The sequence below is a fragment of the Natrix helvetica genome, assembly GCF_964273705.1.
Source record: "Natrix helvetica genome assembly, chromosome: 15".
NCBI lineage: Eukaryota > Metazoa > Chordata > Lepidosauria > Squamata > Natricidae > Natrix > Natrix helvetica.
Window position 1 is genome coordinate 8,582,105 of NC_138565.1, and position 572,526 is coordinate 9,154,630.

The following is a 572,526-nucleotide window of genomic DNA, read 5'->3' on the forward strand; positions in this document are numbered from 1 at the left end:
CCATACACTGCTGTTATTCTGTTATCATTATTCTGTGACTTTGCATGTACACAGAGAGCTTCTGCACCGGAAGCAAATTCCTTGTATGTCTAATCACACTTGACTAAACAAATTATTCAGCTCAATTACTCAGACATATATCTGACTGAAGCTCTTTACACACTCAGGCATATTTAGCATTTTCCCACATGTGAAGTCTTCGATGTGGATGAAGGACTCACCATCAGTAAAGCTCTTTCCACATTCTTTTTTTTTAAATTGGATTTATATGCTGCCCTTCTCCCAAAGGACTCAGAGCGGCGTACAACATTGAAAAACACACATCCCAAAAGTTAAAAAGAAATTAAATACATATCCAAAAAAAAAGCCGAATTTATAAGACAATACATTTAAAAATGAGTTAAAATTAACAGGCCAGGCCAGCTTGCTGGAAAAGCCAACTTTTTAGGGCGCGTCGGAAGGACCCGCTCTCCTCCTCCTCCTCTCACGCGGCGCTTCCTTCCTTCCTTCCCCCGCCGGGCTCCTCCGTCCTCCTGCAGGGGAAAAGGAGAGGAGGGTCACTGTTGCGTCCCCTTCCCCGCAGGGAGGCCGAGCCCGAAGCCTCCGCCTCTCACGGTCCTTCTGGCCATGCTGGAGGCGGACACGGCCTCCCTCCTAGCGTCCCGTCTCCCTCCCTGGCCGCCCCCCCTTTCTCCAAGAAAGACCCTCCCAGCAGCTCCCTGGTTGCCAGTTCTTTTCCGGAAGTGGAGGCTTCATGCCCTTTTCCTCCAGACGTCGTGCCTCTTCCTTTGGAGGCTCCGCCTTAAAAGGTCCTCCTGCCAATCGCCAACGTCCCAGAGCGAGCAATCGGCGTCCGCCTTCCTCCAATGAGACACATAGGCCTGCGCGATGTGGATGGTTGCTATGGTTCCCCACGGAGGTGGGGGCGTTGGGCTCCCTTTGGGCTTTGGAGTCCTTTCCCCCTTCTTTCCCCCCTATTGAGGCTGAGGGAGGTCAGGGGCTCTTCTGGGGTGGAGACCTTATAGCCGCTATAAAGGAGAGCCAGTGGGGTCCAGTGATGTACGAACCGGTGGAGAAAGCAAGGGTCCTTTTGGTCCAGCCCACCTCACAGGGTTGTTGTTGGGGGAAGAGAGGAGGGGGGGGGTCACCGTGGCTGGAAGGGGGAGGGGCTCAGAGAGCTCCAAAGACCCCTCAGTCCAACCCTGAGCTCCAAATAGTCTCTTTTCTTCCACATCTTCTTCTCTGCCTTATTTGCAGAAATAATAAAGTCAGGATCCAAATGAATAAATGAACTCTCAACATGTGACTCACTCAAGTGTGTTTTTAAATAGCAACTACTTTGCCTCTATTTGATGCAGGACAATTCTTCTTCCTTGATATAAGAATTCTGAATTGATGCACAAAAGGAGAGAGTCTCCAGTTAAATAGGACCTAAGGAGGAGAATCTCCCGCCAATGGTTCCTGCTAGTGAATTTCCTCATAGAAATCAATACCTCATTGTTGGAAAAAGGAAATCATGTCATTTGATATGATCCAAGTTGGATTCTTTCTGGTCTCCTTAACTACTGAATCCCTCAACCTTTGGAACTTGGGTAAAAGAGGGTCTTTAAGCTGTGCAGTATTTTCTTTGGCAGAAGTTGTTTAAGGGGACAGGATTTTTTTTCTATCTACTGAATTGCTTTATTATTGCTTTATTATTTTGGGAGTCACAAAAAGGTGTCTCACCTAAGCAGAAATCATGGAGGGAGATGACCTGGGATGATGGGACACACAAAAGAGCATGGCAAAAGAAAGGGAATGCGAAGGGAAGCTCATCCAGAGCTACATTTAATGAGTGGAGCTTCCCTTGACAGAGGCAGTCTACATACAATAATCTGCCTTTTGTGAGAAATGGGGAAATTCAGTGATTGATTTGGTCACCTCCTGCACACAATTTCTTGACATTGGTGTACTTGTAAAAGGAGGAGCAGGTGACCTTTGGTAGGATGCCAATGGAGGCCTATCATCTCTTAGAGAATTATGAGGCTTCATGACCTCATCCATGCAGGCTAAACTGCCAGGTATCAGAGTGAAGATGCCCTCCAAGAGGTTAGTCAGACTTCAGAAGGGCTCTGGGAAATCTCCAAGAGGTAGGTTGGTGTCCGAAGGGCTCCTGGACTCTGGGGAACCTTCCCTCTATTTGCAGCCAATTCATCAGTTGTATTCCAAGGCCAAAAATGTCCATTTGGGCCCTTCTTAGGAAAGGGAAGCAGGGAGAAAATCAGAACACTCAGCCCTGTTTCCTGTTTTTTTAAATTATTGGTTCATCGTTTTAAATCAAGTCTTAATCTCCAAACTCAGGCATCAATTTTGGTGTGGAGATGAAAAGAACGTGATTACCTGAATTTGAGAGACTTTGAGAGAAGCAAAGGAGCTTCTTTGTCCACCTGAAAACACAGATAATAAGTAATAATTTGAACTTATGTTTACTTTTGTTTCAGGTCCACCTTTCTTGGGGGCGGGGGTCAGCATGTCAAGACTGACTAGCACTGTCACCTATATTCTATTTCACTCCCACCTGGAAAACGAAAAGGGAGTGGGATGGAATGCAATGGTTGGGGGAATGCAATGCTTTCCCGTGAGAAATTACTCCCACCACAAGGACATCCCAACCAGATTTCCCAGCATGGCTGGTTTCTTCCCATAACAAAATGAGCAGAAGTGATAGAGGGACATAATGGACCGTGGGTGGCCCATGGGGAAAGGGGGAATGAACTATGCCAAAAGTAGGGCTAACCTTTTACCAAATAATCTCAATTTACTGTGAAATCGGTTGAAACTGATCTGGGGCGTAAATTTTGATTTACGAGTAAACTTTCTTCTAATCGAAAGAAATTAAAATGGCAGGGAGTGAATGACTGCATGCAGCCTGTGCTGATTTTAAATCGACATTTGATTCCATTTTGAGAGAAATCATTATGAGGAACTTGGAAAATACAGTATAAAGGGTGTTTCTCATTCAGCAATTGTGCAAACCATCCTTTTCAGAAAAGTCTCCCAGGGCTGTACTTAGACCTCCACCATCCACAGAACCATCCTGTGGATGGTTCCACAGGACCATCTCCTACATATACCTGCCTCAATCCATACAATCCCCAATTGGCCTTTGAAGTGCCAGCTGAGAAAGCAATAACTTGTTTTCAGGCGTCGCTTGCTGAAACGTAAAAGATGACCCTCAATCGATTCCCTCCCCCCTTTCTTTCCCAAGAAGGAAATTCAAAGTACAAGATAGGCAGGAAAACGGTTATAAAGTGAGGAACGTGCCCAGGCCTCCCACTAAACCAGAAAGGCAGTGTCCGATAGGGATCTATGGGACCTGGCAGAGAGTCCCTTGTAGCGGTTTCTACTGGAAGACAAGGGGACCATTCAGAGAATCCAACTGACAAGAGTTTCAGATGTCTGGGGAGGGTCTTACATGGTACCCACCTTTGGAAAACCAACATGGAAGGTCAAGGATCTTCCTTTCCTAAGGGGCCAGGTTGGGGCAGGCCTGACACTTGATTTCTGCCATGGCACACTTGGTCAAATTAGGCACAGAGTTGTAAGATCATTTAAAGGCATCCTTAGAGTAATCTAATAAAGAGGTTTCCCTTCATGAAAAAATGGATGACACTCGGGATTCATTTTACACATTTACACAGTAGAAAAAGTACAAAACAGATGATTCGATGGAAGAAATTCTGCTCAGTTACATCACAGAAATGGACAATCAGTCAAACATCCCATAATATTAAGCACAACCTTTGTAAAGGCTTAAAAGGAGAATGTTTGCCTGGGGAAAGGAGTCACGTAAACCTATTGCGAAAAGGTACAATTTGAGCCAGTTAAAATGCCTAGCATGTACACTTTAAAACATTCTTCATTTTGAAGTTAGAGTGGGCAGGGGGTCCAATCCTCAAGACCTCTAGAGCCCAATTCCAAGGAAAAGCCACCAAATAACCAATCATACAAGGCAGAGGGGTGTAAAGAGAAAGAAGAAGAAAACAAGGGAAAACACAGAGAAGTAGAGTGATAGAAAGGATGGAAAACACAGACACAGAGTAGGAGATACAAGAAACATATCCAAGATCCAAGGAGGACTCTAATCTCTATATACTGTATGAACGCTCAATAGACAGGGGGAAGCTGAAATACTAATACACAAAGGTATGTATGATATAGTTGCTATTAGTGAAACATGGTGGGATGAAATTCATGACTGAGTTGGATGGATTGATTTGTAACTGGCTGACAAATTACTCAACGGTTGGTCCTTAATGGTACTATATGTACAGGAAAAGAAGGAAGCACTGGGGTACCACTATGTTCCAACTTAGGCCGAGGACTTTTCAATATCTTCATAAATGTCTTAAATGAGGGACTTGATGGGGGACACATCAAATTTGCAGATAATACTAAGAGAGTAGGAATAGCCAACAGCTTAAATTACAGACTCAAGATCCATATTCCCCTATAATAACACCTGGCTTTATTAACTTTTGGGGCCCCAAATAATCACTATGCCTTATTTTGGTGGAAACACAATTTTAGGGTGATTATAGGTTTTCTCTCCAGGGTGGATTCTTTGATGTGTGTCAAGGTTTCCTCTCCAACCAAAGTTCTTTCCACACTCTTTCCACCGATATGTTTTTTCTCCTGAGTGGATTTTTTGATGTATGCAAAGGTTTCATCTCTGAATGAAGCTCGTTGCACACTCGACATTTATGTGGTTTGTCTCCTGAGTGGATTCTTCGATGTTCATACAGATGTCCTTTCCAACTGAAACACTTTCCACATTCGAGGCATTTATGTGGTTTTTCTCCTGTGTGGATTATTTGATGTTGACGGAGGTGTGGAGCACTAGTGAAACTGTTTCCACACTCCAGGTATCTGTAGGGTTTTTTTCCCGAGTGGATCGTTTGATGTTTATAAAGGTTGTCATATGACTGAAGCTCTTTCCACACTCCAGGCTATTATGAGGTTTTTCTCCTGAATGGATCTTAAGATGCTTCTGAAGATGTCCGTTATTTTTGAAGGATTTTTCACATTAGTGGCATTTCTTCCTTCCTCCTAGATCCTTTGGGGATTGTCAGGTCTTCGAAAGGACGTTCTGCCCTACAGGCATATATTCGGTTATTTTCCCCAATGGATCCTTTGATGTGTATAAAGGTGGCTCCTCTGACTGAAGCTCTTTCCACACTCCAGGCATTTGTGAGGTTTTTCCCCGGAGTGGATCCTTTGATGTGTATAAAGGTTGCTCCTCTGACTGAAGCTCTTTCCACACTCCAGGCATTTATGAAGTTTTTCTCCTGTGTGGATCCTTTGATGTGTATAAAGGTGGCTCCTCTGACTGAAGCACTTTCCACACTCCAGGCATTTATGAGATTTTTCTCCCGTGTGGATCCTTTGATGTTTATAAAGGTTGCCGCTATGACTGAAGCTCTTTCCACACTCCAGGCATTTGTGAGGCTTTCCTCCTGAGTGGATCTTTTGATGTATATAAAAGTTGCCCCTGTGACTGAAGCCCTTTCCACATTCCAGGCATTTATGAGGTTTTCCTCGTGAGTGGATCCTTTGATGTATATAAAGGTGGCTCCTCTGACTGAAGCTCTTTCCACACTCCAGGCATTTATGAGGTTTTTCTCCTGAGTGGATCCTTTGATGTATATAAAGGCTGCTCCTCTGACTGAAACTCTTTCCACATTCCAAGCATTGATGAGGTTTTTCTCCTGTGTGGATCCTTTGATGTATATAAAGGTTGCCCTTCTGATAGAAGCTCTTTCCACACTCCATGCATTCATGCGATTTTTCTCCTGTGTGGATCCTTTGATGCACATAAAGGTTGCGCCTATGACTGAAGCTCTTTCCACACTCCAGGCATTTATGAGGTTTCTCTCCTGTGTGGATCCTTTGATGTGTATAAAGGTTGCCCCTCTGACTGAAGCTCTTTCCACACTCCATGCATTTATGAGATTTTTCTCCTGTGTGGATCATCTGATGTGTATAAAGGTGGCTCCTCTGACTGAAGCTCTTTCCACACTCCAGGCATTTATGAGGTTTCTCTCCTATGTGGATCTTTTGATGTCTCTGAAGATGTCCATTATTTTTGAAGGATTTTTCACATTTGTTGCATTGATATTTCCTTCCTTCCTCCTGGATCATTTGGGGATCCCTGGGTCTTCCGAAGGACCCTCCGCCCTCCAGGACAGTCTCGGGGCCTTCACCCATTTCCTCCACCCCGCATCGCCCTCCACGCAGCCGCCTTTCCAGGGGTCCCACTAGGCTCATCCCTTCTTCAGCCTCGGAGTCTCCGGCCTTTCCCCTCCGTCTCCCGGGGAATCCGCGCCAGGACCAGGCAGGGCTGTTCTGTGTGGCCCGGTCTCCTCCTCCTCTCGGGCGGCGTTTCCTTCCTTCCTTCCCCCGCCGGGCTCCTCCGTCCTCCTGCTGGGGAGAGAGAGAGGCGGGTGATGGCTGCATCCCGTTCCCCGCAGGGGAGGCCGGGGCCGAAGCCTACGCCTCCCACTGCCTGCGACTCCCAGCAGCCCCCGCGCCCTACCTGCATCCGGTGACTTCCGTCGCCTAACCGTCTCTCCTTTGATTGCTCAAATGTGGGCGGGGCCTCCTCCTCTCCTCCCTTGTCGCTGCCGTATGTTTCTCCGATTGCGTCACCTGGGAAGAAAACTTTCTCTTCAGGGCCGGTGCATATTTGCATGCGGCGCCTTCTACGCCATCCCATTGGGGGTGCCCGTTTTGTGACTCCTCCCCTCGCTCCTTATTGGGCGTGCCGCTCTGGCTGTTCGGCGTCTGGGCTCCTTCCGCCTTTGGCTCCGCTCTTCGCTTGTTGCTCTTCCCATCCGCTCCCTTCGCCCTCCGCCGCTCTTCCCGTGCAGCCTGTCCGCCCTTCCTGTCTCAGTTCGCTCCTCCCTCCAACCTGGTCCCTTTTCGAGGCAGGGCTTCTCTAAGGGAGTGGGGGGGAAAGCAGCCTTCCCTCCGCAGGCCCACCTCGCAGGCTTGTTCGGAGGGGATACCTAAATGGCGGGGGGAGCCCAGACTGACTCCCGCAAAGCGCCTAAGGAGGGGAGGGGTTGGAACGGTTAAGGGGGACATGGGAGTCGTCTGTCCTGCCCCTCCTCTGGTGCCCCCCACCCACTCTTTCTGCACCCCTCTCCCTTCCCCCACACCCTTCCCCCCTTTCCCCCCACCTCTCCTTCTCCTCATCCCGTGCCCCATCCTTTCCTTCTCTCCCTGGCTCTATTTCACCCCACCCCCTCCCTTTCCCTCTCCCCACCCCCTGCCCCTCCTCTACTTCCCACCCCCACTCCCTTTCTTCTACGCCCCCCCTCCATTAAGCTGTGTAGTCTGCCTTTTGTGAGAAATGGGCAGCTTGAGTGATTTCTCTCCTTGCCTCCTACAGACATTTTGCCTGATGGCTTCATGACCTCATCCATGCAGCCTAAACTGCCAGTTACTCTCAGTTGGGAGGGAGGGGTCACCGTGGCTGGAAGTGGGAGGGGCTCAGAGAGCACCAAAGACCCCTCAGTCCAACCCTGAGCTCCAAATAGTCTCTTTTCTTCCACATCTTCTTCTCTGCCTCATTTGCAGAAATAATAAAGACAGGATCCAAACGAATAAATAAACTCTACATATGTGACTGACTCAAGTCTTCTTTTAAATTGCAACTACATGGATACATTTTCTTCCTGGATATAAGAATGTGGAATTCTTGCACAAAAGGAGACCGTCTCCAGTTAAAGAGGACCTAAGGAGGAGAATCTCCTCTCAATGGTTCCTGCTAGTGAATTTCCTCTTAGAAATCAATACCTCATTGTTGGAAAAAGGAAACAGGAAATCATGCAATGTTGATAGGATCCAAATTGGGTTTTTTTTCTGGGTCTCTAACTGCTGGATTGTTAAGCTATGTAGTATTTTCTTTTGACAGTTGTTCAAGGGGACCGGATTTTTCTCTCCTGGATTGCTGTATTACTTTGGGATTCACAAAAAGGTTTCTCACCTAAGGAGAAATCATGGAAGGAGCTCACCTGGGATGATGGAACAAAACACAAAAGAGCATGGCAAAAGAAAGGGAATGCTATGGGAAGTTCATCCAGAGCTACATTAATGAGTGGATCTTCCCTTGACAGAGACAGTCTACATACAAAAATCTGCCTTTTGTGAGAAATGGGGAAATTCAGTGATTGATTTGGTCACCTCCTGCAGACATTTTCTTGACATTGGTGTACTTGTAAAAGGTGGAGCAGGTGACCTTTGGTAGGATGCCAATGGAGGCCTGTCATCTCTTAGGAAATTCTGAGGCTTCATGACCTCATCCATGCAGGCTAAACTGCCAGGTATCAGAGTGAAGATGCCCTCCAAGAGGTTAGTCAGACTTCAGAAGGCCTCTGGGAAATCTCCAAGAGGTAGGTTGGTGTCCGAAGGGCTCCTGGACTCTGGGGAACCTTCCGTCTATTTGTAGCCAATTTATCATAAAGTGGAATAAAATATGGATTATAAATATAAGAATGAAGACGTGGCATAAAAGGGACAGTTGGAAATTTGCTTAAAGGGACAGGGAAATGTCATCAGCCCTCAACCACAACATGTTCCAGCAAATGTCCCTATGTCAAAAGTCCAAAACCACAAGGTTCAAATAAAGTTCGTTAATGGCACGTAGTCCATACCTGTAACAAAAGGAGAAGTAAGACCCTCATCTCCTTATAAGGCTTTTTCCTCAAGGTAACCAATAAGAAATGAGTTAAGTGTTTCCGTGTTACACTGTCTTTGAGAATGTATAAGAATGCATGCTTCGATAATATAGATTGTTCAGAATTTCAAATGCTAGCTATGTGCGTACTTTCTGAACCTGGCTGCCAAATAAACTTTTCCTGTATCCTGAGAAGTCTAAGCCTATCATTTTCTGCAACAATTCTGGCAACCGTGGCGGCAGGACTTAGAGCGATATTTCGCTGAGGACGGAATGGACCGACCGGTGCCCCATCGAGGCCATCTCGCCCTTCTTCAGGCACCACGGAGATCTTTCTCTGGAAGGGGGCCGATGACCCCTCTTGGGCATCTGGAGGACATCACCGATCCAAGAATCTGACCAGGATCAGGACAAGTTAATAAAATTTACGCCGGCTGAGAAAGAAGACGCCTGCAGGCAAGTATCAAAAGAATTGTAGATCCACTCGGTTAGGAGTGGAAGAGGGGGCCTGATCACCTCCCTGAGCCTGGGATAGCATCCTTTCCAAATGGAACTGGTGTATCCTAATGAGGCTCTAGGTTTGTGTGGGTGGTTAAGTTCCTGAAGGCGACCGTGGTATTCCGGCACCCCAGGTCGGTGACAGTGTCTTAGAAATAGAACATGGGAAGGTGGGGAGCGTTCCTCGAACGCCTCTCCAATGCATGTTGAGGGGAAAAAAAAGCCTTGAGAGAGTTTTACTAAAAAAAATCTCTGGCAGAGAAATTACCCTCACCCCTATTATAAAAGCCTCAAGGAGGAAAGAAAAAGCTTTGAGAGAGTCTCAACGAAACATTTAGTTCCTGTCTGTTTTAACTTGCATGCTTGTCCTTGATGATGTGTTTAAGTGTTTTTTTGTTTTGTTAAAAAGAAAAAAAAACGGTCCCATTAGGTGGGGCCAGGAGAAAGAAAACCAAAAAAGGTTATCGAAGGGATAGATCAAGTGGACCACAAACCTGGTCCAAGGGAGCAGTTGAGATAAAAACTCAAATTGCCCTAAGGGAATTTTATTGCCAGAAGCTGAGGGGGAGCTATGTAAGGTCTTGATATATGCTCCATTCTCAATGGCTGATTTATGTAATTGGAAGAATAAAATTCCTGCTTATAGAGAAAATCCAGATGAGATGCATGTCCTTTTTGCATCCATTTTTCTGAACTCACCAGTCTGCTTACGCTGACATAAAAAGTCTGATGGAAATTTTATTAACCACAGAGAAAAGAATAAGTCTTTTGAATAAGCCTTTGCAGAAGGATAATGAAAAAAAAACCAGACTGAACATGGTTACTGAAGGAACCAGATTAGGAACCTAGTACGTTCAGCTACAAAACTATTGGACCTTAGTTTTGTTAGGATTCAAACAAAAGTTAAGAATTTAGGGAAGGTCTATTAAATTCAACAGAAACAGGATGAAAATCCAGGGGAATTACTAGAATGCATTTATCAAACCTTCAGGCTATATACCACATTAGATCCTGAGGTTGAAGAAAATAAGAGAATGGTCAATATGTCTCCAGAAGATAGGCTAAAGATACAGAAGGATCTTGACAAACTTGAACATTGGGCACTATCTAATAAAATGAAATTCAATGGTGAAAAGAGTAAGATTCTACATTTAGGCAACAAAAATGAAATGCACAAGTACCTTGCTCAACATTAGTAACTATGAAAGGAATCTTGGAGTCCTAGTGGACAACCATTTAAATATGAGCCAGCAGTGTGCAGCAGCTGCCAAACAAAGCCAACACAGTTCTAGGCTGCATAAACAGAGGGATAGAATAAATATTACTTGGAATACTGCATTCAGTTTTGGTCACCACGATGTAGAAAAGATGTGGAGAGAAGAGCAACAAAGAAGAGGGAGTCAAAAACTATTCTCCAAGGCACCTGAGGGTAGAACAAGAAGCAATGGGTGGAAACTAATCAAAGAGAGAAGCAACTTAGAACTGAGGAGAAACTTCCTGACAGTTAGAACAATCAATCAGTGGAACAGAAATTGCCTCCAGAAATTGTGAATGCCCCAACACTGGAAGTCTTTAAGAAAATGTTGGATAGTCATTTGTTTGAAACGGTATAGGGTTTCCTGCCTGGGGTTGGACTAAAAGACCACCAAGGTCCCTTCCAACTCTGCTATTGTATTGTATTGTATCTTCATTGGTCACTCTGCAGATGACATTAGGGAAAAAAGGGGGGCCAGGAAAGGCATCTCTGAATTTGTGGAGTGAGCATACAAGGACTCAAAACCTCAGATAAGAAGGAACTTCAAAAGGCAAGAGGAAACACATTTTTTCTCGCCAAGGCTCTTAGATAGAGTGGGAGGTAAGGGGACCTGCCGGAAGAATTGTCGAGGAGGTTGTTACGGGGATCGGTAGTTAGAGGCACACATGCTGTTAATCAGATTGCTGCAGCCTGTCTCTGTTGTGACAAAACAACCCAAAGACAGGATGGAAACTTCCTTTGGAAGTCCTTCTACAGGGCTCCCGGGTGCTGTGTGGCAAATAGATGTCCCCACAATTTTCCCAGAAACTGAGATTTAGAGATCTCTTGGTTTTGGGTGTACTAAAAGACATTGTGCCAAGGTTTGGGATGCCTTTGAATAGAGCCTCAGATTCTGGCCACCATCAGATGAATCAAGAGCCCCAACCAGATGCAAACAATGTGTTAATGAAAGTCTCCATATATCTGGATCTTTAAAAATATGCCAGCGTGGCTGAGAGATCCAACCTAGAACCCTGGCCGAATGCAAACAATGTGTGGACAAACATCTCTATACATTGGCTCTATACATCTTGATCTTTAAAAAAATGCCAGCGCAGCTGGGAGATCAAGAAAGGTTTGGATCTTTATAAATTAGAGATCCAAATTCGAAACGCAACACCAGGGCAGAGACTGGTATTAACAATCTAGTGCTTAAGGAGATAGAACAATGGGCATAACTTCGAGCAAAAGTAAGAAATTTAGCAGGTCATAAAAAGGTAAAGCCTATTGAATAGGAAGATCTAGGTAATTGGACTTGATTAATTTGATGTAATTCTTAGGTGTGTATCTATACTAATAACATGTAGAATTGAATGGTGTTCAATTGATTTTGATATGTTTGACCAGCGGGCAAAATAAGTAAGCTTCTCAGCTTGGACTTGAAGTTGGAACAAAATACTAAGATATAGAGATTTAATTGATAGACAGGGAAACTTAAAAACAATTGAAGAATTGGCAGAACAGAACATGAAAGTGGACTGGATAACCTACCTGCAAATCAAAACTAAATACAATAATGATACCAAATTATATGACGTTGAAATAGAATCACACGAATTGGATAAAATCATTCAAAGCCCAGATTAAAAAATGATAGGGAGAATATATAAATTTCTCCTGAAATACAAAATGGAAGAGGAAATTGTGAAAGAACAAATGATAAAATGGGCACAGAACTTTGGACACAATATTGAATTAGACAAATGGGAAAAATTTTGGGGAACAAACTTAAAAATGACACTCTCAGTCGCATATAAGGAAAACCAGTATAAAATGTTTTATAGATGGCACCTAGCACCAACAAGGCTAGCTAAAATATCATCAAATACATCCCAAAAATGTTGGAAATGCGAATCGATAAACGGAACGTACTACCACTTATGGCGGACCTGTGAGGAGGCTAAAAAGTTTTGGAAAAAGATGAAAAACTGGCTGGAGGCAATAACGGGAGTTAAAATAGAATAAAAACCTGCGGGTTTTGCCTTCCCACAAAGAGTGGACCACTCATAATGAAGACAACACACAAGGTTTCTTGATACATGAGTGGCCCAGAACGTTATCTGAAGCCTGCTTTTATTAAGAGCCGATAAGGAAATAAAAGCATCCTAATTTATTATTGGTTACAATAAGCATTTCTGCCTAAATATGGTTATATTTAGCTCTACCTGCTTAAGCGCTTTTACCACGTGTTTCCTATGCTGCTAGTAACTTCCTCAGTTTGAAAGTCCCTGTTAAGATGGTTTCGATATTACTTTAGCTTTGCAAGCACAGCTTTCTAATTTGGGTCCTCCCAGTGGGCATCCATCTCAACCCGCATATTCCAGTCCCAAATTCCATATATGTGTCCCAATCAGGAAAACTGATCTGCACATATACCATGGTGACCTTGTTCCCACATCTCCTCTGTTTTTGTTTTATTAGAAGCGGTCCTCTTGTTCAGAGTCACTGCCTGAAATACAAGGATGTTTGAAAGAGGAGATGCTGACAGAGGCTTGGTCAGTGGTGTCTTTGTTCTCATCCTCACTGTCTAAGGTGAGGGGAACTTTTGCAGACACCTCATCTTCCTGAGGCAGGAGTTGATAGGAGCCACGAGTGTGTAGCAACGCATAAACTCGTGCTGTTGCCTTTTTTTCAGCTAACAATGACAAACTATTGGAGATAGTACGAACAAAGATTGGCAAAACACAGGGTAATATTATGCAGCCTAAAGCAATCATTCCAATAAGCGCAACTACAGTTTGCAAACCAGGCAATTTTGACCACCATCCACTAAAGGCATCAGAGAGGTCCATCCCCTTCCATGTTTGCACAGGATTGTTGGAGACCATGGTTTCTCAGGGCAGGTGCCAGGCAGTGGAAGGATTTTTGTGCAGGGTATGTAATGCCCGAGAGCTTCCTTGTGGCAGAATTATTCCGTTTGATGCACAATTCCGCAGGAAATGAGATAAAAAGTGTCACTGAGTAAGTTCTGTTCATAGTGTGATGGTTTGTAAAGTCATCTTCTCACAAAGGGCTAGAAAAGGAGCTATTATCAGGAGAGGGATATCCCTGCAGTTGTGTATACAAGGCATAAACCTGACCCTGGGGCAACGTGAGAGGTGGTTTTGGGATTAAACATGTAGAAAGCAAATTTTCCATATATACACTTCAGACAAACAAAAGGCATCAGTTTGCATGATGTATGCAAGCTGTACCCATAAGTCTTGCTTCATGTGTTGTTCAAGCAAATGTCTGGGTGATATGACAGCTGCTGATGCCAAAGTACACTTATTATCAATCAAACACAAAAATTGCAGCACACAAATTCTCGGGTGCGCTTTGGTGGTTAAATTCTTCACATCTCCCCATGTCACTGGATGACTGGCATGACAGGATCGGGTTGGTGTAGAGTCGCCGTTGCCATCTCTGGGATAGGAGTCAGGGGTTGGTGGCACGACATCTTTGGCTGGACCCTGTAGATGTAAACACAGCAGCCTAGCCCCTCCCCCAAGTAATTAAGTAATCGGTCCTAACCATGTTTTGTCTGGTAATTGGTGTAAATATACCAGAGAGGCAAACTTGTTTTTTGTTGAAAATGCCTCTGATAAGTGGTCGAATTAAAAATTGAAAAATTCAATTGATTCAAAGTAAATAAACAAGGATTGAGTTTTGTTTTGCATGGCTGGGAGGCCGAGGCATTTTTCCTCTTTTGATTTATTCAGGGCATGTTTGTGAGTCTAATTAGCTCGCTCCGCAATTCCCTAGCCATTAGAACCGCAGGGCAAGCCAATTGTGTGTGTGTTGGACAATTAGGCGTCCCAACATTGCAAAGGTACGAATGCTTCACATGTTTGTGGCCTCACCCCTTTGCGGAGTGGCCATTATGAAACCAGAATAAGTGTCAATGGAAACATGTAGATATTTCCACGGAGCAAATGAAGCATATTGGGTGACATCCATTTGCCAGATCTGTCAGGATTCAGTGCCCCTGGGATTTACTCCCATAGGCACTGAATGTGCTTGACGACTGCATGTTGGGCATTGTTGAATCATTGCACCGCTTCTGTTGAAGAGAGATCAAATTGTTTCATAAATGCCTTTGAAAGGCTGATGGCTTCTGATGTGAGAAATATGAAAGGAGTGTTGTCTTTTTGAAATAAGAGTTTGTAGGGATGGAAAAAGGGACAGCAAGGTAGGTTCAATAGAAGGTGAGAGATAAGCTTCATAGATGGAAGAAATAATTTGAGAGACATACAGACTATCCAAAATGAGATTAAAAGGCTAATCAGAAAATTGTTGAAATGCTAGCAAAGAGGCATACAGCTCTGCACGCTGGGCAGAGGACTGTGGAGGAATATAGCATCTGTGATAGGCAAAGGGTTAAAAGGAGAGTTCCAGAGGAAAGGTACAGTTTTTGGGTTTGGAGCTTCTTTGTAGATTGTTCTTGTTTGCACCGCCCCCAAGGGCGCAGCACTGAGCCTTGAAATGACCAGGTTTCCCACAATTAAAACAATTTCCGGTAGGGCGGGGAGAAGCAGATGAAGAAGAAGCAGAGGAAGAAGAAGCAGGAAATGCGCCATTTTGTTGCAACGCAGCAGCAAGAGCCCCCAACTTGTGGTCAGTTGTACCCACGATGCGACAAGCCTGAAGGAAATCAGCTAAAGTAACCCCGAGACAATTTGCTATAGGTTAAAGAACCTTTTGACAATCCTTTTAGCATTTTCATAAGCCAATTTCAGAGAAAGTTCCTCATTATCAATTTGTCTTTCTAGTGTCATCTGTTAAGTATGCAAAGTGCACGCAAACATAAAAACATAAAAGAGTAAAAAAAAACAGCTTCAAAAATAAAACAATCTAAATAAGGTAATTTGAGTCAATACTCTGAAATTTAATTGGTTATGCGAATATCAAAATTTCCAGGAGGCAAAGTTGCAGTAAAACTACAAATGCAGGCATCAAATATCACCCTTTACCCCGCCTTTCTCAGGCTGAGACGTCAGGGAGAGAAAAGAAAAAAAAATGGTGAAAAGAACACAGCCCCCCTCCTCCTGCCTTCTCACCAGAGAAAAAGAGGGGGGTGAGAGGAAAGGAAAAAATTTGTTGTTAAAACGACAGGCTCCCTTTTCGGGGAAGACAGGGAGAAAAAATAGAGAGACATAAATCATTTTGTATTTTTGTTTTGATCCCTGATGAAAGAGAGGGCGAAATGTTACAGACATGCCCCTCCTTGGATTTTTACACTCTCTTTTAAAATAATGCTTTTCTTGAGGTTTCCTGTCTAGTAATAAAGCAGTTACTAGGAGCGCAAGCCATTGCAGAATCGTACAGGGGAGGTATTGCTTCTGCAGGCACCTGATTATCAAATTTATAATGAATCATTCCATGACTATGCGCCACGTAGTCAAAATTTGAACTGGGGCTCTAAGAGCCGCATGGAAATATTCCCCCAATTTTGTCCAAGTCGAAATTTTATGGACACTGTTTCCAAATTTAAGACAGAAGGCCAATTAACTCCTTTTTTGTCAAACGAGGGAGAGATTTCCCTCCATTTGAGGCAATTTTAGTGGAGGATTCGGTTGATTCTCTCAACTCTTGCAAATGTACAAACTTGCCCATGAGAGAATCTTCCGTCTATACTTACGAGAAACCGGTCGTGTTTCAGACAGGTCGAAAGGCCAGCCTCTTCCAGGCGAGTAGGTACAGACGGTCCGAGACTGATTCTGAAGAATCACGTCGGGGTCACCAGTTGCGGGTTTTGCCTTCCCACAAAGAGTGGACCACTCATAATGAAGACAACACACAAGGTTTCTTGATACACGAGTGGCCCAGAACGTTATCTGAAGCCTGCTTTTATTAAGAGCCGATAAGGAAATAAAAGCATCCTAATTTATTATTGGTTACAATAAGCATTTCTGCCTAAATATTTATTTATTTATTTATTTAAACTTATTAGTCGCCCCCTCTCCCCACAGGGACTCGGGGCGACGTACACAAGCAACAGTTAGCACAGTGTCATACAGAGGAGGTAAAAAATAAATAAATAATTACAATAAATAACATTAATAGTTTAAAAACTAAAATTGACAATTAAAAATGACCTAGGGGTGGAAAAGTTGTCGAATTATGCCAGGCCGGCTAGCCGAAACAGGTGGGTCTTCAGTTTACTGCGGAAGGAGCGGAGATCGGTTGTTGTTCTAATGTCTGGGGGGAGGTCGTTCCAAAGGGTAGGGCCCGCCACAGAGAAGGACCTACTCCTGGGCACCGCCCTCTGACAATCTCTAGAGGACGGCACCCGGAGGAGACCCTCTCTGTGTGAGCGAATGGGTCGCAGGAATGTATGGGGCAGGACACGATCCCGCAGGTAACTAGGCCCTATGCCATGGAGCGCTTTGAAGATGGTAACTAACACCTTGAAGCGCACCCGGTAGGCCACAGGAAGCCAGTGCAGCTCGCACTAAATATGGTTATATTTAGCTCTACCTGCTTAAGCGCTTTTACCACGTGTTTCCTATGCTGCTAGTAACTTCCTCAGTTTGAAAGTCCCTGTTAAGATGGTTTCGATATTACTTTAGCTTTGCAAGCACAGCTTTCTAATTTGGGTCCTCCCAGTGGGCATCCATCTCAACCCGCATATTCCAGTCCCAAATTCCATATATGTGTTCCAATCAGGCAAACTGATCTGCACATATACCATGGTGACCTTGTTCCCACAGAAACCGGAAATCTTCTTATTAGGATTACTGCCTACAAAATACAAAAAAGAAACCCAATACTTAATATTGCATATAATAATGGCGGCAAGGATTGCCTATGCCCAGAAATGGAAAAACAAGCTAACTCCAAGCGAAGATGAAATAATAAGAAAGGTGATGGATTGTGCTGAAATGGACAAGCTAACTAAAGAAATCCAGGGAAAAGAAGAATCAGAATTTTATCAGATATGGGATAAATGGTATAGGTGGATGGAGGAAAGAAATAAGAATCCTAGGAGATAAATAAGTAAAATGTGGTAGCTCGTACAGATTGTTGTCGGTGTTAAAATGTTTATTTATTGGATAATATAAATACGAATCATTCTGGATAAAAGTACTTTCAAACAAATGCAGTTAAAGGAGAATGTTGGTACACTCTTTGATTTAAAATGCACAACTCAATTTGAATAAAGTATAAAGAATGATTGTAGTAATGCACGGAATTTAATTGTAACAAATTGACATGCTAGCTGGAAGACGTATTGAAGAGCTTTTTGTCTGTATGTTTTCTGTCTAATTTAAACAATAATAAAAAAAAATATTTTTCTTGAAAACTGGCTTGTTGATTTGGTTTAATTGGTAACTCTAAATTCTGTTAAATTCTAAATTAAACAGCTGTGTCCCTAAGGGACAGTCTTTTCTGCCTTGGGCGGTTTTTTTGGGGGGGGGCAATCTTCCTCCCCTCCGTGGGCTTGGAGCTCTAGCCCGATTCCAAGGCTGCGGGAGTGCCAAGCTCCATAGGGCGGCTGTGTCGGGGGAGAGCCAGGCTTCACAGAAGCAGAGACCTTGGCGGGGGGGCTGCGCTTGGCTGCGCGGGGCCCCAGGAGGCTTTACGAAGCTGCCTTGGTTCTGGACCCTCCGAGGGGGTGAAAGGCCTCAAGTCTTGCTCTACATGCCCTGATCTACCGACACCTCTTTCAGGCCCCGATCTACCGGCAGATCTTTCGGGTCCCGGTCTACCGCGTGCTCTTTCAGGCCCCGATCTACCAGCAGCTCTTACAGGCCCCGATCTACCGCATGCTCTTGTACGTCCCGGTCTACCGCATTCTCGTTCAGTCCCTGATCTACCGGTAGCCCTTTCAGGCCCCGATCTACCAGTAGATCGTGCAGGCTCCGATCTACCAGCAGACCTGCCACGTTCTTGCAAGTCCCGGTCCACCGTATGCTCATCCAGGCCCGGTCTACCGCATGCTCTTTCAGGCCCCGATCTACCAGCAGGTCATACAGGCCCCGATATACCGCAGCGTGGTTTCAGGCCCCGATCTCCCAGCAGCTCGTCAGGGCTCCTGCAGGTCCCGGTCTACCCCACGCTCTTGCAGGTCCCGGTCTACCGCATGCTCAGTCTGCGATCTACCGGCAGCCCTTCCAGGCCCCGATCTACCAGCAGCTCTTGCAGGCCCCGAATAAAATCGTAAAATTTTACTACTTGTCATTTTTTGTAGGAGTTGGATCCCTACTTTAATTTTTCCCCAGAACTCCCACTTACTTCTCTCCCTCATGACTTTCTCCAGTCCCCCTTCTTTCTTTCTTTCTTTCTTTCTTTCTTTCTTTCTTTCTTTCTTTCTTTCTTTCTTCTTTTCTTTCTTCTTTCTTTCTTTCTTTCTCTTTTGTCGCTGCAAGGTTTGCGACACACTCGAGTCCGGATTCGCCTGTCTGGGTCTTCAGGGTTCTCCCTTGGGTGGGAGAACGAGCCCCGATCCTCACCGGGAATTTGGAGGGTCCACGCGTGGACGAAATGCCGCAATTCAAGACATCACACAAAGAGTTTGCTCAAGGGAGGCAAGCACAGAATGCTCGGAGGGTGTAATGCTACATTCCTCCTGACGTGTCCTGCACAAACCCCTTTATTGCATAGTTTTACAAAGGCTGGGAGATAGGCACATACAAGAAAAGTACACTCAGTAATTTCCCACAAATAACAAGAAAACAGTTATCAAATAATGTAACAAGAATGCAGTTATAGTTAAATGTTGCAGTTAGCCAACATCCTATGCAAGCATTTTTAAAGGTCATTTTCTCACGGCCTACTTGCGTTTCAGCTTCAGCAAAGCTTGAACCAATCTACTATTACTGTTATACACTCACATCTCCTCTGTTTTTGTTTTTTAAGAGAGGTCAGTATCCCTCTGAGGCTAGGCATTCCTCTAACGACCCACCCTCCGGTAGGCAGCGAGAAGGACCACTCACCTTATCCGGGAACTGAAGATCACTTTCTGTGTCAGAGTCTAAATCTGAAAATGTCAACAATGGTTGTTTGCAAGTATCATATGAGGAGGGTAGCAAGTTTTGCAGTAAGTTTAGATCTTTACGAGTAGCACTAACTTCTCTATCTATATCACCAAGGCGAGTGCGTAAAAAGTGAAGCAATTTTCCCATTATGCAAGGGCTGTAAAAAAGGTGAACTAAGTTGCATGTTTGGGCCTATAGGTGGGGATGTTTCTACAGTCCTGGTAAGGCGAATTGTGAAAACATTACCTGGGTGACCCCGATACCAATAGTCAGAGTTATCATTTGACCTTCCCCCCCATTGCTTCCCTGCAAGCCATTCAGCGATTGGAAGATTTCTGCCATATGAGGTAAAGGTGACAGTCATGGGGTTAAGGCGAACACCACAACAGGCCCAATTCTCACATGAGTTCCAAGGCAAATTACTATCAGGGCCTAATACTGCTTTGATATAGTCCGAGGTATAGGGAGCCGTCCACCAAATCTTTCCAGTCGACACACATTGCCATGACTTACAATAATAGTCTAAGTAGGTTCCACATTTATCCTGGTGGGAAAGGTCCGTGGGATGTCCAGGGCAAATATACAGGCCTGGGCCAATCTTCCAAACATCTCGGGGGGAAGGATCACATTTAGTCTTATGTTTAAAGCCATGAGCGCCAACCAGCATTTCAGCAAAGTCAAAGGAAAGCACAGGGAACCAAGGCCATAAGGTTCGATTAGAAATGGAATGGAGGGTATTTCCTTGAAAGTCTAAAATAGTCCAGGTGTAGTTTACAGGACGATGCCGATTGATAGGGCGTTCCTGCAGGGCACGCCGGTGGCGGACATGGGAGATCTCAGAGGGGTGCAAGAGAGAAACGTCCATTCCAAAGTCTCGTTTCAGTTTTGGGAAGTCTAAGACACACCTATAGGTACCATAATCCTGAAAAGAAATATTAAGAAGGAGGAGAGAAGTAAAACAAGGCGAAGACACAATATAGATAGTATCAGAAGAGTGGATAGTTCTTCCTTCTTTAAACCAGTACCAGTTAGCCGGATGTATCACTGGATATCGCTGTTTACAGGTCAGTTCAGCTTTGCCTCCTAGTGGTGCAGCAACTCTGCAGTGAGGCACACGAATGTATGCGCTGAGCCGTTCAAGGAAGGTACAGTTAGGAGGAGAAAAGGAAGAGTCAGAAAATTTTGAAAGTGATGGGTCAGAAGAAAGATCAAAAGGATCAGAAAGAAGAGGAAGAAAGAAACAGCTGAGTGAGAGAAAAAGCCGAATCGTCTTCATCCTCATTGTCTGGAGATTCCTCCTTTTTTGATTTTTGGGGGGTCAGGTGACACGGACGGGCACACCGAGCCGGAACCCAGAGGACTCGATCCTGCAATTGTACTGCAGCATATCCTTTTCCCCAGGTGATGAGTGGAACAGGACCCTTCCAGGCAGGATCAGGTAGATGCCTATAATAGACAAGTGGACGAGAAGAGGGGAGGGGAGGGGAAGAAAAGTGTCGAGAGGCCGCAGTAGAAGCAGGAGATCCAGTCAAGTTTAGAAAATTCAAAGAATATAAGCAAACATTCAACAAATTCTGTAACGCCGGGAGAGATGATAATCAAGAAACCTTGTCTGTTGTCTTCATTATGAGTTAGCCCACTCTTTGCGGGGGGGGCAAACCCGCAAAGAAAGAAAGAAGGAAGGAAGGAAGGAAGGAAGGAAAGAAAGAAAGAAAGAAAGAAAGAAAGAAAGAAAGAAAGAAAGAAAGAAAGAAAGAAAGAAAGAAAGAAAGAAAGAAAGAAGGGGGACTGGAGAAAGTCACGAGGGAGAAAAGTAAGTGGGAGTTCTGGGGAAAAACTAAAGTAGGGATCCAACTCCTACAAAAAATGACACGTAGTAAAATTTTACGATTTTATTTGGAGCCTGAAAGAGCTGCCGGTGGATCTGGGGCTGAAAGAGCCTGCGGAAGATCGGGGACTGCAAGAGCTCTAGGTAGATCGGGGCCTGCAAGAGCTGCAGGTAGATCAGGACCTGGAAGGGTTGCCGTTAGATCGCGGACTGAGCATGCGGTAGACCGGGACCGGCAAGAGCCTGGCCGAGCTGCTGGTGGATCGGGGCCTGCAAGACTTACTGGTAGATCGGGACCTGAAAGAGCATGCGGTAGATCGGGGCCTGAACGAGCATACGGTGGACCGGGACTTGCAAGAGCGTGGAAGGTCTGCTGGTAGATCGGGGCCTGGAAGGAAGCTGCCGGTAGATCGGGGACTGAACGAGAATGCTGTGGACTGGGACATACGTGAGCATGCCGTAGACCGGGGCCTGCAAGAGCCGCTGGCAGATCGGGGCCTGAAAGAGTATGCGGTAGACCGGGGCCTGAAACAGCTGCCGGTAGATCGGGGCCTGAAAGAGGTGTCGGTAGATCAGAGCATGTACAGCAAGGCTTGAGGCCTTTCACCCCCTCGGAGGGTCTCCTGTGTGGATCCTTTGATGTTTCTAAAGGCTGCTCCGCTCACTGAAGCTCTTTCCACACTCCAGGCATTTATGAGGTTTTTCTCCTCTGTGGATCCTTTGGTGTTGATAAAGGTGGTTCCTCTGACTGAAGCTCTTTCCACACTCCAGACATTTATGAGGTTTCTCTCCTGTGTGGATCCTTTGATGTTTATAGAGGCTGCTCCTCTGACTGAAGCTCTTTCCACACTCCAGGCATTTATGAGGTTTTTCTCCTGTGTGGATCCTTTGATGTTTATAAAGGTTGCTCCGCTCACTGAAGCTCTTTCCACACTCCAGGCATTTATGAGGTTTCTCTCCTGTGTGGATCCTTTGATGGTTATAAAGGTGGCTCCTCTGACTGAAGCTCTTTTCACACTCCATGCATTTATGAGGTTTTTCTCCTGTGTGGATTCTTTGATGTATATAAAGGTTGCCCCTTTGGCTGAAGCTCTTTCCACACTCTAGACATTTATGAGGTTTCTCTCCCGTGTGGACCTTTAGGTGTCTTTGAAGATATTTCTCTTCTTCCTCCTGGATCCTGTGGGGATTCCGGGGTCTTCCGAAGGACCCTCCGCCCTCCAGGACCGTCTCGGTGTCTCTGCACATGTCCTGCTTCCCCCATCGCCCTCCAGGCAGCCGCCCTTTCCGGGGTCCCCCTGGGCTCATCCCTCCTGCACCGCCGGAGCCACCCGACCTTTCTCTGCCTTCTCCCGGGGAAGCCACGCAGGGATCTCCTGCTGTCAGGAAGCGCTTCTTTCCTTTCCCAGCCGGGCTTTTCCATCCTCCTGCAGGGGAGAGAGAGAGGCGGTCATGACTGCATCCCCTTCCTCGCAGGAAAAGCCCAGGCCGAAGCCTCCGCCTCCCACGGGCCTCCCTGTCAGGGTCCCCCTCACCCAGGAGACCAACGCTCAGGAGCCTGACCTCTCCCTGCTCACAGGTCTCCCTTCTCAGGAGGAACCTCTCGGCAACTCCCTTGCGCCCTACCTGCCTCAGGCCACATGCTTACCCTTAATAGAATTTCTTTCTCGGTCGCTTCTCTGTATCCGAAATTGAAGGCCAGACCGGCCTCCATCCCATTTATGGCCAAGCTCCGCCTTTTCCTCTCCTGGCACCGCCCCCTGCAGCTCTCCTGGTCTGATTGCTGAAGTAGGGAAGAAAGCGCTTTTCCTGCCAGATCGTGTCATTTGCATCGGGGAAACTTCGACGCTCATCCCTCCTGCAACCCCGGAGCCTCCCGGCCTTTCCCTGCCGCCTCCTGGGGAAGCTGCGTCAGGACCGGGCAGGGCTGTTCTCCGGAGCCCGCTCTCCTCCAACTCCTGAGCGGCTCTTCCTTCCTTCCCCCGCCGGGCTCCTCCGTCCTCCTGCAGCGGAGAGAAAGAGGTGGGTCACGGCTGCGCCCCCTTACCCGCAGGGGAGTCCAAGGCCCCCGCCTGTCACGGGCCTCCCTCCCAGGGCTCTCCTGTCCGCAGAGCCTCTCAGCCGGCGACTTCCCGCAGTCCGGCGCCCTACCTGCATCTGGGAACTTCTGTCGCTCCTCTGAATGCTTAATTGTTATCAAAATAGATTATTAGATTAATAAAAAGTTAGGAGTATTATAAATGTGACATACACACACACACACACACACATATATATATATACAGTGATAAACCGATAAGTCTCTCACATTATCCCATTATCCCTATGACAGCTGTTCCTATATAACACACGAACTAATCAATATATAGAGTTTACTACACCCTATCACTATTTAAAATTGATATTTGAGTAGAGGTAGAGGGAAGAGGAGAGGGAGAAGAAGGAAGGTAGGAAGGTAGGTAGGCAGGAAGGAAGGAAGGAAGTAGGAAGGGAGGTAGGGAGGAAGGGAGGGAGGAAGGAAGAAAGAAAGAAGGAAAGAAAGAAAGAAGGAAGAAAAGAAAGAAAGAGTGTGAGTGTATAACAGTAATAGTAGATTGGTTCAGGCTTTGCTGAAGCTGAAACGCAAGTAGGCCGTGAGAAAATGACCTTTAAAAATGCATGCATAGGATGTTGGCTAACTGCAACATTTAACTATAACTGCATTCTTGTTACATTATTTGATAACTGTTTTCTTGTTATTTGTGGGAAATTACTGAGTGTACTTTTCTTGTATGTGCCTATCTCCCAGCCTTTGTAAAACTATGCAATAAAGGGGTTTGTGCAGGACACGTCAGGAGGAATGTAGCATTACACCCTCCGAGCATTCTGTGCTTGCCTCCCTCGAGCAAACTCTTTGTGTGATGTCTTGAATTGCGGCATTTCGTCCACGCGTGGACCCTCCAAATTCCCGGTGAGGATCGGGGCTCGTTCTCCCACCCAAGGGAGAACCCTGAAGACCCAGACAGGCGAATCCGGACTCGAGTGTGTCGCAAACCTTGCAGCGACATCTGGGGGCTCGTCTGTCGCTGCAAGGTGTGCGACACACTCGAGTCCGGATTCGCCTGTCTGGGCCTTCAGGGTTCTCCCTTGGGTGGGAGAACGAACCCCGGTCCTCACCGGGAATTTGGAGGGTCCACACGTGGACGAAGGCTGCAAATTAAGACACTACACAAAGAGTTAGCTCGAGGTGGGCAGGCACAGAATGCCTGGAGGGTGTAAGTTACATTCCTCCTGACATGTTCTGCACAGACCCTTTTATTGCATAGATTTGCAAGGGCGGGGGAGTGGACATATACAAGAAAATATATTTCAGTAATTTTCCACAAGAAGCAAATAACAACTGCGTCACAGCAAAAGGTGGGCTAACATCTGCCATATAACAGTCAAACAGTCAAATATCTGCGGTTAACCAACATCCTATGCAAGCGATATTTTAAGCTATATAAACGGTTATTCAGATACTGTGGTCGGCCAATATCCTGTGCAAGCACTCTGTTAAAAGGTCACATTCTCATTCAATGCAAGCACTATATATGTTAAAGGTCACATTCTTACGGCCTACTTGCGTTACAGCCTCAGCAAAAGCCTGAACCAAACTACTGTCATGCATTCACATCTCCTCTGTTTTTATTATTAAAAGGAGGTCAATATCCCTCCAAGGCTATGTGTTCCTCTAACAGCCCACCCTCCGGCAGGCAGCGAGAAGAACCATTCACCTTATCCGGGAATTGAAGCTCTCTTTCTGTGTCGGAATCGGAATCCGAAAATGTCAGCAATGGTTGTTTGCAAGAGTCATACGAGGAGGGCAATAAGTTTTGCAGTAGGTTTAGATCTTTTCTAGTTGCATTAACCTCTTTATCTATATCACCTAAACGGCTGCGCAAAAATCGAAGCAATTTTCCCATAACACAAGGACCAATAATGCAAGCAAGCAAAACCAAAATCAAAGGGCCTATAAGTGCTGAAAGCAAGGTTGTTAACCATGGTGACAAATTGAACATTCCTTGATACCATACATGAGACTTGGAGCGCTCTGACTCTCTATCTTTTAATCGGGTGTTTAGTTCTGCCATGGAGTCAAGCACAATGCCTGAGCTGTCTGTATAAAAACAGCATTCTTCTTTCAAAGCTACACACAACCCGCCCTGTTTTAAAAACAGCAAATCCAAACCCCTTCTATTCTGTAAAACAACCTCAGATAGTGAAGTGAGAGAATTTTGGAGAGCAACCATAGATTGTTCAATGCGTTTGAGATCGGCATCAATTTCAACACTGAGCTTTTGGATTCGTTGGTCAGCCACAACCATTCCTGCGATGCCTGTGGCTGCTCCAGTGGCTCCTAGGCCCAGGAGAAGGGCCAAAGTCATAGTGGTAACTATTTCACGTTTTGAGCGTGGGAAATATTGAGGTGTTTCCATTCGAGAGAGAAAATCATTATCAGAAAAAACAGTTATTTTTGGGAGGAGATAAACCTGAATACAAAAGGCTCTTTGTGAGGCTAAAATGTCTCCACTGACACATGCAGTAGCACCAGTGGAGCAGGCCCAAATAGAACCATTGGAGGGGATGAAAAAATGTCCTTTAAAATAAAATGAAAGATCCGCCTTGGAGTGGAAAGAAAACAAAGTTACCCAACCCCCGTGAATATCAACTGACTGGATAGAAGAGGACATCCGAGATTTTGGCAAATAAATCATACATTGATGATACAAATCTGTAGAGGCATTAATGCAAAAATGAGAAAAATTAGAGGGTACATATCCAAGGCAGCAGCCTTGACCTTCTATGGAGGATATAGTTATAGAAGAGTTAGACCAGCGACAGGTGGTATCTGAGGTACTATTGGTAAAGGGTCGGGCAGAACCCACGGCTTCATAAAAGGGAGGTTGGGAAGACATACACAACCAACACCTAGTATCATTGTGAGGAAAGGTACCAGCCACCGCAAGGGCGTCTCGGGCGGAGGAGACCAGGCTCACCAATGGGTTGTCCTTTTTTGTCAAGGGCTGTGAAAAAGGCGAACTGAGTTGTGTGTTTGGGCCTACTGGCGGAGACGTTTCTACAGTCCTGGTAAGGCGAATGGTGAAGATGTTACCAGGGTGACGATATCCAGAGTTATCATTTGACCTTCCCCCCCATTGCTTCCCTGTAAGCCATTCAGCGATTGGAAGATTTCTGCCATATGAGGTAAAGGTGACAGTCATGGGGTTAAGGCGAACACCACAACAGGCCCAATTATCACATGAGTTCCAAGGCAAATTACTATCAGGGCCTAATACAGCTTTGATATAGTCTGTGGTATAGGGAGCCGTCCACCAAATCTTTCCAGTTGACACACATTGCCATGACTTACAATAATAGTCTGAGTAGGTTCCACATTTATCCTGATGGGAAAGGTCCGTGAGATATCCAGGGCAGATATACAGGCCAAAGCCAATATTCCAAACCTCTCGGGGGGAAGGATTACATTTAGTTTTATGTTTAAAGCCATGAGCGCCAACCAGCATTTCAGCAAAGTCAAAAGAAAGCACAGGAAACCAAGGCCACAAAGTTCGGTTAGAAATGGAATAAAGGGTGTTTCCTTGAAAATCTAAAATAGTCCAGGTATAGTTTACAGGACGATGCTGGTTGATAGGGCGTTCCTGCAGGGCACGCCGGTGGCGGACATGGGAAACCTCAGAGGGGTGCAAGAGAGAAACATCCATTCCAAAGTCTCGTTTTAGTTTTGGGAAGTCTAAGGCACACCTATAGGTACCATAATCCTGAAAAGAAATATTAAGAAGGAGGAGAGAAGTAAAACAAGGCGAAGACACAATATAGGTAATATCAGAAGAGTGGATAGTTCTTCCTTCTTTAAACCAGTACCAGTTAGCCGGATGTATCACTGGATATCGCTGTTTACAGGTCAGTTCAACTTTGCCTCCTAGTGGTGCAGCAACTCTGCAATGAGGCACACGTATGTATGCGCTGAGCCGTTCAAGGAAGGTACATTTGGGAGGAGGAAAGGAAGAGTCAGAAAATTTTGAAGGTGATGGGTCAGAAGAAAAATCAGGAGGATCAGAAAGAAGAGGAAGAAAGAAACAGCTGAGTGAGAAAAAGAACAGAATTGTCTTCATCCTTGTTGTCTGGAGATTCCTCCTTTTTTGATTTTTTGGGGGTCAGGTGACACGGACGGACACAGCGAGCCGGAACCCAGAGGACTTGATCCTGCAATTGTACTGCAGCGTATCCTTTTCCCCAGGTGATGAGTGGGACAGGACCTTTCCAGGCAGGATCAGGCAAATGTCTGTAATAAACAAGTGGACGAGAAGAAGGGAGGGGCGGAGAAGAAAAATGTCGAGAGGCCGCAGTAGAGGCAGGAGATCCAGTCAAGTTCAGAAAATTCAAAGAATATAAGCAAACATTCAATACATTCTGTAACGCCGGGAGAGATGGGGGGCTAAGGCCCTTTTTCCCCAAATGCCTGTCCAGAGCTTGCTTCAAGGTACCGTTAGCCCGTTCAACAATTCCTTGAGCTCTGCTATTAAATGGTATGCCAAATTTATGAACGATTGACCAACGGTGGCAAAATTGAGCAAAGGCAGAACTAGTATAGGCCGGGCCGTTGTCAGTTTTCAATGTTTTTGGAGCTCCCAACGTTAAAAAGGTCCGAATGCAATGATTGACAACATTTTTGGAGGCTTCCCCCCTTTGCAAGGTAGCCATAATAAAGCCTGAATAGGTATCCACTGAAACATGGATATATTTCCAAGGGGCAAAGGAGGAATATTGAGTCACATCCATTTGCCATGTCTCACAGGCCGAGGTACCCCTAGGGTTTACGCCCTGTGGGATAGCAGCAGCCTGGAGACTACAGGTCGGGCATTGTTGAATAATTGCAGTGGCTTCTTGATGTGTGATGCCAAATTGCTTGACAAATGCTTTTTTGTTCTGATGAAAATAGTCATGGCTTTCCCCAGCCGTCAAGGTTAACAGACAGACTGGTGAAGCATGCTTACAGGCTTCATCTGCAATGTGGTTCCCTTCAGAAAGGAAGCCAGGTAAGTTTTGATGACTTCTGATATGTGCCACAAACAGATGATGGGCGCGGAGGTGTAATAAATCCTGGAGCTGTAAAAAAAAGCTTCATTAATGGGGCAGGGATGGAAGGAGAAATATATGCATCATAGATGCAAGACACCAAATGAAAAACATATAAACTGTCAGTAATGATGTTAAGAGGTTGGTTCGGGAATACTGACAGAGCCAGATTAAAAGCGGACAGCTCCGCCTGCTGGGCAGAGGGCTGTAAGGAAGTTTGGCGAGTCTGCCATTGGTTAGCAGAATCTTGCCATGCACAAGCGCCCACTGATTTTGAGCCATCAGTGAACACAGTAAGAGCCTCCTTGATAGGAGAAGAAGCGACAGGGGTAGTAAAGAGAATAGGAACAGTCTTAAGGACTTGAATTCTTGGATCTGGAGGGAGATGGCAGGAGACATTGCCATTCCAGTCCTCCAGAGCACTTTGCAAAGCATCTGAAGATTGAAACAAAGATTCCCACTGGCTTAATTTAAAAGGTACATAAAGGGAACAAAACTCTATTCCCATCAGTGCCTTAGTGCGGCGCCTCCCCTTTTCAATAAGAAGAGCCATTTGTAGGGCTTTGGTAGTAATAGAAGCCCTAGGGGTGTGAGCCAAATGTAACCATTCTAAAATGTAAAGTTTAGGTTTTGAGATTAAACATGTAAAAAGCAAATTTTCCATATATGTCCCCAAGTAATTAAAGGAATCGGTGTTTTGTCTGGTAAAAATATACCAGAGGGAGAGGCAAACTTGTTTTTTGTTGAAAATGCCTCTGATAAGTGGTCAAATTAGAAAGTGAAAAAATTCAATTGATTGAAAGTAAATAAACAAGGATTGGGTTTGTTTTTGCATGGCTGGGAGGCCGAGGCATTTTTCCTCTTTTGATTTATTCAGGGCATGTTAGTGAGTCTAATTAGCTCGCTCCGCAATTCCCTGGCCATGAGAACCGCAGGGCAAGCCAATTGTGTGTGTGTTGGACCACTTGTCACAAAGGTCTGCAAAGGCAGTACAGATGTAAACAGGGCCATTGTCTGTTTTCAGTTCAATTGGGTGTCCCAACATTGCAAAGGTACAAATACAGTGGTTGATCACACCCCTTTGCGGGGTGCCATAATAAATCCTGAATAAATATCCATGGAAATATTTCCATGGGGCAAAGAAAAGGTATTGAATCATTCATATGCCAGAGTTCACAAGTCCTCACATACACAAGTCCTCACATATTCATAGCTATGACTTTCTGAAAAAACATATCTCTAACTTTCTGAAAAAACATATCTCTGACTTTCTGAAAAAACATATCTCTAACTTTCTTTCACTTACTGAAATCAACTGAAATGACCAGTTGCTGTACAAAATGCACATTGATTCGGTTCCAAAATGACCTCATCAACTGCCAAGCTTCAACTGTCCTTATCAACTTGCTTTTTTCCTCTCTTTTGTTTCTGCAACATCTCCAATACCTTCCAATCAACAAAGCACATATTGTTCTTTTTCCCACGTCCATCCTGACTTCCAATTTAGGTCAGATGCCTTTTACAACATTCTCTTCCCATCTATATACAAAGTAACTTTTTTCTGGCTCCAATATCTGATCTAAATGTCCGTGTGAAACTGATCTGGATTCTAGCAAAAATGTTACTCATTCTTTCTGACTGCATTTTGTATTGTTTAGGTCATCTCTGTTAAAATTCTAAAAGGGACAGCAACCAGTGCTACTAACAAACAATTAAACAAACAGACGTGACATACAAAGTGCGCGCAAACATAAAAACATAAAAGAGAAAAAACACAGCTTCAAAAATCAAACAAATAATTAAGATAGTTTGAGTATACTCTGAAATATGCAGGCATCAGATATCACCCTCAACCCCGCCTTTCTGAGGCTCGCAGGGAGAGGAGAAAAAAAAATGGTGAAAAGAACACAGCCCCCCCCCTCCTGCCTTCTCACCAAAGGCAAAGAGGGGGGTGAGAGGAAAGGAAAAAATGTTTTGTTAAAACGACAGGCTCTTTTAACACAACACGCTCTGCTTTTTCAGCCAACGTACCTTACATTTCAAGCATCCAATACTAACTACATACACACCCATTCACACCTATAATTACATTTCTTTTACCACATTAATTTTACACACTATCATTATAGATGCAAAAAACGGTAAGTCAAAGGAAATAAAATGCACAGCGGAGGAGGATTGCAAAAGCAAAAGTCAGGAAAGGGGGAGCGAGAGTTGTATCTTTTTTCCAAGGCAATGTACAATCCATAGACACATAAATCATTTTATACTAGGGTTTTGATCCCTGATGAAAGAGAGGGCGAGATGTTACAGACATGCCCCTCCTTGGATTTTTACACTCCCTTGTAAAATAACACTTTCCTTGAGGTTTGCTGCCTTGTAATAAAGCAGCCACTAACAAATTAGTTTTATGAGAAGATTTATTTATTTATTTATTTTATTGAACTTATTAGTCGCCCCCTCTCCCCACAGGGACTCGGGGCGACGTACAGAGCAATAATCAAGATAGCACCATATATCGTACAGAGGAGGTAAAAATAAGTCCATAAATAAACATACTTACAAAATTTAAAACCCCAAAAATATTAAACTCTAAAAACTTTAAAAAGCAAAATTTCCCGTTATAAAATGACCTGGGGTGGCAAGATTGTAACGTTATGCCAGGCCGGCTTGACAAAACAGGTAGGTCTTCAACTTCATACGGAAGGAGCGAAGGTCGGTTGTTGTCCAGATGTCTGGGGGGAGGTCATTCCAAAGGGTAGGGCCCACCACAGAGAAGGCCCTACTCCTGGGCATCGCCCTCTGGCACTCTCTAGAGGACGGCACCCGGAGTAGCCCCTCTCTGTGTGAGCGAATGGGTCGCAGGGATGTATGGGGCAGGACGCGATCTTATGTTCTTATGTCCTGACACACTTTAATCATATCTACCAAATATATTTTAAAAGGTAAATCAAATTCTTTTGTGATATCACTGGCAGGACTTTCCCATTATTTTTAAAATCAGCCAATTGTTTTAGTTTATTAGTGAGTTTGCCATGATTAAGACAGAAGGCCAATTAATTCCTTGTTTTTCAAATGGGGAAGTGTTTTTCCCCCATTAGAAGAGATTTTAAGGCAGGAGGCAGTTAACTCTCTCATTGCCTTTAGGTGCGAGACCAGATACTGAGAGAGTTTTCCACCTATACGTGTTTCAGGCAGGGTGAAGTGCACATGCTTGTAGATTCTTTTAAAACATGCAGTTCAATGTTGGTATGGACAGGGGGGCCGGGGACGCCCGGCACAAAGGTAAAAGGATAGGCGACAGGGAGATTGGAGGAGTCAAGGGAAAAGGAATGAGAATGGAGAAGGGAGGAACGTGACCGCCCTGGGAGGGAGAGGGGAGGCAAGAGGCAGAAGAAGGAGAAGGGGGAGGAGGGGGGTAATCGGGAGCCGTAGGTGAAGGATAGGGAAGGGGAGAATCAACATTTACAGGAACATACAAAGAGTGTTTTTCAGAGGAGGAAACAGAAGGGGTGTGTGTGTGGGAGAAGGCAGATTTAGAAAGAGGATAGACATTGATGTCATTAATCTTTTGGATACATTTAGTACTCTTCACAGGAGCGAAAAGTTTCTCTCGGTGATGAGCAGAAACTTTAGAGCCCGAGGAGCCCATGACTTACGTGTGCACAGTGGCGCGTCCGGCCGGGTAAGTTCACAGGTGTGAAGGAGAGCACACCGCTAGACAACGATCGTGCCCACGAAGACGCCAAGACAGGACTGGACGAGTGTGAATGCATGACAGTAGTTTGGTTCAGGCTTTTGCTGAGGCTGTAACGCAAGTAGGCCGTAAGAATGTGACCTTTAACATATATAGTGCTTGCATAGAATGAGAATGTGACCTTTTAACAGAGTGCTTGCACAGGATATTGGCCGACCACAGTATCTGAATAACCGTTTATATAGCTTAAAATATCGCTTGCATAGGATGTTGGTTAACCGCAGATATTTGACTGTTTGACTGTTATATGGCAGATGTTAGCCCACCTTTTGCTGTGACGCAGTTGTTATTTGCTTCTTGTGGAAAATTACTGAAATATATTTTCTTGTATATGTCCACTCCCCCGCCCTTGCAAATCTATGCAATAAAAGGGTCTGTGCAGAACATGTCAGGAGGAATGTAACTTACACCCTCCAGGCATTCTGTGCCTGCCCACCTCGAGCTAACTCTTTGTGTAGTGTCTTAATTTGCAGCCTTCGTCCACGTGTGGACCCTCCAAATTCCCGGTGAGGACCGGGGTTCGTTCTCCCACCCAAGGGAGAACCCTGAAGGCCCAGACAGGCGAATCCGGACTCGAGTGTGTCGCACACCTTGCAGCGACAGACGAGCCCCCAGATGTCGCTGCAAGGTTTGCGACACACTCGAGTCCGGATTCGCCTGTCTGGGTCTTCAGGGTTCTCCCTTGGGTGGGAGAACGAGCCCCGATCCTCACCGGGAATTTGGAGGGTCCACGCGTGGACGAAATGCCGCAATTCAAGACATCACACAAAGAGTTTGCTCGAGGGAGGCAAGCACAGAATGCTCGGAGGGTGTAATGCTACATTCCTCCTGACGTGTCCTGCACAAACCCCTTTATTGCATAGTTTTACAAAGGCTGGGAGATAGGCACATACAAGAAAAGTACACTCAGTAATTTCCCACAAATAACAAGAAAACAGTTATCAAATAATGTAACAAGAATGCAGTTATAGTTAAATGTTGCAGTTAGCCAACATCCTATGCATGCATTTTTAAAGGTCATTTTCTCACGGCCTACTTGCGTTTCAGCTTCAGCAAAGCCTGAACCAATCTACTATTACTGTTATACACTCACACTCTTTCTTTCTTTTCTTCCTTCTTTCTTTCTTTCCTTCTTTCTTTCTTCCTTCCTCCCTCCCTTCCTCCCTACCTCCCTTCCTACTTCCTTCCTTCCTTCCTGCCTACCTACCTTCCTACCTTCCTTCTTCTCCCTCTCCTCTTCCCTCTACCTCTACTCAAATATCAATTTTAAATAGTGATAGGGTGTAGTAAACTCTATATATTGATTAGTTCGTGTGTTATATAGGAACAGCTGTCATAGGGATAATGGAATAATGTGAGAGACTTATCGGTTTATCACTGTATATATATATGTGTGTGTGTGTGTGTGTGTGTGTATGTCACATTTATAATACTCCTAACTTTTTATTAATCTAATAATCTATTTTGATAACAATTAAGCATTCAGAGGAGCGACAGAAGTTCCCAGATGCAGGTAGGGCGCCGGACTGCGGGAAGTCGCCGGCTGAGAGGCTCTGCGGACAGGAGAGCCCTGGGAGGGAGGCCCGTGACAGGCGGGGGCCTTGGACTCCCCTGCGGGTAAGGGGGCGCAGCCGTGACCCACCTCTTTCTCTCCGCTGCAGGAGGACGGAGGAGCCCGGCGGGGGAAGGAAGGAAGAGCCGCTGAGGAGTTGGAGGAGAGCGGGCTCCGGAGAACAGCCCTGCCCGGTCCTGACGCAGCTTCCCCAGGAGGCGGCAGGGAAAGGCCGGGAGGCTCCGGGGTTGCAGGAGGGATGAGCGTCGAAGTTTCCCCGATGCAAATGACACGATCTGGCAGGAAAAGCGCTTTCTTCCCTACTTCAGAAATCGGACCAGGAGAGCTGCAGGGGGCGGTGCCAGGAGAGGAAAAGGCGGAGCTTGGCCATAAATGGGATGGAGGCCGGTCTGGCCTTCAATTTCGGATACAGAGAAGCGACCGAGAAAGAAATTCTATTAAGGGTAAGCATGTGGCCTGAGGCAGGTAGGGCGCAAGGGAGTTGCCGAGAGGTTCCTCCTGAGAAGGGAGACCTGTGAGCAGGGAGAGGTCAGGCTCCTGAGCGTTGGTCTCCTGGGTGAGGGGGACCCTGACAGGGAGGCCCGTGGGAGGCGGAGGCTTCGGCCTGGGCTTTTCCTGCGAGGAAGGGGATGCAGTCATGACCGCCTCTCTCTCTCCCCTACAGGAGGATGGAAAAGCCCGGCTGGGAAAGGAAAGAAGCGCTTCCTGACAGCAGGAGATCCCTGCGTGGCTTCCCCGGGAGAAGGCAGAGAAAGGTCGGGTGGCTCCGGCGGTGCAGGAGGGATGAGCCCAGGGGGACCCCGGAAAAGGCAGCTGCCTGGAGGGCGATGGGGGAAGCAGGACATGTGCAGAGACACCGAGACGGTCCTGGAGGGCGGAGGGTCCTTCGGAAGACCCCGGAATCCCCACAGGATCCAGGAGGAAGAAGAGAAATATCTTCAAAGACACCTAAAGGTCCACACGGGAGAGAAACCTCATAAATGTCTAGAGTGTGGAAAGAGCTTCAGCCAAAGGGGCAACCTTTATATACATCAAAGAATCCACACAGGAGAAAAACCTCATAAATGCATGGAGTGTGAAAAGAGCTTCAGTCAGAGGAGCCACCTTTATAACCATCAAAGGATCCACACAGGAGAGAAACCTCATAAATGCCTGGAGTGTGGAAAGAGCTTCAGTGAGCGGAGCAACCTTTATAAACATCAAAGGATCCACACAGGAGAAAAACCTCATAAATGCCTGGAGTGTGGAAAGAGCTTCAGTGAGCGGAGCAGCCTCTATAAACACCAAAGGATCCACAGAGGAGAAAAACTTCATAAATGCCTGGAGTGTGGAAAGAGCTTCAGTCAGAGGAGCAGCCTCTATAAACATCAAAGGATCCACACAGGAGAGAAACCTCATAAATGTCTGGAGTGTGGAAAGAGCTTCAGTCAGAGGAACCACCTTTATCAACACCAAAGGATCCACAGAGGAGAAAAACCTCATAAATGCCTGGAGTGTGGAAAGAGCTTCAGTGAGCGGAGCAGCCTTTAGAAACATCAAAGGATCCACACAGGAGACCCTCCGAGGGGGTGAAAGGCCTCAAGCCTTGCTGTACATGCTCTGATCTACCGACACCTCTTTCAGGCCCCGATCTACCGCATACTCTTTCAGGCCCCGATCTGCCAGCGGCTCTTGCAGGCCCCGGTCTACCGCATGCTCATGTATGTCCCAATCCACAGCATTCTCGTTCAGTCCCCGATCTACCGGCAGCTTCCTTCCAGGCCCCGATCTACCAGCAGACCTTGCAGGCCCCGATCTACCAGCAGACCTTCCACGCTCTTGCAAGTCCCGGTCCACCGTATGCTCGTTCAGGCCCCGATCTACCAGCAGGTCTTGCAGGCCCCGATCCACCAGCAGCTCGGCCAGGCTCTTGCAGGTCCCGGTCTACCCCATGCTCTTGCCGGTCCCGGTCTACCGCATGCTCAGTCCCCAATCTAACGGCAACCCTTCCAGGTCCCGATCTACCTGCAGCTCTTGCAGGCCCCGATCTACCTGGAGCTCTTGCAGTCCCCGATCTTCCGCAGGCTCTTTCAGCCCCAGATCCACCGGCAGCTCTTTCAGGCTCCAAATAAAATCGTAAAATTTTGCTACTTGTCATTTTTTGTAGGAGTTGGATCCCTACTTTAGTTTTTCCCCAGAACTCCCACTTACTTTTCTCCCTCGTGACTTTCTCCAGTCCCCCTTCTTTCTTTCTTTCTTTCTTTCTTTCTTTCTTTCTTTCTTTCTTTCTTTCTTTCTTTCTTTCTCTTTCTTTCTTTCTTTTTCTTTCTTTCTTTCTTTCTTTCTTTCCTTCCTTCCTTCCTTCTTTCTTTCTTTCCGGGTTTGCCCCCCCCGCAAAGAGTGGGCTAACTCATAATGAAGACAACACACAGGTTTCTTGATTACACGAGTGGCCCAGAACATTATCTGAACCCCCCTTTTATTAAGAGCGTATAAGGAAATAAAAGCATCCTAATTTATTATTGGTTAAAATACAGTGTTATGCCTAATATGGTTATTTTTAGCTATACCTGCTTAAGCGCTTTTACCACGTGTTTCCTATGCAGCTAGTAACTTCCTCAGTTTGAAAGTTCCTGTTAAGATCTAAGCATTGCTATTGTCATTGCAAACACAGCTTTCTAATTTGGGCCCTCCCAGTGGGCATCCATCTCAACCCGCATTTACTACTCAATTTATTCCAGTCCCAAATTCCATATATGTGTTCCAATCAGGAAAAGTGATCTGCACATATACCATGGCGACCTTGTTCCCACATCTCCTCTGTTTTTGTTTTATTAGAAGCGATCCTCTTGTTCAGAGTCACTACCTGAAATGCAAGGATGTTTGAAGGAAGAGATGTTGCCAGAGGCTTGGTCAGTGGTGTCTTTGTTCTCGTCCTCACTGTCTAAGGTGAGGGGAACTTTTGCAGACACCTCATCTTCCTGAGGCAGGAGTTGATAGGAGCCATGAGTGTGTAGCAACGCATAAACTCGTGCTGTTACCCTTTTTTCAGCTAATAATGACAAACTATTGGAGATAGTACGAACAAAGATTGGCAAAACACAGGGTAATATTATGCAGCCTAAAGCAATCATTCCAATAAGCGCAACTACAGTTTGCAAACCAGGCAATTTTGGCCACCATCCACTAAAGGCATCAGAGAGGTCCATCTCTTTCAATTATCTGGCCTGGCTCAATCCTAATTTTCTTATTCCTCCTAACTGTTTTTTAATTGTCTTTTAAACGTTAAATTTTAATTGCATATTGGGTTCTTACAATTGGGGTATTTTAATGCTGATTTTAATTGTCTATATGATGTAATTGGTTACCTCCTCCGTGTCCGTGTCCGTGTATGTGTATGCGTGTTTTGTATGTATGTATGTCTATGTGTTTTATATTTCTTCCATGTTTTATATGCTCCATTGTACGCCGCCCCGAGTCCTACTTGGAAAGGGAGCGGCTAATAAATTCAATTTATTTATTATTATTATTATCCCCTTCCATGTTTGCACAGGATTGTTGGAGACCATGGTTCCTCAGGGCAGGTGCCAGGCAGTGGAAGGATTTTTGTGCAGGGTTTGTAATGTCCGAGAGCTTCCTTGTGGCAGAATTATTCCGTTTGATGCACAATTCCGCAGGAAATGAGATAAAAAGTGTCACTGAGTAAGTTTTGTTCATAGTGTGATGGTTTGTAAAGTCATCTTCTTACAAAGGGCTAGAAAAGGAGCTATTATCAGGAGAGGGATATCCCTGCAGTTGTCTATACAAAGCATAAACCTGACCCTGGGCCAACGTGAGAGGTGGTTTTGGAATTAAACATGTAGAAAGCAAATTTTTCATATATACACTTCAGACAAACAAAAGGCATCAGTTTGTGTGATGTATGCAAGCTGTACATATAAGTCTTGTTTCATGTGTTGTTCAAGTGAATGTCTGGGTGATATGACAGCTGCTGATGCCAAAGTACAGTTATTATCAAGCAAACACAAAAATTGCAGCACACAAATTCTCGGGTGCGCTTTGGTGGTTAAATTCTTCACATCTCCCCATGTCACTGGATGACTGGCATGACAGAATCGGGTTGGTGTAGAGTCACCGTTGCCATCTCTGGGATAGGAGCCAGGGGTTGGTGGCACGACATCTTTGGCTGGACCCTGTAGATGTAAACACAGCATCCTAGCCCCACCCCCAAGTAATTAAAGTAATCGGTCCTAACCATGTTTTGTCTGGTAATTGGTGTAAATATACCAGATGAAGAGGCAAACTTGTTTTTTGTTGAAAATGCTTCTGATAAGCGGTCGAATTAGAAATTGAAAAATTCAATTGATTCAAAGTAAATTAAACAAGGGTTGAGTTTTGTTTTGCAGGGCTGGGAGGCCGAGGCATTTTTCCTTTTGATTTATTCAGGGCATGTTTGTGAGTCTAATTAGCTCGCTCTGCAATTCCCTGGCCATGAGAACCACAGGGCAAGCCAATTTTGTGTGTGTTAGACCACTTGTCACAAAAGTCTGCAAAGGCAGTACTGATGTTGAGTTTGTTTCCAGTTCAATTGGGCGTCCCAACGTTGCAAAGGTACGAATGTAGTGGTTGATCATGAAACCAAAATAAGTGTCAATGGAAACATGTAGATATTTCCACGGGGCAAATGAAGCATATTGGGTGACATCCATTTGCCAGATCTGTCAGGATTCAGTGCCCCTGGGATTTACTCCCATAGGCACTGAATGTGCTTGATGACTGCATGTGGGGCATTGTTGAATGATTGCAGCCGCTTCTGTTGAAGAGAGATCAAATTGTTTCATAAATGCCTTTGAAAAGGCTGATGGCTTCTGATGTGAGAAACATGAAAGGAGTGTTGTCTTTTTGAAATAAGAGTTTGTAGGGAAAGAAAAAGGACAGCAAGGTAGGTTCAATAGAAGGAGAGAGATATTTTTTGCTTAAAGGGTTGAAAGGAGAGTTCCAGAGGAAAGGTGCAGTTTTTGGTTTGGAGCTTCTTTGTAGATTGTTCCTGTTTGCACCGCCCCCAAGGGCGCGGCACTAAACCTTGAAATGACCAGGTTTCCCACAATTTAAACAATTTCCGGTAGGGCGGGAAGAAGCAGATGAAGAAGAAGCAGGAAACGCGCCATTTTGTTGCAACGCAGCAGCAAGAGCCCCCATCTTGTGGTCAGTTGTACCCACGATGCGACAAGCCTGAAGGAAATCAGCTAAAGTAACCCCGGGACGATTTGCTATAGGTTGAAGAACCTTTTGACAATCCCTATTACCATTTTCATAAGCCAATTTCAGAGAAAGTTCATCTCGGGCATCCTCATTTTTCGTCCTCAAAAACATATCTCTGACTTCCTCTCACTTATCTGAAATCCTCTCTTCCAATGACCAGTTACTGTACAAAATGCACATTGATTTGGAACCAAAACAACCTCCAACTGCCAAAGCTAACATCTCCATTTCAGCACCAATATCTGATTGTCCTTCCAAATTTCCTTCTAAACTGAGCTGGATTCAAACAAAAATGTTACTCACTCTCTCTGACTACATATTGTAATTTCTAAGTCATATCTGTAAGAATTCCTAATAGGGCAGCAACTAGCGCTGCCGACAGACAAACAAACAACAGACCAACAAACAATTAAACAAACAAACGGGACATCTGTTAAACATACAAAGTGCGCGCAAACATAAAAACATAAAAGAGAAAAAAAACAGCTTCAAAAATAAAACAATCTAAATAAGGTAATTTGAGTCAATACTCTGAAATATTATGAGAATATCAAACTTTTCAGAAGGCAAAGTTGCATTCCTGAGCCAAGATAGTAAACCTGCAAATGCAGGCATCTAATATCACCCTTTACCCCGCCTTTCTCAGGCTGAGACGTCAGGGAGAGAAAAGAAAAAAAAATGGTGAAAAGAACACAGCCCCCCCCCCTCCTGCCTTCTCACCAGAGAAAAAGAGGGGGGTGAGAGGAAAGGAAAAAATTTGTTTTTTTAAAACGACCGGCTCCCTTTTCTGGGAAGACAGGGAGAAAAAATAGAGACACATAAATCATTTTGTACTAGGGTTTTGATCCCTGATGAAAGAGAGGGCGAGATGTTACAGACATGCCCCTCCTTGGATTTTTACACTCTCTTTTAAAATAACACTTTTCTTGAGGTTTGCTGTAATAAAGCAGTTACTATGAGCGCAAGCCATTGCAGAATCGTACAGGGGAGGTATTGCTTCTGCAGGCACCTGATTATCAAATTTATAATGAATCATTCCATGACTACGCGCCACGTAGTCAAAATTAGGACTGGGGCTCTAAGAGCCGCATGGAAATATTCCCCCAATTTTGTCCAAGTCGAATTTTTATGGACACTGTTTCCAAATTTAAGACAGAAGGCCAATTAACTCCTTTTTTGTCAAACGAGGGAGATATTTCCCTCCATTTGAGGCAATTTTAGTGGAGGATTCGGTTGATTCTCTCAACTCTTGCAAATGTACAAACTTGCCCATGAGAGAATCTTCCGTCTATACTTACGAGAAACCGGTCGTGTTTCAGACAGGTCGGAAGGCCAGCCTCTTCCAGGCGAGTAGGTACAGACGGTCCGAGACTGATTCTGAAGAATCACGTCGGGGTCACCAGTTGCGGGTTTTGCCTTCCCACAAAGAGTGGACCACTCATAATGAAGACAACACACAAGGTTTCTTGATACACGAGTGGCCCAGAACGTTATCTGAAGCCTGCTTTTATTAAGAGCCGATAAGGAAATAAAAGCATCCTAATTTATTATTGGTTAAAATACAGCGTTATGCCTAATATGGTTATTTTTAGCTATACCTGCTTAAGCGCTTTTACCACGTGTTTCCTATGCAGCTAGTAACTTCCTCAGTTTGAAAGTTCCTGTTAAGATCTAAGCATTGCTATTGTCATTGCAAACACAGCTTTCTAATTTGGGCCCTCCCAGTGGGCATCCATCTCAACCCGCATTTACTACTCAATTTATTCCAGTCCCAAATTCCATATATGTGTTCCAATCAGGAAAACTGATCTGCACATATACCATGGGGACCTTGTTCCCACATTTCTTTCCTTCTTTCTTTCTTTCTTCCTCCCTTCCTCCCTCCTCCCTCCCTCCCTTCCTACTTCCTTCCTTCCTTCCTGCCTACCTTCCTCCTTCTCCCTCTCCTCTTCCCTCTACCTCTACTCAAATATCAATTTTAAATAGTGATAGGGTGTAGTAAACTCTATATATTGATTAGTTCGTGTGTTATATAGGAACAGCTGTCATAGGGATAATGTGATAATGTGAGAGACTCTTCGGTTTATCACTGTATATATATATGTGTGTGTGTGTGTGTGTATGTCACATTTATAATACTCCTAACTTTCTATTAATCTAATAATCTATTTTGATAACTCTAAGGGTAGAATGTTTATAGTTATTGCTTATATTATCCTAGATTAATCAGTACTAGTGCCAATAATATCGAAATTAGCTGAGAAGGGAACTTCTGACATATGTCTTGAAACACCTTGAGGACCTCACTGGGCTCAGGTCTTTAGTGCAAAACGAGAACATTCAAATGCCAAATCTGCAGACCCTTCAGCCCTCGCCTGCCTGGATGCCCCTACAGACCTCCCCCCACCTTGTCTATGGAGGGATGCCGGATGGGGGGAAAGGCACAGCCAGAAGAGCCCTCAACCTCCTGAATGCAGGGGAGGAGGCGGATGGGGAGAAGACAAGACCCCAAAGATCAAAGGGAGCTCCTTGCCTCACCTCCACACAGGAGTAGGGATTTGCACCCTCTGTCTGGTTGAAGGAAGGTGGACGCCGTTTTGGCTGATGAATAGAAAGCAAAGTAATGGGGGACTTTCACTATCCAGCCAACGGCGGAGTCCCTAGTCTCTGCACCTAGTGGGAGATCAAACAGGTCCCTAATGAGTCTTATTCATTGAAAACATTCTTATAACTGCCCACCTTTCCGTCAGCTCTGTGCAGCTCACAAAAAGCAGTTTTAAAAACTTCACAACACATTAAAACACAAAACATTGAAAATAAAAACCAACAAACTAAAGACTGGCGTCAATCCATGCCAACTTCTCATTGTCTGATCTCCCAGCGTCTGGGGAAAAGCCAGGTGTTTAAGGCTAAAAGGGTGGAGGCCATTTGAGAATATGACTAGTACCTCGCAAAGCTTTGTTGGCTTTAGAGGGTCCCTTTACCGATTTCTGCTGGAAGACAAAGGGACCATTGAGAGAATCCAATTGACAGGAGTTTCAGATATCTGGGGCTGGTCTTGCATGTAGCGATCACTGGCCTGGATTGAAGCTAGGCCCAAGTACAAGATAAGTTTCGTTTTTCTATAAGTTTCTATTCCTGAACATTTACAAGATTTCCTGTAAATCATGAAGAAGCTGTGTGTAGTATCATGTTTCTGTATACGTGATAGTAGTTATCTATGCTTATGCTTGACTCTGACCAATAGAATGCTATTCCTTTGTGTATCTGTAAGCTTCCTAATAAAAGGGGTCGGACGGAGCAATCTGTGTGCACCCCACCTCGAGGACTTCATGGTGTCGAGTTGTTCTTGAGCCAGGTGCCCCCGTGCAAATAGCACGCACCCTCGCGAGGGTCCCCAGAGAAGCAAGCCTCCCCCCGGTCCTTGCAGGTGGCAAGGACCCCCTCACCAGTGCAGCTACGCAACTGGTGACCCCGACGTGATTCCTGTCTAGGTCTGCGTCGCCTTCACCCCCCGTCTTACGCACCTGGCAAAGGCTTGATCATCGTAAGTATGGGCTCATCACTTTTCAAAGTTTCGTCAGTACAGGGACGAACTTTTCACCTTGGTGGAGAAGAAAAATTGCTTGCAAAAAATTAACGGCACCACTATCTATCCTCTTTCTAAAGTTTCTTTAAGTAAATTTTTCTAGTACTTAGAAAAACAATGTCCGGCTTATCTGGAAAAGGCTCCATAAAAATGTCTATGTGGAAGATTGGGATTTATTTCCACAAGACACAAAGAGCCCCTGCAAAAGTGTTATCTATCAAGTAAAAATTCTTTCTCCAAAATTATTTTCAATTGGCCTCTCAACTCTTCATGGAGATGTTAATTTTTCAGCTCATCCATGGTTAGAGAAACAATTAGCAAAAGAGGAGGGGAATAAACATATGTTTTCTGCCTCTCCACCTAAATTTATTCCACAAGATCATGAAATAATTAGTTTAAAGGATTGCTTTTTTCTATTCTTCCTTGCCCTGCTTCGCAAGAAAAGTCTGACTTTGTGTGTCTGCCTCTTACCTCCCCCCACCTCCTCCTCTTCGGGATGTCCACATTCTTTTCTTTTGAAATGTTCCCTCCCCCCCCCACCTCCTCCCTTTTTTGAAAGAGCCTGTATCGGTTTAATATATTGCAGGAAAACAACAGAGATAATTTTGAGGCTCAAATGCAATTGTTGGTGAAATTAGCAAAGGGAAATGTTACGTTTGAATGCTGGAGAGCAATTATTGGTTTTGATGATTATAACCCAATTGGCTTTTAAAAATAAAACATGATTTTTTATTGGAAGGAGCGCAGAGAAGGGTAACGAAGGTGATTGATGTGAGGTTGCAGGAACTGGATATGTTTAGCTTGAGAGAAAGAAGGAGTAAGGGTCAAGGAGAGAGATGGCTTGGAGCTGGGGAGAGATTTCCTAACAGTTAGAGCAGTTGGTCAGTGGAACGGCTTGTTTCCAGGGGTTGTAAATGCCCCAACATTGAAGATCTTTGAGAGGATGTTGGATGGTTATTTGTTTGAAACGGTATAGGGTTTCCTGCCTAGGCAGGGGGGTTGGACTGGAGGACCTTTAGGGTCCCTTCCAACTCTGTTATTGTATTGTATTGTATGAATTGCAGATTGTTCCAGTAAAGCATAACTGCATGAAATGTTATAAATTTTTTTGCTCCAAATTTTTTTTTGTTTAAATGAACACGGAGTTATTTTGCTAATTAATTTATGGCAGCTATTGGGGAATCTTTATTTGGGTTCGTCCGTCTGTGTTTGCCGCTACTTAAAGTTTTTTATTTGATTTTTTTTTTCGTGCCCTTGCTACAGCTGAAAAGATTAATGAGATCTTGAGCATTCCATTTGTGGTTTGCGTAACTTGTCAGCTAATTCTTTTGATGTTTTTTTTTAAAAGATAAAAAGGCTCCGTTTTAAAATGTTTTGCCATTATTATTATTTTTTAGGCAGTTGTGGACTTAATAACCTTGGGTTTGTTGTAGAAATTGAACTGATTTAATTAATATTATTTTTCCTATTCCAAAATTTGATTTTTAATTTTGTTTTAGAATAACTTTTTTTTAGTGTGCTTTAACTGACTATGTGGTCTGTATGACTTTCTTGCTTGTCTATTGTTTTCGATTCTCTGCTTTCATAAGACTGTTTTTTTGGATGGAGGGTGAAATTGCTTATAAGGACTCTCATGAAAGTTTCCTACCTTGCAATACTGTTGTTCTTGCAACACTAAAAATTGTCTGTTGCTATTTTAACTTTTCACATCTTTTTTTAACAAGCTTTTTAACTATATTTCTGATTTTCATTATGTGTGTCAATTTATTTTTAATTTTCTAGGTATTTTTTTAAACTATGCTTTTTTTTTCAGATTTATTTTTGATTATTTTTTTTATCAAAATGCCTGGGGACTGGCACAATTTTGTCATATGCCACTCAACCAGGCCAAACAAATTGTTTCATCTTGCCCCCAGTGTTTTGGGGCATCCCCCTCTGGGGACAAGGAAGTTAATTTTTATAATTTGGCCTTTAATCACTATGGCAAATAGATGTCACCTATGTTTCTTTTTTTTCGCTCTTTAAAACTAAATGTATTTATCTAGTCAGGGGGTTAGACTAGAAGACCTCCAAGGTCCCTTTTAACTCTACTATTGTATTATTATTGTATTATTTATTTTTTAATTTTTCGCCATATTTTCTTATTTTTTTTTCAGCCTTTATTGCCTTGGGCAAACTTTTCCTTTTAAAGACTGATAATGGCCTGGCCTATTTTTCATTGGCCTTTTTGTAATTTTGTATTAATTGGAACATTGTTTTAAATTTTTGGGGTTTTTTTCCTTACAATTCCACAGGTTAAGCCATTGTGGAACGTGTTACTTGGTCCTTTAAGGACTGTTTTTTCAAACAAATAAAAAAAGAGGGATTTTGGGTACCTAACAATTTGGTGTACCCCAATTTGGCTAATTTGGCATAGGTAACATAATAGATTTAAAAAGTTTGTTTGCCTCCCCCGCAAGGGGGACGAGGACATGCTGTGTTTGCTTCTACAGATCTTTGTGGATTCTAGTATATGACCAGTTCTCAAATCCAGTTCCAGAGATGACCAAGATGACTTTACAGACAGCACAGTGGCCAATACGATCTTGCCAAAACAGCTGTCCAGTGATATGAAAAACCAAAAACCACCAAAGCAGTGCTGAAACAACGACACGACAACTTATGTGCTGCCATTTTTGCCAAGTTCTTAGTCATCATTAGTCATTATTTGTTTATGTTTACTTGTTTTGTCATCTCACCAAAAAACTCATTTGAACAGTGACTACAATAAAAATCTATGGGTGCAACTAACATCACACACACTGACTTGAACTGTACATGAAACATTTGCTTTCTACGTTTGGATCCTGTTTGAATTTTGCCTGCAGTAATTCAACACTTCATTGGTTCGAATTATAAGACTATCTTTCATTGAGGATTAATTGCTTATGATCCTCCCTCTGATGCAATTGCTTTGTATATATTGATAGTAGCAGTTCCTGAAAATGTAACATGTGCTAAAGTAGTTAACTGTATATTTTTAAGTAATAAGCTTTATTGTCTCTTATTTCTTCCTCTTATTTTGCTCTTAATAACAGTCATGCCTTTCCTAATGCTGATCCGGAGTGTTGGATGTGCCTTTCTTCCCAACCACCATTTTATGAGGCCATTGGCTCACCTTTATCCTTTACTAATGCTACTTCAGATACCACCTGTCGCTGGAGTAACTCTTCTATTACTGTTTCTTCTATTATTGGTCAGGGTTGTTGTATAGGCTATGTTCCCTCTAATTATTTACAATATTGTATTAATGCCTCTACAGATTTATATCATCAATGTATGATTTATTTGCCTAAATCTCGGATGTCTTCTTCTGTCCAGTCATCTGGTATTCATGGGGGTTGGGTGCCTTTGTTTTCTTCCAACCCCACTGCTGATTTTTCAAATTATTTTACAGGATATTTTTTTATTCCCACCAATGGCTCCATTTGGGCTTGCTCTACAGGAGCCACTGCCTGTGTCCAAGGAGACATTCTTCAACAACAACGCTCCTTTTGTATCCAGGTCCACTTGTTGCCTAAGATATCTGTTTTTTCCAACTCTCAATTTATTGATGTCATGGCCCCCTCTCACTATTTTTTGAAACTGCTTTTATACAGACAGCTCAGGTATTGTACTTGACTCTATGGCAGAATTGAGCAAACGCCTTAAAGAACGAGAAAGGGAAAGGCAAGCAACACATAGTTGGTATCAAGGTCTGTTTACTCTTTCCCCTTGGTTGACTATTTTGCTTTCTGCCATCATAGGCCCCGTAATATTCCTCCTTTTTGTTTGTACAATAGGACCATGTGTGCTGGGAAGACTGCTTAAATTCTTAAAGAATCGCTTACAAAATTTGGATGATGATGTTGCTGAAACACGTAAAACGGTTCAATTTCTTAGTCATGTGGTTAAACATTCAGGTGACGATGTCAAACAACCACTTTTAAATTTCCTTGATAATGAGAGCGACTTAGAGGGGGAACTAGATGCCAAAGAGGTGTTTGGTGAGAGCGGTAGGTTGGAACCGAAGGGTCTCAGCCTGCTACCTCAGACCTGCACTCTGGAGGCATCGAAAGCCCCTGGTTTTGAATTGCTTTAAGAAAATAAAAACAGAGGAAATGTAGCGATCACTGGCCTGGATTGAAGCTAGGCCCAAGTACAAGATAAGTTTCGTTTTTCTATAAGTTTCTATTCCTGAACATTTACAAGATTTCCTGTAAATCATATGACCATGAAGAAGCTGTGTGTAGTATGTTTCTGTATACGTGATAGTAGTTATCTATGCTTATGCTTGACTCTGACCAATAGAATGCTATTCCTTTGTGTATCTGTAAGCTTCCTAATAAAAGGGGTCGGACAGAGCAATCTGTGTGCACCCCACCTCGAGGACTTCATGGTGTCGAGTAGTTCTTGAGCCAGGTGCCCCCGTGCTGATGGCACGCACCCTCGCGAGGGTCCCCGGAGAAGCAAGCCTCCCCCCGGTCCTTGCAGGTGGCAAGGACCCCCTCACCAGTGCAGCTACGCACTTGCATAGTATCAATCTTTGGAAAACCCATATAATTGTATCAAACAATGGCAGGGAGAAGCACTTTCACACCCATAACAATGAAGGCCAAATTAGCTCTAGTTTCAGCCACGGCACACTTAATCCAATTAGGCACCAAATGAAATGATCATTTAAATACAATTTATTAGAGTATTGTAGCAAAGTGATTTCCCTCAATGAAAAGGAGGAATCCAGGACACAAAATTTTATACTCCATAAAGTAGAAAAAGTAGAAAACAAGAGTTGATTGCATGCAAGAAATCATCCTGTGCACTTACAGTTACATAAGAGACATGTACAGTAACATCCCATAATATTAATCAAAACCACTGAAATGAGCCTTGCATTAAAAGAACATTCACATGGGAAATGTCATCAAGAGTCACGTAAGTCTGTTGTGAAAAGGTACAATTTCAGTCGGTTGAATCGTGTACCAGGCACAATTGAAAAAATCCTTTATTATTCAGCTTGAGAAAGTCCCTTAATTGGCAGTTATTATTTACCCTTCTTAATATCTTCTTTACTCATTTGGAGTAAAGATAAAAAAATCCTCCTCTTGGAATTATTAACAGTATCATGAATATTACTATTCTGTTGCTTTTTTGTACACCGAGAGCTTGTGCACCCAAGGTGAATTCCTATTGTGTCTATTCACACTTGGCCAAATTAAATATACAATTCAATTCAATTCCTCAGATACAGTGTGATTGAAGGGCTTCTCACGCTCAGGCATGTTTATCATATTTTACCCACATGAGTTCTTTGGTGTTGATGGAGGCTACTACACTCAGTAAAGGTCTTTCCACGCTCAAGGCATTTATGCGGTTTTCCTCTAATGAATGGATTCTTTGATGCCTATTAAGGCTTCTCTTGTATCTAAAACTCTTTCCACATTCCAGGTATTCATATGGTTTCCCCCCTGAATGGATTATTTCATGTGTATAAAGGCTGCTGCTATGACTGAATCTCTTTCCACATTCCTTATAACGTTTTTCTCCCGAAAGGATCCTTTGATATCTTTCAAGATGGTCTTTCCTTTTGAAGGATTTTGCACATTCCGAGCACTGCTATTTCCTTTCTCCTGTGTGGATACTTAGATGCCTTTCAAGATCTCTGTTGTTGTTTTTTAAGGATTTTTCACATTCTGGGCATTTGTGCTTCCTTCCTCTCTTGTGGAGCCTTCGGGGGTTTCCTGGAGATTCCAAAGGACCTTCCGCCCTCCAGCTATTAATTCGCTTTCTCTCTCCAGTGGATCCTTTGATGTCTAAAAAGTCTGCTCCTCCAACTGAAGCTCTTTCCACACTCCAGGCACTTATGAGGTTTTTCTCCTGTGTGGATCCTTTGATGCATGTAAAGATTTCCCCTCCGATTAAAGCTCTTTCCACACTCCAGCCATTTATGAGGTGTTTCTCCTGTGTGGATCCTTTGATGCATGTAAAGATTTCCCCTCTGATTGAAGGTGTTTCTCCTGTGTGGATTGTTAGATGCCTTTGAAGATGTCCATTAGTTTTGAAAGATTTTTCATATTCTGGGCACTGATATTTATTTTCTCCCTCCTGAATCCTTTTGGGAAACCCAGGATCTTCCCAAGGATCCTAGGTCCTCCAGGCATATATTCGGTGTCTCTCTCCAGTGGATCCTTTGATGTCTATAAAGGCTGCTCCTCTGACTGAAGCTCTTTCCACACTCCAGGCATTTATGAGATTTTTCTCCTGTGTGGATCCTTTGATGTCTATAAAGGTTGTTCCTGTGACTGAAGCTCTTCCCACACTCCAGGCATTTATGGGGTTTCTCTCCTGAGTGGATACTCAGATGCATTTTAAGAACATTATTTCTTTTGAAGCTCTTTCCACATTTGAGGCATTGAAATTTCTTTCCTCCCTCCTGGATCCTTTGGGGATTCCCATGTCTTCCAAAGGACCCTCTGCTATCCAGGCATTTCTTCCCTTTCTCTCCCCAGTGGATCCTTTGATGTCTACACAGGGTGCTCCTCCAACTGAACCTCTTTCCACATTCCAGGCATTTATGTGTTTTTTCTCCCGAATGGATCCTTTGATGTGTATAAAGGTTGCCCCTCTGACTGAAGCTCTTTCCACACTCCAGGCATTTATGAGGTTTTTCTCCTGTGTGGCTCTTTTGATGCTTATAAAGGTTGCCCCTCTGACTGAAGCTCTTTCCACACTCCAGGCATTTATGAGGTTTTTCTCCTGTGTGGCTCCTTTGATGTGTATAAAGGTTGCCCCACTGACTGAAGCTCTTTCCACACTCCAGGCATTTATGAGGTTTCTCTCCTGTGTGGATCCTGTGATGTTTATAAAGGCTGGTCTTCTGACTGAAGCTCTTTCCACACTCCAGGCATTTATGAGGTTTCTCTCCTGTGTGGCTCCTTTGATGTGTATAAAGGTTGCCCCTCTGACTGAAGCTCTTTCCACACTCCAGGCATTTATGAGGTTTTTCTCCTGTGTGGATCCTTTGATGTTTATAAAGGCTGCTCCGCTCACTGAAGCTCTTTCCACATTCCAGGCATTTATGAGGTTTTTCCCCTGTGTGGATCCTTTGATGATTATAAAGGCTGCTCCGCTCACTGAAGCTCTTTCCACATTCCAGGCATTTATGAGGTTTTTCTCCTGTGTGGATCCTTTGATGTTTATAAAGGTTGCTCCGCTCACTGAAGCTCTTTCCACATTCCAGGCATTTATGAGGTTTTTCTCCTGTGTGGATCCTTTGATGTTTATAAAGGTTGCTCTGCTCACTGAAGCTCTTTCCACACTCCAGGCATTTGTGAGGTTTTTCTCCTGTGTGGATCCTTTGGTGTTGATGAAGGTGGTTCCTCTGACTGAAGCTCTTTCCACACTCCTGACATTTATGAGGTTTCTCTCCTGTGTGAATCCTTTGATGGTTATAAAGGTGGCTACTCTGACTGAAGCTCTTTTCACACTCCATGCATTTATGAGGTTTTTCTCCTGTGTGGATCCTTTGATGGTTATAAAGGTGGCTCCTCTGACTGAAGCTCTTTTCACACTCCATGCATTTATGAGGTTTTTCTCCTGTGTGGATCCTTTGATGGTTATAAAGGTGGCTCCTCTGACTGAAACTCTTTCCACACTCCATGCATTTATGAAGTTTTTCTCCTGTGTGGATTCTTTGATGTGTATAAAGGCTGCTGCTCTGACTGAAACTCTTTCCACACTCCATGCATTTATGAGGTTTTTCTCCTGTGTGGATCCTTTGATGTGTATAAAGGTTGCCCCTCTGGCTGAAGCTCTTTCCACACTCCAGACATTTATGAGGATTCTCTCCCGTGTGGACCTTTAGGTGTCTTTGAAGATATTTCTCTTCTTCCTCCTGGATCCTGTGGGGATTCCGGCGTCTTCCAAAGGACCCTCCGCCCTCCAGGACTGTCTCGGTGTCTCTGCACGTTTCCTGCTCCCTGCATCGCCCTCCAGGCAGCCGTCTTTTCCGGGGTCCTCCTGGGCTCATCCCTCCTGCACCGCCGGAGCCACCCGACCTTTCTCCGCCGTCTCCCGGGAAAGCCGCACAGGGATCTCCTGATGTCAGGCAGTGCTTCTTTCCTTTCCCAGCCGGGCTTTTCCGTCCTCCTGCAGGGGAGAGAGAGAGGCGGTCACGACTGAGCCCCCTTCCTCGCAGGAAAAGCCCAGGCCAAAGCCTCCGCCTCCCACGGGCTTCCCTCCCAGGGTCCACCTCACCCATCAGACCAACCCTCAGGAGCCCGACCTCTCCCTGCTCACGTCTCCCTTCTCCAGATGAACCTCTCGGCAAATCCCTTGTGCCCTACCTGCCTCAGGCCGCATGCTTACCCTTAATAGATTTTCTTTCTCCGTCGCTTCTCTGTATCCGAAATTGAGGACCAGACCGGCCTCCGTCCCGTTTTTGGCCACGCTCCGCCTCTTCCTCTCCTGGCACCGCCCCCTGCAGCTCTCTTGGTCCGATTGCAGAAGTCGGGAAGAAAGCGCTTTTCCAGTCAGATCGTGTCATTTGCATCGGGGAAACTTCTACGCTCATCCCTCCTGCAGCCCCGGAGCCTCCCGGCCATTCCCCGCCGCCTCCTGGGGAAGCTGCGTCGGGACCGGGAAGGGCTGTTCTCCGGAGCCCGCTCTCCTCCAACTCCTTGGCGACGCTTCCTTCCTTCCCCCGCCGGGCTCCTCCGTCCTCCTGCAGCGGAGAGAAAGAGGTGGGTCACGGCTGCGCCGCTTTACCCGCAGGGGAGGCCCCAGCGCCCGCCTGTCACGGGCCTCCCTCCCAGGGCTCTCCTGTCCGCAGAGCCTCTCAGCCGGCGACCCCCCGCAGTCCAGCGCCCTACCTGCATCCGGGAACTTCCGTCGCCTAACCCCAGACCTTCTTCCGTCGCTCCTCTGAGTGCGTAAATGTGGGTGGGGCCTCCTCCTCCTCCCCAGTCGCTCCCTCATGATTCACTGATTGCGTAACCTTGGAAGAAAACTTTCTCTTCGGGTCCGGTGCATATTTGCGTGCGGCGCCTTCTCCGCCATCCCATTGGCGGTTCCCGCTTTGTGACTCCGCCCCTCGCTCCTTACTGGAGTGGTGCCTTCGTCGCCTGTGCTCACCCCCCTCGCCCCCCCCCGCTTTGGCTCCGTCCCTCCGCTGCTGGCTCTTCCCATCCCCCCCATCCCCCCTCCGCAGCTCTTCCAGGGCGGCCTTTCCGCCCCATGCTGGTCCGTGTTGGAGGGGAGGGGGGGAATGGGGGTCGTTTGTCCTGCCCTTTCTCTGCCCCACCTCCCCCACCAAGCTCCCCACACTTTCTCCCCTCTCAGGCGCTCCCAGTTTGCTGTGGAACTGGCCATAATGGCTGCAAAAGTTGATGGAGTTAGCAGAGGCGGCTAAACGGACTGATTTTAGGACATAATTTTGTTTCTACTTGGAAACCACTTTTGGACTTTGGGCTTAAGGTGGGGGAAAAACTTTGATTTTGGGTTTTGTCAATTTGATTTGATGCTACAGAAACTATGTATTATATAAAAATAAAAAGTTGAATGCTATTTATTCTACTGCATTAAAGGAGTCGAGGAAATTAATCATTTCCCCTCTATCGGACTCTCTCCTCTCTTCCTCCACTATTTTACCCTAAACTTGTATTTTTCTTTGTTTTATATTTTATGCTATGATAAACTAATAAAAATTGAAAACAAATAATTAAATGCACTGTTTGCTTCTGATGTTTGAACAGCAGAAAACGTTGATTCCAGATAAAAGTCCACATGTGACAAATTGATGTCTTAGTCTTTCCCAGCTGGGTTTGTGTCTCTCTTGAAAGTTGCAGGTGTATTTAGACACTCAGAATACTCTGTGGTGTAGTGGCTGAAAAAGCAACATCTCACATCTTAAAATAAAGAGCCTTAGTCAGGAAGGGGAAAACATGCATTCTTAAACTTAAAAAACAGGTGCAGACTGCCATGGTAAAAGCTAATATATCAATACAATAGTAGAGTTGGAAGGGACCTTGGAGGTCTTCTAGTCCAACCCCCTGCCTAGGCAGGAAACCCTATACCGTTTCAGGCAAATGGCTATCCACCATCTTCTTAAAGACTTCCAGTGTTGGGGCATTCACAACTTCTGGAGGCAAGCAGTTCCACTGATTAATTGTTCTAACTGTCAGGAAATTTCTCCTCAGTTCTAAGTTGCTTCTCTCCTTGATTAGTTTCCACCCATTGCTTCTTGTTCTACCCTCAGGTGCCTTGGAGAATAGTTTGACTCCCTCTTCTTTGTGGCAACCCCTGAGATACTGGAAGACTGCTATCATGTCTCCCCTAGTCCTTCTTTCTCTTAAGCTAAACATACCGTTCCTGCAACAGTTCTTCATATGTTTTAGTCTCCAGTCCCCTAATCATCTTTGTTGCTCTTCTCTGCACTCTTTATAGAGTCTCCACATCTTTTTTACATCGTGGCGACCAGAACTGTATGCAGTATTCCAAGTGTGGCCTCACCAAGGCATTATAAAGCGGCATTAACACTTCACGTGATGTTGATTCTATCCCTCTGTTGATGCAGCCTAGGACTGCGTTGGCTTTTTTGGCAGCTGCTGCACACTGCTGGCTCATATTTAAATGGTTGTCCACTAGGACTCCAAGATCCCTTTCACAGTTACTACTACTGAGCAAGGTACCACCTATACTGTACCTGTGCATTCCATTTTTGTTGCCTAAATGTAGAACCTTACTCTTTTCACCATTGAATTTCATTTTATTAGATAGTGCCCAATGTTCAAGTTTGTCAAGATCCTTCTGTATCTTAATATCATTTCATGATGAAGCCTAAAATGTGAAGCAACAGGATCACACACTTGTGGATGCTTCATCCCTAGATGTTTTTTACAATAGACTGAACAGCCATTTGTTTCAAATTAAAAGGATATATAAATATTAAGTATTAAATTAATGATATAATTAAATATATTGTTTAAAGAGGAAAACGTAAAAGAAACAATGATAACTTGGGCTAATCCCCATCCGATTGAAGCGCTTTCCACACTTGGAAAATGTGGTTTTTATGTGGTTTTTCTCCTGTGTGAATCCTTTCATGTCTCTGCAGGTCTCTTCTCGTACTGAAGCTGTTGCCACATTCGGGGCATTTATAGGGCTTCTCCCCAGTATGGATTTTGGGATGATGATGGAGGCCTGAAGCCTCAGTGAAGCTCTTTCCACACTCCAGGCATTTCAATGGTTTCTGTCCTGCGTGGATCCCGAGATGCCTTTGAAGGTGGCAATTTCTTTTGAAGGATTTTTCACATTCCCTGCATTGATATTCCTTTTCTCCTGAGTGGATCCTTTGGGTATTCCGGGCTCTTCCGAAGGACCCGCCATCCCCCAGGACCGTCCCGGGGTCTCCGTCCATTTCCTCCTCCCCACATCGACCTTTCCTGGGGTCCCCCTGGTCTCATCCCTCCTGCACCCCAGAGCCTCCCGGCCTTTCCCTGCCATCTCCCAGGACTGCTCAGGGCTGCCCGCTTTCCTCCTCCTCCTCTCACGTGGTGCTTGCTTGCTTGCTTGTATGCTTCCCTTCGCTTCCTTCCTTCCCTCCCTTTCTTTCCTTCCATCCATCCTTCCTTCCTGCCTTCCTTTCTTTCTTTCCTTCCTTCCCTCCCTCTCTTTCCTTCTTTCCTTCCTTCCCTTCCTTCCCTCCTTCACTTCCTTTCCTTCCTTCCTTCCTTCCTTCCTTCCTTCCTTCCCTCCCTCCCCTTCCTTCCTTCCCTCCCTCCATTTCCTTCGTTCCTTCCTTTCCTTCCTTCCTTCCTTTCCTTCCCTCCCTCACTTCCTTTCCTTCCTTCCCTTCCTTCCCTCCCTCACTTCCCTCCCTCCCTTTCCTTCCCTTCCTTCCTTCCCTCCCTCACTTCCTTCCCTCCCTCACTTCCTTTCCTTCCTTCCTTCCTTCCCTCCCTCCCTCCCTCCCTCCCTTCCTTCCTTCCTGTGCCTAGGCCTATAATAGAGTTGATGCAAGTGACTTTAGGCAAACAAAACCTACACTTGGCCAGGAAGCCGCGGTGGGACCGGGCAGGGCTGCTACCCGGAGCCCGCTCTCCTCCTCATCCTCCTCTCGCCGGCGCTTCCTTCTTTCCCCCGCCGGGCTCCTCCGTCCTCCTTCAGGAGAGAGAGCAGCTCCCTCGTTGCCCGTTCTTTTCCGGAAGTGGAGGCTTCATGCCCTTTTACTCCAAAAGTTCCGCCTTTTCCTTTGGAGGAACCGCCCCAAGGACTCCTCCTGCCAAACACCGCCCTCCCCAAAGGGACCCATAGGAGTCCGACTTCCTTCAACCAGCCAAATTGCGCCTGCGCACTTTAGATGGTTGCTATGGTTCCGGAGGGCGAGGGCTCCCTTTGATCTTTGGGGTCCTTCTTCCCCTCTTTCCTCCCTATTGAGGTGGGGGGAGCTCAGGGGCTCTTCTGGGGCGGAGGCCTTATAGCCGCCTATAAAGGGGATCCAGTAATGAAGGAATGGGGGGAGAAGGAAGAGACCCTGAGTTCAAGTATGGGGCAGCCGCTCTTTCGGTCCAGCCCACCTCACAGGGTTGTTGTTGGGGGAAGAGGGGGGAGGGGCTCAGAGACTTGTTGTTGACTCAACCCTGCTTACTGTCTCTGGATGTCTTTTACGGTTATTGTTCAGGAAGGTTGGTTATCTTGCCCCCAAACTCTGCAGGTAGTCCTAGATCTTTACAGGTACTCCTAGGCAAGAAAGTGGCAGTGTTGGTTTTTATTTTACCCTGACATCATATAAAAGGTTGCAAACTCAGAAGATATAAATGTGGGAATTTTCACATTCAAAATAAATGGTCTCATCCCACTGAAGAACTTTCAGACCCAGAAATAATCGAACTGGTTCCTAATCAGCCAGAAACGATGCTTGAGCAGCTTCCGCAGGATTGTCTGGGACACGAGGCATCCTCTCCACAAGCGCTGTGTTACCTCCTGGGAAGAGACTCTGCGGTATCCGAAGCAGCACATCAGATTCAGTCACTTTTCTTCCACACCAACAAGTGTCAACCCTGTGAAATCTCAGGACTCTTTTTTCCATTATGTGTTGTAAAAGGGCTCTGGTGAGTGTGTGGACCAGCTGCCCCAAACGCAGCATATTCCCACTTGACTGGGAATATCCTGAACGTCTATGGAGCTTCTCCGTCATCCAGGTCATCCCAGAGACGTGACTTTCTGGTTTTGCTTTGAAGGTCTTTTGCTTCTCATCCAAGAAGGTTCTTAATTTCTGACTGGACATAATGTACAATTAGCACAGGAGCCCCGCGGGGACTTCTGCAGGCGCCTCTGTCTGTTTGAAGGAAGGTGGACGCCGGTTTAGTTGATGAACAGAAAGCATAGTAATGGGGGACTTTCACTATCCTTATAACTGGGAAACAACTAGCGTATGTAACTAGTGGGAGAACAAATTGGTTCCTAATGAGTTTTATTCATTTAAAACATTCTTATAACTGCTCATCTTTCAGTCAACTCTGTGCAGCCCACAAAAAGCAGTTGTAAAAACTATGCAACGCATTAAAACATAGAAAATAGAAACCAACAAAGATTGGCATCAATCCACGCCAACTTCTCATTGTCTGATCTCCCAGCACCTGGGGAAAAGCCAGGTTTAAGGCTAAAAGGGTGGAGCCCTTTGAGAATATGGCTGGTATTTCGCCAAGCTTTGTTGGCCTTAGAGAGTCCCTCGTAGGGGTTTCTGATGGAAGACAAGGGGACCATTGAGGGAATCCAATTGACTGAAATTTCAGATTTCTGGAGTTGGTTTTTCATGGTTCTGACATTTGGAAAACCCACATATATTATATCAAACAATGACAGGGAAAAGCACTTTCACACCTAGCACAATAAGGGCCAAATTATCCTTCGATTCAGGCAGGGAACACTTCTCCAATTAGGCACCGAATGGGATGACCATTTATAGCAACTTATTAAAGCATTAAGGGATTTCCCTTAATGAAAAGAGGGAATTCAGGTCACAAAATCAGGTTTATGTTATACTCCATACAGTAAAAAAAGTACAAAGTAAGAGTTGGAAAAAAATCAGCATGGATAAAAATAGATTTTAAAATAAAAAAAATCACATTGTTTAAAATTAAATCGGATTTTTAAAAATCAAATTTATTTTAATAAAATGTGTTTGGGGTAAAAATCTAAATCTAATTTTCTATTTACGATACATTCATAATTTAGTTTATTCAGCTGGAAATGGAACTTAGTTAGGTAGCGTGAAGCTTTATTTTCTGCAATATTTACATTTTTGGTAAAAAATTCATTCCATGAATCCAAGCTCTTCAAGCTGAGACAAGATGCTCTGCACTGATACATTCACACAGTTTCATAGTAACCATGAGATAAATCATAAAGCAAAGTGCAGGAATATTCCTTGTTTTGCAAATCAATCTGTATGATGACAAACTGTATGATTGTTTGGAGATAAATACATTTGTACCAGCAGGCTCCAAGTGGGAGGAGGAAGGACAAGCAGTAAAAATGGAAGTGAAACCAAAGCAGCTTATAAATATAATATTAAAGAGCACCTGTCATTTCAGATCCATCATGGCAGCCCGTTAGCCTTTTTAATAGTGATTTTTTTCATGATTTAAATCAACCTGATTTAAATATAATCCACCCTGGAAGAAATCATCCTCCTCAGTTATATCAGAGATATGGACAGAAATATAATATTAATATATTAATAATATATTAATATTAAGCATAAAAATTGAAAGGAGCGTTGGATTAAAAAGAGAACATTCAGATGGGAAATAGGATCATGAGTCACATGAGTCTCTTGGGAAAAGGAACAATTTCAGCCAGTTGAAACATTTAGCATGTACAATTGAAAAAGTCCTTTATTATTCAGCCTGAGGTGTGGCAGCTATTATTTACCCTTATTATCTTCTTTACTCAACCCTCATATTGGAATTATTATAATTATGTCATATCATTCTGTTGCTTTGTAGGTACACTGAGAGCTTGTGCACTCGAGACAAATTCTTAGCGTGATTATTCACACTATTAAATACGCAATTCAATTCTATTTCTGAGAAACACGGTGTGACTTCTCACACTCAGACATGTTTATCATTCTTCTCCCACCTGATTTCTTTGGTGTCAATGGAGGCCTCTACGCTCCATATAGCTCTTTCCACACACAAAACATTTATATGGTTTTTCTCTGAATGGATTGTTTGATGTGAACAAAGTCTTTCTTTTGAACGGAAACCCTTGCCACAGTCCAGGCATTTATGTGGTTTTTCTCATGAATGGATTATTTCATGCTGGGAAAGTTTTCATCTATGACTGAAGCTCTTTCCACACTCCAAACTTGTTACGGTTTTTGTGAGTGGATTCTTTGATGTCTGTCAAGGTTTACTTTCCAACCGTAGCTTTTTCCACAATCTTTACATTGAAATCTTTTTTCTCCTATGTGGATTCTTTGATGCACATAAAGGCTGCTCCTCGAACTTAAGCTCATTCCACACTCCATGCATTTATGAGGTTTTTCTCCTGTGTGGCTCCTTTGATGTCTATAAAGGTTGCCCCTCTGACTGAAGCTCTTTCCACACTCAAAGCATTTATGAGGTTTTTGTCCTGTGTGGATCCTTTGGTGTATATAAAGGTTGCTCCTCAGACTGAAGCTCGTTCCACACTGCAAGCATTTATGAGGGTTTTAACCCCTGTGGATCCTTTGATGTCTATAAAGGTTGCGCCTGTCACTGAAGCTCTTTCCACACTCCATGCATTTATGAGGTTTTTCTCCTGTGTGGATCCTTTGATGTCTATAAAGGCTGCTCCTCAGACTGAAGCTCTTTCCACACTCCAAGCATTTATGAGGTTTTTCTCCTGTGTGCATACTTTGGTGCGTATAAAGGTTGCTCTTCAGACTGAAGCTCTTTCCACACTCCAAGCATTTATGAGGTTTTTCTCCTGTGTGGATCCTTTGGTGCGTATAAAGGTTGCCCCTCTGACTGAAGCTCTTTCCACACTCCAAGCATTTATGAGGTTTTTCTCCTGTGTGGATCCTTTGGTGCGTATAAAGGTTGCTCCTCTGACTGAAGCTCTTTCCACACTCCAAGCATTTATGAGGTTTTTGTCCTGTGTGGATCCTTTGATGTGTATAAAGGTCGCTCCTCTGACTGAAGCTCTTTCCACACTCCAAGCATTTATGAGGTTTCTCTCCTGTGTGAATCCTTTGATGGTTATAAAGGTGGCTACTCTGACTGAAGCTCTTTTCACACTCCATGCATTTATGAGGTTTTTCTCCTCTGTGGATCCTTTGATGGTTATAAAGGTGGCTCCTCTGACTGAAGCTCTTTTCACACTCCATGCATTTATGAGGTTTTTCTCCTGTGTGGATCCTTTGATGGTTATAAAGGTGGCTCCTCTCACTGAAGCTCTTTTCACAATCCATGCATTTATGAGGTTTTTCTCGTGTGTGGATCCTTTGGTGCGTATAAAGGTTGCTCCTCTGACTGAAGCTCTTTCCACACTCCAAACATTTATGAGGTTTTTCTCCTGTGTGGATCCTTTGATGTGTATAAAGGTCGCTCCTCTGACTGAAGCTCTTTCCACACTCCAAGCATTTATGAGGTTTCTCTCCTTTGTGAATCCTTTGATGGTTATAAAGGTGGCTACTCTGACTGAAGCTCTTTTCACACTCCATGCATTTATGAGGTTTTTCTCCTGTGTGGATCCTTTGATGGTTATAAAGGTGGCTCCTCTGACTGAAGCTCTTTCCACACTCCATGCATTTATGAGGTTTTTCTCCTGTGTGGATCCTTTGATGGTTATAAAGGTGGCTCCTCTCACTGAAGCTCTTTCCACACTCCAGGCATTCATGAGGTTTTTCTCCTGTGTGGATCCTTTGATGGTTATAAAGGCGGCTCCTCTGACTGAAGCTCTTTTCACACTCCATGCATTTATGAGGTTTTTCTCCTGTGTGGATCCTTTGATGGTTATAAAGGTGGCTCCTCTCACTGAAGCTCTTTTCACACTCCATGCATTTATGAGGTTTCTCTCGTGTGTGGATCCTTTGGTGCCTATTAAGGTTGCTCCTCTGACTAAAGCTCTTTCCACATTCCAAGCATTTATGAGGTTTTTCTCCTGTATGGATCCTTTGATGTATATAAAGGTCGCTCCTCTGACTGAAGCGCTTTCCACACTCCAAGCATTTATGAGGTTTCTCTCCTGTGTGAATCCTTTGATGGTTATAAAGGTGGCTACTCTGACTGAAGTTCTTTCCACACTCCATGCATTTATGAGGTTTTTCTCCTGTGTGGATCCTTTGATGGTTATAAAGGTGGCTCCTCTGACTGAAGCTCTTTTCACACTCCATGCATTTATGAGGTTTTTCTCCTGTGTGGATCCTTTGATGGTTATAAAGGTGGCTCCTCTGACTGAAGCTCTTTTCACACTCCAAGCATTTATGACGTTTTCCTCGTCTGTGGATCCTTTGATGGTTATAAAGGTGGCTCCTCTGACTGAAGCTCTTTTCACACTCCATGCATTTATGAGGTTTCTCTCCCGTGTGGACCTTTACGTCGCTTTGAAGACATTTCTCTTCTTCCTCCTGGATCCTTTGAGGATTCCGGGGTCTTCCAAAGGACCCTACGCCCTCCAGGACCGTCTCGGTGTCTCTGCACGTTTCCTGCTCCCCGCATCGCCCTCCAGGCAGCCGCCTTTTCCGGGGTCCCCCTGGGCTCATCCCTCCTGCACCGCCGGAGCCACCCGACCTTTCTCCGCCATCTCCCGGGGAAGCCGCACAGGGATCTCCTGATGTCAGGCAGCGCTTCTTTCCTTTCCCAGCCGGGCTTTTCCGTCCTCCTGCAGGGGAGAGAGAGAGGCGGTCATGACTGCGTCCCCTTCCTCGCAGGAAAAGCCCAGACCGAAGCCTCCGCCTCCCACGGGCTTCCCTCTCAGGGTCCACCTCACCCATCAGACCAACCCTCAGGAGCCCGACCTCTCCCTGCTCACGTCTCCCTTCTCCGGAGGAACCTCTCGGGAATTCCCTTGCACCCTACCTGCCTCAGGCCGCATGCTTACCCTTAATAGAATTTCTTTCTCCATCGCTTCTCTGTATCCGAAATTGAGGGCCAGACCGGGCTCCGTCCCGTTTTCGGCCAAGTTCCGCCTCTTCCTCTCCTGGCACCGCCCCCTGCGGCTCTCCTGGTCCGATTGCTGAAGTAGGGAAGAAAGCGCTTTTCCTGCCAGATCGTGTCATTTGCATCGGGGAAACTTCTACGCTCATCCCTTCTGCAGCCCCGGAGTCTCCCGGCCTTTCCCCGCTGCCTCCCGAGGAACCTGCGTCGGGACAGGGCAGGGCTGTCCTCCTGAGCCCGCTCTCCTCCAACTCCTAGGCAGCGCTTCCTTCCTTCCCCCGCCGTGCTCCTCCGTCCTCCTGCAGTGGAGAGAAAGAGGTGGGTCACAGCTGCGCCCCCTTACCCGCAGGGGAGGCCCAGGCCCCCGCCTGTTATGGGCCTCCCTCCCAGTGCTCTCCTGTCCGCAGAGCCTCTCAGCCGGCGACTCCCCGCAGTCCGGCGCCCTACCTGCATCCGGGAACATCCGTCGCTCCTCTGATTGCGTAAATATGGGCGGGGCCTCCTCCTCTCCTCCCCTGTCGCTCCGGTATGATTCACCGATTGCGTAACCTGGGAAGAAAACTTTCTCTTCAGGTCCAGTGCATATTTGCATGCGGCGCCTTCTACACCATCCCATTGGCGGTGCCCGCTTTGTGACTCCGCCCCTCGCTCCTTACTGGAGTGGTGCCTTCGTCGCCTGGGCTCAACCCCCCCCCCCCCGTTTTTGCTCCGTCCCTGCGCTGCTGGCTCTTCCCTCCCCCCCCCCATCCATCATCCGCAGCTCTTCCAGGGCCGCCTTTCCGCCCCATGCTGGTCCGTGTTAGAGGCGGGGCTTCTCCAACAGGCTGTTCTCATCCCGCCCCCAACGTGTCTAAGGAGGGGAGGGGGGAATGGGTGTCATTTGTCCTGCCCTTTCTCTGTCCCACCTCCCCCACCAAGCTCCCCACACTTTCTCCCCCCTCAGGCGCTCCCAGTTTGCTTTGGAACTGGCCATAATGGCTGCAAAAGTTGATGGGAGTTAGCAGAGGCGGCTAAACGGACTGATTTAAGGACATAATTTTGTTTCTACTTGGAAACCACTTTTGGACTTTGGGCTTAAGAAAGGGAAAAGAAATTTGATTTTAGGTTTTGCCAATTAGATTTGATGCTACAGAAACTATGTATTATATAAAAATAAAAAGTTGAGTGTTATGTTATTTATTCTACTGCATTAAAGGAGTCGAGGAAATTAATCCTTTCCCCTCTACCGGACTCTTTACTCTCTTCCTCCACTATTTTACCCTAAACTTGTATTTTTCTTTGTTTTGCATTTTATGCTATGATAAACTAATAAAAATTGAAAACAAATAATTAAATGCACTGTTTGCTTGTGAAGTTTGAACAGCAGAAAACGTTGATTCCAGATAAAAGTCCACATGTGACAAATTGATGTCTTAGTCTTTCCCAGCTGGGTTTGTGTCTCTCTTGAAAGTTGCAGGTGTATTTAGACACTCAGAATACTCTGTGGTGTAGTGGCTGAAAAAGCAACATCTCACATCTTAAAATAAAGAGCCTTAGTCAGGAAGGGGAAAACATGCATTCTTAAACTTAAAAAACAGGTGCAGACTGCCATGGTAAAAGCTAATATATCAATACAATAGTAGAGTTGGAAGGGACCTTGGAGGTCTTCTAGTCCAACCCCCTGCCTAGGCAGGAAACCCTATACCGTTTCAGGCAAATGGCTATCCACCATCTTCTTAAAGACTTCCAGTGTTGGGGCATTCACAACTTCTGGAGGCAAGCAGTTCCACTGATTAATTGTTCTAACTGTCAGGAAATTTCTCCTCAGTTCTAAGTTGCTTCTCTCCTTGATTAGTTTCCACCCATTGCTTCTTGTTCTACCCTCAGGTGCCTTGGAAAATAGTTTGACTCCCTCTTCTTTGTGGCAACCCCTGAGATACTGGAAGACTGCTATCATGTCTCCCCTAGTCCTTCTTTCTCTTAAGCTAAACATACCGTTCCTGCAACAGTTCTTCATATGTTTTAGTCTCCAGTCCCCTAATCATCTTTGTTGCTCTTCTCTGCACTCTTTATAGAGTCTCCACATCTTTTTTACATCGTGGCGACCAGAACTGTATGCAGTATTCCAAGTGTGGCCTCACCAAGGCATTATAAAGCGGCATTAACACTTCACGTGATGTTGATTCTATCCCTCTGTTGATGCAGCCTAGGACTGCGTTGGCTTTTTTGGCAGCTGCTGCACACTGCTGGCTCATATTTAAATGGTTGTCCACTAGGACTCCAAGATCCCTTTCACAGTTACTACTACTGAGCAAGGTACCACCTATACTGTACCTGTGCATTCCATTTTTGTTGCCTAAATGTAGAACCTTACTCTTTTCACCATTGAATTTCATTTTATTAGATAGTGCCCAATGTTCAAGTTTGTCAAGATCCTTCTGTATCTTAATATCATTTCATGATGAAGCCTAAAATGTGAAGCAACAGGATCACACACTTGTGGATGCTTCATCCCTAGATGTTTTTTACAATAGACTGAACAGCCATTTGTTTCAAATTAAAAGGATATATAAATATTAAGTATTAAATTAATGATATAATTAAATATATTAAGTTTAAAGAGGAAAAAGTAAAAGAAACAATGATAACTTGGGCTAATCCCCATCCGATTGAAGCTCTTTCCACACTTGGAAAATGTGGTTTTTATGTGGTTTTTCTCCTGTGTGAATCCTTTCATGTCTCTGCAGGTCTCTTCTCGTACTGAAGCTGTTGCCACATTCGGGGCATTTATAGGGCTTCTCTGCAGTATGGATTTTGGGATGATGATGGAGGCCTGAAACCTCAGTGAAGCTCTTTCCACACTCCAGGCATTTCAATGGTTTCTGTCCTGCGTGGATCCCGAGATGCCTTTGAAGGTGGCAATTTCTTTTGAAGGATTTTTCACATTCCCTGCATTGATATTCCTTTTCTCCTGAGTGGATCCTTTGGGGATTCCGGGCTCTTCAGAAGGACCCTCTGCCCTCCAGGACCGTCTCGGGATCTCCACCCATTTCCTCCTCCCCGCATCGCCCTTTCCTGGGGTCCCCCTCGGCTCATACCTCCTGCAGCCCCGGAGCCTCCCAGCCTTTCCCTGTCGTCTCCTAGGACTGCTCAGGGCTGCCCGCTTTCCTCCTCCTCCTCTCATGCAGCACTTCCTCCCTCCCTTTCCTTCCTTTCCTTCTGTCCGTCCCTTTCTTTCCTCCTTCCTTCCTTCCCTCCCTTACTTCCTTCCTTCCTTTCCTTCCCTACCTTCCTTCCTTTCTTTCCTTCCTTTCCTCCTTCCTTCCCTCCCTCCCATTCCTCCCTCCTTCCCTCCCTCCCTCACTTCCTTCCTTTCTTTCCTTTCTTTCCTTCCTTCCCTTCCTTCCCTCCCTTCCTTTCTTTCCTCCTTCCTTCCTCCCCTCCCTCCCTTGCTTCCTACCTTTCTTTCCTTCCTTCCTTTCCTCCTTCCTTCCTTCCTTTCCTTCCCTACATTCCTTCCTTTCCTCCCTCCTTCCCTCCCTCCCTTTCCTTCCTTCCATCCCTCCCTTTCTTTCCTCCTGTCTTCCTTCCTTCCCTCCCTCCCTTCCTTTCCTCCCTCCCTCCCATTCCTTCCTTCCTTCCCTCCCTCCTTCCCTCCCTCCCTCCCTCTCCTTCCTTTCCTCCCTCCCTCCCTCTCCTTCCTTTCCTCCCTTCCTTCCTTCCTGTCCCTAGGCCTATAATAGAGTTGATACAAGTGACTTTAGGCAAACAAAACCTAGACTTGGGCAGGAAGCCGCGGTGGGACCGGGCAGGGCTGCTACGCGGGGCCCGCTCTCCTCCTCTTCCTCCTCTCGGCCGGCGCTTGCTTCCTTCCCCCGCCGGACTCCTCCGTCCTCCTTCAGGAGAGAGAGAGAAGCGGGTCACGGCTGCGTCCCCTTCCCTGCAGGGGAGGCCCAGGCCGAAGCCTCCCACGAAACGGACCCGAAAAAGACCCTCCCGGACTACAACTCCCAGCATCCACTGCGCCAGACTCGCATCATCCGGGCTCCTCCGTCGCCGATTCAGGCAGCTCCCTCGTTGCCCGTTCTTTTCCGGAAGTGGAGGCTTCATGCCCTTTTACTCCAAAACTTTCCGCCTTTTCCTTTGGAGGAACCGCCCCAAGGAGTCCTCCTGCCAATCGCCGCCCTCCCCAAAGCGACCAATCGGTGTCCGACTTCCTGCAACCAGCAAAATTGCGCCTACGCAGTTTGGATCGTTGCTATGGTTCGGGGGGGGGGGCGAGGACTCCCTTTGATCTTTGGGGTCCTTCTTCCCCTCTTCCCCCCCTATCGAGGCCGGTGGAGATCAGGGGCTCTTCTGGGGCGGAGGCCTTATAGCTGCCTATAAAGGAGAGCCAGTGGGGTCCAGTGATGAAGGAATGGGGGGAGAAGGAAGAGAGCCTGAGTTCAAGTGTGGGGCAGCCACTCTTTCGGTCCAGCCCACCTCACAGGGTTGTTGTTGGGGGAAGAGGGGGGAGGGGCTCAGAGACTTGTTGTTGACTCAACCCTGCTTACTGTCTCTGGGTGTCTTTTACGGTTATTGTTCAGGAAGGTTGGTTATATTGCCCCCAAACTCCGCAGGTAGTCCTAGATCTTTACAGGTACTCCTAGGCAAGAAAGTGGCAGTGTTGATGTTTATTTTACCCTGACATTATATAAAAGGTTGCATAAGATATAAATGTGGGAATTCTCAAATTCAAAATAAATGGTCTCATCCCACTGAAGAACTTTCAGTCCCAGAAATAATCGAACTGGTTCCTAATCAGCCAGAAACGATGCTTGAGCAGCTTCCGCAGGATTGTCTGGGACACGAGGCATCCTCTCCACAAGCGCTGTGTTACCTCCTGGGAAGAGACTCTGCGGTATCCGAAGCAGCACATCAGATTCAGTCACTTTTCTTCCACATCAACAAGTGTCAACCCTGTGAAATCTCAGGACTCTTTTTTCCATTATGTGTTGTAAAAGGGCTCTGGTGAGTGTGTGGACCAGCTGCCCCAAACGCAGCATATTCCCACTTGACTGGGAATATCCTGAACGTCTATGGAGCTTCTCCGTCATCAGGTCATCCCAGAGACAACGTGACTTTCTGGTTTTACTTTGAAGGTGTTTTGCTTCTCATCCAAGAAGCTTCTTAATTTCTGACTGGACATACTGTACAATTAGCACAGGAGCCCCGCAGTGATTTCTGCAGGCGCCCTCTGGCTGGTTGAAGGAAGGCGGACTCCGGTTTAGTTGATGAACAGAAAGCATAGTAATGGGGGACTTTCACTATCCTTATAACTGGGAAACAACTAGCGTCTGCAACTGGTGGGAGAACAAATTGGTTCCTAATGAGTTTTATTCATTTAAAACATTCTTATAACTGCCCATCTTTCAGTCAACTCTGTGCAGCCCACAAAAAGCAGCTTTAGAAACTATGCAACACATTAAAACATAGAAAATAGAAACCAACAAAGGTTGGCATCAATCCATGCCAACTTCTCATTGTCTGATCTCCCAGGACCTGGGGAAAAGCCAGGTTTTTAAGGCTAAAAGGGTGGAGGCCCTTTGAGAATATGGCTGTTATTTCGCCAATCTTTGTTGGCCTTAGAGAGTCCCTCGTAGGGGTTTCTGATGGAAGACAAAGGGACCATTGAGGGAATCCAATTGACTGAAGTTTCAGATGTCTGGAGTTGGTCTTTCATGGTTCTGACATTTGGAAAACCCGCATATATTATTGTAGCGGTCATGTTTAAAAGTTGCTAGCTGCATCACATTTCTGCTAAGCCGGCACAAAGCTTGCTCAAGGTTTTGTTTTGCAACATTTCTATGCAACATTCTTCGCTTTGCAACATTTCTATGCAACAGTCTTCTGTAACATCTTTTTGTAACATGTGAACAAGCTTGCCCGGTAACACGTATACGTGACAAGTGAACAAAGCCTGCCCAGTAACAAATGTTTTAACCAATCATGTAATAACACGCTGTAAGACAGAAACCTTTTGTATGATTTTAATAAATACCGTCTCAATCGGGCAGCCGGGGTCTTTGGATCTTGCTGAGCTGGTTGATGCGTTGCAACACATCATGGAGTCCGTTCTTCCTTGGCAGTATCAGGCCCGTCTAACCTAGGCGCACCCCAGCTGGGGTCCCATAGCCGAGCTCAGTCAGGCTCACCTCTGCAGGGGTTTTGATGCCTAGCTCCGGCTCACCTTTGCAAGGGTCCACACTCAAAGCAGACGAGGTCACCGTGTGGCAGCCAGCCACACATTCACTCACATATTATATCAAACAATGATAGGGAAAAGCACTTTCACATCTGGCACAATAAGGGCCAAATTATCCTTTGATTCAGGCAGGGAACACTTCTCCAATTAGGCACCGAATGGGATGACCATTTATAGGCAACTTATAAAAGCATTAAGAGATTTCCCTTAATGAAAAGAGGGAATTCAGGTCACAAAATCAGGTTTATTTTATACTCCATACAGTAGAAAAAGTACAATGTAAGAGTTGGAAAAAAATCAGTGGATAAAAATAGATTTAAAAATAAAAAAATCACATTGTTTAAAATTAAATCGGATTTTTTAAAATCAAAGTTATTTTAATAAAATGTGTTTGGGGTAAAAATCTGAATCTAATTTTCTATTTAAGATACATTAATAATTTAGTTTATTCAGCTTGAAATGGAACTTAGTTAGGTAGCGTGAAGCTTTATTTTCTGCAATATTTACATTTTTGGTAAAAACATTCATTCCATGAATCCAAGCTCTTCAAGCTGAGACAAGATGCTCTGCACTGATACATTCACACAGTTTCGCAGTAACCATGAGATAAATCATAAAGCAAAGTGCAGGAATATTCCTTGTTTTGCAAATCAATCTGTATGATGACAAACTGTATGATTATTTGGAGATAAATACATTTGTACCAGCAGGCTCCAAGTGGGAGGAGGAAGGACAAGCAGTAAAAATGGAAGTGAAACCAAAGCAGCTTATAAATATAATATTAAAGAGCACCTGTCACTTCAGATCCATCATGGCAGCCTCCGTTAGCCTTTTTAACAGTGATTTTTTTTCATGATTAAAATCAACCTGATTTAAATGTAATCCACCCTGGAAGAAATCATCCTGCTCAGTTATATCAGAGATATGGACAGAAATATAATATTAATATATTAATAATATATTAATATTAAGCATAAAAATTGAAAGGAGTGTTGGATTAAAAAGAGAACATTCAGATGGGAAATGGGATCATGAGTCACGTGAGTCTCTTGGGAAAAGGAACAATTTCATCCAGTTGAAACATTTAGCATGTACAATTGAAAAAATCCTTTATTATTCAAGCTGAGGTTTGGCAGCTATTATTTACCCTTATTATCTTCTTTACTCAGTCCTCATATTGGAATTATTATAATTATGTCATGAATATCATTCTGTTGCTTTGTAGGTACACTGAGAGCTTGTGCACTCGAGATAAATTCCTACCGTGTCTATTCACACTATTAAATACACAATTCAATTCTATTTCTGAGAAACACGCTGTGACTTCTCACACTCAGACATGTTTATCATTTTTCTCCCACCTGATTTCTTTGGTGTCAGTGGAGGCCTCTACGCTCCATATAGCTCTTTCCACACACAAAACATTTATATGGTTTTTCTCTGAATGGATTGTTTGATGTGAAAAAAGTCTTTCTTTTGAACGGAAACACTTGCTACAGTCGAGGCATTTATGCGGTCTTTCTCATGAATGATTATTTGATGCTGGGAAAGTTTTCCTCGCTGAATAGCAGTTCCTGTTATTTTTAATTATTGCTTAATCATTTTAAATCAAGTGTTAATATCTAAATTCAGGCACCAATTTTGGTGTGGAGATGTAAAGAACTTGATTACCTGAATTTGAGAGAAGCAAAGGAGCTTCTTTGTCAATCTGAAAACACAGAAAATCAAGTAATAATTTGAACTTGTGTTTACTTTTGTTTCAGGTCCACCTTTCTTCGGGGGGGGGGTCAGCATGTCAAGACTGACTAGAACTGTCACCTATATTCTGCTTCACTCCCTCCAGGATAAAGAAAAGGGAGGGAGTGGGATGGAATGCAACGGTTGGGGGGAATGGCTTCGCTTTCCCATGAGAAATTAGTCCCACCGCAAGGACATCCCAACCAGATTTCCCAGCATGGCTGATTTCTTCCCATAACAAAATGAACAGAGGGAATGAACTATGGAAAAAGTAGGGGTACCCTTCTACCAAATAATCTCAATTTACTGTGAAATCAGTTGAAACTGATCCAAGGAGCAATTTTTGATTCACGAGTAAACTTTCTTCTAAACGAAACAAATTAAAATGGCAGGGAGAGAATGACTGCATGCAGCCTGTGTTGATTTTAAATTGACATTTGATTCCATTTTGAGAGAAATCATTATGAGGAACTTGGAAAAGATAGTAGCAATAGTTTTTCTCATTCAGCAATTGTATGAAATGTGCTAACCATCTTTTTCAGAAAAGATTCCCAGGGCTGTATTTTGACCTCCATCTTCTTGAAGGAGCAGTTCCACTCCTCAACAGGTCAACCGACCATCTCCTACTTAAATCTGCCTCAATCCATGGGCCCCAAAATACTTCTCCTCCTATAGGCTGAGAATATGGCTAGCATCTCACAAAGCTTTGTCGGCCTTAAAGTGTGTAAGGACTTACCTTGTCTCTCCACTCAAGAAACTAGAACTCTTGCAAGCTTGGCATTTCAAAAGGAACATATTGAGAAAGGGATAGCAAGATAAAGTAAGCAGGATCTGAGGATTCCCATGCAATTTCTTCAGGATAAACAACTAGAGACCCCTCCACTCGGTCCGGTGTAGGAGAAGCCAATCTGTGGGTATGGTTTTGAGAACTGCAGGCTGAGAAAGTGATAAGAAGTTGTTCCCGGCATCGCTTGCTGGAGGCTTCAGTGCCGAAACATAACAGATGGCCCTCAACTGCATCCCTCCCCACTTTCATTCCCAAGAAGGAACATCACAGTACAGGATAAGCAGGAAAAGGGGTATAAAGTAAGAAATGCACCCAGTCCTCTCCCTCCCTCAAACAGAATATTATCTATGGGATCTGAGAGTCCGTTGTAGCAGTTTCTGCTGGAAAACAACAGGACCATTGAGAAAATCAAATTGTCTGGGGATGGTCTTACATGACACTGATATTTGGAAAACCCATATAGATTATATCAAACAATGACAGGGAGAAACGTTCACATCCACAATAAAGGCCAATTAGCCCTAGATTCAGCCTCGCCACACTTGCACCAATTAGGCATCAAGTGGGATGTCCTATTAAAGGCAACTTATTATTGTAGCAAAGAGATTTCCCTCAATGAAAATATGGAATTCAGGACACAGAATTGGGCTTCAGTTCAGTTCACTCCATACAGTAGGAAAAGTAGAAAATAGAAGAAATCATCCTGTGCAGTTAGTTACATAAGAGAGATTGACAGTAAGATCCCATAATATTAAGTATAACCACTGAAATGAGCATTGCATTAAAAGGACATTTATATGGGAAACGGCATCATGAGTCACTTAAGTCTGTTCTGAAAAAGTCAGTCGGTTGAATCATGTACCAGGCACAATTGAAAAAATCCTTTATTATGCAGCCTGATAAAGTCCCATACTTGGTAATTATTATTTACCCTTCTTAATATCTTATTTACTCATTTGGAGTAAAGATAAATAATTCCTCCTATTGGAATTATTATAAATATCATGAATATTTTTATTTGTTGCTCTTTTGTAAATTGAGAGCTTGTGCGCTCGAGGCAAATTCCTAGTGTGTCTATTCACATTTGGCCAAATTAAATATACAATTCAATTCAATTCCTCAGATACATTGTGATTGAAGGTCTTCTCACACAGAGACATGTTTATTGTATTTTCTCAGCTGAATTCTCCCATGAATGGATTCTTTGATATCTGTTAAGTTGTGCTTTCTGACTGAAGCTCTTTCTACAATGCAGACATGTGGTTTTTCTCCTGCGTGAATTCTTTGGTGTTTATGGAGGTGACCAAACACAGAAAATCTCTTTCCACATTCAAGTCATTTATATCGTGCTTCTCCTGAGTGTACTCTTTGATGTCCGTCAAGGTGTGCTCTCCGACTGAAGCTCTTTCCACATTCCAGGCATTTATGTGGTTTTTCTCCTGTGTGGATCCTTTGATGCTTATAAAGGTCGCTCCTCAGACTGAAGCTCTTTCCACAATCCAGGCATTTATGAGGTTTTTCTCCTGTGTGGATCCTTTGATGCTTATAAAGGTCGGTCCTCAGACTGAAGCTCTTTCCACACTCCAGGCATTTATGAGGTTTTTCTCCTGAGTAAATCCTTTGATGCTTATAAAGGTTGCCCCTCTGACTGAAGTTCTTTCCACACTCCAGGCACTTATGAGGTTTTTCTCCTGTGTGGATCCTTTGATGTGTATAAAGATTGCCCCTACGTCCGAAGCTCTTTCCACACTCCAGGCATTTATGAGGTTTTTCTCCTGCGTGGATCCTTTGATGTGTATAAAGATTGCCCCTATGTCTGAAGCTCTGTCCACACTCCAGGCATTTATGAGGTTTTTCTCCTGTGTGGATCCTTTGATGTTGATCAAGGTTGCTCCTCTGACTGAAGCTCTTTCCACACTCCAGGCATTTATGAGGTTTTTCTCCTGTGTGGATCCTTTGATGTTTATAAAGGCTGCTGCTTTGACTGAAGCTCTTTCCACATTCCAGGCATTTATGTGGTTTTTCTCCTGTGTGGCTCCTCTGATGTGTATAAAGGCTGTTCCTCTGACGGAAGCTCTTTCCACACTCAAAGCATTTATGAGGTTTTTCTCCTGTGTGGATCCTTTGATGTATATAAAGGTTGCCCCTATGTCTAAAGCTCTTTCCACATTCCAGGCATTTATGTGGTTTTTCTCCTGAGTGGATCCTTTGATGTATATATAGGCTGCTTGTGTGACTGAAACTCTTTCCACACTCCAGGCACTTATGAGGTTTTTCTCCTGAGTGGATCCTTTGATGTACATAAAGGTCGCTCCTCTGAATGAAGCTCTTTCCACACTCCAGGCATTTATGAAGTTTTTCTCCTGTGTGGATCCTTTGATGTTTATAAAGGTTGCCCCTCTGACTGAAGCTCTTTCCACACTCCAGGCATTTATGAGGTTTTTCTCCAGAATGGATCCTTTGATGTTTATAAAGGTTGTCCCTCCGACTAAAGCTGTTTCCACACTCCATGCATTTAAATTGTTTCTCTCCTGAATGGACCCTTAGATGGCTCTGAAAAGGGTCGTTTGTCTCGAAGGAATTTTCAAATTCCAGGCACTGATATTTTTTTCCTCCCTCCTGCATCCTTTCAGGATTCTGGGGTCTTCCGAAGGACCCTCTGTCCTCCAGGCATTTCTTCAGTTTCTCTCTCCAATGGATCCTTTGATGTCTATAAAGGTGGCTCCTACTACTGAAGCTCTTTTCACACTCCATGCATTTATGAGATTTTTCTCCTGTGTGGATCCTTTGATGTCTAGAAAGGCCACTGCTCTGACTGAAGCTCTTTCCACACTCCAGACATTTATGAGGTTTTTCTCCTGTGTGGATCCTTTGATGTTTATCAAGGTTGCTCCTCTGACTGAAACTCTTTCCACACTCCAGGCATTTATGAGGTTTCTCTCCTGTGTGGCTCCTTTGATGTCTATAAAGGTTGCTGCTATTTCTGAAGCTCTTTCCACACTCCAGGCATTTATGAGGTTTTTCTCCTGTGTGGCTCCTTTGATCTTTATCAAGGTGGCTCCTCCGACTGAAGCTCTTGCCACACTCCGGGCATTTATGAGGTTTTTCTCCTGTGTGGATCCTTTGATGTGTATAAAGGTGGCTCCTCCGACTGAAGCTCTTTCCACGCTCCAGGCATTTATGAGGTTTTTCTCCTGTGTGGCTCCTTTGATGTCTATAAAGGTGGCTCCTCCGACTGAAGCTCTTTTCACACTCCAGGCATTTATGAGGTTTCTCTCCTGTGTGGATCCTTTGATGTTGATAAAGGTGGCTCATGTGGGAACAAGGTCGCCATGGTATATGTGCAGATCAGTTTTCCTGATTGGAACACATATATGGAATTTGGGACTGGAATAAATTGAGTAGTGAATGCGGGTTGAGATGGATGCCCACTGGGAGGACCCAAATTAGAAAGCTGTGCTTACAAAGCTAAAGTAATATCGAAACCATCTTAACAGGGACTTTCAAACTGAGGAAGTTACTAGCAGCATAGGAAACACGTGGTAAAAGCGCTTAAGCAGGTAGAGCTAAATATAACCATATTTAGGCAGAAATGCTTATTGTAACCAATAATAAATTAGGATGCTTTTATTTCCTTATCGGCTCTTAATAAAAGCAGGCTTCAGATAACGTTCTGGGCCACTCGTGTATCAAGAAACCTTGTGTGTTGTCTTCATTATGAGCAGCCCATTAATTGCGGGGGGGCAAACCCGCAACTGGTGACCCCGACGTGATTCATCAGAATCAGTCTCGGATCATCTGTACCTACTCGCCTGGAAGAGGCTGGCCTTTCGACCTGTCTGAAACACGACCGGTTACCCGTAAGTATAGGCGGAAGATTCTCTCATGGGCAAGTTTGTACATTTGCAAGAGTTGAGAGAATCAACTGAATCCTCCACTAAAATTGCCTCAAATGGAGGGAAATCTCTCCCTCGTTTGACAAAAAAGGAGTTAATTGGCCTTCTGTCTTAAATTTGGAAACAGTGTCCATAAAATTTCGACTTGGATAAAATTGGGGGAATATTTCCATGGGGCTCTTAGAGCCCCAGTCCAAATTTTGACTACGTGGCGCGTAGTCATGGAATGATTCATTATAAATTTGATAATCAGGTGCCTGCAGAAGCAATACCTCCCCTGTACGATTCTGCAATGGCTTGCGCTCATAGTAACTGCTTTATTACTAGACAGGAAACCTCAAGAAAAGCGTTATTTTAAAAGAGAGTGTAAAAATCCAAGGAGGGGCATGTCTGTAACATCTCGCCCTCTCTTTCATCAGGGATCAAAACCCTAGTACAAAATGATTTATGTGTCTCTATTTTTTCTCCCTGTCTTCCCAGATAAGGGAGCCTGTCGTTTTAAGAACAAATTTTTTCCTTTCCTCTCACCCCCCTCTTTTTCCCCGGTGAGAAGGCAGGAGGGGGGGGCTGTGTTCTTTTCACCATTTTTTTTCTTTTCTCTCCCTGACGTCTCAGCTTGAGAAAGGCGGGGTAAAGGGTGATATTTGATGCCTACATTTACAGTTTTACTGCAACTTTGCCTTCCGAAAATTTTTGATATTCTCATAACCAATTATATTTCAGAGTATTGACTCAAATTACCTTATTTAGATTGTTTGTTTTATTTTTGAAGCTGTTTTTTTTTTACTCTTTTATGTTTTTATGTTTGCGTGCACTTTGCATACTTAACAGATGGCACTAGAAAGACAAATTGATAATGAGGAACTTTCTCTGAAATTGGCTTATGAAAATGCTAATAGGGATTGTCAAAAGGTTCTTCAACCTATAGCAAATCGTCCCGGGGTTACTTTAGCTGATTTCCTTCATGCTTGTCGCATCGTGGGTACAACTGACCACAAGATGGGGGCTCTTGCTGCTGCGTTGCAACAAAATGGCACGTTTCCTGCTTCTTCTTCCTCTGCTTCTTCTTCCTCTGCTTCTCCCCGCCCTACCGGAAATTGTTTTAATTGTGGGAAACCTGGTCATTTCAAGGCTCAGTGCTGCGCCCTTGGGGGCGGTGCAAACAGGAACAATCTACAAAGAAGCTCCAAACCAAAAAACTGTACCTTTCCTCTGGAACTTTCCTTTCAACCCTTTGCCTATCACAGATGCTATAACAGTGTCTGCAGATGGAAGCAAAAAATATTTCTCTCCTTCTATTGAACCTACCTTGCTATCCTTTTTTTCCCCCTACAAATTCTTATTTCAAAAAGACAACACTCCTTTCATGTTTCTCACATCAGAAGCCATCAGCCTTTTCAAAGGCATTTATGAAACAATTTGATCTCTCTTCAACAGAAGCGGCTGCAATCATTCAACAATGCCCCACATGCAGTCATCAAGCACATTCAGTGCCTATGGGAGTAAATCCCAGGGGCACTGACTCCTGACAGATCTGGCAAATGGATGTCACCCAATATGCTTCATTTGCCCCGTGGAAATATCTACATGTTTCCATTGACACTTATTCTGGTTTCATAATGGCCACCCCGCAAAGGGGTGAGGCCACAAACATGTGAAGCATTCGTACCTTTGCAATGTTGGGACGCCTAATTGTCCAACACACACACAATTGGCTTGCCCTGCGGTTCTAATGGCTAGAGAATTGCGGAGCGAGCTAATTAGACTCACAAACATGCCCTGAATAAATCAAAAGAGGAAAAATGCCTCGGCCTCCCAGCCATGCAAAACAAAACTCAATCCTTGTTTATTTACTTTGAATCAATTGAATTTTTCAATTTCTAATTCGACCACTTATCAGAGGCATTTTCAACAAAAAACAAGTTTGCCTCTCTGGTATATTTACAGCATTATCAGACAAAACATGGTTAGGACCGATTACTTTAATTACTTGGGGGTGGGGCTAGGCTGCTGTGTTTACATCTACAGGGTCCAGCCAAAGATGTCGTGCCACCAACCCCTGACTCCTATCCCAGAGATGACAACGGCGACTCTACACCAACCCGATTCTGTCATGCCAGTCATCCAGTGACATGGGGAGATGTGAAGAATTTAACCACCAAAGCGCATCCGAGAATTTGTGTGCTGCAATTTTTGTGTTTGATTGATAATAACTGTACTTTGGCATCAGCAGCTGTCATATCACCCAGACATTCACTTGAACAACACATGAAACAAGACTTATGGGTACAGCTTGCATACATCAAACAAACTGATGCCTTTTGTTTGTCTGAAGTGTATATATGGAAAATTTGCTTTCTACATGTTTAATCCCAAAACCACTTCTCATGTTGCCCCAGGGTCAGGTTTATGTCTTGTATAGACAACTGCAGGGATATCCCTCTCCTGATCATAGCCCTTTTCTAGCCCTTTGTAAGAAGATGACTTTACAAACCATAACACTATGAACAGAACTTACTCAGTGACACTTTTTATCTCATTTCCTTTGGAATTGTGCATCAAACAGAATAATTCTGCCACAAGGAAGCTCTCGAGCATTACAGACCCTGCACAAAAATCGTTCCACTGCCTGGCACCTGCCCTGAGAATGCGAACCGTGGTCTCCAACAATCCTGTGCAAACATGGAAGGGGATGGACCTTTCTGATGCCTTTAGTGGATGGTGGCAAAAATTGCCTGGCTTGCAAACTGTAGTTGCTCTAGTGGGAATGATTGCTTTCGGCTGCATAATATTACCCTGTGTTTTGCCAATCTTTGTTTGTACTATCTCTAATAGTTTGTCATTGTTAGCTGAAAAAAAGGCAACAGCACGAGTTTATGCGTTGCTACACACTCATGGCTCCTATCAACTCCTGCCTCAGGAAGATGAGGTGTCTGCAAAAGTTCCCCTCACCTTAAACAGTGAGGATGAGAACAAGGACACCACTGAACAAGCCTCTGGCAGCATCCCCTCGCTCACTGCACCCTTCGCAATAACCAACTGGGAAGGGGATGAAGAAGAGTGTCTTTAAAAAACAAAAACAGAGGAGATGTGGGAACAAGGTCGCCATGGTATATGTGCAGATCAGTTTTCCTGATTGGAACACATATATGGAATTTGGGACTGGAATAAATTGAGTAGTGAATGCGGGTTGAGATGGATGCCCACTGGGAGGACCCAAATTAGAAAGCTGTGCTTACAAAGCTAAAGTAATATCGAAACCATCTTAACAGGGACTTTCAAACTGAGGAAGTTACTAGCAGCATAGGAAACACGTGATAAAAGCGCTTAAGCAGGTAGAGCTAAATATAACCATATTTAGGCAGAAATGCTTATTGTAACCAATAATAAATTAGGATGCTTTTATTTCCTTATCGGCTCTTAATAAAAGCAGGCTTCAGATAACGTTCTGGGCCACTCGTGTATCAAGAAACCTTGTCTGTTGTCTTCATTATGAGCAGCCCATTAATTGCGGGGGGGCAAACCCTCAGGCTCCTCTGACTGAAGCTCTTTCCACACTCCAGGCATTTATGAGGTTTCTCTCCTGTGTGGATCCTTTGATGTTTATAAAGGCTGCTCCTCCAACTGAAGCTCTTTCCACACTCCAGGCATTTATGAGGTTTTTCTCCTGAGTGGATCCTTTGATGAATATGGAGGCGGCTCCTCCAACTGAAGCTCTTTCCACACTCCAGGCATTTATGAGGTTTTTCTCCTGTGTGGATTCTTAGATGGTTTTCAAGATGGCCCTTTCTATTGTAGGATTTCTCGCATTGATATTTCCTTTCATCCTCCTGGATCCTTTGGGGATTCTGGGGTCTTCCGAAGGACCCTCCACACTCCAGGACTGTCTCGGTGTCTCCAGCTGTTTCCTCCTCACCGCATTGCGCTCTAGGTAGCCGCTTTTCCTGGGGTCCACCTGAGCTCATACCGCCTGCAGCTCCGGAGCCTCCCGGCCTTTCCCCGCCGTCTCCCAGAGCTGCCCCCCTGGGACCCGCTCTCCTCCTCATGCTGGACAGCGCTCCTTTCTTTCCCCCACCTGGCTCCTCCGTCCTCCTACAGGGGAGAGATTGCGGCGGATCACGGCTGTGTCCCTTTCCCCTCAGGGGAGGCCCGGGCTGAAGCCTCCGCCTCTCCCTGTCCTCCCACCCAGCGTCCCCCCGCCAGACAAAGCCACGGGCGCCCCGGCCTCTCCTCCCTCACAGGGCTCCCTTGTGGGGAGGACCCTCCCGGACTGCAACTCCCGGCGTCCCCTGCGCCCTACCTGCATCGGGCCGCATGCGCAGTCAAATCAGCAGAAAATCTTTCCGTTGCTTCTCGGATTCCGGAAGTGAGTGCCAGACTGTCCTCCGTCCAGTTTTCAGACAAGCTCCGCAAGGAAAACGAAAGCTTTTCCTGCCAGGACGCGTCATTTGCATCGGGGAACTTCTACGGCCTCCTATTGGCGGGCGGGCAAAGAACCACGCCCCCTCTCGACTCTATAGCTGCCGCCTTCCTGGTTTTCATCCCCTTTCGGTCCCTCCCCTCACTTGGCTCCTCCTTTGCGCCGCTGGCTCCACCCCTCCGCCCCCTCCCCTCCGCCCGCCTTGGCGAAATTGGGACGGGAGGCGATTGGGGGATTCCCCAAGGTTTCTGCAATGGACGGGAACGGACGGGGGTTTCCCTCGCCGGCCTCGACTTTCCTGTGCCGGAACCTTTTCTGCCTCCCCGGAGCTGCTCCCTTCTCCGCCCCATTAAGCCTGCAGCAGCCCCGTGGGCATCTCCGAGTGGCCCCCTTTCCTCCTGGGGTTAGAAGGGGTTGCAGCTGGGTCTCCCCCACCAGCACCCCCAGTCCAGGTGCTCATGGTCGCCTGGCATCAAGACCCTCTTCCTCTCCCCGCTGGAAGGAAGGAAGGAAGGAAGGGCGAGGTCGCGATGGCTATTGCCAGCCTGAAGGAAGCCTTGAATGTAGCCGTCCTTCCATCTATTATAATAAATACTATTTAAATTTCCTGGCCACCTGATCCCCGGAGACTCCTGGCAGTTTGCAAATGTTAAAAAACATGTATTTGTTGTTGTTGTTTTGCCAACATTTGGGGTGGGGTTTGAGGGGACAAATCATTAAGGAAAGAAGATAAAAGTGATTTCAGAATAATCATGTATTTCCCCCCATTTTGTAGTTTAGGAACTTCTGTGTAGTTTCTCTCCTTGCCTTATTTTCCTTTTGTGGAATACTCTTCGTGACACCTGAGCGTAATCATAATTTAGTCCCCCTTCCTGGGTGCTTACCTGGGCCTTCCTCACTTCTCATTCTGGACCCTTGGACTCTCTTGCAATTGTTTTCTGAATCATTGGGCTTCCACAGAAGGAAACAACTTGCCTGTCAGAAACCTCTTAGCCAGGATGTTGAATGCAAGAATAGCTCCCTTACAAGGAAACCACTAAAACAACATAGCTAGAACATGAAACTGGAAACTGCAAGATACCCGTGACCTGGGGTAGGCAACAGGTGGCCTGAGATTTAGCTATTTAGCATAACAATCGTAAAAGCTTTGGGGGGGGGCTTTAACTCAGGTAACCAATAAATATTATAGGCATTATTAGTGGGAGGGCAAGGGGTTGTGTGAGACTCACCTTGGAGTATAAAAATTGAGTGTAAAACTGTAATTGGGGACTTGGAGGCTTTCAAAGCCTGGGTTACTCAATTAGAAGTATATTCTGGTCTCACACCTTGTGTTTGCCTTTGACACTAACTGACCGCCCAGGTCCCTTCCAGCTCCGTTCTGTTCCTTCCCCATTTATCTAGTTAATGCTATTTAGTATTCCTAAGGAAAGAGTATTGGGCCCTTGGGAGAACCTTGGGGTACCCCACTGCCTACTTCCCTGCATGTGGAAGGGAAGTTCCATTAAGACAGGGCTGTGGATCATAAGTCCTTCCAAATATGATCTCTAGAATCCCAATAGAGGAGGATATTTGAAGAGAGCAGCTGCTTTGGCCCTCAGCTTCCCTATAGAGTGGAAGCCCTGGAGTGCGGTGCACGAAGTGGCTGCCATTTTGGAGTGGGAAAAATCATTGGCAGTTACTCTCAGAATGGTGCCCACTTTCAGGACAGCAGCATAAATCCTCGTCACGAAGGCCATGCATTGGAGCGGCTCTTTTCTGAAGAGATCTACTCAAAAGATTTGGTCTAGGGGTTAACGGACAGGGCGGGAAAACAAGAGATGCAGAGTTCTATTTTTTTAATTAATTTTTATTGAATATTTTAATCTTTAAAAACAGTAAAAAAGACACAAGGAAAAAAACACAATAAAAGAAAAAACAAAGCACGGAACATACATAAGAATATAGAGTAATTCTACAGCTTTCAATATCGGCTTTCCTGCCTAGCTTTCATAATTCTCCCTTCTGCATTGCCTTCCTGTTACTATGGCCTTGTCCTATGATGTAACAAGCATAATATAAACACTTATCGTAATATTCATTACTGGTATCTCCATCTGTTTGTATTCTCTATTTCCTGTTTTGGCTTCTGATTTCTAGCCACTTGTATATTTTATTCCAAACATTATAGAAGTCCGATTCTTCTCTTTCTTTTAGTTCTATTGTCATTTTGTCCATTTCTGCACACTCCAGTATTTTCCTTATTGTAGTTTCATCTAAGGGTGTATTAATTTTTTTCCAATTTTGTGCAAAGGCAATCCTGGCTGCCGTGAATATGTGTATGATTATGTATTGAGACTGTTTGTCCATTTTTTGATCCAGTACTCCTAATAAGAATGCTTCTGGTTTGAATTCTATTTTTCGCTCAGTAATTTCTTCTAACCACTTTCGAATTTTGCACCAGTACTTCCTTGTGATGGGGCACGTCCACCACATGTGATAAAATGTTCCAGGCTTGTGATTGCATCTCCAACAATTAGGGGATAAATTTGAGTACATTTTGGCCAATGTCGCTGGAGGCAAATGCCACCTATAAAACATTTTATAGAGATTTTCTTTGTAAGTTGCTGCCTTCGTAAATTTATCATTTCTTTCCCACAGTTTATCCCATTTTTCTAACTCTATATTGTGGCCAAAAAATTTTCCCCAGCTAATCATTGTCTCCTTTACCGTCTCTTCCTCCATTTTATATTTTAAAAGAAAATTATATAATCTAGTGATCATTTTCCCTCCTGTTCCTAATAATATTTTATCTAATTCCACTTTTGATTCATATATTCCGTATTGTTCCCGACCTTTTTTAAATCTTGTTTTAATTTGTAGGTATGGCCATCATTGCATATTTATTCCCTGTGCTTTTAGATCTTGTACTGATTTTAGTTCTCCTTTTTCATCTAAGAGGTCTGCATTTCATCTAAGAGGTCTGCATATCTTACCATTTTACTAAGGTCTATAGTAAATGGATATGTCATTGCCTCCATGGTTGATAACCAGCTTGGGATTTTCAGGTAGTGAGTTTTTATTTTTATTTTTTCCCAGACCCTAAACAAAGCATCCCTTATTATATGTCTCTGAAAGTAGGAGTGGGATTTAGTCTTTCCCTCCCAGAGGAAGCCATGCCAGCCTAGTTGGAGATCGTGTCCTTCTAGGATAAGGATTCTTTTATTTTTTAATTGGATCCAGTCTTTTAACCATGTTAGGGCTGCCGCCTGGTAATATAGCTCCCAATCTGGCAGTCCAAAACTGCCCCCGTTTCTACTATCTTGTAGAAGTTTGTATTTGATACAGGGTTTTTTTCCTGACCAATCTTGCATTTATCATAGAGGAACCCCTAGAAACTGGACTAAAACTATTACAGAATATAAACCAATTCGGTAAAGTGGCAGGGCTTAAAATAAAGAAAGAAAAAACTAAAATATTAACTAAGAATTTAACCAAAAGACAAAATGAAGAAATGGAGGACAAACTGGGAATTTCGAGGGCCAAGAAAATTAAATACTTGGGAATATGGCTATCGGCAAAATGTATTACAATAAAAGAAGATAATTACAACAAACTGCTACGACAGATACAAAAAGATTTGGACAATTGGACTAAACTACAGATATCACTACTTGGCAGAATCTCAACAATCAAAATGAATATACTACCCAAATTACTCTATCTTTTTCAAACAATACCAATTAAATTAGAGAACATTTTTTTTGAAGAACTAAATAAAATGATATCCAAATTTATTTGGTCAAGAGATGCAGACTTCTAATACACCTTGGGCATGGAAGAAAGATGACCAAAACCAGCCACCCCGTCTCAGCCCAACTGACCTTATAGGTCCTTGTGGGGAAATGAGGAAAAAAATGTGTTGGATATATCCACCGCCTTGCAAAAATAATAAAGGTGGGATATGAATAAATAAAAGTGAGCAATGACCGGCAGATGGGGATGAGGCCATGGGACCCCAGGAGGACAGGAAAGCAGGCCCAATACCTTTGGGGACCGAGCGGGGCTGCCAGCAGTGCCCAGGGGGTCTCAGGGCGGGGGAGGTCTGTGGAAGGCCACATGTGGGATGGGGAGGTGCTGCAGTGGGGGCCCTATTTGAGCCTTTAGGTTATGTTAGCTATCTTTTCAAACGGGACATCTGACACTAAGTGGACCATTTGACAAGTTAAAGAGTTTCAAATAACTGGGGATGGTTTTGCATAGCACAAACATTCAGAAAACCCATATGAGTTATTTATTTTGTATGGCGTAGTAAAAGGCAGCATTAGTGCAAAAACAAAAATAAAAAATATATACAAAATGTGTATCAAAATATAAAACATCTGAACTATTGTTTTAAAAACACACAATATGAATGAATAAAGTTATGAATAAAATGGCGTCTTGAGCGTTTATTGGAGTGGCTCAACCTATGGCTGGATATCTAGATTATTTAGCCTTTGGACAGAAGTACTCTCAAGATGCGATTGTTCTGGCAGAGATCCTGGGAATCTTCTGAGCAACCTTGCTTCTGTCCAGTTTAGAAGATCAAAGATAAAAAAATTTAGTCGAGGAAATTAATCCTTTCCCCTCTACCGTACTCTTTCCTCTCTTCCTCCACTATTTTACCCTAAAGTTGTATTTTTCTTTATGTTTTGTATTTTGTGCTATGATAAACTAATTAAAAAATTGAAAACAATAATTAAGTGCACAGATTGCTTGTGAAGTTTGAAAAGCAGAAAACATTGATTCCAGATAAAAGTCCACACGTGACAAATTGATGTCTTAGTCTTTCCCAGCTGGGTTTGTGCCTTTCTTGAAAGTTGCAGGTGTATTCAGACACTCAGAATACTCTGTTGTGTAATGGCTGAAAAAGCAACTTCTCACATATTAAAATAAAGAGCCTTGGTCAGGAAGGGGAAAACATGCAATCTTAAAACTTAAAAAAGAGGTGCAGATTCCCATGTTAAAAGAGCTAATATGTCATTTCAAATTCGCAATGAAACCTAAAATGTGAAGCTAAAGGATGACACACTTTGTTTAACTTGCTGTGAATCAACTTGCTTTCTAAGACTTTGCCTCAGCCTTCTCCTCCTCTCTTCTGGGCCCTTTCTCAAGGGGTTTCTTGCTGGGGAAATACTTGGTTGTGTAAACAGAGGCATAGAATCAACATCAGGTGAACTATTTCCACCACCTTATTAAACTTTAGTAAGGCCACACTTGAATACTACATTCAATTTCGGTCACATCATTAAAAAACGTTGTTGAGACATTGGAAAAAGTGCAAAGAAGAGCAACTGGGATGATGAAGGGCCTGGAGACTAAAGGATATGAAGACCTGGATAAGGCTAGTCTAGAGATAAGAAGGACTAGGGATGACATGATAGCACTGTTCCAATATATGACAATTAACCAGTGGAACAGCTTCCCTGCAGAAGTTGTGGGTGCTTCAAATTAAAAGGATATATAATTATTAAGTATTAAATTAATGATATATTAAATCGCTCTCCAGGCAGCGGCCTTTCCCGGGGTCCCCCTGGCCTCAACCCTCCTGCAGCCCCGGAGCCTCCCGGCCTTTCCCCGCCGTCCCCCAGGGCTGCCCGCTCTCCTCCTCCTCCTCCTCTCACGTGGCGCTTCCTTCCTTCCTTCCCCCGCCGGGCTCCTCCGTCCTCCTGCAGGGGAAAAGGAGAGGCGGGTCACGGCTGCGTCCCCTTCCCCGCAGGGAGGCCGAGCCCGAAGCCTCCGCCTCTCACGGTCCTACCAGACATGCTGGAGGCGGACACGGCGTCCCGTCTCCCTTCCTGGCAGCCCCCTTTCTCCGAGAAAGACCCTCCCATCAGCTCCCAGGTTGCCCATTCTTTTCCGGTAGTGGAGGCTTCACCCCCTTTTTCCTCCGGAAGTTCCAACTGTTCCTTTGGAGGCTCCGCCTCAAAAGGTCCTCCTGCCAATCGCCGGACTCTCCAGACTGACCAATTGGCTTCCGCCTTCTTTCATCTAGCAAGATGGCGCCTGCGCGGTGTCGATGGTTGCTATGGTTCCCCGCGGAGGTGGGGGCGGAGGGCTCCCTTTGATCTTTGGTGTCCTTCTCCCCCCCCTCTTTCCCCCAATTGAGGCCGGGGGAGTTAAGGGGCTCTTCTGGGGCGGAGACCTTATAGCCTCCTATAAAGGGGAGCCAGAGGGGTCCAGTGATGGAGGCACAGGGGGAGAAAGCAAGAGACGCTCTTTCGGTCCAGCCCACCTCACAGGGTTGTTGTTGGGGGAAGAGAGGAGGGAGGGGTCCCCGTGGCTGGAAGGGGGAGGGGCTCAGAGAGCTCCAAAGACCCCTCAGTCCAACCCTGAGCTCCAAATAGTCTCCTTCCTTTTCTTCCACATCTTCTTCTCTGCCTCATTTGCAGAAATAACAAAGGCAGAATCCAAAGGAATAAATAAACTCTCCATATGTACTCAAGTGTGTTTTTAAAAAGCAACAACATGGCCTCTATTTGATGCAGGAAAGTTCTTCTTTCTAGATAGAAGAATGTGGAATTCTTGCACAAAAGGAGACCGTCTCCACTTAAAGAGGACCTAAGGAGGAGAATCTCCTGCCAATGGTTCCTGCTAGTGAATTTCCTCTCATTCTAATCCATTATTGTGGGGAAAAGGAAACAGGAAATCAAGCCATTTCAATATGACACAAGTTGATTTCTTTCTGGGTCCCTTTAACTGCTGGACTCCTCAACATTTGGAATTGGACCAGAAGAGGGTCGTGTGCCTTGGGGGGTTTAGCTTCATTAAGCTATGCAGTATTTGGTTGTGGAAGAAGTTGTTCAAGGAAGAGAGATTTTTTTTTCTGTCCTGGTTTGCCGGATTACTTTGGGATGCTGACCTGGCTGGTTACATCGGACATATTGAGTCCCACGCCCCGAAGCTGACAACTACAAAGATCCCGCTTCTTCTTTACGCTGACGATGCGGTTCTCCTTTCATTGTCAAGGCCAGGACTGAAAAGATTACTTTCTGCATTTGGGTCTTACTGTGCTGAAAACCATTTGGCTATTAACTATGATAAATCAAAAGTATTAGTGTTTACTAGAGCCCAGAAATTGTATAACTGGGATATCAGTGGCAATGCTGTTAAGCAGGTTTTCCATTTTAAGTATCTAGGTATCCAATTTCAGAACACTGGTGCCTGGACTAGACATCGAACCCAGGTGCTGAACTCGGCCTCCTGTAGTCACTAGCAGATTTTAAGATTCTTTTATACCCAGGGTGGCCAGTTCATTCCCTCTGCCCTACGTATTTACAAAACCAAAACGCTGGCCCAAACTCTTTATGGCATTCCCATATGGATACGGGGCTTCAAGGACTGCATTGAAAGAACACAGGCTGCTTTCCTTAGAAAACTTCTGGGTCTTCCCCCTTGTGTTGGTTTTGCCTCGATATACCTGGAACTAGGCATTCGATCGGTGGAATGTATGGCCTGGATAAACACCTTTAAATTGTGGTTTTGGGTGCTCTTTCTGGCAGTTCCTGGCAGCTACCTCTCCTTGGTGTTCACAGACTCCCATATTTCTCGCTGGGAGAAAGAGCTGCTGAAGAAACTTCATCTGCTAGGTTTCACAGAGGATGCCTTGGGAAACTACGACCTCAAGGATGCCCAATTTAGGATAGTCCAATGGCTCGTGGACATTGATTTACAATATCTACGAGCCAGAGCCAATAAAACTTGCTCCCCCCTGATTCTCAACCAAGTTAATAACTATGGATTGAGGATGGCTTCCTATTTTTATACCCTAACCATTCCCAAGTATAGAAGAGCTTTTTCCCTAGCTCGCTTCAATGTCTTGCCTTCAGCACTTCTGGATGGTTGTTACAAGAGGCTCCCGATTAATAAGCGGCTGTGCCCTTGTGACAGAGCTGAGGTTGAGACAGCGGAGCATGTCCTTCTATTTTGCCCGATGTATAGCGCGGACAGATCTAGGTTACTGTCTCTTCCCGAAATCGTCCTCTCTGGTCCTGATGGCTGTGATCTGTATGTGCATTGCCTTGGGGATGTCTCCTCGTACATCACCTCTCAGGTTTCCAGGTTTGTCTTGAGAGCTGTGACCATTAGAGGAGAGAGCTGAATCCTCCCTTAGTTGGGCTTTTGGTGACTGGCTGCTGTGTCATTTTGTACTGTTCGTGTTTGGTCTGTGACTGTAAATAAAGTATTATTATTACTTTGGGATGCAGGAGACAGTGTCTCACCTAAGCAGAAATCATGGAGGGAGCTCACCTGGGATGGAACAAAACACAAAAGAGCATGGCAAAAGAATGGGAACATGATGGGAAGTTCATCCAGAGCTACGTTAATAGTGGAGCTTCCCTTGACAGAGGCAGTCTACATACAAAAATCTGCCTTTTGTGAGAAATGGGCAACTTGATTTATTGCTTTTTTCATCTCCTAAGACATTTGCTTGACATTGGTGTATGTGTAAAAGGTGGAGCAGGTGACCTTTGGTAGGATGCCACGGGAGGCCTGTCATCACTTACAGAATTCTGGTGGCTTCATGACCTCATCCATGCAGGCTAAACTGACAGTTACTGTCAGTTATCACAGTAAAGAGGCCTTCTTAAAGAAGCCAGAGGGCGCCTGCATGGCACTGAGGCTTGTTAAAAGATTGGCGTCAATCCATCCAACTTCTCATTGTCTGATCTCCCAGCGCCTGGAGAAAAGCCAGGTGTTTAAGGCTAAAAGGATAGAGGCCCTTTGAGAATATGGCTGGTATCTCACAAACCTTTGTTGGCCTTAGAGAGGGTTTCTGCTGGAAGACAAGGGGACCATTGAGGGAATCCAACTGACAAAGAGTTTCAGGTATCTGGAGGTGGTCTTACACCATATGGACATTTGCAAAACCCACATAGAATAGATGGTATCAAACAATGACAGGGAGAAGCTCTTTCACACCCACAACAATAAAGGCCAAATTAGCCTTGGATTCAACCACGGAACACTTACTTCAATTAGGGTCTGAGTGGGATGATTATTTAAAGGCAATTTATTAAAGGATTGTAGCAAAGAGATTTCCATCAATGAAAAGAGGGAATCCAGGACACAAAACTGGGTTTCATTTTATATTCCATACAATAGAAAAAGTAGAAAAAGAGAGTTGATTGCATGGAAGAAATCATCCTGCTAAGTTGCATTTACATCAAAGACATGGACAGTAACATCCCATAGTATTAAGCGTAACAACTGAAATGAGCATTGCATTAAAAGAAGATTCACATGGGAAACGGCATCATGAGTCAACCTAAGTCTGTTCTGAAAAAGTACAATTTCAGGAGGTTGAAACAACACGTACAATTGAAAAAGTCCTTTATTATTCAGCCTGAGACAGTCCCTTATTTGGCAGTTATTATTTACCCTTCTTAATATCTTCTTTACTCACCCACCCCCCAATTGGAATTATTACAATTATTAACGTGAATATCCTTATCCTGTTGCTTTGTAGGTACACTGAGAGCTTGTGCACTCGAGAGAAATTCCTAGCCTGTCTATTCACACTTGGCCAAATTGAATATGCAATTGAATTCAATGCCTTAAATACACACTGGGACTGAAGATCTTCTCACAGTCAGGCATGTTCATCATTTTTCTGCCACGTGAATTCTTTGGTGTCGATGGAGCTTTCTACGCTCAGTATACACTATATTGCCACAAGTATTCGCTCACCCATCCAAATAATCAGAATCAGGAAGTGTTCCAATCACTTCCATAGCCACAGGTGTATAAAATCAAGTACCTTGGCATGCAGGCTGTTTTTACAAACATCTGTGAAAGAATGGGCCGCTCTCAGGAGCTCAGTGAATTCCAGCGTGGAACTGTGAATGGATGCCACCTGTGCAACAAATCCAATTGTGAAATTTCCTCGCTCCTAAATATTCCAGTCAACTGTCAGCTGTACTATAAGAACATGGAAATGTTTGGGAACGACAGCAACTCAGCCACGAAGTGGTAGCCCACGTAAACCCGTCCAACATCAGTGTGTGACCTCACAAATGCGCTTCTGGAAGAATGGTCAAAAATTCCCATAAACAGACTCCTGAACCTAGTGGAGAACCTTCCCAGAAGTGTTGAAGCTGTTATAGCTGCCAAGGGTGGACCAACGTCATATTGAACCCTAGGATTAGGTATGGGACTTCACTTGTAGTAAGTTCATATGCGAGTAAAGGTAGGTGAGTGAATACTGTTGGCAATAGAGTAGCATTTATGTGGTTTTTCTCCTGTGTGAATGATGTCCATACAGAGTTCCTCTCCTACTGAAACATGTTCCACACTCAAGGCATTTATGTGGTTTTTCTCCTGTGTGGATTCTTTGATGTTGGCAGAGGTGTGAAATACACCGTATGGACATTTGCAAAACCCACATAGAATAGATGGTATCAAACAATGACAGGGAGAATCTCTTTCAAACACACAACAATAAAGGCCAAATTAGCCTTAGATTCAACCAGGGAACAGTTGCTTCAATTAGGATCTGAGTGGGATGATTATTTAAAGGCAATTTATGAGAAAATTGTAGCAAAGAGATTTCCATCAATGAAAAGAGGGAATCCAGGACACAAAACTGGGTTTCATTTTATACCCCCTACAGTAGAAAAAGAGAGTTGACCATTGAGGGAATCCAACTGACAATAGTTTCAGGTATCTGGAGGTGGTCTTACATGGTATGGACATTTGCAAAACCCACATAGAATACATCAGCGATGGCGTACCTTTTTTGGCTCGCGTGCCATAAGTGAGGGCCGTAGGTATGGGACTTCACTTGTAGTAAGTTCATATGAGAGTAAAGGCAGGTGAGTGAATACTTTTGGCAACAGAGTAGCATTTATGTGGTTTTTCTCCTGTGTGAATGATGTCCATACAGACTTTCTCTCCTACTGAACATTTTCCACACTAAAGGCATTTATGAGGTTTTTCTCCTGTGTGGCTACTTTGATGTCTATAAAGTCTGCTCCTCCGACTGAAGCTCCTTCCACATTCCAGGCATTTATGAGGTTTTTCTCCTGTGTGGATCCATTGGTGTTTATAAAGGTTGCCCCTATGACTGAAGCACTTTCCACACTCCAGACATTTATGAGGTTTTTCTCCTGAGTGGATCCTTTGATGTTTATAAAGGTCGCTCCTCCGACTGAAGCTCTTTCCACATTCCAGGCATTTATGAGGTTTTTCTCCTGAGTGGATCCTTTGATGTATATAAAGGTGGCTCCTCAGACTGAAGATCTTTCCACACTCCAAGCATTTATGAGGTTTTTCTCCTGTGTGGATCCTTTGATGTCTATAAAGGTTGCTCCTCCGACTGAAGCTCTTTCCACACTCCAGGCAAGTATGAGGTTTTTCTCCTGTGTGGATCCTTTGATGTCTATAAAGGCTGCTCCTCAGACTGAAGCTCTTTCCACACTCCAAGCATTTATGAGGTTTTTCTCCTGTGTGGCTACTTTGATGTCCATAAAGGCTGCTCCTCAGAGTGAAGCTCTTTCCACACTCCAGGCATTTATGAGGTTTCTCTCCTGAGTGGATCCTTTCATGTTTATAAAGGTTGCTCCTCAGAGTGAAGCTCTTTCCACACTCCAGGCATTTATGAGGTTTCTCTCCTGAGTGGATCCTTTGATGTTCATAAAGGCTGCTGCTATGACTGAAGCTCTTTCCACACTCCAGGCATTTATGAGGTTTTTCTCCTGTGTGGATCTTTTGATGTTGATAAAGGTTGCTCCTCAGACTGAAGCTCTTTCCACACTCCAAGCATTTATGAGGTTTTTCTCCTGTGTGGATCTTTTGATGATGATAAAGGCTGCTCCTCTGACTGAAGCTCTTTCCACACTCCAGGCATTTATGAGGTTTTTCTCCTGTGTGGATCTTTTGATGTTGATAAAGGTTGCTCCTCAGACTGAAGCTCTTTCCACACTCCAAGCATCTATGAGGTTTTTCTCCTGTGTGGATCTTTTGATGATGATAAAGGTTGCTCCTCTGACTGAAGCTCTTTCCACACTCCAGGCATTTATGAGGTTTTTCTCCTGTGTGGATCCTTTGATGTGAATAAAGTTTGCTCCTCTGACTGAAGCTCTTTCCACACTCAAAGCATTTATGAGGGCTTTCTCTCTTGTGGGCCATTAGGTGTCTTTGAAGATTTCCATTTCTCTTGAAGGATTTTTCACATTCCGGGCACTGATATACCTTTCCTTCCTCCTGGATCCCTTGGGGATTCTGGGGTCTTCCGAAGGACCCTCCGCCCTTCAGGACCATCTCGGGGTCTCCGCCCGTTTCCACTCCCGAGCATCGCCCTCCAGGCAGCGCCCTTTCCCGGGGTCCCCCTGGGCTCATCCCTCCTGCAGCCCCGGGGTGTCCCGGCCTTTCCCCGCTGTCCCTTGGAGAAGCCGCGCTGGGACCGGGCAGGGCCTCATCCCGGGCGGCGCTTCTTTCCTTTCCCCGCCGGGCTCCTCCGTCGTCCTGCAGGCAAGATAGAGGGGGGGGGGTCACAGCTGCTTTCCCTTCTCCGCAGGGGAGACCCAGGCCGAAACCTCCGCCTCCCAGGGGCCTCCGTCCCAGGACTTTTCTGACCGCAGAGCCTCTCAGTCTACGACTCGCACCAGTCCGCGCGCCTACCTGCATCCGGGCACTTCCGTCGCCTAATCTCACACGTCTCTCCGTCGCTCCTCTGATTGCCTCACTCTGGGCGAGGCCTCTTCCTCTCCTCCCCTGTCGCTCGCGTCCGTTTCTCCGATTGCGAAGAAAACTTTCTCTTCGGCGCCGGAGCAAATTTGCATGCGGCGCCTTCTACGCCATCCCATTGGCGGTGCCCACTTTGTGACTCGCCCCTCGCTCCTTACTGGCGTGCCGTTCTGGCCGCTCGGCGTCTGGACTCCTCCCCCCTTTGGCTCCGCCCCTCTGTTGCTGGCTCTTCCCATCCGCTCCCTTCCGCCTTCTGTGGCCTATCCGCCGTTCCTGCATTAGTTCGCCCCTCCCCCCAACCTGGTCCCTTTTCGAGACGGCGCTGCTCTGACGGGAGGGGGGAGATGTGCAGCCTTCCCTCTGCAGGCCTACCTCGCAGGGTTGTTCGGAGGGGAGACCTAATTGGGGGGGAGAGGAGTCCAGATTGACCCCCGGAAAGTGCCTAAGGAGGGGAGAGGGCGGAACGGGGGGGGGAAGGTGTCGTCTGTCGTGCCCCTCCTCTGGTGCCCCCCAACTTCCTCTTTCTCCCTCCCACTCCTCCTCACCCCCTGCCTCTTTCCCCCCATCCCCTCCCTTTCCTTCTCATCCCCTGCCCCTCCTCTTCTCCCCACGGCTGCTCTTCTTCTGGGACCCCCACCCCTCTTCTTTCACCCCCCCACCCCTGCTCCACCCTTTCCTTCTCCCCACACCTCTCCTTTTCCCCACCCCCTGCCTCTCTTTGCCCCCATCCCCTCCCTTTCCTTCTTCCCACCCTTGCCCTTCTTCTGGGACCCCCGCCCACCTTCTTCTGGTGCCCCCCCTCCCTCCCTTAAGCTCTGCAGTCTTTTGTTGTGGCAGAATCTGTTCCAGGGAGGCTGGAATTCCTTTTCCTGGCCTGGATCTCTGGAGGAGAAATGAGGCCTGAAGTTCAAAACTCAGGTAGAGAATTTCTGCCTCCTCAAACGTCTCACCATCCTTTCTCTGGAGGCCTTTGGGTGAAAGAGGCTTCAGCCCCCAGGGAGAAATAATGGAGGGAGCTCACCTGGGATGATGGAACAAAACACAACATGGCAACCGAAAAGGAATTCGATGGGAGGTTGACCCGAGGATGTATAAATGACTCTTAGCAGAGCTTCCCTAGAAAGGGGCAGTCTACATGCAACAATGTCTTCTATGAGAAATGGGCAGCTTGAGTGATTTGTCTCCTTGCCTCCTACAGACATTTGCCTGGCATTGTTACAGGTAGAAAAGGTGGAGCAGGGGAGGCTTGATAGGCACCTGTCATCTCCTTTCGAATTCTGATGGCTTTATGACATCATCCATGCAGCCTAAACTGCCAGTTACTCTCAGTTGCCAGAGTGAAGATGCCACCCAAGAGGTTGGTCAGTCTTCAGAGGGGCTCCTGGGCTCTGGGGAAGCTTCCCTCTATTTGCAGCCCATTTATCAGAGTTGTATTCCAAATCTTAAATTCAATTTCTGTTCTCAGGAAAGGGGAGGTGGGTGAAGATGTGCTCCAGAGAACACCCAGCTCCCTTCCTTCTTCCTTTTAATTAGTCCTTGATTGTTTTTAATCATATGGGATTGTTGCTTTTAAGCCAGGCGCTCTCAGTTTGGTCTGGAGCTGAAAAGAGATGAATTTCCTCCACTTTGGGAAGACTTTTACCTTTGTAAAGTAGCTTCTTTGCTCACCTGAACATGCAAATACAAATCACCAAGTAATTGAAGCAAAGGAAAAATTGTTAAGGGTCATTTTTTTTCACAGGGTAAAGAAATATAATATTCCGTCCAAGTGACACATCAGTAAGCAAATGATCAAACTGTCATTCCCTCAATGGACAATAATGGCTGCAAAAGTTGATGGGAGTTAGCAGAGGTAGCTAAGCGGACTGATTAAAGAACAGAATATAGTTTCTACTTGGAAACCACTTTTCAACTTTGTGCTGAAGCTGGGGGGAAAACTTTGATTTTGGGTTTTGTCATTTGGATTTGATGCTACAGAAGCTATGTATTATATAAAAATAAAAAGTTGAGTGTTATGTTATACTACTGCATTAAAGGAGTCGAGGAAATTAATGCTTTCCCCTCTACCGGACTCTTTCCTCTCTTCCTCCACTATTTTACCCTAAACTTGTATTTTTCTTTATGTTTTGTATTTTATGCTATGATAAACTATTAAAAAATTGAAAACAAACAATTAAGTGCACTGATTGCTTGTGAAGTTGAACAGCAGAAAACATTGATTCCAGATAAAAGTCCACACGTGACAAATTGATGTCTTAGTCTTTCCCAGCTGGGTTTGTGCCTTTCTTGAAACTTGCAGGTGTATTCAGACACTCAGAATACTCTGTGGTGTAGTGGCTGAAAAAGCAACTTCTCACATATTAAAATAAAGAGCCTTGGTCAGGAATGGGAAAACATGCGTTCTTAAAACTTAAAAAAGAGGTGCAGATTCCCATGTTAAAAAAGCTAATATGTCATGTCAAATTCAGGATGAAGCCTAAAATGTGAAGCTTAAGGATGACACACTTTGTTTAACTTGCTGTGACTCAACTTGCTCTCTTAGACTTTGCCTCAGCCTTCTCCTCCTCTCTTCTGGGCCCTTTCTCAAGGGGTTTCTTGCTGGGGAAATACTTGGTTGTGTAAACAGAGGCATAGAATCAACATCACATGAATTATTTCCACCACCTTATAAAACCTTAGTAAGGCCACACCTGAATACTACATTCAATTTTGGTCACATCATTACAAAACGTTGTTGAGACGTTGAAAAAAGTGCAAAGAACAGCAACTGGGATGATGAAGGGCCTGGAGACTAAAGGATATGAAGAACTGGATAAGGCTAGTCTAGAGATAAGAAGGACTAGGGATGATATGATAGCACTGTTCCAATATATGACAATTAACCAGTGGAACAGCTTTCCTTCAGAAGTTGTGGGTGCTTCATCCCTAGATGTTTTTTTACAATACAATACAATACAATAGTAGACTTGGAATGGACCTTGGAGGTCTTCTAGTCCAACCCCCTGCCTAGGCAGGAAACCCTATACCGTTCCAGACAAATGGCTATCCAACATCTTCTTAAAGACTTCCAATGTTGGGGCATTCACAACTTCTGGAGGCAAGCTGTTCCACTGATTAATTGTTCTAACTGTCAGGAAGTTTCTCCTCAGTTCTAAGTTGCTTCTCTCCTTGATTAGTTTCCACCCATTGCTTCTTGTTCTACCCTCAGGTGCCTTGGAGAATAGTTTGACTCCCTCTTCTTTGTGGCAACCCCTGAGATATTGAAACACTGCTATCATGTCTCCCCTAGTCCTTCTTTCTCTTAAACTAGACATACCCAGTTCCTGCAACCGTTCTTCATACGTTTTAGTCTCCAGTCCCCTAATCATCTTTGTTGCTCTTCTCTGCACTCTTTGTAGAGTCTCCACATCTTTTTTACATCGTGGCGACCAGAACTGAATGCAGTATTCCAAGTGTGGCCTCACCAAGGCATTATAAAGTGGTATTAATACTTCAAGTGATCTTGATTCTCTCCCTCTGTTGATGCAGCCTAGAACTGTGTTGGCTTTTTTGGCAGCTGCTGCACACTGCTGGCTCATATTTAAATGGTTGTCCACTAGAACTCCAAGATCCCTCTCACAGTTACTACTATTGAGCACGGTACCACCTATACTGTACCTGTGCATTCCGTTTTTGTTGCCTAAATGTAGAACCTTACTCTTTTCACCATTGAATTTCATTTTATTAGATAGTGCCCAATGTTCAAGTTTGTCAAGATCCTTCTGTATCTTAAGCCTATCTTCTGGAGTGTTGGCTATTCCTGCCAGCTTGGTGTCATCTGCAAATTTGATGAGTTCCCCATTTTATCCCTCATCCAAATCATTGATGAAGATGTTGAAGAGTACTGGGCCTAAAACAGAGCCTTGGGGTACTCCACTGCATACTTCCCTCCATGTAGATGCAGTTCCATTGAGGACTACACGTTGAGTGCGATTGGTCAGCCAGTTACGAATCCATCTGGTGGTGATGCTGTCTAACCCACATTCTTCTACTTTATCTAGTAGTAGGTTATGGTCTACCTTATCAAAAGCCTTACTGAAGTCCAAGTAAACTATATCAACGGCATTCTTCTGGTCCACTAATTTTGTCACATTATCAAAGAATGCAATAAGATTACAATGGACTGAACATTCACTTGTTTCAAATTAAAAGGATATATAATAATTAAGTATTAATTATATATAAATATATATATATAATTAATTATTAAATTAAATATATTAAGTTTAAAGAGGAAAAAATAATAACTTGGGCTACGAATTTTGGCTATGCAATAGAATTAGGTAAATGGCAGAAATTATGGGATGGAAACTATAATCTTTATAAAATGTTGTAGAGATGGCTGTTTTTACCTGCAAGAATAGGGAATATGTACAAAGATAAATCTGTTAATTGTTGATATGTAACCAAATACCCGGTTCTTATTATCATATGTGGTGGACATGTCCAAAAGGAAAGAAGTTTTGGAATAAAATCCATATATGGCTGGAAACTGTGATAACACAACACATAGACCTAAAACCAGAGATACTCTTGTTGGGCATGCTACCAGGAAATTACAATAAAGGCAATATACGTGTATTCTACATATTGTAATAGCAGATAGGATTGTATACGCACAATACTGGAAAAATGAAGAAACCTCCAGAGATGAGAATATAATTTTAAAAATATTGGAATTTGCAGAAATGGATAGGTTAAGATTAAAAATGAAAGAGACAACACGGGGAGTTATTTTACAAATGGTTAGTCCACAAAAACAGATGAGATGGTTGGAAATATGAGAAAATGTGGATTACATGAGAAAGATTTAAAGTGGATTAGTAAATACTTTGTTGGTTATCCACTTGATGTCAATAATGATTGATATTATCTACTATATGTTTGTATATCAATATGACTGCAATGATTGTCATGATTTTTATAGTTTAACACCTTTGTACCTAGACAATAGAGGGTTCAATATAGAAATGGAACATTTGATATAAAAACAATAAACGGGGGAAAAAGAATGGACAGGCACTTGTCTGGAATGGTCTACGGTCTCCTGCTTTAGTAGGGGGTTGGAGTAGAAGGTCTCCAAGGTCCATCCACTGCTGTTGTTCTGTTATCATTATTCTGTGACTTTTCTGTGTACACAGAGAGCTTCTGCACCGGAAGCAAATTCCCTGTATGTCTAATCACACTTGACTAAACAAATTATTCAGCTGAATTACTCAGACATATAATTGACTGAAGCTCTTTACACACTCAGGCATATTTAGCATTTTCCCACATGTGGATGAAGGACTTCACCATCGGTAAAGCTCTTTCCACATTCTTTTTTTAAAAAATTGGATTTATATGCCGCCCTTCTCCCAAAGGACTCAGGGCAGTGTACAACATTAAAAAACACACATCCCAAAAGTTAAAAAGAAATTAAATACATATCCCCAAAAAAAGCCGAATTTATAAGACAATACATTTAAAAATGAGTTAAAATTAACAGGCCAGGCCAGCTTGCTGGAAAAGCCAACTTTTTAGGGAGCGTCGGAAGGATCCGCTCTCCTCCTCCTGTCACGCGGCTCTTCCTTCCTTCCTTCCCCCGCCGGGCTCCTCCGTCCTCCTGCAGGGGAAAAGGAGAGGAGGGTCATGGCTGCGTCCCCTTCCCCGCAGGGAGGCAGAGCCCGAAGCCTCCGCCTCTCACGGTCCTTCCGGGCATGCTGGAGGCGGACACGGCCTCCCTCCCAGCCTCCCGTCTCCCTCCCTGGCCGCCCCCTTTCTCCAAGAAAGACCCTCCCATCAGCTCCCTGGTTGCCCGTTCTTGTCCGGAAGTGGAGGCTTCATGCCCTTTTCCTCCAGACGTCGCGCCCATTCCTTTGGAGGCTACGCCTTAAAAGGTCCTCCTGCCAATCGCCAACGTCCCCAGAGCGAGCAATCGGCGTCCGCCTTCCTCCAATGAGCCACATAGGCCTGCGCGATGTGGATGGTTGCTATGGTTCCCCACGGAGGTGGGGGCGGAGGGCTCCATTTGATCTTTAAGATCCTTCTCCCCCCCCTCTTTCCCCCCTATTGAGGCTGGGGGAGGTCAGGGGCTCTTCTGGGGCGGAGACCTTATAGCCGCCTATAAAGGAGAGCCAGAGGGGTCCAGTGATGGAGAAAGCAAGAGACCTTCTTTCGGTCCAGCCCACCTCACAGGGTTGTTGTTGGGGGAAGAGAGGAGGGAGGGGTCACGATGGCTGGAAGGGGGAGGGGCTCAGAGGACTCCAAAGACCCCTCAGTCCAACCCTGAGCTCCAAATAATCTCTTTTCTTCCACATCTTCTTCTCCGCCTTATTTGCAGAAATAATAAAATCCAAATGAATAAATAAACTCTCTATATGCGACTCACTCAAGTGTGTTGTTAAATGGCAACTACACAGCCTCTATTCGATGCAGGAGAATTCTTCTTCCTGAATATAAGAAGTCTGAATTCTTGCACAAAAGGAGAGAGTCTCCAGTTAAAGAGGACCTAAGGAGGAGAATCTCCTGCCAATGGTTCCTGCTAGTGAATTTCCCCATAGAAATCAATACCTCATTGCTGGAAAAAGGAAATCATGTCATTTGATATGATCCAAGTTGGATTCTTTCTGGGTGTCTTTAACTGCTGGATCCCTCAACTTTTGGAACTTGGGTAAAAGAGGCTCATTAAGCCATGTAGTATTTTCTTTGGCAGAAGTTGTTTAAGGGGACAGGATTTTTTTCCTATCTCTTGAATTGTTTTATTATTTTGGGAGTCACAAAAAGGTGTCTCGCCTAAGCAGAAATCATGGCGGGACATAACCTGGGATGATGAGACACACAAAAGAGCATGGCAAAAGAAAGGGAATGCGATGGGAAGCTCATCCAGAGCTACATTTAATGAGTGGAGCTTCCCTTGACAGAGGCAGTCTACATACAAAAATCTGCCTTTTGTGAGAAATGGGGAAATTCAGTGATTGATTTGGTCACCTCCTGCAGACATTTTCTTGACATTGGTGTACTTGAAAAAGGTGGAACAGGAGACCTTTGGTAGGATGCCAAGGGAGGCCTATAATCTCTTAGAGAATTCTGGTGGCTTCATGACCTCATCCATGCAGCCTAAATTGCCAGGTATCAGAGTGAAGATGCCCTCCAAGAGGTAGGTTGGTATCTGAAGAGATCCCAAAGGCTGGGAAATCCAGCCCTTTTTCCTGTTATTTTTAAATATTGGTTGATCATTTTAAATCAAGTCTTAATCTCCAAACTCAGGCACCAACATTGGTGTGGAGATGAAAATAACTTGATTACCTGAATTTGAGAGAAACAAGGAAGCTTCTTTGTCCACCTGAAAACACAATTAATCAAGTAATCATTTGAACATGCTAATTTTTGTTTCAGGTCCACCTTTCATCTAGGTGGGGATCAGCATGTCAAGACTGACTGGCACTGTCACCTACTTCACTCCCACCTGGATAAAGAAGGGGAAGGAATGGGATGGAATGCAACGGTTGGGGAAAATGGCGTCCACACATTGTTACTTCCCGTGAGAAATTACTCCCACAAGGACATCCCAACCAGATTTCCCAGCATGGCTGGTTTCTTCCCATAACAAAATGAGCAGAAGTGATAGAGGGACAAAGTGGAGCAGGGGTGGCCCATGGGGAAAGGGGGAATGAACTATGGCAAAAGTAGGTGTACCCTTTTACCAAATAATCTCAATTTATTGTGAAATCGGTTGAAACTGATCCAGGGCATAAATTTTGATTTACAAGTAAATTTTCTTCTAATTGAAAGAAATTAAAATGGCAGGGAGAGAATGACTGCATGCAGCCTATGTTGATTTTAAATCAACATTTGATTCCATTTTGAAGGTAGCAATATGAGGAACTTGGAAATTACAGTACAAAGGGTGTTTCTCATTCAGCAATTGAATGAAATGTGCTAACCATCCTTTTCAGTAAAGTCTCCCAGGGCTGTATTTTGACCTCCACCTTCTTTAAGGAGCAGTTCCACTCCTTAACAGGTCAACTGACCACCTCCTACTTAAGCCTGTCTCAATCCATGGGTTCCAAAGTACTTCCCCTCCTATTGGCTGAGAATATGGCTAGCATCTCACAAAGCTTTGTTGGCCTTAAAGTGTGTAAGGACTTACCTTGTCTCTCCACTCAAGAAACTAGAACTCTTGAAACAATTGGTATTTCAAAAGGAACCTATTGAGGGATAGGGATAGCAAGACAAAGAAAGCAGGAGCTGAGGATTCCCGTGCAATTCCTTCAGGGTAAAACAACTACAGACCCCTCCCATCAGTCCGGTGTAGGAGAAGCCAATCTGCGGGTGTGGTTTTTTTTGAGAACTGCAAGATAAGAAAACAATGAGAAATTGTTCTCAGGCATCGCTTGCTGGAGGCTCCAGTGCTGAGCCATAACAGATGGCCCTCCATTACATCTCCCCCCCACATTCATTCCCAAGAAGGAACATCACAGTACAGGATAAGCAGGAAAAGGGGTATAAAGTAAGGAATGCACCCAGTCCTCCCCCTCCCCCAAACCAGAATAGGTATCTATGGGACCAGAGAGTCCCGTGTAGCAGTTTCTGCTAGAGGAAAACAGCATCATTGAGAAAATCCAATTGTCTGGGGGTGGTCTTACATGACACTGATATTTGGAAAACCCATATAGATTATATCAAACAATGACAGGGAGAAACTTTCACATCCACAATAAAGGCCAATTAGCCCTAGATTCAGCCATGCCCCAATTGCACCAATTAGGCATCAAGTGGGATGTCCTTTTAAAGGCAACTTATTATTGTAGCAAAGAGATTTCCCTCAATGAAAAGAAGGAATTCAGGACACAGAATTGGACTTCATTTTATACTCTATACAGTAAGAAAAATACAAAATAAGAGTTCGTTGCATGGAAGAAATCATCCTGTGCAGTTACAGTTACATAAGAGACATTGACAGTAACATCCCATAATATTAAAATGAGTATTGCATTAAAAGGACATTCACATGGGAAACGGCATCACGAGTCACTTAAGTCTGTTCTGAAAAAGTCAGTCGGTTGAATCGTGTACCAGGCACAATTGAAAAAATCCTTTATTATTCAGCCTGAGAAAGTCCCTTACTTGATAATTATTTACCCTTCTTAATATCTTCTTTACTCATTTGGAGTAAAGATAAATAATTCCTCCTATTGGAATTATTATAAATATCATGAATATTTTTATTTGTTGCTTTTTTGTAAATTGAGAGATTGTGCAATCGAGGCAAATTCCTAGTGTGTCTATTCACATTTGGCCAAATTAAATATACAATTCAATTCAATTCCTCAGATACAGTGTGATTGAGGGTCTTCTCACACAGACATATTTATCATATTTTCCCCACATGAATTCTCCCTTGAGTAGATTCTTTGATGCCTGTTAGGCTGTGCTTTCTGACTGAAGGTCTTTCTACAATGCAGACATGTATGTGGTTTTTCTCCTGTGTGAATTCTTTGGTGTTTATAGAGGCTACCATGCTCAGTGAAGCTCTTTCCACACTCAAAGCTTTTATATGGTTTTTCTCCTGTGAATCATTTGATGTATATACAGAGTTCCTCTCCTACTGAAACATTTCCTACACCTCAAGAAATTTATATGGTATTTCTCCTGTGTGGATCCTTCGATGTCTATTAAGGCTGCTCCTCTGACTGAAGCTCTTTCCACACTCCAGGCATTTATGAGGTTTTTGTCCTGTGTGGATCCTTTGGTGTTTATAAAGGTCGCTCCTCTGACTGAAGCTCTTTCCACACTCCAGGCATTTATGAGGTTTTTCTCCTGTGTGGATCCTTTGATGTTTATAGAGGCTGCTCCGCACACTGAAGCTCTTTCCACACTCCAGGCATTTATGAGGTTTTGCTCCTGAGTGGAGCTTTTGATGCATATAAAGGTTGCTCCTCCGACTGAAGCTCTTTCCACATTCAAAGCATTTATGAGATTTTTCTCCTGAGTGGATCCTTTGATGTATATAAAGGTTGCCTGTCCGGCTGAAGATCTTTCCACACTCCAGGCATTTTTGAGGTCTTTCTCCTGAGTGGATCTTTTGATGCATATAAAGGCTGCTGCCCCGACTGAAGCTCTTTCCACACTCCAAGCATTTATGAGGTTTTTCTCCTATGTGGATCCTTTGATGTGTATAAAGGTTGCCCCTCTGACTGAAGCTCTTTCCACACTCCAGGCATTTATGTGGTTTTTCTCCTGTGTGGATCCTTTGATGTTTATAGAGGCTGCTCCGCACACTGAAGCTCTTTCCACATTCCAGGCATTTATGAGGTTTTTCTCCTGAGTGGATCTTTTGATGTATATAAAGGTTGCTCCTCCGACTGAAGCTCTTTTCACACTCCATGCATTTAAATGGTTTCTCTCCTGAATGGACCCTTAGATGGTTCTGAAGATGTCCATTTCTCTCGAAGGATTTTTCACATTCCAGGCACTGATATTTTTTTCCTCCCTCCTGGATCCTTTCGGGATTCCGGGGTCTTCCGAAGGACCCTCCGCCCTTCAGGACCATCTCGGGGTCTCCGCCCGACTCCTCCTTCCCGCATGGCCCTCCAGGCATCCCACTTTCCCGGGGTCCCCCTGGGCTCATCCCTCCTGCAGCCCCGGAGCCCTTCGGCCTTTCACCGCCCTCTCTCGGGGAAGCCGCGCCGGGACTTCCTGCTCCTAGGCGGCGCTTCCTTCCTTCCATCCTTCGCCCGGCTCCTCCGTCCTCCTGCAGGGGGGAGAGAGAGGGGCGGGTCACGGCTGCGTCCCCGTCCCCGCAAGGGAGGCCTAGGCCTATGCCTCCGCCTCACGTCGAACCGAAAGAGACCCTCCCAGACTGCAACTATCAGCATCTCTTGCTACAAACCTGCATCATCCGGGCTCCTCGGTCGCCGATTCAGGCAGCTCCTTCGTTACCCTTTTCCTATGCGGAAGTAGAGGCTTCACGCCCTTTTTTCAGCAGAGGTTCCGCCTATTCCTTTGGAGGAACCGCCCCCAATGAGTCTTCCTGCCAATCGCTGACGTCCCCAGAGCGACCAATTGGCGTCCGCCTTCCTCCAATCAGCCAGATAGGCCTGCGCGATGTGGATGGTTGCTATGGTTCCCCGCGGAGGTGGGGGCGGAGGAAGCCCATTGATCTTTGGGGTCCTTCTCCCCCCTCTTTCCCCCCTATTGAGGCTGGGGGAGGTCAGGGGCTCTTCTGGGGCGGAGACCTTACAGCCGTCTTTAAAGGGGAGCCGGAGGGGTCCAGTGATGGAGGCAGCAAGGGAGAAAGCAAGGGACGCTCTTTCGGTCCAGCCCACCTCATAGGGTTGTTGTTGGGGGAAGAGAGGAGGGAGGGGTCACCTTGGCTGGAAGGGGGAGGGGCTCAGAGGGCTCCAAAGACCCTTCATTCCAACCCTGAGCTCCAAATAGTCTCCTTCCTTTTCTTCCACATCTTCTTCTCCGCCTCATTTGCAGAAATAATAAAATCCAAATGAATAAATAAACTCTCTATATGTGACTCATGCAAGTGTGTTTTTAAATTGCAACTACATGGATACATTTTCTTCCTGGATATAAGAATTCCGAATTCTTGCACAAAAGGAGACCGTCTCCAGTGAAAGAGGACCTAAGGAGGAGAATCTCCTGCTAATGGTTCCTGCTAGTGAATTTCCTCATAGAAATCAATACCTCATTGGTGGAAAAAGGAAATCATGTCATTTGATATGATCCAAGTTGGATTCTTTCTGGGTGTCTTTAACTGCTGAATCCCACAACATTTGGAACTTGGGTAAAAGAGGGTCATTAAGCTGTGCAGTATTTTCTTTGGCAGAAGTTGTTTAAGGGGACAGGATTTTTTTTCCTGTCTACTGAATTGTTTTTTTGGGAACAAGGTCACCATGGTATATGTGCAAATCAGTTTTCCTGATTGGAACACATATATGGAATTTGGGACTGGAATAAATTGAGTAGTAAATGCGGGTTGAGATGGATGCCCACTGGGAGGGCCCAAATTAGAAAGCTGTGTTTCAATGACAATAGCAATGCTTAGATCTTAACAGGAACTTTCAAACTGAGGAAGTTACTAGCTGCATAGGAAACACATGGTAAAAGCGCTTAAGCAGGTATAACTAAAAATAACCATATTAGGCATAAGGCTGTATTTTAACCAATAATAAATTACGATGCTTTTATTTCCTTATACGCTCTTAATAAAAGGGGGGTCCAGAGAAAAGGTACAGTTTTTAGCAATTGCAGCCTGGGGTCTGGAGGAGGGTGACAAGAGACCATTCCAGGCCAGTCTTCCATTGCAAATTGCAGCTGTTCAGATGAGATAAGAAGAGATTCCCAAGTAGCTAAAGAACACGGGACATAGATAGTAGATGGTTCCATACCAACCAAAGCTTTGCTACGAGAACGGCCTTTATTGATAAGCAGGGCCAACAGGGTTGGTTTGGAAGTGATCGTGGTTTTGGATGTGTGAGAGAGGTGGAGCCACTCTATAATTAGTAATGATGGTGTCACTTGTCCCAGCACACCTGTTGGTAAACCTGGGGTGTTGAACAACAAGAGCACCATTGGAAAGTTTGCTTGAATTCGATCCACCCATTTGGTTCTAAGGGCCTGATTGACCAATTGGATGACTGATGTCTGATCCTGCTGCAATGGAATAATGTCTGCAGGATGCTTTCCTTTGGCTAGAGCTGAAAACAAAGGTGAGAGTTGCATGGTAGAGAGTCCCAGGTAGGGACGCACCCAGTTAATGGCGCCTAAATATTGTTGTAGCTGTAAGAGGGTTGGCTTTTCAGGAAGCTTTACATGAGGCACGGTGGGCACTGCATGTGAAGCAAGTACCTTGTGACCTAAATAGGAAAAAGTTTCTGCTGTTTGAACTTTATCTGGAGCTATGTGCAAGCCTCCCTTCTGTAAAACACATCTAAGCTGAGGCAGGGTGGCCAACACTGTGCCCTTAGGGCCAGGTGCAGCCACTAAAATGTCATCCATGTAATGGTACACTAAAAAGTTAGAATAAAGCAATCTGTAAGGTTTAAGGATGCTAGCAACATAGTATTGACACATTGTTGGACTATTGAGCATGCCTTGTGGCAATACTTTCCATTGGTATCTACAGGTGGGTTGAGAATTGTTCAATTCAGGGTCTGTGAAAGCAAAAATCTGTCTGTTATCCGGATGCAAAGGAATAGAAAAAAAGCAATCTTTTAGATCAATGATCATCATGTCATAATTTTGAGGAATCAAATTGGGGTTTGGGAGACCGCTCTGCAGCGCCCCCATGGGTTGAATAATATTATTGATCGCCCTCAAATCATTTAACAAACGCCATGTTTTATTATTTTGGGAGTCACAAAAAGGTTTCTCACCTAAGGAGAAATCATGGAAGGAGCTCACCTGGGATGATGGGACACACAAAAGAGCATGGCAAAAGAAAGGGAATGCGATGGGAAGCTCATCCAGAGCTACATTAATGACTGGAGCTTCCCTTGACAGAGGCAGTCTACATACAAAAATCTGCCTTTTGTGAGAAATGGGGAAATTCAGTGATTGATTTGGTCACCTCCTGCAGACATTTTCTTGACATTGGTGTACTTGTAAACGGTGGAACAGGAGACCTTTGGTAGGATGCCAAGGGAGGCCTGTCATCTCTTAGAGAATTCTGACCTCATCCATGCAGCCTAAATTGCCAGGTATCAGAGTGAAGATGCCCTCAATGAGGTAGGTTGGTGTCTGAAGAGATCCCGGAGGCTGGGAAATCCAGCCCTTTTTCCTGTTATTTTTAAATATTGATCATTTTAAATCAAGTCTTAATCTCCAAACTCAGGCACCAACATTGGTGTGGAGATGAAAATAACCTGATTACCTGAATTTGAGAGAAACAAGGAAGCTTCTTTGTCCACCTGAAAACACAATTAATCAAGTAATCATTTGAACATGCTAATTTTTGTTTCAGGTCCACCTTTCATCTAGGTGGGGGTCAGCATGTCAAGACTGACTAGCACTGTCACCTACTTCACTCCCACCTGGATAAAGAAGGGGAAGGAATGGGATGGAATGCAACGGTTGGGGGAAATGGCGTCCACGCATTGTTACTTCCCGTGAGAAATTACTCCCACAAGGACATCCCAACCAGATTTCCCAGCATGGCTGGTTTCTTCCCATAACAAAATGAGCAGAAGTGATAGAGGGACAAAGTGGAGCATGGGTGGCCCATGGGGAAAGGGGGAATGAACTATGGCAAAAGTAGGGCTACCCTTTTACCAAATAATCTCAATTTACTGTGAAATCAGTTGAAACTGATCCAGGGTGTAAATTTTGATTTACAAGTAAACTTTCTTCTAATCGAAAGAAATTAAAATGGCAGGGAGAGAATGACTGCATGCAGCCTGTGTTGATTTTAAATCGACATTTGATACCATTTTGAGAGAAATCATTATGAGGAACTTGGAAAATACAGTACAAAGGGTGTTTCTCATTCAGCAATTGGATGAAATGTGCTAACCATCCTTTTCAGAAAAGTCTCCCAGGGCTGTATTTTGACCTCCCCCTTCTTTAGGGAGCAGTTCTACAGGACCATCTCCTATATGCACCTGCCTCAATCCGTACAATCCCAATGTAATTCTCCTCCTATATGCTGAGAACATGGCTAGTAACGCGCAAAACTTTGTTGGCCTTTGAAGTGCCGACTGAGAAAGGAATAACTTGTTTTCAGGTATCTCTTGCTTATGTCCAATGCTGAGATGTAACAGATGGACCTCCATTTATTCCCTCCCCCCTTTCATTCCCAAGAAGGAAATTCAAAGTACAAGATAGGCAAGAAAAGGGTTATAAAGTGAGGAATGTACCCAGGCCTCCCACTAAACCAGAACAGCAGTGTCTGATAGGGATCTATGGGACCTGGCAGAGAGTCCCTTGTAGCGGTTTCTACTGGAAGACAATGGGACCATTCAGAGAATCTAACTGACAAGCGTTCCGGATATCTGGGGATGGTGTTACATGGTACCCACCTTTGGAAAACCAACATAGAGGGTCGAGGGTCTTCCTTTCCTAAGGGACTGGCTTGGGGCAGGCCTGACACTTGAATTCTGCCATGGCACACTTGGTCAAATTAGGCACAGAGTTGTAAGATCATTTAAAGGCATCCTTAGAGTAATCTAATAAAGAGGTTTCCCTTCATGAAAAAATGGACGACACTCGGGATTCATTTTACACATTTACACAGTAGAAAAAGTACAAAACAGATGATTCGATGGAAGAAATTCTGCTCAGTTACACCACAGAAATGGACAATCAGTCAAACATCCCATAATATTAAGCACAATCTTTTGTAAAGGCTTAAAAGGAGAACGTTTGCCTGGGGAAAGGAGTCACGTAAACCTATTGCGAAAAGGTACAATTTGAGCCAGTTAAAATTCCTAGCATGTACACTTGAAAACAGTCTTCATTTTGAAGTTAGACAGTTGAGCGGGCAGGGGTTCCAATCCTCAAGACCTCTAGAGCCCAATTCCAAGGAAAAGCCACCAAATAACCAATCATACAAGGCAGAGGGGTGTAAAGAGAAAGAAGAAGAAAACAAGGGAAAACACAGAGAAGTAGAGTGATAGAAAGGATGGAAAACACAGACACAGAGTAGGAGATACAAGAAACATAGCCAAGATCCAAGGAGGACTCTAATCTCTATATACTGTATGAACGCTCAATAGACAGGGGGAAGCTGAAATACTAATACACAAAGGTATGTATGAAGCTCTTTCCACACTCCAAGGATTTATGAGATTTTTCTCCTGTGTGGATCCTCTTATGTGTATAAAGGTTGCGCCTATGACTGAAGCTCTTTCCACACTCCAGGCATTTATGAGGTTTCTCTCCTGTGTGGATCCTTTGATGTGTATAAAGGTTGCCCCTCTGACTGAAGCTCTTTCCACACTCCATGCATTTATGAGATTTTTCTCCTGTGTGGATCCTCTGATGTGTATAAAGGTGGCTCCTCTGACTGAAGCTCTTTCCACACTCCAGGCATTTATGAGGTTTCTCTCCTATGTGGATCTTTTGATGTCTCTGAAGATGTCCATTATTTTTGAAGGATTTTTCACATTCGTTGCATTGATATTTCCTTCCTTCCTCCTGGATCATTTGGGGATCCCTGGGTCTTCGAAGGACCCTCCGCCCTCCAGGACAGTCTCGGGGCCTCCACCCACTTCCTCCACCCCGCATCGCCCTCCACGCTGCCGCCTTTCCCGGGGCCCACTGGGCTCATCCCTTCTTCAGCCTCGGAGTCTCCGGACTTTCCCCTCCGTCTCCCTTGGAAGTCGCGCCGGAACCGGGCAGGGTTGTTCTATGGGGCTCGGTCTCCTCCTTCTCTCAAGCGGCGCTTCCTTCCTTCCTTCCCCCGGGCTCCTCCGTCCTCCTGCTGGGGAGAGAGAGGGGCGGGTGATGGCTGCATGCCTTTCCCCGCAGGGGAGGCCCAGGCCGAAGCCTACGCCCCCCCCACTGCCTGTGACTCCCAGCAGTCCCCGCGCCCTACCTGCATCCGGTGACTTCCGTCGCCTATCCGCCGAGCTCTTCCGTTGCTCTTCTGGTTGCGCAGCTGTGGGCGGGGCCTCCTCCTCTCCTCCCTTGTCGCTGCCGTATGTTTCTCCGATTGCGTCACCTGGGAAGAAAACTTTCACTTCAGGGCTGGTGCATATTTGCATGCGGCGCCTTCTACGCCATCCCATTGGCGGTGCCCGCTTTGTAACTCCGCCCCTCGCTCCTTATTGGGCGTGCCGCTCTGGCTCTTCTGCGTCTGGGCTCCTCCCACCTTTGGCTCCGCCCTCCGCTTCTTGCTCTTCCCATCCGCTCCCTTCCGCCCTCCGCCGCTCTTCCCGTGCAGCCTGTCCGCCCTTCCTGCCTTAGTTCGCCCCTCTCTCCAACCTGGTCCCTTTTCGAGGCAGGGCTGCTCTGACGGGGGGGGGGGGGGAGCAGCCTTCCCTCCGCAGGCCCACCTCGCAGGGATGTTCGGAGGGGATACCTAAGTGGGGGGGGGGGAGCCCAGACTGAATCCCACAAAGCGCCGAAGGATGGGAGGGGGCGGACCGGTGAGGGGGGGCATGGGAGTCGTCTGTCCTGCCCTTCCTCTGGTGCCCCCCACCCACTCTTTCTGCACCCCTCCCTTCCCCCACCCCTTCCCCTCTTTCCCCCCACCTCTCCTTCTCATCCCGTGCCCCACCCTTTCCTTCTCTCCCTGCCTCTATTTAACCCCACCCCTCCCTTTCCCTCTTCCCACCCCCACTCCCTTTCTTCTGTGCCCCCCCTCCATTAAACTGTGTAGTCTGTCTTTTGTGAGAAATGGGCAGCTTGAGTGATTTCTCTCTTTGCCTCCTACAGACATTTTGCCTGATGGGTTCATGACCTCATCCATGCAGCCTAAGCTGCCAGTTACTCTCAGTTGCCAGAGTGAAGATGCCACCCAAGAGGTTGGTCAGTCTTCAGAGGGGCTCCTGGGCTCTGGGGAAGCTTCCCTCTATTTGCAGCCCATTTATCAGAGTTGTATTCCAAACCTTCAACTCAATTTCTGTTCTCAGGAAAGGGGAGGTGGGTGAAGATGTGCTCCAGAGAACACCCAGCTCCCTTCCTTCTTCCTTTTAATTAGTCCTTAATCGTTTTTAATCATGTGGGATTCTTGCTTTTAAAGCCAGGCGCTCCCAGTTTGGTGTGGAGCTGAAAGGAGATGAATTTCCTCCCCTTTGGGAGACTTTTACCTTTCTAAAAGGGCTTCTTTGCTCACCTGAACATACAAATACAAATCACCAAGAAATTCAAGCAAAGCAAAAATGGTTGATTAAGGGTCATGTAAAGAAATATAATATTCAGTCCAAGAGACACATCAGTAAGCAAATGACCAAACTGTCATTCCCTCAATGGACAATAATGGCTGCAAAAGTTGATGGGAGTTAGCAGAGGCAGCTAAACCGGACTGGTTAAAGAAAGGAACTTAATTTTGTTTTCATTTGGAAACCTTAAGATGGTGCTTAAGATGGGGAAGAAAACGTTGATTTGGGTTTTGCCAATTAGATTTGATGCTAGGGAAGGTATGCATTATATAAAAGTAGAAAGTTGAAGTGTTATGTTATTTATTCTCCTGTATCAAAAGGAGCGGAGGAAATTAATGCTTTTGCCTCTACTCTTTCCTCTCCCTCCCTCTTCCCGGACTCGCTCCCCAGAGTAGGCTCCGTCTCCCAGCCTCCCCCGTTCTACGGAGACCCTCCCAGACTGCAACTCCCAGCATCCCCTGCGCCAAACCCGTGTCATCTGGGCTCTTCTATCACCGATTCAGGCAGTCCTCCCGTTGCCCGTTTTGTTTCCGGAAGTGGAGGCTTCACACCCTTTTTTCTCCAGAGGTTCCGCCTCTTCCTTTGGAGGGACCGCCCCTAGGACGACTCCTGTCAATCGCCGGACTCCCCAGAGTGACCAATCGGCGCCCGCCTTTCTTCACCAAGCCAGATGACCCCCGCTCTGGGTGGATGGTTGCTATGGTTCCCTGCGGAGGTGGGGTCGGAGGAAGCCCATTGATGTTTGGGCCCCTTCCCCCCCTCTTTCCCCCCTATTGAGGCTTGGGGAGGTCAGGGGCTCTTCTGTGGTGGAGACATTATAGTCACCTATAAAGGGGAGCCAGAGGGGTCCAGTGATGGAGGCACGGGGGGGGGGGGGGAGAAAGCAAGAGACCCTCTTTCGGTCCAGCCCACCTCACAGGGTTGTTGTTGGGGGAAGAGAGGAGGGAGGGGTCACCGTGGCTGGAAGGGGGAGGGGCTCGGAGAGCTCCAAAGACCCCTCAGTCCCACCCTGAGCTCCAAATAATCTCCTTCCTTTTCTTCCACATCTTCTCCTCCTTCATTTGCAGAAATAATAAAGTCAGGATCCAAAGGAATAAATAAACTCTCCATATGTGACTCACTCAAGTGTGTTTTTAAATTGCAACTGCATGGATACATTTTCTTCCTGGATATAAGAATGTGGAATTCTTGCACAAAAGGAGACCGTCTCCAGTTAAAGAGGACCCAAGAAGGAGAATCTCCTGCCAATGGTTCCTGCTAGTGAATTTCCTCTTAGAAATCAATACCTCATTGTTGGAAAAAGGAAATAGGAAATCATGCAATGTTGATAGGATCCAAATTGGGTTTTTTTTCTGGGTCTTTAACTGCTGGATCGTTAAGCTATGTAGTATTTTCTTTTGGCAATTGTTCAAGGGGACCGGAGATTTCTCTCTCTCCTGGATTGCTGTATTACTTTGGGAGTCACAAAAAGGTTTCTCAACTAAGGAGAAATCATGGAAGGGGCTCACCTGGGATGATGGAACAAAACACAAAAGAGCATGGCAAAAGAAAGGGAATGTGATGGGAAGTTCATCCAGAGCTACATTAATGAGTGGATCTTCCCTTGACAGAGGCAGTCTACATACAAAAATCTGCCTTTTGTGAGAAATGGGCAAATTCAGTGATTGATTTGGTCACCGCCTGCAGACATTTTCTTGACATTGGTGTAATTGTAAAAGGTGGAGCAGGAGACCTTTGGTAGGATGCCAAGGGAGGCCTGTCATCTCTTAGAGAATTCTGAGGCTTCATGACCTCATCCATGCTGGTTAAACTGACAGTTATCAGAGTGAAGATGCCCTCCAAGAGGTTAGTCAGTCTTCAGAAGGGCTCTGGGAAATCTCCAAGAGGTAGGTTGGTGTCCGAAGGGCTCCTGAACTCTGGGAAATCTTCCCTCTATTTGCAGCCAATTTATCAGGGTGCCCATTTGGCCCCTTCTTAGGAAAGGGAAGCAGGGAGAAAATGAGAACACCCAGCTGGTTGATCATTTTAAATCAAGTCTAAATCTCCAAACTCAGGCATCAATTTTGGTGTGGAGATGAAAAGAACGTAATTACCTGAATTTGAGAGACTTTGAGAGAAGCAAAGGAGCTTCTTTGTCCACCTGAAAACACAGATAATCAAGTAATAATTTGAACGTATGTTTATTGTTGTTTTAGGTCCATCTTTCTTCTGGGGGGGGGGTCAGCATGTCAAGACTGACTAGCACTGTCACCTATATTCTGCTTCACTCCCACCTGGGTAAAGAAGGGGGGGCAGTGGCATCCAAGCATTGTTACTTCCCGTGAGAAATTACTCCCACCGCAAGGACATCCCAACCAGATTTCCCAGCATGGCTGCTTTCTTCCCATAACAAAATGAACAAAAGTTGTTGATGGACATAATGGACCGTGGGTGGCCCATGGGGAAAGGGGGAATGCACTATGCCAAAAGTAGTGTTACACTTTTACCAAATAATCTCAATTTACTGTGAAATCGGTTGAAACTGATCCAGAGCATAAATTTTGATTTGCGAGTAAACTTTCTTTTAACGGAAAGAAATTAAAATGGCAGGGAGAGAATGACTGCATGCAGCCTGTGTTGATTTTCAATCGACATTTGATTCCATTTTGAGAGATATCATTATGAGGAATATGATATGAGGAACTTGGAAATTACAGTACAAAGGATGTTTCTGATTCAGCAATTGGATGAAACCTGCTAACCATCCTTTTCAGAAAAGTCTCCCAGGGGTGTATTTTGACCTCCACCTTCTTTAAGGAGCACCTGCACAGGACCATCTCCTACATACACCTGCCTCAATCTGGACAATCCCCAATGTACTTCTCCTCCTATATGCTGAGAATATGGCTAGTATCTCCCAAAGCTTTGTTGGCCTTAGTAGTGCCAACTCGGAAAGCGATAGGTTGTTCTTTTCAGGCGTCACTTGCTTACGTCTAATGTCTAATGCTGAAACGTAAAAGATGACCCTCAATCCATTCCCTCCCCCCTTTCTTTCCCAAGAAGGAAATTCAAAGTACAAGATAGGCAGGAAAATGGTTATAAAGTGAGGCATGTACCCAGGCCTCCCCCCAAACCAGAACGGCAGTGTCCGATAGTCCTTTGTAGCGGTTTCTACTGGAAGACAAGGGGACCGTTCAGAGAATCCAACTGACAAGAGTTTCAGATGTCTGGGGAGGGTCTTACATGGTACCCACCTTTGGAAAACCCATATAGATTTTATCAAACAATGACAGGGAGGGGCATTTTCACACCAGGAACAAGGAAGGCCAAATTAAATGACAGGTCCTCCTATCTGGAGTGGGCAGTGGGGAAGTGGACAAATGGACAATACAATTGTGTGGGCGTGATGGGAAATAAGGAGGGGGAGGATTCCTCCATCCTGGATCCTTTGGGGACTCTAGGGACTTCTGAAGACCCCATCACCCTCCAGGAATTTCTTCTGTTTCTATCCTCAATGGATCATTTGATGTCTATAAAGGCTGCTCCTCTGACTGAAGCTCCTTCCACACTCCATGCATTTATGAGGTTTTTCTCCTGTGTGGATCCTTTGATGTTTATAAAGGTTGCTGCTCTGACTGAAGCTCTTTCCACACTCCAGGCATTTATGAGGTTTTTGTCCTGTGTGGATCCTTTGATGTGTATAAAGGCTGCTGCTCTGACTGAAGCTCTTTCCACACTCCAGGCATTTATGAGGTTTTTGTCCTGTGTGGATCCTTTGATGTGTATAAAGGCTGCTGCTCTGACTGAAGCTCTTTCCACACTCCAGGCATTTATGATTTTTTTCTCCTGTGTGGATTCTTTGATGTGTATAAAGGTTGCTCCTCCAACTGAAGCTCTTTCCACACTCCAGGCATTTATGACGTTTTTCTCCTATGTGGATCCTTTGATGTGTATAAAGGGTGCTCCTCCGACTGAAGCTCTTTCCACATTCCAGGCATTTATGAGGTTTTTCTCCTGTGTGGATCCTTTGATGTTTATAAAGGTTGCCCCTATCACTGAAGCTCTTTCCACACTCCAGGCATTTATGATATTTTTCTCCTGTGTGGATTCTTTGATGTGTATAAAGGTTGCTCCTCCGACTGAAGCTCTTTCCACACTCCAGGCATTTATGAGGTTTTTCTCCTGTGTGGCTCCTCTGATGTGTATAAAGGTTGCTCCTCTGACTGAAGCTCTTTCCACACTCCAGGCATTTATGAGGTTTTTCTCCTGTGTGGATCCTTTGATGTGTATAAAGGTTGCTCCTCTGACTGAAGCTCTTTCCACATTCCAGGCATTTATAAGGTTTTTCTTCCATGTGGATCCTTTGGTGTCTTTGAAGATCTCCATTTCTCTTGAAGGATTTTTCACATTCCGGGCACTGATATTCCCTTCCTTCCTCCTGGATCCTTTGGGGATTCCGGTGTCTTCCGAAGGACCCTCCGCCCTCCAGGACCGTCTCGGAGTCTCCGCCCGTTTCCTCCTCCCCGAATCGCCCTCCAGGCAGCCACCTTTTCCGGCATCCCCCTGGGCTCATCCCTCCTGAAGCCCCGGAGCCTCCCTGCCTTTCCACGCCATCTCCCGGGGAAGCTGCACAGGGATCCCCTGCTCTCAGGCGGCGCTTCCTTCGTCCTCCTGCAGGGGAGAGAGAGAGGCAGATCACGGCTGTGTCCCGTTCCCTGCAGGGGAGGCCCAGGCCGAAGCCTCTGCCTCCCACGGGTCCCCCGCCCAGCGTCTCCCCGTCAGACCAGACCTCGGGCGCTCAGCCTCTTCCTGCTCACAGATCTCCCTTCTCCGGGGGAACTTTCTGGACTGCAACTCCCGACGTCCCCTGCGCCCTACCTGCATCAGTCCACATGCGCACTTCCTTCCCCCTCCGGATCCTTCCCTCCTCCTCCCGGGGAGAGAGAGAGAGAGCGAGAGAGGCGGGTGACGGCTGCGTCCCCTTTCCCGCAGCCTCCACTTCCAAAAAGACCCTTCCGGACTGCGACTCCCAGCATCCCCTGCGTCATCCGGTATCCCCTGTCGCCGATTCATGAAGCCCCCTCGTTGCCCGTTTAATTTCCGGAAGTGGAGACTTCACGCCCTTTCTTCCCCAGAAGTTCCACCTGTTCCTTTGCAGAGACCGGTCCCAAGCAGTCCTCCTGCCAATCGCCGCCATCCGCAGAGCGACCAATGGGTGCCCGCCTTCCTTCAACCAGCCAGATAGCGCGTGCGCGGTGTTTGTGGTTGCTATGGTTCCTCACAGAGGTGGGGGCGGAGGGCTCACATTGATCTTTGGGGTCTTTCTCCCCACTCTTTCCCCCCAATTGAGGCCGGGGGAGTTCAGGGCTCTTCTGGGGTGGAGACCTTATAGCAGCCTATAAAGGGGAGCCAGAGGGGTCCACTGATGGAGGCACCGGGGGAGAAAGCAAGAGACGCTCTTTCAGTCCAGCCCACCTCACAGGGTTGTTGTTGGAGGAAGAGAGGAGGGAGGGGTCCCCGTGGCTGGAAGGGGGAGGGGCTCAGAGAGCTCCAAAGACCCCTCAGTCCAACCCTGAGCTCCAAATAATCTCCTTCCTTTTCTTCCACATCTTCTTCTCTGCCTCATTTGCAGAAATAACAAAGGCAGAATCCAAAGAAATAAATAAACTCTCCATATGTACTCAAGTGTGTTTTTAAATAGCAACGACATGGCTTCTATTTGATGCAGGGAAATTCTTCTTTCTAGATAGAAGAATGTGGAATTCTTGCACAAAAGGAGACCGTCTCCACTTAAAGAGGACCTAAGGAGGAGAATCTCCTGCCAATGGTTCCTGCTAGTGAATTTCCTCTCATTCTAATCCATTATTGTGGGGAAAAGGAAACAGGAAATCAAGCCATTTCAATATGACCCAAGTTGATTTCTTTCTGGGTCCCTTTAATGGCTGGACTCCTCAACATTTGGAATTGGACCAGAAGAGGGTCGTGTGCCTTGGGGGGTTCAGCTTCATTAAGCTATGCAGTATTTGGTTGTGGAAGAAGTTGTTCAAGGAAGAGAGTTTTATTTTTGTGTCCTGGTTTGCCGGATTACTTTGGGATGCAGGAGACAGTGTCTCACCTAAGCAGAAATCATGGAGGGAGCTCATCTGGGATGATAGAACAAAACACAAAAGAGCATGGCAAAAGAAAGGGAATGCTATGGGAAGCTCATCCAGAGCTACATTAATGACTGGAGCTTCCCTTGACAGAGGCAGTCTACATACAAAAATCTGCCTGTTCTGAGAAATGGGGAAATTCAGTGATTGATTTGGTCACCTCCTGCTCACAATTTCTTGACATTGGTGTACTTGTAAAAGGTGGAGCAGGTGACCTTTGGTAGGATGCCACGGGAGGCCTGTTACCACTTACAGAATTCTGGTGGCTTTATGATCTCATCCCTGCAGGCTAAACCGACAAGTTACTGTCAGTTATCACAGTAAAGATGCCTTCTAATGAGCCAGAGGGCGCCTGCATGGCACTGAGACTTGTTAAAAGATTGGCGTCAATCCATCCAACTTCTCTTTGTCTGATCTCCCAGCGCCTGGAGAAAAGCCAGGTGTTTAAGGCTAAAAAGATAGAGGCCCTTTGATAATATGGCTGGTATCTCACAAACCTTTGTTGGCCTTAGAGAGGGTTTCTGCTGGAAGACAAGGGGACCATTGAGGGAATCCAACTGACAAAGAGTTTCAGGTATCTGGAGGTGGTCTTACACCGTATGGACATTTGCAAAACCCACATAGAATAGATGGTATCAAACAATGAGAGGGAGAAGCTCTTTCACACCCACAACAATAATGGCCAAATTAGCCTTAGATTCAGCCACGGAACACTTACTTCAATTAGGCTTTGAGAGGGACTCAAAAATGAAGAATATAAGGCCCAAGCCTATGCCGATGACTTAGTATTTGTTGTAGAGGCCTCATTAGAATCCATACTGAAATTAATTCAAAAATTCAAAGAATATGGCAAAGGGGCAGGACTAAAGATCAATAAAAACAAAGCAAAAATGATAACCAAGAACATGACAAAAAAACAAGAAGAGGAACGGGAAGTAATAACTAGAATGCAAATAACTAAGAAAGTGAAATACTTGGGGATCTGGGTGTCGGCAAAATGTTCCACAATTAAAGATGATAATTATAATAAATTAGTGATACAAATAAAGAAAGATTTAGAAAATTGGAAAAATATTCAACTATCACTCATGGGATGTATAACGACAATTAAAATGAATATTTTACCAAGAATCTTATTCCTGTTGCAAGCCGCACCTTTTAATCCTGGTAAAAAATTCTTTCAAGAATTAAACAAAATAACCGCTAGGTTTATTTGGCAGGGACGAAAAGCAAGGATTAAAATAAAGTCAATGCAAGACAGCAAGGAGAGGGGAGGTTTAGCATTACCAAATTGGGATCTATGCGCATCAGCAGTATCAATAACATGGGTGAAGGATTGGATAGAGCTAAAGAATAAAAGAATTTTGACCTTGGAAGGCCATGATTTGCAACCAGGCTGGCATACATTCCTATGGGATGATAAAAATAAAACACACAAATACTTTCAAAATCATTTAATTAGAAGAGCATTATTGCAAAAATGGCTCCAAATTAAAAAAAACGCTATGTGAAAATTCCAAATTGGCTATCACCGACAGAAAGGACGACCTGTCCAAATTTTATAGATTTGAACAAAATGCTAAGATATAGAGACTTAATTGATAGACAGGGAAACTTAAAAACAATTGAAGAATTGGCAGAACAGAACATGAAAGTTGACTGGCTAACTTACCGTCAAATCAAAACTAAATACAATAAAGATACTAAATTATATGATATCGAAACAGAACCACACAAATTGGATAAAATTATTCAAACCTCAGACAGAAAGATGATAGGGAGAATATATAAAATGGAAGATGAAATTGTGAAAGAACAAATGATAAAATGGGAGCAGAACTTTGGATATAATATTGAATTAGACAAATGGGAAAATTTTGGGGAACAACTTAAAAATGACACTCTCAGTTGCATACAAGGAAAACCAATACAAAATGTTTTATAGATGGCACCTGGCACCAACAAGGTTAGCTAAAATATCAACAAATACCTCCCCAAAATGTTGGAAATGTGAATCGATACACGGAACATATTACCATTTATGGTGGACCTGTGATGAGGCTAAAAAAATTTGGAAAAAGATCAAAAATTGGCTGGAGGCAATAACGGGGGTTAAAATAGAATGAAAACCTGAATTTTTTTTATTAGGAATAATGTCTGCGAAATACAAAAAAGAAATCCAGTATTTAATACTACATATAATTACGGCAGCAAGGATTGCCTTTGCCCAGAAATGGAAAAACAAACTAACTCCAAGTGAAGATGAAATAATAAGAAAGGTTATGGACTGTGCTGAAATGGGCAAACTAACTAAAGAATTCAGGGAAAAGAAGAATCAGAATTCTACCAGATATGGGATAAATGGTATAGGTGGATGGAGGAAAGAAACAAGAATCAATGAAGGAATGTAACAAAACTCAAAAATAATAGTTATGAGTAAAATAAGAAAGTTAAGAATGGTGAAACTCAAATGAAATACAATTGAATGGGAAATATAATAAGGTGAGCACTATCGATTGATAATTGCTATTAGAAAGAAGAGGAAGCTCCTGTTTGTATTGCATTGTGTAAATGTGTTCTACGTCTAAGTTTTGTGTGTGTGTATTTTATATGTTTATTAATAAAATTGAAAAAAAGAAAGAAAGGTAAAAGTCTCCCAAAGTGGAGGAAATTCATCTCTTTTCAGCTCCAGACCAAACTGGGAGCGCCTGCCTTTAGAAGCAACAATCCCACCTGATTAAAAACAATCAAGGACTAATTAAAAGGAAGAAGGAAGGGAGCTGGGTGTTCTCTGGAGCACATCTTCACCCACCTCCCCTTTCCTGAGAACAGAAATTGAGTTGAAGGTTTGGAATACAACTCTGATAAATGGGCTGCAAATAGAGGGAAGCTTCCCCAGAGCCCAGGAGCCCCTCTGAAGACTGACCCACCTCTTGGGTGGCATCTTCACTCTGGCAACTGAGAGTAACTGGCAGCTTAGGCTGCATGGATGATGTCATAAAGCCATCAGAATTCCCAAGGAGATGACAGGTGCCTATCAAACCTCCCCTGCTCCACCTTTTCTACTTGTAACAATGCCAGGCAAAATGTCTGTAAGAGGCAAGGAGACAAATCCCTCAAGCTGCCCATTTCTCACAAAAGACATTGTTGCATGTAGACTGCCCCTTTCTAGGGAGGCTCCACTAAGACTTATTTATTTATTTATTTATTTATTTATTTATTTATTTATTTATTTATTTATTTATTTATTTATTTATTTTTTATTATTTATTATTTATTATTTATTGTTTATTTATTTATTTATTATTTTTAATTTATTATTTATTTATTTATTTGAACTTATTAGTCGCCCCCTCTCCCCACAGGGACTCGGGGCGACGTACAAAAGCAACAATCAAAACAGTATCATATAGAGGAGGTAAAAATAAATAAATAAATTACAGTGCTTAGAAAAAGTTAAAACCCCAATAACATTAAAAATTTAAAAACTAAAATTAACAGTTAAAAAATGACCAAGGGGTGGAAAAGCTGTAGAGTTATGCCAGGCCGGCTAGTCGAAACAGGTACGTCTTCAGTTTCATACGGAAGGAGCGGAGGTCGGTTGTTGTCCTAATGTCTGGGGGGAGGTCATTCCAAAGGGTAGGGCCCACCACAGAGAAGGCCCTACTCCTGGGCACCGCCCTCTGACACTCCCTGGAGGACGGCACCCGGAGGAGTCCCTCTCTGTGTGAGCGGATGGGTCGCAGGGATGTATGGGGCAGGACACGATCCCGCAGATAACTAGGCCCTGTGCAATGGAGCGCTTTGAAGATGGTGACTAACACCTTGAAGCGCACCCGGTAGGCCACAGGAAGCCAGTGCAGCTCGCGCAGGAGAGGTGTTATATGGGAGAACCTCGATCTCCCCATAATTACCCGCGCGGCTGCATTCTGGACCAACTGCAGTCTCCGGGTGCACCTCAAGGGGAGCCCCATGTAGAGAGCATTACAGTAGTCCAGGTGAGACGTCACCAGCGCGTGACTGACTGTGCGCAAGGCCTCCCGGTCCAAAAGGGGTCGCAATTGGCGCACCAGGCGAACCTGGTGGAATGCCCCCCTCGCCACGGCTGCCACATGATCTTCCATAGCCAGCCAGGCATCAAGGAGGACGCCCAAATTGCGTGCCCGTTCCACCGGGGCTAATTGCTCATCCCCGATGGCCAGCGATGGAATGTGCTGGTTGAACCGGGAAGCCGGAAGCCACAGCCACTCTGTCTTGGAGGGGTTGAGCTTGAGCCTGTTGTCACCCATCCAGACCCGTACGGCTTCCAGACACCGGGACATCACTTCGACGGCCTCGTTGGGGTGGTTTGGGGTGGAAATATACAGCTGAGTGTCATCCAGTGACGTGTGGTGACGTTTATGACTGGTGAGGCTGGTGACGTCATCAAACCACGTGGTTGCTCCGATCGCAGGGGCGCAGCCCAAACGGAGAAGTTTCTTCAGCTCCAGCCTCAATCAGCGCAGCCGCGGTCCCCTTCATCTTGCCTCAGGAAGGAGGGGAATGGGACCATGTGTGCAGGGGAAGGGGATCGCGGCTCTGCTAATCTGAGGCTGTGCGCTGAGGAGCCGCCTGCACACGTAGTCCCATTCCCCTTGCAAGGATCCCGGGCTCGCCCGATGTAAAAAATGCCTAGGTACAGTGTTTCCCCGAAAATACAACCTGTCCCGCGCTCACTGACCTAGCGGTATCCTGAAAGCGCCAAGTTACAGGAGCCGGGGGTGGGGGGAGCGCCCACGTTGCTTGCCGCCTTCAGTATACCGCTAGGTTGTGGAGTGCCTGCTGCCGCCGCCCGCTGCCGCCCCGCGCCACCACCGCCGCCCTATGCCGCCCCGCGCTGCCGCCGCCGCCCTATGCCGCCCCGCGCCGCCGCCGCCTGCTGCCGCCCCGCGCCGCCGCCGCCTGCTTCCGCCGCCGCCCCGCGCTGCCTGCCGCGCCACCGCCGCCCCGCGCCGCCGCCGCCCTATGCCGCCCCGCGCCGCCGCCGCCTGCTGCCGCCTGCTGCCGCCGCCGCCCCGCGCTGCCTGCCGCGCCACCGCCGCCCCGTGCCGCCCCGCCGCCGCTGCCCCGTTCCGCTCCGTGCATAACATCCAAACTCCAAAACTTCGAGCATCGGCCGCTCTAGGAGTGCTCTCTATGGTGGGCCGGCTGCTGCCGGACAGAGAGTTTTCCGGACAGAGTCTTCCAGCAGCCGGCCCACCATAGAGAGCACTCCTAGAGCGGCCGATGCTGAAAGTTTTGGAGTTTGGAAGTTATGCGCGGAGCGGCAGCGGGCGGCGGCGGCGCGGGGCGGCAGCAGGCGGCGGCGGCGCGGGGCGGCAGCGGCAGTGGGCGGCGGCGCGGGGCGGCAGCGGGCGGCGGCGGCGCGGGGCGGCAGCGGGCGGCGGCGGCACGGGGCGGCAGCGGGCGGCGGCGGCGCGGGGCGGCAGCGGGCGGCGGCAGCAGGCACTCCCCAACCTAGCGGTATTCCGAAGGCGGCAAGCAACGTGAGCGCTCCCCCCACCCCCGGCTCCTGTAACTTGGCGCTTTCAGGATAACGCTAGGTCAGTGACAGATTGTATTTTCGGGGAAACATGGTACCTAGGCATTTTTTGCATCGGGCGAGCCCGGGATCCTTGCAAGGGGAATGGGACCACGTGTGCAGGAGGCTCCTCAGCGCACAGCCTCAGATTAGCAGAGCCACGATCCCCTTCCCCTACACACGTGGTCCCATTCCCCTCCTTCCTGAGGCAAGATGAAGGGGACCGTGGCTGCGCTGATTGAGGCTGGAGCTGAGGAGCCTCCTGCACACGTGGTCCCATTCCCCTTGCAAGGATCGCCCGATGTAAAAAATGGTGAGATCGGCACACTTTGATGTATATAAAGGCTGCTCCTCCAACTGAAGATCTTTCCATACTCCAGGCATTTATGAGTTTTTTCTCCTGTGTGGATCCTTTGGTGTTTATCAAGGTTGCTCCTCTGACTGAAGCTCTTTCCACATTCCAAGCATTTATGAGATTTTTCTCCTGAGTGGATCCTTTGATGTTTATCAAGGTTGCTCCTCTGACTGAAGCTCTTTCCACACACCAGGCATTTATGAGGTTTTTCTCCTGTGTGGATCCTTTGATGTATATAAAGGTTGCTCCTCTGACTGAAGCTCTTTCCACACTCCAGGCATTCAAGAGGTTTTTCTCCTGTGTGGATCCTTTGATGTATATAAAGGTTGCTCCTCTGACTGAAGCTCTTTCCACACTCCAGGCATTCAAGAGGTTTTTCTCCTGTGTGGATCCTTTGATGTATATAAAGGCTGCTCCTGCGACTGAAGCTCTTTCCACACTCCAGGCATTTATGAGGCTTTTCTCCTGTGTGGATCCTTTGATGTGAATAAAGGTGGCTCCTCCGACTGAAGCTCTTTCCACATTCCATGCATTTATGAGTTTTGTCTCCGGTGTGGATCCTTTGGTGTTTATCAAGGTTGCTCCTCTGACTGAAGCTCTTTCCACATTCCAGGCATTTATGAGGTTTTTCTCCTGTGTGGATCCTTTGATGTTTATCAAGGTTGCTCCTCTGACTGAAGCTCTTTCCACACTGCAGGCATTTATGAGGTTTTTCTCTGGTGTGGATCCTTTGATGTGTATAAAGGGAGCTCCTCCAACTGAAGCTCTTTCCACACTCCAGGCATTTATGAGGTTTTCCTCCTGTGTGGATTCTTAGATGGTTTTCAAGATGGCCGTTTCTATTGTAGGATTTCTCGCATTGATATTTCCTTTCATCCTCCTGGATACTTTGGGGATTCTGGGGTCTTCCGAAGGACCCTCCACACTCCAGGACTGTCTCGGTGTCTCCAGCTGTTTCCTCCTCACCGCATTGCACTCTAGGTAGCCGCTTTTCCTGGGGTCCACCTGAGCTCATACCGCCTGCAGCTCCGGAGTCTCCCGGCCTTTTCCCGCCGTTTCCCAGGGCTGCCACCCTGGGGCCCACTCTCCTCCTCATACTGGGCAGCGCTCCTTTCTTTTCCCCACCTGGCTCCTCCGTCATCCTGCAGGGGAGAGAGAGAGGCGGGTCACGGCTGTTTCCCTTTCCCCTCAAGGGAGGCCCGGGCTGTAGCCTCCTCCTCTCCCTGTCCTCCCTCCCAGCGTCCCCCCGCCAGACGAAGCCAGGGGCGCCCCGGCCTCTCCTCCCTCACAGGGCTCCCTTGTGGGGAGGACCCTCCCGGACTGCAACTCCCGGCGTCCCCTGCGCCCTATCTGCATCGGGCCGCATGCGCAGTCAAATAGGCAGAAAATCTTTCCGTTGCTTCTCGGATTCCGGAAGTGAGGACCAGACCGTCCTCCGTCCAGTTTTCAGACAAGCTCCGCCAGGAAAACGAAAGCCCTTTTCCTGCCAGGACGCGTCATTTGCATCGGGGAAACTTCTACGGCCTCCTATTGGCGGGCGGGCACAGAACCACGCCCCCTCTCGACTCTAGAGCTGCCGCCTTCCTGGTTTTCATCCCCTCTGGGTCCCTCCCCTCACTTGGCTCCTCCCTTGCACCGCTGGCTCCACCCCTCCGCCCCCTCCCCTCCGCCCGCCTTGGCGAAATTGGGACGGGAGGTGATTGGGGGATTCCCAAAGGTTTCTGCAATGGACTGGAACGGACGGGGGTTTCCCTCGCCGGCCTCGGCTTTCCTGTGACGGAACCTTTTCTGCCTCCCCGGAGCTGCTCCCTTCTCCGCCCCATTAAGCCTGCAGCAGCCCCGTGGGCATCTCCGAGTGGCCCCCTTTCCTCCTGGGGTTAGAAGGGGGGTTGCAGCTGGGTCTCCCCCACCAGCACCCCCAGTCCAGATGCTCATGGCCGCCTGGCATCCAGACTCCCTTCCTCTCCCGGCTGGAAGGAAGGGCGGGCGAGGTCGCGATGGCTATTGCCAGCCTGAAGGAAGCCTTGAATGTAGCCGTCCTTCCGTCTATTATAATAAATACTATTGAAAATTTCCTGGCCACCTGATCCCCGGAGTCGCCTGGCAATTTGCAAATGTTAAAACACATATTTGTTGCTGTTGTTTTGCCAACGTTTGGGGGGGGGGTTGAGGGGACAAAACATTAAGGAAAGAAGATAAAAGAGATTTCAGAATAATCATGTATTTCCCCCCATTTTGTAGTTCAGGAACTTCTGTGTAGTTTCTCTCCTTGCCTTATTTTCCTTTTGTGGAATACTCTTCGTGACACCTGAGCGTAATCATAATTTAGTCCACCTTCCTGGGTGCTTACCTGGGCCTTCCTCGCTTCTCATTCTGGACCCTTGGACTCTCTTGCAATTGTTTTCTGAATCATTGGGCTTCCACAGAAGGAAACAACTTGCCTGTCAGAAACCTCTTAGCCAGGATGTTGAATGCAAGAATAGTTCGCTTACAAGGAAACCACCAATACCACATAGCTAGAACATGAAACTGGATACCTGTAACCTGGGTAGGCAACAGGTGGCCTGTGATTTAGCTATTTAGCATAACAATCGTAAAATCTTGGGGGGGGGGGCTTTAACTCAGGTAACCAATAAATATTATAGGCATTATTAGTGGGAGGGGAAGGGGGTGTGTGAAACTCACCTTGGAGTATAAAATTGAGTGTAAAACTGTAATTGGGGACTTGGAGGCTTTCAAAGCCTAGGTTACTCAATTAGAAGTATATTCTGGTCTCACACCTTGTGTTTGACTTTGACACTAATTGACCGCCCAGATCTTGTACTGATTTTAGTTCTCCTTTTTCATCTAAGAGGTCTGCATATCTTACCATTTTACTAAGGTCTATAGTAAATGGATATGTCATTGCCTCCATGGTTGATAACCAGCTTGGGATTTTAAGGTAGTGAGTTTTTTTTATTTTTTCCCAGACCCTAAACAAAGCATCCCTTATTATATGTCTCTGAAAGTAGGAGTGGGATTTAGTCTTTCCCTCCCAGAGGAAGCCATGCCAGCCTAGTTGGAGATCGTGTCCTTCTAGGATAAGGATTCTTTTATTTTTTAATTGGATCCAGTCTTTTAACCATGTTAGGGCTGCCGCCTGGTAATATAGCTCCCAATCTGGCAGTCCAAAACTGCCCCTGTTTCTACTATCTTGTAGAAGTTTGTATTTGATACACGGTTTTTTCCCTGACCAATCTTGCATTTATCATAGAGGAACCCCTAGAAACTGGACTAAAACTATTACAGAATATAAACCAATTCGGTAAAGTGGCAGGGCTTAAAATAAAGAAAGAAAAAACTAAAATATTAACTAAGAATTTAACCAAAAGACAAAATGAAGAAATGGAGGACAAACTGGGAATTTCGAGGGCCAAGAAAATTAAATACTTGGGAATATGGCTATCGGCAAAATGTATTACAATAAAAGAAGATAATTACAACAAACTGCTACGACAGATACAAAAAGATTTGGACAATTGGACTAAACTACAGATATCACTACTTGGCAGAATCTCAACAATCAAAATGAATATACTACCCAAATTACTCTATCTTTTTCAAACAATACCAATTAAATTAGAGAACTTTTTTTTTGAAGAACTAAATAAAATGATATCCAAATTTATTTGGTCAAGAGATGCAGAGTTCTAATACACCTTGGGCATGGAAGAAAGATGACCAAAACCAGCCACCCCATCTCAGCCCAACTGACCTTATAGGTCCTTGCGGGGAAATAAGGAAAAGAATGTATTGGATATATCCACCGCCTTGCAAAAATAATAAAGGTGGGATATAAATAAATAAAAGTGAGCAATGACCGGCAGATGGGGATGAGGCCATGGGACCCCAGGAGGACAGGAAAGCAGGCCCAATACCTTTGGGGACCGAGTGGGGCTGCCAGCAGTGCCCAGGAGATCTCAGGGTGGGGGAGGTCTGTGGAAGGCCACATGTGGGCTGGGGAGGTGCTGCAGTGTGGGCCCTATTTGAGCCTTTAGGTTATGTTAGCTACCTTTTCAAACGGGACATCTGACACTAAGTAGACGATTTGACAAGTTAAAGAGTTTCAAATAACTGGGGATGGTTTTGCATAGCACCAACATTCAGAAAACCCATATGAGTTATTTATTTTGTATGGCGTAGTAAAAGGCAGCATTAGTGCAAAAACAAAAATAAAAAAAATATACAAAATGTGTATCAAAATATAAAACATCTGAACTATTGTTTTAAAAACACACAATATGAATGAATAAAGTTATGAATAAAATGGCGTCTTGAGCGTTTATTGGAGTGGCTCAACCTCTCTTTGGACAGAAGTACTCTCAAGATGCAATTGTTCTGGCAGAGATCCTGGGAATCTTCTGAGCAACCTTGCTTCTGTCCAGTTTAGAAGATCAAAGATAAAAAAATTTAGTCGAGGAAATTAATGCTTTCCCCTCTACCGTACTTTTTCCTCTCTTCCTCCACTATTTTACCCTAAAGTTGTATTTTTCTTTATGTTTTGTATTTTGTGCTATGATAAACTAATTTAAAAACTGAAAAAAAAACAATTAAGTGCACTGATTGCTTGTGAAGTTTGAACAGCAGAAAACATTGATTCCAGAGAAAAGTTAACACGTGACAAATTTATGTCTTAGTCTTTCCCAGCTGGGTTTGTGTCTTTCTTGAAAGTTGCAGGTGTATTCAGACACTCAGAATACTCTGTGGTGTAGTGGCTGAAAAAGCAACTTCTCACATATTAAAATAAAGAGCCTTGGTCAGGAAGGGGAAAACATGCAATCTTAAAACTTAAAAAAGAGGCGCAGATTCCCATGTTAAAAGAGCTAATATGTCATTTCAAATTCGTGATGAAGCTTAAAATGTGAAACTAAAGGATGACACACTTTCTTTAACTTGCTGTGACTCAACTTGCTTTCTTAGACTTTGCCTCAGCCTTCTCCTCTCTTCTGGGCCTTTTCTCAAGGGGTTTCTTGCTGGGGAAATACTTGGTTGTGTAATCAGAGGCATAGAATCAACATCAGGTGAACTATTTAAAAAACCTTAGTAAGGCCACACCTGAATACTACATTCAATTTTGGTCACATCATTACAAAACGTTGTTGAGACGTTGAAAAAAATGCAAAGAACAGCAACTGGGATGATGAAGGGCCTGGAGACTAAAGGATATGAAGAACTGGATAAGGCTAGTCTAGAGATAAGAACGACTAGGGATGATATGATAGCACTGTTCCAATATATGACAATTAACCAGTGGAACAGCTTCCCTGCAGAAGTTGTGGGTGCTTCATCCCTAGATGTTTTTTACAATAGACTGAACAGCCTCTTGTTTCAAATTAAAAGGATACATAATTATTAAGTATTAAATTAATGATATAATTAAATCGCCCTCCAGGCAGCGGCCTTTCCCGGGGTCCCCCTGGGTTCAACCCTCCTGCAGCCCCGGAGCCTCCCGGCCTTTCCCCGCCGTCTCCCAGGGCTGCCCGCTCTCCTCCTCCTCCTCTCCTTCCTTCCTTCCCCCGCCGGGCTCCTCCGTCCTCCTGCAGGGGAAAAGGAGAGGCGGGTCACGGCTGTGTCCTCTTCCCCGCAGGGAGGCCCAGGCCGAAGCCTCCGCCTCTCACGGTCCTTCCGGGCATGCTGGAGGCGGACACGGCCTCCCTCCCAGCGTCCCGTCTCCCTCCCTGGCCGCCCCCTTTCTCCGAGAAAGACCCTCCCATCAGCTCCCAGGTTGCCCATTCTTTTCCGGAAGTGGAGGCTTCACCCCCTTTTTCCTCCGGAAGTTCCGACTGTTCCTGCCAATCGCCGGACTCTCCAGACTGACCAATCGGCTTCCGCCTTTTTTCATCTAGGAAGATGGCGCCTGCGCGGTGTCGATGGTTGCTATGGTTCCCGGCGAAGGTGGGGGCGGAGGGCTCCCTTTGATCTTTGGTGTCCTTCTCCCCCCCCCTTTCCCCCCTATTGAGGCTCTTCTGGGGCGTAGACCTTATAGCCTCCTATAAAGGGGAGCCAGAGGGGTCCAGTGATGGAGGCACAGGGGGAGAAAGCAAGAGACGCTCTTTCGGTCCAGCCCACCTCACAGGGTTGTTGTTGGGGGAAGAGAGGAGGGAGGGGTCCCCGTGGCTGGAAGGGGGCGGGGCTCAGAGAGCTCCAAAGACCCCTCAGTCCAACCCTGAGCTCCAAATAGTCTCTTTTCTTCCACATCTTCTTCTCTGCCTCATTTGCAGAAATAACAAAGTCAGGATCCAAAGGAATAAATAAACTCTCCATATGTACTCAAGTGTGTTTTTAAAAAGCAACAACATGGCTTCTATTTGATGCAGGAAAGTTCTTCTTTCTAGATAGAATAATGTGGAATTCTTGCACAAAAGGAGACCGTCTCCACTTAAAGAGGACCTAAGGAGGAGAATCTCCTGCCAATGGTTCCTGCTAGTGAATTTCCTCTCATTCTAATCCATTATTGTGGGGAAAAGGAAACAGGAAATCAAGCCATTTCAATATGACCCAAGTTGATTTCTTTCTGGGTCCCTTTAACTGCTGGACTCCTCAAAATTTGGAATTGGACCAGAAGAGGGTCGTGTGCCTTGGGGGGTTTCGCTTCATTAAGCTATGCAGTATTTGGTTGTGGAAGAAGTTGTTCAAGGAAGAGAGTTTTTTTTTTCTGTCCTGGTTTGCCGGATTACTTTGGGATGCTGACCTGGCTGGTTACATCGGACATATTGAGTCCCACGCCCCGAAGCTGACAACTACAAAGATCCCGCTTCTTCTTTACGCTGACGATGCGGTTCTCCTTTCATTGTCAAGGCCAGGACTGAAAAGATTACTTTCTGCATTTGGGTCTTACTGTGCTGAAAACCATTTGGCTATTAACTATGATAAATCAAAAGTACTAGTGTTTACTAGAGCCCAGAAATTGTATAACTGGGATATCAGTGGCAATGCTGTTAAGCAGGTTTTCCATTTTAAGTATCTAGGTATCCAATTTCAGAACACTGGTGCCTGGACTAGACATCGAACCCAGGTGCTGAACTCGGCCTCCTGTAGTCACTAGCAGATTTTAAGATTCTTTTATACCCAGGGTGGCCAGTTCATTCCCTCTGCCCTACGTATTTACAAAGCCAAAATGCTGGCCCAAACTCTTTATGGCATTCCCATATGGATACGGGGCTTCAAGGACTGCATTGAAAGAACACAGGCTGCTTTCCTTAGAAAACTTCTGGGTCTTCCCCCTTGTGTTGGTTTTGCCTCGATATACCTGGAACTAGGCATTCGATAGGTGGAATGTATGGCCTGGATAAACACCTTTAAATGGTGGTTTTGGGTGCTCTTTCTGGCAGTTCCTGGCAGCTACCTCTCCTTGGTGTTCACAGACTCCCATATTTCTCGCTGGGAGAAAGAGCTGCTGAAGAAACTTCATCTGCTAGGTTTCACGGAGGATGCCTTGGGAAACTACGACCTCAAGGATGCCCAATTTAGGATAGTCCAACGGCTCGTGGACATTGATTTACAATATCTACGAGCCAGAGCCAATAAAACTTGCTCCCCCCTGACTCTCAACCAAGTTAATAACTATGGATTGAGGATGGCTTCCTATTTTTATACCCTAACCATTCCCAAGTATAGAAGAGCTTTTTCCCTAGCTCGCTTCAATGTCTTGCCTTCAGCACTTCTGGATGGTTGTTACAAGAGGCTCCCGATTAATAAGCGGCTGTGCCCTTGTGACAGAGCTGAGGTTGAGACAGCGGAGCATGTCCTTCTATTTTGTCCTATGTATAGCGCGGACAGATCTAGGTTACTGTCTCTTCCCGAAATCGTCCCCTCTGGTCCTGATGGCTGTGATCTGTATGTGCATTGCCTTGGGGATGTCTCCTCGTACATCACCTCTCAGGTTTCCAGGTTTGTTTTGAGAGCTGTGACCATTAGAGGAGAGAGCTGAATCCTCCCTTAATTGGGCTTTTGGTGACTGGCTGCTGTGTCTCTTTTGTACTGTTCGTGTTTGGTCTGTGACTGTAAATAAAGTATTATTATTACTTTGGGATGCAGGAGACAGTGTCTCACCTAAGCAGAAATCACGGAGGGAGCTCACCTGGGATGGAACAAAACACAAAAGAGCATGGCAAAAGAACGGGAACATGATGGGAAGTTCATCCAGAGCTACGTTAATAGTGGAGCTTCCCTTGACAGAGGCAGTCTACATACAAAAATCTGCCTTTTGTGAGAAATGGGCAACTTGATTTATTGCTTTTTTCACCTCCTAAGACATTTGCTTGACATTGGTGTATGTGTAAAAGGTGGAGCAGGTGACCTTTGGTAGGATGCAACGGGAGGCCTGTCATCTCTTACAGAATTCTGGTGGCTTCATGACCTCATCCATGCAGGCTAAACTGACAGTTACTGTCAGTTATCACAGTAAAGATGCCTTCTTAAAGAAGCCAGAGGGCGCCTGCATGGCAATGAGGCTTCTTAAAAGATTGGTGTCAATCCGTCCAACTTCTCACTGTCTGATCTCCCAGCGCCTGGAGAATAGCCAGGTGTTTAAGGCTAAAAGGATAGAGGCCCTTTGAGAATATGGCTGGTATCTCACAAACCTTTATTGGCCTTAGAGAGTCCCTCGTAGCGGTTTCTGCTGGAAGACAAGGGGACCATTGAGGGAATCCAACTGACAAGAGTTTCAGGTATCTGGAGGTGGTCTTACACCGTATGGACATTTGCAAAACCCACATAGAATAGATGGTATCAAACAATGACAGGGAGAAGCTCTTTCACACCCACAACAATAAAGGCCAAATTAGCCTTAGATTCAACCACGGAACACTTACTTCAATTAGGATCTGAGTGGGATGATTATTTAAAGGCAATTTATTAAAGGATTGTAGCAAAGAGATTTCCATCAATGAAAAGAGGGAATCCAGGACTCAAAACTGGGTTTCATTTTATATTCCATACAATAGAAAAAGTAGAAAAAGAGAGTTGATTGCATGGAAGAAATCATCCTGCTAAGTTGCATTTACAACAAAGACATGGACAGTAACATCCCATAGTATTAAGCGTAACAACTGAAATGAGCATTGCATTAAAAGAACATTCACATGGGAAACAAACGGCATCATGAGTCAACCTAAGTCTGTTCTGAAAAAGTACAATTTAAGGAGGTTGAAACAACACGTACAATTGAAAAAGTCCTTTATTATTCAGCCTGAGACAGTCCCTTATTTGGCAGTTATTAATTACCCTTCTTAATATCTTCTTTACTCACCCACCCCCCAATTGGAATTATTACAATTATTATCATGAATATCCTTATTCTGTTGCTTTGTAGGTACACTGAGAGCTTGTGCACTCAAGACGAATTCCTAGCCTGTCCATTCACACTTGGCCAAATTGAATATGCGATTAAATCCAATGCCTTAAATACACACTGTGACTGAAGATCTTCTCACAGTCAGGCATGTTCATCATTTTTCTCCGACGTGAATTCTTTGGTGTCGATGGAGCTTTCTACGCTCAGTATACACTATATTGCCAAAAGTATTCGCTCACCCATCCAAATAATCAGAATCAGGAAGTGTTCCAATCACTTCCATAGCCACAGGTGTATAAAATCAAGTACCTTGGCATGCAGGCTGTTTTTACAAACATCTGTGAAAGAAATGGGCCGCTCTCAGGAGCTCAGTGAATTCCAGCGTGGAACTGTGAATGGATGCCACCTGTGCAACAAATCCAATTGTGAAATTTCCTCGCTCCTAAATATTCCAGTCAACTGTCAGCTGTACTATAAGAACATGGAAATGTTTGGGAACGACAGCAACTCAGCCACGAAGTGGTAGCCCACGTAAACCCGTCCAACATCAGTGTGTGACCTCACAAATGCGCTTCTGGAAGAATGGTCAAAAATTCCCATAAACAGACTCCTGAACCTAGTGGAGAACCTTCTCAGAAGTGTTGAAGCTGTTATAGTTGCCAAGGGTGGACCAACGTCATATTGAACCCTAGGATTAGGTATGGGACTTCACTTGTAGTAAGTTCATATGCGAGTAAAGGTAGGTGAGTGAATACTGTTGGCAATAGAGTAGCATTTATGTGGTTTTTCTCCTGTGTGAATGATGTCCATACAGAGTTTCTCTCCTACTGAAACATGTTCCACACTCAAGGCATTTATGTGGTTTTTCTCCTGTGTGGATTCTTTGATGTTGACAGAGGTGTGAAATACAATGTATGGACATTTGCAAAACCCACATAGAATAGATGGTATCAAACAATGACAGGGAGAATCTCTTTCAAACACACAACAATAAAGGCCAAATTAGCCTTAGATTCAACCAGGGAACAGTTGCTTCAATTAGGATCTGAGTGGGATGATTATTTAAAGGCAATTTATGAGAAAATTGTAGCAAAGAGATTTCCATCAATGAAAAGAGGGAATCCAGGACACAAAACTGGGTTTCATTTTATACCCCCTACAGTAGAAAAAGAGAGTTGACCATTGAGGGAATCCAACTGACAATAGTTTCAGGTATCTGGAGGTGGTCTTACATGGTATGGACATTTGCAAAACCCACATAGAATACATCAGCGATGGCGTACCTTTTTTGGCTCGCGTTCCATAAGTGAGGGCCGTAGGTATGGGACTTCACTTGTAGTAAGTTCATATGAGAGTAAAGGCAGGTGAGTGAATACTTTTGGCAACAGAGGAGCATTTATGTGGTTTTTCTCCTGTGTGAATGATGTCCATACAGACTTTCTCTCCTACTGAACATTTTCCACACTAAAGGCATTTATGAGGTTTTTCTCCTGTGTGGCTACTTTGATGTCTATAAAGTCTGCTCCTCTGACTGAAGCTCTTTCCACATTCCAGGCATTTATGAGGTTTTTCTCCTGTGTGGATCCATTGGTGTTTATAAAGGTTGCCCCTATGACTGAAGCAGTTTCCACACTCCAGACATTTATGAGGTTTTTCTCCTGAGTGGATCCTTTGATGTTTATAAAGGTCGCTCCTCCGACTGAAGCTCTTTCCACATTCCAGGCATTTATGAGGTTTTTCTCCTGAGTGGATCCTTTGATGTATATAAAGGTGGCTCCTCCGACTGAAGCTCTTTCCAAACTCCAGATATTTATCAGGTTTTTCTCCTATGTGGATCCTTTGATGTCTATAAAGGTTGCTCCTCTGACTGAAGCTCTTTCCACACTCCAGGCAAGTATGAGGTTTTTCTCCTGTGTGGATCCTTTGATGTTTATAAAGGCTGCTCCTCAGACTGAAGCTCTTTCCACACTCCAAGCATTTATGAGGTTTTTCTCTTGTGTGGCTACTTTGATGTATATAAAGGCTGCTCCTCAGAGTGAAGCTCTTTCCACACTCCAGGCATTTATGAGGTTTCTCTCCTGAGTGGATCCTTTGATGTGTATAAAGGTTGCTCCTCTGACTGAAGCTCTTTCCACACTCAAAGCATTTATGAGGGTTTTCTCCTGTGTGGATCCTTTGATGTATATAAAGGTTGCTCCTCAGACTGAAGCTCTTTCCACACTCCAAGCATTTATGAGGTTTTTCTCCTGTATGGATCCTTTGATGTCTATAAAGGCTGCTCCTCTGACGGAAGCTCTTTCCACACTCCAGGCATTTATGAGGTTTTTCTCCTGTGTGGATCCTTTGATGTTCATAAAGGCTGTTGCTATGACTGAAGCTCTTTCCACACTCCAGGCATTTATGAGATTTTTCTGTGTGGATCTTTTGATGTTGATAAAGGTTGCTCCTCAAAATGAAGCTCTTTCCACACTCCAGGCATTTATGAGGTTTTTCTCCTGTGTGGATCTTTTGATGTTGATAAAGGTTGCCCCTCAGACTGAAGCTCTTTCCACACTCCAAGCATTTATGAGGTTTTTCTCCTGTGTGGATCTTTTGATGTGTATAAAGGCTGCTCCTCCAACTGAAGCACTTTCCACACTCCAGGCATTTATGAGGTTTTTCTCCTGTGTGGATCCTTTGATGTGAATAAAGTTTGCTCCTCTGACTGAAGCTCTTTCCACACTCAAAGCATTTATGAGGGCTTTCTCCCTTGTGGGCCATTAGGTGTCTTTGAAGATTTCCATTTCTCTTGAAGGATTTTTCACATTCCGGGCACTGATATACATTTCCTTCCTCCTGGATCGTCTCGGGGGCTCCACCCGTTTCCACTCCCGAGCATCGCCGTCCAGGCAGCGCCCTTTCCCGGGGTCCCCCTGGGCTCATCCCTCCTGCAGCCCCGGGGCGTCCCGGCCTTTTCCCGCTGTCCCTTGGAGAAGCCGCGCTGGGACCGGGCAGGGCCTCATCCCGGGCGGCGCTTCTTTCCTTTCCCCGCCGGGCTCTTCCGTCCTCCTACAGGCAAGAGAGAGGGGGGGGGCGGGTCACAGCTGCTTTCCCTTCTCCGCAGGGGAGACCCAGGCCGAAACCTCCGCCTCCCAGGGGCCTCCCTCCCAGGACTCTTCTGACCGCAGAGCCTCTCAGTCTACGACTCGCACCCGTCCTCGCGTCCTACCTGCATCCGGGCACTTCCGTCGCGTAATCTCACACGTCTCTCCGTCGCTCCTCTGATTGCGTAACTCTGGGCGAGGCCTCTTCCTCTCCTCCCCTGTCGCTCGCGTCCGTTTCTCCGATTGCGAAGAAAACTTTCTCTTCGGGGCCGGAGCAAATTTGCATGCGGCGCCTTCTACGCCATCCCATTGGCGGTGCCCGCTTTGTGACCCCGCCCCTCGCTCCTTACTGGCGTGCCGTTCTGGCCGCTCGGCGTCTGGACTCCTCCCCCCTTTGGCTCCGCCCCTCTGTTGCTGGCTCTTCCCATCCGCTCCCTTCCGCCCTGCGTGGCCTATCCGCCGTTCCTGCCTTAGTTCGTCCCTCCCTCCAACCTTATCCCTTTTCGAGACGGCGCTGCTCTGACGGAGGGCGGGGATGTGCAGCCTTCCCTCTGCAGGCCTACCTCGCAGGGTTGTTCGGAGGGGAGACCTAATAGGGGAGGGAGAAGAGTCCAGATTAACCCCCGGAAAGTGCCTAAGGAGGGGAGGGGGCGGAACGGTGGGGGGAGTCGTCTGTCGTGCCCCTCCTCTGGTGCTCCCCACCTTCCTCTTTCTCCCTCCCACTCCTCCTCACCCCCTGCCTCTTTCCCCCCATCCCCTCCCTTTCCTTCTCACCCCCTGCCCCTCCTCTTCTCCCCACGCCTGCCCTTCTTCTGGGACCCCCACCCCTCTTCTTTCACCCCCCCCACCCCTGCTCCACCCTTTTCTTCTCCCCACACCTCTCCTTTTCCCCACCCCCTGCCTCTCTTTGCCCCATCCCCTCCCTTTCCTTCTTCCCACCCTTGCCCTTCTTCTGGGACCCCCGCCCACCTTCTTCTGGTGCCCCCCCTCCCTCCCTTAAGCTCTGCAGTCTTTTGTTGTGGCAGAATCTGTTCCAGGGAGGCTGGAATTCGTTTTCTTGGCCTGGATCTCTGGAAGAGAAATGAGGCCTGAAGTTCAAAACTCAGGTAGAGAATTTCTGCATCCTGAAATGTCTCACCATCCTTTCTCTGGAGGCCTTTGGGTGAAAGAGGCTTCAGCCCCCAGGCAGAAATAATGGAGGGAGATCACCTGGGATGATGGAACAAAACACAACATGGCAACCGAAAAGGAATGCAATGGGAGGTTGACCCGAGGATGTATAAATGAGTCTTAGCAGAGCTTCCCTAGAAAGGGGCAGTCTACATCCAGCAATCTGGATCTTCTTTTGTGAGAAATGGGCAGCTTGAGTGATTTGTCTCCTTGCCTCTTACAGACATTTGCCTGGCATTGCTGCAGGTAGAAAAGGTGGATCAGGGGAGGTTTGATAGGCACCTGTCATCTCCTTGGGAATTCTGACATCATCCATGCAGCCTAAACTGCCAGTTACTCTCAGTTGCCAGAGTGAAGATGCCACCCAAGAGGTTGGTCAGTCTTCAGAGGGTCTCCTGGGCTCTGGGGAAGCTTCCCTCTATTTGCAGCCAATTTATCAGAGTTCTATTCCAAATCTTAAATTCAATTTCTATTCTCAGGAAAGGGGAGGTGGGTGAAGATGTGCTCCAGAGAACACCCAGCTCCCTTCCTTCTTCCTTTTAATTAGTCCTTGATTGTTTTTAATCATGTGGGATTGTTGCTTCTAAAGCCAGGGGCTCCCAGTTTGGTGTGGAGCTGAAAAGAGCTGAATTTCCTCCACTTTGGGAGACTTTTACCTTTGTAAAGGGGCTTCTTTGCTCACCTGAACATACAAATACAAATCACCAAGAAATTCAAGCAAAGCAAAAATGGTTGATTAAGGGTCATGTAAAGAAATATAATATTCAGTCCAAGCGACACATCAGTAAGCAAAGGAACAAACTGTCATTCCCTCAATGGACAATAATGGCTGCAAAAGTTGATGGAGTTAGCAGAGGGGGCTAAACGGACTGATTAAAGAACATAATTTTGTTTCTACTTGGAAACCACTTTTAGATTTTGTGCTTAAGGTGGGAAAAAAACTTTGATTTTGGGTTTTGTCAATTCGATTTGATGCTACAGAAACTATGTATTATATAAAAATAAAAAGTTGAATGCTATGTTGTTTATTCTACTGCATTAAAGGAGTCGAGTAAAATAGTGGAGGAAGAGAGAAGAGTATGGTAGAGGGGAAAGCATTAAGTTCCTCGACTCCTTTAATGCAGTAGAATAAACAAAATAGCATTCAACTTTTTATTTAAACATTTTATTTTTCTTTATGTTTTGTATTTTATGCTATGATAAACTAATAAAAATTGAAAACAAATAATTAAATGCACTGATTGCTTCTGAAGCTTGAACAGCAGAAAACATTGATTCCAGATAAAAGTCCACATATGACAAATTGATGTCTTAGTCTTTCCCAGCTGGGTTTGTGCCTTTCTTGAAAGTTGCAGGTGTATTCAGACACTCAGAATACTCTGTGGTGTAGTGGCTGAAAAAGCAACTTCTCACATTAAAATAAAGAGCCTTGGTCAGGAAGGGGAAAACACACAATCTTAAAACTTTAAAAAGAGGCGAAGATTCCCATGTTCAAAAGAGCTAATATGTCATTTCAGATTCGTGAGGAAGCTTAAAATGTGAAGCTAAAGGATGACACACTTTGTTTAACTTGCTGTGACTCAACTTGCTTTCTTAGACTTTGCCTCAGCCTTTTCCTCCTCTCTTCTGGTCCTTTTCTCAAGGGGTTTCTTGCTGGGGAAATACTTGGTTGTGTAAACAGAGGCATAGAATCAACATCACGTGAACTCACCACTTTATAAAACCTTAGTAAGGCCACACTTGAATACTACATTCAATTTTGGTCACATCATTACACAACGTTGTTGAGACATTGAAAAAAGTGCAAAGAAGAGCAACAGGGATGATGAAGGGCCTGGAGACTAAAGGATATGAAGACCTGGATAAGGCTACTCTAGAGATAAGAAGGACTAGGGATGATATGATAGCACTGTTCCAATATATGACAATTAACCAGTGGAACAGCTTGCCTTCAGAAGTTGTGGGTGCTTCATCCCTAGATGTTTTTTACAATAGACTGAACAGCCACTTGTTTCAAATTAAAAGGATATATAATTATTAAGTATTAAATTAATAATATAATTAAATATATTAAGTTTAAAGAGGAAAAAGTAAAAGAAACAATGATAACTTGGGCTAAGAATTTTGGCTGTGCAATAGAATTAGGTAAATAGCAGAAATTATGGGATGGAAACCATAATCTTTATAAAATGTTGTAGAGATGGCTGTTTTTACCTGCAAGAATAGCGAATATGTAGAGATAAATCTGTTAATTGTTGATATGTAACCAAATACCCGGTTCTTATTATCATATGTGGTGGACATGTCCAAAAGGAAAGAAGTTTTGGAATATAAAACCCATATATGGCTGGAAACTGTGATAACACAACACATAGACCTAAAACCAGAGATATTCTTGTTGGGCATGCTACCAGGAAATTACAATAAAGGCAATATACGTGTAATTCTACATATTGTAATAGCAGCTAGGATTGTATACGCACAATACTGGAAAAATGAAGAAACCTCCAGAGATGAGAATATAATTTTAAAAATATTGGAATGTGCAGAAATGGATAGGTTAAGGTTAAAAATGAAATAAAAAGACAACACGGGGTTATATTATAAATGGTTAGTCCACAAAAACAGGTTAGATGGTTGGAAATATGAGAAAATGTGGATTACATGACAAAGATTTAAAGTGGATTAGTAAATACTTCGTTGGTTATCCACTTGATGTCAATATGGAAGATATTACTTTTTACAATAATGATTGATATTATCTACTATATGTTTGTATATCAATATGACTACAATGATCTGGAATGGTATAGGGTCTCCTGCCTTAGTAGGGGGTTGGAGTAGAAGGCCTCCAAGGTCCATCCACTGCTGTTATTCTGTTATCATTATTCTGTGACTTTGCCTGTACATAGAGAGCTTCTGCACCGGAAGCAAATTCCTTGTATGTCTAATCACACTTGACTAAACAAATTATTCAGCTGAATTACTCAGACATATATCTGACTGAAGCTCTTTCCTCACTGCAGACCACTTTGTGGTTTTTCTCCTGAGTGTACTCTTTGATGTGAATCAAGGTTTCTTTTTGTAGAGAAAGCCTTGCCACAATCCAGGCATTGATATGGTTTGTCTCTTGAGTGGATTCTATGGTGTTTGTAAAGGCTCCCCATCCGATTGAAGCTCTTTCCACACTCGGGACATTCATGTGGTTTTTCTCCTGTGTGAATCCTTTCATCTCTCTGCAGGTCTCTTCTCGTACTGAAGCTGTTGCCACATTCGGGGCATTTATAGGGCTTCTCTCCAGTATGGATTTTGGGATGATGATGATGGAGGCCTGAAGCCTCAGTGAAGCTCTTTCCACACTCCAGGCATTTCAATGGTTTCTGTCCTGCGTGGATCCTCCTCTCACGCGGCACTTCCTTCCTTTCTTTCCTTCCTTCCTTCCCTCCCTCCCTCCCTCCCTTCCTTTCCTTCCTTCCCTCCCTCCCTTTCCTTCCATCCTTCCTTCTTGTGCCTAGGCCTATAATAGAGTTGATGCAAGTGACTTTAGGCAAAGAAAACCAGACTTGACCAGGAAGCCGCGGTGGGACCGGGCAGGGCTGCTACGCGGGGGCCGCTCTCCTCCTCATCCTCCTCTCAGCCGGCGCTTCCTTCCTTCCCCCGCCGGGCTCCTCCGTCCTCCTTCAGGAAAGAGAGAGAGGCGGGTCACGGCTGCGTCCCCTTCCCTGCAGGGGAGGCCCAGACCGAAGCCTCCCACGAAGCGGACCCGAAACAGACCCTCCCGGACTGCGACTCCCAGCATCCACTGCGCCAGACTCGCATCATCCGGGCTCCTCCGTCGCCGATTCAGGCAGCTCCCGCGTTGCCCATTCTTTTCCGGAAGTGGAGGCTTCATGCCCTTTTACTCCAAAAGTTCCGCCTTTTCCTTTGGAGGGACCGCCCCAAGGAGTCCTCCTGACAATCGCCGCCCTCCCCAAAGCGACGAATCGGCGTCCGACTTCCTGCAACCTGCCAGATGGCCCCTGCGCAGTTTAGATCGTTGCTATGGTTCCGGGGGGGGGGCGTAGGGCTCCCTTTGATCTTTGGGGTACTTCTATCCCTCTTTCCCTCCTATTGAGGCCGGGGGCTCTTCTGGGGCGGAGGCCTTATAGCTGCCTATAAAGGGGATCCAGGGGGATCCAGTGATGAAGGAATGAGGGGAGAAGCAGGAGACCCTGAATTCAAGTGTGGGGCAGCCGCTCTTTCGGTCCAGCCCACCTCACAGGGTTGTTGTTGGGGGAAGGGGGGGGCTCAGAGACTTGTTGTTGACTCAACCCTGCTTACTGTCTCTGGATGTCTTTTACGGTTATTGTTCAGGAAGGTTGGTTATATTGCCCCCCAAACTCTGCAGGTAGTCCTAGATCTTTACAGGTACTCCTAGGCAAGAAAGTGGCAGTGTTGGTTTTTATTTTACCCTGACATTATATAAAAGGTTGCAAACTCAGAAGATATAAATGTGGGAATTCTCAAATTCATGAATCCAAGCTCTTCAAGCTGAGACAACATGCTCTGCACTGATACATTCACACAGTTTCACAGTAACCATGAGATAAATCATAAAGCAAAGTGCAGGAATATTCCTTGTTTTGCAAATCTATCTAGACGACAAACTGTATGATTGTTTGGAGATAAATATATTTGTACCAGCAGGCTCCAAGTGGGAGGAGGAAGGACAAGCAGTAAAAATGGAAGTGAAACCAAAGCAGCTTATAAACATAATATTAAAGAGCACCTGTCATTTCAGATCCATCATGGCAGCCTCCGGTAGCCTTTTTAATAGTGATTTTTTTCATGATTAAAATCAACCTGATTTAAATGTAATCCACCCTGGAAGAAATCATCCTGCTCAGTTATATCAGAGACATGGACAGAAATATAATATTAATATATTAATAGTATATTAATATTAAGCATAAAAATTGAAAGGAGCGTTGGATTAAAAAGAGAACATTCAGATGGGAAATGGGATCATGAGTCACGTGAGTCTCTTGGGAAAAGGAACAATTTCAGCCAGTTGAAACATTTAGCATGTACAATTGAAAAAGTCCTTTATTATTCAAGCTGAGTTTTGGCAGCTATTATTTACCCTTATTATCTTCTTTACTCAGTCCTCATATTGGAATTATTATAATTATGTCATGAATATCATTCTGTTGCTTTGTAGGTACGCCGAGAGCTTGTGCACTCGAGACAAATTCTTAGCGTGATTATTCACACTATTAAATACGCAATTCAATTCTATTTCTGAGAAACACGCTGTGAATTCTCACACTCAGAGATGTTTATCATTTTTCTCCCATGTGATTTCTTTGCAGGGACGTGCGGTCATTGGAGGCAGGGGAGGCAGAGCCTCCCCTCCCATCATGAAATAATAATATATAAAATAATAATATCCATGAGTGAGTTTCATATATATAAGAGGAAGAGGAGCTCAGGCGGGCGAAAGGACGCGCTTTAGTCAGTGGGGTGTCAGAGGAGAGCATAGAATCTCTCCTCCTCTCCCCCACACCCCGCTGACTAAAGCGCTTTCTTTCGCCGGCCTGAGCTCTTCCGCGGGCGAAAGAAAGCGCTTTAGTCAGTGGGGTGTCAGGGGAGAGGAGGAGAGATTCTATCCTCTCCCCTGACACTCCACTGACTAAAGCGCTTTCTTTCGCCCGCAGCACAGCTCACGTGCTCTTCTCGGGCGGAGACCTTATTGCCGCATATAAAGGGGAGCCAGAGGGGTCCAGTGATGGAGGCACAGGGGGAGAAAGCAAGGGACGCTCTTTCGGTCCAGCCCACCTCACAGGGTTGTTGTTGGGGGAAGAGAGGAGGGAGGGGTCACCATGGCTGGAAGGGGGAGGGGCTCAGAGAGCTCCAAAGACCCCTCAGTCCAACCCTGAGCTCCAAATAGTGTCTTTTCTTCCACATCTTCTTCTCTGCCTCATTTGCAGAAATAATAAAGTCAGGATCCAAAGGAATAAAGAAACTCTTCCTAAAGTGACTCACTCAAGTCTGTTTTTAAATTGCAACTACATGGATACATTTTCTTCCTAGATATAAGAATTCTGAATTCTTGCACAAAAGGAGACCGTCTCCAGTTAAAGAGGACCTAAGGAGGAGAATCTCCTGCCAATGGTTCCTGCTAGTGAATTTCCTCTTAGAAATCAATACCTCATTGTGGAAAAAGGAAATCATATAATTTTGATATAATCCAACTTGGGTTCCTCCTGTGGCTCTTCAACTGCTGGAATCCTCAACATTTGGAACGTGGCTAAAAGAGGGTCTTGTCACTTGGGGGTTTCAGCATCATGAAGCTATGCAATATTTTCTTTTGGCAGAAGTTGTTCAAGGGACATGGGTTGTTTTTCCCCCCGTCCTGCATGGCTGGATTACTTTGGGATTCAGGAGAATCAGGAGACACCTGTCTCACCTAAGCAGAGGGAGCTCACCTGGGATGATGGAACAAAACACAGAAGAGCATGGCAGCACAAAGGGAATGCGATGGGAAGCTCATCCAGAGCTACATTAATGAGTGGAGCTTCCCTTGACAGGGGCAGTCTACATACAAAAATCTACCTTTTGTGAGAAATGGGCAACTTGATTGATTGGTTTTTTCACTTCCTGCAGACATTTCCTTGACATTGGTGTACGTGTAAAAGGTGGAACAGGTGAACTTTGGAAGGATGCCAAGGGCGGCCTGTCATCTCTTAGGGAATTCTGGAGGCTTCATGACCTCATCCATGGAGGTTAAATTGACAGTTACTGTCAGTTATCACAGTAAAGATGTCTTCCAATGAGTCAGAGGGCGACTGCATGGCACGGAGACTTGATACGCTTCGGTGCAGAGGTGGGGGCTCCCTTTGAATTTTGGGGTCTGGTCTTCACCACCACCCCTCCAACCCCTCTCTATTCAGGAGGTCAGGGCTCTTCTGGGGCTGGGATGGGCAACCAGTTTGATTTATTCTGGGACCTTACAATGCCCTGAGTTCAACAGAAGAGGCAATGAGATGGCAACGCCTAGCCTTGAAAACACCCACTGCCCCACTCCCCCCCCCAAGGTCAAACATAACCCTGATGTGGTCCTGAATGAAATCGAGTTTGACATCAGGGGCCTAGATGAATCTTTTGCTAATCACTTAGCTGATGAAGAAGAAGCACAGAAATGCTTTCACAGTCCTGACAACTGGGAAACACCTAGTCTCTGCACCTAGTTGGAGATCAAAGAGGTCCCTAATGAGTCTTATTCATTTAAAACATTCTTATAACTGCCTGTCCTTCAGTCAACTCTCTGCTGCTCACAAAAACCAGTTTTAAAAACTATACAACACATAAAAACATAAAACATTGAAAATAAAAACCAACAAACAAAAGACTGGCATCAATCCATGCCAACTTCTCATTGTCTGATCTCCCAGCGCCTGGGGAAAAGCCAGGGGTTTAAGGCTAAAAGGGTGGAGTCACTTTGAGGATATGGCTGGTATCTCACAAAGGTTTGTTGGCCTTCAAGAGTCCCTCGTAGCGGTTTCTGCTGGAAGAGGAATCCTATTGACAGAAGTTTCAGGTATCTAGGGAGAGTCTCTACCGATATTTGTAAAACTAACATAGATTTTATCAAACAATGACAGGGAGAAGCTCTTTCAGACCCACAACAACAAAGGCCAAATTAGCCTTGGATTCAACCAGGGAACACTTGCTTCAATTAGGATCTGAGTGGGATGATTATTTAAAGCAGTTTATTAGAGGATTGTAGCAAAGATATTTCCATCAATGAAAAGAGGGAATCAAGGTCACAAAACTGGGTTTCATTTTATATTCCATACAATAGAAAAAGTAGAAAAAGAGAGTTGATTGCATGGAAGAAATCATCCTGCTAAGTTGCATTTACATCAAAGACATGGACGGTAACATCCCATAATATTAAGCATGACAACTGAAATGAGCATTGCATTAAAAGAACATTCACAAGGGAAACGGCATCATGAGTCAACCTAAGTCTCTTCTAAAAAAGTACAATTTCAGGAGGTTCAAACAGCATGTACAATTGAAAACGTCCTTTGTTATTCAGCCTGAGACAGTCCCATATTTGACAATTATTAATTACTCTTCTTAATATCTTCTTTACTCACCCACCCCCCCAATTGGAATTATTACAGTTATTATCGTGATTATCCTTATTTTGTTGCTTTGTAGGTACACTGAGAGCTTGTGCACTCGAGAGAAATTCCTAGGGTGTCTATTTACACTTGGCCAAATTAAATATGCGATTGAATTCAATTCCTTGAATACACACTGTGACTGAAGATCTTCTCACACTCAGGCATGTTTATCATTTTTCTCCCACGTGAATTATTTGGTGTCGATGGAGCTTTCTATGCTCAGTATAGCTCTTTCCACTCTCCAGGCATTTATGTGGTTTTTCTCCTGTGTGGATTCTTTGATGTTGACAGAGGTGTGAAGTACTAGTGAAGCTCTTTTCACACTGAGACATCTGTGAGGTTTTTCTCCTGTGTGGATTGTTAGATGCCTTTGAAGATGTCCATTAGTTTTGAAAGATTTTTCACATTCCGGGCACTGATATTTCTCTTCTCTCTCCTGGATCCTTTTGGGAAATCCAGGGTCTTCCAAAGGACCCTCTGTCCTCCAGGCATATATTCGGTTTCTCTCTCCAGTGGATCCTTTGATGTCTATAAAGGTGGCTCCTCTCACTGAAGCTCTTCCAACACTCCAGGCATTTATGAGGTTTTTCTCCCCAATGGATCCTTTGATGTTTATAAAGATCGCTGCTAGAAGTGAAGTTCTTTCCACATTCCCAGCATTTATGAGGTTTTTCTCCTGTGTGGATCCTTTGATGTGTATAAAGGCTGCTCCTCCGACTGAAGCTCTTTCCACAGTCAAAGCATTTATGAGGTTTTTCTCCTGTGTGGATCCTTTGATGTCTATAAAGGTTGCTCCTCTCACTGAAGCTCTTTCCACATTCCAGGCATTTATGAGGTTTTTCTCCTGTGTGGATCCTTTGATGTATATAAAGGGAGCTACTACGACTGAAGGTCTTTCCGCAGTCCAGGCATTTATGAGGTTTCTCTCCTGTGTGGATTCTTTGATGTACATAAAGGTTGCTCCTTTGACTGAAGCTCTTTCCACACTCCAGGCATTTCTGAGGTTTTTCTCCTGTGTGGATTCTTTGATGTACATAAAGGTTGCTCCTCTGACTGAAGCTCTTTCCACACTCCAGGCATTCATGAGGTTTTTCTCCTGTGTGGATCCTTTGATGTCTATAAAGTTTGCTCCTCTGAGTGAAGCTCTTTCCACACTTCAGGCATTTATGAGGTTTCTCTCCTGTGTGGATCTTTTGATGTCTATAAAGTTTGCTCCTCTGAGTGAAGCTCTTTCCACACTTCAGGCATTTTTGAGGTTTCTCTCCTGTGTGGATCTTTTGATGTTGATAAAGGTGGCTCCTCTGACTGAAGCTCTTTCCACACTCCAGGCATTTATGAGGTTTCTCTCCTGTGTGGCTCCTTTGATGCGTATAAAGGTTGCCCTTCTGACTGAAGCTCTTTCCACACTCCAGGCATTTATAAGGTTTATGTCCTGTGTGGATCGTTTGATGTATACAAAGGTTGCTCCTGTCACTGAAGCTCTTTTCACACTCCAGGCATTTATATGGTTTTTCTCCTGTGTGGGTCCTTTGATGTTTATAAAGGTTACCCCTCTGACTGAAGCTCTTTCCACACTCCAGGCATTTATGAGGTTTATGTCCTGTGTGGATCCTTTGATGTCTATAAAGGTTGTTCCTGTGACTGAAGCTCTTTCCACACTCCAAGCATTTATAAGGTTTCTCTCCTGAGTGGATACTCAGATGCATTTTAAGAACGTTATTTCTTTTGAAGCTCTTTCCACATTTGAGGCATTGAAATTTCTTTCCTCCCTGCTGGATCCTTTGGGGATTCCTGGTTCTTGCAAAGGACTCTCTGCCCTCCAGGCATTTCTTCCCTTTCTCTCCCCAGTGGATCCTTTGATGTTTATAAAGGTCACTGCTAGAAGTGAAGCTCTTTCCACATTCCAGGCATTCATGAGTTTTTTCTCCCGTGTGGATCCTTTGGTGTCTTTGAAGATTTCCATTTCTCTTGAAGGATTTTTCACATTCCGGGCACTGATATTCCCTTCCTCCCTCCAGGATCCTTTGGGGATTCTGGGGTTTTCCGAAGGACCCTCCGCCCTCCAGGACCGTCTCAGAGTCTCCGCCTGTTTCCTGGTCCCCGCATCGCCCTCCAGGCAGCCGCCTTTCCCGGGGTCCCCGTGGGCTCATCCCTCCTGCAGCCCCGGAGCCTCCCTGCTTTTCCACGCCGTCTCCCGGGGAAGCCGCACAGGGATCCCCTGCAATCAGGCGGCGCTTCCTTCCTTCCTTCCCCGCCGAGCTCCTCCGTCCACCTGCAGGTGAGACAGAGAGGCAGATCACGGCTGTGTCCCGTTCCCTGCAGGGGAGGCCCAAGCTGAAGCCTCCGCCTCCCACGGGTCTCCCGCCCAGCGTCTCCCCGTCAGTCCAAACCTCGGGCGCTCAGCCTCTCCCTGCTCACAGGTCTCCCTTCTCCAGGGGGATTCCTGGACTGCTACTCCCGGCGTCCCCTGCGCCCTACCTGCCTGAGGCCGCATGCGCACCCACATCGGAAAAATTCTTCCCGTCGCTTCTCTGTATCTGAAAGTGAGGGCTAGACAGGCCTCCGTCCCGTTTTCGGGCAAGCTCCGCCTCTTCCTCTCCTGGCAACGCCCCCTGCAGCTCTCTTGGTCTGATTGCGGAAGTAGGGAAGAAAGCGCTTTTCCTTCCAGATCGTGTCATTTGCATCTGTGAAACGTCTACGCTCATCTCTCCTGCAGCCCCGGAGCCTCCCGGCCTTTCCCCGCCGTCTCTCAGGGGCGCCGCGAAGGGACTTTATGCTCTCGTGGGGCTCTTCCTTCCTTCCCCCTCCGGGTTTTTCCCTCCTCCTGCCGGGGTGGGGTGGTTGAGGGAGAGAGGGAGATAGAGGGGCGGGTGACGGCTGAGTCCCCTTTCCCGTAGTCTCTTCCGAAAAAGACGCTCCAGGACTGCGACTCCCAGCATCCCCTGCGTCATCTGGGCTCTTCTGTCGCCGATTGATGAAGCTCCCTCGTTGCCCGTTTTGTTTCCGGAAGTGGTGGCTTCAAGCCTTTTCTTCCCCAGAAGTTCCGCCTGTTCCTTTGCAGAGACCGGTCCCAAGCAGTCCTCCTGCCAATCGTTGCCCTCCCCAGAGCGACCAATGGGCGTCCGTCTTCCTTCAGCCAGAAGTGCGTCCGGTGTTGATGGTTACTATGGTTCCCCGCGGAGGTGGGGGCGGAGGGCTCCCTTTGATCTTTGGTGTCCTTCTCCCCCCCCTCTTTCCCCCAATTGAGGCCGTGGGAGATCAGGGTCTCTTCTGGGGCGGAGACCTTATAGCCTCCTATAAAGGGGAGCCAGAGGGCTCCTATGATGGAGGCACAGCAGGAGAAAGCAAGGGACGCTCTTTCAGTCCAGACCACCTCACAGGGTTGTTTGGGGAAGAGAGGAGGGAGGGGTCACCGTGGCTGGAAGGGGGAGGGCCTCAGAGAGCTCCAAAGACCCCTCAGTCCAACCCTGAGCTCCAAATAGTCTCTTTTCTTCCACATCTTATTCTCTGCCTCATTTGCAGAAATAACAAAGGCAGAATCCAAAGAAATAAATAAACTCTCCATATGTACTCAAGTGTGTTTTTAAAAAGCAACAACATGGCTTCTATTTGATGCAGGAAAGTTCTTCTTTCTAGATAGAAGAATGTGGAATTCTTGCACAAAAGGAGACCGTCTCCACTTAAAGAGGACCTAAGGAGGAGAATCTCCTGCCAATGGTTCCTGCTAGTGAATTTCCTCTCATTCTAATCAATTATTGTGGGGAAAAGGAAACAGGAAATCAAGCCATTTCAATATGACCCAAGTTGATTTCTTTCTGGGTCCCTTTAACTGCTGGACTCCTCAACATTTGGAAGTGGACCAGAAGAGTGTCGTGTGCCTTCGGGGGTTTAGCTTCATTAAGCTATGCAATATTTGGTTGTGGAAGAAGTTGTCCAAGGAAGAGAGGTTTTTTTTTCTGTCCTGGTTTGCCGGATTACTTTGGGATGCTGACCTGGCTGGTTACATCGGACATAATGAGTCCCACGCCCCGAAGCTGACAACTACAAAGATCCCGCTTCTTCTTTGCGCTGACGATGCGGTTCTCCTTTCATTGTCAAGGCCAGGACTGAAAAGATTACTTTCTGCATTTGGGTCTTACTGTGCTGAAAACCATTTGACTATTAACTATGATAAATCAAAAGTATTAGTGTTTACTAGAGCCCAGAAATTATATTACTGGGATATCAGTGGCAATGCTGTTAAGCAGGTTTTCCATTTTAAGTATCTAGGTATCCAATTTCAGAACACTGGTGCCTGGACTAGACATCGAACCCAGGTGCTGAACTCGGCCTCCTGTAGTCACTAGCAGATTTTAAGATTCTTTTATACCCAGGGTGGCCAGTTCATTCCCTCTGCCCTACGTATTTACAAAGCCAAAATGCTGGCCCAAACTCTTTATGGCATTCCCATATGGATACGGGGCTTCAAGGACTGCATTGAAAGAGCACAGGCTGCTTTCCTTAGAAAACTTCTGGGTCTTCCCCCTTGTGTTGGTTTTGCCTCGATATACCTGGAACTAGGCATTCGATAGGTGGAATGTATGGCCTGGATAAACACCTTTAAATGGTGGTTTTGGGTGCTCTTTCTGGCAGTTCCTGGCAGCTACCTCTCCTTGGTGTTCACAGACTCCCATATTTCTCGCTGGGAGAAAGAGCTGCTGAAGAAACTTCATCTGCTAGGTTTCACGGAGGATGCCTTGGGAAACTACGACCTCAAGGATGCCCAATTTAGGATAGTCCAACGGCTCGTGGACATTGATTTACAATATCTACGAGCCAGAGCCAATAAAACTTGCTCCCCCCTGACTCTCAACCAAGTTAATAACTATGGATTGAGGATGGCTTCCTATTTTTATACCCTAACCATTCCCAAGTATAGAAGAGCTTTTTCCCTAGCTCGCTTCAATGTCTTGCCTTCAGCACTTCTGGATTCTTGTTACAAGAGGCTCCCGATTAATAAGCGGCTATGCCCTTCTGACAGAGCTGAGGTTGAGACAGCAGAGCATGTCCTTCTATTTTGCCCTATGTATAGCGCGGACAGATCTAGGTTACTGTCTCTTCCCGAAATCGTCCCCTCTGGTCCTGATGGCTGTGATCTGTATGTGCATTGCCTTGGGGATGTCTCCTCGTACATCACCTCTCAGGTTTCCAGGTTTGTCTTGAGAGCTGTGACCATTAGAGGAGAGAGCTGAATCCTCCCTTAGTTGGGCTTTTGGTGACTGGCTGCTGTGTCTCTTTTGTACTGTTCGTGTTTGGTCTGTGACTGTAAATAAAGTATTATTATTACTTTGGGATGCAGGAGACAGTGTCTCACCTAAGCAGAAATCATGGAGGGAGCTCACCTGGGATGGAACAAAACACAAAAGAGCATGGCAAAAGAACGGGAACGTGATGGGAAGTTCATCCAGAGCTACGTTAATAGTGGAGCTTCCCTTGACAGAGGCAGTCTACATACAAAAATCTGCCTTTTGTGAGAAATGGGCAACTTGATTTATTGCTTTTTTCACCTCCTAAGACATTTGCTTGACATTGGTGTATGTGTAAAAGGTGGAGCAGGTCACCTTTGGTAGGATGCCACAGGAGGCCTGTCATCTCTTACAGAATTCTGGTGGCTTCATGACCTCATCCATGCAGGCTAAACTGACAGTTACTGTCAGTTATCACAGTAAAGATGCCTTCTTAAAGAAGCCAGAGGGCGCCTGCATGGCACTGAGGCTTGTTAAAAGATTGGCGTCAATCCGTCCAACTTCTCATTGTCTGATCTCCCAGTGCCTGGAGAAAAGCCAGGTGTTTAAGGCTAAAAGGATAGAGGCTTTTTGAGAATATGGCTGGTATCTCACAAACCTTTGTTGGCCTTAGAGAGGGTTTCTGCTGGAAGACAAGGGGACCATTGAGGGAATCCATCTGACAAGAGTTTCAGGTATCTGGAGGTGGTCTTACACCGTATGGACATTTGCAAAACCCACATAGAAAAGATGGTATCAAACAATGACAGGGAGAAGCTCTTTCACACCCACAACAATAAAGGCCAAATTATGCGGTGATCCCATGGGGCCCCACTAGCAGTGGCGACCTGAGGGAATTTTGGCCCGGTTTGAGGCTGCCTCTCATACCGGGGGCGAGACACATGAAAAGAAGGCTGTGACACCGTTCGGGATGAAATCGCCACCCCGAACAGTCTCGGGGAGCTCTTTTTATTAGGGTAAAAAAGAGGGCAGGGTTCCGCGAATCGTACACAATAGTTTCCTGTGTAGGTGTGGCAAGTCATAGAAACATAGTTCATGGTTATGTGGTTGGAACAGGATATGCAGAAATATACACAGTGCAGCTACATTTTCTACATTGCAAGCTGTTACTTCCTCAGTTTGAAAGTCCCTGTTAAGATGGTTTCGATATTACTTTAGCTTTGCAAGCATAGCTTTCTAATTTGGGATCTCCCAGTGGGCATCCATCTCAACCCGCATTTACTACTCAATTTATTCCAGTCCCAAATTCCATATATGTGTTCCAATCAGGAAAACTGATCTGCACACATACCATGGTGACCTTGTTCCCACATCTCCTCTGTTTTTGTTTTTTAAAGACACTCTTCTTCGTCCCCTTCTCAGTTGGTTAATGTGAAGGGTGCAGTGAGCGAGGGGATGCTGCCAGAGGCTTGTTCAGTGGTGTCCTTGTTCTCATCCTCACTGTTTAAGGTGAGGGGAACTTTTGCAGACACCTCATCTTCCTAAGGCAGGATTTGATAGGAGCCATGAGTGTGTAGCAACGCATAAACTCGTGTTGTTACCCTTTTTTCAGCCAATAATGACAAACTATTGGAGATAGTACGAACAAAGATTGGCAAAACACAGGGTAATATTATGCAGCCTAAAGCAATCATTCCAATAAGCGCAACTACAGTTTGCAAACCAGGCAATTTTGGCCACCATCCACTAAAGGCATCAGAGAGGTCCATCCCCTTCCATGTTTGCACAGGATTGTTGGAGACCATGGTTTCTCAGGGCAGGTGCCAGGCAGTGGAAGGATTTTTGTGCAGGTTCTGTAATGCTGGAGAGCTTCCTTGTGGCAGAATTATTCCGTTTGATGCACAATTCCGCAGGAAATGAGATAAAAAGTGTCACTGAGTAAGTTTTGTTCATAGTGTGATGGTTTGTAAAGTCATCTTCTTACAAAGGGCTAGAAAAGGACTATTATCAGGAGAGGGATATCCCTGCAGTTGTCTATACAAGGCATAAACCTGACCCTGGGCCAACGTGAGATGTGGTTTTGGGATTAAACATGTAGAAAGCAAATTTTCCATATATACACTTCAGACAAACAAAAGGCATCAGTTTGTGTGATGTATGCAAGCTGTACCCATAAGTCTTGTTTCATGTGTTGTTCAAGCGAATGTCTGGGTGATATGACAGCTCAAAATACAGTCATTATCAATAAAACACAAAAATTGCAGCACACAAATTCTCGGGTGCGCTTTGGTGGTTAAATTCTTCATATCTCCCCATGTCATTGGATGACTGGCATGACAGGATCGGGTTGGTGTAGAGTCACCGTTGCCATCTCTGGGATAGGAGTCAGGGGTTGGTGGCACAACATCTTTGGCTGGACCCTGTAGATGTAAACACAGCAGCCTAGCCCCACCCCCAAGTAATTAAAGTAATCGGTCCTAAACCATGTTTTGTCTGGTAATTGGTGTAAATATACCAGATGAAGAGGCAAACTTGTTTTTTGTTGAAAATGCCTCTGATAAGCGGTCGAATTAGAAATTGAAAAATTCAATTGATTCAAAGTAAATTAAACAAGGGTTGAGTTTTGTTTTGCAGGGCTGGGAGGCCGAGGCATTTTTCCTCTTTTGATTTATTCAGGGCATGTTTGTGTGTCAGTTCAATTGGGCGTCCCAACATTGCAAAGGTACGAATGCAGTGGTTGATAAGTGTCAATGGAAACATGTAGATATTTCCACGGGGCAAATGAAGCATATTGGGTGACATCCATTTGCCAGATCTGTCAGGATTCAGTGCCCCTGGGATTTACTCCCATAGGCACTGAATGTGCTTGCGACTGCATGTTGGGCATTGTTGAATGATTGCAGCCGCTTCTGTTGAAGAGAGATCAAATTGTTTCATAAATGCCTTTGAAAAGGCTGATGGCTTCTGATGTGAGAAACATGAAAGGAGTGTTGTCTTTTTGAAATAAGAGTTTGTAGGGAAAGAAAAAGGACAGCAAGGTAGGTTCAATAGAAGGAGAGAGATATTTTTTGCTTAAAGGGTTGAAAGGAGAGTTCCAGAGGAAAGGTACAGTTTTTGGTTTGGAGCTTCTTTGTAGATTGTTCCTGTTTGCACCGCCCCCAAGGGCGCGGCACTAAACCTTGAAATGACCAGGTTTCCCACAATTTAAACAATTTCCGGTAGGGCGGGAAGAAGCAGATGAAGAAGAAGCAGGAAACGCGCCATTTTGTTGCAACACAGCAGCAAGAGCCCCCATCTTGTGGTCAGTTGTGCCCACGATGCGACAAGCCTGAAGGAAATCAGCTAAAGTAACCCCGGGACGATTTGCTATAGGTTGAAGAACCTTTTGACAATCCCTATTAGTATTTTCATAAGCCAATTTCAGAGAAACTTCCTCATTATCAATTTGTCTTTCTAGATTTCCTTGTAAACTGAGCTGGATTCAAACAAAAATGTTACTCACTCTCTCTGACTACATATTGTAATTTCTAAGTCATCTCTGTAAGAATTCCTAATAGGGCAGCAACTAGCGCTGCCGACAGACAAACAAACAACAGACCAACAAACAATTAAACAAACAAACGTGACATCTGTTAAACATACAAGGTGCGCGCAAACATAAAAACATAAAAGAGGAACAAAAACAGCTTCAAAAATAAAACAAACAATCTAAATAAAATAATTGAGTCAATATTAAAATTTTCCAAAAAGCAAAGTTGAATTAAAACTTCAGATGCAGGCATCAGATATCACCCTTTACCCCACCTTTCTCGGCTGGCAGGAAGAGAAAAGAAAAAAAAATGGTGAAAAGAACACAGCCCCCCTCCTCCTGCCTTCTCACCAGGGGCAAAGAGGGGGGTGAGAGGAAAGGAAAAAATGTTTCAAAAACACCTCTTTTAACACAACACGCTCTGCTTTTTCAGCCAACAAACCTTACATTTCAAGCATCCAATACTGACTACATACACACTCATTCACACCTATAGTTACATTTCTTTTGCAATAAATCAGTCATTAAATTTATTTCAATGAACTAGCTTACCCCCAAAGCAGTGAAAACCCAGGCAGTAGTTTTAATCACAAAAGTGATAGGGCCCTTTAACGACTGTCTGAGTTGGCCTGCCTCAAGGCAAAAGCACATTCATTTTGCTGGCCAGCAATTAATTAATATAATCACATTAATGTTACACACTATCATTATAGATGCAAAGAACGGTAAGTCAAAAGAAATTAAATGCACAGAGGGGGAGGATAGCAAAAGCAGAAGTCAGGAAAGGGAAAGCGAGAGTTGTATTTTTTCCGAGGACACATAAATCATTTTTGTACTAGGGTTTTGATCCCTGATGAAAGAGAGGGCGAGATGTTACAGACATGCCCCTCCTTGGATTTTTACACTCTCTTTTAAAATAACGCTTTTCTTGAGGTTTGCTGCCTTGCAATAAAGCAGCTACTAACAAATTAGTTTTATAAGAAGATGTTCTTATGTCCTGACACACTTCAATCATATCTGCCAAATGTATTTTAGAAGGTAAATCAAATTCTTTTTTGATATCATGGGCAGGACTTTCCGGTTATTTTTAAAATCAGCCAATTGTTTTGGTTTATTGGTAAGAGTTTGCCATGATTAAGACAGAAGGCCAATTAATTACTTTTTTTTTTTCTTCTTCAAACGAGGGAGAGATTTCCCTCCATTTGAGGCAATTTTAGTCTCCATTTTTGATGCGAGGGATGGTCTTATGCCCTCTAAAGGCAGCTAAAGAGGATCGGTTAGTTCTCTCAGTTCGTGAAAGGTGCTGAGCTGGATCCTGAGAAAACTTTCTGCCTATACTTACCGAAGAGTCTCGAATCGTCTCAGTCCCGATTGAGATGAAATGCGCGCGGCCGTTCCCAGGCGAGTAAGTACAGACAGTCCGAAGCGTCCTTCCCAAGGCACGCTGAGCCGAATCACGTCGGGGTCACCAGTTGCGGTGATCCCATGGGGCCCCACTAGCAGTGGCGACCTGAGGGAATTTTGGCCCGGTTTGAGGCTGCCTCTCATACCGGGGGCAAGACACATGAAAAGAAGGCTGTGACACCATTCGGGATGAAATCGCCGCCCCGAACAGTCTCAGGGAGCTCTTTTTATTAGGGTAAAAAAGAGGGCAGGGTTCCGCGAATCGTACACAATAGTTTCCTGTGTAGGTGTGGCAAGTCATAGAAACATACAGTTCATGGTTATGTGGTTGGAACAGGATATGCAGAAATATACACAGTGCAGCTACATTTTCTACATTGCAAGCTGTTACTTCCTCAGTTTGAAAGTCCCTGTTAAGATGGTTTCGATATTACTTTAGCTTTGCAAGCATAGCTTTCTAATTTGGGATCTCCCAGTGGGCATCCATCTCAACCCGCATTTACTACTCAATTTATTCCAGTCCCAAATTCCATATATGTGTTCCAATCAGGAAAACTGATCTGCACACATACCATGGTGACCTTGTTCCCACAAAATTAGCCTTAGATTCAACCACGGAACACTTACTTCAATTAGGATCTGAGTGGGATGATTATTTAAAGGCAATTTATTAAAGGATTGTAGCAAAGAGATTTCCATCAATGAAAAGAGGGAATCCAGGACACAAAACTGGGTTTCATTTTATATTCCATACAATAGAAAAAGTAGAAAAAGAGAGTTGATTGCATGGAAGAAATCATCCTGCTAAGTTGCATTTACATCAAAGACATGTACAGTAACATCCCATAGTATTAAGCATAACAACTGAAATGAGCATTGCATTAAAAGAACATTCACATGGGAAACGGCATCATGAGTCAACCTAAGTCTCTTCTGAAAAAGTACAATTTCAGGAGGTTGAAACAACACGTACAATTGAAAAAGTCCTTTATTATTCAGCCTGAGACAGTCCCTTATTTGGCAGTTATTAATTACCCTTCTTAATATCTTCTTTACTCACCCACCCCCCAATTGGAATTATTACAATTATTATCATGAATATCCTTATTCTGTTGCTTTGTAGGTACACTGAGAGCTTGTGCACTCAAGACGAATTCCTAGCCTGTCCATTCACACTTGGCCAAATTGAATATGCGATTAAATCCAATGCCTTAAATGCACACTGTGACTGAAGATCTTCTCACAGTCAGGCATGTTCATCATTTTTCTCCAACGTGAATTCTTTGGTGTCGATGGAGCTTTCTACGCTCAGTATACACTATATTGCCACAAGTATTCGCTCACCCATCCAAATAATCAGAATCAGGAAGTGTTCCAATCACTTCCATAGCCACAGGTGTATAAAATCAAGTACCTTGGCATGCAGGCTGTTTTTACAAACATTTGTGAAAGAATGGGCCGCTCTCAGGAGCTCAGTGAATTCCAGCGTGGAACTGTGAATGGATGCCACCTGTGCAACAAATCCAATTGTGAAATTCCCTCGCTCCTAAATATTCCAGTCAACTGTCAGCTGTACTATAAGAACATGGAAATGTTTGGGAACGACAGCAACTCAGCCACGAAGTGGTAGCCCACGTAAACCCGTCCAACATCAGTGTGTGACCTCACAAATGCGCTTCTGGAAGAATGGTCAAAAATTCCCATAAACAGACTCCTGAACCTAGTGGAGAACCTTCCCAGAAGTGTTGAAGCTGTTATAGCTGCCAAGGGTGGACCAACGTCATATTGAACCCTAGGATTAGATATGGGACTTCACTTGTAGTAAGTTCATATGCGAGTAAAGGTAGGTGAGTGAATACTGTTGGCAATAGAGTAGCATTTATGTGGTTTTTCTCCTGTGTGAATGATGTCCATACAGAGTTCCTCTCCTACTGAAACATGTTCCACACTCAAGGCATTTATGTGGTTTTTCTCCTGTGTGGATTCTTTGATGTTGACAGAGGTGTGAAATACACCGTATGGACATTTGCAAAACCCACATAGAATAGATGGTATCAAACAATGACAGGGAGAATCTCTTTCAAACACACAACAATAAAGGCCAAATTAGCCTTAGATTCAACCAGGGAACAGTTGCTTCAATTAGGATCTGAGTGGGATGATTATTTAAAGGCAATTTATGAGAAAATTGTAGCAAAGAGATTTCCATCAATGAAAAGAGGGAATCCAGGACACAAAACTGGGTTTCATTTTATACCCCCTACAGTAGAAAAAGAGAGTTGACCATTGAGGGAATCCAACTGACAATAGTTTCAGGTATCTGGAGGTGGTCTTACATGGTATGGACATTTGCAAAACCCACATAGAATACATAAGCGATGGCGTACCTTTTTTGGCTCGCGTGCCATAAGTGAGGGCCGTAGATATGGGACTTCACTTGTAGTAAGTTCATATGAGAGTAAAGGCAGGTGAGTGAATACTTTTGGCAACAGAGGAGCATTTATGTGGTTTTTCTCCTGTGTGAATGATGTCCATACAGACTTTCTCTCCTACTGAACATTTTCCACACTAAAGGCATATATTCGGTTTCTCTCTCCAGTGGATTCTTTGATGTCTATAAAGGTGGCTCCTCCGACTGAAGCTCTTTCCACATTCCAGGCATTTATGAGGTTTTTCTCCTGTGTGGATCCATTGGTGTTTATAAAGGTTGCCCCTATGACTGAAGCACTTTCCACACTCCAGACATTTATGAGCTTTTTCTCCTGAGTGGATCCTTTGATGTTTATAAAGGTCGCTCCTCCGACTGAAGCTCTTTCCACATTCCAGGCATTTATGAGGTTTTTCTCCTGAGTGGATCCTTTGATGTATATAAAGGTGGCTCCTCCGACTGAAGCTCTTTCCAAACTCCAGATATTTATCAGGTTTTTCTCCTATGTGGATCCTTTGATGTCTATAAAGGTTGCTCCTCTGACTGAAGCTCTTTCCACACTCCAGGCAAGTATGAGGTTTTTCTCCTGTGTGGATCCTTTGATGTGTATAAAGACTGTTCCTCAGACTGAAGCTCTTTCCACACTCCAAGCATTTATGAGGTTTTTCTCTTGTGTGGCTACTTTGATGTATATAAAGGCTGCTCCTCAGAGTGAAGCTCTTTCCACACTCCAGGCATTTATGAGGTTTCTCTCCTGAGTGGATCCTTTGATGTGTATAAAGGTTGCTCCTCTGACTGAAGCTCTTTCCACACTCAAAGCATATATGAGGTTTCTCTCCTGTGTGGATCTTTTGATGTTGATAAAGGTTGCTCCTCTGACGGAAGCTCTTTCCACACTCCAGGCATTTATGAGGTTTTTCTCCTGTGTGGATCCTTTGATGTTCATAAAGGCTGCTCCTCTGACGGAAGCTCTTTCCACACTCCAGGCATTTATGAGGTTTTTCTCCTGTGTGGATCCTTTGATGTTCATAAAGGCTGTTGCTATGACTGAAGCTCTTTCCACACTCCAGGCATTTATGAGATTTTTCTCCTGTGTGGATCTTTTGATGTTGATAAAGGTTGCTCCTCAAAATGAAGCTCTTTCCACACTCCAGGCATTTATGAGGTTTTTCTCCTGTGTGGATCTTTTGATGTTGATAAAGGTTGCTCCTCAGACTGAAGCTCTTTCCACACTCCAAGCATTTATGAGGTTTTTCTCCTGTGTGGATCTTTTGATGTGTATAAAGGCTGCTCCTCCAACTGAAGCTCTTTCCACACTCCAGGCATTTATGAGGTTTTTCTCCTGTGTGGATCCTTTGATGTGAATAAAGTTTGCTCCTCTGACTGAAGCTCTTTCCACACTCAAAGCATTTATGAGGGCTTTCTCCCTTGTGGGCCATTAGGTGTCTTTGAAGATTTCCATTTCTGTTGAAGGATTTTTCACATTCCGGGCACTGATATACCTTTCCTTCCTCCTGGATCCTTTGGGGATTCTGGGGTCTTCCGAAGGACCCTCCGCCCTTCAGGACCATCTCGGGGTCTCCGCCCGTTTCCACTCCCGAGCATCGCCCTCCAAGCAGCGCCCTTTCCCGGGGTCCCCCTGGGCTCATCCCTCCTGCAGCCTTGGGGCGTCCCGGCCTTTCCCCGCTGTCCTTTGGAGAAGCCGCGCCGGGACCGGCCAGGGCCTTATCCCGGGCAGCGCTTCTTTCCTTTCCCCGCCGGGCTCTTCCGTCCTCCTGCAGGCAAGAGAGAGGGGGGCGGGTCACAGCTGCTTTCCCTTCTCCGCAGGGGAGACCCAGGCCGAAACCTCCGCCTCCCAGGGGCCTCCCTCCCAGGACTCTTCTGACCGCAGAGCCTCTCAGTCTACGACTCACACCAGTCCGCGCGTCCTACCTGCATCCGGGCACTTCCGTCGCCTAATCTCACACGTCTCTCTGTCGCTCCTCTGATTGCGTAACTCTGGGCGAGGCCGCTTCCTCTCCTCCCCTGTCGCTCGCGTCCATTTCTCCGATTGCGAAGAAAACTTTCTCTTCGGGGCTGGAGCAAATTTGCATGCGGCGCCTTCTACGCCATCCCATTGGCGGTGCCCGCTTTGTGACCCCGCCCCTCGCTCCTTACTGGCGTGCCGTTCTGGCCGCTCGGCGTCTGGATTCCTCCCCCCTTTGGCTCCGCCCCTCTGTTGCTGGCTCTTCCCATCCGCTCCCTTCCGCCCTGCGTGGCCTATCCGCCGTTCCTGCCTTAGTTCGTCCCTCCCTCCAACCTTATCCCTTTTCGGGACGGGGCTGCTCTGACGGGGGGGGCGGATGTGCAGCCTTCCCTCTGCAGGCCTACCTCGCAGGGTTGTTCGGAGGGGAGACCTAATTGGGGGGGAGAGGAGTCCAGATTGACCCCCGGAAAGTGCCTAAGGAGGGGAGGGGGCGGAACGGGGGGGGGGAAGGTGTCGTCTGTCGTGCCCCTCCTCTGGTGCCCCCCACCTTCCTCTTTCTCCCTCCCACTCCTCCTCACCCTCTGCCTCTTTCCCCCCATCCCCTCCCTTTCCTTCTCACCCCCTGCCCCTCCTCTTCTCCCCACGCCTGCCCTTCTTCTGGGACCCCCACCCCTCTTCTTTCACCCCCCCACCCCTGCTCCACCCTTTCCTTCTCCCCACACCTCTCCTTTTCCCCACCCCCTGCCTCTCTTTGCCCCATCCCCTCCCTTTCCTTCTTCCCACCCTTGCCCTTCTTCTGGGACCCCCGCCCACCTTCTTCTGGTGCCCCCCCTCCCTCCCTTAAGCTATGCAGTATTTCCTTTGGCAGAATCTGTTCCAGGGAGGCTGGAATTCCTTTTCTTGGCCTGGATCTCTGGAAGAGAAATGAGGCCTGAAGTTCAAAACTCGGGGAGAGAATTTCTGCCTCCAGAAACGTCTCACCATCCTTTCTCTGGAGGCCTTTGGGTGAACGAGGCTTCAGCCCCCAGGCAGAAATAATGGAGGGAGCTCACCTGGGATGATGGAACGAAACACAACATGGCAACCGAAAGGGAATTCGATGGGAGGTTGACCCGAGGATGTATAAATGAGTCTTAGTGGAGCCTCCCTAGAAAGGGGCAGTCTACATCCAGCAATCTGGATCTTCTTTTGTGAGAAATGGGCAGTTTGAGTGATTTGTCTCCTTGCCTTTTACAGACATTTGCCTGGCATTGTTACAGGTAGAAAAGGTGGAGCAGGGGAGGTTTGATAGGCACCTGTCATCTGCTTTCGAATTCTGATGGCTTTATGACATCATCCATGCAGCCTAAACTGCCAGTTACTCTCAGTTGCCAGAGTGAAGATGCCACCCAAGAGGTTGGTCAGTCTTCAGAGGGTCTCCTGGGCTCTGGGGAAGCTTCCCTCTATTTGCAGCCCATTTATCAGAGTTGTATTCCAAATCTTAAATTCAATTTCTGTTCTTAGGAAAGGGGAGGTGGGTGAAGATGTGCTCCAGAGAACACCCAGCTCCCTTCCTTCTTCCTTTTAATTAGTCCTTGATCGTTTTTAATCATATGGGATTGTTGCTTTTAAGCCAGGCGCTCCCAGTTTGGTCTGGAGCTGAAAAGAGATGAATTTCCTCCACTTTGGGGAGACTTTTACCTTTGTAAAGTATCTTCTTTGCTCACCTGAACATGCAAATACAAATCACCAAGTAATTGAAGCAAAGGAAAAATTGTTAAGGGTCATTTTTTTTCACAGGGTAAAGAAATATAATATTCCGTCCAAGTGACACATCAGTAAGCAAATGACCAAACTGTCATTCCCTCAATGGACAATAACGGCTGCAAAAGCTGATCAGAGTTAGCAGAGGCAGCTAAACGGACTGATTAAAGAACATAATTTTGTTTCTACTTGGAAACCACTTTTGGATTTTGTGCTTAAGGTGGGAAAACAACGTTGATTTGGGGTTTTGTCAATTCGATTTGATGCTACAGAAACTATGTATTATATAAAAATAAAAAGTTGAATGCTATGTCGTTTATTGTACTGCATTAAAGGAATCGAGGAAATTAATGCTTTCCCCTCTACCATACTCTTTTCTCTCTTCCTCCACTATTTTACCCTAAACTTGTATTTTTCTTTGTTTTGTATTTTATCCTACGATAAACTAATAAAAATTGAAAACAAACAATTAAGTGCACTGATTGCTTGTGAAGTTGAACAGCAGAAAACATTGATTCCAGATAAAAGTCCACACGTGACAAATTGATGTCTTAGTCTTTCCCAGCTGGGTTTGTGCCTTTCTTGAAAGTTGCAGGTGTATTTAGACACTCAGAATACTCTGTGGTGTAGTGGCTGAAAAAGCAACTTCTCACATATTAAAATAAAGAGCCTTGGTCAGGAAGGGGAAAACATGCGTTCTTAAAACTTAAAAAAGAGGCGCAGATTCCCATGTTAAAAGAGCTAATATGTCATGTCAAATTCGTGAGGAAGCTTAAAATGTGAATCTAAAGGATGACACACTTTGTTTAACTTGCTGTGAATCAACTTGCTTTCTTAGACTTTGCCTCAGCCTTCTCTTCCTCTCTTCTGGGCCTTTTCTCAAGGGGTTTCTTGCTGGGGAAATACTTGGTTGTGTAAACAGAGGCATAGAATCAACATCACATGAATTATTTCCACCACCTTATAAAACCTTAGTAAGGCCACATTTGAATACTACATTCAATTTTGGTCACATCATTACAAAATGTTGTTGAGACATTGAAAAAAGTGCAAAGAAGAGCAACTGGGATGATTAAGGGCCTGGAAACTAAAGGATATGAAGACCTGGATAAGGCTAGTCTAGAGATAAGAAGGACTAGGGATGATATGATAGCATTGTTCCAATATATGACAATTAACCAGTGGAACAGCTTCCCTGCAGAAGTTGTGGGTGCTTCATCCCTAGATGTTTTTTACAATAGACTGAACAGTCACTTGTTTCAAATTAAAAGGATATATAATAATTAAGTATTAATTATATATAATTATATATAATTAATTATTAAATATATTAAGTTTAAAGAGGAAAAAATAATAACTTGGGCTAAGAATTTTGGCTATGCAATAAATTAGGTAAATGGCAGAAATTATGGGATGGAAACTATAATCTTTATAAAATGTTGTAGAGATGGCTGTTTTCACCTGCAAGAATAGCGAATATGTACAAAGATAAATCTGTTAATTGTTGATATGTAACCAAATACCCAGTTCTTATTATCATATGTGGTGGACATGTCCAAAAGGAAAGAAGTTTTGGAATAAAATCCATATATGGCTGGAAGCTTTGATAACACAACACATAGACCTAAACCCAGAGATATTCTTGTTAAGCATGCTACCAGGAAATTACAATAAAGGCAATATACGTGTAATTCTACATATTGTAATAGCAGATAGGATTGTATACGCACAATACTGGAAAAATGAAGAAACCTCCAGAGATGAGAATATAATTTTAAAAATATTGGAATGTGCAGAAATGGATAGGTTAAGGTTAAAATTAAAGAAAAAGACAACACGGGAGTTGTTTTACAAATGGTTAGTCCACAAAAACAGGTTAGATGGTTGGAAATATGAGAAAATGTGGATTACATGAGAAAGATTTAAAGTGGATTAGTAAATACTTTGTTGGTTATCCACTTGATGCCAATAGGGAAGATATTACTTTTTACAATAATGATTGATATTATCTACTATATGTTTGTATATCAATATGACTGCAATGATTGTCATGATTTTTATAGTTTAACACCTTTGTACCTAGACAATAGAGGGTTCAATATAGAAATGGAACGTTTGATATAAAAACAATAAACGGGGGGAAAAGAATGGACAGGCACTTGTCTGGAATGGTGAAGGGTCTCCTGCTTTAATAGAGGGTTGGAGTAGAAGGCCTCCAAGGTCCATCCACTGCTGTTATTCTGTTATCATTATTCTGTGACTTTGCGTGTACACAGAGAGCTTCTGCACCGGAAGCAAATTCCTTGTATGTCTAATCACACTTGACTAAACAAATTATTCAGCTGAATTACTCAGACATATATCTGACTGAAGCTCTTTACACACTCAGGCATATTTAGCATTTTCCCACATGTGAAGTCTTCGATGTGGATGAAGGACTCACCATCAGTAAAGCTCTTTCCACATTCTTTTTTTTTAAATTGGATTTATATGCCGCCCTTCTCCCAAAGGACTCAGGGCGGCGTACAACATTAAAAAACACACATCCCAAAAGTTAAAAAGAAATTAAATACATATCCAAAAAAAAAAAAGCCGAATTTATAAGACAATACATTTTAAAATGAGTTAAAATTAACAGGCCAGGCCAGCTTGCTGGAAAAGCCAACTTTTTAGGGCGCGTCAGAAGGACCCGCTCTCCTCCTCCTCCTCTCACGCGGCGCTTCCTTCCTTCCTTCCCCCGCCGGGCTCCTCCGTCCTCCTGCAGGGGAAAAGGAGAGGAGGGTCACGGCTGTGTCCCCTTCCCCGCAGGGAGGCCGAGCCCGAAGCCTCCGCCTCTCACGGTCCTTCCGGCCATGCTGGAGGCGGACACGGCCTCCCTCCTAGCGTCCCGTCTCCCTCCCTGGCCGCCCCCTTTCTCCAAGAAAGACCCTCCCAGCAGCTCCCTGGTTGCCAGTTCTTTTCCGGAAGTGGAGGCTTCATGCCCTTTTCCTCCAGACGTCGTGCCTCTTCCTTTGGAGGCTCCGCCTTAAAAGGTCCTCCTGCCAATCGCCAACGTCCCCAGAGCGAGCAATCGGTGTCCGCCTTCCTCCAATGAGCCACATAGGCCTGCGTGATGTGGTTGGTTGCTATGGTTCCCCACGGAGGTGGGGGCGTTGGGCTCCCTTTGGGCTTTGGAGTCCTTTCCCCCCTATTGAGGCTGAGGGAGGTCAGGGGCTCTTCTGGGGTGGAGACCTTATAGCCGCTATAAAAGGGAGCCAGTGGGGTCCAGTGATGTACGAACCGGTGGAGAAAGCAAGGGTCCTTTTGGTCCAGCCCACCTCACAGGGTTGTTGTTGGGGGAAGAGAGGAGGGAGGGGTCACCGTGGCTGGAAGGGGGAGGGGCTCAGAGAGCTCCAAAGACCCCTCAGTCCAACCCTGAGCTCCAAATAGTCTCTTTTCTTCCACATCTTCTTCTCTGCCTTATTTGCAGAAATAATAAAGTTAGGATCCAAATGAATGAACTCTCAACATGTGACTCACTCAAGTGTGTTTTTAAATAGCAACTACTTTGCCTCTATTTGATGCAGGACAATTCTTCTTCCTTGATATAAGAATTCTGAATTGATGCACAAAAGGAGAGAGTCTCCAGTTAAATAGGACCTAAGGAGGAGAATCTCCCGCCAATGGTTCCTGCTAGTGAATTTCCTCATAGAAATCAATACCTCATTGGTGGAAAAAGGAAATCATGTCATTTGATATGATCCAAGTTGGATTCTTTCTGGTCTCCTTAACTACTGAATCCCTCAACCTTTGGAACTTGGGTAAAAGAGGGTCTTTAAGCTGTGCAGTATTTTCTTTGGCAGAAGTTGTTTAAGGGGACAGGATTTTTTTTCTATCTACTGAATTGTTTTATTATTTTGGGAGTCACAAAAAGGTGTCTCACCTAAGCAGAAATCATGGAGGGAGATGACCTGGGATGATGGGACACACAAAAGAGCATGGCAAAAGAAAGGAAAAGCGATGGGAAGCTCATCCAGAGCTACATTTAATGAGTCGAGCTTCCCTTGACAGAGGCAGTCTACATACAATAATCTGCCTTTTGTGAGAAATGGGGAAATTCAGTGATTGATTTGGTCACCTCCTGCACACAATTTCTTGACATTGGTGTACTTGTAAAAGGAGGAGCAGGAGACCTTTGGTAGGATGCCAATGGAGGCCTATCATCTCTTAGAGAATTCTGAGGCTTCATGACCTCATCCATGCAGGCTAAACTGCCAGGTATCAGAGTGAAGATGCCCTCCAAGAGGTTAGTCAGACTTCAAAAGGGCTCTGGGAAATCTCCAAGAGGTAGGTCGTGTCCAAAGGGCTCCTGGACTCTGGGAAATCTTCCCTCTATTTGCAGCCAATTCATCAGTTGTATTCCAAGGCCAAAAAATGTCCATTTGGGCCCTTCTTAGGAAAGGGAAGCAGGGAGAAAATCAGAACACTCAGCCCTGTTTCCTGTTTTTTTAAATTATTGGTTCATCATTTTAAATCAAGTCTTAATCTCCAAACTCAGGCATCAATTTTGGTGTGGAGATGAAAAGAACGTGATTACCTGAATTTGAGAGACTTTGAGAGAAGCAAAGGAGCTTCTTTGTCCACCTGAAAACACAGATAATAAGTAATAATTTGAACTTATGTTTATTTTTGTTTCAGGTCCACCTTTCTTGGGGGCGGGGGTTAGCATGTCAAGACTGACTAGCACTGTCACCTATATTCTATTTCACTCCCACCTGGATAACGAAAAGGGAGTGGGATGGAATGCAATGGTTGGGGGAATGCAACGCTTTCCCGTGAGAAATTACTCCCACCGCAAGGACATCCCAACCAGATTTCCCAGCATGGCTGGTTTCTTCCCATAACAAAATGAGCAGAAGTGATAGAGGGACATAATGGACCGTGGGTGGCCTATGGGGAAAGGGGGAATGAACTATGCCAAAAGTAGGGCTAACCTTTTACCAAATAATCTCAATTTACTGTGAAATCGGTTGAAACTGATCTGGGGCGTAAATTTTGATTTACGAGTAAACTTTCTTCTAATCGAAAGAAATTAAAATGGCAGGGAGAGAATGACTGCATGCAGCCTGTGCTGATTTTAAATCGACATTTGATTCCATTTTGAGAGAAATCATTATGAGGAACTTGGAAAATACAGTATAAAGGGTGTTTCTCATTCAGCAATTGTGCAAACCATCCTTTTCAGAAAAGTCTCCCAGGGCTGTACTTAGACCTCCACCATCCACAGAACCATCCTGTGGATGGTTCCACAGGACCATCTCCTACATATACCTGCCTCAATCCATACAATCCCCAATTGGCCTTTGAAGTGCCAGCTGAGAAAGCAATAACTTGTTTTCAGGCGTCGCTTGCTGAAACGTAAAAGATGACCCTCAATCCATTCCCTCCCCCCTTTCTTTCCCAAGAAGGAAATTCAAAGTACAAGATAGGCAGGAAAACGGTTATAAAGTGAGGAACGTGCCCAGGCCTCCCACTAAACCAGAAAGGCAGTGTCCGATAGGGATCTATGGGACCTGGCAGAGAGTCCCTTGTAGCGGTTTCTACTGGAAGACAAGGGGACCATTCAGAGAATCCAACTGACGAGTTTCAGATGTCTGGGGAGGGTCTTACATGGTACCCACCTTTGGAAAACCAACATAGAAGGTCGAGGATCTTCCTTTCCTAAGGGACCAGGTTGGGGCAGGCCTGACACTTGATTTCTGCCATGGCACACTTGGTCAAATTAGGCACAGAGTTGTAAGATCATTTAAAGGCATCCTTAGAATAATCTAATAAAGAGGTTTCCCTTCATGAAAAAATGGATGACACTCGGGATTCATTTTACACATTTACACAGTAGAAAAAGTACAAAACAGATGATTCGATGGAAGAAATTCTGCTCAGTTACATCACAGAAATGGACAATCAGTCAAACATCCCATAATATTAAGCACAACCTTTTGTAAAGGCTTAAAAGGATAATGTTTGCCTGGGGAAAGGAGTCACGTAAACCTATTGCGAAAAGGTACAATTTGAGCCAGTTAAAATGCCTAGCATGTACACTTTAAAACATTCTTCATTTTGAAGTTAGACAGTTGAGTGGGCAGGGGGTCCAATCCTCAAGACCTCTAGAGCCCAATTCCAAGGAAAAGCCACCAAATAACCAATCATACAAGGCAGAGGGGTGTAAAGAGAAAGAAGAAGAAAACAAGGGAAAACACAGAGAAGTAGAGTGATAGAAAGGATGGAAAACACAGACACAGAGTAGGAGATACAAGAAACATATCCAAGATCCAAGGAGGACTCTAATCTCTATATACTGTATGAACGCTCAATAGACAGGGGGAAGCTGAAATACTAATACACAAAGGTATGTATGATATAGTTGCTATTAGTGAAACATGGTGGGATGAAACTCATGACTGAGTTGGATGGATTGATTTGTAACTGGCTGACAAATTACTCAACGGTTGGTCCTTAATGGTACTATATGTACAGGAAAAGAAGGAAGCACTGGGGTACCACTATGGTCCAACTTAGGCCGAGGACTTTTCAATATCTTCATAAATGTCTTAAATGAGGGACTTGATGGGGGACACATCAAATTTGCAGATAATACTAAGAGAGTAGGAATAGCCAACAGCTTAAATTACAGACTCAAGATCCATATTCCCCTATAATAACACCTGGCTTTATTAACTTTTGGGGCCCCAAATAATCACTATGCCTTATTTTGGTGGAAACACAATTTTAGGGTGATTATAGGTTATCTCTCCAGGGTGGATTCTTTGATGTGTGTCAAGGTTTCCTCTCCAACCAAAGTTCTTTCCACACTCTTTCCACCGATATGTTTTTTCTCCTGAGTGGATTTTTTGATGTATGCAAAGGTTTTATCTCTGAATGAAGCTCGTTGCACACTCGACATTTATGTGGTTTGTCTCCTGAGTGGATTCTTCGATGTTCATACAAATGTCCTTTCCGACTGAAACACTTTCCACATTCGAGGCATTTATGTGGTTTTTCTCCTGTGTGGATTATTTGATGTTGACGGAGGTGTGGAGCACTAGTGAAACTGTTTCCACACTCCAGGTATCTGTAGGGTTTTTTTCCCGAGTGGATCGTTTGATGTTTATAAAGGTTGTCATATGACTGAAGCTCTTTCCACACTCCAGGCTATTATGAGGTTTTTCTCCTGAATGGATCTTAAGATGCTTCTGAAGATGTCCGTTATTTTTGAAGGATTTTTCACATTAGTGGCATTCCTTCCTTCCTCCTAGATCCTTTGGGGATTGTCAGGTCTTCGAAAGGACGTTCTGCCCTACAGGCATATATTCGGTTATTTTCCCCAATGGATCCTTTGATGTGTATAAAGGTGGCTCCTCTGACTGAAGCTCTTTCCACACTCCAGGCATTTGTGAGGTTTTTCCCCGGAGTGGATCCTTTGATGTGTATAAAGGTTGCTCCTCTGACTGAAGCTCTTTCCACACTCCAGGCATTTATGAAGTTTTTCTCCTGTGTGGATCCTTTGATGTGTATAAAGGTGGCTCCTCTGACTGAAGCACTTTCCACACTCCAGGCATTTATGAGATTTTTCTCCCGTGTGGATCCTTTGATGTTTATAAAGGTTGCCGCTATGACTGAAGCTCTTTCCACACTCCAGACATTTATGAGGTTTTCCTCCTGAGTGGATATTTTGATGTATATAAAAGTTGCCCCTGTGACTGAAGCCCTTTCCACATTCCAGGCATTTGTGAGGTTTTCCTCGTGAGTGGATCCTTTGATGTATATAAAGGTGGCTCCTCTGACTGAAGCTCTTTCCACACTCCAGGCATTTATGAGGTTTTTCTCCTGAGTGGATCCTTTGATGTATATAAAGGCTGCTCCTCTGACTGAAACTCTTTCCACATTCCAAGCATTGATGAGGTTTTTCTCCTGTGTGGATCCTTTGATGTATATAAAGGTTGCCCTTCTGATAGAAGCTCTTTCCACACTCCATGCATTCATGCGATTTTTCTCCTGTGTGGATCCTTTGATGCACATAAAGGTTGCGCCTATGACTGAAGCTCTTTCCACACTCCAGGCATTTATGAGGTTTCTCTCCTGTGTGGATCCTTTGATGTGTATAAAGGTTGCCCCTCTGACTGAAGCTCTTTCCACACTCCATGCATTTATGAGATTTTTCTCCTGTGTGGATCCTCTGATGTGTATAAAGGTGGCTCCTCTGACTGAAGCTCTTTCCACACTCCAGGCATTTATGAGGTTTCTCTCCTATGTGGATCTTTTGATGTCTCTGAAGATGTCCATTATTTTTGAAGGATTTTTCACATTTGTTGCATTGATATTTCCTTCCTTCCTCCTGGATCATTTGGGGATCCCTGGGTCTTCCGAAGGACCCTCCGCCCTCCAGGACAGTCTCGGGGCCTCCACCCATTTCCTCCACCCCGCATCGCCCTCCACGCAGCCACCTTTCCCGGGGTCCCACTAGGCTCATCCCTTCTTCAGCCTCGGAGTCTCCGGCCTTTCCCCTCCGTCTCCCTTGGAAGCCGCGCCAGGACCAGGCAGGGCTGTTCTGTGTGGCCCGGTCTCCTCCTCCTCTCGGGCGGCGTTTCCTTCCTTCCTTCCCCCGCCGGGCTCCTCCGTCCTCCTGCTGGGGAGAGAGAGAGGCGGGTGATGGCTGCATCCCGTTCCCCGCAGGGGAGGCCCGGGCCGAAGCCTACGCCTCCCACTGCCTGCGACTCCCAGCAGCCCCCGCGCCCTACCTGCATCCGGTGACTTCCGTCGCCTAACCGTCTCTCCTTTGATTGCGCAAATGTGGGCGGGGCCTCCCCCTCTCCTCCCTTGTCGCTGCCGTATGTTTCTCCGATTGCGTCACCTGGGAAGAAAACTTTCTCTTCAGGGCCGGTGCATATTTGCATGCGGCGCCTTCTACGCCATCCCATTGGCGGTGCCCGTTTTGTGACTCCTCCCCTCGCTCCTTATTGGGCGTGCCGCTCTGGCTGTTCGGCGTCTGGGCTCCCTCCGCCTTTGGCTCCGCTCTTCGCTTGTTGCTCTTCCCATCCGCTCCCTTCGCCCTTCGCCGCTCTTCCCGTGCAGCCTGTCCGCCCTTCCTGTCTCAGTTCGCTCCTCCCTCCAACCTGGTCCCTTTTCGAGGCAGGGCTGCTCTGACGGGGGTGAGGGGGAGAGCAGCCTTCCCTCCGCAGGCCCACCTCGCAGGCTTGTTCGGAGGGGATACCTAAATGGCGGGGGGAGCCCAGACTGACTCCCGGAAAGCGCCTAAGGAGGGGAGGGGTTGGAACGGTTAAGGGGGACATGGGAGTCGTCTGTCCTGCCCCTCCTCTGGTGCCCCCCCACCCACTCTTTCTGCACCCCTCTCCCTTCCCCCACACCCTTCCCCCCTTTCCCCCCACCTCTCCTCCTCATCCCGTGCCCCTCCCTTTCCTTCTCTCCCTGGCTCTATTTCACCCCACCCCCTCCCTTTCCCTCTCCCCACCCCCTGCCCCTCCTCTACTTCCCACCCCCACTCCCTTTCTTCTACGCCCCCCCTCCATTAAGCTGTGTAGTCTGCCTTTTGTGAGAAATGGGCAGCTTGAGTGATTTCTCTCCTTGCCTCCTACAGACATTTTGCCTGATGGCTTCATGACATCATCCATGCAGCCTAAACTGCCAGTTACTCTCAGTTGGGAGGGAGGGGTCACCGTGGCTGGAAGTGGGAGGGGCTCAGAGAGCACCAAAGACCCCTCAGTCCAACCCTGAGCTCCAAATAGTCTCTTTTCTTCCACATCTTCTTCTCTGCCTCATTTGCAGAAATAATAAAGACAGGATCCAAATGAATAAATAAACTCTACATATGTGACTCACTCAAGTCTTCTTTTAAATTGCAACTACATGGATACATTTTCTTCCTGGATATAAGTGTAGTAAGGTAACGAAAAATAACCCAAAGAGCACAAACAGGAACGAACTAATGAATACATAATCAAGGACCAAAGCTAGAGGAAAACACGCACACGTAAACAGGAAAAGGTTACACTTAGTCACAAAGGAGATAAGATAATAGGATTAGGAAAAGGATAATGGAGTTGGGAAAACCCCGAATCTAGCAATGATTACAAGATAACACGAACACCATGACCATCTGCATAAAACAGATCTCTTTGATAAGCGCCCCGAATAACAGGAAAACATCCTTTTCAGGTTTTATGATAAGATTAACATAAGGGCAAGATACCAGACAAACGAAACCCAAAAGACAAGAGAATCAATATCAGAACGATCATCCAGAATAAAGGAACTTTTATTCTCAGTAAAATTTACACTGTAGCCAGGGGCAAGAAAAACTGTATATAAGGAGAAACCAAATTGTATATGGTGCTGCAGACCCGGGAACGACAGAGCTGCGTCTCATCCTTCCCGTTCCTTTTTTCCCTTCAATAAAGCTCATAACTTTCAGGTGGCTGTCTTCACGAAACTTTCTTCTAGGCGTCGGTGGTGACTCCCGGCTGGGAACGAACCAGGAAACCTTTGATCTTCCAACAATTGGCGACCCAGATGGGACTCTCAGCTCACCCAACCACCGAACCGGGCCCGAGGAATCACTCTCTTGCCGGCCGCGGATGTTTTCATCCGCAGGAGGACTTCCACGGACCCGGCACGGCTAAAAAGGGTAGTAAAGGGAGATCCGGAGTTTGAACTCTACAGCTGCCTGAAAGGAGGTGAGTACCGCTCCGAAATTTTTTTTTCCTAAAAAATAACACGGGGAGTGAAAGAGTGTGTGTGTGCGTGTGTGTTAGAGGGCTCAGATCCACAAGTAGCAGTCAGAATCCACCTCCTCCGCCTAACCCCCAGCCGCACCTCAGCCTGCTGCTAGTCCGAAAGGGCAGTGACCGGCAGGATTGAGAAAGCAAGGGGGGGTTCTTGTCGGAGTGTGGAAACTGACTCGCGAAAAAAGGGATACTGAAGCAGCCGAGCGGGCAACGAGTGGGGGAATTATTGCTGAAAAGTAACGATACGGGTGGAAAAAAAAAAAACAGGAAAAATCCCAGGGAAATCGTGTATTGTAGATAAAGCCCATAAGAAAGTTAGTGAGAAAAAGGGAGGTACGCATACCCGCTCCGACAGCACCCCTCCTGGGTCACTGTGCGGCTGGTCCTCCGGGTCTCTTTCCCCAAGACTTGAAACTGTAAGAAAAGTCCCTGCGTGAAAGGGCGCGAATCGAGAGAAGGTTCCCGTGGTGAGGAACGCGTCAAAAGTCCCTCCGAAGGGCACCCCCAGAAAAGTCCCTCCGAAGGGCACCAATAAGACCCTCCGAAGGGCAAACAGAGAAAGTCCCTTCAAAAGGGCGCGAAAGGTCCTCTAAGGACGCGAAAGTAAAGTGGGGAAATACGAAGTGGCAAACCCGGCTAGGACGAAGTGAACCCACATCTAAACGGGATCATGGGAAGCGGTAGCTCGAGGGTAGCCATGGAAACCCCCCTAGGGGAGCTGTTGGGGGCCTGGGACGAAAAGCAAATGCCCGTCCTGGCCGGAATGAAGAAAAAAAAGGCAAAACAAATATGTAAGGAATGGGCTTTACTCAAAGACGAAACTGGGAGACCGATTTGGCCAAAGAGCGGTTCATTCAATTTTAAAATCCTGAAAGCACTTAGACCTAAAATTAAGCCCAGCCACCTACCCTATTGGTACTGCTGGGCTGAACTGGCTAGACTCAAAGACCCCCCGGCAGAGAAACCCAAAGAAAAGACAGATAACCCCCCCGAGAAGGACGAGACAGGAATACCCTTCATGGCTCCCCTTTTAAGTAAACCAGTACCGGGAAGAAATAGGGGACAATTTGAGTATGTACTAACCCATTCCCCATTTTCGGCTTCAGACCTAGTAATCTGGAAAAGGGACACCCCCACTTTCAGAGCCGATCCCCAGACAGTGATACAGACCATAAAATCCATAGTGGAAAGCCACAACCCCTCATGGGGAGACATGACCCAGTTGTTGCACGTTTTCCTAACGAAAGACGAGCTCCTCAAATTATTCGAGGCAACTGAACGAATTGCCAAGCAACCCGTCATACCTGTGTCAGGGCAGGTAGCCCGGACAAGGGTGGCATGGCCCCTACATCGTCCAGATTGGGATTATAATGATACAAACCACTGGGATGAATACAGTAGGGCAAAGGAAAATTTAATTGAGGCTCTAGAGGACATAGGGAGAAAGCCCCTTAATTGGGCCGAATTCCAAAGGGTAACACAAAGGGAAGTGGAAAATCCGGACGCCTTCTGGGTACGCCTAACAGAAGCGGCCGCTACATATGCCCACCTAGACCTCCATAGCCAGAAGGATCAGAGAATATTAGCCTCGGCTTTTGTCAATCAATCAGCCGATGACATCCGCGATCATTTTCAGCGGGTCGTCTCGAACTGGTCCTCACTAGAAATCTCGGAGTTACGCAGGATTGCGAACTTCGTGTATGACCAAAGGGACAGGCTAAAGGAGGAGGAGAAAGAAAGGAAGGAAGACAGAAAGGAAAGGGAAAGAGAAAGAAAGAGGAGAGAAGAGAGGAGGGAGGACCTACAAATTTTTGCTGCTCTAAATCCCAACCGCAGGGCTTACACACCCCCGGGTCGGTACCCACCTCCCCCGCCACACTGGCGTAAATGCCGGCAATGTGAGTGGGAGGAGAGGCCCCAAGAACGCTGCACCCACTGCCTGCAGTGCGGGGAGGAAGGACACATGAAACGAAATTGTAGACGAAACCCGGCAAACCAACCGCGCCGGACCCGGCCTAGAGCACCTATGCACAGGGCCCGCCCAGGTGACCAAGGAGAATGGAGGCAGAACTACACACACACACAGGATTCAGGGTGGGATAGGGATCAGTCGCCCTTATGACTAGCGGCAAACGCCACTGACTTTTTGGCTACCTTTTGTGGATTGGCCATTCCCTTAAGGAATGGCCCAGGAGGGGAACCCATGATATCTCTCTGGATAGGGGGAAAGCAGTATGAGTGCCTAGTGGACACAGGAGCAACCTCCTCACTAATAACAACACCTCCAACAAAAAACTCAATTGCACAAGGGGTCCGGGATGAAATAATGGGGGTAGGAGGAAGGACCATCCCAGTAGAATTCACAAAGGAAATTCCAGTCGATGTAGGTCCGCTAGCCCTAAAACACTCCTTTACAGTCTGTACTCAATCTCCTCTCTCCCTACTGGGAAGAGACCTCTTGTGTAAAATGGGGGCCACTATTAAATGTGGGAAGGATGGTTTGCTACTAGATATACCAACAAAAAGCATCCATATGGTAGTCACGGAAGCCGCCTCACTGCCTACTGACCTTAATAGTCTACCCTCCTCCTTATGGGGCTGGGATGCCACGGAAGTGGGATTATTAAAAGGAGCTTCCCCAGTGAGAATAGCGGTAAAACATGAGCCCCCACCTTATGCCCCGCAGTATAGAATCCAGACTGAAGCCATCCAGCCCATAAGAAAGTTAATAAGGGCTTATCTAGAACAAGGAGTCCTCCGCAAGTGCACCTCCCCATGTAACACCCCAATCTTCCCAGTAAAGAAACAGAAATTGGACCGGGAAGGGAACCCTATCTTCAGATTCGTACACGACTTACGCCTAATCAATAGGCATGTGATACCCCGGGCTCCAATAGTACCCAATCCTGCAACCATAGTCACGGAGGTACCAGCTTGGGCACAATATTTTACAGTCATAGACCTGTGCTCTGCCTTCTTTAGCATCCCGGTACATCAGGCTTCCCAATACCTTTTTGCCTTCACTTGGGAAGACCAACAATACACGTGGACTCGCTTGCCACAAGGCTACACGGAGTCACCCACCTTATTCTCACAGATCTTAAAAGCAGACCTTTCTTCCATATCACTCCCACACAGCTCCACCCTAATACAGTACGTAGACGACTTATTGCTAGCATCAGAAACAGAGGAAGCCTGTAAAGTGGACACAATTCATCTCCTGCAAGCCCTAGCAGATAGGGGACACAAAGCATCACCCACTAAGTTACAATATCTACAACAAGAGGTGACCTATTTGGGGTACATCATAGCACCCGGCATAAGGAAACTAGCCCCCAGCAGGGTGCAGACCATTTTGAACATGAAAACTCCACACACAAAGAGGCAAGTCAGAGCCCTACTGGGCGTACTGGGTTTTTGCCGCCCATGGATTCCGTCATTCGGGGAATTAGCAAAACCCTTAATACAATTAACAGAAAAGGCCATGCCCGACCCCATTGAATGGACCAACTCCTTAGACCAAACTATAAAAGAAATTAAACAGACATTAGCCTCGGCCCCGGCACTGGGACTTCCAGACTATAATAAACCCTTTACATTATTTATTCATGAAAACAAGGGAGTAGCTTCAGGAGTTTTAACGCAAACATTCGGCCCTGCGCAACGTCCGGTTGCCTACTACTCCGTAACCCTAGACCCAGTAGCTCAGGGAGCCGTTCCATGCTTGAGAGCAGTGGCAGCAACAGTAGAAATTGTAAGAAAATCAAAAGACATAGTCCTAGGACACCCGCTGCTCCTAAAAGTACCTCACGAGGTTTTTGCGATTCTGTTAAAATCACAAACGCAAGCCTTCACACAGCAGCGCCTAGCACGATATGAGGCCGAATTATTTACAACAGATCACATAACATTTGAAAGGTGTTCCACCCTAAACCCAGCCACCTTACTCCCGACAGAACAACAGGGCAACTTACACGATTGCCTCCACCTGATTCACGATGCTAAATCCCCACGCCCCGATCTAACCGATACCCCACTCCTAAACCCAGACATGGAACTATACACGGATGGCTCCTCTTATATGTATAACGGGAAGAGGGTAGCAGGAGCCACCGTTGTTTCCCTACATGAAATTATTTGGGCTTCACCTCTCCCCCCCTCCCATAGTGCCCAAGCAGCTGAGCTCATGGCATTAACAAAAGCTTGTGAAGCCGCTAAGAACAGGTCCGTGAACATTTACACTGACTCCAAGTATGCCTTTGGAGTCTGCCACGCCACAGGCACCCTATGGAAACAGCGGGGGTTTCTCACGTCAGCTGGCCAACGCATAGCCCACGCTACCTTAGTCTCTGACCTATTAAGTGCCATCAGGTTACCACGCTCCATAGCCGTCATACACTGTAGAGCCCACCTAACAGATAACTCCCCGACCACAAAGGGCAATAGATATGCGGATGAAACGGCAAAATGGGTAGCCACCGAACCTCTCCCTCAAAATATGGCAGCAGTAACAATGCAAGCCACCCCTACCATCCCTTATGACGATTTCCTGGAAAATGGAGAAACAGAAAGATGGAAGGAAACATTGGGTGCAGTCTTTAGGGACGGGTTCTGGAGGGTGCCAGATGGCAAGCCAATAGCCCCACGACGCCTCTTACGATTAATCTGCCAGAGGCTACACACAAAAGGCCACTGTGGGACGCAAGCGATAGTAGACGCTGCCAGAAGTGTATGGTACGCACCAGGGATCTATAGCGAGGCCACTAGGGTGACTAGCACCTGTCAGACTTGTCAAGCCAATAATAGTTCGTCTAGGAAAAGTATTCATGAAGGTGGTAGACCCTGGGCACAGAGGCCATTTGAAAAAATACAAATGGACTATATACAATTACCCAAGGCAGATGGATATCAATATGCCCTTGTATGCCGGGATCAACTCACACACTGGGTAGAAGCTTTCCCCTGCCGCCATGCAACAGCTTTAGAGACAGCAAGGCACCTCATTAAGGATATTGTACCAAGATTTGGAGTGCCTACAGTCATAGACATGGATCGTGGAAAACACTTTGTAGCACAAGTCCTAGATCACGTCCTCCAAGCCCTAGGTATTACCCAGAACCTTCACTGCCCGTATTCACCTTCCTCCTCGGGAGGAACTGAACGATCTAATAGGGAAATTAAGACCCTGCTGGGGAAACTTTGCCAGGAAACGCATCTCTCTTGGCCTAAAGTGTTGCCTATTGCACTATTTCATATCAGGACTAGACCACGGCGAGACATTGGACTCTCCCCATTTGAAATACTTTTCGGACGACCACCTGATACCTTAAAAGGTCTAGACCCACACTCCCTGAGCCTAGATAGGGGGGATATGGTATTATGCTCTTATCTTTCAGCCCTGCATAACAGCCTCCAGACCCTGTGGACACAGAGCGCCCTGACTCAGACGCTACCCCTGGAAGAAAACCTGCATCCATACGAACCAGGCAGCTGGGTGTGGATAAAACACTTTACCAGAACGACGTCATTACAACCTAGGTGGACAGGACCCTACCAAGTCTTGCTGACCACTCAGACAGCTGTAAAGGTTGCGGAAAAAGATTCCTGGATTCATTGGACTCACGTCAAGCCCGCGGTTATAGACCACAGTGCTGACATCCCACCGATTAAGCTGAGACGTGATCCGGAAACCCAGCAGTGGACTCTAGAGGCCCTCTTCCAAGAGAGGGAACAAGTAAACTGACCTAAAAAGACTTGTTGGTTAACAAAAATTTTAAGACTTTTCGTAACTTTCAAAAAAAAAAAAAAAAAGGGGGGGGTATTTGGGGGGTATTTAGGGGGTATCTAGTTGAAAATGGGAAAAGAGAGTATGGGGACAAAGATCTTATATTGTTGTATAATGTTGACTGTAACTCAAGTAACTGCATTTTTAGAACCAAACCTCATCCCAGAGAAAGGAAACATATGGGAATATTTAGCAAAGGAAGTGCTTAACACTACAGACTTCTGCCTAGAGGGAGGGAGCTCAGTAAAAGACATTTTAAAAACATGCCTCATGGGGGTGGCAGTGGGACCCCAAGCCATTCACAACGACACTAAGCTTCAGCACATCCTCATCACTCCGTCATACTCAAACATTTATGACTGGGGAAACGTTACCAAGGCTAAAAATTTAGACATGTACACCCTACACATAGTGGCCGTTACATCCTCATCCTGGTGTTTCAGGATCGAGGGATGCGAGGCCAAAAGAGGGGAAGGTTGCACTAACCTCAACAACACCGACCTCAAATGCAACCACACAGAAAACATTCCCCACTCCTATAGCTACATGAGGCTACCCCACGGATGGTTCATACTATGTGGATTACAAGCCTATTCATATATACCGGCCAACTCTACAGGGGGGCCATGCACCCTAGGAAAGTTAACCATGCTCATGCCGTCTTTACAGAGGCGACACAAAAGGGCCTTTCACTCCCTAGACTCAGATTGCGAATCTAAAGTGTCCCTACTGACAAAAGCTGAATATGTTTCATTGGCAGTATCACTAGTGGGAGTGCCAGGGCTAGCAGTACGAAATTCCAGAAATTTGAATAGCCTGGCATGTACCCTAGCAAAGGGTTTAAATTCGACTTCCCATGCGCTGGATGCCTTAAACAGAGAGCTGCGGCAAGTTAGAGAAGCCGCCTTGGAGAATCGCGCAGCAATAGACTTCCTATTGCTAAAACATAACCACGGTTGCGCGGAGTTCAGAGGGTTGTGCTGCTTCAACCTAGACCAAAGCTCTGAAGCTGTAGGAAAAGACATCCACCACCTAAAAGAATTGGCTCAGAACATAGGCCAGGACCAACCCTCCATAGACTGGTCCTGGATTTATTCCTGGCTGCCAGACTTTCACTGGCTTAAAATACTCCTGACAGGAATCGTCGTAGTCTGTGTCATAGGAGCCCTCACGTGTTGCCTCTGCCATTGTATCCCCCCTTGCCTAGCCTGCTTAAGAACCTGTCAACCCACTAGGACTTCACAAACAACTAAACACAGCCAAGCAGCCCTCATGATGATCCAGATAGACCGGGACTTTCAAGTATACCCCGATGAGATGCCCAACGACACTAAGGGGGCGAAAATAATTGACATCAATTATTTTGCCCCAGTTCAGAATGAGGGATTGTAGTAAGGTAACGAAAAATAACCCAAAGAGCACAAACAGGAACGAACTAATGAATACATAATCAAGGACCAAAGCTAGAGGAAAACACGCACACGTAAACAGGAAAAGGTTACACTTAGTCACAAAGGAGATAAGATAATAGGATTAGGAAAAGGATAATGGAGTTGGGAAAACCCCGAATCTAGCAATGATTACAAGATAACACGAACACCATGACCATCTGCATAAAACAGATCTCTTTGATAAGCGCCCCGAATAACAGGAAAACATCCTTTTCAGGTTTTATGATAAGATTAACATAAGGGCAAGATACCAGACAAACGAAACCCAAAAGACAAGAGAATCAATATCAGAACGATCATCCAGAATAAAGGAACTTTTATTCTCAGTAAAATTTACACTGTAGCCAGGGGCAAGAAAAACTGTATATAAGGAGAAACCAAATTGTATATGGTGCTGCAGACCCGGGAACGACAGAGCTGCGTCTCATCCTTCCCGTTCCTTTTTTCCCTTCAATAAAGCTCATAACTTTCAGGTGGCTGTCTTCACGAAACTTTCTTCTAGGCGTCGGTGGTGACTCCCGGCTGGGAACGAACCAGGAAACCTTTGATCTTCCAACATAAGAATGTGGAATTCTTGCACAAAAGGAGACCGTCTCCAGTTAAAGAGGACCTAAGGAGGAGAATCTCCTCTCAATGGTTCCTGCTAGTGAATTTCCTCTTAGAAATCAATACCTCATTGTTGGAAAAAGGAAACAGGAAATCATGCAATGTTGATAGGATCCAAATTGGGTTTTTTTTCTGGGTCTCTAACTGCTGGATTGTTAAGCTATGTAGTATTTTCTTTTGACAGTTGTTCAAGGGGACCGGATTTTTCTCTCCTGGATTGCTGTATTACTTTGGGATTCACAAAAAGGTTTCTCACCTAAGGAGAAATCATGGAAGGAGCTCACCTGGGATGATGGAACAAAACACAAAAGAGCATGGCAAAAGAAAGGGAATGCTATGGGAAGTTCATCCAGAGCTACATTAATGAGTGGATCTTCCCTTGACAGAGACAGTCTACATACAAAAATCTGCCTTTTGTGAGAAATGGGGAAATTCAGTGATTGATTTGGTCACCTCCTGCAGACATTTTCTTGACATTGGTGTACTTGTAAAAGGTGGAGCAGGTGACCTTTGGTAGGATGCCAATGGAGGCCTGTCATCTCTTAGGGAATTCTGAGGCTTCATGACCTCATCCATGCAGGCTAAACTGCCAGGTATCAGAGTGAAGATGCCCTCCAAGAGGTTAGTCAGACTTCAGAAGGCCTCTGGGAAATCTCCAAGAGGTAGGTTGGTGTCCGAAGGGCTCCTGGACTCTGGGAAATCTTCCCTCTATTTGCAGCCAATTTATCATAAAGTGGAATAAAATATGGATTATAAATATAAGAATGAAGACGTGGCATAAAAGGGACAGTTGGAAATTTGCTTAAAGGGACAGGGAAATGTCATCAGCCCTCAACCACAACATGTTCCAGCAAATGTCCCTATGTCAAAAGTCCAAAACCACAAGGTTCAAATAAAGTTCGTTAATGGCACGTAGTCCATACCTGTAACAAAAGGAGAAGTAAGACCCTCATCTCCTTATAAGGCTTTTTCCTCAAGGTAACCAATAAGAAATGAGTTAAGTGTTTCCGTGTTACACTGTCTTTGAGAATGTATAAGAATGCATGCTTCGATAATAAAGATTGTTCAGAATTTCCAATGCTAGCTATGTGCTTGCTTTCTGAACCTGGCTGCCAAATAAACTTTTCCTGTATCCTGAGAAGTCTAAGCCTATCATTTTCTGCAACAATTCTGGCAACCGTGGCGGCAGGACTTAGAGCGATATTTCGCTGAGGACGGAATGGACCGACCGGTGCCCCATCGAGGCCATCTCGCCCTTCTTCAGGCACCACGGAGATCTTTCTCTGGAAGGGGGCCGATGACCCCTCTTGGGCATCCGGAGGACATCACCGATCCAAGAATCTGACCAGGATCAGGACAAGTTAATAAAATTTACGCCGGCTGAGAAAGAAGACGCCTGCAGGCAAGTATCAAAAGAATTGTAGATCCACTCGGTTAGAAGAGGGGGCCTGATCACCTCCCTGAGCCCGGGATAGCATCCTTTCCAAATGGAACTGGTGTATCCTAATGAGGCTCTAGGTTTGTGTGGGTGGTTAAGTCATCGCAGTTCCTGAAGGCGACCGTGGTATTCCGGCACCCCAGGTCGGTGACAGTGTCTTAGAAATAAAACATGGGAAGGTGGGGAGCGTTCCTCGAACGCCTCTCCAATGCATGTTGAGGGGGAAAAAAAGCCTTGAGAGAGTTTTACTAAAAAAAATCTCTGGCAGAGAAATTACCCTCACCCCTATTATAAAAGCCTCAAGGAGGAAAGAAAAAGCTTTGAGAGAGTCTCAACGAAACATTTAGTTCCTGTCTGTTTTAACTTGCATGCTTGTCCTTGATGATGTGTTTAAGTGTTTTTTTGTTTTGTTAAAAAGAAAGAAAAAACGGTCCCATTAGGTGGGGCCAGGAGAAAGAAAACCAAAAAAGGTTATCGAAGGGATAGATCAAGTGGACCACAAACCTGGTCCAAGGGAGCAGTTGAGATAAAAACTCAAATTGCCCTAAGGGAATTTTATTGCCAGAAGCTGAGGGGGAGCTACGTAAGGTGTGGATATATGCTCCATTCTCAATGGCTGATTTATGTAATTGGAAAAATAAAATTCCTGCTTATAGAGAAAATCCAGATGAGATGCATGTCCTTTTTGCATCCATTTTTCTGAACTCACCAGTCTGCTTACGCTGACATAAAAAGTCTGATGGAAATTTTATTAACCACAGAGAAAAGAATAAGTCTTTTGAATAAGCCTTTGCAGAAGGATCATGAAAAAAAACACCAGACTGAACATGGTTACTGAAGGAACCAGATTAGGAACCTAGTACGTTCAGCTACAAAACTATTGGACCTTAGTTTTGTTAGGATTCAAACAAAAGTTAAGAATTTAGGGAAGGTCTATTAAATTCAACAGAAACAGGATGAAAATCCAGGGGAATTACTAGAATGCATTTATCAAACCTTCAGGCAATATACCACATTAGATCCTGAGGTTGAAGAAAATAAGAGAATGGTCAATATGTCTCCAGAAGATAGGCTAAAGATACAGAAGGATCTTGACAAACTTGAACATTGGGCACTATCTAATAAAATGAAATTCAATGGTGAAAAGAGTAAGATTCTACATTTAGGCAACAAAAATGAAATGCACAAGTACCTTGCTCAACATTAGTAACTATGAAAGGAATCTTGGAGTCCTAGTGGACAACCATTTAAATATGAGCCAGCAGTGTGCAGCAGCTGCCAAACAAAGCCAACACAGTTCTAGGCTGCATAAACAGAGGGATAGAATAAATATTACTTGGAATACTGCATTCAGTTTTGGTCACCACGATGTAGAAAAGATGTGGAGAGAAGAGCAACAAAGAAGAGGGAGTCAAAAACTATTCTCCAAGGCACCTGAGGGTAGAACAAGAAGCAATGGGTGGAAACTAATCAAAGAGAGAAGCAACTTAGAACTGAGGAGAAACTTCCTGACAGTTAGAACAATTAATCAGTGGAACAGAAATTGCCTCCAGAAATTGTGAATGCCCCAACACTGGAAGTCTTTAAGAAAATGTTGGATAGTCATTTGTTTGAAACGGTATAGGGTTTCCTGCCTGGGGTTGGACTAAAAGACCACCAAGGTCCCTTCCAACTCTGCTATTGTATTGTATTGTATCTTCATTGGTCACTCTGCAGATGACATTAAGGAAAAAAGGGGGGCCAGGAAAGGCATCTCTGAATTTGTGGAGTGAGCATACAAGGACTCAAAACCTCAGATAAGAAGGAACTTCAAAAGGCAAGAGGAAACACATTTTTTCTCGCCAAGGCTCTTAGATAGAGTGGGAGGTAAGGGGACCTGCCGGAAGAATTGTCGAGGAGGTTGTTGCGGGGATCGGTAGTTAGAGGCACACATGCTGTTAATCAGATTGCTGCAGCCTGTCTCTGTTGTGACAAAACAACCCAAAGACAGGATGGAAACTTCCTTTGGAAGTCCTTCTACAGGGCTCCCGGGTGCTTTGTGGCAAATAGATGTCCCCACAATTTTCCCAGAAAGTGAGATTTAGAGATCTCTTGGTTTTGGGTGTACTAAAAGACATTGTGCCAAGGTTTGGGATGCCTTTGAATAGAGCCTCAGATTCTGGCCACCATCAGATGAATCAAGAGCCCCAACCAGATGCAAACAATGTGTTAATGAAAGTCTCCATATATCCGGATCTTTAAAAATATGCCAGCGTGGCTGAGAGATCCAACCTAGAACCCTGGCCGAATGCAAACAATGTGTGGACAAACATCTCTATACATTGTCTCTATACATCTTGATCTTTAAAAAATGCCAGCGCAGCTGGGAGATCAAGAAAGGTTTGGATCTTTATAAATTAGAGATCCAAATTAGAAACACAACACCAGGGCAGAGACTGGTATTAACAATCTAGTGCTTAAGGAGATAGAACGGGCATAACTTCGAGCAAAAGTAAGAAATTTAGCAGGTCATAAAAAGGTAAAGCCTATTGAATAGGAAGATCTAGGTAATTGGACTTGATTAATTTGATGTAATTCTTAGGTGTGTATCTATACTAATAACATGTAGAATTGAATGGTGTTCAATTGATTTTGATATGTTTGACCAGCGGGCAAAATAAGTAAGCTTCTCAGCTTGGACTTGAAGTTGTGGGGAACAGTAGGATTTAAAGTTTTAATCTTTAAGTTTTCCCATGCTTGGAGAATGACCCACATGTTTCCCAAGGAAAGAAAATTGGAGATTTAAAGGGACAGACTCTTCCCCAGATCTGAAAGTGCTGTTTCAGGCTATTTGTGCATGTAGGTCTGTATGGATTGAATAAAATGGAAATTGCATGAAAGGTCTTTGTGAAAAGTAGAAGAAAGAAAGAGAGATGACAGGATGCAAAGTAAAGCTGAATTGCTGACAGTTGCATTGTCAAATAATTCCAAAGCCCAAAGCAGAGGTCGATGTAATTGGTGTAAGAAAAAAAGAAAAGGCCACTGGCTACAAGAATGTCCCAAGACATGCTTGAATGCCCACTTCCTCTTTTGGGTCATGATATCCTATGCAAAATGGGAACTACACTGTCCTTTGAGGAAGATAAAATGGCTCTAATTATGAGGCACTTCCCCAGATGAGATATGGCAATGGTGGTTCAAGAATCCACCAGGCCATGTGTATCATCATGGACCAATAATTATACAAGTAAAGCCTCTAGCCATGCCTGTTTGCCTATGCCTTCTTCACCATCTCAAATACACAGAAACAACTAAAAACTGTTTGCTTTTGAGTAGGAAAAGTAACAGGTCAAAAGAGGCTGTTTGCTCTTGGAGACTAGGTTTCTCCAAGGATTAAAAAATTTTTTACCTACCTTTTTGGTTAAGTCTTTGCCTCAGGCCTAGAAAATTTCCAGCCTTGCGAAGATGGAAATGTGCTACTCCAATATGTAGGTAATATCCCAGTAACCGAACAGACGAAGGAGAATTGTTGAAAAAAATACCAATCAATCAATTGCTTCATCTGTTAATGGACAAGGCAAAAAGCTGGAAGGCAGGGACAAAAAGCCCCAAGTTAAATACTTAAGAGTAATAATATGTATGCCAAATTGCGAACCCATGAACAGCAGGATAATGCAGAAGAGGATTTCAAATTTCGTGCTTCTAGCCAAACCTCCTTACGCATCTACGAAGGGGGGTGGAAAAAAGAAGAAGAAGAAGAACCCTTGCTTGCAGAAACGGGCATTTGAAACCCTAAAGTCAGAATTATCTCAGGCTCTGATAAGAAAAAGGAAGTTGACAACAACTTATCTATCTAAACAACTGAACTGTTGCAAAAGGCTTTGGCCACATTGCCTAAAATTCTAGCTGCCACAGCTCTCCTAATGGAGGAAGCTAATAAATTAACTTTTAGACAGCCTACCAATATCTACACTAGCCATGCAATTCAAGGAATTTTAGAAATGAAGGGACATTTACAAATATCAGGCACTCCTGACTCAAAATCCACAAGTGACCTTGAAGCAAACAAATGCCCTAAACCCTGCCACCCTTTTGCCAATACCAGGACCCGAAATTGACTATAATTGTATGAGAATCATTGAGAATCAGTTTTCATGCAGACCAGACTTAACTGACGTGCCGTTGAAATATGCAGACTATAACTTGTTCACTGATGGATCAAGCTTCATTACTATGGGAGAACATTATGCAGTCTCCCTTGCCCAAGTCTTTGAGAGTGGACCTCTCCCAAAAGGCACCAGTGCCCAAGTGGCAGAATTGTGGGCTTTAATTTGTGCATTAGAAAGAACAAAGAATGAAAGGGTGAACATCTGAACTGACTCTGTATGCCTTCCTTACTTTGCATATCAATACTGCTCATTATAGGGAAAGAGGTGTTTTAACTGCCTCAGGAAAGAAATTAAGCAAATGTGTGAATTGCACTGTTAAGGAAAAGATAAGGTGTGTTTTGATGCCTTACCCTTAGCTCTCTGCTCTGTGAGATGTACTCCATGTAAAGAAAAATTATCTCCTTTTGAAATGATGGCCACCAGTTATAAGCCATAATGTGAAAAATCATATAAGGGACCTAGGACAGTTGGGGTCCTCATGGGTGAATAAAATGGTGGGAGAATTGAATAAGTAAATACAAGTAATCCAACAGTATTGTGTCTCCCTTACCCCCACCACTTTTAACAACTTCCAGTCATAATATTCAGATAGGGGACAGAGTGTGGTAAAACACTGGAAAAGGAAGATGATGCTTAAAGAAACGCCCCCTAAAAACTGCCCTACCGGCAATGGGCAGAATTACGGGGCAGAAGAGGCCCTACTGAAGTCACCCTCTGGAAGCTGACTTCTCGACGTATGGCTGAAGATTTGGAGGAGGAAGACAACATTTCATTTGTTAGATATAAGATGTATTAGAAAGTGTGAGCACCTGTCAGGAAATGGCAAGCCAAGTATTCATAGTCATAACTGTACTATCTCTCGCTTTAGTGAATGTACTTATTTGTTGTATTGCATATTCATCCCTCAGGATGCTGAGGCTAAGATCATTAATTGCACCAACAAGGCTAGCTAAAATATCGTCAAATACATCCCCAAAATGTTGGAAATGCGAATCGATAAACGGAACGTACTACCACTTATGGCGGACCTGTGAGGAGGCTAAAAAGTTTTGGAAAAAGATGAAAAACTGGCTGGAGGCAATAACGGGAGTTAAAATAGAATAAAAACCTGCGGGTTTTGCCTTCCCACAAAGAGTGGACCACTCATAATGAAGACAACACACAAGGTTTCTTGATACATGAGTGGCCCAGAACGTTATCTGAAGCCTGCTTTTATTAAGAGCCGATAAGGAAATAAAAGCATCCTAATTTATTATTGGTTACAATAAGCATTTCTGCCTAAATATGGTTATATTTAGCTCTACCTGCTTAAGCGCTTTTACCACGTGTTTCCTATGCTGCTAGTAACTTCCTCAGTTTGAAAGTCCCTGTTAAGATGGTTTCGATATTACTTTAGCTTTGCAATCACAGCTTTCTAATTTGGGCCCTCCCAGTGGGCATCCATCTCAACCCGCATATTCCAGTCCCAAATTCCATATATGTGTTCCAATCAGGAAAACTGATCTGCACATATACCATGGTGACCTTGTTCCCACAGAAACCGGAAATCTTCTTATTAGGATTACTGCCTACAAAATACAAAAAAGAAACCCAATACTTAATATTGCATATAATAATGGCGGCAAGAATTGCCTATGCCCAGAAATGGAAAAACAAGCTAACTCCAAGCGAAGATGAAATAATAAGAAAGGTGATGGATTGTGCTGAAATGGACAAGCTAACTAAAGAAATCCAGGGAAAAGAAGAATCAGAATTTTATCAGATATGGGATAAATGGTATAGGTGGATGGAGGAAAGAAATAAGAATCCTAGGAGATAAATAAGTAAAATGTGGTAGCTCGTACAGATTGTTGTCGGTGTTAAAATGTTTATTTATTGGATAATATAAATACGAATGATTCTGGATAAAAGTACTTTCAAACAAATGCAGTTAAAGGAGAATGTTGGTACACTCTTTGATTTAAAATGCACAACTCAATTTGAATGAAGTATAAAGAATGATTGTAGTAATGCACGGAATTTAATTGTAACCAATTGACATGCTAGCTGTGTGAGTGTATAACAGTAGTAGTAGATTGGTTCAGGCTTTGCTGAAGCTGAAACGCAAGTAGGCCGTGAGAAAATGACCTTTAAAAGTGCTTGCATAGGATGTTGGCTAACTGCAACATTTAACTATAGCTGTTTGCTTGTTACAATATTTGATAACTGTTTTCTTGTTATTTGTGGGAAATTACTGAGTGTACTTTTCTTGTACGTGCCTATCTCCCAGCCTTTGTAAAACTATGCAATAAATGGGTTTGTGCAGAACACGTCAGGAGAAATGTAGTTTTCACATTCTCCGAGCATTCTGTGCTTGCCTCCCTCGAGAAAACTCTTTGTGTGATGTCTTGAATTGCGGCTATCGTCCACGCGTGGACCCTCCAAATTCCCGGTGAGGACCGGGGCTCGTTCTCCCTCCCATGGGAGAACCCTGAAGACCCAAACAGGTGAATCCGGACTTGAGTGTGTCGCAAACCTTGCAGCGACATAGCTGGAAGACGTATTGAAGAGCTTTTTGTCTGTATGTTTTCTGTCTAATTTAAACAATAATAAAAAAAAATATTTTTCTTGAAAACTGGCTTGTTGATTCGGTTTAATTGGTAACTCTAAATTCTGTTAAATTCTAAATTAAACAGCTGTGTCCCTAAGGGACAGTCTTTTCTGCCTTGGGCGGTTTTTTTTTGGGGGGGGCAATCTTCCTCCCCTCTGTGGGCTTGGAGCTCTAGCCCGATTCCAAGGCTGCGGGAGTGCCAAGCTCCATAGGGCGGCTGTGTCGGGGGAGAGCCGGGCTTCACAGAAGCAGAGACCTTGGCGGGGGGGCTGCGCTTGGCTGCGCGGGGCCCCGGGAGGCTTTACGAAGCTGCCTTGGTTCTGGACCCTCCGAGGGGGTGAAAGGCCTCAAGCCTTGCTCTACATGCCCTGATCTACCGACACCTCTTTCAGGCCCCGATCTACCGGCAGATCTTTCGGGTCCCGGTCTACCGCGTGCTCTTTCAGGCCCCGATCTACCAGCGGCTCTTGCCGGCCCCGGTCTACCGCATGCTCTTGTGCGTCCCGGTCTACCGCATTCTCGTTCAGTCCCCGATCTACCGGTAGCCCTTTCAGGCCCCGATCTGCCAGCAGACCTGTCACGTTCTTGCAAGTCCCGGTCCACCGTATGCTCGTCCAGACCCGGTCTACCGCATGCTCTTTCAGGCCCCGATCTACCAGCAGGTCATACAGGCCCCGATATACCGCAGCGTGGTTTCAGGTCCCGATCTCCCAGCAGCTCGTCAGGGCTCTTGCAGGTCCCGGTCTACCGCATGCTCAGTCTGCGATCTACCGGCAGCCCTTCCAGGCCCCGATCTACCAGCAGCTCTTGCAGACCCCGAATAAAATCGTAAAATTTTACTACTTGTCATTTTTTGTAGGAGTTGGATCCCTACTTTAATTTTTCCCCAGAACTCCCACTTACTTCTCTCCCTCATGACTTTCTCCACTCCCCCTTCTTTCTTTCTTTCTTTCTTTCTTTCTTTCTTTCTTTCTTTCTTTCTTTCTTTCTTTCTTCTTTTCTTTCTTCTTTCTTTCTTTCTTCTTTCTTTCTTTCTTTCTCTTTCTTTCTTTTCTTCTTTCTTTCTTTCCTTCTTTCTTTCTTCCTTCTTCCCTCCCTTCCTCCCTACCTCCCTTCCTACTTCCTTCCTTCCTTCCTGCCTACCTACCTTCCTACCTTCCTTCTTCTCCCTCTCCTCTTCCCTCTACCTCTACTCAAATATCAATTTTAAATAGTGATAGGGTGTAGTAAACTCTATATATTGATTAGTTCGTGTGTTATATAGGAACAGCTGTCATAGGGATAATGGGATAATGTGAGAGAGTTATCGGTTTATCACTGTATATATATATGTGTGTGTGTGTGTGTGTATGTCACATTTATAATACTCCTAACTTTTTATTAATCTAATAATCTATTTTGATAACAATTAAGCATTCAGAGGAGCGACAGAAGTTCCCAGATGCAGGTAGGGCGCCGGACTGCGGGAAGTCGCCGGCTGAGAGGCTGTGCGGACAGGAGAGCCCTGGGAGGGAGGCCCGTGACAGGCGGGGGCCTTGGACTCCCCTGCGGGTAAGGGGGCGCAGCCGTGACCCACCTCTTTCTCTCCGCTGCAGGAGGACGGAGGAGCCCGGCGGGGGAAGGAAGGAAGAGCCGCCGAGGAGTTGGAGGAGAGCGGGCTCCGGAGAACAGCCCTGCCCGGTCCTGACGCAGCTTCCCCAGGAGGCGGCAGGGAAAGGCCGGGAGGCTCCGGGGTTGCAGGAGGGATGAGCGTCGAAGTTTCCCCGATGCAAATGACACGATCTGGCAGGAAAAGCGCTTTCTTCCCTACTTCAGCAATCAGACCAGGAGAGCTGCAGGGGGCGGTGCCAGGAGAGGAAAAGGCGGAGCTTGGCCATAAATGGGATGGAGGCCGGTCTGGCCTTCAATTTCGGATACAGAGAAGCGACCGAGAAAGAAATTCTATTAAGGGTAAGCATGTGGCCTGAGGCAGGTAGGGCGCAAGGGAGTTGCCGAGAGGTTCCTCCTGAGAAGGGAGACCTGTGAGCAGGGAGAGGTCAGGCTCCTGAGCGTTGGTCTCCTGGGTGAGGGGGACCCTGACAGGGAGGCCCGTGGGAGGCGGAGGCTTCGGCCTGGGCTTTTCCTGCGAGGAAGGGGATGCAGTCATGACCGCCTCTCTCTCTCCCCTGCAGGAGGATGGAAAAGCCCGGCTGGGAAAGGAAAGAAGCGCTTCCTGACAGCAGGAGATCCCTGCGTGGCTTCCCCGGGAGAAGGCAGAGAAAGGTCGGGTGGCTCCGGCGGTGCAGGAGGGATGAGCCCAGGGGGACCCCGGAAAAGGCGGCTGCCTGGAGGGCGATGCGGGGAGCAGGACATGTGCAGAGACACCGAGACGGTCCTGGAGGGCGGAGGGTCCTTCGGAAGACCCCGGAATCCCCACAGGATCCAGGAGGAAGAAGAGAAATATCTTCAAAGACACCTAAAGGTCCATACGGGAGAGAAACCTCATAAATGTCTAGAGTGTGGAAAGAGCTTCAGCCAAAGGGGCAACCTTTATATACATCAAAGAATCCACACAGGAGAGAAACCTCATAAATGCCTGGAGTGTGGAAAGAGCTTCAGTGAGCGGAGCAGCCTCTATAAACATCAAAGGATCCACACAGGAGAGAAACCTCATAAATGCCTGGAGTGTGGAAAGAGCTTCAGTCAGAGGAGCAGCCTCTATAAACATCAAAGGATCCACACAGGAGAGAAACCTCATAAATGCCTGGAGTGTGGAAAGAGCTTCAGTCAGAGGAGCAGCCTTTATAAACATCAAAGGATCCACACAGGAGACCCTCCGAGGGGGTGAAAGGCCTCAAGCCTTGCTGTACATGCTCTGATCTACCGACACTTCTTTCAGGTCCCGATCTACCGGCAGCTGGTTCAGGTCCCGATCTACCAGCAGCTCGGCCAGGCTCTTGCAGGTCCCGGTCTACCCGATGCTCTTGCTGGTCCCGGGCTACCGCATGCTCGGTCCGCGATCTAACGGCAGCCCTTCCAGGTCCCGATCTACCTGCAGCTCTTGCAGTCCCCGATCTACCTGGAGCTCTTGCAGTCCCCGATCTTCCGCAGGCTCTTTCAGCCCCAGATCCACCGGCAGCTCTTTCAGGCTCCGAATAAAATCGTAAAATTTTACTACTTGTCATTTTTTGTAGGAGTTGGATCCCTACTTTAGTTTTTCCCCAGAACTCCCACTTACTTTTCTCCCTCGTGACTTTCTCCAGTCCCCCTTCTTTCTTTCTTTCTTTCTTTCTTTCTTTCTTTCTTTCTTTCTTTCTTTCTTTCTCTTTCTTTCTTTCTTTCTTTCTTTCCTTCCTTCTTTCTTTCTTTCTTTGCGGGTTTGCCCCCCCCGCAAAGAGTGGGCTAACTCATAATGAAGACAACAGACAAGGTTTCTTGATTACACGAGTGGCCCAGAACATTATCTGAACCCCCCTTTTATTAAGAGCGTATAAGGAAATAAAAGCATCGCAATTTATTATTGGTTAAAATACAGCGTTATGCCTAATATGGTTATTTTTAGCTATACCTGCTTAAGCGCTTTTACCACGTGTTTCCTATGCAGCTAGTAACTTCCTCAGTTTGAAAGTTCCTGTTAAGATCTAAGCATTGCTATTGTCATTGAAACACAGCTTTCTAATTTGGGTCCTCCCAGTGGGCATCCATCTCAACCCGCATTTACTACTCAATTTATTCCAGTCCCAAATTCCATATATGTGTTCCAATCAGGAAAAGTGATCTGCACATATACCATGGCGACCTTGTTCCCACATCTCCTCTGTTTTTGTTTTATTAGAAGCGATCCTCTTGTTCAGAGTCACTACCTGAAATGCAAGGATGTTTGAAGGAAGAGATGTTGCCAGAGGCTTGGTCAGTGGTGTCTTTGTTCTCGTCCTCACTGTCTAAGGTGAGGGGAACTTTTGCAGACACCTCATCTTCCTGAGGCAGGAGTTGATAGGAGCCATGAGTGTGTAGCAACGCATAAACTCGTGCTGTTACCCTTTTTTCAGCTAACAATGACAAACTATTGGAGATAGTACGAACAAAGATTGGCAAAACACAGGGTAATATTATGCAGCCTAAAGCAATCATTCCAATAAGCGCAACTACAGTTTGCAAACCAGGCAATTTTGGCCACCATCCTCTAAAGGCATCAGAGAGGTCCATCCCCTTCCATGTTTGCACAGGATTGTTGGAGACCATGGTTCCTCAGGGCAGGTGCCAGGCAGTGGAAGGATTTTTGTGCAGGGTTTGTAATGTCCGAGAGCTTCCTTGTGGCAGAATTATTCCGTTTGATGCACAATTCCGCAGGAAATGAGATAAAAAGTGTCACTGAGTAAGTTTTGTTCATAGTGTGATGGTTTGTAAAGTCATCTTCTTACAAAGGGCTAGAAAAGGAGCTATTATCAGGAGAGGGATATCCCTGCAGTTGTCTATACAAAGCATAAACCTGACCCTGGGCCAACGTGAGAGGTGGTTTTGGAATTAAACATGTAGAAAGCAAATTTTTCATATATACACTTCAGACAAACAAAAGGCATCAGTTTGTGTGATGTATGCAAGCTGTACATATAAGTCTTGTTTCATGTGTTGTTCAAGTGAATGTCTGGGTGATATGACAGCTGCTGATGCCAAAGTACAGTTATTATCAAGCAAACACAAAAATTGCAGCACACAAATTCTCGGGTGCGCTTTGGTGGTTAAATTCTTCACATCTCCCCATGTCACTGGATGACTGGCATGACAGAATCGGGTTGGTGTAGAGTCACCGTTGCCATCTCTGGGATAGGAGCCAGGGGTTGGTGGCACGACATCTTTGGCTGGACCCTGTAGATGTAAACACAGCAGCCTAGCCCCACCCCCAAGTAATTAAAGTAATCGGTCCTAACCATGTTTTGTCTGGTAATTGGTGTAAATATACCAGATGAAGAGGCAAACTTGTTTTTTGTTGAAAATGCTTCTGATAAGCGGTCGAATTAGAAATTGAAAAATTCAATTGATTCAAAGTAAATTAAACAAGGGTTGAGTTTTGTTTTGCAGGGCTGGGAGGCCGAGGCATTTTTCCTTTTGATTTATTCAGGGCATGTTTGTGAGTCTAATTAGCTCGCTCTGCAATTCCCTGGCCATGAGAACCACAGGGCAAGCCAATTTTGTGTGTGTTGGACCACTTGTCACAAAAGTCTGCAAAGGCAGTACTGATGTAGAGTTTGTTTCCAGTTCAATTGGGCGTCCCAACGTTGCAAAGGTACGAATGTAGTGGTTGATCATGAAACCAAAATAAGTGTCAATGGAAACATGTAGATATTTCCACGGGGCAAATGAAGCATATTGGGTGACATCCATTTGCCAGATCTGTCAGGATTCAGTGCCCCTGGGATTTACTCCCATAGGCACTGAATGTGCTTGATGACTGCATGTGGGGCATTGTTGAATGATTGCAGCCGCTTCTGTTGAAGAGAGATCAAATTGTTTCATAAATGCCTTTGAAAAGGCTGATGGCTTCTGATGTGAGAAACATGAAAGGAGTGTTGTCTTTTTGAAATAAGAGTTTGTAGGGAAAGAAAAAGGACAGCAAGGTAGGTTCAATAGAAGGAGAGAGATATTTTTTGCTTAAAGGGTTGAAAGGAGAGTTCCAGAGGAAAGGTGCAGTTTTTGGTTTGGAGCTTCTTTGTAGATTGTTCATGTTTGCACCGCCCCCAAGGGCGCGGCACTAAACCTTGAAATGACCAGGTTTCCCACAATTTAAACAATTTCCGGTAGGGCAGGAAGAAGCAGATGAAGAAGAAGCAGGAAACGCGCCATTTTGTTGCAACGCAGCAGCAAGAGCCCCCATCTTGTGGTCAGTTGTACCCACGATGCGACAAGCCTGAAGGAAATCAGCTAAAGTAACCCCGGGATGATTTGCTATAGGTTGAAGAACCTTTTGACAATCCCTATTACCATTTTCATAAGCCAATTTCAGAGAAAGTTCATCTCGGGCATCCTCATTTTTCGTCCTCAAAAACATATCTCTGACTTCCTCTCACTTATCTGAAATCCTCTTTTCCAATGACCAGTTACTGTACAAAATGCACATTGATTTGGAACCAAAACAACCTCCAACTGCCAAAGCTAACATCTCCATTTCAGCACCAATATCTGATTGTCCTTCCAAATTTCCTTCTAAACTGAGCTGGATTCAAACAAAAATGTTACTCACTCTCTCTGACTACATATTGTAATTTCTAAGTCATATCTGTAAGAATTCCTAATAGGGCAGCAACTAGCGCTGCCGACAGACAAACAAACAACAGACCAACAAACAATTAAACAAACAAACGGGACATCTGTTAAACATACAAAGTGCGCGCAAACATAAAAACATAAAAGAGAAAAAAAACAGCTTCAAAAATAAAACAAACAATCTAAATAAGGTAATTTGAGTCAATACTCTGAAATATTATGAGAATATCAAACTTTTCAGAAGGCAAAGTTGCATTCCTGAGCCAAGATAGTAAACTTGCAAATGCAGGCATCTAATATCACCCTTTACCCCGCCTTTCTCAGGCTGAGACGTCAGGGAGAGAAAAGAAAAAAAAATGGTGAAAAGAACACAGCCCCCCCCCTCCTGCCTTCTCACCAGAGAAAAAGAGGGGGGTGAGAGGAAAGGAAAAAAATTGTTTTTTTAAAACGACAGGCTCCCTTTTCTGGGAAGACAGGGAGAAAAAATAGAGACACATAAATCATTTTGTACTAGGGTTTTGATCCCTGATGAAAGAGAGGGCGAGATGTTACAGACATGCCCCTCCTTGGATTTTTACACTCTCTTTTAAAATAACGCTTTTCTTGAGGTTTCCTGTAATAAAGCAGTTACTATGAGCGCAAGCCATTGCAGAATCGTACAGGGGAGGTATTGCTTCTGCAGGCACCTGATTATCAAATTTATAATGAATCATTCCATGACTACGCGCCACGTAGTCAAAATTTGGACTGGGGCTCTAAGAGCCGCATGGAAATATTCCCCCAATTTTGTCCAAGTCGAATTTTTATGGACACTGTTTCCAAATTTAAAACAGAAGGCCAATTAACTCCTTTTTTGTCAAACGAGGGAGAGATTTCCCTCCATTTGAGGCAATTTTAGTGGAGGATTCAGTTGATTCTCCCAACTCTTGCAAATGTACAAACTTGCCCATGAGAGAATCTTCCGCCTATACTTACGGGTAACCGGTCGTGTTTCAGACAGGTCGAAAGGCCAGCCTCTTCCAGGCGAGTAGGTACAGACGGTCCGAGACTGATTCTGATGAATCACGTCGGGGTCACCAGTTGCGGGTTTGCCCCCCCCCCCCCGCAAAGAGTGGGCTAACTCATAATGAAGACAACAGACAAGGTTTCTTGATTACACGAGTGGCCCAGAACATTATCTCTTTATTAAGAGCGTATAAGGAAATAAAAGCATCGTAATTTATTATTGGTTAAAATACAGCGTTATGCCTAATATGGTTATTTTTAGCTATACCTGCTTAAGCGCTTTTACCACGTGTTTCCTATGCAGCTAGTAACTTCCTCAGTTTGAAAGTTCCTGTTAAGATCTAAGCATTGCTATTGTCATTGCAAACACAGCTTTCTAATTTGGGTCCTCCCAGTGGGCATCCATCTCAACCCGCATTTACTACTCAATTTATTCCAGTCCCAAATTCCATATATGTGTTCCAATCAGGAAAACTGATCTGCACATATACCATGGGGACCTTGTTCCCACATTTCTTTCCTTCTTTCTTTCTTTCTTCCTCCCTTCCTCCCTCCTCCCTACCTCCCTTCCTACTTCCTTCCTTCCTGCCTACCTTCCTCCTTCTCCCTCTCCTCTTCCCTCTACCTCTACTCAAATATCAATTTTAAATAGTGATAGGGTGTAGTAAACTCTATATATTGATTAGTTCGTGTGTTATATAGGAACAGCTGTCATAGGGAAAATGTGATAATGTGAGAGACTCTTCGGTTTATCACTGTATATATATGTGTGTGTGTGTGTGTGTGTGTGTGTATGTCACATTTATAATACTCCTAACTTTCTAATAATCTAATAATCTATTTTGATAACTCTAAGGGTAGAATGTTTATAGTTATTGCTTATATTATCCTAGATTAATCGGTACTAGTGCCAATAATATCGAAATTAGCTGAGAAGGGAACTTCTGACATATGTCTTGAAACACCTTGAGGACCTCACTGGGCTCAGGTCTTTAGTGCAAAACGAGAACATTCAAATGCCAAATCTGCAGACCCTTCAGCCCTCGCCTGCCTGGATGCCCCTACAGACCTCCCCCCACCTTGTCTATGGAGGGATGCCGGATGGGGGGAAAGGCACAGCCAGAAGAGCCCTCAACCTCCTGAATGCAGGGGAGGAGGCGGATGGGGAGAAGACAAGACCCCAAAGATCAAAGGGAGCTCCTTGCCTCACCTCCACACAGGAGTAGGGATTTGCACCCTCTGTCTGGTTGAAGGAAGGTGGACGCCGTTTTGGCTGATGAATAGAAAGCAAAGTAATGGGGGACTTTCACTATCCAGCCAACGGCGGAGTCCCTAGTCTCTGCACCTAGTGGGAGATCAAACAAGTCCCTAATGAGTCTTATTCATTGAAAACATTCTTATAACTGCCCACCTTTCCGTCAGCTCTGTGCAGCTCACAAAAAGCAGTTTTAAAAACTTCACAACACATTAAAACACAAAACATTGAAAATAAAAACCAACAAACTAAAGACTGGCATCAATCCATGCCAACTTCTCATTGTCTGATCTCCCAGCGTCTGGGGAAAAGCCAGGTGTTTAAGGCTAAAAGGGTGGAGGCCATTTGAGAATATGACTAGTACCTCGCAAAGCTTTGTTGGCTTTAGAGGGTCCCTTTACCGATTTCTGCTGGAAGACAAAGGGACCATTGAGAGAATCCAATTGACAGGAGTTTCAGATATCTGGGGCTGGTCTTGCATGTAGCGATCACTGGCCTGGATTGAAGCTAGGCCCAAGTACAAGATAAGTTTTGTTTTTCTATAAGTTTCTATTCCTGAACATTTACAAGTTTTCCTGTAAATCATGAAGAAGCTGTGTGTAGTATCATGTTTCTGTATACGTGATAGTAGTTATCTATGCTTATGCTTGACTCTGACCAATAGAATGCTATTCCTTTGTGTTTCTGTAAGCTTCCTAATAAAAGGGGTCGGACGGAGCAATCTGTGTGCACCCCACCTCGAGGACTTCATGGTGTCGAGTTGTTCTTGAGCCAGGTGCCCCCGTGGAAATGGCACGCACCCTCGCGAGGGTCCCCGGAGAAGCAAGCCTCCCCCCGGTCCTTGCAGGTGGCAAGGACCCCCTCACCAGTGCAGCTACGCAACTGGTGACCCCGACGTGATTCCTGTCTAGGTCTGCGTCACCTTCACCCCCCGTCTTACGCACCTGGCAAAGGCTTGATCATCGTAAGTATGGGCTCATCACTTTTCAAAGTTTCGTCAGTACAGGGACGAACTTTTCACCTTGGTGGAGAAGAAAAATTGCTTGCAAAAAATTAACGGCACCACTATCTATCCTCTTTCTAAAGTTTCTTTATGTAAATTTTTCTAGTACTTAGAAAAACAATGTCCGGCTTATCTGGAAAAGGCTCCATAAAAATGTCTATGTGGAAGATTGGGATTTATTTCCACAAGACACAAAGAGCCCCTGCAAAAGTGTTATCTATCAAGTAAAAATTCTTTCTCCAAAATTATTTTCAATTGGCCTCTCAACTCTTCATGGAGATGTTAATTTTTCAGCTCCTCCATGGTTAGAGAAACAATTAGCAAAAGAGGAGGGGAATAAACATATGTTTTCTGCCTCTCCACCTAAATTTATTCCACAAGATCATGAAATAATTAGTTTAAAGGATTGCTTTTTTCTATTCTTCCTTGCCCTGCTTCGCAAGAAAAGTCTGACTTTGTGTGTCTGCCTCTTACCTCCCCCCACCTCCTCCTCTTCGGGATGTCTGTTGTTTCCCCCCCATACACACACACACTTTTCCCTCTTTAGAAAGACTCTGTGTCGGCTTCTGCTTGTTGCTTCCCCCCCCCCACATTCTTTTCTTTTGAAATGTTCCCTCCCCCCTCACCTCCTCCTTTTTTTGAAAGAGCCTGTATCGGTTTAATATATTGCAGGAAAACAACAGAGAGATAATTTTGAGGCTCAAATGCAATTGTTGGTGAAATTAGCAAAGGGAAATGTTACGTTTGAATGCTGGAGAGCAATTATTGGTTTTGATGATTATAACCCAATTGGCTTTTAAAAATAAAACATGATTTTTTATTGGAAGGAGCGCAGAGAAGGGTAACGAAGGTGATTGATGTGAGGTTGCAGGAACTGGATATGTTTAGCTTGAGAGAAAGAAGGAGTAAGGGTCAAGGAGAGAGATGGCTTGGAGCTGGGGAGAGATTTCCTAACAGTTAGAGCAGTTGGTCAGTGGAACGGCTTGTTTCCAGGGGTTGTAAATGCCCCAACATTGAAGATCTTTGAGAGGATGTTGGATGGTTATTTGTTTGAAACGGTATAGGGTTTCCTGCCTAGGCAGGGGGGTTGGACTGGAGGACCTTTAGGGTCCCTTCCAACTCTGTTATTGTATTGTATTGTATGAATTGCAGATTGTTCCAGTAAAGCATAACTGCATGAAATGTTATAAATTTTTTTGCTCCAAATTTTTTTTTGTTTAAATGAACACGGAGTTATTTTGCTAATTAATTTATGGCAGCTATTGGGGAATCTTTATTTGGGTTCGTCCGTCTGTGTTTGCCGCTACTTAAAGTTTTTTATTTGATTTTTTTTTTTCGTGCCCTTGCTACAGCTGAAAAGATTAATGAGATCTTGAGCATTCCATTTGTGGTTTGCGTAACTTGTCAGCTAATTCTTTTGATGTTTTTTTTTAAAGATAAAAAGGCTCCGTTTTAAAATGTTTTGCCATTATTATTATTTTTTAGGCAGTTGTGGACTTAATAACCTTGGGTTTGTTGTAGAAATTGGACTGATTTAATTAATATTATTTTTCCTATTCCAAAATTTGATTTTTAATTTTGTTTTAGAATAACTTTTTTTTAGTGTGCTTTAACTGACTATGTGGTCTGTATGACTTTCTTGCTTGTCTATTGTTTTCGATTCTCTGCTTTCATAAGACTGTTTTTTTGGATGGAGGGTGAAATTGCTTATAAGGACTCTCATGAAAGTTTCCTACCTTGCAATACTGTTGTTCTTGCAACACTAAAAATTGTCTGTTGCTATTTTAACTTTTCACATCTTTTTTTAACAAGCTTTTAAACTATATTTCTGATTTTCATTATGTGTGTCAATTTATTTTTAATTTTCTAGGTATTTTTTTTAAACTATGCTTTTTTTTTTCAGATTTATTTTTGATTAATTTTTTTATCAAAATGCCTGGGGACTGGCACAATTTTGTCATATGCCACTCAACCAGGCCAAACAAATTGTTTCATCTTGCCCCCAGTGTTTTGGGGCATCCCCCTCTGGGGACAAGGAAGTTAATTTTTATAATTTGGCCTTTAATCACTATGGCAAATAGATGTCACCTATGTTTCTTTTTTTTCGCTCTTTAAAACTAAATTTATTTATCTAGTCAGGGGGTTAGACTAGAAGACCTCCAAGGTCCCTTTTAACTCTACTATTGTATTATTATTGTATTATTTATTTTTTTATTTTTCGCCATATTTTCTTATTTTTTTTTCAGCCTTTATTGCCTTGGGCAAACTTTTCCTTTTAAAGACTGATAATGGCCTGGCCTATTTTTCATTGGCCTTTTTGTAATTTTGTATTAATTGGAACATTGTTTTAAATTTTTGGGTTTTTTTTCCTTACAATTCCACAGGTTAAGCCATTGTGGAACGTGTTACTTGGTCCTTTAAGGACTGTTTTTTCAAACAAATAAAAAAAGAGGGATTTTGGGTACCTAACAATTTGGTGTACCCCAATTTGGCTAATTTGGCATAGGTAACATAATAGATTTAAAAAGTTTGTTTGCCTCCCCCGCAAGGGGGACGAGGACATGCTGTGTTTGCTTCTACAGATCTTTGTGGATTCTAGTATATGACCAGTTCTCAAATCCAGTTCCAGAGATGACCAAGATGACTTTACAGACAGCACAGTGGCCAATACGATCTTGCCAAAACAGCTGTCCAGTGATGTGAAAAACCAAAAACCACCAAAGCAGTGCTGAAACAACGACACGACAACTTATGTGCTGCCATTTTTGCCAAGTTCTTAGTCATCATTAGTCATTATTTGTTTATGTTTACTTGTTTTATCATCTCACCAAAAAACTCATTTGAACAGTGACTACAATAAAAATCTATGGGTGCAACTAACATTACACACAATGACTTGAACTGTACATGAAACATTTGCTTTCTACATGTTTGGATCCTGTTTGAATCTTGTCTGCAGTAATTCAACATTTCATTGGTTCGAATTATAAGACTATCTCTCATTGAGGATTAATTGCTTATGATCCTCCCCCTGATGCAATTGCTTTGTATATATTGATAGTAGCAGTTCCTGAAAATGTAACATGTGCTAAAGTAGTTAACTGTATATTTTTAAGTAATAAGCTTTATTGTCTCTTATTTCTTCCTCTTATTTTGCTCTTAATAACAGTCATGCCTTTCCTAATGCTGATCCGGAGTGTTGGATGTGCCTTTCTTCCCAACCACCATTTTATGAGGCCATTGGCTCACCTTTATCCTTTACTAATGCTACTTCAGATACCACCTGTCGCTGGAGTAACTCTTCTATTACTGTTTCTTCTATTATTGGTCAGGGTTGTTGTATAGGCTATGTTCCCTCTAATTATTTACAATATTGTATTAATGCCTCTACAGATTTATATCATCAATGTATGATTTATTTGCCTAAATCTCGGATGTCTTCTTCTGTCCAGTCATCTGGTATTCATGGGGGTTGGGTGCCTTTGTTTTCTTCCAACCCCACTGCTGATTTTTCAAATTATTTTACAGGATATTTTTTTATTCCCACCAATGGCTCCATTTGGGCTTGCTCTACAGGAGCCACTGCCTGTGTCCAAGGAGACATTCTTCAACAACAACGCTCCTTTTGTATCCAGGTCCACTTGTTGCCGAAGATATCTGTTTTTTCCAACTCTCAATTTATTGATGTCATGGCCCCCTCTCACTATTTTTTGAAACTGCTTTTATACAGACAGCTCAGGTATTGTACTTGACTCTATGGCAGAATTGAGCAAACGCCTTAAAGAACGAGAAAGGGAAAGGCAAGCAACACATAGTTGGTATCAAGGTCTGTTTACTCTTTCCCTTTGGTTGACTATTTTGCTTTCTGCCATCATAGGCCCCGTAATATTCCTCCTTTTTGTTTGTACAATAGGACCATGTGTGCTGGGAAGACTGCTTAAATTCTTAAAGAATCGCTTACAAAATTTGGATGATAATGTTGCTGAAACACGTAAAACGGTTCAATTTCTTAGTCATGTGGTTAAACATTCAGGTGACGATGTCAAACAACCGCTTTTAAATTTCCTTGATAATGAGAGCGACTTAGAGGGGGAACTAGATGCCAAAGAGGTGTTTGGTGAGAGCGGTAGGTTGGAACCGAAGGGTCTCAGCCTGCTACCTCAGACCTGCACTCTGGAGGCATCGAAAGCCCCTGGTTTTGAATTGCTTTAAGAAAATAAAAACAGAGGAAATGTAGCGATCACTGGCCTGGATTGAAGCTAGGCCCAAGTACAAGATAAGTTTCGTTTTTCTATAAGTTTCTATTCCTGAACATTTACAAGATTTCCTGTAAATCATATGACCATGAAGAAGCTGTGTGTAGTATGTTTCTGTATACGTGATAGTAGTTATCTATGCTTATGCTTGACTCTGACCAATAGAATGCTATTCCTTTGTGTATCTGTAAGCTTCCTAATAAAAGGGGTCGGACGGAGCAATCTGTGTGCACCCCACCTCGAGGACTTCATGGTGTCGAGTAGTTCTTGAGCCAGGTGCCCCCGTGCTGATGGCACGCACCCTCGCGAGGGTCCCCGGAGAAGCAAGCCTCCCCCCGGTCCTTGCAGGTGGCAAGGACCCCCTCACCAGTGCAGCTACGCACTTGCATAGTATCAATCTTTGGAAAACCCATATAATTGTATCAAACAATGGCAGGGAGAAGCACTTTCACACCCATAACAATGAAGGCCAAATTAGCTCTAGTTTCAGCCACGGCACACTTAATCCAATTAGGCACCAAACGAAATGATCATTTAAATACAATTTATTAGAGTATTGTAGCAAAGTGATTTCCCTCAATGAAAAGGAGGAATCCAGGACACAAAATTTTATACTCCATAAAGTAGAAAAAGTAGAAAACAAGAGTTGATTGCATGCAAGAAATCATCCTGTGCACTTACAGTTACATAAGAGACATGTACAGTAACATCCCATAATATTAATCAAAACCACTGAAATGAGCCTTGCATTAAAAGAACATTCACATGGGAAATGTCATCAAGAGTCACGTAAGTCTGTTGTGAAAAGGTACAATTTCAGTCGGTTGAATCGTGTACCAGGCACAATTGAAAAAATCCTTTATTATTCAGCTTGAGAAAGTCCCTTAATTGGCAGTTATTATTTACCCTTCTTAATATCTTCTTTACTCATTTGGAGTAAAGATAAAAAAATCCTCCTCTTGGAATTATTAACAGTATCATGAATATTACTATTCTGTTGCTTTTTTGTACACCGAGAGCTTGTGCACCCGAGGTGAATTCCTATTGTGTCTATTCACACTTGGCCAAATTAAATATACAATTCAATTCAATTCCTCAGATACAGTGTGATTGAAGGGCTTCTCACGCTCAGGCATGTTTATCATATTTTACCCACATGAGTTCTTTGGTGTTGATGGAGGCTACTACACTCAGTAAAGGTCTTTCCACGCTCAAGGCATTTATGCGGTTTTCCTCTAATGAATGGATTCTTTGATGCCTATTAAGGCTTCTCTTGTATCTAAAACTCTTTCCACATTCCAGGTATTCATATGGTTTCCCCCCTGAATGGATTATTTCATGTGTATAAAGGCTGCTGCTATGACTGAATCTCTTTCCACATTCCTTATAACGTTTTTCTCCCGAAAGGATCCTTTGATATCTTTCAAGATGGTCTTTCCTTTTGAAGGATTTTGCACATTCCGAGCACTGCTATTTCCTTTCTCCTGTGTGGATACTTAGATGCCTTTCAAGATATCTGTTGTTGTTTTTTAAGGATTTTTCACATTCTGGGCATTTGTGCTTCCTTCCTCTCTTGTGGAGCCTTCGGGGGTTTCCTGGAGATTCCAAAGGACCTTCCGCCCTCCAGCTATTAATTCGCTTTCTCTCTCCAGTGGATCCTTTGATGTCTAAAAAGTCTGCTCCTCCAACTGAAGCTCTTTCCACACTCCAGGCACTTATGAGGTTTTTCTCCTGTGTGGATCCTTTGATGCATGTAAAGATTTCCCCTCCGATTAAAGCTCTTTCCACACTCCAGCCATTTATGAGGTGTTTCTCCTGTGTGGATCCTTTGATGCATGTAAAGATTTCCCCTCTGATTGAAGGTGTTTCTCCTGTGTGGATTGTTAGATGCCTTTGAAGATGTCCATTAGTTTTGAAAGATTTTTCATATTCTGGGCACTGATATTTATTTTCTACCTCCTGAATCCTTTTGGGAAACCCAGGATCTTCCCAAGGATCCTAGGTCCTCCAGGCATATATTCGGTGTCTCTCTCCAGTGGATCCTTTGATGTCTATAAAGGCTGCTCCTCTGACTGAAGCTCTTTCCACACTCCAGGCATTTATGAGATTTTTCTCCTGTGTGGATCCTTTGATGTCTATAAAGGTTGTTCCTGTGACTGAAGCTCTTTCCACACTCCAGGCATTTATGGGGTTTCTCTCCTGAGTGGATACTCAGATGCATTTTAAGAACATTATTTCTTTTGAAGCTCTTTCCACATTTGAGGCATTGAAATTTCTTTCCTCCCTCCTGGATCCTTTGGGGATTCCCATGTCTTCCAAAGGACCCTCTGCCATCCAGGCATTTCGTCCCTTTCTCTCCCCAGTGGATCCTTTGATGTCTACACAGGGTGCTCCTCCAACTGAACCTCTTTCCACATTCCAGGCATTTATGTGTTTTTTCTCCCGAATGAATCCTTTGATGTGTATAAAGGTTGCCCCTCTGACTGAAGCTCTTTCCACACTCCAGGCATTTATGAGGTTTTTCTCCTGTGTGGCTCTTTTGATGCTTATAAAGGTTGCCCCTCTGACTGAAGCTCTTTCCACACTCCAGGCATTTATGAGGTTTTTCTCCTGTGTGGCTCCTTTGATGTGTATAAAGGTTGCCCCTCTGACTGAAGCTCTTTCCACACTCCAGGCATTTATGAGGTTTCTCTCCTGTGTGGATCCTGTGATGTTTATAAAGGCTGGTCCTCTGACTGAAGCTCTTTCCACACTCCAGGCATTTATGAGGTTTCTCTCCTGTGTGGCTCCTTTGATGTGTATAAAGGTTGCCCCTCTGACTGAAGCTCTTTCCACACTTCAGGCATTTATGAGGTTTTTCTCCTGTGTGGATCCTTTGATGTTTATAAAGACTGCTCCGCTCACTGAAGCTCTTTCCACACTCCAGGCATTTATGAGGTTTTTCCCCTGTGTGGATCCTTTGATGATTATAAAGGCTGCTCCGCTCACTGAAGCTCTTTCCACATTCCAGGCATTTATGAGGTTTTTCTCCTGTGTGGATCCTTTGATGTTTATAAAGGTTGCTCCGCTCACTGAAGCTCTTTCCACATTCCAGGCATTTATGAGGTTTTTCTCCTGTGTGGATCCTTTGATGTTTATAAAGGTTGCTCTGCTCACTGAAGCTCTTTCCACACTCCAGGCATTTGTGAGGTTTTTCTCCTGTGTGGATCCTTTGGTGTTGATGAAGGTGGTTCCTCTGACTGAAGCTCTTTCCACACTCCTGACATTTATGAGGTTTCTCTCCTGTGTGAATCCTTTGATGGTTATAAAGGTGGCTACTCTGACTGAAGCTCTTTTCACACTCCATGCATTTATGAGGTTTTTCTCCTGTGTGGATCCTTTGATGGTTATAAAGGTGGCTCCTCTGACTGAAGCTCTTTTCACACTCCATGCATTTATGAGGTTTTTCTCCTGTGTGGATCCTTTGATGGTTATAAAGGTGGCTCCTCTGACTGAAACTCTTTCCACACTCCATGCATTTATGAAGTTTTTCTCCTGTGTGGATTCTTTGATGTGTATAAAGGCTGCTGCTCTGACTGAAACTCTTTCCACACTCCATGCATTTATGAGGTTTTTCTCCTGTGTGGATCCTTTGATGTGTATAAAGGTTGCCCCTCTGGCTGAAGCTCTTTCCACACTCCAGACATTTATGAGGATTCTCTCCCGTGTGGACCTTTAGGTGTCTTTGAAGATATTTCTCTTCTTCCTCCTGGATCCTGTGGGGATTCCGGCGTCTTCCAAAGGACCCTCCGCCCTCCAGGACCGTCTCGGTGTCTCTGCACGTTTCCTGCTCCCTGCATCGCCCTCCAGTCAGCCGTCTTTTCCGGGGTCCTCCTGGGCTCATCCCTCCTGCACCGCCGGAGCCACCCGACCTTTCTCCGCCGTCTCCCGGGAAAGCCGCACAGGGATCTCCTGATGTCAGGCAGTGCTTCTTTCCTTTCCCAGCCGGGCTTTTCCGTCCTCCTGCAGGGGAGAGAGAGAGGCGGTCACGACTGCGCCCCCTTCCTCGCAGGAAAAGCCCAGGCCGAAGCCTCCACCTCCCATGGGCTTCCCTCCCAGGGTCCCCCTCACCCGTCAGACCAGGCCTCAGGAGCCCGACCTCTCCCTGCTCACATCTCCCTTCTCCAGATGAACCTCTCAGCAACTCCCTTGCGCCCTACCTGCCTCAGGCCGCATGCTTACCCTTAATAGATTTTCTTTCTCCATCGCTTCTCTGTATCCGAAATTGAGGACCAGACCGGCCTCCGTCCCGTTTTTGGCCACGCTCCGCCTCTTCCTCTCCTGGCACCGCCCCCTGCAGCTCTCTTGGTCCGGTTGCAGAAGTAGGGAAGAAAGCGCTTTTCCAGTCAGATCGTGTCATTTGCATCGGGGAAACTTCTACGCTCATCCCTCCTGCAGCCCCGGAGCCTCCCGGCCATTCCCCGCCGCCTCCTGGGGAAGCTGCGTCGGGACCGGGAAGGGCTGTTCTCCGGAGCCCGCTCTCCTCCAACTCCTTGGCGGCGCTTCCTTCCTTCCCCCGCCGGGCTCCTCCGTCCTCCTGCAGCGGAGAGAAAGAGGTGGGTCACGGCTGCGCCGCTTTACCCGCAGGGGAGGCCCCAGCGCCCGCCTGTCACGGGCCTCCCTCCCAGGGCTCTCCTGTCCGCACAGCCTCTCAGCCGGCGACTCCCCGCAGTCCAGCGCCCTACCTGCATCCGGGAACTTCCGTCGCCTAACCCCAGACCTTCTTCCGTCGCTCCTCTGAGTGCGTAAATGTGGGTGGGGCCTCCTCCTCCTCCCCAGTCGCTCCCTCATGATTCACTGATTGCGTAACCTTGGAAGAAAACTTTCTCTTAGGGTCCGGTGCATATTTGCGTGCGGCGCCTTCTACACCATCCCATTGGCGGTTCCCGCTTTGTGACTCCGCCCCTCGCTCCTTACTGGAGTGGTTCCTTCGTCGCCTGTGCTCACCCCCCCCCCCGCTTTCGCTCCGCCCCTGCGCTGCTGGCTCTTCCCATCCCCTCCATCCACCCTCCGCAGCTCTTCCAGGGCGGCCTTTCCGCCCCATGCTGGTCCGTGTTGGAGGGGAGGGGGGGGAATGGGGGTCGTTTGTCCTGCCCTTTCTCTGCCCCACTTCCCCCACCAAGCTCCCCACACTTTCTCCCCTCTCAGGCGCCCCCAGTTTGCTGTGGAACTGGCCATAATGGCTGCAAAAGTTGATGGAGTTAGCAGAGGGGGCTAAACGGACTGATTTAAGGACATAATTTTGTTTCTACTTGGAAACCACTTTTGGACTTTGGGCTTAAGGTGGGGGAAAAACTTTGATTTTGGGTTTTGTCAATTTGATTTGATGCTACAGAAACTATGTATTATATAAAAATAAAAAGTTGAATGCTATTTATTCTACTGCATTAAAGGAGTCGAGGAAATTAATGCTTTCCCCTCTACCGGACTCTTTCCTCTCTTCCTCCACTATTTTACCCTAAACTTGTATTTTTCTTTGTTTTATATTTTATGCTATGATAAACTAATAAAAATTGAAAACAAATAATTAAATGCACTGTTTGCTTCTGATGTTTGAACAGCAGAAAACATTGATTCCAGATAAAAGTCCACATGTGACAAATTGATGTCTTAGTCTTTCCCAGCTGGGTTTGTGTCTCACTTGAAAGTTGCAGGTGTATTTAGACACTCAGAATACTCTGTGGTGTAGTAGCTGAAAAAGCAACATCTCACATCTTAAAATAAAGAGCCTTAGTCAGGAAGGGGAAAACATGCATTCTTAAACTTAAAAAACAGGTGCAGACTGCCATGGTAAAAGCTAATATATCATTTCATGATGAAGCCTAAAATGTGAAACAACAGGATCACACACTTGTGGATGCTTCCTCCCTAGATGTTTTTTACAATACACTGAACCGCCATTTGTTTTAAATTAAAAGGATATGTAAATATAAAGTATTAAATTAATGATATAATTAAATATATTGTTTAAAGAGGAAAACGTAAAAGAAACAATGATAACTTGGGCTAATCCCCATCCGATTGAAGCGCTTTCCACACTTGGAAAATGTGGTTTTTATGTGGTTTTTCTCCTGTGTGAATCCTTTCATGTCTCTGCAGGTCTCTTCTCGTACTGAAGCTGTTGCCACATTCGGGGCATTTATAGGGCTTCTCTCCAGTATGGATTTTGGGATGATGATGGAGGCCTGAAGCCTCAGTGAAGCTCTTTCCACACTCCAGGCATTTCAATGGTTTCTGTCCTGCGTGGATCCCGAGATGCCTTTGAAGGTGGCAATTTCTTTTGAAGGAGTTTTCACATTCCCTGCATTGATATTCCTTTTCTCCTGAGTGGATCCTTTGGGGATTCCGGGCTCTTCCGAAGGACCCGCCACCCCCCAGGACCGTCCCGGGGTCTCCGCCCATTTCCTCCTCCCCGCATCGCCCTTTCCTGGGGTCCCCCTGGTCTCATCCCTCCTGCACCCCAGAGCCTCCCGGCCTTTCCCTGCCATCTCCCAGGACTGCTCAGGGCTGCCCGCTTTCCTCCTCCTCCACTCACGTGGTGCTTGCTTGCTTGCTTGCTTGTATGCTTCCCTTCGCTTCCTTCCTTCCTTCCCTCCCTTTCTTTCCTTCCTTCCATCCTTCCTTCCTGCCTTCCTTCCTTTCTTTCCTTCCTTCCCTCCCTCCCCTTCCTTCCTTCCCTCCCTCCATTTCCTTCGTTCCTTCCTTTCCTTCCTTCCCTTCCTTCCCTCCCTCACTTCCCTCCCTCCCTTTCCTTCCCTTCCTTCCTTCCTTCCTTCCCTCCCTCCCTTTCCTTCCTTCCCTCCCTCACTTCCTTCCCTCCCTCCCTCCCTTCCTTCCTCCCTCCCTTCCTTCCTGTGCCTAGGCCTATAATAGAGTTGATGCAAGTGACTTTAGGCAAACAAAACCTACACTTGGCCAGGAAGCCGCGGTGGGACCGGGCAGGGCTGCTACCCGGAGCCCGCTCTCCTCCTCATCCTCCTCTCGCCGGCGCTTCCTTCCTTCCCCCGCCGGGCTCCTCCGTCCTCCTTCAGGAGAGAGAGCAGCTCCCTCGTTGCCCGTTCTTTTCCGGAAGTGGAGGCTTCATGCCCTTTTACTCCAAAAGTTCCGCCTTTTCCTTTGGAGGGACGGCCCCAAGGACTCCTCCTGCCAAACACCGCCCTCCCCAAAGCGACCAATAGGAGTCCGACTTCCTTCAACCAGCCAAATTGCGCCTGCGCACTTTAGATGGTTGCTATGGTTCCGGGGGGGCGAGGGCTCGCTTTGATCTTTGGGGTCCTTCTTCCCCTCTTCCCTCCCTATTGAGCTGGGGGGAGCTCAGGGGCTCTTCTGGGGCGGAGGCCTTATAGCCGCCTATAAAGGGGATCCAGTGGGATCCAGTGATGAAGGAATGGGGGGAGAAGGAAGAGACCCTGAGTTCAAGTATGGGGCAGCCGCTCTTTCGGTCCAGCCCACCTCACAGGGTTGTTGTTGGGGGAAGAGGGGGGAGGGGCTCAGAGACTTGTTGTTGACTCAACCCTGCTTACTGTCTCTGGATGTCTTTTACGGTTATTGTTCAGGAAGGTTGGTTATCTTGCCCCCAAACTCCGCAGGTAGTCCTAGATCTTTACAGGTAGTCCTAGGCAAGAAAGTGGCAGTGTTGGTTTTTATTTTACCCTGACATTATATAAAAGGTTGCAAACTCAGAAGATATAAATGTGGGAATTCTCACATTCAAAATAAATGGTCTCATCCCACTGAAGAACTTTCAGACCCAGAAATAATCGAACTGGTTCCTAATCAGCCAGAAACGATGCTTGAGCAGCTTCCGCAGGATTGTCTGGGACACGAGGCATCCTCTCCACAAGCGCTGTGTTACCTCCTGGGAAGAGACTCTGCGGTATCCGAAGCAGCACATCAGATTCAGTCACTTTTCTTCCACATCAACAAGTGTCAACCCTGTGAAATCTCAGGACTCTTTTTTCCATTATGTGTTGTAAAAGGGCTCTGGTGAGTGTCTGGACCAGCTTCCCCAAACGCAGCATATTCCCACTTGACTGGGAATATCCTGAACGTCTATGGAGCTTCTCCGTCATCCAGGTCATCCCAGACACAACGGGACTTTCTGGTTTTGCTTTGAAGGTGTTTTGCTTCTCATCCAAGAAGCTCCTTAATTTCTGACTGGACATACTGTACAATTAGCACAGGAGCCCCGCAGGGACTTCTGCAGGCGCCTCTGTCTGTTTGAAGGAAGGTGGACGCCGATTTAGTTGATGAACAGAAAGCATAGTAATGGGGGACTTTCACTATCCTTATAACTGGGAAACAACTAGCGTATGTAACTAGTGGGAGAACAAATTGGTTCCTAATGAGTTTTATTCATTTAAAACATTCTTATAACTGCTCATCTTTCAGTCAACTCTGTGCAGCCCACAAAAAGCAGTTGTAAAAACTATGCAACGCATTAAAACATAGAAATTAGAAACCAACAAAGATTGGCATCAATCCACGCCAACTTCTCATTGTCTGATCTCCCAGCAGGTGTTTAAGGCTAAAAGGGTGGAGCCCTTTGAGAATATGGCTGGTATTTCGCCAAGCTTTGTTGGCCTTAGAGAGTCCCTCGTAGGGGTTTCTGATGGAAGACAAGGGGACCATTGAGGGAATCCAATTGACTGAAGTTTCAGATTTCTGGAGTTGGTTTTTCATGGTTCTGACATTTGGAAAACCCACATATATTATATCAAACAATGACAGGGAAAAGCACTTTCACACCTAGCACAATAAGGGCCAAATTATCCTTCGATTCAGGCAGGGAACACTTCTCCAATTAGGCACCGAATGGGATGACCATTTATAGCAACTTATAAAAGCATTAAGGGATTTCCCTTAATGAAAAGAGGGAATTCAGGTCACAAAATCAGGTTTATGTTATACTCCATACAGTAGAAAAAGTACAAAGTAAGAGTTGGAAAAAAATCAGCGTGGATAAAAATAGATTTAAAAATAAAAAAAATCACATTGTTTAAAATTAAATCGGATTTTTAAAAATCAAATTTATTTTAATAAAATGTGTTTGGGGTAAAAATCTAAATCTAATTTTCTATTTACGATACATTCATAATTTAGTTTATTCAGCTGGAAATGGAACTTAGTTAGGTAGCGTGAAGCTTTATTTTCTGCAATATTTACATTTTTGGTAAAAAATTCATTCCATGAATCCAAGCTCTTCAAGCTGAGACAACATGCTCTGCACTGATACATTCACACAGTTTCACAGTAACCATGAGATAAATCATAAAGCAAAGTGCAGGAATATTCCTTGTTTTGCAAATCAATCTGTATGATGACAAACTGTATGATTGTTTGGAGATAAATACATTTGTACCAGCAGGCTCCAAGTGGGAGGAGGAAGGACAAGCAGTAAAAATGGAAGTGAAACCAAAGCAGCTTATAAATATAATATTAAAGAGCACCTGTCATTTCAGATCCATCATGGCAGCCCGTTAGCCTTTTTAATAGTGATTTTTTTCATGATTTAAATCAACCTGATTTAAATGTAATCCACCCTGGAAGAAATCATCCTGCTCAGTTATATCAGAGATATGGACAGAAATATAATATTAATATGTTAATAATATATTAATATTAAGCATAAAAATTGAAAGGAGCGTTGGATTAAAAGGAGAACATTCAGATGGGAAATGGGATCATGAGTCCCGTGTGTCTCTTGGGAAAAGGAACAATTTCAGCCAGTTGAAACATTTAGCATGTACAATTGAAAAAATCCTTTATTATTCAGCCTGAGGTTTGGCAGCTATTATTTACCCTTATTATCTTCTTTACTCAGTCCTCATATTGGAATTATTATAATTATGTCATATCATTCTGTTGCTTTGTAGGTACACTGAGAGCTTGTGCACTCGAGACAAATTCTTAGCGTGATTATTCACACTATTAAATACGCAATTCAATTCTATTTCTGAGAAACACGGTGTGACTTCTCACACTCAGACATGTTTATCATTCTTCTCCCACCTGATTTCTTTGGTGTCAATGGAGGCCTCTACGCTCCATATAGCTCTTTCCACACACAAAACATTTATATGGTTTTTCTCTGAATGGATTGTTTGATGTGAACAAAGTCTTTCTTTTGAACGGAAACCCTTGCCACAGTCCAGGCATTTATGTGGTTTTTCTCATGAATGGATTATTTCATGCTGGGAAAGTTTTCATCTATGACTGAAGCTCTTTCCACACTCCAAACTTTGTTACGGTTTTTGTGAGTGGATTCTTTGATGTCTGTCAAGGTTTACTTTCCAACCGTAGCTTTTTCCACAATCTTTACATTGAAATCTTTTTTCTCCTATGTGGATTCTTTGATGCACATAAAGGCTGCTCCTCGAACTTAAGCTCATTCCACACTCCAGGCATTTATGAGATTTTTCTCCTGTGTGGATCCTTTGATGTGTATAAAGGTTGCTCCTCAGACTGAAGCTCATTCCACACTCCAAGCATTTATGAGGTTTTTCTCCTGTGTGGATCCTTTGATGTTTAGAAAGACTGCTACTCTGATTGAAGCTCTTTCCACACTCCATGCATTTATGAGGTTTTTCTCCTGTGTGGATCCTTTGGTGTATATAAAGGTTGCCCCTCTGACTGAAGCTCGTTCCACACTGCAAGCATTTATGAGGGTTTTAACCCCTGTGGATCCTTTGATGTCTATAAAGGTTGCGCCTGTCACTGAAGCTCTTTCCACACTCCATGCATTTATGAGGTATTTCTCCTGTGTGGATCCTTTGGTGTATATAAAGGTTGCTCCTCAGACTGAAGCTCGTTCCACACTGCAAGCATTTATGAGGGTTTTAACCCCTGTGGATCCTTTGATGTCTATAAAGGTTGCGCCTGTCACTGAAGCTCTTTCCACACTCCAGGCATTTATGAGGTTTTTCTCCTGTGTGGATCCTTTGATGTCTATAAAGGCTGCTCCTCAGACTGAAGCTCTTTCCACACTCCAAGCATTTATGAGGTTTTTCTCCTGTGTGCATACTTTGGTGCGTATAAAGGTTGCTCTTCAGACTGAAGCTCTTTCCACACTCCAAGCATTTATGAGGTTTTTCTCCTGTGTGGATCCTTTGGTGCGTATAAAGGTTGCCCCTCTGACTGAAGCTCTTTCCACACTCCAAGCATTTATGAGGTTTTTCTCCTGTGTGGATCCTTTGGTGCGTATAAAGGTTGCTCCTCTGACTGAAGCTCTTTCCACACTCCAAGCATTTATGAGGTTTTTGTCCTGTGTGGATCCTTTGATGTGTATAAAGGTCGCTCCTCTGACTGAAGCTCTTTCCACACTCCAAGCATTTATGAGGTTTCTCTCCTGTGTGAATCCTTTGATGGTTATAAAGGTGGCTACTCTGACTGAAGCTCTTTCCACACTCCAGGCATTTGTGAGGTTTTTCTCCTGTGTGGATCCTTTGATGGTTATAAAGGTGGCTCCTCTGACTGAAGCTCTTTTCACACTCCATGCATTTATGAGGTTTTTCTCCTGTGTGGATCCTTTGATGGTTATAAAGGTGGCTCCTCTCACTGAAGCTCTTTTCACAATCCATGCATTTATGAGGTTTTTCTCGTGTGTGGATCCTTTGGTGCGTATAAAGGTTGCTCCTCTGACTGAAGCTCTTTCCACACTCCAAACATTTATGAGGTTTTTCTCCTGTGTGGATCCTTTGATGTGTATAAAGGTCGCTCCTCTGACTGAAGCTCTTTCCACACTCCAAGCATTTATGAGGTTTCTCTCCTTTGTGAATCCTTTGATGGTTATAAAGGTGGCTACTCTGACTGAAGCTCTTTTCACACTCCATGCATTTATGAGGTTTTTCTCCTGTGTGGATCCTTTGATGGTTATAAAGGTGGCTCCTCTGACTGAAGCTCTTTCCACACTCCATGCATTTATGAGGTTTTTCTCCTGTGTGGATCCTTTGATGGTTATAAAGGTGGCTCCTCTCACTGAAGCTCTTTCCACACTCCAGGCATTCATGAGGTTTTTCTCCTGTGTGGATCCTTTGATGGTTATAAAGGCGGCTCCTCTGACTGAAGCTCTTTTCACACTCCATGCATTTATGAGGTTTTTCTCCTGTGTGGATCCTTTGATGGTTATAAAGGTGGCTCCTCTCACTGAAGCTCTTTTCACACTCCATGCATTTATGAGGTTTCTCTCGTGTGTGGATCCTTTGGTGCCTATTAAGGTTGCTCCTCTGAGTAAAGCTCTTTCCACATTCCAAGCATTTATGAGGTTTTTCTCCTGTATGGATCCTTTGATGGTTATAAAGGTCGCTCCTCTGACTGAAGCGCTTTCCACACTCCAAGCATTTATGAGGTTTCTCTCCTGTGTGAATCCTTTGATGGTTATAAAGGTGGCTACTCTGACTGAAGTTCTTTCCACACTCCATGCATTTATGAGGTTTTTCTCCTGTGTGGATCCTTTGATGGTTATAAAGGTGGCTCCTCTGACTGAAGCTCTTTTCACACTCCATGCATTTATGAGGTTTTTCTCCTGTGTGGATCCTTTGATGGTTATAAAGGTGGCTCCTCTGACTGAAGCTCTTTTCACACTCCAAGCATTTATGACGTTTTTCTCGTCTGTGGATCCTTTGATGGTTATAAAGGTGGCTCCTCTGACTGAAGCTCTTTTCACACTCCATGCATTTATGAGGTTTCTCTCCCGTGTGGACCTTTACGTCTCTTTGAAGATATTTCTCTTCTTCCTCCTGGATCCTTTGAGGATTCCGGGGTCTTCCAAAGGACCCTACGCCCTCCAGGACCGTCTCGGTGTCTCTGCACGTTTCCTGCTCCCCGCATCGCCCTCCAGGCAGCCGCCTTTTCCGGGGGCCCCCTGGGCTCATCCCTCCTGCACCGCCGGAGCCACCCGACCTTTCTCCGCCATCTCCCGGGGAAGCCGCACAGGGATCTCCTGATGTCAGGCAGCGCTTCTTTCCTTTCCCAGCCGGGTTTTTCCGTCCTCCTGCAGGGGAGAGAGAGAGGCGGTCACGACTGCGTCCCCTTCCTCGCAGGAAAAGCCCAGACCGAAGCCTCCGCCTCCCACGGGCTTCCCTCTCAGGGTCCACCTCACCCATCAGACCAACCCTCAGGAGCCTGACCTCTCCCTGCTCACGTCTCCCTTCTCCGGAGGAACCTCTCGGGAATTCCCTTGCGCCCTACCTGCCTCAGGCTGCATGCTTACCCTTAATAGAATTTCTTTCTCCATCGCTTCTCTGTATCCGAAATTGAGGGCCAGACCGGGCTCCGTCCCGTTTTCGGCCAAGTTCCGCCTCTTCCTCTCCTGGCACCGCCCCCTGCGGCTCTCCTGGTCCGATTGCTGAAGTAGGGAAGAAAGCGCTTTTCCTGCCAGATCGTGTCATTTGCATCGGGGAAACTTCTACGCTCATCCCTCCTGCAGCCCCGGAGTCTCCCGGCCTTTCCCCGCTGCCTCCCGAGGAACCTGGGTCGGGACAGGGCAGGGCTGTTCTCCGGAGCCCGCTCTCCTCCAACTCCTAGGCAGCGCTTCCTTCCTTCCCCCGCCGTGCTCCTCCGTCCTCCTGCAGTGGAGAGAAAGAGGTGGGTCACAGCTGCGCCCCCTTACCCGCAGGGGAGGCCCAGGCCCCCGCCTGTCATGGGCCTCCCTCCCAGTGCTCTCCTGTCCGCAGAGCCTCTCAGCCGGCGACTTCCCGCAGTCCGGCGCCCTACCTGCATCCGGGAACATCCGTCGCTCGTCTGATTGCGTAAATATGGGCGGGGCCTCCTCCTCTCCTCCCCTGTCGCTCCGGTATGATTCACCGATTGCGTAACCTGGGAAGAAAACTTTCTCTTCAGGTCCGGTGCATATTTGCATGCGGCGCCTTCTACACCATCCCATTGGCGGTGCCCGCTTTGTGACTCCGCCCCTCGCTCCTTACTGGAGTGGACCCTTCGTCGCCTGGGCTCAACCCCCCCCCCCGCTTTCGCTCCGCCCCTGCGCTGCTGGCTCTTCCCTTCCCCCCCCCCATCCATCATCCGCAGCTCTTCCAGGGCCGCCTTTCCGCCCCATGCTGGTCCGTGTTAGAGGCGGGGCTTCTCCAACAGGCTGTTCTGATCCCGCCCCCAACGTGTCTAAGGAGGGGAGGGGGGAATGGGGGTCGTTTGTCCTGCCCTTTCTCTGCCCCACCTCCCCCACCAAGCTCCCCACACTTTCTCCCCCCTCAGGCGCTCCCAGTTTGCTATGGAACTGGCCATAATGGCTGCAAAAGTTGATGGAGTTAGCAGAGGCGGCTAAACGGACTGATTTAAGGACATAATTTTGTTTCTACTTGGAAACCACTTTTGGACTTTGGGCTTAAGGTGGGGAAAAAAACTTTGATTTTGGGTTTTGTCAATTCGATTTGATGCTACAGAAACTATGTATTATATAAAAATAAAAAGTTGAATGTTATTTTTCTACTGCATTAAAGGAGTCGAGGAAATTAATGCTTTCCCCTCTACCGGACTCTTTCCTCTCTTCCTCCACTATTTTACCCTAAACTTGTATTTTTCTTTGTTTTGCATTTTATGCTACGATAAACTAATAAAAATTGAAAACAAATAATTAAATGCACTGTTTGCTTGTGAAGTTTGAACAGCAGTAAACGTTGATTCCAGATAAAAGTCCACATGTGACAAATTGATGTCTTAGTCTTTCCCAGCTGGATTTGTGCCTTTCTTGAAAGTTGCAGGTGTATTTAGACACTCAGAATACTCTGTGGTGTAGTGGCTGAAAAAGCAACATCTCACATCTTAAAATAAAGAGCCTTAGTCAGGAAGGGGAAAACATGCATTCTTAAACTTAAAAAACAGGTGCAGACTGCCATGGTAAAAGCTAATATATCAATACAATAGTAGAGTTGGAAGGGACCTTGGAGGTCTTCTAGTCCAACCCCCTGCCTAGGCAGGAAACCCTATACCGTTTCAGGCAAATGGCTATCCAACATCTTCTTAAAGACTTCCAGTGTTGGGGCATTCACAACTTCTGGAGGCAAGCAGTTCCACTGATTAATTGTTCTAACTGTCAGGAAATTTCTCCTCAGTTCTAAGTTGCTTCTCTCCTTGATTAGTTTCCACCCATTGCTTCTTGTTCTACCCTCAGGTGCCTTGGAAAATAGTTTGACTCCCTCTTCTTTGTGGCAACCCCTGAGATACTGGAAGACTGCTATCATGTCTCCCCTAGTCCTTCTTTCTCTTAAGCTAAACATACCGTTCCTGCAACAGTTCTTCATATGTTTTAGTCTCCAGTCCCCTAATCATCTTTGTTGCTCTTCTCTGCACTCTTTATAGAGTCTCCACATCTTTTTTACATCGTGGCGACCAGAACTGTATGCAGTATGGCCTCACCAAGGCATTATAAAGCGGCATTAACACTTCACATGATCTTGATTCTATCCCTCTGTTGATGCAGCCTAGGACTGCGTTGGCTTTTTTGGCAGCTGCTGCACACTACTGGCTCATATTTAAATGGTTGTCCACTAGGACTCCAAGATCCCTTTCACAGTTACTACTACTGAGCAAGATACCACCTATACTGTACCTGTGCATTCCATTTTTGTTGCCTAAATGTAGAACCTTACTCTTTTCACCATTGAATTTCATTTTATTAGATAGTGCCCAATGTTCAAGTTTGTCAAGATCCTTCTGTATCTTAATATCATTTCATGATGAAGCCTAAAATGTGAAGCAACAGGATCACACACTTGTGGATGCTTCATCCCTAGATGTTTTTTACAATAGACTGAACAGCCATTTGTTTCAAATTAAAAGGATATATAAATATTAAGTATTAAATTAATGATATAATTAAATATATTAAGTTTAAAGAGGAAAAAGTAAAAGAAACAATGATAACTTGGGCTAATCCCCATCCGATTGAAGCTCTTTCCACACTTGGAAAATGTGGTTTTTATGTGGTTTTTCTCCTGTGTGAATCATTTCATGTCTCTGCAGGTCTCTTCTCGTACTGAAGCTGTTGCCACATTCGGGGCATTTATAGGGCTTCTCTCCAGTATGGATTTTGTGATGATGATGATGGAGGCCTGAAGCCTCAGTGAAGCTCTTTCCACACTCCAGGCATTTCAATGGTTTCTGTCCTGTGTGGATCCCGAGATGCCTTTGAAGGTGGCAATTTCTTTTGAAGGATTTTTCACATTCCCCGCATTGATATTCCTTTTCTCCTGAGTGGATCCTTTGGGGATTCCGGGCTCTTCAGAAGGACCCTCCGCCCTCCAGGACCGTCTCGGGATCTCCGCCCATTTCCTCCTCCCCGCATCGCCCTTTCCTGGGATCCCCCTCGGCTCATCCCTCCTGCAGCCCCAGAGCCTCCCGGCCTTTCCCTGTCGTCTCCTAGGACTGCTCAGGGCTGCCCGCTTTCCTCCTCCTCCACTCACGCAGCACTTCCTCCCTCCCTTTCCTTCCTTTCCTTCCGTCCGTCCCTTTCTTTCCTCCTTCCTTCCTTCCCTCCCTTCCTTCCTTCCTTTCCTTCCCTACCTTCCTTCCTTTCTTTCCTTCCTTTCCTCCTTCCTTCCTTCCTTCCCTCCCTCCCTCACTTCCTTCCTTTCTTTCCTTCCTTCCCTTCCTTCCCTCCCTTCCTTTCTTTCCTCCTTCCTTCCTTGCTTCCTACCTTTCTTTCCTTCCTTCCTTTCTTTCCTTCCTTTCCTCCTTCCTTCCTTCCTTTCCTTCCCTACCTTCCTTCCTTTCTTTCCTTCCTTTCCTCCTTCCTTCCTTCCTTCCCTCCCTCCCTCACTTCCTTCCTTTCTTTCCTTCCTTCCCTCCCTTCCTTTCTTTCCTCCTTCCTTCCTTGCTTCCTACCTTTCTTTCCTTCCTTCCTTTCTTTCCTTCCTTTCCTCCTTCCTTCCTTCCTTTCCTTCCCTACATTCCTTCCTTTCCTCCCTCCTTCCCTCCCTCCCTTTCTTTCCTCCTGTCTTCCTTCCTTCCCTCCCTTACTTCCTTCCTTCCTTTCCTTCCCTACCTTCCTTCCTTTCTTTCCTTCCTTCCTTCCTTCCTTCCCTCCCTCCCATTCCTCCCTCCTTCCTTCCCTCCCTCCCTCACTTCCTTCCTTTCCTTCCTTCCCTTCCTTCCCTCCCTTCCTTTCTTTCCTCCTTCCTTCCTCCCCTCCCTCCCTTGCTTCCTACCTTTCTTTCCTTCCTTCCTTTCCTTCCCTACATTCCTTCCTTTCCTCCCTCCTTCCCTCCCTCCCTTTCCTTCCTTCCCTCCCTCCCTTTCTTTCCTCCTGTCTTCCTTCCTTCCCTCCCTTCCTTTCCTCCCTCCCTCCCTCCCTCCCTCTCCTTCCTTTCCTCCCTCCCTCCCTCCCTCTCCTTCCTTTCCTCCCTCCCTCCCTTCCTTCCTTCCTTCCTTCCTTCCTCCCTCCCTTCCTTCCTGTGCCTAGGCCTATAATAGAGTTGATGCAAGTGACTTTAGGCAAACAAAACCTACACTTGGCCAGGAAGCCGCGGTGGGACCGGGCAGGGCTGCTACCCGGAGCCCGCTCTCCTCCTCATCCTCCTCTCGCCGGCGCTTCCTTCCTTCCCCCGCCGGGCTCCTCCGTCCTCCTTCAGGAGAGAGAGCAGCTCCCTCGTTGCCCGTTCTTTTCCGGAAGTGGAGGCTTCATGCCCTTTTACTCCAAAAGTTCCGCCTTTTCCTTTGGAGGGACCGCCCCAAGGACTCCTCCTGCCAAACACCGCCCCCCAAAAACGACCAATAGGAGTCCGACTTCCTTCAACCAGCCAAATTGCGCCTGCGCACTTTAGATGGTTGCTATGGTTCCGGGGGGGCGAGGGCTCGCTTTGATCTTTGGGGTCCTTCTTCCCCTCTTCCCTCCCTATTGAGCTGGGGGGAGCTCAGGGGCTCTTCTGGGGCGGAGGCCTTATAGCCGCCTATAAAGGGGATCCAGTGGGATCCAGTGATGAAGGAATGGGGGGAGAAGGAAGAGACCCTGAGTTCAAGTATGGGGCAGCCGCTCTTTCGGTCCAGCCCACCTCACAGGGTTGTTGTTGGGGGAAGAGGGGGGAGGGGCTCAGAGACTTGTTGTTGACTCAACCCTGCTTACTGTCTCTGGATGTCTTTTACGGTTATTGTTCAGGAAGGTTGGTTATCTTGCCCCCAAACTCCGCAGGTAGTCCTAGATCTTTACAGGTAGTCCTAGGCAAGAAAGTGGCAGTGTTGGTTTTTATTTTACCCTGACATTATATAAAAGGTTGCAAACTCAGAAGATATAAATGTGGGAATTCTCAAATTCAAAATAAATGGTCTCATCCCACTGAAGAACTTTCAGACCCAGAAATAATCGAACTGGTTCCTAATCAGCCAGAAACGATGCTTGAGCAGCTTCCGCAGGATTGTCTGGGACACGAGGCATCCTCTCCACAAGCGCTGTGTTACCTCCTGGGAAGAGACTCTGCGGTATCCGAAGCAGCACATCAGATTCAGTCACTTTTCTTCCACATCAACAAGTGTCAACCCTGTGAAATCTCAGGACTCTTTTTTCCATTATGTGTTGTAAAAGGGCTCTGGTGAGTGTGTGGACCAGCTTCCCCAAACGCAGCATATTCCCACTTGACTGGGAATATCCTGAACGTCTATGGAGATTCTCCATCATCCAGGTCATCCCAGACACAACGGGACTTTCTGGTTTTGCTTTGAAGGTCTTTTGCTTCTCATCCAAGAAGCTTCTTAATTTCTGACTGGACATACTGTACAATTAGCACAGGAGCCCCGCAGGGACTTCTGCAGGCGCCCTCGGGCTGGTTGAAGGAAGGCGGACTCCGGTTTAGTTGATGAACAGAAAGCATAGTAATGGGGGACTTTCACTATCCTTATAACTGGGAAACAACTAGCGTCTGCAACTGGTGGGAGAACAAATTGGTTCCTAATGAGTTTTATTCATTTAAAACATTCTTATAACTGCCCATCTTTCAGTCAACTCTGTGCAGCCCACAAAAAGCAGCTTTAGAAACTATGCAACACATTAAAACATAGAAAATAGAAACCAACAAAGATTGGCATCAATCCATGCCAACTTCTCATTGTCTGATCTCCCAGGACCTGGGGAAAAGCCAGGTTTTTAAGGCTAAAAGGGTGGAGGCCCTTTGAGAATATGGCTGGTATTTCGCCAAGCTTTGTTGGCCTTAGAGAGTTCCTCGTAGGGGTTTCTGATGGAAGACAAGGGGACCATTGAGGGAATCCAATTGACTGAAGTTTCAGATGTCTGGAGTTGGTCTTTCATGGTTCTGACATTTGGAAAACCCACATATATTATATCAAACAATGATAGGGAAAAGCACTTTCACACCTAGCACAATAAGGGCCAAATTATCCTTCGATTCAGGCAGGGAACACTTCTCCAATTAGGCACCGAATGGGATGACCATTTATAGCAACTTATTAAAGCATTAAGAGATTTCCCTTAATGAAAAGAGGGAATTCAGGTCACAAAATCAGGTTTATTTTATACTCCATACAGTAGAAAAAGTACAAAGTAAGAGTTGGGAAAAAATCAGAGTGGATAAAAATAGATTTAAAAATAAAAAAATCACATTGTTTAAAATTAAATCGGATTTTTAAAAAACAAATTTATTTTAATAAAATGTGTTTGGGGTAAAAATCTGAATCTAATTTTCTATTTAAGATACATTAATAATTTAGTTTATTCAGCTTGAAATGGAACTTAGTTAGGTAGCGTGAAGCTTTATTTTCTGCAATATTTACATTTTTGGTAAAAAATTCATTCCATGAATCCAAGCTCTTCAAGCTGAGACAACATGCTCTGCACTGATACATTCACACAGTTTCACAGTAACCATGAGATAAATCATAAAGCAAAGTGCAGGTATATTCCTTGTTTTGCAAATCAATCTGTATGTATGATGACAAACTATATGATTATTTGGAGATAAATACATTTGTACCAGCAGGCTCCAAGTGGGAGGAGGAAGGACAAGGAGTATAAATGGAAGTGAAACCAAAGCAGCTTATAAATATAATATTAAAGAGCACCTGTCACTTCAGATCCATCATGGCAGCCTCCGTTAGCCTTTTTAATAGTGATTTTTTTCATGATTAAAATCAACCTGATTTAAATGTAATCCACCCTGGAAGAATTCATCCTGCTCAGTTATATCAGAGATATGGACAGAAATATAATATTAATATATTAATAATATATTAATATTAAGCATAAAAATTGAAAGGAGCTTTGGATTAAAAAGAGAACATTCAGATGGGAAATGGGATCATGAGTCACGTGAGTCTCTTGGGAAAAGGAACAATTTCAGCCAGTTGAAACATTTAGCATGTACAATTGAAAAAGTCCTTTATTATTCAAGCTGAGTTTTGGCAGCTATTATTTACCCTTATTATCTTCTTTACTCAGTCCTCATATTGGAATTATTATAATTATGTCATGAATATCATTGTGTTGCTTTGTAGGTACACTGAGAGCTTGTGCACTCGAGACAAATTCTTAGCGTGATTATTCACACTATTAAATACGCAATTCAATTCTATTTCTGAGAAACATGCTGTGACTTCTCACACTCAGACATGTTTATCATTTTTCTCCCATGTGATTTCTTTGGTGTCAATGGAGCCCTCTACGCTCCATATAGCTCTTTCCACACACAAAACATATATATGGTTTTTCTCTGAATGGATTGTTTGATGTGAAAAAAGTCTTTCTTTTGAACGGAAACCCTTGCCACAGTCCAGGCATTTATGCGGTCTTTCTCATGAATAATTATTTGATGCTGGGAAAGTTTTCCTCGCTGAATAGCAGTTCCTGTTATTTTTAATTATTGCTTAATCATTTTAAATCAAGTGTTAATATCTAACTTCAGGCACCAATTTTGGTGTGGAGATGTAAAGAACTTTTGCTTTCCATCCTTTTCAGAAAAGTCTCCCAGGGCTGTATTTTGACCTCCACCTTCTTTAAGGAGCAGTTCCACTCCTTAACAGGTCAACTGACCACCTCCTACTTAAGCCTGTCTCAATCCATGGGTTCCAAAGTACTTCCCCTCCTATTGGCTGAGAATATGGCTAGCATCTCACAAAGCTTTGTTGGCCTTAAAGTGTGTAAGGACTTACCTTGTCTCTCCACTCAAGAAACTAGAACTCTTGAAACAATTGGCATTTCAAAAGGAACCTATTGAGAAAGGGATAGCAAGACAAAGAAAGCAGGAGCTGAGGATTCCCGTGCAATTCCTTCAGGGTAAAACAACTACAGACCCCTCCCATCAGTCCGGTGTAGGAGAAGCCAATCTGCGGGTGTGGTTTTTTTTGAGAACTGCAAGATAAGAAAACAATGAGAAATTGTTCTCAGGCATCGCTTGCTGGAGGCTCCAGTGCTGAGCCATAACAGATGGCCCTCCATTACATCTCCCCCCCACATTCATTCCCAAGAAGGAACATCACAGTACAGGATAAGCAGGAAAAGGGGTATAAAGTAAGGAATGCACCCAGTCCTCCCCCTCCCCCAAACCAGAATAGGTATCTATGGGACCAGAGAGTCCCGTGTAGCAGTTTCTGCTAGAGGAAAACAGCATCATTGAGAAAATCCAATTGTCTGGGGATGGTCTTACATGACACTGATATTTGGAAAACCCATATAGATTATATCAAACAATGACAGGGAGAAACTTTCACATCCACAATAAAGGCCAATTAGCCCTAGATTCAGCCATGCCACAATTGCACCAATTAGGCATCAAGTGGGATGTCCTTTTAAAGGCAACTTATTATTGTAGCAAAGAGATTTCCCTCAATGAAAAGAAGGAATTCAGGACACAGAATTGGACTTCATTTTATACTCTATACAGTAAGAAAAATACAAAATAAGAGTTCGTTGCATGGAAGAAATCATCCTGTGCAGTTACAGTTACATAAGAGACATTGACAGTAACATCCCATAATATTAAAATGAGCATTGCATTAAAAGGACATTCACATGGGAAACGGCATCATGAGTCACTTAAGTCTGTTCTGAAAAAGTCAGTCGGTTGAATCGTGTACCAGGCACAATTGAAAAAATCCTTTATTATTCAGCCTGAGAAAGTCCCTTACTTGATAATTATTTACCCTTCTTAATATCTTCTTTACTCATCTGGAGTAAAGATAAATAATTCCTCCTATTGGAATTATTATAAATATCATGAATATTTTTATTTGTTGCTTTTTTGTAAATTGAGAGATTGTGCAATCGAGGCAAATTCCTAGTGTGTCTATTCACATTTGGCCAAATTAAATATACAATTCAATTCAATTCCTCAGATACAGTGTGATTGAGGGTCTTCTCACACAGACATATTTATCATATTTTCCCCACATGAATTCTCCCTTGAGTGGATTCTTTGATGCCTGTTAGGCTGTGCTTTCTGACTGAAGGTCTTTCTACAATGCAGAAATGTATGTGATTTTTCTCCTGTGTGAATTCTTTGCTGTTTATGGAGGCTACCATGCTCAGTGAAGCTCTTTCCATACTCAAAGCTTTTATATGGTTTTTCTCCTGTGAATCATTTGATGTATATACAGAGTTCCTCTCCTACTGAAATATTTCCTACACCTCAAGAAATTTATATGGTATTTCTCCTGTGTGGATCCTTCGATGTCTATTAAGGCTGCTCCTCTGACTGAAGCTCTTTCCACACTCCAGGCATTTATGAGGTTTTTGTCCTGTGTGGATCCTTTGGTGTTTATAAAGGTCGCTCCTCTGACTGAAGCTCTTTCCACACTCCAGGCATTTATGAGGTTTTTCTCCTGTGTGGATCCTTTGATGTTTATAGAGGCTGCTCCGCACACTGAAGCTCTTTCCACACTCCAGGCATTTATGAGGTTTTGCTCCTGAGTGGAGCTTTTGATGCATATAAAGGTTGCTCCTCCGACTGAAGCTCTTTCCACATTCAAAGCATTTATGAGATTTTTCTCCTGAGTGGATCCTTTGATGTATATAAAGGTTGCCTGTCCGGCTGAAGATCTTTCCACACTCCAGGCATTTTTGAGGTCTTTCTCCTGAGTGGATCTTTTGATGCATATAAAGGCTGCTGCCCCGACTGAAGCTCTTTCCACACTCCAAGCATTTATGAGGTTTTTCTCCTATGTGGATCCTTTGATGTGTATAAAGGTTGCTCCTCTGACTGAAGCTCTTTCCACACTCCAGGCATTTATGTGGTTTTTCTCCTGTGTGGATCCTTTGATGTTTATAGAGGCTGCTCCGCACACTGAAGCTCTTTCCACATTCCAGGCATTTATGAGGTTTTTCTCCTGAGTGGATCTTTTGATGTATATAAAGGTTGCTCCTCCGACTGAAGCTCTTTTCACACTCCATGCATTTAAATGGTTTCTCTCCTGAATGGACCCTTAGATGGTTCTGAAGATGTCCATTTCTCTCAAAGGATTTTTCACATTCCGGGCACTGATATTTTTTTCCTCCCTCCTGGATCCTTTCGGGATTCCGGGGTCTTCCGAAGGACCCTCCGCCCTTCAGGACCATCTCGGGGTCTCCGCCCGACTCCTCCTTCCCGCATGGCCCTCCAGGCATCCCACTTTCCCGGGGTCCCCCTGGGCTCATCCCTCCTGCAGCCCCGGAGCCCTTCGGCCTTTCACCGCCCTCTCTCGGGGAAGCCGCGCCGAGACTTCCTGCTCCTAGGCGGCGCTTCCTTCCTTCCTTCCTTCGCCCGGCTCCTCCGTCCTCCTGCAGGGGGGAGAGAGAGGGGCGGGTCACGGCTGCGTCCCCGTCCCCGCAAGGGAGGCCTAGGCCTATGCCTCCGCCTCACGTCGAACCGAAAGAGACCCTCCCAGACTGCAACTATCAGCATCTCTTGCTACAAACCTGCATCATCCGGGCTCCTCGGTCGCCGATTCAGGCAGCTCCTTCGTTGCCCTTTTCCTATGCGGAAGTAGAGGCTTCACGCCCTTTTTTCAGCAGAGGTTCCGCCTATTCCTTTGGAAGAACCGCCCCCAATGAGTCTTCCTGCCAATCGCTGACGTCCCCAGAGTGACCAATTGGCGTCCGCCTTCCTCCAATCAGCCAGATAGGCCTGCGCGATGTGGATGGTTGCTATGGTTCCCCGCGGAGGTGAGGGCGGAGGAAGCCCATTGATCTTTGGGGTCCTTCTCCCCCCTCTTTCCCCCCTATTGAGGCTGGGGGAGGTCAGGGGCTCTTCTGGGGCGGAGACCTTACAGCCGTCTTTAAAGGGGAGCCGGAGGGGTCCAGTGATGGAGGCAGCAAGGGAGAAAGCAAGGGACGCTCTTTCGGTCCAGCCCACCTCATAGGGTTGTTGTTGGGGGAAGAGAGGAGGGAGGGGTCCCCGTGGCTGGAAGGGGGAGGGGCTCAGAGGGCTCCAAAGACCCCTCAGTCCAACCCTGAGCTCCAAATAGTCTCCTTCCTTTTCTTCCACATCTTCTTCTCCGCCTCATTTGCAGAAATAATAAAATCCAAATGAATAAATAAACTCTCTATATGTGACTCATGCAAGTGTGTTTTTAAATTGCAACTACATGGATACATTTTCTTCCTGGATATAAGAATTCCGAATTCTTGCACAAAAGGAGACCGTCTCCAGTGAAAGAGGACCTAAGGAGGAGAATCTCCTGCCAATGGTTCCTGCTAGTGAATTTCCTCATAGAAATCAATACCTCATTGGTGGAAAAAGGAAATCATGTCATTTGATATGATCCAAGTTGGATTCTTTCTGGGTGTCTTTAACTGCTGAATCCCTCAACATTTGGAACTTGGGTAAAAGAGGGTCATTAAGCTGTGCAGTATTTTCTTTGGCAGAAGTTGTTTAAGGGGACAGGATTTTTTTTCCTATCTACTGAATTGTTTTTTTGGGAACAAGGTCACCATGGTATATGTGCAGATCAGTTTTCCTGATTGGAACACATATATGGAATTTGGGACTGGAATAAATTGAGTAGTAAATGCGGGTTGAGATGGATGCCCACTGGGAGGGCCCAAATTAGAAAGCTGTGTTTCAATGACAATAGCAATGCTTAGATCTTAACAGGAACCTTCAAACCGAGGAAGTTACTAGCTGCATAGGAAACACGTGGTAAAAGCGCTTAAGCAGGTATAACTAAAAATAACCATATTAGGCATAACGCTGTATTTTAACCAATAATAAATTACGATGCTTTTATTTCCTTATACGCTCTTAATAAAAGGGGGGTCCAGAGAAAAGGTACAGTTTTTAGCAATTGCAGCCTGGGGTCTGGAGGAGGGTGACAAGAGACCATTCCAGGCCAGTCTTCCATTGCAAATTGCAGCTGTTCAGATGAGATAAGAAGAGATTCCCAAGTAGCCAAAGAACACGGGACATAGATAGTAGATGGTTCCATACCAACCAAAGCTTTGCTACGAGAACGGCCTTTATTGATAAGCAGGGCCAACAGGGTTGGTTTGGAAGTGATCGTGGTTTTGGATGTGTGAGAGAGGTGGAGCCACTCTATAATTAGTAATGATGGTGTCACTTGTCCCAGCACACCTGTTGGTAAACCTGGGGTGTTGAACAACAAGAGCACCATTGGAAAGTTTGCTTGAATTCGATCCACCCATTTGGTTCTAAGGGCCTGATTGACCAATTGGATGACTGATGTCTGATCCTGCTGCAATGGAATAATGTCTGCAGGATGCTTTCCTTTGGCTAGAGCTGAAAACAAAGGTGAGAGTTGCATGGTAGAGAGTCCCAGGTAGGGACGCACCCAGTTAATGGCGCCTAAATATTGTTGTAGCTGTAAGAGGGTTGGCTTTTCAGGAAGCTTTACATGAGGCACTGTGGGCACTGCATGTGAAGCAAGTACCTTGTGACCTAAATAGGAAAAAGGTTCTGCTGTTTGAACTTTGTCTGGAGCTATGTGCAAGCCTCCCTTCTGTAAAACACATCTAAGCTGAGGCAGGGTGGCCAACACTGTGCCCTTTGGGCCAGGTGCAGCCACTAAAATGTCATCCATGTAATGGTACACTAAAAAGTTAGAATAAAGCAATCTGTAAGGTTTAAGGATGCTAGCAACATAGTATTGACACATTGTTGGACTATTGAGCATGCCTTGTGGCAATACTTTCCATTGGTATCTACAGGTGGGTTGAGAATTGTTCAATTCAGGGACTGTGAAAGCAAAAATCTGTCTGTTATCCGGATGCAAAGGAATAGAAAAAAAGCAATCTTTTAGATCAATGATCATCATGTCATAATTTTGAGGAATCAAATTGGGGTTTGGGAGACCGCTCTGCAGCGCCCCCATGGGTTGAATAATATTATTGATCGCCCTCAAATCATTTAACAAACGCCATGTTTTATTATTTTGGGAGTCACAAAAAGGTTTCTCACCTAAGGAGAAATCATGGAAGGAGCTCACCTGGGATGATGGGACACACAAAATAGCATGGCAAAAGAAAGGGAATGCGATGGGAAGCTCATCCAGAGCTACATTAATGACTGGAGCTTCACTTGACAGAGGCAGTCTACATACAAAAATCTGCCTTTGGTGAGAAATGGGGAAATTCAGTGATTGATTTGGTCACCTCCTGCAGACATTTTCTTGACATTGGTGTACTTGTAAACGGTGGAACAGGAGACCTTTGGTAGGATGCCAAGGGAGGCCTGTCATCTCTTAGAGAATTCTGACCTCATCCATGCAGCCTAAATTGCAAGGTATCAAGAGTGAAGATGCCCTCAATGAGGTAGGTTGGTGTCTGAAGAGATCCCGGAGGCTGGGAAATCCAGCCCTTTTTCCTGTTATTTTTAAATATTGATCATTTAAAATCAAGTCTTAATCTCCAAACTCAGGCACCAACATTGGTGTGGAGATGAAAATAACTTGATTACCTGAATTTGAGAGAAACAAGGAAGCTTCTTTGTCCACCTGAAAACACAATTAATCAAGTAATCATTTGAACATGCTAATTTTTGTTTCAGGTCCACCTTTCATCTAGGTGGGGGTCAGCATGTCAAGACTGACTAGCACTGTCACCTACTTCACTCCCACCTGGATAAAGAAGGGGAAGGAATGGGATGGAATGCAACGGTTGGGGGAAATGGCGTCCACGCATTGTTACTTCCCGTGAGAAATTACTCCCACAAGGACATCCCAACCAGATTTCCCAGCATGGCTGGTTTCTTCCCATAACAAAATGAGCAGAAGTGATAGAGGGACAAAGTGGAGCATGGGTGGCCCATGGGGAAAGGGGGAATGAACTATGGCAAAAGTAGGGCTACCCTTTTACCAAATAATCTCAATTTACTGTGAAATCAGTTGAAACTGATCCAGGGCGTAAATTTTGATTTACAAGTAAACTTTCTTCTAATCGAAAGAAATTAAAATGGAGGGAGAGAATGACTGCATGCAGCCTGTGTTGATTTTAAATCGACATTTGATACCATTTTGAGAGAAATCATTATGAGGAACTTGGAAAATACAGTACAAAGGGTGTTTCTCATTCAGCAATTGGATGAAATGTGCTAACCATCCTTTTCAGAAAAGTCTCCCAGGGCTGTATTTTGACCTCCCCCTTCTTTAGGGAGCAGTTCTACAGGACCATCTCCTATATGCACCTGCCTCAATCCGTACAATCCCAATGTAATTCTCCTCCTATATGCTGAGAATATGGCTAGTAACGCGCAAAACTTTGTTGGCCTTTGAAGTGCCGACTGAGAAAGGAATAACTTGTTTTCAGGTATCTCTTGCTTATGTCCAATGCTGAGATGTAACAGATGGCCCTCCATTTATTCCCTCCCCCCTTTCATTCCCAAGAAGGAAATTCAAAGTACAAGATAGGCAAGAAAAGGGTTATAAAGTGAGGAATGTACCCAGGCCTCCCACTAAACCAGAACAGCAGTGTCTGATAGGGATCTATGGGACCTGGCAGAGAGTCCCTTGTAGCGGTTTCTACTGGAAGACAATGGGACCATTCAGAGAATCTAACTGACAAGCGTTCCGGATATCTGGGGATGGTGTTACATGGTACCCACCTTTGGAAAACCAACAGAGGGTCGAGGGTCTTCCTTTCCTAAGGGACTGGCTTGGGGCAGGCCTGACACTTGAATTCTGCCATGGCACACTTGGTCAAATTAGGCACAGAGTTGTAAGATCATTTAAAGGCATCCTTAGAGTAATCTAATAAAGAGGTTTCCCTTCATGAAAAAATGGACGACACTCGGGATTCATTTTACACATTTACACAGTAGAAAAAGTACAAAACAGATGATTCGATGGAAGAAATTCTGCTCAGTTACACCACAGAAATGGACAATCAGTCAAACATCCCATAATATTAAGCACAATCTTTTGTAAAGGCTTAAAAGGAGAACGTTTGCCTGGGGAAAGGAGTCATGTAAACCTATTGTGAAAAGGTACAATTTGAGCCAGTTAAAATTCCTAGCATGTACACTTGAAAACATTCTTCATTTTGAAGTTAGACAGTTGAGTGGGCAGGGGGTCCAATCCTCAAGACCTCTAGAGCCCAATTCCAAGGAAAAGCCACCAAATAACCAATCATACAAGGCAGAGGGGTGTAAAGAGAAAGAAGAAGAAAACAAGGGAAAACACAGAGAAGTAGAGTGATAGAAAGGATGGAAAACACAGACACAGAGTAGGAGATACAAGAAACATATCCAAGATCCAAGGAGGACTCTAATCTCTATATACTGTATGAACGCTCAATAGACAGGGGGAAGCTGAAATACTAATACACAAAGGTATGTATGATATAGTTGCTATTAGTGAAACATGGTGGGATGAAACTCATGACTGAGTTGGATGTATTGATTTGTAACTGGCTGACAAATTACTCAATGGTTGGTCCTTAATGGTACTATATGTACAGAAAAAGAAGGAAGCACTGGGGTACCACTATGGTCCAACTTAGGCCGAGGACTTTTCAATATCTTCATAAATGTCTTAAATGAGGGACTTGATGGGGGACACATCAAATTTGCAGATAATACTAAGAGAGTAGGAATAGCCAACAGCTTAAATTACAGACTCAAGATCCATATTCCCCTATAATAACACCTGGCTTTATTAACTTTTGGGGCCCCAAATAATCACTATGCCTTATTTTGGTGGAAACACAATTTTAGGGTGATTATAGGTTATCTCTCCAGGGTGGATTTTTGATGTGTGTCAAGGTTTCCAGCCCACCTCACAGGGTTGTTGTTGGGGGAAGAGAGGAGGGAGGGGTCACCGTGGCTGGAAGGGGGAGGGGCTCAGAGAGCTCCAAAGACCCCTCAGTCCAACCCTGAGCTCCAAATAATCTCCTTCCTTTTCTTCCACATCTTCTCCTCCTTCATTTGCAGAAATAATAAAGTCAGGATCCAAAGGAATAAATAAACTCTCCATATGTGACTCACTCAAGTGTGTTTTTAAATTGCAACTACATGGATACATTTTCTTCCTAGATATAAGAATGTGGAATTCTTGCACAAAAGGAGACGGTCTCCAGTTAAAGAGGACCCAAGGAGGAGAATCTCCTGCCAATGGTTCCTGCTAGTGAATTTCCTCTTAGAAATCAATACCTCATTGTTGGAAAAAGGAAATAGGAAATCATGCAATGTTGATAGGATACAAATTGGGTTTTTTTTCTGGGTCTTTAACTGCTGGATCGTTAAGCTATGTAGTATTTTCTTTTGGCAATTGTTCAAGGGGACCGGAGATTTCTCTCTCTCCTGGATTGCTGTATTACTTTGGGAGTCACAAAAAGGTTTCTCACCTAAGGAGAAATCATGGAAGGGGCTCACCTGGGATGATGGAACAAAACACAAAAGAGCATGGCAAAAGAAAGGGAATGTGATGGGAAGTTCATCCAGAGCTACATTAATGAGTGGATCTTCCCTTGACAGAGGCAGTCTACATACAAAAATCTGCCTTTTGTGAGAAATGGGCAAATTCAGTGATTGATTTGGTCACCGCCTGCAGACATTTTCTTGACATTGGTGTAATTGTAAAAGGTGGAGCAGGAGACCTTTGGTAGGATGCCAAGGGAGGCCTGTCATCTCTTAGAGAATTCTGAGGCTTCATGACCTCATCCATGCTGGTTAAACTGACAGTTATCAGAGTGAAGATGCCCTCCAAGAGGTTAGTCAGTCTTCAGAAGGGCTCTGGGAAATCTCCAAGAGGTACGTTGGTGTCCGAAGGGCTCCTGAACTCTGGGAAATCTTCCCTCTATTTGCAGCCAATTTATCAGGGTGCCCATTTGGCCCCTTCTTAGGAAAGGGAAGCAGGGAGAAAATGAGAACACCCAGCTGGTTGATCATTTTAAATCAAGTCTAAATCTCCAAACTCAGGCATCAATTTTGGTGTGGAGATGAAAAGAACGTAATTACCTGAATTTGGGAGACTTTGAGAGAAGCAAAGGAGCTTCTTTGTCCCCTGAAAACACAGATAATCAAGTAATAATTTGAACGTATGTTTATTATTGTTTTAGGTCCATCTTTCTTCTGGGGGGGGGGTCAGCATGTCAAGACTGACTAGCACTGTCACCTATATTCTGCTTCACTCCCACCTGGGTAAAGAAGGGGGGGCAGTGGCATCCAAGCATTGTTACTTCCCGTGAGAAATTACTCCCACTGCAAGGACATCCCAACCAGATTTCCCAGCATGGCTGCTTTCTTCCCATAACAAAATGAACAAAAGTTGTTGATGGACATAATGGACCGTGGGTGGCCCATGGGGAAAGGGGGAATGGACTATGCCAAAAGTAGTGTTACACTTTTACCAAATAATCTCAATTTACTGTGAAATCGGTTGAAACTGATCCAGAGCATAAATTTTGATTTGCGAGTAAACTTTCTTTTAACGGAAAGAAATTAAAATGGCAGGGAGAGAATGACTGCATGCAGCCTGTGTTGATTTTCAATCGACATTTGATTCCATTTTGAGAGATATCATTATGAGGAATATGATATGAGGAACTTGGAAATTACAGTACAAAGGGTGTTTCTGATTCAGCAATTGGATGAAACCTGCTAACCATCCTTTTCAGAAAAGTCTCCCAGGGCTGTATTTTGACCTCCACCTTCTTTAAGGAGCACCTGCACAGGACCATCTCCTACATACACCTGCCTCAATCTGCACAATCCCCAATGTACTTCTCCTCCTATATGCTGAGAATATGGCTAGTATCTCCCAAAGCTTTGTTGGCCTTAGTAGTGCCAACTCAGAAAGCGATAGGTTGCTGTTTTCAGGCGTCACTTGCTTACGTCTAATGTCTAATGCTGAAACGTAAAAGATGACCCTCAATCCATTCCCTCCCCCCTTTCTTTCCCAAGAAGGAAATTCAAAGTACAAGATAGGTAGGAAAACGGTTATAAAGTGAGGCATGTACCCAGGCCTCCCCCCAAACTAGAACGGCAGTGTCCGATAGTCCTTTGTAGCGGTTTCTACTGGAAGACAAGGGGACCGTTCAGAGAATCCAACTGACAAGAGTTTCAGATGTCTGGGGAGGGTCTTACATGGTACCCACCTTTGGAAAACCCATATAGATTTTATCAAACAATGACAGGGAGGGGCATTTTCACACCTGGAACAAGGAAGGCCAAATTAAATGACAGGTCCTCCTATCTGGAGTGGGCAGTGGGGAAGTGGACAAATGGACAATACAATTGTGTGGGCGTGATGGGAAATAAGGAGGGGGAGGATTCCTCCATCCTGGATCTTTTGGGGACTCCAGGGACTTCTGAAGACCCCATCACCCTCCAGGAATTTCTTCTGTTTCTATCCTCAATGGATCCTTTGATGTCTATAAAGGCTGCTCCTCTGACTGAAGCTCCTTCCACACTCCATGCATTTATGAGGTTTTTCTCCTGTGTGGATCCTTTGATGTTTATAAAGGCTGCTGCTCTGACTGAAGCACTTTCCACACTCCAGGCATTTATGATTTTTTTCTCCTGTGTGGATTCTTTGATGTGTATAAAGGTTGCTCCTCCAACTGAAGCTCTTTCCACACTCCAGGCATTTATGACGTTTTTCTCCTGTGTGGATCCTTTGATGTGTATAAAGGGTGCTCCTCCGACTGAAGCTCTTTCCACATTCCAGGCATTTATGAGGTTTTTCTCCTGTGTGGATCCTTTGATGTTTATAAAGGTTGCCCCTATCACTGAAGCTCTTTCCACACTCCAGGCATTTATGATATTTTTCTCCTGTGTGGATTCTTTGATGTGTATAAAGGTTGCTCCTCCGACTGAAGCTCTTTCCACACTCCAGGCATTTATGAGGTTTTTCTCCTGTGTGGCTCCTCTGATGTGTATAAAGGTTGCTCCTCTGACTGAAGATCTTTCCACATTCCAGGCATTTATAAGGTTTTTCTCCCATGTGGATCCTTTGGTGTCTTTGAAGATCTCCATTTCTCTTGAAGGATTTTTCACATTCCGGGCACTGATATTCCCTTCCTTCCTCCTGGATCCTTTGGGGATTCTTCTGAAGGACCCTCCGCCCTCCAGGACCGTCTCGGAGTCTCCGCCCGTTTCCTCCTCCCCGAATCGCCCTCCAGGCAGCCACCTTTTCCGGCATCCCCCTGGGCTCATCCCTCCTGAAGCCCCGGAGCCTCCCTGCCTTTCCACGCCATCTCCCGGGGAAGCTGCACAGGGATCCCCTGCTCTCAGGCGGCGCTTCCTTCGTCCTCCTGCAGGGGAGAGAGAGAGGCAGATCACGGCTGTGTCCCGTTCCCTGCAGGGGAGGCCCAGGCCGAAGCCTCTGCCTCCCACGGGTATCTCGCCCAGCGTCTCCCCGTCAGACCAGACCTCGGGCGCTCAGCCTCTTCCTGCTCACAGATCTCCCTTCTCCGGGGGAACTTTCTGGACTGCAACTCCCGACGTCCCCTGCGCCCTACCTGCATCAGTCCACATGCGCACTTCCTTCCCCCTCCGGATCCTTCCCTCCTCCTCCCGGGGAGAGAGAGAGAGAGCGAGAGAGGCGGGTGACGGCTGCGTCCCCTTTCCGGCAGCCTCCACTTCCGAAAAAGACCCTTCCGGACTGCGACTCCCAGCATCCCCTGCGTCATCCGGTATCCCCTGTCGCCGATTCATGAAGCCCCCTCGTTGCCCGTTTAGTTTCCGGAAGTGGAGACTTCACGCCCTTTCTTCCCCAGAAGTTCCGCCTGTTCCTTTGCAGAGACCGGTCCCAAGCAGTCCTCCTGCCAATCGCCGCCATCCCCAGAGCGACCAATGGGTGCCCGCCTTCCTTCAACCAGCCAGATAGCGCGTGCGCGGTGTTTGTGGTTGCTATGGTTCCTCACAGAGGTGGGGGCGGAGGGCTCACATTGATCTTTGGGGTCTTGCTCCCCACTCTTTCCCCCCAATTGAGGCCGGGGGAGGTCGGGGGCTCTTCTGGGGCGGAGACCTTATAGCCGCCTATAAAGGGGAGCCAGAGGGGTCCAGTGATGGAGGCACAGGGGGAGAAAGCAAGAGACGCTCTTTCGGTCCAGCCCACCTCACAGGGTTGTTGTTGGGGGAAGAGAGGAGGGAGGGGTCCCCGTGGCTGCAATGCAGAAACTCTCCATATGTGACTCACTCAGGTATGTTTTTAAATAACAACTACACGGGTAAAATAGATTTTTTAAAAATCTGATTTTTTTAATTAAATCCTTTTTTTTTGTTATTTTTTGTGAATTTATTTTAATAAAATGCTTTGCGGGTAAAAAATCTATCTAAATCTAATTTTCTATTTAACATACATTAATAATTCAGTTTATTCAGCTTGAAATGGAGCTTAGTTATGTAGCATGAAGCTGTATTTTCTGCAATATTTACATTTTTGGTAAAAAAAAGTCCATGAATCCAAGCTCTTCAAGCTGAGACAACATGCTCTGCACTGATACATTCACACAGTTTCACAGTAACCATGAGATGAATCATAAAGCAAAGTGCAGGAATAGTCCTTGTTTTGCAAATCTATCTGTATAACGACAAACTGTATGATTGTTTGGAGATAAATACATCTGTACCACCAGGCTCCAAGTGGGAGGAGGAAGGACAAGGAGTAAAAATGGAAGTGAAACCTTCTAAGCAGCTTATGAATATAATATTAAAGAGCCCCTGTCACCAGATCCATCATGGCAGCCCCTGTTAGTGGGCATCCACTCACCTGTTGCCAGCCACGTCCCTCACCTTGTTGGGTCCCTGCCGCATCACCAGCCCTCCCATAAAAATGAACGGGACTGTCGGTGAGTCAACAGCAGGACAGAGGAGGAGTGACAGACATAACAGTTGCTCTTTAAAAATTATGATTTAAATCGAGTTGATTGAAATCAAGCCTCTTTAATAGTGATTTATATCATGATTTAAATCAACCTGCTTTAGATCAAACCCACCCTGGAAAAAATCATCCTGCTCAGTTACAGTTATATCAGAGACATGGACAGTAACATCCCATAATATTAAGCATAACATCTGAAAAGAGCATTGGATTAAAAAGAGAACGCTCACATGGGAAATGGGATCATGAGTCACATGAATCTCTGGTGAAAAGGAACAATTTCAGCCACTTGAAACATTTAGCATGTACAACTGAAAAAGTGCTTTATTATTCAGCCTGAGATTTGGCAGTTATTATTTACCCTTATTACCTTCTTTGATCAATCCTCATATTTGAATTATTATAATTATGTCATGAATATCATTAATCTGTTGCTTTGTATATACACTAAGAGCTTGTGCAGGCGAGACAAATTCCTTGTGTGCTCTTTCAAACTTGGCCAAATTAAATAGGCAATTCAATTCAATTCCGGCGATACACTCTGGGACTGAAGGTCTTCTCACACTCAGGCATGTTTAACATTTTTCTCCCACCTGAATTCTTTGGTGTCGCTGAAGGTTACTACGCTATTAAGATGTTCTCTCAGGCTGAAGCGTTTTCTACATTCCAGACATTTATGTGGTTTTTCTCCGGTGTGAATTCTTTGGTGTTGACGCAGGTATGAAGCACTAATGAAGCTCTTTCCATACTCGAGGCATTTGTAGGGTTTTTCTCCTGTGTGGATTCTTTGATGGATAATTAGACTTCCCATTTGAGTGAAGCTCTTTCCACACGCCAGGCATATATTCGGCTTGTGGATTTTTTGATGTTTTTCAAGGACTTGAATTGTTTTGAAGGATTTTTCACATTTCCTGCATATGTACTCTTCTTGTAAATGGACAGTTTAATGTCTATAAAGGCTGCTCCTCTGACTAATGGTCTTTCCACACTAAAGGCATTTAAATAGTTTCTCTCCTGTGTGGATTCTTAGATGGCTCTGAAGATGTCCTTTATTTTTGAAGGATTTTCCACACTCCGTGCATTTAAAGGATTTCTCTCCTGAGCGGACCCTTAAGGTGTCTTTGAAGATGCACTTTTCCTTTAAAGGATTTCCAATATTGCCAGCACTGATATTTCTCTTCTCCCTCCGGGATCATTTGGGGATACCTAGGTCTTCTGAAGGACCCTCCGCACTTCAGGCACTTCTTCTGTTTCTCTCCCCAATGAATCCTTTGATGTGTATTAAGGTTACTCCTCTGAGTGAAGCTCTTTCCACACTCCAGGCATTTATGAGGTTTCTCTCCTGTGTGGATCTTTGTATGTTTATAAAGGCTGCTCCTCCAACTGAAGCTCTTTCCACACTCCAGGCATTTATGAGGTTTTTCTCCTGTGTGGCTCCTCTGATGTGTATAAAGGTTGCTCCTCTGACTGAAGCTCTTTCCACACTCCAGGCATCTATGAGGTTTTTCTCCTTTGTGGATCCTTTGATGTGTATAAAGGTTGCTCCTCCGACTGAAGCTCTTTCCACACTCCATGCATTTATAAGGTTTTTCACCTGAATGGGCCCTTAGATGGTTCTGAAGACATTGATTTGTTCTGAAGGATTTTTCGCATTGTGGGCACCGATATTCCTTTCCTCCCTCCTGAATCTTTGGGGTACTACAAGGTCTTCCGAAGGACCCTCTGTCCACGAGGCATTTCTTCGGTTTCTCTCCCCAATGGATCCTTTGATGTTTATAAAGGTGGCTCCTCTGACTAAAGCTCTTTCCACACTCCAAGCATTTATGAGGTTTTTCTCCTGTGTGGATCCTTTGATGTGTATAAAGCCTGCTCTTCCAACTGAAGCTCTTTCCACACTCCAGGCATTTATGAGGTTTCTCTCCTGAGTGGATCCTTTGATGTCTATAAAGGCTGCTGCTATGACTGAAGCTCTTTCCACACTCCAGGCATTTATGAGGCTTCTCTCCTGAGTGGATCCTTTGATGTTGATAAAGGTTGCTCCTCTTACTGAAGCTCTTTCCACATTCCAGGCATTCATGAGGTTTTTGTCCTGTGTGGATCCTTTGATGTTCATAAAGGCTGCTCCTCTGACTGAAGCTCTTTCCACACTCCAGACATTTATGAGGTTTTTCTCCTGTGTGGATCCTTTGATGTTCAAAAAGGCTGCTCCTCTGACTGAAGCTCTTTTCACACTCCAGGCATTTATGAGGTTTCTCTCCTGAGTGGATCCTTTGATGTTCATAAAGGCTGCTGCTATGACTGAAGCTCTTTCCACACTCCAGGCATTTATGAGGCTTCTCTCCTGAGTGGATCCTTTGATGTTGATAAAGGTTGCTCCTCTTACTGAAGCTCTTTCCACACTCCAGGCATTCATGAGGTTTTTCTCCTGTGTGGATCCTTTGATGTTGATAAAGGTTGCTCCTCTTACTGAAGCTCTTTCCACACTCCAGGCATTCATGAGGTTTTTGTCCTGTGTGGATCCTTTGATGTTCATAAAGGCTGCTCCTCTGACTGAAGCTCTTTCCACACTCCAGACATTTATGAGGTTTTTCTCCTGTGTGGATCCTTTGATGTTCAAAAAGGCTGCTCCTCTGACTGAAGCTCTTTCCACACTCCAGGCATTTATGTGGTTTTTCTCCTGTGTGGATCCTTTGATGTTTATAAAGGCTGCTGCTATGACTGAAGCTCTTTCCACACTCCAGACATTTATGAGGTTTTTCTCCTGTGTGGATCCTTTGATGTTTATAAAGGCTGCTCCTCTGACTGAAGCTCTTTCCACACTCCAGACATTTATGAGGTTTTTCTCCTGTGTGGATCCTTTGATGTGTATAAAGGCTGCTCCCCTGACTGAAGCTCTTTCCACACTCCAGACATTTATGTGGTTTTTCTCCTGTGTGGATCCTTTGATGTTTATAAAGGCTGCTGCTATGACTGAAGCTCTTTCCACACTCCAGGCATTTATGTGGTTTTTCTCCTGTGTGGATCCTTTGATGTGTATAAAGGCTGCTCCTCTGACTGAAGCTCTTTCCACACTCCAGACATTTATGAGGTTTTTCTCCTGTGTGGATCCTTTGATGTTTATAAAGGCTGCTCCTCTGACTGAAGCTCTTTCCACACTCCAGACATTTATGAGGTTTTTCTCCTGTGTGGATCCTTTGATGTTCATAAAGGCTGCTCCTCTGACTGAAGCTCTTTCCACACTCCAGGCATTCATGAGGTTTTTCTCCTGTGTGGATCCTTTCATGTATATAAAGGCTGCTGCTATGACTGAAGCTCTTTCCACACTCCAGGCATTTATGAGGTTTCTCTCCTGAGTGGATTTTTTCATGGCTTTCAAGATAGTCTTTTCTTTTGAATGATTTTTCACATGTCGGGCACTGATATTCTTTTCCTTCCCCCTGGATCCTTTGGGGATTCCGGGGTCTTCCAATGGACGTTCCGCCCTCCAGGCCCGTCTTGGGGTCTCCACCCATTTCCTCCTCCCTGCATCGCCCTCCAGGCAGCCGCTTTTTCCGGGTTCTCCCTGGGCTCATCCTTCCTGCAGCCCCAGAGGCTCCAGGCCTTCGCCCCCTGTCTCCCGGGACTGGACTGGGCAGGGCTGTTCCGCGGGGTCTGCTCTTCTCCTTCTCCTCCTCTTGGGCGGCGGTTCCTTCCTTTCCCCCGTCAGGCTCCTCCGTTCTCCTGCATGGGAGAGAGAGAGGCGAGTGACAGCTGTGTCTCCTTCCCCGCAGGAAAGGCCTAGGCCTCTGCCTCCACCTCCCAGAGGCCTCCCTCCCAGGACTTTCTTCCTTTGCTCGTCTGATTGCGCCACTGCAGGCCCCTCTCGGGGTCTCCACCCGTTTCCTCCTCCCAGCATCGCCTTTTCCAAGGCAAAAGCATTAATTTCCTTGGCTCTTTTTGATACATTAGAATAAATAACATAACACTTTAAATTTCTACTTTTATATAATACATACCTTCTCTAATATCAAATCTAATTGGCAATACCTAAAATCAAAGTTTTTTCCCCATCTTAAGCACAAAGACCAAAGTGGTTTCCAAATAAAAACAAAATGTTGCTCTTTTCTTTAATCAGTCCGTCTAGCTGCCTCTGCTAACTCCCATCAATATTTGCAGCCATTATTGTCCATTGAGGGAATGACAGTTTGGTCATTTGCTTCCTGATGTGTCACTTGGACTGAATATTATATTTCTTTAGCCTGTGAAAAAAACATGACCCTTAACCAACAATTTTTGCTTTCCTTGAATTAATTGGTGATTTGTATTTGCATGTTCAAGTGAGCAAAGAAGCCCATTTAGAAAGGTAAACGTCTCCCAAAGGGGAGGAAATTCATTTCTTTTTAGCTCCAGATCAAACTGGGAGCCCCTGGCTTTAGAAGCAACAATGCCACATGATTAAAAACGATCAAGGACTAATTAAAAGGAAGAAGGAAGGGAGCTGGGTGTTCTCTGGAGCACATCTTCACCCACCTCCCCTTTCCTGAGAACAGAAATTGAGTTGAACATTTGGAATACAACTCTGATAAATGGGCTGCAAATAGAGGGAAGCTTCCCCAGAGCCCAGGAGCCCCTCTGAAGACTGACCAACCTCTTGGGTGGCATCTTCACTCTGACAACTGAGAGTAACTGGCAGCTTAGGCTGCATGGATGATGTCATAAAGCCATCAGAATTCCCAAGGAGATGACAGGTGCCTATCAAACCTCCCCTGCTCCACCTTTTCTACCTGCAACAATGCCAGGCAAATGTCTGTAGGAGGCAAGGAGACAAATCACTCAAGCTGCCCATTTCTCATAGAAGACATTGTTGCATGTAGACTGCCCCTTTCTAGGGAGGCTCCACTAAGACTCATTTATACATCCTCGGGTCAACTTCCCATTGAATTCCTTTTCGGTTGCCATGTTGTGTTTCGTTCCATCATCCCAGGTGAGCTCCCTCCATTATTTCTGCCTGGGGGCTGAAGCCTCTTTCACCCAAAGGCCCCCAGAGAAAGGATGGTGAGACGTTTGAGGAGGCAGAAATTCTCTCCCCGAGTTTTGAACTTCTGGCCTCATTTCTCCTCCAGAGATCCAGTCCAGGAAAAGGAATTCCAGCCTCCCTGGAACAGATTCTGCCACAACAAAAGACTGCAGAGATTAATGGAAGGGGGGGGGGGTGTTAAGAAGAGCTGCGGAGGGTGGAAGGGAGCGGATGGGAAGAGCCAGGAACGAAGGGAGGAGCCAAATGGTGGGAGGAGCCCAGACACTAAGGGGTGGGGGACGTGCCAGTAAGGAGCGAGGGGAGGAGTCACAAGGAGGGCTCCTCCGTCCTCCCGCAGGGGGGAGAGAGAGAGAGGGAGAGGCGGGTCACGGCTCCGTCCTCTTCCCCACGGGGAGGCCCAGGCCGAAGCCTCCGCCTCTCACGTTTCTAAAGACCCTCCTGGACTGCGACTCCCATCATTTCCTGCGCCAAACCTGCATCATCCGGGCTCCTCTGTCGCCGAGTCAGGCAGCTCTCTCGTTGCCCGTTTCGTTTCCGGAAGTGGAGGCTGCCCGCCCTTTTTTCTCCAGAAGTTCCGCCTCTTCCTTTGGAGGGACCGCCCCAAGGACTCCTCCTGTCAATCACCGCACTCCCCAGAGTGACCAATCGGCACCCGCCTTCCTTCACCAAGCCAGATGGCCCCTGCGCTGGGTGGATGGTTGCTATGGTTCCCCGCGGAGGTGGGGGCGGAGGGCTCCCAATGATGTTTGGGATCCCCCCCCTCTTTCTCCCTATTGAGGCTGGGGGAGGTCAGGGGCTCTTCTGGGGCGGAGACCTTATAGCCGCCTATAGGGGGAGCCAGAGGGGTCCAGTGATGGAGGCACCGGGGAGAAAGCAAGAGACGCTCTTTCGGTCCAGCCCACCTCACAGGGTTGTTGTTGGGGGAAGAGAGGAGGGAGGGGTCACCATGGCTGCAATGCAGAAACTCTCCATATGTGACTCACTCAGGTGTGTTTTTAAATAACAACTACACGGCCTCTATTCAATGCAGGACAATTATTCTTCCTGGATATAAGAAGTCTGAATTCTTGCACAAAAGGAAGACGTTAAAGAGGATCTAAAGAGAATCTCCTGCCAATGGTTCCTGCTAGTGAATTTCCTCATAGAAATCAATACCTCATTGTTGGAAAAAGGAAATCATGCAATGTTGATATAATCCAAGATGGATTCTTTCTGGATCTCTTTAACTGCTGGATCCCTTAAAATTTGGAACTTGGATAAAAGAGGGTCATTAAGGTATGCAGTATTTTCTTTTGGCAGAAATTCTCCAAGGGGACAGGAGTTTTTCCCTCTCTACTGGATTGCTGTATTACTTTGGGAGTCACAAAAAGGTTTCTCACCTAAGGAGAAATCATGGAGGAAGCTCACCTGGGATGATGGAAGAAAACACAAAAGAGCATGGCAAAAGAAAGGGAATGCTATGGGAAGCTCATCCAGAGCTATGTTAATGAGTGGAGCTTTCCTTTCTCTCTTCCCTCGTGACTCCAACCATGTTTCTTGTATCTTTACAATTTATATTGTTCTATTTGTTTTGATTTGATTGCTTATTAGTAACTTACGACTATCACTAAGTGTTGTATCTTGATGAACACATTATATTTTTATTCATGTACACTGAGAGCATTTGCACCAAAGACAAATTCCTTTGTGTCCAATCACACAATTCTATTCTCTTCTGTTCTATTTATTCATTCTATTCCATTCTGTTAACTGAAGAACTTTGTTGGATGAGAAGGGAAACATCTTCAAGGAAAAGCAAAGGAAATCCAGTTGCCTCTTGAAAAGGCACCCTTGGGATATGATCTCCTGCTTGAACAGAGGGTTCGACTAGAAGACCTCTAAGGTCCCTTCCAGCTCGCTTGTTCTTATTCTTTCAGCTGACAAGGGAACTTCCTTCATACGTCTAAAAACACCTGGAGAATCTCACTGGGCTCCAGCATCAGATTACATCAGGTTTTTAGTAAAACAACATTAAAATGAAGTAAAATCTGTGGCCCCTCCAGCTCTCGTGTGCCTGGTTGCCCTCCCAGACCTCGCTTTCTACCTTGCCTAGGGAGGGACCCGGATGGGGGGGGGGGGGAAGGTGAATGCGGGGGCGGGGCAGAGAAAACTGAGAAAAACCAGACCAGCCTCCATCCCGTTTTCGGACAGAGAAACAGGTGAGACAATTCCTTGTGTGCCTATTCACACTTGGCCAAATGAAATAGGCAATTCAATTCAATTCCTGCGACTCACTTCCGGTTTGCTCGGAGGGTCGTTTTAAGGGCTCCGAAGGCGTCAGGGAAGCCTCCGGATGGTCCCTGAAGCCTCTGGAGGGCCTCCGGGGGGGCGGGGAAGGCTCTTTCGCTCTCCCCAGGCTCCTATAAAGCCTCTGGAGCCTGGGGAGGGCGAAAAAAGCATGTAAAAATGGGGGGGTCGCGTGTTGTGCACTCATGCGCACTGGGAGGTCGCACATTGTATTATGGGTGCGGCACACCCGCACACGAACCCCCTGCGCTCACCCCACTTGTGGCACGCAAGCCAGAAAAGGTTCGCCATCGCTGATTTATACGATTGTTTCCTGATTGCTGATTTGTACCCTATGACTCTCATGAAGTGTTGTACCTTATGATTCTTGACCTTTTATGTACATTGAGAGCATCTGCACCAAAGACAAATTCCTTGTGTGTCCAATCATACTTGGCCAATAAAGAATTTTATCTCTTCTATTTATTGCCAGCCTGAACGAAGCCTTGAATACAGCGATCCTGCCTTGTATTATAATGATTATGAATTAAATTTCATGGCCACCTGATCCCCGGAGTTTGCAAATGTTAAAACATGTATCTGCACTTATGCATTGTGGGAGGGGGAGAGGGGACAAATCATTAAGGAAAGAAGACAAAAGTGATTTCAGAATACTGTTTTTTTTTTTCATTTTGTGGTTCAGGAACTTCTGTGTAGTTTCTCTCCTTGCCATATTTTGTGGAATACGCTTCATGATACCTGAGCGTAATCATAATTTAGTCCACCTTCCTGGGTGCTTCCCTGGGCCTTCCTCGCTTCTCATTCTGGACCCTTGGACTCTCTGGCAATTGTTTTCTGAACCAACCAATCTCCACAGAAGCAAACAACTTACCTGTCAGAAACCACTTAGCCAGGATGTCGAATCCACGAATAGTTCGCTTACAAAAAAAACCCAGAAAGCTACATAACTAGTACATGACACTAGAAATTTTGCAAGATACCTGTGACCTGGGGTAGGTAACAGGTCGCCTGAGATTTAGCTATTTTGCATAGCAAACATAAAAGCTTTGGGGGGTTTGGGGGGGCTGTAATCCAGATAACCAATCAATATTATGTGCATTATTACGGGTGCTGTTCCTAAAATTTCAGCCAATTGAAACATCTCACATGTACAATTGAAAAAGTCCTTTATTAATCAGCATGGGAAAGTCTTTCTTAAAATTTTCTTTACTCAACCCTCTTATTGGAACTATAATTATCATGAATATCATAATTCTGTTTGTTTGTAAGGACACTGAAAGCTTGAGCACTAGGGAGAAATTGCTAAGGTGTCTATTTACAGTTGGCCAATTTGAATACGCAATTCAATTCGATTCCTGAGATACACTCTGTGACTTCTCACAATCCCTTGTGAATTCTTTGGTATCTGTTGAGTCCTTTAGCCTCAGTATAGTTATACCTTCAAGGCATTTGTAGAGTTTCTCTCCGGTGTGGATTGTTTGGTGCTTAAGAAGCTTTCCCCTTTGATGGAAGCTCTTTTCACACTCCAGGAATTTATAAGGTTTTTCTCCTGTGTGCATTCTTAGATGGCTTTGAAGAAGATCCTTTGTTCTGACAGATTTTTCATATTCTGGACGTTGATATTTCCTTTCTATCTCCTTGATCCTTTGGGGATTCCCAGATGAAGGATCCTCTGCCCTCCTGCCATTCATATGATTTCTCTCAGCAATGGATCCTTTCATGTTAATAAACGTTTCCCCCCATATTAAAGATCTTTCCACACCAGGTATTTATGAGGTATTTCTCCTCTGTGGATCCTTTGATGTCTATAAAGGTTACTTCTCCAACCGAAGCTCTTTCCACACACCATTGATTTATAAGGTTTTTCTCCTGAATGGATCTTTAGATGATTCTGAATACATTGATTTGTTCTGAAGGATTTTTCGCATTCCGGGCACTGATTTTCCTTCCATCCCTCCTGGATCCTTTCAGGACTCCAAGGTCTTCCGAAGGACCCACTGCTTACCTGGCATTTCTTCAGTTTCTCTCCCCAATGGATCCTTTGATATGTATAAAGGGTGCTCCTCTGACTGAAGCTCTTTCCACACTCCAGGCATTTATGAGGTTTTTCTCCTGAGTGGATCCTTTGATGTATATAAAGGTTGCTCCTCTGACTGAAGCTCTTTCCACACTCCAGGCATTTATGAGGCTTTTCTCCTGTGTGGATCCTTTGATGTGAATAAAGGTGGCTCCTCCGACTGAAGCTCTTTCCACACTCCAGGCATTTATGAGGTTTTTCTCCTGTGTGGATCCTTTGATGTATATAAAGGTTGCTCCTCTGACTGAAGCTCTTTCCACACTCCAGGCATTTATGAGGCTTTTCTCCTGTGTGGATCCTTTGATGTGAATAAAGGTGGCTCCTCCGACTGAAGCTCTTTCCACACTCCAGGCATTTATGAGGTTTTTCTCCTGTGTGGATCCTTTGATGTATATAAAGGCTGCTCCTCTGACTGAAGCTCTTTCCACACTCCAGGCATTTATGAGGCTTTTCTCCTGTGTGGATCCTTTGATGTGAATAAAGGTGGCTCCTCCGACTGAAGCTCTTTCCACATTCCATGCATTTATGAGTTTTTTCTCCGGTGTGGATCCTTTGGTGTTTATCAAGGTTGCTCCTCTGACTGAAGCTCTTTCCACACTGCAGGCATTTATGAGGTTTTCCTCCTGTGTGGATTCTTAGATGGTTTTCAAGATGGCCGTTTCTATTGTAGGATTTCTCGCATTGATATTTCCTTTCATCCTCCTGGATACTTTGGGGATTCTGGGGTCTTCCGAAGGACCCTCCACACTCCAGGACTGTCTCGGTGTCTCCAGCTGTTTCCTCCTCACCGCATTGCACTCTAGGTAGCCGCTTTTCCTGGGGTCCACCTGAGCTCATACCGCCTGCAGCTCCGGAGCCTCCCGGCCTTTTCCCGCCGTTTCCCAGGGCTGCCCCCCTGGGGCCCGCTCTCCTCCTCATGCTGGGCAGCGCTCCTTTCTTTCCCCCACCTGGCTCCTCCGTCCTCCTACAGGGGAAGAGATTGCGGCGGATCACGGCTGTGTCCCTTTCTCCTCAGGGGAGGCCCGGGCTGAAGCCTCCGCCTCTCCCTGTCCTCCCACCCAGCGTCCCCCCGCCAGACAAAGCCACGGGCGCCCCGGCCTCTCCTCCCTCACAGGGGTCCCTTGTGGGGAGGACCCTCCCGGACTGCAACTCCCGGCGTCCCCTGCGCCCTACCTGCATCGGGCCGCATGCGCAGTCAAATCAGCAGAAAATCTTTCCGTTGCTTCTCGGATTCCGGAAGTGAGTGCCAGACCGTCCTCCGTCCAGTTTTCAGACAAGCTCCGCAAGGAAAACGAAAGCCCTTTTCCTGCCAGGACGCGTCATTTGCATCGAGGAAACTTCTACGGCCTCCTATTGGCGGGCGGGCAAAGAACCACGCCCCCTCTCGACTCTATAGCTGCCGCCTTCCTGGTTTTCATCCCCTTTCGGTCCCTCCCCTCACTTGGCTCCTCCCTTGCGCCGCTGGCTCCACCCCTCCGCCCCCTCCCCTCCGCCCGTCTTGGCGAAATTGGGACGGGAGGCGATTGGGGGATTCCCCAAGGTTTCTGCAATGGACGGGAACGGACGGGGGTTTCCCTCGCCGGCCTCGACTTTCCTGTGCCGGAACCTTTTCTGCCTCCCCGGAGCTGCTCCCTTCTCCGCCCCATTAAGCCTGCAGCAGCCCCGTGGGCATCTCCGAGTGGCCCCCTTTCCTCCTGGGGTTAGAAGGGGGGTTGCAGCTGGGTCTCCCCCACCAGCACCCCCAGTCCAGGTGCTCATGGCCGCCTGGCATCCAGACTCCCTTCCTCTCCCCGCTGGAAGGAAGGAAGGGCGGGCGAGGTCGCGATGGCTATTGCCAGCCTGAAGGAAGCCTTGAATGTAGCCGTCCTTCCATCTATTATAATAAATACTATTTAAATTTCCTGGCCACCTGATCCCCGGAGACTCCTGGCAGTTTGCAAATGTTAAAAAAACATGTATTTTTTGTTGTTGTTTTGCCAACATTTGGGGGGGGGTTGAGGGGACAAATCATTAAGGAAAGAAGATAAAAGTGATTTCAGAATAATCATGTGTTTCCCCCCATTTTGTAGTTCAGGAACTTCCGTGTAGTTTATCTCCTTGCCTTATTTTCCTTTTGTGGAATACTCTTCGTGACACCTGAGTGTAATCATAATTTAGTCCACCTTCCTGGGTGCTTCCCTGGGCCTTCCTCGCTTCTCATTCTGGACCCTTGGACTCTCTTGCAATTGTTTTCTGAATCATTGGGCTTCCAGAGAAGGCAACAACTTGCCTGTCAGAAACCTCTTAGCCAGGATGTTGAATGCAAGAATGGCTCCCTTACAAGGAAACCACTAAAACCACATAGCTAGAACATGAAACTGGAAACTGCAAGATACCTGTGACCTGGGGTAGGCAACAGGTGGCCTGAGATTTAGCTATTTAGCATAACAATCGTAAAAGCTTGGGGGGGGGCTTTAACTCAGGTAACCAATAAATATTATAGGCATTATTAGTGGGAGGGCAAGGGGGTGTGTGAGACTCACCTTGGAGTATAAAAATTGAGTGTAAAACTGTAATTGGGGACTTGGAGGCTTTCAAAGCCTGGGTTACTCAATTAGAAGTATATTCTGGTCTCACACCTTGTGTTTGACTTTGACACTAACTGACCGCCCAGATCTTGTACTGATTTTAGTTCTCCTTTTTCATCTAAGAGGTCTGCATTTCATCTAAGAGGTCTGCATATCTTACCATTTTACTAAGGTCTATAGTAAATGGATATGTCATTGCCTCCATGGTTGATAACCAGCTTGGGATTTTCAGGTAGTGAGTTTTTTTTATTTTTTCCCAGACCCTAAACAAAGCATCCCTTATTATATGTCTCTGAAAGTAGGAGTGGGATTTAGTCTTTCCCTCCCAGAGGAAGCCATGCCAGCCTAGTTGGAGATCGTGTCCTTCTAGGATAAGGATTCTTTTATTTTTTAATTGGATCCAGTCTTTTAACCATGTTAGGGCTGCCGCCTGGTAATATAGCTCCCAATCTGGCAGTCCAAAACCGCCCCTGTTTCTACTATCTTGTAGAAGTTTGCATTTGATACACGGTTTTTTCCCTGACCAATCTTGCATTTCTCATAGACGAACCCCTAGAAACTGGACTAAAACTATTACAGGATATAAACCAATTCGGTAAAGTGGCAGGGCTTAAAATAAAGAAAGAAAAAACTAAAATATTAACTAAGAATTTAACCAAAAGACAAAATGAAGAAATGGAGGACAAACTGGGAATTTCGAGGGCCAAGAAAATTAAATACTTGGGAATATGGCTATCGGCAAAATGTATTACAATAAAAGAAGATAATTACAACAAACTGCTAAGACAGATAAAAAAGATTTGGACAATTGGACTAAACTACAGATATCACTACTTGGCAGAATCTCAACAATCAAAATGAATATACTACCCAAATTACTCTATCTTTTTCAAACAATACCAATTAAATTAGAGAACTTTTTTTTTGAAGAACTAAATAAAATGATATCCAAATTTATTTGGTCAAGAGATGCAGAGCTCTTATACACCTTGGGCATGGAAGAAAGATGACCAAAACCAGCCACCCCGTCTCAGCCCAACTGACCTTATAGGTCCTTGCGGGGAAATAAGGAAAAGAATGTGTTGGATATATCCACCGCCTTGCAAAAATAATAAAGGTGGGATATAAATAAATAAAAGTGAGCAATGACCGGCAGATGGGGATGAGGCCATGGGACCCCAGGAGGACAGGAAAGCAGGCCCAATACCTTTGGGGACCGAGTGGGGCTGCCAGCAGTGCCCAGGAGATCTCAGGGTGGGGGAGGTCTGTGGAAGGCCACATGTGGGCTGGGGAGGTGCTGCAGTGTGGGCCCTATTTGAGCCTTTAGGTTATGTTAGCTACCTTTTCAAACGGGACATCTGACACTAAGTAGACGATTTGACAAGTTAAAGAGTTTCAAATAACGGGATGGTTTTGCATAGCACCAACATTCAGAAAACCCATATGAGTTATTTATTTTGTATGGCGTAGTAAAAGGCAGCATTAGTGCAAAAACAAAAATAAAAAAAATATACAAAATGTGTATCAAAATATAAAACATCTGAACTATTGTTTTAAAAACACACAATATGAATGAATAAAGTTATGAATAAAATGGCGTCTTGAGCGTTTATTGGAGTGGCTCAACCTCTCTTTGGACAGAAGTACTCTCAAGATGCAATTGTTCTGGCAGAGATCCTGGGAATCTTCTGAGCAACCTTGCTTCTGTCCAGTTTAGAAGATCAAAGATAAAAAAATTTAGTCGAGGAAATTAATGCTTTCCCCTCTACCGTACTTTTTCCTCTCTTCCTCCACTATTTTACCCTAAAGTTGTATTTTTCTTTATGTTTTGTATTTTGTTTTATGATAAACTAATTTAAAAACTGAAAAAAAACAATTAAGTGCACTGATTGCTTGTGAAGTTTGAACAGCAGAAAACATTGATTCCAGAGAAAAGTTAACACGTGACAAATTTATGTCTTAGTCTTTCCCAGCTGGGTTTGTGTCTTTCTTGAAAGTTGCAGGTGTATTCAGACACTCAGAATACTCTGTGGTGTAGTGGCTGAAAAAGCAACTTCTCACATATTAAAATAAAGAGCCTTGGTCAGGAAGGGGGAAACATGCAATCTTAAAACTTAAAAAAGAGGCGCAGATTCCCATGTTAAAAGAGCTAATATGTCATTTCAAATTCGTGATGAAGCTTAAAATGTGAAACTAAAGGATGACACACTTTCTTTAACTTGCTGTGACTCAACTTGCTTTCTTAGACTTTGCCTCAGCCTTCTCCTCTCTTCTGGGCCTTTTCTCAAGGGGTTTCTTGCTGGGGAAATACTTGGTTGTGTAATCAGAGGCATAGAATCAACATCAGGTGAACTATTAAAAAAACCTTAGTAAGGCCACATCTGAATACTACATTCAATTTTGGTCACATCGTTACAAAACGTTGTTGAGACGTTGAAAAAAATGCAAAGAACAGCAACTGGGATGATGAAGGGCCTGGAGACTAAAGGATATGAAGAACTGGATAAGACTAGTCTAGAGATAAGAACGACTAGGGATGATATGATAGCACTGTTCCAATATATGACAATTAACCAGTGGAACAGCTTCCCTGCAGAAGTTGTGGGTGCTTCATCCCTAGATGTTTTTTACAATAGACTGAACAGCCTCTTGTTTCAAATTAAAAGGATACATAATTATTAAGTATTAAATTAATGATATAATTAAATCGCCCTCCAGGCAGCGGCCTTTCCCGGGGTCCCCCTGGGTTCAACCCTCCTGCAGCCCCGGAGCCTCCCGGCCTTTCCCCGCCGTCTCCCAGGGCTACCGGCTCTCCTCCTCCTCCTCTCCTTCCTTCCTTCCCCCGCCGGGCTCCTCCGTCCTCCTGCAGGGGAAAAGGAGAGGCGGGTCACGGCTGTGTCCTCTTCCCCGCAGGGAGGCCCAGGCCGAAGCCTCCGCCTCTCACGGTCCTTCCGGGCATGCTGGAGGCGGACACGGCCTCCCTCCCAGCCTCCCGTCTCCCTCCCTGGCAGCCCCCTTTCTCCGAGAAAGACCCTCCCATCAGCTCCCAGGTTGCCCATTCTTTTCCGGAAGTGGAGGCTTCACCCCCTTTTTCCTCCGGAAGTTCCGACTGTTCCTGCCAATCGCCGGACTCTCCAGACTGACCAATCGGCTTCCGCCTTTTTTCATCTAGCAAGATGGCGCCTGCGCGGTGTCGATGGTTGCTATGGTTCCCGGCGAAGGTGGGGGCGGAGGGCTCCCTTTGATCTTTGGTGTCCTTCTCCCCCCCCCTTTCCCCCCTATTGAGGCTCTTCTGGGGCGTAGACCTTATAGCCTCCTATAAAGGGGAGCCAGAGGGGTCCAGTGATGGAGGCACAGGGGGAGAAAGCAAGAGACGCTCTTTCGGTCCAGCCCACCTCACAGGGTTGTTGTTGGGGGAAGAGAGGAGGGAGGGGTCCCCGTGGCTGGATGGGGGCGGGGCTCAGAGAGCTCCAAAGACCCCTCAGTCCAACCCTGAGCTCCAAATAGTCTCTTTTCTTCCACATCTTCTTCTCTGCCTCATTTGCAGAAATAACAAAGTCAGGATCCAAAGGAATAAATAAACTCTCCATATGTACTCAAGTGTGTTTTTAAAAAGCAACAATATGGCTTCTATTTGATGCAGGAAAGTTCTTCTTTCTAGATAGAAGAATGTGGAATTCTTGCACAAAAGGAGACCGTCTCCACTTAAAGAGGACCTAAGGAGGAGAATCTCCTGCCAATGGTTCCTGCTAGTGAATTTCCTCTCATTCTAATCCATTATTGTGGGGAAAAGGAAACAGGAAATCAAGCCATTTCAATATGACCCAAGTTGATTTCTTTCTGGGTCCCTTTAACTGCTGGACTCCTCAAAATTTGGAATTGGACCAGAAGAGGGTCGTGTGCCTTGGGGGGTTTAGCTTCATTAAGCTATGCAGTATTTGGTTGTGGAAGAAGTTGTTCAAGGAAGAGAGTTTTTTTTTTTCTGTCCTGGTTTGCCGGATTACTTTGGGATGCTGACCTGGCTGGTTACATCGGACATATTGAGTCCCACGCCCCGAAGCTGACAACTACAAAGATCCCGCTTCTTCTTTACGCTGACGATGCGGTTCTCCTTTCATTGTCAAGGCCAGGACTGAAAAGATTACTTTCTGCATTTGGGTCTTACTGTGCTGAAAACCATTTGGCTATTAACTATGATAAATCAAAAGTACTAGTGTTTACTAGAGCCCAGAAATTGTATAACTGGGATATCAGTGGCAATGCTGTTAAGCAGGTTTTCCATTTTAAGTATCTAGGTATCCAATTTCAGAACACTGGTGCCTGGACTAGACATCGAACCCAGGTGCTGAACTCGGCCTCCTGTAGTCACTAGCAGATTTTAAGATTCTTTTATACCCAGGGTGGCCAGTTCATTCCCTCTGCCCTACGTATTTACAAAGCCAAAATGCTGGCCCAAACTCTTTATGGCATTCCCATATGGATACGGGGCTTCAAGGACTGCATTGAAAGAACACAGGCTGCTTTCCTTAGAAAACTTCTGGGTCTTCCCCCTTGTGTTGGTTTTGCCTCGATATACCTGGAACTAGGCATTCGATAGGTGGAATGTATGGCCTGGATAAACACCTTTAAATGGTGGTTTTGGGTGCTCTTTCTGGCAGTTCCTGGCAGCTACCTCTCCTTGGTGTTCACAGACTCCCATATTTCTCGCTGGGAGAAAGAGCTGCTGAAGAAACTTCATCTGCTAGGTTTCACGGAGGATGCCTTGGGAAACTACGACCTCAAGGATGCCCAATTTAGGATAGTCCAACGGCTCGTGGACATTGATTTACAATATCTACGAGCCAGAGCCAATAAAACTTGCTCCCCGCTGACTCTCAACCAAGTTAATAACTATGGATTGAGGATGGCTTCCTATTTTTATACCCTAACCATTCCCAAGTATAGAAGAGCTTTTTCCCTAGCTCGCTTCAATGTCTTGCCTTCAGCACTTCTGGATGGTTGTTACAAGAGGCTCCCGATTAATAAGCGGCTGTGCCCTTGTGACAGAGCTGAGGTTGAGACAGCGGAGCATGTCCTTCTATTTTGCCCTATGTATAGCGCGGACAGATCTAGGTTACTGTCTCTTCCCGAAATCGTCCCCTCTGGTCCTGATGGCTGTGATCTGTATGTGCATTGCCTTGGGGATGTCTCCTCGTACATCACCTCTCAGGTTTCCAGGTTTGTTTTGAGAGCTGTGACCATTAGAGGAGAGAGCTGAATCCTCCCTTAATTGGGCTTTTGGTGACTGGCTGCTGTGTCTCTTTTGTACTGTTCGTGTTTGGTCTGTGACTGTAAATAAAGTATTATTATTACTTTGGGATGCAGGAGACAGTGTCTCACCTAAGCAGAAATCATGGAGGGAGCTCACCTGGGATGGAACAAAACACAAAAGAGCATGGCAAAAGAACGGGAACATGATGGGAAGTTCATCCAGAGCTACGTTAATAGTGGAGCTTCCCTTGACAGAGGCAGTCTACATACAAAAATCTGCCTTTTGTGAGAAATGGGCAACTTGATTTATTGCTTTTTTCATCTCCTAAGACATTTGCTTGACATTGGTGTATGTGTAAAAGGTGGAGCAGGTGACCTTTGCTAGGATGCCACGGGAGGCCTGTCATCACTTACAGAATTCTGGTGGCTTCATGACCTCATCCATGCAGGCTAAACTGACAGTTACTGTCAGTTATCACAGTAAAGAGGCCTTCTTAAAGAAGCCAGAGGGCGCCTGCATGGCACTGAGGCTTGTTAAAAGATTGGCGTCAATCCATCCAACTTCTCATTGTCTGATCTCCCAGCGCCTGGAGAAAAGCCAGGTGTTTAAGGCTAAAAGGATAGAGGCCCTTTGAGAATATGGCTGGTATCTCACAAACCTTTGTTGGCCTTAGAGAGGGTTTCTGCTGGAAGACAAGGGGACCATTGAGGGAATCCAACTGACAAAGAGTTTCAGGTATCTGGAGGTGGTCTTACACCGTATGGACATTTGCAAAACCCACATAGAATAGATGGTATCAAACAATGACAGGGAGAAGCTCTTTCACACCCACAACAATATAGGCCAAATTAGCCTTGGATTCAACCACGGAACACTTACTTCAATTAGGGTCTGAGTGGGATGATTATTTAAAGGCAATTTATTAAAGGATTGTAGCAAAGAGATTTCCATCAATGAAAAGAGGGAATCCAGGACACAAAACTGGGTTTCATTTTATATTCCATACAATAGAAAAAGTAGAAAAAGAGAGTTGATTGCATGGAAGAAATCATCCTGCTAAGTTGCATTTACATCAAAGACATGGACAGTAACATCCCATAGTATTAAGCGTAACAACTGAAATGAGCATTGCATTAAAAGAAGATTCACATGGGAAACGGCATCATGAGTCAACCTAAGTCTGTTCTGAAAAAGTACAATTTCAGGAGGTTGAAACAACACGTACAATTGAAAAAGTCCTTTATTATTCAGCCTGAGACAGTCCCTTATTTGGCAGCTATTAATTACCCTTCTTAATATCTTCTTTACTCACCCACCCCCCAATTGGAATTATTACAATTATTAACGTGAATATCCTTATCCTGTTGCTTTGTAGGTACACTGAGAGCTTGTGCACTCGAGAGAAATTCCTAGCCTGTCTATTCACACTTGGCCAAATTGAATATGCAATTGAATTCAATGCCTTAAATACACACTGTGACTGAAGATCTTCTCACAGTCAGGCATGTTCATCATTTTTCTGCAACGTGAATTCTTTGGTGTCGATGGAGCTTTCTACGCTCAGTATACACTATATTGCCAAAAGTATTCGCTCACCCATCCAAATAATCAGAATCAGGAAGTGTTCCAATCACTTCCATAGCCACAGGTGTATAAAATCAAGTACCTTGGCATGCAGGCTGTTTTTACAAACATTTGTGAAAGAATGGGCCGCTCTCAGGAGCTCAGTGAATTCCAGCGTGGAACTGTGAATGGATGCCACCTGTGCAACATATCCAATCGTGAAATTTCCTCGCTCCTAAATATTCCAGTCAACTGTCAGCTGTACTATAAGAACATGGAAATGTTTGGGAACGACAGCAACTCAGCCACGAAGTGGTAGCCCACGTAAACCCGATCAACATCAGTGTGTGACCTCACAAATGCGCTTCTGGAAGAATGGTCAAAAATTCCCATAAACAGACTCCTGAACCTAGTGGAGAACCTTCCCAGAAGTGTTGAAGCTGTTATAGCTGCCAAGGGTGGACCAACGTCATATTGAACCCTAGGATTAGGTATGGGACTTCACTTGTAGTAAGTTCATATGCGAGTAAAGGTAGGTGAGTGAATACTGTTGGCAATAGAGTAGCATTTATGTGGTTTTTCTCCTGTGTGAATGATGTCCATACAGAGTTCCTCTCCTACTGAAACATGTTCCACACTCAAGGCATTTATGTGGTTTTTCTCCTGTGCGGATTCTTTGATGTTGACAGAGGTGTGAAATACAACATATGGACATTTGCAAAACCCACATAGAATAGATGGTATCAAACAATGACAGGGAGAATCTCTTTCAAACACACAACAATAAAGGCCAAATTAGCCTTAGATTCAACCAGGGAACAGTTGCTTCAATTAGGATCTGAGTGGGATGATTATTTAAAGGCAATTTATGAGAAAATTGTAGCAAAGAGATTTCCATCAATGAAAAGAGGGAATCCAGGAGACAAAACTGGGTTTCATTTTATACCCCCTACAGTAGAAAAAGAGAGTTGACCATTGAGGGAATCCAACTGACAATAGTTTCAGGTATCTGGAGGTGGTCTTACATGGTATGGACATTTGCAAAACCCACATAGAATACATCAGCGATGGCGTACCTTTTTTGGCTCGCGTGCCATAAGTGAGGGCCGTAGGTATGGGACTTCGCTTGTAGTAAGTTCATATGAGAGTAAAGGCAGGTGAGTGAATACTTTTGGCAACAGAGTACCATTTATGTGGTTTTTCTCCTGTGTGAATGATGTCCATACAGACTTTCTCTCCTACTGAACATTTTCCACACTAAAGGTATTTATGAGGTTTTTCTCCTGTGTGGCTACTTTGATGTCTATAAAGTCTGCTCCTCCGACTGAAGCTCCTTCCACATTCCAGGCATTTATGAGGTTTTTCTCCTGTGTGGATCCATTGGTGTTTATAAAGGTTGCCCCTATGACTGAAGCACTTTCCACACTCCAGACATTTATGAGGTTTTTCTCCTGAGTGGATCCTTTGATGTTTATAAAGGTCGCTCCTCCGACTGAAGCTCTTTCCACATTCCAGGCATTTATGAGGTTTTTCTCCTGAGTGGATCCTTTGATGTATATAAAGGTGGCTCCTCAGACTGAAGATCTTTCCACACTCCAAGCATTTATGAGGTTTTTCTCCTGTGTGGATCCTTTGATGTCTATAAAGGTTGCTCCTCCGACTGAAGCTCTTTCCACACTCCAGGCAAGTATGAGGTTTTTCTCCTGTGTGGATCCTTTGATGTCTATAAAGGCTGCTCCTCAGACTGAAGCTCTTTCCACACTCCAAGCATTTATGAGGTTTTTCTCCTGTGTGGCTACTTTGATGTCCATAAAGGCTGCTCCTCAGAGTGAAGCTCTTTCCACACTCCAGGCATTTATGAGGTTTCTCTCCTGAGTGGATCCTTTCATGTTTATAAAGGTTGCTCCTCTGACTGAAGCTCTTTCCACACTCCAGGCATTTATGAGGTTTTTCTCCTGAGTGGATCCTTTGATGTATATAAAGGTTGCTCCTAAGACTGAAGCTCTTTCCACACTGCAAGCATTTATGAGGTTTTTCTCCTGTGTGGATCCTTCGATGTGTATAAAGGCTGCTCCTCAGACTGAAGCTCTTTCCACACTCCAAGCATTTATGAGGTTTTTCTCCTGTGTGGCTACTTTGATGTCCATAAAGGCTGCTCCTCAGAGTGAAGCTCTTTCCACACTCCAGGCATTTATGAGGTTTTTCTCCTGTGTGGATCTTTTGATGTTTATAAAGGTTGCTCCTCAGACTGAAGCTCTTTCCACACTCCAGACATTTATGAGGTTTTTCTCCTGTGTGGATCTTTTGATGATGATAAAGGTTGCTCCTCTGACTGAAGCTCTTTCCACACTCCAGGCATTTATGAGGTTTTTCTCCTGTGTGGATCCTTTGATGTGAATAAAGTTTGCTCCTCTGACTGAAGCTCTTTCCACACTCAAAGCATTTATGAGGGCTTTCTCCCATGTGGATCCTTTGGTGTCTTTGAAGATTTCCATTTCTCTTGAAGGATTTTTCACATTCCGGGCATTGATATACCTTTCCTTCCTCCTGGATCCTTTGGGGATTCTGGGGTCTTCCGAAGGAACCTCCGCCCTTCAGGACCGTCTCGGGGTCTCCGCCCGTTTCCACTACCGAGCATCGCCCTCCAGGCAGCGCCCTTTCCTGGGGTCCCCCTGGGCTCATCCCTCCTGCAGCCCCGGGGCGTCCCGGCCTTTCCCCGCTGTCGTTTGGAGAAGCCGCGCCGGGACCGGGCAGGGCCTCATCCCGGGCGGCGCTTCTTTCCTTTCCCCGCCGGGCTCCTCCGTCCTCCTACAGGCAAGAGAGAGAGGGGGGGCGGGTCACAGCTGCTTTCCCTTCTCCGCAGGGGAGACCCAGGCCGAAACCTCCGCCTCCCAGGGGCCTCCCTCCCAGGACTCTTCTGACCGCAGAGCCTCTCAGTCTACGACTCGCACCCGTCCGCGCGTCCTACCTGCATCCGGGCACTTCCGTCGCCTAATCTCACACGTCTCTACGTCGCTCCTCTGATTGCGTAACTCTGGGCGAGGCCTCTTCCTCTCCTCCCCTGTCGCTCACGTCCGTTTCTCCGATTGCGAAGAAAAGTTTCTCTTCGGGGCCGGAGTAAATTTGCATGCGGCGCCTTCTACGCCATCCCATTGGCGGTGCCCGCTTTGTGACCCCGCCCCTCGCTCCTTACTGGCGTGCCGTTCTGGCCGCTCGGCGTCTGGATTCCTCCCCCCTTTGGCTCCGCCCCTCTGTTGCTGGCTCTTCCCATCCGCTCCCTTCCGCCCTCCGTAGCCTATCCGCCGTTCCTGCCTTAGTTCGCCCCTCCCCCCAACCTTATCCCTTTTCGGGACGGGGCTGCTCTGACGGGAGGGGCGGATGTGCAGCCTTCCCTCTGCAGGCCTACCTCGCAGGGTTGTTCGGAGGGGAGACCTAATTGGGGGGGAGAGTCCAGATTGACCCCCGGAAAGTGCCTAAGGAGGGGAGGGGGCGGAACGGGGGGGGAAGGTGTCGTCTGTCGTGCCCCTCCTCTGGTGCCCCCCAACTTCCTCTTTCTCCCTCCCACTCCTCCTCACCCCCTGCCTCTTTCCCCCCATCCCCTCCCTTTCCTTCTCACCCCCTGCCCCTCCTCTTCTCCCCACGCCTGCCCTTCTTCTGGGACCCCCACCCCTCTTCTTTCACCCCCCCACCCCTATTCCACCCTTTCCTTCTCCCCACACCTCTCCTTTTCCCCACCCCCTGCCTCTCTTTGCCCCATCCCCTCCCTTTCCTTCTTCCCACCCTTGCCCTTCTTCTGGGACCCCCGCCCACCTTCTTCTGGTGCCCACCCTCCCTCCCTTAAGCTCTGCAGTCTTTTGTTGTGGCAGAATCTGTTCCAGGGAGGCTGGAATTCCTTTTCGTGGCCTGGATCTCTGGAGGAGAAATGAAGCCTGAAGTTCAAAACTCGGGGAGAGAATTTCTGCCCCTTCAAACGTCTCACCATCCTTTCTCTGGAGGCCTTTGGGTGAAGGAGGCTTCAGCCCCAGGCAGAAATAATGGAGGGAGCTCACCTGGGATGATGGAACAAAACACAACATGGCAACCGAAAGGGAATTCAATGGGAGGTTGACCCGAGGATGTATAAATGAGTCTTAGTGGAGCCTCCCTAGAAAGGGGCAGTCTACATGCAACAATGTCTTCTATGAGAAATGGGCAGCTTGAGTGATTTGTCTCCTTGCCTCCTACAGACATTTGCCTGGCATTGTTACAGGTAGAAAAGGTGGAGCAGGGGAGGCTTGAAAGGCACCTGTCATCTCCTTTCGAATTCTGATGGCTTTATGACCTCATCCATGCAGCCTAAGCTGCCAGTTACTCTCAGTTGCCAGGGTGAAGATGCCACCCAAGAGGTTGGTCAGTCTTCAGAGGGGCTCCTGGGCTCTGGGGAAGCTTCCCTCTATTTGCAGCCAATTTATCAGAGTTGTATTCCAAATCTTAAATTCAATTTCTGTTCTTAGGAAAGGGGAGGTGGGTGAAGATGTGCTCCAGAGAACACCCAGCTCCCTTCCTTCTTCCTTTTAATTAGTCCTTGATTGTTTTTAATCATATGGGATTGTTGCTTTTAAGCCAGGCGCTCCCAGTTTGGTCTGGAGCTGAAAAGAGATGAATTTCCTCCACTTTGGGAGACTTTTACCTTTGTAAAGTAGCTTCTTTGCTCACCTGAACATGCAAATACAAATCACCAAGTAATTGAAGCAAAGGAAAAATTGTTAAGGGTCATTTTTTTTCACAAGGTACAGAAATATAATATTCCGTCCAAGTGACACATCAGTAAGCAAATGATCAAACTGTCATTCCCTCAATGGACAATAATGGCTGCAAAAGTTGATGGGAGTTAGCAGAGGTAGCTAAGCGGACTGATTAAAGAAGAGAATATAGTTTCTACTTGGAAACCACTTTTCAACTTTGTGCTTAAGCTGGGGGGAAAACTTTGATTTTGGGTTTTGTCATTTGGATTTGATGCTACAGAAGCTATGTATTATATAAAAATAAAAAGTTGAGTGTTATGTTATACTACTGCATTAAAGGAGTCGAGGAAATTAATGCTTTCCCCTCTACCGTACTCTTTCCTCTCTTCCTCCACTATTTTACCCTAAACTTGTATTTTTCTTTATGTTTTGTATTTTATGCTATGATAAACTATTAAAAAATTGAAAACAAACAATTAAGTGCACTGATTGCTTGTGAAGTTGAACAGCAGAAAACATTGATTCCAGATAAAATTCACACGTGACAAATTGATGTCTTAGTCTTTCCCAGCTGGGTTTGTGCCTTTCTTGAAAGTTGCAGGTGTATTCAGACACTCAGAATACTCTGTGGTGTAGTGGCTGAAAAAGCAACTTCTCACGTATTAAAATAAAGAGCCTTGGTCAGGAATGGGAAAACATGCGTTCTTAAAACTTTAAAAAGAGGTGCAGATTCCCATGTTAAAAAAGCTAATATGTCATGTCAAATTCAGGATGAAGCCTAAAATGTGAAGCTAAAGGATGAAACACTTTGTTTAACTTGCTGTGACTCATCTTGCTTTCTTAGACTTTGTCTCAGCCTTCTCCTCCTCTCTTCTGGGCCCTTTCTCAAGGGGTTTCTTGCTGGGGAAATACTTGGTTGTGTAAACAGAGGCATAGAATCAACATCACATGAATTATTTCCACCACCTTATAAAACCTTAGTAAGGCCACACCTGAATACTACATTCAATTTCGGTCACATCATTACAAAACGTTGTTGAGACGTTGAAAAAAGTGCAAAGAAGAGCAACTGGGATGATGAAGGGCCTGGAAACTAAAGGATATGAAGACCTGGATAAGGCTAGTCTAGAGATAAGAAGGACTAGGGATGATATGATAGCACTGTTCCAATATATGACAATTAACCAGTGGAACAGCTTCCCTGCAGAAGTTGTGGGTGCTTCATCCCTAGATGTTTTTTTACAATACAATACAATAGTAGACTTGGAAGGGACCTTGGAGGTCTTCTAGTCCAACCCCCTGCCTAGGCAGGAAACCCTATACCGTTCCAGACAAATGGCTATCCAACATCTTCTTAAAGACTTCCAGTGTTGGGGCATTCACAACTTCTGGAGGCAAGCTGTTCCACTGATTAATTGTTCTAACTGTCAGGAAGTTTCTCCTCAGTTCTAAGTTGCTTCTCTCCTTGATTAGTTTCCACCCATTGCTTCTTGTTCTACCCTCAGGTGCCTTGGAGAATAGTTTGACTCCCTCTTCTTTGTGGCAACCCCTGAGATATTGGAACACTGCTATCATGTCTCCCCTAGTCCTTCTTTCTCTTAAACTAGACATACCCAGTTCCTGCAACCGTTCTTCATACGTTTTAGTCTCCAGTCCCCTAATCATCTTTGTTGCTCTTCTCTGCACTCTTTGTAGAGTCTCCACATCTTTTTTACATCGTGGCGACCAGAACTGAATGCAGTATTCCAAGTGTGGTCTCACCAAGGCATTATAAAGGGGCATTAATACTTCAAGTGATCTTGATTCTCTCCCTCTGTTGATGCAGCCTAGAACTGTGTTGGCTTTTTTGGCAGCTGCTGCACACTGCTGGCTCATATTTAAATGGTTGTCCACTAGAACTCCAAGATCCCTCTCACAGTTACTACTATTGAGCACGGTACCACCTATACTGTACCTGTGCATTCCGTTTTTGTTGCCTAAATGTAGAACCTTACTCTTTTCACCATTGAATTTCATTTTATTAGATAGTGCCCAATGTTCAAGTTTGTCAAGATCCTTCTGTATCTTAAGCCTATCTTCTGGAGTGTTGGCTATTCCTGCCAGCTTGGTGTCATCTGCAAATTTGATGAGTTCCCCATTTTATCCCTCATCCAAATCATTGATGAAGATGTTGAAGAGTACTGGGCCTAAAACAGAGCCTTGGGGTACTCCACTGCATACTTCCCTCCATGTAGATGCAGTTCCATTGAGGACTACACGTTGAGTCGATTGGTCAGCCAGTTACGAATCCATCTGGTGGTGATGCTGTCTAACCCACATTCTTCTACTTTATCTAGTAGTAGGTTATGGTCTACCTTATCAAAAGCCTTACTGAAGTCCAAGTAAACTATATCAACGGCATTCTTCTGGTCCACTAATTTTGTCACATTATCAAAGAATGCAATAAGATTACAATGGACTGAACATTCACTTGTTTCAAATTAAAAGGATATATAATAATTAAGTATTAATTATATATAAATATATATATATAATTAATTATTAAATTAAATATATTAAGTTTAAAGAGGAAAAAATAATAACTTGGGCTACGAATTTTGGCTATGCAATAGAATTAGGTAAATGGCAGAAATTATGGGATGGAAACTATAATCTTTATAAAATGTTGTAGAGATGGCTGTTTTTACCTGCAAGAATAGGGAATATGTACAAAGATAAATCTGTTAATTGTTGATATGTAACCAAATACCCGGTTCTTATTATCATATGTGGTGGACATGTCCAAAAGGAAAGAAGTTTTGGAATAAAATCCATATATGGCTGGAAACTGTGATAACACAACACATAGACCTAAAACCAGAGATATTCTTGTTGGGCATGCTACCAGGAAATTACAATAAAGGCAATATACGTGTATTCTACATATTGTAATAGCAGATAGGATTGTATACGCACAATACTGGAAAAATGAAGAAACCTCCAGAGATGAGAATATAATTTTAAAAATATTGGAATTTGCAGAAATGGATAGGTTAAGATTAAAAATGAAAGAGACAACACGGGGAGTTATTTTACAAATGGTTAGTCCACCAAAACAGATGAGATGGTTGGAAATATGAGAAAATGTCGATTACATGAGAAAGATTTAAAGTGGATTAGTAAATACTTTGTTGGTTATCCACTTGATGTCAATATGGAAGATATTACTTTTTACAATAATGATTGATATTATCTACTATATGTTTGTATATCAATATGACTGCAATGATTGTCATGATTTTTATAGTTTAACACCTTTGTACCTAGACAATAGAGGGTTCAATATAGAAATGGAACATTTGATATAAAAACAATAAACGGGGGAAAAAGAATGGACAGGCACTGACAGGTGAAGGGTCTCCTGCTTTAGTAGGGGGTTGGAGTAGAAGGCCTCCAAGGTCCATCCACTGCTGTTGTTCTGTTATCATTATTCTGTGACTTTTCTGTGTACACAGAGAGCTTCTGCACCGGAAGCAAATTCCCTGTATGTCTAATCACACTTGACTAAACAAATTATTCAGCTGAATTACTCAGACATATAATTGACTGAAGCTCTTTACACACTCAGGCATATTTAGCATTTTCCCACATGTGGATGAAGGACTTCACCATCGGTAAAGCTCTTTCCACATTCTTTTTTTTTTAAATTGGATTTATATGCCGCCCTTCTCCCAAAGGACTCAGGGCGGCGTACAACATTAAAAAACACACATCCCAATAGTTAAAAAGAAATTAAATACATATCCCCAAAAAAAGCCGAATTTATAAGACAATACATTTAAAAATGAGTTAAAATTAACAGGCCAGGCCAGCTTGCTGGAAAAGCCAACTTTTTAGGGAGCGTCGGAAGGATCCGCTCTCCTCCTCCTCCTCTCTTCCTTCCTTCCTTCCCCCGCCGGGCTCCTCCGTCCTCCTGCAGGGGAAAAGGGGAGGAGGGTCATGGCTGCGTCCCCTTCCCCGCAGGGAGGCAGAGCCCGAAGCCTCCGCCTCTCACGGTCCTTCCAGGCATGCTGGAGGCGGACACGGCCTCCCTCCCAGCCTCCCGTCTCCCTCCCTGGCCGCCCCCTTTCTCCGAGAAAGACCCTCCCATCAGCTCCCTGGTTGCCCGTTCTTTTCCGGAAGTGGAGGCTTCATGCCCTTTTCCTCCAGACGTCGCGCCTCTTCCTTTGGAGGCTCCGCCTTAAAAGGTCCTCCTGCCAATCGCCAACGTCCCCAGAGCGAGCAATCGGCGTCCGCCTTCCTCCAATCAGCCACATAGGCCTGCGCGATGTGGATGGTTGCTATGGTTCCCCACGGAGGTGGGGGCGGAGGGCTCCATTTGATCTTTAAGATCCTTCTCCCCCCCCCTCTTTCCCCCCTATTGAGGCTGGGGGAGGTCAGGGGCTCTTCTGGGGCGGAGACCTTATAGCCGCCTATAAAGGAGAGCCAGAGGGGTCCAGTGATGGAGGAACCGGTGGAGAAAGCAAGAGACCTTCTTTCGGTCCAGCCCACCTCACAGGGTTGTTGTTGGGGGAAGAGAGGAGGGAGGGGTCACGGTGGCTGGAAGGGGGAGGGGCTCAGAGGACTCCAAAGACCCCTCAGTCCAACCCTGAGCTCCAAATAGTCTCTTTTCTTCCACATCTTCTTCTCCGCCTTATTTGCAGAAATAATAAAATCCAAATGAATAAATAAACTCTCTATATGCGACTCACTCAAGTGTGTTGTTAAATGGCAACTACACGGCCTCTATTCGATGCAGGAGAATTCTTCTTCCTGAATATAAGAAGTCTGAATTCTTGCACAAAAGGAGACCATCTCCAGTTAAAGAGGACCTAAGGAGGAGAATCTCCTGCCAATGGTTCCTGCTAGTGAATTTCCTCATAGAAATCAATACCTCATTGTTGGAAAAAGGAAATCATGTCATTTGATATGATCCACATTGGATTCTTTCTGGGTGTCTTTAACTGCTGGATCCCTCAACAATTGGAACTTGGGTAAAAGAGGGTCATTAAGCCATGTAGTATTTTCTTTGGCAGAAGTTGTTTAAGGGGACAGGATTTTTTTCCTATCTGTTGAATTGTTTTATTATTTTGGGAGTCACAAAAAGGTGTCTCACCTAAGCAGAAATCATGGAGGGAGATGACCTGGGATGATGGGGCACACAAAAGAGCATGGCAAAAGAAAGGGAATGTGATGGGAAGCTCATCCAGAGCTACCTTAATGAGTGGAGCTTCCCTTGACAGAGGCAGTCTACATACAATAATCTGCCTTTTGTGAGAAATGGGGAAATTCAGTGATTGATTTGGTCACCTCCTGCACACAATTTCTTGACATTGGTGTACTTGTAAAAGGAGGAGCAGGAGACCTTTGGTAGGATGCCAAGGGAGGCCTGTCATCTCTTAGAGAATTCTGGTGGCTTCATGACCTCATCCATGCAGCCTAAATTGCCAGGTATCAGAGTGAAGATGCCCTCCATGAGGTAGGTTGGTGTCTGAAGAGATCCCGAAGGCTGGGAAATCCAGCCCTTTTTCCTGTTATTTTTAAATATTGATTGATCATTTTAAATCAAGTCTTAATCTCCAAACTCAGGCACCAACATTGGTGTGGAGATGAAAATAACTTGATTACCTGAATTTGAGAGAAACAAGGAAGCTTCTTTGTCCACCTGAAAACACAATTAATCAAGTAATCATTTGAACATGCTAATTTTTGTTTCAGGTCCACCTTTCGTCTAGGTGGGGGTCAGCATGTCAAGACTGACTAGCACTGTCACCTACTTCACTCCCACCTGGATAAAGAAGGGGAAGGAATGGGATGGAATGCAACGGTTGGGGGAAATGGCGTCCACGCATTGTTACTTCCCGTGAGAAATTACTCCCACAAGGACATCCCAACCAGATTTCCCAGCATGGCTGGTTTCTTCCCATAACAAAATGAGCAGAAGTGATAGAGGGACAAAGTGGAGCATGGGTGGCCCATGGGGAAAGGGGGAATGAACTATGGCAAAAGTAGGGCTACCCTTTTACCAAATAATCTCAATTTACTGTGAAATCGGTTGAAACTGATCCAGAGCACAAATTTTGATTTGCGAGTAAACTTTCTTTTAACCGAAAGAAATTAAAATGGCAGGGAGAGAATGACTGCATGCAGCCTGTGTTGATTTTAAATCGACATTTGATTCCATTTTGAGAGAAATCATTATGAGGAACCTGGGAAATACAGTACAAAAAGTGTTTCTCATTCAGCAATTGGATGAAATGTGCTAACCATCCTTTTCAGAAAAGTCTCCCAGGGCTGTATTTTGACCTCCACCTTCTTTAGGGAGCACCTGAACAGGACCATCTCCTATATACACCTGCCTCAATCCATACAATCCCCAATTGACCTTTGAAGTGCCGACTGAGAAAGTGATAACTTGTTTTCAGGCGTCACTTGCTTATGTCCAATGTTGAGACGTGTCACGATGTTAAAAGGTTTGCTAGGCCTGAACTGCCTAAACTGACACTCAAGAGTTAAACTAAGAAAGCTTTATTGCGCAGGTCATAAAACAAAAAAGGGTTCTTATCTGAAAGTGATTTATTGCGCACGCGTTACACATTCAAAATTCCTCTCTTCTTTGTTCGGCAGCCAACTTTGGCAAACGTAGCTTTCATTATCAAAATGTAACCAATTAGTTATTTTCTGTTTCATTTACTTTATTTTATTATTAAAGTTTGTTTATTAATTAGAATATTTTCTTAAAGACTTATTTTTCTAAATATCTCAAAAGATATGCGGAAGGGAATCAGCCACGGTCCATCGATCTCCAACAGGGTGTTTTTTCCCCTGACAAGACGTAACAGATGGCCCTCAATTTATTCCCTCCCCCCTTTCATTCCCATGAAGGAAATTCAAAGTACAAGATAGGCAAGAAAAGGGTTATAAAGTGAGGAACGTGCCCAGGCCTCCCACTAAACGAGAATCGCAGTGTCCGACAGGGATCTATGGGACCTGGCAGAGAGTCCCTTGTAGCGGTTTCTACTGGAAGACAAGGGGACCATTCAGAGAATCCAACTGACAAGCGTTCCGGATATCTGGGGATGGTCTTACATGGTACCCACCTTTGGAAAACCAACATAGAGGGTCGAGGGTCTTTCTTTCCTAAGGGACCGGGTTGGGGCAGGCCTGACACTTGATTTCTGCCATGGCACACTTGGTCAAATTAGGCACAGAGTTGTAAGATCATTTAAAGGCATCCTTAGAGTAATCTAATAAAGAGGTTTCCCTTCATGAAAAAATGGATGACACTCGGGATTCATTTTACACATTTACACAGTAGAAAAAGTACAAAACAGTTGATTCGATGGAAGAAATTCTGCTCAGTTACATGACAGAAATGGACAATCAGTCAAACATCCCATAATATTAAGCACAACCTTTTGTAAAGGCTTAAAAGGAGAATGTTTGCCTGGGGAAAGGAGTCACGTAAACCTATTGCGAAAAGGTACAATTTGAGCCAGTTAAAATGCCTAGCATGTACACTTTAAAACATTCTTCATTTTGAAGTTAGACAGTTGAGTGGGCAGGGGGTCCAATCCTCAAGACCTCTAGAGCCCAATTCCAAGGAAAAGCCACCAAATAACCAATCATACAAGGCAGAGGGGTGTAAAGAGAAAGAAGAAGAAAACAAGGGAAAACACAGAGAAGTAGAGTGATAGAAAGGATGGAAAACACAGACACAGAGTAGGAGATACAAGAAACATACCCAAGATCAAAGGAGGACTCTAATCCCTATATATCAATGATGGCGAACCTATGGCACGTAGAGCCATTTGTCAGGGCATGCGAGGCGCTGCCCTGTCAGCTGAGTTCATCCTTTTCTAAAGCCATTTTTCACCCTCCTCAGGCTCCAGAGGGTTTATAGGAGCCTGGGAGGGCGAAAAGAGCTTCCTCCCCCCCAGAGGCCCCCCAGAGGCTTCAAGAGGTTCCCTGAAGCCTCCGGAGTGCAAAAAACTACCCCTAGGAGCAAACCGGAAGTTCAGGAACGGACTTCCGGTTTGTTCGGAGGGTCGTTTTGACTGCTCCGGAAGCTTCAGGGAAGCTTCCTGAAGGTCCCTCAAGCCGTCGGACCGCTCAAAATGACCCTCCGAGCAAACTGGAGTAACTTCCGGTTTGCTCAGAGGTTCATTTCGACTGCTCCAGAGGCTTCAGGGAAATGTCCTGAAGGTCCCTGAAGCCTCCGGAGGGCTTCCGGGGGGGGGGGCTGGGGAGGCTGCTGTCGCCCTCCCCAGGCTCCTACAAAGCCTATGGAGCCTGGGGAGGGCGAAAAAAGCATGCAAAAAATGGGGGGTGTAGCGCCTGTACTGTGCGCACGTGCACTGGGGGTGGCACGCATTGCATTATGGGTGCGGCACGGCCACACACGACCCCCCTGTGCTCCCCCCACTTATGGCATGCGAGCCAAAAAAGGTTCACCATGGCTGCTATATATGAATGCTCAATAGACAGGCAGAAGCTGAAATACTAATACACGAAGGTAACATATGATATAGTTGCTATTACTGAAACATGGTGGGATGAAACTCAGGGGCTCCAATCCTCAAGACCTCTAGAGCCCGATTCCAAGGAAAAGCCACTAAATAACCAATCATAAAAGGTGGTGGGGTGTAAAGAGAAAGAAGAAAACAAGGGAAAACACAGAGAAGTAGAGTGATAGAAAGGATGGAAAACCCAGACACAGAGTAGGAGATACAAGAAACATACCCAAGATCCAAGGAGAACTCTAATCCCTTTATATGAACGCTCAATAGACAGGGAGAAGCTGAAATACTAATACACAAATGTACGTATGATATAGTTGCTATTAGTGAAACATGGTGGGATGAAACTCATGACTGAGTTGGATGGATTGATGTGTAACTGGCTGACAAACTACTCAACGGTTGGTCCTTAATGGTACTATATGTACAGGAAAAGAAGGAAGCAGTGGGGTACCACTATGGTCCAACTTAGGCCGAGGACTTTTCAATATCTTCATAAATGTCTTAAATGAGGGACTTGATGGGGGACACATCAAATTTGCAGATAATACTAAGAGAGTAGGAATAGCCAACAGCTTAAATTACAGACTCAAGATCCATATTCCTCTATAATAACACCTGGCTTTATTAACTTTTGGGGCCCCAAATAATCACTATGCCTTATTTTGGTGGAAACACAATTTTAGGGTGATTATAGGTTTTCTCTCCAGGGTGGATTCTTTGATGTGTGTCAAGGTTTCCTCTCCAACCAAAGTTCTTTCCACACTCTTTCCACCGATATGTTTTTTCTCCTGAGTGGATTTTTTGATGTATGCAAAGGTTTCATCTCTGAATGAAGCTCGTTGTACACTCGACATTTATGTGGTTTGTCTCCTGAGTGGATTCTTCGATGTTCATACAGATGTCCTTTCCAACTGAAACACTTTCCACATTCGAGGCATTTATGTGGTTTTTCTCCTGTGTGGATTATTTGATGTTGACGGAGGTGTGGAGCACTAGTGAAACTGTTTCCACACTCCAGGTATCTGTAGGGTTTTTTTCCCGAGTGGATCGTTTGATGTTTATAAAGGTTGCTCATGTGACTGAAGCTCTTTCCACACTCCAGGCTATTATGAGGTTTTTCTCCTGAATGGATCTTAAGATGCTTCTGAAGATGTCTGTTATTTTTGAAGGATTTTTCACATTAGTGGCATTCCTTCCTTCCTCCTAGATCCTTTGGTGATTGTCAGGTCTTCAAAAGGACGTTCTGCCCTACAGGCATATATTCAGTTATTTTCCCCAATGGATCCTTTGATGTGTATAAAGGTGGCTCCTCTGACTGAAGCTCTTTCCACACTCCAGGCATTTATGAGGTTTTTCTCCTGTGTGGATCCTTTGATGTTTATAGAGGCTGCTCCGCACACTGAAGCTCTTTCCACACTCCAGGCATTTATGAGGTTTTTCCCCTGAGTGGATCCTTTGATGTGTATAAAGGTTGCTCCTCTGACTGAAGCTCTTTCCACACTCCAGGCATTTATGAGGTTTTTCTCCTGTGTGGATCCTTTGATGTATATAAAGGTTGCTGATATGACTGAAGCTTTTTCCACACTCCAGACATTTATGAGGTTTTTCTCCTGTGTGGATCCTTTGATGTGTATAAAGGTTGCCCTTCTGACTGAAGCACTTTCCACACTCCAGGCATTTATGAGATTTTTCTCCTGTGTGGATTCTTTGATGTGTATAAAGGTGGCTCCTCTGACTGAAGCTCTTTCCACACTCCAGGCATTTGTGAGGCTTTCCTCCTGAGTGGATCTTTTGATGTATATAAAGGTTGCCCCTATGACTAAAGCCCTTTCCACACTCCAGGCATTTGTGAGGTTTTCCTCGTGAGTGGATCCTTTGATGTATATAAAGGTGGCTCCTCTGACTGAAGCTATTTCCACACTCCAGGCATTTATGAGGTTTTTCTCCTGAGTGGATCCTTTGATGTGTATAAAGCGTGCTCCTCTGACTGAAACTCTTTCCACACTCCAAGCATTGATGAGGTTTTTCTCCTGTGTGGATCCTTTGATGTATATAAAGGTTGCCCTTCTGATAGAAGCTCTTTCCACACTCCATGCATTCATGCGATTTTTCTCCTGTGTGGATCCTTTGATGCACATAAAGGTTGCGCCTATGACTGAAGCTCTTTCCACACTCCAGGCATTTATGAGGTTTCTCTCCTGTGTGGATCCTTTGATGTGTATAAAGGTTGCCCCTCTGACTGAAGGTCTTTCCACACTCCATGCATTTATGAGATTTTTCTCCTGTGTGGATCCTCTGATGTGTATAAAGGTGGCTCCCCTGACTGAAGCTCTTTCCACACTCCAGGCATTTATGAGGTTTCTCTCCTATGTGGATCCTTTGATGTCTCTGAAGATGTCCATTATTTTTGAAGGATTTTTCACATTCGTTGCATTGATATTTCCTTCCTTCCTCCTGGATCATTTGGGGATTCCTGGGTCTTCCAAAGGACCCTCGGCCCTCCAGGACAATCTCAGGGCCTCCACCCATTTCCTCCACCCTGCATCGCCCTCCACGCAGCCGCCTTTTCCGGGGTCCCACTAGGCTCATCCCTTCTTCAGTCTCGGAGTCTCCGGACTTTCCCCTCCGTCTTCCGTGGAAGCCGCGCCTGGACCGAGCAGGGCTGCTCTTTGGGACCTGGTCTCCTCCTCCTCTCGGGCGGCGCTTCCTTCCTTCCTTCCCCCGCCGGGCTCCTCCGTCCTCCTGCTGGGGAGAGTGAGAGGCGGGTGATGGCTGTATGCCTTTCCCCGCAGGGGAGGCCCAGGCCGAAGTCTACGCCTCCCACTGCCTGCGACTCCCAGCAGTCCCCGCGCCCTACCTGCATCCGGTGACTTCCGTCGCCTATCCGCCGAGCTCTTCCGTTGCTCTTCTGGTTGCGCAGCTGTGGGCGGGGCCTCCTCCTCTCCTCCCTTGTCGCTGCCGTATGTTTCTCCGATTGCGTCACCTGGGAAGAAAACTTTCTCTTCAGGGCTGGTGCATATTTGCATGCGGCGCCTTCTATGCCATCCCATTGGCGGTGCCCGCTTTGTAACTCCGCCCCTCGCTCCTTATTGGGCGTGCCGCTCTGGCTCTTCTGCGTCTGCGCTCCTCCCGCCTTTGGCTCCGCCCTCCGCTTGTTGCTCTTCCCATCCGCTCCCTTCAGCCCTCCGCCCCTCTTCCAGTGCAGCCTTTTCGCCCTTCCTGTCTTAGTTCGCCCCTCCCTCCAACCTGGTCCCTTTTCGAGGCAGGGCTGCTCTGACGGGGGTGAGGGGGAGAGCAGCCTTCCCTCCGCAGGCCCACCTCGCAGGGTTGTTCGGAGGGGATACTTAAATGGGGGGGGGAGCCCAGACTGACTCCCGCAAAGCGCCTAAGGAGGGGAGGGGTGGAACGGTGAGGGGGGAGAATGGGAGTCGTATGTCCTGCCCCTCCTCTGGTGCCCCCCACCCACTCTTTCTGCACCCCTCTCCCTTCCCCCACACCCTTTCCCCCCACCTCTCTTTCTCCTCATCCCGTGCCCCTCCCTTTCCTTCTCTCCCTGCCTCTATTTCACCCCACCCCCTCCCTTTCCCTCTCCCCACCCCCTGCCCCTCCTCTACTTCCCACCCGCACTCCCTTTCTTCTGCGCCCCCCCCTCCATTAAGCTGTGTAGTCTGTACATTGTGAGAAATGGGCAGCTTGAGTGATTTCTCTCCTTGCCTCCTACAGACATTTTGCCTGATGGCTTCATGACCTCATCCATGCAGCCTAAACTGCCAGTTACTCTCAGTTGCCAGAGTGAAGATGCCACCCAAGAGGTTGGTCAGTCTTCAGAGGGGCTCCTGGGCTCTGGGGAAGCTTCCCTCTATTTGTAGCCAATTTATCAGAGTTGTATTCCAAACCTTCAACTCAATTTCTGCTCTCAGGAAAGGGGAGGTGGGTGAAGATGTGCTCCAGAGAACACCCAGCTCCCTTCCTTCTTCCTTTTAATTAGTCCTTGATCGTTTTTAATCATGTGGCATTGTTGCTTCTAAAGCCAGGCGCTCCCAGTTTGATCTGGAGCTAAAAAGAAATGAATTTCCTCCCCTTTGGGAGACTTTTACCTTTCTAAATGGGCTTCTTTGCTCACTTGAACATGCAAATACAAATCACCAATTAATTCAAGGAAAGCAAAAATGGTTGATTAAGGGTCATGTAAAGAAATATAATATTCAGTCCAAGAGACACATCAGTAAGCAAATGACCAAACTGTCATTCCCTCATTGGACAATAATGGCTGCAAAAGCTGATGGAGTTAGCAGAGGCAGCTAAACGGACTGATTAGAGAAAAGAACATAATTTTGTTTTTATTTCGAAACCACTTTTAGACTTTGTGCTTAAGATGGGGAAGAAAACGTTGATTTTGGGTTTTGCCAATTACATTTGATGCTAGGGAAGGTATGTATTATATAAAAGTAAAAGGTAAAGTTTTATGTTATTTATTCTCCTGTATCAAAAGGAGCGGATGAAATTAATGCTTTTGCCTCTACTCTTTCCTCTCCTTCCCTCTTCCCGGACTCGCTCCCCAGACTAGGCTCCGTCTCCCAGCCTCGCCATTTCTTCGGAGACCCTCCCAGACTGCAACTCCCAACATCCCTTGCGCCAAACCCGTGTCATCCGGGCTCCTCTGTCGCCGATTCAGGCAGCCCTCTCATTGCCCATTTTGTTTCTGGAAGTGGAGGCTTCACACCCTTTTTTCTCCAGAAGTTCCGCCTCTTCCTTTGAAGGGACCGCCCCAAGGACTCCTCCTGTCAATCGCCGCACTCCCCAGAGTGACCAATCGGCGCCCGCCTTCATTCACCAAGCCAGATGGCCCCTGCGCTGGGTGGATGGTTGCTATGGTTCCCCGCGGAGGTGGGGGCGGAGGAATCCCATTGAGGTTTGGCATCCCTCCCCTCTTTCCCTCCTATTGAGGCTGGGGGAGGTGGGGGGGTCTTCTGGGGTTGAGACCTTGTAGCCGCCTATAAAGGGGAGCCAGAGGGGTCCAGTGATGGAGGCACAGGGGGAGAAAGCAAGAGACGCTCTTTCGGTCCAGCCCACCTCACAGGGTTGTTGTTGGGGGAAGAGAGGAGGGAGGGGTCCCCGTGGCTGGAAGGGGGCGGGGCTCAGAGAGCTCCAAAGACCCCTCAGTCCAACCCTGAGCTCCAAATAGTCTCTTTTCTTCCACATCTTCTTCTCTGCCTCATTTGCAGAAATAACAAAGTCAGGATCCAAAGGAATAAATAAACTCTCCATATGTACTCAAGTGTGTTTTTAAAAAGCAACAACATGGCTTCTATTTGATGCAGGAAAGTTCTTCTTTCTAGATAGAAGAATGTGGAATTCTTGCACAAAAGGAGACCGTCTCCACTTAAAGAGGACCTAAGGAGGAGAATCTCCTGCCAATGGTTCCTGCTAGTGAATTTCCTCTCATTCTAATCCATTATTGTGGGGAAAAGGAAACAGGAAATCAAGCCATTTCAATATGACCCAAGTTGATTTCTTTCTGGGTCCCTTTAACTGCTGGACTCCTCAACATTTGGAATTGGACCAGAAGAGGGTCGTGTGCCTTGGGGGGTTTCGCTTCATTAAGCTATGCAATATTTGGTTGTGGAAGAAGTTGTTCAAGGAAGAGAGTTTTTTTTTTCTGTCCTGGTTTGCCGGATTACTTTGGGATGCTGACCTGGCTGGTTACATCGGACATATTGAGTCCCACGCCCCGAAGCTGACAACTACAAAGATCCCGCTTCTTCTTTACGCTGACAATGCGGTTCTCCTTTCATTGTCAAGGCCAGGACTGAAAAGATTACTTTCTGCATTTGGGTCTTACTGTGCTGAAAACCATTTGGCTATTAACTATGATAAATCAAAAGTACTAGTGTTTACTAGAGCCCAGAAATTGTATAACTGGGATATCAGTGGCAATGCTGTTAAGCAGGTTTTCCATTTTAAGTATCTAGGTATCCAATTTCAGAACACTGGTGCCTGGACTAGACATCGAACCCAGGTGCTGAACTCGGCCTCCTGTAGTCACTAGCAGATTTTAAGATTCTTTTATACCCAGGGAGGCCAGTTCATTCCCTCTGCCCTACGTATTTACAAAGCCAAAATGCTGGCCCAAACTCTTTATGGCATTCCCATATGGATACGGGGCTTCAAGGACTGCATTGAAAGAGCACAGGCTGCTTTCCTTAGAAAACTTCTGGGTCTTCCCCCTTGTGTTGGTTTTGCCTCGATATACCTGGAACTAGGCATTCGATAGGTGGAATGTATGGCCTGGATAAACACCTTTAAATGGTGGTTTTGGGTGCTCTTTCTGGCAGTTCCTGGCAGCTACCTCTCCTTGGTGTTCACGGACTCCCATATTTCTCGCTGGGAGAAAGAGCTGCTGAAGAAACTTCATCTGCTAGGTTTCACGGAGGATGCCTTGGGAAACTACGACCTCAAGGATGCCCAATTTAGGATAGTCCAACGGCTCGTGGACATTGATTTACAATATCTACGAGCCAGAGCCAATAAAACTTGCTCCCCGCTGACTCTCAACCAAGTTAATAACTATGGATTGAGGATGGCTTCCTATTTTTATACCCTAACCATTCCCAAGTATAGAAGAGCTTTTTCCCTAGCTCGCTTCAATGTCTTGCCTTCAGCACTTCTGGATGGTTGTTACAAGAGGCTCCCGATTAATAAGCGGCTGTGCCCTTGTGACAGAGCTGAGGTTGAGACAGCGGAGCATGTCCTTCTATTTTGCCCTATGTATAGCGCGGACAGATCTAGGTTACTGTCTCTTCCCGAAATCGTCCCCTCTGGTCCTGATGGCTGTGATCTGTATGTGCATTGCCTTGGGGATGTCTCCTCGTACATCACCTCTCAGGTTTCCAGGTTTGTTTTGAGAGCTGTGACCATTAGAGGAGAGAGCTGAATCCTCCCTTAATTGGGCTTTTGGTGACTGGCTGCTGTGTCTCTTTTGTACTGTTCGTGTTTGGTCTGTGACTGTAAATAAAGTATTATTATTACTTTGGGATGCAGGAGACAGTGTCTCACCTAAGCAGAAATCACGGAGGGAGCTCACCTGGGATGGAACAAAACACAAAAGAGCATGGCAAAAGAACGGGAACATGATGGGAAGTTCATCCAGAGCTACGTTAATAGTGGAGCTTCCCTTGACAGAGGCAGTCTACATACAAAAATCTGCCTTTTGTGAGAAATGGGCAACTTGATTTATTGCTTTTTTCACCTCCTAAGACATTTGCTTGACATTGGTGTATGTGTAAAAGGTGGAGCAGGTGACCTTTGGTAGGATGCAACGGGAGGCCTGTCATCTCTTACAGAATTCTGGTGGCTTCATGACCTCATCCATGCAGGCTAAACTGACAGTTACTGTCAGTTATCACAGTAAAGATGCCTTCTTAAAGAAGCCAGAGGGCGCCTGCATGGCAATGAGGCTTCTTAAAAGATTGGTGTCAATCCGTCCAACTTCTCACTGTCTGATCTCCCAGCGCCTGGAGAATAGCCAGGTGTTTAAGGCTAAAAGGATAGAGGCCCTTTGATAATATGGCTGGTATCTCACAAACCTTTGTTGGCCTTAGAGAGGGTTTCTGCTGGAAGACAAGGGGACCATTGAGGGAATCCAACTGACAAGAGTTTCAGGTATCTGGAGGTGGTCTTACACCGTATGGACATTTGCAAAACCCACATAGAATAAATGGTATCAAACAATGACAGGGAGAAGCTCTTTCACACCCACAACAATAAAGGCCAAATTAGCCTTGGATTCAACCACGGAACACTTACTTCAATTAGGATCTGAGTGGGATGATTATTTAAAGGCAATTTATTAAAGGATTGTAGCAAAGAGATTTCCATCAATGAAAAGAGGGAATCCAGGACTCAAAACTGGGTTTCATTTTATATTCCATACAATAGAAAAAGTAGAAAAAGAGAGTTGATTGCATGGAAGAAATCATCCTGCTAAGTTGCATTTACAACAAAGACATGGACAGTAACATCCCATAGTATTAAGCGTAACAACTGAAATGAGCATTGCATTAAAAGAACATTCACATGGGAAACAAACGGCATCATGAGTCAACCTAAGTCTGTTCTGAAAAAGTACAATTTAAGGAGGTTGAAACAACACGTACAATTGAAAAAGTCCTTTATTATTCAGCCTGAGACAGTCCCTTATTTGGCAGTTATTAATTACCCTTCTTAATATCTTCTTTACTCACCCACCCCCCAATTGGAATTATTACAATTATTATCATGAATATCCTTATTCTGTTGCTTTGTAGGTACACTGAGAGCTTGTGCACTCAAGAGAAATTCCTAGCCTGTCTATTCACACTTGGCCAAATTGAATATGCAATTGAATTCAATGCCTTAAATACACACTGTGACTGAAGATCTTCTCACAGTCAGGCATGTTCATCATTTTTCTCCCACGTGAATTCTTTGGTGTCGATGGAGCTTTCTACGCTCAGTATACACTATATTGCCAAAAGTATTCGCTCACCCATCCAAATAATCAGAATCAGGAAGTGTTCCAATCACTTCCATAGCCACAGGTGTATAAAATCAAGTACCTTGGCATGCAGGCTGTTTTTACAAACATCTGTGAAAGAAATGGGCCGCTCTCAGGAGCTCAGTGAATTCCAGCGTGGAACTGTGAATGGATGCCACCTGTGCAACAAATCCAATTGTGAAATTTCCTCGCTCCTAAATATTCCAGTCAACTGTCAGCTGTACTATAAGAACATGGAAATGTTTGGGAACGACAGCAACTCAGCCACGAAGTGGTAGCCCACGTAAACCCGTCCAACATCAGTGTGTGACCTCACAAATGCGCTTCTGGAAGAATGGTCAAAAATTCCCATAAACAGACTCCTGAACCTAGTGGAGAACCTTCTCAGAAGTGTTGAAGCTGTTATAGTTGCCAAGGGTGGACCAACGTCATATTGAACCCTAGGATTAGGTATGGGACTTCACTTGTAGTAAGTTCATATGCGAGTAAAGGTAGGTGAGTGAATACTGTTGGCAATAGAGTAGCATTTATGTGGTTTTTCTCCTGTGTGAATGATGTCCATACAGAGTTCCTCTCCTACTGAAACATGTTCCACACTCAAGGCATTTATGTGGTTTTTCTCCTGTGTGGATTCTTTGATGTTGACAGAGGTGTGAAATACAATGTATGGACATTTGCAAAACCCACATAGAATAGATGGTATCAAACAATGACAGGGAGAATCTCTTTCAAACACACAACAATAAAGGCCAAATTAGCCTTAGATTCAACCAGGGAACAGTTGCTTCAATTAGGATCTGAGTGGGATGATTATTTAAAGGCAATTTATGAGAAAATTGTAGCAAAGAGATTTCCATCAATGAAAAGAGGGAATCCAGGACACAAAACTGGGTTTCATTTTATACCCCCTACAGTAGAAAAAGAGAGTTGACCATTGAGGGAATCCAACTGACAATAGTTTCAGGTATCTGGAGGTGGTCTTACATGGTATGGACATTTGCAAAACCCACATAGAATACATCAGCGATGGCGTACCTTTTTTGGCTCGCGTTCCATAAGTGAGGGCCGTAGGTATGGGACTTCACTTGTAGTAAGTTCATATGAGAGTAAAGGCAGGTGAGTGAATACTTTTGGCAACAGAGGAGCATTTATGTGGTTTTTCTCCTGTGTGAATGATGTCCATACAGACTTTCTCTCCTACTGAACATTTTCCACACTAAAGGCATTTATGAGGTTTTTCTCCTGTGTGGCTACTTTGATGTCTATAAAGTCTGCTCCTCTGACTGAAGCTCTTTCCACATTCCAGGCATTTATGAGGTTTTTCTCCTGTGTGGATCCATTGGTGTTTATAAAGGTTGCCCCTATGACTGAAGCACTTTCCACACTCCAGACATTTATGAGGTTTTTCTCCTGAGTGGATCCTTTGATGTTTATAAAGGTCGCTCCTCCGACTGAAGCTCTTTCCACATTCCAGGCATTTATGAGGTTTTTCTCCTGAGTGGATCCTTTGATGTATATAAAGGTGGCTCCTCCGACTGAAGCTCTTTCCAAACTCCAGATATTTATCAGGTTTTTCTCCTATGTGGATCCTTTGATGTCTATAAAGGTTGCTCCTCTGACTGAAGCTCTTTCCACACTCCAGGCAAGTATGAGGTTTTTCTCCTGTGTGGATCCTTTGATGTTTATAAAGGCTGCTCCTCAGACTGAAGCTCTTTCCACACTCCAAGCATTTATGAGGTTTTTCTCTTGTGTGGCTACTTTGATGTATATAAAGGCTGCTCCTCAGAGTGAAGCTCTTTCCACACTCCAGGCATTTATGAGGTTTCTCTCCTGAGTGAATCCTTTGATGTGTATAAAGGTTGCTCCTCTGACTGAAGCTCTTTCCACACTCAAAGCATTTATGAGGGTTTTCTCCTGTGTGGATCCTTTGATGTATATAAAGGTTGCTCCTCAGACTGAAGCTCTTTCCACACTCCAAGCATTTATGAGGTTTTTCTCCTGTATGGATCCTTTGATGTCTATAAAGGCTGCTCCTCTGACGGAAGCTCTTTCCACACTCCAGGCATTTATGAGGTTTTTCTCCTGTGTGGATCCTTTGATGTTCATAAAGGCTGTTGCTATGACTGAAGCTCTTTCCACACTCCAGGCATTTATGAGATTTTTCTCCTGTGTGGATCTTTTGATGTTGATAAAGGTTGCTCCTCAAAATGAAGCTCTTTCCACACTCCAGGCATTTATGAGGTTTTTCTCCTGTGTGGATCTTTTGATGTTGATAAAGGTTGCCCCTCAGACTGAAGCTCTTTCCACACTCCAAGCATTTATGAGGTTTTTCTCCTGTGTGGATCTTTTGATGTGTATAAAGGGTGCTCCTCCAACTGAAGCTCTTTCCACACTCCAGGCATTTATGAGGTTTTTCTCCTGTGTGGATCCTTTGATGTGAATAAAGTTTGCTCCTGTGACTGAAGCTCTTTCCACACTCAAAGCATTTATGAGGGCTTTCTCCCTTGTGGGCCATTAGGTGTCTTTGAAGATTTCCATTTCTCTTGAAGGATTTTTCACATTCCGGGCACTGATATACATTTCCTTCCTCCTGGATCGTCTCGGGGGCTCCACCCGTTTCCACTCCCGAGCATCGCCGTCCAGGCAGCGCCCTTTCCCGGGGTGCCCCTGGGCTCATCCCTCCTGCAGCCTTGGGGCGTCCCGGCCTTTTCCCGCTGTCCCTTAGAGAAGCCGCGCTGGGACCGGGCAGGGCCTCATCCCGGGCGGCGCTTCTTTCCTTTCCCCGCCGGGCTCTTCCGTCCTCCTACAGGCAAGAGAGAGGGGGGGGCGGGTCACAGCTGCTTTCCCTTCTCCGCAGGGGAGACCCAGGCCGAAACCTCCGCCTCCCAGGGGCCTCCCTCCCAGGACTCTTCTGACCGCAGAGCCTCTCAGTCTACGACTCGCACCCGTCCGCGCGTCCTACCTGCATCCGGGCACTTCCGTCGCGTAATCTCACACGTCTCTCCGTCGCTCCTCTGATTGCGTAACTCTGGGCGAGGCCTCCTCCTCTCCTCCCCTGTCGCTCGCGTCCGTTTCTCCGATTGCGAAGAAAACTTTCTCTTCGGCGCCGGAGCAAATTTGCATGCGGCGCCTTCTACGCCATCCCATTGGCGGTGCCCGCTTTGTGACCCCGCCCCTCGCTCCTTACTGGCGTGCCGTTCTGGCCGCTCGGCGTCTGGACTCCTCCCCCCTTTGGCTCCGCCCCTCTGTTGCTGGCTCTTCCCATCCGCTCCCTTCCGCCCTGCGTGGCCTATCCGCCGTTCCTGCCTTAGTTCGTCCCTCCCTCCAACCTGGTCCCTTTTCGAGACGGGGCTGCTCTGACGGAGGGCGGGGATGTGCAGCCTTCCCTCTGCAGGCCTACCTCGCAGGGTTGTTCGGAGGGGAGACCTAATAGGGGAGGGAGAAGAGTCCAGATTAACCCCCGGAAAGTGCCTAAGGAGGGGAGGGGGCGGAACGGCTGGGGGGGGGAGGAGTCGTCTGTCGTGCCCCTCCTCTGGTGCCCCCCAACTTCCTCTTTCTCCCTCCCACTCCTCCTCACCCCCTGCCTCTTTCCCCCCATCCCCTCCCTTTCCTTCTCACCCCCTGCCCCTCCTCTTCTCCCCACGCCTGCCCTTCTTCTGGGACCCCCACCCCTCTTCTTTCACCCACCCCCCACCCCTGCTCCACCCTTTTCTTCTCCCCACACCTCTCCTTTTCCCCACCCCCTGCCTCTCTTTGCCCCATCCCCTCCCTTTCCTTCTTCCCACCCTTGCCCTTCTTCTGGGACCCCCGCCCACCTTCTTCTGGTGCCCCCCCTCCCTCCCTTAAGCTATGCAGTATTTCCTTTGGCAGAATCTGTTCCAGGGAGCCTGGAATTCCTTTTCCTGGCCTGGATCTGTGGAGGAGAAATGAGGCCTGAAGTTCAAAACTCGGGGAGAGAATTTCTGCCTCCTCAAACGTCTCACCATCCTTTCTCTGGAGGCCTTTGGGTGAAAGTGGCTTCAGCCCCCAGGCAGAAATAATGGAGGGAGCTCACCTGGGATGATGGAACAAAACACAACATGGCAACCGAAAGGGAATTCAATGGGAGGTTGACCCGAGGATGTATAAATGACTCTAAGCAGAGCTTCCCTAGAAAGGGGCAGTCTACATCCAGCAAGCTGGATCTTCTTTTGTGAGAAATGGGCAGCTTGAGTGATTTGTCTCCTTGTCTCTTACAGACATTTGCCTGGCATTGCTGCAGGTAGAAAAGGTGGATCAGAGGAGGTTTGATAGGCACCTGTCATCTCCTTGGGAATTCTGACATCATCCATGCAGCCTAAACTGCCAGTTACTCTCAGTTGCCAGAGTGAAGATGCCACCCAAGAGGTTGGTCAGTCTTCAGAGGGTCTCCTGGGCTCTGGGGAAGCTTCCCTCTATTTGCAGCCCATTTATCAGAGTTCTATTCCAAATCTTAAATTCAATTTCTATTCTCAGGAAAGGGGAGGTGGGTGAAGATGTGCTCCAGAGAACACCCAGCTCCCTTCCTTCTTCCTTTTAATTAGTCCTTGATCGTTTTTAATCATGTGGGATTGTTGCTTCTAAAGCCAGGGGCTCCCAGTTTGGTCTGGAGCTGAAAAGAGCTGAATTTCCTCCACTTTGGGGAGACTTTTACCTTTCTAAATGGGCTTCTTTGCTCACCTGAACATACAAATACAAATCACCAAGAAATTCAAGCAAAGCAAAAATGGTTGATTAAGGGTCATGTAAAGAAATGTAATATTCAGTCCAAGCGACACATCAGTAAGCAAAGGAACAAACTGTCATTCCCTCAATGGACAATAATGACTGCAAAAGTTGATGGAGTTAGCAGAGGCTGCTAATCGGACTGATTAAAGAACATAATTTTGTTTCTACTTGAAACCACTTTTGGATTTTGTGCTTAAGGTGGGAAAAAAACGTTGATTTTGGGTTTTGTCAATTCGATTTGATGCTACAGAAACTATGTATTATATAAAAATAAAAAGTTGAATGCTATGTTGTTTATTCTACTGCATTAAAGGAGTCGAGTAAAATAGTGGAGGAAGAGAGAAGAGTATGGTAGAGGGGAAAGCATTAAGTTCCTCGACTCCTTTAATGCAGTAGAATAAACAAAATAGCATTCAACTTTTTATTTAAACATTTTATTTTTCTTTATGTTTTGTATTTTATGCTATGATAAACTAATAAAAATTGAAAACAAATAATTAAATGCACTGATTGCTTCTGAAGCTTGAACAGCAGAAAACATTGATTCCAGATAAAAGTCCACATATGACAAATTGATGTCTTAGTCTTTCCCAGCTGGATTTGTGCCTTTCTTGAAAGTTGCAGGTGCATTCAGACACTCAGAATACTCTGTTGTGTAATGGCTGAAAAGGCAACTTCTCACATGTTTAAAAAAAAGAGCCTTGGTCAGGAAGGGGAAAACACACAATCTTAAAACTTAAAAAAGAGGCGAATATTCCCATGTTCAAAAGAGCTAATATGTCATTTCAAATTCGTGATGAAATCTAAAATGTGAAGCTAAAGGATGACACCTTTTGTTTAACTTGCTGTGACTCAACTTGCTTTCTTAGACTTTGCCTCAGCCTTCTCCTCCTCTCTTCTGGTCCTTTTCTCAAGGGGTTTCTTGCTGGGGAAATACTTGGTTGTGTAAACAGAGGCATAGAATCAACATCACGTGAACTCACCACTTTATAAAACCTTAGTAAGGCCACACTTGAATACTACATTCAATTTTGGTCACATCATTACACAACGTTGTTGAGACATTGAAAAAAGTGCAAAGAAGAGCAACAGGGATGATGAAGGGCCTGGAGACTAAAGGATATGAAGAACTGGATAAGGCTAGTCTAGAGATAAGAAGGACTAGGGATGATATGATAGCACTGTTCCAATATATGACAATTAACCAGTGGAACAGCTTGCCTTCAGAAGTTGTGGGTGCTTCATCCCTAGATGTTTTTTACAATAGACTGAACAGCCACTTGTTTCAAATTAAAAGGATATATAAATATATATATATAATTAATTATTAAATTAAATATATTAAGTTTAAAGAGGAAAAAATAAAAGAAACAATGATAACTTGGGTACGAATTTTGGCTGTGCAATAGAATTAGGTAAATGGCAGAAATTATGGGATGGAAACCGTAATCTTTATAAAATGTTGTAGAGATGGCTGTTTTTACCTGCAAGAATAGCGAATATGTACAAAGATAAATCTGTTAATTGTTGATATGTAACCAAATACCCGGTTCTTATTATCATATGTGGTGGACATGTCCAAAAGGAAAGAAGTTTTGGAATATAAAACCCATATATGGCTGGAAACTGTGATAACACAACACATAGACCTAAAACCAGAGATATTCTTGTTGGGCATGCTACCAGGAAATTACAATAAAGGCAATATACGTGTAATTCTACATATTGTAATAGCAGCTAGGATTGTATACGCACAATACTGGAAAAATGAAGAAACCTCCAGAGATGAGAATATAATTTTAAAAATATTGGAATGTGCAGAAATGGATAGGTTAAGGTTAAAAATGAAAGAAAAAGACAACACGGGGTTATATTATAAATGGTTAGTCCACAAAAACAGGTTAGATGGTTGGAAATATGAGAAAATGTGGATTACATGACAAAGATTTAAAGTGGATTAGTAAATACTTTGTTGGTTATCCACTTGATGTCAATATGGAAGATATTACTTTTTACAATAATGATTGATATTATCTACTATATGTTTGTATATCAATATGACTACAATGATCTGGAATGGTCTAGGGTCTCCTGCTTTAATAGGGGGTTGGAGTAGAAGGCCTCCAAGGTCCATCCACTGCTGTTATTCTGTTATCATTATTCTGTGACTTTGCCTGTACATAGAGAGCTTCTGCACCGGAAGCAAATTCCTTGTATGTCTAATCACACTTGACTAAACAAATTATTCAGCTGAATTACTCAGACATATATCTGACTGAAGCTCTTTCCTCACTGCAGACCTCTTTGTGGTTTTTCTCCTGAGTGGACTCTTTGATGTGAATCAAGGTTTCTTTTTGTAGAGAAAGCCTTGCCACAATCCAGGCATTGATATGGTTTGTCTCTTGAGTGGATTCTATGGTGTTTGTAAAGGCTCCCCATCCGATTGAAGCTCTTTCCACACTCGGGACATTCATGTGGTTTTTCTCCTGTGTGAATCCTTTCATGTCTCTGCAGGTCTCTTCTCGTACTGAAGCTGTTGCCACATTCGGGGCATTTATAGGGCTTCTATCCAGTATGGATTTTGGGATGATGATGATGGAGGCCTGAAGCCTCAGTGAAGCTCTTTCCACACTCCAGGCATTTCAATGGTTTCTGTCCTGCGTGGATCCTCCTCTCACGCGGCACTTCCTTCCTTTCCTTCCTTCCCTTTCCTTCCTTCCTTCCCTCCCTCCTTTCCTTCCTTCCTTCCTTCCTTCCCTCCCTCCCTTCCTTTCCTTCCTTCCCTTTCCTTCCCTCCCTCCTTTCCTTCCTTCCTTCCTTCCCTCCCTCCCTTTCCTTCCTTCCTTCCTTCCCTCCCTCCCTTTCCTTCCATCCTTCCTTCTTGTGCCTAGGCCTATAATAGAGTTGATGCAAGTGACTTTAGGCAAAGAAAACCAGACTTGACCAGGAAGCCGCGGTGGGACCGGGCAGGGCTGCTACGCGGGGGCCGCTCTCCTCCTCATCCTCCTCTCAGCCGGCGCTTCCTTCCTTCCCCCGCCGGGCTCCTCCGTCCTCCTTCAGGAAAGAGAGAGAGGCGGGTCACGGCTGCGTCCCCTTCCCTGCAGGGGAGGCCCAGGCCGAAGCCTCCCACGAAGCGGACCCGAAACAGACCCTCCCGGACTGCGACTCCCAGCATGCACTGCGCCAGACTCGCATCATCCGGGCTCCTCCGTCGCCGATTCAGGCAGCTCCCTCGTTGCCCGTTCTTTTCCGGAAGTGGAGGCTTCATGCCCTTTTACTCCAAAAGTTCCGCCTTTTCCTTTGGAGGGACCGCCCCAAGGAGTCCTCCTGCCAATCGCCGCCCTCCCCAAAGCGACGAATCGGCGTCCGACTTCCTGCAACCTGCCAGATGGCCCCTGCGCAGTTTAGATGGTTGCTATGGTTCGAGGGGGGTGGGCGTAGGGCTCCCTTTGATCTTTGGGGTACTTCTACCCCTCTTTCCCTCCTATTGAGGCCGGGGGCTCTTCTGGGGCGGAGGCCTTATAGCCGCCTATAAAGGGGATCCAGGGGGATCCAGTGATGAAGGAATGAGGGGAGAAGCAGGAGACCCTGAATTCAAGTATGGGGCAGCCGCTCTTTCGGTCCAGCCCCCCTCACAGGGTTGTTGTTGGGGGAAGAGGGGGGAGGGGCTCAGAGACTTGTTGTTGACTCAACCCTGCTTACTGTCTCTGGGTGTCTTTTACGGTTATTGTTCAGGAAGGTTGGTTATCTTGCCCCCAAACTCCGCAGGTAGTCCTAGATCTTTACAGGTACTCCTAGGCAAGAAAGTGGCAGTGTTGGTTTTTATTTTACCCTGACATCATATAAAAGGTTGCAAACTCAGAAGATATAAATGTGGGAATTCTCAAATTCCATGAATCCAAGCTCTTCAAGCTGAGACAACATGCTCTGCACTGATACATTCACACAGTTTCACAGTAACCATGAGATAAATCATAAAGCAAAGTGCAGGAGTATTCCTTGTTTTGCAAATCTATCTGTATGACAACAAACTGTATGATTGTTTGGAGATAAATATATTTGTACCAGCAGGCTCCAAGTGGGAGGAGGAAGGACAAGCAGTAAAAATGGAAGTGAAACCAAAGCAGCTTATAAACATAATATTAAAGAGCACCTGTCATTTCAGATCCATCATGGCAGCCTCCGGTAGCCTTTTTAATAGTGATTTTTTTCATGATTAAAATCAACCTGATTTAAATGTAATCCATCCTGCTCAGTTATCATCCTGCTCAGTTATATCAGAGATATGGACAGAAACATAATATTAATATATTAATAGTATATTAATATTAAGCATAAAAGTTGAAAGGAGCGTTGGATTAAAAAGAGAACATTCAGATGGGAAAGGGGATCATGAGTCCCGTGAGTCTCTTGGGAAAAGGTACAATTATATAAAATAATAATATCCATGAGGGAGTTTCATATATATAAGAGGAAGAGGAGCTCAGGCGGGCGAAAGGACGCGCTTTAGTCAGTGGGGTGTCAGAGGAGAGGATAGAATCTCTCCTCCTCTCCCCCACACCCCACTGACTAAAGCGCTTTCTTTCGACCGCCTGAGCTCTTCCGCGGGCGAAAGAAAGCGCTTTAGTCAGTGAGGTGTTGGGGGAGAGGAGAGAATGCTCAGGCATTCTCTCCTCCTCTCCCCTGACACCCCACTGACTAAAGCGCTTTCTTTCGCCCGCAGCACAGCTCACGGGCTCTTCTCGGGCGGAGACCTTATAGCCTCCTATAAAGGGGAGCCAGAGGGGTCCAGTGATGGAGGCACAGGGGGAGAAAGCAAGGGACGCTCTTTCGGTCCAGCCCACCTCACAGGGTTGTTGTTGGGGGAAGAGAGGAGGGAGGGGTCACCGTGGCTGGAAGGGGGCAGGGCTCAGAGAGCTCCAAAGACCCCTCAGTCCAACCCTGAGCTCCAAATAGTCTCTTTTCTTCCACATCTTCTTCTCTGCCTCATTTGCAGAAATAACAAAGTCAGGATCCAAAGGAATAAATAAACTCTCCATATGTACTCAAGTGTGTTTTTAAATTGCAACTACATGGATACATTTTCTTCCTAGATATAAGAATTCTGAATTCTTGCACCAAAGGAGACCGTCTCCAGTTAAAGAGGACCTAAGGAGGAGAATCTCCTGCCAATGGTTCCTGCTAGTGAATTTCCATAGAAATCAATACCTCATTGTGGAAAAAGGAAATCATATAATTTTGATATAATCCAACTTGGGTTCCTCCTGTGGCTCTTCAACTGCTGGAATCCTCAACATTTGGAACGTGGCTAAAAGAGGGTCTTGTCACTTGGGGGTTTCAGCATCATGAAGCTATGCAATATTTTCTTTTGGCAGAAGTTGTTCAAGGGACATGGGTTGTCCCCCCCCCCCTCCTGCATGGCTGGATTACTTTGGGATTCAGGAGAATCAGGAGACACCTGTCTCACCTAAGCAGAGGGAGCTCACCTGGGATGATGGAACAAAACACAGAAGAGCATGGCAGCACAAAGGGAATGCGATGGGAAGCTCATCCAGAGCTACATTAATGAATGGAGCTTCCCTTGACAGGGGCAGTCTACATACAAAAATCTACCTTTTGTGAGAAATGGGCAACTTGATTGATTGGTTTTTTCACTTCCTGCAGACATTTCCTTGACATTGGTGTACGTGTAAAAGGTGGAACAGGTGAACTTTGGAAGGATGCCAAGGGCGGCCTGTCATCTCTTAGGGAATTCTGGAGGCTTCATGACCTCATCCATGGAGGTTAAATTGACAGTTACTGTCAGTTATCACAGTAAAGATGTCTTCCAATGAGTCAGAGGGCGACTGCATGGCACGGAGGCTTGATACGCTTCTGGGCAGAGGTGGGGGCTCCCTTTGAATTTTGGGGTCTGGTCTTCATCACCACCCCTTCACCCCCTCTGTGGGAATAAACTTTCTGTACTTTGTGTTTGTGGGCCTTAGCAAGAACATAACAAGACGTGTGGTTTTGGCTAAAGGAACTGTTGCTCTTGGCTAAGAGGAACTGGAATTCTTTGTATGGCGAAAAACAACTCCTTATATGTCTCACTCCTTATTTGTATCACTATATGCTCATATGCATCACTATATGTAACCAATCATTTTTGACTGCTTAAAGCTTCCTGTTATGTTCGGGCGTTGCCCTGGGCTCTCATCTCTTAGACAATCTCGGTGTCTGTGTATTTCATGAGTAGCCGGGAAAATCCCCTCAAGTGGTGACCCCGACGTGATTGGAAAGGGAGAATCCAGCAGGGTTTCCTCTCCAGTACATCCGCCTTCTACCCTACTTTTCGCCAGGACTTGGAAGAAAGCTTTCATCAGATTATTGCTGGTCAATTCTGATTCTACGTGAGTAATGGGTAGCGATCTCTCATCAGCCCAGTTGAGGCACGTCGGGGAAATACGGGAGATAACTAGGCGAAATTATTTTTATTTTCAGCCTAATGGGAAAGCATGTCAGTTGAAAGAAAAAGAAATAAAGAACTTATTGCAGTATATTTGGGAAAACATACCAACGTATCCCTTATCAGGTAGTGTTAAAGTTGAGACCTGGAAAAAATTAGGAACTGTTTTTCATCAAACACCCCGAGCTCCTCCTGATGTTTTGACAGCTTGGCGCTCCGTTATGGAAGCCATAGAAACACAGGAGCGACCTTTGAATGCTCTTTTGCCTCCCCCCGCAGAGGGGGTTCCTCCATACTCAGAGATAAAGTTTTACCCACAGGCACAATCAGGCTGTTCCCCTGAAATTAATCTTAGTAATCATGGCCATCTTATCCCTTCTCTTGCCACTCCGGGGTCTGTTCCTTCTGTCCCCGTAATTAGTGACCCAAAATTAGTTAAATCCGGAGCAAAAAATATTGTGGAAGAGACTTTGGGTGTTGCTTTGCAGCAGGGGGAATTAACCACAGAGGAAGCTATAAATTTGCCACCAAGTGCTTATCCTGTCAGCATAGAAGTCGATGCACAGTTAAATCCGCAGCGGCAGTGGAAGCCTTTGCCTCTGCGAACCTTGAGAGAGATTAAATTGGCAGTTAAGGACTACGGTCTTAAAAGCAAATATACCCAGGCTGTGTTGGAAGCTACTGCTTTTGGAAATATGATGATACCAGAGGATTGGAAGGGCTTGATGAGGATGATATTGACTCCTGCTCAGTATTTGGTTTTTGACTTGCAATGGCGTCAACAGGCAGTTGCCAGGGGCACAACTCAAATAGTACCTGATCAGATTTATGGCTCAGGACAATTTTCTACAGTAGAACAACAACGAGATGGCACTCCTGAGGAGGCTTTCCCTGTGATTGTGATGGCTGTTTTTGCAGCTTTGAGTAAGGTTGATGACACCCCCGGTGCAGGGAAAAGTTTCACTCTCATTAAGCAAGCTAATGGTGAATCCTATGGTAGTTTTATTGATAAGCTTGGTGGCTTGTGGAAAAAAAAGAAAAAAGGCTTCCTGAAATACTTGTGAAATACTGAAATACAATGATTGTTTGGCATGAGCAAGCATGAAGGTCTGATTGCAGTATGAATGTGAGTATGTGTCCCCCATGCCCCAGGGAGTGATAAGTGAATGGATCCAGAGATCCACGTGATTGCCTGTGTGAACCCCCCCCCCCCCCAATCTTCCTTCTGGGTCATTCTTTGGAGGGAAGTAGGAAAGGTGGGGAGAATGAGTGTCTGCTCATTTTTACCATGAGTGTGTGTATGAAACGCCCCAGTGATACCTGTGAATGCCTTTAAGAGGGGGGTTGGACTAGAGGACCTCCAGGGTCCCTTCCAACTCTGTTATTGTATTGTATTGTATGAATTGCAGATTGTTCCAGTAAAAATAACTGCATGAAATGTTACAATTTTTTTGCTCCAAATTTCTTTGTTTAAATGCACACGGAGGTATTTTGCTAATTAATTTATGGCAGCTGACGGGAACCTTTGTTTGGTTTCGTCCGTCTGTGTCTGCCACTACTTAAAGTTTTTTACTTGATTTATTTTGTTCCTCTTTCGTGCCCTTGCCACAGTTGAAAAGATTTTGAGCATTCCATTTGTGGTTTGCATAACTTGTCAGCTTCTCCTTTTAATATTTTTCAGATAAAAAGACTCCGTTTTAAAATGTCTTGCTATTATTATTTTTTTCCTACCTTGCAATACTGTTGTTTTTGCAACACTAAAAATTGTTTGTTGCTACTTTAACTTTTCACATCTTTTTTAACAAACTTTTTAACTATATTTCTGACTTTTATTATGTGTGTCAAGTTAGTTTTAATTTTCTAGGTAATTTTTTAACTATGTTTTTTTTTCAGATTTTTTTTTTTTTTGATAATTTTTTCATCAAAATGCCTGGGGACTGGCACAATTTTGCCATATGCCACTCAACCAGGTCAAGCAAATTGTTTCATCTTGCCCCCAGTGTTTTGGGACATCCCCCTCTGGGGACACGGAACTTAATCCCCATGATTTGGCCTCTCATCACTATGGCAAATGGATGTCACCTATGTTTCCTTTTTGGCTCCTTAGACGTAAATTCATTTATCTATTTTTTTTGGCCATATTTTATTGAGAAGAAACAGCTAATTATGTTTTTTTCTCACCTTTTTTCAGCCTTTACTGCCTTGGGCAAACTTTTCTTTTTAAAGACTGATATTGGCCTGGCCTATTTTTCATTGGCCTTTTTGTAATCTTGTACTCATTGCAACATTATTTTAATTTTGGGGTTTTTTTTCCCCTTAATTGGTCCTTAGGGACTGTTTTCTCAAACAAATAAAAAAGGAGGGATTTTGGGTACCTAACAATTTGGTGTACCCCAATTTGGCTAATTTGGCGTAGGTAACATAATAGATTTAAAAAGTTTGTTTGCCTCCCCCGCAAAGGGGACGAGGACATGCTGTGCTTGTTTCACAGATCTTTGTGGATTCTAGCATGTGACCAGTTCTCAAATCCAGTTCCAGAGATGACCAAGATGACTTTACAGACAGCACAGTGGCCAATACAATCTTGCCAAAACAGCTGTCCAGTGATGTGAATGAACCTGAAGCCAACCATTGAACAATATATTGGCAAAGCAGGACACCTTGGAGATGATCTTTGGAATGATAATAATTTTGTAAAAGATGTTGCTAAGACTGCTAAAAAGTTGAATCTCACAAATTGTTGGATTTGTATGCATATGCCTGGGGATGCAAGGGGAGGGTTAACATTACATGGGTTGCCTTTTAATCTTAGTGGGTGGAAAACCTTTCAGCCTGAGTCTACAGCCACATATAAAATATCAGCTAAGGTTCATTTAAAGTTGAGAGAAAGTGCCTCTGTTTGTTTTCAATCATTTGGGTTGTTTCCCAATGCCATCAGCATGGGGAATTGGTCCCACTGTAATAAGACTCATATTTGGAATTCCTCTCAGAGATGTTCTGCTATACTGAGTCAGCTTGCCAAAAGCGGAAGTACGAAGGATTCCACAATCTACGAAAGTAATGGTAATATGACAGTGGCCGAATATTGGGCTTGTAGTTTCATGGAAAGTTTAATCAGCATAGCTAACTCGTCTGGAAAAGTTGCCTTGCCAGATGGCCTGTGGCTCCTGTGCGGGAATGAAGGATATCGTCAAATCCCAAAGGACTGGAAAGGAATTTGTACATTTGGTTTGGTGATTCCTGTGATTTATGCCATTGATAAATTGCCTAACACTCGACTTCGCAACAGAAGAGATAACATTGACTCTCCTCTTTCTTTTGGGGGTAATTTGGGCACACAGATCAGCCGAGCAGTTTTACCTCCATTGGGAGTTGCTATGAATTATAGAGATTTGCATAGTTTGAATAATTGGACTGTTGCCATGTTTAATGAAACCATATTAAGTGTTAAACTTATTAATCAGGAATTGAAAGAGATAAGAGAAGTTACTTTGCAAAATCGGTATGCTTTAGATATTGTTTTAGCTGCTAAGGGAGGTGTGTGTGCTTTGATTCATTCTCATTGCTGTATGTATATACATGATAATTCTCCTAATATTTCCAAAACAGTGCAAGTCATGGAAGATATGATCAAGAATAATCCGCTCCGGGGGACTGGGTCGGGTGCCGTAGACATATGGGGAGCCATGTGGTCCTGGTTGCCTGATGGGTCCTGGTTTCGGAGCATAATTTCCATCGGAATTATGGTGGTTGTAACCTTTGTGCTGCTTTGCTGTTGCATTTAATGTATTCCTTCTTTGCTGTCTGTATGTAGAAATATGTTTTTCAGAAAGGAACAAACGATTATGTATTCGAGCAGCCAAGATGAACTTCTGAAGGTCACAACTTTTGCGACACAAAATAAAACAGGAAAGGAGGAGATGTGGGAATAAACTTTCTGTACGTGTTTGTGGGCCTTAGCAAGAACATAACAAGACGTGTGGTTTTGGCTAAAGGAACTGTTGCTCTTGGCTAAGAGGAACTGGAATTCTTTGTATGGCGAAAAACAACTCCTTATATGTCTCACTCCTTATTTGTATCACTATATGCTCATATGCATCACTATATGTAACCAATCATTTTTGACTGCTTAAAGCTTCCTGTTATGTTCTAATAAAAGAGAGTGTCAGGCGTTGCCCTGGGCTCTCATCTCTTAGACAATCCCGGTGTCTGTGTATTTCATGAGTAGCCGGGAAAATCCCCTCACCCCTCTCTATTCAGGAGATCAGGGCTCTTCTGGGGCTGGGATGGGCAACCAGTTTGATTTATTCTGGGACCTTACAATGCCCTGAGTTCAACAGAAGAGGCAATGAGATGGCAACGCCTAGCCTTGAAAACACCCACTGCCCCACTCCCCCCCCCCCAGGTCAAACATAACCCTGATGTGGTCCTGAATGAAATCGAGTTTGACATCAGGGGACTAGATGAATCTTTTGCTAATCATTTAGCTGATGAAGAAGAAGCACAGAAATGCTTTCACAGTCCTGACAACTGGGAAACACCTAGTCTCTGCACCTAGTTGGAGATCAAAGAGGTCCCTAATGAGTCTTATTCATTTAAAACTTTCTTATAAATGCTCATCTTTCAGTCAACTCTCTGCAGCTCACGAAAAGCAGTTTTAAAAACTATACAACACATAAAAACATAAAACATTGAAAATAAAAACCAACAAACAAAAGATTGGCTTCAATCCATGCCAACTTCTCATTGTCTGATCTCCCTGCACCGGGAGAAGAGACAGGGGTTTAAGGCTAAAAGGATGGAGGCCCTTTCAGAATATCGCTTGTATCTTGCAAATGTTTGTTGGCCTTAGAGAGTCCCTTGTAGCGGTTTCTGCTGGAAGACAAGGGGACCATTGAGGGAATCCAACTGACAGGAGTTTTAGGTATCTAGGGAGAGTCTCTACCGATATTTGTAAAACTAATATAGATATTATCTAACAATGACAGGGAGAAGCTCTTTCAGACCCCACAACAACAAAGGCCAAATTAGCCTTGGATTCAACCAGGGAACACTTGCTTCAATTAGGATCTGAGTGGGATGATTATTTAAAGCAGTTTATTAGAGGATTGTAGCAAAGAGATTTCCATCAATGAAAAGAGGGAATTCAGGACACAAAATTGGGTTTCATTTTATACTCCATACAGTAGAAAAAGAGAGTTGATTGCATGGAAGAAATCATCCTGCTAAGTTGCATTTACATCAAAGACATGGACAGTAACATCCCATAATATTAAGCATAACAAATGAAACGGGCATTGCACTAAAAAAACATTCACATGGGAAACGGCATCATTAGTCAACCTAAGTCTGTTCTGAAAAAGTACAATTTCAGGAGGTTGAAACAACATATACAATTGAAAAAGTGGTTTATTATTCAGCCTGAGACAGTCCCTTACTTGGCAGTTATTATTTACCCTTCTTAATATCTTCTTTACTCACCCACCCCCCAATTGGAATTATTACAATTATTATCATGAATATCCTTATTCTGTTGCTTTGTAGGTACACTGAGAGCTCGTGCACTCGAGAGAAATTCCTAGGGTGTCTATTCACACTTGGCCAAATTGAATATGCGATTGAATTCAATGCCTTAAATACACACTCTGGGACTGAGGATCTTCTCACACTCAGGCATGTTTATCATTTTTCTCCCACGTGAATTCTTTGGTGTCGATGGAGCTTTCTATGCTCAGTATAGCTCATTCCACCCTCCAGGCATTTATGCGGTTTTTCTCCTGTGTGGATTTTTTGATGTTGACAGAGGTGTGAAGTACTAGTGAAGCTCTTTTCACACGCGAGACATTTGTAGGATTTTTCTCCTGTGTGGATTCTTTGATGGATATCTAGACTTCCACTTTGACAGAAGCTCTTTCCCCACTCTATACATTTATGCGGTTTTTCTCCCCAATGGATCCTTAGATGTGTATAAACGTGGATCCGCTGACTGAAGCTCTTTCCACACTGCAGGCATTTGTGAGGTTTTTCTCCTGTGTGGATTGTTAGATGCCTTTGAAGATGTCCATTAGTTTTGAAAGTTTTTTCACACTCCGGGCACTGATATTTCTCTTCTCCCTCATGGATCCTTTTGGGAAATCCAGGGTCTTTCCAAGGACACTCCGTCCTCCAGGCATATATTCGGTTTCTCTCTCCAGTGGATCCTTTGATGTCTATAAAGATGTGCCCTTTCACGGAATCTCTTTCCACACTCCAGGCATTTATGAGATTTTTCTCCTGTGTGGATCCTTTGATGTCTATAAAGATGTGCCCTTTGACCGAATCTCTTTCCACACTCCACGCATTTGTGAGGTTTTTCTCCCCAATGGATCCTTTGATGTTTATCAAGTTTGCCACTATGGCTGAAGCTGTTTCCACACTCAAAGCATTTATGAGGTTTCTCTCCTGTATGGATCCTTTGATGTGTATAAAGGCTGCTCCTCTGATTGAACCTCTTTCCACACTCCAAGCATTTATGAGGTTTTTCTCCTGTGTGGCTCCTTTGATGTGTATAAAGGCTGCTACTCTTTCTGAAGCTCTTTCCACACTCCAGGCATTTATGAGGTTTTTCTCCTGTGTGGATCCTTTGATGTGTATAAAGGGTGCCCCTCTGACTGAAGCTCTTTCCACACTCCAGGCATTTATGAGGTTTATCTCCTGTGTGGATCCTTTGATGTCTATAAAGGTTGTCCCACTGACTGAAGCTCTTTCCACACTCCAGGCATTTATGAGGTTTTTCTCCTGTGTGGCTACTTTGATGTCTATAAAGGTTGCTCCTCCGACTGAAGCTCTTTCCACACTCAAAGCATTTATGAGGGCTTTCTCCCTTGTGGGCCATTAGGTGTCTTTGAAGATTTCCATTTCTCTTGAAGGATTTTTCACATTCCGGGCACTGATATACATTTCCTTCCTCCTGGATCGTCTCGGGGGCTCCACCCGTTTCCACTCCCGAGCATCGCCGTCCAGGCAGCGCCCTTTCCCGGGGTCCCCCTGGGCTCATCCCTCCTGCAGCCCCGGGGCGTCCCGGCCTTTCCCCGCTGTCCCTTGGATAAGCCGCGCTGGGACCGGGCAGGGCCTCATCCCGGGCGGCGCTTCTTTCCTTTCCCCGCCGGGCTCTTCCGTCCTCCTACAGGCAAGAGAGGGGGGGGGGGGGGCGGGTCACAGCTGCTTTCCCTTCTCCGCAGGGGAGACCAAGGCCGAAACCTCCGCCTCCCAGGGGCCTCCCTCCCAGGACTCTTCTGACCGCAGAGCCTCTCAGTCTACGACTCACACCAGTCCGCGCGTCCTACCTGCATCCGGGCACTTCCGTCGCCTAATCTCACACGTCTCTCCGTCGCTCCTCTGATTGCGTAACTCTGGGCGAGGCCTCTTCCTCTCCTCCCCTGTCGCTCGCGTCCGTTTCTCCGATTGCGAAGAAAACTTTCTCTTCGGGGCCGGAGTAAATTTGCATGCGGCGCCTTCTACGCCATCCCATTGGCGGTGCCCGCTTTGTGACTCCGCCCCTCGCTCCTTACTGGCGTGCCGTTCTGGCCGCTCGGCGTCTGGATTCCTCCCCGCTTTGGCTCCGCCCCTCTGTTGCTGGCTCTTCCCATCCGCTCCCTTCCGCCCTCCGTGGCCTATCCGCCGTTCCTGCCTTAGTTCGCCCCTCCCCCCAACCTGGTCCCTTTTCGAGACGGGGCTGCTCTGACGGGAGGGGGGGATGTGCAGCCATCCCTCTGCAGGCCTACCTCGCAGGGTTGTTCGGAGGGGAGACCTAATTGGGGGGGAGAGTCCAGATTGACCCCCGGAAAGTGCCTAAGGAGGGGAGGGGGCGGAACGGCTGGGGGGGGGAGGGAGTCGTCTGTCGTTCCCCTCCTCTGGTGCCCCCCAACTTCCTCTTTCTCCCTCCCACTGCTCCTCACCCCCTGCCTCTTTCCCCCCATCCCCTCCCTTTCCTTCTCACCCCCTGCCCCTCCTCTTCTCCCCACGCCTGCCCTTCTTCTGGGACCCCCACCCCACTTCTTTCACCCCCCCACCCCTGCTCCACCCTTTCCTTCTCCCCACACCTCTTTTTCCCCACCCCCTGCCTCTCTTTGCCCCCATCCCCTCCCTTTCCTTCTTCCCACCCTTGCCCTTCTTCTGGGACCCCCACCCACCTTCTTCTGGTGCCCCGCTCTCCCTCCCTTAAGCTATGCAGTATTTCCTTTGGCAGAATCTGTTCCAGGGAGGCTGGAATTCCTTTTCTTGGCCTGGATCTCTGGAAGAGAAATGAAGCCTGAAGTTCAAAACTCAGGGAGAGAATTTCTGCCCCCTCAAACGTCTCACCATCCTTTCTCTGGAGGCCTTTGGGTGAAAGTGGCTTCAGCCCCCAGGCAGAAATAATGGAGGGAGCTCACCTGGGATGATGGAACGAAACACAACATGGCAACCGAAAAGGAATGCAATGGGAGGTTGACCCAAGGATGTATAAATGACTCTTAGCAGAGCTTCCCTAGAAAGGGGCAGTCTACATGCAACAATGTCTTTTGTGAAAAATTGGCAGCTTGAGTGATTTGTCTCCTTGCCTCCTACAGATATTTGCCTGGCATTGTTGCAGGTAGAAAAGGTGGAGCAGGGGAGGTTTGATAGGCACCTGTCATCTCCTTGGGAATTCTGATGGCTTTATGACATCATCCATGCAGCCTAAACTGCCAGTTACTCTCAGTTGTCAGAGTGAAGATGCCACCCAAGAGGTTGGTCAGTCTTCAGAGGGGCTCCTGGGCTCTGGGGAAGCTTCCCTCTATTTGCAGCCCATTTATCAGAGTTGTATTCCAAATCTTCAACTCAATTTCTGTTCTCAGGAAAGGGGAGGTGGGTGAAGATGTGCTCCAGAGAACACCTAGCTCCCTTCCTTCTTCCATTTAATTAGTCCTTGATTGTTTTTAATCATGTGGGATTGTTGCTTCTAAAGCCAGGTGCTCCCAGTTTGGTGTGGAGCTGAAAAGAGCTGAATTTCCTCCACTTTGGGGAGACTTTTACCTTTCTAAATGGGCTTCTTTGCTCACCTGAACATATAAATACAAATCATCAAGAAATTCAAGCAAAGCAAAAATGGTTGATTAAGGGTCATGTAAAGAAATGTAATATTCAGTCCAAGCGACACATCAGTAAGCAAATGACCAAACTGTCATTCCCTCAATGGACAATAATGGCGGCAAAAGTTGATGGAGTTAGCAGAGGCTGCTAAACTGACTGATTAAAGAACATAATTTTGTTTCTATTTGGAAACCACTTTTGGATTTTGTGCTTAAGGTGGGAAAACAACGTTGATTTGGGGTTTTGTCAATTCGATTTGATGCTACAGAAACTATGTATTATATAAAAATAAAAAGTTGAATGCTATGTTGTTTTTTGTACTGCATTAGAGTCGAGGAAATTAATGCTTTCCGTTCTAACATACTCTTTTCTCTCTTCCTCCACTATTTTACCCTAAACTTGTATTTTTCTTTATGTTTTGTATTTTATGCTATGATAAACTATTAAAAAATTGAAAACAAACAATTAAGTGCACTGATTGCTTGTGAAGTTTGAACAGCAGAAAACATTGATTCCAGATAAAAGTTCACACGTGACAAATTTATGTCTTAGTCTTTCCCAGCTGGGTTTGTGCCTTTCTTGAAACTTGCAGGTGTATTCAGACACTCAGAATACTCTGTGGTGTAGTGGCTGAAAAAGCAACTTCTCACATATTAAAATAAAGAGCCTTGGTCAGGAATGGGAAAACATGCGTTCTTAAAACTTAAAAAAGAGGTGCAGATTCCCATGTTAAAAAAGCTAATATGTCATGTCAAATTCAGGATGAAGCCTAAAATGTGAAGCTAAAGGATGACACACTTTGTTTAACTTGCTGTGACTCAACTTGCTTTCTTAGACTTTGCCTCAGCCTTCTCCTCCTCTCTTCTGGGCCCTTTCTCAAGGGGTTTCTTGCTGGGGAAATACTTGGTTGTGTAAACAGAGGCATAGAATCAACATCACATGAATTATTTCCACCACCTTATAAAACCTTAGTAAGGCAACACTTGAATACTACATTCAATTTTGGTCACATAATTAAAAAACGTTGTTGAGACGTTGAAAAAAGTGCAAAGAAGAGCAACTGGGATGATGAAGGGCCTGGAGACTAAAGGATATGAAGAACTGGATAAGGCTAGTCTAGAGATAAGAAGGACTAGGGATGATATGATAGCACTGTTCCAATATATGACAATTAACCAGTGGAACAGCTTCCCTGCAGAAGTTGTGGGTGCTTCATCCCTAGATGTTTTTTACAATAGGCTGAACAGCCACTTGTTTCAAATTAAAAGGATGTATAATTATTAAGTATTAAATTAATATATAATTATATATAATTAATTATTAAATTAAATATATTAAGTTTAAAGAGGAAAAAATAATAACTTGGGCTAAGAATTTTGGCTGTGCAATAGAATTAGGTAAATGGCAGAAATTATGGGATGGAAACTATATTTATAAAATGTTGTAGAGATGGCTGTTTTCACCTGCAAGAATAGCAAATATGTACAAAGATAAATCTGTTAATTGTTGATATGGAACCAAATACCCGCTTCGTATTATCATATGTGGTGGACATGTCCAAAAGGAAAGAAGTTTTGGAATAAAACCCATATATGGCTGGAAACTGTGATAACACAACACAAAGACCTAAAACCAGAGATATTCTTGTTGGGCATGCTACCAGGAAATTACAATAAAGGCAATATACGTGTATTCTACATATTGTAATAGCAGATAGGATTGTATACGCACAATACTGGAAAAATGAAGAAACCTCCAGAGATGAGAATATAATTTTAAAAATATTGGAATGTGCAGAAATGGATAGGTTAAGGTTAAAAATGAAAGAAAAAGACAACACGGGACTTGTTTTACAAATGGTTAGTCCACAAAATGTTAGATGGTTGAAAATATGAGAAAATGTGGATTACATGAGAAAGATTTAAAGTGGATTAGTAAATACTTTGTTGGTTATCCACTTGATGTCAATAGGGAAGATATTACTTTTTACAATAATGATTGATATTATCTACTATATGTTTGTATATCAATATGACTGCAATGATTGTCATGATTTTTATAGTTTAACACCTTTGTATCTAGACAATAGAGGGTTCAATATAGAAATGGAACGTTTGATATAAAAACAATAAACGGGGGGAAAAGAATGGACAGGCACTTGTCTGGAATGGTGAAGGGTCTCCTGCTTTAATAGAGGGTTGGAGTAGAAGGCCTCCAAGGTCCATCCACTGCTGTTATTCTGTTATCATTATTCTGTGACTTTGCATGTACACAGAGAGCTTCTGCACCGGAAGCAAATTCCTTGTATGTCTAATCACACTTGACTAAACAAATTATTCAGCTGAATTACTCAGACATATATCTGACTGAAGCTCTTTACACACTCAGGCATATTTAGCATTTTCCCACATGTGAAGTCTTCGATGTGGATGAAGGACTCACCATCAGTAAAGCTCTTTCCACATTCTTTTTTTTAAAATTGGATTTATATGCCGCCCTTCTCCCAAAGGACTCAGGGCGGCGTACAACATTAAAAAACACACATCCCAAAAGTTAAAAAGAAATTAAATACATATCCCAAAAAAAAAAGCCGAATTTATAAGACATTTAAAAATGAGTTAAAATTAACAGGCCAGGCCAGCTTGCTGGAAAAGCCAACTTTTTAGGGCGCGTCGGAAGGACCCGCTCTCCTCCTCCTCCTCCTCCTCCTCCTCTCACGCGGCTCTTCCTTCCTTCCTTCCCCCGCCGGGCTCCTCCGTCCTCCTGCAGGGGAAAAGGAGAGGAGGGTCACGGCTGCGTCCCCTTCCCCGCAGGGAGGCCGAGCCCGAAGCCTCCGCCTCTCACGGTCCTTCCGGCCATGCTGGAGGCAGACATGGCCTCCCTCCTAGCGTCCCGTCTCCCTCCCTGGCCGCCCCCTTTCTCCAAGAAAGACCCACCCAGCAGCTCCCTGGTTGCCCGTTCTTTTCCGGAAGTGGAGGCTTCATGCCCTTTTCCTCCAGACGTCGCGCCTCTTCCTTTGGAGGCTCCGCCTTAAAAGGTCCTCCTGCCAATCCCAACGTCCCCAGAGCGAGCAATCGGTGTCCGCCTTCCTCCAATGAGCCACATAGGCCTGCGTGATGTGGTTGGTTGCTATGGTTCCCCACGGAGGTGGGGGCGTTGGGCTCCCTTTGGGCTTTGGAGTCCTTTCCCCCCTCTTTCCCCCCTATTGAGGCTGGGGGAGGTCAGGGGCTCTTCTGGGGTGGAGACCTTATAGCCGCCTATAAAGGGGAGCCAGAGGGGTCCAGTGATGAAGGCACCAGGGGAGAAAGCAAGAGACGCTCTTTCGGTCCAGCCCACCTCACAGGGTTGTTGTTGGCGGAAGAGAGGAGGGAGGGGTCACCGTGGCTGGGAGGGGGCGGGGCTCAGAGAGCTCCAAAGACCCCTCAGTCCAACCCTGAGCTCCAAATAGTCTCTTTTCTTCCACATCTTCTTCTCCGCCTCATTTGCAGAAATAATAAAGTCAGGATCCAAATGAATAAATGAACTCTCAACATGTGACTCACTCAAGTGTGTTTTTAAATAGCAACTACTTTGCCTCTATTTGATGCAGGACAATTCTTCTTACTTGATATAAAGAATTCTGAATTCTTGCACAAAAGGAGAGAGTCTCCAGTTAAATAGGACTTAAGGAGGAGAATCTCCTGCCAATGGTTCCTGCTAGTGAATTTCCTCATAGAAATCAATACCTCATTGTTGGAAAAAGGAAATCATGTCATTTGATATGATCCAAGTTGGATTCTTTCTGGTCTCCTTAACTACTGAATCCCTCAACCTTTGGAACTTGGGTAAAAGAGGGTCTTCAAGCTGTGCAGTATTTTCTTTGGCAGAAGTTGTTTAAGGGGACAGGATTTTTTTTCTATCTACTGAATTGTTTTATTATTTTGGGAGTCACAAAAAGGTGTCTCACCTAAGCAGAAACCATGGAGGGAGATGACCTGGGATGATGGGACACACAAAAGAGCATGGCAAAAGAAAGGAAAAGCGATGGGAAGCTCATCCAGAGCTACATTTAATGAGTGGAGCTTCCCTTGACAGAGGCAGTCTACATACAATAATCTGCCTTTTGTGAGAAATGGGGAAATTCAGTGATTGATTTGGTCACCTCCTGCACACAATTTCCTGACATTGGTGTACTTGTAAAAGGAGGAGCAGGTGACCTTTGGTAGGATGCCAAGGGAGGCCTGTCATCTCTTAGAGGCTTCATGACCTCATCCATGCAGGCTAAACTGCCAGGTATCAGAGTGAAGATGCCCTCCAAGAGGTTAGTCAGACTTCAGAAGGGCTCTGGGAAATCTCCAAGAGGTAGGTTGGTGTCCAAAGGGCTCCTGGACTCTGGGAAATCTTCCCTCTATTTGCAGCCAATTCATCAGTTGTATTCCAAGGCCAAAAATGTCCATTTGGGCCCTTCTTAGGAAAGGGAAGCAGGGAGAAAATCAGAACACCCAGCCCTGTTTCCTGTTTTTTTAAATTTTTGGTTCATCATTTTAAATCAAGTCTTAATCTCCAAACTCAGGCATCAATTTTGGTGTGGAGATGGAAAGAACGTGATTACCTGAATTTGAGAGACTTTGAGAGAAGCAAAGGAGCTTCTTTGTCCACCTGAAAACACAGATAATAAGTAATAATTTGAACTTATGTTTACTTTTGTTTCAGGTCCACCTTTCTTGGGGGCGGGGGTCAGCATGTCAAGACTGACTAGCACTGTCACCTATATTCTATTTCACTCCCACCTGGATAACGAAAAGGGAGTGGGATGGAATGCAATGGTTGGGGGAATGCAACGCTTTCCCGTGAGAAATTACTCCCACCGCAAGGACATCCCAACCAGATTTCCCAGCATGGCTGGTTTCTTCCCATAACAAAATGAGCAAAAGTGATAGAGGGACATAATGGACCGTGGGTGGCCCATGGGGAAAGGGGGAATGAACTATGCCAAAAGTAGGGCTAACCTTTTACCAAATAATCTCAATTTACTGTGAAATCGGTTGAAACTGATCTGGGGCGTAAATTTTGATTTACGAGTAAACTTTCTTCTAATCGAAAGAAATTAAAATGGCAGGGAGAGAATGACTGCATGCAGCCTGTGCTGATTTTAAATCGACATTTGATTCCATTTTGAGAGAAATCATTATGAGGAACTTGGAAAATACAGTATAAAGGGTGTTTCTCATTCAGCAATTGTGCAAACCATCCTTTTCAGAAAAGTCTCCCAGGGCTGTACTTAGACCTCCACCATCCACAGAACCATCCTGTGGATGGTTCCACAGGACCATCTCCTACATATACCTGCCTCAATCCATACAATCCCCAATTGGCCTTTGAAGTGCCAGCTGAAAAAGCAATAACTTGTTTTCAGGCGTCGCTTGCTGAAACGTAAAAGATGACCCTCAATCCATTCCCTCCCCCCTTTCTTTCCCAAGAAGGAAATTCAAAGTACAAGATAGGCAGGAAAACAGTTATAAAGTGAGGAACGTGCCCAGGCCTCCCACTAAACCAGAAAGGCAGTGTCCGATAGGGATCTATGGGACCTGGCAGAGAGTCCCTTGTAGCGGTTTCTACTGGAAGACAAGGGGACCATTCAGAGAATCCAACTGACAAGAGTTTCAGATGTCTGGGGAGGGTCTTACATGGTACCCACCTTTGGAAAACCAACATAGAGGGTCGAGGATCTTCCTTTCCTAAGGGACCGGGTTGGGGCAGGCCTGATGCGGGTTTGCCCCCCTGCAAATAATGGGCTGCTCATAATGAAGACAACACACAGGTTTCTTGATTACACGAGTGGCCCAGAACGTTATCTGAAGCCTGCTTTTATTAAGAGCTGATAAGGAAATAAAAGCATCCTAATTTATTATTGGTTACAATAAGCATTTCTGCCTAAATATGGTTATATTTAGCTCTACCTGCTTAAGCGCTTTTACCACGTGTTTCCTATGCTGCTAGTAACTTCCTCAGTTTGAAAGTCCCTGTTAAGATGGTTTCGATATTACTTTAGCTTTGCAAGCACAGCTTTCTAATTTGGGTCCTCCCAGTGGGCATCCATCTCAACTCGCATATTACTACTCAATTTATTCCAGTCCCAAATTCCATATATGTGTTCCAATCAGGAAAACTGATCTGCACACATACCATGGTGACCTTGTTCCCACAGCCTGACACTTGATTTCTGCCATGGCACACTTGGTCAAATTAGGCAGAGAGTTGTAAGATCATTTAAAGGCATCCTTAGAGTAATCTAATAAAGAGGTTTCCCTTCATGAAAAAATGGACGACACTCGGGATTCATTTTACACATTTACACAGTAGAAAAAGTACAAAACAGATGATTCGATGGAAGAAATTCTGCTCAGTTACATCACAGAAATGGACAATCAGTCAAACATCCCATAATATTAAGCACAACCTTTTGTAAAGGCTTAAAAGGAGAACGTTTGCCTGGGGAAAGGAGTCACGTAAACCTATTGCGAAAAGGTACAATTTGAGCCAGTTAAAATGCCTAGCATGTACACTTTAAAACATTCTTCATTTTGAAGTTAGACAGTTGAGTGGGCAGGGGGTCCAATCCTCAAGACCTCTAGAGCCCAATTCCAAGGAAAAGCCACCAAATAACCAATCATACAAGGCAGAGGGGTGTAAAGAGAAAGAAGAAGAAAACAAGGGAAAACACAGAGAAGTAGAGTGATAGAAAGGATGGAAAACACAGAGACTGAGTAGGAGATACAAGAAACATATCCAAGATCCAAGGAGGACTCTAATCTCTATATACTGTATGAACGCTCAATAGACAGGGGGAAGCTGAAATACTAATACACAAAGGTATGTATGATATAGTTGCTATTAGTGAAACATGGTGGGATGAAACTCATGACTGAGTTGGATGGATTGATTTGTAACTGGCTGACAAATTACTCAACGGTTGGTCCTTAATGGTACTATATGTACAGGAAAAGAAGGAAGCACTGGGGTACCACTATGTTCCAACTTAGGCCGAGGACTTTTCAATATCTTCATAAATGTCTTAAATGAGGGACTTGATGGGGGACACATCAAATTTGCAGATAATACTAAGAGAGTAGGAATAGCCAACAGCTTAAATTACAGACTCAAGATCCATATTCCCCTGTAATAACACCTGGCTTTATTAACTTTTGTGGCCCCAAATTATCACTATGCCTTATTTTGGTGGAAACACAATTTTAGGGTGATTATAGGTTTTCTCTCCAGGGTGGATTCTTTGATGTGTGTCAAGGTTTCCTCTCCAACCAAAGCTCTTTCCACACTCTTTCCACCGATATGTTTTTTCTCCTGAGTGGATTTTTTGATGTATGCAAAGGTTTCATCTCTGAATGAAGCTCGTTGTACACTCGACATTTATGTGGTTTGTCTCCTGAGTGGATTCTTCGATGTTCATACAAATGTCCTTTCCGACTGAAACACTTTCCACATTCGAGGCATTTATGTGGTTTTTCTCCTGTGTGGATTATTTGATGTTGACGGAGGTGTGGAGCACTAGTGAAACTGTTTCCACACTCCAGGTATCTGTAGGGTTTTTTCCCCGAGTAGATCGTTTGATGTTTATAAAGGTTGTTCATATGACTGAAGCTCTTTCCACACTCCAGGCTATTATGAGGTTTTTCTCCTGAATGGATCTTAAGATGCTTCTGAAGATGTCCGTTATTTTTGAAGGATTTTTCACATTAGTGGCATTCCTTCCTTCCTCCTAGATCCTTTGGGGATTGTCAGGTCTTCGAAAGGACGTTCTGCCCTACAGGCATATATTCGGTTATTTTCCCCAATGGATCCTTTGATGTGTATAAAGGTGGCTACTCTGACTGAAGCTCTTTCCACACTCCAGGCATTTGTGAGGTTTTTCCCCTGAGTGGATCCTTTGATGTTGATAAAGGTTGCCCCTATGACTGAAGCACTTTCCACACTCCAGACATTTATGAGGTTTTTCTCCTGAGTGGATCCTTTGATGTTTATAAAGGTCGCTCCTCCGACTGAAGCTCTTTCCACACTCCAGACATTTATGAGGTTTTTCTCCTGAGTGGATCCTTTGATGTCTATAAAGGTCGCTCCTCCGACTGAAGCTCTTTCCACATTTCAGGCATTTATGAGGGTTTTCTCCTGTGTGGATCCTTTGATGTCTATAAAGGTGGCTACTCTGACTGAAGCTCTTTCCACACTCCAGGCATTTATGAGGTTTCTCTCCAGTGTGAATCCTTTGATGGTTATAAAGGTGGCTACTCTGACTGAAGCTCTTTTCACACTCCAGGCATTTATGAGGTTTTTCTCCTCTGTGGATCCTTTGATGTTGATAAAGGTTGCTCCTCTGACTGAAGCTCTTTCCACATTTCAGGCATTTATGAGGTTTTTCTCCTGTGTGGATCCTTTGATGTCTATAAAGGTGGCTACTCTGACTGAAGCTCTTTCCACATTTCAGGCATTTATGAGGTTTCTCTCCTGTGTGAATCCTTTGATGGTTATAAAGGTGGCTACTCTGACTGAAGCTCTTTTCACACTCCAGGCATTTATGAGGTTTTTCTCCTGTGTGGATCCTTTGATGTTGATAAAGGTTGCTCCTCTGACTGAAGCTCTTTCCACACTCCAGGCATTTATGAGGGTTTTCTCCTGTGTGGATCCTTTGATGTATATAAAGGCTGCTCCTCTGACTGAAGCTCTTTCCACACTCCAGGCATTTATGAGGTTTTTCTCCTGTGTGGATCCTTTGATGTATATAAAGGCTACTCCTCTGACTGAAGCTCTTTCCACACTCCAGACATTTATGAGGTTTTTCTCCTGTGTGGATCCTTTGATGTTTATAAAGGCTGCTCCTCAGACTGAAGCTCTTTCCACACTCCAGGCATTTATGAGGTTTTTCTCCTGTGTGGATCCTTTGATGTTGATAAAGGTTGCTCCTCTGACTGAAGCTCTTTCCACACTCAAAGCATTTATGAGGTTTTTCTCCTGTGTGGATCCTTTGATGTTGATAAAGGTTGCTCCTCAGAATGAAGCTCTTTCCACACTCCAGGCATTTATGAGGTTTTTCTCCTGTGTGGATCCTTTGATGTTGATAAAGGTTGCTCCTCAGATTGAAGATCTTTCCACACTCCAGGCATTTATGTGGTTTTTCTTCTGTGTGGATCCTTTGATGTCTATAAAGGTTGTTCCTCTGACTGAAGCCCTTTCCACACTCCAGGCATTTATGAGGTTTTTCTCCTGTGTGGATCCTTTGATGTTGATAAAGGTTGCTCCTCTGACTGAAGCTCTTTCCACACTCAAAGCATTTATGAGGTTTTTCTCCTGTGTGAATCCTTTGATGTTGATAAAGGTTGCTCCTCAGAATGAAGCTCTTTCCACACTCCAAGCATTTATGACGTTTTTCTCCTGTGTGGATCCTTTGATGCTGATAAAGGCTGCTCCTGTCACTGAAGCTCTTTCCACACTCCAGGCATTTATGAGGTTTTTCTCCTGTGTGGATCCTTTGATGTGTATAAAGGTTGCTCCTCTGACTGAAGCTCTTTCCACACTCAAAGCATTTATGAGGGTTTTCTCCCATGTGGATCCTTTGGTGTCTTTGAAGATTTCCATTTCTTTTGAAGGATTTTTCACATTCCGGGCACTGATATACAATTCCTTCCACCTGGATGCTTTGGTGATTCCGGGGTCTTCTGAAGGAACCTCCGCCCTCCAGGACCGTCTCAGGGTCTCCGCCCGTTTCCTCTTCCGAGCATCGCCCTCCAGGCAGGGCCCTTTCCCGGGGTCCCCCTGGGCTCATCCCTCCTGTAGCCCCGGGGCGTCCCGGCCTTTCTCGGCTGTCCCCTGGAGTAGTCGCGCCGGGACCGGGCAGGGCCTCATCCCGGGCAGCGCTTCTTTCCTTTCCCCGCCGGGCTCTTCCGTCCTCCTGCAGGCAAGAGAGAGGGGGGGGCGGGTCACAGCTGCTTTCCCTTCTCCGCAGGGGAGACCCAGGCCGAAACCTCCGCCTCCCAGGGGCCTCCCTCCCAGGACTCTTCTGACCGCAGAGCCTCTCAGTCTACGACTCGCACCCGTCCGCGCGTCCTATCTGCATCCGGGCACTTCCGTCGCCTAATCTCACACGTCTCTCCGTCGCTCCTCTGATTGCGTAACTCTGGGCGAGGCCTCTTCCTCTCCTCCCCTGTCGCTCGCGTCCGTTTCTTCGATTGCGAAGAAAACTTTCTCTTCGGGGCCGGAGTAAATTTGCATGCGGCGCCTTCTACGCCATCCCATTGGCGGTGCCCGCTTTGTGACCCCGCCCCTCGATCCTTACTGGCGTGCCGTTCTGGCCGGTGGGCGTCTGGACTCCTCCCCCTTTGGCTCCGCCCCTTTTGCTGGCTCTTCCCATCCGCTCCCTTCCGCCCTGCGTGGCCTATCCGCCGTTCCTGCCTTAGTTCGCCCCTCCCCCCAACCTGGTCCCTTTTCGATACGGCGCTGCTCTGACAGGAGGGGGGGAATTGTGCAGCCTTCCCTCTGCAGGCCTACCTCGCAGGGTTGTTCGGAGGGGGGGAGAGGAGTCCAGATTGACCCCCGGAAAGTGCCTAAGGAGGGGAGGGGGCGGAACGGCTGGGGGGGGAGGGAGTCGTCTGTCGTTCCCCTCCTCTGGTGCCCCCCAACTTCCTCTTTCTCCCTCCCACTGCTCCTCACCCCCTGCCTCTTTCCCCCCATCCCCTCCCTTTCCTTCTCACCCCCTGCCCCTCCTCTTCTCCCCACGCCTGCCCTTCTTCTGGGACCCCCACCCCTCTTCTTTCACCCCCCCACCCCTGCTCCACCCTTTTCGTCTCCCCACACCTCTCCTTTTCCCCACCCCCTGCCTCTCTTTGCCCCCATCCCCTCCCTTTCCTTCTCCCCACGCCTGCCCTTCTTCTGGGACCCCCACCCCTCTTCTTTCACCCACCCCCCACCCCTGCTCCACCCTTTTCTTCTCCCCACACCTCTCCTTTTCCCCACCCCCTGCCTCTCTTTGCCCCATCCCCTCCCTTTCCTTCTCACCCCCTGCCCCTCCTCTTCTCCCCACGCCTGCCCTTCTTCTGGGACCCCCACCCCTCTTCTTTCACCCCCCCTCTGCTCCACCCTTTCCTTCTCCCCACACCTCTCCTTTTCCCCACCCCCTGCCTCTCTTTGCCCCCATCCCCTCCGTTTCCTTCTTCCCACCCTTGCCCTTCTGGTGCCCCCCCCTCCCTCCCTTAAGCTCTGCAGTCTTTTGTTGTGGCAGAATCTGTTCCAGGGAGCCTGGAATTCCTTTTCCTGGCCTGGATCTGTGGAGGAGAAATGAGGCCTGAAGTTCAAAACTCGGGGAGAGAATTTCTGCCCCCTCAAACGTCTCACCATCCTTTCTCTGGAGGCCTTTGGGTGAAAGAGGCTTCAGCCCCCAGGCAGAAATAATGGAGGGAGCTCACCTGGGATGATGGAACGAAACACAACATGGCAACCGAAAGGGAATTCAATGGGAGGTTGACCCAAGGATGTATAAATGAGTCTTAGTGGAGCCTCCCTAGAAAGGGGCAGTCTACATGCAACAATGTCTTCTATGAGAAATGGGCAGCTTGAGCGATTTGTCTCCTTGCCTCCTACAGATATTTTGCCTCACATTGTTGCAGGTAGAAAAGGTGGAGCAGGGGAGGTTTGATAGGCACCTGTCATCTCCTTGGGAATTCTGATGGCTTTATGACATCATCCATGCAGCCTAAGCTGCCAGTTACTCTCAGTTGCCAGAGTGAAGATGCCACCCAAGAGGTTGGTCAGTCTTCAGAGGGGCTCCTGGGCTCTGGGGAAGCTTCCCTCTATTTGTAGCCCATTTATCAGAGTTGTATTCCAAATCTTCAACTCAATTTCTGCTCTCAGGAAAGGGGAGGTGGGTGAAGATGTGCTCCAGAGAACACCCAGCTCCCTTCCTTCTTCCTTTTAATTAGTCCTTGATCGTTTTTAATCATGTGGGATTGTTGCTTCTAAAGCCAGGGGCTCCCAGTTTGGTCTGGAGCTGAAAAGAGCTGAATTTCCTCCACTTTGGGGAGACTTTTACCTTTGTAAAGGGGCTTCTTTGCTCACCTGAACATACAAATACAAATCACCAAGAAATTCAAGCAAAGCAAAAATGGTTGATTAAGGGTCATGTAAAGAAATATAATATTCAGTCCAAGTGACACATCAGTAAGCAAATGACCAAACTGTCATTCCCTCATTGGACAATAATGACTGCAAAAGTTGATGGGAGTTAGCAGAGGTAGCTAAACGGACTGATTAAAGAACATAATTTTGTTTCTACTTGGAAACCACTTTTGGACTTTGGGCTTAAGGTGGGAAAAAAACGTTGATTTTGGGTTTTGTCAATTCGATTTGATGCTACAGAAACTATGTATTATATAAAAATAAAAAGTTGAATGCTGTGGGATTGAATTGGTTGTGCTCTTGGTCACGTACTCATGTCTGACAGGATATGTGGATTGTCTGTAAGGAACCTTGATTCTTTGAATGGTGATAATTAACTCCTTATGTGTACTTTTACGTGTAACTAATTATCTTTTGGTGCTTTAGACTTTCATGTGTATTGAATAAATAGGGTGTGCCGGGCTTTGCTCGGGGCTACCTATCCCAAGGACAATCCTTGTGCCCAGTCTCTTTCATGGGTAGCCGGGAAAATCACCACAGAATGCTATGTCGTTTATTGTACTGCATTAAAGGAATCGAGGAAATTAATGCTTTCCCCTCTACCGGACTCTTTCCTCTCTTCCTCCACTATTTTACCCTAAACTTGTATTTTTCTTTGTTTTGTATTTTATGCTATGATAAACTAATTAAAAAATTGAAAACAATAATTAAGTGCACTGATTGCTTGTGAAGTTTGAACAGCAGAAAACATTGATTCCAGAGAAAAGTTAACACGTGACAAATTGATGTCTTAGTCTTTCCCAGCTGGGTTTGTGTCTCTCTTGAAACTTGCAGGTGTATTCAGACACTCAGAATACTCTGTGGTGTAGTGGCTGAAAAAGCAACTTCTCACATATTAAAATAAAGAGCCTTGGTCAGGAAGGGGAAAACACACAATCTTAAAACTTTAAAAAGAGGTGCAGATTCCCATGTTAAAAAAGCTAATATGTCATGTCAAATTCAGGATGAAGCCTAAAATGTGAAGCTAAAGGATGAAACACTTTGTTTAACTTGCTGTGACTCAACTTGCTCTCTTAGACTTTGTCTCAGCCTTCTCCTCCTCTCTTCTGGGCCTTTTCTCAAGGGGTTTCTTGCTGGGGAAATACTTGGTTGTGTAAACAGAGGCATAGAATCAACATCAGGTGAACTATTTCCACCACCTTATAAAACCTTAGTAAGGCCACACCTAAATACTACATTCAATTTTGGTCACATTATTACAAAACGTTGTTGAGACGTTGAAAAAAGTGCAAAGAAGAGCAACTGGGATGATGAAGGGCCTGGAGACTAAAGGATATGAAGAACTGGATAAGGCTAGTCTAGAGATAAGAAGGACTAGGGATGATATGATAGCACTGTTCCAATATATGACAATTAACCAGTGGAACAGCTTCCCTGCAGAAGTTGTGGGTGCTTCATCCCTAGATGTTTTTTACAATAGACTGAACAGCCACTTGTTTCAAATTAAAAGGATATATAATTATTAAGTATTAAATTAATAATATAATTAAATATATTAAGTTTAAAGAGGAAAAAGGAAAAAACAATAACTTGGGCTAAGAATTTTGGCTATGCAATAGAATTAGGTAAATGGCAGAAATTATGGGATGGAAACTATAATATTTATAAAATGTTGTAGAGATGGATGTTTTTACCTGCAAGAATAGCGAATATGTACAAAGATAAATCTGTTAATTGTTGATATGTAACCAAATACCCGCTTCGTATTATCATATGTGGTGGACATGTCCAAAAGGAAAGAAGTTTTGGAATAAAACCCATATATGGCTGGAAACTGTGATAACACAACACATAGACCTAAAACCAGAGATATTCTTGTTGGGCATGCTACCAGGAAATTACAATAAAGGCAATATACGTGCAATTCTACATATTGTAATAGCAGATGTATACGTACAATACTGGAAAAATGAAGAAACCTCCAGAGATGAGAATATAATTTAAAAAATATTGGAAGTTGCAGAAAACAGATAGGTTAATGTTAAAAATGAAAGAAAAAGACAAAACAGGAGTTATATTACAAATGGTTAGTCAACAAAAACAGAGGTTAGATGGTTGGAAATATGAGAAAATGTGGATTACATGAGAAAGAGTTAAAGTGGATTAGTAAATACTTTGTTGGTTATCCACTTTATGTCAATATGGAAGATATTACTTTTTACAATAATGATTGATATTATCTACTATATCTATATCGATATGATTGTGATGATTTTTATAGTTTAATACCTTTGTACCTGGACAACAGAGTGTTCAATATAGAACTGGACCTTTTGATATAAAAACAATGAATTGGGGAAAAAAGAATGGACAGGCATTTGTCTGGAATGGTGAAGGGTCTCCTGCTTTAATAGGGGGTTGGAGTAGAAGGCCTCCAAGGTCCATCCACTGCTGTTATTCTGTTATCATTATTCCGGGACTTTGCGTGTACACAGAGAGCTTCTGCACCGGAAGCAAATTCCTTGTTCACACTTGACTAAACAAATTATTCAGCTGAATTACTGAGACATATATCTGACTGAAGCTCTTTCCTCACTCAGGGATATTTAGCATTTTCCCACATGTGAAGTCTTCGATGTGGATGAAGGACTCCACCATCAGTAAAGCTCTTTCCACATTCAAGGCATTTATATGATTTTTCTCCTATGTGAATCATTTGATGTTTATAGAGTTCACTCAAATTGAGTTCCTCGCATTCCACTTTCCAGGCAATTATAGGGTTTCTCTCCAATGTGGATTGTTTGATGTTCGTCAATGTCTCCCCTCCAATTGAAGCTCTTTCCTCACTCCAGACATTCATGTGGTTGTTCTCCTGTGTGAATCCTTTCATGTCTCTGCAGGTCTCTTCTCGTACTGAAGCTGTTGCCACATTCGGGGCATTTATAGGGCTTCTCTCCAGTATGGATTTTGGGATGATGATGATGGAGGCCTGAAGCCTCAGTGAAGCTCTTTCCACACTCCAGGCATTTCAATGGTTTCTGTCCTGCGTGGATCCTGAGATCCCTTTGAAGGTGGCAATTTCTTTTGAAGGATTTTTCACATTCCCCGCATTGATATTTCCTTCCTTCCTTCTGGATCCTTTGGGGATTCCGGGGTCTTCCAAAGGACCCTCCGCCCTCCAGTACCGTCTCGGGGTCTCCGCCCGTTTCCTCCTCCCCGCTTCGCCCTCCAGGCAGCGACCTTTCCCGGGGGGGGGGCTTGCACTCAGTTCTCCAGTAGCACCAAAGCCTCTACGCTTTCTTCCGTGGAAGCCGCGCCAGAATCGAGCATGGCTGCTCTGCTGGGCCCGCTCTCCTCCGCCTGTTCTCGGGCGGCGCTTCTTTCCTTCCCCGCCGGGCTCCTCTGTCCTACTGCAGGGGAGAGAAAGAGGCGAGTCACGGCTACGTCCTCCGCCTGTGACGTTCTTTTCGAGCATGCTGCAGGCGGACACAGCTTCCCTACCAGCGTCCCATCTCCCTCTCGGACCTGCCCCCCCCCAGACTGGGCCTCCTTCTCCCATCCCCCCTTATATGGACTGCAACTCCCATCATCCCCTGCGCCCAAACTGCATTATCCGGGCTACAGAGCTCCCTCGTTCCCGGAAGTGGAGGCTTCATGCCCTTTTTTCTCCAGAGGTTCTGCCTCTTCCTTTGGAGGCTCATCCCCAAGGAGTCCTCCTGCCAATCGCCGGCCTCTCCAGTGACCAATAGGCCTTCTTTCATCTAGCGGGATGACGCCTGCGCAGTGTCGATGGTTGCTATGGTTCCTTATGGAAGGTGGGGCGGAGGGCTCCATTTGAACTCTGCGGTCTATCCCCCCCTCTTCCCCCTATTGAGGCCGGGGGAGGTCAGGGGCTCTTCTAGGGCGGAGACCTTATAGCCGCCTATAAAGGGGAGCCAGTGGGGTCCAGTAGGGAGAAAGCAAGGGAGCCTGAGTTCAAGTGTGGGGCAGCCGCTCTTTCGGTCCAGCCCACCTTACAGGGTTGTTGTTGGCGGAAGAGAGGAGGGAGGGGTCACCGTGGCTGGGAGGGGGAGGGGCTCAGAGAGCTCCAAAGACCCCTCAGTCCAACCCTGAGCTCCAAATAGTCTCTTTTCTTCCACATCTTCTTCTCTGCCTCATTTGCAGAAATAATAAAGTCAGGATCCAAATGAATAAATAAACTCTTAACATGTGACTCACTCAAGTCTGTTTTTAAATAGCAACTACTTTGCCTCTATTTGATGCAGGACAATTATTCTTCCTGGATATAAGAATTCTGAATTGATGCACAAAAGGAGACTGTCTCCAGTTAAATAGGACCTAAGGAGGAGAATCTCCTGCCAATGGGTCCTGGTAGTGAATTTTCTCATAGAAATCAATACCTCAGTTGGAAAAACGAAACAGGAAATCATGCAATGTTGATAGGATCCACGTTGGATTCTTTTTGGGTCTCTTTTAACTGCTGGATCCCTTAACATTTGGAACTTGGTCAAAAGAGGGTCCATTTTCACTTGCAGTTCATAAGCAAAACAAACTAAAAGCAAAATAAAGGTTTCCCCTTTTGCATTTGAGCATACAAGAAGGGACAGGAAAGGGAAATAGGAAAGAGAAAGAAGGAAAGATGAGAAGAGGGCAAGGGAGGAAGATTATAATGAGAGAAGGAGGGTCTGAGGGAAGTCCTGCCTTGGTCACTTAGCCACTTGGTCACTTAGCCACTCCAGGTGTCCCCAACAGAAGACAGTGAGATGGCCACGCCTACCCTGAAAACACCCATTTCTTCCCCCCCCTTCCGAGGTCACAGATAACCCTGATCCGGTCCTGAATGAAATCGAGTTTCACTGGCAGTGTGTTAGGAAAACAAACTAAAAGAAAAAAAACTTTTCAACTTAAGTGTGGAAGAAGGGACAGGAAAGGGAAGGTGAGAAGAAAGGAGGAAAAATAAGGAAAGGGGAAGGAGGAAGAATGAAGAGGGAAGGAAAAAGAAGGGAGGGCGGAAGATTATAATGAGAGAGGGAGGGTCTGAGGGAAGTCCTGCCTTGGTCAGTTAGCCACCCCAGGTGCCCCCAACAGAAGTGACCATGAGATGGCCATGCCTACCCTGAAAGCACCCATCTGTTCCCCCCTCCCCCTGGTCAAAAACAACCCTGGTGCGGCCCTTTTGACATCAGGGAACAAGATGAATCTTTTGCTGATCATTTAGCTGATGAACAGAAATGCTTTCACGATTCTGACAACTGGGAAACACCTAGTCTCTGCACCTAGTGGGAGATCGAACAGGTCCCTAATGAGTCTTATTCATTTAAAACATTCTTATAACTGCCCACCTTTCAGTCAGCTCTGTGCAGCTCGCAAAAAGCAGTTTTAAAAACTATACAACACGTAAAACATAAAACATTGAAAATAAAAACCAACAAAGGACTGACGTGAATCAATGCCAATTTCTCATTCTCTGATCTCCCAGGGCCTGGAGAAAAGCCAGGTGTTTAAGGCTAAAAGGGTGCAGGCCCCTTGAGAATATTGCTTGTGTCTCGCAAAGCGATATTTTTGTTGGCCTTAGAGATTCTCTCTCGTGGTTCCTACTGGAAGACAAGGGGACCATTCAAGGAATCCAATTGACAAGAGTTTCAGATATCTGGGGATGGTCTCTTTGCAAAACCCACATAGATTGTATCAACCAATGACAGGGAGCAGCTCTTTCACACTCACAAAAATGAAGGCCAAATTAGCTCTACATTCAACCAGGGAACGCTTGCTTCAATTGGGATCTGAGCGGGATGACTGTTTAAAGGCAATTCGTTAGACTATTGTAGCAAAGAGATTTCCATCAATGAAAAGAGAAAATTCAGGACGAAGAATTAGGTTTCATTTTATATTCAATACAGTAGAAAAAGTAGAAAACAAGAATTGATCGCATGGAAAAAATCACCCTGTTCAGTTACAGTTACATTAAAGACATGGACAGTAACATCCCATAATATTAAGCATGACAACTGAAATGAGCATTGCATTAAAAAAACATTCACATGGGAAACGGCATCATGAGTCAACCTAAGTCTCTTCTGAAAAAGTACAATTTCAGGAGGTTGAAACAACATGTACAATTGAAAAAGTCCTTTGTTATTCAGCCTGGGAAAGTCCCTTATTTGGCAGTTATTATTTACCCTTATTATCTTTTTTACTCAACCCTCATAGTAGAATGATTACAATTATTATCATGAATATCCTTATTCTGCTTTGTAGGTACAATGAAAGGTTATACACTCGAGATAAATTCTTAGCGTGTGTATTCACACTATTAAATACGCAATTCAATTCTATTTCTGAGATACATTCTGTGACTTCTCACATTCAGACATGTTTATGATTTTTCTCCCACATGAATTCTTTGGTGTCCATGGAGGCCTCTACGCTCAATATAGCTCTTTCCACACTCAAGACATTTATATGATTTTTCTCATGAATGGATTATTTGATGCTGCGTAAGTTTTCCTCTCTGACCGAAGCTCTTTCCACACTAGAGAAATTGTTATGGTTTTTCTGAGTGGATTCTTTGATGTCTGTCAAGGTTTACTCTCCAACGGTAGCTTTTCCCACATTCTTTACATTGATATCTTTTTTCTCCTGTGTGGATTCTTTGATGGATATAAAGATAGCTCCTCTGACTGAAGCTCTTTCCACATTCCAGGCATTTATATGGTTTTTCTCCTGAATGGACCCTTAGATGGCTTTGAAACCGGTCATTTCTCCTGAATAATTTTTCACATTCTGGGCATTGGAATTTCTTTCCTTGTTCCTGGATACATTGGGGATTCCAGGGTCTTCCTAAGGACTCTCCTCCCTCCAGGCATTTCTTCAGTTTCTCTCTCCAATGGATCCCTTCATGTCTATAAAGCTTGCTCCTCTGACTGAAGCTCTTTCCACACTCCATGCATTTATGAGGTTTTTCTCCTGTGTGGATCCTTTGATGTTTATAAAGGTTGCTCCTGTGACTGAAGCTCTTTCCACACTCCATGCATTTATGAGGTTTTTCTCCTGTGTGGATCCTTTGATGGTTATAAAGATGGCTCCTCTGACTGAAGCTCTTTTCACACTCCATGCATTTATGAGGTTTTTCTCCTGTGTGGATCCTTTGATGTCTATAAAGGTTGCGCCTGTCACTGAAGCTCTCTCCACACTCCAGGCATTTATGAGATTTTTCTCCTGTGTGGATCCTTTGATGTATATAAAGGCTGCTCCTCTGACTGAAGCTCTTTCCACACTCCATGCATTTAAATGGTTTCTCTCCTGTGTGGATCCTTTGATGTCTATAAAAGTTGCGCCTGTCACTGAAGCTCTTTCCACACTCCAGGCATTTATGAGGTTTTTCTCCTGTGTGGATCCATTGATGTTCATAAAGGCTGCTACTCTGACTGAAGCTCTTTTCACACTCCATGCATTTAAATGGTTTTTCTCCTGAATGGACCCTTAGATGGGTCTGAAGATGGCCGTTTCTCTTGAAGGATTTCTCACATTCTGGGCACTGATATTTCTTTCCTGCCTCCTGGATCCTTTGGGGATTCCGGGGTCTTCCGAAGGACCCTCCGCCCTCCAGGCATTTCTTCAGTTCCTCTCTCCAATGGATCCTTTGATGTCTATAAAGGTGACTCCTCTGACCGAAGCTCTTTCCACACTCCAGGCATTTATGAGTTTTTTCTCCTGTGTGGATCCTTTGATGGTTATAAAGGTGACTCCTCTGACCGAAGCTCTTTCCACACTCCAGGCATTTATGAGGTTTTTCTCCTGTATGGATCCTTTGATGTGTATAAAGGGAGCTCCTCTGACCGAAGCTCTTTCCACACTCCAGGCACTTATGAGATTTTTCTCCTGAGTGGATCCTTTGATGTCTATAAAGGCTGCTCCTCTCACTGAAGCTCTTTTCACACTCCATGCATTCAAATGGTTTCTCTCCTGAATGGACCCTTAGGTGGCTCTGAAGAAGGTCGTTTCTCTTGAAGGATTTCTCACATTCCGGGCACTGATATTTCTTTCCAACCTCCTGGATCCTTTGGGGATTTCCGGGTCTTCCGAAGGACCCTCCGTCCTCCAGGACCGTCTCGGGGTCTCCGTCCACCTCCTCCTCCCCGCATCGCCCCCCAGGCAGCCTTTCCCGCAGACCCCCTGGGCTCATCCTTCCTGCAGGCCCGGAGCCTCCCGGCCTTTCCCCGCCGTGTCTTGGGGAAGCCGCGCCGGAACCTCCTGCTCTCAGGCGGCGCTTCTTTCCTTCTTTCCTCCAACGGGCTCCTCCGTCGTCCTGCAGGAGAGAGAGAGAGAGAGAGGCCGGTCACGGCTGCGTCCCCTTCCCCGCAAGAGAGGCCCTGCCCAAATCCTCCGCGTCACGTGGGCCCGAAAGAGACCCCCCCGGACTTCAAATCCCAGCATCCCTTGTGCCAAACCTGCATCATCCGGGCTCCACTGTCACCGATTCAGGAAGCTCCCTTGTTGCCAGTCTGTTTCCGGAAGTGGAGGCTTCACGCCCTTTCTCCAGAAGTTCCGCCTGTTCCTTTGCAGAGACCCCGTCCTGCCAATCGCCGCCCTCCATAGTGCGACCAATCGGCGTCCGCCTTCCTCCAACCAGCCAGATGGTCCCCTGGCGGTGTTGATGGTTGCTATGGTTCCCCGCGGAGGTGGGGGCGGAGGGCTCCCTTTGATCTTTGGGCTTCTTCCCCCCCCCCCAACTCTTATTTCTAGCTAGAAAGCAAAACTGGGCCACCGTTTTAGTCTCCCCCACTTAACAGCAGGCAGAGTGGAAAGCAGGCACAGGGGGGAAAAAAACCCTCCTTTTTCTCAATCTTGTAGTCTTAAACAGCTTGCACTGACCCTCACAGTGTTAGAAACATGATTTCATGTCACTCAAACCTTATGATTTTTCAGCGCTTCTGTGAACAATGGACCTTAGAAGGGGAAAAAAATACATTTTCTGGCATGTAACTCAGAGCTTTGTTAGAGCTTGGCATTATTATCTCTCAGTAGGTTGCTGAGAATACACATTTTAAGTTAGAGCAAAGAAGCAGAATCCACATTTTCTATTTCACAGGCTACTTCAGCTTGGCAATTTGCCCAGAGGCTTTATCTCCTCAGTTGGCCCATTAGGTTACAATGGAGCTCAGCTCAGCAGGGAATCAAAGGTCACGTTAGGCACCCTCTGTACATGCTCTAATCCTTCCAGGGACCCTTTCAGGACAAAACACAAAACAGCATGGCAACACAAAGGGTGCGATGGGACGTTGACCTGGAGCTACATTAATGTGTAGAGCTTCCCTTGACAGAGGCAGTCTACATCCAACAATCTGTCTTTTGTGAAAATGATGAGAAATGAGGTTGCTTGAGTGATTTGTCTGGTTGCCTCCTAAAGACATTTGCCTGGCATTGGCGTATGTAGAAAAGGTGGAGAAAGTGAGGTTTGAAAGGCACCTGTCATCTCCATGGGAATTCTGATGGCTTTATGACCTCATCCATGCAGGGTAAACTGACAGTTATCAGAGTGAAGATGCACTCCAAGAGATTAGTCAGTCTTCAGAAGGGCTCTGGAAAATCTTCCCTCTCTTTGTAGCCAATTTATCAGAGTTGTATTGCAAAAGCAAAAATGCCCATTTGGCCCCTTATTAAAGGGAATAGAGAGAAAATGAGAACACCCAGCCCCTTTTCCTGTTATTTTTAATTATTGGTTGATCATTTTAAATCAAGTCTTAATCTCCAAACCCAGGCACCAATTTTGGTGTGGAACTGAAAAGAAGTTGAATCACTACGTGGTCAATAAGATTTTCCGCTCCGGATATCACAATGAAAAATTATTGAAAGGACCCCTGAATGATTAGAGCATACACAGAGCGTAACCTAATTCAGTTTTTGTTAAATTGCTGTTGAGAGAAGTTCCATTGTAACCAAATGTGCCAACTTCATAGATAAAACTTCTAGGCGAATTGCCAAGCTTAGCCTAGTAAAGTAACTACTTGTGAAAAAGTGGATTCAGTAAAATAAGCATGCTTGCAACTTGAAATGTCTGTTCAGCATTCCCTAAGAAAGCTCTGTCTTATATGCCAGAAAATGTATTTCTTTCCTCTTCTAAGGCCTGTTGTTTTCAGTGAGCTGAGAAAAAAACATGAGATAACATGAAATGATGTTTCTAACACTATGACGATCTGTACAAGCTGTGCAAAGACTAGAAGTTTGACAAAGTTTTTTTTCCACAGCTGGATGGTGAGGCTCGCACCTCTTTTTTTTCTCTCTCTCTCTCTGCCTGCTCTGTTAAGTTGGGAGACAAAAATGCCATCAAATCTTTTTGCTTTCTGCAGAAAATAAAAACCGATTATCTGTAGCCTCGTGTTCAGAGTTTCATTGGAATTATCAGATTCTGAGCTGAATTAAAAAACCTTACATTATAATAACTATTACTGTGGAAAGGCTTCCCGTTAGCAGACAGTGAGTGGGTGGTGAGGTTAATATTCACACTAGGTGCCTCCAACAGACCAAAATAATCCCCAAACTGGAATCCACAGAGGTCAAACTTTATCTTGCAACCCCAGTCAAGGCACATGTCCTGAAAACAGGGGCAGAGAATGACAAAAGAGGAGCTGTTGGCCTCCGTCCCCCCTAACTGATCACCCCTCAAGCCCCCAAGACTCAGCTTCTCAGACCCCCAGAATTGAATACATGATATCAAGTGTGGGAAATGTATGTATATATGACATTTACACAAGCACACACTTTAATGAAAGTAGAAAATAATATGTAAAGCCAATAAAGACTCTGCCAGCTCCTCCAAAGGCAGCATATTCCTACTTGTCTGGGAATATCCTGAATGTCTATGGATTTTCTCCGTCATCCAGGTCATGGTTGTCCCAAAGGGGATTTTTCAAGAGAAAAAGATGGGGCCTGAAGTGTTGATAGTTGCTATGATTCCCCGCGGAGGTGGAGGCAGAGGGCTCCCTTTGATCTTTGGGGTCCTTCTCTCCCCTCTTTTCCCCCTCTTCCCCCCTATTGAGGCCGGGGCAGGTCAGGGGCTCTTCTGGGGTGGAGGCCTATAAAGGGGAGCCAGTGGGGTTCAGGGGGAGAAAGCAAGAGAGCCCGAGTTCAAGTGTGGGGCAGCCACTGATTTGGTCCAGTCCACCTCACAGGGTTGTTGTTGGGGGAGGAGGAAGGTCCAGAAGGGGGGGCTGAGAGCTCCAAAGGGGGAGGGACTCAGAGAGCTCCAAAGACCCCTCTGTCCAACCCTGAGCTCAGAGTTCTACCCTGAGCTACAAATATTCTTCTTTATTATGTTGTAGAAATAATAAAGGCAGGATTAAAAAAAACTCACATTTGACTCGCAAGTGTGTTTATAAGGAGCATCTTCACGGCCTCTATTTGATCCAGGATAATTCTTCTTTCTAGGTATAAGAATTCAGAATTTTTGCACAAAAGGAGACCGTCTCCAGTTAATGAGGACCTAAGGAGGAGATTCTCCTGCCAATGGTTCCTGCTAGTGAATTTTCTCATAGAAATCAATACCTCATTGTTGGAAATAGGAAACAGGAAACCATGCAATTTTGAATTTGCAAGGTGGTTTCTCTCTGGGTCTCTTTAACTGCTGGATCCCTCAACATTTGGAACTTGGCTAAAAGAGGGTCCATTTTCACTTGTAGTGCGTTAGGAAAACAAACTAAAAGCAAAAGAAATGTTTCCCCTTTTGCATTTGAGCATGCAGGAAAGGACAGGAAAGGGAAACAGGAAAGAGAAAGAAGGGAAGGTGAGAAGAAGGGAGGAAAAATAAGGAAAGAGGAAGGAGGAAGAATGAAGAGGGAAGGAAAAAGAAGGGACGGAGGAAGATTGTAATGAGAGAGGGAGGGTCTGCCTTCGTCACTTAGCCACCCCAGGTGCCCCCACAGAAGAGACAATGAAATGGCCATGCCTACCCTGAAAATACCCATTTCCCCCCCACTGCCCCCTGCCCGGTCAAACCCAACCCTGATACCGTCCTGAATGAAATTGACTTTGACATCAGGGAACTAGATGAATCTTTTGCTGATCATTTAGCTGATGAAGAAGAAGCACACAAATGCTTTCACAATTCTGACAACTGGGAAACACCTAGTCTCTGCACCTAGTGGGAGATCGAACAGGTCCCTAATGAGTCTTATTCATTTAAAACATTCTTATAACTGCCCACCTTTCAGTCAGCTCTGTGCAGCTCGCAAAAAGCAGTTTTAAAAACTATGCAACACGTAAAACATAAAACATTGAAAATAAAAACCAACAAAGGACTGACGTGAATCAATGCCAATTTCTCATTCTCTGATCTCCCAGGGCCTGGAGAAAAGCCAGGTGTTTAAGGCTAAAAGGGTGCAGGCCCCTTGAGAATATTGCTTGTGTCTCGCAAAGCGATATTTTTGTTGGCCTTAGAGATTCTCTCTCGTGGTTCCTGCTGGAAGACAAGGGGACCATTCAAGGAATCCAATTGACAAGAGTTTCAGATATCTGGGGATGGTCTCTTTGCAAAACCCACATAGATTGTATCAACCAATGACAGGGAGCAGCTCTTTCACACTCACAAAAATGAAGGCCAAATTAGCTCTACATTCAACCAGGGAACGCTTGCTTCAATTGGGATCTGAGCGGGATGACTGTTTAAAGGCAATTCGTTAGACTATTGTAGCAAAGAGATTTCCATCAATGAAAAGAGAAAATTCAGGACGAAGAATTAGGTTTCATTTTATATTCAATACAGTAGAAAAAGTAGAAAACAAGAATTGATCGCATGGAAAAAATCACCCTGTTCAGTTACAGTTACATTAAAGACATGGACAGTAACATCCCATAATATTAAGCATGACAACTGAAATGAGCATTGCATTAAAAAAACATTCACATGGGAAACGGCATCATGAGTCAACCTAAGTCTCTTCTGAAAAAGTACAATTTCAGGAGGTTGAAACAACATGTACAATTGAAAAAGTCCTTTGTTATTCAGCCTGGGAAAGTCCCTTATTTGGCAGTTATTATTTACCCTTATTATCTTTTTTACTCAACCCTCATAGTAGAATGATTACAATTATTATCATGAATATCCTTATTCTGCTTTGTAGGTACAATGAAAGGTTATACACTCGAGATAAATTCTTAGCGTGTGTATTCACACTATTAAATACGCAATTCAATTCTATTTCTGAGATACATTCTGTGACTTCTCACATTCAGACATGTTTATGATTTTTCTCCCACATGAATTCTTTGGTGTCCATGGAGGCCTCTACGCTCAATATAGCTCTTTCCACACTCAAGACATTTATATGATTTTTCTCATGAATGGATTATTTGATGCTGCGTAAGTTTTCCTCTCTGACCGAAGCTCTTTCCACACTAGAGAAATTGTTATGGTTTTTCTGAGTGGATTCTTTGATGTCTGTCAAGGTTTACTCTCCAACGGTAGCTTTTCCCACATTCTTTACATTGATATCTTTTTTCTCCTGTGTGGATTCTTTGATGGATATAAAGATAGCTCCTCTGACTGAAGCTCTTTCCACATTCCAGGCATTTATGTGGTTTTTCTCCTGAATGGACCCTTAGATGGCTTTGAAACCGGTCATTTCTCCTGAATAATTTTTCACATTCTGGGCATTGGAATTTCTTTCCTTGTTCCTGGATACATTGGGGATTCCAGGGTCTTCCAAAGGACTCTCCTCCCTCCAGGCATTTCTTCAGTTTCTCTCTCCAATGGATCCCTTCATGTCTATAAAGCTTGCTCCTCTGACTGAAGCTCTTTCCACACTCCATGCATTTATGAGGTTTTTCTCCTGTGTGGATCCTTTGATGGTTATAAAGATGGCTCCTCTGACTGAAGCTCTTTCCACACTCCAGGCATTTATGAGGTTTTTCTCCTGTGTGGATCCTTTGATGGTTATAAAGATGGCTCCTCTGACTGAAGCTCTTTTCACACTCCATGCATTTATGAGATTTTTCTCCTGTGTGGATCCTTTGATGTTTATAAAGGTTGCTGCTCTGACTGAAGCTCTTTCCACACTCCAGGCATTTATGAGGTTTTTGTCCTGTGTGGATCCTTTGATGTTTATAAAGGCTGCTGCTCTGACTGAAGCTCTTTCCACACTCCATGCATTTATGAGGTTTTTCTCCTGTGTGGATCCTTTGATGGTTATAAAGATGGCTCCTCTGACTGAAGCTCTTTTCACACTCCATGCATGTATGAGGTTTTTCTCCTGTGTGGATCCTTTGATGTCTATAAAGGTTGCGCCTGTCACTGAACCTCTCTCCACACTCCAGGCATTTATGAGATTTTTCTCCTGTGTGGATCCTTCGATGTATATAAAGGCTGCTCCTCTGACTGAAGCTCTTTCCACACTCCATGCATTTAAATGGTTTCTCTCCTGTGTGGATCCTTTGATGTCTATAAAAGTTGCGCCTGTCACTGAAGCTCTTTCCACACTCCAAGCATTTATGAGGTTTTTCTCCTGTGTGGATCCATTGATGTTCATAAAGGCTGCTACTCTGACTGAAGCTCTTTTCACACTCCATGCATTTAAATGGTTTTTCTCCTGAATGGACCCTTAGATGGGTCTGAAGATGGCCGTTTCTCTTGAAGGATTTCTCACATTCTGGGCACTGATATTTCTTTCCTGCCTCCTGGATCCTTTGGGGATTCCGGGGTCTTCCGAAGGACCCTCCGCCCTCCAGGCATTTCTTCAGTTCCTCTCTCCAATGGATCCTTTGATGTCTATAAAGGTGACTCCTCTGACCGAAGCTCTTTCCACACTCCAGGCATTTATGAGTTTTTTCTCCTGAGTGGATCCTTTGATGTCTATAAAGGCTGTTCCTCTCACTGAAGCTGTTTTCACACTCCATGCATTTAAATGGTTTCTCTCCTGAATGGACCCATAGATGGCTCTGAAGACGGTCGTTTCTCTTGAAGGATTTCTCACATTCCGGGAACTGATATTTCCTTCCTTCCTCCTGGATCCTTTGGGGATTCCGGGGTCTTTCTAAGGACCCTCCGCCCTTCAGGACCGTCTTGGGGTCTCCGTCCGCCTCCTCCTCCCCGCATCGCCCTCCAGGCAGCCGCCTTTCCCGGGGTTCCCCTGGGCTCATCTTTGCTGCAGCCCCGGAGCCTCTCGGCCTTTCACCGCCCTCTCCCGGGGAAGCCGCGGTGGGATTTTCTGCTCCTAGGCGGCGCTTCCTTCCTTCCTTCCTTTGCCCGGCTCCTCCGTCCTACAGCAAGGGAGAGAGAGAGGGAGAGAGAGGGAGAGAGAGAGAGAGGCGTGTCACAGTTGGGTCCCCTTCCCCGCAAGGGAGGCCTAGGCCTCCGCCTCAAGTGGAACCGAAAGAATACCAGCATTCGTTGCGCCAAACCTCCATCATCCGGTCTCCCGTGTCGCCGATTCAGGCAGCTCCATTGTTGCCCGCTTCATTTCCGGAAGTACAGGCTTCATGCCCTTTTTTCACCAGAAGTTCCGCCTGTTCCTTTGGAGGAACCGCCCCCAATGAGTTCTCCTGCAAATCGCCGACCTCCCTAGAGCAACCAATCGGCGTCCGACTTCCTCCAAACAGACAGATGACGCCTGCGCGGTGTGGATGGTTGCTATGGTTCCCCGCGGAGATGGGGGCGGAGGCGCCCTCTGATCTTTGGGCTCGTTCTCCCCCCCCCCTCTTTCCCCCCAATTGAGGCCGGTGGAGTTCAGGGGCTCTTCTGGGGCGGAGACCTTATAGCCGCCTATAAAGGGGAGCCAGAGGGGTCCAGTGATGGAGGCACCGGGGGAGAAAGCAAGGGACACTCTTTCGGTCCAGCCCACCTCACAGGGTTGTTGTTGGGGGAAGAGAGGAGGGAGGGGTCATGGTGGCTGGAAGGGGGAGGGGCTCAGAGGGCTCCAAAGACCCCTCAGTCCAACCCTGAGCTCCAAATAGTCTCCTTCCTTTTCTTCCACATCTTCTTCTCGGCCTCATTTGCAGAAATAATAAAATCCAAATGAATAAATAAACTCTCTATATGTGACTCACTCAAGTCTGTTGTTAAATGGCAACTACACAGCCTCTATTCGATGCAGGAGAATTCTTCTTCCTGAATATAAGAAGTCTGAATTCTTGCAGAAAAGAAGACCGTCTCCAGATAAATAGGACCTAAGGAGGAGAATCTCCTGCCAATGGTTCCTGCTAGTGAATTTCCCCATAGAAATCAATACCTCATTGTTGGAAAAAGGAAATCATGTCATTTGATATCATCCAAGTTGGATTCTTTCTGGGTTTCTTTAACTGCTGGATCCCTCAACATTTGGAACTTGGATAAAAGAGGGTCATGTCTGCACCTAAGCAGAAATAATGGAAGGAGCTCACCTGGGATGATGGAACTGTAAGGTTTTTCAAGGCAGCTCAGAATCTTTTAAATCCAATGAAACTCTGAACATGAGGCTACTGATCATCAACTCTTATTCCTAGTTAGAAAGCAAAACTGGGCCACCGTTTTAGTCTCCCCCCTTAACAGCGGGCAGAGAGAAAAGCAGGCAGGGGCATTATCGTCTCTCAGTAGGTTGCTGAGAATACACATTTTAAGTTAGAGCAAAGAAGCAGAATCCACATTTTCTATTTCACAGGTTCCTTCAGCTTGGCAATTTGCCCAGAGGCTTTATCTCCTCAGTTGGCCCATTAGCTTACAATGGAGCTCAGCTCAGCAGGGAATCAAAGGTCAAGTTAGGCACCCTCTGTACATGCTCTAATCCTTCCAGGGACCCTTTCAGGACAAAACACAAAACAGCATGGCAACACAAAGGGTGCGATGGGAAGTTGACCCAGAGCTACATTAATGCATAGAGCTTCCCTTGACAGAGGCAGTCTACATCCAATAATCGGGGTTTTTTTTGAGAAATGGGCAGCTTGAGTGATTTATCTGGTTGCCTCTTAAAAACATTTGCCTGGCAATGCAGTAGGTAGAAAAAGTGTTGAAACTGAGGTTTGAAAGGTACCTGTCATCTCCATGGGAATTCTGATGGCTTTATGACCTCATTAATGCAGGCTAAACTGACAGTTACTCTCCGTTGTCAGAGTGAAGATGCCCTCCAAGAGGTTAGTCCGTCTTCAGAAGGGCTCTGGGAAATCTTCCCTCTATTTGCAGCCGATTCATCAGTTGTATTCCAAGGGCAAAAATGCTCATTTGGCCCCTTCTTAGGAAAGGGAAGCAGGGATAAAATGAGAACACCCAGCCCTTTTTCTTGATATTTTTAATTATTGTTTGATCATTTAAAATCAATCTCCAAACTCAGGCATCAATTTTGGTGTGGAGATGAAAAGAACTTGATTCCCTGAATCGGGTTTGATTTTATACTCCATACAATAGAAATAGTACAAAGTGTTGATTGTATGGAAGACATCGGAGTGGATAAAAATATATTAAAAAATAAAGAATGAGAATTTTTCTTGAATTAAATCATTTTTTGTTATTTTTTATTAAATTTATTTTAATGTCTTTGGGGTAAAAATCTAAATCAAATTTTCTATTTAAGATACATTAATAATTTAGTTTATTCAGCTTGAAGTGGAGCTTAGTTAGGTAGCGTGAAGCTGTATTTTCTGAAGTATTTAAATTTTTGGTAAAAAAATTCTTTCGATGAATCCAAGCTCTTCAAGCTGAGACAACATGCTCTGCACTGATACATTCACACAGTTTCACAGTAACCATGAGATGAATCATAAAGCAAAGTGCAGGAATATTCCTTGTTTTGCAAATCTATCTGTATGACAACAAACTGTATGATTGTTTGGAGATAAATACATTTGTACCACCAGGCTCCAAGTGGGAGGAGGAAGGACAAGCAGTCAAAATGGAAGTGAAACCAAAGCAGCTTATGAATATAATATTAAAGAGCACCTGTCACTTCAAATCCATCATGGCAGCCCGTTAGCGGGCATCCACTCACCTGCTGCCCGCCACATCCCTCACCTTGCTGTGTCCCTGCCACATCACGAGCCGTGCCATTAAAAGGAATGCAACTGCGGGTCAGAGGATGCATGTCAGACATAATAGTTGCTCTTTAAAATTTGTGATTTAAATGGTTGATTTAAATCAAGCCTTTTTAATAATTTCTCGCCTGGACTACTGCAACGCTCTCTACATGGGGCTGCCCTTGAAGAGCACCCGAAGGCTTCAGCTAGTCCAGAATGCGGCCGCGCAGGTTATCATGGGGGTACTTAGGTGCTCCCATGTTACACCCCTTTTAAGCGGCCTGCACTGGTTGCCGCTTGTTTTCCGGGTGCGATTCAAGGTATTTATTATGACCTTTAAAGCGCTCCATGGCTTAGGCCCAGGGTACCTGCAACACCACCTACTCCCACCAGTAGCCTCCCACCGTCCAGTACGAGCCCACAGAGTTGGCCTCCTCAGGGTGCCGTCGGCCACACAGTGTCGGCTGGTGACCCCCCAGGGGGAGAGCCTTCTCTGTGGGAGCGCCTTCCCTCTGGAATGAGCTGCCCCCGGAGGTTCGCATAATCCCCGACCTCCGACGTGCCCTAAAAAGTTGGCTTTTCCAGCAAGCCGGCCTGGCCTGAACAAAATAAAATAAATGATTGATTTAATTGTTAATTTTAATCTATTTTTTAAAAATGTTATTGTTAATATTAATTGGGTTTGTTTTTGGATACTCTATCTAATTTCCTTTTTAACTTTTGTAATATGTGTTTTTTTTAATGTTGTACGCCGCCTTGAGTCCTTTGGGAGAAGGGCGGCATATAAATCCAATAAACAAACAAACAAACAAACAATAGTGATTTATATCATGATTTAAATCGACCTGATTTAAATATAATCCACCCTGGAAGAAATCATCCTGTTCAGTTACAGTTATATCAGAGACATGGGACAGAAACATCCCATAATATTAAGCATAAAAATTGAAACGAGCATTGGATTAAAAAGAGAACATTCACATGGGAAATGGGATCATGAGTCTCTTGGGAAAAGGTACGTCAGCCAGTTGAAACATTTAGCACGTACAATTGAAAAAGTCATTTATTACCGTGTTTCCCTGAAAATAAGACATGCCCTGCTAATAAGCCCAATCAGGCATTTCAGAGCATGCACCATAATAAGCCCTCCCCTGAAAATAAGTCCGCCCCCAAATATTTAGACGCATGCGCAACCGGTCCCCGCCATTAACACTATACCACCTACCGGTACAGCTTCCGGGGCAAAAAGAGGGCTCGCCGTAAAAAGAGCGTCAGGCCAGCAATGTGATGACCCCCTCCCACCTGTTTCTTCTCGCGCAAAAAAACACCGCCCACCCCAATGGCAAAGGCAGCCTGCCTGGTTCCCTTCCTCACGTTTCTCGCCATTGTGCTCAGGGAAGTGGCTGGTGGAAAAAAAAACTTCTCGCGAGTTCAATCAAACATCTTGAAATCGCGAGAAGTTTTTTTTTTACCAGGGGCTTCCCTGAGCACAATGGCGAGGAATGCAACGAAGCTGGAAAGATAAGAGGCGCGCCTCGCGGCCCAACACCGCCCACTTTGCCCCAATGGAAAAGGCAGCCTGCCTAGTTCCCTTCCCTGCCATCCCTTTAATGATGGGTGGCAGGTGGGGGGGGAGAAGCAAGGGGTGCCTCCTACCTTCCCAGCTCCGTCGCGTTCCTCGCCCTTTCGCCCATTGAATCCCCTTATAAAAAACAACGTCATGAATTCAACTTGCGTGATTTTTTTACAAGGGGATTCAATGAGCGAAAGGGAGAGGAATGTGACGGAGCTGTCAGTCTCTGGTAGCGCTAGGACACGCATCTCGCTTCTCCCCCCACCTCCCACCCCTCTGGAAAGCTGGAAAGATAAGAGGCGTACCTCAGAGCGCAACACCGCCCACCTCGCCCCAATGATAAAGGCAGCCTGCCTGGTCCCCTTCCCCGCCGTCCCTTTAGTGAGGTGTGGGAGGTGTGGGGAGGGAGAAGCGAGACGCGTGTCCTAGCGCTACCAGAGACTGACAGCTCCGTCGCGTTCCTCGCCCTTTCGCTCATTGAATCCCCTTGTAAAGAAAATCTCGCGAGTTGAACTCATGAGGTATTTTTTACAAGGGGATTCAATTGGCGAAAGGGCAAGGAACGCGACGGAGCTGGTAAGGTAAGAGGCATGCCTCACTTCTCCGCCCCCCCACCTGCCACCCCTCGTTAAAGGGACGGCGGGGAAGGGAACCAGGCAGGCTGCCTTTACCATTGGGGCGAGGTGGGCGGTGTTGGGCCGCGAGGAGCGCCTCTTACCTTTCCAGCTCCGTCGCGTTCCTCGCCATTGTATTCAGGGAAGCCCCTGGTAAAAGAAAAACCTTCTTGTGATTTCAAGATGTTTGATTGAACTCGCGAGAAGTTTTTTTTTTCACCAGCCGCTTCCCTGAGCACAATGGCGAGGAACGCGACGGAGCTGGAAAGGTAAAAGGCACGCCTCGCTTCTCACCTGCCCCAGAAATAATAAGCCCTCCCCTATAAGCCCAAGGCCATATTTCGTGGGGCAAAAGAAAATAAGACCCTGTCTTATTTTCGGGGAAACAAGGTATTCAGCCTGAGGTTTGGCAGCTATTATTTACCCTGATTATCTTATTTACTCAACCCTCATATTGGAATTATTATAATTATGTCATGAATATCATTATTCTGTTGCTTTGTAGGTACACTGAGAGCTTGTGCACTCGAGATAAATTCCTAGTGTGTCTATTCACACTGTTAAATACGCAATTCAATTCTATTTCTGAGATACACGCTGTGACTTCTCACACTCAGACATGTTTATCATTTTTCTCCCACATGTATTATTTGGTGTCGATGGGAGGCTACTACTCTCAGTATAGCTCTTTCCACACTCAAACATTTATATGGTTTTTCTCCTGAATGGATTGTTTGATGTCAACAAAGTCTTCCTTTTGAATGGAAACACTTGCTGCAGTCCAGGCATTTATGTGGTTTTTCTCATGAATGGATTATTTGATGCTGGGAAAGTTTTCCTCTCTGACTGAAGTTCTTTCCACACTCCAGACATTTATGAGGTTTTTCTCCTGTGTGGATCCTTTGATGTGCATAAAGGTTGCTCCTTTGACTGAAGCTCTTTCCACACTGCAGACACTTATGTGGTTTTTCTCCTGTGTGGATCCGTTGATGTCTATACAGACTTCCTCTCATACTGAAACACTTTCCACATTCAAGGCATTTATGTGGTTTTTCTCCTGTGTGGATTCTTTGATGTCGCCAGAGATTTGAAGCACTAGTGAAGCTATTTCCACACTCGAGACATTTGTAGGATTTTTCTCCCGTGTGGATTCTTTGATGGATAACTAGACTTCCCCTTTGACTGAAGCTCTTTCCACATTCCAGGCATATATTCGGCTTGTGGATTCTTTGATGTTTTTCAAGGATTTGAACTGTTTTAAAGGATTTTTCACATTCTGGGCATTTGTATTTTCTTTCTCCTGAATGGATCCTTACATGCCTTTGAAAATTGTCATTTGTTTTGAAAGATTTTTCACATACCGGGCATTTGTATTTCTTTTCTCCCGAGTGGATATTTAGATGCCTCTTACAAACCCCCTTCTTTTTGAAGCTCTTTCCACACTCCGAGCATTGATATTTCTTTCCTCCTTCCTGGATGATTTGGGGATTCCCAAGTCTTCCAAAGGACCCTCCATTCTCCAGCCATATTTTTGGTTTCTCTCCCCAATGGATCCTTTGATGTTTATAAAGGTGGCTCCTCTGACTGAAGCTCTTTTCACACTCCAGGCATTTATGAGGTTTTTCTCCTGAATGGACCCTTAGATGGCTTTGAAGATGGTCATTTCTCCTGAATAATTTCTCACATTCTGGGCACTGATAATTTTCTCCCTCCTGGATCGTTTGGGGATTCCAGGGTCTTCCGAAGGACTCTCCGCCCTCCAGGCATTTCTTAAGTTTCTCCCTCCAATGGATTGTTTGATGTCTATAAAGGGAGCTCCTCTGACTGAAGCTCTTTTCACACTCCAGGCATTTATGAGATTTTTCTCCTGTGTGGATCCTTTGATGTGTATAAAGGTTGCCCCTCTGACGGAAACTCTTTTCACACTCCATGCATTCAAATGGTTTCTCTCCTGAATGGACCCTTAGGTGGCTCTGAAGAAGGTCGTTTCTCTTGAAGGATTTCTCACATTCCGGGCACTGATATTTCTTTCCAACCTCCTGGATCCTTTGGGGATTTCCGGGTCTTCCGAAGGACCCTCCGTCCTCCAGGACCGTCTCGGGGTCTCCGTCCACCTCCTCCTCCCCGCATCGCCCCCCAGGCAGCCTTTCCCGCAGACCCCCTGGGCTCATCCTTCCTGCAGGCCCGGAGCCTCCCGGCCTTTCCCCGCCGTGTCTTGGGGAAGCCGCGCCGGAACCTCCTGCTCTCAGGCGGCGCTTCTTTCCTTCTTTCCTCCAACGGGCTCCTCCGTCGTCCTGCAGGAGAGAGAGAGAGAGAGAGGCCGGTCACGGCTGCGTCCCCTTCCCCGCAAGAGAGGCCCTGCCCAAATCCTCCGCGTCACGTGGGCCCGAAAGAGACCCCCCCCGGACTTCAAATCCCAGCATCCCTTGCGCCAAACCTGCATCATCCGGGCTCCACTGTCACAGATTCAGGAAGCTCCCTTGTTGCCAGTCTGTTTCCGGAAGTGGAGGCTTCACGCCCTTTCTCCAGAAGTTCCGCCTGTTCCTTTGCAGAGACCCCGTCCTGCCAATCGCCGCCCTCCATAGTGCGACCAATCGGCGTCCGCCTTCCTCCAACCAGCCAGATGGTCCCCTCCCGGTGTTGATGGTTGCTATGGTTCCCCGCGGAGGTGGGGGCGGAGGGCTCCCTTTGATCTTTGGGCTTCTTCCCTCCCCCCCAACTCTTATTTCTAGCTAGAAAGCAAAACTGGGCCACCGTTTTAGTCTCCCCCACTTAACAGCAGGCAGAGTGGAAAGCAGGCACAGGGGGGGAAAAACCCTCCTTTTTCTCAATCTTGTAGTCTTAAACAGCTTGCACTGACCCTCACAGTGTTAGAAACATGATTTCATGTCACACAAACCTTATGATTTTGGCAGCGCTTCTGAGAACAATGGACCTTAGAAGGGGAAAGAAATACATTTTCTGGCATGTAACTATGAGCTTTGTTAGAGCTTGGCATTATCATCTCTCAGTAGGTTGCTGAGAATACACATTTTAAGTTAGAGCAAAGAAGCAGAATCCACATTTTCTATTTCACAGGCTACTTCAGCTTGGCAATTTGCCCAGAGGCTTTATCTCCTCAGTTGGCCCATTAGGTTACAATGGAGCTCAGCTCAGCAGGGAATCAAAGGTCACGTTAGGCACCCTCTGTACATGCTCTAATCCTTCCAGGGACCCTTTCAGGACAAAACACAAAACAGCATGGCAACACAAAGGGTGCGATGGGACGTTGACCTGGAGCTACATTAATGTGTAGAGCTTCCCTTGACAGAGGCAGTCTACATCCAACAATCTGTCTTTTGTGAAAATGATGAGAAATGAGGTTGCTTGAGTGATTTGTCTGGTTGCCTCCTAAAGACATTTGCCTGGCATTGGCGTATGTAGAAAAGGTGGAGAAAGTGAGGTTTGAAAGGCACCTGTCATCTCCATGGGAATTCTGATGGCTTTATGACCTCATCCATGCAGGGTAAACTGACAGTTATCAGAGTGAAGATGCACTCCAAGAGATTAGTCAGTCTTCAGAAGGGCTCTGGAAAATCTTCCCTCTATTTGTAGCCAATTTATCAGAGTTGTATTGCAAAAGCAAAAATGCCCATTTGGCCCCTTATTAAAGGAAATAGAGAGAAAATGAGAACACCCAGCCCCTTTTCCTGTTATTTTTAATTATTGCTTGATCATTTTAAATCAAGTCTTAATCTCCAAACCCAGGCACCAATTTTGGTGTGGAACTGAAAAGAAGTTGAATCACTGTGTGGTCAATAAGATTTTCCGCTCCGAATATCACAATGAAAAATTATTGAAAGGACCCCTGAATGATTAGAGCATACACAGAGCGTAACCTAATTCAGTTTTTGTTAAATTGCTGTTGAGAGAAGCTCCATTGTAACCAAATGTGCCAACTTCATAGATAAAACTTCTAGGCGAATTGCCAAGCTTAGCCTAGTAAAGTAACTACTTGTGAAAAAGTGGATTCAGTAAAACAAGCATGCTTGCATCTTGAAATGTCTCTTCAGCATTCCCTAAGAAAGCTCTATCTTATATGCCAGAAAATGTATTTCTTTCCTCTTCTAAGGCCTGTTGGTTTCAGTGAGCTGAGAAAAAAAACATGAGATAACATGAAATGATGTTTCTAACACTATGACGATCTGTACAAGCTGTGCAAAGACTAGAAGTTTGACAAAGTTTTTTTTCCACAGCTGGATGGTGAGGCTCGCACCTCTTTTTTCTCTCTCTCTCTCTCTGCCTGCTCTGTTAAGGTGGGAGACAAAAATGCCATCAAATCTTTTTGCTTTCTGCAGAAAATAAAAACCGATTATCTGTAGCCTCGTGTTCAGAATTTCATTGGAATTATCAGATTCTGAGCTGAATTAAAAAACCTTACATTATAATAACTATTACTGTGGAAAGGCTTCCCGTTAGCAGACACTGAGTGGGGGGCTGCTCCAGATGCTTGGGTAGTGAGGTTAATTTTCACACTAGGTGTCTCCAGCAGACCAAAATAACCCCCAAACTGGAACCCACAGAGGTCAAACTTTATCTTGCAACCCCAGTCAAGGCACATGTCCTGAAAACAGGGGCAGAGAATGACAAAAGAGGAGCTGTTGGTCTCCGTCCCCCCTAACTGATCACCCCTCAAGCCCCCAAGACTCAGCTTCTCAGACCCCCAGAATTGAATACATGATAACAAGTGTGGGAAATGTATGTATATATGACATTTACACAAGCACACACTTTAATGAAAGTAGAAAATAATATGTAAAGCCAATAAAGACTCTGCCAGCTCCTCCAAAGGCAGCATATTCCTACTTGTCTGGGAATATCCTGAATGTCTATGGATTTTCTCCGCCATCCAGGTCATGGTTGTCCCAAAGGGGATTTTTCAAGAGAAAAAGATGGCGCCTAAAGTGTTGATAGTTGCTATGATTCCCCGCGGAGGTGGAGGCAGAGGGCTCCCTTTGATCTTTGGGGTCCTTCTCTCCCCTCTTTTCCCCCTCTTCCCCCATTGAGGCCGGGGCAGGTCAGGGGCTCTTCTGGGGTGGAGGCCTATAAAGGGGAGCCAGTGGGGTTCAGTAGGGAGAAAGCAAGAGAGCCCGAGTTCAAGTGTGGGGCAGTCACTGATTTGGTCCAGCCCACCTCACAGGGTTGTTGTTGGGGGAGGAGAGGAGGAAGGTCCAGAAGGGGGGGCTGAGAGCTCCAAAGGGGGAGGGACTCAGAGAGCTCCAAAGACCCCTCTGTCCAACCCTGAGCTCAGAGTTCAACCCTGAGCTACAAATATTCTTCTTTATTATGTTGTAGAAATAATAAAGGCAGGATTAAAAAAAACCTCACCACATTTGACTCGCAAGTGTGTTTATAAGGAGCATCTTCACGGCCTCTATTTGATCCAGGATAATTCTTCTTTCTAGGTATAAGGATTCAGAATTATTGCACAAAAGGAGACCATCTCCAGTTAAAGAGGACCTAAGGAGGAGATTCTCCTGCCAATGGTTCCTGCTAGTGAATTTTCTCATAGAAATCAATACCTCATTGTTGGAAATAGGAAACAGGAAACCATGCAATTTTGAATTTGCAAGGTGGTTTCTCTCTGGGTCTCTTTAACTGCTGGATCCCTCAACATTTGGAACTTGGCTAAAAGAGGGTCCATTTTCACTTGTAGTGCGTTAGGAAAACAAACTAAAAGCAAAAGAAATGTTTCCCCTTTTGCATTTGAGCATGCAGGAAAGGACAGGAAAGGGAAACAGGAAAGAGAAAGAAGGGAAGGTGAGAAGAAGGGAGGAAAAATAAGGAAAGAGGAAGGAGGAAGAATGAAGAGGGAAGGAAAAAGAAGGGACGGAGGAAGATTGTAATGAGAGAGGGAGGGTCTGCCTTCGTCACTTAGCCACCCCAGGTGCCCCCACAGAAGAGACAATGAAATGGCCATGCCTACCCTGAAAATACTCATTTGCCCCCCCCCCCTGACCCCCGCCCAGTCAAACCCAACCCTGATACCGTCCTGAATGAAATTGACTTTGACATCAGGGAACTAGATGAATCTTTTGCTGATCATTTAGCTGATGAAGAAGAAGCACACAAATGCTTTCACAATTCTGACAACTGGGAAACACCTAGTCTCTGCACCTAGTGGGAGATCGAACAGGTCCCTAATGAGTCTTATTCATTTAAAACATTCTTATAACTGCCCATCTTTCAGTCAACTCTCTGCAGCCCACAAAAAGTAGTTTTAAAAACTATGCAACACATTAAAACATTGAAAATAAAAACCAACAAACTAAGATTGACGCCAATCCATGCCAACTTCTCATTGTCTGATCTCCCATCGACTGGAGAAAAGCCAGGGGCTTAAGGCTAAAATGGTGGAGGCCCTTTAAGAATACGGCTGGTATCTCACAAACTTTTGTTGGCCTTAGAAAGTCCCTCATAGCTGTTTCAGCTAGAAAACAAGGGGATCATTGAGGGAATCCAACTGACAAGAGTGTCAGATGTCTGGGGATGATCTTACATGGTAGGGACATTTGGAAAACCCACATAAATTCTATCAAACAATGACAGGGAAAAGCTCCTTCACACCCCCAACTATGAAGGCCAAGTTAGCCCTAGATTCAGCCAGGGAACACTTCTCCAATTAGGCACCAAATGGGATGTCCATTTAAAGACAACTTATTAGAGTATTAAGAGATTTCCCACAATGAAAAGAAGCAATGCAGGACACAGAATCGGGTTTTATTTTATACTCCATAAAGTAGAAAAATTAAGAAAACGAGTTGGTTGCATGGAAGAAATCAGGATTGATAAAAATCAATTTTAAAAAATCAATTGTTTTTTAATTTAAATCATTTTTATTTTTATCAAATTTATTTTAATAAAATGCTTTTGGAGTTAAAAACTATCTAAAGCTAGTTTTCTATTAAAGATGCATTAATAATTTAGTTTATTCAGCATGAAATGGAGCTTAGTTATACAATACAATAGCAGAGTTGGAAGGGACCTTGGAGGTCTTCTAGTCCAACCCCCTGCCTAGGCAGGAAACCCTATACCATTCCAGACAAATGGCTATCCAACATCTTCTTAAAGACTTCCAGTGTTGGGGCATTCACAACTTCTGGAGGGAAGCTGTTCCACTGGTTAATTGTTCTAACTGTCAGGAAGTTTCTCCTCAGTTCTAAATTGCTTCTCTCCTTGATTAGTTTCCACCCATCGCTTCTTGTTCTACACTCAGGTGCCTTGGAGAATAGCTTGACTCCCTCTTCTTTGTGGCAACCCCTATTGGAAGACTGCTATCATGTCTCCCCTAGTCCTCCTTTTCATTAAACTAGACATACCCAGTTCCTGCAACCGTTCCTCAGTTATGTAGCATGAAACTGTATTTTCTGCAATATTTCAATTAAACATGCATCGCACTGATACGTTCACACAATTTCACAGTAACCATGAGATAAATCATAAAGTGCAGGAATATTCCTTTATCCCATTGTTTTGCAAATCTATGTAGACTACAAGCTATATGATTGTTTGGACCAAAATGCATCTGTACCACCAGACTCCAAGTGGGAGGAGGAAAGGCAAGCAGTAAAAACAAAAGTGAAACCTTCTAAGCAGCTTATAAATATGTTAAAGAGCACCTGTTAATGGGCATAAACTCACCTTGATTTAAATCAAGTCATTTTACTAGGGATTTAGGAAAATATTTTCCATAGTATTAAGGATAACTACAGAAGTAAGCCTTGCATTAAAAGAATGTTCATATGGAAAATGGCATCATGAGTCACAAAAGCCTACTGTGAGAAGGTACAATTTCAGCCAGTTGAAACATTTACAATATACAACTAAAGAATTGTATTATTATTATTCAGCCTGGACAAGTCCCATATTTGGCAGTTATTTGCCCTTCTTAATATCTTCTTTACTGAAACTTTCGTATTGGAATTATTATAATTATCATAAATATCATTATTCTGTTGCTTTGTATGTATCCTGAGAGTTTGTGCAGGCAAGATAAATTCCTTGTGTGCCTATTCACACTTGGCCAAATTAAATATACAATTCAATTCCTGAGATATACTCTGGGACTGAAGGTTTTTCTCCTATGTGAATAATTTGATGTCTATAGAGAGTTCCTCTAGTATTGAAACACTTTCCACATTCGGGGCATTTATGTGGTTTTTCTCCTGAGTGGATCCCTTGATGTCTATAGAGATTAAATAGGCAATTCAATTCAATTCCTGAGATACACTCTGGGATTGAAGGTCTTCTCACACTCAGGCATGTTTATCATTTTTCTCCCGTGTGAATTATTTGGTGTCGCTGAAGGCCTCTACGCTGAGTACAGCTCTTTCCACATTCAACGCATTTATGCGGCTTTTCTCCTGAATGGATTGTTTGATGCAGTGAAAGTTTTCCTCTCTGACTGAAGCTCTTTCCACACTCCAGACATTTACGTGGTTTCTCCCATGAGTGGATTCTTTGATGTCTGTCAAGGTGTCCTCTCTGACTGAAGCTCTTTCCACACTCCAGACATTTGTGTGGTTTTTCACCTGTGTGAATTCTTTGGTGTCGCCGGAGGCTACTACGCTCAATAAAGCTCTTTCCACATTCCAGACATTTGAAGGGTTTTTCTCCTGTGTGGATTCTTTGATGGTTATCGAGACTTCCCTTTTGACTGAAGCTCTTTCCACACGCCAAGCATTTATGTGGTTTTTCTCCTGTGTGAATCATTTGATGTCCATATAGACTTCCTCTTCTACTAAAACACTTTCCACATTCGAGGCATTTATGTGGTTTTTCTCCTGTGTGGATTCTTTCATGCCGACGGAGTTTTGAACCATTAGTAAAGCTCTTTCCACACTCGAAGCATTTGTAGGGTTTTTCTCCTGTGTGGATTCTTTGATGAATATCAAGACTTCCCTTTTGACTGAAGCTCTTTCCACACTCCAGGCATATATTCGGCTTGTGAATCCTTAGATGTTTTTCAAGGATCTGAATTGTTTTAAAGGATTTTTCACAATCCCCGCATTCATACTCTTCTTGTAAATGGACTGTTTGATGTCTATAAAGGCTGCTCCTCTGACCGAAGGTCTTTCCACATTCCAGGCATTTGTGAGGTTTTTCTCCTGTGTGGACCCTTAAATGCCTTTGAAGGTGGTCATTTCTTTTGAAGAATTTTTTACATTCTGGGCATTCGTATTTCTTTTCTCCTGAGTGGATACTTAGATGCCTTTGAAGAACGTCATTTCTTTTGAAAGATTTTTCACATTCTAGGCATTGATATTTCTTTCCTCCCTCCTGGCATTTATTCGGTTTCTCTCTCCAGTGGATCCTTTGATGTTTATAAAGATGCGCCCTTTGACGGAATCTCTTTCCACACTCCAGGCATTTATTTGGTTTCTCTCCGCAATGCATCTTTTGATGTCTATAAAAGCTTCCCGTTTGACGGAAGCTCTTTCCACACTCCAAGCATTTAAATGGTCTCTCTCCTGTGTGGATTCTTAGGTGGTCTTTAAGTTCTCTACTTCTTTTGAAGGGTTTTTTGCATTCTGGGCATTCATAGTTCTTTTCTCCTTTGTGGATCCTTAGATGCCTTTTAAGAAGGTCGTTTCTCTTGATGGGTTTTTTGCATACCGGGCACTGATATTTTTTTCCTCCCTCCTGGATCCTTTGGGGGTTCCCTGGTATGCGGAAGGACTCTCCACCCTCCAGGACCGTCTCTCGGCCCATTTCCTCCTGCCCGCTTCGCCCTCCAGGCAGCCCGCTCTCCTTCTCTCGGCCGGCGCTTCTTTCCTTCTCCCGCCGGTTTCCTCCGGCCTCCTGCAGGGGAGAAAGAGAGGCGGGTCACAGCTGCGTCCCCTTCCCCGCAGGAGAGTCCCAGGCCGAAGCCTCCGCCTCCAGCGGACCCGAAAGAGACCCGCCCGAAGTGCGGTTCCCAGCATCCCCTGCGCCAAACCTGCATCGTCCGGGCTCCTCTGTCGCCGATTCAGGCAGCTCCCTTGTTGCCAGTTTGTTTCCGGAAGTGGAGGCTTCACGCCCATTCTTCTCCAGAAGTTCCGCCTCCTCCTTTGGAGGGACTGCCTCCTGCCAATCGCCAGTCCCTCCAGACTGACCAATCGGCGTCCGCCGCGGCGTCGGTGGTTGCTATGGTTCCCCGCGGAAGTGGGGGCGGAGGGCTCCCTTTGATCTTTGGCGTCCTTTCCCCCCTATTGAGGCTGGGGGAGATTTCCGCCCCAGAAGAGCGGAGACCTTATAGCCGCCTATAAAGGGGAGCCAGTGGGGTTCCGTGATGAAGGCACCGGGAGTTGTGTGTGTGTGTGTGTGTGTGAGCAAGAGAGCCTGAGTTCAAGTGTGGCCCAGAAATAATCGAACATGTTCCTAATCAGCCAGAAGCGATGCCTGAGCAGCTACCGCAGGATTGTCTGGGACCCGAGGCATCCTCTCCACAAGCGCTGTGTTACCTCCTGGGAAGAGACTCTGCGGTATCCGAAGCAGCACATCAGATTCAGTCACTTTTCTTCCATATCAAGAAGTATCAACCCTGTGAAATCTCAGGACTCTTTTTTCCATTATGTATTCTATATGGGCTGTTATTAATGTGTGTGTGTGTGTGTCTGTGTAGCATATGGATGTTTCTGTGTGTGTGTGTGTGTATGTGTGTGTGTATATATGTATGTGTATATATACATGTATATATACGTACATACATACATACATACATACATACATACATACATATACATACATATATATGTGTGTGTTTGTTTTACAACCCCTGGTATGCCCAAATATGGGAGGGAGCTCACTACTCCCCCTTTCTGTCCTTTGGCTCATTACATAAGACAATCCTGGCAGAAAACCATATTTTTTATTTTTAATGTTGCCTTTGCTATGTTTGTGTTGCATTGTGTTGAGCCCCTGCTCAAGAAGCCTTCTCTGGACTCAATGGAGCTAGCAAATTACCGTCCTGTCTCCAACCTTCCTTTCTTAGCGAAGGTTGTTGAGAGTGTGGTGGCTCAGCAGTTTCCGCGTCACCTAGAAGAAGCTGATTATCTAGACCCGCGCCAGTCCGGCTTCCGGCCCGGTCACAGCACGGAGACAGCCTTGGTCGCGTTGGTGGATGATCTCTGGAGGGCAAAGGATGGGGGTTGTTCCTCCATCCTTGTCCTATTAGACCTCTCGGCGGCCTTCGATACCATCGACCATGGTATCCTATTGCGCCGTCTGGAGGGGTTGGGGGTCGGGGGCACCGTATTACGATGGTTCCGCTCCTACCTCTCTGGCCGGACGCAATGTGTGTTGGCAGGAGAGGAGAGGTCGACCGCGAGGCCCCTTATCTGTGGGGTCCCACAGGGCTCGATCCTCTCGCCTCTCCTGTTCAACATATATATGAAGCCGCTGGGTGAGATCATCCGTGGTTTTGGGGTGGGATACCATCTGTATGCTGATGACACTCAGCTGTACATTTCCACCCCAAACCACCCCAACGAGGCTGTTGAAGTGATGTCCCGATGTCTGGAAGCCGTACGGGTCTGGATGGATGACAACAGGCTCAGGCTCAACCCCTCCAAGACAGAGTGGCTGTGGCTTCCGGCTTCCCGGTTCAACCAGCATATGCCTTCGCTGACCATCGGAGATGATCAATTAGCCCCGGTGGAAGGGGCACGCAATTTGGGAGTCCTCCTTGATGCCCGGCTGTCTATGGAAGATCATGTGACAGCCGTGGCGAGGGGGGCGTTCCACCAGGTTTGCCTGGTGCGCCAGTTGCGGCCCCTTTTGGACCGGGAGGCCTTGCGTACAGTCACTCACGCGCTGGTTACGTCTCGCCTGGACTACTGTAATGCTCTCTACATGGGGCTCCCCTTGAGGTGCACCCGGAGACTGCAGTTGGTCCAGAATGCAGCCGCGCGGGTAATTATGGGGAGATCGAGGTTCTCCCATATAACACCTATCCTGCGCGAGCTGCACTGGCTTCCTGTGGTCTACCGGGTGTGCTTCAAGGTACTGGTTACCACCTTCAAAGCGCTCCATGGCACAGGGCCTAGTTACCTGCGGGATCGCGTCCTGCCCCATACATCCCTGCGACCCGTCCACTCACACAGAGAGGGACTACTCCGGGTGCCGTCCTCCAGAGAGTGCCAGAGGGCAGCGCCCAGAAGTAGGGCCTTCTCTGTAGTGGGCCCCACCCTTTGGAATGACCTCCCCCCAGACATCAGAACTACAACCGACCTTCGCTCCTTCCGTATGAAGCTGAAAACCTACCTGTTTCGACTAGCTGACCTGGCATAACTCTACAACCTCCCCAGCCCAGGGCATTTTTAATTGTAATTTTAGTTTTTAAGGGTTAATTTCACTGGGGTTTTAACTTTTTTAAGTATTGTAACTTATTTATTTATTCTTACCTCCTCTATACGCTATATAATACCTTTGTACGTCGCCCCGAGTCCCTGTGGGGAGAGGGGGCGACTAATAAGTTCAAGTAATAAATAAATAATAAATAAATAAATTTGTGCTGATAGTCTCCCTTTATTTATTTATCAGCACAAATACTATGTATGATGTATGTATGTATGTATGTACACATGTATTTGTATATGTATATGTGTATACATATATGTTTTCTGCCTGGATGGTTTTCTGTAATGAGCCGAAGGACAGAAAGAGGGAGCAGTGAGCTCATCAGCTAGCCATACCCTTACTGGGATTTGAACCTGGGATGTGTTACATATTAGGCAGATTTGTTAGCCACTACACCACAGACTCTCCTCCTTCTATCAGCTAAGCCAGGGAAATAGGTATGTATTTGTGTTACAACCCCTGGTATGCCCAAATATGGGAGGGAGCTCACTCCTCCCTCTTTCTGTCCTTCGGCTCATCACATAAAACCATCCAGGCAGAAACCCATATTTTTATTTTTAATGTTGCCTTTTTATATTTGTGTTGTATTTGTGCTGATAAATAAATAAAGGGAGACTAGTATGGATCCATTTCAAGCTATTTAGCTCTCATCAGCTAGCCATACCCTTACTGGGATTTGAACCAGGCTCTCCTCCTTATCAGCTGAGCCAGGGAAAATAGGTATGCTTGTTTTGTTGTATTCGGGTCTTTTCCAGTGTAAAATTACAATACAAAAGAATACAACAAAACTATCATATATGATAGTTTTGTTGTATTCTTTTGTATTGTAATTTTACACTGGAAAAGACCCGAATATATATAAAATGTATGTATTTGTGTTACAACCCCTGGTATGCCCAAATATGGGAGGGAGCTCACTACCTATTTCCCTGGCCTAGCTGATAAGGAAGAGAGCTTGTGGTTTAGTGGCAATTACATTGGCCTAATATGCAATACAGCCCTGGTTCCATTCCCAGTAAGGGTATGGCTAGCTGATGAGAGCTAAATAGCTTGAAATAGATAGTATTTGTGCTGATAAATAAATAAAGGGAGACTAGTATATATCTATTTCAAGCTATTTAGCTCTCATCAGCTAGCCATACCCTTACTGGGATTTGAACCTGGGCTGTATTACATATTAGGCAGACACATTAGCCACTAAGCCACAGGCTCGCCTCCTTATCAGCTGAGCCAGGGAAATAGGTATGTATTTGTTACAACCCCTGGTATGCCCTTTTTTAATGGGTCCCAGTTTCTTCATAGGAAAACGTGAAAATAAAGGTTATCTTTATCAAACCTTTATTGCCATCAGGGACAGTCCACTGGGGTTCGCTCAATCAAAAAGCTTCAAAGTCTAAAAATTAATCATTCACCTTGAGGCAAACAAAATGAAATAAATACACATAAAGTAATAATTATAATTTTAAGACAGAAATCTAAAATGTATGCCAAAATATTGTGTGGCATCCTTATATATTATATGGCATCCTAAATCAATCCCAGTCCAAAGCACTGTAAAATCTTGGAAAATATGAACATTAAGACCACTTTACAGATAGTAGAAATAAGGGAGGTTTTGGATTTCCAGCTTGGGAACTTGTATTACCATGCGGCAGCTGTGACTTGGCTTAAGAAATTGGATAAACCTAAATAATAAAAGGATACTAACAATAGAGGGTCATGACCTTGAACTTGGCTGGCATACTTTTATTTGGGAGAGAAAAAACAAAACATACTCATATATCCAGGGACACTTAGTAAGAGATTCCCAACTATACATCTGGGAGAAAATTAAGAAAAATCATTATATGAAAATCCCTCTGGCTATCAACTATGGAAGCAATGATATATCCCAATGTATTAGACCTAAATAAAGTAGTGAGATACATAAATTTATTGGATGAGCAAGTGAAATTAAAATTTGACCAAGAATTAAAGAGCCAAGGAATAGAGATAGGTTGGTGGCCATATCTGCAAATTAGGACAAGATATAAAAAAGATTTAGAACAACATGGCCTCCACAGAGAATAACAGGAATTAGATGAAATATTATGGAGGGGGTGGGTGGGAATGATTACCAAAGCATATAATTATTTCTTAAGATTTAAAATGGAGGAAGAAGCAGTGAAAGAGACAATGATAATTTGGGCCGAAAATTTTGGTTTTAGTATTGAATTGGAACACTGGGAAAACTTTATGGGATAAAAATTACAAATAATGTCAGCAGACTACAAAGAAAATTTGATTTGATTTGATTGATTTTATTAAATTTATAAGCCGCTCCCTCTCCCCGAAGGGACTCGGGGCGGGGTACAATCAAAAGTTAAAATACCATATACATATACATAGAGGAGGCATCCAAACCCATAAAAACGAATTACATAAAATCTATACAATAATGATGAAATTAAAACAACATTAAAATCTACCCCAGAAATTTAAAATAACTGCCAGGAGGATGAAAGGATAAAACTATAATTGGGCCAGGCCGGCTAATTGGAACAGGTGGGTCTTAAGGTGGGTCTTATACAAGATGTTTTATCGTTGGCATTTACCCCCAGTGAAAGTGGCCAGAATGTTTTCAAAGCATTCGCCTCAATGTTGGAGATGCAGCTATCCCCAGAGCTGGGGATCACAGTCTCAAAGTACAGAAATGGTTAGAAGAAATTACAGGAGAAAAGATAGAGCTGAAGCTGGAAGTATTCCTATTAGGCATGTGTAGAAAAATTCAGCATAGAGTAAAACTGCAACTAGAATCCTTTTTAATCAAAATTGGAAACAGGACAACACCCCCTCTGATCTAATGATAGTAAGAAAGATACTTGAGTAAGCAGAGATGAATAGGTTAGCCATGGAATTAAAGGATAGAGAAGAATCAGAATCTTACGTAACTTGGAATATATGGTACAATTGGCTGGAAGATAGACGTAAAGCTACTATGTAAGGAATACGCTATGTAAGATTTGTATCAAAAAGAGAGAGTAATGTATATATTTGTAAATATTGTCATAATTTTAAAAATACATAGTATAGTAATATATATATATAATTAGTAACTATGTTAATATGAGAGACATCGATTATGGAAACACTGTAATGAGTGGAACTGAGTGTTGTTTTTAATGTTGAAATGTTCAATAAATATTATTATTTTAAAAAGTATAAACTTCAAGGTTACAAATTAATCATTCACCTTGAAGCAAACTAATCTAAATAAATACATAAAGTGTTAATTATATAGTTACAATTTTAAGAAAAAAACTAAAATATATGCCAAAAAAAGGGTGGCATCCTTAGATGTTATATAGCTTCCAAAATCGATCCCAGTCCAAAGCATTAAAAATGTTGGAAAATACAGACGTTAAGACCACTTTATAGCACAATCTCCGTGATGCTCCCCAGCCGATTCTCCCCGAGATGAGTCCACCAGGAACGGAAGCCCTCTTGGCTGTATTTGCATGGCCTGCTCAGCTTGGCTGGTGTCAGGTTAACTTCCCTTGAACTCAGCCTGTGAATCCAGTTGGGACTCAGGATGTGCAAAGCCAGGAGTGGGAAGCATGTTGTGTGACTGTGACCTCTGGTCCCACCGAGTCCTTTCAGGCATGTATGGCTCAGTTCACTTCCTTTCCGGTGGACGCCATGGACAAAGATGTCTCCCTCGGCTTCCCTACTTCTTCTGCTGACTGCAAGGGGGCTACTCTCCCTTCTGCTCCCCTTCCCTCCTGCTTCAAGGATGAAGCCCCCTCCCCACAGCTTCCACTTTTGAGTCTCTGTCTCGTCAAGAGCCACAGTGCGTTTCATGTGGACCCCCCTTACATGTGAAGAGCTGCCAGGAGTCCTTATGGCCTTTGCAAGCCCGCCTTCCCAATTTCTTCCGTACTTCTGGCCCCAGTCAAGGCTCATTGCCTGAAAACAGGGGCACAGAATGATGAAGGAGAAGCTGTTGGCCCTCCATTCCGCCAAACTGGCCACCCCTCTATCCCACAGGCTTCAGTTTCTCGGAACCCAGAATTTAATACATTATTTTAATTGTGGGGAATGTATATATGCATAAAAGCAGAAAAATAACATAGAAGCCAATGAAGACTCTGCCAGCTCCTCCAAAGGCAGCATATTCCTACTTGTCTGGGAATATCCTGAATGTCTATGGAGATTCTCCGTTATTCAGGTCATGGTTGTCCCAAAGGGGATTTTCCAAGAGGCAGCTGGACTTTCTGGTTTTCCTTTGAAGGCGTTTCGCTTCTCATCCAAGAAGCTTCTTTGGTACTAAAGAACTGAGGAAGCTTCCAGGATGAGAAGTGAAACATCTTCAAAGAAAAGCAAATGAAGTTCAGTTGCCTCTTGAAAAAGCACCTGTGGGATAAGATCTCCTGCTTGAGCAGGGGGTTGGACTAGAAGACCTCCAAGGCCCCTTCCAGCACGGTTGCTCTTATTCTGTTAGCTGACAGGGGAACTTCCTCCACAGGTCCAAAAACGCCTTCAGGACCTCACTGGGCTCCAGCCTCAGATCGCCTCAGGTATTTATCCTGCAAAAACAAGAACGTTAAAATGAAGTCAAACCTTAACAGTTGCCATTGGGGAGATGGTTGACCTCCAAGGTTAAAGACTTATGGAGGGGCTCCATCAGGATCGCCTCCCAGCCGAGGAGGAGCTGCAGTGCAAGAGAGCAGAAGGACCAGGAGCCCCTCCAGCCTTTGGGGAGACGCATCAACCAGGAAAAGCCACCCCAGGCGGTGGGGGCCCTCCAGCCCCGGGCCTCTCTTCCTGGGGAGGGAGGGGGCGAGTGGGGGGGCGTTGGGGGAGGGGCTGCAAGGGGCCTTCCTGGAGGCCAGAAGTGGCTGAGGGTCCACATATTAAGGGGGGGTCCGGGAGGGTATTCTGCCCCCCCCAGCAGATTTACAAAGCGGTTTTTGGGGGCCCAGGAGCTGCAGGGAGGAGCCCCCCAAATTTCCTCCCCCACCTTGCCTGGGGAGGGACTCCGAGGGAAGAATGTGGGGGGGAGATCAAAGGGTGCCTCGCGTCCTCCCCCCCCTCAGCTTCACCTCCGCACTGGAACAAAGAAATCCTCGGCACTGCGCAGGCGCCCTCTGGCTGTTTGAAGGAAGGCGGAAGCCGATTGGTCGCTCTGGGGAAGACAACGATTGGCAGGAGGACTCCTTGGGGCGGTCCCTCAAAAGGAAGTGACGAAACTTCTGGAGAAAAAGGGCATGAAGGCTCAACTTCCGGAAACGAAACGGGCAACGAGGGAGCTGCCTGAATCGGCGAGAGTGGAGCGCGGATTATTCAGGTTTGGCGCAGGGGATGCAGGGAGTTGCAGTCTCGGAGATTAACTCGGTTAAAAGAGGCCTGGGAGCCCGAGGCCTAGTCTGACGGAGGGGCGGGCGGGGAAGGACCGTGACAGGCGGAGGCTTCGGTCTGGCCCTCTCCTGCGGGAAAGGGGACGCAGCTGTGATCCGCCTCTCTCTCTCCCCTGCAGGAGGACGGAGGAGCCTGGCGGGGAAGAAAGGATCCAAGCGCAGATTCCCCCGGAGACGCTGAGAAAAGGCCGGGAGGCTTCGGGGCTGCAGGAGGGATGAGCCCAGGGAGACCCCGAGAAAGGCGGCTGCCTGGAGGGCGATGCGGGGAGGAGGAAACGGGCGGAGACCCCGAGACGGTCCCGGAGGGCATAGGGTCCTTCGAAAGACCCAGAAATCCCCAAAGGATCCAGGAGGAAGATGAGAAATATCAGTGCCCGGAATGCGAAAAATCCTTCAAAAGAAACGGCCATCTTGAGAACCATCTAAAAATCCACTCATTTGGAAACCCACATAAATGCCTGGAGTGTGGAAAGAGCTTCAGTCGGAGGAACAGCCTTTATACACATCAAAGGATCCACTCAGGAGAGAAACCTTATACATGCCTGGAGTGTGGAAAGAGCTTCAGTGTTCAGAGCAGTCTTTATACACATCAAAGGATCCACACAGGAGAGAAACCTCATAAATGCCTGGAGTGTGGAAAGAGCTTCAGTCAGAGGAGCCACCTTTATACACATCAAAGGATCCACTCAGGAGAGAAACCTCATACATGCCTGGAGTGTGGAAAGAGCTTCAGTGTTCAGAGCAGTCTTTATACACATCAAAGGATCCACACAGGAGAAAAACCTCATAAATGCCTGGAGTGTGGAAAGAGCTTCAGTCAGAGGAGCAGCCTTCATTTACATCAAAGGATCCACACAGGAGAAAAACCTCATAAATGTTTGGAGTGTGGAAAGAGCTTCAGTCAGAGAAGCCACCTTTGTTCACATGAGAGGATCCACACAGGAGAAAAACCTCATAAATGCCTGGAGTGTGGAAAGAGCTTCAGTCAGAGGAGCAAGCTTTATCAACATCAAAGTATCCACACAGGAGAAAAACCTCATAAATGCCTGGAGTGTGGAAAGAGCTTCAGTCAGAGGAGCAACCTTTATACACATCAAAGGATCCACACAAGAGAAAAAACTCATAAATGTGTGGAGTGTGGAAAGAACTTCAGTCGGAGGAACAGCCTCTATAAACATCAAAGGATCCACTCAGGAGAGAAACCTCATAAATGCCCTGAGTGTGGAAAGAACTTCAGTTGGCGGAGCAGCCTTTATACACATCAAAGGATCCACTCAGGAGAGAAACCTCATAAATGCCCTGAGTGTGGAAAGAGTTTCAGTTGGCAGAGCAGCCTTTATACACATCAAAGGATCCACACAAGAGAAAAACCTCATAAATGTGTGGAGTGTGGAAAGAGCTTCAGTCTGAGAGGCAACCTTTATACACATCAAAGGATCCACACAGGAGAAAAACCTAATAAATGTGTGGAGTGTGGAAAGAGCTTCAGTCAGAGGAGCGACCTTTATAAACATCAAAGGATCCACTCAGGAGAGAAACCTCATAAATGCCCTGAGTGTGGAAAGAGCTTCAGTTCGAGGAAGAACTTTTATACACATCAAAGAATCCACACAGGAGAAAAACCTCATAAATGCCTGGAGTGTGGAAAGAGTTTCAGTTGGAGAAGCAGCCTTTATACACATCAAAGAATCCACACAGGAGAAAAACCACATAAATGCCTGGAGTGTGGAAAGAGTTTCAGTTGGAGGTGCATCCTTGTTACACATCAAAGAATCCACACAGGAGAAAAACCTCATAAATGTGTGGAGTGTGGAAAGAGCTTCAATCAGAGGAGCGACCTTTATAACCATCAAAGGAACCACTCAGGAGAGAAACCTCATAAATGCCCTGTGTGTGGAAAGGGCTTCAGTTGGAGGAACAGCTTTTATAAACATCAAAGGATCCACACAGGAGAAAAACCTCATACATGCCTGGAGTGTGGAAAGAGCTTCAGTCAGAGGGGCAGCCTTTATAGACATCAAAGGATCCACACAGGAGAGAAACCTCATAAATGCCTGGAGTGTGGAAAGAGCTTCAATAGGGAAAGTTCTCTGTATAGACATCAAATGCTTCACACAAGAGAAAAACCATAATCAGGGTCTAGAGTATGGAAAGAGTTTCTAGAAAAGTCTTTATAAACACCAAAAATCCACATGGGAGAATAACCAGGTACAGTCAGTCCTTGACTTATAGCGATTCATTTAGTGACTGTTCAAAGTTACAGTGGCACTGAAGAGAGCAACCTATGGCTGTTTCTCACACTAACATCACTTGACCAAAATTCAGATGCTTGTAAACTGACTCCTTTTTGTGACGGTTGCAATGTTCCTAGGTCATGTCACCTTTTGTGACCTTCCTGCAAGCAAAGTCAATGGGAAAACCAGATTCATTTAATCCTCCTACAGTTGGAGTGATTTACAAAACTGGCATGAAAGGTCGTAAAATTCACTTTAAGGTTTTACTTAGCAAAAAAATTTGGGGCTGAATTGTAGTTGTAAATCGAGGGCTGCCTGCAAATGCCTGGATTGTGGCAAGTGATTCACTTAACAGCAATCCCTTAATTCTCATCAAATCATCCACAGAGGATAGCTATCAGGCAAAAGGAATATAGAACTAGAGCATTCGCCGACGATCTGGTTGTTACCCTCTCACATCCTTTGAACTCAATAATCCAGATGAAAAATATTATAGCAGAATTTGGCATGGTGTCCGGGTTTAGACTAAATCAAAACAAAACGAAAATGATGGTTAAAAACATGACAGAGACTCAAAGAAAGAGACTTGTAAGCCTAGCAGGTTTCGAAATAGTCTCCAAGGTCAAATATTTAGGAATACAAATCGCAGAATCAAATACAAAACTTTTCCTAAATAATTATGAAGTGTTGTGGCAAAAGATACAGAAAGATCTTCAAGTGTGGAAAAAGCTACAATAATCTTTGCTTGGAAGGATTTCAGCAATTAAAATGAACATTCTACCTAGATTCACCTTTTTATTCCAGATGATACCGGTGCTTAAATCTGATAAAACTTTATTAATATGGCAAGCAGCACTAAAGAAATTTGTTTGGAAGGAGAAAAAACCGAGAGGAAAGATGAAGATTATGCAATATACTTGTGAAAGAGGCGGCCTTAGACTCCCAAACCTCCGATTGTACTATGAAGCTGCGGTATTAACGCATGTAGCAGATTGGTTTGGGAAAACAAAAACGGAATTGCTGAATATAGAAGGCCATGATCTTTTTCTGGGATGGCATGCATACCTTTTTTATGAAGATAGGGTGGATAAAGTGTTTAACAATCATGTTCTCCGAAGTGCCCTGATGAGAATATGGAAAAAGTACCGGCCCAATTGGGATTATAAAATACTGCTTTGGTTGGATCTTGCAGACACCATGTGCATTACGAATACTAAGTCACTCGGGGGGTGTTTATACAAAGACGTGCTTATTGTTGATGGGGACGAATGGAAGTTAAAAACCTTGGAACAACTGTTGGAAGAAGGATTTTAAATTGGTTACATTATATACAGCTACAGAAGAGATGGGAAGAAGATGGTAGGGTCGGTTTTATGGATAATGAAGTGGAACTGATTAAGCAGATAAAAGAGACTGGCCCAAAACAGGTTAAAAGAATATATAATCTTTTAGAAAGAGATTCAGAAAGCGAATTGGTTAAGGATTGTATGATTAAATGGGCTCAGAATTTTGATGAATCGGTTATGTTGGACACGTGGGAAAAATATGGGTTCAGAATGTTAAATTTACACAGTCACAGAACTTAAGGGAGAACTTTTATAAAATGTTTAACAGATGGTATTTAGATCCTAAAAAATTATCATGCATGTACCCAAATGTTCAACCACAATGTTGGAGATGCGGGTGCCTAGATGCTACTTTTTTCCATGTATGGTGGACTTGCAATAAGGTTAAAGCTTTTTGGATAAAAATATGGTGGGTTATGCAAAATGTATTTAAGAAAAGAATACAATTTATTCCACAAACGTTCTTAAGGATTTTACTAAAGGGGAAACAAAATTGGTTTTGTACATGGTTACAGCAGCTAGGTTGTTGATTGCGCAATATTGGAAAAAAGATTTTTTACCGACAATTGATCAATGGATTCAGAAAGTGGTGGGGGTTGCCGAAATGGCAAAAATTTCAGCCTTCTTAAAAGGCCAGAAGCAGAAGTATTCACATGAATGGGTAAAATGGATTGATTATATACAGAATAAATATCAGACTAGGAAGTACTATGTAGCCTTCAGTTAAGAATGGTTAGACTGATAGATGATCAGAGTAAATAATACATGGGATGCTTGGAGTGGTGTATGGCGGAAGTCAGGGGGGTGGGTTTGAGTGGGAGGTGGGGGAGGGTTAGGGTGGAGGGTGGGGAAATATATATGCATAATTAACCTAAAAGATGGGATTAATGAAATATTTTTTAAGTTGGGGGGAGGGGAGGGGACATAGTATTTGTATGTGATTTACATTATATGGAGGGGGGGTAAAAAGGGGAAAAATCTGTTTGTGTAAAACTTTTTCAATAAAAAAAAATCCAGATGAGAAAACCGTGTAGATGCCTTGAGTGAGTAGCGCTTCTTTCAATATGGAAGGATTCAAATGGGGGGGAAAACTGTAAAATGGCCTGAGTGTGGAAAGACCTTTGGTCATGAAATATCTCTTGAGTAATTCAGTGGAGTAGAGTAGAATTTTTTATTGGCCCACTGTGATTGGACACACAAGGAATCTTTCTTCGGTGCATAATTGTACATAAAAGCTATGAGGTAATCATGATCATAGTAATAAAACTACAAATCTTATTAAATATTTTATTTGGTCAAGTGTAATTGGACATGCAAGGAATATGTCTCCAGTACAGAAGCTCCGGGTGTACATGCACAGCAACACAATAAAAACAACAACAATAATTGGAAGGAATCCTGGAGGCCTTCCAATCTTTTGGCCCTATACCAATGATAGCTAACTTTTTTATAAAGGTGTGTGCCCACCCAGGTGTACATGCGACCCTCCATGCGGGAAGGCATATATGCCCTCAACAGGCTCTGAAGGCTTTCTCGAAGCCTGGGGAAGGAGCCGGGAAATGCCATTTTCACCCTCCCTACGCCTCAGGAAAGCCTCCAGAGCCTAGGAAGGGTGAAAAATAGGCCCAAATGGCCAACCGGAAGACCAATAGTAACTGTGGTTGTTGTTTTTACAGTTGAGTGGCTGCCCTACCTCACAGGGGTGATTACTGGGGAAACAGAGAAACCATGATCCTCTTTCACAGTGAAGCCCAGGAAAAGACGCGCCTGGGGGGAGAAGGGCCCTTTTGATGGCTCCCCAGGTGTCTTCCCACCAGATGTGACCCCTGGGAAGGGAAGCCCCCACAGCTGCATTTCCATGGCCTGCTCAGCTTGGCTGGTGTCAGGTTAACTTTTCTTGCAGTCAGCCTGTGAAACCAGCCGGGGCTCAGGATGTGCAAAGCCAGGAGTGGGAAGCATGTTGTGTGACTGGGGCCTCTGGTCCCACTGAGTCCTTTCAGGCATGTATGGCTCAGTTCACCTCCTTTCCAGTGGACGCCCTGGGCAAAGATGTCTCCCTCGGCTTCCCTACTTCTTCTGCCGACTGCAAGGATGGCATGGAGGGCTACTCTCCCTGCTGCTCCCGCTCCCTCCTGCTTCAAAGACAGAGCCCCCCCCTCCACTGTTTCCATTCGGGGGCCTCTGTCTCGCCAAGAGCCACAGTGGATTTCATGTGAATCCCCCCTTACATGTGAAGAGCTGCCAGGAATCCTTATGGCCTTTGTAAGCCACTCTTCCCATTGATTCGATAATTCTGGCCCCAGTCAAGGCTCATGGCCTGAAAAGAGAAGCTCTTGGCCCTCCATCCCCCCAAACTGGCCACCCCTCTAGCCCTCATGCGTCAGCTTCTCGGACCCCAATATGAAATACATTATTTTAATTGTGGGGAATGTATATATGCATAAAAGTAGAAAAATAACATAGAAGCCAATGAAGACTCTGCCAGCTGCTCCAAAGGCAGCATATTCCTACTTGTCTGGGAATATCCTGAATGTCTATGGAGATTCTCCGTCATTCAGGTCATGGTTGTCCCAAAGGGGATTTTCCAAGAGGCAGCTGGACTTTCTGGTTTTCCTTTGAAGCCGTTTCGCTTCTCATCCAAGAAGCTTCTTTGGTACTAAAGAACTGAGGAAGCTTCTTGGATGAGAAGTGAAACGTCTCCAAAGAAAAGCAAATAAAGTCCAGTTGCCTCTTGAAAAAGCACATGTGGGATAAGATCTCCTGCTTGAGCAGGGGGTTGGACTAGAAGACCTCCAAGGCCCCTTCCAGCTCGGTTGCTCTTATTCTGTTAGCTGACAGGGGAACTTCCTCCACAGGTCCAAAAACGCCTTCAGGACCTCACTGGGCTCCAGCCTCAGATCGCCTCAGGTATTTGTCCTGCAAAAACAAGAACGTTAAAATGAAGTCAAACCTTAACAGTTGCCATTGGGGAGATGGTTGACCTCCAAGGTTAAAGACTTATGGAGGGGCTCCATCAGGATCGCCTCCCAGCCGAGGAGGAGCTGCAGTGCAAGAGAGCAGAAGGACCAGGAGCCCCTCCAGCCTTTGGGGAGACGCATCAACCAGGAAAAACCCCCCAAGAGGTGGGGGCCCTCCAGCCCCGGGCCTCTCTCCCTGGGGAGGGAGGGGGTGAGTGGGGGAGGGGCTGCAAGGGGCCTTCCTGGAGGCCAGAAGTGGCTGAGGGTCCACATATTAAGGGGGGGATCCTGGAGGGGATTCTCTCCCCCCCCCGCAGATTTGCAAAGGGGTCTTTGGGGGCTCAGGAGCTGCAGGGAGGAGCCCCCCCAAATCGCCCCCGCCTTGCCTGGGGAGGGACTCCGGGAGAGGAGGGGAGAAGGGGGGGAGATCAAAGGGAGCGCCCCAGTCCTACCCTCCGGATGGGAGCAAAGGAACCCTCGGCACTGCGCAAGCGCCAACTGGCTGGTTGAAGGAAGGCGGAAGCGGATTGGTTGCTCTGGGGAGGACGGCGATTGACAGGAGAACTCTTAGGGGCGGTTCCTGCAAAGGAACAGGCGGAACCTCTGCAGAAAAAAGGGCGTGAAGCCGCCACTTCCGGAAAAGAAACGGGCAAGGAAGAGCTGCCTGAAACGGCGACAGAGGAGCCGGTATTATGCAGGTTTGGCGCAGGGGATGCTGGGAGTTGCAGTCTGCGAGGGTCTCTTTCGCGTCCGAGGGTTGCGGCGGCTTCGGCCTGGGCCTTTCCTGCTGGGAGGGTGACGCAGCTGTGACCCGCCTCTCTCTCTCTCCCCCCTGCAGGAGGACGGAGGACACCAGTGGGGAATGGAAGGAAGCGCCGCCCGGGAGGAGAAGGAGGAGAGCCGGGCCCTCGGAGCAGCTATGCCCTGTCCTGGCGCGGCTTCCCCGGGAGACGGCGGGGAAAGGCCGGGAAGCTCCGGGGCTGCAGGAGGGATGAGCCCAGGGGGACCCCGGGAAAGGCGGAGGCCTGTAGGGCGATGCGGGAAGGAGGAAACCGGCGGAGACCCCGAGACGGTCCTGAAGGGCGGAGGGTCCTTCGGAAGAGCCCGGAATCCCCAAAGGATCCAGGAGGAAGAAGAGGAATATCAGTGCCCGGAATATGAAAAATCCTTCAAGAGAAACGACCTTCTTCAGAGCCACCTAAGGGTCCATTCAGGAGAGAAACCTCATAAGTGCCTGAAGTGTGGAAAGAGCTTCTTTTGGAGGAGCATCCTTTATATGCATCAAAGGATCCACAGAGGAGAGAAACCATTTAGATGCCTGGAGTGTGAAAAGAGCTTTCGTTGGAGGGGCAAACTTTATAAACATCGAAGTATCCATAGGGGAGGGAAACGGAAGAAATGCCTGGAGGGCGGGGTGTCCTTCGGAAAACCCCAGAATCCCCAAAGGATCCAGGAGGGAGGAAGGAAATATCAGTGCCCAGAATGTGAGAAATCCTTCAAGAGAAATGACCATCTTGAAAACCATCTAAAAATCCACTCATTTGTTAACCCACATAAATGCTTTGAGTGTGGAAAGAGCTTCAATTGGAGAGCAGAACTTATGCAACATGCAAGAATCCACACCGGAGAGAAACCATTTAAATGCCTGGAGTGTGGAAAGAGCTTCAATCAGACGAGCCACCTTTATCGACATCAAAGGATCCACACAGGAGAAAAACCTCATGAATGCCTGGTGTGTGGAAGGAGCTTCAGTCAGAGGATCCACCTTTATCGACATCAGAGGGTCCACACAGGAGAAAAACCTCATAAATGCCTGGAGTGTGAAAAGAGCTTCAGTCAGAGGAGCAGCCTTTATACACATCAGAGGATCCACAAAGGAGAAAAACTTCATAAATGCCTGGAGTGTGGAAAGAGCTTCACTCAGAGAGGAGAGCTTACGCAACATGTAAGAATCCACACGGGAGAGAAACCATTTAAATGCCTGGAGTGTGAAAAGAGCTTCAGTCAGAGGAGCAACCTTTATACACATCAAAGGATCCACACAGGAGAAAAACCTCATACATGCCTGGAGTGTGGAAAGAGCTTCAGTAATTTGGGAAACCTTTATAGACATCAAAGGATCCATTGGGGAGAGAAAAGGAAGAAATGCCTGGAGGGCGGAGGGTCCTTCAGAAGACCCCGGAATCCCCAAAGGATCCAGGAGGGAGGAAGGAAATATCAGTGTCCGGAATGTGAAAAATACTTCAAGACAAAATACCATCTTCAAAGGCATCTATCAGTCCATTCAGGACAAAAACCTCATAAGTGCCTGGAGTGTGGAAAGAGCTTTAGTGAGAGGAGCTCCCTTTATAGACATCAAAGGATCCACACAGGGGAAAAACCTCATAAATGCCTGGCGTGTGGAAAGAGCTTCAGTCTGAGGAACAGCCTTTATACACATCAAATGATCCACACAGGAGAAAAACCTCATAAATGCATGGAATGTGGAAAGAGCTTCAGTGCGAGGAGCAACCTTTATACACATCAAAGGATCCACACAGGAGAAAAACCTCATAAATGCCTGGTGTGTGGAAGGAGCTTCAGTCAGAGGAGCAGCCTTTATACACATCAAACTATCCACACAGGAGAAAAACTTTATGAATGCCTGGAGTGTGGAAAGAGCTTCAGTCATAGGAGCAGCCTTTATACACATCAAAGGATCCACACAAGAGAAAAACCCTATCAGGGCCTGGAGTATGGAAAGAGTTTCTAGGAGAGAGGAAGTCTTCATAACTATCAAAGAATCCACATGGGAGAATAACCAGTTACAGTCAGTCCCCAATTTACAGCAGTTCATTTAGTGACCGTTCAAAGTTACAACGGCTCCGAAGAGAGCGACCTATGGCTGTTTCTCACACTAACATCATTTGATCAAAATTCAGACGCTTGTAAACTGACTCCTTTTTATGATTATTGCGGTGTTTCAGGGTCATGTCACTGATTGTGACCCTTCTGCAAGCAAAGTCAATGGGAAAACCAGATTCACTTAGCCCTGTTGCACTTGCAGTGATTTACATAACTGGCAATAAAGGTCGTAATATTAACTTCAATGTTTCACTTAGCAAGAAAAATTTGCAGTTGAATTGTAGTTGTAAATTGAGGGCTGCCTGCAAATGCCTGGATTGTGGCAAGCGATTCACTTCACAGCAATCCCTTAATTCACATCAAAGAATCCACAGAGGAGAAAAACTGTGGAAAGGCCTTGAGTGAGTAGCGCTTCTTTCGATATCGAAGGATTCAAATGGGGGGGGGGGGGAATGTAAAATTTCCTGAGTGTGGAAAGACCTTCAGTCACGATATATCTCTGAGTAATTCAGTGGAGTAGAGTAGAATTTTTTATTGGCCAAGTGTGATTGAATACACAAGGAATCTGTCTTCGCTGCATAAACTCATTGTACATAAAAGCTTTGTAATAACCATGATCATAGTAATAAAACTACAAATCAAATTAAATATTTTATTTCATCATGTAATTAGATATGCAAGGAATATGTCTCCAGGGCAGAAGCTCTGGGTGTACATGCACAGCAACACAATAAAAACAACAATAATTGGAAGGGATCTTGGAGGTTTTGTGGTCTAATCTTTTGGCCCTATACCAGTGATGGGTGACTGTTTTTTAAAGGCCTAAGGACACCTGTGCATATGCGCGCAAACTCCATGCTGGGAGGGATTTTTGCCCTAGACAGGCTCTGAAGGCTTTCCTGAATCCTGGGGAAAAGGCCAGGGGGAGCCGTTTTCACCCCCCATAGGCCTCAGGAAAGCCTCCACAGCCTGGGGAGGGCGAAAACGGCTTCCACCTGCCCCTCTGGAAGGCCGAAAATCATCATAATGTGCGCCAGAGCTAAAAAATCCGGTTCCTCCTGCTACCTGTGGCATGCGTGCCTTAGGTTCACCATCACGGCCCCTTTACCATTCCAGACAAGCTCAGTCTCTTCTTAAAAGCCTCTAAGATGGAGCACCCACAACTTCTGAAGGGAAGCCATTCTACTGATTAATCGTTCTCCCTGTTAGGAAGTTGGCAGAGAGCATAAGCGGTTATGATCCACTTTAGACTTCCCGCTGGCTTTCCCATTGACTTCTGGAAAGGATCTTGATGTGTGTGGCATCATGGCAGTGCTAAAACACCCATAAAGTTTCCAAATTTCAATCCCACAGGTATGATGGGTCCCAGTGACGTGCAGTGAGGTTTATGGCTGGTGAGGCACTTACACAGTGGTGGGTTTCAAATATTTTTAGACTTGTGGACTTCAACTCCCAGAATTCCACAGCCAGGCATGCTCAGTTCCGATTTAAAACGACAGCATTTGTTTTTCTCCTTTGCGAAATAAGTTTCCTTTCTTCATTTTCTTTTTCTTCTCCCTTCCTCTCCTTCCTTCCTCCCTCTCTCCCTTCCTCCCCTCTCTCAAACAAACACACACACACACAGAGAAGTTGGATTGGACTGTCTCTCCTACCCCCTTCCCTCTCTCACTCACTCTCAAACAAACATACACAGACACAAAAGTTGGATTGGATATCTTTTCCAGTGGCTTGAAAGCAGCTCCTCTGCCATCCCCTCCATTCCTCTGCTGCCTTCCCCAAACACCTCCACTATTGCAAATGCAGCCTGCTGTCTGGGTGGGAAATGCCTGGAACACAATAAAGCCAACCCACTCACCTCCTGCTGGCAGGCGGGGGGTGAGAGGAGCCGGAGGGGAGCCGATCCGAACCTTCCAAAAGAAAGAGGCTGGGGGAAAGTGTGTGTGCTACAGCATGGCTCTTTGCCTGGCTTCCGTGGATGACTCTGCTTAACTGTTAAAAAAAAGCCTCTAAAAAGCGTCCTCTACTATGAGGCAGGAGAACTGCGTGCCTCAACTATGTCAGAAATTTTTTGGCTTTTAGCTCTTGCTTAATTCTGCTCAAGTAATCATAAAAAGCCTAAAGTCAGACTAGATGAGGCATGCAGTTCTCCTGCCTCATAGTAGAGGACACTTTTTAGAGGCTTTTTTTTAACAGTTAAGCAGAGTCATCCAAGGTGAGGTAGCAATTAGCTCAGCTTTTTCCTTTTACATTTTTTTTCTTTTCATGATGAGAGGGGTGAGGCTGTGCCTCACTTGCCTCACCTGACTGCACATCACTGATGGGTCCTCTGTTTTGGTCTGAAAAGAAACACATCTTACTATTCAGGGGTTGCTACAGGAAGTTTCTGAGGAAAGTTACCAATTTCCGTTGTGCCCGCAGGTCTTTCCATGTGCCTGGAAATTAGGAAGTTCTTGGTTAATTCTTCCCTTGAAAATAAGACTCGCCCCTTCGGTACTTTTTGGCACACTCCATCCTTCCCTACAGACAATAAACTGCCCTCATAATTATTCATGAGCCAACTCACTCTTTTCTCTCCCTTTTGCCTCCAAACTGATCCAGTGCTACCTTGCTCTCTTGTTAGCAATTCAATTTATGCGTTCCAGAATGGGTTTCTTGTACTTCCTTGTAACTTTCATATTTTTATCATAATCTTGTAATATAGAAAGTTTCTAGATACTTCTAACTTTTCAACTGTCCGAGAAGGGACTTTCTCAGGCTGAATAATAAAGGAATTTTCTGAGTTAATTCAATACAGTTCAAAATTCGAGGAGAAAAATTCTCTCTCCGTCCTTAAACTTGGCACCCTCTAACAATACTTTGGGGTTCAGAAAAAACTATCTGTACCTAAGCAGAAATAATGGAGGACGCTCACCTGGGACGATGGAACAAAACACACAACAGCATGTCAGCACAAAGGGAATGCGATGGGAAATTCATCCAGAGCTACGTTAATGAGTGGAGCTTCCCTTGACAGAGGCTTTCTATATCCAAAATATGCCCTTTGTGCAAAAAGGTGAGAAATGGGCAGCTTCAGTTATCGCTTTTGTCTCCTACTAAGGACATTTACCTAGCATTGGTGTGTGTACAAAAGGTGGAGCAGGTGAGCTTTGGTAGCCACCTGTCAACTCCATTGGAATATTGTTGGCTTTATGACCTCATCCATGCAGGCTAAACTGCCAGTTGTCAGAGTGAAGATGCCCTCCAAGAGGTAAGTTAGTCTTCAGAAGGACTCCTGGGTTCCGGGAAATCTTCCCTCCATTTGCAGCCAATTCATCAGAATTGTATCGCAAAGGAGAAAATGCCCATTTGGCCCCTTCTTAGAGGGAAGCAGGGTGAAAATGAGAACACCCAGCTTTTTTTATGTTGCTTTTCATTATTGATTCTTTTTAATCAAGACTCCATCTCCAAACTCAGGGACCAAGTCTTCTATAGTTTCTATATATTGATTACCTGAATTTAAGAGACATTGAGAGGAAGGAGCAAAAGGGCTTCTTTCTCCACCTGAAAATGCAGATCATCAAATAATCCAAGCCAAGGAAAAACATTTATTAAGGAGGGCGGTGTGTCAAACGGTACATAGATTCAGGGTCAGTAAAGAAATGATGAAAGGATAAAATACACTGATTGCTCAGGAAGTTTAAAGAACAGAAGAAATTGATTCTAGATAACATTCCACAAGGGACAAATGTATGGGCTACATTAGTCTTTCCCAGCTGGGTTGGTGTGTTTCTTGAAAGTTGCAGATGTATTCAAAGACAGTCAGAATACTCTGTTGTGTAGTTCCTGAAAAATAAGTTCTCACATACAGAATAAAGAGCTTTAGTCAAGAAGGAAGACATGCATAAAACAGGGGAGGCTGCCTGTTAAAATGCCATTTTAAATTAGTGATGAAGGCTAAAATGAGGGGCAAAAAGATCACAAATAGTTTAACTTCCTGGGAATCAACTTGCTTTCTTAGGCTTTGCCTCAGTCTTCAACTTCTCTCTTCTAGACCTTTTCTCAAGGGGTTTTCTTGCTGGCGGAGGGGAGATGGGAGGAGTGCTGGTTGTATAGGACACCTGCAGGCTCATGTACAAAGTTTTCCAGAGGAACCAATGCGGTATGTCCCGGGTCTCCTCCGGGGGTGACCGCATCAAGGCGGGACCACTCAGGGGGGAATGAAGACAAACACACGGTTTTTCCTCGGGGCGAGTGGGCCCAGAATGAATTCCGGACCCCCCTTTTATTAGCAGCATATGCGGAAACAAAAGCATTCTGAATTATCATTGGTTACATACAATACATTTGCCTGTCACTCAAGCGGTGCTTCTTGGTGTTAGTATCTTATCAGCTAGGACTGTGTGTTCCCTAGGCTGCTTTAGCCTGGAAAGTCTCCGTTGTGCATTGTTCTATTTTGCAGACACAGCTTTCTAGATGGGGCACTCCCAGTGGGCATCCAGCTCAACCCGCATTCAATACTCAATTTATTTCAGTCCCAAATTCCGTATATGTGTTCCAATCAGGAAGACTGATCTGCACATATACCATGGCGACCTCATTCCCACAAACCAACATACCCATTGCAGGATTCCAATAATTACAGGGAGCAAAGGGGAAATAACAATTCTTTATATGTAAAATTATTAGTATTGCTGGATCCTTGTTTTTGGGAGACCTTTTGCTCTCTGATGGGGAACTGTGGGAGATAGTGTAGGGAATCAACCAGAGAGATTTATATAGGAGCATCTCTCTCTTTCCCAAATGAAAGGTTGCCCAGAGATGGAGCATAGGCCAAGCCTTCTCTGAGCCACTAACTCAGTCAACCATAATGTTTATGAGTCAATTGTTAGGGATTTCTGTTCTCTGAAACAAACAATGTATTATTAAGCTATCAGCATTAATAAGGAAACCAAGTTGCTTATATGAAACAAAATAAAGCTGCATCCAAAAACGTTTTGCAGGGAAGGGTTGCATATGAGCTCTAGGAAACTACCAGGAAGGAAGCAGCTTTGGACACTGCAACGCACACATCTGCCTTCCTTGGCTTCTTGCCTACCAGCTGTGTTGGGACAGATGTGTTCCAGGGAAGACAGAAAGGCCGAGATGCCAGTGGCTTCTTCCAGGAAAAGGAGGCAGAGGGGTGTAGACCAACCCTGCTGAGCGATACATTGAAATACAACACTATTGGCTGGCTGAATTAAATTTCCGAGGGAGATATAGGAATGTACACTGAATACATTTGAACTCACATCCCTGGCACAATTTGCAGGAGGTGCAGCCCTTCTAAGAAAACATGCGATGACGCAAAACAATTTTTAAACAATTGGTGATGTGATGCCAGTTAAATCAAGCAACGAATTTGCGAACACCTAGAAGCAAACAAAGTAATAGCCAAAAGTCAACATGGATTTGTCAAAAACAGATCATGCCAGACTAATCTTATTACATTCTTTGATAATGTGACAAAATTAGTGGACTAGAGGAATGTCGTTGATATAGTTTACTTGGACTTCAGTAAGGCTTTTGACAAGATAGACCATAACCTACTACTAGATAAAGTAGAAGAATGTGGGTTAGACAGCATCACCACCAGATGGATACGTAACTGGCTGACCAACCGGACTCAATGTGTAGTCCTCAATGGAACTGCATCTACATGGAGGGAAGTATGCAGTGGAGTACCCCAAGGCTCTGTTTTAGGCCCAGTACTCTTCAACATCTTCATCAATGATTTGGATGAGGGAATAAATGGGGAACTCATCAAATTTGCAGATGACACCAAGCTGGCAGGAAGAGCCAACACTCCAGAAGATAGGCTTAAGATACAGAAGGATCTTGACAAACTTGAACATTGGGCACTATCTAATAAAATGAAATTCAATGGTGAAAAGAGTCAGGTTCTACATTTAGGCAACAAAAACGGAATGCACAGGTACAGTATAGGTGGTACCGTGCTCAATAGTAGTAACTGTGAGAGGGATCTTGGAGTTCTAGTGGACAACCATTTAAATATGAGCCAGCAGTGTGCAGCAGCTGCCAAAAAAGCCAACACAGTTCTAGGCTGCATCAACAGAGGGATAGAATCAAGATCACGTGAAGTGTTAATACCACTTTATAATGCCTTGCTAAGGCCACACTTGGAATACTGCATTCAGTTCTGGTCGCCACAATGTAAAAAAGATGTGGAGACTCTAGAAAGAGTGCAGAGAAGAGCAACAAAGATGATTAGGGGACGGGAGACTAAAACATATGAAGAACGGTTGAAGGAACTGGGTATGTTTAGCTTAAGAGAAAGAAGGACTAGGGGAGACATGATAGCAGTGTTCCAATATCTCAGGGGTTGCCCCAAAGAAGAGGGAGTCAAACTATTCTCCAAGGCACCTGAGGGTAGAACAAGAAGCAATGGGTGGAAACTAATCAAGGAGAGAAGCAACTTAGAACTGAGGAGAAATTTCCTGACAGTTAGAACAATGAATCAGTGGAACAGAAGTTGCCTCCAGAAGTTGTGAATGCCCCAACACTGGAAGTCTTTAAGAAGATGTTGGATAGCCATCTGTCTGAAACGGTATAGGGTTTCCTGCCTAGGCAGGGGGTTGGACTAGAAGGCCTCCAAGGTCCCTTCCAACTCTACTATTGTATTGTATTGTAAACTATTGAGGCAAGAGAGAATAGCGCAATCACTAAACAAACCATAAGAATAAAGGAAATAATAAAATGGTCCATTTACTGAAGCAACAGTAAAGCTTAACCAATAGTAACCGTGGTTGTTGTTTTTACAGTTGAGGGGCTGCCCTACCTCGCAGGGGTGATTACTGGGGAAACGGAGAAACCATGATCCTCTTTCACAATGAAGCCCAGGAAAAGACGCACCTGGGGGGAGAAGGGCCCTTTTGATGGCTCCCCAGGTGTTTTCCCACCAGATGTGACCCCTGAGAAGGGAAGCCCTCACGGCTGCATTTCCATGGCCTGCTCAGCTTGGCTGGTGCCAGGTTAACTTTCCTTGCAGTCAGCCTGTGAAAGCAGCCGGGGCTCAGGATGTGCAAAGCCAGGAGTGGGAAGCATGTTGTGTGACTGGGGCCTCTGATCCCACCGAGTCCTTTCAGGCATGTATGGCTCAGTTCACCTCCTTTCCGGTGGACGCCCTGGGCAAAGATGTCTCCCTCGGCTTCCCTACTTCTTCTGCCGGCTGCAAGGATGGCATGGAGGGCTACTCTCCCTGCTGTTCCCCCTCCCTCCTGCTTCAAAGACAGAGCCCCCCCTCCACTGTTTCCATTCGGGGGCCTCTGTCTCGCCAGGAGCCACAGTGGATTATCTCATGGGAACCCCCCTTACATGTGAAGAGCTGCCAGGAGTCCTTATGGCCTTTGTAAGCCACTCTTCCCATTGATTCGATAATTTTGGCCCCAGTCAAGGCTCATGGCCTGAAAAGAGAAGCTGTTGGCCCTCCATCCCCCCAAACTGGCCACCCCTCTAGCCCTCATGCGTCAGCTTCTCGGACCCTAATATGAAATACATTATTTTAATTGTGGGGAATGTATATATGCATAAAAGGAGAAAAATAACATAGAAGCCAATGAAGACTCTGCCAGCTGCTCCAAAGGCAGCATATTCCTACTTGTCTGGGAATATCCTGAATGTCTATGGAGATTCTCCATTATTCAGGTCATGGTTGTCCCAAAGGGGATTTTCCAAGAGGCAGCTGGACTTTCTGGTTTTCCTTTGAAGGCGTTTAGATCTCCTGCTTGAGCAGGGGGTTGGACTAGAAGACCTCCAAGGCCCCTTCCAGCTCCATTGTTCCTATTCTGTTAGCTGACATGGGAACTTCCTCCACAGGTCCAAAAACGTCTTCAGGACCTCACTGGGCTCCAGCCTCAGATCGCCTCAGGTGTTTATCCTGCAAAAACAAGAACGTTAAAATGAAGTCAAACCTTAAAAGTTGCCATTGGGGAGACGGTTGACCTCCAAGGTTAAAGACTTATGGAGGGGCTCCATCAGGATCGCCTCCCAGCCAAGGAAGAGCTGCAGTGCAAGAGAGCAGAAGGACCAGGAGCCCCTCCAGCCTTTGGGGAGACGCATCAACCAGGAAACACCCCCCCCCCCAAGGCGGTGGGGGCCCTCTAGCCCCGGGCCTCTCTTCCTGGAGAGGGAGGGGGCGAGTGGGGGGGCGCTGGGGGAGGAGATGCAAGGGGCCTTCCTGGAGGCCAGAAGAGGCTGAGGGACCACATATTAAGGGGGGGTCCTGGAGGGGATTCTGCCCCCCCCCCCGGAGATTCGCAAAGGGGTCTTTGGGGGCTCAGGAGCTGCAGGGAGGAGCCCCCCAAATTCCCCCCCCCGCCTTGCCTGGGGAGGGACTCCGGGAGAGGGGGGGAGAATTGTGGGGGGGAGAAGATCAAAGGGAGCCCCCCTACCCCAAGACTCCCCTCCGGTGGGGAGCAAAGGAATCCTCGGCACTGCGCAGGCGCCCTCTGGCTTGAAGGAAGGCGCGATTGGTCGCTCTGGGGAGGACGGCGATTGGCAGGATGACGCTTAGGGGCGGTTCCTCCAGAGGAACAGGCGGAAATTCTGCAGAAAAAAGGGCGTGAAGCCGCCACTTCCGGAAAAGAAACGGGCAACGAGTGAGCTGCCTGAATCGGCGACAGAGGAGCCCGTATTATTCAGGTTTGGCGCAGGGGATGCTGGGAGTGGCAGTCTCGGAGATTAAAGGAGAAAGGAGGCCTGGGAGCCCGAGGCCTAGTCTGACGGAGGGGCGGGCGGGGAAGGACTGTGACAGGCGGAGGCTTCGGCCTGGGCCTCTCCTGCGGGAAAGGGGACGCAGCTGTGATCCGCCTCTCTCTCTCCCCTGCAGGAGCACGGAGGAGCCTATCGGGGAAGGAAGGAAGGAAGCGCCTCGTAACAGCAAGAGATCCAGGCGCAGATTCCCCCGGAGACGCTGAGAAAAGGCCGGGAGGCTCCGGGGCTGCAGGAGGGATGAGCCCAAGGGGACCACGGGTAAAGCGGCTGCTTGGAGGGCGATGTGGGGAGATGGAAACGGACGGAGACCCCGAGATGGTCCTGAAGGGCGGAGGGTCCTTCGGAAGACCCCGGAATCCCCAAAGGATCCAGGAGGGAGGAAGGAAATATCAATGCCCGGAATGCGAAAAATCCTTCAAAAATAATGGACATCTTCAGAGCCACCTCAGGATCCACACAGGAGGGAAACGTCATGAATGCCTGAAGTGTGGAAAGAGCTTCAGTCATAGGAGCAAGTTTTATCGACATCAAAGGATCCACACAGGAGAAAAACCTCATAAATGCCTGGAATGTGGAAAGAGCTTCTGTCAGTTGGGAAACCTTTATAGACATCAAAAGATCCACACAGCAGAAAAACCTCATAAATGCCTGGAATGTGGAAAGAGCTTCTGTCAGTTGGGAAACCTTTATAGACATCAAAAGATTCACACAGCAGAAAAACCTCATAAATGCCTGGAATGTGGAAAGAGCTTCTGTCAGTTGGGAAACCTTTATAGACATCAAAGGATCCATTGGGGAGAGAAAAGGAAGAAATTGCTGGAGGGTGGAGGGTCCTTCGAAAGACCCAGAAATCCCCAAAGGATCCAGGAGGAAGGAAGGAAACATCAGTGCCCGGAATGTGAAAAATCCTTCAACAGAAACGACCATCTTGAAAACCATCTAAAAATCCACTCATTTGGAAACCCACATAAATGCTTTGAGTGTGGAAAGACCTTCAATCAGAAATCAAAACTTACACAACATGCAAGAATCCACACGGGAGAGAAACCTCATAAATGTCTGGAGTGTGGAAAGAGCTTCCGTCGGATGAGCCACCTTTATAAACATCACAAGATCCACACAGGAGAGAAACCTCATACCTGCCTGGAATGTGGAAAGAGCTTCAGTGAGAGGAGCAGCCTTTATACACATGAAAGGATCCACACAGGAGAAAAACCTCATACCTGCCTGGAGTGTGGAAAGAGCTTCAGTGAGAGGCGCAGCCTTTATGAACATCAAAGGATCCACACAGGAGAGAAACCTCATACCTGCCTGGAATGTGGAAAGAGCTTCAGTCACAGGAGCAGCCTTTATCAACATCAAATGATCCACACAGGAAAAAAACCTCATACATGCCTGGAGTGTGGAAAGAGCTTCAGTTGGAGGAACAGCCTTTATACACATCAAAGGATCCACACAGGAGAAAAACCTCATACATGCCTGGAGTGTGGAAAGAGCTTCAGTCTGAGAGGCAACCTTTATCAACATCAAAGGATCCACACAGGAGAAAAACCTCATACATGCCTGGAGTGTGGAAAGAGCTTCAGTCAGAGGAGCCACCTTTATACACATCAAAGGATCCACACAGGAGAGAAACCTCATAAATGTCTGGAGTGTGGAAAGAGCTTCAGTGACAGGAGCAGTCTTAATAGACATCAAAGGATCCACATGGGATAAAAACCTTATACATGCCTCTAGAATGGAGAGAGCTTCAGTGAGAGGAGCCACCTTTATACACATCAAAAGATCCACATAGGAGAGACACCTCATAAATTCCTGGTGTGTAGAAATAGTTTCTAGGAGAGTGGAAGTCTTTATAAACATCAAAGAATCCACATGGGAGAATAACCAGATACAGTCAGTCCCCAACGTACAGCAGTTCATTTAGTAACTGTTCAAAGTTACAACAGCTCTGAAGAGAGTGCCTTATGGCTGTTTTTCACACTGACGTCACTTAATAAAAATTCAGATGTTTGTAAACTGACTCCTTTTTGTGCCTGCTGCAGTCATATCACCTTTTGTGACCTTCCTGCAAGCAAAGTCAATGGGAAATGCAAATTCACTTAAAACTGTTACAGTTGGAGTGATTTATATAACTGACAAGAAACGTAAAATCCACTTCAATGTTTCATTTAGAAAGAAAAATTTGGGACTGAATTGTAGTTGTAAATCGAGGGCTGCCTGCAAATGCCTGGATTGTGACAAGTGATTCACTTCACAGCAAACCTAGCAGACCTAGCTACTTGCGGGATCGCATCCTACCGCACACATCCCTGCGACCAATTCGCTCTCACAGGGAGGGACTCCTCCTGGTGCCGTCCACCAAGCAATGCCAACGGGAGGCGCCTAGGAGTAGAGCCTTCTCTGTGATGGGCCCAACCCTCTGGAATGACCTCCCTCCCGACATTAGAACCACCACAGACTTCCGCTCCTTCCGTCAAAAACTAAAGACTCACCTGTTTCGACTAGCCGGCTTGGCCCATCCATAGTTTTATCTCACCTCCTGCCAGATATTTTAGTTGGGTTAATTTTAACTTTCTGGGGTATTTTTAGGGGTTATTTTTAATATGGTTTTAACAGCTTTACTTTAAGATACAGTCTTTTAACCTCCTCATCTAATTTAAGGATTTGTGTATTTATATTTATTCCTATGTATTTGTGTTTTAATTTGACTGTACACCGCCCCGAGTCCCTTTCGGGAGAGGGGGCGGTCTAGAAATCTAAATAAAAGTAAAGTAAAGTAAACCCTTAATTCACATCAAAGAATCCACAGAGGAGAAAAACCATATAAACCCCTTGAGTGAGTAGTGCTTCCTTCGATATCAAAGGATTCACATGGGGAAAAAACTATAAACTTGCCTGAGTGTGGAAAGACCTTCGGTCATGATATATGTCTGAGTAATTGAGAGTAGAGGAGAGTAGAGTTTTTAATTGGCCCAGTGTGATTGCAAACACAAGGAATCTCTCTTCGATGGATAAACCCATTGTACATAAAAGCTATGTGATAATCATGATCATTGTAATAAAACTACAAATCATATTAAATATTTTATTTGGTCACGTCTAATTACACATGCAAGGAATATGTCTCCATCTTGTGTTCTAATCTTTTTGCCCTATACCAGTCATGGCTAACCTTTTTTTAAAGGTGTGATGTAGGGTTAATTGATTAATCAGTAGTTGGCAAACCACATTGATTAAATCAGACAAAATCCACATTCCTTCCTCTCTTAATCTTTTGACGCTTAATCTCTTATGCTTACAAAAAGAGACAATGGAATGTACACGTAGACATCACATTCCATGCAGCAAAATATTAACTAGAGTCACTATATCATGAAGTGTTTATGAGGTGTTCGTGAGGAAAGCGTGCATCTGTAAACCAATCAATAGTTGCCAAGTGTATTTTCTGTCCAATGAGCTTTTACTATTCTGAGAAGTTTGACAATAAAGGGGAGCCCTGAATAATGTTCTCGGTTGGTGCCCTTCGGGGTACCTTCCATCGGGTGGCCTTCCCAGCACAACCTTACTCCTTTCTGCGTCTGCTTTTCTACGTCACCAACAGTGTGACAAAATGGTGTACGCCCACCCCCCTGTACATGTTTGTGCAACCTCCATGCAGGTAGGGATTTTTGCCCTCAACAGGCTCTGAAGGCTTTCCTGAATCGTGGGAAGGGGATGGGGGGGGAGGATTAAGAAGACACTTGACAGTCACTTGCCTGAGATGGTCTAGGCTCCCCTGCTTGAGCAGAGGGCTGGGCTAGATGACCTCCAAGGTCCCTTCTAGCTCTTTCTGAAATTTTCTTTGCTCCAGAAGGTGGTCCAAGAAACAATGGTTTAAATTACACAGATTTTTATAGACTTTGGGGAGGCTTGAGAGGCCTTGTACTAATCTGGGTGTTAATCTGTCAGTAGTTGAGGAATGTTGGATTCCCAACTGGGCAGCTGTGGACGAGATCCTTGCCTGATCCCCGTCCAAGGGCTGCAGTTGAGGGCTGCTCTGTCCCGGGGTCCAGTCCTCCCTCTGCCCGGCCTACAGCCAGTGTTGCTATGGACGGAATTGTAGGCTGTCTCCCCAAAAGGAGATCAACGCAATCGTCCAGCCGTTAGTTCAATCCAGTTCAAAATTCGAGGAGAAAAATTATCTCTCCGTCCTTAAACTTGCCACCATCTAACAATACTTTGGGGTTCAGAAAAAGGTGTCTCACCTAAGCAGAAATCATGGAGGGAGCTCACCTGGGATGAAGGAAGAAAACACAAAACAGCATGGCAACACAAAGGGAATGCGATGGGAAGTTCATTCAGAGCTACATTAATGAGTGGAGCTTCCCTTAACAAAGGCAGTCTACATCCAAAAATATGCCTTTTATGCAAAAAGGTGAGAAATTGGCAGCTTCAGTTATTGGTTTGGTCTCCTACTAAAGACATTTGCCTAGCATTGGTGTGTGTAGAAAAGGTGGAGAAGGTGAGCTTTGGTAGCCACCTGTCAACTCCTTGGGATTTCTGATGGCTTCATGACCTCCTCCATTCAGAGTGAAGATCCCCTCCAACAGGTAAGTTGGTCTTCAGAAGGACTCCTGGACTCTGGGAAATCTTCCCTTTATTTGCAGCCAATTTATCAGAGTTGTATTTAAAGGGCGAAAATGCCCATTTGGCATCTTATTAGAGGGAAGCAAGGTGAAAATGAGGACACCCAGCTCTTTTTCTGTTGCTTTTCATTATTATTTTTTAAAGAATTTTATTGGTTTTTAAACATTTATGGGAAAAGGTAAGGGGGTACATAGAAAATTTTGGCAGCTCCCACGCTAGTGGTAGAAATCCTTCCAAATCTCACAATTTTTGCAATATTAAGAACAACTTATAAAAGATAAGCAAAAAACAGAATCTTATTCTACATTGTATCAACCATGCGTTCATTTTTCCTTTATCACTTTCTAGTATGTCAACAATTACTAATATTTCAAATACTGTTTTTTGAAAAGTTTTTTATTGGTTTTTACAGAATTTTAGGGGAAAAGGTAATAGGTATAGAAAAAAATTTTGACAGCTACATCGTGCAGAAAATGGTATTACCCCCAAGTCTCATAAATTTTACAAAATAATAAACAAAATATTATTGCTTAAATAAATCTTGACAGCTTATTTTTACATTTTTAAATTGTATCTTTCAGTAGTTTCAATCATTTACTTTGTATCTTAACAAAAATTCATTGTATCAACAATTGCAATATTTTTCCAGCTTACTTTTGTGATCTGAGTCTTCTCATTGTTGCCTCCTCCCCCCCGCCTGCCAGCAAAGCCTAGGCCCCTACCTCCTTCATATCTTGTGTACTGTCCTCTATTTTGTCTGGGAGTGCTTTGTTTTTTTCCATGAAGGCCTCCGCCTCCATAATTGTATGAACAAATATTTCAAATACTTTTATTTTTGTGACCTGAGCCTTTTCGATATTGCTCCTTCCTCCCTCTCCCCAGGTGGAGCCACAGCCCCCCTTCATATCTTGTACCTTGCTACTCTTTTCACTACCTTCCCTGTGTTCGTCCTGTAGGAGAGAGAAATGTTTTTTAATGAAGGCTTCAGCCTCCTGCACTGTATTAATTCTGATCCTATTTCCATCCCAAAAGATCAGCATTCCCTCTGGCAATAACCATCTAAACCAAACTCCTTTATTGTATAATTTCTTTGATAAGGTTGAGTACTTCCTCCTTCTTTCTCTTATCTTTTTCGGAATTTGCTTAAGAATGATGATGTCTTCATCTTTATATTTTAGTGGTCCCTCCCTTTGGGCCCCTAGCACCTCATCCCTTGTGGTCCTCCTGAGAAATTTAAAATGTACCTCACTTGAACATTATGACTTCTAGCATATGCTGAATTAATCCTGTAAACCAGATCCATATCCCACCACAACTGTTGTTTGTCTTTCTTAATATATTCTGCTAAAATTGTATTCATAATATCCTTAAGATCTTCACTTTCTGTCTCTGGTAGGTTCTGGAATCTGAGAAAAAAGGACATTATTTCAAATTCCATTTTTGCCATGAAGTTTTCCAATTCTGCATTTCCCTTCCAGACTGCTTTAACCTCCTCCCCTAGCCCAGCCGTCCCCTCCTCCAACACCATAATTCTCTGTTTGTTTTCTGAAATATGATGTTGAACACCTCTGAGTTCATCTTTGAGATGTGTCACCTCTTTTTTCAACTCATTTTGACCCCTCATAATTTCTTGAAACATTTGGGTAACAGATAGTTCTTTTGGGCTTTCTCCAGTCCCTTCTTGTTGTAACAATGAAGTAATTTTCATTTGCTGCATGCTTGGACTGGAGGTGGCAGGCGGAGGAGCTGAAAATGACTTGCCCATTGGTGGTTTCTTAGGCCCCATTTGTTTAAGTTCAGAGATGTATATAAGTCTTTTAAAAAGAAAATGGCATCAGCGGATTGTGTAGCTGTGCCGGTCCAAGGAGGCAGGCAAATCTGAAAGTGAAGAGTTAATTCTCCTTCACCATTCCATTCCATTCTAATCTTCAGTTTCAAATAAGTTGAACATGAACTTACAGTAGTCTGCTGCTTATCCCTTAAGGACGATTAAGGAGATCGGGATGGCTCCCCCTCCACCAGCATTCAGCCTCTCCTGGATTAACTCCTTCCTCCCGGAATCCTTTTGGCGAAAGGGCGGACAGCCTGAAGCTGTACCATGCCCCCACCTCTGCTCCTCAGCTCCTAGGCGAGGCTGAAAACACCCCTGTCGGCTGCCACCGAGTCCAGGGAGATTCAGCAAGCCGCCCTTCGGCAGGAAACTCCTCCAAGTCCCCTTGTGCTCCCTACGGAGCCAACCGAGGAGACGAGCGGCGGAAAGCACATCCGTCGCCAGCAGGAACCGGATGTGATCTTGCCTCTTCCCTCTATTTGCAGCCAATTTATCAGAGTTGTATTGAAAGGGCAAAAATACCCATTTGGCATCTTATTAGAGGGAAGCAAGGTGAAAATGAGAACACCAGCTCTTTTTCTGTTGCTTTTCATTATTAATTCTTTTAAATCAAGTCTTCATCTCCAAACTCAGGCACCAAGTTTACTATAGAATAGGGGTGTCCAAACTTGGCAATTTTAAGACTTGTGGACTTCAACTATAGAAACACAAAGGGAATGCGATGGGAAGTCCATTCAGAGTTAAATTAATGAGTGGAAGTTCCCTTAACAAAGGCAGTCTACATCCAAAAATATGCCTTTTATGCGAAAAGGTGAGAAATGGGCAGCCTTAGTTATCAGTTTGCTCTCCTACTAAAGATTAGCATTGGTGTGTGTAGAAAAGGTGGAGCAGGTGAGCTTTGGTAGCCACCTGTCACCTCCTTGGGAATTCTGATGGCTTCATGACCTCATCCATGCAGGCTAAACTGCCAGTTGTCAGAGTGAAGATGCCTTTCAAGAGGTAAGTTGGTGTCAGAAGGGCTCCCAGGCTTTGGGAAATCTTCCCTCTATTTTTTGCCAATTTATCAGAGTTGTATTGCAAGGAGGAAAATCCCCATTTCGCCCCTTCTTGGCGGGAAGTAGTGTGAAAATGAGAACACCCAGCTTTTTTCTGTTGCTTTTCACTATTGATCCTTTTTAATCAAGTCTTTAATCTCCAAACTCAGACACCAAGTTTACTATATAACTTGATTACCTGAATTTGAGAGACTGGGAGGAACAAAGGGGCTTCTTTGTCCACCTGAAAATGCAGATCATCAAATAATCCAAGCCAAGGAAAAACATTTATTAAGGAGGGCGGTGTGTCAAACGGTACATAGATTCAGGGTCAGTAAAGAAATGATGAAAGGATAAAATACACTGATTGCTCATGAAGTTTAAACAACAGAAGACATTGATTCTAAATAACATTCCACAAGGGACAAATGTATGGGCTACATTAGTCTTTCCCAGCTGGGTTGGTGTGTTTCTTGAAAGTTGCAGATGTATTCAAAGACAGTCAGAATACTCTGTTGTGTAGTTCCTGAAAAAGCAAGTTCTCACATACAGAATAAAGGGCCTTAGTCAAGAAGGAAGACATGCAAAAAACAGGGGAGGCTTCCTGTTAAAATGCCATTTTAAATTAGTGATGAAGCCTAAAATGGGAGGCAAAAGGATCACAAATAGTTTAACTTCCTGGGAATCAACCTGCTTTCTTAGGCTTTGCCTCAGTCTTCAACTTCTCTCTTCTAGGCCTTTTCTCAAGGGGTTTCCTTGCTGGCGGAGGGGAGATGGGAGGGGTGCTGGTTGTATAGGACACCTGCAGGCTCATGTACAAAGTTTTCCAGAGGAACCAACATACCCATTGCAGGATTCTAATAATTACAGGGAGCAAATGGGAAAAAACAATTCTTTATATGTAAAATTATTAGTATTCCTGAATCCTTGTGTTTAGGAGAGCTTTTGCTGTCTGATGGGGAACTGAGAGAGATAGTGTAGGGAATCAACGAGAGAGATTTATATAGGAGGAGCATCTCTCTCTTCCCAAATGAAAGGTTGCCCAGAGATGGAGCGTAGGCCAAGCCTTCTCTGACACACTAAAGTCAACCATAATGTTTATAAGTCACTTGTCAGGGATTTGTGTTCTCTGACACAAACAATGCATTACTAAGCTATCAGCATTAGTAAGGAAACCAAATTGCTTATATGAAACAAATAAAAACTGCATCAAAAAGGTTTTTAGAGGGAAGGGTTGCATATGGGCACTAGGAAACTACCAGAAAGGAAGCAGCTTTGGACACTGCAACGCACACATCTGCCTTCCTTGGCTTCTTGCCTACCAGCTGTGTTGGGACAGATGTGTTCCAGGGAAGACAGAAAGGCCGAGATGCCAGTGGCTTCTTCCAGGAAAAGGAGGCAGAGGGGTGTAGACCAACCCTGCTGAGCGATACATTGAAATACAACACTATTCACTGGCTGAAGTAAATTTGCGAGGGAGATATAGGAATGTACACTGAATACAGTTGAACTCACATCCCTGGCACAATTTGCAAGAGGTGCAGCCCTTCTAAGAAAACATGCGATGACGCAAAACAATTTTTAAACAATTGGTGATGTGATGCCAGTCCAACTATTGAGGCAAGAGAGAATAGGGCAAACACTGAACAAACCATAAGAATAAAGGAAATAGTAAAATGGTCCTTTTTCTGAAGCAACAGTAAAGCTGAACCAATAGTAACCGTGGTTGTTGTTTTTACAGTTGAGGGGCTGCCCTACCTCGCAGGGGTGATTACTGGGGAAACAGAGATCCTCTTCCACAATGAAGCCCAGGAAAAGACGCACCTGGGGGGAGAAGGGCCCTTTTGATGGCTCCCCAGGTGTTTTCCCACCAGATGCGACCCCTGGGAAGGGAAGCCCCCACGGCTGCATTTCCATGGCCTGCTCAGCTTGGCTGGTGTCAGGTTAACTTTCCTTGCAGTCAGCCTGTGAAAGCAGCCGGGGCTCAGGATGTGCAAAGCCAGGAGTGGGAAGCATGTTGTGTGACTGGGGCCTCTGGTCCCACAGAGTCCTTTCAGGCATGTATGGCATTTCATGGGAACCCCCCTTACATGTGAAGAGCTACCATGAGTCCTTATTTATTTATTTATTTATTTATTTATTTGAACTTATTAGTCGCCCCCTCTCCCCACAGGGATTCGGGGCGACGTACACAAGCAACAATCAGCACAATGTCATACGGAGGAGGTAAAAAATAAATAAATTAATTACAATACTCAGAGAGGTTAAAACCCCAATAACATTAAAAGTTTAAAACTACAATTAACAATTAAAATTAACCAAGGGGTGGAAAAGTTGTTGAGTTATGCCAGGCCGGCTAGCCGAAACAGGTGGGTCTTCAGTTTACTGCGGAAGGAGCGGAGATCAGTTGTTGTCCTAATGTCTAGGGGGAGGTCGTTCCAAAGGGTGGGACCCGCCACAGAGAAGGACCTACTCCTGGGCACCGCCCTCTGACAGTCTCTAGAGGACGGCACCGGAGAAGGCCCTCTCTGTGTGAGCGAATGGGCCGCAGGGATGTATGGGGCAGGACACGATCCCGCAGATAACTAGGCCCTATGCCATGGAGCGCTTTAAAGATGGTGACTAACACCTTGAAGCGCACCCGGTAGGCCACAGGAAGCCAGTGCAGCTCGCGCAGGAGAGGTGTTATATGGGAGAACCTCGATCTCCCCATGATTACCCGCGCGGCTGCATTCTGGACCAACTGCAGTCTCCGGGTGCACCCCAAGGGGAGCCCCATGTAGAGAGCATTACAGTAGTCCAGACGAGACGTCACCAGCGCATGAGTGACTGTACGCAGGGCCTCCCGGTCCAAAAGGGGACGCAATTGGCACACCAGGCGAACCTGGTGGAACGTCCCCCTCGCCACGGCTGCCACATGATCTTCCATAGCCAGCCGGGCATCAAGGAGGACGCCCACCAGGGCTAATTGTTCATCCCCGATGGCCAGCGATGGAGTGTGCTGGTTGTACCGGGGAGCCGGGAGCCACAGCCACTCTGTCTTGGAGGGGTTGAGCCTGAGCCTGTTGTCACCCATCCAGACCCGCACGGCTTCCAGACAACGGGACATCCCTTCGACGGCCTCGTTGGGGTGGTTTGGGGTGGAAATATACAGCTGAGTATCATCAGCGTACAGGTGGTATCCCACCCCAAAATAAACATGTCCAATAAACATGTGGTGGCTCGCAGTCGCCCGCGCAACCTGTCCAAATCTTCGGTGACAACAGGGTCAAACTCCTCCCAGCGTGGAATCTCAAGACTAGCTTCGGACGCCCCCTCTGGAGCACTGGAGTGGGTCCACCCCCTCCGGATCAGATCAATTTTATCCTGCAGGTATTCCCCAAACTCCTCTCCCTGCCCTGCAACGGGGGATCCCGCTGTCCCTGCGACAGCAGGGAGCGGGTCACCCGAAACAGGGCGGCAGGGCGGTTCTCTGCGGACGCTATAAGGGTAGCACAATATTGACGCTTGGCCACCCTTATTGCCACAAGGTAGGTCCTTAAGTAGGCTCTTACCTGTGTTCGATCGGATTCGGAGCGGGAGGATCTCCACTTGCTCTCTAGGCGTCTCCTGTGGTGTTTCATCGCCCTTAGCTCCCCGTTAAACCAGGGGGCCCGGGTCGATCGTTGCCTTTGCAAGCCACTCTTCCCATTGATTCGATAATTCTGGCCCCAGTCAAGGCTCATGGCCTGAAAACAGGGGCAGAGAATGATGAAGGAGAAGCTCTTGGCCCTCCATCCCCCCAAACTGGCCAGCTCCCCTCTCCCTAGGTTTCGGATTCTTGGACTCCCAGAATTTAATACATTATTTTAATTGTGGGGAATGTATAGATGCATAAAAGGAGAAAAATAACATAGAAGCCAATGAAGACTCTGCCAGCTCCTCCAAAGGCAGCATATTCCTACTTGTCTGGGAATATCCTGAATGTCTATGGAGATTCTCCGTCATTCAGGTCATGGTTGTCCCAAAGGGGATTTTCCAAGAGGCAGCTGGACTTTCTGGTTTTCCTTTGAAGGCGTTTCGCTTCTCATCCAAGAAGCTTCTTTGGTACTAAAGAACTGAGGAAGCTTCTTGGATGAGAAGTGAAACATCTTCAAAGAAAATCAAATGAAGTTCAGTTGCCTCTTGAAAAAGCAGCTGTGGGATAAGATCTCCTGCTTGAGCAGGGGGTTGGACTAGAAGACCTCCAAGGCCCCTTCCAGCTCCGTTGTTCTTATTCTGTTAGCTGACAGGAGAACTTCCTCCACAGGTCTAAAAACGCCTTCAGGACCTCACTGCGCTCCAGCCTCAGATCGCCTCAGGTATTTATCCTGCAAAAACAAGAACGTTAAAATGAAGTCAAACCTTAACAGTTGCCATTGGGGAGATGGTTGACCTCCAAGGTTAAAGACTTATGGAGGGGCTCCATCAGGATCGCCTCCCAGCCGAGGAGGAGCTGCAGTGCAAGAGAGCAGAAGCACCAGGAGCCCCTCCAGCCTTTGGGGAGACGCATCAACCAGGAAAAGCCCCCCCAGGCGGTGGGGGCCCTCCAGCCCCGGGCCTCTCTTCCTGGGGAGGGAGGTAGAGCGTGGGGGGGGCGCTGGGGGAGGGGTACAAGGGGTCTTCCTGGAGGCCAGAAGAGGCTGAGGGTCCACATATTAAGGGGGGGGGGTCCTGGAGGGGATTCTCTCCCCCCCCCCCGCAGATTTGCAAAGGGGTCATTGGGGGTTCAGGAGCTGCAGGGGGAAGCCCCCCAAATTTCCCTCCCCCCCGCCTTGCCTGGGGAGGGACTCCGGGAGAGGAGGGGAGAAGGGGGGGAGAAGATCAGAGGGAGTCCCCCCTCTTCACCACCGGACGGGGGCAAAGAAACCTTCGGCACTGCGCAGGCGTCCGCTGGTTGGTTGAAGGAAGGCGGAAGCCGATTGGTCGCTCTGGGGAGGACGGCGATTGGCAGGATGACTCTTAGGGGCGGTTCCCCCAAAGGAACAAGCGGAAATTCTGCAGAAAAAAGGGCGTGAAGCCTCCACTTCCGGAAGCGAAACGGGCAACGAGGGAACTGCCTGAATCGGCGAGAGAGGAGCGCGGATTAATCAGGTTTGGCGCAGGGGATGCTGGGAGTTGCAGTCCAGGAGGGTCTCTCCCGGTGAAAGGAGACCTGGCAGCCCGAGGCCTAGTCTGACGGAGGGGCGGGCGGGGAAGGACCGTGACAGGCGGAGAGGAGCGCGGATTATCCAGGTTTGGCGCAGGGGATGCTGGGAGTTGCAGTCTCGGAGATTAACTCGGTGAGAGAAGGCCAGGGAGCCCGAGGCCTAGTCTGACGGAGGGCGGGCGGGGAAGGACCTTGGCAGGCGGAGGCTTCGGTCTGGCCCTGTCCTGCGGGGAAGGGGACGCAGCTGTGACCCGCCTCTTTCTCTCCCCTACAGGAGGACGGAGGAGCCTGGCGGGGAAGGAAGGAAGGAAGCGCCTCGTAACAGGAAGAAATCCAAGCGCAGCTTCCCCCGGGAGACGGCGGGGAAAGGTCGGGAGGCTCCGGGGCTGCAGCCAGGATGAGCCCAGGGAGACCGCGGGAAAGGCGGCTGCCTGGAGGGCGATTCGGGGAGGAGGAAACGGGCGGAGACCCCGAGACGGTCCCGGAGGGCGGAGGGTCATTCAGAAGACCCAGAAATCCCCAAAGGACCCAGGAGGGAGGAAGGAAACATCAGTGCCCGGAATGCGAAAAATCCTTCAAAAATAATGGACATCTTCACAGCCATCTAAGGATCCACACAGGAGCGAAAGGTCATGAATGCCTGGAGTGTGGAAAGAGCTTCTGTCATTTGGGAAACCTTTATAGACACCAAAGGATCCACATGGGAGAAAACCCTCATAAATGCCTGGAATGTGGAAAGAGCTTCAGTCATAGGAGCACGTTTTATCGACATCAAAGGATCCACACAGGAGAAAAACCTCATAAATGCCTGGAGTGTGGAAAGAGCTTCAGTAATTTGGGAAACCTTTATAGACATCAAAGGATCCATTGGGGAGAGAAAAGGAAGAAATGCCTGGAGGGCGGAGGGTCCTTCGGAACACCCCGGAATCCCCAAAGAATCCAGGAGGGAGGAAGGAAACATCAGTGCCCGGAATGTGAAAAATCCTTCAAGAGAAACGACCATCTTGAAAACCATCTAAAAATCCACTCATTTGGAAACCCACATAAATGCTTTGAGTGTGGAAAGACCTTCAATCAGAAATCAAAACTTACACAACATGCAAGAATCCACACGGGAGAGAAACCTCATAAATGCCTGGAGTGTGGAAAGAGTTTCAGTCGGAAGAGCAGCCTTTATATACATCAAAGGATCCACACAGGAGAGAAACCTCATAAATGCCTGGAATGTGGAAAGAGCTTCAGTCATAGGAGCACGTTTTATCGACATCAAAGGATCCACACAGGAGAAAAACCTCATAAATGCCTGGAGTGTGGAAAGAGCTTCAGTAATTTGGGAAACCTTTATAGACATCAAAGGATCCATTGGGGAGAGAAAAGGAAGAAATGCCTGGAGGGCGGAGGGTCCTTCGGAACACCCCGGAATCCCCAAAGAATCCAGGAGGGAGGAAGGAAACATCAGTGCCCGGAATGTGAAAAATCCTTCAAGAGAAACAACCATCTTGAAAACCATCTAAAAATCCACTCATTTGGAAACCCACATAAATGCTTTGAGTGTGGAAAGACCTTCAATCAGAAATCAAAACTTACACAACATGCAAGAATCCACACGGGAGAGAAACCTCATAAATGCCTGGAGTGTGGAAAGAGTTTCAGTCGGAAGAGCAGCCTTTATATACATCAAAGGATCCACACAGGAGAAAAACCTCATACATGCCTGGAGTGTGGAAAGAGCTTCAGTCAGAGGCGCAACCTTTATGAACATCAAAGGATCCACACAGGAGAAAAACCTCATACATGCCTGGAGTGTGGAAAGAGCTTCAGTCAGAGGCGCAACCTTTATGAACATCAAAGGATCCACACAGGAGAAAAACCTCATAAATGCCTGGAGTGTGGAAAGAGCTTCAGTCAGAGGGGCACCCTTTACACACATCAAAGGATCCACACAGGAGAAAAACCTCATAAATGCATGGAGTGTGGAAAGAGCTTCAGTCACAGGAGCAGTTTTAATAAACATCGAAGGATCCACACGGGATAAAAACCTCATAAATGCTTCTAGAGTGGAGAGAGCTTCAGTGAGAGGAGCAGCCTTTATCAACATCAAAAGATCCACGCAGGAGAGAAACCTCATAAATTCCTGGTGTGTGGAAATAGTTTCTAGGAGAGTGGAAGTCTTTATAAACATCAAAGAATCCACATGGGAGAATAACCAGATACAGTCAGTCCCCAACTTACAGCAGTTCATTTAGTAACTGTTCAAAGTTACAACAGCTCTGAAGAGAGTGCCTTATGGCTGTTTTTCACACTGACGTCACTTAATAAAAATTCAGATGTTTGTAAACTGACTCCTTTTTGTGCCTGCTGCAGTCATATCACCTTTTGTGACCTTCCTGCAAGCAAAGTCAATGGGAAATGCAAATTCACTTAAAACTGTTACAGTTGGAGTGATTTATATAACTGACAAGAAACGTAAAATCCACTTCAATGTTTCATTTAGAAAGAAAAATTTGGGACTGAATTGTAGTTGTAAATCGAGGGCTGCCTGCAAATGCCTGGATTGTGACAAGCGATTCACTTCACAGCAAACCTAGCAGACCTAGCTACTTGCGGGATCGCATCCTACCGCACACATCCCTGCGACCAATTCGCTCTCACAGGGAGGGACTCCTCCTGGTGCCGTCCACCAAGCAATGCCAACGGGAGGCGCCTAGGAGTAGAGCCTTCTCTGTGATGGGCCCAACCCTCTGGAATGACCTCCCTCCCGACATTAGAACCACCACAGACTTCCGCTCCTTCCGTCAAAAACTAAAGACTCACCTGTTTCGACTAGCCGGCTTGGCCCATCCATAGTTTTATCTCACCTCCTGCCAGATATTTTAGTTGGGTTAATTTTAACTTTCTGGGGTATTTTTAGGAGTTATTTTTAATATGGTTTTAACAGCTTTACTTTAAGATACAGTCTTTTAACCTCCTCATCTAATTTAAGGATTTGTGTATTTATATTTATTCCTATGTATTTGTGTTTTAATTTGACTGTACACCGCCCCGAGTCCCTTTCGGGAGAGGGGGCGGTCTAGAAATCTAAATAAAAGTAAAGTAAAGTAAACCCTTAATTCACATCAAAGAATCCACAGAGGAGAAAAACCATATAAACCCCTTGAGTGAGTAGTGCTTCCTTCGATATCAAAGGATTCACATGGGGAAAAAACTATAAACTTGCCTGAGTGTGGAAAGACCTTCGGTCATGATATATGTCTGAGTAATTGAGAGTAGAGGAGAGTAGAGTTTTTAATTGGCCCAGTGTGATTGCAAACACAAGGAATCTCTCTTCGGTGGATAAACCCATTGTACATAAAAGCTATGTGATAATCATGATCATTGTAATAAAACTACAAATCATATTAAATATTTTATTTGGTCACGTGTAATTACACATGCAAGGAATATGTCTCCATCTTGTGTTCTAATCTTTTTGCCCTATACCAGTCATGGCTAATCTTTTTTTAAAGGTGTGATGTAGGGTTAATTGATTAATCAGTAGTTGGCAAACCACATTGATTAAATCAGACAAAATCCACATTCCTTCCTCTCTTAATCTTTTGACGCTTAATCTCTTATGCTTACAAAAAGAGACAATGGAATGTACACGTAGACATCACATTCCATGCAGCAAAATATTAACTAGAGTCACTATATCATGAAGTGTTTATGAGGTGTTCGTGAGGAAAGCGTGCATCTGTAAACCAATCAATAGTTGCCAAGTGTATTTTCTGTCCAATGAGCTTTTACTATTCTGAGAAGTTTGACAATAAAGGGGAGCCCTGAATAATGTTCTCGGTTGGTGCCCTTCGGGGTACCTTCCATCGGGTGGCCTTCCCAGCAGAACCTTACTCCTTTCTGCGTCTGCTTTTCTACGTCACCAACAGTGTGACAAAATGGTGTACGCCCACCCCCCTGTACATGTTTGTGCAACCTCCATGCAGGTAGGGATTTTTGCCCTCAACAGGCTCTGAAGGCTTTCCTGAATCGTGGGAAGGGGATGGGGGGGGAGGGTTAAGAAGACACTTGACAGTCACTTGCCTGAGATGGTCTAGGCTCCCCTGCTTGAGCAGAGGGCTGGGCTAGATGACCTCCAAGGTCCCTTCTAGCTCTTTCTGAAATTTTCTTTGCTCCAGAAGGTGGTCCAAGAAACAATGGTTTAAATTACACAGATTTTTATAGACTTTGGGGAGGCTTGAGAGGCCTTGTACTAATCTGGGTGTTAATCTGTCAGTAGTTGAGGAATGTTGGATTCCCAACTGGGCAGCTGTGGACGAGATCCTTGCCTGATCCCCGTCCAAGGGCTGCAGTTGAGGGCTGCTCTGTCCCGGGGTCCAGTCCTCCCTCTGCCCGGCCTACAGCCAGTGTTGCTATGGACGGAATTGTAGGCTGTCTCCCCAAAAGGAGATCAACGCAATCGTCCAGCCGTTAGTTCAATCCAGTTCAAAATTCGAGGAGAAAAATTATCTCTCCGTCCTTAAACTTGCCACCATCTAACAATACTTTGGGGTTCAGAAAAAGGTGTCTCACCTAAGCAGAAATCATGGAGGGAGCTCACCTGGGATGAAGGAAGAAAACACAAAACAGCATGGCAACACAAAGGGAATGCGATGGGAAGTTCATTCAGAGCTACATTAATGAGTGGAGCTTCCCTTAACAAAGGCAGTCTACATCCAAAAATATGCCTTTTATGCAAAAAGGTGAGAAATTGGCAGCTTCAGTTATTGGTTTGGTCTCCTACTAAAGACATTTGCCTAGCATTGGTGTGTGTAGAAAAGGTGGAGAAGGTGAGCTTTGGTAGCCACCTGTCAACTCCTTGGGATTTCTGATGGCTTCATGACCTCCTCCATTCAGAGTGAAGATCCCCTCCAACAGGTAAGTTGGTCTTCAGAAGGACTCCTGGACTCTGGGAAATCTTCCCTTTATTTGCAGCCAATTTATCAGAGTTGTATTTAAAGGGCGAAAATGCCCATTTGGCATCTTATTAGAGGGAAGCAAGGTGAAAATGAGGACACCCAGCTCTTTTTCTGTTGCTTTTCATTATTATTTTTTAAAGAATTTTATTGGTTTTTAAACATTTATGGGAAAAGGTAAGGGGGTACATAGAAAATTTTGGCAGCTCCCACGCTAGTGGTAGAAATCCTTCCAAATCTCACAATTTTTGCAATATTAAGAACAACTTATAAAAGATAAGCAAAAAACAGAATCTTATTCTACATTGTATCAACCATGCGTTCATTTTTCCTTTATCACTTTCTAGTATGTCAACAATTACTAATATTTCAAATACTGTTTTTTGAAAAGTTTTTTATTGGTTTTTACAGAATTTTAGGGGAAAAGGTAATAGGTATAGAAAAAAATTTTGACAGCTACATCGTGCAGAAAATGGTATTACCCCCAAGTCTCATAAATTTTACAAAATAATAAACAAAATATTATTGCTTAAATAAATCTTGACAGCTTATTTTTACATTTTTAAATTGTATCTTTCAGTAGTTTCAATCATTTACTTTGTATCTTAACAAAAATTCATTGTATCAACAATTGCAATATTTTTCCAGCTTACTTTTGTGATCTGAGTCTTCTCATTGTTGCCTCCTCCCCCCCGCCTGCCAGCAAAGCCTAGGCCCCTCCCTCCTTCGTATCTTGTGTACTGTCCTCTATTTTGTCTGGGAGTGCTTTGTTTTTTTCCATGAAGGCCTCCGCCTCCATAATTGTATGAACAAATATTTCAAATACTTTTATTTTTGTGACCTGAGCCTTTTCGATATTGCTCCTTCCTCCCTCTCCCCAGGTGGAGCCACAGCCCCCCCTTCATATCTTGTACCTTGCTACTCTTTTCACTACCTTCCCTGTGTTCGTCCTGTAGGAGAGAGAAATGTTTTTTAATGAAGGCTTCAGCCTCCTGCACTGTATTAATTCTGATCCTATTTCCCTCCCAAAAGATCAGCATTCCCTCTGGCAATAACCATCTAAACCAAACTCCTTTATTGTATAATTTCTTTGATAAGGTTGAGTACTTCCTTCTTTCTCTTATCTTTTTCGGAATTTGCTTAAGAATGATGATGTCTTCATCTTTATATTTTAGTGGTCCCTCCCTTTGGGCCCCTAGCACCTCATCCCTTGTGGTCCTCCTGAGAAATTTAAAATGTACCTCACTTGAACATTATGACTTCTAGCATATGCTGAATTAATCCTGTAAACCAGATCCATATCCCACCACAACTGTTGTTTGTCTTTCTTAATATATTCTGCTAAAATTGTATTCATAATATCCTTAAGATCTTCACTTTCTGTCTCTGGTAGGTTCTGGAATCTGAGAAAAAAGGACATTATTTCAAATTCCATTTTTGCCATGAAGTTTTCCAATTCTGCATTTCCCTTCCAGACTGCTTTAACCTCCTCCCCTAGCCCAGCCGTCCCCTCCTCCAACACCATAATTCTCTGTTTGTTTTCTGAAATATGATGTTGAACACCTCTGAGTTCATCTTTGAGATGTGTCACCTCTTTTTTCAACTCATTTTGACCCCTCATAATTTCTTGAAACATTTGGGTAACAGATAGTTCTTTTGGGCTTTCTCCAGTCCCTTCTTGTTGTAACAATGAAGTAATTTTCATTTGCTGCATGCTTGGACTGGAGGTGGCAGGCGGAGGAGCTGAAAATGACTTGCCCATTGGTGGTTTCTTAGGCCCCATTTGTTTAAGTTCAGAGATGTATATAAGTCTTTTAAAAAGAAAATGGCATCAGCGGATTGTGTAGCTGTGCCGGTCCAAGGAGGCAGGCAAATCTGAAAGTGAAGAGTTAATTCTCCTTCACCATTCCATTCCATTCTAATCTTCAGTTTCAAATAAGTTGAACATGAACTTACAGTAGTCTGCTGCTTATCCCTTAAGGACGATTAAGGAGATCGGGATGGCTCCCCCTCCACCAGCATTCAGCCTCTCCTGGATTAACTCCTTCCTCCCGGAATCCTTTTGGCGAAAGGGCGGACAGCCTGAAGCTGTACCATGCCCCCACCTCTGCTCCTCAGCTCCTAGGCGAGGCTGAAAACACCCCTGTCGGCTGCCACCGAGTCCAGGGAGATTCAGCAAGCCGCCCTTCGGCAGGAAACTCCTCCAAGTCCCCTTGTGCTCCCTACGGAGCCAACCGAGGAGACGAGCGGCGGAAAGCACATCCGTCGCCAGCAGGAACCGGATGTGATCTTGCCTCTTCCCTCTATTTGCAGCCAATTTATCAGAGTTGTATTGAAAGGGCAAAAATACCCATTTGGCATCTTATTAGAGGGAAGCAAGGTGAAAATGAGAACACCAGCTCTTTTTCTGTTGCTTTTCATTATTAATTCTTTTAAATCAAGTCTTCATCTCCAAACTCAGGCACCAAGTTTACTATAGAATAGGGGTGTCCAAACTTGGCAATTTTAAGACTTGTGGACTTCAACTATAGAAACACAAAGGGAATGCGATGGGAAGTCCATTCAGAGTTAAATTAATGAGTGGAAGTTCCCTTAACAAAGGCAGTCTACATCCAAAAATATGCCTTTTATGCGAAAAGGTGAGAAATGGGCAGCCTTAGTTATCAGTTTGCTCTCCTACTAAAGATTAGCATTGGTGTGTGTAGAAAAGGTGGAGCAGGTGAGCTTTGGTAGCCACCTGTCACCTCCTTGGGAATTCTGATGGCTTCATGACCTCATCCATGCAGGCTAAACTGCCAGTTGTCAGAGTGAAGATGCCTTTCAAGAGGTAAGTTGGTGTCAGAAAGGCTCCCAGGCTTTGGGAAATCTTCCCTCTATTTTTTGCCAATTTATCAGAGTTGTATTGCAAGGAGGAAAATCCCCATTTCGCCCCTTCTTGGCGGGAAGTAGTGTGAAAATGAGAACACCCAGCTTTTTTCTGTTGCTTTTCACTATTGATCCTTTTTAATCAAGTCTTAATCTCCAAACTCAGACACCAAGTTTACTATATAACTTGATTACCTGAATTTGAGAGACTGGGAGGAACAAAGGGGCTTCTTTGTCCACCTGAAAATGCAGATCATCAAATAATCCAAGCCAAGGAAAAACATTTATTAAGGAGGGCGGTGTGTCAAACGGTACATAGATTCAGGGTCAGTAAAGAAATGATGAAAGGATAAAATACACTGATTGCTCATGAAGTTTAAACAACAGAAGACATTGATTCTAAATAACATTCCACAAGGGACAAATGTATGGGCTACATTAGTCTTTCCCAGCTGGGTTGGTGTGTTTCTTGAAAGTTGCAGATGTATTCAAAGACAGTCAGAATACTCTGTTGTGTAGTTCCTGAAAAAGCAAGTTCTCACATACAGAATAAAGGGCCTTAGTCAAGAAGGAAGACATGCAAAAAACAGGGGAGGCTTCCTGTTAAAATGCCATTTTAAATTAGTGATGAAGCCTAAAATGGGAGGCAAAAGGATCACAAATAGTTTAACTTCCTGGGAATCAACCTGCTTTCTTAGGCTTTGCCTCAGTCTTCAACTTCTCTCTTCTAGGCCTTTTCTCAAGGGGTTTCCTTGCTGGCGGAGGGGAGATGGGAGGGGTGCTGGTTGTATAGGACAACTGCAGGCTCATGTGCAAAGTTTCCCAGAGGAACCAACATACCCATTGCAGGATTCTAATAATTACAGGGAGCAAAGGGGAAAAAACAATTCTTTATATGTAAAATTATTAGTATTCCTGAATCCTTGTGTTTAGGAGAGCTTTTGCTGTCTGATGGGGAACTGAGAGAGATAGTGTAGGGAATCAACCAGAGAGATTTATATAGGAGGAGCATCTCTCTCTTCCCAAATGAAAGGTTGCCCAGAGATGGAGCGTAGGCCAAGCCTTCTCTGACACACTAAAGTCAACCATAATGTTTATAAGTCACTTGTCAGGGATTTGTGTTCTCTGACACAAACAATGCATTACTAAGCTATCAGCATTAGTAAGGAAACCAAATTGCTTATATGAAACAAATAAAAACTGCATCAAAAAGGTTTTTAGAGGGAAGGGTTGCATATGGGCACTAGGAAACTACCAGAAAGGAAGCAGCTTTGGACACTGCAACGCACACATCTGCCTTCCTTGGCTTCTTGCCTACCAGCTGTGTTGGGACAGATGTGTTCCAGGGAAGACAGAAAGGCCGAGATGCCAGTGGCTTCTTCCAGGAAAAGGAGGCAGAGGGGTGTAGACCAACCCTGCTGAGCGATACATTGAAATACAACACTATTCACTGGCTGAAGTAAATTTGCGAGGGAGATATAGGAATGTACACTGAATACAGTTGAACTCACATCCCTGGCACAATTTGCAAGAGGTGCAGCCCTTCTAAGAAAACATGCGATGACGCAAAACAATTTTTAAACAATTGGTGATGTGATGCCAGTCCAACTATTGAGGCAAGAGAGAATAGGGCAAACACTGAACAAACCATAAGAATAAAGGAAATAGTAAAATGGTCCTTTTTCTGAAGCAACAGTAAAGCTGAACCAATAGTAACCGTGGTTGTTGTTTTTACAGTTGAGGGGCTGCCCTACCTCGCAGGGGTGATTACTGGGGAAACAGAGATCCTCTTCCACAATGAAGCCCAGGAAAAGACGCACCTGGGGGGAGAAGGGCCCTTTTGATGGCTCCCCAGGTGTTTTCCCACCAGATGCGACCCCTGGGAAGGGAAGCCCCCACGGCTGCATTTCCATGGCCTGCTCAGCTTGGCTGGTGTCAGGTTAACTTTCCTTGCAGTCAGCCTGTGAAAGCAGCCGGGGCTCAGGATGTGCAAAGCCAGGAGTGGGAAGCATGTTGTGTGACTGGGGCCTCTGGTCCCACAGAGTCCTTTCAGGCATGTATGGCATTTCATGGGAACCCCCCTTACATGTGAAGAGCTACCATGAGTCCTTATTTATTTATTTATTTATTTGAACTTATTAGTCGCCCCCTCTCCCCACAGGGATTCGGGGCGACGTACACAAGCAACAATCAGCACAATGTCATACGGAGGAGGTAAAAAATAAATAAATTAATTACAATACTCAGAGAGGTTAAAACCCCAATAACATTAAAAGTTTAAAACTAAAATTAACAATTAAAATTAACCAAGGGGTGGAAAAGTTGTTGAGTTATGCCAGGCCGGCTAGCCGAAACAGGTGGGTCTTCAGTTTACTGCGGAAGGAGCGGAGATCAGTTGTTGTCCTAATGTCTAGGGGGAGGTCGTTCCAAAGGGTGGGACCCGCCACAGAGAAGGACCTACTCCTGGGCACCGCCCTCTGACAGTCTCTAGAGGACGGCACCGGAGAAGGCCCTCTCTGTGTGAGCAAATGGGCCGCAGGGATGTATGGGGCAGGACACGATCCCGCAGATAACTAGGCCCTATGCCATGGAGCGCTTTAAAGATGGTGACTAACACCTTGAAGCGCACCCGGTAGGCCACAGGAAGCCAGTGCAGCTCGCGCAGGAGGTGTTATATGGGAGAACCTCGATCTCCCCATGATTACCCGCGCGGCTGCATTCTGGACCAACTGCAGTCTCCGGGTGCACCCCAAGGGGAGCCCCATGTAGAGAGCATTACAGTAGTCCAGACGAGACGTCACCAGCGCGTGAGTGACTGTACGCAGGGCCTCCCGGTCCAAAAGGGGACGCAATTGGCACACCAGGCGAACCTGGTGGAACGTCCCCCTCGCCACGGCTGCCACATGATCTTCCATAGCCAGCCGGGCATCAAGGAGGACGCCCACCAGGGCTAATTGTTCATCCCCGATGGCCAGCGATGGAGTGTGCTGGTTGTACCGGGGAGCCGGGAGCCACAGCCACTCTGTCTTGGAGGGGTTGAGCCTGAGCCTGTTGTCACCCATCCAGACCCGCACGGCTTCCAGACAACGGGACATCCCTTCGACGGCCTCGTTGGGGTGGTTTGGGGTGGAAATATACAGCTGAGTATCATCAGCGTACAGGTGGTATCCCACCCCAAAATAAACATGTCCAATAAACATGTGGTGGCTCGCAGTCGCCCGCGCAACCTGTCCAAATCTTCGGTGACAACAGGGTCAAACTCCTCCCAGCGTGGAATCTCAAGACTAGCTTCGGACGCCCCCTCTGGAGCACTGGAGTGGGTCCACCCCCTCCGGATCAGATCAATTTTATCCTGCAGGTATTCCCCAAACTCCTCTCCCTGCCCTGCAACGGGGGATCCCGCTGTCCCTGCGACAGCAGGGAGCAGGTCACCCGAAACAGGGCGGCAGGGCGGTTCTCTGCGGACGCTATAAGGGTAGCACAATATTGACGCTTGGCCACCCTTATTGCCACAAGGTAGGTCCTTAAGTAGGCTCTTACCTGTGTTCGATCGGATTCGGAGCGGGAGGATCTCCACTTGCTCTCTAGGCGTCTCCTGTGGTGTTTCATCGCCCTTAGCTCCCCGTTAAACCAGGGGGCCCGGGTCGATCGTTGCCTTTGCAAGCCACTCTTCCCATTGATTCGATAATTCTGGCCCCAGTCAAGGCTCATGGCCTGAAAACAGGGGCAGAGAATGATGAAGGAGAAGCTCTTGGCCCTCCATCCCCCCAAACTGGCCAGCTCCCCTCTCCCTAGGTTTCGGATTCTTGGACTCCCAGAATTTAATACATTATTTTAATTGTGGGGAATGTATAGATGCATAAAAGGAGAAAAATAACATAGAAGCCAATGAAGACTCTGCCAGCTCCTCCAAAGGCAGCATATTCCTACTTGTCTGGGAATATCCTGAATGTCTATGGAGATTCTCCGTCATTCAGGTCATGGTTGTCCCAAAGGGGATTTTCCAAGAGGCAGCTGGACTTTCTGGTTTTCCTTTGAAGGCGTTTCGCTTCTCATCCAAGAAGCTTCTTTGGTACTAAAGAACTGAGGAAGCTTCTTGGATGAGAAGTGAAACATCTTCAAAGAAAATCAAATGAAGTTCAGTTGCCTCTTGAAAAAGCAGCTGTGGGATAAGATCTCCTGCTTGAGCAGGGGGTTGGACTAGAAGACCTCCAAGGCCCCTTCCAGCTCCGTTGTTCTTATTCTGTTAGCTGACAGGAGAACTTCCTCCACAGGTCTAAAAACGCCTTCAGGACCTCACTGCGCTCCAGCCTCAGATCGCCTCAGGTATTTATCCTGCAAAAACAAGAACGTTAAAATGAAGTCAAACCTTAACAGTTGCCATTGGGGAGATGGTTGACCTCCAAGGTTAAAGACTTATGGAGGGGCTCCATCAGGATCGCCTCCCAGCCGAGGAGGAGCTGCAGTGCAAGAGAGCAGAAGCACCAGGAGCCCCTCCAGCCTTTGGGGAGACGCATCAACCAGGAAAAGCCCCCCCAGGCGGTGGGGGCCCTCCAGCCCCGGGCCTCTCTTCCTGGGGAGGGAGGTAGAGCGTGGGGGGGGCGCTGGGGGAGGGGTACAAGGGGTCTTCCTGGAGGCCAGAAGAGGCTGAGGGTCCACATATTAAGGGGGGGGGGGTCCTGGAGGGGATTCTCTCCCCCCCCCGCAGATTTGCAAAGGGGTCATTGGGGGTTCAGGAGCTGCAGGGGGAAGCCCCCCAAATTTCCCTCCCCCCCGCCTTGCCTGGGGAGGGACTCCGGGAGAGGAGGGGAGAAGGGGGGGAGAAGATCAGAGGGAGTCCCCCCTCTTCACCACCGGACGGGGGCAAAGAAACCTTCGGCACTGCGCAGGCGTCCGCTGGTTGGTTGAAGGAAGGCGGAAGCCGATTGGTCGCTCTGGGGAGGACGGCGATTGGCAGGATGACTCTTAGGGGCGGTTCCCCCAAAGGAACAAGCGGAAATTCTGCAGAAAAAAGGGCGTGAAGCCTCCACTTCCGGAAGCGAAACGGGCAACGAGGGAACTGCCTGAATCGGCGAGAGAGGAGCGCGGATTAATCAGGTTTGGCGCAGGGGATGCTGGGAGTTGCAGTCCAGGAGGGTCTCTCCCGGTGAAAGGAGACCTGGCAGCCCGAGGCCTAGTCTGACGGAGGGGCGGGCGGGGAAGGACCGTGACAGGCGGAGAGGAGCGCGGATTATCCAGGTTTGGCGCAGGGGATGCTGGGAGTTGCAGTCTCGGAGATTAACTCGGTGAGAGAAGGCCAGGGAGCCCGAGGCCTAGTCTGACGGAGGGCGGGCGGGGAAGGACCTTGGCAGGCGGAGGCTTCGGTCTGGCCCTGTCCTGCGGGGAAGGGGACGCAGCTGTGACCCGCCTCTTTCTCTCCCCTACAGGAGGACGGAGGAGCCTGGCGGGGAAGGAAGGAAGGAAGCGCCTCGTAACAGGAAGAAATCCAAGCGCAGCTTCCCCCGGGAGACGGCGGGGAAAGGCCGGGAGGCTCCGGGGCTGCAGCCAGGATGAGCCCAGGGAGACCGCGGGAAAGGCGGCTGCCTGGAGGGCGATTCGGGGAGGAGGAAACGGGCGGAGACCCCGAGACGGTCCCGGAGGGCGGAGGGTCATTCAGAAGACCCAGAAATCCCCAAAGGACCCAGGAGGGAGGAAGGAAACATCAGTGCCCGGAATGCGAAAAATCCTTCAAAAATAATGGACATCTTCACAGCCATCTAAGGATCCACACAGGAGCGAAAGGTCATGAATGCCTGGAGTGTGGAAAGAGCTTCTGTCATTTGGGAAACCTTTATAGACACCAAAGGATCCACATGGGAGAAAACCCTCATAAATGCCTGGAATGTGGAAAGAGCTTCAGTCATAGGAGCACGTTTTATCGACATCAAAGGATCCACACAGGAGAAAAACCTCATAAATGCCTGGAGTGTGGAAAGAGCTTCAGTAATTTGGGAAACCTTTATAGACATCAAAGGATCCATTGGGGAGAGAAAAGGAAGAAATGCCTGGAGGGCGGAGGGTCCTTCGGAACACCCCGGAATCCCCAAAGAATCCAGGAGGGAGGAAGGAAACATCAGTGCCCGGAATGTGAAAAATCCTTCAAGAGAAACGACCATCTTGAAAACCATCTAAAAATCCACTCATTTGGAAACCCACATAAATGCTTTGAGTGTGGAAAGACCTTCAATCAGAAATCAAAACTTACACAACATGCAAGAATCCACACGGGAGAGAAACCTCATAAATGCCTGGAGTGTGGAAAGAGTTTCAGTCGGAAGAGCAGCCTTTATATACATCAAAGGATCCACACAGGAGAGAAACCTCATAAATGCCTGGAGTGTGGAAAGAGCTTCCGTCGGAGGAACCACCTTTATAAACATCAAAGGATCCACACAGGAGAGAAACCTCATACCTGCCTGGAATGTGGAAAGAGCTTCATTGAGAGGAGCAGCCTTTATACACATCAAAGGATCCACACAGGAGAAAAACCTCATACATGCCTGGAGTGTGGAAAGAGCTTCAGTCAGAGGCGCAACCTTTATGAACATCAAAGGATCCACACAGGAGAAAAACCTCATACATGCCTGGAGTGTGGAAAGAGCTTCAGTCAGAGGCGCAACCTTTATGAACATCAAAGGATCCACACAGGAGAAAAACCTCATAAATGCCTGGAGTGTGGAAAGAGCTTCAGTCAGAGGGGCACCCTTTACACACATCAAAGGATCCACACAGGAGAAAAACCTCATAAATGCATGGAGTGTGGAAAGAGCTTCAGTCACAGGAGCAGTTTTAATAAACATCGAAGGATCCACACGGGATAAAAACCTCATAAATGCTTCTAGAGTGGAGAGAGCTTCAGTGAGAGGAGCAGCCTTTATCAACATCAAAAGATCCACGCAGGAGAGAAACCTCATAAATTCCTGGAGTGTGGAAATAGTTTCTAGGAGACCAGAAGTCTTTATAAACATCAAAGAATCCACATGGGAGAATAACCAGATACAGTCAGTCCCCAACTTACAGCAGTTCATTTAGTAACTGTTCAAAGTTACAACAGCTCTGAAGAGAGTGCCTTATGGCTGTTTTTCACACTGACGTCACTTAATAAAAATTCAGATGTTTGTAAACTGACTCCTTTTTGTGCCTGCTGCAGTCATATCACCTTTTGTGACCTTCCTGCAAGCAAAGTCAATGGGAAATGCAAATTCACTTAAAACTGTTACAGTTGGAGTGATTTATATAACTGACAAGAAACGTAAAATCCACTTCAATGTTTCATTTAGAAAGAAAAATTTGGGACTGAATTGTAGTTGTAAATCGAGGGCTGCCTGCAAATGCCTGGATTGTGACAAGCGATTCACTTCACAGCAAACCTAGCAGACCTAGCTACTTGCGGGATCGCATCCTACCGCACACATCCCTGCGACCAATTCGCTCTCACAGGGAGGGACTCCTCCTGGTGCCGTCCACCAAGCAATGCCAACGGGAGGCGCCTAGGAGTAGAGCCTTCTCTGTGATGGGCCCAACCCTCTGGAATGACCTCCCTCCCGACATTAGAACCACCACAGACTTCCGCTCCTTCCGTCAAAAACTAAAGACTCACCTGTTTCGACTAGCCGGCTTGGCCCATCCATAGTTTTATCTCACCTCCTGCCAGATATTTTAGTTGGGTTAATTTTAACTTTCTGGGGTATTTTTAGGGGTTATTTTTAATATGGTTTTAACAGCTTTACTTTAAGATACAGTCTTTTAACCTCCTCATCTAATTTAAGGATTTGTGTATTTATATTTATTCCTATGTATTTGTGTTTTAATTTGACTGTACACCGCCCCGAGTCCCTTTCGGGAGAGGGGGCGGTCTAGAAATCTAAATAAAAGTAAAGTAAAGTAAACCCTTAATTCACATCAAAGAATCCACAGAGGAGAAAAACCATATAAACCCCTTGAGTGAGTAGTGCTTCCTTTGATATCAAAGGATTCACATGGGGAAAAAACTATAAACTTGCCTGAGTGTGGAAAGACCTTCGGTCATGATATATGTCTGAGTAATTGAGAGTAGAGGAGAGTAGAGTTTTTAATTGGCCCAGTGTGATTGCAAACACAAGGAATCTCTCTTCGGTGGATAAACCCATTGTACATAAAAGCTATGTGATAATCATGATCATTGTAATAAAACTACAAATCATATTAAATATTTTATTTGGTCACGTCTAATTACACATGCAAGGAATATGTCTCCATCTTGTGTTCTAATCTTTTTGCCCTATACCAGTCATGGCTAACCTTTTTTTAAAGGTGTGATGTAGGGTTAATTGATTAATCAGTAGTTGGCAAACCACATTGATTAAATCAGACAAAATCCACATTCCTTCCTCTCTTAATCTTTTGACGCTTAATCTCTTATGCTTACAAAAAGAGACAATGGAATGTACACGTAGACATCACATTCCATGCAGCAAAATATTAACTAGAGTCACTATATCATGAAGTGTTCATGAGGTGTTCGTGAGGAAAGCGTGCATCTGTAAACCAATCAATAGTTGCCAAGTGTATTTTCTGTCCAATGAGCTTTTACTATTCTGAGAAGTTTGACAATAAAGGGGAGCCCTGAATAATGTTCTCGGTTGGTGCCCTTCGGGGTACCTTCCATCGGGTGGCCTTCCCAGCACAACCTTACTCCTTTCTGCGTCTGCTTTTCTACGTCACCAACAGTGTGACAAAATGGTGTACGCCCACCCCCCTGTACATGTTTGTGCAACCTCCATGCAGGTAGGGATTTTTGCCCTCAACAGGCTCTGAAGGCTTTCCTGAATCGTGGGAAGGGGATGGGGGGGGAGGGTTAAGAAGACACTTGACAGTCACTTGCCTGAGATGGTCTAGGCTCCCCTGCTTGAGCAGAGGGCTGGGCTAGATGACCTCCAAGGTCCCTTCTAGCTCTTTCTGAAATTTTCTTTGCTCCAGAAGGTGGTCCAAGAAACAATGGTTTAAATTACACAGATTTTTATAGACTTTGGGGAGGCTTGAGAGGCCTTGTACTAATCTGGGTGTTAATCTGTCAGTAGTTGAGGAATGTTGGATTCCCAACTGGGCAGCTGTGGACGAGATCCTTGCCTGATCCCCGTCCAAGGGCTGCAGTTGAGGGCTGCTCTGTCCCGGGGTCCAGTCCTCCCTCTGCCCGGCCTACAGCCAGTGTTGCTATGGACGGAATTGTAGGCTGTCTCCCCAAAAGGAGATCAACGCAATCGTCCAGCCGTTAGTTCAATCCAGTTCAAAATTCGAGGAGAAAAATTATCTCTCCGTCCTTAAACTTGCCACCATCTAACAATACTTTGGGGTTCAGAAAAAGGTGTCTCACCTAAGCAGAAATCATGGAGGGAGCTCACCTGGGATGAAGGAAGAAAACACAAAACAGCATGGCAACACAAAGGGAATGCGATGGGAAGTTCATTCAGAGCTACATTAATGAGTGGAGCTTCCCTTAACAAAGGCAGTCTACATCCAAAAATATGCCTTTTATGCAAAAAGGTGAGAAATTGGCAGCTTCAGTTATTGGTTTGGTCTCCTACTAAAGACATTTGCCTAGCATTGGTGTGTGTAGAAAAGGTGGAGAAGGTGAGCTTTGGTAGCCACCTGTCAACTCCTTGGGATTTCTGATGGCTTCATGACCTCCTCCATTCAGAGTGAAGATCCCCTCCAACAGGTAAGTTGGTCTTCAGAAGGACTCCTGGACTCTGGGAAATCTTCCCTTTATTTGCAGCCAATTTATCAGAGTTGTATTTAAAGGGCGAAAATGCCCATTTGGCATCTTATTAGAGGGAAGCAAGGTGAAAATGAGGACACCCAGCTCTTTTTCTGTTGCTTTTCATTATTATTTTTTAAAGAATTTTATTGGTTTTTAAACATTTATGGGAAAAGGTAAGGGGGTACATAGAAAATTTTGGCAGCTCCCACGCTAGTGGTAGAAATCCTTCCAAATCTCACAATTTTTGCAATATTAAGAACAACTTATAAAAGATAAGCAAAAAACAGAATCTTATTCTACATTGTATCAACCATGCGTTCATTTTTCCTTTATCACTTTCTAGTATGTCAACAATTACTAATATTTCAAATACTGTTTTTTGAAAAGTTTTTTATTGGTTTTTACAGAATTTTAGGGGAAAAGGTAATAGGTATAGAAAAAAATTTTGACAGCTACATCGTGCAGAAAATGGTATTACCCCCAAGTCTCATAAATTTTACAAAATAATAAACAAAATATTATTGCTTAAATAAATCTTGACAGCTTATTTTTACATTTTTAAATTGTATCTTTCAGTAGTTTCAATCATTTACTTTGTATCTTAACAAAAATTCATTGTATCAACAATTGCAATATTTTTCCAGCTTACTTTTGTGATCTGAGTCTTCTCATTGTTGCCTCCTCCCCCCCGCCTGCCAGCAAAGCCTAGGCCCCTCCCTCCTTCGTATCTTGTGTACTGTCCTCTATTTTGTCTGGGAGTGCTTTGTTTTTTTCCATGAAGGCCTCCGCCTCCATAATTGTATGAACAAATATTTCAAATACTTTTATTTTTGTGACCTGAGCCTTTTCGATATTGCTCCTTCCTCCCTCTCCCCAGGTGGAGCCACAGCCCCCCTTCATATCTTGTACCTTGCTACTCTTTTCACTACCTTCCCTGTGTTCGTCCTGTAGGAGAGAGAAATGTTTTTTAATGAAGGCTTCAGCCTCCTGCACTGTATTAATTCTGATCCTATTTCCATCCCAAAAGATCAGCATTCCCTCTGGCAATAACCATCTAAACCAAACTCCTTTATTGTATAATTTCTTTGATAAGGTTGAGTACTTCCTCCTTCTTTCTCTTATCTTTTTCGGAATTTGCTTAAGAATGATGATGTCTTCATCTTTATATTTTAGTGGTCCCTCCCTTTGGGCCCCTAGCACCTCATCCCTTGTGGTCCTCCTGAGAAATTTAAAATGTACCTCACTTGAACATTATGACTTCTAGCATATGCTGAATTAATCCTGTAAACCAGATCCATATCCCACCACAACTGTTGTTTGTCTTTCTTAATATATTCTGCTAAAATTGTATTCATAATATCCTTAAGATCTTCACTTTCTGTCTCTGGTAGGTTCTGGAATCTGAGAAAAAAGGACATTATTTCAAATTCCATTTTTGCCATGAAGTTTTCCAATTCTGCATTTCCCTTCCAGACTGCTTTAACCTCCTCCCCTAGCCCAGCCGTCCCCTCCTCCAACACCATAATTCTCTGTTTGTTTTCTGAAATATGATGTTGAACACCTCTGAGTTCATCTTTGAGATGTGTCACCTCTTTTTTCAACTCATTTTGACCCCTCATAATTTCTTGAAACATTTGGGTAACAGATAGTTCTTTTGGGCTTTCTCCAGTCCCTTCTTGTTGTAACAATGAAGTAATTTTCATTTGCTGCATGCTTGGACTGGAGGTGGCAGGCGGAGGAGCTGAAAATGACTTGCCCATTGGTGGTTTCTTAGGCCCCATTTGTTTAAGTTCAGAGATGTATATAAGTCTTTTAAAAAGAAAATGGCATCAGCGGATTGTGTAGCTGTGCCGGTCCAAGGAGGCAGGCAAATCTGAAAGTGAAGAGTTAATTCTCCTTCACCATTCCATTCCATTCTAATCTTCAGTTTCAAATAAGTTGAACATGAACTTACAGTAGTCTGCTGCTTATCCCTTAAGGACGATTAAGGAGATCGGGATGGCTCCCCCTCCACCAGCATTCAGCCTCTCCTGGATTAACTCCTTCCTCCCGGAATCCTTTTGGCGAAAGGGCGGACAGCCTGAAGCTGTACCATGCCCCCACCTCTGCTCCTCAGCTCCTAGGCGAGGCTGAAAACACCCCTGTCGGCTGCCACCGAGTCCAGGGAGATTCAGCAAGCCGCCCTTCGGCAGGAAACTCCTCCAAGTCCCCTTGTGCTCCCTACGGAGCCAACCGAGGAGACGAGCGGCGGAAAGCACATCCGTCGCCAGCAGGAACCGGATGTGATCTTGCCTCTTCCCTCTATTTGCAGCCAATTTATCAGAGTTGTATTGAAAGGGCAAAAATACCCATTTGGCATCTTATTAGAGGGAAGCAAGGTGAAAATGAGAACACCAGCTCTTTTTCTGTTGCTTTTCATTATTAATTCTTTTAAATCAAGTCTTCATCTCCAAACTCAGGCACCAAGTTTACTATAGAATAGGGGTGTCCAAACTTGGCAATTTTAAGACTTGTGGACTTCAACTATAGAAACACAAAGGGAATGCGATGGGAAGTCCATTCAGAGTTAAATTAATGAGTGGAAGTTCCCTTAACAAAGGCAGTCTACATCCAAAAATATGCCTTTTATGCGAAAAGGTGAGAAATGGGCAGCCTTAGTTATCAGTTTGCTCTCCTACTAAAGATTAGCATTGGTGTGTGTAGAAAAGGTGGAGCAGGTGAGCTTTGGTAGCCACCTGTCACCTCCTTGGGAATTCTGATGGCTTCATGACCTCATCCATGCAGGCTAAACTGCCAGTTGTCAGAGTGAAGATGCCTTTCAAGAGGTAAGTTGGTGTCAGAAGGGCTCCCAGGCTTTGGGAAATCTTCCCTCTATTTTTTGCCAATTTATCAGAGTTGTATTGCAAGGAGGAAAATCCCCATTTCGCCCCTTCTTGGCGGGAAGTAGTGTGAAAATGAGAACACCCAGCTTTTTTCTGTTGCTTTTCACTATTGATCCTTTTTAATCAAGTCTTTAATCTCCAAACTCAGACACCAAGTTTACTATATAACTTGATTACCTGAATTTGAGAGACTGGGAGGAACAAAGGGGCTTCTTTGTCCACCTGAAAATGCAGATCATCAAATAATCCAAGCCAAGGAAAAACATTTATTAAGGAGGGCGGTGTGTCAAACGGTACATAGATTCAGGGTCAGTAAAGAAATGATGAAAGGATAAAATACACTGATTGCTCATGAAGTTTAAACAACAGAAGACATTGATTCTAAATAACATTCCACAAGGGACAAATGTATGGGCTACATTAGTCTTTCCCAGCTGGGTTGGTGTGTTTCTTGAAAGTTGCAGATGTATTCAAAGACAGTCAGAATACTCTGTTGTGTAGTTCCTGAAAAAGCAAGTTCTCACATACAGAATAAAGGGCCTTAGTCAAGAAGGAAGACATGCAAAAAACAGGGGAGGCTTCCTGTTAAAATGCCATTTTAAATTAGTGATGAAGCCTAAAATGGGAGGCAAAAGGATCACAAATAGTTTAACTTCCTGGGAATCAACCTGCTTTCTTAGGCTTTGCCTCAGTCTTCAACTTCTCTCTTCTAGGCCTTTTCTCAAGGGGTTTCCTTGCTGGCGGAGGGGAGATGGGAGGGGTGCTGGTTGTATAGGACACCTGCAGGCTCATGTACAAAGTTTTCCAGAGGAACCAACATACCCATTGCAGGATTCTAATAATTACAGGGAGCAAATGGGAAAAAACAATTCTTTATATGTAAAATTATTAGTATTCCTGAATCCTTGTGTTTAGGAGAGCTTTTGCTGTCTGATGGGGAACTGAGAGAGATAGTGTAGGGAATCAACGAGAGAGATTTATATAGGAGGAGCATCTCTCTCTTCCCAAATGAAAGGTTGCCCAGAGATGGAGCGTAGGCCAAGCCTTCTCTGACACACTAAAGTCAACCATAATGTTTATAAGTCACTTGTCAGGGATTTGTGTTCTCTGACACAAACAATGCATTACTAAGCTATCAGCATTAGTAAGGAAACCAAATTGCTTATATGAAACAAATAAAAACTGCATCAAAAAGGTTTTTAGAGGGAAGGGTTGCATATGGGCACTAGGAAACTACCAGAAAGGAAGCAGCTTTGGACACTGCAACGCACACATCTGCCTTCCTTGGCTTCTTGCCTACCAGCTGTGTTGGGACAGATGTGTTCCAGGGAAGACAGAAAGGCCGAGATGCCAGTGGCTTCTTCCAGGAAAAGGAGGCAGAGGGGTGTAGACCAACCCTGCTGAGCGATACATTGAAATACAACACTATTCACTGGCTGAAGTAAATTTGCGAGGGAGATATAGGAATGTACACTGAATACAGTTGAACTCACATCCCTGGCACAATTTGCAAGAGGTGCAGCCCTTCTAAGAAAACATGCGATGACGCAAAACAATTTTTAAACAATTGGTGATGTGATGCCAGTCCAACTATTGAGGCAAGAGAGAATAGGGCAAACACTGAACAAACCATAAGAATAAAGGAAATAGTAAAATGGTCCTTTTTCTGAAGCAACAGTAAAGCTGAACCAATAGTAACCGTGGTTGTTGTTTTTACAGTTGAGGGGCTGCCCTACCTCGCAGGGGTGATTACTGGGGAAACAGAGATCCTCTTCCACAATGAAGCCCAGGAAAAGACGCACCTGGGGGGAGAAGGGCCCTTTTGATGGCTCCCCAGGTGTTTTCCCACCAGATGCGACCCCTGGGAAGGGAAGCCCCCACGGCTGCATTTCCATGGCCTGCTCAGCTTGGCTGGTGTCAGGTTAACTTTCCTTGCAGTCAGCCTGTGAAAGCAGCCGGGGCTCAGGATGTGCAAAGCCAGGAGTGGGAAGCATGTTGTGTGACTGGGGCCTCTGGTCCCACAGAGTCCTTTCAGGCATGTATGGCATTTCATGGGAACCCCCCTTACATGTGAAGAGCTACCATGAGTCCTTATTTATTTATTTATTTATTTATTTATTTGAACTTATTAGTCGCCCCCTCTCCCCACAGGGATTCGGGGCGACGTACACAAGCAACAATCAGCACAATGTCATACGGAGGAGGTAAAAAATAAATAAATTAATTACAATACTCAGAGAGGTTAAAACCCCAATAACATTAAAAGTTTAAAACTACAATTAACAATTAAAATTAACCAAGGGGTGGAAAAGTTGTTGAGTTATGCCAGGCCGGCTAGCCGAAACAGGTGGGTCTTCAGTTTACTGCGGAAGGAGCGGAGATCAGTTGTTGTCCTAATGTCTAGGGGGAGGTCGTTCCAAAGGGTGGGACCCGCCACAGAGAAGGACCTACTCCTGGGCACCGCCCTCTGACAGTCTCTAGAGGACGGCACCGGAGAAGGCCCTCTCTGTGTGAGCGAATGGGCCGCAGGGATGTATGGGGCAGGACACGATCCCGCAGATAACTAGGCCCTATGCCATGGAGCGCTTTAAAGATGGTGACTAACACCTTGAAGCGCACCCGGTAGGCCACAGGAAGCCAGTGCAGCTCGCGCAGGAGAGGTGTTATATGGGAGAACCTCGATCTCCCCATGATTACCCGCGCGGCTGCATTCTGGACCAACTGCAGTCTCCGGGTGCACCCCAAGGGGAGCCCCATGTAGAGAGCATTACAGTAGTCCAGACGAGACGTCACCAGCGCATGAGTGACTGTACGCAGGGCCTCCCGGTCCAAAAGGGGACGCAATTGGCACACCAGGCGAACCTGGTGGAACGTCCCCCTCGCCACGGCTGCCACATGATCTTCCATAGCCAGCCGGGCATCAAGGAGGACGCCCACCAGGGCTAATTGTTCATCCCCGATGGCCAGCGATGGAGTGTGCTGGTTGTACCGGGGAGCCGGGAGCCACAGCCACTCTGTCTTGGAGGGGTTGAGCCTGAGCCTGTTGTCACCCATCCAGACCCGCACGGCTTCCAGACAACGGGACATCCCTTCGACGGCCTCGTTGGGGTGGTTTGGGGTGGAAATATACAGCTGAGTATCATCAGCGTACAGGTGGTATCCCACCCCAAAATAAACATGTCCAATAAACATGTGGTGGCTCGCAGTCGCCCGCGCAACCTGTCCAAATCTTCGGTGACAACAGGGTCAAACTCCTCCCAGCGTGGAATCTCAAGACTAGCTTCGGACGCCCCCTCTGGAGCACTGGAGTGGGTCCACCCCCTCCGGATCAGATCAATTTTATCCTGCAGGTATTCCCCAAACTCCTCTCCCTGCCCTGCAACGGGGGATCCCGCTGTCCCTGCGACAGCAGGGAGCGGGTCACCCGAAACAGGGCGGCAGGGCGGTTCTCTGCGGACGCTATAAGGGTAGCACAATATTGACGCTTGGCCACCCTTATTGCCACAAGGTAGGTCCTTAAGTAGGCTCTTACCTGTGTTCGATCGGATTCGGAGCGGGAGGATCTCCACTTGCTCTCTAGGCGTCTCCTGTGGTGTTTCATCGCCCTTAGCTCCCCGTTAAACCAGGGGGCCCGGGTCGATCGTTGCCTTTGCAAGCCACTCTTCCCATTGATTCGATAATTCTGGCCCCAGTCAAGGCTCATGGCCTGAAAACAGGGGCAGAGAATGATGAAGGAGAAGCTCTTGGCCCTCCATCCCCCCAAACTGGCCAGCTCCCCTCTCCCTAGGTTTCGGATTCTTGGACTCCCAGAATTTAATACATTATTTTAATTGTGGGGAATGTATAGATGCATAAAAGGAGAAAAATAACATAGAAGCCAATGAAGACTCTGCCAGCTCCTCCAAAGGCAGCATATTCCTACTTGTCTGGGAATATCCTGAATGTCTATGGAGATTCTCCGTCATTCAGGTCATGGTTGTCCCAAAGGGGATTTTCCAAGAGGCAGCTGGACTTTCTGGTTTTCCTTTGAAGGCGTTTCGCTTCTCATCCAAGAAGCTTCTTTGGTACTAAAGAACTGAGGAAGCTTCTTGGATGAGAAGTGAAACATCTTCAAAGAAAATCAAATGAAGTTCAGTTGCCTCTTGAAAAAGCAGCTGTGGGATAAGATCTCCTGCTTGAGCAGGGGGTTGGACTAGAAGACCTCCAAGGCCCCTTCCAGCTCCGTTGTTCTTATTCTGTTAGCTGACAGGAGAACTTCCTCCACAGGTCTAAAAACGCCTTCAGGACCTCACTGCGCTCCAGCCTCAGATCGCCTCAGGTATTTATCCTGCAAAAACAAGAACGTTAAAATGAAGTCAAACCTTAACAGTTGCCATTGGGGAGATGGTTGACCTCCAAGGTTAAAGACTTATGGAGGGGCTCCATCAGGATCGCCTCCCAGCCGAGGAGGAGCTGCAGTGCAAGAGAGCAGAAGCACCAGGAGCCCCTCCAGCCTTTGGGGAGACGCATCAACCAGGAAAAGCCCCCCCAGGCGGTGGGGGCCCTCCAGCCCCGGGCCTCTCTTCCTGGGGAGGGAGGTAGAGCGTGGGGGGGGCGCTGGGGGAGGGGTACAAGGGGTCTTCCTGGAGGCCAGAAGAGGCTGAGGGTCCACATATTAAGGGGGGGGGGTCCTGGAGGGGATTCTCTCCCCCCCCCCCGCAGATTTGCAAAGGGGTCATTGGGGGTTCAGGAGCTGCAGGGGGAAGCCCCCCAAATTTCCCTCCCCCCCGCCTTGCCTGGGGAGGGACTCCGGGAGAGGAGGGGAGAAGGGGGGGAGAAGATCAGAGGGAGTCCCCCCTCTTCACCACCGGACGGGGGCAAAGAAACCTTCGGCACTGCGCAGGCGTCCGCTGGTTGGTTGAAGGAAGGCGGAAGCCGATTGGTCGCTCTGGGGAGGACGGCGATTGGCAGGATGACTCTTAGGGGCGGTTCCCCCAAAGGAACAAGCGGAAATTCTGCAGAAAAAAGGGCGTGAAGCCTCCACTTCCGGAAGCGAAACGGGCAACGAGGGAACTGCCTGAATCGGCGAGAGAGGAGCGCGGATTAATCAGGTTTGGCGCAGGGGATGCTGGGAGTTGCAGTCCAGGAGGGTCTCTCCCGGTGAAAGGAGACCTGGCAGCCCGAGGCCTAGTCTGACGGAGGGGCGGGCGGGGAAGGACCGTGACAGGCGGAGAGGAGCGCGGATTATCCAGGTTTGGCGCAGGGGATGCTGGGAGTTGCAGTCTCGGAGATTAACTCGGTGAGAGAAGGCCAGGGAGCCCGAGGCCTAGTCTGACGGAGGGCGGGCGGGGAAGGACCTTGGCAGGCGGAGGCTTCGGTCTGGCCCTGTCCTGCGGGGAAGGGGACGCAGCTGTGACCCGCCTCTTTCTCTCCCCTACAGGAGGACGGAGGAGCCTGGCGGGGAAGGAAGGAAGGAAGCGCCTCGTAACAGGAAGAAATCCAAGCGCAGCTTCCCCCGGGAGACGGCGGGGAAAGGTCGGGAGGCTCCGGGGCTGCAGCCAGGATGAGCCCAGGGAGACCGCGGGAAAGGCGGCTGCCTGGAGGGCGATTCGGGGAGGAGGAAACGGGCGGAGACCCCGAGACGGTCCCGGAGGGCGGAGGGTCATTCAGAAGACCCAGAAATCCCCAAAGGACCCAGGAGGGAGGAAGGAAACATCAGTGCCCGGAATGCGAAAAATCCTTCAAAAATAATGGACATCTTCACAGCCATCTAAGGATCCACACAGGAGCGAAAGGTCATGAATGCCTGGAGTGTGGAAAGAGCTTCTGTCATTTGGGAAACCTTTATAGACACCAAAGGATCCACATGGGAGAAAACCCTCATAAATGCCTGGAATGTGGAAAGAGCTTCAGTCATAGGAGCACGTTTTATCGACATCAAAGGATCCACACAGGAGAAAAACCTCATAAATGCCTGGAGTGTGGAAAGAGCTTCAGTAATTTGGGAAACCTTTATAGACATCAAAGGATCCATTGGGGAGAGAAAAGGAAGAAATGCCTGGAGGGCGGAGGGTCCTTCGGAACACCCCGGAATCCCCAAAGAATCCAGGAGGGAGGAAGGAAACATCAGTGCCCGGAATGTGAAAAATCCTTCAAGAGAAACGACCATCTTGAAAACCATCTAAAAATCCACTCATTTGGAAACCCACATAAATGCTTTGAGTGTGGAAAGACCTTCAATCAGAAATCAAAACTTACACAACATGCAAGAATCCACACGGGAGAGAAACCTCATAAATGCCTGGAGTGTGGAAAGAGTTTCAGTCGGAAGAGCAGCCTTTATATACATCAAAGGATCCACACAGGAGAGAAACCTCATAAATGCCTGGAATGTGGAAAGAGCTTCAGTCATAGGAGCACGTTTTATCGACATCAAAGGATCCACACAGGAGAAAAACCTCATAAATGCCTGGAGTGTGGAAAGAGCTTCAGTAATTTGGGAAACCTTTATAGACATCAAAGGATCCATTGGGGAGAGAAAAGGAAGAAATGCCTGGAGGGCGGAGGGTCCTTCGGAACACCCCGGAATCCCCAAAGAATCCAGGAGGGAGGAAGGAAACATCAGTGCCCGGAATGTGAAAAATCCTTCAAGAGAAACAACCATCTTGAAAACCATCTAAAAATCCACTCATTTGGAAACCCACATAAATGCTTTGAGTGTGGAAAGACCTTCAATCAGAAATCAAAACTTACACAACATGCAAGAATCCACACGGGAGAGAAACCTCATAAATGCCTGGAGTGTGGAAAGAGTTTCAGTCGGAAGAGCAGCCTTTATATACATCAAAGGATCCACACAGGAGAAAAACCTCATACATGCCTGGAGTGTGGAAAGAGCTTCAGTCAGAGGCGCAACCTTTATGAACATCAAAGGATCCACACAGGAGAAAAACCTCATACATGCCTGGAGTGTGGAAAGAGCTTCAGTCAGAGGCGCAACCTTTATGAACATCAAAGGATCCACACAGGAGAAAAACCTCATAAATGCCTGGAGTGTGGAAAGAGCTTCAGTCAGAGGGGCACCCTTTACACACATCAAAGGATCCACACAGGAGAAAAACCTCATAAATGCATGGAGTGTGGAAAGAGCTTCAGTCACAGGAGCAGTTTTAATAAACATCGAAGGATCCACACGGGATAAAAACCTCATAAATGCTTCTAGAGTGGAGAGAGCTTCAGTGAGAGGAGCAGCCTTTATCAACATCAAAAGATCCACGCAGGAGAGAAACCTCATAAATTCCTGGTGTGTGGAAATAGTTTCTAGGAGAGTGGAAGTCTTTATAAACATCAAAGAATCCACATGGGAGAATAACCAGATACAGTCAGTCCCCAACTTACAGCAGTTCATTTAGTAACTGTTCAAAGTTACAACAGCTCTGAAGAGAGTGCCTTATGGCTGTTTTTCACACTGACGTCACTTAATAAAAATTCAGATGTTTGTAAACTGACTCCTTTTTGTGCCTGCTGCAGTCATATCACCTTTTGTGACCTTCCTGCAAGCAAAGTCAATGGGAAATGCAAATTCACTTAAAACTGTTACAGTTGGAGTGATTTATATAACTGACAAGAAACGTAAAATCCACTTCAATGTTTCATTTAGAAAGAAAAATTTGGGACTGAATTGTAGTTGTAAATCGAGGGCTGCCTGCAAATGCCTGGATTGTGACAAGCGATTCACTTCACAGCAAACCTAGCAGACCTAGCTACTTGCGGGATCGCATCCTACCGCACACATCCCTGCGACCAATTCGCTCTCACAGGGAGGGACTCCTCCTGGTGCCGTCCACCAAGCAATGCCAACGGGAGGCGCCTAGGAGTAGAGCCTTCTCTGTGATGGGCCCAACCCTCTGGAATGACCTCCCTCCCGACATTAGAACCACCACAGACTTCCGCTCCTTCCGTCAAAAACTAAAGACTCACCTGTTTCGACTAGCCGGCTTGGCCCATCCATAGTTTTATCTCACCTCCTGCCAGATATTTTAGTTGGGTTAATTTTAACTTTCTGGGGTATTTTTAGGAGTTATTTTTAATATGGTTTTAACAGCTTTACTTTAAGATACAGTCTTTTAACCTCCTCATCTAATTTAAGGATTTGTGTATTTATATTTATTCCTATGTATTTGTGTTTTAATTTGACTGTACACCGCCCCGAGTCCCTTTCGGGAGAGGGGGCGGTCTAGAAATCTAAATAAAAGTAAAGTAAAGTAAACCCTTAATTCACATCAAAGAATCCACAGAGGAGAAAAACCATATAAACCCCTTGAGTGAGTAGTGCTTCCTTCGATATCAAAGGATTCACATGGGGAAAAAACTATAAACTTGCCTGAGTGTGGAAAGACCTTCGGTCATGATATATGTCTGAGTAATTGAGAGTAGAGGAGAGTAGAGTTTTTAATTGGCCCAGTGTGATTGCAAACACAAGGAATCTCTCTTCGGTGGATAAACCCATTGTACATAAAAGCTATGTGATAATCATGATCATTGTAATAAAACTACAAATCATATTAAATATTTTATTTGGTCACGTGTAATTACACATGCAAGGAATATGTCTCCATCTTGTGTTCTAATCTTTTTGCCCTATACCAGTCATGGCTAATCTTTTTTTAAAGGTGTGATGTAGGGTTAATTGATTAATCAGTAGTTGGCAAACCACATTGATTAAATCAGACAAAATCCACATTCCTTCCTCTCTTAATCTTTTGACGCTTAATCTCTTATGCTTACAAAAAGAGACAATGGAATGTACACGTAGACATCACATTCCATGCAGCAAAATATTAACTAGAGTCACTATATCATGAAGTGTTTATGAGGTGTTCGTGAGGAAAGCGTGCATCTGTAAACCAATCAATAGTTGCCAAGTGTATTTTCTGTCCAATGAGCTTTTACTATTCTGAGAAGTTTGACAATAAAGGGGAGCCCTGAATAATGTTCTCGGTTGGTGCCCTTCGGGGTACCTTCCATCGGGTGGCCTTCCCAGCAGAACCTTACTCCTTTCTGCGTCTGCTTTTCTACGTCACCAACAGTGTGACAAAATGGTGTACGCCCACCCCCCTGTACATGTTTGTGCAACCTCCATGCAGGTAGGGATTTTTGCCCTCAACAGGCTCTGAAGGCTTTCCTGAATCGTGGGAAGGGGATGGGGGGGGAGGGTTAAGAAGACACTTGACAGTCACTTGCCTGAGATGGTCTAGGCTCCCCTGCTTGAGCAGAGGGCTGGGCTAGATGACCTCCAAGGTCCCTTCTAGCTCTTTCTGAAATTTTCTTTGCTCCAGAAGGTGGTCCAAGAAACAATGGTTTAAATTACACAGATTTTTATAGACTTTGGGGAGGCTTGAGAGGCCTTGTACTAATCTGGGTGTTAATCTGTCAGTAGTTGAGGAATGTTGGATTCCCAACTGGGCAGCTGTGGACGAGATCCTTGCCTGATCCCCGTCCAAGGGCTGCAGTTGAGGGCTGCTCTGTCCCGGGGTCCAGTCCTCCCTCTGCCCGGCCTACAGCCAGTGTTGCTATGGACGGAATTGTAGGCTGTCTCCCCAAAAGGAGATCAACGCAATCGTCCAGCCGTTAGTTCAATCCAGTTCAAAATTCGAGGAGAAAAATTATCTCTCCGTCCTTAAACTTGCCACCATCTAACAATACTTTGGGGTTCAGAAAAAGGTGTCTCACCTAAGCAGAAATCATGGAGGGAGCTCACCTGGGATGAAGGAAGAAAACACAAAACAGCATGGCAACACAAAGGGAATGCGATGGGAAGTTCATTCAGAGCTACATTAATGAGTGGAGCTTCCCTTAACAAAGGCAGTCTACATCCAAAAATATGCCTTTTATGCAAAAAGGTGAGAAATTGGCAGCTTCAGTTATTGGTTTGGTCTCCTACTAAAGACATTTGCCTAGCATTGGTGTGTGTAGAAAAGGTGGAGAAGGTGAGCTTTGGTAGCCACCTGTCAACTCCTTGGGATTTCTGATGGCTTCATGACCTCCTCCATTCAGAGTGAAGATCCCCTCCAACAGGTAAGTTGGTCTTCAGAAGGACTCCTGGACTCTGGGAAATCTTCCCTTTATTTGCAGCCAATTTATCAGAGTTGTATTTAAAGGGCGAAAATGCCCATTTGGCATCTTATTAGAGGGAAGCAAGGTGAAAATGAGGACACCCAGCTCTTTTTCTGTTGCTTTTCATTATTATTTTTTAAAGAATTTTATTGGTTTTTAAACATTTATGGGAAAAGGTAAGGGGGTACATAGAAAATTTTGGCAGCTCCCACGCTAGTGGTAGAAATCCTTCCAAATCTCACAATTTTTGCAATATTAAGAACAACTTATAAAAGATAAGCAAAAAACAGAATCTTATTCTACATTGTATCAACCATGCGTTCATTTTTCCTTTATCACTTTCTAGTATGTCAACAATTACTAATATTTCAAATACTGTTTTTTGAAAAGTTTTTTATTGGTTTTTACAGAATTTTAGGGGAAAAGGTAATAGGTATAGAAAAAATTTTTGACAGCTACATCGTGCAGAAAATGGTATTACCCCCAAGTCTCATAAATTTTACAAAATAATAAACAAAATATTATTGCTTAAATAAATCTTGACAGCTTATTTTTACATTTTTAAATTGTATCTTTCAGTAGTTTCAATCATTTACTTTGTATCTAACAAAAATTCATTGTATCAACAATTGCAATATTTTTCCAGCTTACTTTTGTGATCTGAGTCTTCTCATTGTTGCCTCCTCCCCCCCGCCTGCCAGCAAAGCCTAGGCCCCTCCCTCCTTCATATCTTGTGTACTGTCCTCTATTTTGTCTGGGAGTGCTTTGTTTTTTTCCATGAAGGCCTCCGCCTCCATAATTGTATGAACAAATATTTCAAATACTTTTATTTTTGTGACCTGAGCCTTTTCGATATTGCTCCTTCCTCCCTCTCCCCAGGTGGAGCCACAGCCCCCCTTCATATCTTGTACCTTGCTACTCTTTTCACTACCTTCCCTGTGTTCGTCCTGTAGGAGAGAGAAATGTTTTTTAATGAAGGCTTCAGCCTCCTGCACTGTATTAATTCTGATCCTATTTCCATCCCAAAAGATCAGCATTCCCTCTGGCAATAACCATCTAAACCAAACTCCTTTATTGTATAATTTCTTTGATAAGGTTGAGTACTTCCTCCTTCTTTCTCTTATCTTTTTCGGAATTTGCTTAAGAATGATGTCTTCATCTTTATATTTTAGTGGTCCCTCCCTTTGGGCCCCTAGCACCTCATCCCTTGTGGTCCTCCTGAGAAATTTAAAATGTACCTCACTTGAACATTATGACTTCTAGCATATGCTGAATTAATCCTGTAAACCAGATCCATATCCCACCACAACTGTTGTTTGTCTTTCTTAATATATTCTGCTAAAATTGTATTCATAATATCCTTAAGATCTTCACTTTCTGTCTCTGGTAGGTTCTGGAATCTGAGAAAAAAGGACATTATTTCAAATTCCATTTTTGCCATGAAGTTTTCCAATTCTGCATTTCCCTTCCAGACTGCTTTAACCTCCTCCCCTAGCCCAGCCGTCCCCTCCTCCAACACCATAATTCTCTGTTTGTTTTCTGAAATATGATGTTGAACACCTCTGAGTTCATCTTTGAGATGTGTCACCTCTTTTTTCAACTCATTTTGACCCCTCATAATTTCTTGAAACATTTGGGTAACAGATAGTTCTTTTGGGCTTTCTCCAGTCCCTTCTTGTTGTAACAATGAAGTAATTTTCATTTGCTGCATGCTTGGACTGGAGGTGGCAGGCGGAGGAGCTGAAAATGACTTGCCCATTGGTGGTTTCTTAGGCCCCATTTGTTTAAGTTCAGAGATGTATATAAGTCTTTTAAAAAGAAAATGGCATCAGCGGATTGTGTAGCTGTGCCGGTCCAAGGAGGCAGGCAAATCTGAAAGTGAAGAGTTAATTCTCCTTCACCATTCCATTCCATTCTAATCTTCAGTTTCAAATAAGTTGAACATGAACTTACAGTAGTCTGCTGCTTATCCCTTAAGGACGATTAAGGAGATCGGGATGGCTCCCCCTCCACCAGCATTCAGCCTCTCCTGGATTAACTCCTTCCTCCCGGAATCCTTTTGGCGAAAGGGCGGACAGCCTGAAGCTGTACCATGCCCCCACCTCTGCTCCTCAGCTCCTAGGCGAGGCTGAAAACACCCCTGTCGGCTGCCACCGAGTCCAGGGAGATTCAGCAAGCCGCCCTTCGGCAGGAAACTCCTCCAAGTCCCCTTGTGCTCCCTACGGAGCCAACCGAGGAGACGAGCGGCGGAAAGCACATCCGTCGCCAGCAGGAACCGGATGTGATCTTGCCTCTTCCCTCTATTTGCAGCCAATTTATCAGAGTTGTATTGAAAGGGCAAAAATACCCATTTGGCATCTTATTAGAGGGAAGCAAGGTGAAAATGAGAACACCAGCTCTTTTTCTGTTGCTTTTCATTATTAATTCTTTTAAATCAAGTCTTCATCTCCAAACTCAGGCACCAAGTTTACTATAGAATAGGGGTGTCCAAACTTGGCAATTTTAAGACTTGTGGACTTCAACTATAGAAACACAAAGGGAATGCGATGGGAAGTCCATTCAGAGTTAAATTAATGAGTGGAAGTTCCCTTAACAAAGGCAGTCTACATCCAAAAATATGCCTTTTATGCGAAAAGGTGAGAAATGGGCAGCCTTAGTTATCAGTTTGCTCTCCTACTAAAGATTAGCATTGGTGTGTGTAGAAAAGGTGGAGCAGGTGAGCTTTGGTAGCCACCCGTCACCTCCTTGGGAATTCTGATGGCTTCATGACCTCATCCATGCATGCTAAACTGCCAGTTGTCAGAGTGAAGATGCCTTTCAAGAGGTAAGTTGGTGTCAGAAGGGCTCCCAGGCTTTGGGAAATCTTCCCTCTATTTTTTGCCAATTTATCAGAGTTGTATTGCAAGGAGGAAAATCCCCATTTCGCCCCTTCTTGGCGGGAAGTAGTGTGAAAATGAGAACACCCAGCTTTTTTCTGTTGCTTTTCACTATTGATCCTTTTTAATCAAGTCTTAATCTCCAAACTCAGACACCAAGTTTACTATATAACTTGATTACCTGAATTTGAGAGACTGGGAGGAACAAAGGGGCTTCTTTGTCCACCTGAAAATGCAGATCATCAAATAATCCAAGCCAAGGAAAAACATTTATTAAGGAGGGCAGTGTGTCAAACGGTACATAGATTCAGGGTCAGTAAAGAAATGATGAAAGGATAAAATACACTGATTGCTCATGAAGTTTAAACAACAGAAGACATTGATTCTAAATAACATTCCACAAGGGACAAATGTATGGGCTACATTAGTCTTTCCCAGCTGGGTTGGTGTGTTTCTTGAAAGTTGCAGATGTATTCAAAGACAGTCAGAATACTCTGTTGTGTAGTTCCTGAAAAAGCAAGTTCTCACATACAGAATAAAGGGCCTTAGTCAAGAAGGAAGACATGCAAAAAACAGGGGAGGCTTCCTGTTAAAATGCCATTTTAAATTAGTGATGAAGCCTAAAATGGGAGGCAAAAGGATCACAAATAGTTTAACTTCCTGGGAATCAACCTGCTTTCTTAGGCTTTGCCTCAGTCTTCAACTTCTCTCTTCTAGGCCTTTTCTCAAGGGGTTTCCTTGCTGGCGGAGGGGAGATGGGAGGGGTGCTGGTTGTATAGGACACCTGCAGGCTCATGTACAAAGTTTTCTAGAGGAACCAACATACCCATTGCAGGATTCTAATAATTACAGGGAGCAAAGGGGAAAAAACAATTCTTTATAATAATAATAATAATAATATTGAATTTATTAGCCGCTCCCTTTCCAAACAGGACTCGGGGCGGCGTACACTAGAAACATATAAAACATAACACATGTGTACAAACACATAAACATACATATATACAAAGACATACATGTACGGAGGAGGTAGTAAATTACAACATTTAGACAATTAAAACCATTTACATACCCCAATAATAAAACCCAATATACAATAAAAAAATTTAAAATTTAAAAGACAGTCGGGAAAAACGAAAAAATTACGGTTGAGCCAGGCCAGATAGTTGAAAAAGGTGGGTCTTCAACTGTACACGGAAGGAGCGGAGATCGGAAATAATCCTGATGTCACGGGGGAGGTCATTCCACAGGGCTGGGCCCATCACAGAGAAGGCTCTGCTCCTGGGTGTCGCCCCCCGACACTGTTTGGAGGACGGCACCCGGAGAAGTCCCTCTCTGTGTGAGCGAATTGGTCGTAGGGATGTGTGGGGCAGGATGCGATCCTGCATGTAAAATTATTAGTATTCCTGAATCCTTGTGTTTAGGAGAGCTTTTGCTGTCTGATGGGGAACTGAGAGAGATAGTGTAGGGAATCAACGAGAGAGATTTATATAGGAGGAGCATCTCTCTCTTCCCAAATGAAAGGTTGCCCAGAGATGGAGCGTAGGCCAAGCCTTCTCTGACACACTAAAGTCAACCATAATGTTTATAAGTCACTTGTCAGGGATTTGTGTTCTCTGACACAAACAATGCATTACTAAGCTATCAGCATTAGTAAGGAAACCAAATTGCTTATATGAAACAAATAAAAACTGCATCAAAAAGGTTTTTAGAGGGAAGGGTTGCATATGGGCACTAGGAAACTACCAGAAAGGAAGCAGCTTTGGACACTGCAACGCACACATCTGCCTTCCTTGGCTTCTTGCCTACCAGCTGTGTTGGGACAGATGTGTTCCAGGGAAGACAGAAAGGCCGAGATGCCAGTGGCTTCTTCCAGGAAAAGGAGGCAGAGGGGTGTAGACCAACCCTGCTGAGCGATACATTGAAATACAACACTATTCACTGGCTGAAGTAAATTTGCAAGGGAGATATAGGAATGTACACTGAATACAGTTGAACTCACATCCCTGGCACAATTTGCAAGAGGTGCAGCCCTTCTAAGAAAACATGCGATGACGCAAAACAATTTTTAAACAATTGGTGATGTGATGCCAGTCCAACTATTGAGGCAAGAGAGAATAGGGCAAACACTGAACAAACCATAAGAATAAAGAAAATAGTAAAATGGTCCTTTTACTGAAGCAACAGTAAAGCTGAACCAATAGTAACCGTGGTTGTTGTTTTTACAGTTGAGGGGCTGCCCTACCTCGCAGGGGTGATTACTGGGGAAACAGAGATCCTCTTCCACAATGAAGCCCAGGAAAAGACGCACCTGGGGGGAGAAGGGCCCTTTTGATGGCTCCCCAGGTGTTTTCCCACCAGATGCGACCCCTGGGAAGGGAAGCCCCCACGGCTGCATTTCCATGGCCTGCTCAGCTTGGCTGGTGTCAGGTTAACTTTCCTTGCAGTCAGCCCGTGAAAGCAGCCGGGGCTCAGGATGTGCAAAGCCAGGAGTGGGAAGCATGTTGTGTGACTGGGGCCTCTGGTCCCACAGAGTCCTTTCAGGCATGTATGGCATTTCATGGGAACCCCCCTTACATGTGAAGAGCTACCATGAGTCCTTATTTATTTATTTATTTATTTATTTGAACTTATTAGTCGCCCCCTCTCCCCACAGGGATTCGGGGCGACGTACACAAGCAACAATCAGCACAATGTCATACGGAGGAGGTAAAAAATAAATAAATTAATTACAATACTCAGAGAGGTTAAAACCCCAATAACATTAAAAGTTTAAAACTAAAATTAACAATTAAAATTAACCAAGGGGTGGAAAAGTTGTTGAGTTATGCCAGGCCGGCTAGCCGAAACAGGTGGGTCTTCAGTTTACTGCGGAAGGAGCGGAGATCAGTTGTTGTCCTAATGTCTAGGGGGAGGTCGTTCCAAAGGGTGGGACCCGCCACAGAGAAGGACCTACTCCTGGGCACCGCCCTCTGACAGTCTCTAGAGGACGGCACCGGAGAAGGCCCTCTCTGTGTGAGCAAATGGGCCGCAGGGATGTATGGGGCAGGACACGATCCCGCAGATAACTAGGCCCTATGCCATGGAGCGCTTTAAAGATGGTGACTAACACCTTGAAGCGCACCCGGTAGGCCACAGGAAGCCAGTGCAGCTCGCGCAGGAGAGGTGTTATATGGGAGAACCTCGATCTCCCCATGATTACCCGCGCGGCTGCATTCTGGACCAACTGCAGTCTCCGGGTGCACCCCAAGGGGAGCCCCATGTAGAGAGCATTACAGTAGTCCAGACGAGACGTCACCAGCGCGTGAGTGACTGTACGCAGGGCCTCCCGGTCCAAAAGGGGACGCAATTGGCACACCAGGCGAACCTGGTGGAACGTCCCCCTCGCCACGGCTGCCACATGATCTTCCATAGCCAGCCGGGCATCAAGGAGGACGCCCACCAGGGCTAATTGTTCATCCCCGATGGCCAGCGATGGAGTGTGCTGGTTGTACCGGGGAGCCGGGAGCCACAGCCACTCTGTCTTGGAGGGGTTGAGCCTGAGCCTGTTGTCACCCATCCAGACCCGCACGGCTTCCAGACAACGGGACATCCCTTCGACGGCCTCGTTGGGGTGGTTTGGGGTGGAAATATACAGCTGAGTATCATCAGCGTACAGGTGGTATCCCACCCCAAAATAAACATGTCCAATAAACATGTGGTGGCTCGCAGTCGCCCGCGCAACCTGTCCAAAACTTCGGTGACAACAGGGTCAAACTCCTCCCAGCGTGGAATCTCAAGACTAGCTTCGGACGCCCCCTCTGGAGCACTGGAGTGGGTCCACCCCCTCCGGATCAGATCAATTTTATCCTGCAGGTATTCCCCAAACTCCTCTCCCTGCCCTGCAACGGGGGATCCCGCTGTCCCTGCGACAGCAGGGAGCGGGTCACCCGAAACAGGGCGGCAGGGCGGTTCTCTGCGGACGCTATAAGGGTAGCACAATATTGACGCTTGGCCACCCTTATTGCCACAAGGTAGGTCCTTAAGTAGGCTCTTACCTGTGTTCGATCGGATTCGGAGCGGGAGGATCTCCACTTGCTCTCTAGGCGTCTCCTGTGGTGTTTCATCGCCCTTAGCTCCCCGTTAAACCAGGGGGCCCGGGTCGATCGTTGCCTTTGCAAGCCACTCTTCCCATTGATTCGATAATTCTGGCCCCAGTCAAGGCTCATGGCCTGAAAACAGGGGCAGAGAATGATGAAGGAGAAGCTCTTGGCCCTCCATCCCCCCAAACTGGCCAGCTCCCCTCTCCCTAGGTTTCGGATTCTTGGACTCCCAGAATTTAATACATTATTTTAATTGTGGGGAATGTATAGATGCATAAAAGGAGAAAAATAACATAGAAGCCAATGAAGACTCTGCCAGCTCCTCCAAAGGCAGCATATTCCTACTTGTCTGGGAATATCCTGAATGTCTATGGAGATTCTCCGTCATTCAGGTCATGGTTGTCCCAAAGGGGATTTTCCAAGAGGCAGCTGGACTTTCTGGTTTTCCTTTGAAGGCGTTTCGCTTCTCATCCAAGAAGCTTCTTTGGTACTAAAGAACTGAGGAAGCTTCTTGGATGAGAAGTGAAACATCTTCAAAGAAAATCAAATGAAGTTCAGTTGCCTCTTGAAAAAGCAGCTGTGGGATAAGATCTCCTGCTTGAGCAGGGGGTTGGACTAGAAGACCTCCAAGGCCCCTTCCAGCTCCGTTGTTCTTATTCTGTTAGCTGACAGGAGAACTTCCTCCACAGGTCTAAAAACGCCTTCAGGACCTCACTGCGCTCCAGCCTCAGATCGCCTCAGGTATTTATCCTGCAAAAACAAGAACGTTAAAATGAAGTCAAACCTTAACAGTTGCCATTGGGGAGATGGTTGACCTCCAAGGTTAAAGACTTATGGAGGGGCTCCATCAGGATCGCCTCCCAGCCGAGGAGGAGCTGCAGTGCAAGAGAGCAGAAGCACCAGGAGCCCCTCCAGCCTTTGGGGAGACGCATCAACCAGGAAAAGCCCCCCCAGGCGGTGGGGGCCCTCCAGCCCCGGGCCTCTCTTCCTGGGGAGGGAGGTAGAGCGTGGGGGGGGCGCTGGGGGAGGGGTACAAGGGGTCTTCCTGGAGGCCAGAAGAGGCTGAGGGTCCACATATTAAGGGGGGGGGTCCTGGAGGGGATTCTCTCCCCCCCCCCCCGCAGATTTGCAAAGGGGTCATTGGGGGTTCAGGAGCTGCAGGGGGAAGCCCCCCAAATTTCCCTCCCCCCCGCCTTGCCTGGGGAGGGACTCCGGGAGAGGAGGGGAGAAGGGGGGGAGAAGATCAGAGGGAGTCCCCCCTCTTCACCACCGGACGGGGGCAAAGAAACCTTCGGCACTGCGCAGGCGTCCGCTGGTTGGTTGAAGGAAGGCGGAAGCCGATTGGTCGCTCTGGGGAGGACGGCGATTGGCAGGATGACTCTTAGGGGCGGTTCCCCCAAAGGAACAAGCGGAAATTCTGCAGAAAAAAGGGCGTGAAGCCTCCACTTCCGGAAGCGAAACGGGCAACGAGGGAACTGCCTGAATCGGCGAGAGAGGAGCGCGGATTAATCAGGTTTGGCGCAGGGGATGCTGGGAGTTGCAGTCCAGGAGGGTCTCTCCCGGTGAAAGGAGACCTGGCAGCCCGAGGCCTAGTCTGACGGAGGGGCGGGCGGGGAAGGACCGTGACAGGCGGAGAGGAGCGCGGATTATCCAGGTTTGGCGCAGGGGATGCTGGGAGTTGCAGTCAGGGAGATTAACTCGGTGAGAGAAGGCCAGGGAGCCCGAGGCCTAGTCTGACGGAGGGCGGGCGGGGAAGGACCTTGGCAGGCGGAGGCTTCGGTCTGGCCCTGTCCTGCGGGGAAGGGGACGCAGCTGTGACCCGCCTCTTTCTCTCCCCTACAGGAGGACGGAGGAGCCTGGCGGGGAAGGAAGGAAGGAAGCGCCTTGTAACAGGAAGAAATCCAAGCGCAGCTTCCCCCGGGAGACGGCGGGGAAAGGCCGGGAGGCTCCGGGGCTGCAGCCAGGATGAGCCCAGGGAGACCGCGGGAAAGGCGGCTGCCTGGAGGGCGATTCGGGGAGGAGGAAACGGGCGGAGACCCCGAGACGGTCCCGGAGGGCGGAGGGTCATTCAGAAGACCCAGAAATCCCCAAAGGACCCAGGAGGGAGGAAGGAAACATCAGTGCCCGGAATGCGAAAAATCCTTCAAAAATAATGGACATCTTCACAGCCATCTAAGGATCCACACAGGAGCGAAAGGTCATGAATGCCTGGAGTGTGGAAAGAGCTTCTGTCATTTGGGAAACCTTTATAGACACCAAAGGATCCACATGGGAGAAAACCCTCATAAATGCCTGGAATGTGGAAAGAGCTTCAGTCATAGGAGCACGTTTTATCGACATCAAAGGATCCACACAGGAGAAAAACCTCATAAATGCCTGGAGTGTGGAAAGAGCTTCAGTAATTTGGGAAACCTTTATAGACATCAAAGGATCCATTGGGGAGAGAAAAGGAAGAAATGCCTGGAGGGCGGAGGGTCCTTCGGAACACCCCGGAATCCCCAAAGAATCCAGGAGGGAGGAAGGAAACATCAGTGCCCGGAATGTGAAAAATCCTTCAAGAGAAACGACCATCTTGAAAACCATCTAAAAATCCACTCATTTGGAAACCCACATAAATGCTTTGAGTGTGGAAAGACCTTCAATCAGAAATCAAAACTTACACAACATGCAAGAATCCACACGGGAGAGAAACCTCATAAATGCCTGGAGTGTGGAAAGAGTTTCAGTCGGAAGAGCAGCCTTTATGAACATCAAAGGATCCACACAGGAGAGAAACCTCATAAATGCCTGGAATGTGGAAAGAGCTTCAGTGAGAGGAGCAGCCTTTATACACATCAAAGGATCCACACAGGAGAAAAACCTCATACATGCCTGGAGTGTGGAAAGAGCTTCAGTCAGAGGCGCAACCTTTATGAACATCAAAGGATCCACACAGGAGAAAAACCTCATACATGCCTGGAGTGTGGAAAGAGCTTCAGTCAGAGGCGCAACCTTTATGAACATCAAAGGATCCACTCAGGAGAAAAACCTCATAAATGCCTGGAGTGTGGAAAGAGCTTCAGTCAGAGGGGCACCCTTTACACACATCAAAGGATCCACACAGGAGAAAAACCTCATAAATGCATGGAGTGTGGAAAGAGCTTCAGTCACAGGAGCAGTTTTAATAAACATCGAAGGATCCACACGGGATAAAAACCTCATAAATGCTTCTAGAGTGGAGAGAGCTTCAGTGAGAGGAGCAGCCTTTATCAACATCAAAAGATCCACGCAGGAGAGAAACCTCATAAATTCCTGGAGTGTGGAAATAGTTTCTAGGAGACCAGAAGTCTTTATAAACATCAAAGAATCCACATGGGAGAATAACCAGATACAGTCAGTCCCCAACTTACAGCAGTTCATTTAGTAACTGTTCAAAGTTACAACAGCTCTGAAGAGAGTGCCTTATGGCTGTTTTTCACACTGACGTCACTTAATAAAAATTCAGATGTTTGTAAACTGACTCCTTTTTGTGCCTGCTGCAGTCATATCACCTTTTGTGACCTTCCTGCAAGCAAAGTCAATGGGAAATGCAAATTCACTTAAAACTGTTACAGTTGGAGTGATTTATATAACTGACAAGAAACGTAAAATCCACTTCAATGTTTCATTTAGAAAGAAAAATTTGGGACTGAATTGTAGTTGTAAATCGAGGGCTGCCTGCAAATGCCTGGATTGTGACAAGCGATTCACTTCACAGCAAACCTAGCAGACCTAGCTACTTGCGGGATCGCATCCTACCGCACACATCCCTGCGACCAATTCGCTCTCACAGGGAGGGACTCCTCCTGGTGCCGTCCACCAAGCAATGCCAACGGGAGGCGCCTAGGAGTAGAGCCTTCTCTGTGATGGGCCCAACCCTCTGGAATGACCTCCCTCCCGACATTAGAACCACCACAGACTTCCGCTCCTTCCGTCAAAAACTAAAGACTCACCTGTTTCGACTAGCCGGCTTGGCCCATCCATAGTTTTATCTCACCTCCTGCCAGATATTTTAGTTGGGTTAATTTTAACTTTCTGGGGTATTTTTAGGGGTTATTTTTAATATGGTTTTAACAGCTTTACTTTAAGATACAGTCTTTTAACCTCCTCATCTAATTTAAGGATTTGTGTATTTATATTTATTCCTATGTATTTGTGTTTTAATTTGACTGTACACCGCCCCGAGTCCCTTTCGGGAGAGGGGGCGGTCTAGAAATCTAAATAAAAGTAAAGTAAAGTAAACCCTTAATTCACATCAAAGAATCCACAGAGGAGAAAAACCATATAAACCCCTTGAGTGAGTAGTGCTTCCTTCGATATCAAAGGATTCACATGGGGAAAAAACTATAAACTTGCCTGAGTGTGGAAAGACCTTCGGTCATGATATATGTCTGAGTAATTGAGAGTAGAGGAGAGTAGAGTTTTTAATTGGCCCAGTGTGATTGCAAACACAAGGAATCTCTCTTCGGTGGATAAACCCATTGTACATAAAAGCTATGTGATAATCATGATCATTGTAATAAAACTACAAATCATATTAAATATTTTATTTGGTCACGTCTAATTACACATGCAAGGAATATGTCTCCATCTTGTGTTCTAATCTTTTTGCCCTATACCAGTCATGGCTAACCTTTTTTTAAAGGTGTGATGTAGGGTTAATTGATTAATCAGTAGTTGGCAAACCACATTGATTAAATCAGACAAAATCCACATTCCTTCCTCTCTTAATCTTTTGACGCTTAATCTCTTATGCTTACAAAAAGAGACAATGGAATGTACACGTAGACATCACATTCCATGCAGCAAAATATTAACTAGAATCACTATATCATGAAGTGTTCATGAGGTGTTCGTGAGGAAAGCGTGCATCTGTAAACCAATCAATAGTTGCCAAGTGTATTTTCTGTCCAATGAGCTTTTACTATTCTGAGAAGTTTGACAATAAAGGGGAGCCCTGAATAATGTTCTCGGTTGGTGCCCTTCGGGGTACCTTCCATCGGGTGGCCTTCCCAGCACAACCTTACTCCTTTCTGCGTCTGCTTTTCTACGTCACCAACAGTGTGACAAAATGGTGTACGCCCACCCCCCTGTACATGTTTGTGCAACCTCCATGCAGGTAGGGATTTTTGCCCTCAACAGGCTCTGAAGGCTTTCCTGAATCGTGGGAAGGGGATGGGGGGGGAGGGTTAAGAAGACACTTGACAGTCACTTGCCTGAGATGGTCTAGGCTCCCCTGCTTGAGCAGAGGGCTGGGCTAGATGACCTCCAAGGTCCCTTCTAGCTCTTTCTGAAATTTTCTTTGCTCCAGAAGGTGGTCCAAGAAACAATGGTTTAAATTACACAGATTTTTATAGACTTTGGGGAGGCTTGAGAGGCCTTGTACTAATCTGGGTGTTAATCTGTCAGTAGTTGAGGAATGTTGGATTCCCAACTGGGCAGCTGTGGACGAGATCCTTGCCTGATCCCCGTCCAAGGGCTGCAGTTGAGGGCTGCTCTGTCCCGGGGTCCAGTCCTCCCTCTGCCCGGCCTACAGCCAGTGTTGCTATGGACGGAATTGTAGGCTGTCTCCCCAAAAGGAGATCAACGCAATCGTCCAGCCGTTAGTTCAATCCAGTTCAAAATTCGAGGAGAAAAATTATCTCTCCGTCCTTAAACTTGCCACCATCTAACAATACTTTGGGGTTCAGAAAAAGGTGTCTCACCTAAGCAGAAATCATGGAGGGAGCTCACCTGGGATGAAGGAAGAAAACACAAAACAGCATGGCAACACAAAGGGAATGCGATGGGAAGTTCATTCAGAGCTACATTAATGAGTGGAGCTTCCCTTAACAAGGCAGTCTACATCCAAAAATATGCCTTTTATGCAAAAAGGTGAGAAATTGGCAGCTTCAGTTATTGGTTTGGTCTCCTACTAAAGACATTTGCCTAGCATTGGTGTGTGTAGAAAAGGTGGAGAAGGTGAGCTTTGGTAGCCACCTGTCAACTCCTTGGGATTTCTGATGGCTTCATGACCTCCTCCATTCAGAGTGAAGATCCCCTCCAACAGGTAAGTTGGTCTTCAGAAGGACTCCTGGACTCTGGGAAATCTTCCCTTTATTTGCAGCCAATTTATCAGAGTTGTATTTAAAGGGCGAAAATGCCCATTTGGCATCTTATTAGAGGGAAGCAAGGTGAAAATGAGGACACCCAGCTCTTTTTCTGTTGCTTTTCATTATTATTTTTTAAAGAATTTTATTGGTTTTTAAACATTTATGGGAAAAGGTAAGGGGGTACATAGAAAATTTTGGCAGCTCCCACGCTAGTGGTAGAAATCCTTCCAAATCTCACAATTTTTGCAATATTAAGAACAACTTATAAAAGATAAGCAAAAAACAGAATCTTATTCTACATTGTATCAACCATGCGTTCATTTTTCCTTTATCACTTTCTAGTATGTCAACAATTACTAATATTTCAAATACTGTTTTTTGAAAAGTTTTTTATTGGTTTTTACAGAATTTTAGGGGAAAAGGTAATAGGTATAGAAAAAAATTTTGACAGCTACATCGTGCAGAAAATGGTATTACCCCCAAGTCTCATAAATTTTACAAAATAATAAACAAAATATTATTGCTTAAATAAATCTTGACAGCTTATTTTTACATTTTTAAATTGTATCTTTCAGTAGTTTCAATCATTTACTTTGTATCTTAACAAAAATTCATTGTATCAACAATTGCAATATTTTTCCAGCTTACTTTTGTGATCTGAGTCTTCTCATTGTTGCCTCCTCCCCCCCGCCTGCCAGCAAAGCCTAGGCCCCTACCTCCTTCATATCTTGTGTACTGTCCTCTATTTTGTCTGGGAGTGCTTTGTTTTTTTCCATGAAGGCCTCCGCCTCCATAATTGTATGAACAAATATTTCAAATACTTTTATTTTTGTGACCTGAGCCTTTTCGATATTGCTCCTTCCTCCCTCTCCCCAGGTGGAGCCACAGCCCCCCCTTCATATCTTGTACCTTGCTACTCTTTTCACTACCTTCCCTGTGTTCGTCCTGTAGGAGAGAGAAATGTTTTTTAATGAAGGCTTCAGCCTCCTGCACTGTATTAATTCTGATCCTATTTCCATCCCAAAAGATCAGCATTCCCTCTGGCAATAACCATCTAAACCAAACTCCTTTATTGTATAATTTCTTTGATAAGGTTGAGTACTTCCTCCTTCTTTCTCTTATCTTTTTCGGAATTTGCTTAAGAATGATGATGTCTTCATCTTTATATTTTAGTGGTCCCTCCCTTTGGGCCCCTAGCACCTCATCCCTTGTGGTCCTCCTGAGAAATTTAAAATGTACCTCACTTGAACATTATGACTTCTAGCATATGCTGAATTAATCCTGTAAACCAGATCCATATCCCACCACAACTGTTGTTTGTCTTTCTTAATATATTCTGCTAAAATTGTATTCATAATATCCTTAAGATCTTCACTTTCTGTCTCTGGTAGGTTCTGGAATCTGAGAAAAAAGGACATTATTTCAAATTCCATTTTTGCCATGAAGTTTTCCAATTCTGCATTTCCCTTCCAGACTGCTTTAACCTCCTCCCCTAGCCCAGCCGTCCCCTCCTCCAACACCATAATTCTCTGTTTGTTTTCTGAAATATGATGTTGAACACCTCTGAGTTCATCTTTGAGATGTGTCACCTCTTTTTTCAACTCATTTTGACCCCTCATAATTTCTTGAAACATTTGGGTAACAGATAGTTCTTTTGGGCTTTCTCCAGTCCCTTCTTGTTGTAACAATGAAGTAATTTTCATTTGCTGCATGCTTGGACTGGAGGTGGCAGGCGGAGGAGCTGAAAATGACTTGCCCATTGGTGGTTTCTTAGGCCCCATTTGTTTAAGTTCAGAGATGTATATAAGTCTTTTAAAAAGAAAATGGCATCAGCGGATTGTGTAGCTGTGCCGGTCCAAGGAGGCAGGCAAATCTGAAAGTGAAGAGTTAATTCTCCTTCACCATTCCATTCCATTCTAATCTTCAGTTTCAAATAAGTTGAACATGAACTTACAGTAGTCTGCTGCTTATCCCTTAAGGACGATTAAGGAGATCGGGATGGCTCCCCCTCCACCAGCATTCAGCCTCTCCTGGATTAACTCCTTCCTCCCGGAATCCTTTTGGCGAAAGGGCGGACAGCCTGAAGCTGTACCATGCCCCCACCTCTGCTCCTCAGCTCCTAGGCGAGGCTGAAAACACCCCTGTCGGCTGCCACCGAGTCCAGGGAGATTCAGCAAGCCGCCCTTCGGCAGGAAACTCCTCCAAGTCCCCTTGTGCTCCCTACGGAGCCAACCGAGGAGACGAGCGGCGGAAAGCACATCCGTCGCCAGCAGGAACCGGATGTGATCTTGCCTCTTCCCTCTATTTGCAGCCAATTTATCAGAGTTGTATTGAAAGGGCAAAAATACCCATTTGGCATCTTATTAGAGGGAAGCAAGGTGAAAATGAGAACACCAGCTCTTTTTCTGTTGCTTTTCATTATTAATTCTTTTAAATCAAGTCTTCATCTCCAAACTCAGGCACCAAGTTTACTATAGAATAGGGGTGTCCAAACTTGGCAATTTTAAGACTTGTGGACTTCAACTATAGAAACACAAAGGGAATGCGATGGGAAGTCCATTCAGAGTTAAATTAATGAGTGGAAGTTCCCTTAACAAAGGCAGTCTACATCCAAAAATATGCCTTTTATGCGAAAAGGTGAGAAATGGGCAGCCTTAGTTATCAGTTTGCTCTCCTACTAAAGATTAGCATTGGTGTGTGTAGAAAAGGTGGAGCAGGTGAGCTTTGGTAGCCACCTGTCACCTCCTTGGGAATTCTGATGGCTTCATTGTCACGATGTTAAAAAGTTTGCTAGGCCTGAACTGCCTGAATTGACACTCAAGAGTTAAACTAAGAAAGCTTTATTGCGCAGGTCATAAAAACAAAAAAGGGTTCTTATCTGAAAGTGATTTATTGCGCACGCGTTACACATTCCAAAATTCCTCTCTTCTTTGTTCGGCAGCCAACTTTGGCAAACGTAGCTTTCATTATCAAAATGTAACCAATTAGTTATTTTCTGTTTTATTTTATTATTAAAGTTTGTTTATTAATTAGAATACTTTTAAAGACTTATTTTTCTAAATATCTCAAAAGATATGCAGAAGGGAATCAGCCACGGTTCATCGATCTCTAACAGGGTGTTTTTTCCCCTGACAACTTGGTATGCAGAGTTTGGTTTTGATGATACAAGCTGAGATGACTACAATTTATGGCTGTATTTTCTCTTCGCGCTATCTTAAGATAACCGACTAAGCCTAATTAGCAATGTCGGAGAAAAAGAAAAAAAAGAAAAAGAAAGATGGGGCGAGCACAGAAGGATCAGCTTCCTCTGACAAGGAGGCTCCCTCGGACACAGAGAAGCAAGATCAAAACGTGCTTCAGGAACAACAAATTCCTTCAGGTGCCGAGCCAAATATGGGAGAAGGAGCTACAGGACGCGACATCCACGAAACGAGGTCAGTGGTTCCTCCTTCTAAAATATCTCCAGGAGATTATGAATTTTTGGGGGCCAAGCCAAAACTTCCCACTCTGCCAGAGCCACTCCATTCCCAGACCCTCGCAGATTATCAAACGATTGATGAATGGCAACTGCCGGCAGAGTTAAAATCCTCCCACGCAGAAAGCAAAGTTTATGACATCTCCCCAGATGAGCAAGAAATGCAAAGCTATCTATATCAAATAGAACGTTTAGAAAGATATGTTAAGGAGGCGAGAGTGTGTTTTGAGGAGATAAGGCGAAGTAGAAGAAGCTCCCCCACTCCCAAAATGTCTGAGGATGCCATCTTGTCTTCTTCAAAACAACAGCCTAAGACACACCCCACAGAGTTCATTGGTCAATTAGAACAAAGAGACATGTACACGTCACCGAGGTCACGTGGTCCCTTTGAGCCCATTGAACTTCCGCATATGTATAGAGGGCTGCAGTCAAAAAGTGAAGCTGCACTGCCATCTGCTGGCGGAGAAAAATTATTACAACAAAAGGTGATGAATTTTAAAGAATTAGCTATGAGTCCTTTAGAAGCCAAAACTTTGTCTCCAAAGGTTAAGTCTTCAATACCCCCTGGCGGTGTGGAATTCTCCCTAGATGGAAAAAGGCAAAGCCAAAGGCGAATTCGAGGAAGCCAATTTGATGTTGCCACGCAAAGGCCAATGATGCAACCCCAGCATCCCCTGGTTCAACAACCAGCTTTGCAACCAGAGCAACAAATTGTTCCTCAGCAGGTATTCACAGTCACCCCCTTGACTGGTGAGTCCAAATTAAAGGAGTCAGGAGAGAATTATAAAGCCTGGGTCAGTGAAATTGCGCTCTTGCTTCGAAGAGAAGGCACATATTCCATGGTTTTTAATCCTCCCCGTCAACCCTGGACACCTGCAATAAGAAACCTCGAAAACAGAGCTATCACGACTTTACTCATGTCAATGGAAATTGAGATCCAAGGTATCTTTCCACCTGATGCAACTGCCCAAGAAATTTGGGCTATTTTGGAAGATTGCTACAGGCCCGTTTCAATTGAATCCTCATGTTTGCTCATGTCTGAGTTCCATGGTTCGAAGTTGAAACCTGGTGAACGAATTGGTGGACATTTGACCAAACTGAAAAGAATGAGAAATGAATTGAGACAAAATGGCCATGTAATCGATGATATCCAAATGATTAGCATCATCATTAACTCATTGAATTATGAATGGAAAGATGCTGTTGCAAAGATTAACTACGTGCCTATTGCTCAACGCACAGTTAACCACGTTTGCAGACTTTTAGTGGAAGACGAAGCTATCAGGTTAGCTACCCCACATCTGCAACGGCCTCCAGCACCAAAGGCTCCAGCCAGACGTCCCTTCCGAGGAAGAGGCTACGCTCCAAGGATGCCAAAATGCTACACCTGCAACCGTGTGGGACATGACACCCGGGATTGTCCCCAACGAGTTCCAGCTCCCGTCACGTACCAGCCCAGAGGAACAGATTCCAGAGGCAGAGGTAGAGGCGGAAGACAAGGTCGTCGTGGTCCAAGGCGTGATCCACAAGCTCCACTTGCAACACTGGCCATAACCAACGTTCCACAACCTGATCCAAAGTTCGACAGACGTCTTTTGTGGACTTTAGATAGTGGAGCAGCTGTGCACGTTACCCACAGAAGGGAACTTTTCACAGAGATGGGCGAACCAGAGCCCGAGTATCGAGAACTGTATTCCTTCACCAACCACACTTGCAAGGTTATGGGAAAAGGAACTGTTTACATTGAAGAACTCGATACACACATCCCTGATGTTTATTACATACCTTCAGCAACCAGTAATTTGCTTAGTCAAAGTCACTTGTCTAGAGATTTAAAGTTCCAGGTTCACCACCTCGAAAAAGCAAGTTACTTAGTTAAAGATGGTGATATTGTTGCTGAAACCATGCTGATTGGTGGTGTTTATTACTTAAAGCCAAAGCCTAAAGGGCAAGCACAGGCAAGTATGCAAACTCCAAAAAGGCACAACGCAGACCCAGAGAGAGTTGTCCCAGAGAGAGAAAGCGTTACTGTGCCAAAGGCTCCTAAAGCCAACAAACAAAGAAAACAGAAACAGATTGTTCAAGGCAAGCCTGAGGGTCCTCATGAAACTGTTAATGTTGAGAATTCACTAACTGGTAAACCTTTGCATTCCAGGTGTATTCACAAGTGGCACAGAAGATTGGGGCATGCCAGTTTCCGTGTTCTTAGAAAGATGCCGGAGTTCGCAAAAGGTTTGGATCTAAAGGGGTGTAAGGTGTTTTTGGATTGTGCCGTTTGCAAAAAGGCTAAATCCAAGGCGGCTCCAGTTCCAAAACACGCTACACGCCGGTCAACACGCATTTTTGATTTGGTACACACTGACATAGTGGGTCCTTTCCCACCAACACTTGGTGGCAGAAAGTATTTTTTAACAATTGTAGATAATCATTCTAGATATGGATTTGTATATCCTATGAGAGAGAAATCTGAGACCTTTCAGATCTTTAAAGACTTTGCAGCGTTTGTTTCTACACAATACCAAGTTCGCATCGCCAGAATCCAGAGTGACCGTGGTGCAGAATTCATGTCTCAGCGTTTCCAGGACTGGATGCGTAAGAATGGAATTCTTCATCAGACATCTGCTCCATATACACCGGCTCATAACGGAGTCGTAGAAAGAAGACAAGGGGTTCTACAAACCATGATGCGTTGTCTTCTAGAAGATGCCAATCTCAGTAACGCATACTGGGGTGAAGCAATCAAATATGCAAATTACATTGTCAACCGTACTTGGAGCAGTGTAATCAATCAAACTCCTTTCTACATGCTATATGGCTACAAGCCTAATCTCAAGAACCTCCATATTTTTGGTTCATATGCTATGGTGAACACTCCTATAACTCAAGGACCAAAGAGACTAAGATTTATGGGTATTGATGATAATTCAAAATGGTACAAATTCATTGATACTAAACATGTGATTGTCATTTCACAATCTGCTAATTTTGAGGAAGATATTGACTGGTCCAGGATTCATTCCAATGATCCTGAAGTTTATTTTCCTAGAGATGGTGTTCCAGATGCCACGCAGCCTGATGACAATTCGCAGGCAGATATTCCTTCTACCAGTTCTTCACAACCTGATGTTCCGTCTTCTCAAGCCGCGGATGCTGATGCTAGCGACGAACGTGAGGACGAGGATGATGATGAAGAAGAAGAAGAAGACTGGTCTGTTGTTCCTAGACGCTCCAAGAGGGCCACAAAAGGAATCCCTCCACAACGTTATTCATGGCAACTGACAAAAACACCAGTACCTTTGATTTGCAACGTTACTCTTCCTCCAGAGACATTCACACAAATCAAACAGCTTCCTGATTCAGAACAAGACAAATGGTATGATGCAATGCAGGATGAAATGGACAGTTTAAAGAAACTTAATGTATTCACACCTGCAAAACCTCCAGCAAATAAGAAAGTCATTGGCACCCGATGGGTCTACAGAATCAAGAAGAAACCGAATGGTGAGTCTTTATACAAAGCCAGACTGGTAGCTCAGGGTTTCGCTCAACGTTATCCTGAGGACTACACAAACACTTACTCACCAACAGTCAGAACTGAAAGTGTAAAAATTGCTTTAACCACTGCAACTATTCTTGGTTTAGAAGTTTTCCAATTTGATGTGGACACAGCTTATCTACATGCAGACCTAGATGAAGAGATCTACGTGAGAAGCCCTCCAGGATTCTGAAAGCAAGAAGGGGATACCTGGTTCCTGAACAAAAGTCTTTATGGTCTGAAACAGTCAGGTTTAATGTGGTATTTATGTCTTACTGACAAACTAAATTCAATGGGCTTTATTAAGTCCGAAACTGATGAATGCGTGTTCACAAAAAGATCTAACAATGCATATGAGATAATTCTTGTTTATGTTGATGATATTGTTTATATTGGTCCAAATAAGAAAATGAGTGAGATTTTTGCTAAAAGTTTGCAGAGATACTTCACACTAAAATCTTTAGGACACATTAGCACTTATTTAGGTGTTCAAATTGAAAAGACACAGAAGGGGTTTAGTCTTTCACAAGAGGAGAAAATTGACCACATTCTACATCATTGCAATATGAAAGATGCTAGCACAACAAAGACACCCATGCAAACAGATTTTCACAACTTAACACATGAACCAAGTCCTGAGTTCGAGGATCAAACACTTTATCGTTCAGTCATTGGTTCACTATTATACATTAGTAGTTGGACCAGACCTGACATCGCACTTAGTGTTAATCTTTTATCACGACACGTAGGTAAGGCAACACAATTTCATTGGTCATGCATTAAGAAGTTGTTGAAATACCTAAAACACACTAAGCACATGAAGTTATTGCTAGAACCAACACACACTGATCAACCAAAGTTGATTTGTTTTGCCGACGCCGACTGGGCGAGCGACAAGAAGTCACGCAAAAGCACTTCTGGTTACATGATGTTCCTAAATGGTTGTCCTGTTTACTGGCAAGTGAGAAAACAGAGTTTTGTTTCATGTTCATCTACTGAAGCTGAATATGCTTGTGTTTCAGATGCTTGTAATTCTCTAACGTGGTTTGATGCTTTGATCACAGATATCTGGACACGTCCGATTCGACCAATCACCGTGATGGAAGATAATGTATCTGTTGTCTATATTTCTGAGTCACATTTTACAGGTTCTAGGTCCAGACACATTGACATTCGTTATCAAAACACAAAGCAATTAGTTAAGCAAGGTTTTGTTAAATTGCAATATGTTTCTACACATGATCAGATCGCAGACATGCTTAACAAACCACTTGCCGCAAATCAACACGAGTATTTGCGAAAGAAGATATGCCTTAATTGATGATTTGATGACGTCAGCCCAGACTAGCAAAAGAAGGGGTGTCACGATGTTAAAAAGTTTGCTAGGCCTGAACTGCCTGAATTGACACTCAAGAGTTAAACTAAGAAAGCTTTATTGCGCAGGTCATAAAAACAAAAAAGGGTTCTTATCTGAAAGTGATTTATTGCGCACGCGTTACACATTCCAAAATTCCTCTCTTCTTTGTTCGGCAGCCAACTTTGGCAAACGTAGCTTTCATTATCAAAATGTAACCAATTAGTTATTTTCTGTTTTATTTTATTATTAAAGTTTGTTTATTAATTAGAATACTTTTAAAGACTTATTTTTCTAAATATCTCAAAAGATATGCAGAAGGGAATCAGCCACGGTTCATCGATCTCTAACAGGGTGTTTTTTCCCCTGACATTCATGACCTCATCCATGCAGGCTAAACTGCCAGTTGTCAGAGTGAAGATGCCTTTCAAGAGGTAAGTTGGTGTCAGAAGGGCTCCCAGGCTTTGGGAAATCTTCCCTCTATTTTTTGCCAATTTATCAGAGTTGTATTGCAAGGAGGAAAATCCCCATTTCGCCCCTTCTTGGCGGGAAGTAGTGTGAAAATGAGAACACCCAGCTTTTTTCTGTTGCTTTTCACTATTGATCCTTTTTAATCAAGTCTTAATCTCCAAACTCAGACACCAAGTTTACTATATAACTTGATTACCTGAATTTGAGAGACTGGGAGGAACAAAGGGGCTTCTTTGTCCACCTGAAAATGCAGATCATCAAATAATCCAAGCCAAGGAAAAACATTTATTAAGGAGGGCGGTGTGTCAAACGGTACATAGATTCAGGGTCAGTAAAGAAATGATGAAAGGATAAAATACACTGATTGCTCATGAAGTTTAAACAACAGAAGACATTGATTCTAAATAACATTCCACAAGGGACAAATGTATGGGCTACATTAGTCTTTCCCAGCTGGGTTGGTGTGTTTCTTGAAAGTTGCAGATGTATTCAAAGACAGTCAGAATACTCTGTTGTGTAGTTCCTGAAAAAGCAAGTTCTCACATACAGAATAAAGGGCCTTAGTCAAGAAGGAAGACATGCAAAAAACAGGGGAGGCTTCCTGTTAAAATGCCATTTTAAATTAGTGATGAAGCCTAAAATGGGAGGCAAAAGGATCACAAATAGTTTAACTTCCTGGGAATCAACCTGCTTTCTTAGGCTTTGCCTCAGTCTTCAACTTCTCTCTTCTAGGCCTTTTCTCAAGGGGTTTCCTTGCTGGCGGAGGGGAGATGGGAGGGGTGCTGGTTGTATAGGACACCTGCAGGCTCATGTACAAAGTTTTCCAGAGGAACCAACATACCCATTGCAGGATTCTAATAATTACAGGGAGCAAAGGGGAAAAAACAATTCTTTATATGTAAAATTATTAGTATTCCTGAATCCTTGTGTTTAGGAGAGCTTTTGCTGTCTGATGGGGAACTGAGAGAGATAGTGTAGGGAATCAACGAGAGAGATTTATATAGGAGGAGCATCTCTCTCTTCCCAAATGAAAGGTTGCCCAGAGATGGAGCGTAGGCCAAGCCTTCTCTGACACACTAAAGTCAACCATAATGTTTATAAGTCACTTGTCAGGGATTTGTGTTCTCTGACACAAACAATGCATTACTAAGCTATCAGCATTAGTAAGGAAACCAAATTGCTTATATGAAACAAATAAAAACTGCATCAAAAAGGTTTTTAGAGGGAAGGGTTGCATATGGGCACTAGGAAACTACCAGAAAGGAAGCAGCTTTGGACACTGCAACGCACACATCTGCCTTCCTTGGCTTCTTGCCTACCAGCTGTGTTGGGACAGATGTGTTCCAGGGAAGACAGAAAGGCCGAGATGCCAGTGGCTTCTTCCAGGAAAAGGAGGCAGAGGGGTGTAGACCAACCCTGCTGAGCGATACATTGAAATACAACACTATTCACTGGCTGAAGTAAATTTGCGAGGGAGATATAGGAATGTACACTGAATACAGTTGAACTCACATCCCTGGCACAATTTGCAAGAGGTGCAGCCCTTCTAAGAAAACATGCGATGACGCAAAACAATTTTTAAACAATTGGTGATGTGATGCCAGTCCAACTATTGAGGCAAGAGAGAATAGGGCAAACACTGAACAAACCATAAGAATAAAGGAAATAGTAAAATGGTCCTTTTTCTGAAGCAACAGTAAAGCTGAACCAATAGTAACCGTGGTTGTTGTTTTTACAGTTGAGGGGCTGCCCTACCTCGCAGGGGTGATTACTGGGGAAACAGAGATCCTCTTCCACAATGAAGCCCAGGAAAAGACGCACCTGGGGGGAGAAGGGCCCTTTTGATGGCTCCCCAGGTGTTTTCCCACCAGATGCGACCCCTGGGAAGGGAAGCCCCCACGGCTGCATTTCCATGGCCTGCTCAGCTTGGCTGGTGTCAGGTTAACTTTCCTTGCAGTCAGCCTGTGAAAGCAGCCGGGGCTCAGGATGTGCAAAGCCAGGAGTGGGAAGCATGTTGTGTGACTGGGGCCTCTGGTCCCACAGAGTCCTTTCAGGCATGTATGGCATTTCATGGGAACCCCCCTTACATGTGAAGAGCTACCATGAGTCCTTATTTATTTATTTATTTATTTATTTATTTGAACTTATTAGTCGCCCCCTCTCCCCACAGGGATTCGGGGCGACGTACACAAGCAACAATCAGCACAATGTCATACGGAGGAGGTAAAAAATAAATAAATTAATTACAATACTCAGAGAGGTTAAAACCCCAATAACATTAAAAGTTTAAAACTAAAATTAACAATTAAAATTAACCAAGGGGTGGAAAAGTTGTTGAGTTATGCCAGGCCGGCTAGCCGAAACAGGTGGGTCTTCAGTTTACTGCGGAAGGAGCGGAGATCAGTTGTTGTCCTAATGTCTAGGGGGAGGTCGTTCCAAAGGGTGGGACCCGCCACAGAGAAGGACCTACTCCTGGGCACCGCCCTCTGACAGTCTCTAGAGGACGGCACCGGAGAAGGCCCTCTCTGTGTGAGCGAATGGGCCGCAGGGATGTATGGGGCAGGACACGATCCCGCAGATAACTAGGCCCTATGCCATGGAGCGCTTTAAAGATGGTGACTAACACCTTGAAGCGCACCCGGTAGGCCACAGGAAGCCAGTGCAGCTCGCGCAGGAGAGGTGTTATATGGGAGAACCTCGATCTCCCCATGATTACCCGCGCGGCTGCATTCTGGACCAACTGCAGTCTCCGGGTGCACCCCAAGGGGAGCCCCATGTAGAGAGCATTACAGTAGTCCAGACGAGACGTCACCAGCGCGTGAGTGACTGTACGCAGGGCCTCCCGGTCCAAAAGGGGACGCAATTGGCACACCAGGCGAACCTGGTGGAACGTCCCCCTCGCCACGGCTGCCACATGATCTTTCATAGCCAGCCGGGCATCAAGGAGGACGCCCACCAGGGCTAATTGTTCATCCCCGATGGCCAGCGATGGAGTGTGCTGGTTGTACCGGGGAGCCGGGAGCCACAGCCACTCTGTCTTGGAGGGGTTGAGCCTGAGCCTGTTGTCACCCATCCAGACCCGCACGGCTTCCAGACAACGGGACATCCCTTCGACGGCCTCGTTGGGGTGGTTTGGGGTGGAAATATACAGCTGAGTATCATCAGCGTACAGGTGGTATCCCACCCCAAAATAAACATGTCCAATAAACATGTGGTGGCTCGCAGTCGCCCGCGCAACCTGTCCAAAACTTCGGTGACAACAGGGTCAAACTCCTCCCAGCGTGGAATCTCAAGACTAGCTTCGGACGCCCCCTCTGGAGCACTGGAGTGGGTCCACCCCCTCCGGATCAGATCAATTTTATCCTGCAGGTATTCCCCAAACTCCTCTCCCTGCCCTGCAACGGGGGATCCCGCTGTCCCTGCGACAGCAGGGAGCGGGTCACCCGAAACAGGGCGGCAGGGCGGTTCTCTGCGGACGCTATAAGGGTAGCACAATATTGACGCTTGGCCACCCTTATTGCCACAAGGTAGGTCCTTAAGTAGGCTCTTACCTGTGTTCGATCGGATTCGGAGCGGGAGGATCTCCACTTGCTCTCTAGGCGTCTCCTGTGGTGTTTCATCGCCCTTAGCTCCCCGTTAAACCAGGGGGCCCGGGTCGATCGTTGCCTTTGCAAGCCACTCTTCCCATTGATTCGATAATTCTGGCCCCAGTCAAGGCTCATGGCCTGAAAACAGGGGCAGAGAATGATGAAGGAGAAGCTCTTGGCCCTCCATCCCCCCAAACTGGCCAGCTCCCCTCTCCCTAGGTTTCGGATTCTTGGACTCCCAGAATTTAATACATTATTTTAATTGTGGGGAATGTATAGATGCATAAAAGGAGAAAAATAACATAGAAGCCAATGAAGACTCTGCCAGCTCCTCCAAAGGCAGCATATTCCTACTTGTCTGGGAATATCCTGAATGTCTATGGAGATTCTCCGTCATTCAGGTCATGGTTGTCCCAAAGGGGATTTTCCAAGAGGCAGCTGGACTTTCTGGTTTTCCTTTGAAGGCGTTTCGCTTCTCATCCAAGAAGCTTCTTTGGTACTAAAGAACTGAGGAAGCTTCTTGGATGAGAAGTGAAACATCTTCAAAGAAAATCAAATGAAGTTCAGTTGCCTCTTGAAAAAGCAGCTGTGGGATAAGATCTCCTGCTTGAGCAGGGGGTTGGACTAGAAGACCTCCAAGGCCCCTTCCAGCTCCGTTGTTCTTATTCTGTTAGCTGACAGGAGAACTTCCTCCACAGGTCTAAAAACGCCTTCAGGACCTCACTGCGCTCCAGCCTCAGATCGCCTCAGGTATTTATCCTGCAAAAACAAGAACGTTAAAATGAAGTCAAACCTTAACAGTTGCCATTGGGGAGATGGTTGACCTCCAAGGTTAAAGACTTATGGAGGGGCTCCATCAGGATCGCCTCCCAGCCGAGGAGGAGCTGCAGTGCAAGAGAGCAGAAGCACCAGGAGCCCCTCCAGCCTTTGGGGAGACGCATCAACCAGGAAAAGCCCCCCCAGGCGGTGGGGGCCCTCCAGCCCCGGGCCTCTCTTCCTGGGGAGGGAGGTAGAGCGTGGGGGGGGCGCTGGGGGAGGGGTACAAGGGGTCTTCCTGGAGGCCAGAAGAGGCTGAGGGTCCACATATTAAGGGGGGGGGGGTCCTGGAGGGGATTCTCTCCCCCCCCCCCGCAGATTTGCAAAGGGGTCATTGGGGGTTCAGGAGCTGCAGGGGGAAGCCCCCCAAATTTCCCTCCCCCCCGCCTTGCCTGGGGAGGGACTCCGGGAGAGGAGGGGAGAAGGGGGGGAGAAGATCAGAGGGAGTCCCCCCTCTTCACCACCGGACGGGGGCAAAGAAACCTTCGGCACTGCGCAGGCGTCCGCTGGTTGGTTGAAGGAAGGCGGAAGCCGATTGGTCGCTCTGGGGAGGACGGCGATTGGCAGGATGACTCTTAGGGGCGGTTCCCCCAAAGGAACAAGCGGAAATTCTGCAGAAAAAAGGGCGTGAAGCCTCCACTTCCGGAAGCGAAACGGGCAACGAGGGAACTGCCTGAATCGGCGAGAGAGGAGCGCGGATTAATCAGGTTTGGCGCAGGGGATGCTGGGAGTTGCAGTCCAGGAGGGTCTCTCCCGGTGAAAGGAGACCTGGCAGCCCGAGGCCTAGTCTGACGGAGGGGCGGGCGGGGAAGGACCGTGACAGGCGGAGAGGAGCGCGGATTATCCAGGTTTGGCGCAGGGGATGCTGGGAGTTGCAGTCTCGGAGATTAACTCGGTGAGAGAAGGCCAGGGAGCCCGAGGCCTAGTCTGACGGAGGGCGGGCGGGGAAGGACCTTGGCAGGCGGAGGCTTCGGTCTGGCCCTGTCCTGCGGGGAAGGGGACGCAGCTGTGACCCGCCTCTTTCTCTCCCCTACAGGAGGACGGAGGAGCCTGGCGGGGAAGGAAGGAAGGAAGCGCCTCGTAACAGGAAGAAATCCAAGCGCAGCTTCCCCCGGGAGACGGCGGGGAAAGGTCGGGAGGCTCCGGGGCTGCAGCCAGGATGAGCCCAGGGAGACCGCGGGAAAGGCGGCTGCCTGGAGGGCGATTCGGGGAGGAGGAAACGGGCGGAGACCCCGAGACGGTCCCGGAGGGCGGAGGGTCATTCAGAAGACCCAGAAATCCCCAAAGGACCCAGGAGGGAGGAAGGAAACATCAGTGCCCGGAATGCGAAAAATCCTTCAAAAATAATGGACATCTTCACAGCCATCTAAGGATCCACACAGGAGCGAAAGGTCATGAATGCCTGGAGTGTGGAAAGAGCTTCTGTCATTTGGGAAACCTTTATAGACACCAAAGGATCCACATGGGAGAAAACCCTCATAAATGCCTGGAATGTGGAAAGAGCTTCAGTCGGAAGGACAACCTTTATAGACATCAAAGGATCCATTGGGGAGAGAAAAGGAAGAAATGCCTGGAGGGCGGAGGGTCCTTCGGAACACCCCGGAATCCCCAAAGAATCCAGGAGGGAGGAAGGAAATATCAATGCCCGGAATGTGAAAAATCCTTCAAGAGAAACGACCATCTTGAAAACCATCTAAAAATCCACTCATTTGGAAACCCACATAAATGCTTTGAGTGTGGAAAGACCTTCAATTGGAGAACAGAACTTACGCAACATGCAAGAATCCACACAGGAGAGAAACCTCATACCTGCCTGGATTGTGGAAAGAGCTTCAGTCAGAGGAGCAGCCTTTATAAACATCAAAGGATCCACACAGGAGAAAAACCTCATAAATGCCTGGAGTGTGGAAAGAGCTTCAGTGAGAGGAGCAGCCTTTATCAACATCAAAAGATCCACGCAGGAGAGAAACCTCATAAATTCCTGGAGTGTGGAAATAGTTTCTAGGAGACCAGAAGTCTTTATAAACATCAAAGAATCCACATGGGAGAATAACCAGATACAGTCAGTCCCCAACTTACAGCAGTTCATTTAGTAACTGTTCAAAGTTACAACAGCTCTGAAGAGAGTGCCTTATGGCTGTTTTTCACACTGACGTCACTTAATCAAAATTCAGATGTTTGTAAACTGACTCCTTTTTGTGCCTGCTGCAGTCATAGCACCTTTTGTGACCTTCCTGCAAGCAAAGTCAATGGGAAATCCAAATTCACTTAAAACTGTTACAGTTGGAGTGATTTACATAACTGGCAATAAAGGTCGTAAAATTCACTTCAATGTTTTACTTAGCAAAAAAAATTGCGGTTGAATTGTAGTTGTAAATCGAGGGCTGCCTGCAAATGCCTGGATTGTGGCAAGCAATTCACTTCACAGCAATCCCTTAATTCACATCAAAGAATCCTCAGTGGAGAAAAACCATATAAACCCCTTGAGTGAGTAGCGCTTCCTTCGATATCGAAGGATTCACATGGGGAAAAAACTATAAACTTGCCTGAGTGTGGAAAGACCTTCGGTCATGATATATGTCTGAGTAATTGAGAGTAGAGGAGAGTAGAGTTTTTTATTGGCCAAGTGTGATTGCACACACAAGGAATCTCTCATAGAAAATGGAGCTCATTGGCTTATGTACAGCTCCCTGAAATAATTGTAATAACTGCTTTGCATGAAGAAAGAATGAAATGGGACTTTTCTATGTGAAATTAATGATTGCAGTGCAAATGTGAGTATGTTGATGGTAAAAGTTGGTATGAATGTAGTTTTTCCCCTTTCAGAGAAAGAAACAGTAAGTTGCAAGGTTGTTTAATGGTATGTGTGTATGCATGTGTGCTATCATTTCAAAACCTGAAGGGAGGATGAGATCCTCTAATAAAAGAAAATGAAGCTTGGTGGCTTGTGAAAAAAGCTTCCTGAAATACTTATGATTGGTTGGCATGAGCAAGCATGAAGGTCTGATTGCAGTATGAATGTGAGTATGTGTCCCTGATGCCCCAGGGAGTGATAAGGGATCCAGCTGCGTGAATTCCCCCCCTCTTCCTTCTGGGACATTCTTTGGAGGGAAGCAGGAAAGGCGGGGAGAATGAGTGTCTGTTCATTTTTACCATGAGTGTGTGTATACTTATGAATGCCTCTGTGCATCCCACCCTCCTTCTTTCCCTCCTTCCTTTTAAAGGTGGCTGAAGTTTTTCTGCTCTCTTTAACTATTTTTTTTTCCTCTCTCTTCTGAGAAATTTAAAGTAAATGGGTGATTTGCTCTTGTATTTTTACCTTTCATTGTTGTGATCTTTCATCTGCATATAAAAGTTACGCAGTTACATTTCTTTGTTTGCTCTGAATACAATTTTGATTTTTCTTTTCTCCTGGAAATATCTTCATGTTGCAATTGATACTTATTCTAATTTCATTTGGGATACTCCGCAAAAAGGAGAGGCCAGAAAACATGTTATAAATCATTGTATTAGGACATTTGCTGTTATGGGCCTACCCTCTACTTTAAAAACAGATAATGGTCCAGCATATTGTAGTAAACTCTTTGCTGAATTTTGTGAGAAATGGCAAGTTAAACACATTTTGGCATTCCCTATAATTCCACAGAGCAGGCTATTGTAGAACGAGCTAATTACACCCTAAAATCAGCTTTGGAAAAACATAAAAAAACGGGGAAATCCCGTAGCCCTTCCTGGGAAACAGGAATGGCTGAACAAAGTTCTATTCACACTAAATCATCTTAATATAAAAAAAATTATCTACTCCAGTGGATAATCACTTTGGCCATAGAACGAGTCATCCTCAGCCAAAAGTAATGTATAGATTGTTACCTAACCCTGAATGGCATGGTCCGGGACGAGGATATGCTGCTGTGTTTGCTTCAACCGGACCTGTATGGATTCCAGCATGGTGTGTAAAACCTTGGAGGGATTGAAAAATACACCCAAATTCTCCCTCAGTCTGCAGAATTCTCAAACGGATCGAGACCGGACATCTCGGAAGAAACATAATCCAACTTGGGGACAGATTAAGGCTTTGTCTGCTCAAGCCAGTCAGCTCTTGCAAGATCAAAATGTGGAGCCAATGCCAGAGAACTTTTTAATGGCTGCTTTTCTTGCTTAAATGTGAACTCTCTTGTAGTGTGTCTATTTTTTACATGTCTTTTCCCTCCAACTTTGGCAACGATATCCCCACAGGATGGCATTCCAGAACAAGGACTTTGGGACCAAAATCGCTTTCTGTGGGATGTTCAAAATGTTTCAAGAATAGTTAACAGAACTGACTGTTGGATTTGTATGCATGTTCCTACACACACAAAAGGAGCACTCATGGTACATGCGGTGCCTTTTAACAAAACAGGCTGGATACAACATCCTTGGATAAGATGGAATACTGGAAAAAGAACATACTATCTATACAGCTTTAGCGATTGGAAGTAGAATTCAGGAGAAGGCAGCATATTGTTGGGAATATACTAGTAATACCACTAGCACAGGGGTGTCCAAACTTGGGAACTTTAAGACTTGTGGACTTCAACTCCCAGAATTCTGCTGCCAGTATGGCTGGCTGGTGAATTCTGGGAGTTGAAGTCCACAGATCTTAAAGTTCCCAAGTTTGGACACCCCTGCACTAGCAATAAGAATACTTTGTATGTAGGAAAATATCCATATTGTGACAAAACATTTGTGTTAAACAACCCCATATCAAACCTTCGTTGAACATCTTACAAATTATACTGAATTTGGCTGTACAAATCAAATCACGGGAGGTTGTCCGATAGCACAGGGGTGTCCTACTATATTACAAAGCATCGAAACAAATGGTTTATACTTATGTAATTTAGTAAGAGCTATGGTTAAACAATTGGTATCAGAAAATAACCACACCACAAATACATTAGATAACATCTGGATGTTATGTGGAAGAAGAGCGTATCAACGTATTCCTGCATGATGGTCTGGTCAATGTATTATAATAACAGATCGTCCACCAAAGGGAACACTGAGAAATCGCGGAGAATTATTGGCTTCCCTACTTCTTCTGCCGGCTGCAAGGATGGCATGGAGGGCTACTCTCCCTGCTGCTCCCCCTCCCTCCTGCTTCAAAGACAGAGCCCCCCCCCCAGTGCTTCCACTCAGGGGTCTCTGACTCGCTAAGAGCCACAGTGCATTTCATGGGAACCCCCCTTACATGTGAAGAGCTGCCAGGTGTCTTTATGGCCTTTGCAAGCCAGTCTTCCCAATTGCTTCCCTACTTCCGGCCCCAGTCAAGGCTCATTGCCTGAAAACAGGGCCAGAGAATGATAAAAGAGGAGCTGTTTTTCCTCTCCTCCCAACTGGCTACCCCTCTAGCCCCCAGGATTCAGCTTCTCAGACACCCATAATAACAGTTCTGCCTGTTCCTTTGGAGGCACCGCCCCAAGGAGTCCTCCTGCCAATCGCCGCTCTCCCCAGAGCGACCAATGGGCATCCGTCTTCCTTCAAAAAGCCAGATATGCGCTTGTGCGGTGTTGATAGTTGCTATGGTTCCCCGTGGAGGTGGGGGCGGAGGGCTCCCTTTGATCTTTGGGGTCCCCCCCCACTTTCCCCCTAATTGAGGCTGGGGGAGGTCAGGGGCTCTTCTGGGGCGGAGACCTTATAGCCGCCTATAAGGGGAGCCAGAGGGGTCCAGTGATGGAGGCACAGGGGGAAAAAGCAAGGGACGCTCTTTCGGTCCAGCCCACCTCACAGGGTTGTTGTTGGGGGAAGAGAGGAGGGAGGGGTCCCCGTGGCTGGGAGGGGGAGGGGCTCAGAGAGCTCCAAAGACCCCTCAGTCCAACCCTGAGCCCCAAATAGTCTCCTTCCTTTTCTTCCACATCTTCTTCTCTGCCTCATTTGCAGAAATAATAAAGTCAGGATCCAAATGAATAAAGAAACTCTCCACATGTGACTCACTCAAGTCTGTTTTTAAATTGCAACTACATGCCTTCTATTTGATGCAGGAAAGATGTTCTTTCTAGATAGAAGAATGTGGAATTCTTGCACAAAAGGAGACGGTCTCCAGTTAAAGAGGACTAAGGAGGAGAATTCTCCTTAGGAGAATCAATGGTTCCTGCTAATGAATTTCCTCATAGAAATCAATACCTCATTGTTGAAAAAAGGAAATAGGAAATCATGCAATGTTGATAGGATCCAAGTTGGATTCTTTCTGGGTCTCTTTAACTGCTGGGTCCCTCAGCATTTGGAACTTGGTCAAAAGAGGGTCATGTGCCTTGCGGGGGTGGGTGGGCTCCACCATCATTAAGCTATACAATATTTTATTTTGGCAGAAGTTCAAGGGAGAGAGGGTTTTTTTTTTCTGTCCTGGATTGCTTTGGGATTCAGAATAAGGTGTCTCACCTAAGCAGGAATAACGGAGGGAGCTGATCTGGGATGATGTTACAAAACACAAAACAACATGGCAACCGAAAGGGAGGCTGTATAAATAAGTCTTAGTGGAGCTTCCCTACAAAGGGGCAGTCTACATCCAACAAGCTGTCTTCTGTGAGAAATGGGCAGCCTTAGTGATTTGTCTCCTTGCCTCCAAAAGACAATTGCCTGGCAATACTACATGTAGAAAAGGTGGAGCAGGTGAGGTTTGATAGGCCACCTATCATCTCGATGGGAATTCTGATGCCTTTATGACCTCATCCATGCAGGCTAAACTGCCAGTTGTCAGAGTGAAAATGCCTTCTAAGAGGTAAGTTAGTCTTCAGAAGGGCTCCTGGACTCTGTGAAATCTTCCCTCTATTTGTAGCCAATTTATCAGAGTTGTATTGCAAGAGCAAAAATGCCCATTTGACCGCTTATTAGAGGGAAGCAGGGTGAAAATGAGAACACCTGGCTGTTTTTCTGGTTACTTTTAATTATTGGTTGATCATTTTAAATCATGTCTTAATCCCCAAACTCAGGCACCAAGTTTGGTGTGCAGCTGAAAAGAATGTGGTTACCTGAATTTGAGACTTTTACCTTTGCAAAGGGGTTTCTTTGCCCACTTGAAAATGCAGATCATCAAGTAATTGAAGCAAAACAAAAACATTTATTAATGTTTTTTTAGACGGTAGAGAAACAAACACTTATATTCAGTATCAGTAAAAAGAATGATAAAACAATAAAATACAATGAATGCTTGTGAAGGTTAAACAACTGAAAAAAAATTGATACTAGATAACACTTCACAAGGGACAAATTTACGTGCTGCTGGAAGACAAGGGGACCCTTGAGAGAATCCAATTGACAGGAGTTTCAGATCTCTGGATATTGTCTTACATGGTACCCGCATTTACAAAACCCACATAGAATAGATTTTATCAAACAATGACAGGGAAAAGCATTTTCACACCTTGATCAAGGCCAAATCAGCCCTAGATTTAGCAATGACAGACTTGCTCCAATTAGGCAACAAGTGGGATGATTATTTATAGACCCTTTATTAGGATATTATAGCAAAGAGATTTCCCTCAAAAAAAGAAGGAATTCAGGACGCAGAATTGGGAACATGCACATGGGAAATGGCATCATGAGTCACAAAAGTCCACTGTGAAAAGGTACAATTTCAGCCAATTGAAACATTTAGCATGTACAATTCAATTTAATTCAATTTATTAAATTTATAAACCACCCCTTCTCCCCAAGGGGACTCGGGGCAGTGTACAGACAGAAATAAAATATACAATAAACAACAGAAATACAAAACCCCAGACAAACAAGTTGAACGAAAAGTCTGTACAATAATCATAAAATTAACTAATAATTAAAACCAATTAAAATACCCCAGAATTTAAAATTTAAAATACCGGCCAGGAAGGTCGGGATTAGATTATGATTATGATTATGATTGGGCCAGGCCAGCTAATTGGAACAGGTGGGTCTTGAGTTTCTTACGGAAGGAGCGGAGATCAGCAGTAATTCTAATATGGGGGGGGGGAAGGTCGTTCCAGAGGGTTGGGCCCATCACAGAGAAGGCCCTACTCCTGGGCACCGCCCGCCGGCATTGCTTAGCGGATGGTACCTGGAGGAGTCCCTCTCTGTGAGAGCGAATTGGTCGCAGGGATGTGTGTGGGAGGATGCGATCCCGCAAATAACTAGGTCCTGAGCCATGGAGCGCTTTAAAGGTGATAACACCTGGAAAAGTCCTTTATTATTCACCCCGAGAAAGCTTATTTGGCAATTATTACTTACCCTTATTATCTTCTTTACACAACCTTATTAGAATTATTATAATTATGTCATGAATATCATTATTCTGTTGCTTTGTATGTACCCTGAGAGCTTATGCACTACTAGGGACAAATTCCTTGTTTGCCAATTCACACGTGGCCAAATTAAATATGCAATTCAGTTCAATTCCTGATGTACACTCTGGGAATGAAAGTCTTCTCACACTCATGTTTATAATTTTTCACCTTCATGAATTCTTTGGTGTCGATGGAGGCCTCTACGCCAACTATAGCTCTTTCCACACACAAGGCATTCATGTGGTTTTTCTGGTGAGTGGATCCTTTGATGCATGTAGAGACTATCTCTCCGATTGAAGCTCTTTCCACATTCAAGGCATTTATGTGGTTTTTCTCCTGTGTGGATTCTTTGATGCCTATACAGAGTCCTTGTCATACTGAAACACTTTCCACACTCCAGACATTGATACGGTTTTTCTCCTGAGTGGATTCTTTGATGCAGGGAAAGGATTCCACTCTGACTGAATCTCTTTCCACATTCCAGACATTGATATGCTTTTTCTCCTGAGTGGATTCTTTGATGTCTATACAGAGTTCTTCTAGCATTGAAGCTCTTTCCACACTCGAGACATGTATGTGGTTTTTTCCCAGTGTGAATATTTTGATGTATATACAGATTTCCTCTCCGACTGAAACTCTTTCCACATTCCAGGCATTTATGTGGTTTTTCTTTTGTGTGGATAGTTTGATGCACATTAAGGTGTCCTCTCTGACTGAAACTCTTTCCACACTCCAGACATTTATGTGGTTTTTCTCCTGAGTGGATTCTTTGATGTATATAAAGGTTCCTCCTCCGACTGAAGCTCTTTCCACACTCCGGGCATTTATGAGGTTTGTCTCCTGAATGGATTCTTTGATGTTCATACAGATGTCCTCTCTGACTGAAACACTTTCCACATTCGAGGCATTTATGTGGTTTTTCTCCTGTGTGGATTCTTTGATGTCGACGGCAGCTTGAAGCATTATTGAAGCTCTTTCCACACTCCAGGCATCTGTAGGGTTTTTCTCCTGTGTGGATTATTTGATGTTGATGGAGGTTTGAAGCATAAGTAAAGCTCTTTCCACACTCCGGGCATTTGTAGTATTTTTCTCCTGTGTGGATTCTTTGATGTTCATCAAGACTTCCCCTTTGACTGAAGCTCTTTCCACACTCCAGGCATATATTTGGCTTGTGGATCCTTTGATGTTTTTCAAGGATTTGAATGGTTTTGAAGTGCTTCTTACATTCCCTGCATTGGTACAGTTTTTGGAAATGGAGTCTTTGATGTGCATAAAGGGTGCTGCTATGACGGAACCTCTTTCCACACTCCAGACACTTATAAGGTTTCTCTCCTGTGTGGATCCTTTGATGTTGATCAAGAACTGCTCTCTGACAGAAGTCCTTTCCACATTCAAGGCATTGATGTGGGTTTCCAACGGAGTGGATTCTTAGATGGTTTTCAAAATGTCTATTATTTTTGAAGGATTTCTCACATTCCGGGCACTGATATTCCTCTTCTTCCTCCTGGATCCTTTGGGGATTCCGGGGTCTTCCTAAGGACCCTCCGCCCTCCTGGCCCGTCTCGGGGTCTCCGCCCGTTTCCTCCTCCCCGCATCGCCCTCCAGGCAGCCGCCTTTTCCGGGGTCTCCCTGGGCTCATCCCGCCTGCAGCTTTGGAGCCTCCCGGCCTTTCCCCGCCGTCTCCCGGGGAAGCCGCGCCGGGACCGGGCAGGGCTGTTCCGCGGGGCCCGCTCTCCTCCTCCTCCTCTCAGGCGGCGTTTCCTTCCTGCCTTCTCCCGCCAGGCTCCTCCATCCTCCTGTAGGGGAGAGTGAGAGAGGCGGGTCACGGCTGCGTCCCCTTCCCCGCAGGAGAGGCTCAGGCCGTAGCCACTAGCAGACCCGGAAGAGACCCTCCCGGACTACCACTCCCAGCATCCCCTGCGCCAAACCTGCATCATCCGGGCTCCTCTGTCACCGTTTAGGCAGTTCCCTCTTTGCCCTTTTCGTTTCCGGAAGTGGAGGCTTCATGCCCTTTTTCCTCATGAAGTTGCGCCTTTTCCTTTGGAGGGACCGCCCCAAGGAGTCCTCCCGCCAATCCCCCCCCCCGAGAGTGACCAATCGGCGCCTTTCTCCGACCAGCCAGATGGCGCCTGCGCGGTGCGGATGGTTGCTATGGTTCCCCACGGAGGTGGAGGCGGAGCGCTCCGTTTGATCTTTGGGGTCCTTCTCCCCCCTCTTTCCCCCCTATTGAGGCTGGGGGAGGTCAGAGGCTCTTCTGGGGTGGAGACTTTATAGCCGCCTATAAAGGGGAGCCAGAGGGGTCCAGTGATGGAGGCACAGGGGGAGAAAGCAAGGGACGCTCTTTCGGTCCAGCCCACCTCACAGGGTTGTTGTTGGGGGAAGAGAGGAGGGAGGGGCTCAGAGAGCTCCAAAGACCCCTCAGTCCAACCCTGAGCTCCAAATAGTCTCTTTTCTTCCACATCTTCTTCTCTGCCTCATTTGCAGAAATAATAAAGTCAGGATCCAAAGGAATAAATAAACTCTACATATGTGACTCACTCAAGTCTTCTTTTAAATTGCAACTACATGGATACATTTTCTTCCTGGATATAAGAATGTGGAATTCTTGCACAAAAGGAGACCTTCTGCAGTTAAAGAGGACCTAAGGAGGAGAATCTCCTGCCAATGGTTCCTGCTAGTGAATTTCCTCTTAGAAATCAATACCTCATTGTTGGAAAAAGGAAATCATGTCATTTGATATGATCCAAGTTGGATTCTTTCTGGGTCTCTTTAACTGCTGGGTCCCTCAACATTTGGAACTTGGGTAAAAGAGGGCCATGTGCCTTGGGGTTTAAGCATCATTAAGGTATACAATATTTTTGAGGGGCAGAAGTTGTTCAAGGCAGACCGGATTTTTTTTTTCTGTCCTGGATTGCTGTTTTACTTTGGGATTCAGAATAAGGTGTCTCACTTAAGCAGAAATAATGGAGGGAGCTCATCTGGGACGATGTTACAAAACACAAACCAATATGGCAACCGAAAGGGAATGCAATGGGAGGTTGACCCAAGGCTGTATAAATGAGTCTTAGTGGAGCTTCCCTACAAAGGGGCAGTCTACATCCAACAATCTGTCTTTTGTGAGAAATGGACAGCTTGAAGGATTGGTTTGATCTCCTCCTAAAAACATTTGACTGGCAATGCTGTATGTAGAAAATGGGAAATCTTCCCTCTATTTGTAGCCACTTTATCAGGGGTTATATTGCAAGGGCAGAAATACCCATTTGGCCCCTTCTTGGGAATGGGAAGCAGGGAGAAAATGAGAACACCCGGCCCTTATTTCCTGTTACTTTTAATTATGATTAATCATTTTAAATGATTAGTCTTAATCTCCAAACTCAGGAGCCAAGTTTGGTGTGGAGCTGCAACAGGAGTCCCCTCCCAAGAGGGAAGGGGTGAAGGGGGAAAATACACCCACACCCCAACTTCGGCATCAGGTTTCCAAGGTGTCAAAAAAGGTTGACAAATGCAAATATGATGGGGGCAGTATTGGAAGGGATTTCCCTCCTTTGCTGTAGTTTTTGGAAAGAAGGTAGAAAGAAGGGATGAGAAAGGAGGAGGTGGATTCAGGGAGGGAGGGGCTGGTAAGGCAGCTGGAGGGGAGGGGGCTTGGCTCACTCAACTATGCTTACTGTCCCTGGGATGTATTTTGCAGTTATCTTTCATGAGAGTTTGACGTATTGCCCCCAAAATGTATCGGTTGTACTAGATGTTTACAGGTAGTACTAGACAAGAAAATGGCAGTGTTGATTTTTATCTTACCCTGACGTACTCATGTTGCAAAGTCAGAACATGTTAATATGGGAATTCTCTAATTCAAAATAAAATGTCTCATCCCACTAAAGTACTTTCCGTCCCAGAAATAGTCAACTGTCAGCTAGAAGCAATGCCTGAGCAGCTTCCGCCGGATTGTCTGGGACACGAGGCCTCCTCTCCACAAGCGCTGTGTTACCTCCTGGGAAGAGACTCTGCGGTATCCGAAGCAGCACATCAGATTCAGTCACTTTTCTTCCATATCAAGAAGTATCAACCCTGTGAACTCCCAAATCTCTTTTTTCCATTATGTATTGTAATTGGTGTGTTTGTGAGAGAGAGAGTGTATTTGTATGTGTGTGTATGTTTGTATGTATATATGTATGTATGTATAGTATGTGTGTGTGTATATATGTATGTATGTATGTATGTATGTATGTATGTACGTGTGTTACAACCCCTGGTATGCCCAAATATGGGAGGGAGCTCACTACTAGTCTCTCTATTTATTTATCAGCACAAATACAATATATATATATACAACAAATACAATATGGTTTTCTGCCTGCATGGTCTTCTGTGATGAGCCGAAGGACAGAAAGAGGGAGTAGTGACCTTCCTCCCATATTTAGGCATACCAGGGGTTGTAACACAAATACATACCTATTTCCCTGGCTCAACTGATAAGGAGGCGAGCCTGTGGCTTAGTGGCTAAGACTCCTGCCTAAGATATAATACAGCCCAGGTTCAAATCCCAGTAAGGGTATGGCTAGTTGATGAGAGCTAATTAGCTCGAAATAGATCTATACTAGTCTCCCTTTATTTATTTATCAGTACAAATACTATATATATATGTATGTATGTATGTATATGTATACACATACACACACACACACACACACAACACACACACACACACACACACACACACACACACACACACACACACACACACACACACACACACACACACACACACACACATATATATATATATATATATATATATATATATATATATATATATATATATATATATATATATATATATATATATATATATGAAGTCCGGAGAGCCACCATCTTATGTGACCTAACATTCCTACGCAACCTGCCGAGACAAAAGCCTCATCCCCACATGCTTCCAACTAAAATTCCATTCACAAACCTCAGCCACCGAAAGGATCCTGAAAAGAACTGAATTAGCCCTAATCAGAAACGAACTCCACAGGAAAAGATTCCTACTAGACCAAACCAACCGGGACCTACTCACTCTTCACCTCAAACTCAGCAACAAAATCCACCCAGCACTCTGGGACAAATTCAAACAACTAGCCCTCTGGAGAGCAGAAACAGAAACCTCCTATAAGACAGAAAAACACTCCAACAAACTCTACAGACTAGAAAAAGGACAGAAGCCTAACCCCCCCCCCCTCAGCAGCTCATGAAACAAACAGTACACAACATATCAGACAGAACCCTCACCACAGCTGAAACCAATGTCCTTTCCAGAGGATTCAACTTTGCAGTTGCCCCTAAACGCATCCCCACTGAAGACATCATATGCGGAGTTGAAGCTACACTCATCAAAATCAACCCAGATGAAGCCAATAAAATCAGACTTGCAGTCAGCAACGTCCTTTGCTCCAGCATTCCACCCAGAAGCAACTTACAGCAACAAGAAGAAAAAGCACTCTCCAACCTGAAGAAAGACAACAACATAATCATTCTCCCAGCAGACAAAGGAAACGCCACAGTGGTGATGAACACATCTGACTACCAAGCCAAACTATCCAACCTACTCCAAGACCCTGCTTACAAACCTATAAACACAGACCCCACCACCTACCTGGAAAAAACCACCAAATCCAAAATAAAAGCCTCTGCCATCAGTGAAGAGATCCAGCAAAGAATCATCCCCAGAGAGAAATCTTCCAGATGCCCCAAACTCTATGGACTCCCCAAGATACACAAAGAAGGAACACCACTCAGACCCATAGTCAGCTCCATAGGCTCACCTCTACAGAACCTTGCCAAATTCCTCGCCAAACAACTCCAACCCTACGCAGAATCCATCACCTCAAACGTACAAAACTCACTCCACTTCATAGAAACAAAAAAGAAACAAAACTTACAACCCAGCGACCTACTTGTGAGTTTCGACGTCATATCCCTCTTCACCCAAGTGCCCATAAAAGAAGCCTTGACAGCCATCCAGAAAAAACACAACCCCCCTAAACACATCCTAGACCTGACCAACCACTGCCTAACCAACACATATTTCATCCATAATGGACAAAGATACAAACAGATAGAAGGAGCACCCATGGGATCACCCCTCTCTCCTGTCATTGCAAACTTATACATGGAACATTTTGAAACCAATGCCTTAGACAAATCTGAACACAAACCCAAACTCTGGCTTAGATATGTTGATGACACTTTCGTGATTTGGCCACATGGAAAAGAAAAACTGGACAACTTCCTCACACATCTCAACAACCTACACCCCAAAATACAATTCACCATGGAAATAGAAGCAAACAACCAACTTCCCTTTCTGGATGTCCTAATCTACAAAAAACCCAATGGCTCCCTAGGACACACCATCTACCAGAAAAAAACACACACCAACCGCTACTTAAATGCACAATCCCATCACCACCCTGCACAGATCAACTCTGTAGCCAAGACCCTCATCTCCAGAACCAAACGCCTAGCCGACAAAGACCACCTGAAAACTGAATTACACAAACTCACAAATGTATTAATCTCCAATGGATTCCAAAGAAAAACAATCACCAACCTAATCCAAAAGGAGACTCCCCCAAAAAACCAAGATACAGAACAGGAAAATGGCATCGCCCTCCTCCCTTACATCAAAGGCACCACAGATAAAATCAGCAAAATTCTCCACAAGCACAATATCAGGACAGCCTTCACCACTGACCAAAAAATAGCCAACATCTTAAGAAACCCCAAAGACAAAATCCAGCTAGAAAACCAAGGAGTCTACGAAATACCATGCAAAATCTGCCCAGCAATATACATAGGGCAAACAAACAGGAGAATAAATGCACGCATCACAGAACACAAAAATGCAGTAAGAAAAAAAGAAAAAACTTCTTCCCTTTTCCAGCACCTTAAAGCTACAGGACACGAAATCAACTTTGAAGGAGCCAGGTTAATCTCCAAAACAGAACACCTCCACAAGAGAATAATCATGGAAGCCATCGAAATAGAGAAACACCCCCACAGCATGAACAAACGTGATGATACCTCCCGCCTACCAAACATCTGGAAACCAGCCCTAGCCAACAAACGAACACCACCCACCACCCAAGCTGTTAAAATACAAAACAACAATGCACACACAACCTGCACCAATCAGCACCAATCTACCAATCATGATACAACCACACAACCAATCATTCCACTTACTGAAACAAATCCACCACCCCATCCCCTCCCACCAAGACTTACAGAAAGACGGCAGCTCCGTTCCCATTTTAAGCCCACAGCTTGAAGATGGCAGGTGTGATCCTGCCGAAACGTTGCAAAGACAATCTCAACCTTACACGGGAAAAGACCCGAATACAACAAAACCAGCATATATATATATGCTGGTTTTGTTGTATTCGGGTCTTTTCCTGTGTAAGATTGAGATTGTCTTTGCAACATTTCGGCAAGATCTCACCTGCCATTTTCAAACTTTTAAGCCCAAGCTTGAAGATGGCAGGTGAGATCTTGCCGAAACGTTGCAAAGACAATCTCAATCTTACACGGGAAAAGACCCGAATACAACAAAACCAGCATACCTACACCCGTGAAAATCTACGAATGTATGTATGTATGTATGTATGTATGTATGTATGTATGTATGTATGTATGTATATGTATATGTATATGTATATATAATTTTGAGAGCAAGCATCAGAATTCCATTTTTTTCACAGGAAAATGTGACAATAAAGGTTATCTTATGAAACCTTTATTGCCATAAGGGGCAGTCTATTGGGGTTTGGTCAATCAAAAAGCATAAACTTCAAAGTCTAAAAATTAATCATTCACCTTGAGGCAAACAGATCTAAATAAATACTTATATAGTAATAACTATATAATAATTTTAAGACAAAAATCTAAAATGTACACCAAGAAATAGGGTGTCATCCTTGGATATTATATGGCATCCTAAATAGATCCAAGTCCAAAACACTGTAAAATGTTGGAAAATATGAACATTAAGACCACTTTACAGATAGTAGACATAAGGGAGGTTTTGGACTCCCAGATTGGGAACTTTTATTACCATGCGGCAGCTGTGACTTGGCTTAAGAAATTGGATAAACCTAAATAATAAAAGGATACTAACAATAGAGGGTCATGACCTTGAACTTGGCTGGCATACTTTTATTTGGGAGAGAAAAAAACAAAACATACTCATATATCCAGGGACACTTAGTAAGAGATTCCCAACTATACATCTGGGAGAAAATTAAGAAAAATCATTATATGAAAATCCCTCTGGCTATCAACTATGGAGGCAATGATATATCCCAATGTATTAGACCTAAATAAGGTAGTGAGATACATACATTTATTGGATGAGCAAGTGAAATTAAAATCTGACCAAGAATTAAAGAGCCAAGGAATAGAGATAGGTTGGTGGCCATATCTGCAAATTAGGACAAGATATAAAAAAGATTTAGAACAATATGGCCTCTACAGAGACCAAAAGGAATTAGATGAAATATTACATGTGGTGGTGGGGGGGGGGATGATTACCAAAGCATATAATTATTCTTTAAGATTTAACATGGAGGAAGAAACAATAAAGACTCTGCCAGCTGCTCCAAAGGCAGCATATTCCTACTTGTCTGGGAATATCCTGAATGTCTATGGAGATTCTCTGTCATTCAGGTCATGGTTGTCCCAAAGGGGATTTTCCAAGAGGCAGCTGGACTTTCTGGTTTTCCTTCTCATCCAAGAAGCTTCTTCATTTCTGACTGGAGATACCTGTACAATTAGCACAGGACCCCCAGAGCTGTGTGCTCTCTCCACTTCTCTCTATACACCAATGACTGCATTTCAAAAGATGACTGTGTCAAAGTACTAAAATCTGCAGATGAGACAACAGCGAGTGGTCTCATTCGAGACAACAGTGAATCTACATACAGTTGAGAGGTTGAACAAGTAGCCTCGGGGTGCAATCAGAACAATGTTGAACGAAATGCACTAAAAACCGTAGTTTTAATGATGGTAGATTTTAGGAGAAATAATATACTACCACCTCTTACAATTCTAGACAACACAGTATCAACAATATAGACCTTCACGTTTCTAGGTTCTATCCTATCTCAAGACGTAAAATGGACACCTAACATCAAAAACATCATCTAACAGCACCAGAAAGAATGTTCTTTCTGCACTAACTCAGGAAGCTCAAACTGCCTAAAGAGCTCCTGATTCAGTTCTACAAAGGAATTATTGAGCCTGTCATATGCAGCTCTTGCCTTCCTGGGTGACCCTCTAGGCATCCCCTCCCTCACCTTGCCTAGGGAGCCCCAGAAAGCCCCCTCAACCTCCCCCTGACTGAATGCAGGGGGAGAAAGACCAGACTCCAAAGATCAAGGGAGGAACCTACCTCACTGCATGGGTCAAGGAAGGGACTGGGCACCGTGAAGGCACTCTCTGGCTGGTTGAATGGTTAGCTGATTAAGAGAAAGCATAGTAACGGGGGACTTTTAACTATCCTGAAAACTGGGAAACACCTGCTCAAACAGGTCCCTAATGAGTCTTATTCATTTAAAACATTCTTATAACCGCCCATCTTTTAGTCAACTCTGTGCAGCTCCCAAAAAGCCTTTATAAAACCATAAAACACATTAAAACCTAAAACATTGAAAATAAAAACAAACAAAAGACAGCTATCAATCCATGCCAACTTCTCATTGTCTGATCTCCCAGACAATGCTCTTTAAAAATTACGATATAAATCAAGTGTATTTAAATCAAAGCCTTTTACTAGTGATTTATATAATGATTTAAAGACTTGATTTAAATAAAATCCACCCTGGAAGAAATTATCTTGCTCAGTTACAGTTACATCAGAGACATGGACAGTAACATCCCATAATATTAAGCATAACCACAGAAATAAGCCTTGCATTAAAAGAATGTTGACATGGGAAATGGCATCACGAGTCACAAAAGCCTACTGTGAGAAGGTACAATTTCAGCCAGTTCAAACATCTATCATAATACAATTCTTTAGTTGTTATTCATTATTATTCAGTCTAGAAAAGTACCATATTTGGCAGTTATTATTCACCCTTCTTAATATCTTCTTTGCTCAATCCTCATATTGGAATTATTATAATTATCATGGTTATCATTAGTCTGTTGCTTTGTATGTACAGTGAGAGCTTGTGCAGGCGAGACAAATTCCTTGTGTGCCTATTCACACTTGGCCAAATTAAATATACAATTCAATTCAATTCCTGAGATACACTCTGGGACTGAAGGTTTTTCTCCTGTGTGAATCATTTGATGTCTATAGAGAGTTCCTCTAGTATTGAAACACTTTCCACATTCGGGGCATTTATGTGGTTTTTCTCCGGTGTGAATTATTTGATGTCGACGGAGGTTTGAATGGTCAGTAAAGCTCTTTCCACACTCCACACATTGATATGGCTTTTCTCCTGAGTGGATTCTTTGATGTCTATACAGATCTCCTCTCCTATTGAAGCTCTTCCCACAATGCAGACATTTATGTGGTTTTTCTCCTGTGTGGATTCTTTGATGTCGACAGAGGCTTGAAGCGTTAGTGAAGCTCTTTCCACACTCCAGACATTTATATGGTTTTTCTCCTGTGTGGATTCTTTCATGTCGACGGAGGTTTGAAGCATAAGTAAAGCTCTTTCCACATTGCAAGCATTTGTAGGGTTTTTCTCCTGTGTGCATTCTTTGATGTTCTTCAAGATTTCCCCTTTGACTGAAGCTCTTTCCACACTCCAAGCATATATTTGGCTTGTGGATCCTTTGATGTTTTTCAAGCATTTGAATGGTTTTGAAGTGCTTCTTACATTCCCTGCATTGGTGTGGTTTTTGTAAATGGAGTCTTTGATGTGCATAAAAGGTGCTGCTATGACGGAAGCTCTTAACACACGCCAGACAAGTATAAGGTTTCTCTCCTGTGTGGATCCTTTGATGTTGATCAAGAACTGCTCTCTGACAGAAGTTCTTTCCACATTCAAGGCATTGATGTGGGTTTCCAACTGAGTGGCTGCTTAGATGCCTTTGAAAATATCTATTTCTTTTGAAGGATTTTTCACATTCCGGGCATTGATATTTCTTTCCTTCCTCCTGGCTCCCTCCATCCTCCATGCCTTTCTTGGGCTTCTCTCCCGAATGGATCCTTTGATGTCTATAAAGATTTCCCAAATGACTGAAGCTCCTTCCACACTCCAGGCACTTGTGAGGTTTCTCTCCTGTGTGGATCCTTAGATGGCTCTGAAGATGTCCATTATTTTTGAAGGATTTTCCACATTCCGGGCATTTATATTTCTTTTCTTCCTCCTGGATCCTTTGGGGATCCTGGGATCTTCCGAAGGAGCCTCCGCCCTCCAGGCCCGTCTCGGCGTCTTCGCCTGTATCTTCCTCCTTCCATCGCCCTCCAGGCAGCCGCCTTTCCCGCGGTCCCCCTGGGCTCATCCCTTCTGCAGCCCTGGAGCCTCCCGGCCTTTCCACGCCGTCTCCTGGGGAAGCCGCGTCGGGGCCTCCTATTCTCAGGCACCGCTTCCTTCCTTGCTTCCTCCGCCGGGCTCCTCCGTCCTCCTGCAGGAGAGAAAGAGAGATATGGGTCGCGGATGTATCCCCTTCCCTTCCCTGCAGGAGAGGCCTAGCCTTTCTTCACATGGACCCCAAAGAGACCCTCCCGGACTGCGACTCCCAGCATCCCCTGCGCCAAACCTCCATGATCAGCGACCCTCCGTCGCCGATTCAGGCAGCTCCCTCGTTCTCCGTTTTGGAAGTGGAGGCTTCACACCGTTTTTTCTCCGGAAGTTCCGCCTCTTCCTTTGAGGGACCGCCCCAAGGAGTCCTCCTGCCAATCACCACCCTCCCTAGATCGACCAATCGGCGTCCGCCCTCCTTCAATCAGCCAGAGGGCGCCTGCGCAGTGTTGATGGTTGCTATGGTTCCCCGCGGGGGTGGGGGCGGAGGGCTCCCTTGGGTCTTTATATATGGTGGCTGTTGCATCCCAAGCATTTCACTATCAGGGCTCCAGGATGAGGAGCCACCTTGGAAAGAGGTTTTGGGGGTTGTGTCCTGAAGGAGAAGCCAGGATCCTCTCGGGGAAGTTTCAAAGTGCTTTTGACACGGGGAGGACCTCTAGGGAGATGCTCCCCTTGGAGTTCGGCTGCTCAAAGGGAATAAATGGGAATTTCCCTTCCTAGCTTCGTTCCTTCCTCCGCCCGGCTCCTCCGTCCTCCTGCAGGGGGGAGAGAGAGGCGGGTGACGGCTGCGTCCCCTTCACCGCAGGGGAGGCCCAGGACGAATCCTCCGCATCTTGAGGACCTTCCCGGACTGCGACTCCCAGCATCCCCTGCGCCCTCCCCATTCAATTACGCGTGCGCAAATTCGCCTCTCTGATTCCGAAAGCCAGGGCCAGAGCGGCCTTCCTCTCTTTTCGGCCAAGCTCCGCCTTTTCCTCCTGGCCCCTTTCTTGCATCCGGACGCCTCTATCGCCGATTCCAGAAGTTCGCTCGTTGCTCGTTTTGTTCCTGGAAGTTTTCTCCAGAAGCTCCTCCACCTTCGCCTGGTGGGACCGCCCCAAGGGGTCGTCCTGCCAATCGCCCCTTCCACACAGCGGCCAGTCGGCTTCCCCATTCCTGCATTGAGCCGTAGGGCGCGTGCGCAGCTCCTTCGTGGTGCCCCGCGGAGGTGAGGGGTAGGGGCTCCCTTTGGTCTTTGGGGTCCAGTCTCCCCCCCATCTCGAATCCAGGCAGGCGGAGGTTGAGGGGCCCTTCTGGGTCTGCGGCTTTCCCCCCTCCTTTTCCCCACCCGGGGTCTCCCTAGGCAAGGCGTGGGGGGGGGATCTGGGGGTCGTCAAGGCAGGTGGGGTAGAAGGGGCTCCGCTTCCTCTTGGGGGGACTCCAGGCAGCGAGGGGGACAACCCCCCGAATCAAGCTCCATCGCCCCCCTTTCCTCTTCCTCCCTCCCCCCCAGGAGCCCTTTGCAAATCTGCAGGGGGGCGAAATCCCCCCCCGGGTCCCCTTATTCCCCCCCCCCCTTAATATGTGTAGAGCATTTTGGCCTCCTCCTCCTTTAAGGAGAACCTCCACTCAACAGCAATGTTCCCTCTAATGTTTTTTTTAGTGCGAGGGGGAAAGTGTAGTGTTTGAGAGGCACATTTTCATGCCTGAGCACCTGAATTTTTTTCACAGATGTCACCCAAGACAACAACGAAATCAGTGTTATTTGAAACTTAAAGTTTATTCAAGGTACCCGCTTAATTAAAAGTGTTATATAATATCAGTATCTCTTATAATACTGAAAGTCTGCAATATTAAAATAATTGTATAGTGTTTACGGCAATGTACACTGTTATTCAGGGAAACCCTGTCTCATCTTACAGTTTCTTTAACAACCATTCCGAATACACTTTGTCACGCTGGTCTCAGGGTCTTTACGCAATCGGTTCCAAATAGTGCAGCATGGTAGATAGATCAGAGGTCTTCAAACGTGACAACTTGAAGACATGTGGACTTCAACTACCAGAATTCTTCAGCCCGCATAGCTGGCTGGAGAATTCTGAGAGTTGAAGTACAGAAGTCTTCAAGTTGCCAAGTTTGGGGACCTCTGAGATATATGCATGCCTACTCGACCAAAAATCTGAGGGAATCTAGCTTAAATGCTAGAAACAGATAACAGGACTGTGCAGAGCACATGATTCCCAGGCCGCAGCTCCACAGAGGAAGCTCTCAAGCAGTCGACGGAGCCAAAGAGGCGAAAAATGAACGGGACTATAGGCAATACCATTTGCTTCCCCAGAAAGGTGTACAAGAGACAAAGCTAGCCTCCTCCTCCTCCTCTCCCCCCCCCCGGCTTCCCAGGTCAAGTGGTTCCGTCCAGGTGGCAGGCAGGAAACCGTTTCCAAAGCGGAGCTTAAACCAGGCAATCCGAGCACTTTCTTCAGCAGCTTAAAAGGTCGGGGGAGCACAGTTGTTGATTATTATTATTATTATTTCCTCCCCCCCCAACTAACACCGTGAGTAGTTTCTCCCCCCCTTCCTCGAATGGCACCGACTGTTTGCTGCAGGCAGAGCTTGCAGGGGGAATGAACCATTGTGCCCGGGGAGGAGGAAACGGATTAAGCCCACTTTTATTTCTTCTCCGAAAAGGGAAGGGATTACTAATCATTTAGAAGGCTTTAAAAAAGAGACTGGAACATAGGACACATATCAAGGATTGTATGTGATTGGGGGGGGGGGGGTGTAATCCTCCACGCCTCACCCCGCTTTCTATGCATTGATCCACTACTGTCCGGGTTCTTTCTTCTCCCCCACTCCACCCAGGAGAAGGCTGGGAGTGGTGCTTTCATGGGGAGGCAGGTCAAGGAGCAGTTTTTGATTTCGGAGATAGGTGGGGAAGGGAAGTTGGGCGTTTGCCAAATGTTATGCTGTGACATTAGAAATCACTGCGCTGCAGTTGGAAACTGCTACGCAGTGTTTTCGTGTCAAGTGCGCGCCCGCACACCCGCGCAGCTTAGAGGGAACATTGCTTAACAGGTCAACTGATCACCTCCTACATACAACCTCCTACATACAAAGTAGAGATTAGGCGAAACCTGATTCAAAACCAGTGATTGTGAGAGGGACCTTGGACTCCTAGTGGACGATCACTCAAATGTGAGTTACCAGTGTGCAGCAGCGGGCAAAACAGCTAATAGAATCCTTGGTTGTATAAACAGAGGCATAGAATCAACATCACGTGACGTATTAGTACCACTCTATGTAGCCTTAGTAAGGCCACTCCTGAACTCTACATTCCATTTTGGTCACATTACCAAAACATGTTGGGACTTTAGTAAAAGTGCAAAGAGGATACTTAAGGGCCTGGAGACTAAACCATATGAAGAACGATTGTGGGAACTGGATTTGGCTAGTCCAGAGAGGAGGACTAGGGGTGACATGTAAGCAATGTTCCAATATTTGAAGGGCTGCCAGAAAGAAAAGGGAGGTCGACCTATTTTCCAAAGAACCAGAAGTGAAGGGATGGAAACTAATGAATGGCAGAAGCAGCCTAGAACTAAGGAGAAATTTCTTGACAGTGGAAACAATTAACTAGTTAAATGGCTTTCTTCAGATGTTGTGTGTTCCAACACCAGACACTTATAAGAAGAGACTGGACAGCCACTTGCCTGGAATGGTATAGGGCAGCGATGGCGAACCTTTTTTAGCTCACGTGCCATAAGGGGGGAACGTTCATGTGTGGGCATGACACACCCATAACTCAATGCACAACCCCCCCCCCCCCCAGTGTGCATGTGCTCCCCATTTTTTGCATGCTTTTTTTTCCCTCCCCAGGCTCCAGAGGCTTTATAGGAGCCTGGAGAGGGCGAAAACAGCCCCCTCCCCCGCACCCCTGGACTTCCGGTTTGCTCATAGGATTGTTTTTAGTCCTCCGGGGCCTTCAGGGAAGCCTTCTGAAGGTCCCTGAAGGCTCCGGAGGACTAAAATCGGCCATACGAGCAAAGCGGAAGTCCATTCTCGAACGTCTGGTTTGCCCATAGGGCTGTTTTATTGCACTCCGGAGGCTTCAGGGAAGCTCCTGAAAGATACTCAGAATACTCTGTTGTGTAATAGTTATAAAGCAACTTCTCACATACCAAATAAAGAGCCTTAGACAGGAAGGGAAAAACATGCATTCTTAAACCTTACATAGGTGTAGACGGCCACTTTAATAGGCCTAATATATTTTAAATTTGTGATGACACCTAAAATTTGAGGCAACAGGATCACACTCCGTTTAACTTGTTGTGAATTAGCTTGCTTTCTTAGACTTTGCCTCAGTCATCTCCTCCTCTCTTCTAGGCCTTTTCCCAAGGGTTTTTCTTGTTGGGGGAAGGGATGGGGTAGTTGCATAGGACATCTGTGAGCCGATTACCCAGAAGAACCAACATATCCAGTGCAGGATACTAATCATTACATATAGCAAAGGAGAAGGAACAACTCTTTGTATCTTTATATATGATGGGGAAAGGGGGAGTGAACCATGCCAAAAGTTGGTAGTTGAGACCCATCGCGACCCCTTGGACAACGTTCCTTGAGGCCTTCCTGTCCTCTAGGCTCCTCTGGAGTCCACTTAAGCTCACGAGACTCTTGAGTCCATTTAAACTCATGACAAAAGGAGTGGTACCCTTTTACCAAATACTCTCAATTTGCTGTGAAATCAGTTGAAACTGACCCAGGGTGCAAATTTTGATTTACGAGTAAACTTTCTTCTAACCGAAAGAAATTAAAATGGCAGGGAGAGAATGACTGCATGCAGCCTGTGTTGATTTTAAATCGACATTTGATTCCATTTTGAGAGAAATCATTATGAGGAACTTGGAAAATACAGTACAAAGGGTGTTTCTCATTCAGCAATTGTATGAAAAGTGCTAACCATCCTTCTCAAAAGTCTCCTAGGGGTGTATTTTGACCTCCACCTTCTTTAAGGAGCACCGACAGGTGAACTGACCATCGCTTATTTACACCTGACTCAGTCTGTGGGCGCAGATGTACTTCTCCTCCTATGTGCTGAGAATATGGCTAATATCTTATAAAGCTTTGTTGGCCTTACAGAATTTAAGGACTTGTCCCTGCTTTCCACTCAAGGAAGTAGAACTCTCGGACAATTGGCGTTTTAAAAGGAAACACTTCTTGAAAGTGATAGCAAGACAAAGAAAGCAGGATCTGAGGATTCCCGTTTGATTCTATCACATTAAAACGGACAGAGACACCCCCTCCCCTCTACTTAGTCTGGTGTAGGATAAGCCAAGCTGCAGGGCTGAAGTTGTTTTGAGAACTGCAGGGTGAGAAAGTGATAAGAAGTTAGGGTTAGGGTCCTTGCTGGAGGCTCCAGTGCGGAGACTTAACAGATGACCCTCAATTGAATCCCTCCCCCCCTTTCATTCCCAAAAAGGAACGTCAAAATACAGGATAGGCAGGAAAAGAGTTATAAAGTGAGGAATGTACCCAGGTCTCCCTACCAAATTAGAATGGCAGCATCCCAATAGGGATATATAGGACCTGAGATCTCTTGTAGTGGTTTCTGACAAGGGGACAGTTACATTTACATCAGACACATGGACAGCAACATCCCATAATATAAAACATAACCACTGAAACAAGCATTAGCTTAAAAGCAGAATGTTCACATGGGAAACGTAATCATAAAGTCACGTAAATCTGTTGTGAAAAGGTACAATTTCAGGCAGTTGAAACATCTAGCATGTGCATTTGAAAAAAATCCTTTATTAATCAGCCTGAGAATGTCCCTTATTCGGCAGTTATTATTTACCCTTCTTAATATCTTGACTCTCCCCCCCCCATTGGAATAATAATTACTATCATGAATATAATTATTCTGTGGCTTTGCAGGTACACTGAGACCTTGTGAACTCGAGACAAATATGCAATTCAATTCCATTCCTGAGATACACTCTGGGAATGAAGGTCTTCTCGCACTCGTGTTTATAATATTTCGCCTTCGGGATTCTTTCGTGTTGATGGAGGCCTCTACACTCAATAAAGCTCTTTCTCTCCTGAGTGGATTCTTTGATATTTATAAAAGTTTCCCCGGTGATTGAATGTCTTTTCATACATGATGAATTTATCTGGTTCCTCTCCTGAATGGATTCTTTGATGTCTCTTAAGGCTTCTGCTTCAAGCTCTTTCCATATTCCAGGCATTTCTATGGTTTTTCCCCTGAATGGATTCTTTGATGTCTATAAAGTTGTTCCCTCCTATTGAAGCTCTTTTTACATTCCAGACATTTATATGGTTTTTCTCCAAAATAGATTCTTTGATGTCTATATAGAGTTCCCCTCTTATTGAAGCTCTTTCCACATTCCAGACATTTATATGGTTTCTCTCCTGAGTGGATTCTTAGATGGATAACAAGATGTCCATTTCTTTGGAAAGATTGTTAACATTCTGGGCATTTGTATGTTTACTTTCCTGTGTGGATGCTTAGATGACTTTTAAGACGGTCATTTCTTTTGAATAACTTTTCACATTTCGGGCACTGATATTTCTCTTCTTCCCCCTGGTGACTCCTGGGACTTTTGAAGGACCCTCAGCTCTCCAGGCATTCCTTCTGTTCCTCTCCTGTGTGGATCCTTTGATGTCTATAAAGGCTGCTTCTCCGACTGAAGCTCTTTCCACACTCCATGCATTTATGAGCTTTTTCTCCTGTGTGGATCTTTTGGTGTAGATAAAGATTGCTCCTCCAACTGAAGCTCTTTCCACACTCCAGGCATTTATGAGGTTTTTCTCCTGTGTGGATCCTTTGGTGTTGATAAAGGCTGCTCCTCCGACTGAAGCTCTTTCCACACTCCAGGCATTTATGAGATTTTTCTCCTGAGTGGATCCTTTGATGTCTATCAAGGTGGCTCCTCTCACTGAAGCTCTTTCCACACTCCAGGCATATATGAGGTTTCTCTCCTGTGTGGATCCTTTGATGTGTATAAAGGTGGCTCCTCTGACTGAAGCTCTTTCCACACTCCAGGCATTTATGAGGTTTCTCTCCTGTGTGGATCCTTTGATGTTTATAAAGGGTGCCCCTCTGACTGAAGCTCTTTCCACACTCCAGGCATTTATGAGGTTTTTCTCCTGAGTGGATCCTTTGATGTGTATAAAGGTTGCTCCTCTGACTGAAGCTCTTTCCACACTCCAGGCATGTATGAGGTTTTTCTCCTGAATGGACCCTTAGATGGTTTTCAAGATGGTCGGTATTTTTGAAGTATTTCTTACATTCCGTGCAGTGATATTCATTTCCTTCCTCCTGGATCCTTTGGGGATTCCGGGCTCTTCCGAAGCACCCTCTTCCTACCATGCGTTTCTTTGGTTTATCTCCCCAATGGATCCTTTGATGTGTATAAAGACTGCTCTTATGACTGAAGCTCTTTCCACACTCCAGGCACTTGTGAGGTTTTTCTCCTATGTGGATCCTTTGATGTGTATAAAGGTTGCCCCTCCGACTGAAGCTCTTTCCACACTCCAGGCATTTATGAGGTTTTTCTCCGGTGTGGATCCTTTGATGTTCATAAAGGTTACACCTCTGACTGAAGCTCTTTCCACACTCCAGACATTCATTAGGTTTTTCTCCTGTGTGGATCCTTTGATGTCTATAAAGGTGACCCCTCTGACTGAAGCTATTTCCACACTCCATGCATTTATGAGGTTTTTCTCCGGTGTGGATCCTTTGATGTTCATAAAGGTTACACCTCTGACTGAAGCTCTTTCCGCACTCAAGGCATTTATGAGGTTTTTCTCCTGTGTGGATCCTTTGATGTTTATAAAGGTTACCCCTCTGACTGAAGGTCTTTCCACACTCCAGACATTCATGAGGTTTTTCTCCTGTGTGGATCCTTTGATGTCTATAAAGGTGACCCCTCTGACTGAAGCTATTTCCACACTCTACGCATTTATGAGGTTTTTCTCCTGTGTGGCTCCTTTGATGTTTATAAAGGTTACCCCTCCGACTGAAGTTCTTTCCACACTCAATGCATTTGTGAGGTTTTTCTCCTGTGTGGATCCTTTGATGTTGATAAAGGTGGCTCCTTTGACTGAAGCTGTTTCCACACTCCAGGCATTTGTGAGGTTTTTCTCCTGAGTGGATCTTTTGATGTGTATAAAGGTTGCCCCTCTGACTGAAGTTCTTTCCACACTCCAGGCACTTGTGAGGTGTCCCTCCTGTGTGGATCCTTAGATGGCTCTGAAGATGCCCATTATTTTTGAAGGATTTTCCACATTCCGGGCATTTGTATTTCTTTTCTTCCTCCTGGATCCTTTGGGGATCCTGGGATCTTCCGAAGGAGCCTCTGCTCTCCAGGCCCGTCTCGGAGTCATTGCCTGTATCTTCCTCCTTGCACCGCCCTCCAGGCAGCCACCTTTCCCGCGGATCCCCTGAGCTCATCCCTCCTGCAGCCCCGGAGCCTCCCGGCCTTTTCCAGCCGTCTTCCTGGCAAGCCGCGCCGGGATCGGGGAGGGCTGCTCCGCGGGGCCCTTTCTCCTCCTCCTCCCGGGCGTCGCTTTCTTCCTTCCTCCACTCGGTTCCTCCGTCTTCCTGCATGGGAGAGAGAGAGAGAGACGGGTCACGGCTGCGTCCCTTTCCCCGCAGGAGAGGCCTAGGCCGAAGCCTCCGCCTCCCATGGGCCTCTCTCCCAGGACTCTCCTGTCCGCAGAGCCTGTCGGACTGCGACTCCCAGCAGGCCCGGCATCCTACCTGCATCCGGGCACCTGCGTCGCCTAACCTCATACGTCTTTCCGTCGCTACTCTGATTGCGTAAATGTGGGCGGGGCCTCTTCCTCTCTTCCCCTGTCCCTCCTGTATAAATCTCCGATTGCGAAGAAAACTTTCTCTTCAGGGCCGGTTCATATTTGCATGCGGTGCCTTCTACGCCATCCCATTGGCGGTGCCTGCTTTGTGACTCCGCCCCTCGCTCCTCACTGGCGTGACGCCCTCGCCCCTTGGTTTCTGGGCTTCTCCCCCTTTTGGCTCCTCCCTTCGCTGCTGGCTCTTCCCATCCGCTCCCTGCCGCCCTCCGCCGCTCTTCCAGTGCGGTCTGTCCGCCCTTCCACCTTTCGTTCTCCCCTCCCCTTAACCAGGTCCGTGTTTGCGGGGGGGGGGGGGACCTGCGGTCGAGCGGCTGCTCTGATTCCCCCCCCCTCCAAAGTGCCTAAGGAGTGGAGGGGGTGGAATGGCGGCACCTCTGCCCCCCCAGCCCTTCCCCTGCTCTGCTTCTCACCCTCTGCCCTTCTTCTGGTGCCCCCCGCCCCTCCCCCCCCGACTTTCTGCGTCCTCATAGGTGGCTCCATCTCACAATTCTTTCTCTGGACCTCCGTCGGCCTACCTCGCAGGGTTGTGCGGTAGGGAGACATAAATGGGGAGGTCGCCGCCCGCAAAGCTCCTAAGGAGGGTAGGGGGTGGAATGGCAAAGGTGATTCGTCTATCCTGCTCCTCCCCTTCTTCCCCCCTGCCCCTCCCTTTCCTTCCCCCATCCCCCACCCCTCCTCTTCTCCCCCCCACTTCTTCTGTCCCCCCCCCCCCCTTTTCCATTAAGCTGTTGAGTATTTCGTTTGGCAGAATCTGTTCCAGGGAGGCTGGAATTCGTTTTCCTGGCCTGGATTGATGGAGGAGAAATGAGGCCTGAAGTTCAAAACTCGGGGAGAGAATTTCTGCCTCCTCAAACGTCTCACCATCCTTTCTCTGGAGGCCTTTGGGTGAAAAAGGCTTCAGCCCCCAGGCAGAAATAATGGAGGGAGCTCACCTGGGACATAGGGATGTTGGAACAGAAGCATGGCAGAATGGGGTGAGAAGTGGACCAGGAGCTGCATCTAGGAGATTGTGGTGGAGCTTCCTTAGACGGAGCCAGTGTACCTCCAAAAATCCGCCTTTTGTGCAAAAAGGTGAGAAATGGGCAGCTTTAGTGATTGGTCTGGTCGCCTCCTACAGAAATTTTGCAGAATTGTTGCAAGCTCCCTTCCTTCTTCCTTTTAATTAGTCCTTGATCTTTTTTAATCATGTGAGATTGTTGCTTCTAAAGCTAGGCGCTCCCAGTTTGGTCTGGAGTTGAAAAGAGCAGAATTTCTTCCCCTTTGGGAGACTTTCACCTTTCTAAATGGGCTTCTTTGCTCACCTGAACATACAAATACAAATCACCAAGAAATTCAAGCAAAGCAAAAATGGTTGGTTGAGGGTCATGTAAAGAAATATAATATTCAGTCCAAGTGACACATAAGTAAGCAAATGACCAAACTGTCATTCCCTCAATGGACAATAATGACTGCAAAAGTTGATGGGAGTTAGCAGAGGTAGCTAAACGGACTGATTAAAGAACATAATTTTGTTTCTACTTGGAAACCACTTTTGGACTTTGTGCTTAAGGTGGGGAAAAAACTTTGATTTTGGGTTTTGTCAATCCGATTTGATGCTACAGAAACTATGTATTATATAAAAATAAAAAGTTGACTGTTATGTTTTTATTCTACTGCATTAAAGGAGTCGAGGAAATTAATGCTTTCCCCTCTACAGTACTCTTTCCTCTCTTCCTCCATTATTTTACCTTTACTTGTATTTTTCTTTATATTTTGTATTTTATGCTATGATAAATAATAAAAAATAGAACACAAACAATTAAGTGCATTGATTGCTTGTGAAGTTTGAACAGCAGAAAACATCAATTCCATAGAAAACTCCACACGGGACAAATTGATGTCTTAGTCTTCCCCAGCTGGGTTTGTGTCTTTCTTAAAAGTTGCAGGTCTATTCAATGATACCCAGAATACTCTGTTGTGTAGTTGTTAAAAAGCAACTTCTCACATACCAAATAAAGAGCCTTAGTCAGGAAGGGAAAAACTTCATTCTTAAACCTTACAAAGGTGTAGACGGCCACTTTAATAGGCCTAATATATTTTAAATTTGTGATGACACCTATAATTTGAGGCAACAGTATCACACTCCGTTTAACTTGCTGTGAATTAGCTTGCTTTCTTAGACTTTGCCTCAGTCATCTCCTCCTCTCTTCTAGGCCTTTTCCCAAGGGTTTTTCTTGTTGGGGGAAGGGATGGGGTAGTTGCATAGGACATCTGTGAGCCGATTACCCAGAAGAACCAACATATCCAGTGCAGGATACTAATCATTACATATAGCAAAGGAGAAGGAACAACTCTTTGTATCTTTATATATGATGGGGAAAGGGGGAGTGAACCATGCCAAAAGTTGGTAGTTGAGACCAATCGCGACTCCATGGACAACGTTCCTCCAGGCCTTCCTGTCCTCTACCCTCCTCTGGAGTCCACTTAAGCTCATGAGACTCTTGAGTCCATTTAAACTCATGACAAAAGGAGGGGTACCCTTTTACCAAATACTCTCAATTTGCTGTGAAATCAGTTGAAACTGACCCAGGGTGCAAATTTTGATTTACGAGTAAACTTTCTTCTAACCGAAAGAAATTAAAATGGCAGGGAGAGAATGACTGCATGCAGCCTGTGTTGATTTTATATCGATATTTGATTCCATTTTGAGAGAAATCATTATGAGGAACTTGGAAAATACAAAGGGTGTTTCTCATTCAGCAATTGTATGAAAAGTGCTAACCATCCTTCTCAAAAAAGTCTCCTAGGGGTGTATTTTGACCTCCACCTTCTTTAAGGAGCACCGACAGGTGAACTGACCATCTTTTATTTACACCTGACTCAGTCTGTGGGCGCAGATGTACTTCTCCTCCTATGTGCTGAGAATATGGCTAATATCTCATAAAGCTTTGTTGGCTGTACAGAATTTAAGGACTTGTCCCTGCTTTCCACTCAAGGAAGTAGAACTCTCGGACAATTGGCGTTTTAAAAGGAAACACTTCTTGAAAGTGATAGCAAGACAAAGAAAGCAGGATCTGAGGATTCCCGTTTGATTCTATCACATTAAAACGGACAGAGACACCCCCTCCCCTCTACTTAGTCTGGTGTAGAATAAGCCAAGCCGCAGGGCTGAAGTTGTTTTGAGAACTGCAGGGTGAGAAAGTGATAAGAAGTTAGGGTTAGGGTCCTTGCTGGAGGCTCCAGTGCGGAGACTTAACAGATGACCCTCAATTGAATCCCTCCCCCCCTTTCATTCCCCAAAAGGAACGTCAAAATACAGGATAGGCCGGAAAAGAGTTATAAAGTGAGGAATGTACCCAGGTCTCCCTACCAAAATAAAATGGCAGCATCCCAATCGGGATCTATAGGACCTGAGATCTCTTGTAGTGGTTTCTGACAAGGGGACAGTTACAGTTACATCAGACACATGGACAGAAACATCCCATAATACAAAACATAACCACTGAAACACGCATTAGCTTAAAAGCAGAATGTTCACATGGGAAACGTCATCATAAAGTCACGTAAATCTGTTGTGAAAAGGTACAATTTCAGCCAGTTGAAACATCTAGCATGTGCATTTGAAAAAATCCTTTATTAATCAGCCTGAGAATGTCCCTTATTCGGCAGTTATTATTTACCCTTCTTAATATCTTGATTCTCCCCCATTGGAATAATAATTACTATCATGAATATAATTATTCTGTTGCTTTGTAGGTACACTGAGACCTTGTGAACTCGAGACAAATATGCAATTCAATTCCATTCCTGAGATACACTCTGGGAATGAAGGTCTTCTCGCACTCGTGTTTATAATATTTCGCCTTCGGGATTCTTTCATGTTGATGGAGGCCTCTACACTCAATAAAGCTCTTTCTCTCCTGAGTGGATTCTTCGATATTTATAAAAGTCTCCCCTGTGCTTGAATGTCTTTTCATACATGATGAATTTATCTGGTTCCTCTCCTGAATGGATTCTTTGATGTCTCTTAAGGCTTCTGCCTCAAGCTCTTTCCATATTCCAGGCATTTATATGGTTTTTCCCCTGAATGGATTCTTTGATGTCTATAAAGGTGTTCCCTCCTATTGAAGCTCTTTTTACATTCCAGACATTTATATGGTTTTTCACCTAAATAGATTCTTTGATGTCTATATAGAGTTCCCCTCTTATTGAAGCTCTTTCCACATTCCAGACATTTATATGGTTTCTCTCCTGAATGGATTCTTTGATGTCTATAAAGGTGTTCCCTCCTATTGAAGCTCTTTTTACATTCCAGACATTTATATGGTTTTTCTCCAAAATAGATTCTTTGATGTCTATATAGAGTTCCCCTCTTATTGAAGCTCTTTCCACATTCCAGACATTTATATGGTTTCTCTCCTGAGTGGATTCTTAGATGGATAACAAGATGTCCATTTCTTTGGAAAGATTGTTAACATTCTGGGCATTTGTATGTTTACTTTCCTGTGTGGATGCTTAGATGACTTTTAAGACGGTCATTTCTTTTGAATAACTTTTCACATTTCGGGCACTGATATTTCTCTTCTTCCACCTGGTGACTCCTGGGACTTTTGAAGGACCCTCAGTTCTCCAGGCATTCCTTCTGTTCCTCTCCTGTGTGGATCCTTTGATGTCTATAAAGGCTGCTCCTCCGACTGAAGCTCTTTCCACACTCCATGCATTTATGAGCTTTTTCTCCTGTGTGGATCCTTTGGTGTAGATAAAGATTGCTCCACCAACGGAAGCTCTTTCCACACTCCAGGCATTTATGTGGTTTTTCACCTGTGTGGATCCTTTGGTGTAGATAAAGACTGCTCCTCCGACTGAAGCTCTTTCCACACTCCAGGCATTTATGAGGTTTTTCTCCTGAGTGGATCCTTTGATGTCTATCAAGGTGGCTCCTCTCACTGAAGCTCTTTCCACACTCCAGACATTTATGAGGTTTCTCTCCTGTGTGGATCCTTTGATGTCTATAAAGGTGGCTCCATTGACTGAAGCTCTTTCCACACTCCAGGCATTTATGAGGTTTTTCTCCTGAGTGGATCCTTTGATGTGTATAAAGGTTGCTCCTCTGACTGAAGCTCTTTCCACACTCCAGGCATGTATGAGGTTTTTCTCCTGAATGGACCCTTAGATGGTTTTCAACATGGTCGGTATTTTTGAAGTATTTCTTAAATTCGGTGCAGTGATATTCATTTCCTTCCTCCTGGATCTTTTGGGGATTCCGAGGTCTTCCTACCAGGTGTTTCTTCGGTTTCTCTCCCCAATGGATCCTTTGATGTGTATAAAGATTGCTCCTCCGCCTGAAGCTCTTTCCACACTCCAGGCATTTATGAGCTTTTTCTCCTGTGTGGATGCTTTGATGTGTATAAAGGTTGCCCCTCTGACTGAAGCTCCTTCCACACTCCAGGCACTTGTGAGGTTTTTCTCCTGTGTGGATCCTTTGGTGTAGATAAATGCTGTTCCTCTCACTGAAGTTCTTTCCACACTCCAGGCATTCATGAGGTTTTGCTCCTGAGTGGATCCTTTGATGTCTATAAAGGCTGCTCCTCTGACTGAAACTCTTCCCACACTCCAGGCATTTATGAGGTTTCTCTCCTGTGTGGATCCTTTGATGTTCATAAAGGTTACCCCTCTGACTGAAGCTCTTTCCACACTCCAGGCATTTATGAGGTTTGTCTCCTGTGTGGCTCCTTTGATGTTCATAAAGGGTGCTCCTGCGACTGAAGCTCTTTCCGCACTCCACGCATTTATGAGGTTTTTCTCCTTTGTGGATCCTTTGATGTTCATAAAGGTTGCTCCTCTGACTGAAGCTCTTTCCACACTCCAGGCATTTATGAGGTTTCTCACCTGTGTGGCTCCTTTGATGTTTATAAAGGTTGCCCCTCTGACTGAAGCTCCTTCCACACTCCAGGCACTTGTGAGGTTTCCCTCCTGTGTGGATCCTTTGATGTTCATAAAGAGTGCTCCTGCGACTGAAGCTCTTTCCGCACTCCACGCATTTATGAGGTTTTTCTCCTGTGTGGATCCTTTGATGTTCATAAAGGTGGCTCCTCTGACTGAAGCTCTTTCCACACTCCAGACATTTATGAGGTTTTTCTCCTGTGTGGATCCTTTGATGTGTATAAAGGTTGCCCCTCTGACTGAAGTTCTTTCCACACTCCAGGCACTTGTGAGGTTTCCCTCCTGTGTGGATCCTTAGATGGCTCTGAAGTTGTCCATTATTTTTGAAGGATTTTCCACATTCCGGGCATTTGTATTTCTTTTCTTCCTCCTGGATCCTTTGGGGATCCTGGGATGTTCCGAAGGAGCCTCCGCCCTCCAGGCCCGTCTCGGCGTCTTCGCCTGTATCTTCCTCCTTCCATCGCCCTCCAGGCAGCCGCCTTTCCCGCGGTCCCCCTGGGCTCATCCCTTCTGCAGCCCTGGAGCCTCCCGGCCTTTCCACGCCGTCTCCTGGGGAAGCCGCGTTGGGACCTACTATTCTCAGGCACCGCTTCCTTCCTTGCTTCCTCCGCCGGGCTCCTCCGTCCTCCTGCAGGAGAGAAAGAGAGATATGGGTAGCGGATGTATCCCCTTCCCTTCCCTGCAGGAGAGGCCTAGCCTTTCTTCACATGGACCCCAAAGAGACCCTCCCGGACTGCGACTCCCAGCATCCCCTGCGCCAAACCTCCATGATCAGCGACCCTCCGTCGCCGATTCAGGCAGCTCCCTCGTTCTCCGTTTTGGAAGTGGAGGCTTCACACCGTTTTTTCTCCGGAAGTTCCGCCTCTTCCTTTGAGGGACCGCCCCAAGGAGTCCTCCTGCCAATCGCCGCCCTTCCTAGAGCGACCAATCGGCGTCCGCCCTTTTTCAATCAGCCAGAGGGCGCCTGCGCAGTGTCGATGGTTGCTATGGTTCCCCGTGGAGGTGGGGGCGGAGGGCTCCCTTGGGTCTTTATATATGGTGGCTGTTGCATCCCAAGCATTTCACTATCGGGGCTCCAGGATGAGGAGCCACCTTGGAAAGAGGTTTTGGGGGTTGTGTCCTGAAGGAGAAGCCAGGATCCTCTCGGGGGAGTTTCAAAGTGCTTTTGACACGGGGAGGACCTCTCGGGAGATGCTCCCCTTGGAGTTCGGCTGCTCAAAGGGAATAAATGGGAATTTCCCTTCCTAGCTTCCTTCCTTCCTCCGCCCGGCTCCTCCGTCCTCCTGCAGGGGGGAGAGAGAGGCGGGTGACGGCTGCGTCCCCTTCACCGCAGGGGAGGCCCAGGACGAAACCTCCGCATCTTGAGGAGCTTCCCGGACTGCGACTCCGAGCGACCCCTGCGCCCTCCCCGTTCTATTACGCGTGCGCAAACTCGCCTTCTGGGTCTGCGGCTTTCCCCCTCCTTTTCCCCACCCGGCGTCTCCCTAGGCAAGGCGTGGGGGGGGGATCTGGGGGTCATCAAAGCAGGTGGGGAGAAGGGGCTCCGCTTCCTCCTGGGGGGCCTCCAGGCAGCGAGGGGGACAACCTCTCCCGAATCAAGCTCCATCGCCCGCCTTTCCTCTTCCTCCCTCCCCCCCCCCGGAGCCCTTTGCAAATCTGTAGGGGGGCGAAATCCCCCCCAGCCCTTAATATGTGGACCCCATCAGTCTCTGACCTCCTCAGTGGGAAGGGAAGAAGCTTCTTGGATGAGGAGCGAAAAGCCCAGGACGAATCCTCCGCATCTTGAGGACCTTTCCGGACTGCGACTCCCAGCGTCCTCTGCGATTCCCCGTTCTATTACGCGTGCGCAAACTCGCCTCTCTTATTCCGAAAGCCAGGGCCAGAGCGGCCTTCTTCTCTTTTCGGCCAAGCTCCGCCTCTTCCTCCTGGCCCCTTTCTTGCATCCGGCCGCCTGTATCGCCGATTGCAGAAGTTCGCTCGTTGCTCGTTTTGTTCCTGGAAGTTTTCTCCAGAAGCTCCTCCACCTTCGCCTGGTGGGACCGTCCCAAGGGGTCATCCTGCCAATCGCCCCCTTCCACATAGCGGCCAGTCGGCTTCCCCCTTCCTGCAGTGAGCCGTAGGGCGCGTGCGCAGCTCCCTCGTGGTGCCCGTGGAGGTGATGGGTGGGGGCTCCCTTTGGTCTTTGGGGCCCAGTCTCTCCCCCCCCCATTTCGAATCCAGGCAGGCGGAGGTTGAGGGGCCCTTCTGGGTCTGCGGCTTTTTCCCCTCCTTTTCCCCACCCGGGGTCTCCCTAGGCAAGGCGTTGGGGGGGATCTGGGGGTCGTCAAGGCAGGTGGGGTAGAAGGGGCTCCGCTTCCTCCTGGGGGGGGGGCTCCAGGCAGCGAGGGGGACAACCCCCCGAATCAAGCTCCATCGCCCCCCTTTCCTCTTCCTCCCTCCCCCCCAGGAGCCCTTTGCAAATCTGCAGGGGGGCGAAATCCCCCCCAGCCCTTAATATGTTGACCCCATCAGTCTCTGACCTCCTCAGTGGGAAGGGAAGAAGCTTCTTGGATGAGGAGCGAAAAGCCTTCAAATGAAAAGCAGAGAGTCTAGCTGCCTCTTGGAAAATCCCCTTTGGGACAACCATGGCAGTCTCCATAGGCATTCATAGATATTCCCAGACAAGTGGGAATCTGCTGCCTTTGGAGGAGCTGGCAGAGTCTTTATTGGCTTTTAATGTTATTTTTCTGCTCTTATTCAAAGCGGGTGGTTGCATAAATGTCATCCATGCATCAGTTCCCCACACTCGGAATCATGTATTTAGTTCTTCCCCTTCAGATACGGTGCGTTTCATGTATCCCCAGGGGGACAAAGGGGCGAAGTGAAGCCATGTGCATCACAGCCAAAATCCTGTGATTTACCTTCTTGCATCTGGCATTGGGAAGTGAGTACAGTAGGCTAGAATTTGCATCGAGACATTGCGATGCGTTTCCTGGGTGGCTGCTGGGTGTGTCCTTGGGAACAACCTCACCCAAGGTCTCCATGGAGGGGAAATGGCAGCCTTTGAACCCAGATCAGCGAGTATCTCGGGGACCTATGCACTGGTGAGCCTGAACAGGTCTATCAGGCAACACTGGGGATACAATAACAGTGTAATGGGCCAAGAGAAGCCATATAGGGATGGTCCTGTCCAAAGCCTTGGCTGCCCTTAGTTCCAGGACATAATGAGATTTTTGACAGGATGATTCAACAAGCCCTCTTCCACCACCACCCCGCTCTCCGGATCTTCCCCACTTCCCTCTGTAACCCATTGGGTCCATCAGTCACTGGAGGAGGAGCTTCCGAATGGGTCCAGTCTCCCTGCGGAGGGGGGAGGGTAGCATAAGAGAACCTCACAGGCACCAAAGCATGATCTGACCTTGACCGGGCATAATAATAACCACCAGACCACATTGCCATTGATCTGATAAGATCAAACCAGTGTGTGCCAACCCCTGTTCTGAGTCAGGGCTGAGACCGTCTGGGATGGGCCTATGATTGCCGTGATCTCTTAGATTGCTTCTGAAGCCAGGGATGGCAAACGGAAGTCCCCAAGGATCATGAGGGTGAAAAATGGGTCCATTACATGCATAGAATTATGTGTATGGACACACCCGCGCATGACCCCCCTTCCCCCGCTTTTGGCGCACAATGGGAAAAAGTTTAGCCATCACTGGTCTAGAACTTCAGGTATCTTGGCTAGCCTTGTAAATTTTGATTCGATTCACACAACACTGCTCTCTCCAGAGGATTTAGCCCCCACATTCAAATTTCCTAAGTGCGGCAGTGTGGAGAAGAGGTGGATTTCTGAGGCTTTGCCTATTGTCCCAAGTCCAGCCTTCATTACTTCCTGGTTGAGTCCAAGCTGGCCTATCAGTTGCCCCTCTCTGGGCCGATCCTGGTTCCAGCTGAAGCGCTTTCTGAAGGAGAATAAGGAGCCAGAAACTGCCGTCGTAAAAACACCTGCTGCGGCCACAAAGTAAGACACCAAGAATTGTTCCACCTGGTACTGGTCCAGTCAAACACCATGATAAATACTGGGCCCAGTTTGAGTCCCTCAAAGGCAATCTCACAAGTTTCAGAGAAGGACAAGGTGAACGATTGAGTCCACCTCTTGCAGCAAAAAGTAAGGGTGCCCTTTTGAACCAAATAAACTCAATTTACTGTCAAACTAGGTGAAACTGACTGAACTAAACGGCATCCACAATGTATTCTTGCATAATGTATTGGGTTTGATTTATGACTCGCCTTTTTCTAAATAAAGCAAAATGGCAGACAAAATTACTGCATGCGGCCTGTGTTGATTTTAAATCGACATTTTATTCCATTTTGAGAGAAATCATTATGAGGAACATGGAAAATACATTGGAAATACTTTTTCCCATTCAGCAATTGTATGAAATGTGCTAACCATCCTCTTCAGAAAAGTCTCCCACGTCTGCATTTTGACCTCCACCTTCCTTAAGGAGCAGTTCCACTCAACCGGTCAGCTGACCTTCTCCGACATACCCTGCCTCAATCCGTGGGCCCAGATGTACTTTTCCTCCTATATGATGAGAATATGGCTAGGACAGAGATGGCTAATCTTTTTGGAAAGACGTGCCAAAATTGTGTGCATGCCTAGACCCACAATGGAATGCACCCACTCTACTGTTAGAAAGAGACTCAGAAAGTGAATTGGTTAAGGATTGTATGATTAAATGGGCTCAGAATTTTGATGAATCGGTTATGTTGGACACGTGGGAAAAAATATGGGTTCAGAATGTTAAATTTACAGAGTCACAGAATTTAAGGGAGAACTTTTATAAAATGTTTTACAGATGGTATTTAGATCCTAAAAAATTATCATGCATGTACCCAAATGTTCAACCACAATGTTGGAGATGCGGGTGCCTAGATGCTACCTTTTTTCATGTATGGTGGACTTGCAATAAGGTTAAAGCTTTTCGGATAAAAATATGGTGGGTTATGCAAAATGTATTTAAGAAAAGAATACAATTTACTCCGCAAATGTTTTTCCTGGGTATAACTAAGGATTTTACTAAAGGGGAAACAAAACTGGTTTTGTATATAGTTACAGCAGCTAGGTTGTTGATTGCGCAATATTGGAAAAAAGATTTTTTACCGACAATTGATCAATGGATTCAGAAAGTGGCGGGGTTCGCCGAAATGGCAAAAATTTCAGCTTTCTTAAAAGGTCAAAAGCAGGAGAATTATACACAGGAATGGGTAAAATGGATTGATTATATACAGAAGAAATATCAGACTAGGAAGTACTATGTAGCCTTTAGGCAAGAAGGTTTAAATTGGGTTCTTGACAGATGATCAGAGTAAATAATATATGGGATGCTTGGAATTGTTAGAGTGGTGTATAGCGGAAGTCAGGGGGGTGGGTTTGATTGGGAGGTGGGGGAGGGTTAGGGTGGAGGGTGGGGAAATATATATGCATAATAAATTTAGAAGATGGGATTAATGAGATATTGCTACTTTAAGAGAAACATATTATGATTTATATATGTTTAATTAATTTAGATGATGGGGTTATTGGGCTACTGTTACTTTAAAAGAAACTTATACTATGATTGTTGGGAGGCGAGGGGGCACAATATTTGAATGAGAAATCTCTTTTAAGACGGGGGAGGGGAGGGGGTACAGTATTTGTATGTGATTTACATTATGTGGCGGGGGGGGGGAAAGGGGGAAAATTTGTTTTTATAAAACTTTTTCAATAAAAAAAGGAATGCACCCACTCACCTGCGCATGCGTGTGTGACCCCCGGCACATGCACCCCCCCTCCGCATTCTTTATTTTGAAGTTAGAAAGTTCAGGAGGTTCAAGACCTCTACAGAACCTGAATCAAAGCAAAACCCCAACTGGATAACCAATCATATAAGGATGTGGGGAGTAAAGAGCAGAAGACAAAAGGAAGTGAAGTAGAGAGTGATGGAAAGGACAGAAAACCCAGATACAAAAGTAGGAGATATAAGAAACATACCTAAGACCCATAAATAACTCAAATGCCTATATAGTTTAGGGAACAAACAGGGAGAACTTGGAATATTAATACATGAAGATACAGATGATATAGTTGCAATTACTGAAACGTGATGGGATGAAACTCATGACTGAGTTGGATGGACTGATTTCTAACTGGCTGACAATCTACTCAACGGGTGGTACTACATCTAGATGGAGGGAAGGAAGCAGTGGAGTACCACAAGGTTCCATCTTAGGCCCAATACTCTTCCAATATCTTCATAAACAACTTAGATGAGGGAATGGAATGGGGACTCATCGAATTTACTAAGCAGGTAGGAATAGCCAACACCCTAAATTACAGGCTCAAAATCCAGATAGATCTTGACAAACGTGAACAATGGGCCTTATTCAACAACATGAAATTAAATGTTGAGAAAAGCAAGGTTTTAAACCCAGGCAGGAAAAACCAAAGTAGAGATTAGGCAAAACCTGATTCAAAACCAGTAATTGTGAGAGGGACCTTGGACTCCTAGTGGACGATCACTTAAATATGAGTTACCAGTGTGCAGCAGTGGCCAAAACAGCTAATAGAATCCTTGGTTGTATAAACAGAGGCACAGAATCAACATCACGTGAAGTATTAGTACTACTTTATAAAACCTTAGCAAGGACACACCTGCACACTACATTCAATTCTGGTCACATTACAAAAACATGTTGGGACTTTAGAAAAAGTGCAAAGAGGATACTTAAGGGCCTGGAGACTAAACCATATGAAGAACGATTGTGGGAACTGGATTTGGCTAGTCTAGAGAGGAGGACTAGGGGTCATATGATAGCAATGTTCCAATATTTGAGGGGCTGCCACAAAGAAAAGGGGGCTCAACCTATTTTCCAAAGAACCAGAAGTGAAGGGATGGAAACTAATGAAGGAGAGAAGCAACCTAGAACTGAGGAGAAATTTCTTGACAGCGGAAACAATTAACTAGTTAAATGGATTTCTTCAGATGTTGTGTGTGTTCCAACACCAGACGCTTTTAAGAAGAGACTGGACAGCCAATTGCCCGGAATGGTATAGGACAGCCATGGCGAACCTTTTTTGGCTCACGTGCCATAAGTGGGGGGACAGCAGAGGGGGTCGTGCGCAGGCATGCTGCACCCATAATGCAATGCGCGACCTTCATTTTTTGCATGCTCTTTTAGCCCTTTCCAGGCTCCAGAGGCTTTATAGGAGCGTGGGGAGGGTGAAAACAGCCTCCCCTGCCCCCCCAGGCCCTCCAGAGGCTTCAGCGACCTTCAGGAGGCTTCCCTGAAGCCTCCGGATTGCTTAAGACGACGCTCCAACCAAACCACTTGGAGCGTCGTTTTGAGTGCACCAGAGGCTTCAGGGAAGCTCATGAAGCCTCCGGAGGGCCTCCGGGGTGGGAGGAGCAGCTCTTTTTGGCCTCCCCAGGCTCCTATAAAGCCTCTAGAACCAGGGGGGGTGAAAAATGGCTTCAAAAAATGGCAAATTCAGCTGGCCAGCGCGCCTCGGGTGCCCTGAAAAATAGCTCCGTGTGCCACCCGTGCCATAGGTTCGCCACTCCAGTATAGGGTCTCCTGCTTTAACAGGGGGTTGGACAAGAAGGCCTCCAAGGTCCCTTCCACTGCTGTTATTCTGTTATTATTCTGTTGCTTTCATGTACACTGAGAACTTCTGCAGAGGAAGAAAATTCCTTGTGTCTAATCACACTTAACTAAACCAATTATTCAACTGATTTCCGTTGAGTTCAATTCAATTCCTTAGACATCTGAGTAATTGGCTGACGGTCTTTCCACACTCAGGCATATTTAGGATTACCACCATCCCACCCCTTGTGAATCCTTTGATATTGATGAAGGTTTCCATCACCAGTAAAGCTCTTTCCACCCTCAAGGCATTTATATGGTTTTCCTCGTGTGGATTCCTTGATGTAAATTAAGGTACTGCTTTGAACTGTAACTTTCCCCACATTCCGGGCATTTATATGGTTTTTCTCCTGTATGAATCATTTGATGTCCATGTAGAGTTCCTTTCCTATTGAAAGCCTTTCCACATTCCAGGCATTTATAGGGTTTCACTCCTGAGTGGATTCTTTGATGTATGTAAAAGTTTCCTCTCTGATTGAAGCTCTTTCCACATTCCAGGCAGTTATAGGGTTTCTCTCCTGAGTGGATTCTTTGATGTATGTAAAGGTTTCCTGTCCGATTGAAGCTCTTCCCACACTCCAGGCATTTATGTGGTTTTTCTCCTGTGTGAATCCTTTGATGTACGTAAAGAGTGCTCCTATGACTGAAGCTCTTCCCACACTGCAGGCATTTATGAGGTTTTTCTCCAGTGATAATTCTTTGATGTTGACGGAGGTTTGCATCCTTATTAAAGCTCTTTCCACACTCCAAGCATTCATATGGTTTTTCCCCAGTGTGGATTCTTTTCTGTGTATGAAGGTGGCTCATCTGACTGAAGCACTTTCCACATTCAAATGGTTTCTCTCCTGTGCCGATTCTTAGATGGTTTTCAAGATGTTTATTTGTATTAAAAGATTTTTCACATTCTGTGTACTGATATTGTTTTTCTCCCTGGTGGATTCTTTGGGGATTCCCGAGTCTTTCGTCTGTTCTCTCACTGACGCTCTTTCCACACACCAGGGTTTTTTCCCGTTTTTCTCCTAAGTGGACTCTTTGATGCGTAATAAGGTGTCCTGTGTGACTGAAGCTCTTTCCACACAAGAGGCATCTATATGGTTTTTCTCCTGTGTGAATCCTTTGATGGCTATACAGAGCTGTTTTACTACTGAAGCTGCTTTCACATTCCAGGCACGTATAGGGTTTCTCTCCAGTGTGAATTCTTTGATGGTCATGAAGGCGTCCACGTATGGTAAAACTCTTTCCACACTCAAGGCACTTATAGGGTTTTTCTCCTGTGTGAACACTTTGATGCTTATAAAGATTTCCACCATCGATAAATCTCTTTCCACACTCCAGGCATTTATACGGTTTCTCTCCTGAGTGGATCCTTTGATGTACATAAAGGCTGTTCCTATGACTGAAGCTCTTTCCACACTGCAGGCATTTATGAGGTTTTTCTCCTGAATGGACTCTTTGATGTCTGTAATGGCTGCTCCTCTGGCGGAATCTCTTTCCACACTCAAAGCATTTATAAGGTTTTTCCCCTGTGTGGATTCTTTGATGTTGATTAAGATCTCCTCTCTGATTGAAGTTCTTTCCACACTCAACGCATTTATATGGGTTTCCAACTGAGTGATTTTTTAGATGGTTTTCAAAATGTCTCTTTGTTTTGAAGCATTTTTCACATTCTGGGCATTCGTATGATTTCTCTCCTGTGTGGATCCGTAGATGGCTTTCCAGATTTCCATTTCTTTTGAAAGATTTTCCACATTCCGGGCACTGATATATCTTTTCTCCCTCGTGGATCTTTTGGGGATTCCCAGCTCTTCCGAACGACCCTCCGCCCTCCAGGCATTTACTCGGTTTCTCTCTCCAGTGGATCCTTTGATGTTTATAAAGGCTGCTCCTCTGACTGAACTTCTTTCCACACTCCAGGCATTTATGAGATTTTTCTCCTGAATGGATCTTTAGATGTCTACTACAGCTGCTCCTATAATTGAAGCTCATTCCACACTCCTGGCATTTAAATGGTTTCTCTCCTGAGTGGACCCTTAGATGGTTTTGCAGATTTCTATTACTTTTGAAGGATTTTTCACATTCTGGGCATTTGTATTTCTTTTGTCCTGAGTGGATTTTTAAATGGTTTTCCAGATTTCCATTTCTTTTGAAAGATTTTCCACATTCCGGGCACTGGTATTTCCTTTCTTCCTCCTGGATCCTTTGGGGATTCCGGGATCTTCCTAAAGACCCTCCGCCCTTCAGGACCGTCTCGGGGTCTCCGCCCGTTTCCTCCTCAAAGCATCGTCCTTCAGGCAGCCGACTTTCCCGGTGTCCCGCTGGGCTCATCCCTCCTGCAGCCCCGGAGCCTCCCGGCCTTTCCCAGCCGTCTTCCTGGCAAGCCGCGCCGGAATCAGGGAGGGCTGCTCCGCGGGGCCCTCTCTCCTCCTCTTCCTCCAGGGCGTCGCTTCCTTCCTTCCTCCGCTCGGCTCCTCCGTCTTCCTACACGGGAGAGAGAGAGACAGGTCACAGCTGCGTCCCATTCCCCGCAGGAGAGGCCTAGGCTTAGGCCGAAGCCTCCGCCTCCCACGGGCCTCTCTCCCAGGACTCTCCTGTCCGCAAAGCCTCTCGGGCTGCGACTCCCAGCAGTCCCGGCATCCTACCTGCATCCGGGCACTTGCGTCGCCTAACCTCACACGTCTTTCCGTCGCTATTCTGATTGCGTAAATGTGGGCGGGGCCTCTTCCTCTCTTCCCCTGTCCCTCCTGTATAAATCTCCGATTGCGAAGAAAACTTTCTCTTCAGGGCCGGTTCATATTTGCATGCGGTGCCTTCTACGCCATCCCATTGGCGGTGCCTGCTTTGTGACTCCGCCCCTCGCTCCTCACTGGCGTGACGCCCTCGCCCCTTGGTTTCTGGGCTTCTCCCCCTTTTGGCTCCTCCCTTCGCTGCTGGCTCTTCCCATCCGCTCCCTCCCGCCCTCCGCCGCTCTTCCAGGGCGGTGTGTCCGCCCTTCCACCCTTCGTTCTCCCCTCCCCTTAACCAGGTCCGTGTTTGCGGGGGGGGGGGACCTGCGGTCGAGCGGCTGCTCTGATTCCCCCCCTCCAAAGTGCCTAAGGAGTGGAGGGGGTGGAATGGCGGCACCTCTGCCCCCCTAGCCCTTCCCCTGCTCTGCTTCTCACCCTCTGCCCTTCTTCTGGTGCCCCCCGCCCCTCCCCCCCCGCCCTTCTGTGTCCTCAAAGGTGGCTCCATCTCACAATTCTTTCTCTGGACCTCCGTCGGCCTACCTCGCAGGGTTGTGCGGTAGGGAGACATAAATGGGGAGGTCGCCGCCCGCAAAGCTCCTAAGGAGGGTAGGGGGTGGAATGGCAAAGGTGATTCGTCTATCCTGCTCCTCCCCTTCTTCCCCCCTGCCCCTCCCTTTCCTTCCCCCATCCCCCACCCCTCCTCTTCTCCCCCCCACTTCTTCTGTCCCCCCCCCCCTTTTCCATTAAGCTGTTGAGTATTTCGTTTGGCAGAATCTGTTCCAGGGAGGCTGGAATTCGTTTTCCTGGCCTGGATCGATGGAGGAGAAATGAGGCCTGAAGTTCAAAAATCAGGAAGAGAATTTCTGCGTCCTCAAAATGTCTCACCATCCTTTCTCTGGAGGCCTTTGGATGAAAGAGGCTTCAGCCCCCAGTCAAAAATAATGGAGGGAGCTCACCTGGGATATAGGGATGTTGGAACAGAAGCATGGCAGAATGGGGTGGGAAGTGGACCAGGAGCTGCATCTAGGAGATTGTGGTGGAGCTTCCTTAGACGGAGGCAGTGTACCTCCAAAAGTCCGCCTTTTGTGCAAAAAGGTGAGAAATGGGCAGCTTTAGTGATTGGTCTGGTTGCCTCCTACAGAAATTTTGCAGAATTGTTGCAAGCTCCCTTCCTTCTTCCTTTTAATTAGTGCTTGATCGTTTTTAATCAGGTGGGATTGTTGCTTCTAAAGCCAGGCGCTCCCAGTTTTGTGTGGGGCTGAAAAGAGCAGAATTTCCTCCCCTTTGGGAGACTTTTACCTTTCTAAATGGGCTTCTTTGCTCACCTGAACATACAAATACAAATCACAAAGAAATTCAAGCAAAGCAAAAGTGTTTGATTAAGGGTCATGGAAAGAAATGTAATATTCAGTCCAAGAGACACATCAGTAAGCAAATGACTAAACTATTCCCTCAATGGACAATAATGGCTGCAAAAGTTGATGGAGTTAGGAGAGGCAGCTAAACGGACTGATTAAAGAACATAATTTTGTTTCTATTTGGAAACCACCTTTGGACTTTGTGCTTAAGGTGGGGAAAAAACTTTGATTTGGGGTTTTGTCAATCCGATTTGATGCTACAGAAACTATGTATTATATAAAAATAAAAAGTTGAGTGTTATGTTTTTATTCTACTGCATTAAAGGAGTCGAGGAAATTAATGCTTTCCCCTCTACAGTACTCTTTCCTCTCTTCCTCCATTGTTTTACCTTTACTTGTATTTTTCTTTATATTTTGTATTTTATGCTATGATAAGTAATAAAAAATGGAACACAAACAATTAAGTGCATTGATTGCTTGTGAAGTTTGAACAGCAGAAAACATCGATTCTAGAGAAAACTCCACATGGGACAAATTGATGTCTTAGTCTTCCCCAGCTGGGTTTGTGCCTTTCTTAAAAGTTGCAGGTGTATTCAATGATACTCAGAATACTCTGTTGTGTAGTTGTTAAAAAGCAACTTCTCACATACCAAATAAAGAGCCTTAGTCAGGAAGGGAAAAATATGCATTCTTAAACTTTACAAAGGTGTAGACAGCCAAAAGAGGGCTCGCCGCAAAAACAGCGGCAGGCCAGCAATGCAATCACCCCTTCCTGCCTGTTTCTTCTCGATCAAAAAAAACACCCCCCACCCCACCCCAATGGTAAAGGCAGCCTGCCTGGTTCCCTTCCCCGCCGTCCCTTTAGCGAGGGGTGGCAGGTCAGGGGGGAGAAGCGAGGCGTGCCTCTTACCTTTCAGGGTCTGTTGAGTTCCTCGCCCTTTCGCACATTGAATCCCCTTGTAAAAAAAAACCTCATGAATTCAACTCGCAAGGTTGATAGCCCCTACACACAAACACACACACAAATACACATCCAACATCTCCTGTCTCATCCCTCCTCTTTTCCAAAACTTTTGGAATAGTGCAGCAGAAGGGAAAAGCCCCTCCAATAGTGACCCCTGCATATTTGAAATTTTCAACCTTTTGGGGGCCCTTGGAAACCTGATGCTGAAGTTGACACCTGTATATGTTTTTCTCCTACAACCTCTTTGGAGGGGGCTCCTGTTGCAGCTGCCGCCTGTGCCACCGTGCCCTGCGACATAGCCCTCCACCCCTGGGCTGGCACCTAACTCATTTTAAATCAATAATTTAAAATGACATATTAGCTCCTTCAACATGGCAGTCTATGCTTCCTTTTTAGGTTTGAGAATACATCCCCCCCCCCACTTCTTGACTAAGGCTCTTTATTTGGCACGTGAGAACAAAATCATTCTGAAAGTGTTTGAACGCAACTGCAACTTTCAAGAAAGACACAAACCCAGGTTGTTTTAGAAACACACTTTGTTTATTTACTTGGATCCTGACTTTATTATTTCTGCAAATGAGGCGGAGAAGGAGATGTGGAAGAAAAGAGACTATTTGGAGCTCAGGGTTGGACTCAGGGGTCTTTGGAGCCCTCTGAGCCCCTCCCTCCTCTCTTCCCCCAACAACAACCCTGTGAGGTGGGCTGGACCGAAAGAGCGTCCCTTGCTTTCTCCCCCTGGTGCCTCCATCACTGGACCCCTCTGGCTCCCCTTTATAGGCGGCTATAAGGTCTCCGCCCCAGAAGAGCCCCTGACCTCCCCCAGCCTCAATAGGGGGATAAGAGGGGGGGAAGGACTCCAAAGATCAATGGAGCCCTCCGCCCCCACCTCCGCTGGAAACCATGACAACCATCAACACCGCGCAGGCGCCATCTTCTGGTTGAAGGAAGGCGGAGGCTCATTGGTCACTCTGGGAACGGCGGCGATTGGTAGGAGGACTCCTTGGGGCGGTCCCTCCAAAGGAAGAGGCGGAACTTCTGGAGAAAAAAGGGCATGAAGGCTCCACTTCCGGAGACGAAACGGGCAACGAGGGAACTGCCTGAATCGGCGATAGAGGAGCCCGGATGATGCAGGTTTGGCGCAGGGGATGCTGGGAGTCGCAGTCCGGGAGGGTCTTTCTCGGAGAAGGGGGGCCTGGGAGCCGGAAGCCTAGCCGGGCTGGGAGGGAGATGGGACGCTGGGAAGGAGGCCGTGTCCTTCTCCAGCATCTTTAGAAGGACCGTAAGAGGCGGAGGCTTCGGCCTGGGCTTCTCCTTCGGGGAAGGGGACGCAGCCGTGACCCGCCTCTCTCTCTCTCCCCTGCAGGAGGACTTAGGAGCCGCCCGAGAGAGCAGGAGGTGCTGTGGCTGAATCTACGGCTAATTTGCCCTTCATTGTGCCAGATGTGAAAGAGCTTTTCCCTGTCATTGTTTGATATAAGCTACGTGGGTTTTGCAAATGTCAGTAGAGACCCTCCCCGGATACCTGAAACTCCTGAATGGTCCCCTTGTCTTCCAGCAGAAACCGCTTCTCAACCTTGGCAGCTTGAAGATGAGTGGACTTCAACTCCCAGAATTCCCGAGCCAGCATGGCTGGCTCGGGGATTCTGGGAGTTGAAGTCCACCCATCTTCAAGCTGCCAAGGTTGAGAAACAATGCTCTAAGGCCAAGAAAGCTTTGTGAGATACCAGCCCTGTTCTCCACCCCTTTAGCCTTAAACACCTGGCTTTTCCCCGTAGATGGGAGATCAGACCATGAGAAGTTGGTGTGGATTGACGCCAATCTTTTGTTTGTTGGTTTTTATTTTCAATAGGTTGGGTTTTAATGCGTTTTATGGTTTTATAAAAGATTTTTGGGAGCTGCACAGAGTTGACTGAAAGATGGGCAGTTATAAGAATGTTTTAAATGACAATAAGACTCATTAGGGACCTGTTTGAACAGGTGTTTCCCAGTTGTCAGGATAGTTAAAAGCCCCCCCCCCCTTACTATGCTTCATCTTAACCTTTCTCTTGCAAAGCCCATAAGGACTCATGGCAGCTGTTCACATGTAAGGGGGGTTTGCAGGAAATACACCGTCGCTCTTGGCGAGACAGAGGCCCATGAGTGGAAGCAGTGGGTGGCTCCGTCTTTGAAGCAAGTGGTAGGGGCAGTAGAAGGGAGAGTAGCCCCTAGTGCCATCCTTGCAGCCAGCAGAAGAAGGGAGGAAGCCAAGGGAGACATCTTTGCCCCAGGTCGTCCACTGGGAAGGAGGGGAACTGGGACATCGCCTGAAAGGACCTCAAAGGGGACTCCGTGGGACCAGAGGCCCCGTTCACACAACATGCTTCCCACTCCTGGCTTTGCACCTCCTGAGCCCCGGCTGGTTTCACAGGCTGACTGCAAGAAAAGTTAACCTGACACCAGCCAAGCTGAGCAGGCCATGCAAATGTAGCCGTGGGGGCTTCCCTTCCCAGGGGGACTCATCTTGGGGAGGGGGGCAATTAGCTGGGGAGCCATCATGGAGATTGTGCTATAAAGCGGTCCTAATGTCCATTTTTTCCAACATTTTAAGAGTGCTTTGGACTAGGATCGATTTAGGATGCCATATTATAGCCAAGGATGCTACCTTATTTTTTGGCACACATTTTGGATTTTTGTCATAAAATAAGAACTACTTTACGAGTATTTACTTAGATTTGTTTGCCTCGAGGTGAAGATTAATTTTTAGACCTTGAAGTTTATGTTTTTTCATTGATCAAACCCCAATGGACTGTCCCTGATCGCAATAAAGGTTTGATAAGATAAACTTTATTGTCCAGTTTTCCTGTGAACATACTGGTACCCATTAAAAAATGGAATTCTGACACCTACCCATACCCATACCACAGCCTATTTGGAATACATAATGGAAAAAAGAGATTTGAGATTTCACAGGGTTGATACTTCTTGATGTGGAAGAAAAGTGACTGAATCTGATGTGCTGCTTCGGATACCGCAGAGTCTCTTCCCAGGAGGTAACACAGCGCTTGTGGAGAGGATGCCTCGTGTCCCAGAGAATCCTGCGGAAGCTGCTCATATCTAGTTAGTACTACCTGTACAGTTGGGGGCAATATATCCAACTGTCATGAACAATAACTGCAAAATACATCCCAGAGACAGTAAGCATTGTTGTCTCTGCCAGCCCTTCACCCCTCCAGCTGCCTTACCAGCCCCTCCCTCTTTACATCCACTTTTTCCTTTCTCATCACTCCTTTCTGCCTTCTTTCAAAAAAAAAAAAACAGCAGAGGGAGAAATCCCCTCCAATACTGCCCTCTTTTTATTTGGAGGGGACTTGGGTCACCTGGAGTCACTGGGAGTTGGGGTGCTCCCCAAATTTAATAAAAGAAGTCACACCTAAATAAATGGGCAAGTCTCCCAAACTTCCCTGAGAGGATCCTGGCTTCTCTTTCAGGTACGCAGGACACAACCTCCAAAAACTATTTCCAAGGTGGCTCCTCATCCTGGAGTCTTGATAGTGAAATTGTGTGGGTGCAACAACCATCATATATAAAGATATAAAGAGTTGTTTTTTTCTTCTTTGCTATATGTAGCGATGAGCATCCTGAACTGGATACGTTGGCTCCTCGGGATAACTTTTCACATCAGCTCACAGATGTCCTATACAACCAGCCCCCCCATCTCCCCTCCCCCAGCAAGAAAATTCTAGAACCATAGAAGGGAAAAGGCCTAGAACAGAGAAGGAGAAATTTCAATTTCAATTTAATTTATTTGTGCTTCCAACTCTAACAGGGTTAAATGAATTTGGTTTTCCCATTCACTTTGCTTGCAGGAAGGTCACAAAAGGTGACATGACCCCAGAACACTGCAACAGTCAGTTTACAAGCGTCTGAATTTTGATGAAGTGACATCAGTGTGAGAAACAGCCATAGGTTGCGCTCTTCAGAGCCATTGTAACTTTGAACAGTCACTAAATGAAGTGCTGTAAATTGGGGACTGACTGTATCTGGTTATTCTCCCATGTGGATTCTTTGATGGTTATAAAGACTTCTGCTCTCCTAGAAACTCTTTCCATACTCCAGGCCCTGATAGGGTTTGTCTCTTGTGTGAAGCATTTGATGTCTATACAGAGAACTTCTCCTATTGAAGCTCTTTCTACACTCAGAGCATTTATAGGGTTTTGCTCCTGAGGGGATCATTTGATGTTTGTGAAGATTTCACAAAAGACTGAAGCTCTTTCCACACTCTTTGGAAGGATGTTTCACATTCCAGGCATTCATATTTCTTTTCTCTATCCTGGATCATTTAGGGAAGGCCCTCCGCCCTCCACGCATTTCTTCAGTTTCTCTTAGATGTCTATAAAGACTGCTCCTATGACTGAAGTTCTTTCCACACTCCAGGCACTGATATGGTTTTTCTCCTGTGTGGATCCTTTGATGTCTATTAAGGCTTTTGCGATCACCAAAGCTCTTTCCACACTCCATGCATTTATGAGGTTTTTCTCCTGTGTGGATTATTAGATGTGTATAAAGGGTGCTTGTCTGACTGAAGCTCTTTCCACACTCAAAGCATTTATAAGGTTTTTCTCCTGTGTGGATTCTTTGATGTCTATCATGGGTGCTCTTGTGACGGAAGCTCTTTCCACACTCAAAGCATTTATAAGATTTTTCTTCCGTATGGATTTTTAGATGGCTTTTAAGAAGGTCTTTTGTTCTGAAGGATTTTTCACATTCTGGACATTCATATTCCTTTTCTCCTGAGTGGATTTTTAGATGGCCTTGAAGATGTCCATTTCTTTTGAAGGTTTTTCCACATTCCGGGCATTGATATTTTCTCTCTCCCTCGTTGATCCTTTGGAGACTCTCGGATCTCCCAGACCCTCCGCCCTCCAGGCATTCATTCAGTTTTTCTTCCGAGTGGATTCTTTGATGTTTTTCAAGGATTTTAATTGTTCTGAAGTATTTTTCACATTCCCCGCATTGGTAAGGGATTTGTACATGGAGTCTTTTATGTTTATAAAGGCTGCTGCTATGACAGAAGCTCTTTTCACACTCCAGGCACTTATAAGGTTTCTCTCCTGTGTGGATTCTTTGATGTTGTGTAAGATCTCTTGTCCGATTGAAGTTCTTTCCACACTCAAAGCATTTATATGGGTTTCCAACTGAGTGGCTTCTTAGATGCCTTTGAAGATTTCCATTTGTTTTGAAGGATTTTTCACATTCCGGGCATTTATTTGTTTTCTCTACCAAGTGGATCTTTTCATGTCTATAAAGGGTTCCTAACTCATTGAAACTCTTTCCGCATTCCAAGCATTTGTATGGTTTCCCTCCCAAATGGATCCTTTGGTGCCTGTAAAGGGCTCCCCTCCGATTGAAGCTCTTTCCACACTCGAGGCATTTAAATGGATTTCCTAATGAGTGGATCCTTAGATGTCTCTGAAGATGCCCATTGTTTTTGAAGGATTTTTCACATTCCGGGCATTTGTATTTCTTTTCTCCCTCCTGGATCCTTTGGGGATTCCGGGGTCTTCCGAAGGACCCTCCGCCCTCCAGGACAGTCTCGGGGTCTCCGCCCGTTTCCTCCTCCTTGCATCGCCCTCCAGACAGCGCCCTTTCCCGGGGTCCCCCTGGGCTCATCCCTCCTGCAGCCCCGGAGCCTCCAGGCCTTCTCCGGAGCCTCCCGGCCTTTCCATCTCCCGGGACTGCCCGCTCTCCTCCTCTCAGGCGGCGCTTCCTTCCTTCCCCCGCCGGGCTCGTCCGTCCTCCTGCAGTGGAAGAGAGAGAGGCGGTTGACGGCTGCATCCCCTTCCCCGCAGGAGAGGCCCAGGCCTCCGCCTCTCACAGTCCTTCCCCGCCCGCCCCTCTGTCAGAAGGGCTCCAAGGCCTTCTTTCACCGGGAAAGACCCTCCCGGACTGCAACTCCCAGCATCCCCTGCGCCAAACCTGCATCATCCGGCCTCCACTGTCGCCGTTTCAGGCAGCTCCCTCGTTGCCCGTTTCGTTTCCGGAAGTGGCGGCTTCACTCCCTTTTTTTTGTAGAATTTCCGCCTTTTCCTTTGGATAAACCGCCCATAAGAGTCCTCCTGCCAATCGTCGCCCGCCTAGAGCGACCAATCGGCTTCTGACTTCGTTCAACAAGGCAGAAGGCGCCTGCGCAGTGCCGAAGGTTGCTTTGCTCCCGCGCGGAGGTGAGCCGTAGGTCTCCTTTTGATGTTGGGGATTCTCTCTTCTCCCCCCTCCCTTCGTCCCCTCCCCTCCCCCACCCGTGGTCTCTCCCTAGGCAAGGCGGGGGGATTTGGGGGGGCTCCTCCCTGCAGCTTCTGAGCCCCCAAAGACCCCTTTGCAAATCTGCGGGGGGGGGCAGAATCCCCTCCAGGACCCCCCCTTAATATGTGGACCCTCATCCTCTTCTGGCCTCCAGGAAGGCCCCTTGCAGCCCCTCCCCCAGCGCCCCCCCACTCGCCCCCTCCCTCCCCAGGAAGAGAGGCCCGGGGCTGGAGGGCCCCCACCGCCTGGGGGTGGCTTTTCCTGGTTGATGCGTCTCCCCAAACGCTGGAGGGGCTCCTGGTCCTTCTGCTCTCTTGCACTGCAGCTCCTCCTCGGCTGGGAGGCGATCCTGATGGAGCCCCTCCATAACTCTTTAACCTTGGAGGTCAACCATCTCCCCAATGGCAACTGTTAAGGTTTGACTTCATTTTAACGTTCTTCTTTTTGCAGGATAAATACCTGAGGCGATCTGAGGCTGGAGCCCAGTGAGGTCCTGAAGACGTTTTTGGACCTGTGGAGGAAGTTCTCCTGTCAGCTAACAGAATAAGAATAATGGAGCTGGAAGGGGCCTTGGAGGTCTTCTAGTCCAACTCCCTGCTCAAGCAGGAGATCTTATCCCACAGCTGCTTTTTCAAGAGGCAACTGGACTTCATTTGCTTTTCTTTGAAGACGTTTCACTTCTCATCCTGGAAGCTTCCTCAGTTCTTTAGTACCAAAGAAGCTTCTTGGATGAGAAGCGAAACGCCTTCAAAGGAAAACCAGAAAGTCCAGCTGCCTCTTGGAAAATCCCCTTTGGGACAACCATGACCTGAATGACGGAGAATCTCCATAGACATTCAGGATATTCCCAGACAAGTAGGAATATGCTGCCTTTGGAGGAGCTGGCAGAGTCTTCATTGGCTTCTATGTTATTTTTCTGCTTTTATGCAATCTATACATTCCCCACAATTAAAATAATGTATTAAATTCTGGGGGTCCAAGAATCCGAAACCTAGGGAGAGGAGAGCTGGCCAGTTTGGGGGGATGGAGGGCCAAGAGCTTCTCTTTTCAGGCCATGAGCCTTGACTGGGGCCAGAATTATCGAATCGATGGGAAGAGTGGCTTGCAAAGGCCATAAGGATTCCTGGCAGCTCTTCACATGTAAGGGGGGATTCACATGAAATCCACTGTGGCTCTTGGCGAGACAGAGACCTCCGAATGGAAGCAGTGGAGAGGGGGAGCTCTGTGTTTGAAGCAGGAGGGAAGGGGAGCAGCAGGGAGAGTAACCCTCCATGCCATCCTTGCAGTCGGCAGAAGAAGTAGGGAAGCCGAGGGAGACATCTTTGCCCAGGGCGTCCACCGGAAAGGAGGTGAACTGAGCCACACATGCCTGAAAGGACTCGGTGGGACCAGAGGCCCCAGTCACACAACATGCTTCCCACTCCTGGCTTTGCACATCCTGAGCCCCGGCTGGGTTCACAGGCCTAATGCAAGAAAACCTGACACCAGCCAAGCTGAGCAGGCCATGGAAATGCAGCCGTGGGGGCTTCCCTTCCCAGGGGTTGCATTTGGTGGGAAAACACCTGGGGAGCCATCAAAAGGGCCCTTCTCCCCCCAGGCATGTCTTTTCCTGGGATTCATTGTGAAAGAGGATCATGGTTTCTCCGTTTCCCCAGTAATCACCCCTGCGAGGTAGGGTACCCCCTCAACTATAAAAACAACAACCACGGTTACTATTTGTTCAGCTTTCATGTTGCTTCAGTAAAAGGACCATTTTACTATTTCCTTTATTCTTATGGTTTGTTCAGTGTTTGCCCTATTCTCTCTTGCCTCAATAGTTTAACTGGCATCACATCACCAATTGTTTAAAAATTGTTTTGCGTCATCGCATGTTTTCTTAGAAGGGCTGCAACTCTTGCAAATTGTGCCAGGGATGTGAGTTCAACTGTATTCAGTGTACATTCCTATATCTCCCTCGCAAATTTAATTCAGCCAGTGAATAGTGTTGTATTTCAATGTATCGCTCAGCAGGGTTGGTCTACACCCCTCTGCCTCCTTTTCCTGGAAGAAGCCACTGGCATCTCGGCTTTTCTGTCTTCCCTGGAACACATCTGTCCCAACACAGCTGGTAGGCAAGAAGCCAAGGAAGGAAAATTTGTACGTTGCAGTGTGCAAAGCGTCTTCCTTCCTGGTAGTTTCCCATTACCAGATTCAACCCTTCCCTTTTGTTTCATATAAGCAACTTGGTTTCCTTACTAATGCTGATAGTTTAGTAATGCATTGTTTGTTTCAGAGAACAGAAATCCCTGACAATTGACTTATAAACATTATGGTTGACTAGTTAGTGGCTCAGAGAAGGCTTGGCCTACGCTCCATCTCTGGGCAACCTTTCATTTGGGAAGAGAGAGATGCTCCTATATAAATCTCTCTGGTTAATTCCCTAGAATGGTGAAGGAGAATTAACTCTTCGCTTTCGGATTTGCCTGCCTCCTTGGACTGGCACAGCTGCAGAATCCGCTGATGCCATTTTCTTTGTAAAAGACTTATATACATGTCTGAACTTACACAAATGGGGCCTAAGAAACCACAAACGGGCAAGTCATTTTCGGCTCCTCCATCTGCCACCTCCAGTCCAAGCATGCAGCAAACGAAAATTACTTCATTGTTACAACAAGAAGGGACTGGAGAAAGCCCAAAAGAACTATGTGTTACCCAAATGTTTCAAGAAATTATGAGGGGTCAAAATGAGTTGAAAAAAGAGGTGACAGATCTCAAAGATGAACTCAGAGGTGTTCAACATCATATTTCAGAAAACAAACAGAGAATTACGGTGTTGGAGGAGGGGACGGCTGGGCTAGGGGAGGAGGTTAAAGCAGTCTGGAAGGGAAATGCAGAATTGGAAAACTTCATGGCAAAAATAGAATTTGAAAGAATGTCCTTTTTTCTCAGATTCCAGAACCTACCAGAGACAGAAACTGAAGATCTTAAGGAGATTATGAGTACAATTTTAGCAGAATATATTGAGACAAACAACAGTTGTGGTGGGATATGGATCTGGTTTACAGGATTAATTCAGCATATGCTAGAAGTCATAATGTTCCAAGGGAGGTACATGTTAAATTTCTCAGGAGGACCACAAGGGATGAGGTGCTAGGGGCCCAAAGGGAGGGACCACTAAAATATAAAGATGAAGACATCCCCATTCTTAAGCAAATTCCGAAAAAGATAAGAGAAAGAAGGAAGTACTCAACCTTATCAAAGAAATTATACAATAAAGGAGTTTGGTTTAGATGGTTATTGCCAGAGGGAATGCTGATCTTTTGGGAGGGAAATAGGATCAGAATTAATACAGTGCAAGAGGCTGAAGCCTTCATTAAAAAACATTTCTCTCTCCTACAGGACGAACACAGGGAAGGTAGTGAAAAGAGTAGCAAGGTACAAGATATGAAGTGGGGGCTGTGGCTCCACCTGGGGACATGGAGGAAGGAGCAATATCGAAAAGGCTCAGGTCACAAAAATAAAAGTATTTCAAATATTTGTAATTGTTGATATACTAGAAAGTGATAAAGGAAAAATGAACACATGGTTGATACAATGTAGAATAAGATTCTGTTTTTTGCTTATCTTTTATAAGTTGTTTTTAATATTGTAAAAAATATGAGATTTGGAGGGATTTCTACCACTGGTGTGGGAGCTGCCAAAATTTTCTATGTACCTCCTTACCTTTTCCCATAAATGTTTAAAAACCAATAAAATTCTTTTTAAAAAAGAATGAAAACAGAAAAAGAGCTGATGTTCTCATTTTCACCTTCCTTCCCTCTAATAAGGTGCCAAATGGATATTTTCGCCCTTTCAATACAACTCTGATAAATTGGCTGCAAATAGAGGGAAGATTTCCCAGAGTCCAGGAGCCCTTCTGAAGACTAACTTACCTCTTGAAAGGCATCTTCACTCTGACAACTGGCAGTTTAGCCTGAATGGATGAGGTCATGAAGCCATCAGAATCCCCAAGGAGTTGACAGGTGGCTACCAAAGCTCACCTGCTCCACCTTTTCTACACACATCAATCCTAGGCAAATGTCTTTAGTAGGAGACCAAACCAATAACTGAAGCTGCCCATTTCTCACCTTTTTGTACAAAAGGCATATTTTTGGATGTAGACTGCCTTTGTTAAGGGAACCTCCACTCATTAACATACTCTGGATGAGCATTCCCTTTGTGTTGCCATGCTGTTTTGTGTTTTGTTCCTTCATCCCAGGTGAGCTCCCTCCATGATTTCTGCTTAGGTGAGACACCTTTTTCTGAACCCCAAAGTATTGTTAGATGGTGGCAAGTTTAAGGACGGAGATAATTTTTCTGCTTGAATTTTGAACTGGATTGAACTAACGGCTGGACGATTGCGTTGATCTCCTTTTGGGGCAGACAGCCTACAATTCCGTGCACAGCACTGGCCTTAGGCCGGGCGGAGGGAGGAATGGTCCCCGGGACAGAGCAGCCCTCAACTGCAGCCCTTGGACGGGGATCAGGCAAGGATCTCGTCCACAGCTGCCCAGTTGGGAATCCAACATTCCTCAACTACTGACAGATTAACACCCAGACTAGTACAAGGCCTGTCGAGCCTCCCCAAAGTCTATAAAAATCTGTGTAATTTAAACCTTCTGGAGCAAAGAAAATTTCAGAAAGAGCTAGAAGGGACCTTGGAGGTCATCTAGCCCAGCCCCCTGCTGAAGCAGGGGAGCCCAGACCATCTCAGGCAAGTGACTCTCAAGTGTCTTCTTAACCCCCCCCCATCCCCTTCCCACGATTCAGGAAAGCCTTCAGAGCCTGTTGAGGGGAAAAATCCCTCCCTGCATGGAGGTTGCGCACGCATACACAGGTGTCACACCTTTAAAAAACAGTCAGCCATCACTGGTATAGGGCGAAAAGATTGGAACACAAAACCTCCAAGATCCCTTCCAATTGTTTTTTTTATTGTGTTGCTGTGCATGTACACCCAGAGCTTCTGCCCTGAAGATATATTCCTTGCATATCTAATTACACAATGAAATAAAATATTTAATTTGATTTGTAGTTTTATTACTATGATCATGATTATCATATAGCTTTTACGTACAATGAGTTTATGCACCGAAGACAGATTCCTTGTGGGTCCAATCACACTTGACCAATAAAAAACTCTCCTCTCCTCTACTCTCAATTACTCAGGCATGTATCATGACCGAAGGTCTTTCCACACTCAGGTAAGTTTATATGTTTTTTAAAAATGTGACCAGGCATTTATGAGGTTTCTCTCCTGCGTGGATCTTTTGATGTTGATAAAGGTGGCTCCTCTGACTGAAGCTCTTTCCACACTCCAGGCATTTATGAGGATTTTCTCTTGTGTGGATCCTTTGATGTGTATAAAGGCTGCTCCTCCGACTGAAGCTCTTTCCACACTCCAGGCATTTATGAAGTTTTTCTCCTGTGTGGATCCTTTGATGTGTATAAAGGCTGCTCCTCTGACTGAAGATCTTTCCACACTCCAGGCATTTATGAGGTTTCTCTCCTGTGTGGATCCTTTGATGTAAAGAAAGGCGACTCCTCTGACTGAAACTCTTTCCACACTCCAGGCATTTATGCGGTTTTTCTCCTGTGTGGATCCTTTGATGTTGATAAAGGTTGCCCCTCAGACTGAAGCTCTTTCCACACTCCAGGCATTTATGAGGTTTCTCTCCTGTGTGGATCCTTTGATGTAAAGAAAGGCGACTCCTCCGACTGAAGCTCTTTCCACACTCCAGGCATTTATGAGGATTTTCTCTTGTGTGGATCCTTTGATGTGTATAAAGGCTGCTCCTCCGACTGAAGCTCTTTACACACTCCAGGCATTTATGAGGTTTCTCTCCTGTGTGGATCCTTTGACGTAAAGAAAGGCGACTCCTCTGACTGAAACTCTTTCCACACTCCAGGCATTTATGAGGTTTCTCTCCCGTGTGGATTCTTGCATGTTTCGTAAGTTCTGTTCTCCAATTGAAGCTCTTTCCACACTCAAAGCATTTATGTGGGTTTCCAAATGAATGGATTTTTAGATGGTTCTCAAGACTGCCGTTTTTCTTTAAGGATTTCTCACATTCCGGGCACTGATATTTCTCTTCTTCCTTCTGGATCCTTTGGGGATTTCTGGGTCTTTCGAAGGACCCTCCACCCTCCAGGACCGTCTCGGGGTCTCCGCCCGTTTCCTCCTCCCCGCATCGCCCTCCAGGAAGCCGCCTTTCTCGGGGTCTCCCTGGGCTCATCCCTCCTGCAGCCCCGGAGCCTCCAGGCCTTTCCCCGCCGTCTCCGGGGGAATCTGCGCCTGGATCTCTTGCTGTTACGAGGCGCATCCTTCCTTCCCCGCCAGGCTCCTCCATCCTCCTGCAGGGGAGAGAGAGAGGCAGGTCACAGCTGCGTCCCCTTTCCCGCAGGAGAGGCTCAGACCGAAGCCTCCGCCTGTCACAGTCCTTCCCCGCCCGCCCCTCCGTCAGACTAGGCCTCGGGCTCCCAGGCCTCTTTTAACCGAGTTAATCTCCGAGACTGCAACTCCCAGCATCCCCTGCGCCAAACCTGAATAATCCGCGCTCCTCTCTCGCCGATTCAGGCAGCTCCCTCGTTGCCCGTTTCGCTTCCGGAATAGGCGGCTTCAGGCCCTGACTGAGTTAGTGGCTCAGAGAAGGCTTGGCCTATGCTCCATCATGGGCCAACCTTTCATTTGGGAAGAGAGAGATGCTCCTCCTATATAAATCTCTCTGGTTGATTCCCCACACTATCTCCCACAGTTCCCCATCAGAGAGCGAAAGCTCTCCCAAACACAAGGATCCAGGAATACTAATAATTTTAGATATAAAGAATTGTTGTTTCCCCCTTTGCTCCCTGTAATTGTTGGAATCCTGCAATGGGTGTGTTGGTTCCTCTGGGAAACTTTGTACATGAGCCTGCAGGTGTGCTATACAACCAGCACCCCTCCCATCTCCCCTCCGCCAGCAAGGAAACCCCTTGAGAAAAGGCCTAGAAGAGAGAAGTTGAAGACCGAGGCAAAGCCTAAGAAAGCAGGTTGATTCCCAGGAAGTTAAACTATTTGTGATCCTTTTGCCCCCCATTTTAGGCTTCATCACTAATTTAAAATGGCATTTTAACAGGCAGCCTCCCCTGTTTTTTTGCATGTCTTCCTTCTTGACTAAAGCTCTTTATTCTGTATGGGAGAACCTGCTTTTTCAGGAACTACACAACAGGGTATTCTGTCTTTGAATACATCTGCATCTTTCAAGAAACACACCAACCCAGCTGGGAAAGACTAATGTAGCCCATACATTTGTCCCTTGTGGAATGTTATCTAGAATCAATGTCTTCTGTTGTTTAAACTTCATGAGCAATCAGTGTATTTTATCCTTTCATCATTTCTTTACTGACCCTGAATCTATGTACCGTTTGACACACCGCCCTCCTTAATAAATGTTTTTCCTTGGCTTGGATTATTTGATGATCTGCATTTTCAGGTGGACAAAGAAGCCCCTTTGCTCCTCCCAGTCTCTCAAATTCAGGTAATCAAGTTCTATAGTAAACTTGGTGTCTGAGTTTGGAGATTAAGACTTGATTAAAAAGGATCAATAGTGAAAAGCAACAGAAAAAAAGCTGGGTGTTCTCATTTTCACCTTGCTTCCCTCTAATAAGATGCCAAATGAGTATTTTCCTCCTTGCAATACAACTCTGATAAATTGGGCAAAAAATAGAGGGAAGATTTCCCAGAGTCCAGGAGCCCTTCTGACACCAACTTACCTCTTGAAAGGCATCTTCACTCTGACAACAGGCAGTTTAGCCTGCATGGATGAGGTCATAGAGCCATCAGAATTCCCAAGGAGTTCACAGGTGGCTACCAAAGGTCACCTTCTCCACCTACACACACCAATGCTAGGGAAATGTCTTTAGTAGGAGAGCAAACCAATAACTAAGGCTGCCCATTTCTCACCTTTTTGCATAAAAGGCATATTTTTGGATGTAGACTGCCTTTGTTAAGGGAAGCTCCACTCATTAATGTAGCTCTGAATGAACTTCCCATCGCATTCCCTTTGTGTTGCCATGCTGTTTTGTGTTTTCTTCCTTCATCCCAGGTGAGCTCCCTCCATGATTTCTGCTTAGGTGAGACACCTTTTTCTGAACCTCAAAGTATTGTTATATGGTGGCAAGCTTAAGGACGGAGAGAGAATTTTTCTCCTCGAATTTTGAACTGGATTGAACTAATGGAAGTTAAACCATTGTTTCTTGGACCACCTTCTGGAGCAAATAAAATTTCAGAAAGAGACAGAAGGGACCTTGAAGGTCTTCTATCCCAGCCCTCTGCTCAAGCAGGGGAGCCCAGACCATCTCAGGCAAGTGACTGTCAAGTGTTCTCTTAAGCCCCTCCCCCGGCCCCCTTCCCAGGATTCAGGAAAGCCTTTAGAGCCCGTTGAGGGCAAAAATCCCTCCCCACATGGAGGTTGCGCCCACATGTACAGGGGGGTGGGCGTACACCATTTTGTCACACCTTTAATAAAAGGTTAGCCATGACTGGTATAGGGCCAAAAGATTAGAACACAAGGTGGAGACATATTCCTTGCATGTCTAATTACACGTGACCAAATAAAATATTTAATATGATTTGTAGTTTTATTACAATGATCATGGTTATCATTTAGCTTTTATGTACAATGTGTTTATCCACCAAAGAGAGATTCCTTGTGTGTCCAATCACACTTGGCCAATAAAAAACTCTCCTCTACTCTACTCTCAATTACTCAGATATATATCATGACCGAAGGTGTTTCCACACTCAGGCAAGTTGATAGTTTTTTTTTTTTAATGTGAATCCTTTGATATCGAAAGAAGCGCTCTTCACTCAAGGGGTTTATACGGGTTTTCCTCCTGAGTGGATTCTTTGATATGCATTAAGGGATTGCTGTGAAGTGAATCGCTTGCCACAATCCAGGCATTTGCAGGCAGCCCTCGATTTACAACTACAATTCAGTCCCAAATTTTTCTTGCTAAGTGAAACACTGAAATGAGTTTTACGACCTGTCTTGCCAGTTATGTAAATCACTTCAACTCTAAGAGGGTTAAGTGAATTTGGGTTTCCCATTGACTTTGCTTGCAGGAAGGTCACAAAAGGTGACATGACCTAGGAACATTGCAACCGTCACAAAAAGGAGTCAGTTTACAAGCGTCTGAATTTTGATCAAGTGATGTTAGTGTGAGAAACAGCCATAGGTTGCCCTCTTCAGTGCCATCCATTGTAACTTTGAACAGTAACTAAATGAATCGCTAAGTCAAGGACTGACTGTATCTGGTTAATCTCCCATGTGGATTTTTGATGGTTATAAATACTTCCTCTTTTTTAGAAACTCTTTCCATACTCCAGGCCCTGATATGGTTTTTCTCTTGTGTGAAGCATTTGATGTCTATACAGAGAACTTATCCTATTGAAGCTCTTTCCACACTCCAGGCATGTATGAGGTTTTTCTCCTGTGTGGATCCTTTGATGTTTATAAAGGTTGCTCCTGTGACTGAAGCTCTTTCCACACTCCGGGCACTTATTAGGTTTTTCTCCTGTGTGGATCCTTTGATGTGTAGAAAGGCTGCTCCTCTGACTGAAGATCTTTCCACACTCCACACATTTATGAGGCTTTTCTCCTGTGTGGATCCTTTGATGTGTATAAAGGTTACCCCTCTGACTGAAGCTCTTTCCACAATCCAGGCATTTATGAGGTTTTTCTCCTGTGTGGATCCTCTCATGTATATAAAAGGTGCTCCTCTGACTGAAGATCTTTCCACACTCCACACATTTATGTGGTTTTTCTCCTGTGTGGATCCTTTGGTGTGTATAAAGGCTGCTCCTCTGACTGAAGCTCTTTCCACACTCCAAACATTTGTAGGGTTTTTCTCCTGTGTGGATCCTTTGATGTGTATAAAGGCTGCTCCTCTGACTGAAGCTCTTTCCACACTCCAAACATTTGTAGGGTTTTTCTCCTGTGTGGATTCTTTGATGGTTCTCAAGATTTACCCTATGACGGAAGCTCTGTCCACACTCCAGACATTTATGAGGTTTTTCTCCTGTATGGATCCTCTCGTGTGTATAAAGGTTGCTCCTCTGATTGAAGCTCCTTCCACACTCCAGGCATTCAAATGGTTTCTCTCCCGTGTGGATTCTTGCATGTTGCACAAGTTCTGTTCTCCAATTGAAGCTCTTTCCACACTCAAAGCATTTATGTGGGTTTCCAAATGAATGGGTTTTTAGATGGTTCTCAAGATGGCCGTTTCTTTTGAAGGATTTTTCGCATTCCGGCCACTGATATTTCCTTTCTTCCTCCTGGATCCTTTGGGGATTTCTGGGTCTTTCTAAGGACCCTCCACCCTCCAGGACCGTCTCGGGGTCTCCGCACGTTTCCTCCTCCCCGAATCGTCCTCCAGGCAGCCGCCTTTTCCGAGGTGCCCCTGGGCTCATCCCGCCTGCTGCCCCGGAGCCTCCAGGCCTTTCCCCGCCGTCTTCCGGGGGAATCTGCGCCTGGATCTCTTGCTGTTACGAGGCGCTTCCTTCCTTTCTTCCCCGCCAGGCTCCTCCGTCTTCCTGCAGGGGAGAGAGAAAGAGCCGTGTCACAGCTGCGTCCCCTTTCCGGCAGGAGAGGCCCAGGCCGAAGCCTCCGCCTGTCACGGTCCTTCCTCGCCCGCCCCTCCGTCAGACTAGGCCTCGGGCTCCCTGGCCTTCTCTCACCGAGTTAATCTCCGAGACTGCAACTCCCAGCATCCCCTGCGCCAAACCTGAATAATCCGGGCTCCTCTGTCGCCGTTTCAGGCAGCTCCTTCGTTGCCCGTTTCGCTTCCGGAAGTGGAGGCTTCACGTCCTTTTTTCTCCAGAAATTTCGTCACTTCCTTTTGAGGGACCGCCCCAAGGAGTCCTCCTGACAATCGTCGTCCTCCCCAGAGCGACCAATCGGCTTCCGCCTTCCTTCAAACACGCCTGCGCAGTGCCGAGGATTGCTTTGCTCCAGTTCGGAGGTAGGGAGGACGCGGGGCACCCTTTGATCTCTCCCCCCATTGTTCCCTCGGAGTCCCTCCCCAGGCAAGGTGGGGGAGGAAATTTGGAGGGCTCCTCCCTGCAGCTTCTGAGCCCCCAAAGACCCCTTTACAAATCTGCTGGGGGGGGGGGCAGAATCCCCTCCAGGACCCCTCCTTAATATGTGGACCCTCATCCTCTTCTGGCCTCCAGGAAGGCCCCTTGCAGCCCCTCCCCCAGCGCGCCCCTCCATTCGCCCCCTCCCTCCCCAGGAAGAGAAACCCGGGCCTGGAGGGCCCCCACCGCCTTGGGGGGCTTTTCCTGGTTGATGCGTCTCCCCAAAGGCTGGAGGGGCTCCTGGTCCTGCTGCTCTCTTGCACTGCAGCTCCTCCTCGGCTGGGAGGCGATCCTGATGGAGCCCCTCCATAAGTCTTTAACCTTGGAGGTCAACCATCTCCCCAATGGCAACTTTTAAGGTTTGACTTCATTTTAACGTTCTTGTTTTTGCAGGATAAATACCTGAGGCGATCTGAGGCTGGAGCCCAGTGAGGTCCTGAAGGCGTTTTTAGACCTGTGGAGGAAGTTCCCCTGTCAGCTAACAGAATAAGAGCAACCGAGCTGGAAGGGGCCTTGGAGGTCTTCTAGTCCAACCCCCTGCTCAAGCAGGAGATCTTATCCCACATGTGCTTTTTCAAGAGGCAACTGGACTTTATTTGCTTTTCTTTGAAGACGTTTCACTTCTCATCCAAGAAGCTTCCTCAGTTCTTTAGTACCAAAGAAGCTTCTTGGATAAGAAGCGAAACGCCTTCAAAGGAAAACTAGAAAGTCCAGCTGCCTCTTGGAAAATCCCCTTTGGGACAACCATGACCTGAATGACGGAGAATCTCCATAGACATTCAGGATATTCCCAGACAAGTAGGAATCTGCTGCCTTTGGAGGAGCTGGCAGAGTCTTCATTGGCTTCTATGTTATTTTTCTCCTTTTATGCATATATACATTCCCCACAATTAAAATAATGTATTAAATTCTGGGGGTCCAAGAATCCGAAACCTAGGGGGAGGGGAGCTGGCCAGTTTGGGGGGATGGAGGGCCAAGAGCTTCTCCTTCATCATTCTCTGCCCCTGTTTTCAGGCCATGAGCCTTGACTGGGGCCAGAGTTATCGAATCAATGGGAAGAGTGGCTTGCAAAGGCCATAAGGACTCCTGGCAGCTCTTCACATATAAGGGGGGATTCACATGAAATGCATCATCGCTCTTGGCGAGACAGAGGTCCACGAGTGGAAGCAGTGGAGGGGGGCTCTGTCTTTGAAGCAGGAGGGAGGGGGAGCAGCAGGGAGAGTAGCCTTTGATATCGAAAGAAGCGCTCTTCACTCAAGGGGTTTATACGGGTTTTTCTCCTGTGTGGATTCTTTTATATGAATTAAGGGATTGCTGTGAAGTGAATCGCTTGCCACAATCCGGGCATTTGCAGGCAGCCCTCGATTTACAACTACTATTCAGCCGCAAATGTTTCTTGCTAACTGAAACACTGAAATGGATTTTACGACCTTTCATGCCAGTTATGTAAATCACTTCAACTCTAACAGGGTTAAGTGAATTTGGGTTTCCCATTGACTTTGCTTGCAGGAAGGTCACAAAAGGTGACATGACCCTGAAACACTGTAACTGTCACAAAAAGTAGTCAGTTTACAAGCGTCTGAATTTTGATCAAGTGATGTCAGTGTGAGAAACAGCCATAGGTTGCTCTCTTCAGTGCCATCCATTGTAACTTTGAACAGTAACTAAATGAATCGCTAAGTCAAGGACTGACTGTATTTGGTTAATCTCCCATGTGGATTTTTGATGGTTATAAATACTTCCTCTTTTTTAGAAACTCTTTCCATACTCCAGGCCCTGATATGGTTTTTCTCTTGTGTGAAGCATTTGATGTCTATACAGAGAACTTATCCTATTGAAGCTCTTTCCACACTCAGGGCATTTATGAGGTTTTTCTCCTGAGTGGATCCTTTGATGTGTATAAAGGCTGCTCCTCTGACTGAAGCTCTTTCCACACTCCAGGCATGTATGAGGTTTTTAGCCTGTGTGGATCCTTTGATGTGTATTCAGTTTGTCCCTTGTAATGAATCTCTTTCCGCACTTCAGACATTCATGAGGTTTTTCTCCCGTGTGGATCCCTTGATGTCTATAAAGGCTGCTCCTCTGACTGAAGCTCTTTCCACACTCCAGGCATTTATGAGGTTTTTCTCCAGTGTGGATCCTTTGATGACTACAAAGATTGCTCCTCTGACTGAAGCTCTTTCCACACTCCAGGCATTTATGAGGTTTTTCTCCTATGTGGATTCTTAGGTGTCTTTGAAGATTTCCATTACTCTTGAAGGATTTTTCACATTCGGAGCACTGATATTTCTTTCCTCCCTCCTGGATTGTTTCGGGATTCCAGGATCTTCCGAAGGACCCTCTTCCTTCCAGGCATTTCTTCAGTTTCTCCCTCAAATGGATTGTTTGATGTCTATAAAGGTTGCTCCTCTGACGGAAGCTCTTTCCACACTCAAGGCATTTATGAGGTTTTTCTCCTGTGTGGATCCTTTGATGTGTATAAAGGTGGATCCTCTGACTGAAGCTCTTTCCACACTCCAGGCATTTATGAGGTTTTTCTCCTGTGTGGATCCTTTGATGTACATGAAGGCTGCTCCTCTGACTGAAGCTCTTTCCACACTCCAGGCATTTAAATGGTTTCTCTCCTGTGTGGATCCTTTGATGTTGATATAGGATCCTCCTCTGACTGAAGCTCTTTTCACACTCCAGGCATTTAAATGGTTTCTCTCCTGTGTGGATTATTTGATGTCTATAAAGACTATTCCTCAGAGTGAAGCTCTTTCCACACGCCAGGCATTTATGAGGTTTCTCTCCTGAGTGGATCCTTTGATGTACATAAAGGTTGCCTCTCAGACTGAAACTCTTTCCACACTCCAGGCATTTATGAGGTTTCTCTCCCGTGTGGATTCTTGCATGTTGCATAAGTTCTGCTCTCCAATTGAAGCTCTTTCCACACTCAAAGCATTTATGTGGGGTTCCAAATGAGTGGATTTTTAGATGGTTTTCAAGATGGTCGTTTCTCTTGAAGTATTTCTCACATTCCGGGCACTGATGTTTCCTTCCTTCCTCCTGGATCCTTTGGGGATTTCTGGGTCTTTCGAAGGACCCTCCGCCCTCCAGGACCGTCTTGGGGTCTCCGCCCGTTTCCTCCTCCCCGAATCGCTCTCCAGGCAGCCGTATTTTCCGGGGTCCCCCTGGGCTCATCCTGGCTGCAGCCCCGGGGCCTCCACGCCTTTCCTCGCCGTCTCCGGGGGAAGGTGCCCTTGGATTTCTTGCTGTTACGAGGCGCTTCCTTCCTTCCTTCCCCCACCGGGCTCCTCCGTCCTCCTGCAGGGGAGAGAGAAAGAGCCGTGTCACAGGTGCGTCCCCTTCCCCGCAGGAGATGGCCAGGCCGAAGCCTCCGCCTCTCACGGTCCTTCCCCACCCGCCCCTCCGTCAGACTAGGCCTCGGGCTGCCAGGCCTCCTTTCACCGGGAGAGACCCTCCTGGACTGCAACTCCCAGCATCCCCTGCACCAAACCTGCATCATCCGGGCTCCTCTGTCGCAATTCAGGCAGCTCCCTCGTTGCCCGTTTCGCTTCCGGAAGTGGTGGATTCACGCTTTTTCTGTAGAATTTCCGCCTGTTCCTTTGGCGGAACCGCTCCTAAGATTCATCCTGCCAATCGCCGTCCTCCCCAGAGCGACCAATCGGCTTCCGCCTTCCGTCAAGATAGAGGGCGCCTGCGTAGTGCCGAAGTTTACTATGCTCCCGTCTGGAGGGGAGGGGGGGCTCCCTTTGATCTTCTTCCCCCTTCTCCCCTCCCCCACCAGGGGTATCTCCCCAGGCAAGGCGAGGGAGGATTTGGGGGGGGGGCTTCTCTCTGCAGCTGCTGAGCCCCCAAACACCCCTTTGCAAATCTACTGGGGGGGCAGAATCTCCTCCAGGACCCCCCCTTTAATATGTGGACCCTCATCCTCTTCTGGCCTCCAGGAAGGCCCCTTGCAGCCGCTCCCCGAGCGCCTCCCCCTCCCCAGGAAGAGAGGCCCGGGGCTGGAGGCCCCCCACCGCCTTGGGGGGCTTTTCCTGGTTAATGCGTCTCACTAAAGGCTGGAGGGGCTCCTGGTCCTGCTGCTCTCTTGCACTGCAGCTCCTCTTCGGCACTCATATTCCTCCTCCCCGCATCGCCCTCCAGGCAGCCGCCTTTCCTGGGGTCCTACTGGGCTCATGCCGCCTGCTGCCCCGGAGCCTCCAGGCCGTTCCCCGCCGTCTCCCGGTGGAAGCCCCTTCCTTCCCCCGCCGGGCTCCTCCGTCCTCCTGCAGGGGAGAGAAAGAGCCGCGTCACAGCTGCGTCCCTTTCCCCGCAGGAGAGGCCCAGGCCGAAGCCTCCGCCTATCACGGTCCTTCCTCGCCCGCCCCTTCGTCAGACTAGGCCTCGGGCTCCCAGGGCTCCTTTCACCGAGTTAATCTCAGAGTCTGCGACTCCCAGCATCCCCTGCGCCAAACCTGAATAATCCGCGCTCCCCTCTCGCCGATTCCGGCAGCTCCCTCGTTGCCCGTTTCGCTTCCGGAAGTTGAGCCTTCACGCCCTTTTTTCTCCAGAAGTTTCGTCACTTCCTTTTGAGGGACCGCCCCAAGGAGTCCTCCTGCCAGTCGCCGTCCTCTCAAAAGCGACCAATCACCTTCCGCCTTCCTTCAGCGGACGCCTGCGCAGTGCCGAAGGTTTCTTTGCCCCCGTCCGGAAGTTAGGCGCGGGGAGGGGCCTCCCTTTGATCTCCCCCCCTTCTCCCCTCCTCTCCCGGAGTCCCTCCCCAGGCAAGACGGAGGGGGGAAATTTGGGGGGCTCCTCCCTGCAGCTCCTGAGACCCCAAAGACCCCTTTGCGAATCTGCGGGGGGGGCAGAATCCTCTCCCGGACCCCCCCCCTTAATATGTGGTCCCTCAGCCTCTTCTGGCCTCCAGGAAGACCCCTTGTACCCCTCCCCCAGCGCCCCCCCCACGCTCTACCTCCCTCCCCAGGAAGAGAGGCCCGGGGCTGGAGGGCCCCCACCGCCTTGGGGGGCTTTTCCTGGTTGATGCGTCTCCCCAAAGGCTGGTGGGGCTCCTGGTCCTGCTGCTCTCTTGCACTGCAGCTCCTCCTCGGCTGGGAGGCGATCCTGATGGAGCCCCTCCATAAGTCTTTAACCTTGGAGGTCAATGGGAAGAGTGGCTTGCAAAGGCCATAAGGATTCCTGGCAGCTCTTCACATGTAAGGGGGGATTCACATTAAATGCAATGTGGCTCTTGGCGAGACAGAGGCCCACGAGTGGAAGCAGTGGAGGGGGGGGCTCTGTCTTTGAAGCAGGAGGGAGGGGGAGCAGCAGGGAGAGTAGCCCTCCATGCCATCCTTGCAGTCGGCAGAAGAAGTAGGGAAGCCGAGGGAGACATCTTTGCCCAGGGCGTCCACTGGAAAGGAGGTGAACTGAGCCATACATGCCTGAAAGGACTCGGTGGGACCAGAGGCCCCAGTCACACAACATGCTTCCCACTCCTGGCTTTGCACATCCTGAGACCCGGCTTGTTTCACAGGCTGACTGCAAGGAAAGTTAACCTGACACCAGCCAAGCTGAGCAGGCCATGGAAATGCAGCCGTGGGGGCTTCCCTTCCCAGGGGTCGCATCTGGTGGGAAAACACCTGGGGAGCCATCAAAAGGGCCCTTCTCCCCCCAGGTGCGTCTTTTCCTGGGCTTCATTGTGGAAGAGGATCATGGTTTCTCCGTTTCCCCAGTAATCACCCCTGCGAGGTAGGGCAGCCCCTCAAATGTAAAAACAACAACCACGGTTACTATTGGTTGAGCTTTACTGTTGCTTCAGTAAAAGGACCATTTTACTATTTCCCTTGTTCTTATGGTTTGTTCAATGTTTGCCCTATTCTCTCTTGCCTCAATAGTTTAACTGGCATCACATCACCAATTGTTTTAAAATTGTTTTGCGTCATCGCATGTTTTCTTAGAAGGGCTGCACCTCTTGCAAATTGTGCCAGGGATGTGAGTTCAACTGTATTCAGTGTACATTCCTATATCTCCCTCGCAAATTTAATTCAGCCAGTGAATAGTGTTGTATTTCAATGTATCGCTCAGCAGGGTTGGTCTACACCCCTCTGCCTCCTTTTCCTGGAAGAAGCCACTGGCATCTCGGCCTTTCTGTCTTCCCTGGAACACATCTGTCCCAACACAGCTGGTAGGCAAGAAGCCAAGGCAGGCAGATGTGTTGCAGTGTCCAAAGCTGCTTCCTTTCTGGTAGTTTCCTATTACCAGATTCAACCCTTCCCTCCAAAAAGCTTTTTGATGCAGCGTTAGAGACTTAGCCAAGTTTTACCAATTGCTACTCTATGCGCCCCGGGAAGGGGAACGTTTGAACACATGACAGAGAACAATTTTACTACCTCTTAGTGGTTGACCGAAAGCAGTCAAACTCAGGTCTGGGACCCTGGGAATAGCCCTGGAAGACTGTAAAGGAATTTAGAGCTGATCTTAAAGAAGGAAACCATTAAGTGGGATGTAGAGATGGGATTATGCAGTCCAGAGATTGAAGGGGGAGGAAGAATTTCAAATGAATTCCATGTTGAGTCTCTTGAGTGTAAGAAGGACCAGAGATGACCTGGTCACTGTCAATTCACTTGATGAGTGCTCCTATCCCTGTCCTTAAAACGACTGCAAGCAGAGTGCTGGGTCGCTCGGGTGGGGGTATCCCTTGAAGAATTGGGACATTGCCATGTCCACTATCTATCAAACAGGGCTTCTCCTCACTAGTCATCTCAATCAGTGCTTCTTTGGGGAAGGTGTTCCTAACTTCAAAAGTTTCTCTGGTCCCCATGAGGTCGACTCCTGATCAGCAGTTCCAGGCTGTTGATGTCTTGCGTTGGGGAAATTCGTGTTATTTTCCCTTCCTTTTACAAGAGCACCCTGGTCTCCATCAGCCCTCTTTGTTCTTGGCTCTCCTCTGCCACCTTCTCTATGCTGTTCCATCTGCCTCTCCTTGGTTACTTTTTTCTACAATCACCTCTGCCTCCTCCCTCTTATCAATGCTTTCACTTGAGAACCTGTGCTGACAGGATAGCCTTTCGCTTGGCTTTTCCTGCTTTCTTTGCACGGGACATAGTTACCTGCGGGATCGCATCCTACCCCATACATCCCTGCGACCAATCCGCTGTCACAGAGCGGGACTCCTCCGGGTACGTTCCGCTAAGCAATGCGGGCGGGCGGTGCCTAGGAATAGGGCCTTCTCTGTGATGGGCCCAACCCTCTGGAACGACCCCCCCCCCCGATATTAGAACTACCGTTGATCTCCGCTCCTTCCGTAAGAAACTCAAGACCCACCTGTTCCGACTAGCCAGCCTGGCCTATTTATAATCATAAGTAACATTTATTACTGACCTTCCTGGATGGCTTTTTAAAATTTAAATTTTGGGGTTTTAATTGGTTTTAGATTGTTTTTAACTATTAATTAGTTTGGGCTAATATACAGACTGTATGTTTACGTTGTTTGTCTGGGTTTTCGTGTTGTGCTTTGTTGTTTTATATATGCGATGTCTGTACACCGCCCCGAGTCCCTGCGGGGAGAGGGGGCGGTTTATAAATTTAATAAACTCAAACTCAAACTCTGCGTCTTTCTTACCTCGCTTTGTGTAAATTTTATATGACCTCTCAGCCAACTCTGAAATTTGCTTCACTGCTGCTCATTCGACCTTCTGCAACTGAGATAGGGCGCAGGGGATCCTGGGAGTCACAGTCAGAGAGGGTCCCTCCCGGAGCCCGAGGCCTGATCTGGTGGGCAGACAGAGAAGTGGAGGCTATGCCAGTATTGACCTGCCCAGAAGGCCTGTGAGAGGCGGAGGCTTTTGCCTTCCTCCCCGGGCAGACTTGGGACCGTCCTCCGGGGAAGGGGACAAAGTCATGACACACTTCTTTCTTTCGCCCCTTCAGGACAGAGGAAGGAAAGAAACACTGCCTGAGAGGAGGCTCTGCAGAGCAGCCCTGCCCTCTCCTGGCACAACTTCCCCAGGAGACTGGGGGGGGAAGGCCTGGACGTCCAGGGCTGCAAGAGGGAAGAGCCAAGCGGGACCCTGGGAAAGGGGGCTCTCTGGAGGAGCTGCGGAGAGAAGGAAATGGGCGGAGACCACAAGACGGGCCTGGAGGGTGGAGAGTCCTTTGTAACAGGTAGAAGACTTGGGAATCCCCAAGGATCCAGGAGGGAGAGAAATTGCACAAATGCCTGGAATGTGGAAAAAGCTTCAGTCAGAAAGAAAAGCTTTATGTACATTAAATAATCCACTTAAAAGAGAAACCTAAATGCCCAGAATGTGAGAAATCCTTCAAAACAAAAGAAAACCTCAAAGACCATCTGAGAATCCACATGGGAGAAAAACCTTATAAATGTATGAAGTATGGAAAGAGCTTCAATCGGAGGAGCAGCCTTTATAAACATCAAAGGATCCACTTGGGAGAAAAACCTCATACATGCTTGGAGTGTGGAAAGAGCTTCAGTTCTTTGAGAAACTTTTACAGACATCAAAGGATCCATTCAGGAGAAAAACCACAGAAATGCCTGAAGTGTGGAAAAAGCTTCTGTCAGAAAGGACACCTCAGTTGACACCAAAAAATTCACTCGGGGAAAAAAGCCCTACAAATTCCTTCAGTGTGGAAAGAGCTTAATAGTGGGTGGACAACTCCATAAAAGTGGGGAGTCAGGAGGGAGATGCACGGAGAAGGAGGAAGAGGTGGGAACAGCAGAGATGTCCTTTGTACCGGACAGAACTCAGAAATCACCAAACAATCCACAAGGGAGAAAAGAAATATGAATGCACAAAATGTGAAAACTCCTGCAGAACAAATGAACCTCTTGTAAACTATCATAGAATACATTTGGGAGAAAAACCATCTAAATTCTTCATGTATGGAAAGACCTTCGGTAAGAGGGGAAACCTTTGTACCTATGAAATAATTCCCTCAGAAGAAAAGCAATATAAATGCACAGTATGTGAACATTCCTTCAAAAGAAAGGCAAATCTCAAAAGCCATCTAAGAACTCACACAGGCAAAGAATCGTATAAATGCCTGGAGTGTGGACAGATCTTCAGTCGGCTGGCAAACCTTTATACCCATCCATTCAGGAGAAAATGTACACAAATGCCCAAAGTGTGGGAAATGCTTCAGCCAGAAGAGCAGCCTTTTAAGACATCAACTCATCCATTCAGGAGAAACACCTATAAACGCCTGGAATGCGGAAAGAGTTTTACTGACAGTGGAAACCTCCGGCGACATCAACGGATCCATACAGGGGAAAAAACCGTATCAATGCTTGGTGTGTGGAAAGGGTTACTACAACAGCAGAAATCTTGATCGACATCAAGCAGTTCCCTTGGGAGAAAAACCCTTTGAATGTCTGGAGTGTGGAAAGAACTTCATTAGAAATGAAAATCTGAAAAAAAAATCAGAAGAATACATGCAAAAAACTGGGTTAATTCCTTGAACGTGAAAAGAGCTTCCTTCAAAATGAAAATCTGAAAATACACCAAAGAATACGCATGAAATAAAACCCGATGAAACCTTGGGAGTGTGGATTGAGTGCTCTACGGAGGGCAGCTACCTCTATTAGTATTAAAGAAAACTGCAAACATGCCTGAAATATATGTTTCAATAATGATGTGTAGGTCTCAGTAAATACAAACTCACAGAGAAGAACGTTTATAAATGTGTGGAATGTGAAAAACTGTTAAGAACAAATGGAAATCTCCAGAACAAGTAATAATCTGCAGTTGCTATTCCAATTTCGGGAGCCCGTTTGCCTTCTCGCACACAAGTCTACACAGGGATTCAACGGGGTTAATTCCCTGTCTTAGAAGCATAACTTTGCTTCACATCGTGCTCCGTATAACCCACATAGCTTCCTTCAAGGACCCCTATAAGTCAACGTAGCAACTGCCAGTAACTTCCTGCTGCTCCTTTCCTTGAAGGTCACTCCCATCACAGGGCTGGAGTATCCCCGGGAGTTGGTGCAAATGGTCTCCTTGGAAGAAGCAGCTCAGGGAGAAGGAAGCTTGGAAGAAGCTGTAGGAAAAAAAATCCTATATTTTACAGAACGGTGTCTCAGCTGTACTCACAAAGCGCTTGGTTCCACCCTTTGGTTAACAAAACACATAAAGCAACATGCCCCAACAAAACAAACCTTTATCATGGCTTAGCACCAGATCTAGCACGTTGGGACAGTCCCGCTGCCACAAACAAGAGCAAAAAGGGCGTTCATTTGCCAGACGGTGCGATGTTCACAATGCAACTGGACGTCCAGGACTCATGCCAACTTCCACATGTTTCCATCCTCCAAAGTCCCAGAATTACCAGTGTTGACCATGCCAGCTGCGGAATTCTGGAAGCCGCAGTGTGTGGTTACGCCAGACTGGGGAAGGCTGCTTGAGAAGGAAGGAAGGCCATTTGCCCGCATCCTAAGACAGGAGATGCTGCTCCTAATTGTCAAAAATCTACCCAGTGGCAAAGATGACAAGAGATAGAATTTTGCCACCCAAAAGACTCGGCTTTGAGGTTTCATCTCCGGGCCAAACGCAGGGACAACGGAGTCCAGAGGGCAATCGCCGGGGTCCCCAGAAACACATGCTTGGGTTTAGGAAAAAAAGAGAATAATGGAACCGAAGGGGCTGCCGCCGTCAAAGAGGGACCCCCCTTTTGTGGAGACGCCGGCTTCTTCGGACCCTGTCTGGGCTGCTGTGGTCTGAGTCGACATCCGTTCCAGGCTCCTGAAAAGACGAAAAGATTCACAGATGCAACCTAAGACCAACTGTAGACAGAGACAGATTCCTGGGCCTGGCCTATTGCCTGCATCCTTTGCTCCACAAACCAGCATTCTCTGTGCGGTTTCAGTCTCCCTCCCCCGCCAATTCCTGACGAATGGATTCAACTCTCAGGATTTCCCCAAGTGGCAGAGCCAAGGTTGAGAATTTTACTATTGGATATTTCTTTTCTTGGTCACCAAGAAACATGGAAGGTTCACACCCACCCACACCCACACCCAGATGTTATCGTACCCAGAAGGTCCCGATATACCCTCCAAATATTGGAAGATGCTCTCCTGTCTCTTCTGGTCCTTCTCTTCCCTAGACTAGCCAGGCCCAGTTCCTGCAACCGTTCATTGTATTTATTTATTATTTATTTTATTTCATTTTATTTCTAGACCGCCCCCTCTCCCCGAAGGGACTCGGGGCAGTGTACAGGTGCCAGATTAAAAACCATACAGATAACAATAAATATAATTAAAACCGGATTAAACTTTAAACCCCTGTACAAATTTATAAAAATTAAAAACTTAGCTTTAAGACCAACCTGTAAAATTTTAAAATACAGACTGAGGTGGGAGAGCTGGAGTTAGGCCAGGCCGGCTAGATTCAACAGGTGGGTTTTGAACTTCTTGCGGAAGGAGCGGAGGTCCGTGGTTGTTCTAATATAGTATGTTTTAGCCTCCAGTCCCCTCACCCTGTTGGTTACTCTGCACTCTTTCTAGAGTCTCAACCTCTTTTTTATAGTGTGGTGACCAAAACTGGATACGGTATTCTAGGTGTGGCCTTACTAAGGCTTCATAGAGTGGTCTTAGTACCTCCCTTGATCTTGATTGAATCCCTCTTGTTAATGCAATTTAGGATTGCATCGGCTTTTTGGGCTCCTATTTAGTTGTCCACTAAGACTCCAAGATCCCTCTGCCAGTTCCCGCTATTAAGCCTGGTTTCACCCAGTCTACATGCGTCCTTTTGGTTGTTCTTGCCTAAGTGCAAGACTTTACTTTTCCCTACCTTGGGTTTCATTTTGTTCGATAGGGCCCAGGGTTCAAGTCTGTCAAGATTCATCAGGTTACTTGCAGGACCACCTGTCTGCCATTTGCTTTTGCTCACCCCAGAATGAATGAAGGGTTGGGCACTCTCTGCAATCCCCCTATTAATTAAGCAGCATCATTTTGGGGTACCCAGCCGTTCTCCCTTCTACATCACAACACCTGTCTGTGTGGTACAGGAACCTGCTAAGGTCCAGGTGCCTTCAGCCCTCTCGGCCTTGCGGAAGGGCCTACAATCTTGATCGATCTTTGGACAATTTTGGCTGGGCTGCCAAATTGAGTTCTTGTTATTGTTCTGCAGTTCTTTTTACTATTTACAAACACATTGTTTTAAAGATCTCCGAGATGCTGCTTGTAGCTGTTGATTTGTATTAATTATGTTGTTTTCTTCGTCGAGGTTTGATTCCTTGTTTTACACCCAGGGTCAATTTATAGGTGCGGCCAGTGGTGAAATTCAATTTTTCTTTACTACCAGTACTGTGGGCGTGGCAGAGGAAGGATACTGCAAAATCCCCATTCCCTCCCCACTCTGGGACCAGCCAGAGGTGGTATTTGCTGATTCTCTGAAGTACTCAAAATTTCCGCTACCGGTTCTCCAGAACCTGATGGATTTCACCCCTGGGTGCGGCCATAAATAGCAATAGCACTTATATCCCGCTTTACAATGCTTTATAGCCCTCTCTAAGCAGTTTACAGGGTCAGCTTATTGCCCCCAACAATCTGGGTCCTCATTTTACTCACCTTGGAAGGATGGAAGGCTGAGTCAACCTTGAGCCGGTCAGAATTGAACTGCCAAATTGCAGGCAGCCAGCAATCAGCAGAAGTAGCCTGCAATACTGCAGTCTAACCACTGTTCTACCATGGCTCTTAAATTGTGTTACTTGTAGTAAGATACCACAGGTCTACTTAGAAAAAAGCACTAAAATCTCTCTTTTAAGGATTCCCACCACCAAGATTACCTCTAGTTCCTCGCTGGCCTCCCTTATCTCAGTAGGGCCATCTCTGGTTGCTTCTCGGGGTTCTCCCTCAGCTTCCTCCTCCTCCTCTTCTTCCTCCTCCTCTTCCAAAGACGAGCTGGACTCTTCTCCCTGGCTGCTCTCCCACCACCTGCCCCCCGAGAGGGTCGTGGCCACCCTGGGAGGGGGCAGCGCGGCCAGAGCAGCTGGGAAACTAAAGGCCGCCATGAACCGTTCTCTCAGGAGCCGATAGGCAGGGTTGTCCTGGAGCTTGTGGCGCACCATGTCCCTCAAGGCCTCCAGGTCTGGCTGGCCGGCCTCTTCCCGCCGCCCTTCGTGGTCCAGAAGAGAGGCAGCGCTCTGCTCCAGGGAAGATTTATTTAGCAGCAACCCCGAGAGGGTTTTCAAGCTGCACAGAAACGGGGGCAGATACGGAAGGCCCCTTCTCAGTGAGGGAGCCCTGGCCTCCCGGCTCTCCTTGGCCCATGCCTTCACTGCCGGCTCTGCTTCTAGGGAAAGGAGACGGGAAAGGGGACAGGCTGCGCCCTCCTGGGGTGGGCATCGCATGGGGCAGGCCTGTGGGGCTGGGTCAGAGGGGACCTCCAGCGTGGCTGGGCCTTGATTGGGATGGGGCGGGGGCAAAGCCTCTGAATTGGGGGTGCTGGTGGCAGTCCCTCTGAAGACACTGCAAAGCAAGGAAGGTGCCCCGGCACCAGCAGGGGACGGAGGGCACCCCGGTTCTGTGGAGTTCCCAAGAAGCGGTGGAGGAGGAAGAGGGGGAACATCCGTCAGCCGAGTGCCTGCATCGCTCTGTGGGCAGCCAGAAGGAAAGGGAGGTCCCTCCACCACCGGAGCTCCCATAGTTGGGATTGGGATCTTGGCCGAGGTCTCCGCAGGCTGGCTGGGATTTGGCGGAGTAGCAGAGCCACTGGCCAGTGGCTTTTCGTGACTGGGGATACTCAGCAGGGTGACCGGGAGAAGGCCTTGAGGGGTCAGCACCCAGCTGATGGGCAGGGTGGGTTGGACAACTGCACTGGGCTGAGAGTGGGAAGCTACCAGGTGGGGTAAAGCACCAGAGGCCGGAGAGGGGCAAAGAGCATCTCCCGGGATGGAGTTCACGTTAGCAAGAGTCCCCGCAGGCGTTCCGGCCACTTTAGGATCCCCCTGATGCACAAAGCTCTCTTGGCCAGCGTCTCTGCCTTCTTCTCTAGCGGCCTCGTCCTTGTCCCCATTGCAAGGAAGGGTCCTCTCCTGAGAGCCCCCCGCCAGGTCTGTTGGAGGGGCTGAGTCCCTTCCAGGCAATGTCCCCAAGGGCATGGAAGCTGACGCAGGAGGCGGCCTTGGTGACGCCTGGCTGGCCGTGGGAGCAGGGGGGCAGTTGGCCAATGGGGCGGCGGGAGCCCTTGTTTGTGGGACCATGACAGAGGTAGAGAGGAGCAGCTGAGGGGTGAGGAAGACCCTCTTCTGGGCACTCTTCCTGGCTGTCTGCTCGCGCAGCCTCTTCTCCCGCAGCAGCTCCGAGACGGTTTTCAGCTTGGGGGCCGGGCCAGGTGGCGAACGGGCCTTCCATGTGTTGGTGGGGATGGGCCCCTCTTTAGCCTTCAGGGGAATCAGCTTCTTGTTGATCTGGCTGCTGGCCGATGGGAGGCCGGGCTGAGCTGGGCAGAAATAAAGCAGAAACTCCAACTTCGGATCTTTGCAGGCACTCAAAAAAAACCCCCCAAAACCTGCTTCATAAAGCCCTCCAGCTGTGCCATTTGAGACAGGACACAATCCTGTTAGAGTCCAAGGTTCTCCTCCTTGCCTTCTGTCCTTCCATCACCTGCCAGGCCCTGACTTCAAAGAGTCCCAATCCTCCAAGGGGCAGCCCTTTGGCTCTGGAATCTCAGCCAGCCCCTGGAGTAGGACCAGTGGTGGGATTCAACATTTTTTACTACCGGTTCTGTGGGCGTGATTTGGTGGGCATGGCATGGCTTGGTGGGTGTGGCTTGGTAGGCGTGGCAGGGGAAGGATACTGCAAAATCCCCAATTCATCCCGACCAGCTGGGACTCGGGAGGCAGAGAATAGATGGGGGCGGGGCCAGTCAGAGCTGGTATTTACCAGTTCTCCGAACTACCGTATTTTTTGGAGTATAAGATGCAACATTATTTTGAAAAAATTGCACTCTGCAGACCTTCCAAACCCTCTGAATGCCTCCTTTTTTTTGTGAAAAATGGAGCATGCATAGGCTTTGGGGAGGCTTGTAGGGTGCTCCTGGGGGCCCGGAGGGGGCAAAAACGAGCAAAAAAAGACCCATTTTTTTGAGAAAACGGGCCAATTTTTTGCCAAACAAAGAGCATGCATAGCCTTTAGGCAGTTTGTAGAGTGCTCCTGGGGGCTGGGGAGGGCGATTTCTGCCCTCCCCAGCCCCCAGGAGCACCCTACAAGCCCCCCAAACCCTCTGCACGTCCATTTCTGCAAAGGGGGCGGGGTCTCAGGAGGCAAAAAAATGCTGTATTCAGTGTATAAGACGCACCCAAGATTTTCACCCTCTTTTTTTTGGGGGGGGGGGGGGAAGGTGCGTCTTATACGCCGAAAAATACGGTACTCAAAATTTCCACCACTGGTTCTCCAGAACTGGTCAGAACCTGCTGAATAACCACCTCTGACTAGAATCCTCTTGGCTCAGTTTCACCTTCAGGCACCTGCTCCTGCTATTGGGGGAAAATAGGTGGGAAGCAGGTAGGCAGGGGCCACAGTGAGATCCAGTGCAAGGAAAGGCCTCTGACAGCAGCCTGGGGAGTTTGGAGCCTGAGATGTGAGCACAGGTCCTCAGTATCCCATCTTACGCCCAGGCTGGCGGCGCTCCTTGGACCTGGCATGCCCAAAGATTGGCACTTGGACCCGGCAAGGTCTGCAAAGTAGGCCGGGAATCAGCACCCTCCACCCCGTGTTCTGCCGAGAAACTGGAAGCAAAAACAGGAGGAGACACACACCTTTGGCATCCTGGGACGACGAGGGCTACGAAGGAAAAGAGAATCGGCGTCAGAGACTGGCAGGCTCTTCCCCTGCCCCTATGGTTATCTAACGGACTCAGGGGCAATAGCGATCCCAGAATGACTTTTCCCGCAAACTCTCCCACACTAAAAATGCAGGCAATGATCTGGGACCTTGTGCTTGAAAAGCAGAACATTCTGCTTGGGGGATTTGTTTAGTAAGCTATGAACCTATTTCTGAACTATCATCATTATCATCTTTTAACGACCCCATAATCCCTTGCGGGGTGGACTCTGGGGCAACTGAATGGAGCGGAGTGTTTACTGGCCGGATGCCCTTCGTGTTGCCAGAGCAGAGTTTTGTTCAGCAGATATATTTTCATGGTGCCGAGAGAGAGAAATACCTGCCTCCACCTAGGATCGAACTCACAGCCTCCGGATTATGAGGCGAGAGCTCCACCTCTAGGCCTACCACACCACTCTACCTATTTCCGTTCTATGATTTCCAGAAAATCTATCCACCCTAATTGTAGTGAAGGACTCCTAATATCGCCTCTTTTGCTTTGCCAAGAAGAAAATCCCCCAAGGATGAAGGTGAGGGCCTTCCCACTGATGCCCAAGAAGCCAACTGTGAGCAGGGATTCCAGCTCTCCATGGCTTCCCCGTTAACAAGGATCTCATCCCGCCTGTCCTCCCCCCCTCCCCCCCTTGGTCTTAAAGAAGAGATGCAAAGGAGACCAGACCTGCTTGTTGTTGCCCACAGGGGCAACCATGGCCTTCAGCAGCTCCGGCTGCCGGGATTTCCTCTTCTGAATCACCTTCATGCAGCCGTCCACGTCGATGTGAAGGAGCTGAGAGAAAGAGAGGGAGGGAGGGATCAGTCTCTGGTGAGGCAAAAGGCTCGGACGAGAAAGGAAGAGCATCCTCAGAAAAGCCTGGCGGTGCAGACAATGTTAGTGTAAAATTGGAGGTGGTGACCCTTGAAAGAGCTGCATGCAAGGAAATTTCATTTTTAATGCATGCCATTTAGTGTACATTTCTATTCTATTTCTATTCTATTTCTATTCTATTTCTATTCTATTTCTATTCTATTTCTATTCTATTTCTATTCTATTTCTATTCTATTTCTATTCTATTTCTATTCTATTTCTATTCTATTTCTATTCTATTTTATTCTAATTCAATCCTAATTCAATCCTAATTCTATTCTATTTCTATTCTATTCTTATTCTATTCTAATTCTATTTCTATTCTAATTCTATTCTATTTCTATTCTAATTCAATCCTATTTCTATTCTATTTTATTCTATTTCTATTCTAATTCTATCCTATTTCTATTCTTATTCTATTCTATTCTATTCCATTTCTATTCTCATTCTAATTCTATTTCTATTCTAATTCTATTCTATTTCTATTCTAATTCAATCCTAATTCTATTCTTATTCTATTCTATTTTATTCTATTTCTATTCTAATTCTATTCTATTTTATTCTAATTCTATTCTATTTCTATTCTAATTCTATTCTATTTTATTCTAATTCTATTCTATTTCTATTCTAATTCTATTCTATTTTATTCTAATTCTTTCTATTTCTATTCTAATTCTATTCTATTTCTATTCTAATTCTATTCTATTTCTATTCTAATTCAATCCTAATTCTATTCTTATTCTATTCTATTTTATTCTAATTCTATTCTATTTCTATTCTATTTCTATTCTATTTCTATTCTAATTCAATCCTAATTCTATTCTTATTCTATTCTATTCCATTTCTATTCTAATTCTAATTCTATTTCTATTCTAATTCTATTCTATTTCTATTCTAATTCAATCCTAATTCTATTCTTATTCTATTCTATTCTATTTCTATTCTAATTCTATTCTATTTTATTCTAATTCTATTCTATTCTATTTCTATTCTAATTCTATTCTATTTCTATTCTAATTCAATCCTAATTCTATTCTTATTCTATTCTATTTTATTCTATTTCTATTCTAATTCTATTCTATTTTATTCTAATTCTATTCTATTTCTATTCTATTTCTATTCTATTTCTATTCTAATTCAATCCTAATTCTATTCTATTTTATTCTATTTCTATTCTAATACTATTCTATTTCTATTCTATTCTATTTCTATCCTATCCTATCCCATTCCACTTTCTCTTCTCTATCCTATTTCTATTCTATTCAGCGGGGGCGGATGAAAAGGGGCTTATGAGCATGTGGGAATCTGTCCAACCCAATCATGACTCGTGATGCCCACCAAACAGGTCACCTGCATGACCCACCCGATTTTAAAACCTTTTTTGCTGAACAGGACCGTTCAACAAAAACTGCCGTCTTTAAGCGAACCAGTGGATCACGACGGACACCTCTTTTTTTTCTTTTTTTTTTTTGGCCGAAAACTGGAAGCAAACGCCAGGTGTTGGTAAAAGCCATCATTACATGAGGCCAAGGGACCAAGGGATGCCGCAGACAGATCTTCAGTGCGGCTTGGTTGCCGAGTGCCTGGAGTGAAGTCGCACAACAAGAGCGAGGGGGGGCGGCAACTGCCAGAACTTTGAATCTGGGTCATAAACACCCCCACCGGTTGGTCCACTGGAATTTCAAACTATTGCTAAGCGACCGGTTGTAAACTCAAGGACTATCTGTAGTTCAACCATGGTTTCCTGCAACATTTGAGAAGGGAGAACCTGGATCAAAAAACAGAGGAGCCAAATGCCCCGGATAAGCCAAGACCAGGGTGGAAACTGAGGCCCAATTATGGGAAGGTACAAAATTCCCGCGCTGGCCGATCCCAAAAAATCTCGACGGAGCTCCTCTCGGAGACCTTTGACTTCTTGCCCCTCCTGGACTGAGACAACCTGTTCCCCCCACCATCTCCCCAAGGATGTCTGACTGGAGGCCGCTTGGCTGCAGGCCACCCACCTGAATCAGGAACGTGAACAACGGTGTGCTTGTGAGGTGGGCCGTCTGCAGCTGCCTGAAGATCACGTCCGCTGGAAGGAGAAAGAGAAAGAAGGTCTCAAACCCGTCGCCTTCTTTTTTCCTCACGGTGCTTCGGAGAATATTGTTCTCACGGAGGCTTCCCAAGAGCCTGAAGCAAACTCCTTGTCCCGACAAAAAAACCCTTTTATGAATTGACTGTGCTCCTTCACATCCAGCAAAGTCTTTCGAGGGAGGATTTGCGGTCACAGACCTTCTCTGGCTTGGAGAGCTGCCAGGCCGAGATCTGCAGAACTTGGCCAGGAGCCTCAGAGAGTCACGAACCAATGAAGTGAACTAATGGTCTCCTGCAAACTCCACTCCCCTTTCGCTCCTCTTTTATTTCCTCTGGGAGGGGCCATTCACCGTCCACCTCTGGCCTTACTCCCAAGTTGCTCCTTGTTCTTTAGCTGTTCCCTTCGTCTGGCAACTCTGCGCATGCGCACACTGGGAACAGGCTCCAGCTGTTCTTCTGCCTCACTCATGTCTGACTCCGAAGGCAGCTGATAACTGTCAGACGGCCCTGGCCCCCTCTCTGCCTCCGACACAGAGCCCTCATCAGAGCCTTCCCCAGACTCCAGGACTGGCCCATGTCCCTCCCCAACCTCCTCAGTGTCCGAATCTGCTGCCAGCAGCTCCACTGGCGAGCCACAACAAATAGGTTGACCCCCCTCTTCTTTGCGGCAGCCCGTCAAACATTGTAAGATGGCCACCATGTCACCCCTTGTTCTTCTTTTCATTCACTAGACATAATTCCTGTTTCTGCCCTCCCCGGCTGCAAATGGATGGTGAAAGGAACATCTCAACATCACATGAAGTCCACACATCTCCAAGATGTTAAGGTCAAGAAAAACCGCAGCAGAATAATGAGTTAAGAGTCATCTTCTTCATGGTTCACTCTCTCCGTTCTTTCAGTCTGCACTTTATAATACAATACAATACAATAGTAGAGTAGAGTTGGAAGGGACCTTGGAGGTCTTCTAGTCCAACCCCCTGCCTAGGCAGGAAACCCTTATGTTTCGCATTATGAGAAAACAATTTTGGGAGGATCACCCAGGTGGTTTCCTCTGAACGGATGTTCTCATTTCCCCCCCCCCCAACTTTTGACAGGTAGTTGCCGTCCCATAATCCACTACTTCTCATCCTATGAGCCACGGCAGCACAGTGGTTAGAGTGGAGTACTGCAGGCTTCTTCTGCTGACTGCCAGCTGCATGCAATTTGGCAGTTCAAATCTCACCAGGCTCAAGATTGACTCAGCTTTCTGTCCTCCCAAGGTGGGTAAAATGAGGACCCGGCTTGTTGGGGGCAAGAGGCTGACCCTGTAAACTGCTTAGAGAGGGCTGTAAAAGCACCGTGAAGCGGTATATAAGTCTAATTGGTATTGCTATTGTTCCTCCTTTTTTCCTTCCTTCCTTCCTTCCCTTCCTCCTTCCCATAACTCTGCCCACTGCCAGCCGTTCGATCCTGACTGGCTCAAGGTTGACTCGGCCTTCAATCTTGTCAAGGTGGGTAAAATGAGGACCCAGATTATTGGGGGGAATATGCTGACTCTGTAAACCACTTAGAGAGGGATGTAAAACGCTGTGAAGCGGAATATCAGTCTAAGGGCTATTGCTGTCTTGCCTTCCTGAGGGGGCCTCTTCCCTAACACGGTTCAGGAGTGGAGCCCAAGAGTCTCAAGAACCATACTGCGGGGATATTTTCACGGGGATTTCTGCACCTTGGAGGGCACGGCCTCATGGCCTTCTCTAAACTGACCCTTCGAGGCTTCCTTAGAGCTTGGATTGCAGGTACCTTTTGACTTGCGAGAAGCCACTTCCTTCATCCGGTGGGCCCACTCCTGCACCATGTTCCCAGCCCAGGGCGTGACTGCCACCATCAGTCTCCGGTAGAGTGTCGTCTTCCCCATCCCGTCCTTCTGCCGGACGGCTCCATTCGTCACACCGGCCGACAAGGCCAGCTGAGAACCTCTGGGGCCATCAGAGGAGCTGGAAGCAAAGCGTTTCTTTCTTCTGATTTCACGCTGGGAAGGACCAAGAAGAAGACATGTTTGTGCACGGAGGATTCATCCACCGAAGCTCTGGCCTTATGAGGACCTCATTCCAGAGACCTTGAGGTATGAAGGCATACCGTATTTTTGGGGAGTATAAGATGCGTATTAGTTTTTGGGGAGGAAAATAAGAAAAAGAAATTCTGCCTCTGCCTACCAACATCCTTTGGTATTCATCTGGCTAGCGTCCTTAGCATGCAGGCTGGTCAGTTTCAGCACATCAGCCTGATTCAGTATGAGGAGCCGATTGGCAGGATGGCTGGATGGTTGTCCCAGAGGTGCTTTTTTCAAGAGGCAACTGGATTTTCTTGTTTTTCTTTGAAGGCGTTTTCGCTTCTCATCCCAGAAGCTTCTTCAGCCCTGACAGGATAGTGGGGGGAATGGAAGGATTTATGCTCCTTGCAGACAGCTGGTCCTTTGCATCCTTTCAGAGCAGCGCTTCTCAACCTGTGGGTCGCGACCCCCTTGGGGGTCAAATGACTCTTTCACAGGGGTAGCCTAAGACCGTCGGAAAAAATACTTTATGGTTGGGCGTGACCACAACATGAGGAACTGTATTAAAGGGTCACGGCATTAGGAAGGTTGAGACGCACTGTTTTGGAGGGTCGTTGAAGCACTGGGATGAGACGGAGAATCTCTACAGATTTCTAGCTATGCAATTTGGGAGGAAGACTCTTGGAATGGGGTGGGAGGAGGAACAGATTCCCAGAGGGAAAAATTGCAGACTACAGGAACCATTTACACCACTCAGGTGATCCTGAGGGCACAATTAAACCTCCGGGTGGCTTCAAGGACCCTCTCAAAGGATGCCAAGGACCAGCTGTCTGCAAGGAATATAGATCCTTCCCTTCCCCACCATCCAGTCAGAGCTGAGGAAGCTTCTTGGATGAGAAGCGAAACGTCTTCAAGGAAAAAACCAGAAAGTCCAGTTGCCTGTTGAAAAAAAAGCACCTTTGGGACAATCCTGAAGGACTGAGGAGCTCCACAAGCATGATTTTACAATGTTTTTGCAGCAGCAGTTGTTAAGCAAATACTGTGGTTGTTACGTAAACCAATCGTTCAGTACCGGGGGTAGATTTACCAAAAACCACAAGTTGCTGATTTACAGTCGGAAAAGTGGTCCCATGACTGGGGGACCCTGCAAACGGCCACAAATGTGGCTGTGTGATTGAGTGCCCACTTTGGGGCTCAACTATCCAAACTTCAGACCCTTAAGCCCGGTCAGATGCAACTTCAAACAGTCACTAAGCTAGCGGTCATAAGTCAAGGACTACCTATACTTCTGGGGACTAAACAGAAGCAACAGGCAGACTTGAAACTTCCCTGACCGGAGTTTTTGAGCACAGGGGAACCCCCCCCCCCCTACCATCATCTCCTCCCTTGAAAAGTTGGGTGCTCAGAAGAAGCTTACATGTATAAAGATAGATCTGCTAAATGTTGGAAGCGTAGCCAACCATTGGGTTCATACTATCATATGTGGTGGACTTGCCCAAAAGCTAGAAAATATTGGACGAAAATACACACCTGGTTGGAAAAAAATGATAAAGCAGCATATGGACATGAAACCAGAGATATTTCTATGAGGTTTCTACCAGAAAAATATGATAAAAAGACTGTGGTTTTACATATGCTAACTGCGTCCAAAATCGTATTTGCGCAACAATGGAAACATGATGAGATTCCGTCAGATGAGAACATAACTAAGAAAATACTAGAATGCGCAGAAAGGGACAAACTAACACTAATTATTAAGGATAAAGAAGAAACGGAATATTTTTGGACGCGGGATATATTTTATCAATGGTTAGATAACAAAAACAGAAGTTAGAAAGGAAGCGATATAAAAAGAGGAAATGTTAATGCGGAGAGAATTTGACGACGAAGATGTTAGGTGCTATTGTAATTATATTAACATATCGTTAATATATTATATTATTATATCATTGGGATGAATATAACAACAAATATGTGGATGGTGACTGTTCAAATAACTGCACCCAGATCACACACTCTTTGATGGAAATGGTAATATAAATAAAACATGAAAAAAGAAGAAGCAGCAGCTTACGTTTCTCCTTTGCTGCTCGTAGCTGTTCCTCCTCAAGACCCTTTTCACATAAGCCAAGGAAACCCTCCACGTCTCCCTCGCCTTCCCAGAATTCTGCAGAAGAGGAGGAAGAAGAAGGTGTGTGTGGGGGGGGGGGGGGGAACGAACAAAGGAGAATTCACGCTTCAATTTTTAAACAAGGATTATACTCTTCATCCAGCAGAATTCAACTTGGTTCTTAACGGAGGAAGGCCTTACAGAAGAATTCCTTGGAGGGGTAAGCTCGGAAACTCTACATTCTTATTTCTTTTCACAGGAAAGTCAAACAGGCGGCTAACGTCGCCCTCTCAAGGACCGCGTTAAGAGTTTTCGCTGCGGCATGAGACGGGGCGGTTAGGCAGGGAAGTGCAAAGCATGCCGTTCTTGGCAGGGGTGGGCTTCACAACATTTAGCAAGGGGTTCTCTGCCCAGTTGCTGGGCGGCGTGGTCATGGTGGGCCTGGGCCTGGTGGACATGGCCTAGTCAGCCTTCTGCGCCACATGTGTGTGTGTTTTTTGCCCTCCACTTACCTGCGTCTCAAATGGGCTGCTTGGGGACTCCAGAGAGGGGAGGGGTGGGCAGGGCCAGCCAGGGGTGAATTTGGGGGTTCTCCGAACTGCACAGAATCTTAGTTAGATTTCTTTCTCATGGATTCTCTATGGGGTTCAGGTCAGATGAGTTTGCTGGCCAATCAAGCACAGTAATCCCACGGTCATTGAGCCAGGTTTGGGTGCTTTTGGCAGTGTGGGCAGGTGCCAAGTCCTGCTGGAAAATGAAGTCAGCGTCCCCATAAATCTTGTCTGCGGAAGGAAGCATGAAGTGCTCCAAAATCTCCTGGTAGACGGCTGGGTCGACCCTGGATTTAACAAAGCACAGTGGACCAACACCAGCAGATGACATGGCTCCCCAAATCAACACAGACTGTGGAAACGTCACACTGGACTTCAAGCATCTTGCAGTGTGTGCCTCTCCATTCGTCCTCCATACTCTGGGTCCTTGGTTTCCAAATGAGATGCAAACGTTGCTCTCATCGGAAAAGACGACTTTGGACCACTGTGCTTCATTAAGACCAGGGTCAACGCAGCCGTCTACCAGGAGATTTTGGAGCACTTCATGCTTCCTTCCGCAGACGAGATTTATGGGGATGCTGACTTCATTTTCCAGCTGCCCACACTGCCAAAAGCACCAAAACCTGGTTCAAGGACCGTGGGATTATTGTGCTTGACTGGCCAGCAAACTTGACTGACCTGAACCCCATAGAGAATCTACGGGGCATTGCCAAGAGAAAGAAGAGAGACATGAGAACGAACAATGCAGAAGAGCTGAAGGCCACTATTGAAGCATCCTGGTCTTCCATAACACCTCAGCAGTGCCACAGGTTGATAGCTTCCATGCCACGCCGCATTGAGGCCATAATTGCTGCAAAAGGGGCCCAAACCAAGTACTGAGTACATATGCATGCTTATACTTTTCAGAGGTCCGATATTGTTCTATGTACAATCCTTGTTTTATTGATTGCATGTAATATTCTAATTTTCTGAGATGGTGGATTTGGGATTTTTGTGAGCTGTAAGCCATAATCATCACAATTATGACAAATCACGGCTTGAACTATCTTGCTTTGCACGTAATGAGTCTTATCACATGTACTAGTTTCACCTTTTAAGTTGCATTACTGAAACAAATGAACTTTTGCACGATATTCTAATTTTTTGAGTTTCACCTGTATGTGCCAGTCGTTCCTGACTCTAGGGGGCAGTGCTCATCTCCGTTTCACAGCCGGAGAGCCAGCGCTGTCCGAAGACTTCTCCGTGGTCATGTGGCCGGCATGACTCAACGCTGAAGGCGCACGGAATGCTGTTCCCTTCCCACCAAAGGTGGCTCCTATTTTTCTACTTGCATTTTTTTACGTGCTTTTGAACTGCTAGGTTGGCAGAAGCTGGGGCAAGTCACGGGAGCTCCCTCTGGCGCTAGGGATTCGAACCGCTGACCTTTCTGATCGACAAGCTCAGCGTCTTAGCCACTGTGTCCCTATAATAGTCCTCCTAGTCATATTTTAATAGTACTTTTAGGATTTCCCCCTCTGCAAAAATGGTAACTCAGTGGTCTCTGGAAACCACAACCAAAATTAGGGGGAGTCACCTATAGCTGGCATTTTAGGTACCGTACACCCAGTGTGTGTGTATGTGTGTCCTTTTTTACCTCGCTCCCTTTCATTTGAGCCAATGCCGAAGTCTCTGGGATGAGGGCAACGAGATCTTCTGTCCCCTGGCCCTCTTCCGGACCCAGCAGAGCTCCAGAGTCCATCCGCCGCTCCCTGTTGACATCAAAACCCTTGGAAAGCCGAGTGACAGCGGGCAGCTCTCCGGGGTTGGCTTCAGAGACCTCTTTCCTGGCAGGGACCCAGAGATCCAGGCTGGGAACTCTCCAGCGGCCTCCCCCTTTGGTCTGATGGGCCTTGGGCCTCCCGTCCTCAGCACCGTCTGTATCCAAATCAGGCTCTGCATAGTCACTGCTGGAGTCTGAGGGGCTGGAGCTCCATCGGTGGACACGTCTGCGCCTTGGATGACATTTGCTTCCTTGTTTCTTCCTCCTGTACTTCTTTAACACAAAGCAGAGAGAGCTGCCACACAGAGCGAGAAGGCACTTGGGGAGGGTGTGTGTTACTGCAAAACTAGCATTACCCTTTCCTTCCAAAGCAGGTAGATCCTCCGGTGTATTATTGCTATTATATCTTTGATATCTATTCATTTCTGATGCTCCAAATGATTAGAAACAATAAACCTCTGATCTTAAAAGGAAGAATCACTGCTTGTGTTGTTGTCTTTGTTTCCTATTGGGATTTTCTTATGACACAATGAACTATATAGATTTAAACAACATATAAAACAAAAACCACGGCATCGGGAAGAGATGAACTCACTCTATACCCCAGCAAGATTTTCCACTTGCTTAGGCACTGAGACCCGGAGCGGTGGGGCAACTCCGAGGCTATTTTTGCCCAGTGGCCTAAAAAGAGAAGAGAACAAAGGAATTACTTCCTCCTGACCTTCCAGGAACTAAAATAATCTGTAAGCACAGAGCAGGCTTGTCTACGGAGATCCTCCGTCATGGATGGTTGTCTCAAAGGTGCTTTTTTTCAAGAGGCAACTGGACTTCCTGGTTTTTCTTTGAAAACCTTTCACTTCTCATCCAAGAAGCTTCCTCGGTTCTTTAGTACCAAAGAAGCTTTCTTGGATGAGAAGCAAATCCTCTCCAAAGAAAAACCAGGAAGTCCATCCAGTTGCCTCTTGAAAAAAAGCACCTTTGGCACTGGGCGGCTTTTCTGAGGATCGCTCCCAGAAACAACCCTGCCTCTCTTGCAGGGAAGGGGGCTAAGAAAACTTTAAAAAGTCATCCGAAATGAAGGATGACGTCCAATAATGCAAGGCAAGCATTGATTTTTAAAGCGCCCATCGCAGAAGCTGGGACAGGACGTATAGCCAGCTTTCCGCTCTCTGTGCAAAAAATCAAAACAATGGAAAGAGCATCAGGTTTAGAATAGAATAGAGCTGGAAGGGACCTTGGAGGTCTTCTAGTCCAGCCCACTGCTCAAGCAGGAGAACCTATACCATTTTAGATAAGTGACTGTCTAGACCAGGGGTGTCCAAACTTGGGAACTTTAAGACTTGTGGACTTCAACTCCCAGAATTCCCCAGCTGGGGAATTCTGGGAGTTGAAGTCCACAAGTCTTAAAGTTCCCAAGTTTGGACACCCCTGGTCTAGACTCTTCTTAAAAAGCTCCAGTGATGGAGTGACCACTATTTCTGGTAGCAAGCTGTCCCAGTGGTTAATTGTTCTGTTAAGAAGGGTCTCCTTAATTCCAGGTTGCTTCTCTCCTTGATTAGTTTCCCTCCATTGTTTCTTGTCCTGCCTTCTTTGGTGCTTTGGAGAATGTTTTGACTCACTCGTCTTTGTGGCAGACCCTCAAATATGATAATACTGTCATCACGTCACCCCTAATTCTTCTTTTCTTTAGACTAACCAGACGCCATTCCTGCAGCCGTCCTTCATATGTTTTAGTCTCCGGGCCTTTGATCATTTTAGTTGCTCTTCTCTGCACTTTTTCCAAAGTCTCAACCTCTTTTTTATAATGTGGTGACCAAAACTGATTGCAGTAGTCCAGCTGTGGTCTTACTAATTCAATTCCATTTCAATTTATTTGATTTCTAGACCGCCCCCTCTCCCCAAAGGGACTCGGGGCGGTGTACAGGCAGCAAATTAAAAAACCGTACACATAAGAATAGATACCATTAAAATCAAATTAAACCTTAACCCCTGTACAAATTATAAAAATTAAAACTCGGCCTAAAACCAACCCGACGGGTTTTTAATCTTGTAATTTTAATTAGGGGATTTTAAATTGCAATCTTAATTCTATTTCCATTTATCTGTCTACCTCCTCCACGTATACGTCTATGTTTATGTGTATGTACTGTCTATATTTGTATTATATGTGTTTTTATTGTACGCCGCCCCGAGTCCTTCTGGAGAGGGTGCGGCTAATAAATAAAATTTTATTATTATTATTATTATTATTATTATTATTATTATTATTATTATTATTATTATTATTATTATTATTATTATTAATAATAACCCGTAAAATTTAAAAATCCCGACTGAGAGAGAGATCCCGGAGAGCTGGGATTAGGCCAGGTCGGCTAAATTGAACAGGTGGGTTTTAAGCTTCTTACGGAAGGAGCGGAGGTCCGTGGTTGTTCTAATATCAGGGGGAAGGTCATTCCAGAGGGTCGGGCCCATCACAGAGAAGGCCCTTCCCCTGGGCGTCGCCCGCTGGCACAGCCTAGTGGACGGCACCCGGAGGAGTCCCTCTCTGTGTGAGCGGATCGGCCGCAGGGATGTATGGGGCAGGATTTTGTAAAGCAGCACTAAGGCTTCATGTGACTGACAATCTTCCTTAGCAGATTAACAGAGTTGGAAGGGATCTTGTAGGTCATCTAGTCCAACCCCCACACCCACGCCCAAGAAGGAAACCCTACACCATTTCTGACAAATGGCAGTCCAAACTTTCCTCTGGGAGTTCATGTGAAGCCACTAATACCCCTTGGAGAACTAACAGGGCACCTCTAGGGCCTGCTGCCCCCCTCCCCCCCCAACAGGGCAAGGGCACAAGCCCCCCGTCCCCCCCTCCATCTTGGTCAGGAGCCCCCTCCCCTTACCGCTGCCGTATTTTTCGGTCAGTTCAATCAGTTTCTTTTCCTCCTCTTCGCTCCATTTCCCCTTCTTTATGTCGTAGTGCAAGGAATGCAGGTACCTGCAGTTGTAGGTAGAGAGGAAAGCAAGGGGTTATGCTGGATCACGGGGACCCTTTTGACACACAGGCAGCCCTTGAACTGCAACCATTCATTTAGGGACTGTTCAGAGTTACGACGGCACTGAGAAAACCTCAAGAGAGCATTTTTCACATTTTGCACTGCGGCATCCCCTTAAGTCATGTGATCAGAATTTGGATGCTTGGCAACTCACATTTATGACCGTTGCAGTATGATCCCCTTTTGCCACCTTCTGGCAAGCGAAGTCAGGGGGGGGGGGGGAGCCAGATTCACTTAACAACTGCATTGCCAACTTAACAACTGCAGTGATTCATTTTAACAACCATCAGAAAATTCCTCCCTATTTCCAGCTTGAATCTCTCCTTGTTCAGTTTCCATCCATTGTTCCTTGTCTGGCCTTTGGGTGCTTTGGAGAATAGCTTCACCCCCTCAAATATTGGAAGATACTTTCCTGTCTCCCCTGGTGCTTCTCTTCACTAGACTAGCCATGCCCAGTTCCTGCAACTGTTCATCGTGTGTTTGAGCCTCCAGTCCCCTCATCATCCTGGTTGCTCTTCTCTGCACTCTTTCTAGAGTCTCGACCTCTCTTTTATAGTCTGGTGACCAAAACTGTATGCAGGATTCTAGGTTTAAACTTACTAAGGCTTTATAGAGTGGTAGTAGTACCTCCCTTGATTTTGATTCTATCCCTCTCTTAATTTAGGATTTCATTGGCTTTTTTGACTGCCACCGCAGGCTCTCGGCTCATATTTAACTGGTTGTACACCAAGACTCCAAGATCCCCCTGCCAGTTCCCGCTATTAAGCCTGGTTTCACCCAGTCTATATGCGTCATTTGGGTTTTTCTTGCCTAAGTGCAAGACTTTACTTTTCTCTACCTTGGGTTTCATTTTGTTCGATAGGGCCCAGGGTTCAAGCCTGTCAAGATCCATCTGGATCTTGAGCCTATCTTCTACGGCTGGCTAATACTGCCTGCTTAATATCATCTGCAAATTTGGTAGGTTCCCCTTCTATTCCCTCATCTAAGTTATTTATGAAGATATTGAAGAGTCCTGGGCCTAAGACAGAATTCTGTGGTACCTCACTGCCTCCTTCCCTCCATGTAGACATAGACCCGTTAAGGACTACTCGTTGAGTATGGTTTGTCAGCCAGTTAAAAATCCATCTGATGGCGATGCTACCTACTCCACGTTTTTCTAGCTTACCAAGAAGTAGGTTGTGGTCTACTTTGTCGAATGCCTTGCTGAAATCTAAGTATGTTATGTCCACAGTATTTCACTGGTCTACTAATTTAACACAGGGTAAATCTTGAGTAGCAACCCTCCAATTCAAACAGCCAAAGTGGGACTTACCTGTCTCGGCACTGCAGGTCATTTCTCCCAGGCACCTCTGCCCGGATTTTATACCAGTCCCGCTCTCCGTACTTTGCCACGGCCTTCAAGAGCAACTGGAAAGACAAGGAAAAAGGGGACGGGAGCCAAGTGAACGTGTGCTGCTGGTGGAGGAAGAGGGGTGCCCCTGCCCTCCTTCAAACATAGTGAGGAAATCAAGAAAAAGCAGTTTGGGCAAAAAATACACAGTTTGCTAGCAAAGATAGGAGGGAACCATGTCGATTTTAAAGCTGAACTGTTTTCATTAGGGATGATATCAGAAAAAATTTGATAAGGGAAGTGTGTATTTAGTATTACATATCTTAACAGCAGCGAGGATTATCTTCTCACAATATTGGAAAGACGAAGAAACACCTCAAGGTGAAGAGATAAGATTAAGAAGTGAGAAATGAACAGACTGACACTGAAAATCAAACAGAAAGAAGACACAGAATATTATCAAACAATACCGTATTTTTCGGATTATGAGATAAGACGCACTAATGTATAAGACGCACTTAACTTTTCAAAGAGGTAAGTCAGGAAAAAATGTTTCTATCCTCCCCGGACACCAGGAGCATTCTGCAGGCTTCAGCAGGGCCCGGGGAAGGCAAAAATGCCCCCATTTTTCACTAAAACATGGGCATTTTTCCCTTCCCTTACCCCAGCCCTGCTGAAGCCCGCGAAGTGCTTCTGGGGGGGTGGGGGAAGGCAAAAACAACCTCATTTTTCACAAAAACGGGATGCAGAGGGAGGGCTCCAGGAGGCCAAAAATAGCTGTCTTCGGTGTCTTATACACCGAACATATACACCAACATTTTCGGTGTCTTATACACCAACAGTCTTCAGTGTCTTATACACCAACAGTCTTCAGTGTCTTATACACCGAACATATACACCAACATTTTCGGTGTCTTATACACCAACAGTCTTCAGTGTCTTATACACCAACAGTCTTCGGTGTCTTACACACCGAACATATACACCAACATTTTCGGTGTCTTATACACCAACAGTCTTCGGTGTCTTATACACCAACAGTCTTCGGTGTCTTACACACCGAACATATACACCAACATTTTCGGTGTCTTATACACCAACAGTCTTCGGTGTCTTATACACCGAACATATACACCAACATTTTCGGTGTCTTATACACCAACAGTCTTCAGTGTCTTATACACCAACAGTCTTCGGTGTCTTATACACCGAACATATACACCAACATTTTCGGTGTCTTATACACCAACAGTCTTCGGTGTCTTATACACCAACAGTCTTCGGTGTCTTATACACCAACAGTCTTCGGTGTCTTATACACCAACAGTCTTCGGTGTCTTATACACCGAACATATACACCAACATTTCCACACTTTTTTACTGGGAGAAAAGGTGCGTCTTATACGCCGAAAAATACGGTATTTCACCGATCGTTGGAAAAAAGAGGTGGAGAGTAAGAATGGAATCTGTATGGTTAAGCAAATTAAATACTCGGACAACATGATGTTTATGAAGCACTAAGAAATGTAATCAATAGAAAATTAATAAAATGTATTTAAAAAGAAAGAAAAGGGAGCTGGCGGAGATACCCAGGTGGGTCCCAGTGGAGTGAAGCAAAAGAGCCTCCCTACAGGTAAGGGTCCTTACTCACAGCATCCTCCTTTGGCGTCCAGGCACCTCGCTTTAACTTAGGGTCCACTCGCTTGGTCCAGCGGTAGATCAGCTGGGCCGAGTCCCTCCCCTCCATGTAGTAGGCCACTGTGGAACAGACAACACTTACAGTCAGCATTTTTACTGGATCAGAAAATCCCTATGGCTTGATCGTCGCTTATGCCCAGCGCCAGCTGCTTTGACCCCTCCCGCAGAAGAGGGCATCCTCGCATTACCTGAGCCAGGCGCCTCTCAAGATCAGCTGCTCCAACATCTCAAGCCTGGGCATCTAAAATCCTCATCTCTTTGGCTCTCAAATGCCAACCGGGGATGGAAGGAGTCATGCAAGAATCTAAACCCGTGTTTCCCAATTTTAGCCACGTGAAGATGTGTAGACTTCAGCTCCCAGAATCCCTCAACCAACTTGGCTACCTGGGGAATTCTGGGAGCTGGAAATCCACACTTCTGGGAGGGAGAGATTGGGAGGTGTATTCCGGACGATAACAAGAAACAGTCTCATGGGAACCAAGGACCTATCAGCAGCGTTGATACCTGCTTGAGTTGTGGAGACTTTCCCATAATTGTTCTGACCTAGGCTTCCTGAGACAGTAAGAATCACACGCATAGTCCCAAAAACTGTAATGATTCACAATCAGTCTGTCAAGAGTCCAACAGAAGTCTGCCACAACCTTTCAGGGTAAGGCTGATAAGCACCCACCTTTATCTCCCTTGAAACGCTGCCAGAGACCTAATTGCCAATTCGTTTTGCAAGGCCAAACAGAGCACAGAGTCAGACGGAGCTTCAGAGTTTAAACCGACCAAAACAAACACATTTGATTCCTGCAAAGGTCTCAAATCTGTTTGCTCCTCTTTGATCTCCTATGGGAGGGGGCCAATCATCTCCAAGCCTTACTCCCAAGTTGTCCCTTAACTGTTCTTGCCTTCTGACAGCTCTGGGAATGCGCACACTGGGAACAGGCTCCTCCTGTCCCTCTGCTTCGCTGATGTCTGACTCCGGAGGCAGCACATGACTACCAGATGGCCCTGGCCCCCTCACTGCCTCAGAGCCCTCATCCGAGCCTTCCCCAGACTCCAGAACGGGCCCATGTTCCTCCCCAACCTGCTCGCTGTCGGGACTCTGCTCCCAGCGCCTCAGGCTGCCGGCAGACCCCAATTACAACACCTGGAAACCTAACTGGACAATGTGATCTACGCTAATGAAAGGAGGGAGGATTCTATACTTCAATACACTGAATTGCCCGAAAATTAACCAGAGCTGGTTTTGCTTTCATTCTGTGCCGAAATGATGTACTCTAATAAAGTTTCGCGTTAAGAGATCGTCTCAACGGTCCTCGTTTGGTTGCGTTTGTCAGTCGGAACCTTGACAGCGGGTGCTACGATCAGGACACTCCCCCAGGGGGTGGCTTACTTTTCCGGTAAGGAATGTGATTCCCAACTCGCATTTCCTGCACGAGCTGCCTGAGCATCTGGTCTTCTTCGGGGCTCCATTCGCTCCGTTTGAAATCTTTGTTGTAGGACTGGAACTTCTGGAGGCACTGAAAGGCTGTGCGCTGCGTCTGGGGAGGGAGAAGACGCAGCGGGTTGGGAGGGGCACGGCGGGCCAGAAAGAGGGAGAAATGGGGAAGGCAGAGGAGTCGGAGATGCTGCATGGACGACCAAACGCATGCATTTATTTCAGCGGTTCATATGGATATCCAAAGGATAAGTGGTGGAATCACGTATTTACTGTAGAGGTGGGAGTTAAGAGGGGATCTAGTTTGGAATCACTCTGTGGGAGGAAGCAGCAAAGAGCAGACTCTTCAAGCTTTTATCCGCCTGTTCGCAAGAGAATGCAGTCTAGCCACATTCTTCCAAGCAGGGGATCAACAAGAAAGAAGCTGCAGGTAATCCTCAACTCACACAGTTCGTTTAGCGTCTGTTCAAAGTACAACGGCACTGAAGAAAACGACTTATGACCGTTTTTCAAACTTATAACCGTCGCTTGGTCAAAGTACAGACGCTTGGCACAACTGGCATGTATTTACGTCCTGGGGGTCACACGATCCCCTTTGGCGACCTCCTGACAAGCAAAGCCAACGGGGAAGCCAGATTCACTTAACAACCGGGCTACCAACTTAACAGCGGTAGCTATTCACTTCACGACGGTAGCAACAGAGAGGCAAAACTCACTCAACGACGGTCTCGCTTGGCAACAGAACTTTTGGGCTCCATTGCGGTTGTAAGTTGAGGACTCCCCGTACAACAGAATCAACAGATAATTAATTGATAGTGTGTTCTGAACCTCCAAGGTCAAATTTGACCCTTTTGTTCCCCTTGCAAATTCTACCAACTGCCCCGGTTATTGTGATTCTTTCCGAGCGCCACGACTGTCCCTGTCGATCCACCATGCCTCCTCTATAAAATTCTCCAGCTTTAAGAAATGGGTGGTTTTAATGCTTTGGATATTTGAACTTTTACACACACACACACACACACACACACACACACAGACACACTCTGTCAGGCCTGTAGTTATGTTCTTTTTAGGATCTTTGGCCTGCCACACTTTCTATTATTTTCCTATGTTGATTCATTAGTGTAGTAGTTGGGAGGGGGGAATAGAAAGGAGTAGGATTGTGGAATGTATTGTTGTGATTCTTTTCTAGAAGCTCAAGGTCATCTTTTGTCTCCGCACCTCGACACCTGACTGGAAGCAGAGGGGTGTAGATGCCAGCGTGGAAGATGATGATTGGAACATGTGATGGATGATGGGGTGTGGGGATAAGATCATGAACTTTCAACTGGGTGGAATTCCAGGATGTAAATCAGTGTTGGAATTCCATAGAGGTGCTAACTTTCCTGTTATGAATAAATGGGAACTACAAGGATGATTCTGCCTTGGACAATGATTTATTTCATACATGGTATTTAGAACGCTAACACTCTCTCTCTCTCTCTCTCTCTCTCTCTCTCTCTCTCTCTCTCACTCACTCACTCACTCACTCCGTTCTCGCTGGCAGAGGCACTGCTGGCCAGTCCTTCACTATTTCCAGGGTGATCCCATGGGCCAGATCTAAGCAGCCCACGGGCTGGATCCAGCCCCTGGGCCCTTGAGTTTGACACCCCTGTTCTACCGCATCCTGCCCTAGACTCACTGGCCTTACCCCCAGCTCTTGGGCGACCGCTTCCCAATGCAGACCGCCGTGCCGGGCAGTGATTTCCTTCAGCTTCTCGATCTCCTCCTCGCTCCATTCCTTCTTGTTGATGTTGGGATGCTCACAATTTTGCCAGTATTTCCTCAACTCTTTTGCGTTGCGTGTTCCTTCAAACTAGGGAGGAGGCAAGACGGAATAAATGGTCACAACTTCAGTGTTGTTGTTTTTTTTATTAAAAAAGACACCACAGGGGAAATTTGATTTCCAGGCAAATTTCCCTCCACTGTTCCCGCGCAAGATTTTTGGAGGCACTAGGGAGAGGGACTGGGGGGGGACTCACATTGATGTTGGCGATCTTGTCCCAGTCGTGCTCATCATGTCTGTTTCCCAGCAAAGCTTCTTCTGGCAACATGCTAGATCCAGAGGACACACAGACACACTTAGCAAAGCATTTGTGCTCTTCTCTAGGCAGATGTCCTGACTTACGCTTCACCAAATCACGAAGCAGGCTCCTTGTCCCGACAAAACCCCCTTTTTTTATGAAGCTCATGTGAATTCCTCTCATTCACCTCCAGCAAAGTCCCGGCAAACAGTCTTTCAAGGGTGAATTTACAACCACAGACCTTATCAGCCTTGGAGAGCTGCCAGGCCAATATCTTCCAAACGCAACAGCTGTACATAGCAAGGAGTCTTGGAAAGTCATGAGCCAATTAAGCGAACTGTCTCCTGCAAACTCCCCTCCCCTTTCATTCCTCTTTATTCCCTCTGGGAGGGGCCATTCACCCTCCACCTGTGCCTTTACTCCCGATTCGGCCCTTGCTCCTTAGCTGTTCCCTTTGTCTGACAACTCTGCGCATGCGCACACTGGGAACAGGCTCCAGCTGTTCTTCTGTCCCACTGATCTCCGACTCCGAAGGCAGCTGATAACTGTCAGACGGCCCTGGCCCCCTCTCTGCCTCCCACACAGACCCCTCATCGGAGCCTTCCCCAGACTCCAGGACTGGCCCAGGTTCCTCCCCAACTTCCTCGCTGTCTGGTCTGCCACCAGCTCCACTGGCGGGCCACAACAGCAGATGCGTAGGAGAAGACAGAGTTTGCAGTCATCTCCACTCCTTGGTTTCAACGTTGCTGCACCAGTTTCAGCTCAGTCTTGCTTGTTCACATACAGAAAGTCCATGACTTATAGTAGCTTAGCCTGGTTAAAGTTACAACAGACCTACAATGTTTCCCCGAAAATAAGGCAGGGTGATATTTTCTTTTGACACCCCCCCCCCCCGAAATAAGAGGGCCTTATTTTCGTGGAAGTCTTATTATTTTTGAGGTGCAGGAGTGGGCGAGTGGGGTCACCTCAATATTGCAATATTTTTGGGGAGGGCTCATTTTAGCGCATGCACTCAAAAGCACGAATGGGCTTATTATCCGGGGAGGTCTTATTTTCGGGGAAACGGGCTACCTTGGCTTGTGACCTGGATTCAACTTTCTGACACGAGTTCGGTCACATGAGCGAACTTCGGTCCCCTGCAACACAAGCCACAATCGCAGCCATTTGCGGTGTCACGCAGCTGTGTTTTGCAACACTGAAGCCTGAAGTTACTTCTGTTCTTGGGAAGACCGTGCCCACGGTGAACCATTGGTTTCACTGCTGAACTGACTGCCCAGAGATTTTTGGCATGCACCCAAAGGAACCAGAGCAGGTTCAGTTTCAGAGTATCCTACAATTTATAGGTTGGTCCCCTAATCCTAGCCCTAACTTCCTGCCAAGATGGCCCTCAATCAAAGACCAGGCGTCAGGGAACGAAAAACCTGCTTCTGGACACAGTTTTACACCAGGTAGGGATCCATTCAGTTTGCCAGTTTTCTTCGGCAACGTTAAGGAACTATCACCCAATTCTAGCCCTGCATATTGTGTAAGGCCCCTATAAAAATTTAGAATTTTCTAAGAATAAAGCAGCGATCACCCGTGGTCCGCAGAAAAATTATTTGCATTTTTTATATTGCACTAAATCAGGGGTCCTCAAACTACGATCCCTTGGTCGGATATGTGCAATGAACGCTCGTGTTGCTGCAGAGAGTCTCCCCCTTTTTATGTGGGTCGGAGGGGGGCAGAAATTCTGACTTGGGGTCTGCTTCAGCCTCCTGGTGGGGGGCTTTGGGCGAAGGCAGGAGGGAAGCGCCACTGGTGGCAAAGAGCCGGAGGGCCTCGTTCCAGTGGGACTGCATCATGGTCTGGAACTGGCTGACCATCTCAGCCCACTGAGCCTCCACGTGCTGCACCTGGCCTTGCCCTCCGGCAGGTCTTCCCTCTGCTTGGAAAGCCCATGCTCCTAGTCCTCAGTGAGGTGCTTCTGCTGAGCCTCCTTCTCGGTCAGATCCAAGTTGAGCTGTTTTGCCAACTCTTTCTCCTGCTGGCTGCTTAGCTCCAACAACTGCCCCCTAAGGAGCCAGGGTGGGTGAGGAGTGGCTGGGAGGGGAGGGGTGAGTAGAGGGCGGTGAGGCGCCCCTCGACGTGAGTGACATGAAGTTGGCCACACCCATCCAGTCACATGACCACCTAGCCACGCCCACTCAGACAGTCATTAGGCAGATCGTATTAGCGGTCTGCGGGATTTAAAATGATGAATTTAGTAGGCCCTCAGATCCAAAAGGTTGGGGACCCCTGGAATAAAGTATCTTTCTCAACTGTGGGCAACTTTAAGATCTGTGGATTTCAACTCCAGAAATTTCTCCCAAGCATGCTGGCTGGTGGAATTCTGGGAGCCGAAGTCCAAACATTGTGACGTTGCCAAGGTTGAGAAAAATTGAACTAGAGAATACTTGGTAGAGAGCCACGTCGGCTCTTGCAATTAAATCACTTTAGTCGGATGCAATTGCCAAGGCAGAAGTCAACTCCTCCGCTCTTCCTCTCCTGCTCCCTTTTGCCAGATCACTCCTGCTGGCAGGTGGATCTCATTCCTTTAGGAAAGCTTCCCAAACTACGCTCTGGCTCACATCTGTTTCAAGGGCATGAGCAGTCACTAGAAGGCGGCCTTCGTCATTTTAGGGTTCAAGTGGCGAATCTTACTTGATTTCATTTATTTCACGTTCCGTTTCCTGGATCTGCTTCGCCAAGATCTGCTTCTCCATCTCATCCTTGGATTTATCCCGTTTTTCATTCAGATAATCCACCCTGTTGAAAAAAATAACAGAAGAGATCTACGCAAAAAACAGAGATGGGAACAATCCCCTGCAACAAGCTGGGTGATACGAGCGGTCTCGTCCTTTCGCATTTTTACGGTCATACTACGAAATTCATCTCAAGAGGTAGAAAGAGCCAAAGCCTCAGGGGCCGGACTCAAGCATGCCTGGGCTGATTCCAGGGGCGCCTCAATTTGTGTCTTTTGGAAACCCCTTCTAAGAGCAGCTTGGAGAACAGGAACGATTTATTTGAAAGTTTAAAGCCAGCTTATTTACGGAGTGATGAAGAAACAAAGATTCTCACCCCAAGGCTGGGATTTTCTTCCTAAGGGGATGCAGCCTCAAGGTTAGACATGTTTCCCAGAAAGCTTGTCTGCTCCAAGGAGAGAAGCAACTTAGAACTAAGGAGGAATTTCCTGACAGTGAGAACAATTAATCAGTGGAACAGAAGTTGCCTCCAGAAGTTGTGAATGCCCCAACACTGGAAGCTTTTAAGAAGATGTTGGATAAATATTCGTCTGAAGTGATGGAGGGTTTCCTACCTGAGCAGGGGGTTGGACTAGAAGACCTCCAAGGTCCCTTCCAACTCTGTTATTCTATTCTATTCTATTCTATTCTATTCTATTTCTGTTACTATCCCTCCAAAGTATAAGACTGTCCCAATGCACAATGGCATTGAATAAATCTCCCCCTAATTCAGGGGTGTCTGTCAGGGGAAGATATTTCACCCTGAACTAGATGAGGTCTTGGATCGCGGCTTTTCCAAACAGCATTATCTTTAAGGTGCGAAAAAGAAATAAAATCCCGGAAAACATATTCTAATGAAAAACAAGCTTGAATACAAAAATAATAAAACAAAGAAATAAAACAAATCTATCTAATTGTTACATTTTGGCAGAAACAGTTTGTCTACCAGCTTCCTGGCAGACGGACAAAGATCAAAAGGAAAGAAAGCTCTGGAATGTGTGAAGTAATAAACATGTTAAGCATGCACAATAAATCATTGTCAGATAAGGCTTATGACCTGCGCAGTAACTCTTTCAGTTCAGCTATTCAGTTCAAGCTAGCAAACAATTTAACGCAGTGACAGTGTCAAACTCAATTTCATTGAGGGATGCATCAGAGTTGCGTTCGACATTGGGGGGCGGGCATGGGCGTGGCCAGAGTGGGTGTGGCCAGCTCGACATCACTCGGAGGCGTCCGTGGTGGCCCAACCACACTTCCAGCGAAAATGGGCTCCCAAGGCCGCACGCAGCCCTCCAACGCTCCATTTTCACTGGCAGAGGCACTGCAGGGACCCCTCATTCTTTCCAGGAAGGCCCTGTGGGCGAGATCTAAGCACCAGCCCCCGGATCCTGAGTTTGACACCCCTGCTCTAATTCAAGTGGGGCTAAGAGGTCCTTTCCTCCTGTTTTGTTTTTCTTTTTTTAAACCAAGGAAACTTACTTGAACAGTTTTGGCTGCAGCAGATGCTGTAACCGATCGCTCACGATGGCCTGTTGCAGGAGAAGCTTCTCCCGGCTTTTCCCTGGGGAAGGAGAGCAGGGTTGGGATTTAGGAAAGTAGCATTCAATGCTCAATGGATCAATCCCAGGATGGAATTCTCAGTCAGGGGGAAGAAAAGGCTAGCTTTGAATGTTGTGAAGTCCTCGTCAGGGGAAGAGGTAGCCCAGTCCCCTGGCTGAGGCTTCCCAGGCACTTTGCAAGAGGATCAAGGAATAGCAGTAGCCCTTAGACTTATATAGTGCTTCATTGGGCACGTATGCGCAGAGCAGTTAGGAGAGGTGAACAATGGAGGACAAGGAGTTGACTCAGGAAGCAAAGCACATATGGACGCTGAATGGCCCCTCCCTGACTGGGGAATAAGTAGAAGGAAAGGTGTCGTAGGAGACAACAGTTCGTATTTCTGAATATTTTGTCATTGTGTTTCGTGCGTCAAAGACTGCCTGCCAGAACTTAATTTGCAGCCTTTCAGTGGGAGCAAGGAACTGATAAGGTCTGTTACTGCCGTTAACTCCTTGAAGGACGCTTGCCTGGACTTTTCGGTGTGTGAATGCCATTAATTCACAAGAGGTAAATAAAGAAGGGGGTTTCGTGGCAAGGAGTGTGTTTCTTGCTTCTGGTAAGGCTGGGTCAGAACAGTGAGGACCCTTATCCCCTTCCTCAATTAACGGTCCTTTGACCGTAACCCCTTACATTTGATAGTGATCAGCTCCTCGAAAGACTTGATGCCTTGCCTTGCCTTTTCTCGAGCGTCATCGTTGGCAGGAGGGCCCTGGGAGGGGGGGAAAAATCCAACAAACTTTTATTGCTCTTCCCATTTCAATCCCTGCCACAAAACAACCCCCTTCCCTGGGGGCTTCTGGAACAAAGAGGAGACTCTGCTCAAGAGATTTCGGGAAAAGCAAATCCAGATTGCAGGAGGGAGAGAGAGAGAGAGAGAAAGTGACTTGCTTGGCACAGATCAGCTTAGTCCTGTTAGGAAGGACATCTGATCTGGCGGGAATCTTTCTCCCTGCATTGACAACTAAGGACTACACACTTGATACAAAACAACAACAAAGCTGACTTCCATATGAAGGGAGAAGCAAACCAGGGAAATTAGAAATTGCTAAAGTCTATAACCATGATGGCGAACCTATGCCAGAGCCATCTCTGAGCATTGCCCTGTCACCTCCAGCATGCATGCACACGCGGGCCAGCTGATTTTTGGCCCTGATCTTTGGCCGTTTTTTCACCCTCTGTTCCCGAACTTACGGTTTGCGTGTTGGGCCGTTTTTCCCCCATCACCTGGCTCCTAGAAAGCCTCTGGAGCTTAGGGAGGATGAAAAATGGACCTACCAGGCCCACTGCAAGTCAGAAAACGGGCTGTTTCCAGCCTCTGGAGGGCCTCCTGTGGGGCATGGGAGGCCGTTGTCGCCCTCCCCAGGCTCCAAGAAAGCTGTGCACGCATGCGTGGGGCAGCAGGGGGAGGAATCATGTGTTCATGCAGAGGAGGCATGGCATGGGGGGGGGGGCATTAAATTACAGGGATGGGCACACATGTGTGTGCGAGAGCTGGAACCCGAGGCGAAAAAGGTTTGCCAACCCTGGTCTATAACATGCGCAGCTCCATTTGCGCAAGCAATGGGCACGCATGCCTGCTGCTTGTGCAAATGAAGCACACCTACTCACCCACTGCTTGTGCAAGTGAGGATGCAAGGGCATGCACCAGGGGTGGGTTCCTGCCAGTTCTAACCTCTCCTATAGAAGAGGTTCCACAAATCTACAGTGCCATTTAGAACCGGTTCCAGCTCCCTCCCCCTGCCCGTCCGCACATCATCAAGATGAAGAGCGAGAGGAGGAATTCTGGGAGTTGAAGTCCACAAGTCTTAAAGCTGTCAAGTTTGAACACCCCTGTTTTTTTTTCCTAAAGGGTCATTATGGGTGCAGGGGTCTTCTAACTTGACAGCTTTAAGACTTGCGTGCTTCAATGCCAGAGTTCCTGAGCCAACATTTTGGTTGCTAAGCAAGAGCGTTGTTAAGTGAGTTTCACCACATTTTACAAGTTGGCCACGCCCACCCAGTCACATGGCTAGCAAGCCACTCCCACAAAGCAGGCCACGCCTACAGAAGAGGTTCTAAAAAAACTTGAAACCCACCACTGGCCTGCACTCACCCACCACTTCTGTGCCCCGGTTCCAAAAGCCTCAAGGTCTGGTAGTGGGCTGGGACCCGAGGTTGGGGACCCCTGGCCTCCAAGACCTGGTTACCTGAAGGACTACCTGTCTCCCATGGGATCTGCCTAGCCACTCTGATCTTGCAACGTGGCCATGCCTTGTACAAGTAGCCCTCGACCTACCACAGTTCAGTTAGTGACAGCTCAAAGCTACAACGGCACTGAAAAAAAGGTGACATCTTTCACACTTACACCGGTTGCACCCAGGGTCACGTGATCGAAAATTCAGCTCCCTTGGCAACGGACTCGTAATTATGGGATTCCTGCCACCTTCTGACAAGCAAAGCCAAGGGGGAAAACCAGATTCACTTAACGTGCGGCTAATTCAGCCACTGCAGGGGTTCGCTTAACAACTGTGGCATAAACAAAGGTCGTAAAAAAAAAAAAGGGGGGGGGGGAAATTCACTGAACAAATGTCTCGCTTAACAACAGAAACTTTGGGCTCAATTGTGGTCCTAAGTAAAGGATTGCCTGTATTCCTTCACTTGTTACCTATTGGGACCCTGGAAGGGCACCTGCTCTACAGTTGCACCTGCCCACTAGAATGACTTTGCTCTCCCAAGATCCCGACGGCTCTCACTGCTGTTCAGAAGAGCTGTGAAGACCTGGGTCTCTTCCCAGGCCCTGGACGAGTGGGAAGGACACCCTTTATCACTCTTGCCATCTTTTCTTTTTAATGACCCGATTGTAATTTGATTGCTGTGGGCCGCCGAGAGATTTTTCGGAGCCAGGCAGCATCTGAATTGAATACGTTGCCAGAGCGGTTATACTTACAAATCCAGATGTTTTGTCCTTAAAATATGGCTTCATAAAATGGCCCAAAAACATATTTGCTGGCAAGGATTTCCCGTCGCTCGATTTCATCATGCCTTTTGTTCCCGCCAGCTCCCAGGTGAGTTTTTCCTGCAAGGCATTCCAAAACAGAAGACGCCCATAAAGCCAGAATTGTGGGCAACTCCATCCCAGAGATGAAGGCATCCCACCACCCAATTATTCAGACATTTCATCCTTGCAAAATTCTCCTTGCTTCTAGCAGGGCTGGGGGAAAAGTCCAGGGCTTGCAAGACAAATATAAGGTTTCTGAAATCCGCCTGGCAACAGACTACAGTTAAAACGGATAACAGATCCCAAAAATGGGACTTACGACCGGATTCAAAATTCTGATAGGTTTTGAAACTTTAATTTACCTTTTTTTGATCTATTATTGTTCTTCCTCTTCACTATTTTGTCATTAATACAGTATATAGATGACAGGTTAATCCTTTGCAAATAGAATTGGTTTAAAATTTTGGCGGCCTGTTTCACAAGGGATAGGAAATTAATATTGTTATAATATATGAATCAAGGTGGCTCAGTGGCTAAGACGCTTGAGCTTGTCGAGCAGAAAAGTCGGCAGTTCGGCGGTTCGAATCCCTACTGTAACAGAGTGAGCTCCCGTTACTTGTCCCAGCTTCTGCCAACCTAGCAGTTTGAAAGCACATTAAAAAATGCAAGTAGAAAAATAGGGACCACTTTGGTGGGAAGGGAACAGCGTTCCATGCACTATTACCTTCCCACTGTGACAGTTTCGCGGTCCCACTGCGACAGTGTTGTGTGAACTTACTTCTGGTTACCAGCAAAAAATGCTCAATAGCTTACAATGGGTTCACTTAATAATCATTGCAAAAAAAGAATCATAAAATCAGACACAGATACACGATGACCCACTTTATGAACAAAGTTGTGGGCTCGATTGTGGTCATAAGTCGAGGACTGGCTGAATGAAGCACATGGCAGGCAAAACTGAAAGGCCAGTTGCTGACTTGTTGAGCAACAAACGTGTACAGACAGTTGCTCTGTCCCTAGACCTAGTTACCAGTCAGTCATTAACCGGCTTTTTAAAGGCATTTATGCTTTCTCAAATTTACATTTTGATCCAAAGGGGTCATGGGTCAACAAACCAAAGGAAAAAGGGAGGGAGGGGAATTTCACAACAGGAGAAATTATAATGTGTGTTTGTGTGTGTGAGAGGAGGGGTGGACTTGTGTGCTGGAGGTCATACAACATCTCCTCTAAAGCTATTTGATACTCTGATCCCCATTAACCTGTGAAATGGGCATTACTGTGACAACTCTTCTGGGAAAGGTGTGTCTCAAAGGAGACGAGGCTTTTCCACCTTGTTCCCAAGATACCCGCAGCTTAACTCACCTGTTGTTTTTTATTTTGGGCAAGGAGTTTGTTGATCTCCTCGATCTTCTCCTGAATCACTTCCTGATAAACCAGGTTCATTTGGAGGCAGGTTTCTGGGGTTTGAGGTAGGTTGACTTCCTCCTCATCTTCCTCACTATCATCTTTCTCCCCACCTGGGTCCACCTCCTGAGACAGAAGAAGGGATTAAAGCTAGAAAATTGCTGTTCCTGAAAACAAGAAACTCCTCTAAATAAAAATGTTAAGTTCAAGGACTGCAGAATGAAAAAATTAAGAACATTATGTTACTATAGCTTCATTTATTTTTTCCATCTCTTGCTATTATTTTAATGCTAGGTATTATTTATCTTTAGCCATTAGAATCCAGGGAGTTTAACTAGGGGCTTTGTTATTTAGCTGTGTTATAAATGCAATTTAAGAGTCAGTTGCATAGTTTTAAACTGTTATGAGTGGGAAGTATGTAAATTGGCTGCATGCAACATTGGCTGTACATTTAAGGGCAGGTTGGGTTGCAAAAAGCAGCTAAATCAACAAGAAGCTCTGCTTTCTCCCAATTCCAAGCCATTGCATTGCTCCCTTCTTTTTAGTCATTCCTGTATTTCTATAAAGATGAACGCCAGAAAGGGAAACATGTCCAGAAGTGCAACGATATTCAAAGGCCTCCCAACTGCCAAGGCAGAATTCCAATTTGGTTACTTGCCATGTCAAGTTGAGTATCAGATTCATCCTCTTCCAGGTCATCTGGGGAGAGAAGAGATAAATGTGAGAGAAAGAAACATTTTAATTATTTATTAAAGACATATGCAGCCCACCTGGCAGTTATCTGGGCAACTTGCAATGTAAAGATTTCAAAAGATAACTTGGAAACAAGGGACTACACTTATGATTGTGTTGCTGAGACAGGATACGGTGATCAGGAAGCCCATTTCATACATAGTTTACAAATAATCATTATGATAACAGTTCTCTAGTTTTTGTAGTAATTAACAGTCCTGTGAGTTTCTATTAATTTCCATCAGGACCCATCACATTTTTCTCTTGTGGTGTTTTACAATAACATTTAAGCACTGTGGACATCTTGTAAAAAAGCACAAGGTAAAACTTTAGCACAAGAATGCTGTTCATAGTACTGAAGGCCCTGCATCTGGTTTGAGTTATTTCTCTCCTCCCCACCAAACTGGGGTCCAGCCACTGGAGACTTCTGATGCAGAAGGATCTGAAAAGGCAAGATGGAGATCTTTTCCACCAGGCCGTACCTTCCTCTTCAGAGCCAGATTCGAAGCTGGAGTCCACCGCTCCAATCCTATCTGATGGAATGACTGGGCCCAAACTCCTCTCCAGCTCTTCAATCTCCCGCCTGATTTTCTCTCGTTCTGCCTCGAGTTCCATTGCTGAGGCGCCTGTAAACAAGTCAGAAAAGTCAAATAATAGAAAAGGAATAGGAATTGGAATAGAAGAGGAGAATAGAACACTGAATACAGAATAAACAGAATTCGGACAGAACATAGAATAGAATTAGAACAGAATGCAGGATGGGATGGGGTGGGAAGGGACAGAACAGAATAGAACTTTATCACTTTAAATGTACATTAATACATTGAATATATTGAAATGAAATTTTGAGAGCGTTCAGCTCTCAAAGGATAACCATAATATATACTCACATACCCACGATATATGACACAGAAAAGCATCACAGCCTAGTACGAATGTATACATATACATGGTGCGGAGGGAAAAGAACGGGGGAAAAGAATCCTGTGAATTTACAAGATGGATGGCCTAAGGAACAAAGCTGTTACAGAATCTAGTAGTCCTACTTTGAAACCTCCTCCCAGAGGGAGCAAAAGAAACAGTCCACTAAGTGGGCGTGTGGGGTCTCTAACAATGCTTGGAGCCCTAAGCACTTATAAGCAGCATTCTGAGTAACAGAAAGCGAACTTCCTATAAATCTTCTCCACTGTCCTCACCACTCTCTGTAGGGACTTTCTATTGCTGCCATTGAACCAGACAGAGTTTGTTAAAAACTCTGTAAAACATAGCCAGGACAGAAGGCGAAAGATGTGATCTCCTCATCCGATGCAGATGCTGCTCTGCAGCTTCTCTAAAGATAACATTTGAAGAGCCAAGTTCGAATTCTAAAAAAGGAGCCGCACTCATTTCTTTTATGCATTTCATTGATGATTAATTTTTTTTCACTGTCCAAAGGATTCTGGGAGGCTCCTCAGAGCAGCAGCCCGTGCTGTATTTTTACGACCGATTTTACACCCATTTGACTGCCCTTCGCAGGTGCTTCTGACACGAATAAGCGCCACAGGCAAAATAAAGCACCCTCCCAGCGTTTGGATGGGAAAGGGACCCTCGGGAAGGGCCCGAGAGGAGGAGCAGGAGGGAGGGGGCTTCTCCTTTTAAGGCGCCCTCCCTGCGAAAGCCGCCCCCCCCCTCCGTCCCCGGGTCAGCTGCGTTCACACGACACATTCGCGCTGCGGGGCTGGCTCCAGCCTATCCCAGCTGGCCCAATCATAAAACGCAGCTAATCCAGCCCTGGCTTCCCGCGGGCCTAGCTGCCGGCCGCCGCTCGCCCGGGCCGAAAGAAGCTGCGGCTGCCCCAGCCTAACCGACGACACGGATCTCACCTGCTCAAAGCCGCTACGGCCGGAGGAACGCTTAGGAACCCTCGGCCGGAAGCAGGGGGAACACAGCGGGTAACGGACCAGGAAGTGACGTCACGCACGGGTTTAATGAAACCGGAATTACAACCACCTCTTTCCCGTTTCAGGAAAGAAAGCTCCACCTACGTCGACTCTTGGGCCCAACGATCGCCTAGGCTCCGCCCGCCTGTCTATTCGTCAGCCAATGCGCTGCTCGGTTTCTTTTCCGGGAGTTGCCAATCTGTGGCCGCGGAGCATCATCCAATAGCGGCGCACGACGACAGGGAGAGAACACGTGATGTGTTGGGAGCAGCCAATCAGGAGGAAAAGAAACGGAAAGGGGTGGGTGGCTACGTGTGACGGTAGCCAATGAACGGAGAGGACGCAGCGCTTTCACAAGGAGCCCCCTCAGTCCGCGCGATCTCCCGCGGCATACGGGCGCGTTGCCTCGCGTGCTTTGGAAGATACCCAACTGTCACGTAGAGGCTCCCCGTTGAAGGGCAACCCTCCTCGGCCTCATTAGACGATGCGGAGCGAGCCGGCCTACCCCGCAGGGTTGTTAGGGAGAAAATAGGAGCGCTGCCTCTGAATGGAAGCAAACTAAACAAGCCATGGCTTGCTCAATCATGGCTTGTGGAGGGACTCAAGAGAACCATGGACAGGAAAATGGCTTCTGGGTGTGAGCTCACCCAAACCACCATTATCTAGGCTTGAAATCCTAATATTTTCATTAATGGGATTGAGGAAAGCCAGGGGAGGGATCCCAAAATGCTACTAGGATTTCAGAGTATTAAATAAATTAAACTTAACACTTTTCCTTGATGAACTTGGGACCAATTTTAATACATGGCTGAATCCTTCAAGTCAAGTTGTTCCTGAGAGTTAAATCCAGTCTTTCCGAAGTCAAAACACTACACAACTTCTCCACAATGAACCTTAACTGGCGCTGGATGCATTATTTTAATTAGTATCCTTTAAGAAAATTATTTCTTAAAGGATACCAATTAAAATAATGCATCCAGCTCCTTTACAAAATGTATTTCTTAAGGGATACTAATTAACATAATGCATCCAGCTTCTCTTAAAGGATACTAATTAAAATAATGTATCCAGCTCCGGTATCCTTTTAAGAAAATTGTTTCTTGAAAGACCTAATCCCAAGATTAATGGCTTTGGCACTTCTCAGCGGATGGCAATGAAAGCCTTGGTTTGTTCAATTCTTTTTTGTTCAGTTACTTTTTGTGACGAGGTAAAACAATTCTGCTTCAGCCACTCATACACTACCTTCAAAATGCTCCAATCATCCTAAAACAGCTTCTGTCCGTTAGCACCACTAAACCACTGCTAAGAACTAGAAAAGAGGTGCATTTTATACCAGCTGGATACCTGTGCTTCGCTACGAAACTATTTGATAGGACTTGATAAATTGATACTTAAAGCTTGAAAATTAATGTAGAATATATATAACTCTTTAGCATCAGAGGGTGTTACTATAAGGCAATTGGCAGTTGGAAAAGAGTTCAGGTGGGGAGGGGGAATAGAATGTCTTAAACTCCCAGTCATGCGCTGGCCACGGCCATATAAGGAAAGTGGCAGTTGGAAAAGAGTTCCATTCAGGTGGAGTAGAGGAGAGGAGAGGAGAATGTCTAACTCCTTAGCATTAATGCATGTTAATATGATACTGTATAAGAAATACTGATGGTCATTTCGAAAAATCCTTCCTTAGCAAGCACCTAGAAGCCATGAGGAACATCCGTGCAGAATTTCAAGTTTGTAGGCTTTACAGTTCTATATTTGTAGGCTTTACAGTTTGCAGATTTTGTGATGAGTGAGTGGTATTTGGCTTTTATATGTACAGATTTATGTGGCTGCCCATCTTACAAAAATGGGACTCTGAGCAGTATATAACAGAAAGCCAAACATATGAAAGCAGTCATCATAAGAAATAAAAGTATAAAAATATATTTATGTGCACTCCCAACACACAGGCAGCAAATGGAAACTTCAGCCCCCAAAAGAGTTCACATTGGTATCTAATTCTTCCATAATCAATCCTTAAAGAGGAGGCATTTGCTTACCAACCTGCTTTTCACCATGATTGGGAAAAAAAACCCCAAAACATAAAATATAAGCCAAACCAAGCTCCATACTTGCAGTTTCATTTTAATTTTTAAAAATAATACTATATAAAACCTGGAGAAACTAAAAAGCTTCAAAACTGTATATTCAGAATGTTAACTCTTGGATACCTTGCTATGCAAAAGCAATGAAAGGTTTTATTGCACCTGTACAACAGCTGGTTTTCAAAAAAATGTGATTTATATTAAGAAGACAGTTTTAATAATATATCTGCGTGTGCTCGAGGACTCTCTGACTGGCACCCATGTTAAATAAGAAATATATTCCTGATTAGACTTTTAAAACAATCTCTAAATGAGCAGCCAAACAGTGAAGTGTGAAAATATTTAGTTATTTTTGCACATCATGAAATATTTTCCGTTGATCAATCCAGGTGCAGTAACTAAGAGCTGCAACCTTCTTAACAAGTCTCAGAAGTTAAAGATCACAGCCACTGAAAAAAAAATCCAGCTTCCAATCTTAGTTTTCTCCAAGAATGAGAGGTAATAGATTCTCAGGGGGTCCCTTGTGATGGTATCTCAGATATTTTGTCTAGAGACCTCAGGAGGTCAGCCACAAGCTGCAGTTCTTCTGCACCAGAAGCCAGCTGCCTAGAAGGAACACAAGATTAACAGATGAACAGAGTTGGAAGGGACCTTGTAGGCCATCTAGTCCAACCCCCCGCCCAAGCAGGAGACCCTACGCCATTTCTGACATACTACCTGGTTCTAATAAACAGTTGAGGTCATTGGTCACTGAGATCATGGCAGTTTACTGCGCATGTCTGTACGTAACCTTTCCTCTCTTTCCACATCTGGTTCTGCTAATTAGGTGAGCTCATAGGTATTCAAGGTAACCAGCTACTGAGATCATGGCATTTTACTGCACATCTGTATGTAACATTTCCTCCATTCCTACACACGTTAGATTCCCTAGCTGTAAAGAGTGAACTTTTATGTTATTAGTGAAGTAATTCAAGCATTGCGCTGGGTAGCTACCACATTGAAGCCAAAGGGCAGAATTTAACCATGCTTATATTTGTTAGATGTGTTTTGAAGACACTAAAAAAGGAGAGAAAAAAAGAGCAGTAGGAATTAACATACCATTACCTGGGAAAGGCCCATCTGTCATAACAATTTGTTTAAGCTCCAGGACCATTTTTAAAAAGGAATCCATTGGAACAGAAAGGTTTATTTATTTATAGCTCAACTTTTATTATTCTTATAAACAACTCAACCTATCTAATTACTTCTTCTTACAACAACAAACCCCGTGAGGCGAGTTAGGGAGAGAAAGGGACTGGCCCAAGCTCACCCAACTGGCTTTTATGGCTAAAGTGGGATATACTACAAACCCTCAAATTGGCTAGTGGTATATGTACCACTCCCTGGGACGCAGTGGCTCAGTGGCTAAGACGCTGAGCTTGTCGATCAGAAAGGTCAGCAGTTTGTCAGTTCGAATCCCTAGCGCCGCATAACGGAGTGAGCTCCCGTGACTTGTCCCAGCTTCTGCCAACCTAGCAGTTCGAAAGCATGTAAAAACGCAAGTAGAAAAATAGGGACCCCCTTTGGTGGGAAGGAAACAGTGTTCCGTGCGCCTTTGGCATTTAGTCATGCCGGCCACATGACCACAGAGATATCCTCAGCTTTGAAAAGGAGATGAGCAATGCCACCTAGAGCTGGGAACAACTGGCACATATGTGTGAGGGGAACCTTTACCTTTATATGTACCACCAACTGTGGCTTGTTAAACAAAACTTTGCATCTTGTATGAATTCAGTGTTTTCGTCTGCTTCTCCTACCCAAGACTTACTTGATTGAGGATTTAGATCTCGTTATCACAGCGAGGAGATTCTGCAAGGCAACATCTGCATTTTGCTTGACCGTAGTCAGGTTTTCCAGATGGCCAGACTTTAAGGCTTTGTTCTCCGATTTGAAGCTTTCCACCTGAACCTTCATGTAAAAGCAAAGAAGCGTTTATTAGCCACGGACTTTACAAACATTACTTTTTCAGTCCCTGTAGTTTTCAAAGCGTGACACGAGCTAAGGGTGTTTCTGGCAGAACATTCAAGGCCCAGGGAAGACCTCCAAGTAGCTTTGCCTACGATCAGCTCACTTCCCTATATCTTTAATGCAAACTCTCCGTGTTGTCATGGGGACAGAATGAGTGGGGGTGCATTCCATGCATACTGTCTGCGGAGTCGGATCTGATTACAGTAGCTGGTTTGAGATGGGTGTATCTATTGGGTAACATGATTGATGACACAGACTGAGGGGAGGAAAGGAACAGGGGTTACGTTCAGAAACAGACAAACAGAGCAAAGATTTGGCTGCGAACAAATATTCCCTAATGAAGCCATCAATAAATGACTGGTTTTTGCATTAAAACATTGGCTTGATTATTATGAATCAGTTATGGCATCGCTGGTGCAGATTTTAGATCCCTAGCTGGCTTGGGAAGAAACAGGGCAGAGGGGAGCAGTTAGAGGTGTCTGTCTGTCTGTCCAGTTGTGCACCTGAACCTCAGAGGCTCTCTCTATTCAAGCCAGGACAATATGCTTCAGAGACTACTCACTCTGCACAATTTACAAAATCTACATTTACAAGCTCCGGTGCAGGTGGTTCTCAATTTACAACCAGTTTCTTAAGGACACTTCAAATTTACGACGGCCACAGAATAAGTAAAAAACCCTGGCCATTGTAAATGGTCACCTTCCCCACCCCCTTGCCCCATTACTGTAGGGCAGGTGCCTTGCAGCCCATCGACTTTACAACCAATTGCAGAGTCCCACAGTTGCCGTGTGAATGCAATTCATGTTTTTCTCCGGTATTCCAGCACAAAATGCCATTTGAACGAAGGGATTCACTGAATGACCACAGCGTTCACCAGAAGGCAGAGTTCGCTTAACAAGTGCCACCAAATATGTTAGAAAAACACTTCCAGTTACTTAGAAGGCTTGACTTACGACCAGATTCCCGGTTTCAAATTCATTTGTAAGTCAAGGACGAAATGCATTCTATCTCCCCTGGAAGTCTTTAAGAAGATGTTGGATAGCCATTTGTCTGAAACGGTATAGGGTTGCATGACTAGGCAGGGGGTTGGACTAGAAGACCTCCAAGGTCCCTTCCAACTCTACTATTGTATTGTATCCCCGAGCTCCTTCAGGATTTTTCTACCTGTCCCGTTGGCGTAAGGCCTATGTACCTGAAGGTGCATGTTATCCTGCTTCAGCTTAATGACACTGTTTTCTGCCTTCACGGCCCGTTTCTGGAACAAAAATCAGAGAAAGGTTTATTTGAACAGCTGTGGGCAAACACGATCCACAGGTTTTAGCACCGGGAGAGAAGGACCACCACACAGGTAAATAGAGGCACACAACGATCATCCCACCTATTAATTCTGGCGGCAGGATGAGAGAAGCGCCTTCAGAGCCCCAGAACGAGACGGGCTCAGCTACCACCGTACCCCGATACAGAGCCATTCACGGGAGAGGGCTGACTCCCACAGCGCCCCAGACCCACCGTCATTAACTGAAGATTCTCTTCCACCTGCTGCACCATGGCCTCCAGCTCACGAGCCTCCTTCTCCTCCTTCCGTTTGCTCCTCTCTAAAGTCCTTTCCAGATGCCTTATTCTGGTGGAGAGAAAGGAATGAGACCACCTTGAGCTCCAAGCCCCAACAGAGTCTCGTGAGTTCTGTCCTCGCTGCCTCCCAAGAGCATGAAATCAGCCAGGATGCCTTTTAAAGCAGGCTTGGTGTTTTAACACCAGATAAAGCTTTCTGAGATGTATAAAGGAATGTCAAATGAATGCTGAGAGTGTAAAAATAAGGGACTTTTTTTCATCGATGGTGGACATGTGAGAGAAATAGGATCAGATTTGAATTATTTGTGTAAAAAAGAATGAACCTAACAGATTCCATTTTGAGTGAGGTCTTGCAATACATATCCATTTCGCTTAGATGGAAAAATACTGGCTGGAAAAGTATCTCATGATTTGCTGAAATTATGACAATTTGGGTCACTCTGTCTTAGCCAAGAATAGCCCAGATGGGAATTAGGAAATGCCCTGGCTGGGGATGTGACGTAGGTGGGGATATGGCATTGGATTCGTTCAGGAAGCTTGGTAATTACCTTGTTATTGTCCAAATTGTGGACAATGAGGGGGGAATTTTATATAGTTTAAAATATTGTGCGTTCTTGACATGCATGTGAACGGGAAACTTTACAAGGAGGAACATAGAAGATCTGTTTTTGAGCTGTAGCTTAATTATTGCCAACTATTGTCAATATTGCCAACTATTGTTATTGATTACGCCAAGTACATTTATGTAGTTGTATTATGACGCACCTGGATGATACCCATAGGACTACAATTTGTCTATTTAAGTCTCACCTGTTGTACTGTTCAGTATTCTCACCTTTCCGAGAATCCACTTGTGCAAGTGTAAATAAATAGATGCTTTTTGTTGCTCATAGTCTCCTTGACCATTTTTTTAATATATAGAAAATATATCAAATAAGGGGGAGGTATGAATACAGTCTAATACAGAAAATCCTGAAAATGGACATAGAAATGAACCAGATTTTTATCGGACTAATGGAAAAAGAACTGGAGAAAAAAATCTACTCTGGAGTGTAAATCTACCACTTCCAGTTGGACAAGCCTTCATATATTTAGAATGCTATCAGTCCCTATGTTTATTTCTCAGGATTAAATGTACTTTCTCTCTTGATTCAGGCGGCTCAAGTCAGAGAACTAATCAATTAAAGGTTTATTTTTCTACTAATCTTAATTTTACACCCACCTTTCTGCCTGAGATTCAGAAACAGCTTGAATTTGGCTTAGTGTACTTCTTAAGTTGGAATTTTCTTCTTTCAGCTACGTAAAAAGAGGAAAAGATTCAGACGTTGAAGGATTTGGGAATTCTGGGAAGAGACAGTTCAAAAAGTGGATAGGCAGCTAGAAGATAGAAAATCAGCCCAAGGTCCCAACCAAGGAAATGACAAGTAGCCAAAGAGGCAAAGAAGTCTTGACCACAGAACTCTTGCCTTCAAGCTGGGATCCACAAGGAGATTTCTGTCCTTGCAAATGCCGAGTTTGTGTGTTTCTCACAAAGCACCTCGCAAACCCTGCAACGTTTCAAAGTCTGTGCGATGCTGCATTCCTATATTCCACACCACAACCAGAAAGGAAAACGGAAAAAAAAAAAAAAAAGCCAACCCAAAATTTCTCAGTCCATGAAGAACGCACCAAGTCACCAGCCTGCCCGTTCAGCCTCCTGAAAGGAATCGCAACGGAGCTTTGCAAGGATAGAATCCCAAGCTTTGTCCTAGGAAGGGAATGCCACCAAATGATTGAAAGCGAGATTTGATACGAAACAGGATGAGGCAAACCTTTGGAACAGAAAACAGGGATTCCCCTCATTTTGGACCTTGGAAGTTGGAAAAGAAATCCTGGGCATCCTCACAGGAGACAGCCATTTTTGCAGCATAGCTTTGAACAAAATACTGGCATGTTGTTTTTACTTCTTCTTCCCCCCCCCCCCCCCCCAGACAAACTGATGGGCCTCCGATCCAGAAAATTGGTAATGGTCAGCCAGGGAGCCCAATGGACACTTAAGACTTAATGTAATAGCAAAAAGAGAGAGAGAGAGAGAGTAGAAATACAGGAGAATCTCTATAGCTCAGAATTGACATGAGGGGCCCTTGGTGCTCTCGAAACTGGATTTTTATTTTTATTTTTTGCAGATGTTACATTAACCCAACTACATAATATCATCAGTGCTTATAACAGGGGTGTCCAAACTTGGCAACTTTAAGACTTGTGGACTTCAAGTTGGCTGGGGAATTCTGGGAGTTGAAGTCCACAAGTCTTAAAGTTGCCAAGTTTGGACACCCCTGGCTTATAAGGTATTCTGCAAGAATGCAATCAAGCTCAGAGAAGACCAAGGACTCCTCAGAAAAAAACAGTACTTAAGACAGCCCTTAGGCAGCAGAGCCTAGAAAGCAATGCTAACCATTTTCTTTTTGCGATTGTTACATTCGTGTTTTCTTTTCGTTTAATTGCTCCAATTATTTTACGTGCTTTGTTTAAGCTCTCTTCGTTTCTTCGTTTCTGTTGCAAGCCACCCAGAGCAGCCCAAATGCCAATAAATTAAATTAAATTGCTATTCAGAGTTGCGTTAGGGTGAAAGTGTTGGAAAGTGGGCAGACTTTCAGTTCAATCTCAGCCTTCGCTCACTGGGTCTCTCAGAGGGAATAAAGAACGGCCTTGAAGGACAGGGGGAAGAGTGATCAGTGATCAGATAAAAGAAACCCAAGTCCAGGGCAGAAGAGTAACTGGAGAAAAAGACTCAGACAAGGCCCTCCTTAGTACCACAGGAAGTGAGGAGGGGAAGCGCATTCCCGGCCTGCAAAATTCTGTTATTACAGCCATCCTAATAAAAAGTAATTTTAGGCCTATATGGCAAGGATGACTAACTTTTTGGCTGTTGTGTGCCGAAAGCAACATGCATGTGGCATGTGTGGCCATACCCATAATGCAATGACCGCATGACACCCCCCCATGTGCAACTCATCCTCCTACACATGTGCGTGTGATTCCCCCCCCCCCGCACTGCCACGCATGCATGCATGACCCGTTTTGGGCCTAGCAGTCCTCCCTGAAGCCTCCACCGGTGGTGGGTGCAGTTCATCTCCCCACGTTTCCCTTCTGTCCCCCCCCCTCCACACACGGACACGTGTCTCCTGCAAGCGCCCTGCTCCCCCCCACACGCGTGGCAGAGACCTGAAAACTAGCTGGCCGATGGGAGGCACGTACACATGCGGGGTGGAGCCAAGCTGGGCCGACGGCTGACGGGCCCACAAAGAGGTCTCTGTGTGCCACTTGTGCCACAGGTTCGCCATCCCGGTTTTGTGGCATTGACGTCTTAGTCTTTGGCCTACGCCAAAGGGCTGACATTATCTTTATACTAATCGCAACCTATCAGTTCAACCTATTTCGTAAAACTGTTGCTGTGGAGATGAAAAACGAAGGGGTGAAACCGAAGATGTTACCTCAGAAAGATGTTACCTCAGAAGAAAGGCGGGCTATGCATGCAGCCAACTTATATTTTCTAGGAATTTAGCCTTCTTGTCTGGGAGAAGCCAGCTTCCCCCACAGAGACGTCGACACTTACTTCTTGGTAACGCAGGTGCAGCAGTCGGCAGAAGCCATCTTCTGGGGATGTCGGATCACTCAGCGAGCTTTGGTCCCCTTTCCCAAGACAGCCACAGGAGACGTGGTCATTCCGTCCCAGCTGCTCTGGGGAGAAGGTCTGGAGGCCCGAGACGTTGCAGTAGAAAGAGTCTATTGGGCTGCTGCTGAGCGAGGCACTGGGGGCTCTGACCAAGTGGGCTTCTTCGACGGCCGAGGGCTGATAGGAGCCGCTCCAGTCGTCCTCTTCATCTTGCAGCAAGGAGTCCGAGGGAGTTGGGTCTTCAAAAAACGTCTCTCGCAAGTCCTTCTCCGACCCCAGCGACTCGGCCAAGTAGGAGCTCTCATCCAGCAGGAGGCAGGACCTCAAGGGCTCCTGCAAGCGAAGCAGAACGTTTGGGATTTTGAGCCTTTCACGCCTTTCCTACGCCGAGGCCAAAAGGGCCTTTCTGCACCACACTGTCTAACACACAGGGGGGTCGGTAACGTTAAACGCTCAAAGAGCCCACAAATCCCTTTTGACGCCTAAAATGAAGACAACGCTGCATACATCGTGTTTTGCCTTCATGCTACGAATTTTAAAAAAATCTCTGCAGTGTTTTCCATTTATGAAACCGACAAACTGCCGCAGAGGAAAGAAATTCTTATTCCTGCGTGCAACAAAAACTTTTTGAGCTCTGGGGGAAAAAAAGAGAGAGAAGATGCTGAGTTGAATGTTACTTTCAAATAAAACACTCGGTGTCTATGTGAGTCCTCCTCAGGTTTATGAAATAAAAAGCCAGACTTAAATTATCCCCCTGCAGCAAACATTCAACTTTTTGTTGTTTGCCAATTTCTCGCCACATATTAAGCATACTGGTTCACCAGTCACGTCAGCAGTGAAAGCAAATGAACCTGCCCATGTGCCATTAAACATTCTGTTTTCTTCTGAAAACTTTTCTTTTCTTTGCACTTATTCACGGTTGGTCTACTGGCGGTCGAAAAACTCAATAAATCACATGCCAGTGTGTCATACATTAGCGGTCGGGATGCATATTTTGAGCGACAGGGAGCCGCAGCAGAGGGATGAAAGAGCCAACATGCAGCTCCAGAGTCATGGGTTGCCAGCCCCTGATCTAGCGGAAGCTGTAGTTGCCATGGTGAGGGGGGGAAAAAAAGGGGGGGAGCTCATTCCATGCATACCTTCAGCTGGAGTCGGATCTCAGATTACTACAGCAGGCTTGTGAGGCGTGCATCTCGTTGGTGAATGTGATTTACGACACAGATGGAGGGGAGGGTTGAAACGGGGGTAAAGTTCAGCCATAATTAAAATGCGATCAGATCTTGACTGCAATGGGGTATTGCCGAAATGGTGTTCCTAATAAATGACTGGATTTCTTTTGAAACTTGGTTCGAGGCGCATGAATTAATTAGGGCATCTTTCAGAAACCTGACAGTAGCTTTCTATAAATCCCCTCAAGGGCGATAACAACTCATTTATTGACAGTAAGAAACTCCGCCAGAGCTCTTCGAAGAATGTGAGGGAAGCCAGGAGGCTGAAAAACGAAGGCTTTCTCCATTCATGGCCGCTTGTGCCACCTGAGCCAGTACAGGCAGTCCTCGACTTACGAACACAATTGAGCCCAGAATTTATGTCGCTAAGTGAGAAATTTGTTTTTCGCTGCATTTTATGACTTTTCTTGCCACATTTGTTAAGTGAATCACGGCACAACGGGGTTAAATTAGTAACATGGTTAAGTGGATCTGGTTTCCCCACTGACTTTGCTGGTCGCAAAAGAGGATCAGGTGGTAACGGGAGAGTGCAACCGTCATAAATACGACCCAGTTGTCAAGCATCCGAATGTAAGCCACGTGACCACGGAGCTGCTGCAATGGTCATAAGTGTGAAAAATGGTGATAAGTGTGAAAAATGGTCATAAGTCAGTACCATTGTAACTTTGAATGATCACTAAATGAACTGTTGTTAAGTCGAGGACTGGCTGTACAAGAAGGCACCTCTCTGTTCATTTCCCCTACGTTTCTCTTCTTTTAAGAGAGATTTCCAAATGTTTTTTTTGGCTGTCTGAAGTCAGTCCCCACCATTTTTGCAGCCTCACCAAGGGAGGAGAAGCAACCCTGTTAAAGAACTCCGTTAAAGCAAAGTTCAGCTACTACGGCATGGATGCCATCTATTTGTTCAATTTATATAGCTTCCCATCTCATATATATATATATATATATAATGTATTTGTGTTACAACCCCTGGTATGCCCAAATATGGGAGGAAGCTCACTACTCCCTCTTTCTGTCCTTCGGCTCATTACAGAAAACCATCCAGGCAGAAAACCATATTTTTATTTTTAATGTTGCCTTTTTATATTTGTGTTGTATTTGTGCTGATAAATAAATAAAGGGAGACTAGTATAGATCCATTTCAAGCTATTTAGCTCTCATCAGCTAGCCCAGGTTCGAATCCCAGTAACGGTATGGCTAGCTGATGAGAGCTAAATAGCTTGAAATGGATCTATACTAGTCTCCCTTTATTTATTTATCAGCACAAATACAACACACACACACACACACACACATTGTGTGTGTGTGTGTGTGTGTGTGTGTGTGTGTGCAGTCTGACCAAAAACAACACACGTCAAAATAATTACAACCGAACCCCCAAATTCAAACCACCGAAAGCAATTAGAAGCATGTATACAAAATAGCGCAATCAACACATTTCATATTTTGTAGATTCCTTGGGATTTTATGGCTTAGCCTCTTAGCCTCTTCTTCTAAAAAGGGGCTATGCGGGGCATCCAAACTGCCCTCCATGCCTCAACTCGAGAACTTGGGAAGTTTCATCAGATAATAAGTTTCATGTCAAGCTATTCCAATATCTTGGGGTTCTCTCAACTCCTTATGAAGAACCGCTTGAGCAGAGGGCTGGACTAGAAGACCTCCAAGGCCCCTTCCAGCTCTATTCTATTTGAAACTGCTTCTCAACGAAAGCACCTTAAGCAGCAGAGAAAATGGCTATTATTTATATCGCTGTTTTTTCTTTTAAAGATTCCTTGCCTGTCCTTCACCAGCAGCCACGGGCAGGCAATTAGGACCTGCCAATAATCTCCCTCTCGGAATCAATTTTGCATTGATTACTTCTGCATTGATCGATCAGTATTAAAAGAATTCCCTGCAGCTCCTCTTGCCCAAATTCACAACTGACTCTAAACCTCCAGCAAAATACTTCCTGCTTCTTTTTGCCCAGGCGAACTGCTTTGAGGCCAGCAGTGTCAGGAGGGGGGGGTTCTGGAAAGGGAAAAAGCCCAGTTTCCCCCCCTCTTTTCCTGCCCCCCCCCAAAAAACCCACCTCCCCCCTCACCTGGGGGCTGCCATTCTTGGTGCCCATATAGGACGTTGTGGCTGCCTTTTGCTCCTGACTTCTCACGAAGGCCTTGAAGGAAAAGGGGTTAGCTCCTTCGCCGAGGTTTCCAGGCGGCCCACCTGCGGCAGGTAAGAAAACAAGTGAGAAGGACAGGAAGACCCTCTAAATCCCACCCACCCACCCGCGAGGCAATTCGGCTTGCCAATGTCAGTCCTTAGAAGCCGAGGATGGGAACACCACCCCTTCTGCGAGCAAAAATACAAGTAAAAAATAAAACAGGCACATATTATCATATGTGCATTGTGCTTAAAGCAAGGGGAAAAAACCTGAGTAAAAATACATCAATGGCTAGAAAAGATGACAGGGAAGCATGTAGATTTCAAACCTGAATTATTTTTATTAGGTATAATATCAGGTAAACCTGGTAAGAAAAGTATGCAGGTCTTGACTGCAGTGAGGATTGTATCACTGGAAAAAACCAAGAAACACTTAAGAAAAAATTAAGAAAAATATCCGAGTGCGCAGACCGACATTAAGAACTAATCAGGAAGAAGATACAGAATATTATCAAACATGAAACCTATTTTATCAATGGTTAGGAAAAAAAGGGGTGGAAATTAAGAATGTAATCTGTATTGTTTGTTTGTGGTTTTGCAGCCCTTTGTTAGAAATTAAAATAGAAGCTGTACAACATGGGTAGTAACTGACTATACAGGAGTTTTATTATATTTTAATACAGGATCTTTTTTATCCTGTATAATCTAAATAAATGCATTTTTTTTCATTAAAAAGCTTCCATCCTTTTCTGTTCTAAACTTGCAAAACTATTCTGAAGGCAGAATACGTGCACAGGCCTGCAGAGTGCAAATCTGGAATGTGGTAAATGCTTTTACACGTTGTATTTTGCAAGGACTGTCTGTCACCATAACTTTATAGCCACTGGTTTTCTGAAGTCACAACATTTTGACACCAGCCTTGTCCCAAAGATCAGGAACTGCATCTTTTGCAAGGGGCAAGGCTGGGACCCCCACTGAGTGTGCGGGAGTCATCCCCGAGTCGGCAGAGGTTCAGTGGTTGCATAACTCACTAAGCTATCTTGCCAGTTTGGGCACTGGCTTGACTGAGCATAATTCAAAAATAAAAAAGCTGATGTTCATTTCATCCTTCTGGAGCTCTGTGATAGCGTTTAATCAAGCATCAATATTTTATCAATATATTAATCAAGCATAATATCAGTATTATGGCATTTCTTCAAGTAATGGCTCAAGGGTGCAGGATCAAGCTGTTCTCTAATGTTCCTACCCATTTTATCCAAGTGTTCAATTGATCTCTGAATCTCACGTTGTAGTAACTGTATCGGAACCTCTGGCCCCAATGAGAGAAGTCAGAGGAAGCCACAAAAAGAATGCAATCTGTATGGTTAAGCAAACTACATAGCCAGAAAACACTGTTCTGCACTAAGGATGCAATTAATAAAATAAGAAAACTAAAAAAAAAATTAAAATACAAGCAAAAGTACTTTGCACATGCTCAGAAGTACTTTCTTCCTCGGCTCCGTTGCAGGAAATGGGAATTGCACTCCCCCCTACACTCATTTACACACACTCTGTTGAACCACCACCAATCCCAGCCTGCGACCTCCCTGGGTGGGAACCATGGGGCCTGGAGTCCTCTCTTGAGAGACGGCGGTTCTCCTCCAGCCCAGGAACCATCATCCCCAGCCTGGCGAGGAAAGAGGCACAGCACCCCGAAGGCATTTCAACTCCTCCCCCCCCGCCCTGAAGAAGACACTCTGCACGTGCTCAGAGGCGAGGGCTAATAGGCCGTTCTTACCGGAAAGGCTTGCCCAGGGAGGCTCCCCGCTTTCCCCGGGGACGGCGCCCGGCGGGAGGGCGCTGTGCCCGGCCATGGGCCGCGGGAGACGGCAGAGCGTCTCCCACTCCTCCGCCTCTGGCCGCCAGAGGGGCGGGACTTCCGGGGGCGGGACTTCGGCGGAACCAGAGAGCTACTAAACAGGAAGAATCGCCTGCGGAGAACCTTGCCTTTCTCGGCCCAGAATGGCGCTCGCGGCCCAGGCTTCCAATCTGTCCGCATCTTGAATTTTGAGCCCGTTTTTGAAACCGCTGCTAGCGTCGTCCGCCGATTAGACGAGTTGGGCTTCTTCTAAGCCAGGGGTGTCCAAACTTGGGAACTTTTAAGACTTGTGGACTTCAACTCCCAGAATTCCCCAGCCAGCTGGCTGGGGAATTCTGGGAGTTGAAGTCCACAAGTCTTAAAGTTCCCAAGTTTGGACACTCCTGTTCTAAGCCCTCGTCTAAATTGCTTATGAAGGTTATGGAAGAGTGCTGGGCCGTGGGGTACCCCTTAAGGCAGGGGGCCTGCAACCTCGGCAACTTTAATGCTGGTGGACTTCAACTCCCAGAATTCCCCAGCCTCCTTTGCTGGAAGTAGGCAAGGAAATAGTAAGAGAATCCATCTTGAATATGTATAAAACAGGGGTGTCCAAACTTGGGAACTTTAAAACTTGTGGACTTCAACTCCCAGAATTCCCCAGCCAGCCATGGTATAAAACACTTGGCTCAGGAATTCTGGGAGTTGAAGTCCACTAGGCTTAAATTTGCCAAGGTTGGAGACCTCTGGCTTAGGGTACTCTACTGCCTACTTCCCTCCATATGGAAGTAATTCCCTGGCCCCTTTATGACCTCTGGACTTCAACTCCCAGAATTCCTGAGCCCGGTGTTTTGTAGATATTCAGGATGGATTCTCTTCCTGTTTCCTTGCCAATTTTGACTCCATGCTTGTTCAATCTCCCTCAGTGCTTCTTTTACCTGAAGTTCAAGAGCTGAGTCTTTACTGGCTGGATGCCCTTCCTGACACCAAGGCGGAGTTTGTTTCAGCAGATATATTCTCATTGTGCCCAGAGAGAAGAATATCTGCCTCTACATAGGATCGATCTGGCTGGAAACTTGGGAAACACAGTCCTTACTTCATCTTCTTTGGCTTACGTACAAATCTCTGCCTATATGGATTTTCTTCCATAGTTATATCTTCTATACCAGGGGTGTCCAAACTTGGGAACGTTAAGACTTGTGGACTTCAACTCCCAGAATTCCCCAGCCAGCTCTGCAGAGCTGGCTGGGGAATTCTGGGAGTTGAAGTCCACAAGTCTTAACGTTCCCAAGTTTGGACACCCCTGTTCTATACTCTCTATACCACGTTTCAGAATTCAGTCATGCATACATTACATTAAAGAATTAGAGATCTCCAATACAGATCGTCCTGGACATACAACTACAATTGGGTCCAGAATTTCCCTTGCTAAGGAAGGATGTTAAGTGAGTTGTGCCAAATTTAAGACCATTTTTGGTAAGGTTTGTTTGTTTATATAGCCGCCTCCTCGCTCACAGCTACTCTAGAGAGCTTACCAGCAGGTTGTAAAACAAATCACTGCGGTCATTAAGTGAATCCTGCTATTAAGCAACAATGAAGGTTAAATTAGCCCTAGATTCAGCCAAAGCACACTTGCTTCAATTAGGCACCGAGTGGGATGTCCATTTAAAGGCAATTTATTAGGCGATTAATTGCAAAAAAAAAAAGAAGAAGAAACCCCCCTTGAATGTACTTGGGTGAATATGAAAGGAAAACGGAACGACATTGCCATAGGTGTACAGTCCCAGCTACCCAATCAATGGAACTAGAGCAGTGATGGTTAACTTTTTTGGTGCAGAGTGCATGCAAATGCACGCATGCGTGCTCAAACCCCCAAAATGCAATGTGAGCGCCCCCCCGCGCATGAGCCCCACCCCCCTCACATGTTTCCTAGCGCCCCCCCCCCCATGCACTACAGCTCCCTTTGTTCCTAGCCAGGTTGAGATCCCTTATTTGGCAGCTATCTTCTTAATATCTTCTTTACTCAACCCTCTTATTGGAATTATCATCATGAATATTATTATTCTGTTCCTGAGTGTTTGTGCACTTGGGACAAATTCCTAGTGTGTCTATTGGAGAAGGAAATGGCAACCCAGTCCAGTATCTTTGCCATGAAAACCCCATGGACAATACTAAAAGGAAAAGATATGACTCTAGAAGAATACCTCTCAGGTCGGAAGGTGTCCAATATGCTACTGGGGAAGAGCATAGGGCTAGTACTAGTAGCGCCAGAAAGAGTGAAGCGGCGGGGCCAAAGCCGAAAGGATGCTCAGCTGTGGATGTACAGTAACTGGTGGTGTGAATGCAGAATTCCAGAGAATAGCTAGAAGAGATAGGAATGCCTTATTAAATGAATATTGCAAAGAAATAGAAGAAAACAATAGAATAGGGAGGACCAGAGACCTCATCAAGAAAATTGCAGATATGAAGGAAACATTTCATGCAAAGATGGGCATGATAAAGGACCAAAATGGCAGGGACCTAACAGAAGAGATTAAGAAGAGATGGCAAAATTACACAGAAGAACAAGAACAAGCTTAACATCCCCTGATAACCACCATGGGGTGGCCACTGACCTTGAGCCAGACATCCTACAATGTCAAGTCAAATTGGTCTAAGAAAATCTGAGCAACAACAAAGCTAGTGGAGGGGACAGTATTCCAGCTGAGCTATTCAAAATCTTTAAAAAGACGATGCCGTAGAAGTGCTACACCCAATTGGCCAGCAAATTTGGAAGACTCAACAGTGGCCACAGGATCGAAAAAGGTCAATTTACATTTCAATTACAAAGTAAGGCAATGCCAAAGAATGTTCAAACTATTGCCCCATTGCACTCATTTCACACGCTACTAAAGTTATGCTCAAAATCCTACCAGCTAGGCTCCAGCAGTATGTGGATCGAGAACTACCAGAAGTACAGGCAGGATTTCGAAGAGGCAGAGGAACTAGAGATCAAATTGCCAACACACGTTGGACCATGAAAGCTAGGGAGTTCCAAAAAAAAAACCTACTTCTTCATTGATTATGCTAAAGCCTTTGATTGTGTGGATCTCAACAAATTGTGGCAAATTCTTAAAGAGATGGGAGTACCAGACTAACCTATTGAGTAACCTATATGTGGGTCAGGAAGCAATAATGAGAATTGGACACGGAACCACTGATTGGTTCAAAATTGGGAAAGGAATCCAGCAAGGCTGTACACTGTCGCCCTGCCTATTTAACTTATATGCAGAGCACATCATGAGAGAGGCGGGGCTAGATGGATCAAAAGGTGGAATTAAGATTGCCGGGAGAAATGTCAACAACCTCAGATATGCAGATGATACCGCTCTAATGGAAGAAAGTGAAGAGGATCTAAAGAGCCTCTTGAAGCGGGTGAAGGAAAGTGCAAAAATTGGCTCGAAACTCAACATTAAGAAAACTAAGATCATGGCATCCAACCCTCTCAATTCCTGGCAAATAGATGGGGAAGAAATGGAGGTACTGATAGATTTTATTTTCCTGGGCTCCAAGATCACTGCCGATGGAGACTGCAGCCAAGAAATTAAAAGACACTTGCTCCTGGGGAGGAAAGCTAGACAGCAACCCTGCCAACAAAAGTGTGCATAGTCAAGGCTATGGTTTTCGCAGTGGCAATGTAAGGCTGTGAAAGTTGGACCATAAGAAAGACTGAGCGCCAAAGAATTGTGGCCTTTGAACTATAGGGCTGGAGAAGACTCCTGCATTGAGTCCCTTGGACTGCAAGGCAATCAAACCGGTCAGTCCCAGAGGAGATCAACCCTGACTGCTCTTTAGAAGGCCAGATCCTGAAGAGGAAACTCAAATCCCTTGGCCACCAAATGAGAAGGCAGGACTCATTGGAAGAGCCTAATGCCGGGAAAAATTGAGGGCAAATGAGGAAGGGGCCAACAAAGAATGAGGTAGCTGGATGGAGTCACCGAAACATGGTAGAGGACAGAAAGGCCTAAAGGAACGGTGTCCAGAGTCAAGACAGGTCACAATGGGTCCAACACAACTTCGTAACTAACAACTATTCACACTTGGCCAAATTGAATATGCAATTCAATTCAATTCCTGAGATACAACTGTGACTGAAGATATTCTCATACTCAGGCATGTTTATCATTTTTCTCCCACATGATTTGGTATCAATGGAGGCCTATATGCTCAGTATCTCTCTTTCAACACTCCAGGCATTTGTAGGGATTCTCTCCAGAGTGGATTATTTCATGCTTAACAAGCTTTCCCTTTTGACTGAAGCTCTTTTAACACTATAAGCATTTATAAGGTTTTTCCTCCTGTGTGGATTCTTAGGTGCCTTTGAAGGAGGTCCTTTGTTCTGAAGATTTGTTTCACAATCTGGGCATTGGTATTTCCTTTCTAGCGTCTAGATCTTTTGGGGACTTCCAGGTCTTCTACGCATTCACATGGTTTCTCTCAGCAATGGATCCTTTGATGTTTATAAAGGTTTCCCCTCAGATTGAAGCTCTTTCCACACTCCAGGCATTTGTGAAGTTTTTCTCCCAAGTGGATTCTTTGATGTTTATAAAGGTATTCCTTCAGAATGAATCTCTTTCCACACTCCAGACATTTGTATGGTTTCTCTCTGGAATGGATCCTTAGATGCCTATAAAGAGTTCCCATCAGAATGAATCTCTTTCCACACTCCAGACATTTGTAGGGTTTCTCTCCGGAATGGATCTCTTGATGTGTATAAAGGTGTCCCAACCGAATGAAGCTCTTTCCACATTCTAGGCATTTATGAGGTTTCTCTCCTGAGTGGATTCTTTGATGTACATAAAAGTTGCTCTTCTGACAGAAGCTCTTTCCACACTCCAGGCATTCATGAGGTTTTTCTCCTGTGTGGATTCTTCGGTGGCTTTGAAGTTGGTCCTTTCTCTTGAAGGATTTTTCACACTCCATGCATTTGTGAGGTTTTTCTTCTGAGTGGATGCTTAGATGTCTCTGAAGATGCCCATTAGTTTTGAAAGATTTTTCACATTCCAGGCACTGATATTTCCTTTCTCCTTTGTGGATTCTTATATGCCTTTGAAGAGAACCCTTTTTTTGGAAGGATTTTTCACATTCTGTGCAATTGTATATCTTTTCTCCTGAGTGGATTCTTTCATGTCTATCAAACTCGCTCCTATAATTGAAGCTCTTTCCACACTCCAGGCATTTAAATGGTTTCTCTAATGAGTGGAGTCTTAGATGCCTTTTAAGAAGGTCATTTCTCTTGAAGGATTTTTCACATTCTGGGCATTCATATTTCTTTTCTCCTGTGTGGATCCTTAGATGACGTTTAAGAATATCATTTCTCTTGAAGGATTTTCCACATTCCGGGCACTGATATTTCCTTTCTCCTGTGTGGATTCTTATATGCCTTTGAAGACCTCTGGTTTTTTTGAAGGACTTTTCACATTCTGTGCATTTGTATTCCTTTTCTCCTGAGTGGATTATTTCATGTCTATCACAGTCGCTCCTGTGATTGAAGCTCTTTCCACATTCCAGGCATTTATAAGGTTTTTCTCGTGTATGAATCACTTGATGCTTATCAAGACTTTCCCTTTGATTGAAGCTCTTTCCACATTTCAGGCATTTATAAGGTTTTTCTCCTGTGTGAATCATTTGATGTCGACGGAGGTTTGAAGGGTCATTAAAGCTCCTTCCACACTCCAGGCATTTGTAGGGTTTTTCTCCTGTGTGGATTCTTTGATGCTTATCAAGACTTTCCCTTTGATTGAAGCTCTTTCCACACTGCAAGCATTTAAACGGTTTCTCTCCTGAATGGACCCTTAGATGCCTTTGAAGATGGTCGATTCTTTTGAAGGATTTTTCACATTCCGGGCATTCGTATTTCTTTCCTCCCTCCTGGATCCTTTGGGGCCTCCAGGGTCTTCCGCAGGACCCTCTGCCCTCCAAGCCCGGCTGGTAGTCTCCCCCCGTTTCCTCCTCCCCGCATCGCCCTCAGCTTTGTGGACAAGGCATGGCTGCTGCGCGGGGCCCGCTCTCCTCCTTCTCCTCTCGGGGGGCGCCTCCTTCCTTCCCCCGCGGGTTCCAACGTCCTCCTGCAGGGGAAAGAGGCGGGGGCGATTCACGGCTGCGTCCCCTTCCATGCAGGTGAGGCCCGGGCCTCCGCCGCCGATTCCTACGGGCCTCCCTCCCAGCGTCCCCCCTCCTCCGCCAGACCAGGCTCTCCTTCCTCACAGGTCTCTTTTCTCCGGAGGAGCCTCCCAGAGTACTACTCACGGCGGCTCCTGCGCCCTACCTTCATCAGGCCGCATGCGCACTCGAAACGGAAAAGTCCTTCCGTCGCTTCTCTAAAGACGAAAGAGAGGGCCAGTTCGGCCTTCGTCCCCTTTTCTGCCAAGCTCCGCCTCTTCCTCTCCTGGCACCGCCCACTGAAGCTCTGCTCTCTTGGTCCGATTGCGGAAGTCGAGTAAGAAAGCGCTTTTCCTGCAAAAGGTCGCCGCATTAGCATCGGGACAGCTTCCAGGCCATCCCATTGGCGGGCGGGCTCCGCAGACCACGCCCCCTGCTCGACTCTGCAGCGGCTGCCTTCCTGCCTTTCCTCCACTCGCTTGGCTCCGCCCTTGCGCCGCTGGCTCCGCCCCTCCGCTCCCTCCCCACCGCCCGGCTTGGCGAAATTGGGGCGGGAGGCGATTGGGGGATTCCCAAAGGGGCTGCAATCAACGGGAACGGACGGAGGTTTCCCTCGCCGGCGTCAGCTTTCCTCTGCCTCCCCGGAGCTGCTCCTTACTCCCCCCACTTTTAAGCCTGCAGCAGCCCTGTGGGCGTCTCCGGGTGGCCCCCTTTCCTCCTGGCGAGAGAAGCGGGGTTGCAGCTGAGTCTCCCCCACCAGCACCCCCCCACTCCAGATGCTTCTGGCCACCTGGCATCAAGACCCTCTTCCTCTCCCCGCTGGAAGGAAGGGCGGGTGATGTCCCGATGGCTATTGCCAGCCTGGGGTAGGCAACAGGTGGCCTGAGATTTAGCTATTTAGCAGAATAAAGGTAAAAGTGTTTGAAGGGGACTGTAACAGGTAACCAATCCACATTATAGGCATTATTAGTGGGAAGGCAAGGGTGTGTGTGAGAGACTCACCTTGGAGTATAAAAATTGAGTGTAAAAGTGCAATGGGGCCTTGGAGGCTTTCAAAGCCAGGATCCTTCTATCTTGGTACCAAAATAAAAGTATATTCTGGTGTCACATCTTGTGTTTGGCGATCAATTTTTCTTTGACACTAAACGAAGGCCCAGATTTGGGGACAACACAAGGTCCCTTCCAGCTCTGTTCTCTTCCCTTCCATTCCCCATCCTATCCTTATCCTACCCTAATAATTAAAGAGTATCGGGGCGCAGGCAGAACCTTGGGGCACCCACTGCCTATTTCCCTCCAGGTGGAAGGGAAGTTCTATTAAGGCAGGGGTGGGGAGCTATGCCCCTTTTATGACCTGTGGACTTCAACTCCCAGAATTCCTGAGCCGGGTCTTCTGTAGATATTCAGGATGGATTCTTACTGTTTCCTTGCCTATTTTGATTTGCCCGCTTCTTCAATCTCCCTCAATGCTGCATTTACCTGACGTTCAAGCGCTGAGTCTTTACTGGCCGGATGCCCTTCTTGTCACCAATGCAGAGATGTATTCACATTGTTCCACAGAGAGAGGAATATCTGCCTCTACTTAGGATCGATCTCACAGCCTCCTGATTGTGAGACAGGAGCTCCACTTTTGGCCATGCACCGGCCCTTCCTTACTCTACATACCACGTTTCAGAATTCCGTCAGCGTACGCTAAAGATCACATTGTAGAATAGGGACAATGGTCGCAAGTGTGAGGACCAGGAATTTGGGCATAGAAGCCAGATGACCTAAACCAGCCACACACTGATCAGCCCAACTGATCTTACAGAGTCCTTGCGGGGAAATAAGGAAAAAATGTGTTGGATATATTTACCGCCTTGCAAAAATAATAAAAGTGGGATATAAATAAATAAAAGTGAGCAATGACCGGCAGATGGGGATGAGGCCATGGGACCCCAGGAGGACAGGAAAGCAGGCCCAATACCTTTGGGGACCGAGTGGGGCTGCCAGCAGTGCCCAGAGGGTCTCAGGGTGGGGGAGGGCTGTGGAAGGCCACATGTGGGCTGAGGAGATGCTGCAGTGGGGGCCCTATTTGAGCCTTTAGGTTATGTTATCTACCTTTTCAAACGGGACATCTGAGAATACGTGGACCACTGAGAGAATCCAATTGACAAGTTAAGAGTGTCAATTAACTGGGAATGGTTTTGCAGAGCACTAACATTCAGAAATTCTATATGTTATTTATTTTGTATGGTGTATTAGAAGACGGAATTAGTGCAAAAACAAAATGTGTATCAAAATGTGTATCAAAATATAAAGCACCAGAACAATTATTTTATAAACACGCAATATGAATGAATACTATTATGAATAAAATTACGTTGTGAGGGCCTAATGGAGTACCTCAACCTATGGCTGGATTCCTAGACCATTTAGCCTTTGGACAGAAGGACCCTCAAAATGTGATCATTCTGGCAGAGATCCCGGAACCTTCTGAGGGAGCAGTCCGTCAAAATATGTGAACTTTGCGGGTCTTTCCCAAGTCCCATTTCACATGATCAATTAGCTCCCATTTGTGTTTCCAATATTGGCACCTGGAGCAACCTTGCTTCTGTCCAGTTTGTCCGTAGAAGTTCAAAGCCAGAGGGCCATTGTACTGGGTCAGACACTACACTAAACAGACCTGAGTTAAAAATCGTCCATTCCGGGTACCATGCTTTCTCAATATCAAACTCTTCTCCAATTGCTGTCAAAGTGGGGTGTAGGGTAGACTAAACTTTTATGGTGCATCCCAAAAAACATGCCTTTATCATGGTTGTACATTGTGGCTACTCAGCCTCACAACAATCTCCCAGCAAGAAGCAGCAGCAGGAAAGCCAAAAATGCAGGTTATAATAATGAGAACGAGCTCTTTCACGCCTAGGGCAAGGGATGTCGTTCTGCAGCGTTTCGCTTCTTCAAGTCACGGTGGAGCTGTGGTCAGAATGCAGTACTGTGGGCTAATTCTGCTGATTGCCAGCAGTTCCACAGTTCAATTCTCATCGGTTCAGCCTTCCATCCATACGCGGTCAGCAAAATGAGGACCCAGATTGTTGAGAACACTATGCTGACTCTGTAAACTGCTTAGAGAGGGCTGTAAAGCGGCATATAAGTTTAAGTGCTATTGCTACCAAGGCGAAAGTTATTACCCGTGCATTTTGTAAAGCACACCCATGTGGTTCTGATCATTGATTGAGTAAATTGTTGATAGCATCACCTCGTGGGATGGAAGACATTGTGTTCCTAAATTTATATCCTCCTTATGTCACGTTCTCTTAGTACAGGAGAGCAAATAGGACATTATTGCCATTACTGAAACACGGGGGGAGGGGATGAAACCCAGGAGGATTTCAGTTTTTCAAAACAGACCCATTAGAAGAGGGGGTGGAGTTGCACTTGAACAGCTACCCCTTTGTAGAATTCCAAAACAGAAGAAGAAAAAGAAAACCTGATTGAAGGCACTTGGGTTAATATGAAAGGAAACGGAATGAGGTTCGTTCCCATACGTGAAAACTCCGGATTATCCAATCAGAGGAACTAGAGGCACCTTTTGCTAATCATTTAGCTGATTAACAAAAAGAAATGTGGGGCTTTTATGATCCTGAGATCCACCATATGCCTCCTCTCTACTCCTAGTGACATCAAACAGCTTCCTAACGAGTCTTATGCATCTAAGCATTCTTGTAACTGCCTATCAATCAATGAACTCAATGCAGCTCCCAAAAAGCCATTTTAAAATTTATCAAACACATGAAAACACAAAACTGAAAATAAAAACTAAAACCGGGCTCCCCTCCATGCCAACTCCTCATTGTCTGATCCCCCAGTGCCTGGGAGAAAACCAGGCGTTTAAGCTAAAAGGACGGAGGAGAATGTGACTCATATCTCACAGAGTTTTGTTGGCCTCAGAGAGTCCCTCATAGCTATTTCTGCTGGAAGAGAAGGGGACCATTCAGGGAATCAAACAGACAAGAGTGTCAGATCTTAAAGGATGGTCTTACATAGTACGAACATTTGGAAAACCCATATAGATTATATCAAATAATGACAGGGAGAAGCTCCTTCACACCCACAACAATGAAGGCCAAATTAGCCCTAGATTCAAGGCAAAGCACACTTGCTTAAATTAGGCACCAAGTGGGATGTCCATTTAAAGGCAATTTATTAAGAGTATTAAGAAATTTCCATTAATGAAAACAGGGAATCCAGGACACGGAATCTGGTTTCATTTTATTCTCCACAGTAGAAAAAGTACAAAAGAAGAGTTTATTCCATGGAAGAAATCAGAATGGGATAATTTTTTTAAAAATTTAAATCAGACTTTTAAAGGTTGTAAGAAATCATCCTGCTCAGCTACATCTACATCAGAGACATGAACAGTAACATCCCATAATATTAAGCACAAGTATTGAAATGAGCATTGCATTAAAAAGAGAACATTCACATGGGAAATGGCATCATGAGTCACCCAAGTCTGTTGTGAAAAGGTACAATTTCAGCCAGTTGAAACATGTCACATGTACAATTGAGAAAGTCCTTTATTAATCAGTCTGGGAAAGTCCCTTATTTGGCAATTATTTACTTTACTTAATGCCTTCTTTAGTCAAGCCTCTTATTGTAAATATAATTATCATGGATATCATTATTCTGTTCCTTTGTAAGGACATTGAGAGTGTGTGCACTAGGGAAAAATTCCTAGCATGCCTATTCACAATTGGACAAATTGAATACACAATTCAATTCAATTCCTGAGATACACTCACACTTCTCACATTAAGGCAGGTTTATCATTTTTCTCCCACATCAATTATCTAGTGACCATGGAGGTCTCTACGCTCAGTATAGCTCTCTCCACACTCCAGGCATTTGTTGGGTTCCTCTCTAGTGTGGATTATTTCATGCTTAACCAGCTTTCCCTTCTGACTGAAGCTCTTTCCACACTCCAGGCATTTATGAGGTGTTTCTCCTGAATGGACCCTTAGATGGTTCTGAACATGTCTATTTCTTGTGAGGGATTTTTCATATTCTGGGCATTGATATTCCTTCCTTCTTGGATCCTTTGGGGATTCTGTGGTCTTCCGAAGGACTCTCCACCCTCCAGGCATTTCTACGGTTTCTCTACCCAATGGATCCTTTGATGTTTATAAAGATTGCCCCTCTGACTGAAGCTCTTTCCACACTCCAGGCAGGTATGAGGTTTTTCTCCTGTGTGGATCCTTTGATGTTTATAAAGGCTGCTCCTGTGATTGAAGCTTTTTCCATACTCCAGGCATTTATTAGGTTTTTCTCCTGTGTGGATCTTTTGATGTCTATAAAGGCTGCTCGGCCAACTAAAGCTCTTTCCACATTCCAGACATTTATTAGGTTTTTCTCCTGTGTGGATCCTTTGATGTCCATAAAGGCTGTTCCTCACACTGAAGCTCTTTCCACACTCCAAGCATTTGTGAGGTTTTTCCCCTGTGTGGATCTTTTGATGATGATAAAGGTTGCTCCTCCGACTGAAGCTTTTTCCACACTCCAGGCAGGTATGAGGTTTTTCTCCTGTGTGGATCCTTTGATGTCCATAAAGGCTACTCCTGTGACTGAAACTCTTTCTACACTCCAGGCATTTATGAGGTTTTTCTCCTGTGTGGATCCCTTGATGTCTATAAAGGCTGCTCCTCTGACTGAAGCTCTTTCCACATTCCAGGCATTCATGAGGTTTTTCTCCTGTGTGGATCCCTTGATGTCTATAAAGGCTGCTCCTCTGACTGAAGCTCTTTCTACACTCCAGGCATTTATGAGGTTTTTCTCCTGTGTGGATCCTTTGATGTCCATCAAGGCTACTCTTGTGACTGAACTTCTTTCCACATTCCAGGCATTCATGAGGTTTTTCTCCTGTGTGGATCCTTTGATGTCTATAAAGGCTGCTCCTCAGACTGAAGCTCTTTCCACACTCCAGGCATTCATGAGGCTTTTCTCCTGTGTGGATCTTTTGATGTGTATAAAGGCTGCTCCGCTCACTGAAGCTCTTTCCACACTCCATGCATTTGTGAGGTTTTTCTCCTGTGTGGATCCTTTGATGTTTATAAAGGCTGCTTTGCACACTGAAGCTCTTTCCACACTCCATGCATTTAAATGGCTTCTCTCCTGTGTGGATCCTTTGATGTTTATAAAGGCTGCAACTCCGACTGAAGCTCTTTCCACACTCCATGCATTTAAATGGTTTCTCTCCTGAGTGGATCATTTGATGTGTATAAAGGTTGCTCCTCTGACTGAAGCTCTTTCCACACTCCATGCATTTAAATGGTTTCTCTCCTGAGTGGATCCTTTGATGTTTATAAAGGCTGCTCCTCCGACTGAAGCTCTTTCCACACTCCATGCATTTAAATGGTTTCTCTCCTGAATGGACCCTTAGGTGGCTCTGAAGAAGGTCGTTTCTCTTGAAGGATTTTTTACATTCCGGGCACTGATATTCCTCTTCTTCCTCCTGGATCCTTTGGGGATTCCGGGCTCTTCCGAAGGACCCTCCGTCCTCCAGGACAGTCTTGTGGTCTCCGCCCGTTTCCTTCTCCTCGCATCGCCCTCCAGGCAGCCGCTTTACCCGGGGTCCCTCTGGGCTCATCCCGCCTGCAGCCCCGGAGCCTCCCGGCCTTTCTCCGCCGACTCCCGGGGAACTGGCGCTGGGACCTCCTGCTCTCAGGCGGCGCTTCCTTCCTTCCTTCCCCGCCGGGCTCCTCCGTCCTTCTGCAGGGGAGAGAAAGAAGCGAGTCACGGCTGCGTCCTCTTCCCCGCAGGGGGACCCCAGGCCGAAGCCTCCGCCTCCCACGGCTCTCCTTCCCAGCTTCCCCCCACCAGACGCGGCCTCGGGCGCCCCGGCCTCTCCTCCCTCACAGGCCTCCCTTCTGCCCAGGATCATCCCGGACTGCGAATCCCGGCGTCCCCTGCTCCCTAACTGCTTCAGGCCGCATGCGCACCCGAATCAAACGAAATCTTTCCGTCGCTTGTTTGTATCGGAAAGTGAGGGCCCGATCGGCCTCCGTCCCTTTTTCAGCCGAGCTCCACGTCTTCCTCTCCTGGCCACGCCCCCTGCGACTCTTGGCCCGATTGCGGAAGACGGAAAGAAAGAGCTTTTCCCGTCAGGAAAATTATTTGCATCGCCGTCATTTGCATCGCCGCAGCTTCTGCGCCATCCCATTGGCGGGCCACCGCCTGGCCACACCCCCTGCTCGACTGTGCACCAGCCGCTTCCTAGCTTTCCTCTGCGTGGTTGGCTCCACCCTTGCGTCGCTGGCTCCGCCCCGCCGCCCGGATTGGCGAAATGAAGGAGGGGGGAGTTGGGGGGATGGAGGATCCCCAAAGGGGCTGCAATGGACGGGAACGGACGCAGGTTTCTCTCGCCTGCCTCGGTTTTCTCGTGCGGGGACCCTTTCTGCCTCCCCGGAGCTGCTCCTTACGCCCCCCCCCATTAAGTCTGCAGCCCCGTGGGCATCTCCGGGTGGCCCCCTTTCCTCCTGGGGGGAGAAGGGGGATTGCAGCTGGGTGTCTCCCACCAGCCCCCCCCACTCCAGGTGCTCCTGCCCACCTGGCATCAAGACCCCCTTCCTCTCCCCCCCTGGAAGGAAGGGCGAGGTCGCGATGGCTTTTGCCAGCCTGAAAGAAGCCTTGAATGTAGCCATGTATTGTTATAATATATACTATTTAAATTCCCTGATTCCCAGAGACTCCTGGCAGTTTGCAAATGTTCAGACACGTTTTTATTATTGTGGGGCGTCTACATTGTGGGAGGGGGTGAGGGGCCAAATCATTAAGGGAAGAAGATAAAAGTGATTTCAGAATACTGTTTTTCCCCCTCATTTTGTAGTTCAGGAACTTCCCTGTCCTTTATCTCCTTGCCTTAATGAAAGCTTCCCCATTGACTTTGCCTGTCAGAAGCCAACTCCTTGATCTAATGACCTTGGGACACTGCAACCATCGTAAATACATGTGCCTGAATTTTGACCATGCGTCTGGGGAATGCTGTGGCCGTCGTTAGGTTTGAGGACTGCCTGTAACTCACTTTCCATGTGGTTGTATCTTTGAATCGTGGCTAAACGAACGGTTGTAAGTCAAGGACTAGGTGTTGGATTTGATGAACTTGGTTGGCTTTTGTAGGGTTCATGACCCAAGTATGGTAGGTAACCTCCTCATTGCTATCACGTGTGGGGTTTTCTCTGCTCATATGTAGCTGCCAGTGTTTGGGGGGTGGGGTGGGATGGTTTCCACAAAAGCTCCTTCATTAGGGAATTGTGACTGCCACAAAATGGCCCCCACTTCCAGGATGGCAGCATGCCACCTCCAGGAAGTCGAAGGAGCAATAGATCCTGCTCTCCCTCCCTGTAAAAATTGCTGTAAAACTAACCAGGGCGGCTTTCGAAGTCAGCGTCCTTCTATCTTGGTACCAAAACAAAAGTAGATTCTTTTGTCACTGTCAGATACATATATCTGCCATTCTTTGGTGGACGAATGGGGGGGGGGTTGGATTTGATGAATGTTGTTCTTCCTCCTTTCTATATCTCTCCTTGCATGTTTTTTAAAAAATATTTTTATTTTATTTACATTTAAAATAGTGCAACATGGACAAACCGGAGGTAACCACTCCCGAACTTCCAGGTTCGCCAAAGATCCGTTTTTGGCCCTGTGGACGCTTGAAGGAAGCTCCTGAGGCCCCTGGAGGGCATCAGGGGTGGGAGGCTGTTTTCGCCCTTCCCAGCCTCCTGGAAAGCCTTTGGAGCCTGGGGAGGGCGAAAAAAACGCGCCAAATGTGGAGGGGGCGCTGGTCATATGCACATAGCCTTATGGGTGTGGCACACCCACGCTCCCCCCCCCCGCTTTAGGCACAGGAGCCAAGACTGTTCTATCCAACCACATCATTTACAATTTTTTTCAGTCTTGTCACCTTGTCTTACACCAGTAATAAAATCTGTTCCAAACCTCATAATATTCTGACTCTTCTTTAGTTTTCAATTCTAGGGTGAGACTCTCTGCTTCGGCCCAGGTCAAAATTTTCCAAAATTATGTCTAACTCTGATGGGATATTTTATTTCTTCCAATACTGCGCAT

General features: G+C 45.7%; 23 protein-coding genes and 4 long non-coding RNA genes across 32 annotated transcripts; 6 read left to right on the top strand and 21 right to left on the bottom strand.

The window, feature by feature from the left end:
* Window positions 1-3,918: 3,918 nt before the first annotated feature.
* LOC309399629 (uncharacterized protein) lies at window positions 3,919-238,796 on the bottom strand. Of its 2 annotated transcripts, XM_081967644.1 has the most exons (4): window positions 238,758-238,796; window positions 108,917-109,072; window positions 107,078-107,203; window positions 3,919-6,462 (listed from the first exon to the last, which is right to left on the bottom strand). In XM_081967644.1, the coding sequence occupies exons 1-4, from the start codon at window positions 238,764-238,766 to the stop codon at window positions 5,152-5,154; spliced, it is 1,602 nt and encodes a 533-aa protein (XP_081823770.1). In that variant the 5' UTR covers window positions 238,767-238,796; the 3' UTR covers window positions 3,919-5,151. The 2 variants fall into 2 exon arrangements, with proteins under 2 accessions (XP_081823770.1, XP_081823771.1); XM_081967645.1 differs by lacking the exons at window positions 107,078-107,203; window positions 108,917-109,072; window positions 238,758-238,796 and adding an exon at window positions 6,575-6,583.
* Window positions 22,608-23,386, bottom strand: LOC309399654. The gene is made up of 3 exons (XR_014176548.1): window positions 23,347-23,386; window positions 22,948-23,082; window positions 22,608-22,726 (listed from the first exon to the last, which is right to left on the bottom strand). It is a non-coding gene; the product is annotated as an uncharacterized lncRNA (long non-coding RNA).
* Window positions 33,785-35,278, top strand: LOC309399341 (uncharacterized protein; the record flags this gene model as incomplete). Its single annotated transcript, XM_081967077.1, has 3 exons — window positions 33,785-33,792; window positions 34,057-34,191; window positions 34,413-35,278. The coding sequence occupies exon 3, from the start codon at window positions 34,532-34,534 to the stop codon at window positions 35,276-35,278; it is 747 nt and encodes a 248-aa protein (XP_081823203.1). The 5' UTR covers window positions 33,785-33,792; window positions 34,057-34,191; window positions 34,413-34,531.
* LOC309399342 (uncharacterized protein) lies at window positions 35,327-51,649 on the bottom strand (the record flags this gene model as incomplete). The annotated part of the gene is made up of 6 exons (XM_081967078.1): window positions 51,467-51,649; window positions 50,964-51,318; window positions 50,420-50,744; window positions 36,594-36,793; window positions 35,753-35,874; window positions 35,327-35,656 (listed from the first exon to the last, which is right to left on the bottom strand). Exons 1-6 carry the CDS (start codon window positions 51,470-51,472, stop codon window positions 35,327-35,329), a joined length of 1,338 nt encoding a protein of 445 aa, XP_081823204.1. The 5' UTR covers window positions 51,473-51,649.
* LOC309399652 lies at window positions 60,195-61,392 on the bottom strand. The gene is made up of 3 exons (XR_014176547.1): window positions 61,190-61,392; window positions 60,687-61,041; window positions 60,195-60,467 (listed from the first exon to the last, which is right to left on the bottom strand). It is a non-coding gene; the product is annotated as an uncharacterized lncRNA (long non-coding RNA).
* LOC309399643 (uncharacterized protein) lies at window positions 110,360-113,313 on the bottom strand. Its single transcript, XM_081967669.1, has 2 exons — window positions 113,223-113,313; window positions 110,360-113,015 (listed from the first exon to the last, which is right to left on the bottom strand). The coding sequence occupies exons 1-2, from the start codon at window positions 113,236-113,238 to the stop codon at window positions 111,856-111,858; spliced, it is 1,176 nt and encodes a 391-aa protein (XP_081823795.1). The 5' UTR covers window positions 113,239-113,313; the 3' UTR covers window positions 110,360-111,855.
* On the bottom strand, window positions 141,751-145,157 carry LOC309399622 (uncharacterized protein). The gene is made up of 2 exons (XM_081967625.1): window positions 144,651-145,157; window positions 141,751-144,444 (listed from the first exon to the last, which is right to left on the bottom strand). Exons 1-2 carry the CDS (start codon window positions 144,676-144,678, stop codon window positions 142,574-142,576), a joined length of 1,899 nt encoding a protein of 632 aa, XP_081823751.1. The 5' UTR covers window positions 144,679-145,157; the 3' UTR covers window positions 141,751-142,573.
* Window positions 164,381-167,275, bottom strand: LOC309399638 (uncharacterized protein). The gene is made up of 2 exons (XM_081967663.1): window positions 167,245-167,275; window positions 164,381-167,132 (listed from the first exon to the last, which is right to left on the bottom strand). Exons 1-2 carry the CDS (start codon window positions 167,248-167,250, stop codon window positions 165,822-165,824), a joined length of 1,317 nt encoding a protein of 438 aa, XP_081823789.1. The 5' UTR covers window positions 167,251-167,275; the 3' UTR covers window positions 164,381-165,821.
* Window positions 186,809-188,093, top strand: LOC309399343 (uncharacterized protein; the record flags this gene model as incomplete). The annotated part of the gene is made up of 3 exons (XM_081967079.1): window positions 186,809-186,817; window positions 187,082-187,216; window positions 187,438-188,093. Exon 3 carries the CDS (start codon window positions 187,557-187,559, stop codon window positions 188,091-188,093), a length of 537 nt encoding a protein of 178 aa, XP_081823205.1. The 5' UTR covers window positions 186,809-186,817; window positions 187,082-187,216; window positions 187,438-187,556.
* LOC309399651 lies at window positions 199,559-210,637 on the top strand. The gene is made up of 3 exons (XR_014176546.1): window positions 199,559-200,224; window positions 209,703-209,767; window positions 209,852-210,637. It is a non-coding gene; the product is annotated as an uncharacterized lncRNA (long non-coding RNA).
* Window positions 200,357-203,933, bottom strand: LOC309399344 (uncharacterized protein; the record flags this gene model as incomplete). The annotated part of the gene is made up of 4 exons (XM_081967080.1): window positions 203,750-203,933; window positions 203,247-203,601; window positions 202,434-203,027; window positions 200,357-200,463 (listed from the first exon to the last, which is right to left on the bottom strand). Exons 1-4 carry the CDS (start codon window positions 203,753-203,755, stop codon window positions 200,357-200,359), a joined length of 1,062 nt encoding a protein of 353 aa, XP_081823206.1. The 5' UTR covers window positions 203,756-203,933.
* LOC309399345 (uncharacterized protein) lies at window positions 211,275-212,741 on the bottom strand (the record flags this gene model as incomplete). The annotated part of the gene is made up of 3 exons (XM_081967081.1): window positions 212,275-212,741; window positions 211,456-212,055; window positions 211,275-211,300 (listed from the first exon to the last, which is right to left on the bottom strand). Exons 1-3 carry the CDS (start codon window positions 212,477-212,479, stop codon window positions 211,275-211,277), a joined length of 831 nt encoding a protein of 276 aa, XP_081823207.1. The 5' UTR covers window positions 212,480-212,741.
* Window positions 238,797-241,741: 2,945 nt separating the features above from the next.
* On the bottom strand, window positions 241,742-243,948 carry LOC309399641 (uncharacterized protein). The gene is made up of 2 exons (XM_081967666.1): window positions 243,821-243,948; window positions 241,742-243,611 (listed from the first exon to the last, which is right to left on the bottom strand). The coding sequence occupies exon 2, from the start codon at window positions 243,563-243,565 to the stop codon at window positions 242,315-242,317; it is 1,251 nt and encodes a 416-aa protein (XP_081823792.1). The 5' UTR covers window positions 243,566-243,611; window positions 243,821-243,948; the 3' UTR covers window positions 241,742-242,314.
* Window positions 243,949-267,441: 23,493 nt separating this feature from the next.
* Window positions 267,442-270,107, bottom strand: LOC309399369 (uncharacterized protein; the record flags this gene model as incomplete). Its single annotated transcript, XM_081967105.1, has 4 exons — window positions 269,934-270,107; window positions 268,150-268,275; window positions 267,533-268,037; window positions 267,442-267,464 (listed from the first exon to the last, which is right to left on the bottom strand). The coding sequence occupies exons 1-4, from the start codon at window positions 269,940-269,942 to the stop codon at window positions 267,442-267,444; spliced, it is 663 nt and encodes a 220-aa protein (XP_081823231.1). The 5' UTR covers window positions 269,943-270,107.
* Window positions 270,108-290,108: 20,001 nt separating this feature from the next.
* On the bottom strand, window positions 290,109-292,798 carry LOC309399646 (uncharacterized protein). Its single transcript, XM_081967675.1, has 2 exons — window positions 292,345-292,798; window positions 290,109-292,181 (listed from the first exon to the last, which is right to left on the bottom strand). The coding sequence occupies exons 1-2, from the start codon at window positions 292,348-292,350 to the stop codon at window positions 291,135-291,137; spliced, it is 1,053 nt and encodes a 350-aa protein (XP_081823801.1). The 5' UTR covers window positions 292,351-292,798; the 3' UTR covers window positions 290,109-291,134.
* Window positions 292,799-312,136: 19,338 nt separating this feature from the next.
* On the bottom strand, window positions 312,137-314,464 carry LOC309399627 (uncharacterized protein). The gene has a single exon (XM_081967641.1). The coding sequence runs from the start codon at window positions 314,451-314,453 to the stop codon at window positions 312,813-312,815; it is 1,641 nt and encodes a 546-aa protein (XP_081823767.1). The 5' UTR covers window positions 314,454-314,464; the 3' UTR covers window positions 312,137-312,812.
* Window positions 314,465-333,179: 18,715 nt separating this feature from the next.
* Window positions 333,180-442,105, bottom strand: LOC309399630 (uncharacterized protein). 2 transcript variants are annotated; one of them, XM_081967646.1, is made up of 2 exons: window positions 442,090-442,105; window positions 333,180-336,268 (listed from the first exon to the last, which is right to left on the bottom strand). In XM_081967646.1, exons 1-2 carry the CDS (start codon window positions 442,096-442,098, stop codon window positions 334,736-334,738), a joined length of 1,542 nt encoding a protein of 513 aa, XP_081823772.1. In that variant the 5' UTR covers window positions 442,099-442,105; the 3' UTR covers window positions 333,180-334,735. The 2 variants fall into 2 exon arrangements, with proteins under 2 accessions (XP_081823772.1, XP_081823773.1); XM_081967647.1 differs by lacking the exon at window positions 442,090-442,105 and adding an exon at window positions 336,405-336,478.
* LOC309399633 (uncharacterized protein) lies at window positions 344,071-365,345 on the top strand. Its single transcript, XM_081967656.1, has 2 exons — window positions 344,071-344,132; window positions 362,447-365,345. Exon 2 carries the CDS (start codon window positions 362,569-362,571, stop codon window positions 364,045-364,047), a length of 1,479 nt encoding a protein of 492 aa, XP_081823782.1. The 5' UTR covers window positions 344,071-344,132; window positions 362,447-362,568; the 3' UTR covers window positions 364,048-365,345.
* LOC309399621 (uncharacterized protein) lies at window positions 351,364-355,326 on the top strand. Its single transcript, XM_081967624.1, has 2 exons — window positions 351,364-351,437; window positions 351,578-355,326. The coding sequence occupies exons 1-2, from the start codon at window positions 351,432-351,434 to the stop codon at window positions 353,489-353,491; spliced, it is 1,920 nt and encodes a 639-aa protein (XP_081823750.1). The 5' UTR covers window positions 351,364-351,431; the 3' UTR covers window positions 353,492-355,326.
* Window positions 432,511-435,233, top strand: LOC309399655. The gene is made up of 2 exons (XR_014176549.1): window positions 432,511-432,574; window positions 432,904-435,233. It is a non-coding gene; the product is annotated as an uncharacterized lncRNA (long non-coding RNA).
* Window positions 442,106-449,951: 7,846 nt separating the features above from the next.
* Window positions 449,952-468,836, bottom strand: LOC309399636 (uncharacterized protein). 3 transcript variants are annotated; one of them, XM_081967661.1, is made up of 2 exons: window positions 468,194-468,836; window positions 449,952-451,786 (listed from the first exon to the last, which is right to left on the bottom strand). In XM_081967661.1, exon 2 carries the CDS (start codon window positions 451,661-451,663, stop codon window positions 450,407-450,409), a length of 1,257 nt encoding a protein of 418 aa, XP_081823787.1. In that variant the 5' UTR covers window positions 451,664-451,786; window positions 468,194-468,836; the 3' UTR covers window positions 449,952-450,406. The 3 variants fall into 3 exon arrangements, with proteins under 3 accessions (XP_081823787.1, XP_081823785.1, XP_081823786.1); XM_081967659.1 differs by lacking the exon at window positions 468,194-468,836 and adding an exon at window positions 451,922-452,040; XM_081967660.1 differs by lacking the exon at window positions 468,194-468,836 and adding an exon at window positions 451,922-452,018 and having other exon boundaries at window positions 449,952-451,783.
* On the bottom strand, window positions 465,152-485,212 carry LOC309399620 (uncharacterized protein). 2 transcript variants are annotated; one of them, XM_081967623.1, is made up of 3 exons: window positions 485,145-485,212; window positions 467,243-467,762; window positions 465,152-467,107 (listed from the first exon to the last, which is right to left on the bottom strand). In XM_081967623.1, the coding sequence occupies exons 2-3, from the start codon at window positions 467,246-467,248 to the stop codon at window positions 465,158-465,160; spliced, it is 1,956 nt and encodes a 651-aa protein (XP_081823749.1). In that variant the 5' UTR covers window positions 467,249-467,762; window positions 485,145-485,212; the 3' UTR covers window positions 465,152-465,157. The 2 variants fall into 2 exon arrangements, with proteins under 2 accessions (XP_081823749.1, XP_081823748.1); XM_081967622.1 differs by lacking the exon at window positions 485,145-485,212 and having other exon boundaries at window positions 467,243-468,153.
* On the bottom strand, window positions 468,883-477,077 carry LOC309399615 (uncharacterized protein). Its single transcript, XM_081967611.1, has 2 exons — window positions 476,784-477,077; window positions 468,883-476,622 (listed from the first exon to the last, which is right to left on the bottom strand). The coding sequence occupies exons 1-2, from the start codon at window positions 476,787-476,789 to the stop codon at window positions 474,397-474,399; spliced, it is 2,232 nt and encodes a 743-aa protein (XP_081823737.1). The 5' UTR covers window positions 476,790-477,077; the 3' UTR covers window positions 468,883-474,396.
* LOC309399637 (uncharacterized protein) lies at window positions 482,952-496,275 on the bottom strand. Its single transcript, XM_081967662.1, has 2 exons — window positions 496,248-496,275; window positions 482,952-484,966 (listed from the first exon to the last, which is right to left on the bottom strand). Exon 2 carries the CDS (start codon window positions 484,836-484,838, stop codon window positions 483,504-483,506), a length of 1,335 nt encoding a protein of 444 aa, XP_081823788.1. The 5' UTR covers window positions 484,839-484,966; window positions 496,248-496,275; the 3' UTR covers window positions 482,952-483,503.
* On the bottom strand, window positions 492,698-496,671 carry LOC309399645 (uncharacterized protein). Its single transcript, XM_081967674.1, has 2 exons — window positions 496,201-496,671; window positions 492,698-496,056 (listed from the first exon to the last, which is right to left on the bottom strand). The coding sequence occupies exon 2, from the start codon at window positions 495,931-495,933 to the stop codon at window positions 494,827-494,829; it is 1,107 nt and encodes a 368-aa protein (XP_081823800.1). The 5' UTR covers window positions 495,934-496,056; window positions 496,201-496,671; the 3' UTR covers window positions 492,698-494,826.
* A 10,074-nt stretch (window positions 496,672-506,745) lies between these two features.
* SNAPC4 (small nuclear RNA activating complex polypeptide 4) lies at window positions 506,746-542,875 on the bottom strand. Its single transcript, XM_081967191.1, has 23 exons — window positions 542,713-542,875; window positions 541,333-541,476; window positions 540,777-540,817; window positions 540,077-540,244; window positions 538,664-538,792; window positions 536,368-536,446; window positions 535,618-535,699; window positions 534,059-534,163; window positions 531,338-531,410; window positions 531,007-531,171; window positions 529,272-529,419; window positions 527,844-527,950; window positions 526,175-526,269; window positions 524,710-524,804; window positions 522,411-522,496; window positions 521,690-522,088; window positions 519,470-519,562; window positions 517,146-517,374; window positions 515,294-515,364; window positions 513,105-513,212; window positions 512,362-512,386; window positions 509,389-511,043; window positions 506,746-507,344 (listed from the first exon to the last, which is right to left on the bottom strand). Exons 2-23 carry the CDS (start codon window positions 541,463-541,465, stop codon window positions 507,255-507,257), a joined length of 4,176 nt encoding a protein of 1,391 aa, XP_081823317.1. The 5' UTR covers window positions 541,466-541,476; window positions 542,713-542,875; the 3' UTR covers window positions 506,746-507,254.
* A 1,999-nt stretch (window positions 542,876-544,874) lies between these two features.
* Window positions 544,875-557,385, bottom strand: ENTR1 (endosome associated trafficking regulator 1). The gene is made up of 8 exons (XM_081967379.1): window positions 557,230-557,385; window positions 555,394-555,515; window positions 552,025-552,417; window positions 549,652-549,725; window positions 548,367-548,478; window positions 548,050-548,112; window positions 546,658-546,797; window positions 544,875-545,456 (listed from the first exon to the last, which is right to left on the bottom strand). The coding sequence occupies exons 1-8, from the start codon at window positions 557,303-557,305 to the stop codon at window positions 545,360-545,362; spliced, it is 1,077 nt and encodes a 358-aa protein (XP_081823505.1). The 5' UTR covers window positions 557,306-557,385; the 3' UTR covers window positions 544,875-545,359.
* Between the last annotated feature and the right edge of the window lie 15,141 nt (window positions 557,386-572,526).

Coding starts and splice junctions, on each gene's coding strand:
- LOC309399641 (XM_081967666.1), bottom strand. CDS start 243,565: ATGAGGAGGAGAGCGGGCCCCAGGGGGGCAGCCCTGGGAAACGGCGGG.
- LOC309399627 (XM_081967641.1), bottom strand. CDS start 314,453: ATGAGCCCAGGGGGTCTGCGGGAAAGGCTGCCTGGGGGGCGATGCGGG.
- SNAPC4 (XM_081967191.1), bottom strand. CDS start 541,465: ATGGAACTCGAGGCAGAACGAGAGAAAATCAGGCGGGAGATTGAAGAG. Junction 531,172..531,337: donor ACAAGATCGCCAACATCAAT/GTGAGTCCCCCC, acceptor CCTCCTCCCTAG/TTTGAAGGAACACGCAACGC. Junction 515,365..517,145: donor GGCTTCTCGCAAGTCAAAAG/GTACCTGCAATC, acceptor TTCTCCTTCCAG/CGGACGTGATCTTCAGGCAG.
- LOC309399622 (XM_081967625.1), bottom strand. CDS start 144,678: ATGTGGGTGCGCATGCGGCCTCAGGCAG. Junction 144,445..144,650: donor GCGCATGCGGCCTCAGGCAG/GTAGGGCGCAGG, acceptor TCTCACCTGCAG/GTGGACGGAGGAGCTCGGCG.
- LOC309399637 (XM_081967662.1), bottom strand. CDS start 484,838: ATGAGCCCAGGGGGACCCCGGGAAAGGGCGCTGTCTGGAGGGCGATGC.
- LOC309399645 (XM_081967674.1), bottom strand. CDS start 495,933: ATGAGCCCAGGGGCACCTCGGAAAAGGCGGCTGCCTGGAGGACGATTC.
- LOC309399629 (XM_081967644.1), bottom strand. Junction 107,204..108,916: donor GAACCTCTGGAGAAAAAAGG/GTGTGAAGCCTC, acceptor TTTTCTTCCCAG/GTGACGCAATCGGAGAAACA. Junction 6,463..107,077: donor ACGGAAGTCACCGGATGCAG/GTAGGGCGCGGG, acceptor CTCTCTCCCCAG/CAGGAGGACGGAGGAGCCCG.
- ENTR1 (XM_081967379.1), bottom strand. CDS start 557,305: ATGGCCGGGCACAGCGCCCTCCCGCCGGGCGCCGTCCCCGGGGAAAGC. Junction 552,418..555,393: donor CCAAGAATGGCAGCCCCCAG/GTGAGGGGGGAG, acceptor CTTCGCTTGCAG/GAGCCCTTGAGGTCCTGCCT. Junction 548,479..549,651: donor TCTGAATCTCAGGCAGAAAG/GTGGGTGTAAAA, acceptor TCTCTCCACCAG/AATAAGGCATCTGGAAAGGA.
- LOC309399633 (XM_081967656.1), top strand. CDS start 362,569: ATGAGCCCAAGGGGACCACGGGTAAAGCGGCTGCTTGGAGGGCGATGT.